Source organism: Lepidochelys kempii, chromosome 1 (genome assembly GCF_965140265.1).
Source record: "Lepidochelys kempii isolate rLepKem1 chromosome 1, rLepKem1.hap2, whole genome shotgun sequence".
NCBI classification, from domain to species: Eukaryota; Metazoa; Chordata; order Testudines; family Cheloniidae; genus Lepidochelys; species Lepidochelys kempii.
This window is the reverse complement of record NC_133256.1, coordinates 50,204,778-50,781,493: the sequence shown is the minus strand read 5'-3', so window position 1 is coordinate 50,781,493 and position 576,716 is coordinate 50,204,778. Positions and strand designations below refer to the sequence as shown.

Genomic DNA, 576,716 nt, shown 5'->3' with positions numbered 1-576,716 from the left:
TACAGGTCCAGCCGAGTCTGAAGCATCTCTGTTTGCTACCTGAGAAGCCCCATTATATCCCGATGCATCCCCCTCATTTTCTTGTTTGGACTCCTGGGCCTCTCTCTTCTCCACACTTTCTGCAGTGGTCATCCTCCAGACCCTTGTCTTGTTTTCTGACGCAGTACAGGCTTGCAGTATCTCCTTGAACACGTCATCTCCAATTCTCTTCTTTCTCCTCCTTATTTGGCTCAGGAGCTCCCTCAAGGCCACAATGGCAGCAGCTGCAGATACAAGTAACAGAGCTACCATTGCCAGTGTATTCATGACAGAATTTAAGAAAAATAAAAACAAAACAAAAAAAAATAAAAAAAACCCCACACACCACACATACTTAGGAGGCTGAACTCACTCCCCCTTGATCCCCACAGTTGTAAGCACTACATTCTCACTTCTCCTCGGGACCCATACAGCACAGCACCAGCCGTGGTGAGTATGGGACGGTGAGTGGAGGGGGGCACACACTGAGGATAGCTCACAGGCATGGAGTATATTTGCCTAGGGCAATGGAACTGAATACTGGCACTGTTTTCTACAGGCAGTGATTTTCACTGATCTCTCACTCCTGAGGCCAACAGAGGCAGAGAGAGCACAGCTGCTGCTGGCATCCTGATGCTGCCCAGGCCTGTATGCTGCTGGCCTGTGTGCTGCAGTGGTGTCTGCTGAAGTAACTGCTGAGTCATTTGGGAAAGTGTCCTACTGCAGAGGAAGAAACAAGGCAGCCCGCCCCAGAAACCTTCAGCGGAGGATTGCAGCATACCTCCATGAAAGTTTTATCGTGATCTCTACAGAGGATTCAGGGGACATCCTGGTGCATATAAATAAACTGCTGTGTGTGTCCCCCACTGCCTAACTCAAGAGGTGAATGAAAAGCAGATAACTTTACCTCTCTTGGTTGTTTCACTACCTCTTCTATAACAAGTAAAAAAAAGAGTAAATCAACAGAGGTATTCTGCTACTTTGGGGGCTCTATCTCTGCAATGTCAATGCAAACTGCATACTTACCAGAGATTCCTTCCCCTGCATCAGGCTTATGTATGCTCAACTGTACGGACAGGCTGGACTGTCGGGGAGTCAAGAACATGTCCTGGCTTGCTGTGTCGCTGAATCCCCCAGTTGCCTGTCCTCCATACTCCTCCTCCACCACCTTCTTCTCGCTGTTCACAGCGGGGACTCTGGCTCTTGAGTATCCACAATGCTCCTGAGGGGTGGGCATCTCTGCTGAGGATGGCATACAGCTCTTGGTAAAAGTGGCAGGCCTACGGCTCCGCACCTTGCCTTTTGGCTGTCACATGGCATTGCTGCTGGTCCATCTTGTAGCCCTTCTTCTCCTCACCCTAAGCAATCTGCCTGTAGATGTCAACCTTTCTGTCCCTGCACAGCCTCTTCTCCCCACAGACCCAGGAGATTTAATATCACCCATGTAGTCCAGGCAGGAGTGAGTCTTCATAATGGAGGCAGCATGGTCAGCTGCACACAACAGAATTACAAGGAACAGTTGCTACGCCGGGCAACCAGAAAAAGGAATTTCAAAAATCCGCAGGGCTTTAAAGGGAAGGGGCAACTCCCTGTCCACCTAGCCCCTGGGCAGCAGCGTTCACAACAGTGACTAGAGCAGTCAGTGTGAGGCAGCTCCTGGAGGCCAGTAGCAGTCGATTTAATGAACACAGTGTCTACACTGACATTGTGTCAACCTGACTACATCAGCCTTGACTCTATGCCACTCAGGGAGGTGGCCAATGGCAGGTACTTCAGAGGGAATGAAGAGAACAAGTAATCATCAAATGATCCATCCCCTGTTGCCCATTCTCAGCTTCTGGCAAACAAAGGCTAGGAACACTTCAGAGCATGGTTTTGAATCCCTGCCCATCCTGGCTAATACCCATTGATGGAGCTATCCTCCATGAACTTATCTAGTTCTTTATTGAACCCAGTTATACTCTTGGCCTTCAGAACATCTGCTGGCAAAAAGTTCTGGATTGACTATGCATAGTGCAAAGAAATACTTCCTTTTGTTTGTTTTAAACCTGCTGCCTATTAATTTCATTGGTGACCCCTCACACTTGTGTTATGAGAAGGAGTAAATAACGTTTCCTTATTTACTTTCTCTACAACAATTTTATAGACCTTTATCATATCTCCCCACCCCGCTCCCACAGCCCTATGTGCACTGCTGTCCATGTCCCTTCCTCTCCCCCATATCCTGTGCCTCCTCACCTGGCCCCACAGGCAGGGCGCTGTGAGGAAGACAGCCTTTCCTCTTCGTGGCTGGCTGTTTTGGCCCATGAGCCAGCTGCCCTCTCTTCTGTGACCACTTCAGCCCCTAGTGGGCAAAAGTTGTAATTGCAGTGCCTCCCCAGCAGAATGCATTTTCTGTGGGGAGAGGGGAAGATATGAATTCTGCACCTGCACAGAACTCCCCCAGGAGTAGATGTTGAAGGCAATATATTAATATGCAGACATATACACCAAGACATAGAAGAATTACTTAGCCCTGGAGTGAAAGGAACAGAGTTCTTGTTAGGACACCACTTGCTTTTCCCCAGCAGTGGATTTCACAGGAACCATATACAGTCCTGAGTAAGTATGTTTATACAATTATTTCAAAACAAGACATTTTAAATTACCACCATAATCAAAATTACTAGCATGACATTTAGTGAATCAATAGGCGTCCAAGAAAATTACAATTTGATTTCACCATGGGGAAATGTTACCAGTTGATTCTGACACTGCTCTGAAAATCCCATGACCTGCCTTGAAATGTTAGTGACTGATGTGCCACACCCCATCTTCCATTAGCAGATCATGTTTTAGTCTCAATAATCTGAAGTCAAATTTCCCTGAACAGGGTTTAGCTGAATTCCAGACTTATATTTTAGACATTAAACTTGGTTAATAAATATATTTTTAATGGAGGCAGATTACAAAACAAAACACACACTCAGGCATGAGGGGGAGGAGCCCAAAGAATTGGTAATCACTAAATGAGTCACATCAAGATTATGCATAGTGTGTAAAATCTGCCCCTATGTGATTTAGGAGCCTACATCCAATTGAAAGGAAAATAAGACTTAGGCATCTAGGTCTTCAGGCACTTTTGAAAATGTTACCTGGCATGGTAATGGAGGAGGACTGGATTGGTAAAATGGAGCCTTTCAAATCTGGGTCAACCTTAGCTCACATCAGTAATAACTAAACTTTCTTACTTTCTACCAGCTCTTCAGTGTCTTTGTGACATGAGTTGGTAACTTCAGTTCAGCCTCTAATGTAAAGGAGTCTTATCACCAAACCACCACCACCACAGCTGACACCCTTATTGGCCACCTGTGACATTACCCAGGGTACAATCTGGACTGATGGACAGCTGTGTCCCCTCAATTCTCCAATGTGGCATGCCTTTTGCACTGCTTCGTTGTGAGAGCAACTACTTCTGATCCGGCTCTCACAGCCTCCAGCATGTAAGTTACTCCCAGCTATATTGTATGAGTGCTATGGCCAGCCACTTTTGAATTACACTGCAGAGGAACACCAGCAAATTTCCCATCCTAGACTTTCCCCCAGAAATGAACATTTTGTACAGCCCTGCTCTCTTCTTCCAGAGAATACAAGAGCATATAAAGTGTCATTTTATTGATAGAAAAATAATACACACAAGTCTTGTTATCTCAAATACTTCAATCAAACACTGTGGTTTAGATAAAAACAAATTTGTTAAATACAGAAAAAAAACAGATTTAAGTGATGAGGCATACAAGTCAGATCCAGTTACAAGAATATAAAAGTAAAACGCAGCTAATACCTAACTTAACAAATGAAGTGGATTCAAAGCAAAAGTCTCATGCCACATGTCTGTGGTGTTTCAATGCTGCTTAAAATTATTAGGACTGGGAGCATTGGCTGTTGGGAGTCTGAAAGGACAGGAAACAGGAAGGAGGTGGAGGAGTTGAGAAGGCTGAGTGAGAGCTACCAAGGGTGCAGCAGCAGCAGCTTGGTAAAGAGGTTTCCACTTTAAAAATAAAGTCCTGTTGAAGTTTGTTAGTACCCTGTCTGGTTGCTACAACAATGTCTTAGTCTTACTGGCTGAACTTTTCAGTCAGAATCCCCCTCCCAGTCCAATGCTGTTTCCTTTGTTCTTCAAGTGTTGTTGATGCTGTGAATAGAGAGGAAGGAGAAAGATAGAAGAGAAAACACCCCAAAACTTTCTATAGCATTTGTCTTCTTTGAGAATCATCTCCAGCTGAGTTCAGGAGAAATGTTTGTGTTGACAGAAATTCCCAGCTGTTCCTTTTGTTATTCATGCCCACCTCCTCTTTCCTGACAAAGAATGACCACTTAATCAAGTGATGGTCCATTTGACCTTTGTCAAGGTTCCTTCCCCACTCTGAACTCTAGGGTACAGATGTGGGGACCTGCATGAAAACCTCCTAAGCTTACTTTTACCAGCTTAGGTTAAAACTTCCCCAAGGTACAAATTATTTTTACCCTTTGCCCTTGGATTTCCACTGCCACCACCAAACTTTATCTGGGTTCCTGAAAAACGTAGTTTGGACATGTCTTTCCCCCCCAAAATCCTCCCAACCCTTGCACCCCACTTCCTGGGGAAGGTTTGGTAAAAATCCTCAACAATTTGCATAGGTGACCATAGACCCAAACCCTTGGATCTTAGAACAATGAAAAAGCATTCAGTTTCCTTACAAGAAGGCTTTTAATAGAAGTAAAAAAAGAATCACCTCTGTAAAATCAGGATGGTGAATACCTTACAGGGTAATTAGATTGAAAACATAGAGAATCCCTTTAGGCAAAACCTTAAGTTACAAAAAAGACACACAGGCAGAAATAGTCATTCTATTCAGCACAACTATTTTCTCAGCCATTTAAAGAAATCATAATCTAACACATACCTAGCTAGATTACTTACTAAGTTCTAAGACTCCATTCCTGTTCTATCCCCAGCAAAAGCATCATACAGACAGACACAGACCCTTTGTTTTTCTCCCTCCTCCCAGCTTTTGAAAATATCTTGTCTCCTCATTGGTCATTTTGGTCAGGTGCCAGAGAGGTTACCTTTAGCTTCTTAACCCTTTACAGGTGAGAGGATTTTTCCTCTGGCCAGGAGGGATTTTAAAGGGGTTTACCCTTCCCTTTATATTTATGACAACCTTGTTGATCCTGGCTGAAGCATTGGCTAGCCTTTTGTGTCTGGGGATCTGTTTGAGGCTGCTTTCCCAGACTTGGAACATGTCTTAAATAGTAGAATCGATAACTTTACAATGTTGCCACACACATTTTACCAGGATAATAATGATCAGCAAATTAGGAGTTTTCAAATGATACTTTGTACAACAATCATAATCCTGGAAAGGGATGAACATAGGGGTACAGACTGTCACATCATCTCAGCAAAACAAAGTGCAGGACTGAAAGGGCATGAAAACAGGTGATGCCATTTCATTCCCTGGTGTCACCAGATCCAAGTTGAGGCCCACTGATGAGGAACTGTGCAATGCCACTGTCTGTGCTGTACCTGTCCTAAGAAAGAGGATGTCAATGACCATCTTTTAGACCATCTTTCTAGAGTACTTTTAGAGTACACAAACTTGTGTGCTTTTAAATAAGCAAGAGAGAAAGGCATGCAGAATAAATCTCTGAATACTAAAGCCAATGATAATTTTGTCATTGTTCAAAGGGTATTTGCTACTGAAGTAATGTCTTCTACTTTAGATATTGGAGCACCACACTGCCTGCAGACAGAAAGAAAGTTAACATTAACTACAACAGAAGAAAGAGAGACCCCTATTGTTTCTTAAGCAAAGGGGGGATATTTACATTCTTATCCCTGTGGTAAGTATTTAATCAAATAAAACTATTGCTAATGTCTTTGATGGCTTCAAATAAATCAGTATTACACATTTGCTAAATTAATAGGATGGTTTTGTGCTGACAGCAAAGGGGCAGGACCCAGGAAGTTCATTGATTGAAAGCTGGAGTGAATCAATGCTGCAATGGGTAACATGCTTCCAATGAGCACTGGGCACCCTCAGCTCCTATGAGCAAATTAGCAACTAAGTAAGTTACCCTCGTTGTGCCTCCCTCAACCCACCTAGAGACCCCAAAAACAAGATCATGCTGGAAATCAGACCTCATTTGAGTCGCTGGGTAAATAACTTTGATACAAAATTACCACCATCTAAATACATGAAAATGTCAAGAGTCTCTGGTTCTCCTGGACGGCTCAAGAGGCTCTTCTGGTGTGCCACACTCCTGCATGATGCCACCTTCTTCCTTCAATCCTGTTTTAATCAAGTGTTAAATTGGAGCGTAGGGCAAAAGGAAACCTCTGTAAGATTTAGTGTAATGGAAATAGCATAATGTGCAATATTGCTACCTAAAGAACTGCTTTATCCCAGCAGAATCACTGCATCATAGAAACATAGGGCTGGAAGGGACCTCAAAAAGTCATCTAGTCCAGCGGCCAGGCAGGACCAAGTAAACATAGACCATTCCTGACAGGTGTTTGACTAACCTGTTCTTAAACCTCCCGTGATGTGGATTCCACAGCCTCTAGTGGAAGCCTATTCCAGAGTTTAACTACCCCTGTAGTTAGAAAGGGCTTTCTAATATCTAACCTCAATTTCCCTTGCTGCAGAATAAGCCCCCTTACTTCTTATCCTACATGAAGTGAACAGACTGAACAATTGGTCATTTGCCTTCACTGTATTTAGAACTGAACAGAAAGCTAAATACACAGCAACTGCCACTGAAACCTGAAATTTACAATTTAAGTAGACAGCAGCCTGAAATCAAGCCCCGATCAATCCTGAAATGTGAAGAAATGCACTAAAGAATGTTTTAAAACCAGCATTGGACTTCAGCATCAGCACAAATGGTGGTATTTAATAGTGTTACAATAACTGTAATTTATTAATATTTGATCAGTGCTTCTTAATGGAGAAGCCATCTGGCCAAACATTGCCAGAATAAGTGTATTGGTCACTTGCCAGAAGACAGGGGGAACTATGCTTAGTTTGTATACATGGTGATTGAGCTTTCATTAGAAGCCAGTTGGGGCAGGGACCATGTTTTCTGCAGCATTGACAGCATTTAATCAATAATATTTGTTATTACAAGGGTAGGTCCTCTAGAGATTGTAGATCCAGCAGTGTAATATCTGTGGCCTAGGCTTTGATATATGGCACTCGTTAAACTATTACTGGAAGACTGCAGCCAGTTCTGGTGTCCACATTTTAACAATGTTGCTGAAAAATTGGAGAGGTTGCAGAGAAGCATTACAAAAGTGATTTGAGAGCTGGAAAAGATACCTTACAGTGAGTGTGAGACTGTACATACGCAGTGTAATCTAATAAGGTCCAGAAAGTAGATTCATTGTCAAAACTAATGAAAAAGCACTTCCAACAGGACCATTGAAATATTTAATGACTGAAGATAGAATGAATACAAATCACACTTCATGGGGAAAGCAAAGGGCTTTGTTTGTGCTCTGAAAGAAAGAGACACATGGCTGTTTGTTATGTATCACAATGGGATCAGCCAGGCCACCTGTTTACTCATTTCAAGTGTTTACTGTTTTGCACATAAGAATTACAAGCCATCCGTTTGGATCTCCTTTCAAGTTGTATAACTTGCACTGAAACAAAAAGCAAGGGCATTTTTAAGGAAGAATACAATGGTAGTTTATAAGTCAGCACATCTCTTTGTTGGACAGCTTTTCAGAAGCTTTGTGGTCCCTGGTCTTAGACACAGAAGCAAATTATCATCATCTACACCAACATATCACCTTTTGTGTGTTCCCACATCCTTCTAGCCAAATGGGAAAGTGAAGCTCATATGGACACAAGATCACCTAATTTGTAAACATCCAGTTAGTTCTTCAGTTACTGGATTATTTTACTGAACATTTACAATTAGTCTGTCAGCATCCTAACAAGGGCAGTTGGGACCAAGAATCAGAGCAGGGTCAAAGGCTGGGAGCAGTGGATGTGCTCATAGTCAGGTTCCAGGCCAGGGTCAAGACCAAGGGTCAGAGTCCAACTCAGGTTTCAGGATCTGAAGTCCAAATCAAGCCAAGGTTGAAGCAGGAATGGTCATAGCAGCTACAGGAAATCCACACGGTTGCCTGGACACTTCCTGGAATGCCCCTTGGGTTTATATAGGGTGGGAAGCTAATCAGATGCCTTGAGGTGGGACTTTTCGTGGTCTGTGTCCACAGCCGGTATTGGGCAATGGAGCACAAGTTGGTTACAGTGCTGCTTGGTGACAGCATTGAGATGCTAGATAGCTGGGAGCTCCGCAGAGCCAGGTTTTAGACCCATGGGGCCGTACATGTTCATCTCCTTGAAAACAAGGAGAAGACTAAGGGTTGTTTAGTTTTATGGAAGGAGTCTTTCCACCAAAACAGTGGGTGAAATCCTGGCCCCATTGAAGTCAGTGGGAGTTTTGCCATTAGTTTCAAGGGGGTCAGGGTTCCACTGTGCATGCACACTAATCTTTCATTTAAAAGGCACTCAAAAGTCACAAGCTGCCCACAACACATAAGTGTAGGTGGTCAGACAGAAAGGCAAAATCAAATAAACCCTATAGAATCCTAGAATTCCTCAGCAAAGTCACTTAACATGGGGCTTAGAGGAAAATGGTGGTGGTTATGTAGACTGTTTTAACAAGCTAAATAAGTAGTCTTAAAATAGCATAATAAGAATTGAATTTTCCAAACTAATGTCACTGACAAGTCCCATGCCTGAATCACTGCAGAGAAGAAGAGGACATCTCCCTGTATTACCTTTCACAACCTTACAATGGACCCTGGCTCATTGGACCAGGCCTAAAAGAAAACCTAAACAAACCAGGACATTACAGGTCATTTACTAGCCAGGCCTGGATGCTTTCAGCATGCCAAGCAACCAGGAAAGATGTGTGTTTATATATTATACTTTAGGCAATTTTTAAGAGACTATTGGTGATTCCATCCTCTTTATAATTGGATGAGCGAACTCCAAATTCCTTTCACATGAACTCCAGCTTTCCTTCTTAGGCCGCTACCAAAAAGCTCTGGATATTTAATTTGGTGAGAGAAAAGGAATTTCCTAGTTCAAGTCCACTTAGCACCAGCCATTTAAATCCTTTCAAAAAGTCATAAAATAAGATGCCAAACAAACATATATTGAGCTGCAGATAGTTGTCTACTGCCTGCAAAGGTTACCATGTCACACTTAGGTGCAGTCAATTTCATATAATTAACAATGCTCCATGTTTATTCAAAGTTGTCAATAGCCCACATTGACTGAGGACACAAAAAGGGGACATTGTGCACAGACAGCTCTCTGTTAATAGTAATTAAAGTTACATACACACATTGAGATAAGAATCTATTTCCATTAGCTAGCAGACCATACAATTCTGGGAAGAGTAGATCAGTTAATGCTGCAGAGCTCTGTCCTCATGCAGAAATAAAGCTGTCAACAGGACATATTTGCACCATTCAACCTGCACAGCTCTCTGTTTTGTAGGGCAATATAAAATTACTCTCCTAAAGGACAGTATACATTACAACTTCATGGATCAGAATTGGTACAGTGAGACTCTTGAGATAAACAAATCGTTCTTCTCAGCAATAACATGTCAGTGTTGTATAATATTCTGAAAACATTATTATGCAGAAGACTTACTGAATACTAGCTATGCTCCTGAGAACAAGCCGGGCACTTGCCCTCTGCAGCTACTGTCCATAGAGTCTTTCAGTTAGCCTATATCAGCAAGCAGAGAGTGAGTAGTCAGCACCAGAGTTAGGAACAGGGATCCAAGCCAAGGTGGAGAGCCAGAGTCAGGAACCAGAAAAAGAGCAGGACAAGAGCTAGGCAAGGCACACAGGAACAACAGCAGGTGTAAGTGTTCACTAGCCAGCAATTAGCAGTAGCTGCTGCTGAGCTTAAAAGCAGGTCTACTAGTTCCCCTCAGCCAATCAGGTGGTTCTGCTGTAGCTCAGCTGTGTTCATTAGTCATCCTGGAGACTGAGCTAACTAGTCCCAGCCTCAGCTGTAGGCCCTCATTCCCAACAACCTGTGTTTTTGCTGCATTTGATAATGTGTTCTCAGGTACTGTCCTAATAAAATATGTTGGTTCAGACATCTGCACATGGTCAAGTGTAATAAGAAATCTAAAGTCTAAAATCATTTGTTAAAACTTTACTCACCTCCTCCTTACTGTAAGCTGTGAGGCTGTGTATAAGAAAGATGACCCAATGCCCCTTCCCAAATCCCTCTCTCTCTCACTCTGTGTTTACAGACTGGACCAGACAGCAAACACATTTTTAAAGTAGTCACACACAGAGAATGAAATATAGATTTGGGTGAGTGAGCAACTTGAAATATTCAGCAAAATTCAATTCAAGTTAGGAATAGATAAAACGAGGAAGTAGTAAAAAGGAAAATCACACCAGTAATTGTTAGGTTTCAGAGTAACAGCCATGTTAGTCTGTATTCACAAAAAGAAAAGGAGTACTTGTGGCACCTTAGGGACTAACCAATTTATATGAGCATAAGCTTTCGTGAGCTACAGCTCACTTCACCAGTAATTGTGTTATAGCACTGTGTAACTACTGTTCAACTGACTGGTTGTCTTGAAACAAGGCTTATCTCTGAAGTGTTCATTAACAGAGGAGCATGCTCAGACTTCAGTGCTATCCTTAACGTTCTATTTCTTTCCCCTCCGAAGGGGCCAACATCTTTCTGGAGACTGTCCTTCCATCCAAAGATTAACTATACCAGTTCCATAGCACAGCAAAGCACAAGAGCCTTTCCTTCGCCCCTGTAATGTAGCAAATTGCTCCTGCATCAAAACAGCTTTATCAAAACATTTTAACTTGTCTATATAATACATTTTTATTAGTGCATTTCACAAGCTGATGATTAGCAGCTTTCATCTTTCTTTCAAGCTAATGCATGAGAAATTTAGAATCAACTACAGAGTACCTGGTTTGCACAGCTATGAAAAGTAACAAAGAAAGTTAAAAATATAAACTAATGGAGTAATCTGAAATGTATTAAAATAATATAAAAACCCTGAATAGTTTAATTTACTTAAATTATATGGCCCTGAAGATTTGCCATTTAAAGATTGGGAGATCCCAGAAGATGGCCTAACATTGTGTCTTCACTATCCCACTATATTCACTAGATTTGGAGAAATTCACTATTCACTATATTTGGAGAAATCTGCAAGGACAGTATCTCGGCTAAAGTGTATTAACTGTACGTAGCTATCTGAACATTCAAAAATCATCTACTAATAGGATGGCCTTTGTGAGTTCTGATCCAGTGTCCCTTTGTGAAGCCCTTGGATAAGTTTCCTTCCAAGCCCAGCACCTACAACAGGACTGTATCCTGATTGTAGCCTCTAGGCTCTACCAAAATGCAAAGAGAGGAATAATATAGTTATTCTATTATTAATTATTATTATAAGGGAATGTGTTGTTTTGTCTACTGATGCAATGGATTTTAAAAAGTCCACATTTTCATTCTTGATTGACTAAACTTTATAAAGAACACAATTGATTTCTTGATTGTATGCCTCTTAGGTAAATAAAGCTGACAAAATGTAATCGTGTTTGCTGTTGGTTCATTATTTCCTTGGTGCTTGCTATGAAAATGGAATTTGGGGTTAGTTTTGTTTTGCCACATCAGCATCTTAATCTCATCAGCTTTTATTATACAAGAGAGAGAATCTGTGCTCTGGTTGCTCATTTGTTCTCTCAGGATGTACATTCTTCTGTTGTGTCATCCATTTTGTTAATTGCAGGATACTTTGTACATCTATTTTCTTTCAAGAAAAGAATGTTGGGTCTGATTTACCACTGTCTTACTCCTGTTTCCTGTGCTATCAGGCAGAGTGAGATTTTATTGTAGGTAGTTCATTGATTAGCATTAGGCTGTCAGAAACTGTGTTGGTAATGGTCAGGCCTAATAATCGGAACCAGAATCAGGAGTCCAGAGCAGGGCTGAAACAAGGCCAGAGTCAGAGCAAGGTTGGAGCAGGACTAGGAACAGAGCTGGAGCAAGAGGAAGGCTGGAGCAGGCTAAGGCTTATGGACTCTGTTACCACTATCAGGCAAGGGAGATTTCCAAGCTATGAAGTGACATTCAGCAGACTGAGTTGCAGTTTCTCCTGTGAGGCTTGTATACCTGCCCTTAGAACCACCAGACCAGCTCCTGGTTTGTGGATTTGCTGTAGCCTAGCACAGGAATGACTCATCAACACATGGGGTTTAATCAGGCTCTAGTTCTGTGATGACTCATTACCTTACATAGGCATCTGGATGAGCCATGGATGTTCTATTTAATACAGCATTGGGCCCTGCACCTGTCTTTCCCATTTCATACTTGCTGTCCATGAAAATAGCTGAAGGAGGTGGAGGAAGGAGAAAGACTCATTTCTTGCCAGAACCTGATATCTGATTATGGACCTGATTTGCCATGGCATTACTCCCCTATTACATAAGTGTGACCCTATTGATTTCACATGAAACAGAATTAGAAAAAGTCTAAAATATTTTTTCTTCTTTAGAACTCCAAAACAAAGACCCAAGGACTCCTATTCTGCCCAATGACCAGGGATTCAATGCCATCAGCACCAAAGACAATAAAATGCCCTGGTGATAGGCAGCAGTACAAAACCCCAAGATAAAACAGAGCCATGGATTCTGGCACCTTTGTGGGGACCAAAGAGCTCCAATCTGTCAAGTCCTTTTTTTCCTTTATCTCAAGTCTGACAGAGTGTGATGCAGAGGAACTGGTTCCATATTTGATGCTGACAGAGACTTGGGCAGCTTGGATTCACTGGTCAAAAATAACTTTGAGCCAACAGGTTAAGTGTTGTGTCTGTACTAGAGATAGCCACAGGAAAGCAAATGCCTTTTACCCAGACATTTATAACAATTGCAGTGGGTGTATGTCACAGACATCTTACTGTTACAGGTGTTGTATTTTTCATGCGTGGAAGCTTCTCCAGATTGTCTGCCATTAGAAGGCAAGAATAAGGCTCAAACTGCCCATAAAACAAAAGGAGAGAGCTTTGAAAGTGAGAGAGGATGGCAAGGCCCTAAAAAAAAAAAAAAATGTTAAATAACTCAGCAATGGGTCAATGAGAGCACTACTACTAGTCAATAAAATATAACAATTCCCACTAACTTTGCCTGATACAAAAGAAGAACGGAGGTTCTGCATCCACTTTGACATGCTGAGAAAGAGTTTGAAAGTGGAGTGTTTCAAACCCATAGATTCAAGAACATACAAGGGTAGATGATGGGTATGCACCTCCCCCAACAGTTTACTCCTTAGTAAAGGTTCCATGGCTCAGGAATACTCATTTATAAATATGACAAGAAGGAATATCTACAGACTCACTAATCAAACTGTCACATTTCCCTGAAAGGCAGGCAGGTCAGAATATGTCCTTCAATCATGAATTAGCAGCTCAACTACTTCTCTAGAATAATTCAATTATATTACCCACCCAAATGCAACTGCACAACCCACCCCCTCCAAAGAAACAAAGTTATGATTATCAGGACAATCTCTTCCTACAGAGCAAACACCCAATGTTTATTTTTAGCACTATTTGTCCATTTTAGAAGAGTCCCAGAGTCAAAGTTCAAGGCAAGAACAATCACAAAATCATCTAGTCTGACCTCCCTGATATCACAGGCTACCAACACTCAGCGCCCCCGCCTCCCCCCATTAACCCAACACCTGGAATTAGATTAAAGTACTGCAACGCACAGGAGACTAAAGTACTATATGCCACAGGCAGAGAACAGGGATCAAGGGGCTTCGATTCCTGAGGCCCCTGCAGTAGCAGGGAATTGATTTAGTGAGCTATACCCAGATGATTGCAGCAGATAACTGCGGCCAATGTTGCAGAGATAGGCCAAAAATCCAACAACCCAAGATCACTGACAATCTGACCTGGGGCAAAATTCCTTCACAACTCAACATATGATCAGTTACCACGTGAGCAAGAGCCAGCCAGCCAAGCACCTGACAGAATTCTCAGTACCATCTCAGACCACTGGCCCACCCTGTCCAATATCCCATGGCCATGGGCAGCGGGTGTAATAGGCATGGGGAGGCTCAGTCTCCCATGGCACTGCCGCGGCCACTGGACCCCCGGTTGCAGGGCTTTGGGAGGAAGTTTTTGATTTATTATGCGCCATGCAGGTTCCAGGGCAGCGGAGGAGGCAGTATGTGCTAGGGAATCCTCTGCCACCCCAGAACCTGCATGGGGCATAGCAAAAGCATCTTCTGGAGACGAGACACACATGCTTTTCTCTGGGTGGCTTGAGGTCTGGGGAGGGGAGGTGTGACACAGCACAGCTACAGCTGGCCTGGGACTCCGGGCAGGGGAGCTCAGGGCTTCGGCTGGCTGGGGGCTCTTCTGGGCAGGTGTGGGGCAGAGGGAGAGGCTCTAGGCTTTGGCCGGCTCTGGATTTCTCCAGCTGAGAGGGGTGGGGGGGGTGTCTCAGGGCTCCGACCACGGGGGCAGAAGGGGGCTCAGGGCTCCTCCGGGTGGAGCGGGGTGTCTTGGGGCTCTGAACTCCTCTGGCTGAGGGGGTGGGTCCCAGGGCTCCTTTGGGTGTGTGTGCGTGGGGGGGGGGGTCCCATAGCTCCGGCTGGCTCAGGGCTCCTCTGGCCAAGGGCAGGGTGTTGAAGGTGCAGAGCCAGGGCTAGCCCATGCCCATGGCCATCTATGATGCTTCAGAGGAAGGAGACCAAACAAAAACCCCCACCTGGATGCATTGTGCGTGTGTGAGACCGGGGATATAAAGCAAGAATTCTCAAACTTTTTCACAGTGTGGACCACATCTGAGTAGAGAGATGGTCACATGAACCCCTCCCTCTCCATTGGCAACTCAGTAACAAAGATTCCATACAGAAATATTAAGAAAGAGTAGCCAATACATCTATCAAACAAATCCCCAGAAGGGAATTTTACCTCCCAGTTATGGTATTGACAAACTCCAGGATATACATTTTCAAACATAAAGAGGGTTGCTATAATGCAGGAAGTGTGACACTTCTTGAGGGTACACAGGGTTGTGTGGTACCTCGTTACCACCTGCTTTTAGCATGAGGAACTCTCGTCTGTGCTTGCCCTGGGTCAACGCCTCAACTTCACTGGCAACACAAGCAGAGGCATCAACTTCCTGGGGGGTGATCAACTCCCACTCTGCCTCAGGCCTTGCCCCCACTCCACCCATTCCCCCAAGCCCCTCCCCCTTCCTGCCCCTCCCCTTCCCATTTTGTTCTGCACCTTGCCACCCTGTTCCACACCCTCCCCCGCCTCTTCCTGTCCCCACTCCTCCCCCATCCCCCAGCACGCCACTAAACAGCTGGTAGTAGCTGGTGGAGCCCACCAGCAGGAGGGCTTGGAGGAGGGGTAGGAGCTGATCTATGGGGTTGCCAGTGGGTGCTGAGCATCTATTTTTTTTCCCATAGGTGCTCCAGCCCCTGAGCACCCATGGATTCAGCGCCTATGAACACAAGTACTTCCCTCTATGCCTTGCAGGCCCTGCTGTCATTCTGCAGGTTAGCAACAAGCACACTCCAAACTCCAAGCCCTCCAACATCACTAGAGTCTCCAACCCCTGGTCCACTGGACACTTACAGTATTCACCAATCTGCTGCTTCCAAAGAAGCAGTACACCACAGCTCTACCAGTTTCCCTCCAATCACCACTCCACTTAACTCACAACACTTAGATATGTTTATAGTGAAACAAAATTTAACAAAGCAGAGAGATTCAAGTAGTAGCAAGTTGAAATATTGGAAACAAAGAGTTACATACAAAATAAAATCATAACACACCTTCTGGAACCTAGCCTTAATTAACAAGATACTCTTGTGACTAGCAGAGTAATACTCATCCAAAATCCTTGCACCTCTTTACATCCAGGCTGGCTGTGACCCTTCTTCCACGAGACATGCATGCTGTCAGTTTGCCTGCTACAGTGTGTCTCTTTGCACTCTAAGGTATATCAAACCAATCCTTTGTCTTTATTCACAAACTGGACACCCCTCTGCTATTTGTTTTTCCTGTAGATTTCCTCTCTCGTTTATTTTGCAATCTCTGAATTTGCACCTGGCTCAGTATGTAAATTGTATGCCACACAGTATATGTCTCTACAATAAGCGTCAGTTACTCTCTACCTGAAAGGAACATCTCTAAGGTATGTGACCTCCTGGTGACTTGCCTTAACTCCAAGATCTTCAAAACATAATTTTAGTAGATACACATAACCCCTTAAATATTATCCATATATACTTTTTGCAATTATGATGACTAGTGGGCTACTGGCTCTCAGTAGAGACCTCACATGCCACCCATTGGTGAACTATTATGCAACTATCCAACCCAGGGGATCCCTCTAAAACTCTAGGCAGCCCATGTGCTCTCTGCCAGTTGGCACCAAGGGATCTCTGGGCCAGAGCATGCCTTTCTGATTTGGATTTTTATCCTTTTGTTTGTGTTTTAAATTGTGTAAGTTGCTTTCGTGTCTATGTATATCCGAGAACTAGGTGTTATTTAAACCAGGTCAGCATATTCCATGCAACAAGGTAGATGCACATTTTCCCTTTCACATACAAAAGGCATGGGACAGCAACAGAACCCAGAGGGGATTTAGGTCTGGGTAAGTTATCACTTGGTTAGTGTATAGAACCCAGTTTTCCTCCAAAAGCAAGGTTCAAATTCACTTGTACAAAGTAAATAAGTTCTTTCTTGCTCCAAGTAATACATACCCAATGCAGAGGGTTGAACTGCAACACTCTGGCAGCCACTAGCACCCAGAAGAATCTCCTCTGGGACCACTTCACAGATCAGTTTCCCATATAAACCCATTTAATGTTCCTTGTTCAAACTCAGTTAGCATTTGCACTGCATGATTCCTAACCTTAACTACTTGGGTTTCCCCACCTTCTTTTAGACTGAAAACATATTTATTTTAAAACCACCAGTTCAGTTGCAATGCTTTGAAGAAACACAAAAAACTCTCGGCATACTAGCTACTTGTAAAGGGTGACCCAATTACAGTCTGTAAATAACTACATGGTGAATAAATATATAACAGTGGGCTCTTCAATCTAGCGGAGAAAGGTAATAACATGATCCAATGGTTGAAAGTTGAAGCTAGACAAATTCAGACAGGAAATAAGATACAGATGGTTAACAGTGAGAGTAATTGAACATTGGAACAATTTATCAAGGGTTGTGGTGGATTCCCGATCACCAAAATGTTTAAAATCAAGACTGGATGTTTTTCTAAAAGATATGCTCTAGGAATTATTTTGTCAAAATTAAATGGCCTTGGCTGGACAAGAAATCCATCTAGATGACAATAGTCTCTTCTGACCTTGGAATCAATTCCTCTAAAAAGCTTACTCCACAAATCTAACATTAAAATAATGATTCACTTTAGACCATTTAGATACACTTGATATGCTGGTTACATGAATACAGTATACTGGAAATTGTGTTTCAGATTATTTCAATTAATACTAAATTTTTCCTATATAAAATTTTCCTGCTTTGAGCAGGGGGTTGGACTAGATGACCTCCTGAGGTCCCTTCCAACCCTGATATTCTATGATTACTCTAAGTCTTATTGTCTGAGGCCTAAAACTCCTTTATTTTTACTACTATAGTAAACTATTGCAGTAGTGATATACACAGTAGTTACAGTTCACCTCACATTTATATTATAAACCATTGTTTTTCAAGGGCTTAATGCAACAACATTTCTTTACCCCCCGCATTCAAGTGATTTGTAACCCAACCCCAGCCAAAATCTATCACTTGGGCAACACAACTCTATTTGCTGGATACCTAGGTAGATTAGGTATGAATGTAAATACAATCTGGTCCTGAAGCCTTTCCCCCCAGCCCATCACTAGCTGTCAGGAAGAGCTCATTTAGACTTTGCTTATAAATCATCATTTGAAATTATTAGGTTGGCCAACATCACTGAAACGAATGCTCTGACATGGTCATAAAAAACAACAGCTGTATAAGGAAGCTAGTCTTATGTTCATACTTTTCAAATCTATTATACTTTTTCAGATAGATGTTATGCTTTTAAAGTGTGTATTAATGTTTCAATTTCAATTCAAATGTCCAAATAATCACTAAATTGGCAACAGTGCATGTAATTAGTTCACAAAACTCAGGGGAGGGGGGAGTAAACACCCCCATGGGGTGGGTGTGTGAGGAAATCCCTGCTGCAGGGTCAGGCTTATGCTGCTATAATCAAAATTATACACAAACAAAACTGTTTCAGCCTTTTGGGCACTCATATCTCAAAATCAACTTCATTTTGGTAGAATCAGAGGAGACTGATAAGTAATAAGTTTTTGTTTACCCGTTTACAGCAAATTAAGTTTAGTGACAGTTTGCATGTCAACCACCTAACAGTTCAGATTTTCGATAGTGGGTTGTTACACGAGTCTTCTGACCTGAGTCAGAGTGTCTCCTACAGCATATGCATGTTTTCTATTCAGCCTTTCACTACCCTTTCCCCTGCAAGGTTTTCCTGTCAGACAAGAGCGTCAAGTAGGACTTAGGGTAGAAATAATACTTTGGACTTTTCTAGTGCCTTGCATCCTAGGGTATCAAAGTGCTTCACAAATATTTGCATAGCAATCCTTTTGTCATTCCTATAAAGTATATAGATTTCCATTTTAAAGAGGAGGCAACTGCAGCAGAAAGGTTATGTAACACACTCAAAGTGACTGCAAGTCTGGCACAGCTTCTCTTAGCCTGCACTTTTACCACAAAGCCATCCTCTCTCTGAAGAAACATTATGGAAAGATATTCGCGTTCCATATCATGCACTTCATAGAATGGGCTTGCAGTTTTTCCCCCCTCTAACTCTGAGAAAGCAAGAGCCATTATTTGCAGTGATGTGGTACAGTAGCTATTTTAACAGCTGCTTTGTATTCAAATCAGTGTTGGGAAATATTTTCCCAGTGCATGATATGGACAGCAAGTCTGGTTACCACTCAACAGGATTTTCTAAACTTGCCAAAGCAAGTACCCCTCTCAGATTAATGGCTTCTCAGATTTGAGTTCAAGACAGATTTCTTGAACTCTAATCCTAAAATCTGAGCACAGCCCCTGATTTTAGTACCCCTGTTCCCCAGGAGGGGCACAGACCTCTACCTCCTCCCTGCTGAGCAACTCTGTAGCTCGTTAGGGAAAACGGTCCCTAGACTCTTTATATTCCTTGGGTTGATTGCAGGGTCAGCTTATAAATCTTTAACTATACCATATGCAGAATGTAAAGTGCCTCTCCATACCAATTATGGGGTCAAACAAGACTACAGCCCCATAGATGTTAATTATATTTTGAGGGACTCAAGGAACAATCCATTATAAGCAGCAGCTATAGGATGAACTTAAAAAGAAAGGGTGTACATTGGAACCAGGGATAAGAGACAGATCTGTAAGAGGTCCCCAGAAACTGCTAAATAACTCTTAAATAACTGGAGGTTTTGTCTATTTCTGCACCTCACTTTAATATAAATGAGTTAAGAAAAAGAAAGTCATACCCTCACATTAGACCATTTACTAGATCTAAATAACCCCATAAATTGGATTTCATTTTTGCAAGTGCCAGTTTGATTAAGGTAACTCTATAGATGTAATGTTTACTAGAGCACTTGCTCCAGTGGCTCAATAAATTCTACTCTAAGTTTATTTGCACTGGGTTGATACAGACAGGGTCTTTTCAGTCAACATGCTGAGGGCTGAAAACAAGGCCAGTATGTTTAGGTCCTGGGAGAGCTGCAGGTCAGCAGGAGGACTAAAACTTAATACAAGGAGACATCTCAAGAAGGATTAGACAGGATGTTAAGGACAACCTATAGGTGCTGTTTTACACACCATTAAGGACAAAAAACACAAGGGATTGAGACAGATGGCAGTAGATAGTGTTGGCTATTCAAATGCACATTACAACTTTTAGTTCTAAAGAAGCAGTTTGCAATATGCATTGGAAGCAAGTCTCTTGGGGAAGATTTGTGAAATGTCCGGTGGCAAAAAGAGGCAGATAGTTTTAGATACCAAAGCATCTTTTCAGATTAGATGAGGTAGTAGTGCAAGGTCTGGCATGACCGCAATATTTATACACAATCTACTGACCACATTGTGTCTGTTAATATGTTAACAGACTGGAAGGACTTTAGGCCAAGGGGGAAGTCAGATTTGTTTCAAGCTTTCTTTGAAAAGATACAACTTGGGTAAGGGAAGATCAAGAGGGCTCCTGCCCCAATGAGTCTTTTGTGGTGTTATGAACCCTAAGAAGCAGAGTTTAGATTACAAGGGTAAGATGGAAATGTTAGAAATTGGATGAAATCAAGTATGAAAGAATTTAAGAAAGTTTCCCTGAGCCTAGTCTTAAGTGAAGGGGAATCTTGTGTGGCATATTGAGAGATCAGAGTACTAGACTGTGTGCAGTATTTAAGAATCCTACACTGGAATAGAGAGAATCCTCTAATTCCTATAGCATAGAGGTACCCAAGGCCTCAGTATCTAATGTCCTCTAACTTCATCCTGGATTCTTTCTGGTTGGTCTTCTGCAAGCTCTACTCTGCTTTCACCATGGATTCTACTTCAAGGTAGAATCTCAGCCCTGCCCCAAATTCATCCTCACTGCTGCTTTAATCTGCTCTCCACTGAAGTCTTATCCTTTAAGGCTGTCTGTATCTGTTTCTTCAGAAAGACCAGGTAAAATATCCCTATTGCCTGCCCCCGCAAGCACTCCATTATAAAAAAAATTTATTCCTGTCATCAGCTACTTTCAGATTCAAATATTTTTCTACAACCTCTCCACTCCTGACTTCTCAGTCTAGTCAGACTGGCTGAATTAAATATCTTCACAGCACCTTAAGAGCTTAATACGACCCAAACTCCTCTTTTTGCTCAAGTTCTGTCACTGTTAACAAGTCATTCCTGTCATTCAGGCACACAGCTGGGGATGGAGAGGCATCTTTGACTTCCTTGTCATTTCTTCCTCCCCCTCCCCCCAACTCTCCAGTAGTGTCCAATCCCTGCTGCAGCTCCCAATAGAGAGTCAGACTTTCTTTCCACACAGCTAGCACTCCTAGCCCTTATCTTGCATTTTGATTTCTGCAGTGTCCATGTGTTTGGCCTCAAATATCTACAGGTCCCCTAACTTTAGACACATCTAAGGGCCCATGAATATCACATCACTTCCCCTTCAATTCTCTGCATTGCCTCTCCTCCCCACACCATACCATCAAGTTTCATCTTTGCTTATAAAGCCCCCACAATTCCACCTCTCACTACTGATCTGCTGTACCCTTTCTTTCCTCTGCCAATTAAGTATTCAAGGATTGCATGTTTTCCTCCCCAATACATGCCTACACATTCTACATGGGAACACCAACCCTGAACTTATCCCTAGGGCTTTCTCCAATTCCCTTAAGACCACTTCTGCTGTGATCTCACCTAAAAAAAAAGCTAGCCAACCACTGATGATTTGATGGTGCAGTACTTGAAATGAATTACTTTCAAGATGGTGTGCAATAGCTAACTTTCATAGGTAGGTGATCTGTGATGCCTTTGCCTTCCTGTCTATTGTTTGAAACAAGACTCAAATGAGTGATTAATACAATACCTGCCCCGCAGATCTTGCAGTCAATTTATGGTAAGAGTCAATAGTTTCTCCTTTTGATTCACAACCCATTTTGAGACCTAGATAAGATTTAGAGGTTATAAGGCCATAAGGACTATTGTGATCATCTAGTCTGACCTCCTGCTGAACACAGGCCATAGGACTTCTGAGGTTTCCCCCCTAAGATGCTCCAGTTCAAACCGAAATTCACCCAATATTGATTTAAAAAGGTGCCAAAGATAGAGAATCCACCACAAATCTTAGTAAGTTGAAGCTTGGACAAGTGAAGCTAGAGACATATTCATAAGGCAAGATATTTATTAAAAGTGCTTTTAGTTTACATTAAAACTAGACTATAGTCCTTGTAAAAAAATCATTTAAAAATGTCAGCTAAAACAATAAGCATCATGGTTATTGACACATGACCTGCAGTGCCCTATAAAAATGTAAGACCAACTCTGTTGATCAGGAGGCAAGTGCTTCGATTTTAGTCAGTGTGTTCGTTCACTGGCATTTATTGCAGAGGAAGAACTGCTGGTGTCTCCATAAAGGATACGTGCATGTACCTACAATAGAAACAGGCAGCTAGTTACAAGTTATTTAACTGACATCTTGTGAATAGGAAACCCTACTGAGGTACAAGAATGATTTGGGTTTCAGCACCTGAGTGCTTCAGCATCATGCAAATCTGAAACAAAGTTATGGCTATGCCTAGATTGTAAGATTGCTCTTATAAGAAGAGCAGTTCTTACTTTTAAGATCACCTCAACCTTCAAGATGTTTGTAGTTAGTATCAGCCACTATCTAGTAGCTCCCACAAGGTAGGACTACCAGTTATGCAGAAACTTTTGATTAAATAGCTTGCACATAGGACCTCCCATAGCATATCTCCATTGATCAGAACAGCATGATTTGCATCAGTTGAAGAGATTTGGCCAATTTTAATGCCTGCTGTCATTTGGAGCCAAACAGAAAGCATTTAGTGTCTTAGGAACTTACTTTGACAGCTTGTACTTCTCTCTAATTGCTTGCTGTGGTCGATGAGACGCATCAAGGCATGCTTTATGTAGATCACTCAGACAAGGCACTAGCTCACTTAGTGAATACCCAGTGAATGCAGCAAGTGTTTCTGGCTGAACAGTAGAGAAAAGAATTATGGTACATTATTGCATTTGTTTAGGTATTGTGTCTTCCAGATTTTGGTAGAGGCCCTCTGTCAAGAAGCAAGGTCACATTTCTGCTGACTACTTAGATTAACAGATGCATCTGTTTTGCTGCTGAAGTGAGATCCCATAGCAGTCACCATAGAGGATCTGAGCACTCTCAATACCCCAGATGCATCCTACTATCAATGTCCACTTTAGGTCTTTACTACAGCAGAGAAGGCTGACAAGAAGCTCCTTCTGATGCAGACAGAATACTTGCTGGTGTCTTTCACCAGTTCTAAAGAGTTTCCCCTACCATTACCACCAAATGAAATTATTCCTACAGCACAGAGGCAGATACCAATTAGATTAGTATTTGGATAAAACCATGTGCACTAAGATTCTAATCTCCCCCTCCTCCCCCAAACACAAACAGTTGCATAGAGGCCAGTCTCAGTTTTTTATAGGGTGGATCAATACATTGACAAGATGGTTAATGACTAATCTCATTAGGACTGTGTACCATATCAGGTTAGTCTCAGCCAGTGACCAAAGTAGAGTATTGTTCCTGCCTGTGCAGAAGTTCTAGATGAAAAAGAGGAGCAAATCTTTAACTAGCTAGATATCAACTGTATGCCAGTGGAAAAGCCTGTTTAGTTGAACTAGAACCCTCCCAAGAGATCTGCTAGTTCATACTATCTGGAGTGGAAATTCTTTCCACTTTTAAGTCTGAACCTGTAGAGGTAAGAAACCCCCTGTTCCACAGCACCTCAGAGAATTAAGAGCTTACCCAGAAATGCCTGTTCACAGTGTAGTTTGCTAGACAGTAAGCTGCTGCAGCAGTTTGTGAAGGAAGGTACTTCAGAAATGGATCAGCTTCCAAGAGACTCAACTCTGCTACATACTAGGCAAAAGAAGTTTGCAAAAGTTACTTTCAAATAGACCTCTGTGTATAAGGTGGGATCAATTCAGTGTGCTCCAAACAAGCATTGGTTATCTTTCCAGCACCACAGTTTTGGAGAACAGTGGATTATATACTCTGTTGAGAAAGTTGCTTTCTCTGTTGAGAAAGTTAGGGTGAAATCCTGCCCTTACTAGAGTCAACAGGAGTTCTACAATAATCTTTAATGGGGTCAGAAGTCACCTTTTAGAGAGATACCAGTTAGCTGAGTGAAGGCTGGGCAGTCTTGTGGTCAAGGAACTGGAATGGGACTCAGGAGGCCTGGGTTTGTTTTCGGCTCTATCATAGGCTTCTTACATGGCCCCAGGCAAGTTAAGGAGCTGAGGCACGCAAACTATCTGACAGTGGGAATAAGACTTGCTTTCTTACCCTTTGTCCTTTGATAGTGAAAATGTATGTCCTGTAGTGCTATATTATATTGGTACAGTCAGTGGTTAGCATGGCAGGGCCCTGATCTTTGTTGGGGCCTCTGGGCTCTACCACTATACATGTTCTATCAGTACAGACTGACAGCATAAAGCTGTAGTTTTGGAAAGCAAGAAGTGTGATAGATTTCCTAGTAGGTTTAAATTGAATGTGCTGTGCACCATATAATCTCCAGTTAGGGTACTGGTTTATCAGGGTGTGTGTCAGTCATGTTTGACTGACAGGCAGGCACCCTCAGCATGTTCCCTATGACAGGTGTTTTCCACTCAAGAGGATGCTCCTGAGAGTAAGCCAAGTCTGAAAGTTCCCACTCCTCCCAATGTTCCTGGTTTATCAATCACTGCCCTCCCACAGCCCTTAAAGGAGCGTAACACATACCCTTGCAAAGTTCTCTGTCCTGACACAGACTCCATGTCTCTGTAAATACTGAAGGAGAAACTGGTTGATAGTTGGTACCGTCAAGTCAAAAGCCAGTACTTTCAGGAGCAGGTGTTCCATTCTTAATAACTGTCTCTTTGTGTAAGTATCATCTGTTATATACACAAACTCCTCTACCTCTGGAGGGTAGATCTCTTCATATTTCCTAAAAAGCAGTGCAAAAAGTCCATTAAGTCTATGAGGTTTGAAGTTGCAATCAGAAAGAAAGGCTTGTCGGAGTCATTGCTGGGATGAGCATGTGGGTCCACCTTCATTCAACAAGATTCATAGACTTCAGCCCCTACTTAGGCATATCCTGTAACACACATGGTACCTTTTGACAAGCTTAATACATTCAGCTTTTACCTACAAGTCCTTTTTAGATCCACTATACAACAGGGCAACACTTACAGACATTAGACTGCCTCCTTAAGAGCTATATTATGCAGGATGTCATCTTGTACCATTTTTTAAACAGAATTCACGTTGAAGTTAAGCAGCTTAAGCTTTAAGAGCCAAAAGTCTCAGTGATACAATACGCTCCAGACAAAAGTTTTGGTTTAGTCCATGTTCAAAATCAAAAATCAGTAAGAAGAGTTGGTGAATTAAGTAGAAGGATAGAATGTAAGTTTGAAGACAAATTCTTACTACTACAAGGTTTGTGTTGTCAGAACCAGCACAGCTCTTCAGAATAGATTTTAGTTTCAACTTCTAAATGAGTCCAAGAGGTCTTTTCCCACAAGTTTGGGTCTGTCAAGACTTTAGTAGGCAACATAAAGAACACTTACGCAGCCAGAAGAATTGCTGCTGTTCCCACAAGCTGCAGCTTCCCTCTGAGGACAGACATGCAGGAAAGAAACCTGTCCAGAAAGTTGACTGCTAGGTACAGTGTTTCAGTACGAAGTTTGTATTCTTGCCCAACTTCCACCAGCCAGTCCACCAAGATTGCACGCATCCCTGATGTGATGTCTGGCTGCTTTCGCATGTAATATGGTTTTGGCCTGTATCTTATCTGTTTAGAAAGATTTGAGGTTCAATAATTAAGACATTATAAGAACAACCACCTTTGCCATATCCATAGTGTAAGTAATTATTTTCATTGATGGAAAATATATTAAGGCCATTACTGATTCCCACCATCAATGAGTGGAGAGCTGTACTGAATTCAGCAACAAAAATCATGAAGTTTGATAGCTGTAATTGAGGAAGACCTACCACAGTGCAAAAGCTAGTGTGTAGTAAAAGTACTACTCTGGTGGGTGTTAGGAGCCCCAGGTAACCACCACCTCCTCAGATTGCTACAGCCCTTTGCCACATTCTCTTACTCGCAACTTGATAAATAGGTTCTCAAGAGCTGTTGCAAGCCTCCTCACCCCAGCAAAGCTCAGTTACACATTCCATCTGAGAGAGGAGCTAGAGTCCAAAGCTGTCCTGCATCTTAGAAGAATCTTCTCACTACCTCCTGCTCTGACCTTGGCCAGCAACACAAGGAGCTTACGGAGAATGCTTTGTTAAAGAGAATGCAGGTAGTAAAGAGATGCTAAATGACAACCCGAGAATCTGAAAGTTGTGTCATGCAGCAATGTTTTAAGAGTGGCAATCTACATCTAAGACTTAAGTGTTGCCAGTACATGTAGGGTCAAGGAAACGCTGACATAGGCTTGTGAAAGCCACTCACTTCAGCTTCTCTAAGGTACTGATGAATGTCTTCTGCATAGTCTCCCACATTCATTATATCCACATTGTTATCCATATGAACTTCATGTTGTGACTGGAATGATGTATCCACCAACATAGGAGAACCTGCATAATCAGGATTCTTATTACATAAGGCATCCAACAAGACTTAACTTATCCTGCCAATTTGCTTGCAGTACAAGATTGAATCACATCTATATGAACAAGTAATCTACAGATAATGTAGACAAGTTTACTTTTGTTAAAAAAGTAAGCCACTTCATGTATGAGATTAATGTTACAAGCAAGGTTTTGAGCAGTGACAGTTACCTGTACTCAAATCCAACAACAGATGAATATTGGGTTTCATTGTGCTAGTATCCACTTCACACTGGCTAGGTTCCACCTCTTCTACAACTGTGCAGCTGCATCTGTCTTTTTGCTCTGGTTCATCTACATATATAGCAAACCCTTGCTTGGATGTTACATTGACCATACAGCTAGGGAATATATTCTTTCCAGAGGGAGAGAAAGCATTTTCAGAGCCAGAGAAGCGTCTGACTATGGTGGTACCCTGAAATAAAGTACAGATTTAACCTGTAGGAAGAGATTTAGTTACAAACAGAAAAAGCGAGATTCATATTTTTAGAACAAAGCCACACATTTTCCTTAGCACTGCAGACTGCAAGCACTTGCATCAATAAATTGAACATTAGTTGAAACAAAGCTTGCCATTACAACTGGCATTTAGGAAATTCTGCTTACTGCCATCTTGCTGTAATGATGGACATTTGTGCCACATGGAGAATTAATTATCTTCCAGTTTAATAAGACAGGATCAGTCTTGAATAATCTCATATTGTGAGTGTCAAACATTCATCTGCAAAATGGCCAGCCTGAGCAATTCTGCTGAAATGCCAACTGTAATTATAAGCTCTGAGCTACAGTTCAATTTATTCATGCTGAGAACTACCAACATTAAATGCAGCCCAACACTTGTTACCTTAGCTTGTTGAAGAAAACAAGAAGGGCATTAAGAGTTCAAAAACAGTCTTTTATAATTTGATATTAAGATTGTTAAAACGGTTTTTGCATATGTATACTAATGCTATACCAAATGTCTCAAGAGATCATTTTAAGAGTAAAAAGAAAAGGAGTATTTGTGGCACCTTAGAGACTAACAAATTTATTTGAGCATAAGCTCAGCTCAAATAAATTTGTTAGTCTCTAAGGTGCCACAAGTACTCCTTTTTGCGGATACAGACTAACACGGCTGCTACTCTGAAACCTGTCATTTTAAGAGTACAGTTTTCAGAAAAAAACTGGGTTTTGTATTGAAAAGCTAATAAAAGCCTTTTATAAGGGTCATATCAGTCTTCCTGGACTGCCAATAGTCAAGAGCAAGCCTGTAGATGAAAGCTATTAGAAGTTTCTTATAATTCTAGTGAGTATGCCCATGAACTGCACAAGTGGGTCAGGGTTTAGCCCAATTCATAGTGAAGGTTTTGAACTGGGCAAGTAGTTTGTCTATTCATTCTATGAACCTGAGCTAAGAGCTTGCAACCCCCGATGAGCATACACTGTATTAAGTACATCTTTGAGCAATACATTAGGCACCCAGGTTTGAAAAAGCTTAGGCCAAAGTTAGGCTCTGAAATAAAAGGGGGCCAATTTTCAGAATGTTGAGCAATCACAAACCCCACCATGTCAATAAGAACTGCAGTTGCAGTGACTCAAATAAGAGCTTTTCAGAGATGTTGAGCCCCTCCAACCCCCATTTGGCTTCAGTGGGATTTGTAGGTATGCCAAACTTCCGTAGTCAGGTTCCTTTATTTAGGAGCCTGGCTTTAGATGCTCAGATCTGAAGACTGTGGTGGGGGGAAGGGGGAGGTCTGTTTTTATTACAGAATACCAGATGTACTCTAAGGATTACCACCTTTAAATGGTAATCTGTTATTACTCTAATCCTACTGGACTGCTTTCCTCTAAAGAGCTTTGCACAGGAGTAGCAGCTACTGTACATGCAAGGACCATTCCAGTGTATGACACAGCAGAGTACTAGAGAGAGCCATGCTAACCAGATTAAAGTCTGCATAGTGGCTTTGGCACCTAAATTTATTCTGGAACAGGAGGGAAACTGAGAAAAAAGGCTATCCGAAAGGCAATTCTTGCTCTCTGAATGTATTGCCACCATATCAACACCTTGTAGGAGTCATGTACCGAGCCACGGAACCTTTGAGCAGTAGTTGGCAGTTAATGGGCATATACATTTCCACGGAGCCCTACATTCCATAGGTCGAGGGTATAGAGAAGCCATGTAATAGTCCCTCTCCCTCCAGAAACCTTACTTAAAGCTGGGCTCCAAGTTAGGGAGAAATGGTCAGTAAGGCTCCACTGTAGAATACTAGCTAGCCATGACCTCCCCCAAAAGATCTGCTAACTGAACAGGGATGGAAGCACTACCCTTTTAAATCCCATGTGTGCTCTGGATGAAATAGAAAGAGAAAAGCAAATCATGTGTGTTAGCCAAATTACGTATTGCAAACCCAGTACGGCCAGCCCCAAGCATTCAAAAAGAATCATAAAATAGCCTTAAAAGTCAAGAGGTAATAAATGCTGGGTTCTTTTTATTTGCATTCTAGTTTGAGCCTTTAAGGTGCACTTGGGCCACATTTTCAAGCTTGTTTCTGCAATTCTGTGGGCTAGAAATTTATCTTTTATATATTTTTAAAAAAGCTGAACTGAGATTCTCAAGTAATCACGGGATTCCAGGAACTAGGGCTTCAAGGAAGATATTAAAAATGATGATATTTGCAATAAAATTGCCAGAGTTGGTATTGTGTCCCTCCAGTGCAAGCTGAGGGTCAGGTCATTTATCAGGCTTGTGTCAGTTGGGGGGCGGGGGGGAAGAATGAAATCATGTTAGGTATTTACTTACTTAAATATCTCCTGATCAGTCAGACTTTTAGATACATGTTTTGCACATACGTTTTTTAAACTCATGTTTACCAACATTCCCAGCAATGCCCTTTGACGGTTTACATATCAGTTCACAAAGGTAATGTTTAAAAAAAGATGAACTAGGTTTAGAGAAACACTCAGGGAAGGAGAAAATGGTCATAGTTCCTCATGGTCTCTGGTTAAGATGCATAGTAAGAGGAGACTCAGTGCTGGAATAACAGGGGCCTTGACAAAATTTGTTTGGAGACCAGAAAAGCTTCCATAGCAACTGCCCATGTTATATCGGACTTAAATAGTATCATCCACACATGAACAAAAGGCACCTTGGGCGTTTGAAAGACACTTCTCATAAGTGTAACCCCACAATGAGCAATGGGGTTCTCCCCCCCAAAAAAGTTACCTGGCTACATGCCCTCAAGCACTGCCCATTCTCAGTCAGCAGCCCAAGCACAGCCCGCTGTGGTGGATTTTGGTTGGAATAAGGCCCAGCTGCAACCCGGCGGATCTCCCAACTTCCACCTTGGGAGATCCCACTCTTATCGTTGTGATGCATTGTTTCAAGGTCAGCAGCTGACAGCTAAGAGAAGAGAAGAGAATGGCATGTTAGTCATCCGAGGCAAGTTTACCCGAATTTCTCTCTAGAGACAAGAGTCTAGATTCCCCTTTCCACTCCTAGAAGGAGTGCAGCTCTCGCCCATTACTGCTTCTTATTCTAAATGCAGGATGCTTCCTCTAGGTCTCATCATTAATCACTGGAACAATTTACCAAGGGCCATGGGGGATTCTCCATCACTGACAATGTTTATATCATGAGTGAATGTTTTTCTAAAAGATATGCTCTAGGAATTATTTCATGGAAGGTCTCTGGCCTGCCTTACCCAGGTCAGAGGAGACAATCACAATGACCCCTTCTAACCTTAGAATCTGTGACTCATGAACAGATTTTCACACTCCGTGTGAGACAGATTTGCCTTCATTAATGCTACCCCGCCAAAAATACCTCAGCTTCCCTGTTGGAGCCGCTCCCGACAAGCGCTGCAGCTCCACAGGGAAATTTTTTTTGGGGGGGGGGGGAGCAGGGACGCAAGGGAAGAGGCTACTGAAAGAGGGCGGCTACAGTAACCCCGGCCAGAGGGCGCCCTTGGGGCTCTCGGAGGCGCAGGGCGGAGGCTCTCCTTGCTGTTGCTTACTGCCAGGGCAGAGCACTCTGAAGCAAGGCGCCCCAGAGCGGGAGGGTGACAGGCTCGCGAGCTCCCAGGAGGTCCTGCCCCGCCAGCAATGCCCGGGCCAAGCGCCCACGGACGCCAGCGCCCAGGGCAGAACCAGCCCCCGCCGGGGTCCTGCGGGGAGCCCAACGCGCCCTAGTGCCCCGGGAGCCCCGCCGCGCCCCGCATTACACGCCAGCCCCGCAGCCGGGGAGACCCCGCCGCCGCCGCCCCTTGCCCGCTAGGCAGCCACTGGCCAGGGCGCCGAGCCGCCCCGCTGCCCCCAGCCCCGCCTATGTAGCCCGCGTCCCGGGGGCGGGGGAGGCGGCGGCGCAGCCCCTCCCCCGCGGGCGCTGATTACTTTCGACCCGCCCGCGGCTGTTGGGCCCGGCCCGTTGGAAGCTCAGACCGGCGGCGGCGGCGGCTCCCGTGGCAACCGCAGCGGCCGTGCCGGGGCCCTGGGGGATCTCCATGGAGACCCGGCCCGGCGCGGGGGGTTGGCCACGGGCTCCACGCTCCCTGCCTCGGGGCTCGCGGGTGTCCGGGACCCCCCCCCCCCCCCCCACGGAGGGCCGGGGCCGAGCAGGGCGCCCCGGGCTGGCCCTGAAGGCGAGACGCGCGCCCGCCGCTGAGTAGCCCCTGGCTGCTGCTCTCCCTGGTACACCCCGCTGGCTGCTGGAGCGGTGCGGGCCATGGGAGAATGACCCCCCCCCCCACACACACACACCCCCACACCCACCCCCTTCGGCTCCCTTCCATAAACCGCAGCACACAAGGCCCCCGCTCATTTGGCACCAGAGATGACAAGTGCTACTCCTTTTGCACGAGATCAATGCATCCGGGGCATGAGTACTGCAAGAAAAACCAGAATCCAGGTGACCTTTAAAAAGAAAAGGAGGACTTGTAGCACCTTAGAGACTAACAAATTTATTTGAGCATAAGCTTTCGTGAGCTGCATCCGATGAGGTGAGCTGTAGCTCAGGAAAGCTTATGCTCAAATAAAATTGTTAGTCTCTAAGGCGCCACATGTCCTCCTTTTCTTTTTGCGGATACGGACTAACAGGGCTGCTACTTTGAAACAGGTGATCTTTGCAACTGTGGCCCCCAAATCCAAATGATACATTGCATCACTGGTAAAATGTATACCCTGATGCCCTGTTGACGCAACAGAACTGGAAAACACATGTCTGGTACCTGGATCCTGCTCATTTTTAACCTCAGCTCCCCCTCTCCTGCAAAAATCTAAACAGAATTGTCTAAAGAGAAACGTAGCAAAAATAGTGAAATGTAACAGTATAGTAAGTATTCTATGCATTGTATATCTGCATAGCCATAAGAACCCAGATCTGACATCATGCTCTTTCTAGATGCATCCAAATGTCATAGTATAATATTTAGATTTTGCAATGGAACATAACAGAAGTCTAGTGTCTGTGTATGACCACGTTATATGTGGTTTTAGCTTATCAGCGCTTGGTGGAGATGTGCAAAGGACTCTTACAGAGTTAAGACACTTCTTACATTAACTTTAAACCACATTGTAATGTTAGATGTAAATCTAAAAATCCCCCAGATTGCGCTGAAAATTCCAATGCATTGGATACAGATTTATCTGATGGAAAAGGATGGCTACACATGCTGTCTATCTAGAAGGTAAAACTTTGGGGATATAGGAGAAAAATGGGCTAGACTTTGCTGGATCCAAATCCATATTTGGATATTTCAACTTTTGTGTGCCAGGATGAATCAGAGACAAAATTTCTGTAGTGACCTCACAGTAATTACACTTGGTCTCTATTTCTCCAGTAAAACTAAGTGGTTTGTGCCCTCCACAAAAAATGTTGACTCAAGATATGTGTTTTTGCATTGCTTTTGCCCTGGGATGTGTCAGAGCCAGGATGTTTCAAGTCAAAGAGGAGTAACAACATGCGTTGTCTATTTTGACTGTACAATTTGGGGGTTGTGGCAGAATTCAGCAGGCTTCAGGTGCTGGATATGTATCTTCGTGGTGCTGTTGAGCAGAGATGAAGCAGGGTCTAGATTTTTGAAGTGGAAATGGAGCAGCTGCCCTTTTCTATTTAGCTGGTAGCATTTTCAGATACATGTTTTTGTGGTGCTGCTGTATCACTTTGTAACAAGGTCTTGAGCTGAGAAGCTACATTTTTCTCTCTATTTTGACAGTAGAATGCAGGGGGGGTGGGGGGGCATTGAGTTTAAAATTTGGCAGGTTCCCTCAGGCTCCAGGTACAAGATATATGTTTTTCTAGTGATATTGGGCCAGTATTGATAAGAGTCAGATTTTTATAGTGAAGAAGGAGTTGCTCTACTTATTTTCTATTTAGATTGTACAATTTTAAGTTTGAGACCAAAAATTGCCAAGATACAGCTGGATCCAGGCACTACGTATGCCAGAATGCATCAAACATTTATTTATTTATTTATTTATTTGGGGTGCAATCACAATAGCTATGCTTATTCTCTGTTAATATCATGGAATTCGGATAAGGGCTGAAACTTGGATGGATTTTATAGGATCCAATTTCTGCATCTGGGTTTTTGGGGCACTCCTGCCCTGGAATGTGTCAAGTTCCTGAATTTTTTAGTGCAGTAGGAGAAACTCGACTTGTTCTCTATGGTGGCATTAGAATTTAGGGGCTTGGGACCAGCAGGTGCCAGGTGCTACACTTGGATATTTGCAATGCTCATGATCCATAATGTGCTAGGGTCTGAATTTTTATTTTGGTGCAATGTTAGCAGCTAGGCTTTTTCTCTATGTTGATGGTAGAATTTGAAGGCTTGGGGCCAAAGACCCATAGGATTCAGGTAGATTCAGCTTTTACCTTTAAAAATGAATTTAACATGTAGTGCTCCTGGTTGTCTTGCAAATAGGAAACATTAAGTCAATATTTGATCCATAAACTGTGCATATTTATTTTTCCTTTAATCAGTGTGGATCCTTTGAACTCTATGTCCTTTCGAGAGGCAAGGTGGCTAGGTGGATATGAGGGAAACATTGTAACAATCAGAGGGAAAGATTAAATACATGTCACTGGTGCTAGAGGAAGAGGATGGAAGAGTTGCAGGTGAGTCCCCTCCTTTTCTTTAATGTGATCTGGAACCCTGAGATAACCATTTCTATGCTAAAAGAAAAGGAGTACTTGTGGCACCTTAGAGACTAACCAATTTATTAGAGCATAAGCTTTCGTGAGCTACAGCTCACTTCCTCAGATGCATATCGTGGAAACTGCAGCAGGCTTTATATATACACAGAGAATATGAAACAATACCTACTCCCACCCCACTGTCCTGCTGGTAATAGCTTATCTAAAGTGATCATCAGGTGGGCCATTTCCAGCACAAATCCAGGTTTTCTCACCCTCCACCCCCCCACACAAATTCACTCTGTGCATGACAATCAAGTTGGGCTATTTCCTGCACAAATCCAGGCCTTCTCACATCCCCCCCACCCCCATACACACACAAACTCACTCTCCTGCTGGTAATAGCTCATCCAAACTGACCACTCTTCAAGTTTAAATCCAAGTTAAACCAGAACATCTGGGGGGGGGGGTAGGAAAAAACAAGAGGAAACAGGCTACCTTGCATAATGACTTAGCCACTCCCAGTCTCTATTTAAGCCTAAATTAATAGTATCCAGTTTGCAAATGAATTCCAATTCAGCAGTTTCTCGCTGGAGTCTGGATTTGAAGTTTTTTTGTTTTAAGATAGCGACCTTCATGTCTGTGATTGCGTGACCAGAGAGATTGAAGTGTTCTCCGACTGGTTTATGAATGTTATAATTCTTGACATCTGATTTGTGTCCATTTATTGATTGTCCCAACTTGATTGTCATGCACATTGTGTAAAGAGTTGTCACTTTGGATGGGCTATCACCAGCAGGAGAGTGAGTTTGTGTGTGTATGGGGGTGGAAATGGCCCACCTTGATTATCATGCACATTGTAAGGAGAGTGATCACTTTAGATAAGCTATTGCCAGCAGGAGAGTGGGGTGGGGGGAGGTATTTTTTCATGCTTTGTGTGTATAAAAGATCTTCTACACTTTCCACAGTATGCATCTGAGGAAGTGAGCTGTAGCTCACGAAAGCTTATGCTCTAATAAATTGGTTAGTCTCTAAGGTGCCACAAGTACTCCTTTTCTTTTTGCGAATACAGACTAACACGGCTGTTACTCTGAAACCTGTCATTTCTATGCTGACTTTCATAGCAGGAGAGATTCCTTCTTCAGAGGCTTCTTTAAATACTTTTAATGTAAATTGTTAATGTCTCTCCTTTGAGAAAAAGCAAACTGAGACCCCAATCCTGTAAAGATTAAGCATGTGCTTAACTTTACACACTGTGAAGTTCCATTGACTTTAATTGGATGACACATCTGTAAAGTTAAGCATGTGCTTGAGTCTTTGCAGGTTCTGAGCCCAATGTGTCAACACTGGAGCAGTCATTTTGTTACAAATTTTTGGTGACAGATTTCATTTTTTTAACAAATGTTTTTAAACAAATGGCAAATTACTTAAAAATTTCAGGCAATTTAGTTTCATTTCAGTGGGGTGGGAGAACACTTCTAACTTTATTTTACTCCTTTTTTCCAGAGAGAAAAAAGTAAGAAGTGAGAGAAAGGGGTTTTTTTCCCCCACCAAAATGAGGTTTTCGTTTGTTTTCAAAAAACTTGACCAAAACTAATATTTTAGTGAATTATTTTTGTTTTTCTTGAAAAGGCATTTTCCATTGGAAAAAAAGTGGATAGAAAAATTTCAACCCACTCTAGTCAACACTTTAACATTATTACAACTCCAAGGTATCAGGATCGTTATGAACACTGTTCAGTTTTTAATTATATTTTAAATAGTTGGTACCACTCTCCTGACCTTAAAATATAGTGGTTGATATTTTCAGAATTGATTTTGAAATGAATGGGAGTTGGGTGGCTAAGGGTAAAATGTTAAAATTTCAAAAGCACCTAAATGATTTAGGATTCTAAGTCCCATTGACTTTCAATGACACTTAGGGCAAATCTACACTACCAAATTAAGTCGACCTAAGTCACCTTGACATACAGCCACAGCAGTAATTAAATCACTTTTGCAAGTCCACACTATGCTTCTTGTGTCAGCAGTGCAGATTCTCACCAGGAGCATTTGTACTGGTTTAACTGTCAGTGTGGGGCATTGTGGGAGGGCTTCTGAAAGGCAGCAACAGTCAATGTAAGCAATGCAGTGTTTACACTGACACTGCATCAACCTAACCACATTGACATAAGAGCTACACCGCTCACAGAGGAGGAGTTATTACGTCGGTGTAGTGGGCAAATTACATCAATGGGAACTACATTTTAGTGAGTTAGGCCAATGTAAGCTGCCTCACATCGACCTAACTCTATAGTATAGACCAGGGCTTATGCTCCTAAATGCCTAAATCATTTTTGAAAATGAGACTTAGGTACTTCAGTAATTTAGGTGCTTTTGAAAATTTTATCCTAAATTCCTTACTGGGCTTTGAACATCTCAACCATTCCCTCTTTCAAAGAAGTTTTGTTTGGAGACCCAGAAGTTATTTTTTATTTTTTGCAATATAAATATTTGAATATGATATTGTGATATATGAAAGCTTATGGAAACACTATTTATGGAAATAGTAACTACTGTTTGAGGAAAATAGCTGTAGATTATAAAAATGATCTTTATTCTGTTCTACCAAAACCTGATTTCTGAACTGCTCAGTCTTCTTAGGGTGCCTGTCAACTTTCTAGGAATGTGAGTGTGATAGTTATAATTCTAAATCATAATCCCTCTTTCTATGAATATTACATACATATCATTCAGATAGATTAGATAAAGTAAAAACCTCAATTACTTATCAAGATGTATTTATATTTAGGCATGGAAGAATTCGGGTTTTTTTGTAATTTAGATGGATAATATCAATGTTTATTTTAAGAATTTTACAATATTTTATCAATGCAAATGTTCACAGTCGTGCAAAATTATGAGTTTTAATCTTTTTTCTTCTTTTTACCTATTTAATTTTTCACAGTTGTGAGAAATAATGGGGAGTCAGACAATAATTATTTAATGACAATAAATGTTGAGCTTCAAAAAGTTAAAGGTTTGTAATCGTTAAAACAAATTGTCAGCATCACATGTCAAAATATACAAAGTAAATATCTTAAATTAAACTCTAAAAGGTTCTCATACAGCATTTTTCTTACTTTGCCTGTCTGTAAATTTCAATTATTATCGATTAAAATGTTTTTTGTCAATTTGTGTGTGTGCAGTGAAATTGATGTTTACTGACAGCTACCAGTCTAATCCTTCTAAGCCTATTTATATTTAGTATATAAACATAGAACATAGAATCATAGAACTGGAAGGGACCTCAAGAGGTCATCTAGTCCAGTCCCCTGAACTCAAGGCAAGACTAAGTATTATCAGACCATCCATAACAGGTGTATGTCCAATCTGCTTTTAAAAATCCCCAATGATGGAGATTCCACAACCTCCCTTGGCAATTTATTCTAGTGCTTAATCACTCTGACAGTTAGGAAGTTTTTCCTAATGTCCAACCTAAACCGCCCTTGCTATAATTTAAGCCCATTGCTTCTTGTCCTATCCCCAGGGGTTAAGAAGAACAATTTTTCTCCCTCCTTGTAACAACCTTTTATGGACTTGTAAACTGTTATCATGTCCCCTCTCAGTCTTCTCTTCTCCAGACTAAACAAACCTAGTTTTTTCAATCTTCCCTCATAGGTCATGTTTTCTAGACCTTTAATCATTTTTGTTGCTCTTCTCTGGACCTTCTCCAATTTTTCCACATCTTTCCTGAGATGTGGTGCTCAGAACTGGACACAATATTACAGCTGAGGCCTAATTAGCATGGAGTAGAGCAGAAGAATTACTTCTCGTGTCTTGCTTACAATACTCCTGCTAATACATCCCAGAATGATGTTTGCTTTTTTTGCAACAGCGTTACACTGTTGACTCATATTTAGCTTGTGATCCACTATGACCCCCAGATCCCTTTCCACAGTACTCCTTCCTAGGCAGTCATTTCCCATTTTGTATGTGTGCAACTGATTGTTCCTTCCTAAGTGGAGTACTTTGCATTTGTCCTTATTGAATTTCATCCTATTTACTTCAGATCATTTCTCCAGTTTTTCCAGATCATTTTGAATTTTAATCCTAACTTCCAAAGCACTTGCAACCCCTCCCAGCTTGGTATCATCTGCAAACTTTATAAATATACTCTCTATGCCGTTATCTAAATCATTGATGAAGATATTGAACAGAACCAGACCCAGAACCAATCCCTGCAGGACCCCACTCGTTATGCCCTTCCAGCATGACTGTGAACCACTGATAACTACTCTCTGGGAATGATTTTCCAACCAATTACGCACCCACTTCATAGTAGCTCTATCTAGGTTGTATTTCCCTAGTTTGTTTATGAGAAGGTCATGCGAGACAGTATTAAAAGCCTTACTAAAGTCCAGATATACCACATCTACCACTTCCCCCCATCTACAAGGCTTGTTACCCTGTCAAACAAAGCTATCAGGTTGGTTTGACACGATTTGTTCTTGACAAATCCATGCTGACTGTTATTTATCATCTTATTATCTTCTGGGGGTTTGCAAATTGATTGCTTAATTATTTGCTCAATTATCTTTCTGGGTACAGAAATTAAGCTGACTGGTCTGTAATTCCCCGGGTTGTCCTTACTTCCCTTTTTATAGATGGGCACTATATTTGCCCTTTTCCAGTCTTCTGGAATCTCTCCCATCTTCCGTGACTTTTCAAAGATAATTGCTAATGGCTCAGATATCTCCTCAGTCAGCTCCTTGAGTATTCTAGGATGCATTTCATCAGGCCCTGGTGATTTGAAGACATCTCTTGTTTAAGTAATCTTTGACTTCTTCTTTCCCTATTTTAGACTCTGATCCTACCTCATTTTTACTGGCATTCACTATGTTAGACATCCAATCGCCACCAACTTTCTTGGTGAAAACCGAAACAAAGAAGTCATTAAGCACCTCTGCCATTTCCACATTTTCTGTTATTGTCTTTCCCCCGCTCATTGAGTAACTGGCCTACTCTATCCTTGGTCTTCCTCTTGCTTCTAATGTATCTGTAGAATGTTTTCATGTTTCCTTTTATGTCCCTACCTAGTTTGATCTCGTTTTGTGCCTTGGCTTTTCTAATTTTTTCCCTACATACTTGTGTTATTTGTTTATATTCATCCTTTGTAATTTGACTGAGTTTCCACTTTTTGTAGGCTCTTTTTTGAGTTTTAGATCATTGAAGATCTCCTGGTTAAGCAAGGGTGGTCTCTTGTTATACTTCCTATCTTTCCTATGTAGTGGGATAGTTTGCTCTTGTGCCCTTAATAATGTCCCTTAATATTAATATCCTTTATATAAAATATCGTTCATATTCACATATATGTACATAACTGAACATATATTAATTTCTCAATGAGATTTATTTATATTTTTACATACAATCAATGTATGGATGTAATCTCTAGTCAGATAATATATACATGTAACTGGAACTTATTGCAAATAGCTAGTAATAAGATTATTTGTCCGTCAGTATCCTAAGAATTGTTTGAAATGACCCAGTATGGATTTGAATCTGAGGGAGATCAGTGAGCTTTGCCAGTTACTTCATAATTGCAGCAACAGATCAATCAAGCTCTGGACCTTTAATTATTTCCTTTCCGAGCTTCCTTTTGCATGATTGAAAGGAAACTCAAGAATCCCTGTGTGGACTCCTTGGGGCTTCTCTCTGTAATTACTGCCTTGTGCAATTCTATTGTGATTAAGGACACAGAGTAGCAGCAGCAGTGATGGACTCAGCTAGACTGCTTCCCCAGTGGGCCAGGAAGAGAGAGCCATTAAACAGACAGTCAGAAGTAGGCTCTGTTCTTTCATGCATCCTTCTCACCTCCTTAGTTTGTGTGTGTTTTTTGCTGTTGTTTTTGTTTTGTTGCTGTTTTTGGTTTTTGCTTTAGCTGCTGCAGTATTTGTTTTGTCTTTTGAATTCTATGGCCCCCCAGTCGCCTCCAACTGAAGTGAGCGGGATTTTTGCCATTCACTTCCATGGGAGTAAACTTTGACTCCTTTGCTCAGTGAGAACCAGCATGCCTCCTGACCTTTATATAATTAGGCTTAGATAGTGTAGTGAGATCCACATGGACATGACTTCAGGATCAGGTCCATAGAGATTGATCCTGCAAGATCTCAAGTCCTAAGATGAAATCCTGGCACACTTGAAGTCAATGGCAAAACTCTCACTGACTTCATTGAGGCCAGGATTTCACCCCTATGTCTTCACTGGGAGTGGAATGTTTAGTACTAACTATGATCACCTCAGCAGGACTGACTAGGTTTAGCCCCAAGGCCTGGTCTATACTATAGGTTAGGTCAGAGGCGGGCAATCTATGGCCCGCGGGCCACATCCATCCTGCGGGACTGTCCTGCCTGGCCTCTGAGCTCCTGGCCAGGGAGGCTAGTCCCCACCCCCTCCCACACTATTCCCCTTCCCCTGCAGCCATGCCGGCATGTGGGCAGCACTCTGGCCCACCGCTCCTACCGGGCGGCTGTGAGCTCCTGCTGGTCTAAGGAGCATGGTAAGGGGGCAAAGGGTCCTGGGAGGCAGTCAGGGAGCAGGGGGCGGTTGGATGGGGCAGAGGTTCTGGGGGGGCAGTCAGGGGACGGGGAACAGTGAGGGTTGGGAGTGGGAGTCCTGGGGGGCCTGTCAGGGGGCTGGTGTGTGGATAGGGGGTGGGGCAGTCTGGGGACAGGGAGCAGGGGGGTTGGATAGGGGGTGGAGTCCCGGAGGGTGGTTAGGGGCAGGGGTCCCAGGAGGGGGCGATCAGGGGACAAGGATGGGTTGGGGATTCTGAGGGGGAAAGTGGGAGAGGGTGGATGGGGGCAGGGGCCAGGCTGTTTGGGGAGGCACAGCCTTCCCTATCCAGCCCTCCGTACAGTTTCGGAACCCCGATGTGGCCCTCGGACCAAAAAGTTTGCCCACCCCTGGGTTAGGTTGATATAGGCTGCCTTGCATTGACCTAGTGTAACGCCGACAGATCCTGGTCGTCAGAGGGTGGGATCGAACCTGGGACCTCGGGAGCTTAGTGCATGAGCCTCTACCGCATGAGCTAAAAACCTACTTGCTGTTAGCTAGGGCTGTAGAGCAGACTCATTTTATCTCTCTCGTTAAGTGATCTCAGTGCCACTAGATGGGACAGAACACCACACCCAGCAGGTGTGTGGGTTACATCAGTTGTGAAAGTGTCTTCACTTAAATTTGGCTCCTGACAACACAAGTGCACCTCTGTGCCAATTGAGTAATTCCACCTCTCCGAGCAGCGTAGAGTCACGGTTGATGTAATTAGGTCAATGCTGTGTCAGTTTAAACACTGTTGCTTACGTTGACTGTTCCTGGCCTTCAGGAGCCATCCCACAATGCCCCACACTGACAGTATAATCGATACAAGCACTCCTGGTGAGGACATGTACCATCAACACAAGGAGCTAACTGGGCATGCAGACAAGCAATTTAATAACTGCAGTAGCTCTATGCCTATGTAAGTTAGGTCAACATAATTTTGTAGTGTAGACATGTAGTGAATATCTTGCCTCTGGGAGCTATGACCAGTGGCACCAGTGACCAAACATTCTTCTTAAAGCTAAGTATTGTTTATTTAGAGCCAAAGCTTTTCAGAGTAAATAACTCAAAACTATAAACAGTCTATACATGTCTGTCTTCCCTAGGGCTTACCATCCCCTGGAATCCTGGGAAGGGCCCAACTGTGTCAGACATATTCCTAGGACCTGTCTCTGTGCTCTGATGAACAGCTCACTGACAACTCTCCCCCCTTGCCCTCTGAGAGTCTTTTTAACCATTGTGTCCCTTTGATTTCTAGGCTGTTTGCACTGGCAAAATAAATAGCTATATAACCTTGGGAGGGAGCCTGGAAGTAGCATCTTCACCCCTATGAGCTGAGTCATTATAATTGCCACCACATGTCTTTTAGGAAGCTGCTTATCTAAATCCATTGTCTTCCCATTTGTTTTTCCAACAGCCCACTATTACTAACCCAATATATTCATACAGGAAAGGCCAATGACCTTGTATAGCTGTACAGGTCACCTACAGTATTCATAAAATTATTACAGATCAGTATTCCTAGGTTATTACATAGACACTCTATGTCTGCCACAGGATCTTCTGATGTTGGCTTATTGCAGAATGACTCTGGAGGTCCCATTGAATAAGACATTTAATCTCAGATGGCACAAAGCACTGGAAAATGTATGGCAGGTAACAAACGGTTGTACAGCCCTGGCAAAAGGATGAAGTATGTGATCTAACGCCTCTCTCATCTCAGATATCTGATTTTTGAGGTTGTACAAAACCTCATCGGTTGCAGTTTGCCTGGACTGTAGAGAATTTTGTGAGTGGAATTAGTTCACTCAGGCATCCACAAGTTTCGTCTGGAGATCCAGTGTTCTTGTGAACCACAAACTTCAGAATGAAACTGAAAACCAGAAGAAGGAAAATGTGCTAATGGTTAAGGCAGTGGGCCAGACCTTAGGAGAGGGTGCTCTGGTCCTGCCTCTGCCATAAACTTCGTGTGTGACATTGGGGAAATCACTTAAGCTCTCTGTGGCTCAGCTCCCTGTGTGTTAAAATTAGCATATTAATAGTACCTTCCTCATCCCTTTATCTGTCTTATCTACTTTGATTGTAAGCTGTTCAGAGAAGGGACTTTCTTACTACGTTTGTCCAGGACCTAGTGCAATGGAGTCCCATTCTCAGATGGGTCTTCTAGGCACTACCATAATGTAAATAATAATAAGGAAATCTGACTGGGTTTTGTTAGTTTTTAAAACTCACTGAAGTCCCACATCTCCTGGATCACCCTTCCTCCAACAGGCCCCAGCTCTTCCCACACATAACCTGTAACTATTTTCATAAGGGGCACAGTAGTTTGCAACTGTTCCCCCCCACCCCCCCGCATCTTTCAGACAGCTATTGGCTGATTCATCCCACATCTTGAAAGTTGGGTGTGGGAGGAGGAATATAGGCTTTCTCTCTCTCCACATCTAATTTTAGATATGTTCTGGGGTATGGACAACTATAAGGAAAACGTGTAACAATGGCAACAACGGCAGCACTGAGATGGAAAGACCATTAACCAGTGTTGCTGCAGAAAGGTGCAGGCTACTTGCTCCCAAAACATACGCAGATGTGAGGTAGGAGTAGGCCTGCTTTGTTGCTCCCCGAAGACTCGAAAAAGGCCCACACCTGAAGACTTTGGAAGGAAGAAAGTTTTTAGGGAAGCCTGTTAGAGAATGGAAGTTGTGAGGGGGGAAAAGAGAGTCCAAGGCCAACTCAAATCTTCATAGAGCTTCATGCAAACCTTGAAGGTTTGTTTCTGGAAGGAAACCAGGCATAATTCATCTGAGTTGAGATACTGTTTTTAAAAGTATCACCTAGTCAGGAGCTTTTATAATTATGCATTTTAAAATCCTATCCTTAATACGTTGTTCATTAAAAGTACAAAACATAGGTTGTTTATGTTCAAAATGACACAGGAAAATATCTGTTACTGTGACAGACCATTGAAAAGGTGTCTGTCTTAATTCTAAAATTACACATTTTTGTATTTCTGAAATGATCTAATTTGATAGCTGACTACCACTAGTTCCAGTTCTAGGGCCTGATAGAGGAAAGTACTTTAGCATATGCTTAAAGTTTAGCACATGCTTAAACACTCTTCCTCCTAAAAAAATGATAATTTCATTAATTGGGACCTTATTTTATAGAGCCTTAATTCATACCATCTGTTACTCAACTGTTTTTGACAGCTGTTGTTAATCTCCACTCAGAGGCTGACAGCTGAAATCTTTCATGAGGGAATTCATGTTTTAATTTGATAATCCTATGGAAACTGACTCTTGGGCTCTATTTCTCAGGTTACAAGTCACAGACCAGCTTTTCTCTTCGTGAGCAGCATCCTGACATTTCAAAAACATTTTCTGATTATTATTATCATCATCATCACCACTTGTTTGTTCAAGCCAGAAATTAGCCTGCTGTTTTTAGTAAGTAAACAATGCAGAACATTTTTTATTTTGATTTTTATGGGAGTGGGATATGTGTAAACATCAATATAAAACTGTGAAAAAATTAATAATCTCAGAAGGAAATTCTTGATCATGGTGGTTTTGAAAATAGAATGTGTGTTGATCTGACATCTCTGATGTTTTGTGGGAGAAGTAAATAAAGGTTTCTCACAAAGGCCCTGATCCAAGAAATTACTCAAACGTGTGTGTGAATTTAAGCATGTGAAGAGTCCTACTGAAGTCATGCTAAGAGTTATGCACATACTGATGTGCTTTTGCTGGACTGAGGGAAAAGGATGTTACTAGAGCTAGTCAACGTTTTTTAGCTGAAGGGGGGTTTTTTGGACAAAAAATGGCTTTTTGAACAAAGCAAAATTTTTATAGCAGATTGTGGTTTTGCTTTAAATTTTACATTAAAAAATACAAAAGAAAACGGAAATAAAAACTCAAAAATATTTTGGGGAAAGTTTTCCATTTTCAGATTCAGACTTTGATTTTCAAACATTTTGAGTTTCTGCAAATAAAATTTTCTACAGAAAACAGTTGTCAAAAATGAAAAATGTTTTGGTTGTCTGTCAGTTCTGATTTTTCATCAAAAACAATAGTCTTTCAAAATTTCACAGTAGCTGGTGGGTTTTTTTTGATCCACTCTACATGCAGAGTCTTTATCACTGTAACCCTGCAGTGGAGTTATGTGAGCTTGCACAGAGGACTGTACCCCTTTTATGACATGTGGGGGCCTCCTTGCTTCCCTGCATAAGTGGAGGGTGACACTGGTGGTTGGCCGGAGGAGATGCTGTGGGATCTATGACTATAGATGCAATGGCTCTAGCGCTATGTTCACTGAAGTCAATGGAAAGATTCCCACTGGGAGTTGGATCAGCCCCTTTCGATTAACTTCAACAGCAATTGGATTAGGTCCCAAAAGCAGAGGGATTATAGTCCATTGCCCACGGAGGAGCTGTACTGCATCCTGGCCTTAGGTTGAGTGCATGGATTTGAACCCCTCCAGCCTCCTACGCTTCCCCAGCAGAAGGTGTCAGGTGAAGCCTAAAGTGTCTCATAGCACCCTAGAAATGCAAGTTTAAAAAAGAAAAATAATGGAAAATTATAAACATATTGCTGCTCGTAACAATGTTATATGATGTTCCAAGATTATATACTTGTGGACTGTCGGTTATATTGAAATACTAAATTCAGTTAGCCAATCATTTTGTTATTTGAATGCCTCCCTAGAACAAATATCCTGCCTTTTTACTTGTATTTACATACTTTAATTGAAAATATTATGCAGTTTCCATTACCTGACTTGGTCCTTGATTATCTGAATAAATCAGATAGCCAAACTTGCTCACTGCCAGTTAGTTAGGATCATCCAAATTGTGCTATTTCAAGTGGTCTGCAATTAACCTGTGTATGAAATTAAATCACATTGTTGATAAATATTTACTTTAGATATATACCACATGACAACGCTCCTGCAGGTGCACTTACAGGAGAACCTACCACCAATCTAGTCATGCTTAGATATTTTTATTGTGTTTCTGAATGCCTTGTTAGTGACAAATGGTATCAATTCCTCTCCACAGCATGTCAGAGAGCTGAGATTAAAACCCCAGGTAATCTCAACTGGATCTCACAGGTCACAGTTTATTTGTCTGCATAATCCTTGTTTATTATAACTGATAACGCTAAAAGGTCTTTCATCAACCATGTTTGTTTATGTTCTCTTGATTGATGAAAAACCCATGAATGTTATGACATATGGAGCACCTGTAATTGCAAGTGTATACCTTCCATGAAAACGTAGTGTGTATCTGGAAAGAATTACCCTATGGGTCAAAATTTTTTTTAAGTATAATAGGAACAAAAGAAATCCAAAGAGTGATATGGGCTCATTATTAGATATAGTAAAATTATTAGATATAGTGATGATGCAGAAAAGGCAGATGTGTTCAATAAATATTTCAGATCTGTATTTGCAAAGAAACAGGGTGCTGTATTCATGTCACATGAGCATGATGAAGTCCATTAGTAATTAAGGAGGAAGTAAAACAGCATCTACTAGGGGTAAACAAATTTTTAAATCAGCAAGTCTGGACAACTTGAACCCAGAAGAGTTGGCTGAGGAGATCTCTGGCCTGCTGGCATTAATTTTTAATAAATCTTGGAATACTGGGGAAATTACAGAAAACTGGAGAGCGCTAATTTCATGCCACTAGTCAAAAGGAAAAGTGAGATGACCCAGGTAACTATAGGCTGGTTAGGCTGACATCAATCCCAGGCAAAACAATAGAAACACTTGTAGAGGACTTAATTAATAAAGAATGAAAGGATATGGATATAACTAATGCCAGTCAACATGATTTTATAGAAAATAGATTTTGTCAAACAAACCCGATTTCATTTTTTTATGCGATTACAAGCTTGATTGATAAAGGTAACTGCATGGATGGAATATACTTAAACGATTAGTACTGAACAACATCCTCATAAAAATTCCATACCTCTAACCATTTGCATTGCCCTTCTGTGTGCCTTTTGCAATCTATTTTTTTGAGATGAGGCGACGAGAACTGCACACAGTATTGACAGTGTACCATGGATATATATAGTGGCATTATGATATTTTCTGTTTTATTATTTATTCCTTTCCAAATGGTTCCTAACATTCTATTAACCTTTTTTGACTGCTGCTGTGCATGAAATGGATGTTTTCAAAGAAATATCCATGATGACTCCAATATCTCTTTCTTGAGCGGTAACAACTAATTTAGACCCCATCATTTTGTATATAAAGTTGGGATTATTTTTTCCAGTGTGCATTACTTTTCATTTATCACCATTAAATTGCATCTGCCATTTTGTCACCCAGTCACCCAGTTTTGTGAGATTCCTTTATAGCTCTTCACAGTTGTAACCAGATGCCTGTCTGGAAGCTATGTATTAGTCAAACAAGTTATTGGGCTCAATAGTGGGGTAACTTGTGAAATTTAATGGCTTTAATATGCAGGGGGTCAGACCAGATCATCTCATTGTTCCTTCTGGCCTTAAAATCTTTGAATGTATGAGTTGCTATCTGAGAATTTATGGAGCATTTAATATAAACCTATCTCACTCAGGATATAGTAGATCTGACAGGGAATCTGACTCCTGAAGCTTCCACCCACTCCTTGATAGTTGCCTACCTTTTTCCTATGTTGTACCATGGTTCCTCATACATATCTTATGACAACTGCACTCTGCCCTCCCCTTCCAGTGAGTAGAGAAAGCAGGCAGCCTCCTCCAGTATTCTGTACTCCAGGTGCTGCCATTTTTCTACCTTCTTCACTCTCCACTCGCTCTCCCAGAAACCACAAGAGTCTTGTTCTCAGACACCCAGAAGCAAGCAAAGGTTGTTCCTAAAGCTAGAGACAACACTTCCCTGCTTCTGATAACCCATTAAAAAGACATACACATATGGGAGAGGAAGGAACTGTCACTACTTCAGAAGAGTCTCCGTTTGTCAAGCAACCCAAGCCTTTTTGTATCCATGTGAACTAGACAATCATTTCTGTTTGTCTCCAGCTTTCAGGTCAGCATTTGAAAGATAATCAGAAACAAACAAAAATCCCTCACAAAATTAAAGGTATTAAAGATAATATTTCAGAACTTGATTTCACTTGTACTTATTCTTTCATTTTCACACTTAGTGTATGTATATTAAACTTTTTTATTTATTCTTATATTTGCTTAGTGTCATGAAAGTGGAGCATGAAGCTTTTCACCTCCAGGTTACTGTCTCAAATCTATCCCCGTCTGTAGCCCACAACAGCCATCATCAGACTGTTTTAATGGCCTTTGTGAAGTTTGTTGGTGGTGGCCTCGGTCCAGTGTGTAGTGGTAACTACATCACATTTGGCAGTTTTATTAATCTCCCGGGGAGCTCAAGGAATGACTAGGCACAGAAAACTTCTATTTAGCTACAGCATGGACAGTGCAAGACATGCTCCCTACATTGCCCCACCAGTTTGATTCAAACCTGACCAAGAGGCATTAGCTTTAGATTGAGGGCATGGCCCTGAAAGATGCTGAGCACCCTGGCCTCTCAGGCAGCTCTTTGGGACTAGAAGGCACACAGTTATTCAGCTGGTGCTGAAGTTTCCAAAACAGAACAATAATTGACCCAGTTTCCTCTTTTTTCCTCCTTTAAGAATTAGTATTGGTTCAGAAAATGGGGTGGATTTAGTTCCACTGAAGAATGACTCATAGCATTGGTTGCAGCCAGGCAGAGTGCCAGCAGACAATGTGCAAGTTCCTTTGCACAGCCTGCCCAATAAACCTACATCTTGATGTGCTACCTCTCTGCTGTTCTAAATCTGGGCATCTCCTGGGCACAAACTGCCAGTGCAATATTTTTCTGACTTGATAACAGTCTGTGTCACTAACAGTCTCTGTCATTGATGGACGAACATATACAAATAAATGTTTTCCTGTATTCACTCAAGGCCTAATCCTGCCTGGTGCTGAGTACTTCTTGTAAAGTGCTGAGCACCCTCCTCAGGTGCTGAATGTCCTCATTGCCCATGGTCTTCGAGAGCTGCAAATGCTCAGCACCTCACAGGAAATGCTTAGCACTTTGCAGAATTGTTTCTTATCGTGTGCATCTGTAAAATGGTGGCGTGTTAAGGTGTGTGAAGGGTGAATTGTTGTCTAGTTATTTAATTGGCTTTTTCTGGTCTTATTTACATTGGTATTACACCAGTATATTTCCATTGACTTCAATGGATGTTGATTTCAGTTTTACTCGATTTGCACTAATATAAGAGAGAGTGGAATCAGACCCTTTTTTCTCCCCCTCCCTCCCCCCACCCCGCTTGTTGCAATTCATTGAGCAGATTTTAAAATACATAAAACACCCACCAGGCAAAAAAACCCAACCCCAAACAGCTAAAACCTTTCCAATTCAGGATCCCAGAATCTTTATTATAAAAGTAAAGAATGCAGCAATTCAGGTTCAGGCAATTTGACTTTGCAAGAACTATTAGAAGTTACAGTAGCATCAAATATAATGAAAATGGTATTGTTGCTACTCATAGTACATCTGCAATAAATGCTGATGGAGATGGAGTATTTCACACCTTTTCTCTCACTCAGGTCTTTAATGTTTTTACTGTTTCTTCCTGTGAATGTTTAGTGACACCACCAATGGGGTTTCTGGGTGACTCAGTAAACCATCTAATTTGAGAACTGGGTTTAGAGTTAGATTTATTTTTAAGGTCAATATATATGTAAATCTACTGTACAAATAAAGGCAGGGGGATGGATTTGTAAATTTTATTGAGTATGGCATTAAACAATAGTAACTTGTTCAGGGACATTTAGGGCCCAGTACACGTCACACAGAGATGGGTACACAAATAGATTATGAATCCTTTGAGAAAGTCAGGATGAAGGGTTAAAATACAATGGAAATGTATTCATAGAATATCAGGGTTGGAAGGGACCTCAGGAAGTCATCTAGTCCAATCCCCTGCTCCAAGCAGGACCAATCCCCAATTTTTGCCCCAATCCCTAAATGGCCCCCTCGAGGATTGAACTCATAATCCTGGGTTAAGCAGGCCAATTCTCAAACCACTGAGCTGTCCCTCCCCCTATTATATTGTGGCATATGCTGTAATTAACTAGGAATAATAATAATCTGACAGTTATGTAGTGGCTTGCATCCCATCAAACCTTTGGTTGATCTAGTCCAATAGCTCGGCTCAGGCAATGACCAGTACCATATACCTCAGAAAAAGACAAAACTCCCTATAATGCACATTACCGTAGAAACATGAGATACATACTGTAGGAACATTTACAGTCCATATAGCCCATGGTCTTGTCACTGACGGTGTCCAGTACCATATGCATGTGAGGAAATTTATTCCTTAGCCTGGGCAGTTGGTTAGTTTATGCCCAGAAATATTACAGTTTTAGCCATTATAAACTTATATCCTTCTACATTTTTATTTTATCTAATGCAGTGGTGAATATCCTTATTTTCACATGAATCCTACTAAACTCTGAGTCTGTGAGATCTTGGAGCAGTAAGTTCTCCTGGTATCTATGCACTGCATTAAAAACCAATTCCTTTATCAGTTTTATATGTGTGAGTAAAAACTAAAGCCATTTGTTTTAGGCCTGTTCCTGCTACTACTGAATTTCATGGGAGCTTTGCAGTTGACTCCAGTGAGAGTGGGATCAAACCTTTCATGTGCCTAGCCAATTTTGCAGACCAAATTCTACACTGTCTCCTTGTAAAGACTTGGGGGCGGGGGCATTATTTATGCAAGAATATGTTCCAGCATATTCTAGTCTCTGTGGATTTTAATATTGCCAGAGTTACATAATTTCTCTACTAATGCATGTCTTATTAATGAAGTCCGGTTTCTCATGACAGGTTTAATATTGACTTCTAGGTATTAATTTGTTTGGCCAAGCAAGGATTTTGTATTGTGATAAAAAAATGCCAGAGTTGTGCTGGGAATACAGTTTATATTACTGCTAGGAAAACAGTATGCTCAAGATATGTTTAGGAACAGAGAAAAATCTGACATGAGAAATTGTTTACGAAAATATTACTAAAAAACTGATCATAGAAATGAAGCACTGCCCCAGACATTACCTACCTCTGTCATATATAACAGATCCAGAGGGATGTACTGGCAAAGCTATTAGTTTTCACTCATGTTGGCAGAATGGAGGAGAAGCAGTTCCAGGGACAGGGAGCTCAGTGGCTTCTGACAATATGGGAAATGTAGATCTCCTAATTCACAGTGCAGTTAAAGAACTGTAAGCAGCTTGTTGCCACGGGGAAAACGGTAACTACTGTAATCAAGAGTTATTTACTCAGTCAATAAAAACAAGTCTAAACAAATGACATAATGGAAGTATGCGCTTGATAAATGTGACCTGAAATAGAAATGACTAAGGACAATGTTTGAGGCATTCAAATTGACAGATATTTTGTTTTGCAGTTTCTACATTAGCTTGATCACAATTCACTATCAGTACCTAGGCACTTGGACTGACATGCATATTGAACTGCATGTGTCTTGTGCTGTATCTGTTGTGATGGGCACTGAACTTCGATCGCTTTGCTGTGAAATAAGAGAAAGGTGAAATAGAAGCTTGCTTCCACAAACTGTTAAGGGAACTGCTTGCTTCCACAGATCGAAAGGGAACAGACAGCACAGAAGTTTTCTAAGTATTGATTTTAATCAACTTTTCAGTGTACTGGACTTTGAACTGTACTCCTGTATTTTGGATTCTGAAATGAACCTCAGAGGACTCAGGGCCTGATCCAACAATCACTGTAGTCAATGGGAGTTTTTTCCATTAACGTCAAGGAGTTTTGAATCAGGCCCTTATTACTAAACTACTGAACCCTTCTCATATTTACGCAAGTTTCCAGTGAGCCCCAAAGGGAAAGAAGACCAGCTTTGCAAATAATGATCCAAAGTTGATTTTGCACACAACTTTTTTTAAAAAACAAAAAGATACTATACATGTCCTGGCTGAAATTTACTGGGATCCAAGAAAATTACCCTGATTTACAACAATCCAGATCACCCTGACTTACATATGTTAAATACCTATGAGCAGTTAATTCTGAATTGCACTTAAAAACACAAATAGACAAGTCAATAGTACTGCAAATTTTGCGCAATAGTTGTCTCTTTTTCCTTGTGTAAGCAGGATCTGAATGAGCTCTCCCTGACAGTTAGTGATGAGCTCGGGAGGGGAAAAGGCTTCAGGACCAGACTGTATTTACATGAACACACCCACTCTGCCTAGGCACAAGCACACAGAGCTGTGCTGTCAAAGGGTATGTCCACACTACAAACCTACTGTGGTGGTGGATGTCCATATTGCCCTCATTGGATCGGTGGTGCACGTCCTCACCAGAAACACTTCCACTGACCTAAAAGGGGCATTGTGGGGAGCTGAGTCTCCAGTCTCTTAGCTCTGCTGGCAGCTCCCTGCCAGGACCCTGGCTGCTACACAGGCTCCTGGTGAGGTCCCCCGTGCCCGCAGTCCTTTCCCCATTCCCTGCTGGGAGCAGGGAAGCCACCTGGGGCTTCTCCCCACCAGGAGCAGAGAGGAAGCTGCCTGGGGCTTCTTTTTTCTGTTCCTTACCATGAGCAGGGAGAAAGCTGCCCAGGGCTTCTCTCCCCTTGCCCGCCCCCATTTCCCACCGGGAGTGGGAAGAAAGCCTCCCAGGGCTTCTTGCCCCCCTGTTCCCTGCCAGGAGTGGGGAGAAAGCCTCCCAGGGCTTCTCACCCCCCGTTCTCCATGGGAAGTGTGGGGAGGAAGCTCCCAGAGCTTCTTGTCTCCAGGGAGCAGGATCCAAGCCACCTGGCTTCTCACCCAGGGTCCCAGCTAGGAGCAGGGTCCCAAGCCACCTGGGCTTCAGCTCTAAGCTGGGAGAGGGAGAAGCCCCCCGGGCTTCTGACCTTGGCTCCCAGTTGGGAGCAGGGTCCAGCTGCCCAGCTCTGTTGACCTAACCATGTACTGTAGACCACCTAAAGCAGGGGTGGGCAAACGTTTTGGCCTGAGTGCCACATCAGGGTTCCAAAACTGTATGGAGGGCCAGGTAGGGAAGGTTGTGCCTCCCCAAACAGCCTGGTCCCTGCCCCCATCCTCCCCTCCCACTTCCTGCCCCCTGACTGCCCCCTCAGAACCCTAACCCATCCAACCCCCCTGCTTCTTGTCCCCTGACTGCCCCCTCCTGGGACCTCCGCCCCAACCCCCCCCCCCCGGGTCCCAATCTCTATACAACCCCCCCACTCCCTGTCCCCTGATTGCCCCAACCCCTATCTACACCCCTGCCCCCTGACAGGCCCCCCGGAACTCCGAATCCTATCCAACCCCCCCCCCCGCTCCCTGTCCCCTGACTGCCCCCCCAAACCTCTGCCCCTTATCCAACCCCCCCACTCCCCGCCCCCTTATCATGCCGCTCAGAGCACCAGGACTGGCAGCTGTGCAGCCTGGCTTGAGCCAGCCATGCCGCCTGGCAGGAGCTCAAAGCCCCGTCGCCCAGAGCGCTGGCAGCACGGTGAGGCTGCGGGGGAGGGGGGACAGCAGGGGAGGGGCCAGGGGCTAGCCTCCCCAGCTGGGAGCTCAAGGGCCGGGCAGGACGGTCCTGTGGGCCGGATGTGGCCTGCGGGCTGTAGTTTGCCCACCTCTGACCTAAAGTGATCAACTTTGGCTGGTGTTGGGTTACAAATCACTTTAGTATTGAATGGAGGAGTAATGAAATGTTGTTATCCTTATTGTATGAGTAAAGGGAAGCAGAACTGTACTTAGCTTTTCCTGATTGAGGGGGCCACCCTCAACTGAACTGAACTTTCTAAGCAGGGGGCTCGGATGCCAGACCCCTGTGAAGGGCAAGAGGGGGTTGGGACAGGCATTTCTGCCCAGCCTGCTTCAGCAATGAAGTTCCACCACTAAGAACTGACAGTCACTGAGAGCTGGGTGGAACCTCAAGAGACTGACCTGCAGAGGTCAGAGTAGAGAAGCCGGGGGCAGCGGAAGGTGAGAGTGTGCATCGGTGACGGGCGGCCGCCGGAATGGAACAAGTGGTTGGCAGGGCACTCAGCAGAGCGGCCAGCAGGGCAACCAGTGGAGCAGCCGGAGGAGTGGTGAGCGGCTGGCAGAGCAGGCAGCAGGGCAGAACAGCAAGCAGCCGGCAGGGCGGAGCAGCTGACGGAGTGGAGCTGCGAGCGGCCTGTGGGGTGGCCACTCCAGAGCAAGTGCTTGGACAGCAGAACAAGTAAGGTGCCTTCTTCCTTTCACTCCTCTCCGCCCGCCCCACAGATGAACTTACACAGATGCACCTCTGAACTCTGGGTCTTCACTGACCGAGGACAACCACTGTGAGTGGGGTGTGGTGAGGGAGAAGAGAGGGGCACATTAAAGGAACTTTTGGTTGAGTCCAACAACCGGAGGCAAAAGACACTACCCCAAGTACTCTGGGGTATGTGGTTTGCACATGGTTTTATATTTATGAATCCTGCTTGTGGCATTTTCCTGAATTAATGCTGGGTGACTTCCCTCATTTCATTAAAAGTTTCTTTTCTCCACTCAGACTCTGGGCTTGTGAGAGGCACCCAAGGGTGGTGTGTAATTTTCCCAGGTTACTGGGTGGGAGCTCAAGCTGGCTCTGTGTTGTATTGTTGAAAAGGAACCCCTAGATATGGAACCCAGCCCTGGCTGCCGCTGACTCCACCCGGCATTGAACTTGTAACATTAGAACACCTAGAAATGCAGCTAATCTTAGTCTCGAGGCTGGAATTATTAACATTCTGTGTCAAACTCCTGGTTATGTCTCCTGCATGGGTCGATGATAGGATGGGATTCTAATACAGCTGCCTTACCTACTGCACATTTGAGGAATACTTGATATTTTACAGTAACATACTTGAGAGAAAGTGGCTGTGTAAATTCCTAGTGCATATTAATGAGTTGTTACTTATAGCAGAGTCAGTACAGGGGCTCTTCTTTATTGGTTTTCGAACGTATGAATTAATTCACTCTTAAAGAGATATTGAGCCTGATCCTGCTAACCCTTACTGACACAGAGTATTCCTTACTCGCATAAATAGGATTTTGATTTCAAGGGACTGCTTATGCAAGTGAGTCGGACTGCTCAGGTGAGTAAGGGTTTCATGACTGGAGCCACATTGTCATGGCTTTAGGCTCCAGAGCTGCCCTTCATTGGCATTGGTTTGATCTTCTGCAGGAAGTCCTCTTAATTCAGAGGGCTAAACTTTCAAAAACTTCATTTTTGTGCCCATATATTACAGGCACAAATAACTGTGCACAAAATTGCATTTGCGGTTACTTGCAAAAGATGTTTTCATCTCTTGGATGTTTAAGTACCTGTCTTGATACGAGAACCAGCTACTTAGTTATTCAAAGCCCCACTACAGCAATGAACTCTGGGTTGGGTGCAGAGGCTAACCACACACAAGGACCTATCCTGAAAGATGCTAAGGGCTTTCTATTCCCATTGACTTTAATAGAAGCCCCATGGGCTGGATTACCTAATAGGCAGACAAAGCATGTGCTTAGGGAACCAAAAAAGAGATTTTTTAAAAAAAAAATGATATTTGAAATTTCAAAAAAAGCATCGAAATAGTCATCATGGGAAAAATCAGAACTTTGTTAGACTTCCTTACACTCCACTACACACTCTTCCCCCTTTTTTCTGTTCTCTTTTTATTACTTATCCCCACCTAAACCAGGGGGGCATCCTACTAATGTAGATTGAAATAATGCAAGGAAATCAGATCCTGTCATGTATTGCAATAAATTTATGTTTTATTATTGATATATTCGTCTGAGTTATACGTTCTTGATTCGGTTTTTTTTATTATAATATATATATATATATATAAATATACATGCATAAAAATAGTGTACGTTGTGTAATTTGTGGGTTTTCTTAAGTTCAGATAACTGAGATAAGGGACAGGATGAAACGTAACCAACTGAGTGGCGCACAGAAACAAAATGGTGGAAGAAAAGAAACAAAAAAATAGTGAAATTTTCCAAAATCTTCCAAAGCTGACATCATTTTTCAAAGCGAATCCATCAGAAGCAACATCTTCTCTCAGTAGCACAGACATCCTTCCAAAACCTATAGGTGTTTCAGAAACTGACCCTTCTTCTATCGGTGAAACAAATACCATTCCAGAACATGTGGATGTGTCAGAGACTGTAACTGATCATCCTACTCCTGGTGGTAAAACAGACATTGTTCTAGAAGGTGTGGATGTGTCAGAGACTGAACCTGCTCATGCTGTAAATAACAGGAGAAAATATCCTGGTATGTGGGTTGATTTCAGTACCGATGATGTAGCTTACTGGATAGGTCATGGACCAAATGACTGTCAACACCACACAGGGCCATTTGAGAAATCATGTCGGACTTTTACCAATGGCAAACAAACAAGATAGTGTCCTCAAAAAATATTTTTCGGCATGAAAGTGAATGGTGAGAAATACACTCGAGAATGGCTACTGTATTCACCATCAACAGGGTCTGTGTACTGTTTCGTTTGCAAACTTCTTGCATATAAACCTTCAACATCGCGGTTTGCTGCACATGGATTTAGTGACTGGCAGAATACTGTTTTAATTGAACAACATGAAAATAGCACTACTCACAGAGATTCAATGTTGACATATTTCAATCGAAGACAGGGCTTTGGATTGACACAAAAATTGGAAGAACAAATTAAAGGGGAGTGTGAATACTGGCAACATGTCTTGCAGCATGTTATAGCTGTTATTCAAACATTAGCTGAATGTGGTCTGCCTTTCCAGGGATCAAATGACACATTTGGATCATTGCAGAATGGAAATTTCTTGGGATTGTTGGACTTTGTGGCTCAGTTTGACCCATTTTTAGCAGGCCATATCTCAAAATATGGGAATGCTGGCAAAGGTAACCCATCATACTTATCCAAGACTATATGTGATGAACTCATTGGTCTAATTAGTGACAAAGTTCGTTCAGCTATTGTGTATGAAATAAGTACTGCTGAGTACTTCAGTTTATGTGTCGACTCTACACCTGATCTTTCACATATTCATCAATTGAGTATTGTACTAAGATATGTGTCTTCCACAGATGGAAGAACAGTTGAACAATTTATAACATTCCTCAATTTGAAAAGCCACACTGGTGAAGAAATGGCAAATCAAGTACTGCATTATCTGTGCCAAGTGTGCAAAATAGATTTCTCAAAGTGCAGAGGTCAATCTTATGACAACGCTGCCAACATGTCATGGCGTTATCAAGGAACGCAGAAGAAGCTTTTAGAACAGAACAAATATGCCATATTCATACCATGTGCTGCACACTCTCTGTCTTGTTGGCCACAATGCTGTTTGTTGTTGTCCCACGGCAGTAAGTTTTTTCTCAACAGTCCAGTTACTTTATACATTTTTCTCTGCCTCAACACACCGATGGGCAGTTCTTAAAACATATTTAGGCAATGATCGTGTGTTGAAATCTCTTTCTAGTACTCACTGGGAGGCACATGCAGTGACAACAAGTGCAATTCTGGCGTCCTACTCAAAGATTGTGGATGCATTAGAAAGTATAGCTGAAGACCAATCACAAAAGGGAGAAACTATACAAGAGGCAGAAAACATTGCAAACAAGATGCAAGAACTAGAGTTTGTATTCATGTTGACCATGTGGAATGAAATTTTACAACACTTTTACCACACAAGTCAAGCTCTCCAAGAAAAAGAATTGGATTTGAAAACATGTGCAGACCTCTGTCAATCATTAGCAGCCCGTTGAGGAATGATTTTGAAAGATATGAAGACATATCGAAAGATATCTTGCCTGATATTAACTACAAAGAAGCCCAGTCCCGCAAGCGAACCAGGAAAAAACAAGCAAATGATAGCAGTGCAACAGAAACAGCATTTAATCCTAGAGACAAATTTCACGTATCTACTTAGTACGCTATAATTGATACACTTGAAGCTCATATGAAGAGGGGAGGTGAAGTGTACAAAGAAGTATCAAGTAGATTTTCTTTTCTAAATGATATGGACTTATCTGATGAACAGTATTCACAAGGTTCCCAAAAACTAGTTGACTCATACCCTGTTGACTTGAACATGAATCTCTGTGGAGAAGTACGGCAGTTCCACTGTTATATGCGCGCAAAGTTTAATGAAACAGGAAAAATGAAATTCAATCACATTGATCTTCATGACACAATACTGAAAGACTGAATACAATGTGTATTTCCAAATGCACTATGTATTTTTCTAACATTGATGATTACTGTCTGCTCCACAGAACACTCTTTTTCTCAGATGAAAAGAATAAAAAATCCTCAGAGAGCAACAATGTGTCAGGACAGACTTGATTTACTTTCCCTATTGTGTATGGAAGCAGACGTGCTTTGTCGAGTCAACTTCGATGAACTTATCCAGAATTTTGCAATCAGACTTTGCAATCAGAAAAATCTAGAAAGAAGCTATTTTAATTTCAGCATACATGTAAGTTTTGTGTCATTTCGAAAAATAAAATTTTATTTTACGGTATAGTATTGTTTTTATTTTGAATTACATATGGAGGGCACCATAATCTTTTCAGTGCTGAGGGCCTCTAAAGGTCTTAATCCGGCCCTGGCCATGTGCACATCTGAGGCGCCCATTAAATTTATCTATTGTGCCTGATGAATAGATCCTAATTCTCCTTTCATTTACACAAGTTTGGGATCAGTATAACTAATTACACCAGTGTAAGGGAAATCCGACCAAGCAAATCTGACTAATCTAATCCTTTTACCTACAGAGGTGTAAAGTAGAAATAATTCTGTTGAAACCAACAGATTTACACTAGTATTAAACCAGTGTAGGTAACAGGAAAGTCAGGCCTATCAGCTCATCTAGCTAGCATATTTTTAGGACACTGTAAAAGGGCAGCAGGATCTATGACCCTACAGAAGGATGCAGGTGTCAGGACCCCTGTATTAAAACCAGGCCCACCAGGACCCTAAATGGCATCCCTGACCTATGTGCCACAACAGTGTGCTGAACCACTGCCCTTGCGCAACAGCCTTAGTGCTAAAACCCTACAGCCCCACAGCAGCCACACCCCAGGCCTCTGATTGGCCGACACGCACCATTCTCATTGGGTAGCTGGACTATATAAAGACCCCAACAGGAAACAGAAGCTGTCTGGGCAACAGATCATTGTCTGTTGGTTGCTGCGTGACCCTACATTGCCTACCTATCCTGTCAACCTTTCCCCTTGGACTGGATCTTTTAGCTACCGATCCCCTGAGAGAACTCTGACCATTGGCCTGGACTGTCTCTAATACCACTTAACCTTCCAGCTACCAGACCACCTTTGCAACACTTGGCCATGGCTCTGAACAATCCCTAGCCCACTTCAGGCACTGGGCATTACATAGGGCTCTTCTGTTGATCCATTCTATTAGCGAGAGATAGAACCATACCTACAGCTGCTGAGTAAATTCTGCCAACTCATTGTGTCAGTACAGTTTTTTAACTCTTCCAGAATATAAGAAGTGGGCGTCACCCACAGCTCATAGGGAACCAGGGGCAGGCATGGGGTCTGGTTGAAATCCTAGGAATGGCTAAGCTTCAGAAGAAAGATCAGGCTGAGGTATATGTTCTCTTGTTGTTTGAGCTGCCACTAAAGTAAACCCCGGGGAGGAGGTAAATTTCACTTCATACAATGTGAGCAAACTTTATTAGAAGCAAACTGGAATTGGCTGCTCAAAGCACCCATCAATGTATTGTCTAGGCACCTCCATTATTTCAGAACACAGTAATGTTGTTCTCCCAAAGTATATTGTTCTGTTGAGTGTTGGATGGCATTGTGAAATGTTGCACATATTGAGTGCCCTTTACTGCAGAGCTCATTAAACTCCTATTGACAAATCTAGTGTTGACAGCCCTCTTTAATTTTATTTGACTGCCCTACTTTATCTTACCAATTTCTGTCTCTGATTTACTGCTAATAGTAAATGACAGCAGAATTGCATTGTGTTAGAGAATCTGGAAAATAAATATGTAGTTTTCTAAAAAGTCCCTTATTTGAGCCATGGGAACATCAGGTACTAGACACTGAAAGTGCTGAATAGGTGATTAAAGATTAATAAAACTGTCAAGTGAAATAAACTGATCTCTTTACCGAACATTCTGTTTGCCAGCTGCTTGGATTTTAACTGGTAGAAATTCTCTTGCAACAGTCTGCTTAAATGTGTGACAGCCTGATGTTGAACCTGCCAAATCATACTTCGGTTTTATTTAAAGTTACTAACAGAAAGATGATTAAAAAGGCATACAAATTCTGCCACAATAAATGCAGTATAAATTAGAATGGATAAGCTGTTATCTATCTGTTATCTGTTTCTAAAAGTTACTCATCTTAGGCATTGGAGACCGATACTCCCTCACTGTGATTACACTAATATTAGTGGTAATAATAATCACTGCATTCAATGAAAAAGGAGCCTCTCTTTTTTTTTCCAGTTGTGTAGTCATTTGCAATTGTCCAAGTTGTAAACTGCTCTCAATCTGACTGATAGTGTGTTCCACCTACTTCATTCATACTTTCCTCGTGTCTAAATGATTAGACGTGGTTCATGGCAATGGAGAATCAGGCTTGTGTGTCCCAGTGTAAAAATCTGCAAACACTGAAACCACATGAGATTTCTAATCACACTTGGTCCAAGTTTCACAGAGATGTGTTAGCATTAAACTGTAAAGATTTATTAGTGGATTACTCTTTTTTAACTGAGTTGTTGGACAAAACATCGATGAACACTAACATACTGTAAATTGCATTTTGATCACCATAAATAACACATAATTATCTGCAACTCACAAGTGGCTCATCGGGGTGATTCTGTTTTACATGTCCTTTTAAGCACTATGCTCACTCGGATGGGTTAGCAGAAAAGATAGGTCAAATAGCAAAGAAAGTGATTTTTTTTTAAAAAGCCCTTGTAAGTTCAAGGGATCCATATTTATCATAGTTATATTATCGTAGTACTTCTTACAATGTTTTATTAGGGTTGCCAATGCAGGGACTTATGGGCATAGAACCAAGATCCAACCAGCTTCGAGAGCCAAAGACAATTAAGCCTGAGTTACAAAAGAGAGAGACTCCAGAAAACCAGATGAGAAGAAATACTATGTCAAACAGTTACCCAAAGTGTAAGTGGAATATAATGTTGGATTCCGAACAGACAGCCTGCTTCTCACATACACTAAGGTCCCTTTATGCCACTCTGGCTGCATCAAGAGGCCTTGAAGATGGAAGAAATGCCCCCCCTGAGAATATCCCTATGCAGAGGCCTCCCTATGTTTTGCAGAGCTGGCAGAAGGTCACTGTGCCAGCCAGTCTCTGACATCCTAATAAAGGGGGCAGATGGGGGACATGGCTGAAGCACACTCCCTCACAGCCAGCTATTCTCTGCTTCCCAGGATCCATGGAGCACCATGGCAAGTGGAGTGTAAAGCCATGTCTATATTGGGAAAATGCATCATGTTAGAAAACATGCTTTGTGATTTTAATCAATGTTATTCTCATCCTCCCTCCAGCACTTAGCATAGATTCATAGATACTAACGTCAGAACGGACCATTATGATCATCTAGTCTGACCTCCTGAACAACGCAGGCCACAGAATCTCACCCACCCACTCCTGCAAAAAACCTCTCACCTATGTCTGAGCTATTGAAGTCCTCAAATTGTGGTTTAAAGACTTCAAGAAGCAGAGAATCCTCCAGCAAGTGAGCCGGGCCCCATGCTACAGAGGAAGGTGAAAAACCTCCAGGGCTTCTTCCAATCTGCCCTGGAGGAAAATTCCTTCCTGACCCCAAATATGGTGTTTAGCTAAACCCTGAGCATATGGGCAAGATTCACCAGCCAGATACTACAGAAAATTCTTTCCTGGGTAACTCAGATCCCACCCCATCTAACATCCCATCACAGGCCATTAGGCCTATTTACCATGAATATTTAAAAATCAATTAATTACCAAAACCATGTTATCCCATCATACCATCTCCTCCATAAACTTATTGAGTTTAATCTTAAAGCCAGATAGATCTTTTGCCCCCACTGCTTCCGTTGGAAGGCTATTCCAAAACTTCACTCTTCTGATGGTTAGAAACCTTCGTCTAATTTCAAGTCTAAACTTCCTGGTGGCCAGTTTATAACCATTTGTTCTTGTGTCCACATTGGTACTGAGCTTAAATAATTCCTCTCCCTCTCCGGTATTTATTCGTCTGATATATTTTTAGAGAGCAATCATATCTCCCCTCAACCTTCTTTTAGTTAGGCTAAACAAGCCAAGCTCCTTGAGTCTCCTTTCATAAGACAAGGTTTCCAAGGTCCCAATCCTGACAGTACCCTGTGGATGCTACTGTACTATAAAAAAGGATTCTACCAATAGGTCATCATTAACTTTCCTGAAAAAGTCTGACTGACTTGTACGGAACAAAAATAACGAGAATATGCAAAATTAAAAAGGTCACATGAATGCCAGCAGGGCTTGCATTTTAGACTTCCCCTTAGCTGATTTGTGCTTGTCATAAGATGTGCAAATTTATACGAAGTTTTAATTAGTGCTGCATAAGAATTGGCAAGCTTTAGGCAAACATCCATTTACAGTTTTATCCTGAGGCTCCTAAAGATAATGAGATAAAACTCACACTTCTCCCCTTCCCCCCCCCCCGCTTCTGGCTTTTCACTTGCACTGTATAATCCCAACACATGTTGTGCTATATTCAGTATTATCTGCAAATGTAAAAATCAGCCCTTCACATCATAACAAGCACCATAAAGTTAGTTTTCTTTAGGGAAAAAGACTTTTCCTTCTCTGGACATTTGATGATGATTTTGAAAAAGGTGTATTTAAAAGGAACCGAGCCTTCTGTATTAATAAGAATTAATTGAATAGGGTGTCTATTCAGTTGAAATTTTAAATTCAAGAAAAAACTCAGCCCAGCTGGGCTATTATGAGCAAAGCCTTCAATAAAAGTCTGTTTACTAAATAACACTTTTTATTCTGAGTAATTGATGATGCTTATTGTGACAAAGTCAGACCTGACAGTTCTGGAAGGGTGTGTTGTCACATAATGTACCTCGTTTTTCTCACTACCTATATCCAAGTGATTTAGTCTATTTTTTCTATTACAACACAATGCGCAGTTGACAACAATCTCTTCCTGTTACATTTTCAGACAGAACCTGAAGTGAAGAGGGTTTATAATACTCTAGTGCAGTGATCCTCAACTGCTGGGTCACAGCAGCCCAGGAAGGTTATGAAAGGCAATCATGAGGGTTGTGACAGATGGAAAATTTTATTATTATCCAAAACAAAGAAAATCTTGCTCCCAAAATCCCAGCATAGCTTTATCCTTCAAGGCCAATTTATCAAAGCTCACCAATAAATTATATAGGCTTATCATTGTTACATTTGTTTTACTCTTTTGAAGTAAATATAAAAGGGGTGGGGATGTCATGAAATGTGTTTTTACTTCATATAAAAGATTGAGAAACAAAGCCAGTTCTAGGGGTGGGTGAGCAGGGCAGGTGCTGAACTGCTGTGCTGGTTGGTGTTTTTGATTAGCTGGGCTTTTTGTTTTCTTTAATCTTGGCCACTTGGAGAGGGGTGGGGAGAACTGACTAGAGCTGCTCTTGTTGAGAAACACTGGTCTAGTGGGTAGGATGCTGCAGTGAGAGAGAGGAGAACGACCCTTTTGTGTGACCTTGGGCAAGTCACTTCATCTCTGCGTGACTTAGTTTCCACTCCCACCCTTTGTAAAATCTGTAGAGTCAGCAAATGGGGCCCTCATCTCATTTGTGATCCTTAAGGTGCTACTGTAATACTGTTAGTTACTGTTTGTAAGGGCTAAGACTCACAACCTTTGCAAAACAGATATGGCCAATACAACTAGAGCTAATGGACCCAATCCTGCAGCCCTTACTCTGATGCATAATCCAGTGACTACATTTGGATTATTAAACAGTAGTAAGAGCTGCAGAATTACTTTCTTAACACACATTTCATTATCTTACAAGGCCTGACAGCATTAGGAGTGAATGATCTGTATTTTAATATAATCAGTTTTTACAGCTGCTTAAATGAGAGATATTTTAAATGTATTGTGTACCATTAAATGCCCAGTGAAGCACTGCTCATTAATGGATGTCAGCATCAGAAGCTCTAGGCTCAGAAACAGTTTCAGGGCCATGAAACCTTGTGAGAGGTAGGGGCTTGTGGACCCATGGCAGGGGTAAGGTGGTATGGCCTCCAACAGCCCAGGTGCCTCATAGTCCATAGGGAACTTCTTTAAGTCACAGGGCATCTGCTATAATTCCCAGACCCTTCATGCCACAGCAGCATGGCTCCATTTATTATTTGAATCCCCACAGTATCTAGAGCCACATTCCCATTGTGTCCCCAGCCACTCCCATGCTCTCCTCCCTCTATGCAGAGGGTATGGTGTAGGAGTCACTGGTGACAATCAGTATTCACTCCTGCAGGAATTTTCCAAGCTGTTTGTCAGTGGATGATCCTCCTCAGCAAGCAGCCCTCCTCAGCTTGCACAATACCCTCTTCCCACATTGATTGACCACCTTCCCAAAATCCCAGGGGTCGGCAGCCTTTCAGAAGTGGTGTGCCAAGTCTTCATTTATTCACTCTAATTTAAGGTTTCGCATGCCAGTAGTACATTTTAATGTTTTTAGAAGTTCTCTTTGTATAAGTCCATAATATATAACTAAACTATTGTTGTATGTAAAGTAAATAAGGTTTTTAAAATGTTTAAGACACTTCATTTAAAATTCAATTAAAATGAAGAGCCCTCTGGACCTGTGGCCAGGACCCAGGCAGCGTGAGTGCCACTGAAAATCAGCTCGCATGCTGCCTTCGGCACCCGTGCCATAGGTTGCCTCCCCCTGGCCTACAGCTACCCACAGAAAGACTTGTGCTGACTTAGGGGGGCAGTGACACCTCCCTCTCTGACAGTTTATGGGCCACTGGAACAAGATTTCTGCTCTCTTCAGCCATTCAGGACACATGCTGAGCCATGGGATTTAAGTGGCTATGGAAGAGTTGAGTCACAGACGTAAAGAAGAAAAATTAAATTGCTGCTTCAAGAGACCACGAGTATGTTCGAGTAGAAGGCCATTTGCTGCTGCTGCGGAATGGCCCAGGTGTGCCACCGCACCACCTTTCTCATACCATCCCCTTCAATGGAATGCTAATGGGTGGTAGCAAGCGAAGTGGCCAGGTCAGTAGCAAAAGGCTTATAGCTTTTTTTCTCCTTTGCGATCTTCATTTGGGTATGCAGCAAGCACCTTCTCGCGTGCAGTTGGCCTATATTTATGTTTTTTAAAAATATTGCTGCTCACCTTCAGCACTGAATTTCCAGGCTTTTATCAATGAACCTGACAACTTTAATGTACACCAGTAATTTTCATATTCAGACCATCTGAAATCCTGATTTGTGTGATTTGGCTGACCTTATTTTGAGAGACCACAACCTCTGTGTAATTACATTAGTCTAATTAATTAAAGCTACATCGGCACATTTCTTCAGTTAGATAACTAGTGTATTGCATGGCCTCAATTAGCGCTTCAGAGAGCTTCAAAAGCCGAGCTGCAATCACACTAATTGCTTTGCAAGGGGCAAATGTATACATCAACTTGTAGAAACCCATACTAAAGCAAATATGCTGTGTCATTCACTTCCACTGGTAACAGCTTCTCTTTTGTGAAAGGTTGTTTACCAGAAGGTTTTTTCTACATGCATTTGTTGACATTTGTTTGTTCAACTATGTAGAGTATTTATGTGCAGCTATCAGCTGATACTGGTCTCAGAAGTGGCAAACAGATGAGTAATCCAAATTGTTTCTTTACTGGCTGCCTCTAAAGCATAAACTATGTTTGTCCACAGCTTTAATTATGAAAAGGTTTTATGCTAAATACACTCACCAGCATAGAATTATAGCCCTTTGTTTTTCTCCCATGAGAGATTTCTAACCCTCCCACAATCCAGCTATATTGCAACTGAGATAGGATTTATTTTCACTTCCAAGAAAAATCTGTCAGTAACACTGGACGCTGTCGTTTTGGAAGAATTTACTTTGTTAACACTTAAGTGGTTTGTAAAGATGATCTACATAATAAGGTATTATTAACAGCTTTCAGGCTTGGAATTTATCTGAAGGACAAACAAACTGCCTCAAGGTGACTGCTATGAGATTTAAGATATAATTGCAATCTACAAGTAAGAGCTTATATCTGCTCAATGAAATGATGACTACTAGGGAAAGATAATGCTGACACATCTAGAAAACAAAAGCAATGGGGTGAGATGATATGATACTGCAATGTGCACTAGGAATTGATACCCTTTCTAAAAGAGCCAAGCTAGGAAAATGAAGATGCAGCCAAACAGGGTTTCAAAATGACCTTCTGTAAGGATAAGGGCTTATATCTACATAGCACCATTCATCCAGAAGAATCCCAAAGCTCTTTACAAAATGCATAATATACCATATAAAAGCATCACTGAAATGCAGCCACTTCTAGGGTATAAGACACAAATAGTACACAGCAACACTATATGACACCATATAGGATTAGGCTGTGAAGAATAGCTTATATCCAATTGAAGGTGTAGATAGGCTAAAACCATAACACAAGAGGGCCTAGCTGGAACCAAGCTATTTGGGGCCAAATAGACAGGTAATTTGTTGTACTAAGAACTAGAGGGGGTAGTAAACATGAGATGTAACATACTACTGTTGTCAGCGATAAAGTGAGACCTACATATTTTAAAAAACAAAGCACCTTTTCAAAGTTTAGGATACAAAATAATTGTAAGACCTTTGGAGTTTAGAGAACATTGCCCCTTTAAATCTTTGTCAGGATGAGGAAGTTATGTTTTGGGGAGGTGGAGAGAGGGAGAGCAAGAGGGTGTGTGTCAGGAGCTCCAGACAAAAGGGCTGTAGCAAGCAGGCCCTCACATAGCAAAGCAGCCAGGAACCTGCCTGAAGCCTGGGATGGACAGAGCCATGATTGGGGACGCCCCAGGACAGGAACCAAACCTCTTGGAGGACTTAGCTCCACTGCTCCTTTCCTGGGACAGGTGTGACAGGCCTCTAGGCCTAGGCCATCCTGTCACAAATGGTTTGCTAACTAACACTATCAGGGGCTTGTGGTCTGTTTCAGCTTCTGCTGTCTGGCCATAAATATACTGATTGAATCTGTCACAGGCAAACAATATCCCTAAAAGCTCCTTCTCAATCTCTGTGTATCTGGTTCTGCCTCAGTTAGTGATTTGGATGCATATGCCACTGGTTGCCAACAATCATCATGCTTCTGTAAAATGACTGCACCTAACCCAGAATGTGAAGCATCTGCTGAGATTTTAATAGGCCTTACTGGTGTATAGAATTTTAACACTGGTTTTTGTATCAGTTGTTGTTTTAAACCTTTTCATGATTCCTCCTGTTCTCCACCCCAACACAATTCATTTTTATTCTCTAGGAGTTTTCTCAAAGCTGCTGCTTTGGGAGATAAATATCTTGGAAAATTTATACCTAATCTAACCATTTCCAGGAACCATTAGACATCTTTCTTTGACTGGGAACATGACATCATTTCAATGGCTGAAATCTTCCTCTTATCAGGTTTTACACCTTCTTTGGAAATAACGTCCCCAACAAAAGTCTGTTCTGTAACCCTAAAACTCACTTCTCCCTATTTAGTTTGAGGTTTGCAGCTCTTGTTGCATCCAGGACTTCCTGAAGTCTACAATCATGTTCCTCTTTCATTGAGCCTTAGATGATGATGTCATCCATTGAGATGTCAGCACCATTAATACATTCACAGATCATATGGATGGTTTTGTGGTAAACTTCTGGTGTTGAAGCTATGTCAAAGGGTAAGCGTAAGAATCTGTATCGTCCAAATGGTGTATTAAATGTGCATAGTTCTGAGCTTCCTTCAGTTAATTTTAGCTGCCAAAACCGGAGGATTAATCCAATTTACTGAAATATTTTGTATTTGCAGTTTGACCCATAATCTCTTCTCTGGTTGGTAGTTTGAAATGTTCTCTTTTTATAGCCTTGTTGAGGTCTTTTGGATCTAAGCATATTCATAGCTGGCCATTACTTTTTTCCACAATGACTAGGGTGCTCACCCATTCTGTTGGCCCCTCAATTTTTTGTATTACTTGTATTGCTTCCACCCTTGCAAGGTCAGATTCAAGTTTATCACAGAGTGCAAATGATACCTTTCTACATAGATGGATAACTGGAGGGACCTGCTTGTGTATCTGGACTGTATGTTCACCTTGCAAGCAATTCAACCCTTGAAACAAATCGTGATATTCCCAAATGAGTGCCTCATAGCAAGGTTCGGTATGATCTTTAATGAGAGCACTCGATTTACCAGACTGAGTTATTCACATGCAGTCTGGCCTAAAATTGGTGTTACCTCCTTTGGCACTACAGTGAACAGGACATGGTGTTTTTATGGTTGATGCTAGCACCTCCCCTTCGCTGGTATATTTGTTCCAGATAACTTTTATTTTTGTTGGTCCCAGTTTTGGTCTTATTTTCAGTGTCTCAATCTTGTTCACACAGAATATTAACCTGAGCTCCTATGTCCAGTTTCAGTGGAATAATTGTTCCATTCACTGTCATAGACAGTATCCAGTCCTCATGTGGCTTGTTTGATCTCAGCACATCTATGAAAAACTCCCCAACCAGGTTGTCTTCAACTGAATACACTTGACCTTTCTGCATTTGGGATCTGCAGCATTTTGGAAAATGATTATTTTCCCCACATTTATGACAGAAAGAAAAGGAGGACTTGTGGCACCTTAGAGACTCACAAATTTATTTGAGCATAAGCTTTTATGAGCTACAGCTCACTTCATAGGATGCATTCCTGATCAGGTGGTTCTGCAGTTTCTTTGAGAGTGTGTGGCACAAACTGTCAGCATAGTCTGTGTGGTAAGTAGATTGTAATGGATTTTTTACCTTCAGTCCTATTGGTACAATGTCCATCTGTTTGCATTTGGAAAGGAAGATGAAGTGAGCTGTAGCTCACGAAAACTTATGCTCAAATAAATTTGTTAGTCTCTAAGGTGCCACAAGTCCTCCTTTTCTTTTTGTGGATACAGACTAACACGGCTGCTACTCTGAAACCTGTCATTTATAACAGAGTTTCCCAAAGGCAAAACTCTGTTTGGGGCCATGCTGTGATCCACACCTTCCACATAACCATCTGTGCCCAATCTTCCCCCTAGCAGTGGTTTTCATATTGAGTGGTTCCACTTTTTGATTTGACCTATTCTGCCTATATTCTTTAGTACTTAGTACATGAAAAACCCCTTCTTGTGAATTGAGCTCTTTGTCTTGTGCTTTCACAGTTTCTGCTTCCCTGCGTATGGAGAGCTTTTTGTGAAGTTAAATCTCCTTCACGGAGCAGTTTCTCTCTTAACACATTTTCTTTAATGCCACAATTGATTCTCTCTCTGACCAGAGTCTGTGTCAACTCACCAAAGTTACAACTTTTACTGAGTTTCCTTAATTCTGTGACATATTGCTCTATGCTGTCATGAGTTTTTTGCATGCATGTAAAAAAACCTCTCTCTCAAAGGTCTCATTCCTTTCTGGCATGCAATGTTCCTCAAATTTAGTCAGTACTTTACTTTACTTCATGCTTTCATCTTCTTCAAATGTAAAGTTGTTATAAATATCCAATGCTTCCCTCCCCAACAACATGCAAAAAGAAATGATAAAGTGAAATCATCATTCTCCTCTCCCCCTATGGCTGCTAAATACAATTCTAATCTCTGTCTGAATTTTTTTCAGTTTGCTGAAACATTGCCTGACAATTACAGGCTGGATGGAGGTTGCAACACATCCATTTTTGTGTTTTTCCCCCTCTTAAACTAGTCACGCTACCAGTTAACTCATTAAATAAATACAAAAGCCTTTTTCCTTCCCTGTGTGCTGCTCCACATGTTCCCCCTTGCCTCTGCTTTCAGTTGCAAACACAGGAGTTAACTTCAAAATGACTGACATTATGTAATGATCTTGGGGTTCATTAAACAACAAAGAGTGAATGAGAAAGGAATAAAACTTGTAATAAAACAAACTAGAGAGCTTCTGTGGGGAATTGCTGTACACAGCTACACTGTCTTCTGAACCTCCAGCTTCCAGGGCACATCTCTAAATTGCTATATTCATAATACTGTCCCTTATGAGGGAGCGTCTATAAATTATCTCTCACAATCATATTTCTACAAGCAAAACACATAAACAAATGCCTCCTGTGTTGTTGACTTACCAGCTGGTGTGCCACCTTGTGGCTAGGTATGGAGTTGCAGGGTTTGTTCTCTGTAGACCTGCCAAACAGGTGCACTTGTGGTTCCCTTGTGATTTTTTCCTTCTGGCAGGTTGCCTTTGGTCTCGCCCCTTTCAGGGTAAACCAGGTTTTTTGACCAATAGTCCCAAGACCTTACATCAGGTCAGCGGCCCTCATCCAGATCCAAACGTCCTTCTATCACCTTGTGTCTGGGGTCTCTTCCCACTAGTCTTCTTGGTTGGGCTCTTGAGGAATCCAGTCTCTCCCTATACCCTGTATTCCAGTCCAGGGACCCTTGTAACAAGTAGTTAAAGTCTTTCTGGTCAACCTCTTGCTTCTTCCCAGGGCTACTTCCTACATCAGTACACCTTCTCCTCAGGTGGCTCGTATGCTCAGCAGGTGTCTGCCCTGAGGTAAAGCTCCTAGTCCCAGTTCTCAAGGTAACAAAAGAAAAGAAACTAAATTAACAGAAATAAATAGTAGCACCAGTTTCTGTGTCCTACCATGATCCTCCAGCTGTCTGTCTTCCTGCTCTGCACTCACATGCAACCCAAAGGTAGCTTGGTTCTCTGCTGTCAATGCGAATTCCCCACTCTGTCACTTCGAGTGCAGAAGGTGGGGGCCCGCAAGGATTCTAAAAATTAATACTGGCCACTCCAGGCTTGTATTACACTCCCAAGGTTCGCAAAAAGAAAAGGAGTACTTGTGGCACCTTAGAGAGACTAACCAATTTATTTGAGCATGAGCTTTCGTGAGCTACAGCTCACTTCATCGGATGCATACCGTGGAAACTGCAGCAGACATTATATACACACACAGAGATCATGAAACAATACCTCCTCCCACCCCACTGTCCTGCTGGTAATAGCTTATCTAAAGTGATCATCAAGTTGGGCCAAGCTATTACCAGCAGGACAGTGGGGTGGGAGGAGGTATTGTTTCATGATCTCTGTGTGTATATAATGTCTGCTGCAGTTTCCACGGTATGCATCCGATGAAGTGAGCTGTAGCTCACGAAAGCTCATGCTCAAATAAATTGGTTAGTCTCTAAGGTGCCACAAGTACTCCTTTTCTTTTTGCGAATACAGACTAACACGGCTGTTACTCTAAAACTCCCAAGGTTAGAGCTTTTCTCTGACCTTGGCTTGGTAAATGCTGCCACCACCCAAATGCAAAAAAACCCCTTTGAACCCAGAAAGGAGCACTTGGGAATTCCTCCCTATAGGGTACCCTCAAGCCCTTTCACACCCCCTCCGGGGAAGAGCTGAGAAAGAAAACAAAGGAAATTAGTTGTGGCTACCAGCTAATCAAACAACATGCACAAACCTCTTAGGACACCAAAAATCCAATCCTGTTCTTAAAAAAGGTAAATTTTATTAAAAACAAAAAGGAAAAAAATACATCTGGAACTTAGGCTTTTTGCTAGATCTTGAGAAACCATTATAAAATTAAGCACCCAAAACAGTTTTCTTGGGGGTTCAGCTTAAAGGTTACAAGCAAACAAAAGCATCTGGGGTTAGCACAGAGGAGATCCACAAGCCAAAATAAAAAAAAATAAACCTAATCATGTCTATTTAAACATGCCCTGTCCAATAATTTCTTCTAGGTATGGAAGATGAATTCTTATACTTGGTTCAAGCCTTACACAGCATTCCTGCTGCCCTCTGTTCCCCTCTTTCCCGAAGGGGCACAACACACAAAGGTAAGGTTTTTTTCCCCCCATTTTAAAAAGTTCTAGCCCTTCCATTGGCTCTTTTGGTCAGATGCCCATTTTTTCCTTTACCTGGGGAACTTCGTTAACCCTTTACAGGTAAAGCAAGCAGAGAACAGCCACCAAGAGGGACTTTATAACTAACTGGCTGGCTGGGTGTCCATAAAAGGAAGCAACCCTCCCTCCCTCTCCCCTTCATTTATCACATCTGCTCTACTCCTTTCTGGGAGCTGAAAGTGAGAAGTCTGTCCACCCTCCTCAGGCTGGGCCCTTCTGAACTGTCAGGGCCCACATATCTTGAACCCTGGTCCACAGGGCTCCTCAGTGCTAGTAAGCATCAACCTGCCACCCAGTGTTCTGCTAAGTATTGTCAAAATAGGAACTGAACTCCAACAGAGGACCCCAATCCTGGACTCTGACTGGCAGAATGGTGAGGGCCCTGATTGGTTCACAGCTTCTATATAAATCCAACACGGGAACAAGAAGTTGTCCATGCAACTGGGTTCTCCCTGCTTTGGACTGCTTCCTCTGTGATACCTGTTTCTACTGCCAATCTCCTGGTAACCTGACCCTGCCTGCCTTCTGACACCTGACCTCCATTTGCCCTCTGGTCTGTCTTGGTCTCTGACCTCCTGCTAGTGGACCTGGCCTGACTCCTGCTCTGACCATTAGGCCACACTGCCACGTCCCAGTTGTGACACTGAACTCCTCCCTTCTTAAAGCACCTCCCCTAAGATTGGAATGCCTGGCACGTGTGGCAGGGCAGTGCTGCCTGAACCGCTTCTTGCTGGTGTAAGATTTATACACCCCATCACATACCACCCCCCTGTGGCACCTGTCACTGAATCAAGGACTCCTCCTTCTAGGGAGAAGAAATCAATGTTCTGATGCTTCTGTCCCTCTTGAAGATGTACCTGGAAGTTATATGGCTGGAGCAACAGGTACCCTAGTTTGTGTTTGTGGTTTGTGTCCTTGATTGTGTTTAGCCATTGTAGACAGGCATGATCCTTCATCAGGAAAAAGGGGTTTCCTAGCAGATAATACTTCATGGTGTCCAAGGCCTTTCCCCCCCAGCTCCAGTTACTGAATACACCTTCTCTCAAGGGAACAGTTTCTGACTAATATGAAGAATAGGGCGTTCCTCTGTGTTGAACTCCTGTGACAGGATTGCCCTTAGCCCCACATTGGAGGTGCTGGCTTGAAAGACGAATGGTTTTGTGAAGTCTGGAATAAAAAGTACTAGTTTCTGACACAGGCAGTCTTTTACTGCAGTAAAGGTCTTATCACAGGCTTTGGGCCGCTGGATTGTTTTGGTGCTGTCATCTTTCACGAGATCCATGAGTGGAGCTGCAGTGGTCGCAAATCCTGGCACGAATACCTGGTAATATCCTGCTAGTCCTAGGAAACATTGTACCTGCCTTTTCATCTTGGGAATAGGGCAAGACGTCAAAGTCTATGCTTTACTGATGAGTGCCAGAGCTGGCTTTTTGCACCATCTACCAAAGGTATGTCACTTCCTGGTGCCCTATTTTACATTCGGCCATATAGGCTGTCAAACTGGCACTTGCTAGGGACTGGAGGGTGGCTGTGATGTGCTTCAAATGGTCCTCCTGGTGGCTTCTCTATATGGCTATGTCATCCAGATAAGCCACCACCCCATGTAGGCTGAATGGCATTGTGCAGAATTGATAAAGCCCAAAAGGAGTAGAAAAGGCTGTCCTTTCATGGGACTCTGGTGTTAATGAAATTTGCTGGTATCCTTTAGATAGGCTGAGGGTGATGATGTTGGTGGACACTTGGTACAACTTATCTACCATAGCCATGGGATAGGCATCAAATTTAGAGATGGCATTCACCTAGCAAGTCAATGCAAAAAACTTGTCATACCCCCCAGCTTAGGCATGAGCACCGTGGAGCTCCTCCACTCAATATGTGATTTTTCTAACAGCCCTGGGTGCAACATGGCCTGGAGTTCCACTTGCGTGAACTCCCAGATTTTCCTGAGGAGTGGCTGTAGTGTCTTTCAAATGTGCTACACCGGTGTAATCTCAATATGATAATAGGCTACCTGGGTCTTCCCTGGCAGGGCTGAGAACACAGTGGAAAAGGATTCCACCTTCAACCAGAACAGAAAGTTCAGATACAGCTGAAGTTCATTCCCTACCTGCACTGGTTCCATAGATTGAGGTATGGGCCCCTCAAGACCTAATTCTGGTTCAGAGAGCAATGAGCAGTGTCTCCTGGGTTTTCCTAGGTTTATGTGGTAGATTTGTGTTCCTTTTCCCCTTTCCAGTTCTGATTTTGTAATCCACTCGCCCTACCCATTTTACCACTTTAAAGGGCACTTGCCTCTTGGCCAGGGGTTTGGATTCAGAGCTCAATGGTAACAGCAGCACCTGATTCCCCCACCACCACTAGAATACCCTCAGACAGGCTTCTTGATTGTAGATCTGCTCCTAGGCCTGTTGGGCCGTGAATACATTTTCTATGACAAATCTTTTGAGTCTTTTCCAGAGTTTAAGTATGTATTGAATCTTGTTATCTGCCCTTGGGGCCTGCACTTCCTAGGTCTCCCAACCTACTCTGAAACCTGTCATAGGCGGTCTAAGATCCCCCAAGGCTGCCTCCCATACAGGAAATCAAATGGGGAGAACCTGTTGGAGGACTGAAGTACTTCTCATATGGTGAATAGGAGAGGGGTGCAGCAACAGATCAGAATGTTTTTTAACATTCTCTTCAGAGTGTGGTTAAATCATTTGAGAAGTTTAAATCCATTTGGGAGTGATAAACCAAAGTCCTCATGGACTTAACCTTTAATAGGTTGCACAGTTCCTTCATCACCTGGGACATAAAATTGATCCCTTGATCAGTCAGGATCTTTCATGGTACATATACCCTGCAAAAACCTACTTCAGACGTGATCACCACCACCTTGGTGTAGCACAATAGAATATCTTCTGGTATTCTGTCATATAGTCTAGGATAATCAGTGTATGCTGGCATCCCATAATGCTGTTCTTCAGGGGGCCCACAACATCCAAGGCGATCCTCTTTTTCCCCAAACCTACCGGTTTTACGGGTTCTAGGCACCCATTCTTTCCTTATGCATCAGTCCCTGCCAGATAGGGACTGCCTGCATCCGCCAGGGTTGATGTGCTATTTGCCACAACAACTGCTTTTATCCCTCTGTCAGCACTCTTGGAAATGGGTCCAGATGGATCTAGACTCCCCTTCAACTCTGTCAAGGGATAGAGGAATTATTTTTTCCACATCACACTCTTCATTAGGGTTGGAAAGGTGCCCACGTTCTCCATCAATTGTGGCCAAGTTATTCGCTAGCTGGTGCTCCACTTTGTGGCTACGTGCAGTACTGAAGGTTTTTTCTTTGTCATCCTGCTCACCAGGTCCACTGGCAGTTCCCTTTTGCTGTGTGACTTGGCCCTATGGCCAGGTGACCTTTGGTCTCACATCTTTTGGGGTGAACAATGATTTTCACCCACTAGTCCCAAGATCTCACACCAGGTCAAAGGCCCTGGTCCGACTCAAAAGCCCTTTTGGCCCCTTGTGTCCTGGGTCTTCCCACTAGTCTTCCCAGTGAGGCTGTAAGGAACCCAGTCTTTCCCACTACGCTGGTTCCAGCCCAGTGACCCTTACAGTGAGTGGTTAACATCTGTCTGGTCAGACCTCTTGCTTCTTCCCTAAGCTACTTCCTATACCAACCCACCTTCTCCTCAGGTGGCTCGTATTCTCAGGGGGAGAGAGGAGGATGTTTGCCCCTATTCCGAGTTCTCAGGTCAACAAAGAAAGGAAACTAAATTAACAGAAACAAACATTGGTATCAGCTTCTTTGTCCAACCAGAATCCTCCAGCCATTTGTCCTACTGCTCTGTGCTCAGGGGCAACCAAAAGTAGTGTGGGTCTCTGAAGTGCTCCCTTCTGGGATCTGAGGATAAGACCTCTTGAGAATGAGAGTTCTGTCTGCCTCCCAAGGCTTGGCCCTTCTGAACTGAGTCTCTCCCTTTTTAAGGCTCCTCTGTCAAGTTTGGCATGTCAGGTCATTATAGCAGGGCGGGGCTGTATGAGTCCAAAGCTGCTCTTTAATCTCTTCTTGCCTGGTATGGAGTTTGTACACCCCATCAAATACCCCCTGTGGATTCTATGTGGGCCTTTCTTCTTTTCCTATACTAGAATTTGGGGGTGGCGGGTTAGAGGAGGGACCAGGAGTTCCCCACATCTTTTTTTCGGTGAGCACATGGAAATCTAAGCAGGAGATGTCATTGCATGAAGTAGTATTAATTTATGTGGCAGCCCTTCTGCAGCAAGTAGGCAAATCAGCCAGTGCTGAAGGACCCATGCTGTCAAGGGAAGGAGAAAGAAGGGACCAGTGGATCAGTTCAAAAGAGCAACCAATTATGTGGCATGGCTTCAGACTTCACAAATCTGAGGATTCCCTTCCCTGAAGATTTCCAGGGTATGTGGAGTTGGGAGGTCCCATTCTCTGCTCTTTTGTGCTTCCCCACACAATCCCCTTTCTCTGGAGGGAATTTTTTCCAGGAAACTGTGAGGAGACAACCTGTTTGCTCCGTCCTCCTCCTGCAGTTGTCTGTAATAGGAGACACTTTCTGGATTTCTACCTCCTTCACCACATACTTGAGCGTTGTGCCTATCTCACAATAACACACTGTAGCGAAGCGAAGCCTCACCAGAGTGGCACCTCCTGCTGGTCATCTTGGGAATTAGCTCTTGTCCAGCTTGGAGCACCCTTTCCTGCCTTAGGGCCCCTGTGTCCCTCCTGGACCCTGCTGCCCCTTTTCCTGGGGTTCTGCCCATTGCAGTACCCCCCTGCTCTGGGTCTTCCCTCCCCTGGGAACCCCCATCCCTCTATTCTCACCTTGCCGCAGTGGCTACTGCCAGTCATCATCTAGCCCCTTCTCACTGGGGCAAACTGCAGTCCACAATGGCCACTCATCATTGGCAAGGGGGTCAGACCAGCTGCCTCTGCCTAACCTTGCACTGCCCCTCTGCAGCCCCAGTACCTTCTTAGGTCTTACCCAAGGCCTCAGCCTGGGGAGTTGCCAGGCTGGAGATCCCCAGCTCCTCTGCCCTTCCCCAGCACTACTCAGCCTCAGGTACCCTTGCTCCTTCAGGCAGCTAGGTCTAGGTCTAGGTCTAGGTCTAAGTCTAGGTCTAGGTCCTGGTCCTGGTCCTTCTCTCTCTCTCTTGCAAGAGAGAGACTTTGATCCAGCTCCGCCCGCAGCCCTTTTATCAGGGCCAGCTGTGGCGTGATTGGCAAAGCGGCCACAGATGCAGCCACACCCAATCAGCCTACCTTTTTCAGGAGCAGGGCAACTGCCCTGCTACACACACATCTTGTTGTGGTTGTCTATCAAACACAAGACCATGTGAAGGGTACCAAACAGTACCTGTAACAGAGTGGCAAACTCTAGGAACTTGCGTGCTGACCTCCTGATGGCAGATGCTCAAACTGTGCTTTAAGGGGTAGGGCAATTACTTAGGAGTCATAATGGCACATGAATCTTGTTCATTCCAGCCAGGATACAAGTGGCTGTTGGGAGTTTCCTTAAGGCAGGGGGATCTAGGAACTGAGATAGAGAAGGGGGGCAGCGAAAACTCAGCAGATTTGGTTGTATGAGTTACCAATAAAGCCAAGGGAGAGGACAAGTATGCCATGTTTGTATCCTCTATTTCAGAAATGCACTATGGAGAATTTGTGGTACTGTCAGTGTATGGAGTTCTCCCGCTGTACTAAACCATTTGCATTGCAGTGTCAGATATTGGTGAAGTCAGGAGAAATTGTCCCACAAGAAAAGCGAGAGCAGTGTTCCACTCAAGCATTACATTAGGTCTGTCACGTAAGCCTATCAAACATTAAGAAGAACCGTCTCCCCAGCTACTGGGAGCCAAAAAAAAAAACCTATCTTGTTAGATCCTAAATGAATTGAGATGAAGGCTGCAGTCAGCAACTCTGATCTCTCCCTGTTACCATTAATACTAAAATACTGCTGGTTCAATTGTGCCTGATCGGTACAGCTGTGTGCTGAGGTCAGGGCAGAGCTGTACTGCCCCAATGGGAATTCTGGGAGGGATTGAGCCTCAAAGAGTCCCTAGTACACAGGAGAACTTCACTTGCTGAACCTGTCCTGTGTGCTCCTCTTTGCACAAGCTGTCTCCACTACCCAGGGCAGGCCGTTGTCCTGCTGCCTATTGGAGGATTAGCAGGGAGCTGTACCCATACTCATGGATCTGCAACTGTACCTTACTGCTGTACATGGGTAAAAATGTGAGGAAGTTTCCTTGCATCCTACCTCTCTTTTGTGGTCCCCTGCAGCAGTAAGACACAAACAAGCCTCAAATGTATAACAGCCAAACCCTACAGTCTTTAATCAAGCAAAATAAATGTAATTCTTTGTTTTGCCTGAATAAGGAAAGCCAGATTTATCCAGTAGCACATTTGATCAAGAAATCCCAACAATGCCAATGAAACTAAAAGAAAAAGATAACACAGTAAAAGGAGAAATGAGGGGTGAATTTATAGGAAAATGTGGCTATGCCTAATTGCTGCTGCAACAGGCACAGAACTTTCATAGAATAACAGAGTTGGAAGGGACTTCTGGAGGCCATCTAATCCAACCCCCTGCCCAGAGCAGGACCAATCCCAACTAAATCATCCCAGCCAGGGCTTTGTCAAGCCTGACCTTAAAAACTTCTAACGAAGGAGATTCCACCACCTCCCTAGATAACACATTCCCGTGTTTCACCACCCTCCTAGTGAAAAAGTTTTTCCTAATATCCAACCTAAACCTCCCCCACTGCAACTTGAGACCATTACTCCTTGTCCTGTCATCTGCTATCACTGAGAATAGTCTAGATCCATCCTCTTTGGATCCACCTTTCAGGTAGTTAAAAGCAGCTATCAAATCCCCCCTCATTCTTCTCTTCCGTAGACTAAACAATCCCAGTTCCCTCAGCCTCTCCTCATAAGTCATGTGTTCCAGACCCCTAATCATTTTTGTTGCCCTGGACACAGTACTGGACACAGTACTCCAGATGAGGCCTCACCAATGTCGACTAGAGGGGAACGATCACGTCCCTCGATCTGCTGGCAGTGCCCCTACTTATACACCCCAAAATGCAATTGGCCTTCTTGGCAACAAGGGCACACTGTTGACTCATATCCAGCTTCTCGTCCACTGTCACCCCTAGGTCCTTCTCTGCAGAACTGCTGCCTAGCCATTCGGTCCCTAGTCTGTAACGGTTCATTGGATTCGTCCGTCCTAAGTGCAGGACTCTGCACTTGTCCTTGTTGAACCTCATCAGATTTCTTTTGGCACAATCCTCCAATTTGTCTAGGTCCCTCTGTATCCTATCCCTGCCCTCCAGCATATCTACCACTCCTCCCAGTTTAGTGTCATCCGCAAACTTGCTGAGGGTGCAATCCACATCATCCTCCAGATCATTAATAAAGATATTGAACAAAACCGGCCCAAGGACCGATCCTTGGGGCACTCCGCTAGATACCGACTGCCAACTAGACATGGAGCCATTTTATCACTACCCGTTGAGCCCGACAATCTAGCCAACTTTCTACCCACCTTGTAGTGCATCCATCCAGCCCATACTTCTTTAACTTGCTCGCAAGAATACTGTGGGAGATCGTGTCAAAAGCTTTGCTAAAGTCGAGGAATAACACGTCCACTGCTTTCCCTTCATCCACAGAACCAGTTATCTCATCATAGAAGGCAATTAGATTAGTCACGCATGACTTTCCTTTGGTGAATCCATGCTGACTGTTCCTGATCACTTTCCTCTCTTCTAAGTGCTTCAGAATTGATTCCTTGAGGACATGCTCCATGATTTTCCGGGGACTGAGGTGAGGCTGACTGGCCTGTAGTTCCCAGGATCCTCCTTCTTCCCTTTTTTAAAAATGGGCACTACATTAGCGTTTTTCCAGTCTCCCGGGACTTCCCCCGATAGCCATGAGTTTTCAAAGATAATGGCCAATGGCTCTGCAATCACATCCGCCAATTCCTTTAGCACTCTCGGATGCAACGCATCCGGCCCCATGGACTTGTGCACATCCAGTTTTTCTAAATAGTCCCGAACCACTTCTTCCTTCACAGAGGGCTGGCCACCTCCTCCCCATGCTGTGCTGCCCAGTGCAGTAGTCTGGGAGCTGACCTTGTTTGTGAAGACCGAGACAAAAAAAGCATTGAGTACATTAGCTTTTTCCACATCCTCTGTCACTAGGTTGCCTCCCTCATTTAGTAAGGGGCCCACACTTTCCTTGGCTTTCTTCTTATTGCCAACATACCTGAAGAAACCCTTCTTGTTACTCTTAACATCCCTCGCTAGCTGCAACTCCAGGCGTGATTTAGCCTTCCTGATTTCATTCCTACATGCCCGAGCAATATTTATATACTCCTCCCTGGTCATTTGTCCAATCTTCCACTTCTTGTAAGCTTCTTTTTTGTGTTTAAGATCAGCAAGGATTTCACTGTTAAGCCAAGCTGGTCGCCTGCCATATTTACTATTCTTTCTACACATCGGGATGGTTTGTCCCTGTAACCTCAATAAGGATTCTTTAAAATACAGCCAGCTCTCCTGGACTCCTTTCCCCCTCATGTTATTCTCCCAGGGAATCTTGCCTATCAGTTCCCTGAGGGAGTCAAAGTCTGCTTTTCTGAAGTCCAGGGTCCGTATTCTGCTGCTTTCCTTTCTTCCTTGTGTCAGGATCCTTTTGCTTTGCCTCTTTTCCCCCACTTAGGGCCCCGCATGGAAAGTGAACTATTCATTACATAACTAATGTTTCCAAGACTATAAGAACTGGAAATCAGAAACATTATTTTTCGTGGTAGTGCCCAAGGTGTGACAGGTGCTTTACAAACATGGAAGAAGACTCTACACTGACACAAATAGTGTCCAGTCTAATGGAGTGTTCTTCTCAGCATGGGTAGACAGACACACACTAGCTCTGCTCGAAAGAGGGCATTTAAAAATAAGTGTGGCCTCTGTAGCAGGGCCAGTGGCTCGGGCTACCCATCCAAGTACAAACCCACCCACCTGAGCCGCTGTCCATGCTGTTGCAACCTTACTGCTCTGGGAAGTATCTCTAGACAGCAGCTGGAAGCATACCCTAAAACAGACAAGACAGATGAAGGGCAGGGAAAGGTATATAAAAACATACAGGCAATGAAGGCTCATGTCTTGTTAGTTCTACACTCTTGTTATATATCTTATTTATGTTATAAAATCTATGGGATGTCATTTGGTGGGACACCCCTTTTTGAGGTTGAAGTGGGGAAGAGGAATGGGGCAATGAGATTGTTGGAAGCAGGAATAAAGGCTAGAGCTGGCTGAAAAAAAATCCCAATGAATCCCAACAGAAAATGTTTTAAACTATTTTTTTGATAAATTTTCTTTTTAAAAAAATGGCTTTCTGGGGGAAAACCTGAAATAGTAAAATGAAACATTTCCAGTTTTTAAAAAAACATTTTTTGTAAAATTTTGGGTTTTCAAGTGTAAGCAGAGTCAGAATGAGCTCCACCCTGACATCTGGTGGTGAGGTGTGGCAAGTTGTGGAGAAGAACTTCAGGGGCTGATCTCATTTGCATGGGCACACCCACCCCACTTAGAATGAGGCCATAGCTGCCCAAATGGTCACTTTGGCTGCTGTGGGATCCCCAGTGTCTCCGTTATTGGGGCAGGAAGAATAAATTGTTATTACCCTGATTATGGGAATCAAGGACAGTGGAACTGTACTTGGCCTTTTGTTATGATGGAGGGACTCACCATCAACTAAGCAGCACTCGCTAGGCAAGGGTCATGGGTTCCAAAACCCTGTGAATAGAGAGAGGCTGGGGATAGGTATGAATACTTGGTGGCATAGGCCCCCCTGGTGAGGGTATTACATGCTAATTTTGATTCCATTAGGAGCCTAGTTACAGGCTGTTGAGCTGAATTCACTTTGGGCTAATGGTGTACTAGCACTGAGGCTCCCCTACTACAAGCTGAAATCGCTGAGTGTTGTGTTAAGTAGTGGGGGAGCCTGAAGATATATTGTGGAGCAGTTCGTGGACTGGCTGGTGGAGTAGTTCATGGGACGGTGGGAGCTGTTTGTGGGACGCTGAGCGGAGCAGTTCATGGGGTGGCTGGTGGAGTGGATCAGAGTGAAGCCCTATGGAGCTGTGGGGCAGTCAGCTTCAGATCATGTAAGGTGCCCCTTACCTCTTTCCCATCTCCACCCAGGTTGGGAGGTAAAACTCTGCAGATAAACTTTCGAACTCTGGGGCTTCCCTGACCAGGGACAGAGACTTTTGGGTCGTTGGACTTTTGGGACTTTGGGTGATTTGGGGTTGCTGGACTCAAGAACCAAAGAGAAAGGACATGCCCCAATTTGCTTGGGGTGGGTTTTTTTGCTCATGGGTTGTGTTATGAATCCTGTTGGTGGTGTTTCCCCAACATAATGCCACATTGTTTCTCTCTGTTATTAAAAGGCTTTTTGCTACACTCAGACTCTGGGCTTGTGTCAAGGTTCCTCCCCCACTCTGAACTCTAGGGTACAGATGTGGGGACCTGCATGAAAAACCTCCTAAGCTTATCTTTCCCAGCTTAGGTCAAAACTTCCCCAAGGTACAAAATATTCCACCCTTTGTCCTTGGATTGGCCGCTACCACCACCAAACTAATACTGGTTACTGGGGAAGAGCTGTTTGGACGCGTCTTTCCCCCCAAAATACTTCCCAAAACCTTGCACCCCACTTCCTGGACAAGGTTTGGTAAAAAGCCTCACCAATTTGCCTAGGTGACTACAGACCCAGACCCTTGGATCTTAAGAACAATGAACAATCCTCCCAACACTTGCACCCCCCCTTTCCTGGGAAATGTTGGATAAAAAGCCTCACCAATTTGCATAGGTGACCACAGACCCAAACCCTTGGATCTGAGAACAATGAAAAAGCATTCAGTTTCTTACAAGAAGACTTTTAATAAAAATAGAAGTAAATAGAAATAAAGAAATCCCCCCTGTAAAATCAGGATGGTAGATAGCTTACAGGGTAATTAGATTCAAAAACATAGAGAACCCCTCTAGGCAAAACCTTAAGTTACAAAAAAGATACACAGACAGAAATAGTTATTCTATTCAGCACAATTCTTTTCTCAGCCATTTAAAGAAATCATAATCTAACACATACCTAGCTAGATTACTTACTAAAAGTTCTAAGACTCCATTCCTGGTCTATCCCCGGCAGAAAAACCAGCATAAGACAGACACACAGACCCTTTGTTTCTCTCCCTCCTCCCAGCTTTTGAAAGTATCTTGTCTCCTCATTGGTCATTTTGGTCAGGTGCCAGCGAGGTTACCTTTAGCTTCTTAACCCTTTACAGGTGAGAGGAGCTTTCCCCTGGCCAGGAGGGATTTCAAAGGGGTTTACCCTTCCCTTTATATTTATGACAGCTTGCGAGAGGGGAAGTATTGCCTCTTGGAGGCGCCCAACGGGGGTGGTATATATTTGTCCCAGGTCACTGGGTGGGGGCTCGAGCTGGTTTTGCATTGTGTTAGTGGAATGGAACCCCTAGATACTGAACCCGGCCCTTGTTGCTGACAACTCTGATGGGCAGAAGGGTTACATAAGTAAAACCAATTTTTGGTTTTCCAAAAATTGAGAGCTGAACATTTTTACTGAAAAATGTTGTAGTGATTTTTTTTCAGTTTTTGACTTCCATTTTTTCATTGGAAAATTATGACCACAATGAAAAAAATCTTTGAAAATGCTCATTTTGATCAAAAGGCCATTTTTCATCAAAAGAAAAAATGTTTCACTGAATAATTTCAAGTAGTAAAAAGTGAGGGAACTGAGTGGGAAGGAGAGTGGGGAAAGGAGGAGGTAGGAGGGCTAGAAGCATAGTAAGCAGTAGAAACAAACTGGGTAGGTGAAAGGTTGCAGTGGTAAAAGTGGCATGAGAGGGGTGGGATGAAGAGGAGCCAACAATAGTGGCAAAACGGCAAAGGAGGAAGACATTCAGAGTCCAACAGGTCTCTGAAAGGGGGATGCATGTGGACAGAACATGTCTCTCCTGCTTCCTGATATCATAACAAGGGAACATTCCCAATGGAAATTCCTGTTTAAAAAAACCACAAACACTGTCCTCCCCTTTCCTGCACCTTCTAGTTTGGTCAGGCAAAATTCCACCCCTGCTGTTAATAGTTCCCCTCTCTGTTCAGACTGTGTAATTCTCATCCCAGCAGTAAAGAATGACTTCTTGTTTTAGCCATGCATCCAAAGTTTTCATCAGAAGCATTTCAGACAAACTTTCTCACACTGCCCCTAGCAAATGAACTGAAATAAATGAGTATTCTTCCATCACAGACTGCTGCCTCTGATATCTTGACTACCAGGACTTTGTGTGAAGACAGTGTTATTGAATTTTGCACATATACAATACAAAGCCAATATCTCTGTAAGCAGGTTTTCTGTGCAGTGCAAAACTGGAGATGCTCCAGGGTACAATAGAAGTGACTTCCATTTTATGACCACTACACCTTGACACAAAATCATTTAAAGCCTCTGCAATAAATGGCTCTGATATTTGGTGCACCAGTGCTTTGGTTGTATAATGGTCAGCTAAGTTCACCTTGTAATTTATATCATAAAGGTAGCTATTGATTTCTTCACATACAACTTCTTGAGAGTTTGAATTCTTATTTAACTCTGGTCTGGAGAGTGATAAAGTTCCCCTTAGTGATCACTTAAGCTTCTAACAAATGTCCTAGAATGTAGTCTAAAATGAACATTTAATCTTCATCTTTTAACACTGCTTCAAAGGAAAATGCCCTACTGGAAATTACTTCTCACAGTCACAATATAATGCAATTATATGGACCAATCTGGGCTCTATCAAGACCAGAATTCTGTTCCCAGCTCTGCCAATGAGTCTGTGACCTTGGGCCAGTAACTTATTGTTACACCCTGACACCCCAGTATTCACCACTGTCATGTAATTAGGCTATGTCTTATACAAAGTATGCTTTGTATGGTGTTGTTCTAAAAGTCTTGATCTGCTAGGCAGTAATATCTCGTTGGATTGTATGTGATATTGTTATATGTGAAGTTATGAAGTTTCACTATGTATGTGTTGCTGAAACATGTCCTGAGGTTGAAAACTCCCACAAGCAGCCTTTCAGGTATGACAGTAAAAGGGCCAAACAATGTTAATGGCTTATTGAGGAAATGCACACAAGCACAAGGATTACCTCAGAGATAGCACTACACAATGGGAACTGTTTGACCCAAGTCACAGCAAAAGAGCTTTCAAGCAAGTGGGGAGAAGACATAAAAGGGGGAAAATGACATCCTGGGGGTACCTCACTCTCCCTACAAGAACACACCTGGAAACAAACAAAGACTGAACTGCGGGAAGGGGAAGTGATGGTCCCAGGCTAGAAGCATCTTTAGCCTGTGTATGAAAATCTGGGAAAGGCAAGGCAACTTGTGCCTTAAGAATCTGCCAGACTGTTTATCACTCAGGGTGAGAATTTGTTAATTTATATCCTACCTATCTAGTGTGTTAAGATCAGTTTGCAGTTTTTGTTTATTTACTACGGTAATCTGCTTTGTTCTGCTTGCTATCCCTTATTATCACTTAAAATTTATTTTTTTGTAGTTAAGAGACTTTCTTGTTTATTTCAGAACCCAGTTTGTGGAATTAATACCGGGGGGAGGGACACTGTGCATCTCTCTCTTCACATTGAGGAAGAGGGCAAATTTTCATGACCTTGCGCTGTGCAGATCTTTCTATACAGCGCAAGACAATATACCTTTTGGTATGCACTCCCAGGGAGGTGGGCACCTGAGTGCTGGGGCAAGTCCCTTAAGCTGAGTCTTCCCAGAAGTGATCTCAGTGTTTGTGTCTTTCTGCAGTTAGATGCGGCCCTACCTGTTTGTGTGCTACAGAAGGCCTAAGAGCTTGGCTCAGAAGACAGGTTAAAGGGGGTCCAGGCTGGCAGAACAGGTGAACTCAATCGTATCTCAGTACATCAAGTGGCACCTTAAAGGGGGGCAACCCATCACAGTGGTGTAGTCGGCAGGATAGTGTGCTCTGAGACACTGACGGTGATTTTAAGTGTGTTGGCTAGAGAACAGACAAAGTGGTTACTGGTTTGTTATTTTCTGTTTACTTATTTCGGGCAAGAGAAGTAGGGACAGGAAAAGCAGGAAAATGAGTGAGAGTGAAGTTACCAAAAAAGTTGGAGCTCTACCGTTTGCAAGTCGAGAAAAATGAAAAGATGCATAAAAGACAGATGCAATTGAAATAGATGGAAATTGATGAGCAAAAGGCTGCACATCAGAGGGCCCTGGAACTGAGGCAGCTACAGGCTGATAAAGAAATGGAGGCACAAGCAGCCAGACAAAAAGCAGACCATGGGAGGGCCGTGGAGATTCAGGGGCTAGCCTCTAAGGGGAAAAAAGAAAAAGAGCAAGCATCAACTGGCCATAATGGAGTGGAAGAGACAGAACCCTACACGAGGGGACCCCACCTCTCCAAAAATCCACAAGTGGGGGCAGTTGTGCCCTCCCTACAGCGAGTCTGGGGACATTGCTGAATGTTTCATCACTTTTGAGAGGCTGTGTATGCTCCATACAATTCTTGAGGATCAACAAATGACCACTTAGGTTGCAAAGTTGACTGGGAGACCTCTGGACATATTCAATAAAATGCCAATTGGCGATGCTGTCGAGTGTGGTAAATTTTAAGGAATTGGTTTTAAAACAGTTTCAGATTACACCTGAAACGTATAGAATAAAATTTTAGAAGCCTTCAGAGGGGGACTGAATTAAGTGATGTGGCGAATGTGAACCAAATGAGACATTTACTGCATGAGTGAGGGGAAAAGGTATTACAAGCTTTGAAGCAATGTGTGATTTGGTTGCTCAGGAACAGGTCCTGAATATGTCTAATGATGATATAAAACAGTGTTTATGGGATTAAAAAGGAAGGAACGGTAGAAGACCTCGCAACTTTTGAAGATAAATTTGCACAACCCCAAGCACCTATTAGGAATAAGTCACAGGCAGAGGCATTTAAGTTTGGTGGGAAGCAAGGTCCCCATTTTACCCCTGGGAAGGTGGATGGGAGGCTGGACACTCACCTCCCCAAGTTCACTCCTCCAGTCCTCATCCCAAATCTTCTGTAAAAGCAGAAGAGTCCAGAACGTACTATTATTGTAGTTCCACTGAGCACCTGAGAAGAAATGCCTTGCGCTGAGTGGGAACAGGCAGCAGGCAACTCATGGAATTGCTCCTATCCAAAGCACAGAGGCACCTCAGGCAGTTGCCACTTATCATGCAGGATTTGTAAAGATTGCCACTGCACAGCCAGGCAGTAAGCACCTAAAGGCTGTCAAAGTAAATGGCAGAGAACTCCCTGCATGGAGAGATACTGGTGCAGAAATCTCCATGGTCAGGAGAGACCTGGTTCAGGAGACAGACATACTGCCACGACAGATGGCAGAGCTTTTGTTAGTAGGAGGTCACAAAATCCTTGTGCCTTTGGCTAAAGTGCACGTGGAAACTGAGGATTTGCAAGCTGAATTAATCGTTGCTGTGGGCTCTCATAATCCTACACAAATTCTTCTGGGTAACGATTTTTTTGACGTGGCTCAGGCTGTCCAAGGGTCTGTCAGCAGCAAGGAGGAATCTTGTGCTGAAGCCCTGCAAGAAAGAGCAAAAATACAGAAACCACTGAGGAAATGGGAGAGTGTCTCTTTAATTCCTCTGCAACTGGCCAAAGCTGTTTGCTACCAGGGGTGGAGGTGGGTAAAACCAGCTCCTGTCCGGTGGCTATTCCCTCAGGGGATGAGAATGTTCTGCTTGATGGAAGGAAGACTGTCCATATTGCTTGTCTGAGACTTCCGATGGTCCAGGGACCTTAGCCCCTGAAATCAGTCCGAGACTGTACACGCCCCTGCATCTCCACCTAGACTGCAGGTGCGCTGGGCTTCTAGTTTAACCCCTTCAGGGACAATGTGGCAGGAAAGGAAAGGAAATTTCCTAGGAAATTTGCAAAGAATTTTAAAAAATTAACCACAGAAATTTTAGTCTTAAAGCACTCGAGAGGTAGAGATCTTTGAAAAAAACAAGCGCTCCAAGATGCCACTTCCCACAGTCTGATCTCACCCCTACTGTGAGTTTGTGGTTCATCAGCATTTCAGACAGGACAGCATCCCTCCTACCTTCTCTGTCCTGCAGTTCCTTCTTACAGCCGTTCAGGTAATGGTAGTACTGTAAGGAGCAGTAGGTCTAGAACTTAGGCCTGCAGATTTTCTAGCTAACAATTGCCTCATTAGCACCATCTAACAGCTTTAGCAGCAGAGCCACTCAATAAGTCATGAGCCTCAGGGGCCCCCCCCACACCACACGGGGTGCCACCCGTGGAGGGCCAGACTAACAAGATATTCCCAACTATTCATTGGTCTGGACATACTACTGAAACCTGGGGAGGCCACAGGAAGTTTGTCTGTACAACTAGATGGAGCCTCAGCTAGCTGCTGCTACAGACCCTGCTTTCTTGTGCTGCACCTGATCCATGGTTCCTCACCTTGGCTTTACCTCTTTGGTCTAATACCCAGTTTCTGGCTCGCCTTCTAATTCTGATTCCTGGTCCCTGCCCTCAGCATTTGTCTTCTGGCTCTGATAACTGTTTTCTGACTTAACCTTGTTTTCTGCTTCTGACGTCTAGTTCCTGACCCTGGATTGACAAACATCTGATTCCAGACGTCTGGCCCTGGCTCTAGCCACTAAGATGAATACCCATAACTCAGACCTGACAGCTTCCACAGACCACCTAACTCCTCCTCATCCAATGCCCTTGCGAGGGAATGGAAAAAGACAGCGTTTTGGTGGGACTCTGGGCATGCAGGAGTGGGTCAATCAAATCCAGGAGGAAAATCAGGCTCTGAGGGCCCAAAGATGCAGCTGATGGGGAAAAATCGAAGCTTTCATGACTAGGTAGCTCATCTGCAAATGGGAAGCACGATGCTCCAAGCTCAGGATGCTGCCCCACCCTCAGAACAAGGCCCCATTGTGCTTTTGCCCGAACAGTTTGACAGGGCCCAGTTTAGAGGCTTCTTAAATCAGTGCTGCCTGCTGTTTATACTCCACCCTCAGACCTATCCTAAGGACCAGACCAATGTGGTTCTGATGATAAGCCTACTATCGGGAGAGGCTTTAGGGGCACAGTGAAGTGCTGACCAATTGGAATGCTTTCCTCAGAGCCTACTCCGCCATCTTTGACTCCCACCATTCCCATTCAGCTGAGGTCACCATTCAGAAACACTGGAAAGGACCAGGGCCCACTATCACATATGCTGCTTGATTCCATGCAGACACCAAATGGAACACAGCAGCCCAGCTGTGCCAGTTTAGGACAGGACTCAGCAAATAGTTAAAAGATAAGCTGGCCCAGGTGAAGGCTCCATGGACTTAGTCACATTCATAGATTTCATCTGTCCGCATTGCTAATCTGCTGCATAAGCAAAGAGCGGGTACATGCTGCCACTCTACCCACATGCACCCAAGCCCTTTCTGGGACCCATCCTGAATGCTAAGACTAAGACAGAGCACTTCATCCCTTGTGACCAACTGCCCACGGCAACCATCCCCCCTTCTATTTGTGTGCGTCTTTCGTCTGTCTGGACTCCTTGACCATATCTGACAGAGGATCCCAATTTCTTTTGATTTTTTGGTGTGAAGTTCTCCAGTTATTGTACATCTGCACCTGCTTTCATCCATGTACTAGATCCAAACAGAGAGTGTAAACCAAGTGTTAAAACAGTACCTGCGGTGTTTCACCAACTACCATCAGGATAACAGGTCCACGCTCCTCCTGTGCACCAAGTTTGCATATTATACTGACCATGTCTTCACAGGCCAAAGTCCCTTCTTTGATAATTATGATTTTCATCCCATGCGCCCAACTGCCTCCCAAAACCTGGCAGCCTGACATATAGTCCAGCATGACAAATCCCAGTGAAAGGGAAATGGGGAGGGAACACGTGTTTCCATATGGTGGTGTGGACTCTGCTTAAAGACTGCTGGACACCATTTGACCCACCCCTCTCCAGTGTTTAAGGACACAACTGATTAGATTCAATTGAGAGTCTACTGTTTCTGTTCAGTGATTACTAGAGCTGAATTACTGATAAGCAGGTCTAGGGGCTAAATCTGGGACCTGATGTGGGGATAGTGTTGCAGTGAAAGAAAATGCAGAGGCTGCTCTAGTAATGAGGTTCCCCAGAGGCGATGCATGGGGTGGGGGGCATGTGGAGTCAAGTGTCCCCCAGATTGGTCTGCCAGGGGAGGAGGGAGAAGGGCTTCCTTCTCCTGCTACGCCTGCGCTCCGGCATGTTCGGCTGCTCTCTCTGGCAGATGCATGGATTTTATTCTGTAATAAAAAAATTAAGTTTTTTGTTCTGTAACTTAAGTTTTATGATTCTTTATTTCTGATGGAAATAATTTCCAACACTAAAAATCAGGGGACATCCAATTTGTGTGGAAAGTAGCTAACTTTATGACTGAAATGAGGGACATCCCTTGAAAAGAGGGACTTTTGAGAAATATGCTCATATGTACAAAGCATTTGTATAATTGCACTACTGAGCCCTTACATGATCAAGTAAAACAACACTCAGTCCTCTTCCACCTACCCTGTTTAGATCTCATGTGTGAGTATATGAATCCTAGGACAGGGACTAAGTTCATCTTAATTACAGAGTGCCATGTTCATTTTGGCTATTCAAATGCCTTTCTCATTTCTAATGTAGCTATTTTCACAGGAAACACCTGTGTTTCCTTGTGAAATGTTTTGGATCAAATAGATATTTACTCAATGAACTGGAACAATTTCCCACTGTTCTGGTCTATTGAGTAAATAATAAACATTTTTAAAAATGCTTAAGTAAAAATACAAATTCTTAATATCAGTATGTTGTTTTCCTGGCTTGAAGCCTAGGAATTCCTCAAACAGCATATACAGTTTTCTTGTGTTCTGTGAAACATTAATAGATACCTAATATTTAAGCATTTTGACATGGCAGACACAACATACTATTGAGTATATAATGTATTTAAAAAATACCATTAAACTGAAATTAATGGGCCAAACTCAACCTTTATTAGAGTTGATCCATGTGAAATTGAGCTCAGTGTGTTTTTGCTAATTAAATTAATAGAATAATACAAATTGGATTATTTGAGGCAAGGAAGTTTATAACAGTAGGTCATGTTGTTCACATCTCTCTCAGGGATTAAGTGAGTGCCAAAGAGCCAGCTGCAGCCAGGGCAGTCTCCTAGCAACACACTGGACACAGCTGATTTTAAGAGGGGCTGCCTGATTAACTGAACTTCCTAATTGGTGGAGGGGCAAAGCTAATTACTGTTTAACCCAGCAACAGCCAGAGCTCACTGGCTGTGGCTGCTCAACCTGTTTTTGCCAACAGCTGTGCTTGGTCCTGCTTCCTATGTCTGCTCCTGCTTCTGCCTTGATTGCTTCTGTGCCTGATTCAGCCCCACTCTTCTCTATCCTTGACACCCTGGGCTCTGACCCCTGGCTCCACTTCCTGACCGAATCTCCAGGTCACCCATTGGATCTGGCATTCAGCTTCTGACCACTGGCTCTGACCTCTGTCTCCACTCCCTGACCAAGTCTGTGGCTCACGCATTGGCTCTGGCTGCAGCTTCTGATCCCAGATTCTGACCCTCAGCTGTGCTCTAACAGAGAGCACAGGCCTCCAGGTGTCCTGTGGCCCTGATCCTTGACTCCAGCTCAGCTTGGCTCTAACCTCCAGGTCTGTCTTTCCCTATGGCTCTGACCAATAGGCCCAACTGCCCATGTCCGGTCATGCCCTTGACCGTGAGATTTAAGGGGTGTATGGGCCTTGTTCTGGCTCTCATCACAGGGATGAATTTCACCTCCCAGTGCAGGATTATTCCCTATGTGATTTTCGGGCCTTGGTCCAATTTAGTTTTAAATGCTTCCAGTGATGACCGCATCCCCAAAGACTGCTTCACAGTGTAACATAGGAGAAACGTGTTCATGGTGAAACCTGATATCACTCATACCTCCTCTGGTCCAGCTCCTGCTGCATCTGCCAGAAGTGCATCATCCAGTATTGTCAATTATTGCTCTGTATCTAATTTTCTCTGAGGGGAAGCAAAAGTGGATGGGAATCTGGGAGGCAGTGACCATGAGTTGGTTGAGTTCAGGATCCTGACGCAAGGAAGAAAGGTAAGCAGCAGGATACGGACCCTGGACTTCAGGAAAGCAGACTTCGACTCCCTCAGGGAACGGATGGCCAGGATCCCCTGGGCGACTAACTTGAAGGGGAAAGGAGTCCAGGAGAGCTGGCTGTATTTCAAGGAATCCCTGTTGAGGTTACAGGGACAAACCATCCCAATGAGTCAAAAGAATAGTAAATATGGCAGGCGACCAGCTTGGCTTAATGGTGAAATCCTAGCAGATCTTAAACATAAAAAAGAAGCTTACAAGAAGTGTAAGGTTGGACATATGACCAGGGAAGAGTATAAAAATATTGCTCGGGCATGTAGGAATGATATCAGGAGGGCCAAATCGCACCTGGAGCTGCAGCTAGCCAGAGATGTCAAGAGTAACAAGAAGGGTTTCTTCAGGTATGTTGGCAACAGGAAGAAAGCCAAGGAAAGTGTGGGCCCCTTACTGAATGAGGCAGGCAACCTAGTGACAGAGGATGTGGAAAAAGCTAATGTACTCAATGCTTTTTTTGCCTCTGTCTTCACTAACAAGGTCAGCTCCCAGACTGCTGCGCTGGGCATCACAAAATGGGGAAGAGATGGCCAGCCCTCTGTAGAGATAGAGGTGGTTAGGGACTATTTAGAAAAGCTGGACGGGCACAAGTCCATGGGGCCGGACGAGTTGCATCCGACAGTGCTGAAGGAATTGGCGGCTGTGATTGCAGAGCCATTGGCCATTATCTTTCAAAACTCGTGGCGAACCGGGGAAGTCCCGGATGACTGGTAAAAGGCTAATGTAGTGCCAATCTTTAAAAAAGGGAAGAAGGAGGATCCTGGGAACTACAGGCCAGTCAGTCTCACCTCAGTCCCTGGAAAAATCATGGAGCAGGTCCTCAAAGAATCAATCCTGAAGCACTTGCATGAGAGGAAAGTGATCAGGAACAGCCAGCATGGATTCACCAAGGGAAGGTCATGCCTGACTAATCTAATCGCCTTTTATGATGAGATTACTCGTTCTGTGGATGAAGGGAAAGCAGTGGATGTATTGTTTCTTGACTTTAGCAAAGCTTTTGACATGGTCTCCCACAGTATTCTTGTCAGCAAGTTAAGGAAGTATGGGCTGGATGAATACACTATAAGGTGGGTAGAAAGCTGGCTAGATTGTCGGGCTCAACGGGTAGTGATCAATGGCTCCATGTCTAGTTGGCAGCCGGTATCAAGTGGAGTGCCCCAAGGGTCGGTCCTGGGGCCGGTTTTGTTCAATATCTTCATAAATGATCTGGAGGATGGTGTGGATTGCACTCTCAGCAAATTTGCGGATGATACTAAACTGGGAGGAGTGGTAGATACGCTGGAGGGGAGGGATAGGATACAGAAGGACCTAGACAAATTGGAGGATTGGGCCAAAAGAAATCTGATGAGGTTCAATAAGGAGAAGTGCAGGGTCCTGCACTTAGGACGGAAGAACCCAATGCACAGCTACAGACTAGGGACCGAATGGCTAGGCAGCAGTTCTGCGGAAAAGGACCTAGGGGTGACAGTGGACGAGAAGCTGGATATGAGTCAGCAGTGTGCCCTTGTTGCCAAGAAGGCCAATGGCATTTTGGGATGTATAAGTAGGGGCATAGCGAGCAGATCGAGGGACGTGATCGTTCCCCTCTATTCGACATTGGTGAGGCCTCATCTGGAGTACTGTGTCCAGTTTTGGGCCCCACACTTCAAGAAGGATGTGGATAAATTGGAGAGAGTCCAGCGAAGGGCAACAAAAATTATTAGGGGTCTGGAACACATGAGTTATGAGGAGAGGCTGCGGGAGCTGGGATTGTTTAGCCTGCAGAAGAGAAGAATGAGGGGGGATTTGATAGCTGCTTTCAACTACCTGAAAGGGGGTTCCAAAGAGGATGGCTCTAGACTGTTCTCAATGGTAGCAGATGACAGAACGAGGAGTAATGGTCTCAAGTTGCAGTGGGGGAGGTTTAGATTGGATATTAGGAAAAACTTTTTCACTAAGAGGGTGGTGAAACACTGGAATGCGTTACCTAGGGAGGTGGTAGAATCTCCTTCCTTAGAGGTTTTTAAGGTCAGGCTTGACAAAGCCCTGGCTGGGATGATTTAACTGGGAATTGGTCCTGCTTCGAGCAGGGGGTTGGACTAGATGACCTTCTGGGGTCCCTTCCAACCCTGATATTCTATGATAAGACTGTAACCAGGAAAATCTGGCAATAGTTAAAGTCCTCAGATTTCCTTGACTCCTATCCATCTGGTTTTAAGCCCAGTATAGCGTGGAAAACCACACTAGTCTCATCAGTCAATGATTTTCTTCCAACAGTGGATGAAGTCTGAGTATCCATGGAGATTCGTTTAGATTTCGCAGCTGCCTATGTTACCAACAAACACTCCCCCACTACCATCAACTTCCTGGACACCACGATCAGCTTCAACAATGGAACCCTACAGACAACTGTATACAAAAAAAACCCCATGATCACCACACCTACCTTCACAGATCCCGTGACCACCTCAAATACACCAAGAAATCTGTTTTCTACAGCCAGGCACCCATACCACAGAATATCGTCTGAGGAAAATGTCCAGGATACACACTGGAAACCATTAAAACTGCCTTCACCAAACAAGGACACTCCACCAGAGAATTAGATTGCATCATGCAACGGGCCACCCAAATACCCTGAGAAAACCTACTTCAATAGTAAAAACCCCCAAATCTTCCCTATGAACCACACACCCCTAGTCGTCACCTACCACCCCACACTGGAACCCATATGGGATATCATTAAACAGTTATGACCCATACTTGATGGGTACCACATTCTGAAATAAATCTTTCTCAAACCCACTCTTCCCCAACTTCTCCAAGTGCATCAGACACAAGCTCCCCACAGACCAGAACCCACCAACTCAAAACAGTTATGATATGACCTTGCCATAACAACATATGCAAAACCTGCCCACATAACTCCACTGCTACAATGATCCCCCCTCTCCAAAACACCTTTCAAGAGCCAGGGGCCCCATACATGCCTACCACAACATGTGGTGTGCCTCATCAGTGCACTAAATGGCCCAATAACAACTGTGTGGGAGAAACAGGACAATCACTATGCTCCTGAATGAGCTCTCACAGAAAAATGATAGAAGACAAAAATGATAGAAGACAAAAACACCGTATCACCTGTGTGCAAACACTTTTCACAAACTGATCACTGTATATCTGACCTCTCAGTTCTTGTCCTCAAAGGAAGCCTGCACAACACCTCCAAAAGATGAGGTTGGGATCTTAAATTCATAATGTTGCCAGATGCTAAAGTCCATGGCCTTAATAAAGACACTGGAGTTATGGCTCATTATAACAACATGTAACCCACTAACCAGCCTTTGTCTTATGACTGCAGAGGTGTTACCATGTTGCAAGATACCATTCAAATTGAAGTGGGCAGTTAACGCTTTATGTTTAACAATCTGTTCCACCTTGTATTTAGTTGTGACAAATTTGGTTATCTTTTCCAGACCTGAAGAAGAGCTCTGTATAGGCTTGAAAGCTTGTCTTTTTCCCTAAGAGAGGCTGTTCCAATAAAAGATATTACTTCAGCCACCTTGTCTCTCTAATATCTTGGGACCAATATGGCTACTACTCATACTGCAAACACAGAGCAGACTATGTCAGTATCAGATGATGAACTGCATTTCGTGTTATGTGTTGAACATGTGTTTAAACCTTCTGCAATGGGGTGTTGGCAGCTACAATGGCTCGGTTCAATATCTAGGGTTTCCTCTTATCAATACAAAACAAAACCACCCCACCCAGTAATCTGGGAAAACTAAATTCCACCCCAGGGTGCTGCTAAGGGGCAATACTTCCCCACTCACAGGCACTGAGTCTGTTGGATAACAAAAGAAAATATTAATTAAAGCGGAACCAAGCATTAATTTATGAAAATACCACAACCATGATTCAAAAAGCACGTAAACATAAGCAAACACCTACCCCATAGTGTATTGGGCACTGTCCTTTGCCTCAGTTTCCCACCCTGCAGTGTAAAAGTCTGACAATGGATGGCCCTTTAACGCACCGGACCCCTTTCCCTTGACTGCACCCTCTCAGTTGGCTGGCCTTGGTTAGCAGAGATGCAGAGTTCAGAGATGTGTTCACATCCCACCCCTGAAAGTGGGGGTGGGACATTGAGCAATGTCTCTGCTGCTGCCAGGTGCCTCTGCAACTGGCTTATTGCTGCTGCTATATCTGCAGCTGTTTGCCACGGCTGCCACTGTTTTCTCTGCCACCAGTGGTTGCTTGCTGCCGCTGTTATCTCTGCTGCTGCTTGCCACTCACTGCCACTTCTGTGATGCCATGTTTTGAGGTTCCATTGCTTAGCCCTGCTGTCAGTGGTTTCACTGGGTAGCAGGAAACATCATAGACAACTAGTGCGTCCCCATACTGGGACTCAAGCTTGCTCCCAGCCTCCCCAGCCAGGCTCTCTTCAGGCAGCTGCTGCACCGCACAGAGCAGTGACCCAGAGCAGTCAGCTTCAGCTGCATTAGAAGTGGCTCAATCCCGCTCCTTGCATTAATAGAAATGTAATAAAACTTACGTTACAGAACAAAAAAAAATGCAACAAAAAACCCTCCATGCATCTGAGACAAAAAATCCCTGCTACATTCATCACATGACAACTCCTTCCACCCAAGAACTGGGCAAAATTAAATATTTTTGTCTTGCAGAGATTTGCACACTTTTCCCCTGCTCTTTCCTTGTTCATGACTCCATGCTACCTAAATATTGGTCCATTTGCAATTTCAACAAACGGTTGTTTTTGCATTGTTTTGCATGTTTTCCATGTAAAAACCAGATTCACTAAAGAAATGGGCCTAACATGCTCAAAAAGCAGCCCATTTTTAGTAGAAAATAGGGCTATTTTTGCCAAAAAAAAAGTTAAAAAACAAAAATTGCACTATATAATTAATTGGTAAGCTTTTCTAGGTGGGGCTAGTCTTTCCCTATCTCTTTGTACAACCCTTAGCACAATGAAGTCCTGATCCCAAATGGGACTTCTAGTACCTAATACAAATTAGAGATAATTTTCTGTGTGTGCCCATTTGTGTTCATAATAAAATGTCAAGAAACTAGATTTACAAGTAGTTTTGCATTTTGTTAGGTACATTTCACACACTGCTACTCAAATTCACCTACACCCCCTAACTCCGAAGTAGGGGCTGCCCAGCTGGAGGTCAGCAGGCTGAACAGCTGCACAAGGATGTCTGCATGCCTCCACTGCAAATAAAAGCAAGAGTGTCTGCACCTGCTCTTCACTGGCTGGCAAGGAAGATCACTTTGGGGAGGGCAGGCCAGGGTGGTTCAAGGGTGGACCAGGAAAGGGGCTGTAGATCAGTCTTTTCGCAGAACCAGTGGTCCAGCACCCATGCTGAGAGCACAGAGGTGGTGGCCACTATTTCACAGGCTGTGATAGCACCTGTCAAGGGGAAGGGGAACTGTGTGGCAGCTTCATATCTTAGAAGTGGCCCAGAGAGTGGATTTCAGCTCTTCAACCTCCCTGCACACTGTGATGAGTTGGGTCACAGAGACCCCCCTGCCATCTAATGTGCTGAGACTACCTCTAAGCCCGTTTTCCCTGCCAGCTTGGGACTTCAGTACCCTGTCTCGTTGAGCCAGACATGCTAGCCTGCTACAACACAGACCCAGGTCTGAACCACGTCCCCCGAAAGCTGCAGACTTAACTGAAAACAGCTTAAGAGGTACTCCTGTCTCTAGCACTCAGATACCCAGTTCCCATTGGGATCCAAACCCCAAATAACTCATAAATTGTCCCCCTCTATAACACTGATAGAAAGATATGCACAGTTGTTTGTTCCCCCAGGAATTAATTACTTACTTTGGGTTAATTTATAAGCAAAAGTGATTTTATTAAATATAAAAAGTAGGATTTAAGTGGTTCTAAGTAATAAAAGACAGAACAAAGTAAGTTACCAAGCAAAAATAAAACAAAAACGTGCAAGTCTAAGCCTAATACATTAAGAAACTGATTACAGATAAATCTTACCCTCAGAGAGGTTCCAATAAGCTTCTTTCACAGACAAGACTCCTTTCTAGTGTGGGCCCAATCCTTTCCCCTGGTACAGTCCTTGTTCCAGTTCAGGTGGTAGCTAGAGGATTTCTCATGACTGCAGCCTCCTTTGTTCTGTTCCATCCCCTCATATAGCTTTGACACAAGGCAGGAATCTTTTGTCTCCCTGGGTTCCCACCCCTCCTTGTAAATGGAAAAGCACCAGGTTTAAGATGGATTCCAGTACCAGGTGACATGGTCACGTGTCCTATGAGACCCCCAGCCTTCATTCTTCCCGGCCTGACTCACAGGAAGGTTAGCAAGTAAACAAAGCCATCTACAATCAATTGTCCTGGGAGCCATCAAGATTCCAAACCACCATTAATGGACCACACTTGGCATAATTACTATAGGCCCTCAGAGTTATATTTCATATTTCTAGTTTCAGATACAAGAACGATACATTTATAGAAATAGGATGAACACACTCAGTAGATTATAAGCTTTGTAATGATACCTTACAAGAGACCTTTTGCATGAAGCATATTCCAGTTACATCATATTCACACTCATCAGCATATTTTTATAAAATCATATGGAGTGCAACATCACACACTCCTCTTGCATTAAGCCTGAATATCTGGACTCTGTGTATGAAGCTAACTTCAACCTTGAATAAGAATTACTTCAATGGGGATTCACTGGTGCAAATGAAAGGCAAATTTGTCCCTAGAGCTGCAGTTTTCAAACAAAGGGCATTCTCTCGTACATGCCAAGACATACATGCAGGAAAACTGGATTTAATTATACTGTACTGGTTTTTCTTCATATTTTAATATATACAGGCCACTAGGGGAGGATAAAAACAGTTGTGTCAGAATGTAATAATGAATAAGGCCATGAGAGAACAAAAGATCTGAAGAATTTCTCATAAATATACAACCCTCAGGATTTGAACTTGCTGCTTACATTTTCAATATAATACAGACAGTTTCGCCACTAGGCTAAAGGAGTTTTTCAGCACAAGCTATTGGGCTTTATATGTGTTAAATTAGCTTCAGGAGGGTTTCCCTATTAATCCCTGAATGCAATATAAACCTATTAAGTATTACAACTACAATTAATTTAACAATCTAATATAAGGGCTAGAGTTAAAAAAAACCCTCTAGTTCATTATGAAGAGCTCCATGCTCACAAAGTAATGCAAATTACTCTTTCCTCCAAGAAGTGAGAAGAATAATAATAAGAATTTTACAATATTTTAGCTATACACTGCTCCAAAAATAGGGCACATGGTTAATTGTATGTAATGTTAGAGTAAATAGGGTTATACGTGTAAACCTTCTGCCAGTTGGAGCCAGAAGCAACAAGGACTGGGTTCAGTATCTATGGTTCCTTTTCAACAATACAACACAGAACCATCTCGAGTCCCCACCCTGTGACCTGGTACAATTACACACCATCCTTGGGTGCCTCTAAGAGGCAATACTTCCCCTCTTGCAAGTACAGAGTCTGAGTGTAGCAAAAACTTTTAATGAAAGAATGGAAGTAACTCAGCATTAATTTGGGAAAACATCACAACTAGGGTTCATAAACATAAACCATGAGCAAAAGACCCACCCCCAAGGAAGTTGGGCAGTGTCCTTTTCCCCTCAGGGTCTTAAGTCCAGCAACTGAAAAGTCCATTTAACTTGCCTGTCTCTTCTCTGCACCCCAGTCACAGTTGCTGTTCTTGGCCAGTGCAGCCCCAGAGTTCAGAGGTTTATCTGCAGAGTCCACTTCCCACCCTCGGTGGAAGGGGAGGGGGTAAGGAGGCACCTTACACACTGCACTGCTCGAGCACTCACTCGTCACCCCAACGGCCGATTGCCATGTCTCTGTGGGGCTCTGCTCTGGCCCTCTCCACCAGCCTCCTTGCTGGCCATGCCTCTCCACAAGCCACCAACTCACCAAGATGTCTTCAGGGCCCCCCACTTAACACAGCTCTCGGTGATTTCACAGCTGTTAGTGGGGGAACCTCACTACTGGTGCACACTGGGCAGTCACTTGCAATAGAGACACTGTCCCAAAGCAGACCTAATACTTAGACCTGGGTATCAGTGATTTCAGCTCTGCAGCATGTAACTAGACACTTAATTGAGTCTAAATTAGCTCTTTTATTATACCATGGAGAAAGAAACGGTCAAACGGTGTGTAGGACCCTTAAACAAGGCCCAAACCACTAGGTATAAGTACCTATCCCCCCCCTCTCTCAACTCACTGGGCTTTGGAACCCATGTCCCCTGCCTAGCGAGTGCCATTCAGTTGAAGATGAGTCCCTTCATCGGGGTATGCCAGGTACAGTTCTGCTGCCCTTGGTTCACACAATAAGGATAACAACCCTTTACTATTCCTGCCCCACTAACAAGGAGACTGGGGATCCAACACCAGACACAAGTGATCACTTGGGCAAGCAATCCCATCACGCTGAGCACCTAAATAGGGTGGGTGTGTCCATGCAAACGAGATCAGCTCCTGAAGTCCTTTTCCACAGCTTACCGCTAGATGTCAGGGGAGACTCATTCAGACTCTGCTTATATCCCCCGCCCAGTTGAGAATTTGTCGTCCTGACAAATCACACTCCATATTATACCAAATTAATTAGTTCCCCCAAAGGGCCTCAGGAAACCCACTATGGCTTCCACAAGCCTGCGAACTAAGTGTATTGGTTCTTCACTAACCACCCAAGGTGCATCATAAATTAACCACCTTACTGGCTTTATAACCCTGTCCCGCCAATTGAGAGTCAAACAAAGTTCAGGAGGATGTCTCAAAACACCTGCAGGAAGGGGACAGAAGGAGGAGTAGCTATGATATAAAGGTAAAGCTGATTGGCTGATCACCCACACAGGGAGCAGGCAGCTAGAAAGGTCAACCCATCAGAAAAGGTCAGAGAACTGAATATAAGGAGCTGGCTGGCAATCTAGAAGGTTGTGGTAGGAGAAGAGGCGAGAGAAGGAGAAGATCGTCGAGAACCAGCAGCAAACTAGGGAGATCGGAGAAAGAAGGAAAAGATCGGAAATTGGAGAGTGTGAAAGAGTGACAGAGCCGAAGGACCTAAAGAAGAGTCAGAGGAATTGAGAAAAGGAGTGTAAGTCTGATTTTTTGTTTATTTTAAGATGACCGCTTGTGTGTTTGCCTGTCAATAAAGCTGGATGCACGCTGCTGAGTGAGAACTGCCCCACCCCATCCTGTAAGCAGCTGGCCACAGCTTGCAGAATGGTAATGGTTTCATGTTTGTTTCATGCTATATTGTAACACTGTTTTATCCATATGCAGTTGGTACTTGTATGCTACATTGTAACACGTCTAAGGTTATTGTATGATAGGCCTTATGCATATGTATAAAAAGTTCAGAATGTACCAATACTGCAATACTGTATTTGTCTTAACAGTCTGTGTAGTCTCTTAAATGCACGATTTTTAAGTAATCCAATGGTGCCTTATTGCCTACCATACACAGTAATTTCTTTTCCTTTTCTGCATTCTTAGATACACTGTAACCACTTAACTTTCTTTTAATAAATAAGATTCAGTTTTTGAAGCATTGCTGCTTGTATGCCTATTCTTGATCGGAGGACTGTATCCGTGTCCTTTCAAGGGTTAGAAGGACCCTTCCTGGTAAAATCTTGCCAATTCCCTTAGGGCGGGTCACTACCTTTCTCCCCAGTTGGACAGAATAAATTAACAAATCAATTTAGAATTATAGGCAGACCAATATTCAAGTGCCTTGGGTCCAAAATTTGGGGTAACACTATGTACTGTCTTTATTTTCTCTGGCCCCACTTTGGGTTTATAATCTTGTAGACTGGCAGATCTCCCATTTTTTCCACCACCAGGTGAGGTATTGCTTTCCATCTGTCAGCTATCTTGTGTTTGCCAGCAACACCCAAATTTGCCAGCAGAACTCTATCCCCCAGCTGGAGCGTCTGCAAACGCACCCTAGCATCATACCGATGTTTGTTACTATCTGAGTTTTTCTGAGCTGCAGATGTAGCTAAGCGAAACGCATCCCACAGCTTTTCTCTTAGTTGGGATACATACTGCTGATGAGTCTCATGACTATCTCCATCCTCTGATATGCCAAAGCACCACTCTATGGGTAATCTTGGTTCTCACTCAAACATCAAGAGATATGGGGTGACTCCCATAGCATCATTCTTTGTGGTGTTGTAGGCATGCACCAAAAACGCAACATGCTGGCTCCAGATTGCCTTCTGCTCTGGCCATAAAGTCCCCAAAATATCTAACAGAGTTTAGAGGGTGTTAGAGTTCCTATCTCTCTGGCTGAGGATCCCCTTGAGGGTGATAAGGTGTTGCCCTAGACCTTTTAATTCCTGCTATTCTCAGCACCTCCTTCAGAAGGTGGCTCTCAAAGTCCCGCCCCTGGTTGGATTGTATCCGAGCTGGGAACCCATACTCTGAAAAATATATCTCCCACAGCACTCGAGCGACGGTGGTGGCCCTCTGGTCACATGTGGGATATGCCTGCACATACCATTTAAAATGGTCAGTCACTACTAAAATATTCCCAACATTCCTCTTGTCCACTTCTAAAGACAAGAAGTCAATGCATACCAGCTCCAGAGGTTTGCTGCTGGTGATATTCTTCAGTATGCAGCTCTAGTTGGCAGAGTTTTCCATTGAACACATTGAGCGCATGTCTCACATTTCCTGCGAACGTCTTCTGCCATCTGGGGACAATAGAGCCTACTATGAATAAGTTCCAGGGTCCTCTCCATTCCTAAATGTCCAAAGTCATCATGCAGGGCCCTCATGGCTAGGGCTCTGTACTCGTTTGGTAGCACTAGTTGCGTTTGTTGTTTTTGTAAAGGGTCAGTGGTAATTCGGTGCAGCACTCCCTGAATCACTTTTAGTTTGTTCCATTCTCTCAATAGTAGTTTACTCTCAGGGTTAGGTGGGATAATCGTAGCGGAGTTTCACCCCTCCCTTTCGGCAAGTAGTGTATCACAAATTTCAATATCTTGCAGCTGGGCTTCTTGCCAGTCAGCCGCATTGAGCATGGGCAACGGAGATTGGTCCAACACAATATAATTAATTGAGGCAGATAACACGGCTTTCAGGGAGCAGACCCAGAGCTTCTGCAACACACCCATGAAGGCTCTCATGGGCCTCTGGCTCTTGACGATGCACACTGCAAATAGCTCTCACTCCATCCATAGGTATCACAGCAACTTCCGATGCTTGCAGACGCCCGGACAATGCATCCGCATCTACACTGCTTCTCCCTGATTGGTACTGAATGCTGAACTCATAGCTCGCCAGGCAGCCACCTATCTCTGCCCTGCAGCATCCAACTTAGCACTTGTTAACACAAAAGTCAGTGGATTGTTGTCTGTCCACACTTGAAACTGAGCACCATACAAGTAGTCTTGAAATTTCTCAGTAATGGCCCATTTCAAGGCCAAGAACTCCAGCTTGTGGATGGGGTAGCAAGTTTCAATATCGACAGCCTGCAGCTGCCAAAGGCTACAGGTTTACAGTTGCCTTCCACTTCCTGGTACAGGACTGCTAAACTAGCATCAGTATGCAGGATAAACGGCTTGCTTGGGTCAGCAAAGACTAGGACTGGAGTATGAGTTAGGCAATTAATTGATTTCCCAAAAAGCCCTTTCACATCTCTCATCCCCCCATGGTCCAAATGTTTCTAAGGGGCCATAGTGTCTCTGCTCGGGAGGCTTTGGGGACCTCCCCTTATTCTTGGTCTTAGATTTGTTCTTGCTGGACTGGTACCCCCAAGTAAGATCATTCAGGGATTTTACAATGGTAGCATAGTTCTTCACAAATCTGTGGTAGTAGCCACTAAATCCAAGAAAGGTCATGAGTTCTCTGTAATTACTTGGACGTGGCCATGTAGTAAGGGCATCTGTTTTGGCAGGATCAGTACTCACACCCTCCTGAGACACAATGTGACCCCTGTACTTCACCGAGGTTCTGCAGAACTGGCATTTGTCAATTGAAAGCTTCAATCCATAGGCTTCCAACCAATCTAGAACTTTAAGTCTTTCTTCATGCTCTTCCAAGGTTCTTCCAAACACGATCAGGTCATCCAAATAAACTAACACTTTTAGTAAATTCATGTCTCCCATGACTGTCTCCACAAGATGCTGAAACGTAACAGGTGCTCCAGAAATCCCTTGGGGCATGTCCTCAAATTGATAAAACCCTAATGGACAGATAAAGGCCATCTTCTCCTTATCTTCTTCTCCCAGTGGGATCTGGTAGTATCCACTTCAAAGATCCAACAAAGAACCACTGGCTCCTCAGCAAACAGTCCAAGGCATCTTGCACCTGAGTCATGGTGTATTGATCAACTACAGTGCACCTGTTTAGGGTGGGGTAGTCGATACACATCTGGATTTTCCTGCTCTTCTTATGGACCACCACAATGGGAGAGGCATATGGGCTGTGGGACTCTGTAATGATACCATCCACGATCATCTCTTGAAGCTGATGCCGCATTTCTTCTATCTCAGAGAGAGCAATCTTCCTAGATCTCTCCCTGAAGGGTTGGGAGTCTTGTAGCCGGACGTAGTGTTCCACTCCTTTTGCACATCCCACTTATGCAGTAAGACTACCTTGGATCTTTTGTACAGCGTCTTCCTCAGGCAATCCTTCCACTCCTCAGACAGCGGTGAGTCTCCAAACTCAAACTTTGCAGGATCTATTGCCGGAACTTCAGCTTCACACTGGGGTCTCACGATGGTTTCAGGCTCAAAGAGGTCTGCTACCTTCTGCCCTTGTTTCACAACCCCATCATGACTTGTTTCATTAGCAATCAGTATAATCATCTTTTCCTGGGCTTCAGCAGGTAGGGTTATGACTCCACTGGGAACCAGCAGTCCTTCAGGGAGCCCTCCCTCAACCGGCTGCTCTACCATTGCTAATGTTCCTTTACAGGCTTTTAGGCAGGTATTGATGACAATCACCTCCTTTTCCATCATTGCAGTCACCAGGAAGGGGGCCGTGCCCGCTCCCATTGGTGAATGAGACATGACCTTTTTAGTGTCCTCAATTTTTCTGTAGGCTGCAGCACAAAGTGTGTGAATCACCAAGGTGTTCAGATATTGGTCCCCTGCTTGCTGTCTGCAGTAATCCGCGAGTACCTGAAAGAGACTGGAGTTGGTCCTTTAGCACGGACACATCAGAGACTCCTTTAGGGTCAGGGCATATCAAGAAACTTGCAATAAATATCCTCCGAGCCCTCGGTTCTCCAAAGGGTGAGATCAAGGGCCTCTAGGCAGTCCTTCACACTGACCTCAGGATTATTGAGCTTCAGGGTGCGATTTACATCTAGTGTGGAATCCCTGAGACACTCTACTAGACATCTTCTCTTTTCAGCATCAGGTACTGCCCACTCCTGCAGCATTTCAGTGGTGTGTTCCAGCCAGGGTTCAAACCCTTCTTCCCCAGGTATTGGAGTGGGACCCCCAGAAAATAACCTTAGTTTATGAGAGGGACTTGATTCAGGGTGGGGCTGCACAACCTTTTCTAACACTTGCCCCAAAGCCTTTGCCCACTCATCAGGTGAGGGACAGCCCCCACGCATGGGGCTCTTGGATCAAAGCCCAACAGACCCGGCATGTCATCCAAGGTCTTTCCCTCTTTCCCCAAGGCCGACATTTTTCTTTTAAAACTCTACATCAGAGGCAGGAGCTGGTGGGGACTGGCTCCCAGTGGCTATTAGCTTTCACACACCATCTTCCACTGCTATCTCACTTGGAACCTGTAAAAGGTTCACAGCCACTGGCAGCTCACAATACTGTGAAAGCCTCCTCCTCCCTCATGAACACGCGCCCATGCATTTTGCACTTACTCAGGCAATCAGTGGCTTCCCTTAAAATAGATTTTATTGAGCTCTCATCAAATGCCTGTGGTACCCTGTTACCAGAAGACAGTTCTTAAGGTCAATATTCATCCCCTTGCATCAATCCTCTAATATGTACAGCCATTATACAAACTGTAATTTCCCCCAAAATATAACAAAATGGTTTTTCCAATTTAATGGATCACTCAAGATGTGCTTGCGAGAGGAACTGACCCAGGTATCTCGGACAAGCGCCCACTTGTAACACTGACAGACCCCGGTCATCAGCAGACGGAATAGAACCTGGGGCCTCCTGAGCTTAGTGCATGAGCCTCTACTGTATGAGCTAAAAGCCAACTGGCTATTAGCACACTCTCTCTCTCTCTCTCGCTCGTCTCGGTGCCACTAGATGGGACAGAACACCACACCCAGGTGGTGTGTGGGTTACGTACACAGACAAAAAATTAAGCTGCCATAAAATTTCAAGCTTTGCAGATCCTTCAGTTACTCAGATATGGTGACTGCAAAGAAGCAGCAGTGACTGGGCATCTCTGAGGAAAGGAAACAGACTTCTGACCACAAGACAGGTTGACCACCGAGTGAGGTAATATCATGGACACTTTGTTGAGGACCACAGGATTTGTGATCACTGAACACTGCTGCAAGAAAAATGGCACAGGCCAGTGCAGGTGTTTGGAGAGCCAACCAGGCTGAGGAATATCAGGTTTGGTTACAATCACTCAGACGTTGATCCTGCAGAAGGTTGCACACATACTTAATTTATATATGTGAGTAGTTCCAGTGACTTTAGGCAGTGCATAAGATTTATGTGTCTGCATGATGATGGCCTAATATTGTTTGATATAATGGTGAGATTAAAAATCAAGCAGCCCTAGAGATAATTGTATTTCACAGTGTGTCATTCTGACTATTCAAGGCTGAGCCATTTCTTAAAGCATGTTGGGGATAAATGATGAGACCATGGCTAATACCCAGGTGCATTCTTTACCCAGATGTTATAGCTTTCAATGAGATTTAATGAACTGCTGACCTTCAGTGTTTTACCTCCAGGAAAACTTCATAGCTTCATTTTCAGGGGCTGATAGCAGCTTTCTTTCATTTATCTGCTACATGGAAAGTCAATCCTGCAGACTAAGAAGCAGAGACATTGGGGAGCTATAGTGAAAAAATAAATTAAAAAAGCCCTCAGCTTATTGGGTAAAGGTAAAACAGGCTATGAGAGGGTGGCTGCTGAGTTAAAATTATTGAACAACAACGTAATATTTTTACTAATAAATTCAGGTTTCAAAACTCTGCACTGTGATTTACGAATGGAAGATACCTTGAGGATAATAGGGTGATAAGCCAACATGGATTTGTCAAAACAAATCATGCCAAACCAACCTAATTACTTTTCCTGACAGGGTTATTGGCCTAGGGTATGAGGAAAAGCAGTTGGTGTGATATATCTTGATTTTAGTTAGGCTTTTGACACAGCTCCACTTAACATTCTCACAAGCAAATGGGGAAAATATGATCTACGTGAAATTACAACAAGCAGAGTCAGCCCTAGATGAAATGGTGCCCCAGGTGAGGAAAATCTTCAGTTCCTCCCCACCCCGACCCCATTTTGTTAAACTTTTGAATCCCTTATTTTTTATTGCATTTATAGCCCATTTCATCTGGCCCTTTCAACAAGGTGGAGGCCCAACTGATTTAAAAAGTATACTCAAAGAATAGTTATCAATGGTTCATTATCAAACTGGGAGGACATAACTAGTGAGGTCCTGCAGGGGTCTAATCTGGGTCTGGTACTAATCAATATTTTCATGACTTAGATAATGGGAGTGGAGAATATGCTTATAAAATGTATGGATGATAGGAAACTGGTAGGAGTTGCAAACACTTTGAAGGACAAGATTAGAATTTAAAATTACCCTGATTACTTGGAGAATTGGTCTGAAATCAACAAGATGAAATTCAACAAAGACAAGTGCAAACTACAACACTTAGGAAGGAAAAATCAAATACACAAATACAACGTGGGGAATAACTGGCTATGAGGTAGTACAGCAGAACAAATATCTATAGTAGATTACAAATTTAATGCGTTGACAATGTGATGCAGTTGCAAAAAAGGTAATATTCTTCTGTGGGGTATTAACCAGAGTGTTGTATATAAAACACAGGAGATAATTTTTTCTTTTACCCAGAACTGGTGAAGTCTCAGCTGAAGTATTGTGTCGAGTTTTGAGCACCACACTTTAAGAAAAGATGTGGACAAATTGGAGAGTCCAGAGGAGAGCTGCAACAATGATAAAAGGTATAGAAAAGCTGACCTATGAGGAAAGGTTAAAAAACCAGGCATGTTTCATCTTGGGAAAAGAAGACTGAGGAGGGACCTGATAGTCTTCAGACATGGTGAGGGCTTGTTATAAAGAGGAGGTTGCTCAGTTGTTCTGCACATCCACCCAAGGTAGGACAAGGAGCAATGGGCTTAATCTGCAGCAAGGGAGATGTAGGTTAGATATTAGAGAAAACTTTCCAACTATAAGAATAGTTAAATAAATTACCCAGGAGGGTTGTGGAGTCCCTGTTACTGGAGATTTTTAAGCACAGGTTAGACAAACACCTGTCAGGGTTGGTCCTGCCTCCGTGCAGGGGGCTGGACTAGATGACTTCTTGAGATCCCTGCCAGCCGTACATTTCTATGGTTCAATGACTTACAGTACGGAACTACTTGTATACATACCTACCTGCCTGCCTGAAGCTAATACAGACTTAATCCTGCTTTCTGCTATGTTGATGCATAAAGTGGAGGGAAGAAAGTGTAGTGTGCAGCACAGAAGTACCCTTGGTGCCAGAAGTATGATGGTACCAAAGTCAGTTAATATTCCAGCTCTAAGAAGGGTCTAAAGCAGGGGCTGACAGGGAAGGCAATGTGCCTCTCTGAGCTTGGAGCTCCTGACATCTAGTTTGGCCCCCAGGGCAGGTTAGATGCCCTGACTTGTGTCACAGCCACAATGGCCCCTGTGGTTGTTCCAGCAGCTGTGGATAGCCAGGGTGTAGAAACGCCTTCGTTTGCCTCTTTCCCCCCAGCCCAGCCTGCCCCACAACATGCCCCTGACATGCTTCATACACTGGGCTCCTGTAGGGGTTGTGTAGGGCTGACTACACCAACCTTTTGATTTCAGTGTGGTTTTATGTGGCTTAAGATACTGCACAATGGCTGAATCCAGTCCTAAGTAGTCTCATTGCTTCCTTGCACTCCCCATTGGTCTGTCTGTATCCATCTGTTGTCTCGTCTTATACTGAAGCAATATACATGAGAGAGCCTATTGTCTGCATAGCTCTGCTGGCATAGCTGCCTAGTGTAGACACTGAGTATGCTGGCAGAAGCTCACCTCCTGCTTAGGCAGATTGAAGTGTGCAGCATCCAGCAATTCTCACAGAGCACTTTTCAAATCTGGCTATATCATTCAGATGCGTAAATAGGAGCCAAGTTCCTCCAAAAATCTGGCCAATAATTCTGGCGTTGCTCAAAAATAATGAGAGCACTGCCATCTAGCTATGCAGCAATATTATATCTCCAGTCAAACTCTGCTATGTGCAGAGTTAAGGCCCTGGTTTGGAAAAAATAACTATACAAACTCAAGCTATATTTGTTTATTAAAAAAGGGTCAAATACCATATATGGAAGATGATTTTGACAGATGACTCAAACGGTCAGAACCGTAATGCTAGACCTGGCTAAGCTATTCTTTATGAACAATTTATTCTACAAATTTAGGGCCTTATCCTGCCAAGTTTTATGTTTGTGCCTCCAATTTTAAATGCACTAGCGACGACTGTAAAGTTACAGGCATGTGTGTTTGCAAGTTGGAGTCATAGCCCTTTTTTCTGTTCCAGATTTGTCCCCAAACTGATTAGTATTTTTGCAAAGGGGCTTGTTTGAAATTGTTTAATAATTTTACTAATATATTTGCACTTTGGGTAGTTCAGAAAGTGACTGCAGTGTAATATTCAATTGATTATTCAATATTTAGAATTCACTCTTTGAGCTTTATCACTGGCCACCTAAGTCATGTGGTATAGTGCTAGTTACCTTATTGGATGACCTAACCTTTAAAACTGGATGTCCTCCTCTGCCCAAAGCAAAGTTCATCCAGTCACAAAACAAATTTTGTTTCTTAATTAAATGAATCTCTCCTACAAGCCTGAAAATCTTTTTCTGTGATCATTGCTTCAGAGTTAACAAAACGTTGATTATATGAATATTCACAAACAACTAATCATGAAGAAAAATGAACAAGCTGATTCAAACTCCAGTTTCTAATTCAACCAACTATTCCTGAATCATCTAGCCAGCTCTGCAGAATACCTTAGTTTCTAGGAAGAGATATCAATTCAAAAAGAATGGCTCCATGCAAAAAGTCTACTGTAGTCAGGGTTTAATATTTCCTACAATTCTTGCCACTATAGAAGTAGCTGGGAAATTACCCCATGCTACACAATCAGTTCAGAATCAAACACAAAATGGAGTTCAAGAAAGAAAGGAACCTAGATCCTAAGCTAGGGTTGAGGAGTGCTCAGGTGTGCGTATGTGTGTACGCACAAAGGAGGTTTTAATTCTGTTCTATCCAGGAGCCAGTCCAGCACTCAAGAGTAAATTACAGTAGTTTGAGGGCAATTTACAATGGAACCGGATCCAAGGAACACAATTCAATATGAACAGAGGCATTGTCATGCTTGCCACAGAAAGTCCCAGCAAATATAAATGTCCCTGCAAACATGTTCATCTCACTGAAGCATTGCAACAGTTTTGTGCAACTGGTTTTTCTACATTTAAATATGGCTGGGAGGTGGAAGGAAGAATTGTTCTCTTTTACCTTGCTATTTAAAAGCAGGCTTCACTCAACACTTTACAGTCCATGGTGTATTTTTAATTAAGGAACCCGATTATTCTATGCATGGATTCTTTCTTGTTTACCATTTAGCTCAGCCAATGTGACATAATCCTAATTCCACAAGGAAATCCTTGCTCAGAAATGTTTCTTTTTAAATTAGTTTATAAAAGTTTCCCTGTGCTAAGGCTTTATCTGAGTATTGTGGCTCTGTGGCTTAGGGCACTGAGCACAGGACAACAAGCAAGGAATCCTGGCATTCTAATCTTGTCTCTATTGATGTCTCACTATGTGGCCTAGGTCAAGTCACTTATCTTCTCTGTCTCAGTTTCACCATGTGTAGAGAGCACATGCTCATTTAGGTCAAAGGGTCGCTGTGAGAATTAGTTAATGCTGTACAGCAATTAACCACATTAAATATTTTGTTTAGACTTGGCTTTTGATTCTCAAATCTAATACTAATAAATATTCACAAGGTACCTTTTCTAAGAAATTGCCATTGAAATGGAATTGAAAGTGCGGTCTGGTCAATATAATACTTGGGACTGCCAAAGCACCTTTTTCAGGCTCTCAAAATGCTTTAGAAAAAATAAATCAAGCCTCACAGCATCCCTTTGAGGTTGGTAATTACTTTTGTCTCATTTTACAGATGGGGAAGTAGACACTCACTCACTGCTCTGATGGGGACGGTATAAACACCTACAGAGAGATTCACACACAGAGAAAGAAGAAATCTTGCTAAGTGCTTTTGGCTGTTATTGTCATGTGTATTGTCCCCTTTTCATTGGTGAACTCTTTTGAACTCTTCCCTCCTCATCAGCTTTGGGGTGGAAAACCTATTTCTTTTGGGGAGGCAGGTATTCCCCCAGAAATCACTCCAACGTACAGCTGGTCAAGAATTTTCCAACAAAACAGTTTTTCATCAAAAAATATTGATTAATCGGAATCAAACTGTTTTGCAGAAACATATTGGTTTCAACAAACTTTTGACAAAACACAGGCAGGGTTCTGTTAGAATCCTGCCTGATTTCCTGCCAGCTCACCTGGCAGGCTGTAGGGAAGTTCAGGTTTCCAGGGTCTGCAGCTCTAGGGCAGTCCCATTGGGTGGACCATCTCCAAGTCAGGGCCCCAGAGCTCCAAGGCTGTAGAGCCTGGAAGCCCTGACTCTAGCCAGAGCTCAGCTCCCAGATCTGCAGCTGGGAGCCTGGAAACCCTGAGAACCCTGGCTCAGTCCAGGGCTTCCAGGCTCCCCGCTGCACAGCAGGCAGCCTGGGAGAACCAGCTCTAGCTGGGGCTTCCAAGGCCTAGGCTGTTATCTCCTCTGATTGTTGCCAAGCTGCTTCTGTGCTCCAAGTGTTGATATTGTGGATCCCCATGTTGGTTAGAGGGCTCTGATCCAACCCCAGTCTGGCCCAAAGTGTTGAGCTTGGGTAATCAAAACTGAGTATGTGAGTGGCACCCTTGGCCTCCATCAGTCTTTTGTGACCCAGTCACCTGAATAGCCTTCTCCTTAAAGTCTCTACTCTCAATATGTGGGTATTGGGCCTGAAGGAAGTACAATTTCTGAAAACCAAAAGGGCCATAGGCCCCTTCGAGCAATTGCCCAGCCAACTGCTGTTCCGAGCCAGGAAGAAATTTGCCCACCCAGTGCTTGGAGGTCAGTTGGAAGCTGGGGGCAAACTCATTCAGCATGTTGGTGGCTTTTTGAGTCAGAGAATAAAACTCCTCCATCTGTTCATGGGGAGTCTGAGGCCCAAAAAATTCCCTCACATGCTTAAAAATCCTGAAGAGGGGTGTCCTTTTGGTCCCCTGTTCTTTGCAATCAATTCTCATCTCAAACCTGACAAACTCACTACATCAAATACATTGCTTACAGGGTATTGTCCATAAAGGGTAACATGTAAGGTCTCTATTGAAAGCTTGAGATTATTGATATTCCTAATTATGGTGTGATGTGTGCATGGGTAATATTTAAGGAATAATGTAACTGTTGAAGTTTATGCCTGTAGTTGGGGCCTGACTTGATATAAGAAATTAATACATGGGGGAGGCCTCATTCTTTGTAAGACAGGATTAGGAAGGTAAATGAATCAGGCTGAAAACAGGACATCTGTGCTAAATCAGATAAGTAAATAGGTCAGTAGGCTAAAAAGACAGAATATCTGAGCCAGCTAAGATAAGAGGGAGAATACCCAGGGAACTATTGACTACGAACTAGATAACAAGGGACAAAATAAGTTAGAAATATAGAGATGAGATAAAGAAGTCGAAATATGGACAGCATGTGGACAAAGCATGCAGTACAGGGATTGGTTCCTGCTAAGTAACCAAGCCAATCCTAAAATGTATGATACAATGTACAGTGAATGCAATGAGTTGTGTAAATGTATATAAAGAGTGTTTCTGTATAACTTTGGAGCTATGACTTACCTGCATCCATCCCCCCTATATTTGAGTCTGATCAACACAGCGTAGTATTGCTGTATGCAAAATAAAGATACCTGAGTGACAAAGTCAGGAATCAAACTCAGCTCTTGGGAAGCTGAGTAGAAAGAGGTCTCAGAGGGAATCCCAACAATGACCATATAGTCTTTAAGGTTAAAAGGAGTCACCAGGGAGTGATATGATTTGGTGACAACCCGTCCATGCAGGAGGGAGCTGCCACCCTCTCTGTTTAGCCAGTGAGATAATGCAAGGCTCAGTTGTCTACCATTGCTCCAGCACAAAACAGTCAATGGTAAACCATCAAAGACAAATGCAAAGAATCAAACGACTTGGAGGTAAAAAAAAGGACAATTACAACAGACAGGGGATGGCCATGTCTATGAATAGACAAAAGACTGTTTCAGTATAACACAGAATGGGGAGAGGCACTCTGGATCCAATCACGAGAGAAAACATCTTGTAAAGCAGGTATTTTTCATGCACAATTGGGGCCTGGTTCCTATGAAGCCAACCAGCTTTGCAATGGACTGAACTTTGGAGGAAAACCTACTTTATTAGATAGGAAAGGTAACTATTGAGAAGTATAGGCCTTAGTCCGCAGTTTATAATTTTGTTTTGTATTGCAACCATTTGTTTCTATCACTCTCTGTTGTTTCTAGTGGAATCTCTATTCTTTCTTAAATAAACCTTCTTTTGTATCATTGTATCACAAGTGCTTTGTGTTATATAGGAGCAGTGGTTTAAGGTAAAATTGCTAAATTGAAGTACACTGTTCCTTTGGGAAGAGGATCTGGGATTTCTGGGATTAGCCAGTGTCAGGGGCTGGATATCACAGGGAAGTGCTTCAGAAGGATTCAGGTGCATCTCGTTAACCTGCCAGGCAAAGACAGGGCTGGCATAGGCCAGAGGAGAGTGCTTGAGTGGCTGAGAGGCTGGTGATTTTAGGGAGCTAACACCCAGTTACCACAGGCAGGAGTCCCCACAAAATAATTCACAGTCCTGGGTACCCCAAAAACCATCACACCTACCCACAGGGAAAGTTTCATCTTGTGCAGCTGGTGGTTGGCTTATTCTCTGAATAATGAGGGTTTTAGAATACTATTACCCACAAAAAGGGCTTTGCCTCAAACAAAAAACCCTAAACAGAACTTCCAAACTCAGGGATCCAGCCTGCTTCCTACAAACAATAAGAAAAATAAAAATTCCCTTATTCCCTCTTCATTACACTGCTAAAAACCACCCAACAGTGTTCCTGCTTAGTTCTTATTTATGATATTTCAAGAGACACTAAGCCTGCTAACACCATTTCTGTAACAGCGTAGCCAGGATGTTGTGAATGTCAGAGTGAGCTTGAGTGCACGCACACACAGTTGAATCAATGTTAGTAAGAGCACTGCTGTTGGCAGAGACAACAGAAACTAATATGCCTAACTCAACTTATCACTAATGCTGAAGCTTTTAAAGTCAGTCATAAACAATAGAAATAACATAACAATACCGTATGTCACTGGGACTTTGCATACTGTTCAGTTTTATTTTCTAGTGGCTGACTGATGGGGGCATGAATCAGCTAGAATAAGCCAGAAGACAAAGTGCTGATATTTCATGGTCTCAACAAAGGCAGCTTATGGTGAAATGAAGTCAGCATGCAGACTCATTTCTCCCAACAATTAAGAGTGTGAAATAAGCAGTTTTTAATTATAGCTATCGTGTGAGACACTGCTTTCCAGGGGTCTGACACTGCACCTTTCTCTCATCTGCGTAGTCCCACTGAAGTTAATAGGACAACATGCATAATTAAGGATTGCTCTCATGACTAAGGATTGTAGGATTCGCCTCCAAGCATGTAAAGTGTAAAGAACTTGTCTTATGAAAGGAGACTTAAGGAGCTTGGCTTGTTTAGCCTAACTAAAAGAAGGCTGAGGGGAGATATGATTGCTCTCTAAAAATATATCAGATGGATAAATACCGGAGAGGGAGAGGAATTATTTGAGCTCAGTACCAATGTGGACATAAGAACAAATGGATATAAACTGGTCATTGGGAAGTTTAGACTTGAAATTAGATGAAGGTTTCTAAGCATCAGAGGAGTGAAGTTTTGGAATAGCCTTCCAACGGAAGCAGTGGGGGCAAAAGATCTATCTGGCTTTAAGATTAAACTCAATAAGTTTATGGAGGAGATGGTATGATGGGATAACATGGTTTTGGTAATTAATTGATCTTTAAATATTCATGGTAAATAGGCCTAATAGCCTGTGATGGGATATTATATAGGGTGGGATCTGAGTTACCCAGGAAAGAATTTTCTGTAGTATCTTGCTGGTGAAGCTTGCCCATATGCTCAGGGTTTAGCTGATCACCATATTTGGGGTCGGGAAGGAATTTTCCTCCAGGGCAGATTGGAAGAGGCTCTGGAGGTTTTTCGCCTTCCTCTGTAGCATGGGGTACGGGTCACTTGCTGGAGGATTCTCTGCTCCTTGAAGTCTTTAAACCACGATTTGAGGACTTCAATAGCTCAGACATAGGTGAGAGGTTTTTTGCAGGAGTGGGTGGGTGAGATTCTGTGGCCTACGTTGTGCAGGAGGTCGGACTAGATGATCACAATGGTCCCTTCTGACCTTATTACCTATGAATCTATGAAACTTTCCCCTAGAAGTTCTCTCTTTTCTGACACATTAGTCTGACACATTGTTAGAACAAAAAGAAATGAACTTTAACACCTTAGCTTGTTTGTTGCACTTTTCTTCAATCTAATTGCCCCTCAAGTCAGCTCTTCAGATTACTGAAAATATAATTTTTCAGTAGGATCTACTGGTTAATGCAGGAGAAGGGAAATCAAAACTCCTCAGTTCTGTATACTGGCTTGCTGCATCACCTAAAGTAAGTCATCTCACCTCTGGGCCTCTGTGAGTATGTCTACACTGCAATTAGACACCTGTGGCTGGCCTGTGCCAGCTCACTTGGGCTCATGGGGCTCTGGATAAGGGGCTGTTTAATAGACATTCAGGCTTGGGCTGCAGCCTGAGCTGGAACATTTACAGTGCAACTAAACAGCCTTGAGCCCTGCAAGCCTGAGTTGGCACGGGCCAGCCACAGGTGTCTAACTGAAGTGTAGGCATACCCTGTTTCCCCACCCCGCCCTACAATGGGAAGGATTGTTGTGAGGCTTAATTACAGTTTGTAAAGGGCTTTGAGATCCTTGAATGAAAGACATATTGTATTATATGTGCAAAGTATTATTATTACTATCATCTACAATACCTTACCAACAAAGGGCCAGATTCTGATCTCATTTCAGGGGTGTCAGTTTGGAATAATTCTATTGAATTTGATGGAATTAATCTGAATTTACACTGGTGGAACCAAGTATAGAATATGGAGCATTCTTGGACTGCTGCTTCCCTCTTCTGTTTTTCACCATTCACAAACATACTATCATTTTTATGAGTCAACCATTATTTGGCCAGTAAGCAGGGGAAGACATAATCTCCACAATGGGCCTCCACCACCGAGTAGGAGTGCAAAGTCTTGAGATTGCTTTGTTTTTTTCTGCTACAGCCCAGTTTTCTGACTAGAAAATGCTTAGTTAGTTTTTAATAAAGTAGCCTCACTTCCAATTGCCACACAGGTGCACAGTATAATACTCCATTAGCATTTTAATTTCTGTCACTCCTGAACTAAGTAAGAAGCACCCTGCTGCTGTAATCAAGATGTTTAACTAAACACAGTTCAGCGATGTTCAGCCTTGCTGTGGCATATCACTACAGGGATCTGTCTATCTGCAAAGAGGGACAAGAGAATATTTCTCCTGCAGCTGGTTTTTAAAGAGCCCAGCATTTTCCTGGCAGAATGCTGTTTGGACCAGAGCTGTACAAATAACTGATTTTTTGATTCGTTGGTAGTGCCAAAAATAGAAAAAAAATCTGAATTTTTGGCTAATCGAAAATTCTGAAAAAAAAAATCCATTTCAGGTTGACAGAAACATTCCATGTGACCTAGAACAAAATGTTTTATTTTGATCTCACAAATTTTTATCCTTTTTTTAGATAAAAGCAGGAAATTGGAAACAAGGGGCTAGATTCAAAAGGGGACTTAGGTGCCATTCACAAAACTGAGGAGTCAGTGGGCCAAAGGGCGAAAGAGTTAGAATTACTATACAGCCTGGTGGATAGGGCACTCACTTGGAGGGGGGCATGCCCAGTTTCCAGTTCTTGCTTCAATTAATTATTCATACAAACTAGAACAGCTTCTACATGGGAAAATTGAGAGAGACCTACCCCAAGATAGCCAATAGCCAGGTGGTTAAGACACTCATCTAGGGAAGAGGGAAAACCTACTTTCAAGTCCCTGCATTAGACTGGGGACTCCCACCTGATTTTCCCACATCCAAGGTAAGCACCTAACCACTGGACTGTTGGGTATTGTAGGGGAGGCACAACCTCATAGGTTTTGTGAATGGCATCTAAATCCTATTGTGAATCTAGTCGGAACAATCAAAATATTTCACTTAAAAATGTTACAATGCACCATTTTGACATTCGTGATTTTATTTCTTTATTTACTGAAACAGGTCCCCAAAATTGCCAGGAATTCTCAAAATGGTTCAGTTGACCTGAATCTGCATTTTTTGGTGAAAAAAGAGTTTCAGATGAAAAAAGTTGTCCAGCTCTAGTTCTGGACACTGTTGTCACGGGAGCTCATGACTTCTGTTACATAAAACTGAGCTATCGAGTTGAACTTCCAGCCAGTCTAATCTAATTGATCAGCTATCTGTGTCTGGTATTTCTAAGGCATCTATCTCTGTGATAGTGAGGTCCCTATAACATGTTGAATAGCTCCAATTACTCGGTGCTTAATTTGTGCCAGGGCTTGCCAGAGCTGAGCCCTGGCACCTCTAGACTTGGCATTCATAGCCCCAGCACCTCTGAACCTCTGAGCTGCATCGGTTATGAAAGTAAAAAAGATTGCTTGAGCCCCAGCATCTAATTGCCCCAAGCCCCGGCACCTCTTTCATTACAAATTAAGCACTGCAATTACTTTGTCCACACTTACAATGTGCCTCTGAATTGTCACTCAATTTTAGACTGGTCCTGTGGTATCTCACTTTCACTGCTCTGAATTATTGACAACAGGAACGTTGAAATTGAGGTGACAGAAAATGGGCCCAATTCCCTCCTACCTTGCCCCTTGTGTAATCATTTACCCTTGTCCAAAGTGAATGTAAACTCACCTGTCAGGGTTCCCTCTCCACTCTGAACTCTAGGATACAGATGTGGGGACCTGCATGAAAGACCCCCTAAGCTTATTTCTACCAGCTTAGGTTAAAACTTCCCCAAGGCACAAATTCTTTGCCCTTGGACGGTACGCTGCCACCACCAAGCGATTTAAGAAAGAATCAGGGAAAGGACCACTTGGAGTTCCTATTCCCCCAAAATATTCCTGCAACCCCTTACACCCCCTTTCCTGGGGAGGCTTGAGAATAATATCCTAACCAATTGGTTACAAAGTGATCACACACCCAAACCCCTGGGTCTTAGGACAACAGAAAAATCAGTCAGGTTCTTTAAAAGAAGGATTTTATTTAAAAAAAAAGGTAAAAATCACCTCTGTAAAATCAGGATGGAAAATAACTTTACAGGGTAACAAAGAGATTTAAAAAACACAGCAGAACTTCCTCTAGGCTTAGTTTCAAAGTTACAAAAAAAGAGGAATAAACCTCCCTCCAGCAAAGGAAAAATTCACAAGCAAAGCAAACAAAAGATAATCTAACACACCTTGCCTGGCTTTGTAATAGGAGAGACTTTTAGGATGGTTTATAAGAGAAGGAGTTTTCTGACCTGGTGCTTCTCTGCTTCCCAAGAGAACACACACAACAAAGCCTCCCCCAATATTTGAAAGTATCTTCTTTCCCCATTGGTCCTTTTGGTCAGGTGCCAACCAGATTATTTGAGCTTCCTAACCCCTTACAGGTAAGGAGGAATTCTAGGATACCCTTAACCCATCTCAGAAAGTCAGCATTTAACATTCACTTTGCTCACCGGTGAATGATTACTCAAATTGCAAAGCAGTGGAGAATCAGGCCCAAGATGGCTGCAGCCTGACAACCAGCCATATGCAATTCACAACCAGTATACATAGGGAGATTCTAGACAAGGAACAGCCTCTTCTCAGAGGTCAGATAATATACCTTTAAATGCAAGTTGCGGGAGTGCAGTACAATAAAAGAGATGTCCTTCTGGAAGCCAGTTGCCAGTTTCCAAATGTCATGCTCTGTCCAACTTTCTAAAATGTTTGATAAGTTATCCTTACTTGTAGTCTGAGCCTATCAACTTGGAGCATATAAACTTAAGATCGTTCTTGCATACTTAGCAAACTGCCTCTTCATTCTAAGTTCAACAAGAATAAGGCTGGGAAAAATTGCTAGGCAGATGTTCTTGCAATTTCCTCACTTTGCTTTAGGACAGATGTGTGTTTACTCATTATCTATAACATGCAAGGCCTAACTACATATACACACTGCTGCACTGGCAGAGTTCTGATGGCTTATGAAACACAGAAGACAGTGAGGGCCATTAACGGACTTACAAACTTCTTAAAGGGTTACTACCCAATTCCTATATACTAAAGAAGCAGCAGGATTAATATGGTGGTATAAAATTACTTTATGTGGCAGTGTACACTAAAGTCACTTGGAAATCCAGTTTGGGAAACCAAGGCATATTTTAATCTATGAATGACATTTCAGTGAATTTGGACACATTTTAGTCTACAGTACATTCAGAAAAGTATAAATTGGTCTACCAAAAACATAACTAAAAACTCATGAGAAAGTTGGGGGAAAAACAACTTTCTCAGTAAAACAAAGGTAAAAATGGATTGAAATAATTAAAGTTGAGGATCATGGTAAATTGTGTAACTGGAAGTGGTGGTGGTGATGATGATTGATAAAAACAGATTACTTTGGGAATGTTTTTACAAGGTGGTGAGCTCCAGGAAAGTGTTGAGGACTCTCAATTAGCCAACCCTAGTTCCTCCATTATCAGCCTTTCTTGGAAACTCTCCACAGGCAGCCTCTTAGCACTGATCAGACACCAAGGAGAAAAGTGGGCCAGTACCTAACCACTTAAACATGACAAGACTTGGCCTATCATTTCTGCTTCTGGCTCAGAGTATATATTTATTCTTATCTGCCACTAGATGGCAAACTTTCTACATATTAACTATTCTCTTTCTCTCTCTCTCAAACACACACACACACAAAATATAGGTGGCAAGTGCCACCTCTATTTAAGGCTCCCTAATACTTTCTATGATAAGACTGTTTTCAGTTGCTTATAACTTTGCCAAACTTAAACCATTTGGGATAAACTTTCCTATACTGGGTTCCATCACAGGATTTGTTTGGTTTTTGTTTTTTTAAGTTTCAGCAAAAATGGTTCAACTGTTTCTGAAAACAAGTATGTGGGAGATTCTGTTTGTTCATATTAAAATTTTTGTACAACTGATTCACTGAGAAACTCTGGCACCTCCAGGCTTTAAAGCAGGTGTTTGACATTCAGTAGAGGGGTCATTGTTATACCAGGAATGTGCTTTCTGTCATTCCCTTGAAAATCCACCCAAATCTGGCTAAGTGTAAAGAAGTACAGAGGAGAGGGTGAAAGTGTCCACAAGGGCAGAGGGAGGAGGCCAGTGTCCATGAGGTGGACAGGCAGTGGAAATGGGGAGATCATTGAGGTGTCAAGGCCCTAGACGGCAGGGGAAAAGGAGGACAAGTCTCATTAGTACACTCTGAAATTAGTATAGTGGAGCATTCAGGGAGGTTACAGGGCAATGGTTATCAGCGCAAGGGCCAGTGCTCAGAGGGAAGATCAGGAAACAAGGTCCAGGGGAGAAGCAAACAACAGTGATCAGGGTTGGCAGGTAATATTGCTGTGCTGAAAGCTGAGGAGCGGCTTGACAGTGCCCATAAGTGCCTCATGAGCATGGAAGGGTGTCGGGGAGAGTGTGGCTCTTCCATCTGCCAGGAAACAGGAGCACTGAAAACCTCCATTCCTCTGTGTGCATTTTGTGTATGGTTGAGGTAGAATTTTCCCTCCCCAAAAGAGTTGAACACATTTCTAGACAGACTAAAAAAGAATTGAGACATTTTAAAAATATCATGATTTTAAGCCAATCTCATAATTGTTGTGGAGTCCACAGATTAATTTGTGAACGCCCAAGATCAGCAATACTTTGTTTACAGTGAAATTGTCCAGTGCAAAATATTGACTTCACTTTATAGGGTTTTAGGGTTAGGGTTGCTACCTAGCCTGGTATCTCCAAGATTGTCTAATTTTTAACAGCTCCACAAGTGGGATTTGTGAAATGTTCATGAGTCCTGAGATAATTTTTGGGGGCATGGGACACACTGCAAAATATCTTTGTCACAGTCTGACCCAGTCCTGCTCCCTGGATGGACACTGGTCTGTTGAGACAGGATCCAACTGCCGAATCCCACATGCTTCTTAGCTCCCTGTATCTGGATAATGACTGATCACTGTTCCTAGCTCTGGGTCTTTCAGGTGCTCTCATGTGTCTGATGCCTGTAGTCCTGAGACCTAGACCTCAGAACCAGTACCCCTGCCCTTCTGAGCCACCATTTGATTAGACATGTTCATCTGGAGTACACCTGGCTGTGTGAGCTTTGGGCTTCTAGTTTAACCCATTCAGGGACAAGATGGCAGTAAAACAAGAAACCACAGGATTAGCATAGGAATTTCTTAAATACACACACTTTGCTCTTAACAACCACCACAGAGCTACAGATCTTAGGAAAACAATACTGCTGAATGCAATTCTTCTCTGTTTTCACTACTTCTGTGAGTCTTGAGTTGGTCCAATTCATGTAGGCCATACAACCCTTCTAGCCTTCTTGGCCTACCCATCCTGCTTCTGGAAATTAAACAGCCTTCCTTGGCAAAGAAAGCATTTCTATTTTAAAAACAGATTCTGACACCTTTCTTTTCCCTGCACTTCCATTGTGGAATTTCCAAGCTCTAACCTACCCTGAGCTTTTGTGCAGAGAATTGTTCAAAATCAATGGCCCTGAAGGTAGAAAACCTATTATCCCACAGGGGTAGAACCATTCAGTGTTCTGGTCTTGACTGGTCTGACACAGCTTCTGACATAGTCTGTCCACTAGCTATAAAGTTCCTGCTGCAGAATGAATGCACAAAGCCACACTAAAGATTATATTAAAAATGGAAGTTGAAATACATGGCATTTACAAATCTAAATGGAATTCGTAAGTTGACAAGAGACAAATTGTAATGATCGTGTAGACAGCCCTCCACCAATAGATGGTGTACTATCTTTATCTTAGTGTTGTTATCTGATTGGGGAAAGTCTTGCCTCTGGTGCTGGAATTATTCCAATAAATCCCTGTGATTTCTATAAGCAAGTATTACAGTAGTCACAATCACCACATTATGTTGTAGTGCCATGAAGATTTCTTGTATGGCACTATTCTGACACAGTGCCCTTGTGCTGTGCTAAGATTGATGTTTGACACAGCAGGATGACCTCTCTGACTGTTCTGTGTCACAGTGTTCAACTACCCTGATCTGAGGAGATGATGGCTAGGGTGACCAAACAGCAAATGTGAAAAATTGGGACAGGGGGAAGGGGGGAGGTGTGTGGGTAATAGGAGCCTATATAAGAAAAAAAACAAAAAATCGGGACTGTCCCTATAAAATCGGGACATCTGGTCACCCTAATGATGGCTGAAATTTGTCCCTTTGAACAAAATTCACTGAAGTTGATAACTGCTTAGTTACCTAGCACAGAAAATTTCACGGGAAGTTTCACAATCACAAATGGGGGCGTGTGAAGTATCAGACATAACCACAAACAAGGCTACGCTTGTGCATCACTTCCTTGCACAGATTCAACATGCGAACCCCAACAATCCCTCCCAGCCTTTCAACAGAACCTGCAGTAACGTCTCAGTACCACACGTCACCACACAACGCTGTCGTCTCCTCTTGTGACGACTTCCGGTTGTCCTGTGATGTCATTGCAGCAGGGACACCATGCCCTGCGGTTGTGACGCGGTGATGTCACAGAGCATTGTGATGTCGTGCCAGACGATAACATGTGCCCGCCGCAGCCCGGGCTCGCCTGCCAGACCCCGATGGCGACCACACTCGTGACCGCGCGGGCCCGCGCCGCGGCGGTGCAGCCTCGCTCCGGGCCGGGGGGCGCAGCGCCTGCAGAGGGCGCGCCCTGCTCAGGCGCCCAAAAGCCTCCGCTTGAGGGAGGGGAGCAGCTGACAGGCGGTGACGTGGTTCGCAGGGCAGCTGGGATCGCGGAGACAGTGGCGCAGAGGGAGCAGGTTGCTGGCGGGCGGCTCCAGTTCCGTGAGTGCCGGGTTCGGGCGGGCCAGGGGCGAGCCCGCCTGCGGGTGGGAGCGGGGTGAAGGGGCCCTGCCCCCCCCCCCCGCCCGGCTAGGGGGACTCCCTTGTGTTGTGGGGCTGGTGGGGTGTCGGCTCCCCCCACCCCGTGTCGTTCTCTGTCAGCCGTGGGGTCTCATCCCTGGGCAGACCCGGCATTTGTTTGTGGGAGGCGGTTTCTAGCTGAGACCCCAGTGGAGCTGGGGATCCCCCCCCCCCAACACACACACACACACACACATTTGTGAGGCTGGAGTTGGGAGCCCCTAGGTGCCATTGTGGTCACGGACCAGCTCCCTCCTGCCGGCTTGTCACGCCTCCTGCCAGCCCCAGTACACACGGATGATCCTTGGAAGTGGTAGACCCAGCCAGAGGCTTATGGCGGTGGTCACCTATTTTGTAATCACCAGGACAACAAACTGGTACCTGAGTCTACCTGAGGGGGTGTTCTCAGTTCGCATTTCTGTACCCCACGCACCACAAAACAAATCTGCAAGTCACTTTATTAACTGGCATTGCCAACATTTTTATTGACTTGAAACGCAGAACAAAAAGTTAATACAACCGGATTATAGATAAAGAAGCCCCAGAGTACAGGAAAATTTAAAGTAACTTTGAAGTTCTGCAGTTTCTGTTTGTTCACACAGGTTCATTTTTAGCTTTTTCACCCATTCCAAAAAGGTCTGTAAATACAACTGATGTTTAAAAGTACCTGTATGATTTGGAAATTTATACCAGAATAAGGAAACAATCTTGCAGTTTTACTTACACAGCACAAGTCTTAAATTCCCCTCTAATACTGATCCCTTGTTTTGGCTTGAGTGACTTTACCAGACCCTTCTCCTAAGTGTCCCCACAGCAGACTGTGACTCCTTTGGACTGCAGAAAGCCAAGTTATCCAAAGCCGGGTACCCAAAAGTTAGTGAACACTTCTGAAAACTTGACTGTATCCACTACTGCTTTAGTAATAATGGAAATAGTAAAATTGATCTACCTCATGTAAGTGTTGGGGGAATATTAGTAGTGGGTTGCATTGAACCATAGAGATGATTAGAAATCTAGGGTCTGTTTAAGCTGTGTTAAATATAGCCCTGGAAAAACATCAAACTGACACTGATTGAATAGAAAAGGAGTACTTGTGGCACCTTAGAGACTAACCAATTTATTTGAGCATGAGCTTTCGTGAGCTACAGCTCACTTCATCGGATGCATCCGATGAAGTGAGCTGTAGCTCACGAAAGCTCATGCTCAAATAAATTGGTTAGTCTCTAAGGTGCCACAAGTACTCCTTTTCTTTTTGCGAATACAGACTAACACGGCTGTTACTCCGAAACCTGATTGAATAGAGTATTTCACTGAAATACAGTAAATTAACTATGAAGCGGTAGCTTATTTTAGTTAATCTAGAATGAGAGTGTTTCTCAGAATGGTTTGATTTTGAAAATCATTTTGTTTTGGGTGGATTTTTTGTTTTTGTTTTTTTAATCTGTGCTTTGCAGTTTGGAGTGGGAGTGATTCATATCTATCTGTCAGACTTGCTGCTAATGAAAGAGAGAATATTAATGATGATTGTTCTGTAACTCTTCTTTTTTTCCATGATGACCGCCAAATTTGATGGCAGTTTTTTATATTGGGCTCATAGTTTACTTTCTAAATAGACAACACATAGGTAGTGGGGGTGTGGGTCCTACTAAAGGCGGTGCAAATGAAGTGAAGTGAGTCATATCATTATTGGTTCTATGGCTTTTTAATTTTTTTCCCCTTTTTAAGGAAATAGGCTCAATGGCCTGTGATGGGATATTAGATGGGGTAGGATCTGAGTTACCCAGGAAAGAATTTTCTGTAGTATCTGGCTGATGAATCTTGGCCATATGCTCAGGGTTTAGCTGATCGCCATATTTGGGGTCAGGAAGGAATTTTCCTCCAGGGCAGATTGGAAGAGGCCCTGGAGGTTTTTCGCCTTCCTCTGTAGCATGGGGCACGGGTCACTTGCTGGAGGATTCTCTGCTCCTTGAAGTCTTTAAACCACGATTTGAGGACTTCAATAGCTCAGACATCGGTGAGAGGTTTTTCGCAGGAGTGGTGGGTGAAATTCTCTGGCCTGCATTGTGCAGGAGGTCAGACTAGATGATCATAATGGTCCCTTCTGACCTAAATATCTATGAATCTATGAAATCCCAAATGGACTAGGATTTAAAAGCCTCCTAGAAATAGTATATTTTGAGGAGAAATTGGGAGGAAAGGGTGGAGCTATGGCCCATTGGGGTCAGGAGAGAATTCCAGATAATGGTACAGCATGGGAAAAGCCTGGAGAACAGGAGTAGTAGGACACAAAGGGGTGTATTAGTCATCATGTTGCTTGGGTGCAATGTATGGGTTGGGAGGGAGGTGGTGTAAATAAATTATTTAGGCATGAGTCAGTTTGTAAACTGTCAGGTGTCAATTATATCGGAAGCCTTAAGGTTTGTATTTATAGAATCATAAGAATTACCATACCCATCACTCCAATCCCTGACATTGTCTAGTATTAGATGCTTCAGAGGAAGCTGAAAGAAACCGTACAATGGACCGTTAAACTTTAACCTGCCCATAGGAAGAAAATTTTCCTAGCCCGTCAGTTAGTGATTGGTTTATGCCTTGAAACATGAGGGTTTAAATCCGTTATTAACTATCTGCCTAATGTAATTGTGTCTAATGTCGTGTCTAATATAATACTGGATGTTCTCAGTCATAGAATAGGCTAAAACTTTTTTGAATCTCACTAAGGTCTTGGCTTCAAAGATAACATAAAGAACAACTATATTCGTTAACTACAACTATATACATTTATTTAAGCAATTATATAGCTTAATTTAGATTCTAATTTCTATATTTTTTTCATTATATTAAGATGGTGCATCTGTTATTTCTTATTTACTAGACAATGAACTTTTTATTCATGATTTGTGTCTAATTGAATTCCATTTTCCATCCAAATTCAGCTGAAGCACAAAAACAGCATTTTTAAGTATTGGTTGGGAAAAATCTGGTAGTTTCATTTAATCTCTAATTGTTGAAATTTACAGGAGAGGCTACACTCCGAAGAATGCTAGATGACTGATGAATAGTCTGCAAAACTGAAAATAAAAGTAATTAACCCAAAAATACAACAGAGACTGAAAGACTGTCATTTGGAAAAAGGTAAAGACCAATTTTTCCTCCATTATAAAGAATGAAAATGAAATAGATGACTTTTAGTGCCATATTTATAAAGCTTGACCTCAAAAGTTAAATGTTCTTCCCTGATCTGTTCTACTTAAAAATAGTCTTTAACTTACTAAACTTTATGAGGAGGGCTCATTAATTCAGCTCATAATTTTTTATGTCTTTAAAGTATTTAATAAAGTAGAGTGAGTGTAGGCCTTCATGTAAGTTGCTGTCAATTCCAATTTAATTTTAAATAAGCTTGTCTTTAAAATAAATACTTTACTTAAAATGAATTTTTAAATAAAAATCCAAATTTTTAATTTTAAAAACTCCTCCTGCTTGTTGCTTCTGTTAAGGCTTTTTAAGACGCCCAAATGTAGTATCTGGAGTTTGTGCTCTCTCCTGGTGCTTAATTTTTAGACAAGTAATAATTGACATAGACTATTTACAATTGCAGGAACTGAAACCCATCAGAACCCTCAATCTTTGAGTTCCCTAGATGACGAGGGTGCGCAGCACCGTGCAAAGTCCCACATTAACTACCTTAAACTGTTGATTAGTGTAAGAACTGAGGGTCTAGCTACAGTATAAACAAAAAAATTTTAATGTGAAGTACAAAATGAACAAATTGATCTTGTCCAGAATGTTATATGAGAATTGGACATGTAAAAACTTCTGTTTATAAAATAAAACCATATTTGTCTGTATACTAAACCTATCAGCAAGAGAAATGAAACTATAGTTTTAGAAAAACACATTTTGAACAATAGCTGCAATATATAGTGTTGCACTGTTTTGAGTTGCACTTCATTGTTTTTGTATCTTTCTGCACTTATCAAGAAGTGCTGAGTTGACCTAAACGAAGATAGGGAACCATCACAAAATTTTAGTAATGGAGGGTCTGTGCATATATATCTACTGGAATTACACTTCAGTCATTATACAATATTCTGGAACATAAACCCTTTCAGCAGCTTTTCTCTCTTTAAGAAGTAAACACCTTTGTGGTGTAAGCTCCTCATTTTGCATTAATCAGATCTGATTAATACAGGGTGAGAGTCCTCAATGAGCTGGAGTCTTATTTTCTAATCCAAAGGTTAACCAGAAATGTGTAATAGAACAGATCAAAATTTGCACCATGCATAGATACTTTGGAGCTAATTAGAGTGCTCTTGTGAAATTTATTATACTGGCTTGAACAAAAACAAGTTTTATCTTATAAGAAGTGTCTCTTAATTGACTGCAAACAGTTCTTACTGCATGCCTATAAGGAAGGTATGCCTACGCTTAGTCATGCTAACACTATGTTCCAATTTGCAGTAATGGAACAAGAACAGGATCCTGCTATTCTAGAAGATGAAAACATTAAAGCTATTAAAGAAGAGTTCAAGAAAGCCTTTATGTTTGTCAATAAAGGCCTGAATACAGATGAATTGGGTCAAAAGGAAGAAGCAAGGAACTACTACAAGCAAGGACTTGACCACTTGCTTAGAGGAGTTAGCATTCCATCACAAGGTCCTGAATGTACAGGATCCCAGTGGGACTCTGCCAGACAAATGCAGCAAAAGATGCAAGAGACTTTACAAAATGTTAGAACTCGACTGAATATTCTAGAACAAAATACTCTTGCTAGGCAAACTAATGCCACCACAATGAATGTGCCTCTAGAGGTGCCCAAGTTATACCCAGTGATTCCCACTAATGAAAAGCCAGCAAGGCCCCCTGCACCTAATTCTCTGATTCCACCATCTGGGCCTCCTGCAGCAAATGAAAATGTTGCAACTACAAGCAAAGGGCAACATCCAGCAATGAGTCCTTCATCTCCAAAAGCTCTCTCTCTACCACATGAAGCTCCTCCTGCGTATACTCCTCAAGCTACTGATGGACACTATACTGTATCTTATGGTACAGACTCTGGGGAGTTTTCGTCAGTTGGAGAGGACTACTACACAAAATGTACTCAGCCGCCTCCCCTTGAAAGTCTAGGAGTAGATGCAGATGAATTGATCCTGATTCGCCAAGGAGTACAGATATTCTTTGTGACTCCTGATGGGCAGGTTAGTGCTCCTTCATATCCTGGATACCTGCGCATTGTGAAGTTCTTGGACACTGATGGTGCAATGGCCCAGAATCGTCCGCCAGCGTTTCTTCAGGTAACAGTTGGAGTGTTGTTTAACTTTAGAATACATTGTATCTGTTACCAATTTTTGTATATGGGCTAGAACTTTGTAATCTGAGCCATTTTGGCTCTTGCACGTCTGAGCCAAAACCTGCTTCTCTTGTGTTCCTGTGAAAGAACCTGTACAGAGAACTACTCCTTCACTAGCTACATTTATTGTAGGCATAGATGTCACTAAAATATACTGTTGTGTCTGTCTGAGAGTTCCAGAACACCAAATGTTTCAATGGACTGCTTTCTTGGAATGGGTTGGCTTTTAACACTTTTTTTGATCTTATAGAATTTGTTTTCCCTTTCCTCAGATAAATTTGACCTATTGAATGATCTTTTGCTATTAATTGCATCTGTGTATAAAGGGTCAGTTTAAAATGGACTTAAGTATTTAACTTTCTAGCTGAACATGTCAGTATGGTTTACTTGGATAACCGCTGCACAGTTCTGAATTTGTGGTGTATGTACAACCTTCTTATGTAAACTAGGGATGGAACAGACATTTTTAGGTTATCTAGTCCATCTTCTTGCCAGTGCAGCACTGTTTCCTTGCGTACATTTAGTAGTAGGTTTTTCCAGCCTGATTTCCAACTTCAGTCTCCTTTTGAGAGAGTGTTTGTTTGGATCTTCTTATCCTTGTCTACAAGGGGGAAGTATTCCCACCATTGGTTCAGCTCCACAAGTGTTAGCAGCATTGGAAGCTCTAGACAGCTCATTAGTAGCCTCTTTACACTGTCATGTAAACCTGCTCTGAGTGGAGCAGAATGGCATAGGGACTGTAAATCCAGCACCTGCTTGGTATTAGGCTCCCTCTACTACAGAAGCTGGGCTTCCTGTGTCTTAGTAAATTAATTTTATTTGTTCCTTATTTAACTTTGGTGGCAGTCTATTGAGAGTGATGTATCCCAGCAATACACTTTTCAGGATCATTTGAGGCTTTTTAAATAAAGCTACATGGGAACTTTGGAGTCTGATGCTAATCTGTACAGATCCTTCAATTGACATTACTTTGGGCTTATTGAAAAAGCATGATTCTTTAATTTATGCAAATAAATTAATTTGTCATTTTCAGGTTTGTGACTGGCTGTATCCTCTTATGTGCAACCAATCTCCTGTTCTGTGCTGTAATAGTGGAGTCTACATGTTCCCTGATTTGATGTCGCAGGTGCCAGGATCCCATGTGGGAGTAGTGCTATCTTCAGAACTCCCAGCAGCTGACCGAGAGCTTTTTGAAGATCTGTTAAAACAGATGTCTGACCTCAGAGTCCAGGTAAATTCTAGGGCAATGGTTTTAAACAGACAATAAAAGATACAACAAATTGTAACTGCATAACAGGCATAACTTTGGGGTCTTACCAAGTGATCCAGATCACGCTCTTATGTAAGCTGGGCAGAGTAGTATGCAATACAGCCAAATACAAAGGTCAGACCTTTAGAAACAACTATTGTAGGCAGTATTTAAGGATGGGGGACTATATCATGGAAAGCAGTGACTTGTAGGAAAATACTCAACTGAACGTGAATTCCCCAAAGAGGCTAATATGATTCTCCAGGGAAATATTGAGTAGAATCATAGAATATCAGGGTTGGAAGGGACCCCAGAAGGTCATCTAGTCCAACCCCCTGCTCGAAGCAGGACCAATTCCCAGCTAAATCATCCCAGCCAGGGCTTTGTCAAGCCTGACCTTAAAAACCTCTAAAGAAGGAGATTCTACCACCTCCCTAGGTAACGCATTCCAGTGTTTCACCACCCTCTTAGTGAAAAAGTTTTTCCTAATATCCAATCTAAACCTCCCCCACTGCAACTTGAGACCATTACTCCTCGTTCTGTCATCTGCTACCATTGAGAACAGTCTAGAGCCATCCTCTTTGGAACCCCCTTTCAGGTAGTTGAAAGCAGCTATCAAATCCCCCCTCATTCTTCTCTTCTGCAGGCTAAACAATCCCAGCTCCCTCAGCCTCTCCTCATAAGTCATGTGTTCCAGACCCCTAATCATTTTTGTTGCCCTTCGCTGGACTCTCTCCAATTTTTCCACATCCTTCTTGTAGTGTGGGGCCCAAAACTGGACACAGTACTCCAGATGAGGCCTCACCAATGTCGAATAGAGGGGAACGATCACGTCCCTCGATCTGCTCGCTATGCCCCTACTTATACATCCCAAAATGCCATTGGCCTTCTTGGCAACAAGGGCACACTGCTGACTCATATCCAGCTTCTCGTCCACTGTCACCCCTAGGTCCTTTTCTGCAGAACTGCTGCCTAGCCATTCGGTCCCTAGTCTGTAGCTGTGCATTGGGTTCTTCCGTCCTAAGTGCAGGACCCTGCACTTATCCTTATTGAACCTCATCAGATTTCTTTTGGCCCAATCCTCCAATTTGTCTAGGTCCTTCTGTATCCTATCCCTCCCCTCCAGCGTATCTACCACTCCTCCCAGTTTAGTATCATCCGCAAATTTGCTGAGAGTGCAATCCACACCATCCTCCAGATCATTTATGAAGATATTGAACAAAACCAGCCCCAGGACCGACCCCTGGGGCACTCCACTTGACACCGGCTGCCAACTAGACATGGAGCCATTGATCACTACCCGTTGAGCCCGACAATCTAGCCAGCTTTCTACCCACCTTATAGTGCATTCATCCAGCCCATACTTCCTTAACTTGCTGACAAGAATACTGTGCGAGACCGTGTCAAAAGCTTTGTCAAAAGAAGGACGCTATTATCTCTGCGTACAGCACTGGTGAGACCATTGCTTGACTACTGTGTCCGGTTTACATTTTTAAAAAAGAATTTAAAGACAGTTCAGGTAGAACTTCAAAAATTATTAGAGAGCTGGAAAGCATGCTTAAACAGAGTTTTAAAGAGCTGAATCTACTTAGCTTACTGCAGAGAAGATTAAGAGGTCATTTGACCAGTCTATAAGCGCCTACACAGGGAAAAGATCTCTGATATTAGAGGACTCTTTAACTTAGCAGTCAAAGGAATAACAAGATCCAGTGGCTGGAAGTTGAAGTTAGAAAAAATCTAATTCAAAATAAGATGAAAATTCTTAACAAGGAGGATAATTAAGCATTGGAACAGCTTCTCAAAGAAAGTGGTAAATCCATCGTCACTTAAAGGCTGTAAATCAAGACTGGTTGCTTTTCTAAAAGATATGCTTCTTCTTTTACCACCCAAACTCAAGCTCAGGAGTGGTCATGAAAGACCCAGTCCTGCAGTGTTTTATGTGCGGGTAGCCCCCTTTGGCCAATATAAAATCCTGTTAACCTCAGTGCAGCGCTGTGTTGGCACAGGATCCTGTATGCAAAGCACCACAGGATTGAGGCATGACTTAGCAAGGAAAAATAATTTTGTCCAGTACAGGAATTACTTGGTGAAATTCTGTGGTCTGTGTTATGCAGGAGTTCAGACTAGCTGTTCATAGTGGTCCTTTAAGGGCCTTAAAATTCCATGAATCTATTAATTTGCCCTGATATGATGATGCAGGTGCCAAGATCCCATGAGGGAGTAGGATTATCTTCAGAACTCGCAACAGCTGACAGAGAACATTATGAGGATATGTTAAAACAGATATCTGACCTCAGAGTCCAGGTAAATTCTAGGGTAGTGGTTTTAAACCAATGATAAAAGATGCAAATTGTCATTGAGTAACAAGTGTAACTTTATAGTGTTTAAAACTGTCAAACGGGCTTCTGTGGTAGCCTGTGGTAGTGGTGTGCTCTGCCACTAGGGAAATGCAAATGTGAATTCTGGCTCTCGCCCCTTAATCTAAAAAGGGCTTTGAAATGCTGCAGAGCTTACCCCTTGGGAGGGGGTTCCTTCTAGTTAAGAAAACATCCCAGCTGCATTCTGTAGTCAGTCTGCTTGTGATTATGTGATAGCACTGAATACCATCTCAACATTTGGTGGAAGGATGCTGGCAACAATGAGTGGCTGTGAAAGGAGTTTAAAATGGGGGAAATTCCAAGGTTCTGCTGTGGATTATTACCTGTTTAGTGCTGACAGTGAGTCAGCCTGCATGAATGCAAAGGACTACTGGAGAAGAGGATGAGTGGGGAAATATTTTAGGAATTTTAAAGCAATATGATTTAACATATTAAAAATATCACAATTAAGAGAGAGGAAATAGATTCCCTCAATTATAATGTGTTCTATGTAGAACCCCATTTATGGTAGCTTAATTTTTCTCAAAATGTCAGCCTTCCAACAAGTATTTCTATAAAGGTTCTAATATTGGTAGAACAAGCTGCCAAATGTCAAACTCAAAATATGTTATCAAATTGTTGTTTTTGCTCTGGAAAGTATTGTATATTATTTACTGCCTACAGTATGCTTAGCACGGTGCAATACAGTAACTGCTCACTTTACGTTGTCCTGGTTAATGGTTTTTTTTGGTTATTTTTGCTGATCAGTTAGAATATTCTCGTTTAAAGTTGCACAATGCTCCCTTACAATGTGTTGTTTGGCAGCTGCCTGCTTTGTCCACTGCTTGCAGGAAGAGCAGCTAGTTGGAGCAAGCTGGTGGGGGCTCAGAACCGGGGTGGATCGGCAGCTGTCCAGCAGTTCAAGTGTTCCTCCCCCCACTGCCATGTGCTAATCCTGCCCTCTGCCTTGGAGCTGCTCCCGGGAGCCTCCTGCTTGCTGTGGGGGGGGGGGGGAGGATGCTAATGTCAGGATGTCCCCCTGCCCCCCCATCCCCATAGATCAGGGGAGGCATGACAGGGTTCAGGATGGAGGGAGCTTGCTGGCAGTAGCTGTTGTCTCAACTTGTTGATCTAATTAAAAAGGCAATGTACTTAGAGTGGGATCAGTGTAATTAAAGAGGCAATGCTTGTCTCTCTCACACACTCTGTGTGTCCGTCTCTCTCTGCCATGCTGTCTACTCCCTCCGTTCCTGTTGCCTTGTAGAGTGTGAGGTTACTTCTGTGACACGAAAGTAGTAGGTGTGGTAGCTTGGCAAATTGTGAGCATTCTTTCCATAGGGAGCAACATAGAGAAATGCATGGGAAAGGGTTGGGAAGGAGACAAATGGGACATAAAGCCTGGTGTAAATCATGGAACAGAGGACCAAAAGGGAAACCCAGCAAGAGACAGATCTGAGATGTAGGCAGATTCATGAAGGGATATACCCTCTTGGAATAATACGTACATTTGAATTCAATAATTCAATTTGAATTGCAAATGGTCAGTACAGTATTTACTAGGAGAATGTGATCCTATACTGTTATCAAACAATAACTGGTCATTTTCTTGGAGTTGTGACTAATATACTAAAAACACTGACATCAGAATAGTAGAGCAATACTGGAGGCGAATCTCTGCATGCAAATCGTACAGATTATGTTGCAGTGTTTATCTTCCGGTAGTATGTTGTTTAGTATCTCTGGTTGTTGAACAGGAAACTGAGAGAGCTCATCTATTTTTTGGAATTCTTCTCTGTTCACCTTTCTCATATTGTAATAGTCCAGTTCCATTCCCCCATTTGACTTTATTTTCCGAAAATATTTATTGAAATACACTTCCTCAGATTCTCCTCTCTAGTATTGTTTTGTATTTTTGTCTCTTATTTGATATGTGTTCCTGTATGGTAATTATAACCATTCTTTTCCATTGGTCCCAGACAAATCTCTCTCTCTCTTTTTTTTTTTCTTTCAGAACTTTAACCAATCCTCTTTTCAGCTATGTCGATTACTTTGACCCTCCTGGTATTTAACTTGTACTAGTAGTATTTACTGTTGGAATTTAAGTATTGTTAAAACTCTCCTTAATTTTTTCTGCCCTCTTTAGCTAGAAGTAAAGTCCATTGTATACTATATATAAAATCATATTAATTGCAATAAAGTTGCTTTATGAAAAACAGTACCCAGTCTGGTAGTTGCCCCTGCTGCCTCTGAGTAATTGACAAATGTTGCGGCCTAATCCAAAAGCTTCAGAATGTTAGAGATGAAGGCAGGTAAAGCAGCCCCCCTTGGCCTGAAGAGAAGGCAGCATCATGCACCACTTCATAGTGTTCCTGGCTGTAGCAGTCTGTAAAAGCTCCAGCAGCACACGGAGTGAATAAGTGTCCTTTTTATTTATAAATTTGGGAGGAGAAAAAAAAGAGCAAATTCCCAGCAAAGCTGTATTCTGTTGTTGCAGCTGGACTCTCTGGGCAAATATAGAACCGATTGGGGCTGCAGCTCCCATACTGAGCAGTAGCAAAGCGTTGTCTTCCCTCTTAAAAAATTTAAGTGGAAAGATGGACATGCTTGTATTTTTTTTTTCCTGCATTACCCCCCCCCCCCGAGAGTTCTCAGCTATGTTAATTGACCAAACACTCCTGTTTGTAAGTTTCCACTCTAACTAGACCAAGGAAGTCTACAATTTTTGTTCTAAAATGCTTGTTTAGAGAAGTTTCTAAAACAAAATTGCTGTGAAAAAAGTCACTGAATCTCTTGTCTGTGCCATAGTAACACACACGCTTTCATCCATTCTCTGCTAATTCATCTCAGAAATAAGGAACTTAATCCCAGGTTTTTAAAGATATTTAGATGTTGCTCTACTCAGTGTTGTAATGCCTAAGTCTCAAAAGGGCAACAGGGTGTAGGAGCCTAAGTCACTTTTGAAAATGAGGCTTTAGCTCCTAAGTGACTAACACCTAAATACCTTGATCTCCACTACTATGGTTAATGGGGACTATCTAAAGTCCCTAAATAGGATAACTTGTTAGCTTGCTAAACACTTCATTTTCATGAATGTATATTTAATCCCTTAGCCTTTGGAAGCTTCAAGTGATGTGAATAACCTGGCCCAGACTGTACGCATCCAACCAGAGCCTGAAGGAGGAGAGAGAGAAAGAGAGTTACCTGAGTGGAGTGAGAAAGTAGCTCATGGAATCTTGTCAGGTACTACCAGAATCAGGGATTATGTTTAATTGTCTTGCCAGTAGGGTTTAAACACTATATTTTGATTTAAAGGCATTGTTGCTGATGAACATTTTAGGGGGCTGGGGGTAGGGGGACTAGATACACAAAGATGACTTAGGCACCCAGCCACCTAGCTGAATCCATAGCCTTGAGTAAGGCACCCAGATTTCCTGTTCAATGAATGCATGAGGAGAGTTAGGTGCTTAAAAATTCACTAGAGATAGCACAGAGTGGGGGAGCCACCTAAACTAGCCAATAGGAAATATTTAGGAGAGAGGTATGACCTCAGCCAAGCTCACAAAAGGGAGTTAAAAGGAGGACTTGAGACTTGTGGCAGGAGAGCAGTGGCGGCGGGAGGGAACCTTTTGCCAACCAGTCATGAAAGCTTATGCTCAAATAAATCTGTTAGTCTCTAAAATGCCACAAGTACTCCTTTTCTTTTTGCGGATACAGATTAACACGGCTGCTACTCTGAAACCTGTCAAAGGGAGTTAGGCACTTAAATAGGGGTCAGAGGAAGGCACCTCCCTTCAATCAGGATTCACAGCCTTGAATTTTCTCACGGACATAGGACTGACCTGGCTTAGGCACCTTTCTCACAAAAAACAGAGGAGAAGGTGGTACCTGGTCCCTCCTTGCACCCAATAGCCAGGTGGTTAGAGCACCCACCTGGGATGTGGGAAACCCAGGTTCAGTGCCCACTCTGCCTAAACTGGAGCAGATACTTGAACCACAGTCTTCCACCTCCCTGGGTGAGTGCCCTAATCGCTGGGCTGTAGAGTGTGTGTGTCTGTCTCTGGCTGTCTCTCTCCAATGAACATCTATTTTATACAAAGTGGAACAGTTTCAGAAGCTGAGAGCTTCAGACTACCGCATACCACGTGGTTAGGGCACACACCTGAGAGCAGGGGGACTTGGGTTAAAGTCCTTGCTCCTCTCTGGCAGAGTGGGGATTTGAACCTCGGTCTCCCACATCCTGAGTGAGTGCTCGAACAGTATAAGAGGGGCACCACCATCTCTTCTGTTTTGTATAGGGCCTGATCCAGTAGGCATGTCCTAAGATCCTCTCTGAGGTGAGATTGGTGGGGAACACCTAATCTGAGATCCCACCATGAGTTAGGCACCTGGTGTCAGGGTTTGGACAGCTGTCTGCATACCCATGATCAGCAGAAATGTCAGCACCTAGGACTTTTATCAGCAGAAACTTAGATACCTACAGGGTTAGATGGCATCTGAGTAAGGGTTCTGAGAATCAAAATGTTGGACTTAAGTGCCTAAATCCCTTTGTGGATCTAGCCCTGAATGATTCAAGCCACTGAAATGAAACTGTTTTAGTCCTTTATGATTATGTTAGAAAATGGGCATCTGATTTTTTTTTTTCTTTAAAAAGAAGCATTCTGCAAGGGTTCTGTACTCCAGGTATGAAGTGACAGAAGAATAAATTTGTCTGAGAGACGTTAGCAGGAGGGTTAATGAAGAGATATGGATTATATTGTATCCAGAATGCTAATGATGCCCAGCTCTCTATCACACTTGACTCTGATGGAGCAGAGTTTATATGAAATTGAGGCTTGGATGAGGGTTAGCTAGGTATGACTGAAATCTGACACATTGGAGATAATGTGGTGGTTAGGGGGATAACAGAAAGAAGAGTTGTAGAAATTCATTCATATTAGCTTTACTTCCTCAGTCAGGTGCTGCCATTTGCAATTTTAGGTATGTTACTAGGAGGGAGGAGAAAATACTGCCACAAGTCCAGTCTGTAAATACTACACATCATAAGCTAATTATTTTTGTTGTGAAGGAGCATCCTGGTTGAGTTGGGGTTTGGTCAAGGGAGCAGAATATACTGGCAAAGCAATCCACAAAGGAGCTTCCAAACTGCGAGAACACATTCAACCAGAAGAGAAACCTTTGGAAGTCAATCCAACTGTAGCAAAGGGGTTTCATGTAGCAAAACAAGCTACTGGAGGAGCTGTAAAAGTCAGCCGGTTTTTGGGTAAGATGTTCTGCATCTGAAAAAAGATGTTGCATTGAATGTGCAGACTGTAAACACACCCTGTTTGCTTGGGTTTCTGAAGTGCAGTAACTAGATGAGTTAATGAACTGACCTCCTTTAAAGATCCCGTAGTTACTCCTGGTTATCATTAGTGTGAGATCAGAATTAGCCCCAAAGTATCATACTGTATTTGGCCTTTTAGAGAGCAAGGTTGGTTGTTTTTTTCCTAAATCCAAAGATCAAGCATATTACTCTGTCATGCATTTCTGCAATCTTAATGTTAGATTGGAATCTCCATATTGAATTAAATGGCTAAAACTGACTGTTACCTTTGGTTCCAAAAGTAGCTGGTTTCATTTTAGTTTTTAATGATAGCATTTAAAGGTTCTAGCTGAACTCATCTGTTCAACCTCTACAATTATCAAAATACAGAGGTATCTGTATAAAGTGTTTTTTCAAACCTGGGGAGGGCTTAAAATTAGGCTTCTAAATTCATACTTGGCCACTGCTATTGAAATGTCTTTGTCTTCAGAGGTGCTGAGCAGCCCCAGTGTCTGTTGACTTCATTCTCTTATTATCTGCATTATTATGGTAGTGCCTATAGGCCCCAATCACAATTAGGACCCAGTGAGTTGGGTATTATAGAGTCACGTGGAGGAGTTAAAGTAAGAGACAATATGTGCCCTCCTGACCAGCTTCTTTCCATTTAAACAAGGCAGAAAATGGAAAGGAGGGATTATCCCCAATTTACAGATAGGAGACTGAGTCAGAGATTTGCCCCAGATTGAGTTTATGGACTGGTCCACACTAGAAGTGCTCCATTAGCACAGCTGCACAGTGTCTGATGAAGACCGCTCTCCTGGCAGCATAACTACTCCACCTCCAAGAGGTGGTTGCTATGTTGATGGAGCGTCTCCTGCCAACGTAGCACTGTCCACACTGGTGCTTAGATCAGGGTAACTTGTGTCACTCAGGGGGAGTGGCTTTTTCAAACCCCTGAGCGATGTAAGTTATCAACATAAGTAGTAAATGTAGACCTGCCCTATGACAGAACTAAAAAAATTAACCTAGATCTTGATTTCAAGTCCAGTGCCTTAACCGCAAGATCATCCTTCCTCTTTTAATGGGAGCTGGGGCTGCTCAGCATCTCTGAAAATCAGGCCACTTCTATTTAGGTGCCTAAATATGAATTTAGAAGCCTGTCTTTCTCATGAATGGAATAAAATTGCAATAATTTTTTAGACTTTTTAATAGAACTTTTAATTCAGTGAACCAAATATTTCCCGCCCCCCCCCCCATTTAACAAGAACTTTCAGACTCAGTCTGAATACTTTTTCTGTGTGTTAGTTGAAGGAGTGTGTTCAATAGCAAGCAGTATTGGAAAAGAGTTAGCCCCACATGTGAAGAAGCATGGGAGCAAATTGGTTCCTGAGTCGCTTAAGAAAGACAAAGATGGAAAGTCCACTTTTGATGGTGCCATGGTTGTAGCAGCAAGTGGAGTTCAAGGTAAAAAAAAAAAATTCTAAATACATGTTGTAAGCTACATAATTCTTTCACTTCACAATGCTTTGTCTTAAAATAAACTGTGTTTGGTTATATTTACAGGGTTTTCAACAGTATGGCAAGGTTTGGAAAGTGCAGCAAAATGCATTGCTAATAGTGTTTCAACTGAGACTGTTCACACTGTCCAGCACAAGTAAGTTACATTTTTATCTACTTATTTGTCTCCTACTATAAACTAGGATTATGTCTGAACAATGGCCAACATACAGGCCTGCTTATTAAACTTTTAGCTTTTACAAAATTATAGCAAGTCTTACTATAGAGAATAAAATCTCTTTGCACTAGGTATTCAGTAAATGAACAGTGACAGATATGCCTTCTACCTAAATCTGATTATGTAACTGAATAAATGTCCCTAATGCAGTGGTTTTCAAACTTTACTGGGGATCCAGTTGAAGAAAATTGTTGATGCCTGTGACCCAATGGAGCTGGGGATGAGGGGTGTGGGAGTGGCTCAGGACTGGGGCAGAGGGTTCAGGTGCAGGGTTGAGGGCTGTGGCTAGGAATGAGGGGTTCAGGGTGTGGGATAGGTCTCTGAGCTGGGGCAGGGGTTGGGGTCAGGTCTCTGGGCTGGGGATGCAGGCTCTGGGGTGGGGTCAGGGATGAGGGGTTTGGGGTGTAGGAGGGGTTCCAGGTTTGGGAGGTCTCAGGGTTGGGGCACAGACTTACCTCCGGCGGCTCCTGGTCAGCGGTAGGCTTCCCACCTTCCGTGGCACCATGCACCACGCTGCGCCCCAGAAGTGGCCAGTCCAGCTCCTAGGCAGAGGCGCACAAGTGGCTTCGCGTGACTCTTGCCCGCAGGCACTGTTCCCATTGGCTGGGAACATGAGGAGCCAGTGCTCAGGGTGGGGACTGTGCATGGAGCCCCATGGCCTCCCTGCCTGGAAGCGGCCAGCAGCGGGTCCAGCCTCTGAGGCACAGCGCGGTGTTGAAACAGGTAGGTACTTTTAACATCCTGGTTGGTGGTGCTGACCAGAATGCAACCCAGTGCCTGACATGCCATGACCCTGTACCCGAAGTTTGAAAAACGCTGCCCTAGTGGATTGATTTATTTATTTAGCTCTGTGGTCTAAATTAGTACAACTTTGAGAGATGTAGGTAAAATCCCATTCAGATTTTGGTGTGTATTTCAACATTTTTATTTTAAAAAAAAAACTCATGTTTAGCTAAAATACTAACTTTGAATCACTTCTAACTCTGGTTCAGTCTTCACTGCTTTGGTTTAGCAAAGTTTAACAAGTTCAGATGAAGATGAGAATCTGGTGTACAAGGAAGGAGTTTCAGCTAGAAGTATGTGCAAAGGAGGACATAAAAGGGGAGTTAAGGAAGGAAACATAGGCCTCAGCAGTACAGATATTGAGCAGAGTGTTTAAAGTTAGGGTGGACATAAATACAGATGTTGCCAGAAACAAGTAAGCCGGGGGAGGAGGACGGGGATTTAGGAGCATGTGGTACTGTGGTGATGGGAAGATGGTAGAGAGCCTCTGAAGAGATGATAGATTGAAAGGGTGCAGGTGGTGGTCTGGAAAACAATACACTAGGCATGATCAGAAATGGGAGGTTCAGTAAAGGCACTTAGGTAACAATGGAGTCAGTAACAGATCTAGCAGCAGCCAGGTAAAAGTGGTGCATGTAAATGCAAAAAGATCAGAAGAGCACAAAGAAGCAGGTAAGACAATAAGCAGACAAACAATATAGGGTAGAGGTCACTGGTGAAAAGTCCCGGTTCTGTGGTGGTGCATTTCAGACTGGAGGCTGTGAATGTACTCCTGGAATGCATTTTGGGTAGACAGCAAGCAGGTTGGTGATGGGTCTTTTATAGGCAGCTGCAAGAAATGCATTAAGGCTTATGATAGGCTGGGCAGAATGCCTGTAGGTGGCATGGAAAGAAAATCCTTAGTCTTTACCCTAGATACAATGACATCATTTCATTTTAATTGAGCTTTTCTGTACTCCCCACCCTGTAGAATGAGGTAATTATTTTATAAATATCTGCAAGAGCTTTGGTTGAAATATTAGTAGATACTGCTATTTGCAGATCTACAGATTGGGCATGTCTGAGAAACCTGCTTAAAAACGGGAGTAATCATCAGTCGCATCAGGGCTTTTATTGTGTTTTTTGTTCCATATGTCATTTTAGAACAGTCTGACTAATCAAAACTGCATCACTGTTATCTGGCTGTCTAATGGTATCTTGCTCCTAATGGACTGTCATACTTATTTCTAATAGGAAGTGGCTGGAGGAGCTGTATTAGTACTCTGCTGCCATTTAAAATCATTTTTTTATTTTAGATATAAAAATAGGAAACATGGAGATCAGCTATCAACAGCCACTAAGAGTGACAAGCAATAAGTAACTAAATTTTGCAGTTAACTAAAACTTAGTGTTTGATGATTGAGGATTCCCCCCATCACTTGCATTTGGCTCTATCCAAACATGTTTTAAAATCCTGCAAGAGATCTTCTTAAGCTCGTTTCGGTTTAGGTGGCAGAACTGTCTTTTCTATAAGACAACTGTAAAAATCAGCATAATAGACAACATTAAAGGAACAGTATCGGGTTTCCACCAAGCTACAAGTGCTCTGGATTTGAATGTAGCTGCAGAACTACTAGCTCTGTTCGGGTGCAAGTGAAGTAAGTGGCCTCTAACTACTAAGGTTCTTATAGAGGTGTCCTTCATTCTAGTATCTGAGTGCATCTTGACACATTTAAAAACAAAAGCCCTCTCAGTTGAGGCACTGTATAAGATTTTGAGCTGGGGTGAAGAATCAATTTATCAAATCTTGTATATAGGGCTTAAGAAGAAAGCTAAATTGACTATACACTCTGCCACTGTATGTGCCATAAGCAATGCAGCTACCTGTTGCAGTGATGCTGCAGCAAATTTATTTAGTGTATCAAGGGTGGAAATAACTAATCAAACTGGCAAATATTTACTCTTTTGCTGTCAACTAATTCTTTGATCTGCAAATTACACCATAATCATGATTAAGGCTGCTACTCTATCTACAGAGAATATTTAAATAAAAATGTGTTTTTTCCTCATTTAGTTTCAGTACTTGGTTCAGCCCTCAGTAGCCAGGGCTGCCCTTCTAGTATGAGATAAGGACCCAGACTTTGGTTCTCCTAACATAATACGTTACCATTTACCCCAATACCATTTACACCTAACTCCTAGAGAAAAGAACAGAGCAGTAGTTGATATTCTGACACTTGAAAAGAAAGTTACGGAATTAATAAACCTTGTGACAGATTAGCAGCCATAATATGAATTTTAGCAATTTTTAATTTGTGTTTAAATATTTAAACTCAGTCTAGTCAAACTTGATCTGGGTTCTTTCATTTTCTTTGTGCTATGCATAAACTCTTGCTTTGGGAGTGAAGATTTCAAGAGGGGTGAATTAATACAATCAATAGTAGCTGTACGCTTGTGAAGACCCCATACTGAAACAGATTTACAACCATGTGGCCGTGGGAAGCAAGGGTTTGTGCATAAGGAAAATTGAATGAACAGATGACTTCACTTGTATTAAAGTTTTTAAAATGTATTTTCGTATCTACAAATTTTTTTTTTTAAGGTATGGGGATGATGCAGGCCATGCTACAGACAACGCTATGAATTCTGCAATCAATGTTGGTGTGACAGCATTTAACATTGACAACATTGGTATCAAAGCTATAGTGAAGAAAACTGCAAAAGAGACCGGTTATGCTGTGCTGGATGAATATAAAGTACTAGAAAAGGAGAAAAAGGATGGAAGATAAAACAGTTAATTTCTCAAAGCCTTACAGTATGGATGTAATTTACTATTTTAAAGTAATGGGATAATGCTAATCTATAATGTAAGTATTTATTTTTCCTAATTGTCTTTACTAAAACTAATTCTTTACATACTTGAGAACTGAAGGCATAAAACTAGCCATTTTCTCTGAGATGGAAGTATCCTTCATTTAGCATTTCTGCAATCATGTATCAGTCTGACCACTGGAAGGATATGGATTTAATTTACATATAGTACATTCAGAAAAAAAATCTTAATCTATTAATTCAAAAACTCCATTTTTCAAAACATAAAATGGAACAGTAACATGGATGGAAGTATGAATTTGTTTTGAGTATTTTTGTAACTCTTTTGTAAAGAAAAAGGGTTGGTACTCTGAATAAATCTAATAGGGTTTATAGTTTAATTCCACTTTTAATTATTATGGTTGAAATGAATTTACCAAGGCAGAATTGTCTTATCTAATTATATGCACTAAAATTAGTTTGGGGTTCCATCCTTCAGTTTCCAAAGACTAGGGAAATTCCTTTAGGACATCTAACATTTAAATAGCAGCTGAGCTAATGACCAAAGTCATATTCAAAGAAATGAAAGAGCGTCTGGTAGCCTCCCTCCTTTAAAGTTAAATGCTTTTCAAAACAAATATTTATGCAAACCAAAGACTTAAACTACACTGTTTATTAGGGTGACAAGTACTCTCTGTACAAGAGAACCAACTCAAAATTAATCAGAATACTCACAAGTTGGCTGGAAGGGGTGGGGGGAGGGAATCAGTAATTCTGTGAAATCTGATTTTTTTTCTTTGGGGCGGAGAAACTAATTCCATATTACAAAAAGTATTTTTGGTAGCTATCAGGGTGAGACTGTATCCAGGAAAAAATTTTCTATAGAAAAGCTTTCACTGACCTTTTACACTGCATGTGTTTCACAATCCAACTGCAATGTCTTCAGAAAGTTTTGTAACATTGGGTATTACTCTGATTATTCCATTAGAGGGCAGTATTTGAAATAAGGTTTTTTTTGTTTGTCTACTTCAGTATCTAGTATTAAATGCCAACGATTATTAAAGTGAGCTTTCAGTCATGGTAAGGGCATGAATTCATGGGCATGAACACAATGAAAAATTAATTTCTGAAAACTATCCCAATTAATGTAATATACATGCTGCTTTTTGTAAGTAGTTACTTTTTGCCCAGTTTCTGCTCAGACATGAACTGTCCTGATGTTTCTGGTATACCGGTGTTCTACAACAGCTTTGTGTAGTACACAGGAGTGCAGTACATATGAAAAACTCAGGTCATTCTTTGCTACTGACTCAAAAATTCATTACTGGGCTTCACAGCTGCTATACGTTCCAGTCTTGATTGAACCTGTAGTGGAAACAAAATGACATTTACAAACTGTCCTTCACATTGATTGCATTTATTCATGAGTATCAGCCAGTCACACAGTTAAGTCATTTTCTGCAATTAAAGTCTATACTAATGGATTAATAGAAAGTAATGCATTTATGTGGCTATTACATGCCTGCACCTGGTGATGGTGAGAAGTATGAGGCCAAGAGAGGAACAATGTGACATATAATACCTAGAGTGTCTTGTGGAATTGAAATTATAAATAAAACAACTTGACCTATGTGCTTAGCATTATTATGGATGCAGAGCTACTGTGTGTATTTTCTGTTGTGAGAAAAGTAAAAATCTGTGATTTTTCCTGAAGTGACAGTCAAGATCATAACCTTCACCCAGGTCTACACTAGCAACTTTTACTGGTATAGCAGTGTCTATTAGGGTACAGGAGTGTTTTGGCAAAATTTCTATACTGGCAAATACCCTGGTCTAGATGCAGTTATACAGACAAGTGATTTTGTGGCTAGTTCACTTTGCTCACTGGACCAGTATAAGGTATGTCTCCACTAAAAGGGCTTGCTTACCCATAGAGCTGTATTGATTGATCCTTTCTAGTGTAGACTAGGCCTTAGTCTTGTAACCTGCTTCTGTCTCTACCTACTATTTGCTGCTTCAGGAGCAGGCAAAACATTATTCAAATTGCCAATCCTGTAATACTCAAAGAAGAACAGGATATTCCTTTGAGCTTATACCATAACCCAAAATGTTCTCAAGCAGTAGTATACTCCCTCCCCAGGACTAGGAGCTAGAGCCTGACACTTAGAAGTTAAAGGGGCCTTGGTCTGGCTGTATGGGGTGGGGAATGAGCACAGGGCCCTAGGCAGTCGCTCACTTGCTCATCTGTAAGGCCAGCCCTGCCTCACACCTCAAAGTGACAACCCCTGCCCCATACCAGGCCACCTCACTTCTGTGCTGCTGCTGGTGGTGCCACTGCCTTCAATGCTTGTCTCCCAACTCTGTAGTCTGGTCTCCCCTACAATAGCTAGATTTCACAGTCCATGATCCATTTTTCATAGCCATGAATTTGGTAGGGACCTGGGTATGTTAGAAGATATAGTCCCTTTCAAAATAATAATACAAGTACTATATCTAGCTTAGTAGTTCATTATATTGCCATATTTCTCATATTAGCTGGTTTGAGTCTGCCTCTTCCTTTTAGACTCCTGCCCTATTTAAGGTCTCTGCTATAGTGAATCCTGTCACAGTTAATTAGGCCTGAGTCATTACTAGTCATACTTAAAATTGATTTTTCTCCAGTGTTCTCTCCAATTTAAAAATCTAGTGTTCAATGAATTCTCAATGCATGATAGCAGGAATCATGCAGGAGCAACTATTTCTAAATACAGTTACCATACAATTTGCCTAAATTTATGTTACTGACTGAGGATTTTAGACAGTTCTGCAATTCATTTGCATCTCAGATCATTCACTGATGAGAATAATAGTATCAATTATAACTTATTAACACTGTCAAAACCACCTTCTGCCCAGATGTTTTCACCAAATTAACTGACTTTCAACTCCAAGACCCAAGCTAACAGTATTAATTGAATTTGTATTTGTATTCATTGAAATTTGTATTCAAATTTCATTTCATTTTGTATTTTTATTTGTATTCATTGAAAACATTATTGCTTATTTTTCTCTCATCACTTTTAGATTGTTAGCTGTTTAGGAGCAGTCTGTCCCACACTGACAGCCCTTCACTCATTACAGGAACTCCCACAATACACGTAAAAGAGAATCTAGATCCTTATTCTTCTTGTACAGCATGAGAGGGAATTATGCCCACAGCCACCCGGAAAAGAGAACCAAGAGCCAAAGCAAAAATGCTTGTGTGATCTAAAGCCACATCAGATGTTTTTAATTGTGAATCCAGTACAATTTTTAAAAATACTACACAATACATATCAGATTAGACCAGTGGCTGTTAATGTTAGCTGTTTTGGGCTTTTCAGTCCTGATTGGTTTAACAAATTAGGGCTTGTCTACACTTACTGAGGAATCGAGGAGGAGCGATCGATACAGCAGCAGTCAATTTAGCAGGTCTAGTGAAAACCTGCTAAGTCAACTGCAGGCCACTCTCCCGTCAACTCCTGTACTCCACTGGATCGAGCAGAGTAAGGGGAATCGACGGGAGATCATCTCCTGTCAACATCACATAGTGTGGACCCTACACTATGTAGATCTAAGCTACATCAATTTGAGTTACGCTATTCAAGTAACTCAAATTGGGTAGCTTAGATCAACTTTTCCCTTTAGTGTAGACAAGGCCTTAGGGGAAGATGGAGCTAAGTTATGCAACTTCAGCTATGTAAGTCGATGTACTTAGATCTACTTACCACAGGGTCCACACTATGCTATGTCGACAGGAGACGTTCTCCTGTCAACTCCCCTTCTGCTTCTCGTTCAGGTAGAGTACAGGAGTCAACAGGAGAGTGATCTGCGGTCAATTTAGCTGGTCTTCACTAGAGCCGCTAAATCGACTGCCAATGCATCAATCGTCATTCGTCAATCCCCTGGTAAGTAGAGACAAGCCCTCAGACTCTCTTGTGCTACTTTATACAGTGCTTATTATTAATATTGGTATTGCAGTAGTGTCTACTGGCCTCAACTAAGCATCAAGGTCCACTGTGCAAGGCCCTCTCCATGCAACACAGCAACAGTCCCTGCCCTAAAGAACAGACAATCTTAAGTGTTAATTGTTTCTGTAAGGCTAAATAATTAAAAGGCTAAAAATTCATTACATGTCTATTACAACACTTCACACATAAAGGTGGTTTAGACAACAGATTATCCTACCTGGTCAAAACTCTTGTTTAACTGGGTCAAAGCTATATCATGCTTTTTCATTAGTTTCTGGTGTTCTGCCAAGCTGTCTGCTTCCTTTGTGAGTTTCTCTAGACAAAACAAAGTAGGCAAGGCATCAAATGTGTGGCCATTAAAGCAACAGCTGAGCAAACGCTGTAATAATTTACATTTATTTGCAAAATAAGTTCCAGTCAAGTTTTCATACCATAAACAAGTCTGCAGAGTAAAATGCAGTGCTTCATTCTGTTTGGTGCCTTCAAACCTGATCTCAAATTGTACTCTTATAAAATCCTCCCATCTCTGTGGCAACAGTACTAAACAGAACAGCTATGGAGGAACTACTAGAGCGTATTTGGCTGGCAACAGAGCACACCTCCCTTCTATTACACTCTGCATAGTCCCTAACCTCTTCTAGTCTATAACTGTAGGAGAGGAAGGGTCCATTTGTGCCATGGAAAAAGTACTGTGTAGCCTGTGCCATGACAGGTTAAGCTTTGATGCAAAGTTTAAAATTCCCATATGCTGCAGGATACTTGGTACTGTTGCACTCTGCTGACTCCCACAGAGGCAGGAACTGGTTGCAAAGCTTCCCTCAGTGTTTTACTTAAACTATTGCAGCCCCTTAGGCACATGAATCTATTTGGCTTGAACCGGAAGTTACCCATGTGGTAGCTGACTCAGGCCTTGGCTACACTTGCAAGTTAGAGTATTAAATCAGCCCCAGGCGTTCTAACTTCTGAGGTGTCCACACTGGCAAGACACACAGAGCGCCTGGACTCTGCAGCTGGAGTGCTCCTGATAATCCACCTCCAGGAGAAGCATAAAGCTTACTGTGCCCCAGCTGAAACGCCCTGTGTCAGCATGGCTGACCTGTTGCATTACTGCGCTGTGATTGGCCTCCGGAAACATCCCATAATCCCCTGAAGTCAAGTGGCCACTCTTCTCATTGTTTTGAACTTGGCTGCAGGCATGTAGATATCCCCTTTCAAAGCTCCCTTTCTGACAGCTGGTATGCTTAACTGCTCCCGGATACAAAGCAAACCCTTACTGTGGAATGCTGCTACTGCAGAGGCAGGTAGGTGGGTGTGTGTGAGAGAGAGAGGGGATGGGGTGGGGGCAGACGGGGTTTCCCCCTTCCCTCTGCCCAAACTTACAAGACAGCATGCTGACACGCTCTCTCCCCCCACATACACACTCCCTATCGCACTCCACACCCCTGATTTAAAAAGCAGGCTGCAGCCACCTGCACGCTGGGCTAGCGACAATGCGCTGCTCTTTGTGGGGTTGCAAGAGCTGCTAATGTGGCCACGCCAGTGAGGGCAGCTCTTTCTCTGCTGCAGTCTCTGAGGGCTGGTTTAACTCCCGGCCCCCTCCATCTGCCAGTATAGCCATGCCCTCAGTTCAGTCAGCCAATCTGTGCCACTGCTTCGCCCCCGGACCCTGCCCTGGCAGTCGGGCTGCCCGCGTAGCTACCCGCGTAGCTTAACCCCGCGGCTGGGGCCGCTCTGACGGGAGGGTGGCCGGGCCCTGCAGCCCCCCGCAGCGCCCCCGGGACGTCCCCTCGGTGAGCGGCCCCGCAGCCGGCGTGCCGGGGCAAGGCGCGGCGGGCCTGGCAGACAGGGGCGCTGCCCCACGCGCGGGGCTCGCCCGAGTGAGCGGAGCAGGCCGCGGCCTCCCGGGAACGACCTAGGGACCCCCGGGACCGGAGGCCGCGCCTCGCCGGGCGCATGAACCTGCGGCCGGGCGGTGCAGAGCGGCTGCCCGGCGCGGCCCCGCCCGTTACCTAGCGCGGCCGCCATGCGCCCGTACGCCGCGTCCGAGGCGGGACCCTGCGGCGCGCGCGCAGCCATGCTCAGCCGCTGCCGGCGCTGCGCCCAGCGCAACCGTCGGAGAATTGGCTGAATTGAGTCGCGCGCGCGCGCGCCTTCCCGCCAGCGCCCGACGAGACTCGTTCCCTCGCCCGCCGTCAGGTGACCCAGCGCGACTCATGTGACCTGCCCCCTCCTAGAGCGGCGCTGAGGTTGCTGTCACGTGAGCGGGTTGGGCCGTTTGGTCTGTGGCTCGCGTGGCTGCTCCCCTTTCTCCTTCCCTCCGCCCCTTGATCCTCCCTCCTCTCCAAGGAGATGAGCGCGCGCACGCCCAGGCCCCGGGGCAGGCAGGGTCTCGGGGCTGCTGCGGGCAGCGATGGGAGAAGGCGGGGACTCCAGCGCCCGGGGCTCCGAGCAGCTCCGGCTGGAGCTGGGGCAGGAGAAGCAGATGAAGTGAGTTCCCTTCCCAGAGCGGTGGGGGAAAGGGCCGTGCTCGGTGTCTGCAGCCGTGCACGGGAGTCAGCGTGGGCCGTGCAGGGAAAGGCTCCCGGCGCGCTACAGAGGAGGTTGAGACTAGGGCCTGCCTGGCATAAGATTTCCTAGTGCTTTCCGTTATAACACCCTGCTGTCAGGTGCTTATAGCTATGCCATCCCTTGGGCACTGGGGCTGAACTTCTCCAGGCTGGTGTCTGCCTGGGGCTGAGTTGTTTTGGGAAAAGGTCAGCCAAGGAGCTCCAGCTGTTTCAGAGAATGAGGCTAAGGAAATATGTTTTCTCTTGCTGCAGTGTTCTCACAACCTTTTCTTTGAGATGCTCTAGCGCAGTGGTTCCCAAACTGGGGTTCACGAACCCCTGGGGGTTCGCCAGAAAAATTTCACTAATGGCGGCCAGAGGACCCAGGCATTGGAGGCAGCAGGTGGGACTGGTTGCAGGGCAGACAGTCCGAGCCCCAGGGAGAGCGGGGCACGGCAGTTGGGGCTGGCAGCCCAAGCCCTGCCCCCATCAGCGGGGGAGCCAGCCACCCAAACCCTAGCGCTCTGCGTGGGGCTGGCAGCCTGAGCCCCAGGGAGAGCGGGGCTGGGCAGTTTGGACTGACAGCCTGAGCCCTGTCCCTGTCAGCAGGGGAGCCGGCCTCCCGAACTCCAGTGCTCTGCCCAGGGCTGGCAGCCTGAGCCCCGGTGGTCAGCAAGACCTGCAGCCCAAGCTCAGTGGAGCTCAGTTGACCGGGGCGGTCAACGGGGTCCAGCAGCAGGAGCCTCACGGAGTGCGGAGGAAATTTAAACTTAAATCCCTGGAAATATTCATTTTTAGGAGGGGATTCACGAGATTTCACAATTTAGTGAAAGGGGTTCGTGGGCTGTTAAAGGAGAGGTGAAACTAAGATTTCCTGGGCAAGGAGACTAAAAGGGGGATGAGAAGTCTGAGGAGAGGAGACTGAATGTCTAGGTGAGGCAAATGGGAGTGGGACAAGAAGCCATGGGTGAGGAAGAGACAGTACACATTGAAGGGCCTGGGGCAGAAAGGGTCAAGCTTGAGGAAAATGGACAGATGACTCTGTGCCCACTAGAACACGCTCCCCTCCAGAGTCTGGAATGGAACCCCAGATTCCTGAGTCTCACCATCCTTCTGCTGTCAGCAAATATTACTCCTGGGGGAATTGTGTGCCACTGCACACGTGCAGACTTCTTGCTGGATGCAGAATTATTTATTGTGCAGAAAATATATTCTGTGCAAGAAGTGCTGCAGTTCTGCCTCTCACCCACCAGAGGCCACTGTGGTGCCAGAACAGCCCGCTGCCTGGCACTAACAGCTAGCATCAGGCTGCTTTTGTCAGAGCTGCCAGCCAGCTGATGGAGCCAGGTTAGGAGGCACAGTGGGGCACACCAGGCTGCGGGGGGGGAGAGGGGGAAGGTCACAGACTGGGGCATGGGCTCAGGAGTTAGTCATTGAGCCAGTGTCTGAATGGGAAGAGAGCTCTGGGTCACATGGGGATGCAGGGGTTAGGGGGGCTACAGGGACATATAGGGATGGCGGGGGGGTGCAGGGACACACAGGATTGGGGGCAGATGTACCTGATTGAATGGGAGAAGTTAGGGGTCAGTCAGGGCCTGTATGGAGGAAGCTCGCCAGCTCCCTAACAATCCCCTCCTCTCCCCTCCCCCCCCCAAGAAACTGTTCCATACTTCTCCCACCCACACAAGTAACTCTCCAGGTTCCTTTACTCTCCCTCAGCTCCTCTGTTACCCCTGGCTCCCCCAAGACTTTGCACTGCTTCTGAGGGATGCAGGAAATACATTTCTGAGTTGTAGTTTAAATGAATTACTCCAAGTTCTATATTAATATGCCTAGTAAGGAATCCATTTGTCCAAAAACAAAAAAACCCTGAATCTTTTTATTTGTCTATATTGTTAGACATACTTGCTGAGAATATTTTGAAATAAATTACCAAAATAATTGAGACTGGTATTATCATACTGTGGTGTTTTGACAAATAAAATATGCAGAATCTTGCAGAATTTTATAATTTTGTGTGCATAACTTTTAATTTTTTGGCATAGAATTTTATTTTTTTGTGCAGAATTCCGCCCAGGAGTAAAATATCTCTGAAACCCACTGGCTCCGTCTTTTGGGGTAGGAGCAGCAGTTGTCAGATACCCTCCTAATCTTCTTTCTTCTAACCCTGCCCTCTCATGTATTTATCTCAACTCTTTCCATCCTCCTCATCCCTTCCTTGCAGTATGTTAGCTCTCTGACTTTCTCTCTTCCTGTTGGTGTCTTCCCTTCAAACCAACAACTGTTTTGTTACCCTCCTGACCCTGTGCCCCTCCTCCCAAATCTGAAGTTCATGGGGGCAAAGAATGACTGGAAAAAGGAGTAAATTATGACTTCCCTCCACTCACCCCTTCCCACTGGAGACTTCCAACCTCCCTGGGTTATCTGGCCCAACCTCCTCTTGGACTGGGGCTTCCTTTGAAACTCCTGGCATTTGCAGGCTCCAGCTTCCCCACAACTGGTGCCTTCCCTGTCTCTTGCCTCATATGTCAATTCTTCAGTTTCCAATCCCTTGTTTGCCTTCCTGCTCCTCTGAGCATTGATTTGGCTGTTTAGGTGCTGTCATTTTACTGAAAACTGGTGTCATTTCAGATTTAAACACCTGAAATAATCAAATTTACTATTTTTAAAATCCTGTGACTCTGAAATTGACCAAAATGGACTGTGAATTTGGTAGGGCCCTAGTTATATACGATTTCAAACTCTGGGTTTACCTACTAGTTATTATATACTTTGACAGTTAGTTTCTGAATGAAATCTAAGTTTTTGTCATAATATGTGGCCAAAAAGTTCTAGGAGAATGATTTAGTCTCTAAGCAGTGAGTTCTGAGTTAAACTGAGATCAAAATTTCCAATAGCACTTTTCTCAGGTGTACTCTTATGTATCAAGAACTAAGATAATAATTTGTTCATTAGCGTAACACACCATGTCTTGCCAGACAAATATTGAAATCTAGAGATAGTATATGTTATCTTCATATGAAAATGTCTCCAATCACAAAATTTCAGAAATGCCTCTATATTTCTAAAGCACTGTAGCAACCCTGGAGAAATAGTATTGTAATGCTGGGACACTGGACAGAGTGGGCTGGTGCTCTCAGGTGGTACTGAGAATTCTCTTTGAGATGCATGGCTAGCGGATCTTGCTTACATGTTCAGAGTCATACTAATCACCATTTTGGGGATCAGGAAGGAATTTTCCCCCCAAGTTAGATTGGCAGGGACCTCAGGATTTTTGGTTTGGTTTGGGGGCTTTTGTTTTTCACCTTTCTCTGCAGCATGAGTCTAGCTCCCTTGCTAGGATCATCTAGGTATATCTCAGCAAATCCTTTCCCTGCCATTGCAGGAGCCTCTGGCATTCGTGCATCTCAGTCCCTCCTGTTCCTTGCCTGTGGCACACAGTAGTTTAGTCTTCTGAGGGCTGTAATATTTTAGTGTAATCCAGTTTACTGGACCTACTACAGGGGCAATTGGGTAGGGTTTAGTAGCCTATATGCAGGAGGTCAAACTAGATGATCCAGTGGTCCCTTCTGGCCTCAATCTCTCCAATGTACATAATGGAATATAAGGACAAGGACACTTCATCTGTACATAAAATTCAAGTTAGATTTTGTTGTTCGTAAGAAAATTAATTATATAACCATTTAATTAACTTCTCTATCACAGGGAAATGCTTGAACTCTCAATATTTGAATTGAGAAACACACTAACAGAACTTGAAAGAAGACTTGGCAGTGTTGAGGATGAAGGTAAGTAGATAATAATTAATCTTGGCAGGATTCGATTTTAATCGAAAACTGTCGGTAAATGTGTGCAGGCAGCAGCACAGACGTAAGGGTGGCAATGCCATGCCGTGCCGTCCTGACTTCTGTGCTGCTGCCGGCAGTGGCTCTGTCTTCAGAGCTGAGCTGCCGGCCAGCAGCCGCCGCTCTCGAGCTGCCCGCCGCCGAAGGCAGCACCGCCGCCAGCAGCAGCAGGACCACCGCAACCCCTACAGTACAGTCCCCCTACAGTAACCTTGTGGCACCCGACCCACACAACTCCCTTTGGGGTCAGGACCCCTACAGTTACAACACTGACTGGAGTGAGTGAGTGGGTCCCTGACAGCGCAGCTGCGGAGAGCTCCCTGCACTGCCTCAGGGCAGAGACACCTGGTCCCTGAATGCTGGGGCGGGGCTGTGGCCCTGGCAGGGCAGACAGAGACTCCTGCTAGGACGGCATGGAGGAGGAAGAGGAGAAGCTCCCCGCTGCAGGGCTGACTGCCATTTGCTGAATGTCTCTGCACTCACCAGCTGGGAGTGCCAGGGGTCTCTGCTTTGCAGTGCCAGGACTGCAGCCTTCCCCACATCTTGTGCCTGCAGGGATCAGGTGGCACTGGCCCAGCGGTTGTGTAGGGAGCTCTCTGCAGCTCCACTGTAATTGGAGTGGGGCTGTGACAGCAGAGGTCTCCCTGCATGGCCATGGGGCCTGTGACACCCAATTCCTGCAGGCACATGGTATCGGGGAGATTGTGGTTCTGGTCCAGCAGAGCAGAGACCCCTGGCCGAGACTGCAAGGAGGAGGAGAGGAGACTTTGTCATCCCTGCTGCTGAATGGTTCTCTCTGGGCAGGAACCATTCAGCAGTGGGTTGGCCTTTCTGCAGCCAGGGACTTGTCATCCTCACTCTGCTCTTCACTCTGTCACCTCTGCTCTTCCTCTCCAGGACCACAGCCTACTCTGCACTTTTTGCCTGCAGGAATCTCGTGTCACTGGCTATGCAAGGGAGTTCTCTGCAGTCATGTTCCAACTCGCGTGCTCTCCAGCCCAGAACTGTTTTTACAGTATGTACAGATATACACTTTAACAATGAGAGTAATTAACCACTGGAACAATTTACCAAGGGTCATGGTGGATTCGCCATCGCAGACAATTTTCAAATCAAGACTAGATTTTTTTCTAAAAGATGTTCTAGGAATTATTTTGGGGAAATTCTATGGCCTGTGCTATACAGGAGGTCAGACTAGATCAGCATTTTTCAAACTGGGGTCCATGGATCTCTGGGGGTCCCCAGGGGTACTCCAGGAGGTCTGTGGGCCCCACTGATCAACCCCTTCCCTGCCCTCCCTCAACTCTTCCCCCTCCCTCTATCTCCAGGAGGCTACTGAAGCCAAACTGGGAGATTTTAGGCACTAAAGGTCCAGCAGGGCTAAGGCAGGCTCCCTATCTGCCCTTGCTCTGCACTGTTCCTGAAAGTAGCTGGCCTGTCCCTGTGGCCCCTGTGGGGGGCACGGGGCGGTCTCCGTGCGCTGCCCCCACCCTGAATGCCGACTCATAGCTCCCATTGGCCAGGAACTGTGGCCAATGGGAGCTATGGGGGCAGTGCCTGGAGACTCCCTGCCCACCCCCCCAAGAGCCGCTGCCAGAGAGATGTGGTAGTCGCTTTTGGGAGCCTCCCGTGGTAAGCGCTACCTGGCTGGAGCACTCACCCCCTCCTGTGCCCCAACATCCTGCCCCCGCCCAGAGCCCGCACCCTAACCCCCTGCCTCAGCCTGGTGAAAGTGAGTGAGAGTGGAGGAGGAGGGGATGGAGTGAGCTGGGGGAGGGAAAAGGTAGGGAGGGGTGGGGCTTCGCGGGAAGGGGTGGATTGGGGGCAGGGTCTGGGGCTGAGTTGGGGGGCTTTGGGGATCCCTGAAAAAATTTAAATCAGAATGGTGATCCTCGGGTTGCTGAAGTTTGAGAATCGCTGGACTAGATGATCACAATAGTCCCTTTTGGTCTTGGAATCTATGAATCTTGAAGACGTAAAATAAAGTCATAATAAAGATTACAAAAGTACATTAGCCATGTATTTTGTATTTTTCACATATCAATGAAAAATGTAAAAAACTTAAGTTTTAGTTACTGGATGGAATCCTGGCCTCACTGGGTATGTCTACACTGCAGTGTAAGACTGTGCTTGACCCCATACCCTTGTGTCTACACTGCAATTGTGCTAACAAAGGGCGTAGACCCAAGGTTTCAGGACCCTGCAGGGCAATCAGGTCCAAGCTCAAGTCAAGCTGGGACCCAGGGTCCAAGCCTTATTGCTTTGTAGTGTAGCCACAACTCCATTTGACTCAGGTCCACAGAGTCATCTGGAAGTATCCCACAATTCCATGGGACAACTTCCTTAGTCCTCTCTATCCCAACAATCTGCAGTCTACTCTTTTGAAAACAGACACGCCCCTCCCCCTGGGAAACGGCAGCAGCTCAGGTCAGCGTTAACCCATTCTGTTCTGATCGCTGATCTGCAAACATACTATCAGAAAGCTTCCCCTGCGTTTGCAATGGAGAGCAAATCGATCAAGCCTTTTGGAAAGTGAGCTGCTTCCTACTAATGTGCAGAGCAGGCAATAAAGTTTTCCCACAGTGCACCATGTTTCTAGAGCTAAAGCAGATCTCATTTCAGAGGGCAGGGGGCGAGCTAGGGATTCTGGGATATGGTTACTGTGACTTGGGTCTGCGCACTGACTGTAGTGTGGACGCCAGAGCCTTACGTTCAAGCACAGGTCATGACTTTCTTTATTTAGGGTTAAAATACAATGTAGATGCTCAAGCCCAGGGGGTCCTGAACATGGGTCAGCTGACTTGAGTCCCACTAATCCTGGTTTACATTGCAGTGTAGATGTATCCACAGAAGTAAATGGCAAAACTCCCATTGACTTCCGGGGGGCAGTATTTCACCTAGTATCTTTTTCAAGTTCCCTTGTTTGTAAATGGACACTTTCTTGGTTGCACAGTTGTGGGGTGCAAGGCTCCAAAAGGAGGTGGAGTCATTCTGAAAAAGGCAATTTCTAATTCTAGTGGTATGAATTAAATTTTGGAAATAAATATAGTAACATTGTGTTTCTTTGGAGGTAATGAATGGAAAACCAGATATGAGACACAAGTAGAACTGAACAGACAGCTAGAAAGGCAAACTGGTCGTCTTCAAGAAAAGATGGAACATATTCGTGGAAATCCAACAGGTAGAAGTCGGCATTCATAGATATTTTTCTCTAGTATTCATAAAATTATATATTAATATATCAAGGTATCACACATTTTGCTTATTTACAGATAGATTGTCTTCTATTCGCTCCTTTGATCAAATGCCCGTGGTGAGTACATTGGCATTTAATTGCATAAGCATCTAACAGTTCATTGTAGCTAAGGAAATTATTAAATAATTTCAGCCATTTGCAGCCCAGAAAAAAATCAGTGACCCTATCCAGAAGCCACAACAATCAACCCATTTATTTTTTCATTGCTTCACCTCTGCAATTGTTTATAAACTTGTAAGACATATAGTAAAACAAGTAGATAGGGGATACATAAAACATGAATCCTGGGAAAAATAATCTTACATATTACAGTGGGGGTTTTTATTTAGTAAAGACTGCATGATTGGGTGCTAAATCATGAGTTATACTGAGGTGGAGTACCTGGACAGTTTCAATTAATAATTTATATAATGTATATTCTCGATGAATTTAGTACTATTACAAATGCATTGTAAACAACATATTTATGGGGAAATCCTCATTGTAGAATAAATGTTACATCTGTAAAATACAAAATCGTTTAAGCATTTTCATTTCTTTAATTTCACTTCCTCCAAAGCCATGCAGACTTCAAATTCACCCAAAGCCCGAAAAATTGCCCAGGGTGAATGAAGCTGGTTAGGGAATGGCACTTGGAAACCACAGAGACCTTCACCCAAAATGTGGGTGCACAAGGGGGCAAAGTGAAAACAAAGTTTAATTCTGGATTTTTCTTTTGTTTTTTAACCTCAAGCTCCAGATACTCTTACTTTAAGGCCCTTTACTCCTCCCATTCTGTTGTCTGCCAGGGAACAAACAAATAGAGAATCCATGTAATATAGGCAGAAGTAATATAAGATCGGGCAGTGTGACTCTGTGAAATGTTCCTTCCAGCTTGGGAGCTTACGGAAGCCCTCTGATTGAACTCTGAGTGGTTCAGGCTTTCCAGATGGGTGGAAGGAGGTTGAGCCAGGAAGTAGCTGCATTGTATATAAGCTTTCTTCCCAACCCAGTGCATTTCCAAATGGAAGTGTGTGTTTTGGAATAAATACTGCTCCAAACACAATTAAATTCCCTCTATAGCTCTGACCCCCTCAGATGGAGGTTTGCGCACATCTATGATGAAGGAAACCAATAACAGCACAATTTCTAAGGGATCTGTTCTGACAGAAGGGAGAGGAGGAATCAGGAAAGGAGCGTAGAGGGGCCTAGACTTTTTCACTGGTATCTAGGAAACTTCTGGGTTCCCAGGGCACACCCCTGCCCTGTCCATGAGGCCTCCCTCACCCTTATTCTGCAGGAACTGCAGGTGTTCAGGTTTGCAGATTTAGCCAAACCTTTTTCTGCTCCTGTGAGTTTCTCTGTGGGAAAAAGGAAATATTTAGCCCTTTGAGGATTAGAATGAGAAACTGACATTTCTTGGTGGACAGGAGCAGGGAGGTCAGCAGCTAGCCATCACCCTACTTATGTTCAGTGTTTTTAATGTTATTTATTAAAACTTCAAAGTCCCAAACTTGCCATTATATATGAGAGCCTATGAAGACATCCATATGATGTTTTTTTTAAATATGTTCTAGTTCAAACAGAAATTAATTGAGGGAAGTCTTATGGCCTGTGTTATACAAAGTCAGAGTAGATGATCAGAGTGGTCTCTTCTGGCCTTGTGAGCTAAATAACGCTTCCAGTAGATATCATATCATTTCTACGGTGTCCCAATATTAGATAATGGATTCCTTTCTGAGAAACATTGTAGAAAGATAAAGTCTATTAGGTCTTGTCATCTTTATATTGTTTTTAAAACACCTTCAGGAGTTTAAGAATTTATGAGATTGAAAGGCTGTTAAATCTAAAAAGTTAGGTACTTGTTTGAGAACTCTTTTTTGACTAGAGAAGATGGAATGAATACAAACAAATTTTGTTTTTATTTTATTTTATTTTGTTTCATATTATTTTATATATTTTATTAATAATAAATAATAATGTTAATATTTATATTAATATTATATTATTTTATTTGTTTCATATTATTTTGTTTTGTTTTTATTTTGTTTCATATTATTTTTTATTTATTTGTATGCAGTAGCACTTATGAGCCCCATTGTGCTAGTCCTGTACAAACACAGACCAAGAAGACCCAAAGAGCAAATTGATGTAAATAATTATAAGCAAATATTGTGTATATGTTTGCCAGACACCCACAACACATTGTCTGGCAAAAGTCTACTTTCTCCACATTCCACTCTTTACTTTTAAAAGCTAAAGGTCTTGTTTTTGAGCACCAACAGGGTAATGACAAAAATAGGCACTCAGGTACCATGGCAATGAACAAGTTATAAGAATCTAAATAGAATGGAATAGTTTACACCAAGGCAAACTCTTGGATGGTGGATAAGGAAGCACACTGGATTTTCCGTACCCAGAAATTGAAATAATTGCTTTCAAGTGTCAATACCATTGGCTGTATGGACCTGGAATTTTGCTGAGGAATTTTTCCTTGCTTTGGAAAATGTGTAGTTCATTCATGTTTAAACACACAGGTATTATTTTGATGATCTCATTTTGAAATCCTCTGTTTTTTCGTTTGTTTCCAAAAGTGATGGTGTTGTCATCCCCTTCAAACAGCACAATAATATGAAACCAATAATACAAACATTTTCTTCTTTATAAGTGGAGATTAGAAAATCATTTCTGCATGTTGAGGTTGGATATTGAAAAGCTCTGAAATAGGAGCAGCACAAAGAACTTCTACAGTGAAGACTGTTAGTCATAACTTCCTTTGTGCCCCAGTGAATAATGCACAAGCTATACTGAAATTCAGAAATAATTATGAAGAAATTGAAATGCAGTCCCTTTGAAACCTAGCCCAATGCGAATTTTACTTCCTCTTGTTAGATAAACCAGTTAGCATTTGTTCACTTCTTTTTCGTTAAGCAATATTATGTGAAATATACATAGGCTGTCTCCTAAATATCATTTCCCATGTTAGGAGAGAAAAATCTTCATCTTTTTTTCCTCTCCTTATAGTTACTGCAAGAAAGCCTCCCTAGACAGAGGCTTTATTATGCAAATAGAGGAAGGCATACTGCAGAATCAGTTCAGAAGAACACACTTCAGATAGCATTGCCTTAGCAACGCTCTAGTTAAGATTAGCTGCAGAACCAGGGTTTCTGTTATAAATCACTGTATTCAGCTTTGTCCATCATTGTGATTGAGGAAATTCTGAAATTATTGTTCAGGCATTTGCTTTGCAAAACTGCATTATAGTAAAAACGCTGGATACATACCTTAGCCACACATAGGCCATCCCTGTGCCTTACTGGGGTTCTGCAGTTGATATTACATGACTAGCAAAGTGTGTGTGATGGTGTCACGTTGGAGAAAAAGCTGAAGACACAGACTGGGTATCTGGATCCTAAGAAGACGTATGTGAGAATTGTTGTGCAGTGATGTGTTGAAGGCTTCTCTGAGCCTTTGTGTCGGGGACATCAGGACTTTGCCAAGGTGGAGGAAATTTTGACAGTTCCCTTAGTGGGTCACCTTTAACTGAACTTCACTGACCTTGTTTGCTTAAGTCTCAAAAAGGGCTGAGTGAAAAATGTGTCTGAGTTTCCTTCTCTTTGCAAACTTCAATACTAACTTGGAAAAGGGTCTGCAAAGGGCCCTGAGATGTCCCTGTTACAGTTTAGGAAGGCAGCAAGCTGGTCCCTGGTATCAAAAAGGTTGAGAAATACTGCTCTGGACCTCTTCAACATACCTTATGTGTCCAGGAGACCCCTGTTGACCTCGCTTCCCCTGCCTCATTGCCATCCTGGTATAGGATGTTCTTCCTCTGATATCTTCGGTCACAGCAGGTGGTCACTTTCTTTAATTCTTTATATGGTCTTCAGTGGGGCAGGAAACACCTGCTTTTTCTCAGCAGGGCAATAGGAGCTGAGGAAAATCCTGCTACCAGCCCTCTTTATAGCCATACAACTGGGGATTATATGTCTTCTGTTCCCTAGCTTGTGGCTGGTTAGAAACCCTGGTGGTTCCCTAGCACCGCCTGGATTGGCTTGGGAAAGAGGGTGCTCCTTGGAACTTGATGTTCATGTAGAACCTGAACCAATCTGTGCCGACCACTAAGCCAAACAAACTGACCCCAGCAGAGTTCATGCAGCCTGTCATAATCTTCATATTATTTTTTAATATAGCTTTAATGTGAATTATTATATTAGCCACAAGGGGGCACTTGGTATTTAAATATGCATAGCCCTCCTGGGTTCAGTTGTACTGAAGCCTTTAGTGTTCTGTGCACAAAACCTCATATGTACAGTATACGCAGAAACATGCTTTGCTAAAGAACTTTATTTCATTTTGTCACAGTAATTATTACAGTATGAAATTAGTGACAGTTTATCAATAGAGCTAAAAATGGAGTTCAATTTCAGTAACATGAAAGATGCAGCATTACTTTTTGAACTAGGTTTTAGATTTAATTACTTCAGCTGATAGACATACCTCCTGGTGTTGGAAGGAAAAGAGTTTATTTTCCGGGTGAAACTGCATGTGATTTCAAATGTCAAGTAGAATAGATTGTAGAGGCTTCATGATTTTCTTTACATGCCAAACAAATGTATTGCTTATGTGGCTACCTGATAGAAGAAAATCGAAGAGGATTAGGGCTGGAGTGAATTGCTACTAGATATTAGACAGCTCAAGTCAGTCTGGTGAAAGTAAGTTTGCTACGTTGACGATGTCTCCTTTTGTCACCGTGGATATGGAGGAGTGATTGATGGAAATTGTCATCTGCATTCCTAGTGGCAGCAATATACTGAAAAATCCACTATGAAAACGGCTTATGTGGGTGGTTTTAAAATCCAACTGCAATATAAATCTGCATAATTTCATTTGCTGGCAGTTGTTAAGTCAACCACATACTTTGGAGGGAATAAAAAAAGAAAAAGTGTGGGGATAAATGCAGAAAAGATTAATTGGGGGGGGCGTTCCCTTTACTGTGAAGCTTTGGATATTGGTCACTGCTGGAAACTAAACTTGATGGATCATTGGGCTAATAACATATTTGCTAGTGAAGAATTCAGTTATGTAAAGAAGTCTCTCAAGGTATTATTTTAAAATTGCAGCATGTCTTTTAGCCCATCAGCTCACTCAGAGTGACTTGACACAGGCACTTTAATGAAAACTAAGAATCTTAAATCCTTTAGTCATCTTATGTCTCCTTTCCAGGAATACGTTGTCCAGCTAGTCAGGGTTTAGCAGAAGAGGCTGTTGTTAAACCTTAACTTACAAGAATGACAATATTTAATTAAACCAATTTCAGCAATAAAGTTATCCTGACTTTTTCAGGGTTTAGATCAGAATTTATCCCACCACCTCAATCTTGGGGCTTGGTAGCAGCATATTCTCACAGGTCAGTGCTGGATAAAGGAGGGAGATAATGGTCTGGAGGTCACCCTGGTGCACCCCCTGCAGTCAGTGATGACACCAGGTGAGTCCCTGCCTCAGTTTCCTTTTTTGGGCTATCAATAAGTTCAGTAAGGTCCGCATATAGTGAACGTTGCCCCTTCAGGAGTCCAGTTTATTTAACCAAAGTCTGAACATAGTATGCAAATTAATATAAGAATAGCCACACTGGGTTGGACTAATGGTTCATCTAGCCCAATATCCTACCTTACGACAGTGGCCTATGCCAGATGCTTCAGAGGGAATAAACAGAACAGCGCAATTATCAAGTGATCCATCCCCTGTTGTCCAGTCCCAGTTTCTCACAGTCAGAGGCTTAGGTACACCTACAGCATGGGATTGCTTACCTTACCATCTTGGCTAATAGCCACTGATGGACCTAACCCCCATGAACTTACCTAATTATTTTTTGAAGCCAATTATAGTTTTGGTCTTCACTCCCCTGGCAGTGAGTTCCACAGGTTGACTGTTCATTGTGTGAAGAAGTACTTCTTTGTTTTGTTTTAAACCTGCTGCCTATTAATTTCATTGGGTGACAGATGTTTCTTGTGTTATGTGAAGGGGTAAATAACATTTCCTTATTCACTTTCTCTACACCATCATGATTGTATAGTTCTCTCTCGTATGCCCCCTTAGTCATGTCTTTTCTAAGATGAACAGTCCCAGTCTTTTTAATCTCTCCTCATATGGAAGCTGTTCTATATCCTTAATCATGGTTTTGCCCTTCTCTGTACCTCTTACATTTACAATATATCTTTTTTTTTAGATGGGGCAACCAGAAATACAGGGAGTATTCAAGATGTGGGCTTACTATGGCTTTATATAGTAGCATTATGATATTTTGTCTTACTATCTATACCTTTCCTAATGGTTCCTAACATTCTCTTAACTTTTTTGACTGCTGTTGCACATTGAGCAAATGTTTTCAGAGTACTATCCCACAATAACCCCAAGATCTCTTTCTTGAGTGGTAACAGCTAATTAGACCACATCCTTTTGTATGTATAGTTGGGATTATGTTTTCCAATGTGCTGTACTTTGCATTCAACAATATTGAACTTCATCTGCCATTTTGTCATCCAGTCACCCAGTTTTATGAGATCCCTTTGTAACTCTTCGCAGTCTACTATAGACTTAACTATCTTGAGTAGTTTTGTATCATCTGAAAAGTTTACCATCTCACTATTTACCCCTTTTTTCCAGTCATTTCTGAATGTGTTGAACAGCACTGCTCCCAGCTCCCAAATGGCACCCCAGGTGAGCTGAGTCTTCGGTGCCCGCCCCCTTCCATTTGTTAAAATTCTGAATACCTTATTTTTATTGCATTTGTAGTCCATTTCACGACTTTGATGCATGATTTGCATGCATGATTTATCCCTGTCATATAAGATAATAAATTTGCACGCTAGGATCTGTAAATCTGTATTTATTCATGCCATATATAAGCAGATAAAATTAGTTTCATCTAAACATATCGGAACTTTAATTTTAAGAATAACTGAAACGTACTAACATCAAAAAATTGAACTGTGCACCAACATTGGGTGGACCAGCATTAAATAGTGTTACAGTAGATGACAGCCTTAGAATGTCAACCCTAGTCCTTTAGTTCAAAAGATTGAGGGCAAAGGCAAGAAAAACAATCACCATTCCAGGGGACATGCATCCATGCTGATGACAGGTTCTGCTTGATAACAATCCAAACCAGTGCGGACGGACGCATGTTCATTTTCATTAGCTGAGTCAGATGCCACCAGCAGAAGCTTGATTTTCTTTTTTGGTGAATTTCAGCCCTGGAGTGTTGCTCTTTTAAGACTTCTGAAAGCATGCTCCACACCTTGTCCCTCTCAGATTTCGGAAGGTACTTCAGATTCTTAAACCTTGGATCAAGTGCTGAAACTATCTTTAGAAATCTCACCTTGGTAGGTACCTTCTTTGCCTTTTGTCAAATCTGCAGTGAAAGTGTTCTTAAAATGAACATGTGCTGGGTCATCATCCAAGATTGCTATAACATGAAATAAATTGCAGAATGTGGGTAAAACAGAGCAGGGCAGGGACATACAATTCTCCCCCGAGGAGTTCAGTCACAAATTTAATTAACACTTTTTTTTAATGAGCGTCGTCAGCATGGAAACATGTCCTCCGTAATGATGGCCGAAGCATTAAGGGGCATATGAATGTTTAGCATATCTGGCATATAAATACCTTGCAATACCAGCTACAAAAGTGCCATGCAAATGCCTGTTCTCATGTTCTGGTGACACTGTAAATAAGAAGAGGGCAGAATTATCTCCTGTAAATGTAAACAAACTTGTTTGTCTGAGCAATTGGCTGAACAAGAGGTAGGATTGAGTGGACTTGCAGGCTCTAAAATTTTACATTGGTTTATTATTAATGCAGGGGGGTTTTGTACATAATTCTACATTTGTAAGTTCAACTTTCATGATAAAGAGATTGCACTACAGTACTTGTATTAGGTGAATTGAAAAATACTGTTCCTTTTTAACAGTGCAAATACTAGTAATCAAAAATAAATATAAAGTGAGCACTGTACACTTTGTATTCTGTGTTGTAATTGAAATCAATATATTTGAAAGTGTAGAAAACATCCAAAAATATTTAAATAAATGGTATTCTATTATTGTTTAACAGTGCGATTAATTTTTTATATCACTTGACAGGCTTACTTAATATTATTTAATTTATCAGTTTGTTCCAAAACCTCCTATATTGACACCTCAGTCTGGGACAGTTCCTCAAATTTGTACCCCGGGTGGCTCGTGTGTGGGAATCTCCCGCAGATCCTTGGCAGTAAAGAACAATAAAAATAATTAACTGAGCATCTCTACAATGGCCTTGTCTTCCTTGAGTGCTCTTTTGATTTCGCACCTTGATCATCCAGTGGCCCCACTGATTGTGGGGCAGACTTCCTGCTTCTGATGTACTTAAATTTTTGCGGTTAGTTTGAGTCTTTTGTTAGTTGCTCTTCGAATTCTTTTTTGGTCTGCCTAATTATATTTTTACACTTGACAGTTTATGCTCCTTTCTATTTTCTTCAGTAGGATTTGACTTCCAGTTTTTAAAGGATGCCTTTTTACCTCTAACCACTTTTTATTCTGTTGGTTAGCCATGATGGCATTTTTTTGGTTCTCTTAATATTATTTTTAATCTGGGATATACGTTTAATTTGAACCAGCATTATGGTGTTTTTTTAAAGTTTCTATGGAACTTGCGGCATTTCACTTTTGGGACTGTTCCTTTTAATTTCCGTGTAATTAACTTTTTGATTTTCTTTTGTTCCCTTATCTGAAGTAAAATACTACTGTGGTGGGCTTCTTTGGTATTTCCCTCCTCCCTCCACCAGGATGTTAAATTTAATTACATTATAGTCGCTATTACCAAGCAGTTCAGTTATATTCCCCTCTTGGACCAGATCCTGTGTTCCCTTTAAGACTAAATCAAGAAATGCCTCTCCCCTTATGGGTTCCAGGCCTACCTGCTCCAAGAAGCAGTCATTAATAGTCAAATTAGCCTTCACTCCAGTGTTCTAGCAAGCTAATCTTAGTTAGCCCCCCACCGAAGGCCCTCCATCCAGACTCTTCACCAGTAAGGCCCTCTTAGGTCAGGAACCTCCTCAGGACTCAGCCCTCCGGGCATTACCTGGGTTCTCTCTCTGGACTCACAGCCCCTGGATAGGTCAAACTACTCCAGCTCTTCACTAGAGCAGCATGTATTTCCCCAGTGACCTATACCTTTGGCCGCTGTCTGGTAAGATCCTTTTGCTGGAATCAAGCCTGTCTATGGCTTTGCTCCTTGAGGATCCTGATTCCTTCAGGAACACCTTTCCTAGTTCTTGTCTGGCGAGTTCTCTAATCAGCTCCCCTGAGAAGTACTCCTGTTCTGGGGCCTAGTAACTGAGTCCTTATAAGCCTTTATTTAGCCCTGGTGCTCCTTACCTAATTAGCTGCCACCTAGGTACTTAAGCAATTAACTATCCACAGGTGGATCTGGGTTATTTTATTCTCCTTAGTGGAGTCTGTCACAGGTAGGCTGCGTTTCTGTCCCCTTCAGAGGGCTAGCTCTTCTGTGAGCTCTTGCTAGTCCTTGTTTCTTGCTGAGACTTTTCTACGCAGCCTGGTCTATGCTGTGTGTCTGTGTTCTTTGAGCTGTTTCACTTCTTTGTGCAGAAAGCTGCTCACATTGCTGTAAGCCTCTTGAGTTACATCTATTTCAATCCAACAAAATGGTTTTTTACCCATGAAAGTTTATGCCCAAATAAATCTGTTAGTCTTTAAAGGTGCCACCAGACTCTCTTGTTTTTGTGGATACAGACTAACATGGCTATCCCCTGATATTTGACATCTGTTTCAATGAGTTTTTATCCCCTCCTTTCTCAGAGAGTTAATTGAAGGTGAACACACCCCTGAGGGGTTTAGCTGGATTCAGCTTGGCTGGATTCTTGCTTTATGCAGCTATACTTGTGGCTAGATGCACCATAGATAAGGTCTCAGTTGCTTCTTCAGTTACTCCTTATGTAGTAGGAGTTGAAGGTAACTTATGATCTACCCTAGCAGAGTTAGCTCTTAGGATATCTTCGAAGTTTTACTGGTTTAAATTTTATTCAGTCCATTTTCTGAAACATTTAATCTCTTCCAGTGTTTGAATATCTAGAGAGGTTTTTCACATGAGTAAACACATGTGTAGTCTATATTGGTTCCCTGCCTCGTTTAATACCCGAAGTATGTGCTCAAGAAGGAAGAGCTCTGCAGCAGAGCTTGCCTCATTCAGTGTTCATTGTGTGCAGGACATAAGTGTTTTGTCTAGCAAATAGTTCCTTATTATGGAAGGAGAATGATCCTTAGGACTTGGGTTAAAGTCCCTGCTCCTCCACAAGCTCCCTGTGTGACCTTGGGTAAGTCATTTAGCCTCTCTGGTTCATTTCTCCATCTGCAAAATGGGGCTAATACTTCTCTACCTCACAGAAGAATTGTGAAGATAAATACATTAAATATTGTGAGGTGCTCAGATACTACCGTGATGAGGGCCATATAAATACTTTAGATATATTATAGAATTTTTTTCTAGACTTTTTTCTGGTAGAAAACATAAGAATTAGGGTACTACCAGAGGTATGAGCTAGAGTTATACTAGGAAACTGAACCATTTTGGAAAATTATTTTCAACAAATTACTTTGAGCTGGTGTTGAAAATGATTTAAGACCATGCTGATGAGTCAAATCCCTTCAGAAAGCATGTTACACAAATGCAGAGTGGAGCACCCAAAAGTAAGGAAATGCTAAAATTAAATTTGCTTGTGAAACCTTAACTCTGCCTTGTTTACACTCGGGAACTGAACTGTTGCAACTTAACGGTGCAGTGCATCAACACTAACCCTTCTGGTTTGGGTGCAGTTCTCCTCTGTACTAGATGCACTGCTGTTTATGAGCTACGTATTCCTCCGGCGCTGGACATGATGCACAATTTCCCACAAAGTAAGGTGTTAGGACTGTCTAAAAGAATTATGGGAGATGGGTCAAATCCTATAACTCACTAACAACAGCAATCTGTTTTGGCATCTTGTCCCAAAACAGAGAGTGCACTGGAGGTTCAGAGCATTTCTATTTGTTCAGAGAGCCAGATTTGTTCTTTAAGAGCTGAAAATGCAGAGCCAGCTTTCTGCAGAAGTTTGAAGGTGGTTAGGGTTCATATTTTAGTAGAGCACCAAGGTCACCAGAGAGTCAGAACAGAATCCATGAAATTTATTTTGCTGCTCCTGAGGAGATGCTCCAGCAGAATCCACCTCACATGACTGTAACTGACTCTGAGCGGGCCCTGTTTGACAGGGACCTGTACTAAGCTTGAGGGATCAGATTACTGCTGGTGGGGGCTTGGCAGAGGGCAGGCTATTGGGTTTCTTTCTTCTTTTTTTTTTTGTCTGTCACATCAGGGGATGTGAGGAAGGGTCCTCAGTGTCTATTGAGGAAACTGAGTTGAAGTAAGAGAGGGACTTCTGCCCTCACTTGTGACTGTCTGCCTGTTCCTTAATAGCAGTGGCAGTGTTCACGTAGGCCTAGCCCTTGGCCATGCAGAAAAGTACAAATAATACATGGCATAATACATACCTTGTGTAGATGGCTCCCCATCTCGCAACGGTCCAGAAAATGCCTCTGATACCTCCTGTGACATATAGGTGCCCTCTCCTTCCTCTTTGAGCTTTAGTGTTGTCAAGGATCATTTCAGTCTCCATAGACACCCAGGAACTAGCATCTGTTCAAACATATGAAGGTGCAGCTACCAGCCTTGTTTTGATGCACCTTCAAGCCCTTAATTTTCTCTTTGTACTGCTGGGCCAGATACAAATTCACCTGTCAAAAGCAATGGTGTGTTGAATAGTCTGGGTTACCTGGGAGTGGATCCAACCATTGTTCAAGATCTGAATGAGCGTCCTGGGATCTACCTTGGGTCAGCTGCTAGCACAACTGTAGGATAGCTTCTGAGAAGAAATTATCCCAGATCCAAAAGCAAACCGAGTACTGGAACACAGTGATCTTGAAGAAGAGTCTGACTTTAAAAGTGCAGGATATGGGACTAGAGGTATGTACATGCCACTGTGTTCAATGAGGAACTTCTAGAAGACTTGAACCCTAGGGTCAAGTGGCCACAGAGTTCAGAAATTTGACCAGAAGAGCCACTAAAAAGTTACGCAGTTGCTCCGCTGCTGCTATAGCTGCAACACCAGCACGTCCTGTCTTCACCAGCACTATAGAATGACCCAGTGCAGGGGCATGTGGTGATGCTTGGACTTGCTCAGAACAGTTAAAACAGTAGCATGAACTCCCATTTGTGTTGTATGTTACAAGTATGTCAGGTGGTTACACTCCCAAAATGCTATCAGGTAGAGATTGCTGTTAAAACTTTCTTCCAAACAAAATTCAGTCTCCTAGAGTTGACAGAGTTAAGGCTTTTTCTTTCTCTTCCTTCTTTGATTCTGTGGGGACACTGATGTAATGAAGTAGAATACAGCACTAATTGGATTTAGCCAAATTACCTCCTCATTCTGTCCTTTTCTTTTTCTCTCCAAATGGGCTGAATGTAAACACTCTGTAGGCTCCTAGATCCTATAATAGGAAGAGGTTTGTAATATGCAACACAGTTTCAGCTGCAGCTAAGGTGTTTTCACTTCCAATTTTAATTTAAAAACAATGTCTTTTCATGTCTTCTCCAATGTATCTGTCATAACAGAAAACTAAACTTAATAGCTCAGCCATGGGTGAATGTAAAACAGCGCTGACTCACCACCGTGGTGCCTGCTGCTGGTCAGTCTAGGAATTAGCTCTTTCCAGCCGCAGAGCGTCTCCTGCTGGAGGGTGTCTCCCTACCAGTACCTGCTTCCTGGTCTCCACCACTATACTTCAGGCCCCATGTCCCTCCCAGCCCATGGTGCCCCTTCTCCTGGGTACTGCCCTGCAGCAGTACCCTCACACTCAGGGTTCTCCCCTCCCTGGGGAACGCCAATCCCTTAAACCCACCCCACCTCAGTGACCCACTGCCAGTCTTCATCTAGCCCCTTCCCTCAGGGGCAAACTGCAGTCTGAAGTGACCCCTCATCATCGGCAAGGGAGTTGGACCTGCGTCTTCCTCCCCTGGCTGCTTCCCCATAGCCCTAGTACCTCCTCCGGCCCTGAAAGCCAGGCCTCTGTGTGGGGGTTTGCCAGGCTGGAGCTTCCCCAGCTCCTCCTGCCCTTCCCCAGCACTGCACGGTCCAAAGTACCCTTTTCTCCTTCAGGCAGCCAGGTCCATCTCTCTCCAAGGCTGGAGAAAGACTGACTACCTTCTGTCCCGGCAGCCCTTTTATAGGGCCCAGCCTGGCCCTGATTGGCTCCCAACCCTCTCCAAGGGCTGGCTTTTAACCCCTTCTAAACTGGAGTGGGGTGACTGCCCTGCTACAGTGAAGCATTCTTGAAAGCCATGGCTCTGCTGTCAATTTCTGTTTTTTAAAATCAGCAGGAGGGGTTATTTCAACGTCGTAGCAGCTTTAATAGCACTTCACCTTCAGCCAAACCACTATTAATTCTTGACTCTAATGAAAATCATTCACAGGGAAAGCTTAATAGTATCCAGGAACATTTTTATGGAAAAGAAGGGACACAGCTTTATTAACAATATTACTGTACCTAAAAGAGAGAGACCTTGTCAATCTGTTTGCCTGCTGTGACACTATAACTCAAGGATAGGACAGACCAAATTATGGGGCAATTACTTCCATATGTCATCTATAACACTGCTTCCTAAAGAGGCCCCATCCATGGACTCTCTACTGTCACATACTGGGAGCCAGCTTTCTGGTAATGGGTCAACCAAACTCCCTTGTAGCTCAGTCTTATGTGAAACTGAGCCATTATCACATCGATTGGAAGTAGTGGGGCTTTACCTTACAGATGCTACCCCTTTCTATTCCCCCCACTACATGCACGGCTGAGTATCAGGTAGTCACCAACCCTACTGATCCTCTGAAACCCTCAGAGCTAACTTCTGCAAAGAATGTATGCTATCACAATGGCAGAGAAGATTTGCAGCATATGCTATGCAGCCATTAGTATTATGGTAGTGAGGAGAGGCCCCAACAGAGATTGGGTCTCCACAGGCTAGGCCGGAGACAGTCCCTGCCCCGAAGTGCTTACAGATTAAATAGGCCAGACAGTCAAAGGATGCAAGGAGAAACAGAGGCATGGAGCAATGAGATGAAGTAACTTGCCCAAGGTCACACAGCAGGTCAGTGGCAGAGCTGGGAATAGGACCCAAGTCTTCTGACTCCTAATCCAGAGCACTGCCCACTAGACTACAAAATTGTATCAGAATCACACCAGGCGAATACAGCACACAGTGAAAAAATAACATGTGAATGCCAGATAATCCAAGTAATTCTCCTCCCTTCCCCCCACAAACTTGATACTAGATACAAGTACACAAAAGATACAGGCCTTCCCTATGGTTATCCCTTTAGAGCTAGGTTGTTGTGAGTTATCTCAAATCAGGACATGTAGTTCCCCAAGCAAAGCCGATTGCTGCCTTGGCAAGTAGTTTCCAAGTGTAGGTCCAGCTGGGACCTGGAACCTCCAACCCAATGAATTGCAGCCCAGGGACCAGACCTTGGTTACAGGTGAGGGGCAACTTTGTGTGGCCCCGTGCAGTTGAGCAGAGTTCTCAGGAACCGCTGAGAGTAGCAAAGCCAGAACTAAATGTGTCTCATTTAAAGACGGTGAAACTGATAGCAGCATGTGATCCATAATGTCTGTCTCTGCGTAAATCAGCAGGAGCCATATAAACAACAAGGGCGTGATGAGCATAATTAAGGCTAAGATTTTGTCATGGATATTTTTTGTAAAAGTCACAAACAGGTCATGGGCAATAAAGAAAAATTCACAGAAGCCTGTGACCTGTCCCTGACTTTTACTAAATATATCCATGATAAAATGGGAAGAGACTGGGCAGCTGCGGGGTGGCTGGGATCTCTGGCTTCCCCACCACCCGTGGGGGCTCAGAACTCCAGGGTCCCCCTGCACCAGCAGCAGAGGGGAGCTGCAGGATTCCCCTGCCCCTTCCCCAACAGTGGGGAGCACTGTGGGAATCCCCCTGCCATCGCTGCAGTGGGGAGCTGTGGAGGTCTCTCTAGCCCCCATGGTGGCCGGGGACTGAGGGGCTCCCCCTGCCCCGCCCCCCACGGCAGCCAGGGAGCTGCAGGGGTCCCTCTGCCACCATGGGTGGTGGGGGACTCTGTGGTTCCCATGTCCCCCGCAGCAGTGTGGAGCTGCGGGGTACCTCCACTGCCCATGGTGGCTGAGAGCTTGGGAGCCTGCTGCCTTAGGCAGCTGGGGTACCTTACAGCTCCCTGCCGCTGTGGGATGCAGCGGGACCCTGCAGTTCCCAGCCACCAGGGCTGAAATCACGGAAGTCTTTGGAAGTCAAGGGTTCCATGACTTCTGCCACCTCCACGACAAAACCGTAGCTTTAAGCATAATCTCACAGACCTTGAAGATTGTAACTCAGAATCTAGATTGTGATAACAACCTCTATCATTGTTCAGAACAGGAATATTTGTAACCTATTGATTTTATTTATACAACTGCAGGGTTCCTTAAATCAGCTTCTTAAACAACTAGAAGAGGAAAAGAGAAATCTCCAGAACCAACTGAAGGATTATGAGCTTAGACTGGAACAAGAAGCAAAGGTCTGTTACTTCCATATCCGTCTAACCAGCCCTTTTTAGAAGCTGTTATGCTGTCTGAAATGTCTAAAGCATTGGTGTAGAGAATGTAATGATTCCATGAAACATAAAATGAAAAAGTCCTGGGGTGGTACGTATGTTTGTTCTTTCCCTTTTGATTAATCATGTTAATTGTTTTGTTTGATTGTAACCATTTACCCATTATTTTAAAATGTAGGCTTACCATAAGGCTAATGATGAACGGCGCATGTACCTAGCAGAGATCTCACAGGTAAGTAACAAAAACTTTTCAACCTAATCATCTTTTTCCTCCCAAACTGGTACTTGAAGATCATTACTGTTTAATTTTTTATTTTTCTTTATCTTTTCTCCTTCATACAAATCTGAGTTTTATTCCAGCCAAGGAAAGCCAGGCATAGTTCCTTTCAGAGCCAGGCCTCAGTTAGCTGGAGCGATTGCTAGAAAGTGATGGAAGTCTTTTTGTCGTGTCTTCTCTCTCTCTCTGCCATTGTTTACACTAGACTTCTTGACTTAAAATTTCCTACCCATTATATTGCTGGTGGGAGACAAGGCATGATGGCTAGTGGAGCTTTAACCATTATAAAGTCTAGCCCTCCTCTGAGCAGAATAGGGTGGCACCGAGGTTAAAATGCCAGCAGACAGTCTATACCTGTACATCCACTGTTACTATCATGGGTAGAATTGAGCTGGTGGCAACAATGGTGGAAAGTCTTAAGAATAAAAGTCCAGTGTACCCATCCTGTCGAAGGGCTGACTACACTGCCCCTATACAGCATCTAGTCCCTGCTGGCCCAGATGTAAAGAACTAAGCTCAGGTCTTATATACTCAGATTCCTGTATTGTAGTATGTTGTACAGTTCTTAAGATAGTTCTTGGTCTGACTTCATGCATTATTACATTTAAAAAAAAAAGTTGTCCAGCCAAAGCATTGTTTTTGCTAAATATATGCCATAAGAACAACCATCTTGGGTCAGACCAAAGGTCCATCTAACCCAGTATCCTGCCTTCCAACAGTGGCCAATGCCAGGTGCCCCAGAGGGAATGAACAGAACAGATAATCATCAAGTGATCCATCCCCTATCGCCCATTCCCAGCTTCTGGCAAACAGAGGCTAGGGACACAGTCCCGACAAGGGTGACAATGACAAGGTGACAAGGGTCACCATGTATGGTACAAGAGGTCACCATTACCAGGTGACGTGTCTGGAGACCACATGAAAGTTTCCCTAAATGTGCTGAATACAGGTTTTTCCAACCTTTATTAGAAGACAAGCTCTGCTGAGCCACTTGTTCTTGATAATGTCATATTAACTGGTCATAGTCAACACCAGGGGACCACTGTGCCATCTAATTCTGTTCGGAGTATTGGATTGATTTGTCTAGGGTTGACCATGAACACAGCCACCGAACACTTTTACACACTATGGTCGTTATCTACACTAGGGTGTAGCAGTGCAAAGTCCCAAATGCACAGAGATTGTGACAGCTGGATGTGTTGATCTGTTGATTTAAATAAAAGCATATTAGATCACTGTAAGGTTTTGCATTAGTATGCAAGTTTGAAGTTGGAGTACATATTGCTTTTGGGTATCTAATGGAGATGGAAGTAAGAGCCTTATTACTCCTGGAGGTTTTCTGGACGTGCCTGCAGAAAATACCCCCCCCTCCTGCAGAATTCCTGTGCTTCCCTGCAGAAAACGGCAGGGAAGCTGCGCTGGGGGAGGGAGGCTGGGCAGGCAGGTATGGGGAAGACCATGGGCACAGGTTTTGGGGTGGGGGGGTTCACCTCCCAAATAGAGGCAAGGCATGGGAGGGCACACAGGGTTACATGCAACTTCCCCCCACCCCATTTCTGCAAGCGCAGAGCTGCCCAGTTGAAGGAGCCTGTGTCTCATCTCCGCTGACTCTGCAGCTGAACGCCCTCTCCTGAGTCCTAGTGCCAGTCGGGCTCCCCTTCTGTGTGCTGGGAGCCTTCCTGTTTTCTGTGCAACAGTGAGTGCCCGTGGTGGGGCTGGGAAAGAGGGGGCAGGGGAAATGAGGGAAGGGGGATGAGGGGGTGGAAGGACGAGGTAGTGAGGAAGGAAAGGGGTTGAATAGGGCAGAGGTAGGGTAATATGGGAGTGAGGGGAGGGAGTTGAGGCATGAGGCAGTGGGGGAGGGGGATGAGATGGGGAAGAAAAGGTGATAGGGGAATCGTGGGAGGAAGCGGGAGCCCAACATGCGGCTTCCCCTTGTCAGCAGCTGGAGCTCCCCCGTTAAGCAGGCCCATCGAACCCTCACCCTGATACCTACACCTGGACACCCCCCTCATTCCCCGACAAACCCCCTACACCCAGACTCCCATCCCACTGAGCCCCAACCAGCTGCACCTGGACTCCCACCCCATCAAGCCTCACTCCCCCAGCAACCAGACCCCCACACTGAGCCCCCCACACCCAGAACCCCCCCCTGCTGAGTCCCTGTGCATCCAGATCTCTGACTGAGCGACCCACGCCCAGATTGCTCCACACAGAAACCTCACACCCCACACCTAGATCCCCCCCACATTAAGCCCTTCCACAGATCCTGCTGGGCTGAGCCTGCCCATTCACACTTGGTGCAAAGGGGCAGGGCTCCGGGATGTTTCTGAGGCAGGCCCGGTCCTTGCACTGTGTCAGGGTTGGGTGCAGCTTCACTGCCGAGTTCCTGTACGGAGGGAGGTGAGGGCTTCAGGGTGATCTCCCACCTGAATGCAGCCAGTGGCCTGTTTATGTGTTGACAAATACAATTTGCAGAATTTTTCAGAATTTTAAAATATTGTGCGCATAATTTTTATTTTTTTGGTGCAGAATTCCCTCAGGAGTACCTTATGAAGCACTGGAGCGTGTTGTTGACAGCATTGTAGACAACATGAAGGTGGAAAGGAATGCAGGATATTTTCCCTTAACTTCTTTTTTCCATACTTGTAAGGTTTGGGTGAACAGGGTATGTCCTGTTACACCCATAACTGTCACTAAGCAGTTTTTGTTTGATATTATATTTAATCTGACGATGTTACCAAATCTTCAGTTTTTTGTTTTCTACTGATTTTATGCCTTGGTAGATGTATGCAGTGGTGTAGCTGTGTCAGTCCCAGGATCTCTGAGACAAGGTGGGTGAGGTAATATCTTTTATTGGATCAACTTCTAATGCTGATAAGGGTATTACCTCATCCACCTTGTCTCTTGGTAGATGTAATAAGTTGTAAAATTTGTCATGGGAAGGTTATGACAGCAAGGTAGTGAAAAGTGGAGACATTTGATACCTGAGAAGCGATAGAAGATGGTTTGGTGTACTGGCACCTTATGGGGATAGTTGAAGCACTAAACACAAGGGAAAAAGCGAAATACTGCATCTCTTCACCGCTCCCGCATGCCAAGGATGGAGCTGACTCGACATTTTGAGGGGACAGGAGAAGCTTGAACTCCTAGGTCAAGATTTTAAAACCTGGATGTCTAAATTTAGGCTTCTGGAGCCATATTTAAATACCTCAATGAAAATGTCCTGATTCTGATTTTTGGAAGTACTGAGCACTCACGTTAAAGTTAATGGCCACTTTTACTTTGTTGACGAATGATAGATTTAAGAGCTTAACTTTGGGCAACAGGTTTGGCATACTCACCCTAGACCTGACTCCAGCAATCCTTGATAGAAACCAGTGTTCACACTATTAGAGCTGGTCAGGAATTTTTCGATTCAATCCTCTTTTGGATGAAAAGTGCTGATTCATCAAAATAGAAACTGTTTGCAAAACCAGGTCAGGTTTCACAAATTTCCCAACTCAAACAAAGTAGAGGAAAAATATTTCAAAATTGTTGAAATGTTTAGTTTTAATGTTGTTTTTTTTAAATGAAAAATTCTGATTCTGGTTTGAAATGATTTTTTGTTATTAAATTTAAGTCATTAGACTGAAAAAAGGTTGAAATTGAAACCAAACATTTTGATTGATTCGGGGAGCGGGAAATTGTTTGGTTGGGGTCTTTTTTGGTTTGTGAATATTTTCAAGATTTCTACTCTTCATCTTGATTCAAGATGGGGAATATATTTCAGATTCTTTAAAAATGTTTGTGGGACAGGAAAACAGTTTCCTACCCAACTTTACCCATTATCCCTGCTGTAGTATTCGCTATTGTGTCCAACATTGATGAGATTACTGTGTTGTTGTAGTTGGTTGTTTCTGCTGAAATGAACAGAGCAAAATAGTGAACAGTATTGACCATAGACTTCAGCATTAACTTCCCTTTGAGATGAATTGGCCATTTCACACCTTTGAGTTATTGTTGTCATCTGTCTGCAGGCTCAGGATGACAATACAGTTCACATTCCGAAGAGGTTCACAGTAGTAAGGGCTAGGTCTTATTGTTTTTCTAAAATGAAAGATAGATTTTTATAGCATAGTTGGATTTATTCTGCCACAAATTATGTTGCTGTGGAATTGTCAAGGTTCCTCCCCCACTCTGAACTCTAGGGTACAGATGTGGGGACCTGCATGAAAAACCTCCTAAGCTTATCTTTCCCAGCTTAGGTCAAAACTTCCCCAAGGTACAAAATATTCCACCCTTTGTCCTTGGATTGGCCGCTACCACCACCAAACTAATACTGGTTACTGGGGAAGAGCTGTTTGGACGCGTCTTTCCCCCCAAAATACTTCCCAAAACCTTGCACCCCACTTCCTGGACAAGGTTTGGTAAAAAGCCTCACCAATTTGCCTAGGTGACTACAGACCCAGACCCTTGGATCTTAAGAACAATGAACAATCCTCCCAACACTTGCACCCCCCCTTTCCTGGGAAATGTTGGATAAAAAGCCTCACCAATTTGCATAGGTGACCACAGACCCAAACCCTTGGATCTGAGAACAATGAAAAAGCATTCAGTTTTCTTACAAGAAGACTTCTAATAAAAATAGTAGTAAATAGAAATAAAGAAATCCCCCCTGTAAAATCAGGATGGTAGATACCTTACAGGGTAATTAGAGTCAAAAACATAGAGAACCCCTCTAGGCAAAACCTTAAGTTACAAAAAAGATACACAGACAGAAATAGTTATTCTATTCAGCACAGTTCTTTTCTCAGCCATTTAAAGAAATCATAATCTAACACGTACCTAGCTAGATTACTTACTAAAAGTTCTAAGACTCCATTCCTGGTCTATCCCCGGCCAAGACAGAATACAGACAGACACACAGACCCTTTGTTTCTCTCCCTCCTCCCAGCTTTTGAAAGTATCTTGTCTCCTCATTGGTCATTTTGGTCAGGTGCCAGCGAAGTTACCTTTAACTTCTTAACCCTTTACAGGTGAGAGGAGCTTTCCCCTGGCCAGGAGGGATTTCAAAGGGGTTTACCCTTCCCTTTATATTTATGACAGGAATATACAGGAGCCTATAATACAAATTGGAAGTTACCTTGAAAGCTTTATGTTATAACAACTCTTATTCTGAAAGAGATCTTACTTCTTAAATAATATAAAAGTAGTAGGTTAGCATGATACTCCAGAACTCTGTGCAATGAAGTGATTGTCATTGAATTGCCAGTATAGCGAACTGGAGTGAAAGGTTGTAATTAGCAGTGTTTCCATGTGTTTGCACAGCAGGCAAGTGGTTCACTGTGCGTAGTCATTGCTGCCTTAGGGAATGGAGGAAAATTGCTGAAAACAAATTTGCCGTGTTAGACCAGTAAATGCTGATGAATCTGGGGCTGGAAACATGAGGACACTGTGGGAGGAAGACAGTAGTAAGTTAGGAAATAGTGTTGTTATGTCGGAACATGGCTAATGAGTGTAGATTGTTCTTTTTAGGTTTCAGAGTAGCAGCCGTGGGTAACCAGATGTCCGGATTTTATAGGGAAAGTCCTGATTTTTGGGTCTTTTTCTTATATTGGCTCCTGTTACCTCCACCCCATCCCGATTTTTCACACTTGCTATCTGGTCACTCTAGTTCTTTTGTACTTAAATCATTTAGGCCACTGTTCAGCAATGCACTTAAACACATGACTAACTTTAAGTACATGGTAATTCCATTGCTTCAAGTTCGGCATGTGCTTAAATACTTTGCTGAATTGAGACAGTGGAAATAGATTCTGCCACACGTGCTGTGCTCATTTCTTGAGTAATTCCACTGATGTCAAAATCAGTCATGGGTGGAAAAATCTGGCACATTTTTTTTCAATTCTATTAAACAACCCACTGTCGTAGAATCTGTTTTATGGATTTGGCAGAGGCTGAGGTGAAGCGGGAATTACCAGTCATGGATGACTAAGCAATATTTCCATACGTATTGAGGCAAATGTAGCAGCAGAGAAACCATTGTTCTCTCACAATCTATTCCATAGATATTCTCTCTCAACTATATAGCTGTAGAGGGTTCCATTTTGTTGTTTTTCCTGTCATGTTAGCTTTCTCCTTTGTGCTTCGTAAATCAAATGCAATAGAACCTTTTTTTCTTATTAATAGTTATTTAAAATACCAGCATAGTGACTGCATTTCCTGAGAATATTCTTATCCCTTGTTTGAGATCACCCCTGGAGCCTTCAGTGGGAGTGGAGTGGGGGGGGGGGGGAGGAAAGGCAGCAGTTCAGAATAATAGTTTCTTTTAAATATCTTATTCTTGTTACCTTGTGTTTTTTTTCCAAAGCATATTCATCTTCTAAGTGTGTTTATTTGTTTATGTTGTCCGGTTCCATAAGGTGTTACTCTTTTTTTTTTTTTTAAGTGATACAGTTAAAATAAATGTAAAGGTTTCACAAGATTTAGTATTCATCCAAAAGACATTACTTTTTTTTTTTCATTGTAAAAGACTGGTTCCCAGACCACATGCTATGGAACACTGATGGTCAGTGGAACCTTTCCTTGTGGCTTGCAGAATGCAATATTTTGAGAACCAAGCAGTGGGGAAATGGGATAGGTCTTCAAGAGAACCTTTTTCTTAAAGTGGTACAAAGAATTAGGAAAAAAAATTCAAAAATTATTTCTCATAAGTCAGTGTCTTTAGTAGAACTCCCCGGAAGCAGATGATTTAACTGCACTTTCCAGAAATTAAATCCAGGCAGCTCTTACTCTGTCTTTACACGTATATTCTCTGAAAGTGTCTTTGAATTATAGTAGGCTTTACTAGTACAGTGCTAGTGAGAGTAGTTGTCTAACACAGTACATACATGGAAGCACATTAGAAACCAGTGTATTTGTTATAACCAATCACAGATGTGGTTCCTTGCTGTGCTAGGTTTCTTTTCCCTCTCATGAAGAATGCATTCACATACTTTAAAACATAACATTAAGATTTAAAAATAATCCAAACCATGTGCTTTGTTTAAATGGCATCAAAGAGATCCATGGCTCCGCGCTTTTAGAAGAAGTCATCTATGGCTCCCTAGTGTGGCCAGCTGCCTTGCTTTGCCTTATGCTCCCCTCTATGGGGGCTCTGTGGGTCTGGGAAGTTGGCAGGATTGTGTCAGTTTTCAACAAGCACACCCCAGCCCACCAGCCACAGAAGCACTAAATTACTGCAAAATAAGCCTGAATAATTTTACGTTGCTTCCCCCTCCATTCTATGGAAATCCCTACAAGAGGATGTTTCTGGGGTGACAGTTGGACATGAGCCTGGAGGAGCTCTGTACAAGGGGGCAAGAGAAATGACAATTTAAGTTCTCCCCACATTTTTGCTTTTTATTACCACAGTTTTTTATAACTGCTTCTTGGATATTATATATCCCAGTATTGTAGTAATGCTCTCTAGAGGCAGCAGGGAAGATGTAAATGCTTCACTCTTCTTACTTAATAATTTCATAATTCCAAGAGCACAACAAAATCATCTGATGAAGTGATCTGTAGCTCACGAAAGCTTATGCTCAAATAAATTTGTTCGTCTCTAAGGTGCCACAAGTACTCCTTTTCTTTTAACAAAATCACTAAAACTGTCATTATTCTACTTTTCCCTTACTGGATAATACATAGGGGAATATTGCTTGCAGATTGAAAATACGGAATTCCTGTCCTAATTAGTAATAAATGGATTCAAGTAATATAGTCCCTGATTCAGCAGAGAACTTAAACATGTGATTAGGTCTTGTTGATTTCAGTGGGACATAACCTTAAGCATGTGCTGTGCTTAAGCATGGGCTTAAATTCTTTGCTGAATCAGGGTCATTGTGCTTGTCTTTTCAAAATCAATGTGAGGAGAATTTTTGCTTTCCTAACATATATATACTTGAAGGATAACTTGCTGTATCAAAATTTGACCATTGCAGACATCAGCTACTCTTAAAATTGCTGAGAGGCAGAAAAGAGATGCAGTGCAGATCAAGAGGGAAAACCAGATACTGAGGTAAATCTTTCATATTCCCTCCATTTTCTGACTTAATACATTTATCTAAATACTCTCCCTTGACTATCATAGCCCTCTATGCAAGATAAAGATTGTTGCAGATAATCTTACTGACAAAATATTGATGACTGTTGTCAAGGTTCCTCCCCCACTCTGAACTCTAGGGTACAGATGTGGGGACCTGCATGAAAAACCTCCTAAGCTTATCTTTACCAGCTTAGGTCAAAACTTCCCCAAGGTACAAAATATTCCACCCGTTGTCCTTGGACTGGCCGCTACCACCACCAAACTAATACTGGTTACTGGGGAAGAGCTGTTTGGACGCGTCTTTCCCCCCAAAATACTTCCCAAAACCTTGCACCCCACTTCCTGGACAAGGTTTGGTAAAAAGCCTCACCAATTTGCCTAGGTGACTACAGACCCAGACCCTTGGATCTTAAGAACAATGAACAATCCTCCCAACACTTGCACCCCCCCTTTCCTGGGAAATGTTGGATAAAAAGCCTCACCAATTTGCATAGGTGACCACAGACCCAAACCCTTGGATCTGAGAACAATGAAAAAGCATTCAGTTTCTTACAAGAAGACTTTTAATAAAAATAGAAGTAAATAGAAATGAAGAAATCCCCCCTGTAAAATCAGGATGGTAGATATCTTACAGGGTAATTAGATTCAAAAACATAGAGAACCCCTCTAGGCAAAACCTTAAGTTACAAAAAGATACACAGACAGAAATAGTTATTCTATTCAGCACAATTCTTTTCTCAGCCATTTAAAGAAATCATAATCTAACACATACCTAGCTAGATTACTTACTAAAAGTTCTAAGACTCCATTCCTGGTCTATCCCCGGCAGAAACCAGCATATAGACAGACACACAGACCCTTTGTTTCTCTCCCTCCTCCCAGCTTTTGAAAGTATCTTGTCTCCTCATTGGTCATTTTGGTCAGGTGCCAGCGAGGTTACCTTTAGCTTCTTAACCCTTTACCGGTGAGAGGAGCTTTCCCCTGGCCAGGAAGGATTTCAAAGAGGTTTACCCTTCCCTTTATATTTATGACAACTGTATCACACTTATTACTGATTTTAAATCAGCTTATTACCTAACATAGACTATTACAGAACAATAGTACAGTACTCATACTGTAAGTGGCCTTTGTGGAACCTCACAGAAGATTTTGGCGTCCTTCCATGTAAACCTCAGTCAAAAATAAGCCTTTTTTCTAAGTCCGCTCTTACATTCTCCAGTCCATTAACAGTAATGTAATTAAATGCTCAGCCTGGTTCTTCTCAGTCAATAGAGATTGTATAGCTGTCTAGTAGTGGATGAGAAGGTGAGTAATTTTAGATGACCTCATATTAAGACCTAATTGCTTAATAAATCAAAGCCAGTTTTTAGTTATACAGGTGCAAAAGAGTTTCCCCAAAAATGTTTAAATGTGAAGAGCGCCAAGCTGTTTGGGGGAATTTAGAACATAAAAATGTGTGTTTGGGCTGAGCTCTGATACGCCAAGTTTCAAATTGAAGCTGATTCTTTACTGAAAATGGAAACACTAACAAATCCTTAACTATATCATTGCAATTGAGCCATGATACAAATTGAGAACAGCTGTCCCATCATTGGATTATAAAAGCTAATTGATATGAAAAATAGTTTTTCCACCTGTTTTCTATTTTAACGTCTCACTCAGGACATGAATAAGATATATTCTGCAATGTTAACTATATTCACTGATTCCCACTCTTTGGTCTCATGGTGAGAGTTCAGTAGATTACTGTTATTAGAGTAAGGTTTAATGTCTGCTACTAAGGATTCTTAAGATCAGACAAGCATTGTGTGGCTCTTAAATACTTAATATACAGCCTCTAGGCTGTTTCTGGCTCTGGCTGTGTTTTTATATAGCTCCTGTAAAAGTGGCCAGAGAGGGCAGAGCCAGCATGTTTCTCCCTTACTCCCTATGGAGGGACTAAGGAAGCCAGTAACAGCCAGACATTGAATACCGGCTGAATAGTAGCACTGTTCTGTGGGTTTTAGACCAGTATTTATTTGGGAGTATTATGATAGTTGCTGTCTGTAATTCTTTTTATATTAGACAAAAACTACTTTCCTGTAGTTGTTGTTTTGGAAAGGTACGTGTTGCGACAGATTACCACTGTATCACCTCCTCCTCTCAAAGCTGATAGTTTTGTAACCTTAGTCAGCACTTTACTTTACGCACATGATGGGATTTCTTCACCTTTTGCTTGAAAGGAACTGACAGTTAGAGGCATCAGGGAGCACCTAGGTTGCACTGCATTGGCTTCTGTGGCCAACTGCTTAGAACTTTGAGCCTGGTGAGTTCCCCACCTCAGTCTCACCTGGCAGCTTATACCAAAGAGTGGTGATATGTCACAGTGTGTATCATCAGGAAGTAGCAAGCACAGGTAAGGAACTCCCTCAATGTATGGAGAATTTAACAGAGAGCCATTGTCTTTATTCCTCCATAAATACTACTCTGATGACTTTAAAGACTGGGAGCCTGAATCTGTTCTCGCTCACAGTGATGCAGATTAGAAGTAATTCCATTTAAATTCCAGAGTAAAACTATGCAATAGACTCAGGCCTTGAGAATAACCTCATAATTTCCTCTAGCAGCTTCTCATCTAATTTCAACTGATATTTCAAAGCTTTGTCTTCACTGGGTTTCAAACCAGATTAATAAACAATATCTAAACTTTGTTTAATCATGGTTGCTGGTACATTTTGGCTGGTTGTAGTGAATAGCCCAAACCACGTTACAATTATGATAAATATTTTGTATTCAGTGAACTAACGCAGTCCGTTTTTACTGGCCATCCAAACTGAATTAGAAGTCAGTTTAAATAGAGGTCCTTATCATGGTTCCTGGGTCAGCTCAGATGGGTCTTTAAACACTTGCACAACAGTAGAAAAACATGGGAACTGGAAGTGGGGAGAGGAGCGAGAGTGGTCTACTCAGCTCTGCGACAGCTCCTTTTTGATTACTGAGTAAGATTCAAGACTTTGGCCCTGATCTTCAAAGCTTTAAATGGAAGCAGGCCCCATATACTGCTCATGATATTTAGAACAATGGAACTTGGCAACCTCAAAAATGAAACTAGTGGGCACTGGAGATGGCGCTTTCTTGGCAGCTTGTGCAGAAACCTGCAACTCATTCCCAGAACATATGAAATGATTGCAACTTTCACCACCGAACAATATGCAGAATATTTCTCCAGTCATCAGTGCACACACACATATGTATTGCATAGGTATGCAATTGATATATATTCCCTTCCTCCTTTCACAACTGGGTGAGAGAGAAACTGAAACGTTGTATGTTAGGCTATAGAAAATGCTTAAATACTGCAAGGATAAATAGAGAGATACTTAGCTATTTTGCATAATAGATGCTGCCTGCATCCTCCTGAGAATGGCTTTGTGGATTTACTTAGTCACCTTTCTTCCCTTTGAAATTCTGTTCTGTAGTCCCTATAGATTAAACCTTATAGATCCAAAAGTAAATAACTCCCCTAAGCTTTATAAAGTGTTGTTTATTCCCATGATGTGAATGTAAACTTGTTAGCCAGCTACCAAAGTTTTATATGTAAGGGCATGGCAGTAAGAGCATGGCTCTCCAGAGGATACTGTCTGCAGAGCTCTAATTACAGGTGCAGACAGTAATTTCCGTGTCTTCATAGGGAGCATATAATTGGTGAAAATGTCTCCCCAGCCTGTTGCCTTCCTGTTTATACAAATGTTTAATATTCTCTTCATTTTCCGTTTAAATTTAATCATTTAAATAATATAAAGTTATTCAGGAATGATGAGGATTGGGATTTGTACACAGAATAATTAAATGCTCTGTTAACATCACACCCAGAAAGAAACTGTCTGTTTATTAATTAACTATAATAATCAGTTATTTCAATATAAAAAGCATGCCAATTTCCAGCAGTTCAAGTTTCTGGAGCATCATAGTGTAAGTGACATGTAATGACTAACCTTTCTGACTTTATTTCAGAAGAAGACATAATGTTCCAGAAAATCAAAGGATTCTGGATCCCAAAAAAGGACCAATTAAAAAGACTGCAGGAGTGAAACAACTTCCAAAATTAAAGCATTGACTTAATATTCTTAACAAGAACTTCCAATCACTTTTATTCTTGTTTCTATATATTTAACTAAATGTTTCTGAAGAAAAATGTATGTACCACATTGATTTAGGACACATTCCAATAACAATAACTACTAATGAAGATCTGTGTGCCTCCTGGCAGCTTCAGAGGCTCCCTATTCTGAGGGAAAAGTAGCCCTCTATAATCCTGTGGAATAGCTCACCAAGCAGTTCCTGGGTGCCCTCTTAATGCTAATGAAGTCTAAGCCTTCCCAGCCTGATTGCCATATGTGAAAACTGAATCAAGGAATCATAGGAATCAAGTTGGGTGACTCAGGGAATCACTTAAATGCCTTATGCTAGGCAGGTTCTTCCCCACTTTGACTCCACAACCAGTCATTGAAAAAAATTTAAAGTTTCTGGTTTTAGAGCTCTCAACGAGGGAGAAGAAGAGAGGAGTGATGTGACCTGAAGAGTAATCCCACTACCTATACCAGAAGAAAAGAGTAATACCCCATTAGGAATAGCCACTTAGCACACAAGCTACTGGGGAAACTCCCTTGATTACTAGAGGATGGGAAAACGGATGGTTCTTTCTAGGAAGGCAACCACAATTTTCAGGCCAGAGAACTTCCCCAGAATAATTCCGACAGTAAAACATCCAATCTTGATTTAAAAATTGCTTGTGAGGGAGAGCGGCAAAGAGTCCTGTGGCACCTTATAGACTAACAGACGTATTGGAGCATAAGCTTTCGTGGGTGAATACCCACTTCGTCGGATGCATGCATGGTGAGGGAGAATTCACCATAACTCTTGATAACTTGTTCCAATGGCTAATTACTCTGTGTTAAAAATTTGCCTTATTTTCTGTCTGAGATACTGCCTCCCCATTGGCTTATTGGCTTTCAGCTCACAAACAATCAGGTTCTCGTCAGGTTCCCAGCAGCGGTTCTGGGGACAGGGTGCACCTATGGCATTGGGGAGGCAGAGCTGGGTGGGATAAAAGTGGAGTCTCTTCCCTGCTGGCATGACAGAGAGGCAGCCGGGCCAAACTTGACTGATCAGGTGACCTGGCACATGGGGTCGCAAGACCACTCAAATTTGGCCTGCCCACTCCTTTGTCACACCATCAGGGGAGGGGCTCCACTGTTATGCCACCTACCTCTGGTCAAGGGCCAAGCAGGGGGACCTGGGCCCCCCTTTATTGCACCCCTGGTTTCTTAACTCTCAGGTATCCTTTTTAAAAAAAGCTCGGCCTGCTAGAGTCCAAGCTTGGAGTCAGTCTCTTCCTCCTATGGCTATGCAGCACAGTTCCTCTACCCTTAGGGCTGTGCTATGTTCCATGAACTCGCTGGCTTTGGCAGGGAAGACAGATCAATTCTAGGCCTGGCCTGTAAATGACCGTGCTAAAAGGGATGGCTTCTGCAGAGCCAGTATCCACAGCCGTCAGCAGTTTGCATGGCTTGGAATTCCGCTGCTGTTTTCAGCTGGGTAGGGCCCTTACTGTATAAACCAAAGTTTTAATGTGTTTTGCAAATGTCCCCAAACGAATATTGTTACCTAAAGATTCTTCAAAGTGTACCTATTGTGAATGAAGGGTTCGAGCTTAAAATCCTATGTATATTTCTTGTTTGCTGGTGTATATATTTTAGTATATGAAATCTAAACTTACAAACTGATGTTTCCATCTAAGGCCCCGATCCTGCAAAGACTTCCAGTGTACTTCAGTGGGACTGCTCCCATGTATCATTGCAGATTTGCAGCCTAAGTAGTACCATACTTTTAAATTACTGCCCTGTAAATCACCGCTGAGGGATTATTTGAAGTATTTTGAATTATATCTTCAATCTCAAGCATGCAATTATTGTTGCAGTTTCTTTGCCAACATATTTCAGTAATTGAACTTTGGCAGGCTTTTTTTTTTTTTTTTTTTTTTAACTGCAGAATAGTGAAGAGAATGTTTTGGTATTTAAAAGTCAACCTTCTAGGTTAGATTTAAAAAGCACTCTTCAGAATAAATCTGATTGATGGACTCTTTTCATTTTAAGAGCTTCTGTAGCTCTTCACAGTGTTCATTAAAGCTTTTTGTCTCTTTAAGAGCAGTGCTAATAGCATAGTTTCTTATCAGTGGCAGCATTAAAGTGAGGCTGCAATTAAATTCATACAGAAAGAACATGATGTCATTGCTAAAATGCAAGAAAACAAGAACTGTAATGATATACAGTACATTCATTATGGAAACACCATTTCCTCATCTAGATTGAGATTTATAAGATATTTATACTGTTTCTATGATACAGCTGGTATGGTTCTTTAACAAGCAGACTGGTCTGTCTGACCCTTTTAGCCCCCCAAAACAGTTGAAAGCCTAGCACCGATGATTAGGTTAGCATCATTCTGTTCCAGTTTTTCCATATGGAAAGTTTTCAGATTCTGACTGTTCTGGCAATTGTCCTTGGCGGGGTGGGGGTGGTAACATAATGCTCCCATTAGCATAAAAGGTAAAGAACATCTGCTATAGTGAAGGTGATCCCATTCTTGGATACATTCAACAGCCAGGCATATTCTTTCATCTATATCTGGCGGTTGTAAGCATAGTCAATTGTGATAATTTTAATAGGCTTTAAGGAACTAGAACCCTGCACACTGATACAGGTGGAACAGCTGTTTGTGCTAACTCATCATTCATAGCACAGATTTTTTTCACATGTACCATGTGACTGGTCCTCACTGAGGACATACATTTGAAGTTTTAAAGTTCAATCAGTTTAGTTTTCTGCCTGTTCTGATGATGTGGAGGACTAGCAGAGTAGAACACTCTGTAAACTAGCGAAGGGAGACAGAGGCTAAAAACAGAAACAAAATCTAACATTTTAAATCTAACATAGCTATTTAGCAGTTTTCAAGTATAAAAGGTTGTTACAAGGTGAAGGGAGAAAAATTGTTCTCCTTAACCTCTGAGGATAGGACAAGAAGCAATGGGCTTAAATTGCAGCAAGGGCAGTTTAGGTTGGACATTAGGAAAAACTTCCTAACTGTCAGGGTGGTTAAGCACTGGAATAAATTGCCTAGGGAGGTTGTGGAATCTCGGTCATTGGAGATTTTTAAGAGAAAGTTAGACAAACAACTGTCAGTAATGGTCTAGATAATACTGAGTGCAGGGGAGTGGACTAGATGACTTCTGGTCCCTTCCAGACCAATCAATTCTGTGATTAAGCTGCTTATTTAAGCCTTAAAACATTGGAGTTTTAGCAGGTTCTTTCTTTATCTATAAACTGTGGATTGAGAAATTGATCCATATAAACACACACTTTACTCTCAGCAGAGATGCGTTTTTGAGTTTCCATTTCTTCTCCCAGCCCTTTCGGACCTAAGAGCAATGTGAGGGACTAGAAAAGAAAATATTGTTTCTTTGTAAAAAGAGGGTTCCTTTTATTTCTGGCTGCAAGTGTGTCGGGTTTTTTCTTTTTACTTGAATTTAACTCTTGTACTGTTTTTTTTTTTAACAGCTTTCCTGTGCTATGGTGTTTTGTTTGTTGGTCAGGTGCGGGGGGGTGTTGTTTTGGGTTTTTTAATTTTCTTGGTTTATTTTGTATGATTTATTCTTCCCATACTGTCCAACTCTTCTGTGTGGCTTTCCTTTCTAGTATTTTTCTCTGGATTAAAATGGCTTTGCTCACATTTGCATGAACGAATAATATTTGTACTTGTATTGCATCTTTCATATGAGAATTTCAAGGCATTTAAACATTACGTAATGCTTGCAATATACCCCATACTTCTCTATTATCCTCATTTTACAAATGGAAAACTGAAGCAGTGATTCAGGGCCTGTTTACACTAAGGATAAAACAAAAGTACAGTCTGGTTTACAATACTGTTGTGCCCTGATCCAATTATGTGATTCTATTTTGTGGTGTAAAAAACCTAAGGTAGGTTCCATCACTGTAGAATTTAAGCTTAGAGTTTAGCTAAAGCTTTGGACACCCCAAAGATGCAGATGAGGCCACTGGATTCTGAATCTGATGCTATGATGAGGGAGCAAGTTGAGCTGAGGGTACAGACGAAGTCAGAATCAGAGTCCGAGGCTTGAACATAGTTAAAGTTTTGTCTGCACTACACCGTAGAATTAGGTCCCCAAACATGGTTATTCTAATCCACTGACAGAAGGTAACCCAGGTAGTACCAAGCAATTAGATTTCCTGACTCCCTTAGCCCAGTATTACATAGAAGTTAACTCCAGTGGCTTCAGTGGATTTACTCTGATTAGCACCAGTGAACTGAGCACAGTCTCAGGCCCCCAGTCTTCCCCTTTTTAGCTTTAAAAAGTTGTCATTGGCACTTCAGATTCCAGGAGTGGGTAGACAAGGGGGTTTTTTGGTAACACCTGCTCCAGATTTTTAATTTGGGGTTTCTTAAAGCTGCAGCTCTTGGAATCAGAACCATAGCATTAGAAGACACTGCAAGGATCATCTAGTCTAACCCTCTGCCAAGATGCAGGATTTGTTGTGCCTAAATGGTCCAAGACAGATGGCTATCCAGCCTCCTTTTGAAAAACTCTAGTGATGGAGATTTCATGACTTTGCTAGGCAGTCTGTTTCATTGTCCTACTGTTCTTACAGTTTGGAAGTTTTTCCTGAGATTTAATCTAAATCTGCTGTAAGTTAAACCTATTGCCTCTTGCCCTGCCCTCTGTGGCAAGAGAGAAGAATTTTTCTCCATCTTTCTTATGGCAGCCTTTCAAGTATTGGGACAAAAAGCTGAGCTGAGCCTCCTGCATGGAGCACTAGAGCAGCTTGGAAGCAGGCTCCCCTGCTCTGTCTCACAGTCTGCATCCAGATAGCGGCTGCTCAAGAAACATGAACACCCCAAGTTATTTCTCCCAGGCCCCTCCACTGGGGCAGCCCTCAGTGTGGGGAAGCCCAGTGAGCCCCATTCTGGCCTCAGTGCAGGAACACTGAGTCCCTTAATGCATGAAGCTGGAGCGAGCCCTGGCCCACCCTCAGTGGGGGGAGACTTGGGGCGAGTCAGTGAGCCACATCCTGCCCTCAGTGCAGGGACACTGAGTCTCTCAGCACAGGGAGACCCAGCAAGCCCTGCCCTCCGTGACATATATGGTGCTTGAGAAGATGAGGTCCCCGCATTGAAAAGCTTATGCTCTGTTAGAGACTAATAAGCTTCAGATGGGAGAAAACAACAGTACAGAAACTGGAAGTCTAAATTGGAACAGCGACAAACTAGGATTGGAAATCTAAGCAGAAGAAGTAAATCCTAAGCACGGATTAGGTCAACCAGTACAAGATCATCCCTATAGTATATATTTCTAGAACTGTGTCCAATCTTCTTTTGTTTTTAAATGTCCTATGCAATGCAGCATCCTTGGTTAGACTGAGGATTAGTTTTGCAGGTTCTTGCAGGAAACTTATCCTTACAACCTAAATGTCTGTGTCTGGTTTGGTGATGGTGGTTTGTTTTTAATCCTATTTCTCCAGTTACAACTCCCATACCACAATGCATTCCTCTGTATCCTGGTGTTCATAACCTTTCAAATAATTTGATTGGGATCTTGTTTGGAACTTCTAAACCTGTTGCCACAGTAACAAAACTGTGTATGTGGGAAGGGTTAGAGTTTTCTACAACCATCCCTGCCCTTTACAACTGCATTTGGAGATGTGTAAAATGCACTACAGCCTTCTCTGACACTAAATGTCTAACTTCTATGGGATTTGGCAAACCAGAGTCCAAAAATTGCTCTGAAACAGAGGTCATCGGCTGCCACCAGTCCTGTCAGATCTGTTCTGGTGGATAACGCTGACATAAATAACAACTCACTAAAATGTAGAAGTAATTTACTTTAAGCACTTTAGCACCTGCTGTTACTAATTACAGGATTATCATGCTCCAGATTGTAGCATGGGGAGTACTGTCTACACGCTACCTTTCAGTGGTGGGTTCCCTTAGCTATTCTCTCTCCTTTCTGACCTGCCAATCCCTTAATTTGTAAGATTTTACTTTTGAGTTGAAGCTACTAACTTTGGATATGGGATAGAAAATGGAATAATTAGTAGAAGTGCAAAAATTATAGCAATCTACATGTTTAACATCCACATTGACTGCAGATTTAGATTTCAAATAGTTAATGCAATCGATAAAAAGCCTTTTTTCAGACACTGATTTATTTTATTATGCAGAGTCATAATTAGGATTGTCACGGGTTTCCCCCGGGGTGCCACCTGGAACTGGGGTACCACTGAGCCCTCCTGACCAACCAGCCTGGGCTCCCTTTTCACTGTACTGCTGTGACAAGCTGCCAAGCCCTCTCCAGGCTTTAACCTGCACTTTTGCCAGCACACATACAGGTAGGGACACGCCCAGCTGCAGTTAAATGTGGGTGCTGTGACCAGCCCCTGCATGGGAAGGTTCCATCTAGGGAACTTCCCAGCTACTCAGACACACACCCTCTCTGGAGTGTATACCCAAAATTATACTATCTTGCGCTGCACAAGGAGCTGTACAGTGGAAGCTCATGAAATTTGCCCCCTCCCTCAATGTGGAGAGGAATACATAACCGCTTTCTTCCCCGAGTTATGACTCCCACACACTGGTTTTAGACAAAGCGAAAACAAGTTCATTAACTACAAAAGATAGATTTTAAGTGATTATAAGGGATAGCAAACAGATCAAAGCAGATTACCTAGCAAATAAAAATGCAAACTAAGCTTAATATACTAAAGAGATGGGATATGAATAGTGATCCTCACCCTAAGTGATGGTACAAGCAGACTGCAGATTCTTAAGGGGCAAGGTGCACTTGTTTACAGCTTAGAATCCCCAGGTGTTCCATTCACAGGCTAAAAATCCCTTTAGCCTGGATCCAGCACTTCCCCAGTTCAGTCCTTGTTCCTTGGGTGTTTCTAGGAGTCTCTTTGGGTGGAGAGTCAGTGAAGAACCTTGATGTCACTCCCCTGCCTTATATAGCTTTTGCATATGGTGGGAACCCTCTGTTTCACAGCTTGGTTCCCATGCCAGTCTGTGGAAAAATACTGATATCCCAAGATGCAGTCCAGCACCAGGTGACCTGGTCACATGTTCCTGTAGCGTCACAGCAGCCATTACTCGAGGCTGTTTGTAGCATCCTTAGAAAGCTCGCCAGGTGGGAGATAAGCTTCTCCCAAGGCCTATTGTTCTCTCTAATGGCTCATTAACTTGAATGGGCACTTACCAGACAGCCATCTAGACTGAGAGCCTTTTGCCGAATGGACGTTGCCCAGGAATAGCTACATGTGAAATAGATATATAGCCAATATTCATAACTTTGGATACAAAAATGATACATGCATACAAATAGGATAATCATATTCAGCAAATCATAACCTTTGCAGCAACATCTCACATGATGTGTCTTGCATCAAATACATCATAACTGTCATAATCATATCATAATAATATCACTGTGAAGAATATGGGGTACAGTATAACAAGCATATCCTGGAAAAGTTGTCAAAGAAGGTAGAGATGGAAAAGATGTTATGTCCTTTAGTGCATGGCCTTGCTAATGAAGAATTTTTTCCTGAATTCCATTTCACAATGCTTCAATTGCAAAAATGGGGTTCCACCACTTCTCTTTAGGAGCTGGTTCCACATGTCTTGCTGTAAAATCGGTTTTGGGCTGATCAAGACAATTTTTTTCCCCTAGTTTCATTCCATTACTGCTATACCCCTTTGTGCCCTAATCAATTTCTGTCTCTCCTTAATATTTTACAGTTTTATGGTACTTAAACCATTTTATTTAAACTCTTATTGCTTCTTATGTTACTTAAAAGTCTGAGCCTTAGGAAGATTTAATGGCATGTCTCTGAGCTTGAGCACTGGCCTTGTGACTCCTCAGTACCTCCTGGCCAAATATGTACAGGAGCCTGTAGCACCTTCTTTTCTTTTCAAGAGCTCTGTGCTCATGCAAGCATCATTTATGATGATGCCCACTGTGTCCTAAGTGCTTCTGAGATAGGAAAGAAGGAAAGGCTGCTGCCCCAAAGAGCTTGTTTTGGAATTGCTGCAGAGGAAGGAAATGGAAAGGAAAACCTCCTAAGAAGTAAAAGGACAGAAAGAACCCCAGTTTCTTTCCAGCCAAGGTCGTTTGACAAAAAATCCTTCTGTGGAAAGTGGAAACAAAAGTTGAAAATAGACTTTATTTTATTTTTTGACTATATTTTTAGACTTTGTCTACATTAAAGCTATAAATGGTTTACTCCAACCCAATTGCAACATGGTCAAACAACGGCCAGGATTTACCTATGTCCCATCCACTCTTAAACTTTTTGATCATGTTATAAAAAGTCACTCAATTATTCCTGTTCAAACTTATTTAAGATAATGGGTGTGCACATATGTATTTGGGGCAAGATCTGGCCTACAGAATCTTTGTCTTGAAGTTTTGGGGGAAGAGTAATGCATTTTACAGGAACATTGTTATTCATTCTGGAGAAATTGAGACGTATTCCAATGAGTTGTCCTATAGAACAGTATCTGCAAAGGTTTCCTTAAGCAATACATTTTTCAGGACTACTTTAAGTCAAAAACTGTTGGAGGCAACATTTTTGCTTTTGACTTGTTTAGGGAGAATCTATTGTGATGGGACCCCCGTGGTACAACCTGGAACTGGGGTACCGCTGTGCCCTCTTAACTCTCCAGCCTGGGCTGTCTCTCACAATGCTTTGCTAGTGACAAGCAGTAAACCCCTCTGAGTGCTGTTATCACTCAGCACAACCGCATGTGAAGCCCCACACCCAGCTAGATTGCATGAATGCTCCCAGAGCTGCTCATAAATCACACGGAGGCACCAGCCAATTCTCCCAAGCCCCCAGCCTTGCATCCTGAACTCTACTGTCTTACACTGGTCAGGCTTCTGACCAGGGCAAGTTTACTACCCAGTCCACCCTTCCCTCAAAGTGGAGAGGACATACACAAGCCTTTGTAACCTGAGCTGAGATTTCCCAAGCACTTCAACCAAACCGCACAGCTTTAGGTAAAATATAAACGAGATTTATGAACTCCAGAAAGATTTTCAGTTATTATAAGTGGGAGGCACAAAAAGGTCAGAGATAGTTACCAAAGAAAATAAAAGGTAAGTGCACAATCTAAATCTTAAACCTTATTACACTAGGCAGTATTTGGATCAAGCAGTTTTCTCACTCGACTCTCACCCTATCTGTGTCTGACAAGAAAACCACAGTTTCCATTTGGAGATGTTTGTTGTGTGCCTTTTTGGTTTTATAGCCATGTGACATTGACTGAACTACTGCCCAATCAGCAAAAGGGAAGTTCCATAATCCTCTGCTACCTTGGAGTATTTCAGTGATCTATTGACTTTCTTGCTGTCTGAAGCCTTGTAAATGGCGAGCGCTATATGAAGTAGAAACAAACCATTAGTGTTATGGAGACATAGTGCAGTGACATTAATGGTTTGTTTCTGTTTCATTGTTTTGGTGTTTGGCAATAAAATAATCATGTCCTAACACTTGTATAAAATAGGTTTCCCCTGATACCTCTTTATGTTAACACTGAAATAGAAAAACATTGAAGGAGAGAGAAAGCATTCAGAATTAAGTGAAATCAAAAGGCCTTTTCACTGAGAAATGTCAAGTATAGAAGAAGGGGCCTGAATAACCTATTAACTATTTGCAATTTGGAGAAAATAACTATTCCAATATGTATGCCTCCATGAATAGTCCTGTTTGCCTTTTTATTTATTATTACTTGTATAGAGAACCGAAAGTGTTCAGAGCACTTGAGGAACATGTAAAGGAGTATAAAGACAAAATGTACAAAGTGTTTTGACTCTATGTGTGTAGAGTGTGTGTGTGTTCGTGCCCAGCAGAAAATTCACTTTTTTCCTTTTACATTACAAAATTATGTAAGCTGGTCTTAAATAGGGTGACCAGATGTCCAGATTTTGTAGGACAGTCCCTATATTCAGGGCTTTTTTCTTATATAGGCACCTATTACCCCCCACCCCATGTCCCGACTTTAACACTTTCTATCTGAAAAAAGAAAAGGAGTACTTGTGGCACCTTAGAGACTAACCAATTTATTTGAGCATAAGCTTTCGTGAGCTACAGCTCACTTCGCTGTAGCTCACGAAAGCTTATGCTCAAATAAATTGGTTAGTCTCTAAGGTGCCACAAGTACTCCTTTTCTTTTTGCGAATACAGACTAACACGGCTGTTACTCTGAAACTTTCTATAGACTAGGTCTTAAATAGACTAGGTCTTTAACCTCTAATGCAAAAAAATATTAACGAACCTCAGGCTGTCATTTACACAGTGGTGATCAATGGAAACATTCTGCACTAGAGTCCATTAGAAAAGCTGGCAACTCTTGAAGGTTTTCATGCAGCAAGACTCAATGTGTACAGAAATAATGCTACTTTTTTCCTAAGTGTGGTATTGTTTTAATGTAAGCCATTTCTTTTCCTACAGATGCTTTTTCTACAGTGCAGTGGCCTGATGCTAAAGCTACTGCAGGTGTATGGTTCTTAATCAGGTGGCAGAAACACATAAATAGAAAGCACAGAGGTCATCTCTTGAAAGCTGACCGCTTTACTTATTTACTGAACGTAGACTATGAGAGCAAAATTAGAGGAAACTTTCCATACAAAAAAAAACATCTTCTCGGGAGTAAAGTCAGAGCAGCTAAAGGAATATTGGAAATGCAACACATATCTGGCACAAAATGATTGCTATTTGGGGATTATAAATAAATATTTAAAAAGAGAATACTGGTCGTGTTTTGTTAACTCTTAGAATCTGTGGGAAAGACTTTCTAAATAAATCTTTTGATACACAGTCTTTTACTGACTATGACTTTTTATTGGTCATGACCATAACAGTTTCCCTGTTTGGCTTTTCTTTTTGTTTTCTTTTTCAGGTGAAAATAGCCATCTTATTAGTTGGAGGAGATGCTGCTGTTGAGACTACAGCAGAGATTATAGAGGAATCATTTCTGTTGCCATCATGATTAGCAGTGTTGCCGTTTTCTTGGATGAGTACACGTTCAGTGTGGTCTTTCTAAAGATGAATTCTTTACCAACTGCAGAAGAATAGGAAGCAGTCAAGGAATTATGTTGTGATTGGAATAACAGAGACTTGGTGGGATAACTCACATGACTGGAGTACTGTCATGGATGGATATAAACTGTTCAGGAAGGACAGGCAGGGCAGAAAAGGTGGGGGAGTTGCACTGTATGTAAGAGAGCAGTATGACTGCTCAGAGCTCTGGTCTGAAACTGCAGCAAAACCTGACAGTCTCTGAATTAAGTTTAGAAGTGTGAGCAACAACGGTGATGTCGTGGTGGGAGTCTAGTAACGGAAGTTACTAGATTGCAGGCCCTGGTTCTCATGGGAGTCTTCAATCACCCTGATATCTGCTGGGAGAGCAATATAGCAGTACACAGACAATCCAGGAAGTTTTTGGAAAGTGTAGGGGACAATTTCCTGGTGCAAGTGCTGGAGGAACCAACTAGGGGCAGAGCTCTTTTTGACCGGCTGCTCACAAACAGGGAAGAATTAGTAGGGGAAGCAAAAGTGGATGGGAACCAGGGAGGCAGTGACCATGAGATGGTCAAGTTCAGGATCCGGACACAAGGAATAAAGGAGAGCAGCAGAATACAGACCCTGGACTTCAGAAAAGCAGACTTTGACTCCCTGAGGGAACTGATGGGCAGGATCCCCTGAGAGAATAACATGAGGGGGAAAGGAGTCCAGGAGAGCTGGCTGTATTTTAAAGAATCCTTATTAAGGTTACAGGGACAAACCATCCCGATGTGTCGAAAGAATAGTTAATATGGCAGGCGACCAGCTTTGCTTAACAGTGAAATCCTTGCTGATCTTAAACACAAAAAAGAAGCTTACAAGAAGTGGAAGATTGGACAAATGACCAGGGAAGAGTGTAAAAATATAGCTCAGGCATGCAGGAGTGAAATCAGGAAGGCCAAATCACACTTGGAGTTGCAGCTAGCAAGCGATGTTAAGAGTAACAAGAAGGGTTTCTTCAGGTATATTAGCAACAAGAAGAAAGTCAAGGAAAGTGTGGGCCCCTTACTGAATGAGGGAGGCAGCCTGGTGACAGAGGATGTGGAAAAAGCTAATGTACTCAATGTTTTTTTTGCCTCTGTCTTCACGAACAAGGTCAGTGCCCAGACTACTGCACTGGTCAGCACAGCATGGGGAGGAGGTGACCAGCCCTCTGTGGAGAAAGAAGTGGTTCGGGACTATTTAGAATAGCTGGACGAGCACAAGTCCATGGGGCCGGATGCGCTGCATCTGAGAGTGCTAAAGGAGTTGGCGGATGTGATTGCAGAGCCATTGGCCATTATCTTTGAAAACTCATGGCGATCAGGGGAGGTCCAGGACGACTGGAAAAAGGCTAATGTAGTGCCCATCTTTAAAAAAGGGAAGGAGGAGGATCTGGGGAACTATAGGCCAGTCAGCCTCATCTCAGTCCCTAGAAAAATCATGGAGCATGTCCTCAAGGAATCAATTCTGAAGCACTTAGAGGAGAGGAAAGTGATCAGGAACAGTCAGTATGGATTCACCAAGGGCAAGTCATGCCTGACTAATCTAATTGCCTTCTATGACGAGATAACTGGCTCTGTGGATGAGGGGAAAGCAGTGGATGTGTTATTCCTCGACTTTAGCAAAGCTTTTGACACGGTCTCCCACAGTATTCTTGCCAGCAAGTTAAAGAAGTATGGGCTGGATGAATGGACTATAAGGTGGTTAGATTATCGGGCTCAACGGGTAGTGATCAATGGCTCCATGTCTAGTTGGCAACCGGTATCAAGTGGAGTGCCCCAAGGGTCAGTCCTGGGGCTGGTTTTGTTCAATATCTTCATTAATGATCTGGAGGATGGCGTGGATTGCACCCTCAGCAATTTTGCAGATGACACTAAATTGGGAGGATTGGTAGATACACTGGAGGAAAGAAATCTGATGAGGTTCAACAAGGACAAGTGCAGAGTGCTGCACTTCGGATGGAAGAATCCCATGCACCGCTACAGACTAGGGACCGAATGGCTAGGCAGCAGTTCTGCAGAAAAGGACCTAGGGGTTACAGTGGACGAGAAGCTGGGTATCAGTCAACAGTGTGCCCTTGTTGCCAAGAAGGCCAATGGCATTTTGGGCTGTATAAGTAGGGGCATTGCCAGCAGATCGAGGGACGTGATCGTTCCCCTCTATTCGACATTGGTGAGGCCTCATCTGGAGTACTGTGTCCAGTTTTGGGCCCCACACTACAAGAAGGATGTGAAAAAATTGGAAAGAGTCCAGCGGAGGGCAACAAAAATGATTAAGGGACTGGAACACATGACTTATGAGGAGAGGCTGAGGGAACTGGGATTGTTTAGTCTGCGGAAGAGAAGAAGGAGGGAGATTTGATAGCTGCTTTCAGCTACCTGAAAGGGGGTTCCAAAGAGGATGGATCTCGACTGTTCTCAGTGGTAGCAGATGACAGAATGAGGAGATTCTAAGTTGCAGTGGGGGAGGTTTAGATTGGATATTAGGAAAAACTTTTTCACTAGGAGGGTGGTGAAGCACTGGAATGCGTTACCTAGGGAGGTGGTGGAATCTCCTTCCTTAGAAGTTTTTAAGATCAGGCTTGACAAAGCCCTGGCTGGGATGATTTAGGTGGGGATTGGTCCTGCTTTGAGCAGGGGGTTGGACTAGATGACCTCCTGAGGTCTCTTCCAACCCTGAGTTTCTATGATTCTATGACTCTAAGCGGCCGGGCTAATTAAGTAAAAACAAAACCCTCTAAAATTTTTGTACCTTTATTCTAAAGGTGTAATAGCTGTAACTAACTAAAGCTTTTATATAGGCTTTTATTTTCTTCTGCCCTTAGTTATTTTGGCTGCTATAGAATTGTACCAACTTTCTTTTGCTTTATCTGCGTGTTGCACTCTGCCTGCACTCTGCACTAAATTCTTTTGAACAGGAATGTTGGAAAAGTTTTCTTTTTTAAGTTGTTAGGTAGAGTGATTCAGCTGAAAAATTCTCTCTTTAAAATACCCTCAATTAGTGATATTAAGTCCTTAGGTAGCTAAGTAGATTAACTTGAGCTCACCATCCTGTGTGACTGATAGTATTGCATGAGTGTACCCAGCACGTTGTGATGATTACAGCAATGTCTGGTCTGCTGGGATGGGGCAAAAAGTTCCCAGTAGAAGAAATGGCCATGATCTACTTCCTTATGAGTTGAGCCACTTTATCAAGTTACTGTAGACACAGCCTGTCTTAATCTACACTGATTGTTGAGTTGGTGTCAGCATTTTGGATCATCCTGTAACTCAGATGTCATAATGATTCAGACATGGTCATTATTTGTGTGGACAAGGCCTACAGATAGACTCTAATGGTCATACTTATCTCTCCTCTAAAATGACTTCTAACTACTATGTTGATTCTGAATAGATGGTTTTGATGCTAGGACACCGAATTGGGACTTCAGAAGATGAGATTGTCATGATTCAGTTTCTCATCTGTCAAACAGGTAAAACACCTCTAAAACATTAAAGAAATATAATCCTCACAATGCCCATATGAAGTATGGGGTTATGGGCATTCCGAGGATTATATTTTTTTTAATGTTTTAGAGCGTTTGGGTCCTTGATGAGCACTGTAGGTTCTACCTATGAATGAGCCAGTGCCCCAAAAGAGTAGAGCAGACGGGTGGAATGGATGGCACAAATGGCATGTGCTTGTATTCAGTGCATCCCTTCAGATCACATTAATTGAATTAAAGAATCGTTGGATCAGCAGAAGTACAGGAGTTGAAATATTAACAATGTTGCTTTAGAGCTAAGTGATTGCAAGCTTTTCAGGACAGAGACCATACATGTCTCCAGGGCCCTATTGCACTGATCTTGACTCGGGCCTCGTGATGCTTTCTAATGGCTAATAATACTTTCAGTTTCATAAAGACATAAAGTAATGTTGACGGGCTAATCAATGTTGTTTACTCTTCCTGCTTGGAGTCAGGACACAATGATGTCTTCTCTGGACAACCCTTCCTTTGGGTTAAGTGAACCTAATTATTTGAGACCCCAAGAGCAATGGGGTGGGGAAATTCTCCTTCACTGTATCACCACAAAGCGTCCATTTTCATAAATGGCTTCAACACAGTCACCTTCCAGTTTGGGATTTGGATGAGAAGAGGGAGCCATTCTCACTCCGCTTTTCCTTAGAACCTATTCCATGCCACAGTCCAAAGCAACCCAAATATCTCTGGCTATGAAAATAGGAGAAAAACAAAATAAAAAAGGCAGCAAAGAGTCCTGTGGCACCTTATAGACTAACAGACATATTGGAGCATAAACTTTCGTGGGTAAATACCCACTTTGTCGGATGCATGTAGTGGAAATTTCCAGAGGCAGGTATAATAAATATGCAAGCAAGAATCAGGCTAGGGATAATGAGGTTAGCTCAATCAGGTTGAGGCCCTCTTCTAGCAGTTGAGGTGTGAACACCAAGGGAGGAGAAACTGCTTTTGTAGTTGGCTAGCCGTTCATAGTCTTTGTTTAATCCTGAGCTGATGGTGTCAAATTTGCAAATGAACTGAAGCTCAGCAGTTTCTCTTTGAAGTCTGGTCCTGAAGTTTTTTTGCTGCAGGATGGCTACCTTTAAATCTGCTGTTGTGTGTCCGGGGAGGTTGAAGTGTTCTCCTCCAGGTTTTTTGTATATTGCCATTCCTAATATCTGATTTGTGTCCATTTATCCTAACATAAAAACATAAAAAAGGCAATGTGTGTCAATGAGGTGCTCTTGTTTCGCACAAAGTTTGCCTCATTAGTACTTGCTCTTTTTGGAGTGTCATAGCTGTCATGGATGAGTAGCTGGATTTAAAATCCACATTATGGGTTGACAAGTTCATGACAAATTCAAGATTTGCTGATCAAATTGGCCCAATGCCTCCGAAGGCATTTAGGTAGAAATATTGCACCAAAAATCTTACAGCAATTTGAAGGAAATTACTGACAGTCTAAACCTAGCTTCAAAATGTATTGGATTGTGATTGCCATCTAGTCACCTGACTTGTGTGAACTTGGGATGGTGGCACTACAGCCTCTTTTAATGGAACCGAAATACTTGTACTATAAATTAAAAACACGTAAACTCCTGATCATTTTGTTTCGTTCATTATTTGGCAAAACAAGCACCAAAGGCGAGTTAGAACAGCCTTTGTGCGTCATAGTAGGAAGGGAAACTTTGGTACTTAAAACATTTTTTCACTGTAGTACAATGCAGAAAGTGCCAATTTATGCTAAAAAGTGTGATTTAGACTATTCGAGTACCTGTTGGTGAGGCTTGCAGAGCTCAACTGAAGGCAGATCAGGCATTATGCACTGTCTTTCTCTCAATACACCAGTACATGTTTTTTTAATATTAGGATCATGAAGCCAACTTGACACCTAAAAGTATAACAAAATCATTCAGAGGAAAAAATTTTTGGTTCCCTGAGGATGTTTACCGAAATGCCTGTCCCTGTTTTTCAATATTTGCAGATTAGACATTGGCAAGGTCACTAGCAGTAATATATTAAAAACAATAAGACCTTAGAATATTCATCCAAATAGAGGGAAATATATTAGTCTCCATTTTATACAGCATACGCCCCCGTATGTACAATCTGCAGGAACTGTATAGTATTACAAAAAGACCCAAAGTATTTTGGCAGATGGAAAACAGATCTTGATACTCATTTTATGATGAGCTTGTCACATGGAAATTCAGTCTAAAAAAAAAAAGTTCTATGTCTAATCAGGAAAAATGAATCTGAGTTTTAAAAAAAAATATTGTACATACTCCAGGATTCAGGCTATAAATTCTACATAGTCCTTTATATTTGAGAATGAAGGGAGAGAAGGTGGTGGTTAGGTCTGAATGTATGGGTTCTGGCAAATGGTCCAAGCACTAACAAAATCCATTTACCCTTAGTTCAAATTGCCTATCTTCCCTCTCCCCCCAGAAATTCTGTTTCCACCCCCCAAAATAATCCACTTAATTTAATTTGACTACTAATATGATATGAGTGCATATAGTCATGTCATATAGTAATATCAAAAATCATGCAACTCCAGGTGTGGAAAGTAAACCATACGAACATATGAAGATTTCCCTCTGGACTCTAGAATATTATGGCAATGGAAAGACTGCATCCATGTTGGAAGAAAATATTATAGCTTCTTGAACAAGTGGCCACCGTTTCATGAATGATTCAAAAAGATATATTTGAGAATACTAGGCCACAAGCTTTTAGATGTTTAGCTATTGCTAACCTCCAGAGCATACTTTGTATAATGCTGTCACTTCTAGTATACAGGTAAATTGCATTCATTGACTTTTGTGTAGCAGTTTTTGCTGAGCAATACAATGATTCTGATTCATTTGAGGAAAAAGGATATTTTACATTTGAGCTGTTATTTCTTTTAAACTGTAAGCTGAAAATGGAATTTTTTTAAAAAGTACCCTGCAAAATGTGTCACTTGCTTAGACCTTCTTCTGAAACAAAGCTTGAGTGAATATTTGTAACTCATTGGAATGACACATAGCTGTTCACAATTCTTTACAAATGTGTGAAGGGTAAAAAAGGGTGACATAAATGTTCTTAATCTGTTCTGCAGTATGATCTTTCCATACTATCATTCACCTGGCTAAAAAGCCCATCAGTTTATATGGCAAAATGATAAATGTCATCCTTTTTCAAAACGGAATGTTAAATAGCCAGTTGAGTGTCATGCACAGATTTCATTAAATTTGATAGAGCTAAAGGCCATCCAATTTCACCTAGTTAGCCCTGCATTGAGCCCAATAATTTGTTTGGCTAAAGCATATCTTATGGAAAGGCATCCAGTCTTGAGATGAAGATTCCAAGAGATTGAGAATCCATCACTTTCTTTGATAGTTTGTTCCTATGGGTAATTGCCTTCTGTGTTAAACGTGTGCCTTATTTGTAATTTAAATTATCAGCGTCTGGAAGCTGGTTCTTGTTATGTCTTTCTCCACTAGATTAGAGCATTTGAGTACTTGGTATGATCTCCCCATGAAAGTACTCAGACACTGTAAACAAGTCACCTCTCTGTCTTCTTTTTACTAAGCTAAGCAGATCTCAAATCAGTTTTGCAGCTCTCTTTTGCATCCTCTCTAATTTTTAAAATCTGGAAACCGTATTCCAGTGTCTTTCTCACTAATGCGGTATACTCAGGTAAAATCACCTCCTATTCCTACTCCTCAGTTATACATCCCAGGATTGCATTAGCTGTTTTTGCCACAGTATCATATGGCTGAGTTGCTTGCCCACTAAATCCTTTTTAGAGTCACTGCTTTCCAAGATACATCCACCATTGTGCAGGTATAACCTGCATTCCTTGTTGCTAGATGTATAACTTTGTGTTTGACTGTATTTTGTCTTTCAGGAATCACAGACTTGTGCCCAGAGTTGAACAGTTTTAACTTTTAAAAGCTGGCTACGAAAACCGTTCAGAAAAGCTTGGTTTTAAAAGGATGCTGCCAGGTAGTCTGAGGCCCAAAATTCAGACTATAATTTTGTTTTCATTTGTGTATGTGGCTTTTGTGGGGAGGAATAGACTTCTTCCCACCAGAAATGTGATACTCCTTTTCCCTCCCCAATTTTTTTCCAATAAACATAGGAGAGGCTTTTTGTTCAGATTACTTTGTAGTACTTGCAACTCATTCACCAGCCTCCTGGCTGCATGATGTGCAGAAAGGGAACCTGAATTAGCCTCTTTTTTTCATTGCCTAAATTGAGTCATCCTCATCTTCTTCGTCTTTTTCTTCAACGCTTAGCCAAATGGTTGGTCGTAGCAATTGTTCGACATTTGGTCTGTTCAGCTGCGAGGTCTTGGAAGGCCGAAAGTCCAATGTTGGAACAGACTTAATGCACGCGTGTAATAGGGAGTCTGTTTCTAGGCCGCCTCCACCCCTCAATTGGTGGAATCCCAGATGTTACAAGCCACCCGAAGAACGGCATTCACCGGAATGTCTTGTGGCATTCTGGCAACATGTCCGTAAACTTCTGCATTATGAATGAAGTCATTCCATTTTATGCCTAATATATGACATTAGCATTTTGTGTGGAAAGCCTCCAGCTTTGCCCAGTCTAAGCGGCATACTGTCCATGTTTTGCAACCATACAGCAGGACAGAGAGGATACAGCTCGAATAGCTCCTGAACTTATGATGAGATTACTGGGGAAACCTGTCACAGCCACTTGTTTATAATATGCCTTGTGATCGCAAAGTGCCAGGACTTTGAACTTTTGTTTCAGCTGATTACGAGTGAGTTTATTGCCACACTAGCAGGCTGTGGCCTTAAATTTAATGGCGGAGAAGGCCTCTTCTAATAGCCATAGTCGATGTGCTGGGCGCCTATAGCCAATCGTCAGCTTGGCAGATTGACAGAGGATGGAGGTGAACAGAGACCAGGCAATCAAATTGAGTGAAGCACAAAAAACAAACAAACATAAAAGGTAAAAAGTACTTGAACATTGAAACTTAGAGAAAGCAAATAGAAAATGGTGATTATAACTAGTAAGAAAATCTTGACATTTTAAATGCTTAATTTGACAGCATCCTTTAAAGTAAAAAGTTACAATTTATGGATTAAAATTTACTTATTCAGGTCCCAATTTTACAAGCTTCTCTGTGTGGGTGCAAGGTTCCACCCACCCACAACAGCTTGCAGAATGAGACCCTTAGCTGGAGATGTGTTTAGCAGACTTTACTTCCATATCTATCAACACCCACACATGCCTTGTATAAACCCTCCCTCCTTTCTTTTTTAAAAACTGTGGCAGTTGGTTGAAGGTGAGAAATAGGTTCTTGTGATGGGGCATACAAACCTCACACTGGGCAACAAGGGGTTAAGGAGCTGCTCTGGGCTCAGCCAGCCCTGTCCTGCCATACACGTGCAAGAGATGCACAGGCTGGAGAAGGGGCGAAAAGGGAGCAGAACAGCTTGCTTAGAGGCAGGCTAGGGAAGAGAAAGGACCTTTACCTTGCAGCTCCTGAAGAAAGGATTGAGGAAAGGCAGGATCACTCCTATGCACAGCTACCTGAAGGTCCCTCCCTGAGGGTTGGGAGGGCCAGCTTCTGATAGACTCTGAGAGGGAGGTATTTCCCACCTCCCACATGCTAACCCAGTTTATTTCCATTGATTCCCTGTGTTTGGTTTATGGACTACCCCTGAGGGGGACAGATTCAGAACTAACCTGGCCAGAGGGCCAAAGGCACAAGAGGAGGCAGCCGCTGCTTCAAGAGGGAAAGAATTACTATGCCACACCTGGCCACAAAGAGGTTCTACACTCTGAGCTGACCCTCTTTATGCTTTCCTGCACAGACTGTGAACTGTGGACAGTAGAGGGGGGTAGGAAGTGGCCCAAGAAGGGCAGCCTTAAGGCACTCCTGAGTGTCAGACCCTTTTGTCACCCTCACGGGGCTCTGGGCTGGAGCCCGATGTAGTGGGAGGGCCTGGGCTCCCCTACCAAAACCCCTTCTGCAGGTACAAGCACCTAAGCTCTGACCACTAGGCAATGCTCCACACGAGCGAGGACATCACAGTTTTCCTGAGTGATTATTATTATTATTTTTGGTGGAAGGCATTAGGAATAATAAATTATATTCATAAGCTTAGTTGTTCATTGCTAAACGTGACTGGACTCTCATATACTTGATCTATGCATATATTACTGTGCATGATTAAAGTTCACAGTAGGCCTCAGTCAAGTGGATATTGACATTTAAAGGTCAGGAGTAACAATATTCATGGAGAGAAAATGATCAAAAATATGAGCTGGGGAAAGAGAAATTAACAGTGTAATGTTTCAGAGTAACAGCCGTGTTAGTCTGTATTCGCAAAAAGAAAAGGAGTACTTGTGGCACCTTAGAGACTAACCAATTTATTTGAACATAAGATTTCGTGAGCTACAGCTCACTTCAACGGATGCATACTGTGGAAACTGCAGAAGACATTATATACACAGAGACCTCTGTGTATATAATGTCTTCTGCAGTTTCCACAGTATGCATCCGATGAAGTGAGCTGTAGCTCACGAAAGCTTATGCTCAAATAAATTGGTTAGTCTCTAAGGTAACAGTGTAATATTGCCTCTGTTAACAAGAGCAAGCCATTTTGCTTGCTGCATTGTTTTGAGAGACATTTCTTGATGTGAACTTTGAATTGTATTTGAAAAATATTTAAAATCTTTTTTTATTTAAATCTCTTGCTGAAAATTGTCTCCACCATTGTCTGTCACAAATGAAGTGGCCAACCTTGTGAATATACTTTGATTTTTTTTAAAAATAAACTCATTGTTAAATTAGTATGTTTTTATGTAATACAACATTCTTCCTTTACAAGCTAGTTTATCACTGACTGATTTTTTTAAAAGGTGATCTGAACATTTGGGGGAGGGGATGCTAGAAGTTTGCATGGTTTTGGTTTTTTTCAATTGTTTTGTTTTGTTTTGTTGATTATTTCTATAAAGAAGATCTGAAAGGTGGGTTATCTTTTCCCAGAAGGTAAATTTTGCTCTTTTGTCTACCCTTCTTTTTGTGGAAGACTCATGGACAACTGGAGATCTGGTAACTTTAGGACAATGTAGATACCAAACCAGTGAAACCTGATTAAGTTGAAAAGTGACTTTTATTCATTCACTTTAAAAACTTGTTTTCTGTTTGTTTCCATTAACACCTCTTTCTCTCAAACACCAGATATATATTTGTGAAAAGTTTATAAACCAAAGGTAGACTTAAAAACTACCACCGACAAAACTTTCAGGCTGTATATACTTTCAGACTGTAAAAAGAAAAGGAGTACTTGTGGCACCTTAGAGACTAACCAATTTATTTGAGCATAAGCTTTCGTGAGCTACAGCTCACTTCATTGGATGCATTCAGTGGAAAATACAGTGAGGAGATTTATATACACACAGAACATGAAAAATGGGTGTTTATCATGCACACTGTAAGGAGAGTGATCACTTAAGATGAGCTATTTCCAGCAGGAGAGTGGGGTGGGGGGAAGAAAACCTTTTGTAGTGATAATCAAGGTGGGGCATTTCCAGCAGTTAACAAGAACATCTGAGGAACAGTGCGGGGGGAGGGGGAATAAACAAGGGGAAATAGTTTTACTTTGTGTAATGACTCAACCACTCCCAGTCTCTATTCAAGCCTAAGTTAATTGTATCCAATTTGGAAATTAATTCCAATTCAGCAGTCTCTCATTGGAGTCTGTTTTTGAAGTTTTTTTGTTGAAGAATAGCCACTTTTAGGTCAGAAATCGAGTGACCAGAGAGATTGAAGTGTTCTCCGACTGGTTTATGAATGTTAAAATTCTTGACATCTGATTTGTGTCCATTTATTCTTTTATGTAGAGACTGTCCAGTTTGACCAATGTACATGGCGGAGGGGCATTGCTGGCACATGATGGCATATATCACATTGGTAGATGTGCAGGTGAATGAGCCTCTGACAGTGTGGCTGATGTGATTAGGCCCTATGATGGTGTCCCCTGAATAGATATGCGGACACAGTTGGCAACAGGCTTTGTTGCAAGGATAGGTTCCTGGGTTAGTGGTTCTGTTGTGTGGTGTGCGGTTGCTGGTGAGTATTTGCTTCAGGTTGGGGGGCTGTCTGTAGGCAAGGACTGGCCTGTCTCCCAAGATTTGTGAGAGCGATGGGTCATCCTTCAGGATAGGTTGTAGATCCTTGATGATGCGTTGGAGAGGTTTTGGTTGGGGGCTGAAGGTGATGGCTAGTGGCGTTCTGTTATTTTCTTTGTTGTGCCTGTCCTGTAGTAGGTGACTCCTGGGTACTCTTCTGGCTGTGTCAATCTGTTTCTTCCCTTCAGCAGGTGGGTATTGTAGTTGTAAGAATGCCTGATAGAGATCTTGTAGGCATTTGTCTCTTTTTGAGGGGTTGGAGCAAATGCAGTTGTATCATAGAGCTTGGCTGTAGACAATGGATGGTGTGGTGTGGTCTGGGTGAAAGCTGGAGGCATGTAGGTAGGAATAGCGGTCAGTAGGTTTCCGGTATAGGGTGGTGTTTATGTGACCATCGCTTATTAGCACCGTAGTGTCCAGGAAGTGGATCTCTTGTGTGGACTGGTCCAGGCTGAGGTTGATGGTGGGATGGAAATTGTTGAAATCATGGTGGAATTCCTCAAGGGCTTCTTTTCCATTGTTCCAGATGATGAAGATGTCATCAGTATAGCACAAGTAGAGTAGGGGCATTAGGGGATGAGAGCGGAGGAAGCGTTGTTCTAAGTCAGCCATAAAAATGTTGGAATACTGTGGGGCCATGCGGGTACCCATAGCAGTGCCACTGATCTGAAGGTATACATTGTCCCCAAATGTAAAATAGTTATGGGTAAGGACAAAGACACAAAGTTCAGCCAACAGGTTTGCCGTGACATTATCGGGGATAGTGTTCTTGACGGCTTGTAATCCATCTTTGTGTGGAATATTGGTGTAGAGGGCTTCTACATCCATAGTGGCCAGGATGGTGTTTTCAGGAAGATCACCGATGGATTGTAGTTTCCTCAGGAAGTCAGTGGTGTCTCAAAGATAGCTGGGAGTGCTGGTAGCGTAGGGCCTGAGGAGGGAGTCTACATAGCCAGACTATCCTGCTGTGAGGGTGCCAATGCTTGAGATGATGGGGCATCCAGGATTTCCAGTTTTATGAATCTTGGGTAGCAGATAGAATACCCCATGTCGGGGTTCCAGGGGTGTGTCTGTGCGGATTGTTCTTGTGCTTTTTCAGGGAGTTTCTTGAGCAAATGCTGTAGTTTCTTTTGGTAACCCTCAGTGGGATCAGAGGGGAATGGCTTGTAGAAAGTGGTATTGGAGAGCTGCCGAGCAGCCTCTTGTTCATATTCCGACCTATTCATGATGACAACAGCACCTCCTTTGTCAGCCTTTTTGATTATGATGTCAGAGTTGTTTCTGAGGCTGTGGATGGCATTGTGTTCCGCACGGCTGAGATTAAGGGGCAAGTGATGCTGCTTTTCCACAATTTCAGCCCGTGCACGTCGGCGGAAGCACTCTATGTAGAAGTCCAGTCTGTTGTTTCGACCTTCAGGAGGAGTCCACCTAGAATCCTTCTTTTTGTAGTGTTGGTAGGAAGGTCTCTGTGGATTAGTAAGTTGTTCAGAGGTGTATTGGAAATATTCCTTTAGTCGGAGACGTCGAAAATAGGATTCTAGGTCACCGCAGAACTGTATCCTGTTCATGGGGGTGGAGGGGCAGAAGGAGAGGCCCTGAGATAGGACAGATTCTTCTACTGGGCTAAGAGTATAGTTGGATAGATTAATAATATTGCTGGGTGGGTTAAGGGAACCATTGCTATGGCCTCTTGTGGCATGCAGTAATTTAGATAGTTTAGTGTCCTTTTCTTTTGTAGAGAAGCAAAGTGTGTGTTGTAAATGGCTTGTCTAGTTTTAGTAAAGTCCAGCCACAAGGAAGTTTGTGTGCTTTTTATGAGAGTATCCAGTTTTGAGAGCTCATTCTTAATCTTTCCCTGTTTGCTGTAGAGGATGTTGATCAGGTGGTTCCACCGTTTCTTTGAGAGTGTGTGGCACAAGCTGTCAGCATAGTCTGTGTGGTATGTAGATTGTAATGGATTTTTTACCTTCAGTCCTTTTGGTACGATGTCCATCTGTTTGCATTTGGAAAGGAAGATGATGTTTATCTGTATCTGTACGAGTTTTTTCATGAAGTTGATAGATTTCCACTCCATACGGCTAAATGCACTGCCTTGCATAATGACAGGTTTCAGAGTAGCAGCCGTGTTAGTCTGTATTTGCAAAAAGAAAAGGAGGACTTGTGGCACCTTAGAGACTAACCAATTTATTTGAGCATAAGCTTTTGTGAGCTACAGCTCACTTCATCAGATGCATTCAGTGGAAAATACAGTGAGGAGATTTATATACACACAGAACATGAAAAAATGGTGTTTATCATGCACACTGTAAGGAGAGTAATCGCTTAAGATGAGCTATTACCAGCAGGAGAGTGGGGGGGTGGGAAGAAAAGCTTTTGTAGTGATAATCAAGGTGGGACATTTTTTGTATTCTTTTCTTTTTGCGAATACAGACTAACACGGCTGCTACTCTGAAACCTTTCAGACTGTGTATATGCATCATAAAGAAACAGGCAAAATAAACCTATATTATTTCCTTTTAAGGGTCATCTTTAACTTGGCCATTTTAATTCTTGATTGTCCAAGTAATTGTTTTTTAGCCTGAAACAAATCTTTTCCAGATTCACCTAAAAGAGAAATATTAACTTGCTGTTTGTTGTTATAATTCCTGAGAATTTTGAAGGTGTATGCACCTTTTGTTCATTTACCCACTCAGTGAAAAGTACAAGATCAATATTTAATCAGATGTCTCCTTAGATTGCGTTTCAAGACATGGAGCAGATGTTATTTTAATTGAACCACTCACAACAGGTAAACTGGATATTGTAGTCAAATGCTGGACATCCTCTTTCTGAGATAGTGGTGAGTAAAAATTCAATTTGTAGCAGAACAACAATTTTGAAGTATAGTATCAGCAAGATTTGACACTTTTGTATTGATTATAAAACTAGATGACTATTGATCATCTAGGTAGCTTTGAATTTCCACTAATTCCTAAGAATCTATGATGTTCCTTTAAAACCTGTTAGAGAAATAACCCTCATTCCAACTTTTTCAGGGACATTGGCAAGAGATTGTTAACCTTTCTGATGGCCGTCATGTAGAGTGTGTGTGTGAGTGATATTCCCCTCTGGAAAGGATGAGAGAACTGGTACTGCTATCAGTTCAGTCCCTGATTCTGCACTAAGAACTGCCTGGGCAGATCCATGACTTCAAAAAGGAACACTGTGTGAGTGCAGGTGTTTACCTGCATGGGCCTAAATCAGGAGCCTCCTCCTTCAGCTTGTATATTTGACATTTTGTTTTTTAAGATGAAGAGTTACAAGAATGGGATTCTCATCCCAAGTACAGGTCTGTTTCGGTTTCTACTTGTTGTCTACTACAGCATGGGGATTCTTCAGACTCTTGATTCCTTCTTGTATCCAAACTTTTTTTTGAAGAGTTTTTTGTTAATTTAAATTGAGACTTTTTTTTTTTAAATCTCATGTGTTGCTTACACGAATAAAGCAGTTTTGGGAACTTAAACTGCCAGAATCCCCACGCAAATTTTGTTATATGTGACCCTTTCCTATCTTTTACATGTTTTCTTTTTCTTCTTTTTTTGCTTTGAAAAAGCCACACAAACAAAAAGGGAAACTGACTTGATTGGCCACACACACAAAGTGCTGTCAGATGCACAAAGTAAGCAAACTAGAAGGGGAAAATAAGTTTATTTCCATCAATCTCTCCCATTTATAGTATTCTTTAGGTATTCTATTTCTAACAATAGTAGACACAAGAAAAAGCCTTGAGGGAGAAATGTCATTTTTTTCCCACTTTGTTCTTGTGCATGAGAATCAGAAAGTGAAATTAATCTGTCTAGTTTCTTTGTCCAAACAGAGTGAAGTGCAAAACCAACCAGCACAAACAGTGAAAAATAATCTGGACCTTTAAAAAAGTGTAATAATTTAACACAGGTAAACCCTCAGTTTTCATCTTGAGTGTTTTTCTAATATAGTTATCAATTAGCACATACTTTCAGAACTAAGAGAAAATTAGTTTTCATAAAAAAAAGACTTAAAAGATGTTTTTTGTAAGGCAGTAAGGGAGGAATTTATTATGTAGAGACATTGTAATTTAGGCCTTTCTCTCAATGTGATGAGAGTTATTTGGGTAAACAACTCTCTAAAGGACATTAGTCCTCAATAGAAATCAGGACCTTTTTTCATATTTTGAGGAAAAACTATAGTGACTTGACTTTTTCTAAAGATACTGTTTCTGCACAATGCAAATATCCTGTTCACCTGAATAAGCGTAAAGCATGGTACAACTCTGAAAAGTGACTTTTTATTTTAAAGGAAAAGGCATAGGACTATATCTAAGTGTTTCAATAACTTCTGTATCATATGCATTCATTTCTCAAATAGAAGCTTTTTATTTCTCCTCCTAATTGCCAGTTTTGCACACTCAGCTTGCTATCAGTCATCTTGCATATTGCCAGTAATAAAGATTCCGCAGGCCAAATTTTGTCCTCGTTGAGGCTAATGACAACACATTATACAATAGGTATAATTGAGTCACATGAAGAAACAGAATACAGCTTGCTTTCTCTTAGCTGTGTTGATTGTTGTCTACAGGACTCATTAGGAAAAAAACCAACAGTTTAAAATCTTTTCTTTTTCTCTTAACGTGAACGGATATGGCTCTGAATAGAAAGAGAGCAGGTCATAGTAAGAAGGTGCCAATTTTGCATAGTTACTTTGAATAGAACCATACTTCAATATCTTTAAAGAGGTCAATACAAAATTGTGAAAGCAGTTATGATTTCAAAAGGACATGAAATAAATAAATACTTATGAAATGTCTTTTCTATTTTGTTTTCCTTTCTCTATTCTTCACCTCCACCGCCCCCACCCCAAAAGCCCCCAGGACCATGGAGTTGGATTTTCTTGGTGCAAATATGCAAGGGGTTTATGTACCATAACTACACAACCCAAAGGTTACCTGTTAAGGAGCAAATGCCTCATGCCTTTGTACTACTGGATTTTGAATTCCTCTGCCTGATCTAGATGATTGCATTATCTATCCTCCTTTATTTATTTTGCTAATTAGGTAAAAAAAAACACACCCTTTTTATTCTAATATGTTGAGGAAACTGCCCCAATTCACTTTCCAAATATTTTTTTAATGTTGGTGCTTCCAGAATTCCTTTAATTTCTTTTTGTTTATCAGCTTACAACTTTTTCCTTCTTCTGCTTTTCAGATGAGAATGGAAATTTAGGACATTGTAAACTGCCACTGGGGCAGTCTTGTAATTCAAGCAAGAAGTATGAGTGTACTGAAAAGATCCGTTGTTTAGTTATTTGTCTTTACTCCCACCCACCCCTGTATTTTAAAATGGAAAGTAGATATCTGATGCCCATACGAGTTCAGAGACTGCTCTAGTTTAATGAGTGCTGTACAGTTCTGAATAATGCTCTGCCACTCACCTAACTGCTGGTTTGGAAAAAAGCCAACATCCTGTACATATGTGTAAAAACAATGAGGAGTCCTTGTGGCATCTTAGAGACTAACACATTTATTTGGGCATAAGCTTTCGTGGGCTATAACCCACTTCATCAGATGCATGGAGTGGAAAATACAGTAGGCAGATATAAATACACAGCACATGAAAAGATGGGAGTTGCCTTACCAAGTGTGGGGTCAGTGCTAACGAGGCCAATTCAATCATGGTTGATGTGGCCCATTCCCAACAGTTGACAAGAAGGTCTGAATATCAACAGAGGGAAAATTATTTTTTGTAGTGACCCAGCCAGGGGGGTACTGTAGTTTTAAGAACGCTTGATAGAGATCCTGTAGGTGTTTGTCTCTGGCTGAGGGATTGGAGCAAATGTGGTTGTATCTTAGGACTTGGCTGTAGACAATGGATCGTGTGATGTGGCCTGGATGAAAGCTGGAGACATGTAGGTAAGTGTAGTGGTCAGTAGGTTTCCGGTATAGGGTGGCATTTATGTGCCCATCGCTTATTTGCACAGTAGTGTCCAGGAAGTGGATCTTTTGTGTGGACTGGTCCAGGCTGAGGTTGATGGTGGGGTGGAAATTGTTGAAATCCTGGTGGAATTCCTCAAGGGCCTACTTCCCATGGGTCCAGATGATGAAGATGTCTTCAATGTAGCCCAAGTAAAGTTGGGGCGCTAGGGGACGAGAGCTGAGGAAGCATTGTTCTAAGTCAGCCATACAAATGTTGGCATATTGTGAGGCCATGCGGGTACCCATAGCAGTGCTGTTGACTTGAAGGTCTAAATCGTCCCCAAATCTGAAATAGTTGTGGGTGAGGACAAAGTCACAAAGTTAGGCCACCAGGTTTGCCATGACATTATCAGGGATACTGTTCCTGACGGCTTGTAGTCCATCTTTGTGTGGAATGTTGGTGTAGAGAGCTTCTACCTCCATAGTGGCCAGGATGGTGTTTTCTGGAAGATCACCAATGGATTGTAGTTTCCTCAGGAAGTCAGTGGTGTCTTGAAGATAGCTGGGAGTGCTGGTAGCGTAGGGCCTGAGGAGAGAGTCCACATAACCAGACAATCCTGCTGTCTGGGTACCAATGCCTGAGATGATGGAGCATCCAAGATTCCCAGGTTTATGGATCTTGGGTAGAAGATAGACTACCCCAGGTCGGGGCTCTAGGGGTGTGTCTGTGTAGATTTGTTCCTATGCTTCTTCAGGGGGTTTCCCGAGCAGATGGTGCAGTTTCTTTTGGTACCTCTCAGTGGGATCAGAGGGTAATAGCCTGTAGAATGTGGTGTCAGAGAGTTGCCTATCATCCTCTTGTTCATACTCCAACCTATTCATGATGACTACAGCACCTCCTTTGTCAGCCTTTTTGATTATGATGTCAGAGTTGTTTCTAAGGCTGTGGAAGGCATTGTGTTTTGCACGGCTGAGGTTATGGGGCAAGTGATGCTGCTTTTCCACAATTTCAGCTCGTGCACATCAGTGGAAGCACTCTATGTAGAAGTCCATTCTGTTGTTTCGACCGTCAGGAGGAGTCCATGCAGAATCCTTCTTCTTGTAGCATTGATAGGAAGGTTTCTGTGGGTTTGTGTGCTGTTCAGTGGTGTGGTGGAAATATTCCTTGAGTCGGAGGCGGCGAAAGTAGGATTCCAGGTCACCGTAGAACTGTATCTTGTTCGTGGGGGTAGTGGGGCAGAAGGAGATAGGACAGACTCTTCTTCCAGGCTAAGAGTATAGCTGGATAGATTAACAATATGGTTGGGTGAGTTACGGATACCACTGTTGTGTACAGTCTCTACTTAAAAGAAAAAATGAACACAAATCAGACATCAAGAAGTGTAACAAAAACAGACTTCATCGAGAAACTGCAGAACTGGAATTAATTTGCAAACTTGACACCATCAAATTAGGCCTGAAAAAAGATTGGGAGTGGCTGGGTCACTACAAAAAATAATTTTCCCTCTGTTGATACTCACACCTTGTCAACCATTGGGAATGGGCCACATCAACCATGGTTGAATTGGCCTCGTTAGCACTGACCCCCCCCACTCGGTAAGGCAATTCCCATCTTTTCATGTGCTGTGTATTTATACCTGCCTACTGTATTTTCCACTCCATGCATCTGATGAAGTGGGTTATAGCCCACGAAAGCTTATGTCCAAATAAATGTGTTAGTCTCTAAGGTGCCACAAGGACTCCTCGTGTTTTTGCTGATACAGACTAACACGGCTACCACTCTGAAACCTGTATATGTGTATGTGAAAGAATGCAGTTTTTGTGGTAGTTCAACAAGAAACTTCTTTTGGCTAGAGTTAGACTCTTGAGTTTTGTGAGTGTGTGTGTGTGTGTGTGTGTGAGAGAGAGAGAGAGAGGTATGAATGTGTAGGAAGAAAGTGAATAAGTATTGTGAAAAACCAGACTCGTCCCTTCCCTCCCAAATGAACAGGTGTGAACTGGAGGTGGTAATCTTACTATGCATATACCTGCTGAGTTTCCCACATATTTATTATTATTAAAACAGCATCTCCATTTTGGGCCTTGATTCATTAAAGCACTTACAGACATACTTAACTTCTAGCATATTAGTAGGCCCATTGACTTCAATGGGACCTTTGGGAACAAGGTATTGCTGATAGACTCCATGTAACAGTATAAAGATCCTATATATATTCAATAAAAGAGTGTCTGCAGCACTAAGTGCTATGCCTTCTTAATTTCACAAGGATGCCCCCCTCCCTCCCTTGGTTCCTCAGAAAATGGGTGATTAAGTAGGCAGCCTTCAACCCAGAAAGGAAAAAAAAATACATGAACAGCATTTACTCTTTGCTACTGATATCAGAGGAGTAGCCATTATAAGTTTCATGTTTTTAATTAATGCAAGAAATAGAAGTTGGTCCAGTATCTTACATTTCTCCAGGGAAGCAGAAATAAGGGCTACAGGATACTGAATTAATTCCTTGTAGCAGACTTAAAACAAATGAGCTCCCTGACTTCCTGCTTATATCACATTTATTGTTCTGCCTCATTTCTGACTGTTATACACTAGAGCATCTGATGCAGTGATAGCTGCAGGTCAGAGTGGCGCTCATGTTCAGTGCTTAGAGGTAAGTTGCAAAGGAAGAAGATTTTTAGGATTTTTTTGGCTTAATTGTTTTTGTTTTTTAAATAAGTGTGTTCTCCCCCGCCCCTCCCACCCAAGAATATGCTTTTATTTTTCTTTTTAAAAGAAACTCTGATCTGAGTCACCTTGTTTTTCCTGAAAGATTTTGGGAGTGACTGAAAAAAACTAATAGGATTATTAGAGTTAACATCATGCAGAACAACAAAACTTGAACAACTGAGGCAGAGGAATTTTTAAGTCCGTTTTTAAAACTAGGTTTTTGTTGTTGTTTTGTTTAACATGTGTCACAAGGATTGTTTCTCTTAACTCTTTGTCACACCTGCAATTACGGGCTAAGAAAGCTCCCACCTAGAATCCTCCAGCAAAATCTGGGAAGACAGGACATTTCTGTGGTTAAAATAAGCAAGAAAAAAATATTTCAGACCACCCTTCTATTTTATAAAGAAACTACCCTTTTCTATTTAACTAAAATTTCTTTCAAAGGGGAACGTAGAAGCATCAGAATTGCCATACCAGATCAGACCAGTGGCCTACTTAGTCCTGTGTCTGATCTCTGATAGCAGTTATTACTGGGTGGTTAGAAGAAAGTTTAAGAACCCCTATAGTGAGCAGTTATGGAATAACTTGCACACAAGGGGAAACTTCTTTCTACTTCCAGTAAGAGGTTGGTGTATGTCCTGAAGCGTGAGGGTTTATATCCCCTGCAAAAGCGATGCATTTTTAAAAATGTTTACAGTTGTGTAATTCTGGTTGTTCTCCTCCTCCACCAAATGTTCAATCCTTTTAAAAAAAAAATCTGCTATGGTCTTTGTCCCAACAATATTTATGGCAAGAAGTTTCACAGGTCAATTGTGTGTTATAGGAAAGTATTTCCCTTTATTTATTTTAAATTTACAGTGTCTCAATTTAATTGAATGTCTCCTCTTTTTTGTGTAAGAAGAAGGAGTGAATTGAAACCCTTTTCGGTTTTATGCTCTTTCATGGTGTCTTCAAATACTTTTGTAGCACTGTCATGTAAATCAGCACTCGTATTTGAACTTGGTACCAAACTTTGGTTTTAAGAGACAGTGTACCTCAAATATCCCCAAATACATAAGCATTTCAGACTCCAGAAAGAGGTGATGAAAAATACTCATATTATATTAATTGGTCACTTGTAGAGAATAATTGACGCTACACAATAGACTAGAGCATTTAAGGTGAAGGATTCAGGATTACAAACTCATAATTAGTTTAGCCACTAGCGCTCTTTGCTAAATCTCTAAATACCAATTATACAGGATTATATTAAATCCAGAATATTGGAAGAAATAAGTAGTGATCACTCCAGATTTTTAAATCCCTAACTTGTAAGAAAAAAATATACCAGAGGACACAAAGTATGTTTTAGCATACTTCTTAATTTTAAATGGCATTTAGATTTTGGGCTGAGGTGGTAGTGGGGAAAGCAGGCTAAGACCTATAAAAGTGAAGAAATGTGAGAGCAATATTAGGAGTCCTTATGGACAGCATATACAAAGGGTTTCATTAAGGCAACAGGTGAATACATGAGGTGTATTGGGGATAGGATTCCTCAGGCTGTTACTCTGCCCTGAACTCTTTGATATATGTAATAATGGTGTGCCTCAAATGCACTTTTTTTGTTAAATAAAGCATTTTCTTAATTGTATTTAGACTGTAAAGGTACTTCAGAGCAACAAAGTTTTGTAAGAGGCAGCTGATGCCTAGACATCCATCACCTCCAAACTATGACCCGGCACCAAGGTATGCTTGACTGATGCAGGTTCTTCAGACACTGAATCTCACTCATTTGTCTTCACGTGAGAGCTGCTGTATGCTGTCTATATGTGGCATGCACAAGAAGAGTAGTTACGCTGTGGTGAGATTCTCTTCTTAGAGTGATTTTTCCCAGCTTTGTACTAGCTAAGCATATTGCTCTTCTGAGTGCTGCTTGTTTGACCCAACGTGCAGTTATAAAGGCACCAAGTATATGCAGATGCGTAAGATGCTCCTGTTGATAGAGTCCCCTGCCATCACTTTAACTATTCCTGAGGTACTTTTACAATGGAGCCTTGCAGGCAGATTTGATAGCTCCATATTTGTGTGTGCACGTGTGTTTTAGGAATGAAAACCAGAGTTCTGTTTTCACGAAGAGTAAATGATAGATAACCCTCAGACACATTGGGTCACTCATTGGAATGCAACTCAGTGAAACTTGAGAGATTACCATGCAGTAGCCCTTGAGGGACTCCATCACTTGCCAAGGCTGCTTACCAAACAAACAATGAATTCTTTAGTTTGTCACACTACATCCAGAAAAGGGAAATAATGAGGAGGAAAGCAAGCAGTAAAAGTCACTGACAATATCCTACTCACCAGTGAAATATGGACCTCATAGAGTATTGCTATAGTTTGTCAGTTAGATTCTATGTAGATTAATTTTTGTTCTTGCCCATTTAAGAACCACAAACAACAAAAATGGTGCTCCAAAATTCTGCAAATCTAGGTTGTCAATTGTCTTGAAGTACCTGAAAGCCTCTCTAGAAAGGGTCTGCCTTGCACAGAGTGGATCATGCTAGGCCTTTTCTTTTACAGAGTTTTCCTGATATTTTTCCTTCAGTTTAGTTAGCCCACCACACGCACCTCAGCAAGTATTTAAAATTACTGATAAACCAGTAAAGGTTAAAATGAAAACACCGCAAAAGTAATATTTATTTGAGGGAGTGCAACCTGGTCTGACCAGGGCGCACTCCCCATATCAGGCTTTTGTTTTCATCACTGATGGTTTCTAACATAAGCCAAAACTCTAACCTCTTGATTGTGTGAAAGGTGTCACTTTTCAGAGTGGGCTCTCATTCAAAGTGTGTGACTACAAAGCAATACCCCTGTTCTGTAGTTTCTCCTTGTGTGTAAGGTATGTTAACTATGTTCCCTTTTTTCATGAAGAAGATAATGCAGTGATTAATACTACCTCACCTAGGAGAGCAGCGTGATCCTGGACCAACAAGTACATGAATGTGTTGTCCTCACATCCTGCTGCTGCATGTAACTGTGCTGAAGAGTGGACAGGTAATTGTAAATACTAAATATCCAATTACTGTTTTATAGAATGTGCCTTGCAAAGACCCCAAATCACATTCAAAATGTTACTCTGGTGAATTCCAGTAAAGGTAGTCTTAAAGAATCTTAAAATTTCTTTCCTTGAGTTTGTCCAAGTTGAACTAATCATCCAAACTTCTAGAGAGTTGTCACCGATTCAAATGGTCTCAGAATTGGAGGCAAAACCAATCTACCAGTCTTTGAACTGATCATAGAATCATGGAATATTAGGGTTGGAAGAGACCTCAGAAGGTCATCTAGTCCAACCCCCTGCTCGAGGCAGGACCAACACCAACTAAATCATCCCAGCCAGGGTTTTGTCAAACTGGGCCTTAAAAACCTCTAAGGATGGAGATTCCACCACCTCCCTAGGTAACTTATTCCAGTGCTTCACCACCTTCCTAGTGAAATAATGTTTCCTAATATCCACCTTAGACCTCCCCCACTGCAACTTGAGACCATTGTTTCTTGTTTTGTCATCTGCCACCACTGAGAACAGTGTAGCTCCATCCTCTTTGGAACCCCCCTTCAGGTAGTTGAAGGCTGCTATCAAATCCCCCCTCACTCTTCTTTTCTGCAGGCTAAATAATCCCAGTTCCCTCAGTCTCTCCTCATAAGTCATGTGCTCCAGCCCCCTAATAATTTTTGTTGCAGTCCGCTGGACTCTCTCCAATTTGTCCACATCCCTTCTGTAGTGGGGGGACCAAAACTGGATGCAGTACTCCAGGTGTGGCCTCACCAGTACTGAATAGAGGGGAATAATCACGTCCCTCGATCTGCTGGAAATGCTCCTACTAATGCAGCCCAATATGCCGCTGGCCTTCTTGGCAACAAGGGCACACTGCTGACTCATATCCAGCTTCTCATCCACTGTAATCCCCGGGTCCTTTTCTACAGAACTGCTGCTTAGCCAGTCAGTCCCCAGCCTGTAGCAGTGCATGGGATTCTTCCGTCCTAAGTGCAGGACTCTGCACTTGTCCTTGTTGTACCTCATCACATTTCTTTTGGCTCAATCCTCCAATTTATCTAGGTCACTCTGGACCCTATCCCTACCCTCCAGTGTATCCACCTCTCCCCCTAGCTTAGTGTCATCTGCGAACTTGCTGAGGGTGCAATTCATCCCATCATCCAGATCATTAATAAAGATGTTGAACAAAACTGGCCCCAGGACCGACCCTTGGGGCACTCCGCTTGATACCGGCTGCCAAGTAGACATCGAGACGTTGATCACTACCCGTTGACCCCGATAATCTAGCCTGCTTTCTATCCACCATATAGTCCATTCATCCAATCCATACCTCTTTAACTTGCTGGCAAAAGTATGGCAGGAGACCGTATCAAAAGCTTTGCTAAAGTCAAGATATATCACATCCACCACTTTCCCCGTATCCACAGAGCAAGTTATCTCATCATAGAAGTCAATCATTTTGGTCAGGCATGACTTGCCCTTGGTGAATCTATGTTGACTGTTCCTGATCACCTTCCTCTTTTCCAAGTGCTCCAATGTGATCAGTCTTCAAGTGTCTGAATGGTGTGAACACCACAAAATAGGATATTTTTATAGTAGAGGTTCTCAATCTGAGGTCCCTAGAGCACTTGGTAGTGGTTTGCAGAAAGCTATCCTGTCTCTCATATTGGTGGCTAGTCTCACCATTTCATTTGCTAACTTGCTTTAAGACATCTTAAATGTATGTAATATTTTCCTAATATTGCTTTTCTATGTAAGCAGTTGCCATGGATGACACAGGGAAGCTTCTGAATCAAACAGAAGAGGTGGTGGTTCATAAGACAAGATCTGGCCCAAACTACAGAAACATTTGAGAACACTTGGGAGTTACCACATAGTTTCTGTGTTGCTAAATTTCAGTGAACCTTGTTTATATGTACAGATAACATATTAGTATTGTAGAAATGCTATATTGACTATTCACAGCCTACTGTAGGGCAACAGCTTCTTCATCAACACTCTGTTCACACATAAGAATTAGCAAACAAAGAATTAATTTTAGCTATGCCTAAATGTCCCTGATAGCATCGCTGGAAAGTTCTTTAGTACTGGCCCATCCACAGTAAGACTAGTGTCTGACTGTCTCAGATATTTGAATATGCTAATGAGTATTTCAACTGCATAATGTATATAAAAGATACTGACTGTGCCTTTTTTGGGAGGGGTGGAAAGAGAGTTGAGGTTTTTGGGGGGCATGAAGTAAAGAATAGGATTGAATCTAAAAATATCCAAAATCATGGTGGGAGAGGGGGTATAATTCAAATGCATCTTATTTAAGGTTATCTGACCTCTCTGGTTCTGACAACACTGATGGGTTTTTAAAAATAAATGTATTCCTACTGCAGCCCTCAGCTTTAATTCCTCATGTGCATCTCAGCCCATCAAGTTCTGGCCTGAAGTTATCCCTTGTTATGGATCTACTGCAACAACCAACTGGAAAGTTTCAGTTCTTTCTCCACCTGCAGTGCCATTGGTATCAAGACTTCCTTTCCATTGCTACAACTCTTTTTAGCACAGGCCTGCACAATATCAGCTTGGTATCCAAGAAATTCTTCAGATTATGCCTTCCAGAAACAATCTAAAACCGTACTTTAATGTTGCTGACTGTCCAGTATATGTCCTATCACTTTCCTTGAACAACACCTGTTAATTACCAATGCTGTAAGTTGCTCTACCGGATCAAGAGAACAAATGGATACACACATTTCTGAGCCACCTAGCATTAAGGCCATGTCCAATGTCATAACATGAAAGAATATTACCCTCACCTAGGACCCTAGATATCACAAGGTAACTTTAGCTCCTACTGCAGTGCCATAGGTTAGTGTGAGTTATCCAAATATTAGTGTTTAAGTAGGAGCAAAAATGAAATAAGAGTTGGTTATTTTATTATCAGTTGTATTTGCAGAGCTTGTATTTGCAAACACTTGTATCTATATAGTGGAATGTTGACTTGAGGTTTTAATATAGTTTGCAAACAAAATGTTTAAATTGTTTCCCTGGTTTTGCAGTTTTTGGATGTTATGTTACACACAGCTCCACCGTTCAATTATCCCAGACTTATTACTTAAAATTTCGTATACATTTAAATTTTAGTAGATTTAGGCTTGATTCTTAACGCTGGTGTTACATGGTGATTTATGAGCAAACAAAAGGATTCTGTCCCTAATCTGAGGAACATATACTGTAGGCTAAAGCACAGCATAAAAAGATGACAAACCATAGCAGGAAAAGCTAAGGAAGAGGAGCAAGACAATGGGGCCAGATTCTCTGGTGCAGTGCAGCCACTTTGCACTGCACTGCTGATAGATAAAAGATCACATCTGTAACAGGGGATCCTCTGGTGGCACAGAATAAACACAAGTGCCTGTACTATGTCTCTCTTTTCTGTTGGCCTGGGAGGAGGACAGGGTATGGGTAGAGAAAAGAGGGTGATGCAAGGATTCTGTGTTGAGCTTTTGTGGCACTTTTGGCCCCTTCTGACTGTTGCAGGTGGCTCAGGCATCAGAGTGCTGTAGTAGGATCAGGGAAGCTCACAGGTGAGCTTTAAGTCACTCTTGCCCCTTTTGGATTTCATATTCATTTGGTGGTTGTGTCTTAAAATGAAAACATGTTTGAAAAAAAATGTGCAAACCTACATGATGATTTACCAGTGAACGAGCTGGTCCTGATGTTGGGACATTCATAGAAAAATCAATTCTATGAAAGTTAATATCCTACTTAGTTGCAGTTGGATTATCTGTATTAAATGACTGAAACATCTCTCAGGTTACAAAATTTGCAAATTATTGTAAAGACAAAGTTTGGAAATCTATCCATTTGTATGTACCCTTTTGTTTAACCTGGGGGTTGGGCGGGGAAGGAGAAAAGTTTTCCAGCTGCCAGATCCATACATTGATACTATTTGTATAGTTACTATTACATATATTGATGTGAAAAGCAATACTTTTTTTAAAAAAAAAGCAGAATCTTGTGCTGTATTCTCACTGCCAACACTTATGCTACACTTTTCAGAGTAGCAGCCGTGTTAGTCTGAATCCGCAAACAGAAAAAGAGACTTGTGGCACCTTAGAGACTAACGAATTTATTTGAGCATGAGCTGTAGCTCAGGAAAGCTTATGCTCAAATAAATTGGTTAGTCTTTAAGGTGCCACAAGTCCTCCTGTTCTTTTTGCTTATGCTAAGGTATTCTACTCTAATGGCCCAAACACTACAGCTCATTAATAGAGTTTGCTGTAGTGGTTGGGTCATAAGTGTGGAACTCTGTAGTTACATCTCCCATAATAAAAGGCTTCCAGGGCTGGTTTTGTTTTTCTGAATGCTTAAAGGAAGTGTGCCAAGATAAAATTAACGTTTTAAATAAAGAAGCCTTGCCCTTGTTCCTCAGACATCAGACGATTAAAATTAAATTTTAAACGGTCACAAACCTGTCCCCATTTATAACTACTTGTTTATTTCTGCATTTCACGTAGCTTAAACAATTAAACTAGATGCAGTGCTGCTTGGTTTTCGACCATTGAACAATGTGACTTATCACACTCATCCTGAACTACTACTAATTTTTAAATGTTAATAAAAAATACTTTCCTGAATCAGAGCCTGAAATTGCTAAACCATTGGTTGACCCTCTTTAGAGCTAGGTCTATATCAACGAGTTACAGCTCTGTGCAACACTTACTCGAGTCTGATTTTAGCTTTTGCCGTTATAAACAGGTGTGTTAAGGTTTTCTCTGTATTGCTTTTTTAAAATGGTAAAGTTCAGAATAAAACTTGCTATACCTACTTGTCTCCATATAGTCTCACCAGCTCTGGTGCAGACTCCTCTGCAGGTCTTGCTATCTTAGAACTCTCTTCCTTTGTCTCTTGAGCTCATCTATCCTCAAATCTCCCCTGAAACCTTCTCATCTCTCTTGTCCCTTTAGGTTCTAATTTCTCTCCTCACTACATTTTTGGACACAGTTTGAAAGAGAAACTGCCCTATAAAAGTCATATTTATGGTCTAAAACAAACTGCCAATAAATCAAAATAGAATCATAGAATATCAGGTTTGGAAGGGACCTCCGCAGGTCATCTAGTCCAACCCCCTGCTCAAAGCAGGACCAATCCCCGACTAAGTCATCCCAGCCAGGCCTTTGTCAAGCCTGTCCTTAAAAACCTCTCAGGAAGAAGATTCCATCACCTCCCTAGACAACCCATTCTAGTGCTTCATCACCCTCCTAGTGAAAAAGTTTTTCTTAATGTTCAACCTAAACCTCCCCCACTGCAACTTGAGACCATTACTCCTTGTTCTATCATCTGCTACCACTGAGAACAGTCTAGATCCATCCTCTTTGGAACCCCCTTTCAGGTAGTTGAAAGCAGCTGTCAAATCCCGCCTCATTCTTCTCTTCTGCAGACTAAATAATCCCAGTTCCCTCAGCCTCTCCTCATAAGTCATGTGCTCCAGGCCCCTAATAATTTTTATTGCCCTAATCATTTTATTGGACTCTTTCCAATTTTTCCACATCCTTCTTGTAGTGTGGGGCCCAAAACTGGACACAGTACTCCAGGTGAGGCCTCACCAATGCTGAATAGAGGGGAATGATCACGTTCCTGGATCTGCTGGCAATGCTCCTACTTATACAGCCCAAAATGCCGTTAGCCTTCTTGGCAACAAAGGCACACTGTTGACTCATATCCAGCTTCTCGTCCACTGTGACCCCTAGGTCCTTTTCTGCAGAACTGCTGCCTAGCCATTCGGTCCCTAGTCTGTAGCAGTTCATGGGATTCTTCTGTCCTAAGTGAAGGATTCTGCACTTGTCCTTGTTGAACCTCATCAGATTTCTTTTGGCCCAATCCTCTAATTTGTCTAGGTGCCTCTGTATCCTATCCCTACCCTCCAGCGTATCTACCTCTCCTCCCAGTTTAGTGTCTTCTGCATAGTCGAACAATGTGCCACTTCTAGCATGTCTCGAGTACATATGTGCTAGATAAAATATTGCCACTTTTATTTTATCCAGCTTTCATATGACACTACTAATATTAAATATAAACATAACTAATTCCTTGAGACTAAATCCTTATTCAGACAATTGTCTTCAGTGGGAGTTAGCCTGAGTTAAGGCTCTCCGGATTTGTGCCTGGTCTTTTTTTGATGCTAGTTGTGAATGAGAATGAATGTGGATTCTCATCATCTTGATTACTCTTACCACCAGCAAGATAAACTGTGCTGCTATAACGATAGAAACCGTACTCTGCCTTTACCGGCACAGTACCAGCAATACTAATGCAAATTGTCTGTGAGGGAGTCAGATTCACGGTAATGAAGAGCAGAGAATGTTTAGACTGCCATCACCTGTGGTCCATGAAGAACTTGCAATGCCAGGAGATCTGGAATAAAAGAATCTTGTCATGTTTTGTTTTTCTGGACTGATCCTCGCTGTCCATGAGAATAGGCAATAAGTAAAGCTATCTCCACAAGTCATACAATATGCCAGACTTCATCCTCATGGATACAAATAACTGTTTTCAATGCTGAAAACCTGATTTAAGGAACTTAAACTTCCACTATAGTTGTAAAAGGAGATTTTTTTTTTCAGTCAGACATTTCCTTCTAAAATAGCTTTCTGGGATTGAATCTTCAAAATACAAATAATGTGTGTTTTTTAAAAAAAAACAGAATACGTCACATATCATTAATGCCTGAGATTATTAATTGAAAACAACCGTTTTTTTTTTTTTTTTTTAGAGGTGGATTATTTGTCCAATACAGCCAAGCTTGGAGACTGAAACTAGGTGCATCAATTTCACTTCTGCTTATAGCTTCCCATGCTCAGATGTGTATGCATTGGTTAAGCTCACAAGAGTTTAGAGAAATAGCTGAAAAACCATCTGCTTTTTTTTTTGCTTTTATTTAAAAAAAACAACAACCTTGTATTCATATTGGGTTTTGCAAACCAACCTTATTTTCACAAAATGTAATATTGGTGTTTACAGCAACAAATGTCTTTTTAAAACAGAATAGTTTGTGTTCACTGCATAGAGTGGAGTGCAGTTATAAATGTCTGACAGGAAAATGTGAGTTTCCAAGCAATTGTTTAGGTGTATAAAGATTGTTACAGGTAACTAAAACTAATTTTATGTTAATTTTATATACTTTGAAAACTAAAACGGGACTTGACAAACTGATCATAGATATTAGATGTTTGCAAAGAAACTGTATATTGACCATAACATTTCAGTTGTAAAGTTTATATTCACAGAAATTATGATAATTCTGCACTTGGAACTCTGGTTTCCAGAAATCTTTAGCTGCATGCTGTTGGAATATGCATATTCAGGCCTGCCTGTAAAGGCCTATACTTTAAGAACTTAGGTGTATTTTTATCACTTAGCTAGTTATAGAGGTATAAAACAAAAAATCAAAATCATAGTCTGCCTGTGTATGGGCCTTCTCTCACTAGGATAGTCTGAGGCCTTTGGCTAAGCAGGAGGGCAGGCATAAGTTGGGAAGCATAGGGTCACATCCTCACATTCCAAACCAGTCACATTGAAATAAAGTATATTGGGCTGTTAGGAAGACGATCCTGTCCTGATAATGCCCATCATCACCAGATAAAGAAACAGATCTTAAGATGGTTAAAGAAAACTTAGTTTGATAGCATCCTGTCTGGCAAGAAATCACTTATCAATAGTTGTGGTTGTGAAACCCTCATTTCTGTATTGTTTTATCTTTGTGGCCCCCACCTTTCTATTGTCAATCTGTCTAGTTCTCTAATTGTTTCTGTCTGCTGTACAATTCATTTTGCTAGGTGTAAGTTAATTAGGGTAGTGGGATATAATTGGTTAGAGAATTATGTTACAATATGTTAGGATTGGTTAGTTAAATTTCAGTAAAAAGATTGGTTAAGGTGTAGCTGAGAATTTTACTGTATAAAATGGGGTCAAACAGGAAGTGGAAGGGGAAATTGGAATCATGCTTGCTAAGTGGGGGAACGAGAATAGGGAACAGGGACACAGGCAAGGCTCTGCGGTGTCAGAGCTGTGAAGGGGGATAGGGGTTAAATGCTCTGTGAAGGGCTTCGGAATATGCTTTCTTGGAAACTAACCCCAATAAACATTGCATTGTCTGCACTTCGGACTTCTGGTCTTTTGCTGCTTGCTGTCTGCATGACAAGAACCAGGAAAGTGGGAGGGTTGAGGGAAAGCCCTCTAACACTTGCCAAAAGGATTAAAAGGAGACTTATTTCCACTTTGATATTCGTAAATGCTGTGACAAAGTTCTTCCTCTGCCTTGGTGGGTCCTGTACTTATTGGCGGATTTGCTTGCCTCAGAGATTCACAGCAGCCCTCAGTATGGTCACTTTTGCTAGTGGCTCAAACCTGCCGTTCGCTCAGCTAACCTCGTCACTGGCCAGCATGGGGAAAAGGAAGGAGAACAATCCCCACAGTCTCTGCTGGTCCACCTAGTGGGTCGGGGGACAGTCCAGGGACATTCCCCTCTGGTAGGACCCACAGTCCAGGTCAACTCCTCTTGTATCCAATAGGGAGTTGGGGGGATACGGGGAATCTGGGCCTTCCCTCTACTCTGGGTTCCAGCCCAGGGCCCTGTGGATCACAGCTGTCTACAGTGTTTCGTGTAACACCTGTGTGACAGCTACAACTCCCTGAGCTACTTCCCCATGGCCTCCTCCCAACACCTTCTGTATCCTCACCTCAGGACCTTCCTCCTGATGCCAGATAGCATTTGTACTCCTCAGTCCTCCAGCAGCACGCCCTCTCACTCTCAGCTCCTTGCATGCCCCTCACTGACTGAAGGAAGGTCCTTTTTAAACCAGGGTGCCCTGATTAGCCTGCCTTATTTGATTCTAGCAGCTTCTTAATTGGCTCCAGGTATCCTAATTAGCCTGTCTGCCTTAATTGGTTCCAGCAAGTTCCTGATTGTTCTGGAACTGCCCCTGTTACTTTACCCAGGGAAAAGGGACCTGCTTAACCTGGGGCTAATACAGCTGTCTTCTAATCACTTGGCTTCCAGGTCTGTGGACCCTCCGCTTCCACCCGCCCATTTCCTGATCCCAATAGGATCACTCTCCTGTAGCCATCTGGCCCAACCCTGTCACATAGAAAATTCATTGTTTCATCATTCTTTATTTTTATAATTGTTTCTGATGGGTTTATACATTTTTTTAATATTCTCATTTAGGTTATTTGCCTGACTCATTCTGTCAATGCTTTACCACTATGGTCAATTTAGTACTGAGAGATATGTGTGGGATTGAAATGCATTGAAGGTACCATAGTGTACCAGTCTTACTCAAATTACAAGCCAGATTTAAAATACTTAATTCAGTTAAAAACTTTAGTTTTTCTTCTGTACCAGTTAATAAATTTGAAGTTAGACTGTTGAATCTAAATGACTGTTACTGCAGATCTATGTGGACTTTGTTTACAGAGAAATCTGATTGGTTCACAGAAAAGTTTCACTATTGGAGCTTCATTGTGACTAGAATTGCAGTTAGCACACTGCAATAGTATTGAAATAATATGGGACTTTGTTTCCATTGAACAATAAATGTGTATCCAGTGTCCTTATTCAGCATGGCCCCATTTCATTAAGGTATGAAAGTGTCTGCCATATGTTCAAGCACATAGGTAGCCCAATGACTTCAGTAAAATTGTGCTTAAGTACCTTGCTGAACTGGGGCCTAAGGGCTTAGATCCAAAGCCCATTGAAGTCAATGGAAAAAACTCCCATTGACTTAAATGGGCTTTAAATCAATCCCCATATGTTGGTTCTATTGTTTATGTATTTTTCCTCTGATTCTTTCTGCAGTAAGTTTTTGAACAAAAATGAAGAATATAGAATGTCTGAATTCCTGTCATGTGTGGTCCCTGGAGAACGCGTAAGTGTGCATTTTGCTAGCCACACCAGGAGATTTTGTTACAAAAGGATTTCTAGCAAAATGAATCAACCTTAAGGAAAGAGGGGAAACAGAAAAAACGCAACGTCAAATTCTGTTCTTAGCTACATTGGTACAATTGGGAGTAGAGGTTTGACTCCTGGAGAGAGGAAAAAAATCTTGCTAATTAGATTTAATTCTGATTAGTCAGTCCTACTACCAGTGATTTTAATTTTCCATATTCCATATTGTTTTTTTTTAAAGAAACTTAAATTCTAACAGTTCTAATGGAGAGCATCGTGTTTTTCCAGTTAGCTTCTAATTAAAAGCAAGTAACTTGTTTAAATTAAGCAAGTTAACAGATTACCAGAACTGGAAAATTTTGCAGATGAATTGCTTGGAGTGTGGTGGGTGTCTTTCCTCCCCTTCTCTCTCCCTTCCCCTCCCCCCACATCCCCATTAATTGTTAAAGCTTTGTCTGCACAAGATGTCTGCTGGCATTTAATATGATTTCTGATTGAGGTACCAATATAACATGCCTAATGGGGAATGACATGTTTAACTTGCAAAGTAAGGTGTGATGTGTTTGCAAAATGTAAAATGTGTTTTTATTCTCCGTCTTTAGAACATTAGAAAATTCTGAAATGTGAAATCATTAACCAGAATTACTTTCTACTTAGTAAAGTAGCAAGTCAACAGAAATCCCTGCCATTGTAATGCAAATGAGCAAGCAGCAAAGAACTTTCAGTAAAGCGAACAGTTGTTGGCCGAAAGTGCTGTTTATATAGTTGTTGCTTTATTCAGTGGGAGCTTAGTCTGCCATCGCTGAAGCCAGTGGCAAAGCTCTCGCTGACGTCAGTGGGAGCTGGCTGAAGCTCTGACTGAACAGCTTCTATAAGAATGGTCTGATAAAGTGTTAACCAATTGTGATGCCTTTGTCAAGACACCCAGAACTGTAAACTACGTGTTACCCCCCTGCCTTAGCCAGTGAGCTTTATTGGAGCTTAGACTCAGGGCTTGTCTACACTAACAAGTTTTGTTGACAAAACTTATGTTGACACCCAAAAGTCGACAAAACAAAAATCGCCAAAGGGTGTTCACACTTGCTCCGTCGCAGATCATGTCCACATTGGGGACACCATCGTCGACAGGGTGAGCAATGCACCATGGGTATGTATCCCACAGAGCAGTGTTGTGGGAAGGAAGAGCTGATGGCTGTGCATTTTGGGATTCTCTCCAAATTCCCCCACAGCCCCCTCAGCTGCTGAGAGCAGCATCATGACTAGCTCTGTGAGCTCTCCGTGCTGAGGAAGGGCAAAGCAGCACAGCAGTCTGTCCCGCTCCTCCTGCAGCAGCCGTCTGCCTGCTGCTGTGTTCCTAGCGCAGGGCAGAACAGGAGCGTGCCAATGATTTGCTCTTTCTATGTTCCCCAAACGGAGCAGCACACAGATACTTCCCAGAGCTTTGAAAGGTGAGGGGCACGTGCCTGCAGGGCAGCAGAGATCAAAACACTGAGCAGAGCAATCAGGGCAGGCATTGTGGATACTGGCGGAAGCCAGTTCACTCGACAAAACAATCAGCAGTGTCTACACTGGCTCTTTGTCGACAATAAAGGGAGGGGAAAAGACAGAAGTCTCTCGTAGGGGTGGAGGATTTTTGTTGCCAAAACTGGGCTACAAAAGTCCCATTTTAGTGTGCTGTTTTGTAGCCAAAAGGCAGTTTTTGGCGACAAAAGTTGCCAGTGTAGACAAGCCCTTAGTGTCAGTTCCCTGGCGCACCAGACTGTCTGCCTCACCAGAAAGCTCCTTGAGACTGCCAGTGTTCACTTTGCCTTACAGGTAACAATCAGTGAACCCAAGTTCTCCAGAGGACACTCCAGTTCTCTCACTGGACACTCATAGAAATTAAATTTTCTGCCTCCAGAGAGACAGTGTACACACCAGCCTATTAGTTACCTCAGGACTCACTCTATATATCAACATAACGGCACTGATATGGTTTGTAGTAAAACGAAGCATAAGTTTATCAACAATGAACAGAGATTTCAGTGGTACTAAGTAAGAGAAAAACAAACAGGTATGGTTACAAACTATACTAAACAAAACACGCTTCCCAGTGACTAAAACTTATTTTTAGCAAGTTACAATCTGCCTAAGCAAGTTTCTCACTTGCATCAAATTACCAGCCACTCTCACCCTCCAGGCCAGGGGATCCAACTTTCATAGAACGCTGTTATCAAGGTGACAGACACCTAGAATGTCTTCTGACCCCTCCTTATCTTTCCCAAAGTCAAATTGTCTCTGTCTCAACAGCCAGGAAGATTTCTGCAGGGGGCAGAGTTGAACCGCTGCTGTGTTCACAAAATAGTTTCTGACACCACTCGTTAGCTTGATGGCTTTGTTTACCTTATATGTAGATGTCCTTTCATTGTCCTCTGCCTGTAAGGAAGCCGGTCATACAGGTAAATCCACATTCCTTTGTGTAAAGCGGGCTTGATTTATGCCTTATACAAAAATTTGTTTGAAGTAGTACAAACGTTGGGTGTGGACTGAGCCCTCCGCTGGGAGAACTGGGTCCTATTTCTGACTCAGTGTCTCATGTTGTGACTTTCAGCATGTGATTTTCTGTGCCTCAATTTTCCCACTTCTAACGTGAATAAATCTTATCTTTGTAAAGCACTCTAAGAGTTTAGGATGAACATTGCTATAGAAGTTCACAACATTATTACCATGGGTGTGGCACCTGGACCAAGTAATCCATAGTTTGTGAAGTTTTCTTCATACAGCCAATGAAATTGTTGCATGCAAATTAGATATAGAGTAAGGCTAGAGATTGCTTAAGTTATCTCTCACGTCACAATGGGCTAGGACTCTTGGTATGGCATCAATACATGCCTTGCTGTAGCTGTACATCACATGGGTGAGAACTAAAGAAATGGATGTTAACAGACTGTGAATCCCAGTCAAGATTCAACCTGGTGATATTCTGTACAAAAAGACTAGAACTGTTGATTAATCACAGTTAACTCTCGCGATTAACTCAAAAAAATTAATTGCAATTAATCGCAGTTTTAATCGCACTGCTAAACAATAGAGTACCAATTGAAATTTATTAAATATTTTGGATGTTTTTATACATTTTCAAATATATTGATTTCAATTACAGCACAGAATACAAAGTGTACACTGCTCACTTGATAAACAAAAAAAATAGTATTTTTCAATTTATCACATACAAGTACTGTAGTGAAATCTCTTTATCGTGAAAGTGAAACTTACAAATGTAGATTTTTTTTGTTATATAACTGTACTCGAAAACAAAACAATTTAAAACTTTAGAGCCTACAAGTTCACTCAGTCCTACTTCTTGTTCAGCCAATTGCGAAGACAAACAAGTTTGTTTACATTTATGGGAGTCAATGCTGCCCGCTTCTTATTTACAATGTCACCTGAAAGTGAGAACAGACGTTCGTATGGCACTTTTGTAGCCGGCATTGCAAGGTATTTACATGCCAGATATGGTAAACATTTGTATGTCTGTTCATGCTTTGGTCACCGTTCCAGAGGATATGTTTCCATGCTGATGACGCTCGTTAAAAATAATGTGTTAATTAAATTTGTGACTGAAGTCCCTGGGGGCGTATGTTACCTGCTCTGTGTTTTACCCACATTCTGCCATATATTTCATGTTACAGTAGTCTCGGATGATGACCCAGCATATTGTTCATTTTAAGAACACTTTCACTGCAGATTTGACAAGATGCAAAGAAGGTACCAATGTGAGATTTCTAAAGATAGCTACAGCACTTGACCCAAGATTTAAGAATCTAAAGCACTTTCCAAAATCTGATCGGGATGGGGTGTGGAGCATGCTTTCAGAAGTTTTAAAAGAGCAACGCTCCGATGCGGAAACTACAGAACCCGAATCAACAAATAAGAAAATCAACGTTTTGCTGGTGGCACCTGACTCAGATGATGAAAATGAACATGTGTTGGTCTGCACTGCTTTGGACGGTTACTGAGGCAGAATCCATCATCAGCATGTCCTCTGGAATGGTGGTTGAAGCATCAAGGGACATATAAATCTTTAGCACATCTGGCATGTAAATATCTTGCGACGCCAGCTACAACAGTGCCATGAGAATGCCTGTTCTCACTTTCAGGTGACATTGTAAACAAGAAGCAGGCAGCGTTATCTCCTGTAAATGTAAACAAACTTGTTTGCCTGAGCAATTGGCTAAACAAGAAATAGGACTTAGTGGACTTGTAGGCTCTAAAGTATTACATTGTTTTGTTTTTAAATGCAGGTTTTTTTGTACATAATTCTACATTTGTAAGTTCAACCTTCATGATAAAGAAAGTGCACTACAATACTTGTATTAAGTGCATTGAAAAATACTATTTTTTATTTTTACAGTGCTAATATTTATAATAAAAAATAAATATAAAGTGAGCCCTGTACACTTTGTATTCTGTGTTGTAACTGAAATCAATATATTTGAAAATGTGGAAAAAAATCCAAAAATATTTATACAAATAGTATTCTATTATTGTTTAACAGCACGATCAATCGAGATTAATTTTTTTAATCGTGTGACTAATTTTTTTAATCTCTTGACAGCCCTAAAAAAGACCTCTTAGCCATGCTTGTTGCCGTTTCCATCCCTTTAGATTGCCACACAGAGTGACAATCTTGGAATCTTACTATATAGATAACATACTCCATTATGCTGTAATAACTAGGCACATGCACCAGGTAAGGTTTAGATACCGCTGCACTACTTACTATATAATGAGATAACTGTCAGATTTCAAGTTTCCTTTCTAAAAACTTCCCAGGAATCTGCACTCTTGTGTTCCTCTTCTGTGTTTAGACAGACAATTAAGTAATAATTTCTATGTTTAATATCCTCTACATTTACAGTAGCAATGGGATATTGCTGTCAATGAGGTATTTGGGAGTCCTATGGACACATAACAGCATATTTATTATTCTACCATGTACTAGGAAACTGATACCCATGTTATTTACTTCATGTGTTATTTACTACATCATTCTGAAATTTATGTTATCTGATAGTCTCAATATCCACTGAATACCCACCTCCTCCAGTGAACACATGTAGAAGTTCCAAGGTCTGTTCTAAAATCTCTCAAATAGTATTCAGACCAGACAACAAGCCTAGCAGAATCACCTTCTCACCGTTCTTGAGTTAACTGCACCTCTTACTCCCTCATGGCCTCTTTGATGGCACCCTACCCAGGTCATAAGCCTCTCACCTTTCTTGAGGCAAAATGATGTGATTCAATTTCTGCAGACCAGGGTAATAGGCTGCAGACCCCTGCAATTCGGTGTAGTCACCCTAGCTGGTCTAACTTCAGTTCAACTCCTGCAGTACAGTTCTCTGATGGACAATGACAGGGTTATTCAGTGACTAGCCATTTTGCTAAGGCAAAATATTATATATTCAGAACAAATGCATTTCAGAGAAAACATACATTAAAAACAATAAACAGCTTATGTGCATTCCTAGCTTACCAGCTGGTCACCCATCTTCCACAAGGAGACACTAGGAGTTCTATTACAGGGCCTGTCTCTGGTCTCAGTCTCAGGCCTGTCAGTCCTTGAATCAAGTTTGAGTGACCCGCTCCCCAGGTCAGGGCCATTATTTTACACAGTTTCAAGTCCTTTGTCATCTTAAGTCTTTGAGCCAAGTCAGACCAGTCTGGCTACTGTTTGCCCAGCGCATCAAACTTGAAAAGCCTTAGTACCTGTTTTAAATAGTGGGGATTTACATTAATTACTCTCCATTGACTTTAGTTCCTGCAGGAAGGATGTTTTATCCTACTCATTTAGCAGGGAAAACAATCAGTAACAAGCTCATAAAGATACATATAACATTTATAAAGTTGATACAACATTCTCTGAACATTCTGTGATTTCCTACCGTCACATCTGTCACACACCTCTAATACTACCAGAGAGATCATCACTGATGCAAGCTTCTGGATGGGCCACCAATCCACCGGACAACAAACGAAACATAATTTTATCTGTCCTTACACTATTGTCTCACTCACCACTACCCAGACATAGTGGAGATTTTATTAATTAGAATGGAAACTTTGTTACCGATTTGATTTTCCATTAGTTTCTCATCTGCAGGGGGCATAATTATATGAGTAGTGAGGACCTCATAGAAGAAATGGTTGTAGGAGACAACCTTGGTTCAAGTGATCATGAGCTAATTCAGTTCAAACTGAACGGAAGGATAAACAAAAATAAATCTGTAACTAGGGTTTTTTATTTCAAAAGGGCTGACTTTCAAAAATTAAGGAAATTAGTTAGGGAAGTGGATTGGACTGAAGAATTTATGGATCTAAAGGCAGAGGAGGCCTGGGGTTACTTTAAGTCAAAGCTGTAGGAGCTATCAGAAGCCTGCATCCCAAGAAAGAGGGAAAAATTCATAGGCAGGAATTGTAGACCAAGCTGGATGAGCAAGCATCTCAGAGAGGTGATTAAGAAAAAGCAGAAAGCCTACAAAGAGTGGAAGATGGGAGGGATCAGCAAGGAAAGCAACCTTATTGAGGTCAGAATGTGTAGGGATAAAGTGAGAGGCTAAAAGTCAAGTAGAGTGGGATCTTGCAAAGGGAATTAAAACCAATAGTAAAAGGTTCTATAGCCATATAAATAAGAAGAAAACAAAGAAAGAAGAAGTGGAACCGCTAAACACTGAGGATGGAATGGAGGTTAAGGATAATCTAGGCATGGTCCAATATCTAAATAAATACTTTGCCTCAGTCTTTAATGAGGCTAATGAGGATCTTAGGGATAATGGTAGCATGACAAACGGGAATGAGGATATGGAGGTAAATACCCATATCTGAGGTAGAAGCGAAACTGGAACAGTTTAATGGGACTAAATCGGGGGGGGGGGCCCAGATAATCTTCATCCAAGAATATTAAAGGAATTGGCACATGAAATTGAAGCCCATTAGCAAGAATTTTTAATGAATCTGCAAATTCAGGGGTTGTACCGTATGACTGGAGAATTGCTAACATAGTTCCTATTTTTAAGAAAGGAAAAAAAAGTGATCCAGGTAACTACAGGCCTGTTAGTTTGACATCTGTAGTATGCAAGTTCTTGGAAAAAATTTTGAAGGAGAAAGTAGTTAAGGACATTGAGGTCAATGATAAATGGGACAAAATAGAACATGGTTTTACAAAAGGTAGATTGTGCCAAACCAACCTGATCTCCTTCTTTGAGAAGGTAACAGATTTTTTAGACAAAGGAAACGCAGTGGATCTAATTTACCTAGATTTCAGTAAGGCGTTTGATACGGTGCCACATGGGGGGGAATTAGTTAAATTGGAAAAGATGGGGATCAATATGAAAATTGAAAGATGGATAAGGAATTGGTTAAAAGGGAGAGTACAGCGGGTCATCCTGAAAGGTGAACTGTCAGGCTGGAGGGAGTTTACCAGTGGAGTTCCTCAGGGATCGGTTTGGGGACCAATCTTATTTCATCTTTTTATTACTGACCTTGGCACAAAAAGTGGGAGTGTGCTACTAAAGTTTCCAGATGATGCAAAGCTGGGAGGTATTGCCAATTTAGAGAAGGACCGGGATATCATACAGGAGGATCTGGATGACCTTGTAAACTGGAGTAATAGTAATAGGATGAAATTTAATAGTGAGAAGTGTAAGGTCATGCACTTAGGGATTAATAACAAGAATTTGAGTTATAAGCTGGGGACGCATCAATTAGAAGTAACAGAGGAGGAGAAGGAACTTTGAATATTGGTTGATCACAGGATGACTATGAGCCGCCAATGTGATATGGCCATGAAAAAAGCTAATGTGGTCTTGGGATGCATTAGGCGAGGTATTTCCAGTAGAGATAAGGAGGTTTTACTACCGCTATACAAGGCACTGGTGAGACCTCACCTGAAATACTGTGTGCAGTTCTGGTCTCCCATGTTTAAGAAGGATGAAGTCAAACTGGATCAGGTACAGAGAAGGGCTACTAGGATGATCCGAGGAATGGAAAATTTGTCTTATGAAAGGAGACTCAAGGAGCTTGGCTTGTTTAGCCTAACCAAAAGAAGGTTGAGGGGAGATATGATTGCTCTCTATAAATACATCAGAGGGATAAATACCAGAGAGGGAGAGGAATTATTTAAGCTCAGTACCAATGTGGACACAAGAACAAATGGAAACAAACTGGTCATCGGGAAGTTTAGACTTGAAATTAGACAAAGATTTCTAACCATCAGAGGAGTGAAGTTCTGGAATAGCCTTCCAAGGGAAGTAGTGGGGAAAAGACCTATCTGGCTTCAAGATTAAACTCAATAAGTTTACGGAGGAGATGGTATGATGGGATAATATGATTTTGGCAATTAATTGATCTTTAACTATTCATGGTAAATAGGCCTGTAATGGGATGTTAGATGGGGTGGAATCTGAGTTACTACAGAGAATTCTTTCCTGGGTATCTGGCTGGTGAATCTTGCCCATATGCTCAGGGTTCAGCTGATCGCCATATTTGGGGTCGGGATGGAATTTTCCTCCAGAACAGATTGGAAGAGGCTCTGGGGGTTTTTTGCCTTCCTCTGTAGCATGGGGCACTGGTCACTTGCTGGAGGATTCTCTGCTCCTTGAAGTCTTTAAACCATGATTTGGGGACTTCAATAGCTCAGACATAGGTGAGAGGTTTGTCACATGAGTGGATGGGTGAGATTCTGTGGTCTGCATTGTGCAGGAGATCAGACTAGATGATCATAATGGTCCCTTCAGACCTTAATATCTATGAATCTATATACTTGCCTTCTTTTGAGAAGCTCTTAGATATTGTCATAAACATTCAGCTAGGGATAGCATAAAATCCCTCCTTTACCTGTAAAGGGTTAATCAGTTCCATTAACCTAGTTGGCACCTGAACAGAAGGACCAATGAGAAAAGAAGATCCTTTCAAATCTGGGAGTGGGGAGGGGGGGAAGGTTTTTGTTTGTGCTCTTTTTTGTTCTCTCCAAGACAAAGAGAGAGACCAAACAAGTAATCCAGCTCCTACTGAATGATACATCTAAAATTACAGAAATAGTAAGTAATAGCAAGGAAATGCAATAGAGTATCTTTTGTTTTAGCTTGTGAATTTTCCCTATGCTGAGAGGAAGGTTTATTCCTGTTTTTTGTAACTTTAAAGTTTTGCCTAGAGGGGAATCCTCTGTGTTTTAAATCTTATTACCCTGTAAAATTACCTTCCATCCTGAAGGTATTTACTTCCATTCCATTTACTTTTTTTCTTTATAATAAAGTTCTGTTTTTAAGAATCTGATTGGGGTTTTTAGTGTCCTAAAAACCCAAGGGTCTGGTCTGTGCTCACCTTGTTTACTCTCAAGCCTCCCCAGGAAAGGGGGTGATATTTTTGGGAAACAGGAACTCCAAGTGGTCCTTTTCCTAAACCTTTGTTTAACTCACTTGGTGGTGGCAGCAATACCGTCCAAGAACAATGAAGAATTTGTGCCCTGGGGAAGTTTTTAACCTAAGCTGGTAGAAATAAACTTAGGGGGTCTTTCATGCAGGTCCTCACATCTGTACCATAGAGTTCAGAGTGGGGAGGGAACCCTGACAGATATCTATGGGGGAAAATGCTACAGAAGAGCTATCACTGTGTTGAAAGATTTACTAAAGGCTGGTTAATTTTTTATTGGTAGTTTAACAACCAATTTAGATAATTAAATTGTTACATAAATATTGATTTTTACTTGGTTTCTTAATGGAATTTTAAGGTTTGTATACATAGCTTTGAAAGCACTTGGCAGGACGGCAAGTGTAAAGGTAAAGCTCGACAGATGTCATTTCGATGCAACAAGTCTTCAGTTGCGTCTGATAACTATACGCAGAAAGGAGATACTGCAGAAGTCATACCTAGTGGAGTCATTAATGATAGGGCCAGACCGTGGCCCATCCTATGTGCAGGCACAGAGAATAAGGCAGCATAAGGCATGCTCATGACTATCACTGTTTCTGGTAGGAAGTGGGGGCAGTGTATGCCACAGAACCACTATATCTCCCCCACAAACGCACACACAAATGAGTAGGAAGGGGCAGAAGGGGGTGGAGAAGGGTGAGGCTTTGACACCAAACTCCCTCTTCCTCCTGACACATGCCAAGCAGTGTAGCTACACCAGCACATTGGGGCATGTACACTGCAACAGGTGGAGACCCAGTAAGTTTACTCTTTTGCTGGAGCAGTGGGGACACTGGGAAGGAGATTGTGACATGGCCCCTTATAACAGTGTAGATTGTAATGGCACATTCTAGCCCCTGTAAAGGAAATTATCATGTTCAATTTTTTTCATTTTCACCATTAACTACAGCAAGATTCCCAAACCACCTCTTGCTGACAAAGCCCCTGAAGCTCTATTGGTCACATTTTCAAAATGTGGCCTTTTGGTGAATGCTCAGTTTTTGCCCACTATTATGCAAACAATAGACTGTACAGGCACAAAGCTCATTTGCATGTGCAAACAGATATTTTTAAATGTCTAATTGCAATCGCTGGCTTGCACAAATTATCCCTTGTAAAGACTGTGCACACCAAAGACAAATGCAAATGGTACACATGAACAAAAATGGAGAACAACTCAGAGCTGCTTTCAAAATTTTACTGTATATGTCAAAACTATTTTGTCTGTGTCAGCTATATTGGAAACGACTGTGTATATATTACATAGTCAAACACACGGTGGGTATTTGCTAATAAAAACAGGCCAAATTCAGTCATGGTGTAGCTCCATTAGTTTGTTGAATATGGTCTAATATGTTTTAGTTTGATATATTACATTTACCTTTTTTAAATGAGTCTTTATTTCCATTTTCAAAGATATGATTGTTATCTTCCTGGATTGAAATTTTATACTGAGTAGCCTCAATCTGAGTGTTCTCTAGATAAAACTAAGCTTTTATTAAAGAAAATAGCAATGAGAAAATTGAAGTTTTCCTCTTCCACATTTTAAGTATTGTGAAATAATGGCTCCTGGCAATTTAAATTACAATTTGCCTCTTATCCAAAAACAATGCTAACTGCTTATGGAACTGAATCTTGAGCCACCTCATTTATTCTGCTGCCTTTTTTGCAAGGTTGGCTTAGTCCAAAATACAAATATGTTGCTGTTGTCAGACTTGATCACAAGGTTGTAGGTTGGAGATTGGATATAATCACACACAACCTAAATCCTTATTACCCTACTTTCATCTTGAACCAGAGCTAGAGTCTTGTATTTAGGATTGCAATAGCTTGAATAACCCCCAAATAAAGTAATCCTTATCACTTTTGGCTACAGTCTGAGTCTACAATGAAAGGGAAAATCAATTTTTTAAAAGTTATTCAAGCACAGGTTAATTTGCCTAAGAAGTTAATCTACAAAATACACACGTTTCAAACAGTCCACAACTTTGTAATAGTGAAACAGTTTCTAAGATGCTACTTGTGGTGTAAATTGTTGTTTTGCTTTAAAAGTGACATATAAATAATGTTTGAAATAGTGCAACTTAATTTTAAACCCTTACTGGAACAAATCAATTAACAATTGTAAGTTCTACCAATGTCTTGTAACTCTCTCCCCGTCCCCCTCCCCCTGCCCCAAGTCATTTGCAGTATCGCTCCATCAGTTCCTGGGCTTTCTCTACAATGACTGGGGCAGAAAATCCCCTTTACAAAACAAATTGGCCTTTTACTGCATGATGATGGCTTGTTCTGCTGCAATGTCCAACTTGAGCATATTAAGAGCTTGCATTGGTTAACAGAGTCTCATTAGCTTTTGTAAATCTGAATTAAATTTGCTCTGCTAGGGCTTGGTTTGCAAATCTTTTTCATAAATAACAAATGGTGAGCAATTAGGGCGAACTTGAATAAGAACCCTTGCACAATATAAAGGTAGCAATTCATTTTTGAAAAACTGCTGAGTCTTCTGACAGAAATTGGAACACAACGTCTTCTGTTCTTTAATTTTTGAACTCCTGTTTTATTCAATTAAAATAATAACAATGTCCTTTTATGTGACTTTAATGCTGTCTCCATAAGACTCCTGACTCCTGGGCTTTCTTTCCTTACAGCTATACCTGCCCATGTCTAGTAAGGGGAAGAGAGTGCCCAATTCTGAATTGTGGTATGTAGTATGAAAATATAAACTGGTGCAAACATGTCTCTGCACAGTGTCACTGGTAGCTTTAGGAAACTAGTCAGATTTTTTGTTTGTTTGTTTTTGCCATATCTATGTCCCTGCATTTCTCTGTTCCACGTGTTATGCATATTAGGTTGAGTTTTCTGTCTCTCTTTAAATAGGGATGCTGACACTGTTTAAGAATTGTCTGGCAGCTCTCTTTAGGGTTCTTGACAGTCTCTCATCCAGATTGTTGGCAGCCACCAAAGCTAGATATGGTAGAGGGAGATGATGTTTCTCCAGTTCCAGATTTTGGACAAACAGTGACCAGAGACTCACTATGCAGATTAATGACAGGTTTCAGAGTAGCAGCCGTGTTAGTCTGTATTCGCAAAAAGAAAAGGAGAACTTGTGGCACCTTAGAGACTAACCAATTTATTTGAGCATAAGCTTCCGTGAGCTAGAGCTCACTTCAATGGATGAAGTGAGTTGTAGCTCACGAAAGTTTATGCTCAAATAAATTGATTAGTCTCTAAGGTGCCACAAGTCCTCCTTTTCTTTATGCAGATTAAGCATTTATAGCTTGAGTTGATGCTTGTTGGAAAGATGTCAGGCCAGTTTCATTTTCAGAACTATGCAGAGCGTTAGATTAATTTCATCCCTCTACCTGTAGTTTGGTTCCTTGCCCAAGTAGATTTCTTTTGCAGTGTTTTGAGATGCTGATGTTGTCCTTTCCAAGGCAATAGCTGACCTTATGGAGCAACATTCACAGATTATGGTTCCCACTATTCACTAGTGATATGAAAAATATTCCCAGAACCTGTGGCTCACCCCAAAAGCCTAGCATGAGGCAGTTATGGAATAAATGAGTGATGTGGCTGTTGGGGGAGAAAGGAAGTGGTGGATATTTTTAAGTGTGAAGGAAAAAGCCATAAGATGTGGCTATTGTCTGGGCCATTGGAGGGGAAAGAAAGGGAAGAATCAGCGATGTATGGATTAACCAGTATGGAGCACAATGGCAAAGACTGGGAGCTTGTAGCAATACAAGAGAAAAATGTCAACATTCTCTTGTTAAAAAAACCTCTTGCAATTTAAAATAAAATCTTTTAGTTGAATTCTGCCCCCAGTTACACGTGTGCAGACTTCACTGGAGTTGCACTGGGGTAGTAACAGAAGAATTTGGCCCTTCAGTTTTAATAATTCCTCATAGAATAAGCGAGTGGTACCTGTAGGGGCAGAATCTGAACTTCAGTCTAATCATTTACAATTCTAACCATGAGAAGAAAGAGATGGGGAATGGGGTGAGAAAAGCCAGAGGGGAACGTAATGGGGTGAAAACCCCACCTTGATACCAAAAGGGTTAAAGGAGCCTGAAAGTGCAAGCAACTTCACTGACTGCACCTCGGAAGGGGTGTGTGTGTGTCTGTGTGTCAGGTGAAGGGGACGGATCTAAAAGAGATGAGAGAAAGGGAGTTGGGAGAGAAGACAGAGAGGAGAGAAGCTGCCTCTCTCTGGGAGACAGCCTGAAAGATGCCTGAGAAGTAGGCAGAAGAGAAGAACAGACAGGCTTCTTCAGCGGTGAGTGGGAAGCCTGTCTGAGGATGATCCCTGATGAGCCTGCCTGAGCTCCTGACGAAGGGGAGAAGTGGGAGGTGACTGAGGCCGGCTTAAGCAGGAGGACAGTCTAGAGCAGGAGAGGCACACCTGCGACAAGGTGGCTGCTGGCTGAGCGCAGTGGGAGCTGAAGGTTTGGCTTTGTGTGTGTTTCTGTAGCACTTTGGGTAGGAAGGACTCAGTGATCTTGGAAGGGGCAGGGCTCTGTGAAGTGATCTGACTGGAGGGCCAGGACAGTGCTATGGGTGGAGTAGGACGGTAGATGGAACTGAAGCACAACTGCTGCAATGTTACAAGGGACTATGTTGTGGGCAGCAACTTTGCTACAGGGAGGTTACTTGTAATTCTCTGAAAACAGGAAACCATGCTGTGCTCTTTGGGTAGGTCTACACTTGCATTTCCAGCCGCGTTTTTAAAACATGTTAACTGACATGATTGTAAATTCTAGTACAACCAAGACATGAATATTTTTTCCTGGTCAGAAATGTTTGTTTAAACAGGGCTAGGAACACGCATTTGTGTCCTGTTTACTTTAAAATGTCAAAATACGTTAGCTAATACACATTGATATATTACTAAAACTTAAAGTGCAGATATACTTGGTGATTTGATACCTTACTGTGCAATAGGATAACTTCACAGTAGCGTCTATGGTTTCTTTGAGCTAATTAATGAACAACTTTTTTTTAGTCTACAAACATCATGAACTTGGCTGTAATTGTGCACACTTTCTTTGATACATTTTAAGTGTTATGTTACCTCACGGCAGTGCAACCATTTAGGCAGCAAGTCATCAACTTCTTTGAAGATGTTCAGCTTGTGAGGATATATACACTGTTTCTTTAAAATTGTAGAAGGAAGCCAAGCAGGAGGGGCCCAGGAAATGTTGTAGACAGAATATATGCAGTGTAGCAAAAGAGTGCAGCTTTAAGGATATAATAATTTCCCACATTCTAATAAATTTCTTGTTTTGTGTCAAGATAAAGTGACTTTGTGATTCTTTACCAGTGTCATATGACAATTCTAATGGCTATTCTTTCCAGACCATATATGATCCAGCATAATAGTATATTGGATGCTTTGGAAGAAACCGAAAATGCTACTTATTACACAACTACAATGCTCTTTTCTTCCTTGAAGTCTATACCCCTGGACAAGCAGGATCCTGCTCTGCAGTCTGCATCTCTAGTTTAGCCTACTGTAATGCACTCTACACTGAGGCTATCTCCTTTCCTCAGCTGGGGTCAATAACACTTGGGCCTGTTCTTTCCCCAAACTATCATATCAGCCTTATCTGGACTGAGCACTTAGTCCTCATCATGCACAGACATGGGGTTATTTGTTCTCTTGCACTAGCTTGATCTGATGTGAAGGACATATAGAATTGGGTATCATCAATATACTAAATACATCATGGCCCAGGTCTCTTCCCTAACCCTCCGAGTAGTGTCATGCACACAGTAGGTTGAATGTACTGAATATTTAAGAATTTTAAATTATTACATTTAATTTTTAAAATTAAGTGATTTTCTCATTTTTACAACTTGGTGATGTGATTATAAAACATGCAGGTACTAAGTGATGAGCATATGTATTCTACAGCATTTTCCTTTGCTGCTCTTAAAAGAGAGAGAGAGAGAGATGGGGTCCAAGAATGAAACCTGGTTTCTTCACTGAGCTAGAGAATGCTAATTTCAACAACTCCTGACTGATATTTTATTAAACTTTCAGAGGGTTTTTTCCTGCTCGTTTCATTTCTGGAACTATGATCAAATAACAGTATTTGCATCTTAACTGACATGAGGTCAGAATGACATAGTTCTTCAATCAGAGAGACAAGCTGGGTGAAGTATTATCTTGTATTGGACCGAGCTCAATGGCTGCTGTCTGTCGGCTTCTGTTTTGCACAAGCTTATGTAACCCTCAAATCTAAAATGCAGAACTAGAGACAATGGTTGTAATAGAATGAGGATGTTTGAAATAGCAGAATAAAAACACAAACTGCTATGGTTTTTAAGTGGCTCTGAATAAAGAATTTTTTTTTTAAACAAAGATCAGTTATAAAATTGCATATTGTTTTCTATTCCACCAGCAGCAAAGGGAAGACTATTTTATGCAAAACAGGAGAGGAGAACCATGATGTCTTAAAGAATGAGGATAGAGAAAAAGAAGTTCAACATATTATGTTAAAGGAACAATTACTGAACCATCAAACTAACACACGGTTTGGATATTGAAAATAAATATTATGTAGGTATGCAAGAAATAATAGTAACTTACATCACATTAAGTTCCTTGCCATCTTAAAATGATGGATGCATATGTTGTCTGCATCATACAGTATTTTTAAAGTGGGCAAAGTAATTCTCTCTTATATAATAAGCCATCTGCATGGATATAATTAAACATTAACTCAGTCGGATCTCTTTTATTAAAGCAGAAAAACTAGAGGATAAGTAGCCTTTATCAAGCAAAGGAAATAAAAACCAATTGAAATTCCATCCATAACACCATGGACAGTTGCTTAGGCTTTGGAAGGGTCAGAGACCAAATCTGAAATTTGATGCTACATAACTCTTGTTGATATTGTAACATGCAAGTAAGAAGAGGTTTCAGCTTTATATTATGATTTTTTCTCAGTTTCTCACACAACTTTAATTATGACTCTGTCACAGGATAGCAATAGTCCTTTAAGAGAGAGCAGGGGCAGTGCACCTGTGACTCATTAGCTCACTCCAGTTGGACTTAAGAGGGTACCCGGGCCCTAGAGGGGTGAAAGACATGGTGACTCAGAGAGCTGACTGAGAGACACAGAGAAGGAAAGGTGAGAGTTGCCCAAGGCAGAAAGGAGAGACCAAGGGTGAAGCAGTAGCACAAGGGAGCTGTTTCAGAGAGTCATTGGGAAGAGAAAAGGTTGATGGTGAGGACTGGCCAGTGCGTTCCCCTGCTGACTTGCACAGGTGCTTGTGCAGCGGCCTCAAGGAATAAGGGAAAGAAGCCTGATTAGGAGCCACTAAGCCCAAACCAAGTGGGATGATACTGAAGGGTGGCTCCCAGGAATAGGGGTAGGACTCACAGGCAGGGAGACCTGGCTGAGTGGAACATGGTATGACGGTGCCCCTCACAAGACTTTATGGAAATATGCTTATGAATGTATATATGACATAACTGGAGTATGTTTTATGCTATATATGCCATGTAACATATCTCTGTAAAGGTTATGATCTACTGAATACATTTAGCCTATTTGTATGCATGTATCATTTTTGTACTTGAAGTTATGAATATTGGCTGTATACTTGCTTGATTTCTAAGTAAGCTTTGTAAGGCATTTGGTCAGCTTCATTAGAAAGGAATTTGCAAAGTTAAATGCCCAATCAAGAAGCACTTAAGGAACAATGGATCTTGGAATGCCCCAATTCACATAAGAAGTCTACTTGAGGACGTTCAAGGTAGCATGTGAACCATGGCTGCTACCTGTAGTTCTGAGTCATGCATGGACATGAGACTAGCCCATGTGACTCCAAAACTCTGTCTTGGAGCTGGACTTTGCATAGGAAAGAGGAGGGGGTTTCCACCCGCAAGAGAAAGTCTATTTAAGCCAGTGGGAGACCCCTCCATTTTGTTTTCAGCTGGCTAAAGAGAGAGCCTCTCAACCCCCAAGGATACCTGAAAGAAACTGGAACAAAGGATAATAACTACAGGGGGTGTGAGTGATTGCTGGACCCAGACTAGAAGGAGACTAGTCTGTAAAAGGAAGCATACTGGGTGAAGATTTTATCTGTATTCGGTTTTATTACTGTACTAGACTTAGACGTGCGTGTTTTATTTTATTTTGCTTGGTAATTCACTTTGTTCTGTCTGTTACTACTTGGAACCACTTAAATCCTACTTTCTGTGTTTAATAAAATCACTTTTTACTTATTAATTAACCAAGAGTATGTATTAATACCTGGGCGGGGGGGACTGTGCATATCTCTCTATCAGTGTTATAGAGGGCGAACAAATTATGAGTTTACCCTGTATAAGCTTTATTCAGGGTAAAACAGATTTATTTTGGGTTTGGACCGCATTGGGAGTTGGGCATCTGAGTGTTAAAGATAGGAACACTTCTTAAGTGGCTTTCAGTTAAGTCTGCAGCCATGGGGCACATGGTTCAGACCCTGGGTCTGTGTTGGAGCAGACTGGCATGTCTGGCTCAACAAGACACGGTGCTGGAGTCCCTAGCTGGCAGGGAAAGCAGGGGCAGAAGTAGTCTTGGCACATCAGTTGGCAGTTCCCAAGGGGGTTTCTGTGATCCAACCCATCACACATGGTGTGGGGAATTCTGTCACAGGACACCTTACTTGGGGCTACAGGAGAAGATTCACAGGAGAGAGAAGTGGGTTTTGGTACCCTCAGGTACAAGGCCTGGAGAGTGGGACCCTAGAATGTGGGCTAAAGGAACTAACTCTAAGTGGTTAATGACTCTCAGGTGGGTTATCTGGAAACAGGGACCTTTGAATGGGACAGAAGAGCTGCTGCATTGTAACCTCTCTTTACTTTGGGGTTTTGAGAACTGTTTTTACAGTGAGAAAGACATGGACCGTAGCATTTATGTGAATAAAAGGCTTTGAATTTGCCACTGCAAAAGACAATATTCTTTTGCATGTGTCATATAAAAGGGAAACTGGGGGAGATGTGCATGTTGTGCTGTGGCCTGCTGCAGGATGGTGCCCCAGGAAGGGACTGCTTTATGATCATGTATGTACACAACAAGTTTAACTGCCAAGTCAAGCTTGTTTGGCTAATTAGGGACATTTGTGTTCTAATTTCTTTTGTAAAGTGGATGTGGCAGAATGCTTACAGGTCATGCCCTAGTATAACTATTAGGGCTGTCAAATGATTAAAAAAATTAATCGTGATTAATCGTGCGATTAATTATGCTTTTAAACAATCATAGAATACTATTTATTTAAATATTTTGGGATGTTTTCTACGTTTTCAAATATATTGATTTCAATTACAACACAGAATACAAAGTGTACACTGCTCACTTTATATTTATTTTTACTAAGAATATTTGCACTGTAAAAAACAAAAGAAATAGTATTTTTCAATTCATAATACAAGTACTGTAGTGCAATCTCTTTATCATGAAAGCTGAACTTACAAATGTAGCATTATGTAAAAAAAAACCTGCATTCAAAAATAAAACAGCATAAAACTTCTTGTTCAGACAATCGCTCAGAGGAACAAATTTGTTTACATTTGCAGAAGATAATTCTGCCTGCTTCTTGTTTACGTCACCTGAAAGTGAGAACAGGTGTTTGCATTGCATTATTGTAGGTGGCGTTGCAAAATATTTATGTGCCAGATGTGCTAAAGATTCATATATCTCTTGATGCTTCAACCACCATTCCAGAGAACATGAGTCCATGCTGATGACAGGTTCTGCTCGATAACAATCCAAAGCAGTGCGGACCAATGCAAGTTCATTTTCATCATCTGAGTCAGAAAGTACCAGCAGTAGGTTGATATTTGGGGGCGGGGACTGATTCAGATTCTGTTTCCACATCAGTGCTGCTCTTTTAAGACTTCTGAAAGCATGCTCTACACCTCATCCCTGTCAGATTTTGGAAGGCACTTCACATTCTTAAATCTTGGGTCAAGTGCTGTAGCTATCTTTAGAAATTTCACATTGGTATCTTCTTTGCATTTTGTCAAATTTGCAGTGAAAGCATTCTTAAAATGAACATGTGCTGGGTCATCATCCGAGACTGCTATAATATGAAATATATGGCAGAACGTGGTAAAACAGAGCAGGAGACATACAATTCTCCCACAAGGCCTTCAGTCACAAATTTAATTAACACATTTTTTTAACAAGTGTCATCGGCATGGAAGCATGTCCTCTGGAATGGTGGCTGAAGCATGAAGAGGCATATGAATCTTTAGCGCCTCTGGCACATAAATATCTTGCGATGACAGCTACAACAGTACCATGCAAACACCTGTTCTTACTTTCAGGTGACACTGTTGTGAGGTTATTGACATAAACTGTGACTGTTTCGATCATTGTTGAAACCAAGGTCCTATACTTGCACCAAATCTTGTACAAAGGAGGTCAAGTAAGGTGTCTATGGAAAGGTTACCATTTGCGAGTTATGATTATGCTCTCTGTATGTATCATTTTGTATTTGAAATTATGAATATTGGCTATGTCCTTGTATCTCAATGTATTTGATTCTAAGTAGCATCTGTGAAGCATTTGGTCAGCTTCTTGCAAAAGGACTATTCTGAGTAAGTGCCCAATCAAGAAACACTTAACTGACAATGGACTTTTGGAGATGCCAGTCCACATCTGAGCTTTCTTGGGAATATTCAAACTAACATGTAAACAATGATGTCGGCCTGCAAAAAGCTGAATCATTCATGGATATATGACTTGCCCAGGTGGCTACAAACTCCATCTTGTTGCTGTGATTTTGCACAGAATAATGAAAGGGTTTCCACCCACGAGAGAGACTATAAAAGGCCCCTCCATTTTGTCTTCAGCTGGCTCAAGAGATGGCCTCTCTACCCCAAAGAGAAGCCTGAAAGAAACCGGGACAAAGGACTGTAACTACAGGGGTGTGAGTGATTGCTGGACCCAGGTCATAAACCACAATGTTGGTCTGAAAAGGATTGGACCCAGACTAGGAAAGAGACTAGTCTGTGAAAGAAGCTTATTGGGACATCTCTGAGGGTGAGATTTACCTGTATTCAGTTTCCTACTGTATTAGGCTTAGACTTGTGTATTTTGTTTTATTTTGCTTGGTAACTTACTTTGTTCTGTCTGTTATTACTTGGAACCACTTAAATACTACTTTTTATATTTAATAAAATGACTTTTTCTTATTTATTAATTAATCCAGAGTAAGTAATTAATACCTGGAGGAGCAAACAGCTGTACATATCTCTCTTTCAGTGTTATAGAGGGCAGACAATTTATCAGTTTACCCTATATAAGCTTTATACAGAGTAAAATGGATTCATTTGGGGTTTAGGCTTCCAGAAAGACTGAATACTGAGTGCTGGGAAAGTCCCTGTTAACTGAGAAGCCCCTGGACTAAGGGAATCTTAGTTTTTGTGAACTGCAGGGGGGCATGGCCCAACCTCTTGGTCTGTGCTGTAGCCAGCTGGAGTGTCTAGCTCAGCAAGATGGGAGTGGAGGCAAGCCTTCTCTGGCAGGGGGGTTTGTTCTCAGTGATATCCCAGCACATCTAGTGACAGTCTTGAGGGAATTTTTGTGACCAAACCCATCACAATTGTAATTAAGAAGTGGGCAGCATTAACTCCCGTAAATGTAAACAAACTTGTTTGTCTTAGTGATTGGCTGAACAAGAAATAGGACTGAATGGACTTGTAGGCTCTAAAGTTTTACATTGTTTTGTTTTTGAGTGCAGTTGTGTAACAAAAAAAACCCCTACATACGTTAGTTGCACTTTCATGATAAAGAGATTGCACTACAGTATTTGTATGAGGTGAAGTGAAAAAATACTCTCTTTTGTTTATTTGTTCAAATATCTTTTATTTGTAATAAAAAATATAAAGTGAGCACTGCACACTTTGTATTCTGTGTTATAATGGAAATCGATATATTTGAAAATGTAGAAAAACATTCAAAATATTTAATAAATTTCAATTGGTATGCTATTAACAGTGCAATTAATCACGATTAATTTTTTTAATCAGGATTAATTTTTTTGAGTTAATCGTGTGAGTTAACTGCAATTAATCAACCGCCCTAATAACTATAAAAAAAGTTAGGAAAATCATGTTTTACTGATTATGACAGATTTTGAGCTGCTCTGTAACAATGTACAGTATTAGTACTGTATGTTTGTTGACCTGGTTATTGGGCTGTTGACTGACTACACTGGGGTTAATTCAAGAGACAGCTGTCTGGGAAAACAGGCAGGAAGGAAAAGAATGGTTCAATATAGCCATGTCAGCAAACATTTGAGAGTTGTTATGGGACAATACCAAAACAACTGGCTTGATCTCCAGCTGAGCCTACAGGATTGGATTTGACCAGAAGGGTCTAAGCCTGAGAATGCAGAAGAATCACAGGAGTATAACAGGGCAAAAGGGACTTTCTCTCAAGAGAGTGGCGGGGGTGGCAGCCATGTGCCCAGTTTTTGACTGGAAATTCTGGTCGAAAAGGGCACCTGACAGTGTCCGGTCACATCTACTGCCTGGACACCCAAAGTCTGCTTACTGCAAGTGGGGGAGGTACCAGGTCATCACCCTCTCCAGCCCCTACTCAGCTGGGGCTGCCTCCTACCTTTGTCGGGCAGCTCCCAGCCCCGCCTCCGCAGGCAACTCCCTCCTACTGCAAGATAAACAATATGTTGGTTTAAGAAGGCTGACTGATCACTATATTTACTACTGGTCAGACTCCCACAGGGAACAACGGCGGATGCCCATATTTACCTGGATCTGCTAGGCAAGAATACCTTATACCCTGGGTACCACAGCACAAGACCCAGTCTAGGTGGAATTTTGCAATTCATCTACTCTGAGGAGAGGTAAAGATATGAGGTCTCTCACCTGACAGGGGTGCACTTAGAGACCAGACAGGGACAGAGGTGCAGCTAGCCCTGTAACACTGACCACTCTACAAACCAAACACTGTTTTGCAATACAGCCAGTTCCTAACTGTGCCAGACAACCCTGCACTGGCCGGGTTAAATATGTAGACTGCGATTTTTCAAAGCTACCCAGGGAATTTGCATGCCCAATTCCCAGTAACTTGAAGGAGATTTGGCTTGGAAATCTCTCACACAGTTTTGAAAATCTCCGCCATAGTGTAGATGAGCCTTGAGGTAAATATCCTAGGATCTGCCTTGTGCTGTGCTCAGACATAAAGTGGGGTGGGCAAGGGTGAAGGCAACCTTTTCACAGGCAATAGAGTAGGATATTTCCACAATGCACAGACGTGCGCTCAGAGAGAGCTGACAGTTCACATGCCAGCCAGCACCGCGCACACCCAAGGCATGACTGGGCTGAAGGCTGGGTGCAGGCTCAGCCGGCTCGCCTACAGCTTGCCAGCAGCAGACGGTGACGCGCAGCAGACCGCGGGCATGCATCCTGCTTCAGCTCAGCGCAGGGACGCATGCGCCACAGCAGCTGCCCCTGACCCGTGCCGGGCACTGACAGGGATTTGTGGGGCAGTGGAAAATAACGGGGCTGGGGCCGCTTCACGTTTTGACTGACTGCCCCTCCCCCCTCTCCCCCTCCCGCGCACTCCGTTTCAGATTCACACGAGAGGCGCTAAGCAAGAGCAGCGGCGCCCCTTTCTCCTCCGCCCCAGCTAGGCAGGAGGGCGGGGCGCCAAGGTGGGCAGAGGAGAGGAGCCCGGCGGGCTAGGCGGTGCGGGGAGGTAGCCCGGAGCGGCTGAGCCCATTATCCCCCCCCCGGCGCCGGGAGGGAGGCCGTGGCGGCGCCGCCCTCTGGAGGGAGAGCCGGCGAGAGGCTGGTGCGAGGAGCAGCATCCCCGGGAGGGACGGGCTAATGCAAATCGCCGCGATCAGCCGCAGACAGGAGAAGAAAGGCGAGGCAGCTGCAGCCCAGCCTCACCCGCAGCACCGGCCAGCCGGGGGGGCCAGAAGACACATAACAAAAGGCGTCCAAGCCGCTCCTCGCGGCCGCGCTTGCCATCAAAGCAGGGTGGGGGTGGTGGGGGGGGGGACTGTTGAGCTGAGCTCTTTCCGCGGAAACCCGGCACCCCCTTCACAACCAACCCACCTACTTAGGTTGGGGGCAAAGGCGCTTCCAGTCTCCCCCCCTCTCCCCCCGAAATAGGTAAGTGTTTGGATCTGCCAAGCCAAAGACAGTTCCTCTCGCCCCTTCCATTCCGGCGCGTGCTGGGGTGAGCCTCGCCGGGCTTGTCCCGGACCGCTGCAATGCACCTTTCTAGCCACCCGACTGCGTGTGTGCACCTGCCCCTTTTGTCTGGGGCTCTCATTTCGGGGGTAGCTGAATCTTCGGGTAGGATGGTGGCTAAGCTCTACGTTACCCCCGCTTTCCCTTGCTGTAGCTGGTGCTGCGTACTTCGCCCCCCCCCCTTTTTTTTTTTTTTTGGTGTGTGGCAGAGGTTGTGAGGAGGGTCCTCTCTCTGTTTGAGAAATGGTCTGACATTGGGTGGCAGATTCCGCTGTGGAGCAAACCTGTTATATGACGGGCATGCTCTACTTTTCTCTCTCTGTCTCTCTCCCTCTCTTTTTAAGAGGTGACTAAGTAAGTATTCACCGACTCTATATTCTGCTTTTAAATTCCATTTTGTTCATTTATAGTGCACCTTGCTGCTTAGCGCTGGCGATTTTTCTCTCTGATTCTGGAGAAGCCAATTATGTAATTATACCTGCAGTGTTGAAAACGTGTAGACCGTTATGGAAAATGTATTTTTCTCTCTTACCACGGGGCCAAATCATGCCATCAGTTTTTTAAGCAGAGCTTCCTGTTTAAAAACTGATGGCACAATATGGCTCATGAATAGAGGGTTCAGCTGGCTTAGTTGAATTTCAGACACGTTTTGTGTCACCTCAGAAGAATACATCTTTTTTGAAACCATTATGACCTACATCAGATTGAATCGAGGAAATCATTAGAAAATGCACTCTGTTTCAGACTTTATTCAATAATCTTTATTGTGTTGGTGTGTGTATTTGGGTCTGAGTGATTGTTTTATGTAATCACCCACTCACACCTACACACACAATCTGCCTTTAACACATTCATGTGGTATGAACTGTGGGGCCTGTGCCTTTTACATAGTAACATTTGATCAAACCAATTAATTGTCTATAATTTCATTGTCTTAGTTTTGGCCTTCTGATGTGAACACATTGGAGTGTGAATGGCAGGAGCACATTGTTCTAGGGAGAATCTTATTTCCCTTTTAAATTTAATTTGAGGCAAAAATCATTTGTGAAAGTATGGATCATTCCTCATACTATCCACTAAGACTCGAGATTACTAAAAATGAAAATTTTGTGATGTTTCTTTTACAGGGAAGGGGTGTATGTGTATGGTTTTTTTCTTTAATTTGACATGGTATAGACAATGAAACCACAGTAGACGTTGAGGGGGTTTTTTGGTTGTTTTTTTGTTCTTCCAACACAAAGACCACACTTTGGAAGTGAAACTGATGAGTTCTGTAAGGGGATGTTTAAATCCCAATAAATGGCTTTTATTGGAATAATAACTTAAACCCCCCACACACATCAAAACATGGCTGTTAATCTTGGGTTTATATTGACCTGACAGTGCCCCTTTAAATAATGTAAACTTTTATCGTTCTCAGTATAATGGGGTGACAGTGAGAGACAGACAGTGGTCCAGAGAGAACTTTTCTGTTCTTTGAATGTAGTTTTGTCAGGGTGGGGGTAGAGGGACTGGTCTAGAAAGGTGTTTTCCATAGTGTGTGAGTGTGGGGAGGAAGGGTGTTTTTTGTAGTACAGCAAATCTTCATATGCAGATGCAAGGCAAAGTATGTAAATATAACCAGGATCCCATGTTTGGATAATAAAATGAGTCCAGCTCTAACCAAATTCGAATAAATAACCTCCACAAGGACCCTGATCTTGCATTGGTTTTGGTACATGTTTAGTTTAAGCATATGAATAGTCCTATGAATTTGGGAGGGACTACTCACATGCTTGAGAGTTGGGCACTGGGGCACACTATTCACTTTAACATATACCGGTATAAACAAAATGGTATAGGTCCATCTCTCTGTCATATTGAACCATTTCTCTGTTGTTGATTTGTTTTGTAACTGTCATTTAATGATCAGTGGTAATGAAACTGGTGCTTTCTATCTTGTGTTTTTTTCCTTTTTATTGGAAATCCATGACAGAGCACCCTTCTAAATTAGGTCTGTGAATCTGTGCTATAAATAAATGTACTGTGCTTTGCTTTGTGTTCTGCAGACAACTTTTACTACAAGTCTAGGGTGGCTCTTAAAACAAAATGAGACTAGTCTGTTTAAAATAACAAACCAAACAAAATCGAAGGATTTATTTATATAGAGATGAAAACTGACATAACAGTTGTAGTAACATGTTTTTAACAAGATTAGTTCAGGATTTTTGTTTTTTAAATATATATACACACCTTGAAAAAGGGAAGTGAGTGCTACACATTCCCTTACATATAAATAAAATGGCTAAGATCTTCAAGGTATGTGCTATATTAAAAAGTTGGAATCATTCAATCAAGAACCCAGTCATCTTGGAGCCTTATTTGTGGTTGTCTCAGGTGTTTAGTATCAGTTGCTAATTCATTCAGTGTTTCTGAAGTCATCAGTCAGTTAGTGATTTATTCCAATTGGCGTTACAGATTTTTGACCAGGAAAAATGATCAGGGATGACAAATTCTTAGCACTGAGTTAAGGATATTTACTGCTTTACCCTTTTATTTGTATATTCTGAAAGGTAGTTTGCTCAGTGGATGATATTAGTTTCAGGAGCTCCTGCTAACCATGTCTGTCTGTTCTGTGGTAATTGAGTACCTCCACCTGTTCACTGTGTGCTAAAGGTTTGGGAGTGGTGTTAACTCCAATCAGTCTAGTGTAGAACGTGGGGTGAGGTGAGATGTAATGGCTGTCTGGAGCGAGACTTTTTCATGAATGAAAAAGTCATCACAGTCAACTCACTTGTATTAATAGTCCTAATTTCTGTTGCTAACCTACATGACTGCTTCTTTGGAAATGTTCTTAATTGGTTGTGTCACATTGGCTGGCAGTAAATATAATCCACTAAGTGGCAACTTTTTTGTGGTCAGACTTGGAATGAGCAATGCTGAGAGCATGAGTAGTTTGGTTGTCACTTTTAATAGGATTGGAAGCTTCACTTGGGTGCAAGACTAGCGAAAACCAGTTGAGCTACTGAGAAGAAGAGCAGCTGAACTTTGTACCATATATTATGTCACATAGGCATTGTGTGTCTCCTTAATTTTTGATCAAATGCTTTTTTTTGTGTGGTGGTGATGGTTTGCTTCTTGGTATAGTATAAAGATGGCAACTAGGTTACACAGTCTACTTTTTGGTGAACAAGTTTTTTCCATGTGCTGTACAGTTATGGTTTTAAAAAAAATGTAGATTAACCTTGATCACTCTACAGGAGAGCCTCCCATAGTGTTTTATTTGTACACTGAATTCTTATGAGTTCTAACTGGAGTTATAAAAATACTTTATCCATTGAATTCTTTCTCTTTCTCATCCCAGATTTACCGTCAAAGATGTCCTTTGGAAGAGACATGGAGCTGGAACATTTTGATGAGCGTGATAAAGCACAGCGATATGGCAGAGGGTCACGGGTAAATGGTCTGCCTAGCCCTACCCACAGTGCCCACTGCAGCTTTTACCGAACCCGCACTCTACAAACCCTCAGTTCTGAGAAAAAAGCCAAGAAAGTTCGTTTCTATCGCAATGGAGACCGGTATTTCAAAGGGATTGTCTATGCCATCTCCCCCGACCGGTTTAGATCTTTTGAGGCCCTGTTGGCTGATCTGACCCGAACTCTATCTGATAACGTGAATCTGCCCCAGGGCGTGAGAACAATCTACACCATTGATGGTGCCAAGAAGATTTCCACCTTGGACCAGCTAGTGGAAGGTGAATATTTAAGAAAGGCAGGGTGTAAAGTTCCTGTCTGTATCACTACTTTACTTTACTTTACTTTACCACTGTTATATTTGCATCAATGCATGCCTAATATTTCAAATATGTTGTGAGCTTCTTCATGACAGACTTTCCACAAATATGAAGAGTACATAGTATTGTGACTCAGATTATCATATAGGCTTTTCTTTTCTCATAGGAGAGAATGTACATCTCAAACATAGCTTGAAAAGCATTACTGTCCACTTGCACTTAAAGAGGAAGCTATTTGTCTCCTTTCAGGACCATGGGTTCTATATTCCTTTCTGAAAGTGGAGAAAGGGAAAGGTCACCTCCCCCCATGGTAGCCCTCCTAAATTTCAGAGCTCTCTTATTTTGACAGTTCCTAATTGCATGTTAAAATCTTGCAGAAGGGTTCTAAACTAAACTAGATCAAGCCAATGGTACCCTTATTTATCTACTTGTTACAACAGCAGATGTCCTCAGTGATACTAAAGGCCAGTACTGATGGGGTTTAAAGAATTTATATCACTTCATAGTAAAGACCTCTAGTTGTTCCTCTCTAATAAATGTCTTGCCTTATGTGAGTGGAGAGTTACTTCTGTTAAGTAACTGGAGATAAAGTAGGCTCTATGATAAAGGCTAATATTACTCTTCAGCTCAGTCAGGGCCCATTGTCTGAACCATTTTATTTCTCCCTACAATGCAGTGGTGATATCAAACCCATCACCAGTGGAATTCACATTGTTCCCTAGTGCTAGGGAGCTCCAAATTCAGAGTCTTCTTCTAAACCAGGGCTCCCTCACCTTGAGTGCAGTACACTGCCTTCAAGATACCTGCTGGCTTGCCTTTGGCTTCTTTCTCCATACAGAGAGAGCAGTTCTTAGAGTAGAATAAAGAAACAGCCTACCTGGCATCTAGTCAAGTGGAATGGAGCTCCAGTTGTAGTTCTGGAGTGTACTAGCTTTACAGAGGAAAGGATAAAACGTAATTTAATCCCCAGACATGAGACCTGCTGTCAGCCCAGCCCGTGGCCTTAACTGTGTGCATGTATTTTAGCAAAACTTAAAGGTAACTATGTGGGTAGAAGGAAAGAAGAGTCCTCCAGATTTTTTTTTTTAAGTACTATTCTACCCTTAAACAAAAATACCTTGAGTAACCCTGCAAATTTGGTCCTGACCTATTAACCCTTACTAATGTGAGTAGTCCCATTGATTTAAGGAGGTATTTATTTGTATTGCTACAATGACTAGAGGCCCCAATGAGGTACTAAGTGCTGTACCCCACACTTTTGTGTGTGTGTGTTTTTTTTTTTTAAATGTTCTTGTGACACAGAACTAACCATTTTAGCATATGATGATGCAAGGGGAACAGGTGGAGAAAAATTAATATGGGGAGGGAAAGAAGATCCTAATAAACAATGTATTTGGCATAACAAAGCAATCTTGGCACACACCATACTTAGCTGTTATCAAGGGGTTTTTGAAGGCATCACAGCAGAGAGGCCTTAAGGAAGGGTTTGAAAGAGGACAAAGTGATGAAGGAGGAATTTTTTACAGAGCTCCTCCCTGCGTAGGAGGCACAGTGAAAGACAATGTAAAGGTGCTTGAGTGTCGGTGGCACTGCTCTCATAAGTAAGGGATTGCAGGTTCAAGCCCATAACTTTGGTTTCAGTGTTTCAGATTGGACAATAGTAGACCTGTGCAGTATTTATATTATGCTGGGGGGAGTGTAACTGCCAGGAGGACGATGAAAGAAATAGCCATTGCTATCCATTCCAGGACCATGCTTCTCTTTCCTTTAAATAATTAATTGAGCTCTTCACCAGGAAGCAAATGTCCCTAATATAAATGGTAACTGTCTGGCAGCTAAAACCTGTGCAAAAGCCAGCTATCAAGGACAGAGAACATGATGCAGAGGGTATATTAAAATCAAATTACCTTGCAAATATTAATCTGATCAGCTGATGTGCTTGTCTAGTAATTGATCAGTTATTGCCAACCTGTGAAATAATGTATATGTTGTTTATTATTGGGGGGGAGGGAGAGAAGAAAAAGGAAAAAAAGAATATTTGGGGCAGACAAACCAAATGTCTTCTCTTCCTGTGCCTGCCCCTCCACCCAGTGTTGGTGTAATGCTCAAATCTAAAGTGTATATTCCTATTTCTATGTGCCACTTGTAGGACTGAAAGGAGTAAATCTTTGTGCATAATTAAAATTATGTGCTTACTCCACCCAAAAAGAGTTGGTCTGTTCTGGAGATCTGGTGCTGTGTGTACATACTTCTATAAAACTGCAAAATGGAATCCTTTGGAGATTTACAAGCCAGTCAAAACAGTGCAGAATACAGATTCACCCACTGGCTGTTAATGGAATGAGGGCTTTTTTTTTTATTTAAACCTCTGTTTTTCTTTTTAAATCTAACAGACTTTGCTAGTTTATAACAGCAATAATTAGCTTGCAGCTGCTGCTTTTTGTTTAAAGAGCTGGAAAATCACTTGGCTTTGCCAGCTCCCCATTTACATTCCTGTTCAGGCTGTTAAAATGTCAAGTGTTGCTTTGTGTTTATGATTAGATTAATGCACTCTCACTATATGTACTAACTTCATAAGATCTTTCTCACTCGGATATCTTCCTTTTTTTTTTGATGATGATACATTTTTTGATGAGACTTTCTGAGGCTATGTCTACACTGCCACTTATGTTGGCAAAACTTACATCACTCAGGGGTGTGAATATTCCACCCCGTTGAGCAACATAAATTAAGCTGGAATAAGTGCTAGTGTGCACAGTGCCAGGTTGGTGGGAGCTTCTTCCACTGACCCGAGCTTCTGACACTCGTGAGAGGTGGGTTGGTGTTAGTTTTTTACGCTGATGGGAGGGCTCTTGCCTGTCTGCATAGAGTGTCTTCACCACATGCCCTGCAGCAACACAACTGCACCAGTACAGCTGTGCTACTGCTGCACTGTAAATGTAGACATGCCCTTAGGTGCAAACCCTGTAACTAGAGATGGTTCATTCTGAAATTCAGCGTTCATTCTTTTCTCATTCTTCCCTCTCCACTGGGGAGAATGCTGCATCCTTCCCGTAGGAGTAGGGTGAGGGAGGACTTTGTCTGTTTTCCTAGGATGACTCATGAGAGGTGTTGACAGGCTCTGGAGAGAGACGCTTTGGTGGTAAGGATGTGGCTATAATGGAGCTGTGTGGGAGGTAGTCCTGAAGGAACAAATAGGATGAAAATTGGCTGCTTTGCATCAGCAGTGTTCTTTGTTGGTATGCAGGAAGCCTAATTTCAGTCAGGTGAAATTTTTTTCTCCTTCCACCCCCCCACCCCCAAAAAAACCAACAAAAAACAAAAACAAAAAACCACTTCAGGAGTCTTAGATGCTTCTTCCACTAATTAAAATCTAATGGACTACTTTGAAAAATTCAACTCGAATTCCTTTGGCAGTAAGACCTATCGTATGGAAAATGGACTTGGCTTTGCTAAGGAAAGGTGCGCAGATCTTTAATGTCCCCATAATTTGCTACCTTCCCTTCTCCTTTCACCTCTTCCAGATGAAGGACTGTAATGGCTTTCAGATTTACTTTTTGCTGTCAAATCTAATCTTGTAAATAGCTACTGAATCTTGACTTACTATACATGGATTTGGGTTCCAAAAGATGAAGTTTTTTTCATTCCTCCTGATACAAATGGAATCCATAAACTACATATTGCAAAGACTACCTCATCATAGAGATGTGGCAAGACTAAGTTATCTATTCCATATGTAACTCTCAGGAATTGGCAAATGATTAATTTATCTTGCTTTTCCATATAAACCCTAGAGATTCATAAGAGTATATTAATTAAACCCAAGAGAAAGGCGGACTAGCAGTTCCTGGCCTTAAGAACTGTTACTGTACATCTTAACTACGAACAATAATAGATTGGATTAAGCATGAAAACTTTAAAACAGGTGTTATATATTCCTCAACCTTAGCTTGTGTGGTAATAGTCCAATTACAAAAAAGAAATAAACCTTGAACTCTATGGCCATGATTGTGGTTATTTTATTTGTATTCCCATAGTGCCTACAAGCCCTAGTCATTCACCAGGACCCCATTGTGCTAGGCGCTATACAACACAGAACAAAAGGACAGCCCCTGGCCCAAAGACTTTATAATCTAAGTATAGAACAAGATCCAACAGATGGATGGAGACAGAGGAGTACAAGAAAACAATGAGACAGAAGAGTCAGTTCACAAGTGTCCTAACTGTTGTGAAACTTTTTGGTAGGCCTCACATCAAAGGACGGTTTGGAAGGAGAGTAATGAGGTAGCTTTGTGCATAGTTCTGGGGAGCTCCCCCCAAGCATGGGGAGCAGTGTGGAAGAAAGAAGGAAGGTGCTTGTTTAGTAAGTGGGCAATAGAGGCTGGCATCATGGACAGCTTGGAAGCAGAAGCTCCCACTTCAATAGAGAGTGAGAGATGAGCTGTGAAGGCCTTGAGAGTGAAGACAAATAGCTGATGTTTGATGACATAGAGGGGTGACATGGCCAAAGCAACAGGCTAGGAAAGTGATCTTTGCAGTGGCATTCTGAGTGCTTGTAGATAGTGCTGTGGGCTTTAATGGGACTATACACATGAGTATAATTAAGCATATGTGTAAATGTTTGTGGAATCAGGGCTTTGAGCATCCGCAACCTTTAATATTTGGATGTCCTCCTTTCTTTGTAGTCCATTCCACCTAGTGGAGGGCTACCATCATTCCTCCACACAATTATCCTGAGACTCTATTGCCTTCCCCACACATGAGGGCTAAGGGGATGGGGAAGAGGCAGCTGTCTCCTCACTGTACCAGACTTTAGGAGATCCAGCCTCCTTCCCCATATTTGTTAGGAGATGTCTTCCATTAATCTACCTCCAATTCTGTTTTATTCTGGAACCCGACACCCTCTGTTGATCAATACTCGCATTGGGCATCTGCTGCCAGGAGGCACTAGCACTTTGTTTGGCTGCCACGGCCACCCGTGCCTCAAAATCCCTGCTGGCTTCACAGTTGGCTAACGGTTCCATCCCTAACAGCCGCTATGATCCTATCCACTCCCCATTCCTCAGATGCTGAACATGCAATTTCATGACAGGCAACCATCAACCTTTCCCATGCACAAAACTTAGACACCAGCTAATTTACCCTCTTCTGGCCTTGTCCAACCATAAGGGCCAGGAAGCTCCCCTGTAAGACCCTCTGCAGTATCTCAGGCTAGGAAAAGGACCAGGCTCTACTCTAGTCCTTAACTCCACTCAGTTAGAAGCTTGATGAGCAGGATAATGGACACGTTAGTAAAGAGACTATTAACATACTAGAAAAGACAAAAGGGCCACTAAAATGCAACTTTGCTCCTTTTCTTAGAATGTTCACATAAAGAATTAATGCTGCCTCCTCCTAGCAGACATTTTGCCTCTTTGTGGCCATCTTTTCCAGCTCTTTTAAAGAAAACAAGCACAGCACATCACATAAGACCAGTTCTGCACTGGAAAAACTACCTTTGCTGGCAAATGTAAGTGTAGACCAGTCCAATGGGTAACTTTTTCTTCAGGCATAGACCAGGCATAAGTTTCTTTCTTTTTAAAGATTGCTGTCTTCTATGGCTTTGAATATTAAGATTTTTAATGTACTTGGAATAGCATAACAGCACATTAGTTTAAATGTTGAGCACTCTCAGAATTTGTAACAAGTGTTAGCTTGTGTAGTATTGAGCCAATAAGTAAACTGTACATAAAATATCACCCACTTTTTTTTTTTACCCATCTAATCCTATCTCGGGGTGGGGGGGGGGAAGGGAAGTCAGTGTTAAATCCTAATGTTATATTTTACCAGTTCCCTATCAAATGTTTCAAGCAGCGGAAAGTCCCCATTCTTTATTTTAGTGGCTGTTGATACTGTAAAATCTATAGTTGAGACTTGATCAGTGACAGATGAATGAGCATTTCATAGTGCAGTCACTTCCCTTGGGAAGCTGTTCCACAGTCTCTCATATCTTTCCTGTTATTCAGCATGCTTACTCATTACTTTAGTTCTGTCTGTCTTAATTTTGTATCAATGTAAGTTTTACCCTCTTCTGTGTTGACACCCTACAAAGGCTTGCTGATGGCTATAAATTCCTTCACTGCTCCCTCAGTTGTCATATAGCTGGGGCGTAAGATTAGGGCTAGATTGTGTCTTTTTAAGCACAATCCTAAGCAAGTCATAGTACTTCAGCTTTATAACCCCTGGAGTAGCCCCTATGAGACATTGTGCCTCTGAGACATCTCTCTTGCACACATTTCCTCTCTGCTTCCCCTTTGCTCTGGGGTCAGATAGTCATTTGCTGTTGGCCCTTACCAAATTACAACCACTGTCTCTGTCCCCCATAAAAGGGGAAAGAGTGACTGCAACCTTATGGCTATTAATGGGCGTCCCAGCCACTGCTGCTACCTGGACATGGTGAAGCACCTAAAACTCCAGCACAACCCCCCTGATTGTGATCTTTGACAAAGTCCAAGTTGAAAGATCGGATTCGTTCCATAGACCTCTGTCTCCCCCTTCCTCTTCCTTCTCCAAATCTCTTCAGTCTTGTTTGGACTGAATCCTTATCCAAGCCCCAACTTAAGGGACTTCCTCTTCTTTGGACTGAGGCTCTTATTTAAACTATGGGTAAATGTCTACACTTGCCTTATAGCAATTGTGAGTGAACCTTAACTAAGCTAACTCTCTTGTTCTGTGGCTACCAGTATAGAATAGACGAGAGATACTGAATCTCCTCATTGGATTATGGATCCTATCTGTGAGCACTGACATAATTCCAGCACTCCATGTTAGTCACGGAAAGGCTTTTGTTTCTTTTTATTTACCTTTAATCTACCTTCTAAGGTGGGGGGGGGAAAAGATTTTTAGAATGGGAAACAAAATCAAGGTGGACGTTCTTTGCATTGTGACTGGCTTCTCTTATCACAAAGGCAATTAAGATTGGAGGATTAGTCTTAACTTTGAACTTTCTGACCACTGTCAATTAGGGTCCTGATTCAGGAAAGCTAAACATGTTCTTAAGTGCTTCCATGAATAAGGATGCTTTCCTGAATTGGGGCCTCAGTGTTTAAAAACTCACATATATGCATCACTATAAAATCAGGGTGTAGTTTACTTAGGACAGGACAAATACAAAACACTTCTCAAACATTTAATTCAGTGGCCTTTGGGAACATGTATGTGTGACTCCCATGGTTGCAAACTGACTTCCTTGGAGTTGTTCTATGGTAAATGATGATATATTTGTACTTCTCTATTGGAAACTTACCTTATTGCATCACAACTTTAAGACTACTTAAAAAATAACGTGTATCTAGTCTTCATTCTCCTCTTTAAAAGAAACAAAAAGCCATTAAAATAATGGTCCAGTTTAGGTAGAGCAAGTTATATAAATCTACATAAGCATTTAGAACCAGATGAAATCTAGGTTGTTCCCTTTTAGGAAAAGCGTACCTTAGTAGAAGGATGATATCACTGTTTGGTGCAATGCTGCAGTAAAACTGGTAGCTAAAATTGCTGGGGAAATTCTGGCACACAAGCCAGCAAAATCAGTGACTGCTTTCTCACTCTAGTTTTTGTTTTTTGTTTTATAAATAGCTACTAATGCTATAATCAATCAAGAGTCAATACTTGTTTGCAGTATGACATGCTCACTCATCTGGTGCTATTCAGTAGGGACCCAGTTATGCAGCTCATGCAGAGTGGGCTACCCAAAGCTTTTTTGGGGAAAAAGCGGGCTGTAACAGGGTGGTTACCCACTTCTGCCCTGTGGGGCTTAAAAGCCAGCCCTAGGAGAGAGCCAGGGCTGAGGGCAAGAAAAGCTAGGCTTATTGGGGAAATGGCCGCAGCTGGGCCTATAAAGGGGCTGCTAGGCTAAAGCTTAGCTAGTCTCTCTGCGTTCAGAGAGGGAAGGGCCTGGCTGCAGGGACCTGAGGGAATACCTAGATTGGGGCAGGGCTGAGGGGGAAAGGTCAGGGGAGCTCCGGCCTCGAAACCCCCAGGCTCCAAGGCCTAGATTAAGGCCTATTAGGTACTGGGGTTGCCAGGGGCAGCCCATGAGTAGACAGAGGCAGCAGGTCCAAACCCCCTCACCTGTGTTGAGTGGCTGATACACTGCAGTCTGCCCCACGGAGCAGGGCTAAGTGATGACTGGCAGTAGCCAAGACTGAGGCGAGGTGGGGGTAGTGGGTGGGGGTTCCCCAGGGAGGGGAGACCCTCAGGGATTGTTAGGGTTTACTGCCAGGGGGCAGCACCCCAGTGGGAGGAGGCACAGGGTACTGGGAGGGACTGGGGCCTGCAGTAAGGCGGATCACCAGACATCCAAGGGCGCTCCAGAGGCTGACGAGCTAATTTCTGAGGACAACCAGCAGGAGGTGCTGCCAGGTGAGTTCGGCTTTATTACAGGGGCAAAATCAAGCATGCTCGGTACATTAATGGTCTGTGTCTTGGGGTAGTATTAGCTGTAACAATACATAATATATTTAAGTAACCAGTTTGATATTTATCTGTAAACTAGAATGGAGGTAGCCTACCCCTTGGAAATATGACAGCATTCTAAAATATTATTTTTTTTTTTCTAGACCCATTCCTCTAATTCAGTGACTACTCAGTCAGTTGCTGTGTTGCAACAACACTGCCTTAATGTAAACTTGTAACTGTTAGAGAAGCCTGTAAACTATTTTAATAAACCAAAGTAGACACACACTATTTGCTATTGATTGTGAATACTCAGAAATAAGTAGCTTTGTTAATATAAGAGGGCCTAAAATACCTTGACACCAGTTCCTGTATATCAGAAGTAAATCCAATCTACACCGTGTATTGACTTATTGCATATGTGTCTGTAAAAACACTCTTCTAAGAAATTTTGATTATATTAATAGCTGTACTTTAAAATTCTTGAAATCTATGGATGAGGTGTTTTATACAAAGAGGGAGCACTTATATAGTATTTGACCTTGCAACAATGGAACAGTCAGTGCTAAAAATATTGGTCCGGGACACTGATAAAAGAGAATGTGTCTTGTTTGATCACTCTTAGATCATTACTATAGTTAATTGCTAAACCCTTTTGTTCTGAGGCTACCAGCTATGTACGTTTGTATTAAAGGAAGAGCTTAACTCTGCCTCCTATAAAAGTAGCAGAAGTGGGGGGTTTTTGGTCAGTCATTTCTTAACACCTAGGCTTTGCAATGACATTTTAAATGTTCTTGCAAACTTGAATCAACATCATGAATAAAATGTGATTAAATGTTTCCCTTCTCCTGCCCTCCTGGCATTTTATGGTTCAATTTAAAGGGACAATCCAGCCGCCTTAAAAGAAATTTATTTTGATTACTGTAATCTCCTTCTTGCTGGCCTTTCTGATACTCTCATTGTATCCATCTTCCTCCATAATGGCCTTTAAAATTATCTTCTTCATTTGTTCTGCTGATGCTGTTGCCTCCTCCTTTTGAGTCCCTCCACTGGCTTCACCTTGCTCTCCTCAACAAGTGTTTAACTTTTCATTGTTACCTGTTGGGCAACACACAAATCCATCCTGGCCTAGGCCTCAGGTCTTACTGCTTATCTGATCTTGCTGTTCCCGCTTCTCTACTCCTCTACGTAAGGTGTGAATTCTCTTGGTTTTACCTCTTGCACTTACTTCAGTTTCAGCACTGAGGATACTAGCCAATATCCGTTCTGGCTCATGCACCGATACAGTGTTTGTGTTTCAGGGGAAATGTTTAATTCTAAACAGAAAATATTTGTAATGGTATTTTAATGGAAACGTTTCCATTGACCTTAATCAATTTTTTAACACTGTAGTTAAGCTTTGTAACTTTTGGGCCAGAAGTGTTTAACATTGTGAGATCTGTCATTTTAATTCACTCTTTCCATATTTGTTAAATTAAAGTTTTAACTTTGTTTAAAAAATGAGCCTTTGATTATTTACTATGAAATTAGCACAATTTTAAGTTCAAGTGCTGAGTCCCATAAAGTCTAGTGGTCAGGATTCCTGGTTTTCACCCAGGCTGCCTGGATTCATTTCCTGGGGTGGGAATAGTACTGAGCTTTTATGAGGGGGGAGGAATAGCTCAGTGGTTTGAGCATTGGCCTGCTAAATCCAGGGTTGTGAGTTCAATCCTTGAGGGGGCCATTTAGGGATCTGGGGCAAAAATTGGGGATTGGCCCTGCTTTGAGCAGGGGGTTGGACTAGATGACCTCCTGAGATCCCTTCCAACCCTGAGATTCTCTGAACCTTATTTTGTGGAAAATATCATTATTTCTCAATTATTTTTCCTAGTATTATAGTGTACTGTTACTTCAAAAGTATGTGAGACCTATGTTTTGTGTACAGCACTGTAAGCCTCTGAAAATCCTGTTGAATACATGAAATCAGAGGACCACTCTGAAGAATGTATCGGGGGCTGGAGAATTCTTATCGTTGCATATCTGTATTAAACAGCAGAAATGGAGTATTCAAAGTATATTTAAAAAACTATCTGAAGAACTTGCAAATAAGAAAACTGCTGCTTTAATCCAGTGTGTCAATGTAGTTTCTTGGTATAATGCACCTTGCCACCTACTCATAGCATCTTTCCAAGACTATATTATGGTCTGCAGCTTCTTAGCTGAGAGGATGGAGAGGGGAGAAAAGATATGATTGATACAGGGCAGGTCAAAAGTAAGATGTCTTTTTACATTAGTCTGACTTATTGGTCTGACACTTTTTATCCTTTTCGTTTTCTTTTTTCCCTTCAGGGGAGAGCTATGTGTGTGGTTCAATAGAACCTTTCAAAAAACTGGAGTACACTAAGAATGTAAACCCAAATTGGTCAGTGAATGTTAAGACAACATCCACTTCCCGTACGGTGCCGTCTCTTGCCACTGCCAAAGGAAGTCCTTCAGATGCAAGAGAAAATAAAGATTTCATCAGGCCTAAACTGGTCACCATCATCAGGAGTGGTGTGAAACCACGTAAAGCAGTCCGGATTCTGCTTAATAAGAAGACCGCACATTCATTTGAACAGGTTCTTACTGATATAACTGATGCCATCAAGCTGGATTCGGGAGTGGTTAAACGCCTGTACACACTTGATGGAAAACAGGTAAGAGATTTCATCCTAATAATCTCCAGAAACCTTCTCTCCCCTCCCACCCCCCTTCAGGGGGTAGTGAGTCTTGTCATCACTTTTAGTAACTGATATGGTAATTAATTTTGTTGCGATGGGTACTGCATGACTGGTGTTCACTTCTGGTCTCCTGAATAAGGTTAGTGTACACTTTTAAGTTAGGGGTTTGGGTATACTGATTAATACAAAAGCATAATATTAGTAAAAGATCTTTTCAGGAACAATTTGCCACTTTGCCTCAATGGATGGTCTGGTTATTTATGTGTGTTTGTAGCTCTTAATTTACCACAAATCAAATTTGCAATGCTGGCTTCGAAAACGTATGTGTCAGAAAGCCAGAATGAAGGACATGATACTAAGGTATGCTGAACTGATTTCTTTAACCTGTCTTTTTTGTTTGTTTGTTTTTTGATTCATAATGTTAAAGAATTGTTCTTAGTGCCTGTAAATCTAATAACAATGAGGATACATCGCATTGTATTGGACAGTAATACATTTGCATATAAAATGTACCTTTTTTACTTTTGAAGCATAATTTCACAGTCTAAACTATCCTATCGTAAAGAAGAGGTTACAAGTTCAAAAAAAGGTGGGTGGGAACTTTCCGTCAGCCAGAAAGCAATGTGGGGTCTGTTGACCCATGGTGCCCAAACTTGTCCGTGAATCTCTTCCAGGTGGTCCAGAGAGCTGCTCCTTCACCATTCCAAAACCATATATGTTCAAGCAATGTCTTTTCTGTTGAAGGTAGCCCGATCAAAATACTGTTCAAGTTCTAGAGGATTTTTTTGACCAAGTAAATATAAATTACCTTTCTCTTCTGTGTAATGTGACCTACTGCTTTGCTTTTTTTCTTTTGATGTAAATTTAACCTTAAAATATATGGATGATAAAAAATATTGAAGAGGTAATGAACTTACAGGAAGACAGAGGCAAACTACAGTATGACCTGAATCAATTAGAGCAACGATGGCTACAGGTAAACAAGGGGAGATTTGGTATTTTACAAATGTTAACTCTTACCCTGAGGAAATAGCACAGATACAAAATGTGGAGATAAAACATTGCATGTGAAGTCTCTCTCTCTCGCTATAGTGAGTGTCCAAATATTTGTCACGTAAGCATGCCTATAGCTGACATGATTGTGGGAGAGCAGACTGCCTGAGAAGATTTCTATCTTGAGAAGCTCTCCAGTTCACAATATAAGTAGACGACATTGAGGAACAGCACAACTTCTTTGCCATCTCCAAAAGTCCCATGTACAGTAGAAATGTTTCATGTAGAATGATTAGCATCTTTCCCTCCCCCCCTCCCCCCTTAAGTTGGTAACTCCATGAGACAGTACAGAATGGAAAAACTGGATGTCAGAAGTGAGAAGCTATAAGAGACAGGGTGACTTCAGGGAATGGTAATGGGAAACAATATTTTACCTCAAATAAGGGCCAAGTTAGTAGTGATTAAAAGCCATTCCCATCTGCAGGTTAATGTTCAGTAACCTACATGTGACACTTGTGTTGGTGATCGAAGTCCAGTTCCTAGTTGTTAAGGGTGCGCATCCGAAATATCCATCTTGCAACTGATATGCTGGCTGTCTTGGCAGAGAAGGCAAAGATTGACTGACTGTGTGTGGCATTCAACCTGCACTTGTGGTCCCTCAGAGTTGAAGCACGTCTGTGAGGACGTAGCATAACTGCTGTCTGTGGTGTACTTTGTTTTGTGACACGAGGCAGCATAGTCTAAGAAAGTCTACTCGTAAACTGGTACTGTGTCACAACTGCTGTAGTGCTTCAGTGTAGACACTGTTCTCCTCCCTTCGCTGTAGTTAATCCACCTCCCTGAGAAGTGGAAGCTAGATTGGTGGATAAATTCATCCATCAGCCTCGTACTGTTTACACCAGGCATTAGGTTGGCCTAGCTACATTACTCAGGGATGTGGATTCACTTGCCTAAGCTGAGCAAGAGGTTGGGTGTTAGGAACTCCTGAGGTCTGGTTCTGCCACCAGCTTGGTCAAGGTCCCAAGCAAAGTGTCTTAACCTCTTGATACCTCCTATTATACCTGTTTGTAAAATATTGTACTTGCCCATCTCACAGGGATGTTGTGAGGGTCAATTAATGTTTGTACAGAGCTCTGAACGTTTTATAAAGCACGATGTAAATGCTGAGTTCTGTAGCACATGGAAGAATTCAGTCTGCAGGGGTAACAATTTAGTGTGTCTTTTCTTAGTAATAAGTTTACTTAAAGTTTTTCAGCTTATTTTTAAACTTGCTTCAAGGAAAGTGCTTTGCTTTGACCCCTCATATCCACTCTCTTCTACAGTCCACACCTTTCAGAGAAACAAACAACAAATCAAAACCAAACTGAACCCTGTCAAACTCTTTCCGCTTGTTTCTTAGAATACTTTGTTCCTTCTTTTGCAATCAGAGGTTTGAAATAGGACTGGCCTAGCTGCCAGACATAAGGTGACTTGGATGTTTCTAACTGTGGTGATATCACAGGTTGGCTGGATTTGTTGTCAAGCTATGACATCTGAGATGAGTTCAAATCAATGGTGTTCCTGAAAGATTTTACGTCCAGTTCTTAGCCAGTAAACCTTGTGGCTACTGAGCCTCCTTGAGACAGGTGCCCTTACAAACATGCTCTTCTTCTCTATCTGTTATGTTCTGTTGAAGTAGTATAGTTTGCTGCCTAACGCTTGTAGTAAGCAGGAGGGAATTATGCCCCGCTGTCTGTAACAGACTGTCTGCAGAGTGGATAAAGCAACTTAGCTAGTAGAAAGGGAAATCGGTGATTTTGCACTCAGCAGGAACAACTTGTTGGTCACCTCTGTAAGGGGAAGTTATTGATGGTTCTCCCCCCCAACCCTTCTACTTCTCTGCTAGGCAATTGCTGCTCCCTTTACTCTGCCAAAATCCTGTTCTCCCGTACGGCATTAGGAGGATGATAATGGATTTCTTTATTGCTAAACTCGCATTGTGAATGATTACTGGGAGGAAATCCATGGTAAATCCAAAATGTTTCCAGTAGTGCATACAGTTGAATACTTCTTTTAGTGGTTCTTGTTGTGGGTAGGGAAGGATCTAGAAAACCCTACATTATCCCTTTACTATGCAGCTAAATCTAACAAATCTGTGATTAGATCTTCCATCACTAATTTTAAAAACAGCAAAATCGTAAAGCTCCTTGAGCCAAAAAAAAGTAATTTTGTATAAGGATAAGAGAGTAAGGCTCTTTTAGGATTATTCCTCTGAAATTTAGCACCAAAGAAATTATTTCTGCACACTATTTCCTTGTCTTTTCTAAAAACCCATCAGATTCTGAAAGGACCACACACGAATTGCCCATCCACAAAGGTCTCTAACAAGAGTCCGACATACTTTTAGTGTTGGATGCAGGCACTCTTTCCCCCTTTCTTAGCGTCACTACAGGTCTGCCACCAGACATGAAAGGAGAAGGTACTTTTCTCCCCCTTGTTGTGTTCACCCCCAGCTGAATGGCCCTATCTTACTTAATATATTACAGAATAGTTATTGCCTAAATGTCTCCAGAGATGCAGTATTTAAGTGGTAGCCTTTAACATTTTAGAAATGCTGGATTTTGAGGAGTTTATTCTTGGGTTGAGAAGAGTAGCAAAGCTGGAGGGCTGGAGGCCATTTATGCCCAAGAAACTAGTTGTATAACTTTTTTGTAATGCAGGGAACTCTCTTCCTACATCTGCTTTTCCTTTTCTCCCCTTGGTTTTGAAAACTCTAATTCATTTTCAGTTCTGTGCAGGCCACTCATTGGTCCTTCCTTGCAGCACTCCTCCTTTGGTAGGTATTCCTGTTTACAAAGATGGAGAAGCTGAGGCGCAGAGAAGTGAAGTGACCTGACTTGCCTAAGTGGATTGATGGGAGTGCTGAGATTGGAATGCAAGTGTTTCCAGTTATCAGTTCAATTAAGGCATTTACATAGTAATAAGTGTGGTATATCTAGTCTTCATTCACTGAACCAGGTTACTGCTTCTGATTAAATAGCCTGAATAATAGGATGGTGGGAGTTTGATTTCCCCATTTCTCCCAGAAGCTGCTGTATCAAGAAGTATTGGGTAGCTACACAAAGTACAATATTACAGCAATAGTATAGAAAAGCACCAGGCTAAACTGTGCCAAAACAGCATGGCTGATGTGGATATACTGCACCATTGGTCCGTACTTTGGTGCAATCCCCACCAGTTCAGCTATCAATGGTTCTCTGGTGTAAGACACACCCTTAGAATGTCTCACTGAGCTTGATCATATTACCACAGTGATGCTGGTTTCTACCAGGCATGTGAGAATACCACCTCTCTCTCCTGAGTGGAACTGTCTCATCTGATAATGATTGTTGGGCGTTGAGGGTGGGTGAGATTTGTGTTCAAATCCCTAGGTACTTTTGAAAATCTTCTCTCCCTGCCCCCAAAATTAATCTTTTTAATACTGTTGAAGTTATTTTGTGGAGGTGATCGTAAATTTTCTTTCGTAGTTGCCAACTACGCTGTTATGTGTAAAAATCATTATAATGTGGCTGTTATAAAAATCTAGCTCATGAAGACCTTCCCTCTTTCGTGGTGGTTCATGGCCTAAATTTTGTTAGTCTAAAACAAGCGTGTAGAACATCAGTCAGTCTAGTACAGTATCTTGACTCCAGCAGTGGCTAACACCAGACATGTAATGAAAGAGGGAGGTCCCATAAATGCACCTACCTGTGCAGTGCTTGGCATCCTTTCTTACTTCCTTAGGTGTTCAGCCTACATTCTGAAACAATGTTAAGTGCTATCCAAGTTAAAATAATCTCCGAATCATACATCCACATGTGGACTATACACTGCCTAAAATAAAAATGTTCTCATCTTTTGATCCAAGTTCACAGTTCTTTTTAGAAGAATGTGGTCCTTCTTTTACCCATCAGTTTTCATTATCCCTTCATAATTTTTGATATTGTAGTCAAGTGCATCTAACCTTTTTCCTTTCCAAGCAAAATAACTCTAGTTTTTCAGTTTACCATTTTTCTCTGTTCATTGTCCCTCTCTAGCTTTAAAATAAGGAAAAAATGAATGCAAGTCACAATATATCATCACCAAACAGTTCCATCATTAGAAAACTTATAACTTACATGTTATATCCAGCTTCACTCTATCTGAGCATCCAAGCTGAGGAGATTTGTTTTTTTAACTCCTGGTGCTGTGCATTGAAGAGTTTTGTGTTCAGTGCCATTGTATCTTCCCAATCTGCTTTTGGAGGAATGTACAAGTTCATAGATTCAAAAGCCAGAAGGAATGATTGTGATAATCTAGTCTGATCTGTGTAACTCAGGGCAGGGAACGTCCCCAAAATAATTTGTAGACCATATTTTGTAGAAAAAAATCCACTCTTGATTTTAAATTTGTCAGGGATGGTTTAGGGCCCATCAGCATGAACTTTGTTTTTGGAATGTGTGCCTTGTGTATCCATCCTTTCTGTCTGGGGTGGTTTTAAGGCTTCAGAGTTCCCTGCTTTATGCTGGGATATCCTCAGCAAGCCACTCTGCCTAACAGTGCCTGTGTTTTTGCTTTCTCTTTGAGGGCTTTGAACAGTATATTGCCAGCAGTTACCACACAACTCTTTCTAAGCAAGCATGCCTATTGTTCAGGGAAAAACATTACACAGAAAACCATGTAAAAAACAATACATTGATTTAAACACACAATAAGCATACCAGGAATCACTCCTCAATCTCCTAGGGCCTTAGTAAGTAGGGCACAGTTTTTTTTTTCCCCCCAACCCTTCCACAAGGGTGGGAGTTCCTCTTACACAGAAGGTCCTGTCCAATGGCTGGATCAGAAAGAAGGTCCTGACTCAGTTTACACCCAGCCTTTTTAATATCAAAAGCCTGTTCTTTGTATGCTGGCATCTGAAAAAAAAACAGTTTGAACTAGTGTATGCAAGCCTTCCCCAGGTGTCCTTCCTCTCTGGAGGTGTTTTTAACACCAGTGATTTACCTTAATCCCCTCCCTCCCTCTCCAAACAGAGAGACACTCGGTTTTCAGTTCCTGAAAGAATTGTGATAACTCTCCCTCCTAGAGTTGCTTACAGTCCCTGGCCCACTGTAATACATAAACTTAATATAATATTGACCCCAAAGCTATTGTGTGGGTTTGAAATACCTGTCACAACCTTGTCAAACTGTAGCCTGATCTTTCAGAGCAAAGAGGGAAACAAATGAGTCATGGAAATTGTAAATTATGGCACTTTAATGGAAGGCCAATTTAGGTCTCTGATTTGGTACCACTAGTGAATTCTGGTTGATGTTATAAAATTGCTGGGTCATGAAAGGCCTCTGTGTATCCACCATTGCAGACAAGTCTTTGAGTATGTATGTCTCAGACTAGAGACAATAGTGGGTTGTTAAAACTGAACCATCTATTTCAGGTTTAAGCACTTTGGGAGACCAGTCTGGGTAAGATGGGGGAAGATGCTTCCTTCTCTTGTCTCAAGGGAGTGGAGGAAATGGAGAAAGTGGAAATTTCCCAAGCAGCGCGTAGATGGAGGTGACTAAGCAGGAGGTTATAAAAGGACTCTCATCGGGGAAAGACTTGGACAGCCACACAGGAAGTTTTGGTGGGGAAGGGGGGAGGGACTGGCCAAGATCAGAGTAGGAGAGCTGGGGAAGAAGGGCTCTGTTTCAGAAACCAAGCCATGCACTGAAACAGAAGGACCCTGGATGGCCCCAGACAACCTTGGCCCAAGGCTAAAGAATACTCTGGAGAGATTAGAAAATGGAGGCAGGGAAATGCACGTAGGGTTTATTATTTTTGTGTGTGTTTGTTTAGAATCCTGTTCAAAGTCTAGATATGTTATCTCATGTCCCTGAGGGAGTAAAAACTGCAGGGAGGGTGTTTTCAAGCTATAAGGGAAGTTTCAGCACTGGATCCAGGGGCTGGGCAGGGTACCAAATAGTCACGGCTCTCATGAAGGGGTGATAGAAGATCTGCATCTCAATTGAGTGTGTCATGGTGTGAAAGCCAAAGCATGATGAATGAGCTGACTTCCCTTTCTGGCTTCAGGAGGCTGTATTGGTGGTATGTTTATGACATTGACTAACCATTTTAATTGTTAACCAAATAAGGGTGCTGCCTTTAAAGGAGTAGACAGACACCCATTCCTAATTGAAAACTGTGAGTGTGTGTTCATTTGTCTAATTTTGGTTCTTATTAAAGCTGATAATTGTGTTGCCCTGGCTCTTAAAATCTCTCTCAATTCCTCACAATAGGAGTTTCCAGGGCTGCTAATTGGCATCTCTTACAAACTGTAGGCATATTTTGAAAATTAAGAGAATTTTGTCTTCAGTGACCTATATTTTCATGCTGTGCAGAAGAGAAACTGTTGTTTTTGAACCACACTGAGGGTTTGCAGATGAACTTTTATCACTAAATGTGTATTCTTTTGCAGTGGATGTTACTATGCCATAAGGGCATCCAGCTATTCATCAGGAAGTCTTTATGTAATGTTTCACTTTCTTAAACACAAAAACCTGAGCCATTGCTAAACTCAAAAAGACGATAGTCCCTCATATGCCATAGGTGTGACAGATTGTTCTTCCCAGAAACAAGCGGAAACTTTATTTGAACACCTCTCAAAACTCTTAAATGCCTTTTTTCCATGTTAGGACACTTTTTTTTTTTTTAATTGAAGACACACAACAAAGGAGATACGAAGTGTTGTGGAAGACTATTTCTTATGTAGTTGCTTTGCAGACCTCTGGTTAGAAAAAACAATTAACAAGAACAAAAAAAGCAACCACCCAACCCCAAAACCTAGGTTCCCCTACACCCCCAATAGTATTGATGACTCTCTGCATGACATTGTGTGGCTATGCTATTGTGCCAAAAATTGAAACAAACTTACTGATCCAACCATTGAAAAGTTGGCAAGTATACTGCTGAGTGACACACGATTCTAGGAAGCTCACAGAATGCTTACTTGGATCTTTCATGTTTTTAAAATGGAAGTAGTTTTTTCAAGTGTTTGATCCTCACCCCTAAAAAAAATTGCACAAGCATAATGCAGTGAATAACTTAAGGATCAGAAGGGTAGCTATAAAGAAAAGGAGTACTTGTGGCACCTTAGAGACTAACCAATTTATTTGAGCATGAGCTTTCGTGAGCTACAGCTCACTTCATCGGATGCATACCGTGGAAACTGCAGCAGATATTATATACACACAGAAGCTCATGCTCAAATAAATTGGTTAGTCTCTAAGGTGCCACAAGTACTCCTTTTCTTTTTGCGAATACAGACTAACACAGCTGTTACTCTGAAACCTGTCATTATGCAAGGGTAGCTATGTTAGTCTGGATCTGTAAAAGCGGCAGAGTCCTGTGGCACCTTATAGACTAACAGATGGATTGGAGCATAAGCTTTCGTGGGTGAATACCCACTTCGTCGGATGTATGTAGTGGAAATTTCCAGAGGCAGGTATAAATATGCAAGCAAGAATCAGGCTAGGGATAATGAGGTTAGCTCAATCAGGGAGGATGAGGCCCTCTTCTAGCAGTTGAGGTGTGAACACCAAGGGAGGAGAAACTGCTTTTGTAGTTGGCTAGCCGTTCATAGTCTTTGTTTAATCCTGAGCTGATGGTGTCAAATTTGCAAATGAACTGAAGCTTAGTAGTTTCTCTTTGAAGTCTGGTCCTGAAGTTTTTTTTGCTGCAGGATGGCTACCTTTAAATCTGCTGTTGTATGTCCAGGGAGGTTGAAGTGTTCTCCTACAGGTTTTTGTACATTGTCATTCCTAATATCTGATTTGCGTCCATTTATCGTTTTACGTAGGGACTGTCCAGTTTGGCCGATGTATATAGCAGAGGGGCATTGCTGGCACATGATGGCGTATATTACATTGGTGGACATGCAGGTGAATGAACCGGTGATGGTGTGGCTGATCTGGTTAAGACATTCTTAAGCCTGAAAAGTACTCAGGAACTTTTAAAATATATGCCGTGTTCTTAAAGGCTGCCAGGAGACTTCCTATGTAGTTTAATCATTGCAGTTAATTCTTCCCCCCTCTGCCCCCCCACCCCCAAGAATGTTTTGAAGTGCTAGTTGCTGGTTAGTAAATCTTCCCATGTCTACAAATAACAAAAGCCCACTTCAGTGAGATGATGTAGAACAAACAATAGGTCTGTCAAAATGGCAGAGGATCTTTAGTTAATTTGTAGTCTTCTCTTCTTGTCTTGTGTATTTTCCCTCCTCCCTTTCCTGGACCTAAAATTAGATTATTAATGGTGATACAAAGAACTAACCAGCTCAAAATCTTTATCTGCTTAATCTGCAACTATTTTTTTTTATTATTATTTTGATAACAGCACTTTCCAATGTGAAAAGCCTCTTGGACACTTTGTTATGCATCCTTCATAAGAGAAAATTAAATTGAATTGCTTTAAATAAGCAAAACTTTTTTAGCTCAGCACTGCATTTATAGTGTAGTTTAAAGGTCCGTTTTAATTTTTAACGTGGGAAACATTTAAATTTTGTCTCTTGGACTGATTTTTATGTAAATTGTTTGGTTAGGCTTTGGAAAGTCCTGTCTAAAAATCTGACTGTGTTGAGATATCACATTACCTTTTTTGGTTTGATTTTACTTTAAAAACAACAAAACTAAGCCTGAACTAGTAACCACTTTGGATTAATATAAGTAGACACACGTCCTCAGCTGTTCATTACTGTCCCTTGCATTTCTTTAAAAATCACTCTATTAGGTCCTGCTCTTGTATGAAATACTCTTTCTGCTCTGAATGTGTTTGTGTGTGTGTGTGTTCTATGTTCACAAGTTCATGTTATGATGTCACCAGTAACTAGCTGGTGAATAGTTGGGGAAGAAAAAATGGACTTGCCTGGGAGAGCAGTAGTTCAAAACTGTTAGACTGTATATCACTGGATATTGGTCAGTTGGATTATTTTTCAGCACCATTTGGACACTGCTGTGGTCCTGCACACACCTATGCACATGTAACCTCATACGTTTCTTGACAGTGAAGATAAGTCTATGTGTGAGTGCTTGCAGGATTGTGGCAGTTAAAGGGAATTTCCAGTGACAGGAATAAATAAAGGAGTATGTACTATTATTTCATACCATATTTCTGTGTCCGCAGACTTGAAGGCCATTTTGGTGATGCCTCAGAAAATGGAGGTCTCCCTTTTATAACTTCATGATAAAGCTGTTTTCTGGGTTTTTAATAGTCTGATAATTGATAGCCTTGAGCAACTGTCTGGGACAGTAGACAATGTATTGATGTCTGCATGTGAAATATTTTGGCACTGCACCATCTTATATAAGCTGCTGGAGACTAAAGTAAAGTGACTCAAATTTGTCAAGGGCAAAGGCATACATTGACTCAATGTATATGTGGATTTTTTTTAAAAAAATTGTGTGGAGGAAAATTTAGATGTGGGACCAGATTTTCGGAAGAGCTCAGCTCCCAACAGTCTAAGCACTCTTGAAAACAGGGGCTATTGGGTCTATGGAGTTTAAGCACACTGAAATTGGATGGACAACATGGAGAAGCTTGTTCTGTTTTTCCTGTGAATAAACATGAAGGCTGCAGTGCTGACAAACCCATGATGTTTCAAATGCACTAAAACGCGTTTTGGTCAATGCAGTAAAACTTGCATTTGGTTTAGTTAGCACAACTCCGAACCCTAGAATCCTGAATTGGATGACGTCACAGATTACGGCCATAGTGGATGTTGTATATCCTGGAATCCCAAACACTCTACTCTGTCTCTGTAGGAGTGATTATTTGTAAGTGAAATCTGCCATGCATGTCTGTTTCAGAAGTACAGATCTGTTACCTTACTCTGTGCATCCAATATCCTCGCTCTCCAAGGGCTGGATCCTGCCCTTCAGGACTTCAGTGGGAGCAGGACTGGATCCTAAAATCAGACACCATTCTGGTATTATGTAGTCCTTGCATTTTCCCTGTATATCACCAAGTCAGTTCATTCAGTGAACTCCTAGACTTATGTCTGCCCTATAATTTTTTTTCTTTTCTAAGCTTTAAACTATTGTATTAAATCCTGTAGCAAGTGTTGCTTGACATAATCACTTTTGACTGCATTCTGACCCCCTGCAGTTCTCAGTGCCAGTTGACATTTTGCCCCTGTGCAGACCCAATTAGATTTAGTAACTAACTAATACAATTACCTGTAGGCTAAAATGCTCCCATCTTACTGCATGTAGAAAGTAATGCTCTGAAATAGGGCTTCAGATTCATTTTTAAACTAATGCATCTTTTTAGTAGTACTTTCCTGGTACAACTGTTAATGGCCTAGGTGCTAGATTTGTCATATGCACTTCTCAATAGAAACCATTCCACTCCAGTTTTTGCAATTTGTACTTTCTGCTAATTTTATTTTTCATAAACCCTTTAATGAGGGCCAACACCTCTGTGATAGGAAATGTTCCCTCTGGATGATGATTGACTGCTGAGGAAGTTAATCAAGCTTCCCCAATGGGAGTGAGCTCCTGAAGTTACAGATAGGGGGTTCCAAAGAGGATGGATCTAGACTGTTCTCAGTGGTAGCAGATGACAGAAGGAGTAATGGTCTCAAGTTGCAGTGGGGGAGGTTTAGGTTGGATATTAGGAAAAACTTTTTCACTAGGAGGGTGGTGAAGCACTGGAATGTGTTACCTAGGCAGGTGATGGAATCTCCTTCCTTTGAAGTTTTTTAAGGTCAGGCTTGACACAGCCCTGGCTGGGATAATTTAGTTGGGGATTGATCCTGCTTTGAGCAGGGGGTTGGACTAGATGACTTCCTGAAGTCCCTTCCAACCCTGATATTCTATGATAGGGGAATGAAGAAGTCTTTAAAGACTGTCTGCATAACAGGCTACAGTACTTCATGAATAGATAAAAATGCAAATGGGATGGGTGTGAAATTGCCAGAGATAAGTTTAACTTTGGAAAGTGTGAGGGAAGGGCCATGTCAGGCTGCTAAAAGAACTGGTGAAGGGGGAGAAGACTTTGAAACCAAAGTTGGACTTCATGAAAAGTAAAATTTCTATTTAAATTAAAAAAAACCCAAAACAATAAACCCAAAAACCTAAGGCTTGTTGGCTCTCCTGACTTGGTGGTTCATGAGGATTTGGTTTTTCTATTCAATGCCCGATCTCTGAAGCTTCTATTATGCAAAACTCCTCTGAGTCTTTAGAGCTTAAAACTGCATAAGATGTATTTACTCACTAAGTGAAAGGAGAGTCAAATCTCAGTCTGAACTTTTTTTAATTATCTGTTGGTTTTAATCAATGATTTTCTTACAGCTGCCAGACCAGCGAAGAAGATTGGGGGCATCTTATGGAATAGCCAGAATAGCATGTCTTTGATTTAAAAAGAGTTGAACCACAGTTCAGTTGAAACACATCTGGCCAACTTTTCAAATAAAATGTAACCCTCTCAACCTCAAAGTGAGAGGCTTTGTCTGGGCAGCCCAGAAAAAGAGCATGGCTCCTTTAAGGGTCCCCCCTCCTTTGGGAGTTGGAGGGGAATGGCTGCAGCTGTTAGGGTTGCCAGGTGTCCGGTTTTCGACCAGAACGCCTGGTCAAAAAGAGACCCTATCGGCTCCGGTCAGCACTGCTGACCAGTCCATTAAAAGATGGGTTGGTGTGGGGCTGGCATGCTCCATACCTGGCTCTATGTGGCTCCCCAGAAGCGGAGACATCCCTCAGCTCCTAGATGGAGGGACGGCACGGCATGCGCTGCTCCCACTCTGTCCTGAGAGCCTGCCCAACAGCTCCCTATGGCCAGGAACTGTGCGCGATGGGAGCTGCGGAGGCAGGGCACAGAGCCACCTGGCTGCGCCTCCACCTAGGAGCTGAGGGACGGGTTGCAGCTTCCGGGGAGCCGCCCGAGGTGTGCGCTGCCTGGAGCTTGCACCCCGAAACCCCTCCAAAACCCCAATCCCTTGCCCCAGCCCTGAGCCCCCTTCCACCGCCAAGCTTCCTCCCAGAGCCTGTGCCCCAACCCACTGCACCGGGACCTGTCCCACACCCAAACTCCCTCCCAGGCATGCCATACCTTCTTCTGCACCCCAACCCCCTGCCCCAGCTCAGAACCCCCTCCTACACTTGGTACCCCTTGGCCCTAGCCCAGAGCCACCTCTTGTACCCCGAGCCACCTCTTGTACCCCAAACCACTCACCCCTGGCTTCACCCCAGAGCCCACACCCTGAGCTGATGCGCTCACCCCCTCTCGCACCTCAACCATATGTCCCAGCCCCAGCAATGGAAATGAGTGAGAGACGGTGGGGGAGAGGAAAAGGGGATGGAGTGAGGGGGTGGAGCCTTGGAGAAGGGGCGGGATGAGGCCTCAGGGAAGGGGGTGGGGCAATTGTTTAGTTTTATGCAATCAGAAAGTGGGGAAGGCTAATGGGGCTGGAGTAAGCTATTAGCCCGTGTGCACCTGGGGAAGGGTGTATAAACCTTGCCTCTTCAGCCTGTGCCTAATCTCTCATGCCAGTTGAGCAGCTCCCACTCTCCCACCCTTGGGATTTGAGTGAAACCAGATTTTTTTGGTTTGCTGTGTGCATTTTGCACTCATCTCTCAAGTCTGGGAAGGAATGTTTTACTCACTGCCAGATTGGCCTGGGTAGGGTGAGTTTTCTTTGCCTTTCCACAATAGCTCCAGGACCCCCTAGGGAAGATCAGAAGGTAAGGTGCAAGATGTCACAAGTTAGGAGGTGGCAGATGTCCATTATAGGTACTCATTCCATAGGGTGGCTAGTTTTCTGATAAACTGGGAGTGGATTTAGAAGAAGGAATACTCTAAGGAAGCTGGGAAATGGGTCTGGGGCTCAAAATGTCCACTACAGTGTGAAGACCAGCCTCCTTTCCTGAGCCCCATAACCTTCATATGAGGGGAGGGTGGTGATATCCCAGCAGCTGGGTGGGGAACTGACAGCAGCCCTCTGCCATGTGAAAATCATTAAGGAAGGAATGATTACTTGCACCATATGAACTATTGCTGGTCAGTTCCCAGATGTGTTAGGTAATAAAGTTGTGGCCTAATTAAACCACCTCCTTTGCATCTCATCTGTCTTTTAGAATGCCCAGGACAATAGTTCTTGTTCCTGAAAATACTTTTAGCTGACTTACGTTGTGGCCAGGTCATGTATCATTTTTGAATTCATTTAAATTGAAAACTACAGCAGCTGCTATACGGCATAGCTCAAGGACTGAAAATATGTTCTATCCCTAGTTCCAGGCATTTGTCATAACTCTTGTCTATTCTGTTGCCTTCCTTGGTTCCTGGTCAGTCTCCATATTATTTTAGAAGTCTGATTTAGAAATTCAGAGACAACGGAGTAAATCCCTAGAAAATGTTATAACTGCTTAATCCTCCTTCTCCTTGCTATGCTATCTCATTCATGTCTCTACCGTTTTGTTGCAACTCACTTTAGGTAGATTTTGCTCTTTCACAGGTACTGATACTTTTTATTTGGAGCTCATTGCCTCTTTGTGAGCCTCTCTCCCCCTCCCCCAAAGAAACTTCCCCCCAAAACTTAAGACCTTAAAGCTCCCCTTTAATCTATGATCAACACTAAATCCCCCTTGTAAAAATAAAACAAAACTACAAAACCCCATATTTCTCCTTTTCACTCTTCTTGGGTGACCATTTCCCTTGTGTAAAAAAACCACAGACAACCCCATACACTACTTAAACCCAGGTTAAAGATTGTGGCATATAAGACATTCTGTGGCCCCTCTGAAAAAGAACCAGTTTAACCTTTTTCGATAGAGAACCCACTTTTTTTCTCTTGAGGAAGGAAAAAAATGTTAGTAAGCAGTTAAAAATAAAAATGTAGATGGCTTCGGGGAATGTGACACAAGACTTTTCCTATTTGAACTTTGATTTACTGTGTGATTTTTCTCCCCCGCCCCCGAAAGTCTGTCTTCTGTGCTTGCATAATGGGATAAGAGAGTACCATCGCTTAAAATTGTGATCATCGCTTTAATTATGTGCACAGAGGAAAGCTGTATTAATTTCTTACTAGAAATTACTATAATGTCTGCATTTAGGTTAGTCATGTGTAATATAAGTTAAGAACTAAAGCTGAGGAAAGAAAATTAGTTGGAATTTGTCTTACAATGTGCTTCTCCCCCCCCCCCCCTGCTTTTTGAAAAATTGAGTCAAATCTTTCTGTCCTTAGGGTAAAGGTTATTGGTGTGGTTTGATCAGAGAGAATGCAAATACCAATAATTTATCTGGCCCTAATATAATCTAAAGGGTGTGTGTGTGGGGGGGAGACAACTTGCCATTTGTATTTCTTCGTTTAAATGAGGCATTACATAAGATATACAAATAGTATATTCTAAGGCCTTACAATATACTACGTTCGGGTATGAGAAATTCCAAAGATGTTCATACTTCTGTGTAATTGCAACTTAAAATGCTTCAGAATAGAATGCAATGCAACAATCCAAATGAGAGCTTGGAATGAAGCCTGTTCTGTCAGTAACTGAACCTCACTTGATAAATATTGGGAGAGTACGGTAGCTGAAAGCATGTGATCTTCTGAATTGTAATCTGTATTGCTCATGACTTTATGGTCCAGCTTGAGAAGATCTCGGGCAATGATTAGGATCTAAATGAAACCAGAATACCAAGTTATGCAGCTCTTCAAGAACACTGGGATGCTTCTTTGGTAATAGCTTTGGGAAATTTTATCTATGATATTTGAATCTCTCCATTAATATTGTGTATTTAAGTTTGAATTTTCTACTGTATAGAAGACACTATAACAGAGAGCCACTTTTATAAATCGTTGTATGTGGTAGTGTGTGAAATAGTGTGTGTGAAGTGATTGTAGCCCTGGCAATCAAAAGGAGTGGTGCAGAGGGAAGAAGGTTGTGGGGGAGGAAGCAGTAGGAAACATTTGCTGCTTGTATAATTGAAGCTCACACCAGATCCCAGTTTCTGTTTCCTTCTGGAGGCATTCTGCTGGAGAGCAGAGATTATAACTTTCATGTCTGTTGTTTTAAAAAGCCCCAATTTATTTAATTGTCAACTAGTAACTTCCACAGAAAATGCTTAGTAACTGTTCAAAATCAAACTTGATTGCTACTGATAGCATCTAGTTATTAGCTCTAGTAACAAAAAGTATGGAAATTTGGAAAATGTAATCAGTTAAGTTACCCCATTACCCAAGTAGCAAATGTTTCCTACAGCTTTTTCCCCGCTTTTCTCCCTTCTACACCACTCCTTTTGATTGCCAGGGTTACAGGGACTTCACACGCACTATTTCACACACCACCACATGCAACGATGAAAATGTAATCTATTCTATTTTGACCCACTCTCCTTCTTACTTGGGCCACCCCACTTGTATTGGGTCATCTCCCAAGTGCGTATGGACTCTATTCTCCCAGCACCCCTGTTTCTTGTCTCCTCTCCGAGGTGCCTTCCATTTTTTATTTATTATTTTAAATAAATAAATAAATGGAAGTGCTGAGTCTGTAGTAGCTGTGACTGAATATCTGATATTCAGTCACATATTTTCTTCCCCTCGCCCCAGTATAACTTTGTGGGGCAGGAACTCTCTATTGTCTGTAAACTTTTTTTCCTTGCTCCTATTCACAGAGCTGCATTTGGTGCCTCCCTCCCCTTTGGATAAGCCGGGCAGGTGGTTAGGGTGGTGGTGGCAGCAGGGTGCCCCAGAGCAGTGTGTCTTGGAGTAAACACTGTTGAGATGCAAGGGGGCACTTCACGCTTTTTGGAGCCATCTTGAAGCTCTGGTTAAGATGTAAACTTTCTGTTTATTTTTCTTCCGTAGTTCTTTGGTATACATGGTGTACACTGAAGAAAGAACGAGGAGTACTTGTGGCACCTTAGAGACTAACAAATTTGATAAGTGGGTTTTAGCTCACGAAAGCTTATGCTCAAATAAATTTGTTTTCTAAGGTGCCACAAGTACTCCTCGTTCTTTTTGCTGATACAGACTAACATGGCTACTACTCTGAATGGTGTACGCTATATTCTTGAAAAAGAGAGGAAAAAATTGTCTATAGGATTTGGAAAAATAGGGTTAATTTTGGGCATTTCCAGAAGTAGAACACTTCTATTGAGAAGGATTGCAAATATACTGGAGAGTTGGCCTAGAATACACTATGATCTGGGGACAGAGGCTAAAACCAATATGAAAATCAGTAGACAAATATAAAATGGTTAATGTGGGTGGGGGATCAAATGGCCTTTATCAAATGGAGGAATACTGACTAGACAGTTGCACAATAGCTGTGGTGTGTGAGGCTTGTTGATTATGATAAATTGAATGAATCCTCTCTGAGGTGGTGCAAAAAAGGCAAACGTATTGGTTTGTACTTATCAGAGCACTGGGTATAAAATGGACATAATGGCTTTGTGCTGCATGGGGTAGGCCTAATTTGGAGTACAACTGGCATTTGGCACCTCATTTTTTTTAAAAGACATAGACAAATTGGAGTTCAGGAGATGGCAGTACAAACAATAAATGAATAGGAAAATAAGACCTATCTGGAAAGGCTTTGTGAACAGCAGAACAAGGATTGAGGGAAACATTATAACTAGGGATGGGGGAGGAGAGCATTTATAACAGATCAGAGCTGGTCAAGAACTGGAAATTCCATTCAGTGAGTTTCTAACACATTAGGAAAAAATAATTTTGAGTTGTAATGAAAAGATTAAATTTAAAAAAAAATTTCAAAATGAAAATTCGGAAAGTTCAGTTTTGGGACCATCTAAACCATTTAATTTTGATCAATTTTGTTTTTTTATATTTTTATAGGGTTATCAAGCGATTAAAAAAATTAATCACAATTAATTGCATGATTAAACAAAATTATAGAATACGATTTACTTAAATATTTTTGGATGTTTTCTACATTTTCAAATATTGATTTCAATTACAATACAGGATACAAAGTGTACAGTGCTCACTTTATTTTTGTTTACAAGTATTTGCACTGTAAAAAAAAATAGTATTTTTGATTCACCTAATACAAGTACATAGTGCAATCTCTTTATCTTGTAAGTTGATATAGAGTTATGTACAAACAAACTGCATTCAAAAATAAAAAATCTAAAATTTTAGAGCCTGCAAGGCCACTCAGTTCTACTTCAGGTTCAGCCAATCACTCAGACAAACAAGTTTGTCTATGTTTGCAGGAGATAATGCTGCCGGCTTCTTGTTTACAATGTCACCTGAAAGTGAGAACAGGCATTCTCATGGCACTGTTTTAGCTGACGTCGCAAGATATTTACGTGCCAGATGCGCTAAAGATTCATATGTCCCTTCATGCTTCAACCACCATTCCAGGGCACAAGTGTCCATGCTGATGATGTGTTTTGCCTCGATAACAATCCAAAGCAGTGCGGATGGACGCATGTTCATTTTCCTTATCTGAGTCAGATGCCACCAGCACAAGGTTGATTTTTCTTTTTTTGGTGGTTCAGGTTCTGTAGTTTCCGCATTGGAGTGTTGCTCTTTTAAGAATTCTGAAAGCATGCTCCACACTTCATTCCTTTCAGATTTGGGAAGGCACTTCAGATTCTTAAAACTTGGGTCAACTGTTGTAGCTTTCAACTGTTGTAGATTTCTTCAGAAATCTCCCATTGGTACCTTTTTTGCATTTGTCAAATCTGCAGTGAAAGTGTTCTTAAAATGAACATCATGTGCTGGGTCATCATCCGAGATTGCTATAACATGAAATATATGGCAGAATGTGGGTAAAACAGAGCAGGGGACATACAATTCTCCCCCAAGGAGTTCAGCCACAAATTTAATTAACACAATTTTTTTAATGGGCATTGTCAGCATGGAAGCATGTCCTCTGGAATGGAATGGAGGCCAAAGCATGAAGGGGCATACAAATGTTTAGCATATCTGGAACATAAATACCTTGCAATGCCGGCTACGAAAGTGCCATGCAAATGCCTGTTCTCCCTTTCTGGTGACATTGTAAATAAGAAGCGGGCAACGTTATCTCCTGTAAGAGTAAACAAACTTGTTTGTCTTAACGATTGGCTGAATAAGAAGTAGGACTGAATGGACTTGTAGACTCTGTTATACATCGTTGTTTTTGAGTGCAGTTATGTAACCAAAAAAAAAATCTAGATTTGTAAATTGCGCTTTCATGACAGAGATTGCAGTGCAGTACTTCCATGAGGTGAACTGAAAAATACTATTTTTTTTACAGTGCAAATATTTGTAATAAAACGTAATATACACATTTATTTCATGAAGACATGGCAAAGTGGTTATCTTATTCCAGAGTCTGTATTTCTGTAGTGTTCATATTTGTCTCCCCCAAGAATACGTTAACGCCTCTTGTTTTGTTTTTTGTTGAAGAGTGAAGTACTCTTTGTTGTCAAAGTACTTGAGTTGATTTCTGTGCCCTTGCTAAAGTGTAGGAGAAACCAGAGTTCCTTAATATTGCTACAAGGTTTTAGTGAGCACTTGGTTACGAAAAATCAGTATACCTGACCTGTATGATGATGATGTTTGTCTTGTCCTTTGAATTCAAGAATAAATTTTTAGCAACTTTCTCCCCCACTGGATCAGTATTCCTTTGAGAAGTTGTGTTCCTAAAGACAGCAGGACACTATGGGCCAGCTGTGACTGTTAAGAAGTCTCACTGCTCTGAATTACTAAGGGGGGAAGTCAATTAAAAGGCTTAAAAGTACTTTGTTGACAACAGCTTGATAACTAACTTCTTAGCAATCTGGTTGAAGTTTGAGATTTTTACACTGCATGCATCAGGAATTGCTCGCAGCTTTTTTTGGTAAACAGTGATGCCTTTCCTCTCTGTCTGCCTTGTTGCACGTTGTACTGTACCTCCGGAGAAGAGAAGAGGGGAGCTGCACAAATACTTCTTTTTTCCTGCCAAGCAAATGGAAAAGATTGGTTTCTTATTGGCCCTACATTGTGGACATGTGCCAGTAGCTTTAAGTGTTTCTGGAAGAACTGGATAATCAGTGGCTTCCATCTTCCCTGGATTCTCTTATCCACCCTCCGTTCATACAGAATCAGTTATTTCACTGCACTAAATAGGACGTAGGTGCAGGTCTCAGAAGGGTAGTATGATCTTTGCAATTAACACCATGAACTAGGTAGGCAGCTTCATGGTTTATCTTCAAAAGGAGCCCTAGGTAGAGAACATTACAGTAGTGTAACCTAGGAGTTCCAAAACTATGGATAACTACATCTGAGAGAAACTATGCCTAAGTAATTCAGAGTTAAAAGTCTTCAAGCATTGCTTGCAGGGATCGCCACCCTCCAGCAATCTTCACATTCTGGGAGTGTGAACCTGGAAGTCTATGGGCAGTGTATTGCAGCTGTGAAGGACACTACTATATTGTCCTGGTGCTCCCCACCATAGGAGTAAGGGGTTGTAATCCTAACTGCCACTTTGGTTCCTTCTGACCACTGTTGATTGTGTTCAGGAACTGGGCCGAGTTTGCTATCCCGATAGTCCCTTCTCCTCGGGAAATTTAAGTTGTACTAGCAAGGGGAGAAATGTAATTAAACACTTGCTCAACTTTCTCGGGTTTGGTCTTGTTGGACTCCTCCCTTTCTCCCCTTGCTTGTGGCACTGCTGAGTCTCAGCTTCTCTATTCTTAGTCAGATGGATGGTGCAAAGTCCACCATCTTCATGTCCTGCTACTCAAACATAATGAACTAGCATGCTTGTGTCCCTAATGGAGTAGTATACTTCATACTTGTTCTGCTTAGGAGAGAGGCATATCCCTGACCGATGCTTGTGTGTTCCCTAGCCATATGTGGAGTGGCCTCAAGCTCCATCCTGACACCGTGATTTGACTATGGCTTTGAGGTTTTGTTTCTAGTCTTCAAATTCCAGCACCGATATCGGGGAGTTTGGTACCCACAGAAAGACAATATCATCCCAGAAAGCTAGATTGGCTATTGAAAGTAAATCTAAGACTCCTTTGAGGAGCAAGGTCTCTCTCAGACTAATTTCTGAGATGGGCTCCATAGAAGTTGCTGTCCTAGCAACTGTCACCTCTTCCTAGAGTGAGCACAGGCATTGGCTGTTTAGAAGAAAGGAATGTTGATGTTTTGAAAGAGGTCGCTTCAGAAAAGCTACTAGCATCCTGTTATTTTCTCTCCAGATCAATCTGTTGCAGAGCCAATGTTTATTTGTCAGGAAAATCTTCTTCTAAAATTTGTGTGCTCTCTTAGGGAGAGCCACTCTTCATGGTTGCTGATACCGAAGACCAGAATTTCCACAAATCTCCCCATCATTGAGGACTCTTTGGAACCAGCAAAGAGCCTTGGAGCCCTTGAGTAGTTGATACAGGCTGGTTGGCTTTGCTTAGCTCTTAAGGAAGAGGAGGCAAAATAGTGGGATATCCTGGGCAAGAAGTCAAACATTTGTAGATAGTTAACAAGCCATGCTGGCCACACTAAATTTCTGACCCTTTGCATGATCATGTACCTGACATGGCTAGGGTAGGGGCCCAGGTATTCTGACAAAGGTCAGTAGGTCATGATACATGTACTCTTGACTACTTAAGATGCAGACACACGAGCAAGATCTGTGGGAACAGTTGTGACAATGTGAAGATAATCTTTGCTCAAAGCTTTTGTGTACTTGATGGAAGTGCAGAAGCTGGCTGACGATCTACTCTTTGAGGGCCCAGACTAGTTCACTGGGAAAATACAGCATTTTTAGAAAAGCTGTAGGGGTTTAGGGCTTCTCAGTTTTTTATTTATTTATTTATTTTTTTACTTGGGCACCTCTACACCTTTAGCTAAGAAACTGTCAGGTACCTTCAGATGGCAGAATGTGGGCAACTTCTGACACAGGTCCCTGAAGAAAGCTGCTTCCTGAAGCAGAAAGGCTGGTTCTTTTGTCACTTGTCAGTAATTGCTTCTGATGCAAAATACCGGGTTTGAAAAGGTGGTCAGGAGCCTCACCCTGATCTTACGTGTGGACTTTACATTTCTTCCTGCCCCTACAAAAAAAAACTTTCATTTTCTTTGATGTGTATTAACTGATAGTGCTCTCATGGGAGAGGAAGACCATTTTGGGAAGTTCATCATTCTTTCTGTGCCCCTCTGTTTTTTTTCCACCTCCGGTCCTATGATATCTGGACAAGTAAAACAATCTCCCCCTTCCAACTCATTCTGTCGGTCGTCTTAAGAAATCTCTGTGGTTTTCCAGGTTTTGGAGAATTTGACACAAATAGAATTCTTTTGATGGAAAAACTTTTGAACTGGCAAAGTCCTTGTCTTTCTCTTTATTCAAAAATGAAAGGTGCTCTCTTCAATGGAACAGGACAGCACTTGCAACTGCTTAGGTGTCAAAATTATTAAAGATTTTTAATCCAACTGACATTTTGATAACGTGTTTTTAAAAAATCTGAGTTTCCAGTTTTAAAAGATAAGCAGTAAGTTAAAATTATATAGTCAAGGTTTATGAATCTCATTTATGAGGTCCCTGGAGAGAGAGGAGGTTAAAGTCTGCTGATGGATAAGCCAGAAAAGAGTTTACCAGCAGGAAATACTCAGGCATGAGGTGGATCACTTGGATGGAGGTGTTCAGATATCTTATTCTTGTTGGAGTTTTTTGGTTTGATCTGCAATATTGTGAGGTATTACAAGTGTCATTTGTTTCTTGCAAATCATCCTGCACTTAATTCAGCTCAAATACATTAAGTTAAATAAATTAAATTGTATTTCATTATAGGAAGGTGGCCGCAAATACTATGCTAATGCTTATTGATTTTTATCAGTGAAATGTGACACATTTTAATAATCTGATCAGACTGTTTCTAGTGTGTCCCAGAGACACTATGCAAAAGCTAACTTTTTTTTCCTTGAGAGCTCACTTGTTTGCAGACCTCTAGATCAGTGGTTCTCAACCAGGGATACACAGGTCTTCTGGGGGTACATGAACATATCTAAATATTTGCCTAGTTTTACAACAGGCTACATAAAAAGTACTAGCAAAGTCCGTAGAAACTAAAATTTCATACAGACAATGACTTGTTTATATTGCTCTATATACTATTCACTGAAATGTAAGTACAATATTTATATTCCTGTCGACTTGTTTTATAATTGTATGCTTACTTCCTCATTTTTACCAATTTTTCAGTAATAGTATGCTGTGACACTTAGGTATTTTTATGTCTGATTTTGTACACAAGTAGTTAAGGTGAAATTTGGGGTACACAAGACAAATAGACTCTTGAAAGAGGTACAGTAATCTGGAAATGTTGAGAACCACTGTCGGGGTGCTGGAACAATTTGTATAGTAGGGGCGCTGAGAGCCATTGGACCAAACTGTAAACCTGTATATGATGGAAACTACTTCAAGTTCCAGCACCTATGACCACTGCTCTAGGTCTCTTGCATGGCTAACTGTTCCTTGGCTGCAGTCTTCTGTCTAAAGGATAGCTGGCATATATGTTGAGCATTGTCAAGCCACACTGATTGCTTAAGTCTGCCTTGCACAGTTCTACTCATCTAGGGCAATTAGCTCTTCAATGGTGAGTAAAATATACATGGTTTTATGGTAAGGATGGACAAGTAGACTTTGTGCCTGGGCTGGGCCCTGGTTCTCATGGGAGACTTCAATCACCCTGATATCTGCTGGGAGAGCAATACAGCGGTGCACAGACAATCCAGGAAGTTTTTGGAATGTGTAGGGGATAATTTCCTGGTGCAAGTGCTGGAGGAACCAACGAGGGGCAGAGCTCTTCTTGACCTGCTGCTCACAAACCTGGAAGAATTAGTAGGGGAAGCAAAAGTGGATGGGAACCAGGGAGGCAGTGACCATGAGATGGTCGAATTCAGGATCCTGATACAAGGAATAAAGGAGAGCAGCAGAATACGGACTCTGGACTTCAGAAAAGCAGACTTTGACTCCCTGAGGGAACTGATGGGCAGGATCCCCTGGGAGAATAACATGAGGGGGAAAAGGAGTCAAGGAGAGCTGGCTGTATTTTAAAGAATCCTTATTGAGGTTACAGGGACAAACCATCCCGATGTATAGAAAGAATAGTAAATATGGCAGGCAACCAGCTTGGCTTAACAGTGAAATCCTTGCTGATCTTGAACACAAAAAAGAAGCTTACAAGAAGTGGAAGATTGGACAAATGACAAGGGAAGAGTATAAAAATATTGCTCAGGCATGCAGGAGTGAAATCAGGAAAGCCAAATCACACTTGGAGTTGCAGCTAGCAAGAGATGTTAAGAGTAACAAGAAGGGTTTCTTCAGGTATATTAGCAACAAGAAGAAAGTCAAGGAAAGTGTGGGCCCCTTACTGAATGAGGGAGGCAACCTGGTGACAGAGGATGTGGAAAAAGCTAATGTACTCAATGCTTTTTTTGCCTCTGTCTTCATGAACAAGCTCAGCGCCCAGACTGCTGCACTGGGCAGCACAGCATGGGGAGGAGGTGACCAGCCTCTGTGGAGAAAGAAGTGGTTGAGGACTATTTAGAAAAGCTGGACGAGCACAAGTCCATGGAGCCAGATGTGCTGCATCCGAGAGTGATTGCAGAGCCATTGGCCATTATCTTTGAAAACTCATGGCGATCAGGGGAGGTCCAGGACGACTGGAAAAAGGCTAATGTAGTGCCCATCTTTTAAAAAGGGAAGGAGGAGGATCCGGGGAACTACAGGCCAGTCAGCCTCACCTTAGTCCCTGGAAAAATCATGGAGCATGTCCTCAAGGAATCAATTCTGAAGCACTTAGAGGAGAGGAAAGTGATCAGGAACAGTCAGCATGGATTTACCAAGGGCAAGTCATGCCTGACTAATCTAATTGCCTTCTATGACGAGATAACTGGCTCTGTGGATGAGGGGAAAGCAGTGGATGTGTTCCTTGACTTTAGCAAAGCTTTTGACATGGTCTCCCACAGTATTCTTGCCAGCAAGTTAAAGAAGTATGGGCTGGATGAATGGACTGTAAGGTGGCTAGAAAGCTGACTAGATCGTCGGGCTCAATGGGTAGTGATCAATGGCTCCATGTCTAGTTGGCAACCAGTATCAAGTGGAGTGCCCCAAGGGTCGGTCCTGGGGCTGGTTTTGTTCAATATCTTCATTAATGATCTGGAGGATGGTGTGGATTGCACCCTCAGCAAGTTTGCAGATGACACTAAACTGGGAGGAGTGGTAGATACGCTGGAGGGCAGGGATAGGATACAGAGGGACCTAGACAAATTAGAGGATTGGGCTAAAAGAAATCTGATGAGGTTCAACGAGGACAAGTGCAGAGTCCTGCACTTAGGACAGAAGAATCCCATGCACCGCTACAGACTAGGTACTGAATGGCTGGGCAGCAGTTCTGCAGAAAAGGACCTAGGGGTTACAGTGGATGAAAAGCTGGATATGAGTCAACAGTGTGCCCTTGTTGCCAAGAAGGCCAATGGCATTTTGGGATGTATAAGTAGGAGCATTGCCAGCAGATCGAGGGACGTGATTGTCCCCCTCTATTCGACATTGGTGAGGCCTCATCTGGAGTACTGTGTCCAGTTTTGGGCCCCACACTACAAGAAGGATGTGGAAAAATTGGAAAACATCCAGTGGAGGATAACAAAAATGATTAGAGGACTGGAACACATGACTCATGAGGAGAGGCTGAGGGAACTGGGATTGTTCATTCTGCGGAAGAGAAGAATGAGAGGGGATTTGATAGCTGCTTTCAGGTAGTTGAAAGGTGGATCCAAAGAGGATGGATCTAGACTGTTTTCAATGGTAGCAGATGACAGAACAAGGAGTAATGGTCTCAAGTTGCAGTGGGGGAGGTTTAGGTTGGATATTAGGAAACTTTTTCACAATGAGGGTGGTGAAGCACTGGAATGCGTTACCTAGGGAGGTGGTGGAATCTCCTTCCTTTGAAGTTTTTAAGGTCAGGCTTGACAAAGCCCTGGCTGGGATGATTTATTTGGGGATTGGCCCTGCTTTGAGCAGGGGGTTGGACTAGATGACCTCTGGAGGTCCCTTCCAACCCTGATATTCTATAATTCTATGAACATCCTAAGGAATTTCTGCAGGGGCTAGTGTTTCTAGTATAAAGGTCCAACAGATGACAGTAGCTGATGATCTACTGAATTCTCAAGCCTTGGAAGCTTGGTGACCTGCTGCTAACTTTTGCTCATTAAAGAATCTGGTGAAAAGAGAAGTTTGACTTGATTAGTATTTGTGGGGACTGGACGCTGCCAGTTTGGGAATAGGATCTTTATGCCTGTTACACTGGAGAAAATATTTTGAATAACAGTTTATCCCTCACAAAATTTGATTCCAGTAATACTGTCAATACCAGTAGAACCTGGTGAGCATTGCTTGCATATTAGCCAGGCTTGTAAATTAAAGCTGCAAGATAAATGGTTTAATTTATACTCCTAACTTCCCCCCTGCCCCTAGACTTCACAAAAAATGTCATTGGTGGATATGCAACATGTTTGTCTGAGCTGGTGGTTCTCCTTTTTTCACTCTATTTTTGCAAATCTGGCAAACTTGGTGACACCACCAACTCATGTGAATGAGAATACCAGTGTTTACAACTCACTGAATATCTCAAAAGGAATAATTTTATATGAGTATTTCCCAATTGAGGAGAGTAGCTAAATGCAAAAGCAAATCATCAGTTCCTTATGTTTATCCTTCAAAATGTAGTTGTGTGCTTAATTGTTTTTTTTTTTTTTTTTTTCTTACTCTGTGGAGTAAACTATTTTCTGAAATAGTGTTGGCACATGATACTGAGCGGTGCTGCTTGGTTGACTGGTCAGTTAAACCACAATATTTATATGTGCTTTCTGAGTGCTCAAACATAATACAAATGCTTGTGCTTTGTGAATTTAAAATGTTAATAGAAAATCACTTGCAAAATTCACCCAATTCTAGCAATGTTGCATAAGTAAAATCAAATCTATGGTATACAATTCACCCCCCCCCCCAAATTATGTAAGAATCTACTACTGTATGCATTGTGTGTGATAGCCAGAGTAGGGCTCTTTGTGGTGGTAATAGCTTGTGGTAGAAATTGCAAATGTTTTGAGTCTGTCTCTGAATAAGTAATTCTTTTTAAAGGAAGGGAATACTCCTGTAGGATGTGTAAATGAAAGGTGCTCTTTATCTTCAGGTGTATTTGCCAGTTTATCACAAAAAGAGGTGGCTATTTTCTTCTGATGTGTTGAAATATTTTTCATAAACCCAATTTTATCATAGCTTCAATTTGGGAGTATTTTGTCCTTTCTACTGATGGAAATTCAATAGGAAATGATACAGAATAGAGTTACCCTCTGTGTTTAGTGTTGTCTTTACAGTTGCTTTGTTTCATAGTTTTTTTTATAAATTAGTTTTTCGTGTTTCCGTGGTAACTTGATTGTCTGCATGGGTTGCCAAGGAACAGCTTCTGCAGCACAAAGGACAGGGACACTGCTACTGAGTGATTTCATTCTTGGCACTGATAAACCAGTGCACAGCTTGATATTCTTTAAAGTGAGGCCTTCATATTGATTGTGAGCAAGAACAAAGCTAACTATGGATTTAAGATGTTAGAGTTTCTTCCTGTTACTCATATATTCTGAGTTATATCCAGGCTCAGCAATCTCTATAGAAACAAGGGACAATTATGTAATATGTATTAGAAAATCTGTCTTCAGAAAATTTATAAAACATTGCAATTTTGGGGTTACAATCAATCATTTGAATTTTTAAAAACTAATTAATTTCACATTTTAGCAAACTGAACTAAATTTGAAGCAGGAAAGCACTTAACGTTTGTGTGACTTTAAATGTACACAAATCAGAAATTAAGAATTATAACATTCAAAAACCAGTCAGAGAACACTTCAATCTCTCTGGTCACTCGATTAGACCTAAAAGTGGCAACACTTCAACAAAAAAACTTCAAAAACAGACTCCAACGAGAGACTGCTGAATTGGAATTAATTTGCAAACTGGATACAGTTAACTTAGGCTTCAATAGAGACTGGGAGTGGATGGGTCATTACACAAAGAAACTATTTCCCCATGATTATCTCTCCCTCCCCCCACTCCCGACTGTTCCTCAGATGTTCTTTAGAGACTAATCAATTTATTTGAGCATAAGCTTTCGTGAGCTACAGCTCACTTCATTGGATGCATACTGTGGAAAGCATAGAAGAGCATTGAAAATCAGCATTAAAATAGTACAGCTTGCATCTATGCTGTATAGGGATAAGAGACATTGTCTTCCTTCTGGACTGGTAGAGACATGAGATCTTTTGATCTGAGTGGGAGGATAGATGCCTTTACTCCATGTCCATTCATTGTCTAAAGTGGCTTTAGTAATCCGTTCTACAAGCACTGTTCCTCAGAAGCGTTTTATGTAAGCCAACTAACTAAATCTTGCAACAACCATGGTCAGTATAGATATAGTTTTATCTATCTCTGAAATGCAGCCACTTCTAGGTGGAATGCAGATGCTGTTGAATAGTGTTGTGCACTGCTAAAGACTTTTTAAGAAAGGAAGCAAAGGATAGTACATTTCTCCTCCACCTAAAATGACAGAAATTTCTAAGATGAAATTTAGCCCGAACACCTATTCTCATGAAAAGTACCAGGATCTCTCTAATGACTAGAATTAGTTAGAATAATTCTGTCTCAGCCAAAAAGCTGCACCATCTAGAGCAGTGGTTCCCAAACTGTGGTTCGTGAACCCCTGGGCGTTCATGAAATGTTATGGTGGTTCTGGCGGACAGAGCTGTCCATAGGGACCCCCGGCAGCACTGGGCCAGCAGCACTTCCAAGAGCTAAGCAAGCATATCTATTACACTGAGGCGATTTAAACTTCAAGACTCCTTATGTGAAATAGAAAGGGAGGTGGATATTTTTTTCTGTTTTTAAAATTAAATAGGCTGCTAGTGTTTTTTTTTTTAAATTTATTATGAAGAACAAGTTTAAGCTTTGTTTGTTTGCCTGGACTGCTCAAGACCTGAATGCTTGTATAGGAGGAACTCTTTGACTTCTTAAATACCTGAGTTGGCTTCATGCTATTTCACATCTGATACTCTTTGATTGAAATATAGGAGCCAGGGGCGCCAGTACAGAAGGGCAACGAGGGTCAAGTGCCACCCCCGCATTGGCACGACCATTCTCCGCGGGTCCCTCCCCTTTTTTTTCTGGTGTCCCCTGCGGGCCTCCCCACTTCTCTGACAGTGTCTCTGCACCTCTTTGTTTTTTCTACTGGAACCCCTGATAGGAGCCTTGTCTTATAATAGGCTTAATCAAAACTGATACAAGCTACAAAAGTGAGATCTTGGAAGAGTGTTGCCGTTTTCGTTATGTAATAAAAATACTGTAATGATTAATAATAATTAATAAATAGTGTGGAATAAGCGTGTCATAAAAACACATTTTATATTTCCAAGATCACTGCTTTTATAATTTATGCTGAGGTACGGGAGAAAATCCCTGGAAATATTCATTTTTAGGATGGGGTTCACAAGACTTGACATTTTAGTGTAAGGGGTTTGTGGGATGTTAAAGTTTTGGGAACCACTGATCTAGAGTGACACTGCACTCACTGAAATCAATTGGCTCAGTCTTCTCCTGGAGGAAAGCATGACCATGAAACACCATTACCACTGTAGGTGCTGGAACTAGGAATGCTGGGGGAGTTACTGCACCCCCTGGCTTGAAGTAGCTTCCATCATTCACAGGGTTTACAGTTTGGTTCAATTGCTCTTGCACCCCCACTATAAAAATTGCTCCAGCACCCCTTGTTATCACCGCTACACCTTTCATGAACAACTAAAGTATTCCATGCCGTTTTCTCATCCATATACTGACCAGCATTAATCCCACTTAGCTATTGAGATCTGTTGGACTCACAGGCTAATTCAGAGGATTACTTTTAACCTTGCTTTATGGTGGTCTTGGCTTTGAGAACCTGAGTTCAGATTTTAAAGCTGCCCTTTCGCTGTACTCTGGGCTTGTGGAATCACTGAGTAAAGTATAGTACAATCTCAGAACACTACTGAGGTTTTGTTAATTAGAGCTCAATAAAGTGAGGTACTGGACAGTGGTGGTGGTAATTCTCCTTTTTCATTACAAATTACGAAGGGGAAAATACACAAAGGTTCATTGTGCTGTAGTAATGAAATGGAGTAGCAGATTTTATTTGGGAGCTTTTATGTAAGGAAAGCTACAGTGCAGCCAGCCATGGATAAACCTATTGGAAATGGTACTGGGGAGAATTAGGATGACCTAAAAGAACTTTGGTGAATTTAGAGCTCTGACTTAAATGTTGGCTTGATTAAATTGCAGTCTTCTTTTCTTTTCTTTTCTTTTTTTTTTAAACTTCTACCATAGGTAGCATTTTGCATGTTAATATTAAAACACTGACAATGCTATACAGTGGAAAAAAGGAAACAGTCACTGCCCTCAAAGATCAGAGGAGGGAGTAACCTGGTTAACAGTCCAACATCTTAAATCCATATTTTTTTTTTAATGAATACCATGCGTAGCTGTCAAGGTTCCTCCCCCACTCTGAACTCTAGGGTACAGATGTGGGGACCTGCATGAAAAACCTCCTAAGCTTATCTTTACCAGCTTAGGTCAAAACTTCCCCAAGGTACAAAATATTACTCCCGTTATCCTTGGACTGGCTGCTACCACCACCAAACTAATACTGGTTACTGGGGAAGAGCTGTTTGGACGCGTCCTTCCCCCCAAAATACTTCCCAAAACCTTGCACCCCACTTCCTGGACAAGGTTTTGTAAAAAGCCTCACCAATTTGCCTAGGTGACTACAGACCCAGACCCTTGGATCTTAAGAACAATGAACAATCCTCCCAACACTTGCACCCCCCCTTTCCTGGGAAATGTTGGATAAAAAGCTTCACCAATTTGCATAGGTGACCACAGACCCAAACCCTTGGATCTGAGAACAATGAAAAAGCATTCAGTGTTTTACAAGAAGACTTTTAATAAAAAATAGAAGTAAATAGAAATAAAGAAATCCCCCCTGTAAAATCAGGATGGTAGATATCTTACAGGGTAATTAGATTCAAAAACATAGAGAACCCCTCTAGGCAAAACCTTAAGTTACAAAAAAGATACACAGACAGAAATAGTTATTCTATTCAGCACAATTCTTTTCTCAGCCATTTAAAGAAATCATAATCTAACACATACCTAGCTAGATTACTTACTAAAAGTTCTAAGACTCCATTCCTGTTCTGTCCCTGGCCAAGACGACTACAGACAGACACAGACCCTTTGTTTCTCTCCCTCCTCCCAGCTTTTGAAAGTATCTTGTCTCCTCATTGGTCATTTTGGTCAGGTGCCAGCGAGGTTACCTTTAGCTTCTTAACCCTTTACAGGTGAGAGGAGCTTTCCCCTGGCCAGGAGGGATTTCAAAGGGGTTTACCCTTCCCTTTAACCTGGTTAACAGTCTAACATCTTAAATCCATATTTTTTTTTAATGAATACCATGCGTAGCATTCTATCCTTTTTACTTGCTTTCCATTTCCTGTGACATTCTTTAAAAACCATTTGAAGGATCACATTATTATCTGAACATTATCTGCTTCCTATTTAGTGTAGTCATAATATTTCGCAACTGCTCCAACAGCTTTACAATTCATGTTGCTCATGATTCATTTAGAAATTAAATGGATCAATTAAATAGAAAAACATACTTAATGTTAAAATTGTAACAGACTGACAAAATCCAGGAGATGTGATTAAGGATCTGACCTAAACTTGTCCTGTTGTTCCAGATATATGGTGGCATTTGTAATGTTGCACTATTCTCTAAGAGCACGTGGCTTGATTAAGAACAGTTTGTTTTGCAATCATTGTTTAAATATTTAATTTTTTTATGATAGTACAATAAGAGATGATTCCCATCTTGGCTTGAAATGAAAGCGATTTATTTAAAAAAAATAGGGATTACTGACATAATGCAAATACGTGTTTAAACAATTTTTCAGACAGCTATTTTGGTGCTGTAACTGCTTCTTTGGAGGGTCAATGGGTTGAGATGCATTTAGAAAGTAAGTGTGTGTGTGTGTGTGTGTGTGTGTGTGTGTATGTGTGTATGAGCAGGGGGTTGGACTAGATGACCTTCTGAGTTCCCTTCCAACCACGATATTCTATGATCCAAATATAAAATTACCAACTCCCTAAATATCTGTCTCTACTAATAAAATTTGTTCAACAGTCTGCATTTAAAGACTAAGAAATATTCCCATGATCTTACCTTAAAATTTTGTTTAATATCCTAAAAATTGATTATATTCAAGTTAAGTAGAACTGAAGGAAATTGGCTATTACATATAGGGTAATTTTTTGTAGTTTTAAATTACAAAACCATAAAAAAATTGCTATAATTGATTAAAAACTATCCAGCCAATTAATGGCCATGAAAACTTAATAGCAGAAATTCCTTTTAACTAAAATATTACATAGGGGTGTCCTGGCTTTCTCCCCTCCCTCCCTGCCCCCCCCCCAAACCACATACAAAACAAAAAGCTCTCTAAACAGTTAACTTCTGGTCTTTGTCTCTCTGCATAATCTAAAAATGGCCAAAGTGCTGTTCTTTGGATGGATTTTTAAATTTGTTTGAGGGGAGATTTGAAAGCAATTTACCACTTTATGTCCTAATACTCATTCTGAACTGAAGTTTTTGTGGTTAGATTTTAATCCACGGGGCGACAGTTTTTTTTACTAATAGAAGTAGTGACTCAGCCTTACCAAATCAGTTACTGAATGTCAGTTTTTGCTTTAGCAGGAGGAGAATTGTTTCCTTTGTTTTTAAGATGAGATGGGAATGTTGACAACAGAGATGCATTCCATTAGAAACCGTATATAATGCTTGACAAGCGAGTGCTCTCTTGATATGCTTGGATGACTCACCATCCAGGAGCTACTCAATTGATCCAGCATCCCTTTCTCCAATGTCAAGGTTGGGTAGAGCTGAGGTTATGAGCAGGCTGCATCCATGTCTGTTTTGAGACACCACTTTTAACCTGTTGGAGTTGACTGTATGGTTTTATATACCATATTATATATACACTGTTTCTCTGGCTATCCAGGGTCTCTCTCACCAAGCGCTTTTCCATAGAGAAAATTTTTAGGTACTTAGTATGGGGTCCTGGTAGTAGCATAGCGAAACCATTGAAATTTTGCACATTTTGGTGGGATAGACTTACGTTTAAGTCTTCTGTGGATGTCGTGATTTCTTAGTCTATCTAGCCTTGTCGTGCTTAGGATATGGTGCAGGCACCTCATTTCAAATGTTTATTGCTTTTGCTCGAGGCCCTTTGTCAGTTCCCATATTTTGCATCTGGAAAGTAATGTGGGTACAATAAGCATTGTATATAATCTGGTTTTAGCTATCCTGGAGACTTTTTTTTTAATTTAAGATTCCAAATGTTTTTATTCAGTCATGCAATCATTCTGCTGGTAATAGCTATCTGCTTCTCAATGTCAGTTTCATAATGATTGTCGTATTATGATGGTACCCAAGTAGCAGAAGTTGTCTACTTGTTCTATGTCTGTATAGTTTAATGACGAGGCTCGCCTGTTTTTTGTTGATATCATTAGTTTGGTCTCTTGTTGATTCACTTTTAATCCCCATTCTCTGGTTGTTGTGTACTGGTTAGTTGCTGCTTCTTGGTTATATTCCTCTGTAGGCATGGTCTGCAAATTCAAGGTGATTGATAATTTGCCCTGATATCATTCAGCTTCCATTAATGTTACAAAAGAAGTTGGACAGGCTGCTTTCTATAAAAAGTATTGGACTGAGTATGCATTCCTGTTTGACTCCAGTTTTCTCTTGAAACCACTGTCAGCTCACCAGTCTTGTACTACATGCCCAGCTATGCTATATAGACTTGGCAGTATTTGAATCTGTTTGCTGCTAAAACCGTCCTGTGACGCTAGCGGACCAGGTGCCAGCTCTTCCTGAGGCTTTAGGAATCAGCCAAGCACTGATGAATGCATTGCTGGAAACCTGTGTATTAGTATGGTTAAGATGGGTATTGAAGTTATAACAATGTGTTTAGACATTATGAAATGCCTGTAAATTGCTGCATCTATTAATCTCGCTTATTACCTTTATCGCATGTGATAAAGATATTTATATTTAAGTTTTTGCTTTGTAATGGTAAAAAAAAGTTAGCTCTGAAACTGTGAACTCAGTCAGGAGGGATCTTCTGCCTATCAAGAAGGCCTATCAAAACTAAATGGGCTGTAGTGGGAGATCACCATACAAGGACTTTGTTAATTGTCCCCTCGCATCCGTGAAGAGGCTACATGCAAAAGGACTTGCAATTCAAGCTGATGGGGCTGTTTGAATTCTCACAGGGCCGGAGCTATGAAACAGAAGCAGAAGGTCAATCTGAGTGAGCCCTAAAAGATATTGAGAGATGATAGATTACTGCACTCTGCCACCTTTTGAAACCATAGACTGTAATTCATTTGTGTATATATGTTTACCTGCTTTAACCTTGCATTAACTCTAATTTTTTTTTCTTAATTGATAAATATTAGGTAGGTTGGCTACAAGCGCTGTCTTTGGTGTGAGATCTAAGGTGGTAAGTGACCGGTCTCTTGGGACTGGGAGCAGCCTGAATCTTGTTGTGATCTTTTGTGTACAGCAACCATGTGTCAGTAAGTCCAGCTTGCCTGGGTGGCAAGATAGACTGGAATATCCAAGGGGACTATATGTGAATCCATAGTAAGACTGTTTATAGGAGTTCACACTTGCTTTTGGGTTGGAGAAATCCAATTATAGAACATATCACCAGTTTGTGGTCTCTGCCTTGGTTCTTGACAGTCTATCCTGAGGTTGGCACTCACAGTTGTGAGCCACTCCAGACAGTGTGACGTACACTACTTCAGCACTTTCCCCAGAGCCTCTCTGTTCTCTGAGTCTAATGCCTTCTGAAAGTCAACACACATGTGCAAAATTGGTGTTCGTTGAACTCTGTGTCTTTCCAAGATTTTGATGAAAAGCAAATACCTGATCTATGGTGGAATGTCCAGGTCTGAAGCATCTTCTGACTCAAAGGACTTCCTCTGCTCTTGGTTGGTTGGTTTTTTTCTCTTTAATTTGGATTAGGATCACTCTATAGAATACCTTACTTCTAATACTGATATAATTTACTTCTCTATAGTCGTTGCAGTCTTCTGGGTCACCTTTTGGAAAGAGCAGTACAATGATTGAGTGCTGTCAGTCTTCAGGGATTTGATCCTTTGTCCAAATGAGGTTAAATAGTTTTGCAGAGGAGCATGACCATGCACCCTCTGCCATGTATTAACACTTCAGGTGGTATACCATCTGCACCAGGTGCTGGACCATTAGTGCTGTTTTTTTCAATAAGTCTTGGAGCCCTGGGGAAGTTCCAGAAGACTGGAAGAAAGCTAGTTTTGCCAGTTTTTATAAGGGTAAATAGGTTGAGCTGGCTAATCATAGGCGGTCAGTCCGACATCAGTCCTGGGCAAGATAATGGAGTGACTGATAATGGGATTTAAAAAAGAATGAAAGGAATGTAATTAATGCAAATCCAATATGAGTTTACAGAAAACATCCTATCAAATTAACTTGATACCTTTTTTGGATGAAATTTCAAGTTTGGTTGATAAAGGTAATAGTGTTGACATAATATACTTAGACTGCAGTAAGGTGTTTGACTTGGTAGTAAAAAAATTAGAATATCAGATTAACATGGCACACATTAAATGGATTATAAACTGGCTAACTGATAGATCTCAAAATGTTGGGAATAGTTCTCGAGTGCGTCTGTTTCCAGGGGCATCCTGTGTAGATCAGCTCTTGACCCCATGCTAATTAACACTTTTTTTATCAATGACCTGAAAAAACATAAAATCATCACTGATAATGTTTGCAGATGACACACACATAGGGGGAGTGGTATATAATGAAGAGGACAGATTACTGATTCAGAGCGATGTGGATTGCTTGGTAAACTGGGCTCAGGAAAACAATGTGTGTTTTTAATATGGCTAAATGTCAATGTATATATCTAGGAATGAAGGATGGTGGACTCTACCTTGGGAAGCAGTGACTCTGAAAAAGATTTGGGGGTCATGGCGGATAGTCAGCTGAACATGTGCTCCCAGTATGATGCTGTGGCAAAAAAAGCTAATGCAATCCTGGAATGCATAAACTGAGTAATCTTGAGTAAGAGTAGAGAAGTTACTTTACCTCTGTATTTGGCACTTGTGTGACTGCTTCTGGAACACTGTGTCCAGGTCTGGTGCCACAATTCAAGAAGAAAGCTGATAAATTGGAGAGGGTTCAGAGAAGAGCTACAAAAATTATTAAAGGATTAGAAAATAGCCTCAAGGAGCTCAATCTATTTAGTTGACAAAGACAAGGTTAAGGGGTGACTTGTTTAGTCTAGTCTATAAGTACCTACATGGGGGAACAAAGATTTTAATAAAGGGCTCTTCAATCTAGCTCAGCGGTTCTCAAACTATGGGTTGGGGTCCATTTTAATGGGGTTGCCAAGCTTGGTGTTAGACTTGCTGGGGTCTGGGGCTGCAGCCAAAGACCCAGTGCCTGGGGCCAAAGACCGAGCCCAAGGGTTTCAGCCCTGGGTGGTGGGGCTCAGGTTACAGGCCCTGGACCTGGGGCTGAAGCCTTCGGCTTTGGCCCCGCTGCCTGGGACAGCAGGGCTCGGGCTTTGACCCCTCCCCCCCCACCGAGGGCGGTGGAGCTCAGGCGAGTTCAGGCTTCGGTCCCCTCTCTTGGGATCATGTAGTAATTTTTGTTGTTAGAAGGGGGTCACACTGCAATGAAGTTAGAACCCTGATCTAGCCAGTAAGGGTATAACACAATTCAGTGGCTGAAGCTAGACAAATTCAGATTGGAAATAAGGCATACATTTTTAATGGTGAGAATAATTAACCATTGGAACAATTTACCAAGTGTTTTTAATTAGACAATTATTAAATCAAGGTTGGAAGTTTTGCTAAAAGATATTCTCTTGGAATTATTTTGGAGAGGTTCTATGGCCTGTGTTCTATATGAGGTCAGACGAGATGATCATAGGATGGCAAGAGATAAACAAAGAATAACCATATGGTAGGTTCTTTAAAACTTGGTTGACCCAGGCATGCCCACTTGCTTTGGCTGAAAGTGATAATTCATAGGAAGTCAGGATGCTAGGTCCCTGAGAGGATTAAGAGTGGGATTGGGGAACAGAGGAGGATGGAGAAATCCGTTTATCTGCCTGTTGACCTTGAAAGGGATAAACTGCAGACTTTTCTCTGCTTGTATTAGGCTTACTAGGTCTCGCAACATAGAAAATAGGCTAAATTCTTCTTTGATGTTATCCTGTTGACTTCAGTGAATTGTACCAGGGATGGATTTGGCTCATTGAATTTATATGTATTAGAGGCTATTGAGTGTTTCTGGTGACTTGCCTTTCCAGTACACTTAGAACAATGTTTATCATGCTTTCATGAGGTATCATTGTCAGTCTTTCTGACATGTAGTTAAAACACCCCAATTTCTGACGCACAGTTAAAAGAACATTATTAAGGTTGCAAAAATCAAGCATTCAGTAGCTAGGAATTAAGGGTGCCTGTATATAGAAGCACAAGCTAGCCAGAGTCATAAGACACCCATGCGTCATGTTGTATTAATCTAGATGGACTATGTGGATCAAAAGTGTTAACATAACGCAGTCACTGTCCAACATTAAATAGTGTTAAATAAAGTCTGGGGTTTGGTGTGCAGAGACCTCTGCCTGCTTCGTACCAGGGCAAACACACCATTAAAACTCCTTTTTAGCCTTTTATTAAAGATATGGAAAAGAAGGAAAAATAGTTAAAGCATTTTAAATGTGAAGTATTAAGTAAGGCATTCATTTTAACAACATCTCTTCTTGCTTTTAAGAGCAGAGAGTTTTGAATGGGAAATCAACCTTGTTTGACAGTCTTAGATTATATCAAAGATGGTGGTAACAGTCCTTTTGGCTAAAAGAGAGGAAGTTAGATGAGATGGGCTGGAGCTGTTGCTGTTGCTAAAGTTCAGTCCAGTTTCATCCCAGGTGGTGATTGTGGTTCAGTTTCAGCCAGTAGAGGTGATGAGGTTACCTGAGCTTTTTTCTCTGGCCTGTTCTGGTCAGGATGTCTCTCAAGATTAAGATGAGTAAGGCATGGGGTCCCGGAGATGGTGAGAGTGGCAGCCATGATGGTGAATCTTGCTTTGTCTGTTCTTCCTCTTGTCCCCCAAAGTCCCTTTCTTTAAGGACCCACTAAGGGTATGGTGGATGGGGATAGTCCGTTTCCCTGTTTTGTCCACCAGTTAGGTCTAATATCTAACACACCAATTTTGGTTCATTGGTTCCATGTCTTCTGTTTCTACCAAGCATGATTTCAACATAGTCTGTGCATTATATTAATGTGGCCTTTTTGTTTGGACTAATTTAGTCTCTGACATTCATTACCAAAAACAAGAAGAAAAGGAGTACTTGTGGCACCTTAGAGACTAAGTCCTCCTTTTCTTTTTGTGAATACAGACTAACACGGCTGCTACTCTGAAACCTACCAAAAACAAGGTGAGTCTACTTTTTTATTAACATTTGTTGTAGGTTATTGTAATATTTTATGAACTTTCATATACTTTTTACAATTAGAGTAAATTCGTAGGCTCAGTTATCACAACAGTTATCAGCAGGGTTGGGACCTTTAGATTTACCATCCACATCTCTGTGTAACGTCATGTGATTACTGTACTAGGCTCTGGCCAACCCACAAGCCAGCAAATGGTGTCTCTAAGGGCAGGTATATAAGACTTACAGGAAGAATAGCAGTCTGGCTGCTCAGTGGCCTGATATCCATTCAAGCTATATACAAACATACTATTCAATGATGGGGCAAAAAACAAAACCCCCTGCAATGTACAGGACACACAGGTTTAGCTTATGTAGAATTTGGGAATGGAATAGACCAATGTGTCGGAACAATTTAATTTGAGAGCACGAGACTGGGAGAGAGTATTACATTAGTGTAACTAAACAAAATGTATTCCTCCCTTCCTCTTCCTCCACCTACATACTCTCAGATTAGAAATTTAGCTCTTGATATGTTCCTCAAGCAGTTAGCCTTGTCCCACAGGGCTCCTTTGCTCCTCTGCTTCTTTTCGCATACAATTATTTTGTTTTATCTTTTTTCTGAACCCTGTTGTCATTAACTCACATTCCCAGGACTACTCCATGTGTTTACTCAGCAGCAGGGTAGTTATTAAATATGGCTTATTTCTAATATAACAATCTGTGGACATACAAGAGATCCTTAACAGAACTCTTTTTTTGACATTTTTTAAAATACGTCTGGAAGAAAACACAAGACAGTGCAGCCATTGTAAAGAGATGTGAGGTCAAATTCAGGAGAAAGCAACTTGTGTGGCTGCTGACACACAAAAGATCAGCAAGTTGCTATTGGGACCTTGATCCCATGGCTTGACTCCATGATTCAATGGGTTATGTATTTCTCACTAGTAGCTGCATGAATACTACTGCTAGGCACTCTGGGCCAGACTTTTAAAGGTATTTAGGTGCCTAAAGATTTCCTAGTAGCATTTTTCAAAAGCACCTGGGCACCAACTCCCATTCATTTCAATAGGAGTTAGTCATCGAGATTTTCAAAAATAATGCACTAAATGCCCATCTGTATCTCTCTCTGCCTAAATACTTCTAAAAATCTGATCCTCTGCTCTTCAGCTGAGAATTCTACCTGCAGTGTACTTTCTGCTCTGCCAAGAGATCCAAACAGCATTTCAGTCACTGGACACTCAGTTAATTGCTTGCGCTTGCTCTCCCTCCCCCCACCCCCTGTCAAACTGGGTTTGAAGAAGGGGTGAGAGGAGAGGGGACCGGCTCCTTGCCTCCACTATGGGGAGAAGGAGAATGTGCCTGAAGAGGTGAGGCATGCTAGCCTCTCTCTCTAATGGGAAAGAAGAAATCTACTGCTAGGCACATTTTACACACCATACAGGGGAGAGGTGAGAGGCTGAGCAGCCTGCTGTGCTCTCCTCAACTACTGGGCGAGGAGCACAAGAGAAGGATCCAACAACAGAAGCCAAAGTAGGTGAATGCCTAATCCATGTGTGCCCAAATGTGGCAAATTCTCAATTTGAATTTTGGGATTCATGCCCATTCCTGCAGGGGTAATAGAACAGCTGAAGACCTTACATTACCACCTCAAATGATGTTTATTGGAATACATGGTCATAGCAGAATGGCAGTTTTAATTTTGCTTCAAACTCCAACTGATAACACACCATTTGAGTTGCTTTATCTCTAAAAATATTGATGGATCTCTGCTGGGCACTTGCCTTTCATTTTGGGTCTAATGAAAATGTCAGTGCTGCAGTTTTTCAGTCTGTATTTACAGAACTAATGACAAAGGAAGCCAGTGTGTGAGCAAAAATATGGTCAGTGCAGATTAGAGAAATTTGTGTTGTGACTTCCGGGGTGAATTCTTGGGCCCATTGAAATCCATGGCAAATCTCCTAATTTCAAGGAGGCCAGGATTTCACCTGTGTGCTCCAAAAATAAAGTTTGCAAACAGATATGTGCTTTTTTTTTTATTTAGCTCATTGGAACGTCAGCAAAAACATCTAGGAGGGATAACTTTTTGCTGTCTAAAGAACTAGACTGGGACTTGGGAGATGCAGGTTCAATTCCTGGCTCTAGTTCAGATGTTCTGTTGTGACCCTCGGAGACTCCCTTAATCTTTGTGTCTTAATACCCCATCAGTAAAATGGGGATGATGCTACTTTCCTCCCATTTTTTGTCTGTTTCAATTGGTTGGAGGAACGGTTCCTGCTCTTACGTGTATGTAACATGCCTAGCAGAGTGCCTCCCCCAATCTTGACTGCAGCCTCCAGATGCTACTATAATAAAAATAAATAATTCAGAAAGTTTCCTGTATGTTGAGGAGCAGAGCGTGTTTATATTTACTACAAAAGGGCCCGTGCAGACCCTTCATACTTCTGGATTCTTATTTCTGCTGGAGAAACTGCATCAATCTTTTAAAAGCAAAGATTAAGAAATTACAAAGTATCTCCTCGTTTAAGACAAAGTAAATTAAGACTCATGACCCATCCCTAACCATGACTGTGTGATGAACCAAAGCGTAATACAACAAGCTGCTTAAGAGGCTTGCCTGTGCAACTCCTCATGGAATGACTTGGGACTGGTGACTGAAACCACCAGATTGCCGCCTCCTATCAGTTTCTATGTGATATATTAACATTTACTCATGTCTCGATGTCTTCTGTTTCCCAGTCTGTAAACATATATTGTTTTAATATCACCATGTGTTGAAATATGTGAGTGTACTCACATGTATTTTGAAACTCAATGCAATAAACAGTTGTTCTTTCAAACTTGAAGCATCCATGGCTTCATATCTGGTTTGCTCCTCTAAACCACCCTCCATTTTCAAGGTTGGTTGTTTCAGTTCTGGATGTAAGAATTCTGAACCTAAGCAAGATATTAGCTCATTTGCTACCCAGAATGCTCTTGAATTGCATAATATTTTATATTACAATTGAGGTCTGGTTTCTGGGAATTAACTTAAAGGGCTGGGAGTTCTTGAGGATGCAGTTTACTGTATGTAGGCTTGGAAGAATTAGGTATTTATTCTTAAATGTGGGTAAACATCAGTTTCACCATACACATGCAAACCCCTGAAAAATATTTTCTTTGATAGGCAAATAAGAAAATTTCTGCTTGAGAATTTTAGTTTGATTGAAGGATATTTACTGTTTGTATTTTTGACATGTTATAAAGCTTTAACTTTTTGAATCTCAATGCCTACTAAATAGTTGCCTGATCTCTCCATAACTTCCCACAACTGTGAACATTTAGAAGGACAAAAATTGGTGAAAAAATGCTTAAAAATAAACATCCATATTATCTTGGTTTGTTTTTTGTTTTTGTTTTTTAATAATTTCAAGTCTGCCAAGCCTAACTACAGTTTTGTAATTGTGGCAGGGTTTCATTCTGCATTCAATGGGACTGATTCTCTTCTTACTTGAATTGGGTTTATGACTGTCTAACTCCATGGACTTTGAGTTACTGTTGATTTACATTGGGCTGTGTGAGAGGAGATTTAACACATTCACGTATGTACAGGTCTTTAAACTTTCATATGGGTCAAGTAAATACATTAGACCATGGTGCTATTGAAACAAGTGATATACAAATTTTGAAAACCCCACTGGCAGAACAGTTTAGTATTTGATACTGATTTAAGTTCCATAGATCGATTGTGTGGCATTTTGTTGCCAGATACTCAAGTCAAGTTTATGCCTTGCTATGTCTTCTGCTGTGACGGGTACTACAATAAGTAAATACCAAATACCTAACTAATCACATAAATATATTCTGCACAGATCACTGAATGTTCTGAAATCTTTGTAAGAGGGCCTGATCATCTGCATCAGTAACTCCCATTTGGCAAACTCTAGGTTTGGAGTTTTTTCTCATTTTGGTGTGCAAGGAAAAAATTTCAGTTATTTTGAATCTGAATCTGTGCATTTCTAGACAACTCCCATGGCCACTAGCCTGGTAGCAAACATCCAGAGGAGTGAGATGCAAAGGGACCTTTGCTTATGTGTGAGATTCATTCAGGGGGAAACCGGAGAAAGGGAATAAACACTTTACATAAAAGAGAGGGGGGAATTAAAATAGTGAAGAATCAAAAGAACAGGGGGAAGAAAGAAAAGGAGAGGAAGAGAGCAAAAGGCTGGGCAATGTGGTGCCATGGAAATGGTGATCCCGCAAAGCAGCTTTTGATTTCTTGTACCAGATCCCCAAGCACTCTTCTTATCTTGCCTGAAATCTTCTCATGTAACCAGGACAGCCAGAAATCCCTTGCCAGCTCCCTACCAGCTGAGAGAGACCAATGATGATAAAATAAACTCAGCTGCCAAGACTATCCAGCCGAATAGCATTGCTGCTGCTTTCTTGTTCAGCAGCTGGGAGTGTCCTCTCGCTCTGGACATTTTGTTTAGTGACCATTTTGACGCCTTTTGAATGCTTAAATAGCGACCTCTAGCAACTTTTCAGGGTTTCTCTGGCGACTTCCTGCTATGTGGAGCTGGCAACACTGGCCCTGTCTGACCTCCCGGCAGGCCCACAAGAGACACCATAGTCCTGGTTGGTAAGAAGCTGAGACTGGTATCTGCTATATGGAGCATGTGCAGGTGTGAGAGGGGGCCCTGCCCTGGAGGGAGATTGGGGCAGTGCCAGGGCCCCCTCCCAGACCCTGTTCTGCCCAACTTCCTTATTTTACCTATGTGGAGTATGATAGAAGGCAAGAAACTGAGTGGGGGGAATAAAATGAAAATGTTAGGAAGAGTTGGGTAGGGAAAATGAAAACAGATGGAGTTTGGGGCAACATTATGTAAAGTTTCATTAGTAAAGATGAAAAGTTTGAATTTGATGTATCGCAGGCAGTCAGAGGAGTTTGAGGTGGGGAAGAGGGTGATACGGTTGGAATGAGAGAGAGATAAATGTAGCAGCTGCATCTTGGGCAGACTGGAAGGTAAGAATCTGAGACCAGAAAGGAAAAAGTTACAGTAATGAAAGTGGAAAAATTATAAACTCAGTTTGATTTAAATTGTGTTTCGTTTTTGCTGCTCAAGGGATAAGGACATTGTGATGGGGTGTATTGCCCACGCTGGCCCTGAGAGGGTAAATTAGGTCAGGCAGACCTAATTAAGCAGCAGTAGGGAAAAATGTAGGCTACAAGGAGGCCACTAATTAGAAGAAGGCTCTGCTGGATAGGAACAGGAGGGGCTTGTATAAAGTCCAGGAGCTGAGAGCAGAAGGGGTTTGCAGGAAGGTGGGCTGCAGTTACTCCCTGAGAGGAGGGAGTTGGGAGGTGGGCAAACCCAGAGTGGGGGTAGCCAGTTATGTAGGAAGAAGCCCACGGAAGCAGCAGCAAGGGCTAAGACAGTACAGGCTTTGGCTGCATGTTACAGGGTCCCTGGACTGTGTTATGTGTCACTGATTGCCTTTCAGAGGAAAGATTTCCTGATCCAATGCCCCAAAGAATAAATAACGCAGTTGTTTAAATACTGTAAGCATTTAATAGATTTCCCCTTCCCCCCCCTAAAAAAAAAGGGGGGGGGGGGCTTAATTTTTGTTGACCTCCAGATAGACAAGACTTGTGTTTTGTTTTGTTCCTTTAAAACAAAAAATTGATTAAAGAAAGGTGGGTGAGGGAGAATTGTGAAAAATTTCAGTCAAGTTTGTGTCTCAGGATTTGAAAAGGAACTACTTTTTCGTTTTTATTTGAAAAATTTTAATGAATATTTTCATTGACCATATTTAATCTTTTTGTGTAGTTGGCTTTCTTCCTTTAAGTTTGCCAATGAGAAGTGTGGGGTGGAGAGGATGTTAAATGGCTACATTTTTGTTTTTAATTACAAAAATTGTAAAACTTTTTTTTTTATTTTAAAGCTTTTTGACCAAAATGTGTTTTTACTTGATATTTTTTTTTACACTATCTGTAGGTGGGACCAACCTTTCTCAGTGACTCCAGTTATTGATTAGTGATTATTGCATGTAGATAGGTGCTTTTATTAGATTTATTGCTAAATAAATTGTTTAGTCTGTCTTCCTCCTGTTTTCATGCAAGGAATGCATTTAGTATCTTGAAGAAAACTATGTCTCCCTGGTAATTAGTTTATCCTCCTGAATACCTGCTAAACCCAGGGTTGTGGGTTCAATCCTTGAGGGGGCCATTTGGGTCAAAAATTGGGGATTGGTCCTGCTTTGAGCAGGGGGTTGGACTAGATGACCTCCTGAGGTCCCTTCCAACCCTGATATTCTATGATTCTATGATTCTATGACCTATTACACTACTTTATTTCAGCTTCATGTTATGTACAGTAAAAGCTGTGTTATCTGGCACTTTACCAACCGGAAAGCTCTACAAATGAAGATCAGAAATGCTGGTTTAAAGTCTGGTTCATAGTCAGGTTGGTGCAGGGCTCTACGTGGCTCCCCGGAAGCGGTAATGTGTCCCTGCTGCTTCTAGGCAGAGGAACGGCCACCATGGGTTTGGAGCATGGGTGGAGGTGTGGGGCACATCCTCCGGAAGGGAGTTTGGGTGCTGGAGGGGTCTCGGGGCAGCGGGAAGAGGTGCTGGTGCTGGATCCTGGCAGCACGCATCTTGGGTGGCTTCCTGCAAGCAGCGACATGTCCCTGCTGCTCCAACTTTCACGATAGAGACTGCACTATAGTATTTGTATGAGGTGAATTGAAAAGTACAGTTTATCATTTTTACAGTGCAAATGTTTGTAATAAAAATAATATAAAGTGAACACTCTACCCTTTGTATTATGTGTTATTGTAATTGAAATCAATATATTTGAAAATTCAGAAAAACGTCCAAAAATATTGTTTAACAGTGCGATTTAAAACTGTGAATGATCGCAATTAATTTTTTTTGAGTTAAACGTGTGAGTTAACTGCGATTAATCGACAGCCCTAACTGGTCATTATTATTTTTATTATCTTTAAGAAAAGAGAAATATGTAGTGGGATGGCTTTGCGGGGATAAACCCTTCTTTCCTCTGGCCTTTGTACTATGAGATCCCTAGATTTCTTGGGATCCTTATTCCTTCTTAATTGGCTTTTCAGTTTCTAGTCTTATTGTGGTGTTTGTCCTTCATGGCTCCTGAACACCGAAGTGCTCCAGACTCTGTTGTACCAGTTTTCTTGATGCTGCCTTTGAAATTCTGCACCAGAAAAGTAACTCTTTGCCTGAATGAGTTGGCAGTTGGACCAAGAGAACAGGAATTTTTGGGATGCTTCTTGGTGTCATTTACAGGCTGAAGATTTTGATACAATATATGTCCAGCTGGGTGCCAGGTTGGGGATTGTGTATGTGTGAGTGAAACTCCTTGAATGCTAATGTAACCTTGGATATTGTCGGCTGAGGAATGGGAACCAGGGGGATTCGGACAACATGCTGGGTAGCATCTGTCCACGTAGTTCCTCTAGAAAGCATGCAGGAAACATCCTTCTACGGAGATGTGTAGAAGGATTCTTTATTTTCCCTTTTGCCTTGCAGATCATATTATGACGAGACATTTATATTTCTGTGGTGGGGACAGCACCTGTATGTTGAGGGTTGGAAGGAAATGGAATAGTTATCTATCTTTTTTTCATTATATTTTATTTGGTCTTTTTCTGGGGTTTTTCTTGGTTTGGGTTGAATTGAGTATCTTGTGGGGATGGGCTGGGATGGAACTGGGCTGGAGGTGGTGAGTAAATGGTCAGTGATGCGGCCTATGTCTGCATCTTATCCAAAATCAGATTGTGTATGGTGGTGGTATATGCCAGTTTTAGATTCCAGCATTTCGTAGACGAAGATGTATGGTACCAAGCAGATACAGATGGGGATCTAGTTAATAGAAAAACAGGTTAGATAAAGGCAGCAGCAATTTATGGTAGAATTGAAAAAAGTCAACTGAATACTTTTGAAACTCTTATTTTGTTGACACTTTGCATTTAAAATGTGATGGTGAAAAATGTTCCTAATTCAAGCGAAGGCTCTTACTGTAAACTGGACAGGAACAGCTGTCATGGAATAATGCAGACAGGAATGGTGGTACTCTCTAATTTGGACTCCTCTGGGTATCAGCTGCCAGAAGGCTGGTCCATCTGCTCATCCCATTACTTACCATTCTTCTGGGTCAGAAGCTTTTAATGCAGAGCTACATTGACTGCAACCACTGTGTAGAGGTACCTGCACTATCATCATCCAGGGGTATTCAAACTCCTGTTTGAATAGTAATTTATTTTGCTTTTTGCTTTTTATACCATGCACACACATTGATCCTATTCAGGCATTTTAAATCCAAAACAAAATCAAACATCAGTATGAGTTTGATTTCCCTCTTTCCCCACGTTATTTATATATTTCTGTAATTCTATCATGCTGGACATTGGATTTGTATGTACATCATTCAAGAATGTAGAGGAGATGTCAGATGGTGTAAGGCTGTTTAAAATACGTGTGTTTAATACTGCCAGATCAAATCTGAAACCTCAGCAGTGCTTTAAATATCTACAGAATATAGCGTACTACATTTTGAAGAAAAGAAATCGTGTGTGTGAAGAGTACAGGTCTGTGTTTGCATTGTTATAAAAGAGAAACTAGTAGTACACATCCACTTAGAGAATTGGAAATTTTTTCACATACTCATTGTGTGTTGCAGGGGCCAATTTTTATTTTGCTGCTGGTCTTCCACGGCAGTGTGCTGTAAGTGAATTTTTTCATGTTCTGGTATTCAACTGAAGTAGCAATGGCAAATGCAGCAACACTGGGTGTGTGATTTTTTTTTTTTTTTGCTGAAAGCACCTAGGAGGTGGAGTATCGGTGAGGATCTATTTGTCAAGGTACTTGCATGATATCGTAGTGTCAGAGCACTTCATAGACGCGCATGTATTTATTTTCATAGCACTATCTGGGAAGTAGGTAAGTATAATCCCCATTGTAGAGATGAGGAAAATTGATTCATAAAGATATTAAGGCTTTAATCATGGAAAAACTTGTGTTCAGGTTCGCTCATGTGTAGTCTAATTAAAGTTGCCCCTTTGCACATAAGGGAGTTGCCCAAGATCGTGCCGCTTTGTGGCTGTGCAGGGGATTGAACGCACATCTCCTGAATCCCAGTCCACTGGCTATTTGAAATAGGGGAAACTTCCTGATCAGCCCCATGTCTGGGGGGAGGGGGGTTTGGTAGGTGAATGGAATATCTGCTGCTTCACAGTAGGGTGTGAAAGTTCATAAGGAAAGCTGTAATCCAAAATAAAACGTTACAGGACTTCAGAGCACAGTTTTCAACTTTTTAAAAACTATGGCATACAAGTTGTTTGTTTTTTAAAAAAAAACAAAAAACAAAAAACCCCAAAACCAAAAAACAACACCCCCCCGCAATCTTTCTACTTAAACTTGAGCTTTGTAGTGTGCCAAGCCTTGGCTAGATTCTGGAGTGTGGTCAAATGTGCAGCCATTTTTATGAGTGGAATATAGCCAGTGCGTCTCTGCTGCTATGAGGTTTAAGGGTAGAGGTGGCAAAGATAGATATATACAAGCCCTGTAGCCTTGATCAATTAGATCTGGAAATTAAAGTGCAATTTATTGTAGGGTTGACAATGCTTGCTTATCAAGTGTTTCAAGCAACATTAATGAAGAGGCACTCCTAGCTATGGGTGTTTTTAATATTTATGAGGAACTAATACTTGTGCCTAGAAACTCAGGAGTCTTCTGCTGAGCCACCCTGATGTGATGGGCTGGAACTCTGATTAGAATATGCAGTGTCATTTTTGCTAATTCAGTCCCGATGAGAACCAACCTAGGAACATAAAATTGTGTAAACTTCAATATGCAGGATAGGATACCCCATTGTACTATGTACTTCACACATATAATGCAGTCCCTGCCTCCAAAAACTTATGCTAAGATTGTAAAACTAAAACCCAGTCATGGCTGCAGAAAACAAATGGGGGAACAGGAAATGGACAAACTAGCAGTGACAACAATCAAGTGTAGTCTTGAATGGGTGTTGGGAGAAGTAGCTTCTATGCATTCACTGCAGCTCAGATGTAGAGGATGGGTAAACCAAAACTGCTTGTCTTGCTATTTGTGATCCAGACCAGCAGGGGTGGCTGGGACAGGGAAGAAGGGTAACTGGGCCAGCGCCTGACGGACACATGTCAGCAAGCGTGGATAGTTGGCATGTAGCTGGGACCACCCAGGTGTGTGAATGGCCCAGTATTTGTTGGGAAAGAGCTAGCTTCAACTGAGTCTCTTTCCAGCGGCAGAAAAATATGCAGCTCCTCAGCTGTTTTCTACAGAAGAGAACTGCAATTTGCCTCTTGACCAGAGGCATGTAGCCAACTAGAAGCACCCAGCTCCACAGAGAGGATGGGGGAATCCCTTAGACTCCCTTGGGAGAGGGAGTCTATCTGCTAGTGTCGCCCATTAGACCTCCCTTGCTCGAAAGACAAAGGAAGGCCAGGGATTGAACACCCTGGGGACATGCTCCACCTAGTGAAAGATCTACCTTGCAGTGGAATGCCTTAATAGTTCATACTAGGGATACTTCACCTAGGTAGTCAGGAAAGGTCTCTGGAAAGCCGTAGTCTGTGAGTGCACAGCCAGCTGGAGGCATACTGAGTTAAAAGGGGTTTGCCGGCACCACCATGCTCCAAGTAATTGTCTGGCCAGCTTCTGTGTCATTTCAAGGTTTACCTTCCTTTGCTCATTCCTAAGAGCTCTAACGCACAGGACAATGTATATATGCTATCCACCTGAAACTTGTGAGAAGACTCTGGGGTTACACTCTCTATCTTTATATGCTTTGTGAGGTTCTGACTACATTCAGGTGCTGGAGGGAAGATTATTTGTGTGAGGGTCCAATTATTATTTTTGTTGATTTCAATGCTTCCTTTGAGTCCCCTTCACCTTCCTTTTACCCCTCTTCTTTTAATTTTAACTCTGTCCTTTACCCTAATAAAGTACTTATTCCCTCTTAAAATTGATTGGCCCCTTGATTCCTTTTAATGGTTAATATCCCGAACATAATTGGGTAAATAAATATGTAGCCCCTGACACTAGGTCACTAAGAATCTGATTCAGCTCCAATGACCAGTAAGCTAAGGGATCTCACCTACCATAGGCCTAAGTGAGCACAAAGAACCTCCAGCCTCATAGATCTTTTGTAACTCCTCACCGTAAGAGGGAGGAAGAAGTGGACTCTACCATGCTTGGGGATCTGGTTGCTCCAGAAGGGAGCACAGTTTTGGTACATCAACAGAATAGTGGCTAGGCCATTGGAGGGGGGTGTGTGGGTGGGTGTGTACACTGTGACAGGAGTAGTCTGGGGATGCCATTTCCTCTGATTTAAAAAAAAAAACTGCCTGGAAATGGCAATGTTGCAAACTCTGTTTTTCTTATTTGAATAGCATTCATATGGGTTCTCCACTTCAGGTATACGTGCGCCTCTGGAGCCCTTGACTGGAGACTTCCTGTTAACAGTGTCCGGTCAGTCTATGCATGCATGCTACACAACCTTGTGTCACACTCCAACGGTGTATAGGGCTATATGGGCGAACTGTCCTTAGTGCCTGGTCTACCACCTCAGCCTGAGATGGAGCTGTAGCATGCCTGTCTTGTGCATGCCTCAGTGAGTTTTGTAGTTGTTTAGTTAATGTTAGTTGTTAGTATAGAATCGTAGAATATCAGGGTTGGAAGGGACCTCAGGTGGTCATCTAGTCCAACCCCCTGCTCAAAGCAGGACCAATCCCCAATTAAATCATCCCAGCCAGGGCTTTGTCAAGCCTGACCTTAAAAACTTCTAAGGAAGGAGATTCTACCACCTCCCTAGGTAACGCATTCCAGTGCTTCACCACCCTCCTAGTGAAAAAGTTTTTCCTAATATCCAACCTAAACCTCCCCCACTGCAACTTGAGACCATTACTCCTTGTCCTGTCCTCTTCCACCACTGAGAATAGTCTAGAACCATCCTCTCTGGAACCACCTCTCAGGTAGTTGAAAGCAGCTATCAAATCCCCCCTCATTCTTCTCTTCTGCAGACTAAACAATCCCAGTTCCCTCAGCCTCTCCTCATAAGTCATGTGTTCCAGACCCCTAATCATTAATCAGACCCCTGCTCAAATAAATTGGTTAGTCTCTAAGGTGCCACAAGTACTCCTTTTCTTTTTGTGAATACAGACTAACACGGCTGTTACTCTGAAACTAATCATTTTTGTTGCCCTTCGCTGGACTCTCTCCAATTTATCCACATCCTTCTTGTAGTGTGGGGCCAAAAACTGGACACAGTACTCCAGATGAGGCCTCACCAATGTCGAATAGAGGGGGACGATCACGTCCCTCTATCTGCTCGCTATGCCCCTACTTATACATCCCAAAATGCCATTGGCCTTCTTGGCAACAAGGGCACACTGCTGACTCATATCCAGCTTCTCGTCCACTGTCACCCCTAGGTCCTTTTCCACAGAACTGCTGCCTAGCCATTCGGCCCCTAGTCTGTAGCTGTGCATTGGATTCTTCCGTCCTAAGTGCAGGACGCTGCACTTATCCTTATTGAACCTCATCAGATTTCTTTTGGCCCAATCCTCCAATTTGTCTAGGTTCCTCTGTATCCTGTCCCTACCCTCCAGCGTATCTACCACTCCTCCCAGTTTAGTATCATCCACAAATTTGCTGAGAGTGCAATCCACACCATCTTCCAGATCATTTATGAAGATATTGAACAAAACCGGCCCCAGGACCGACCCCTGGGGCACTCCACTTGACACTGGCTGCCAACTAGACATGGAGCCACCGATCACTACCCAGTGAGCCCGACAATCTAGCCAACTTTCTACCCACCTTATAGTGCATTCATCCAGCCCATACTTCTTTAACTTGCTGACAAGAATACTGTGGGAGACAGTGTCAAAAGCTTTGCTAAAGTCAAGAAACAATACATCCACTGCTTTCCCTTCATCCACAGAACCAGTAATCTCATCATAGAAGGCGATTAGATTAGGCAGGCATGACCTTCCCTTGGTGAATCCATGCTGACTGTTCCTGATCACTTTCCTCTCATGTAAGTGCTTCAGGATTGATTCTTTGAGGACCTGCTCCATGATTTTTCTGTGGACTGAGGTGAGGCTGACTATATAATTAATTATATAGTTGAGAGGTTTCAGTTTTTCCTCTCCCCTCCTTTTTTTTCTCCCCTATTTTTTTCTGAGGTGCTTTTTTTGTCCTGGTTGGGCATGCCTGGCTCATCAGGTTTCAAACGTTGCCTCTTTCTTGTTGGGAGGCTCTCCCAATCAGTGATTGCCATTCTAAGTGTATCTGTTACTTGGGAAAATCCCAGGTCTCCCAAAAGTGTGACTTTTGCCTGGCTCTAAACTATAGAGCTGGGAAGAATCAGGAGACCAAACTGAAGCTGCTACTGATGGTGCGCTACTTTGACCCATTTGCGAGTCAGGTCTGGAGACCCCTCCCCCCTTTATCCTCTCACACCTGTCTCTGGACAGATCCAGTTCCCCTTCAACTTTGGCTAAGGTCTCCCCTAAGAAGGGGATGATCTCGGAGGACTCTGGGAACAAGAGGAGCTCAGTCTGCCACCAAAAGGAGCTAGCTCCCAGGAGGTCCCAATCTCCTGCTAGATCTATGGTGTTGGAGGCCTTGACCTCTCGACTCAGTACCATGGAGGTGAAAGACTTTTCCTATGGTACCACCAGAGCAGGGAGATCTCGGAGCACTCCGGAGAAACACTCTGCCAGCAGGGCCCTAGTACTATCTGCCTCCAGATCAGCACCATCTATTTCAGACTTTGTCGGTGCCTTCCCATTCAGCTCCATCAGTGCTGACCAAATTGAAGAACACACCTTCAGCCCTGGCACCTACATGCTCCAAACCAACAGTACTGCCCAAATCCATTGCTGCGTCAGTACTAACCCTCTCAGTACCGCAGGAATTCATTACTCCAGGGACTCCAGCGTATCTAACACTGAGGAGTCTCCACTGCTTATGGATACCAATTGACTCTCAGTACTGAGACCCTGGTCGCCAGATTGCAAGTGCTTTCTGATCCTGCAGGATTCACCTTTTTCTCTCCCCCCCCCCCACCTCTCCCCCTTTGGAGGATATTGAAGAGGATGAAGGAGATATTGTGTCCTCCTTATCGGTGCAGTGTTCCCCTCTGCATTACTACAGGAACCCATACTTTGACAGAAACATTCAGGGATGGTGGTATCAGTCCTGGGTAACTCCTGCCCCCATATGGGCCTCCCCGATGGCCATACTGGGATCCTGGGGCAGTGTATTGGCAGCAATTTGCCAGGCCTCTGGCTCCACTGCACCAGGAAACTAGGGTCATGCAGTCTCCTCCACCAAACCCCCCAACACAAAGAGAACTTTAAGGAATAGGAGGCTAGGGTGGACAAAAAGCTACCCCTCAAACCCCTATATTGTTTTTCTCCGGATGAGGCGGTCATGCCTCCATTACCATCAGTGGCCAGTGATTTTTGTCAGTTCCAGGATGTTGTGAAGAAGGTGGCTGACCCCCTCCAGATATCTCTTGATGAGGTTAAAGACTCAGCCTCACAAGCTCCTGGACATTTCGCAATTGGCGACAACCTCCAGGTTGCACTACCCATTAATGAAGTGCTCCTGGATCCAGCAAAGACCATGTGGCAAACTCCTACCACCATACCACTAACTTGTAAACCGGTAGATAAGAAATAAATACTGTGTCCCTCCCAGGGACTCAGAAGTTTTGAACCCCCTCTCCCACCTTGTTCCCTAGTGGGGGATGCCATAAATAAGCAGGGTATCAGCATTACTCCAGGTCTATTCCTTATGACCAAGAACAGGAAAGGCCAGGCCTTTTTGGACAGAAAGCATACTCGTCCGTGACCTTCCAGTTTCAGATAGCAAACCGTCAGGCAGTCATGGTTAAGTATGACTCCACAAATCGCTACTAGTTTGCATCCTTTTATTAAACATCTTCCACATGAGCATAAAGAGTGCTTCCAGACCATCATTAGTGTCAATTATTAGCCAGAACTTCTCTCTAAGTATCCTTGGATGCCGCAGACACAGCCGCTAGATCCATTTCCACAGCAGTTGTCATGCATAGGTCCTCGTGGCTCCAGCTGTCAGGATTCCCAGGGGAGGCTCAGAATATGGTTGAGGACCTCTCTTTTTATGATCAGTTCTTCTCTGGAACTATGGACAAGTCCCTGCACATGCTGAAGGACTCTCGGGCAATGCTGAGGTTTCTGGGTCTTTACACCCCTACAAACAAGATGAGGTTTAGCAGGTCTTGAATTGCCAAAAGATCACGCCTGGCTCTGTTTTTACAGAACCACTGACCCCACTAGTAAAAGACAGAGAGGAAAAGAGTTTCCTACCTTCTTCAGCTAGTACCTTATCATCAAAACATCAATTTTGATGGGTTGTTCAAGGGCTTAACTCCTCCCTCACCTCTAGTTTACAAGCTGCAACCTTTAGCTCACCTCCCCACTTTTGGAGACTGCCTTTCCCATTTCCAAGAGGCCCGATGGCATATTGCAACAGACAGGTGGGTCATGGAGATTATAACATTGGGCTGCACCTCTACTTAATGTTCCACTCTCATTTCCATCCCCCTATTCTGGTCCCTCTACAGGGACCCTCTCATGAGACTATACTGAGTCAAGAAGTATGCTCCCTCCTTTGTTTAGGAGCAGTAGAACCAGTCCCATCCCTTCACAGGGGGAAAGGGTTTTACTCAAAGTATTTTCTCGTGCCAAAGAAGAACAGAGGGTGCTAACCAATCTTAGATCTAAGACAACTGAACAAATTCATAAAGTCCTAGAAGTTCTGCATAATGACTCTGGTAGTTTGGTTTTTTGCCCTTGAGTTACAGGACACCATTTCTATATAACCATATATCTCACACACCGGAGATACCTGTGCTTTGCCATGGGCCAGGATAATTTTCAATAATGAATACTTCCCTTTGGCCTCTGTTCAGCCCATACAATTCATAGGGGCATATTTTGATCTGTTGGCAGCCACGGCCTTCCTTTCCACAGACGGATTTGTGACCTTTTTGAATCTGGTCAGGACAAGTCAGGCAGTCCCTGTACTACAGTAAGGAACTATGTGTGATTCCTAGGTCATATAGTAGCTTACACCTTTGTGACTGAGCATGCAAGATTATACCTCTGCTGCTTTCAGGGCTAGTTCAGGAGGACCTATTCCTCAACCAGAGACAGGTTGGACAAACAGGTTACAATTCTCTTTCAGGAGACTAACTGTGTGGGCTGGTGGGAAAAATCAGCACAATGTTTGCTCAGGCATTCCTTTAATCTGTGCAGCTCCAACAAGAACTGTGACAACTGATGTATCCATATTAGGGTTGAGAGCACACCTCAGCACATTCACAACTGAGGGAAGATGATTACCTCGGGCAATTGGTCTCCATATCGATTTGTTGGAACTCAGGGCAGTCAAGAATGCCTGCCTTCAATTCTTACCCTTCATCCATGGCAAATCAATCAGGATCATGACAGATAATGCAGCGTGCATGCTCTATATCAAACAGGAGCAAGATCTCCCTCCCTATACACCAAAGTTATAAAGTTATGGAACTGGTGTATAGCCCATCAGATTCAGATCTCAGCCATTTACCATCCTGGAGTCCAGAATGTCACAGCCAATATGCTCAGGAGGTGCTTCTCCTAGGACTACAAATAGGAGTTGGATTCTCGAATCCTTTATGGGATATTCCAGAGGTGGGGAATTCCGCAGGTGAACCTGTTCACCACATCCAGCAACAGGATAATTATTCTTCTGCTCAAGAGGAGGCCTAGGTTGCTTCTCTTAGGAGACACCTTTCTTCTTCCTTGGACAAAGGCCCTGTTCGATGCATTCCCTCCAATGCCACTAATTCTAAGAGCTATCAACAAGATCAGGCAGGACAAGCCCAGCTTTGTAGTACCAACCTGGCTGAGGCAAGCTTGCTATCTTTATCTTGTTGTGGCCAAGCTCAAGCTTCTGACAGTCCTTCATTTCCTCTCACAATATGCAGGTCGTGAGCTTCCCAAACTAGGGATCCTCTGTCTCCAAGCATAGCTTCTAGATGGTTCATGGGATTAGAATCCACCTACCTAACAGGAGTACAAGTAGTAGTACTAAACAGTAGAAGGGAGTCCACTCAAATTACTTGCCTAGAGATTCAAGCACTGGAATCACCATCAGCACTTTATGCCTGAATCTTCTCTGCTTTCAGCCATCTTGGATTATCTGATGGATTTAAAAAAAATCAGGTCAATCAATTAGCTCTGTTAAGATTCTTCTTGCTGCAATATCAGCATTTCACTCCCCACTAAAGGGGTTTTCTATTTTTGCTCATCCTATGTTCTTGAAATTTATTAAGGGTCTAGGGAATCTTTACCTTCACGTTAAGAATCATAGAAAGATCAAAGGGGTCCACTATCTCTTCACAGAGACTGCCAAGATGAATCTCTGGGTGTATTACTGCTTGCTATGATGCATCTGGTTCTTTGCCTCCCCACTACCAGATCACAAGCAACTTCCACAGCATTACTTAAAAGCATGCCAGTGTCTGAGAGATACAGAGCTGCTACCTGGGCTTCAGTGCATTACCTTTTCTAAACACTATGCCTTGGTCCACATCATCAGATCTGATGGGGCACTGCATTCTGCTCTACTGTCTTAAGTCTTAGACTTGATTTTGAAGCTCCCTCCTCCCTGTGAGAATGCTCAGGAGTCGCTTCAAGTGGAGCACCTACAGGGACAATACTTGAAGGAGAAAAGGTTACCTTGTGCAGTAACTGGCTCTTTGAGATGTGTATCCCCATAGATGCTCCACTGCAAGCCCTCCTTCCCCTCTATGTGTTCTCAGCGCATGGCACAAGGTTACACAGAGTGCATGCACAGGCTGAACAGACACTACTAATGGACAGTCTCTGCTGAGGGCTTGAGAGGCACATGTGCATCTGAAGTGGAGCACCCGTAGGGACATGCATCTCGAAGAAATACAATTTACTGCAGAAGGTGAGTAACCTTTCTATATCATGAGTATCACAATATTTGGTGTGTGATTTTTTTTTTCTTGAAGGCCCTGCTACAGGAATCTTTTAATTACATGCGAGTCTCTGCCTTTCTAAATAAGAAAAGTAGGATTCTGGATCCCATGGCTGTAGAGAAAAGTTTAAAAATGGGCTCCAATATACTTGAGCTAAAAAAGCCAGAGGCCAAATAAAAAGAACCAAATAAAAAGAACAAATTTATTTTTCTTTACAGCTCATGATGTTTTGGTGGCCGGACATGTAACTTTTGAACTCTTGGGATTGGCAATTATTTGGTAATTACTTTGTGATTTGACAACTTCTACTTTTAAATAGTTTAATGTAAAGGTCTAATTTGCATGTCGTGTGTAGACTGACCTTTCTGACTCCTTTTAAAAATGGTCCAACTGAAAACTATTATCAACATACTACAGAACAGAATGATCACTACATTTACATTTTTTAACTACAAAGAAGCTGAAAAATCTTTTATCTTTTAATGGGAAAAATAATAGCTAGTGGGGGGGATGACAACTTATTTCACATTTTAAATTCTATTTTTAATTCTTTACAATGACTTTGTCCCTCAAATAAAAGATTTACTGAACTGCTAGGAAGAGAATTAAATTTCATTGTAGTTTTTTTTTGTCCTGTGAACATCTAATGATGTTTGTCAACATGCAATAAAAAGTGATTAGTATGCCTTGCATTCTGACAATGTTCTCTTCACTGTGCTTTATGTCTAATGAAAGGTAAATGCAAATGGACTGAAAAATCAATATAACAATTCATATTAAATCCTTTCATTCTGTGAACACCAAAGGGGTACAAAGCCAATGTAAAATTTTTAAAAGTATCTTACTGATTATTATTATTATTTATTATTTTGAACAAATGACAGGGGGGAAACCATTAAATAAGAACTGTGGAATGTTAACCTAAATTTCACTGTGTGTTTATGAGAGAAACATATTATAGGGGAGTTGGTAGTGATCCTTCTGTGCTAATGCTTTTCATTATAAAAGATTCTTCAGATGGTTTCTTTGAGAAGCTTTAACACCGCCACTGTTTGTAGCAGGCCATTGATATTCCGGAGGGGAATAGGTTGTGGAACTGTAATAACTCCCCTGTCGTACGGCATCAGCAGGGAATGCCCTCATATTACAGAAGTGCTTTTTCTGGACCCAGCAGTCTGTCAATCCTGTGGGATAACAGCCTTTTGCTGGTGCCAGTTAATGTACTTAGCCCTATACCTCATATGGATGCATTGTGGAAGGCTGAGGGTTAAAATTCTGCTGGTGATTCATGGGAGATTGTTGCAGTTGCACATAATATACTTTACTTTTTTCTTTTTAAAAATGATACCTGGGAAATTACCTCTTAAAAAAACAGCCCGCCACCATCTACATTTAGAATAAATTTACCAAGGTTGCAAAATCAAGCATTTTGAAAGGTGGGAAATGCCAGTTTGATGGCTGATCTTGTATACCTCTTCTGCAGTGAATGAGGTAGGGATCCTGTATCATGTAATTAAAGACTGTATGCATACATCGTGTATATACACCAGGGGGCAGAATAAGGTTGCAGAAGCATCTGTAAGGGTGGCAACCATATTCTGCCCCTTGTGCGTATGCCCTATTATTTGTGTACAGTTTTTAATTACATGATCATGTATTATATTTTTCCACAGGATCCGTGCCTCATTCGTTGCACAGGATGCATGTCCATTGGGAAGAAATAAAGTTTATGGGCTGTTATGCTGTCTGGAGTGGTCCACAACTGTGAGTGTCTACCTCAGGGCTTACCGTCAAAACCAGGGCAGATACCTCAGACTGTTTCTATGTTCTACCATTAGATTTTACCAAGCCAGTTAATAAATGTGAACTTCTGGATCACTATACCAGTCCTTCCAATGCATCACAGCCAGTCCCTTTAGACTCTCCAGTCCATCTTGCCACCCAGGCAAACTAGACTTAGTGATAAATGATCACTTAACCAAAAATCACCCAATAATCAGGTTGCTTCCAGTCACGTACCCCAGATCAATTGGTACTCTAGATCTTACACCAAATAGAACACCTGTAACCAATCCTGTAATAAACTATCTAAAGGTTTCTTAGCTAGGAAAGGGTAATAAGAGTTATTTACAGGTTAAAGCAAGAAAACATGTACACACGAGTTACCATCTAAATCCTGAGTAACAGAGTTGTAGAGAACTGTCAATTCAAAGTCTTTTAGGGCAGACCCAGGAGATAACCCCTGGGGCTCTCTGGCTTCAGTTTGTGTTCTCTGGCCCTGTGAGAGTTCAAACAGCAGAGAGAGAGAAAATCTTCATGTTAACTATTTTTATTTCCTTTTTCCAGGATTCAAAGTGATAGAATGAGGCCTTCTGCACATATTTCTCCATGGGTGGATGGGGCAATTGACAAAAGCTTTTGTCTTATCATGGCCCACTTAAATGTTGATAGTTCTCCTGGATGGGCGAGGCGAACGATACCTAGGTCTGGGTTCACAAGTTCAGAGCAAACACTTCCAAAGTTGTAAAGCAACACTTACATATTTTTGTATAGCATGGAATATAGACATTACAAGTGAGATTAATGCATGCAGCAACTTACAAGCATTTCATAGTCTAAACAATAAACACATTTTTATAAGATTAATATCTCTGTTGAGCAACACTAATACATAAGTGAATTTGTCTGGTCTCCAGTTAGGAGTTTGTTAGTCCTTAGCGTATGTCAGCAGCCTTGGCAAGATCTGGCATCTGGCCTGCCAGCATCACAAGGGTAACTTTAAATCAGGCATTTCTTAATTTTTGGGTGTTTGCTTGACTTTGCAATCTACAGTTCTTTTAAGGTATTTCTTATTACACATGCACATAAAGAAGATGAAAGATCACTATTACAAACCTAGTGCTAAGAGAGCTGTTATCCCAGATGATAGAATGTGTTGAGCAGGTCAGATCTTAGGGTACGTGTTTATTATCTGAAGATTCCTTAAAACCTTTGTAAGCTATTTCTCTGAAAGGAATTTCTGTGAAAAAAGCTTCTGTGTAAGTATAGTAGGAGATGATATCTTGCAAGGTTGATGATTTCTTATGTAGCTTGCGTGCAAGCTGAATATATGTCAGTTACACTGTATAGGAGGTTTTATTAAAAACTGAACCCTTAACACTTTTGGTAGTTCAGATTTACTTTGGAATCATCTGTTCTTCCTGTTCAAAATATAGACAACATTTTTTTCAAATGCCTGAGGAGAAAAGATGGGCCTGGAGGCTATCAATTACTTGTACTTAGATATTTGGGTTGTGAAATTTTTTGAATGTAATCGTTCAACAAAAAAGTTAATGTTTCAAATTCATTTGGTGTAGTCTGACACAGACAAGATGGAAGAATTTTAATAAAATTGGAAATGTGGTGGTTTTCTTATTACACCTCTCTGTTAAAGGATCTGAGCACTTTATAAAGTAACTGATATGCAGACTATACCAGCCTTGTGTTTTCATGAAAATTTTGAGTTAGCATGGGCAAAAATAGGCTTGCCCTATCGTTTTACCATGGTGATTACAATTAAAGTATAAAATATGTTACTTGCCTGGCTAAAAAACAACCAAAACCCAGATCCCTACTCTCCCTAGATGAATAGGATCTTTGCATGACCGAGAATTTACAAAACAATCCATTTTCTCACCATTGAAATGCAGCCACATGTAGGCTGGAACACAGTAACTGTTCAGTAGTGTATAGCATCCCTATACAGCAATTTGGCAGAAACTTTAAAAAAAATCCATTTTAAACTGCTTGGGATAAAAGGGACTTTAGGATAGCAGAATGGAATTACATGGGGCTTTAAAACCATGAAGCACTCATAGCATAATGGATAACTGTAAGATTTGCCCTGGTGAAACTGAAATTCCCAGTTTATCAAAATTTCAAGTATGATTCAAGTTATTGCCATGTTTTTGTTAGGCAACCGTGTATTTACACTGTGCTATACAAAAATAGAGAGAGAGATGCATTCCTTACCTGAAAGAGATTACAATCTAATGCACTATTCCTGTTATCAAACTGTTAAATTAACTTTATTATGTGAGAAAATTCCCCTGTACCCTTTTAAAAAAGCCATTAGTAATAGGCATACTTTAAACAAACAAACCAAGCCCCTCATCCCAGTTCTTTGATCTGTTAAACATAAGCTACAGATGTTCATGTGAAATGTTGTACCTTCCAAAACAAGTATTACAACTATGTAGCTTGTGACAAAATGAACTTTTGCTATTATCCTAAACTGTGATAGTGTCTTCTTTTCTTATATTGTACTTGTAGCAGGACAGTATTTGAATCAATTATGTTGCTTGATTTTGTCAGCTGGCATATGGTATTTTCAGTCCTTAAATTGGTTTTAAACATAGATCCCCTGCTGTGCTGATAGCTAAATCTGATTATTCAATGATCTGGCTTTTGCTGTTAGGTGGCAGAATTAAGTTGGTCTACGTATTTATTATGACATATATGAACATGGCATCAATGCATTCTTGAATGAGGATTTTGGGGAAATTAGCTCTGCATGATTAGCTTCTGAAAGTAGGGTTTGGCTGTTACTACTGGACATATCTTGAATCTGGCATTTATAAAGTGAAGGACAATAAAAAGTGACCTGTGTCTTATCCTAAATATCTGTTCTGAAACTATGAGAAATTGTACAATTTAACTTGAAGCAGTAGCATTTACTGATTGTCTTGTCCTGCAAAAGGGTTCTGTTTTATGCCTATAATGCACCCCTGCATTATCCCTAAAATACCAATATTGTGCAATACTGTTTGACTTTACAATGGTATTTGAAGGGAAAGTAATGCAAAAAAGTTCACTTCATTCACACTGCCCACAGATATGTGAATATGGGCAAACACCAAACACTGTTCTAAGCTAACTCTTGCCTCTGACTCCTCCCTGCCCCTCCCCAGCAAATATTGTCATGTTTTCTGTCTTTTAGCTTGTAAAGTCTTTAGAGAGAATACATTGCATGTTTTTATCCATACAGTTCAGACCATGTGTCACTCAACTAAATTTGCCATTATTATTCTTTTTATTTTAATGGAGTCCACCAAATCTTGAATGCAGTGTGTTTAATAAACTTATAGTGACTCTATCTACTGTTGAAATGCAGGCACATCTAAGGTGACAGCTGTTTAACAAAACCCAGCAAAACTGTGTAATTGGTGAAGAATCCAATTGTGTGAGGTGTAGAGCACCCTTAAGTCTAATTGAAGTCAAGTGCTAAACCACAAATGCTTAGAAACAGAAAACAACAAACTTATTATTTGTTTTACAATAGACTTTCAATATCCTGGGATCCTTCTGTCCTCCTTGTGAGGAACATCAGGAGCTTCTGGTGAAATCACTAGAGCTCTGAACTTTGAGTGTAGAGGGCTTCTGGCACTGAGTATTGGATACGTGGGGGAGAAACACTCTTATGATGATGCTTCTCATAAAATGTGTTTATGCATACATACACTGTGGGCCTGACAACTTCTCATTCTTTCAGTTAATTAATTAGGGTTTGTATCTGACTTGGCCTTGGATGACAACAGCTAACACTGAAGCTTAAGATCAGAGTCAGCTGTTCAATCTGGGGTATTATGGGATTTATTCCATCCAGTGTCCAGGGCTTGTTAAAAAGCTGATCAAGGAATGAAGTGGAAACCATTTTTTGTTGTTGTTGGGTTTAAACAGCTTTCACATTAGCTTCAAAGTGTAAAAGGAAACTTTCTTCTTGCTGTTGCTTGTTGTAACTAGGAGAGGTACTGTTCATCCCGCTTGGTCTGGAATCACACTGTGGAAAGATAGATCCCATTTTATTTCTTTAGTTCATAGATAGTTGCATGCTAATTCTTCCTTGTGTATTTCTTAATTTTTTTTTCTGCATCTGCTGATTGTTTCATATGGCTTGTGTGAGTAGCAATGTTTACAAATTATATCTAGATTGGATAGCCAGCACGTTGCTGCAGCAGTGAGCTGGTGAATGTTCTTCAGGCCCCTGGTGAAAGAACTAAGGGGACACTCAGATTTGATGTGCTCCATCGTTTGTGCCTGGTGACCACAGCTGCATACGGGTGTTTGCCTCATTTTTCCATTTAAAGAGGATTTGTCTATATCTCCCATGAGATGTCCTGGTGCGCTTCAATCTGCACGAGAGCAGGAAGACAACCTTTCACCTGGTGCTCCTGATACGTGTTGGTGTTTTTCATGCTTTGTGCAAATTCATTAACATACCAGTGTCATCAACTGGCCACTGGACAGTGGTATTACTGATCTCCCAGTGAAATTAGCACCGATTATATTGCCTCAAACCATCTGCTGATTGTAGCTCTCTCCATTTTTTGATGCTTTGCAAACATAAATGCCTGAGTGGTAAAGAAAGAAGTATTTTCCCTGTTCTAGGGATGGAGAAATGAAGGCATTAACTGACTTATCCAAGGTTGTAGTCGGATTCAGTATCAGCTAGGGATTAGAACTGAGGAACTCCAAGTCCAGTTTCCTCTTTTGTACTTGTCATACTAGCTGGGGACCATTCAGTAACCAAATTGCTCAACATATGGAATTGATGATGTGAAAATCATTCTTGTCAAAATAACTACAAATAAATAGCAAATATTTCATTATTGGATTATTTATTTCACTGATATAGGCCAGTGGCTTTCAACCTTTCCAGACTACCCATTTCAAGAGCCTGATTTGTCTTGTGTACCCCCAAGTTTCACCTCACAAACTTACAAAATCAGACATAAAAACACAAGTGTCACAGCACACTATTACTGAAAAATTGCTTACTTTCTCAATTTTACCATGTAATGTATAAAATAAATCAATTGGAATATAAATATTGTACTGATATTTGTGTATTGTATACAGAACAGTATAAACAAATAATTGTATATGAAATTTTAGTTTGTACTGATTTCACTAGTGTATTTTATGTAGCCTGTTCTAAAACTAGACCAATATCTAGATGACCTGACGTACCCTTGGAAGACCTCAGAATACCCCCAGGAGAACATGTACCCCTGGTTGAGAACCACTGATATAGGCAAACCAGTGCATCGCTAAGTCTGGGACATGCAATAATAGTTTGTAGAGTCTGTGCTGCTTTTTTAGTATTAAATAAAAGGACAAAGGAAAATGTTCTTAAAGTTAACTTATTTTATTATATCAAACTATCTAGTTCAATATTGATAAGCACCAAAGCTCTGATTCTTAATTGGGATCCACTAGTATGGACCCCTGTCACTGTGCATGCATCTGTAGTAGATAATTCCATTGTGAGATTGGGGCTCAAATGGGTTTTTCTTTCATACAAAACCCCCTAGATCAGTATTCAGTAAACATAGCTAGTAGTGTTTTAAATCTGGGATGTGGTCTATATGCACCCTGCTAACCCTGGTGGTGTTACAAAGACCAACCTATTGTTTAAAACAAGTTGGGAAGACTAAGCACACACTAGAATCCTAAAAATCTAGGCAGGTACCTCAAGAGGTTGTCATCTAGTCCAGTTCTTGGCACTGAGGCAGGGCTAAGTATTATCTAGTATTAGTATTATCTTATTATCCCTGACAAGTGTTTGGAAGTTTCCAAGAGCAAGTTAGACAACAATGGAAATTCTACAACCTCCATGGGTAATTTGTTCCAATGCTTAACTACCCTGGCAGTTAGGAAGTTTTTTCCTAATGTCCAACCTAAATCTCCCTTACTGCACTTTAAGACCACTACTTCTTGTCCTGTCCTCAGTGGAGATGGAGAACCATTTATCACTCTCCTCTTTACAGCAACCTTTTGTATTCTTCAAGACTTATGTCCCCCCTCAATCTTTTCTTCTCCAGACTAAACAAACCCATTTTTTTTTCAATCTTTCCTTGTAGGTCATGTTTTCTAGACATTTAATCATTTTTGTTGCTCTCATTTGGACTTTCTCCAATTTGTCCACATCTTTCCTGAAGTGTGGTGGTGGTGCCCAGAATTGAACATAAGGCCTCAACTGTAGTACTATCAATGCTGAATAGCGTGGAAGAATTACTACTTGTCTTGATTACAGTTGTGTCTTGATTACAATCTTGATTGTGCTGGAAATGGCCCAACTTGATGATCACTTTAGATAAGCTATTACCAGCAGGAGAGTGGGGTGGGAGGAGGTATTGTTTCATGGTCTCTGTGTATATATGTTGTCTTCTGCAGTTTCCACAGTATGCATCCGATGAAGTGAGCTGTAGCTCATGAAAGCTCATGCTCAAATAAATTGGTTAGTCTCTAAGGTGCCACAAGTACTCCTTTTCTTCTTGATTACAACACTCCTGCTCATACATCCCAGGATGTTTGCTTTTTTTGCAACAGTGTTACATTGCTTACTCATCTTTAGTTTATAATTCATAATAATCCCAAGATCCTTTTCTGCAATACCCTCTTCTAGGCAGTCATTTCCCATTTTCTATTTGTGCAATTGATGATTCCTTCCTAAGTGGAAGGTTCTAAAGTTCTTTGCATTTGTCCTTATTGAATTTCACCCTATTTATTTCAGAGCATTTCTCCAGTTTGTCAAGATCATTTTGAATTCTAATTCTGTCCTCCAAAGTGTAGGATTTCCTGTAATTTCTGAACAGAATGTGTGGATTTGAGAACAGAAATTGTTATAGTGCAATGCCAAAACTGGTGAGAAACAATATTGTTTTAGGATTATAGCCTCTGAAGCAATTTTGGGAAGAGATTCATCCACATTTTGTTCATTATAGTTGGGGAATGTTATAAACTGCATGTTATGTAGGCTGAACCTGGATAAATTTGTTGCATGTTGAGGATTTATGGACACTAACCAGAGCAGCAATCCAATTATCTTATGGAGTTCTATTCCCAGATCTCTGTTTGACGCTTATGGACAGGCTTGGCATTTGTCATACAACGATAACTCAAAGAATAGAATAGGGGAATAAATTACAAAAGGATTAGTTGTCAGTGGTAGCTGCTTTTCCATATCTGCAGTTGAAAGGACAAAGGAAGCTGCATGGTGATGTGCAAATAAAATCATTCAGCTGAAGGAAATATTTAAAAACAGTTTTTATCCTGGAATTTGTTCAGAGATGTCAATTAAATTTGCTGTAACAATTTACAATTGTGAGAGGCCCTCTGGCTGTCCAAACTGAAATATTCAGGCTGAAGTTCAAAACTTTTAGAAAGCATCCACTTATTTTAGGTGCTTCAGTTTTTGGGTGCCCAACTTGAGACATCTAATGTCTGACTTACCTCCCATCCTCATCTTGAGATAGTGAGCAACCACAACTCCTATGGACTTAAATGGTGACTATGAAAAATCAGGCCCTAGTTATCTTGAGTTGGTCAATCAAAAGTTGAAGCACCCAGAATTAGGTCTTATGGCTGGAAATGCATTAATATAAGAGTTCAGAGTAGCAGCTGTGTTAGTCGGTATCCGCAAAAAGAAAAGGAGGACTTGTGGCACCTTAGAGACTAACCAATTTATTTGAGCATAAGCTTTTGTGAGCTACAGCTCACTTCATTGGATGCATTCAGTGGAAAATACAGTGGGGGATTTATGTGCACAGAGAACATGAAAAATGGGTGTTACCATACACACTGTAACGAGAGAGATCAGGTAAGGTGAGCTATTACCAGCAGGGGGGCGGGGGGAGACTTTTTGTAGTGATAATCAAGGTGGGCCATTTCCAGCAGTTGACAAGAATGCCTGAGGAACAGCAGGGTGGGGGTATGGGGCCGTAATAAACATGGGGAAATAGTTTTACTTTGTGTAATGACCCATCCACTCCCAGTCTTTATTCAAGCCTAAGTTAACTGTATCCAGTTTGTAAATTAATTCCAATTCAGCAGTCTTTCATTGGAGTCTGTTTTTGAAGTTTTTTTGTTGAAGAATTGCCACTTTTAGGTCTGTAATCGAGTGACCAGAGAGGTTGAAGTGTTCTCTGACTGGTTTTTGAATGTTATAATTCTTGACGTCCGATTTGTGTCATTGGTTCCATTGATTCTTTTATGTAGAGACTGTCCAGTTTGGCCAATATACATGGCAGAGGGGCATTGCTGGCACATGATGGCATATAGTGTGGCTGATGTGTTTAGGCCCTATGATGGTGTCCCCTGAATAGATATGCGGACACAGTTGGCAACGGGCTTTGTTGCAAGGATAGGTTCCTGGGTTAGTGGTTCTGTTGTGTGGTGTGCGGTTGCTGGTGAGTATTTGCTTCAGGTTGGGGGGCTGTCTGTAAGCAAGGACTGGCCTGTCTCCCAAGATCTGTGAGAGTGATGTGCCTTTCTTCAGGATAGGTTGTAGATCCTTGATGATGCGTTGGAGAGGTTTTAGTTGGGGGCTGAAGATGATGGCTAGTGGCGTTCTGTTATTTGTTGGGCCTGTCCTGTAGTAGGTGACTTCTGGGTACTCTTCTGGCCCCGTCGATCTGTTTCTTCCCTTCAGCAGGTGGGTATTGTAGTTGTAAGAATGCTTGATAGAGATCTTGTAGGTGTTTGTCTGAGGGGTTGGAGCAAATGTGGTTGTATCGTAGAGCTTGGCTGTAGACAATGGATGGTGTGGTGTGGTCTGGATGAAAGCTGGAGGCATGTAGGTAAGCTCAGTTGTCAGTAGGGTGGTGTTTATGTGACCATCGCTTATTAGCACCAAAGTGTCCAGGAAATGGATCTCTTGTGTGGACTGGTCCAGGCTGAGGTTGATGGTGGGATGGAAATTGTTGAAATCATGGTGGAATTCCTCAAGGGCTTCTTTTCCATGGGTCCAGATGATGAAGATGTCATCAATATAGCGCAAGTAGAGTAGGGGCATTAGGGGATGAGAGCGGAGGAAGCGTTGTTCGAAGTCAGCCATAAAAATGTTGGCATACTGTGGGGCCATGCGGGTACCCATAGCAGTGCCGCTGATTTGAAGGTATACATTGTCCCCAAATGTGAAATAATTATGGGTGAGGACAAAGTCACAAAGTTCAGCCACCAGGTTTGCCGTGACATTATCGGGGATACTGTTCCTGACGGCTTGTAGTCCATCTTTGTGTGGAATGTTGGTGTAGAGGGATTCTACATCCATAGTGGCTAGGATGGTGTTTTCAGGAAGATCACTGATGGACTGTAGTTTCCTCTGGAAGTCAGTGGTGTCTCGAAGATAGCTGGGAGTGCTGGTAGCGTAGGGCCTGAGAGGGAGTCTACATAGCCAGACAATCCTGATGTCAGGGTGCCAATGCTGGAGATGATGGGGCGTCCAGGATTTCCAGTTTTATGGATCTTGGGTAGCAGATAGAATACCCCTGGTTGGGGTTCCAGGGGTATGTCTGTGCAGATTTGTTCTTGTGCTTTTTCAGGGAGTTTCTTGAGCAAATGCTGTAGTTTCTTTTGGTAACCCTCAGTGGGATCAGAGGGGAATGGCTTGTAGAAAGTGGTGTTGGAGAGCTGCCGAGCAGCCTCTTGTTCATATTCCGACCTATTCATGATGACGACAGCACCTCCTTTGTCAGCCTTTTTGATTATGTCGTCAGAGTTGTTTCTGAGGCTGTGGATGGCATTGTGTTCTGCATGGCTGAGGTTATGGGGCAAATGATGCTGCTTTTCCAAATTTCAGCCCATGCATGTCGGCGGAAGCACTCTATGTAGAAGTCCAGTCTGTTGTTTCGACCTTCAGGAAGAGTCCACGCAGAATCCTTCCTTTTGTAGTCTTGGTAGGAAGGTCTCTGTGGGTTAGTATGTTGTTCAGAGGTGTGTTGGAAATATTCCTTTAGTCGGAGATGTCAAAAATAGGATTCTAGGTCACCACAGAACTGTATCCTGTTCGTGGGGGTGGAGGGGCAGAAGGAGAGGCCCCGAGATAGGACAGATTCTTCTACTGGGCTAAGAGTATAGTTGGATAGATTAACAATATTGCTGGGTGGATTACGAGAACCACTGTTATGGCCCCTTGTGGTATGTAGTAGTTTAGAGAGTTTAGTGTCCTTTTTCTTTTGTAGAGAAGCAAAGTGTGTGTTGTAAATGGCTTCAGAAAAGTGGGATGCAGCGTATAATTCCTAGGAATGTCATTACAGGGTCTGAAGTGTTGGTGGTCGTCGGATGAGAGTTGGCCATGGAGGTTAGTTCACTTTCTCTTGCGTGGGAGGGGAAGATGGAGTAGCCACTGGTCTCTTGCCTCTCAGGGCCCTGCTGGTTCTGTATGCGTGAGGGGGAGGAGTCCTCTGCATCTTTTGCTGGTTCTTTCTATAGTTATTTTACATGCCTTAAAGAATCTAGGATTCAAATTATGTTTCATATATTATTTCAGTGGAATTTACCTCTCACATAGAGAAATGTCCTTGCATTATTCCAGGCCAAACTATGCCTGCAGATCTATGATGTGAGCCTCTTGTTTGTGTGCTTAAGGAGCTGAAAACAGCCTCTGCATGTAACTGAATCTCTGGCTCTGTTCTGTGCAGTAGGCTAACTGGTACTTCTTTCCCATCTGTGATGGCTGCTGAGTGGCTTACAAACAAGCTAATATCGTAGGCTACCCTTCCAGACACCTTGGTATGTCTCTTCGGTGCTTGTCCATATGATGCTGTCTGAAGCTTGCTTTCTATCTTTTCAGGAAAGTCTTAGTCTTCTATCTCAATTGCTTATGTCATTAAAAAAAAAAATTCTTTACCTGAGTTGCGGTGTTAATTAACTTCATCATGTTCTTGGAAACCTTAAACCACCAGTGCACCTTCTCTACTGTACCTGCTGCTGCCTCGGAATCTAAAAGCCATGTTGGAACTGTCCAGTTTTTTCATATGGAGGGTGTCACACTCAGTTCTCATTCTATATTAATTGTAGCAATGTTGCTGAATCACCTTCAGGTTATTTGAATTAACATGATTCTGTTATTTCCTGGGGTATTTAGCTAAAAATTCAACTTTTTCATTCCCAAATCACAAGTTATTTTTAATATGTTCAGCTCTAATATGAAAAATACATTCAAAAGCAAAGTAAAATTGCAGAGATATTACATCATGTGACTAAATGGTAGAGTGAAACAGGTGAATCTAGAGGGAATTGTTTTTTATCTTAAATTAATTACAACCTTGGCTAGAGTGGTTTATGATCTCGAGTCTTGTCGCATATGTAGAGTCACTTGAGACCAGACAAATCCCTATTGACTAAACAAACATGTTTTAGTGAAAACTGAGATTCAAATACCAAAACTAGTTCTTAGAACACTGTGTGGATTTCTGGTCCATAAACAATGATTGGATTATAAGGCAACATATTTTTAAGAACGGTATTTTCACTTCTAATGGAGAACATTGTGCTGTGTAATACTGTTATAAAAAGAAAAATATACTGTTTTTTCTTGAGCCTAGTGTTTTGAGACTTGAAAGAAAAGTACCTCTCCTCGTCAATAAGAAATATATAGTATAGAAAAAATTATTTGGCTTCATTTTGAAACTTCAGATCTTCTGGGATTAATAAAGTAATTACTACAGTCTTTTTCCCCCCTTTGTTTTCTAGCATTACATGAGACACAACATCTCTGAATAGAAATTGGTAGTCTTAATTGGGAAATAGGGTTTCAGCATTTCACTCACATATCTGCCTTTTGATTCTGGCATATAACTTAGACTAGTCTAAGGTATTGGTGAAGTGGGTTCCCGTATGACTAACTGCCATGTCTCAATTCTCTCCTCCTTTCAAGTCCTCTCTAAGCATGATCCTTCTGTGAATTACACGTCCCTACATTTTCCCTCAAATATCTCCAAACCTGTGTCTCCTATGTTGTCAGCCAAAACACTTGCATATTTTTATTGTTGTTACCTTCCTTTTCTTTTTCCCTTTCCCCCACCTGTGTTTTGTAAACCTCACTTTTCAAGTTACATTTCAGCGTAGTGGGTCAGTCCTGCAAGTGCTGACTCAAGCGAGTAGTCCTATTGGAGTGAGGAAGCATTTGCAGGCCCAAGTCTGTAGATTATAAAATTCTTTGGGCAGACACCCTGGGTAAAATGTTCACAACTGCCAAAGTCCTAGTTTCAAAAGTCTTTGAGTCAAGTCACTTTTGAAAATCAGACTTCGGCGGTTCTGAAAATTTTACCTCTTGTCTTCTATTTATCTCTTAGGTAACATACCCATTTATATCACTGCACAAACAATAAATTAATAAATGTGACATGTCTCCCACTATGACAAAAGTGGCCTGTAATGCTGTAGCTCTTACTGCATAATGTTGAAGTACATACATGTTTTTGTTGTGTAATATGTAATTTATTCATATGTTTATGTTGCTAATAAAAGTTGAAGGGGCAATAGAGATTGCTTAGGGACAAAATCTGTGCAAAATCCCTAAAGGTTAGGTACCTCAATTATTGTCCTTATTTCATATATTTTTGTCTCCTATGTTACATACCATAATGGGTAATTGCTCACTTGATGATGATGATTGATGATATAATTAACATTTTGAATTATCTAAATAGAACCTGTTTTTTTAGAGCAGCCTAAATCTGCTTCAGATGCTATTTTTAACTAAGGAGAAAAGTTACTTTTCTTAGGCTCTGACTTTTGAAACCAGAACATAAGGTCTCCTCTGTATGTGAGACTGGAGGTGGGTGAGAATAATTCAATCTAGATCCCGGCTCAGGACTAGCTCTTAACTAACCATGTTCAGTTTTTTCCAAAGTGCAAATCTGCAAATCCCACCCACGCCCAGATCTGCAGGCACAGATATGTGAAATTCAAAGGGCATAATCTGGTAGAAATTCTGCTGTCATTGTAGCACACACACAGTTGATGACATATTTAGCTTAAGAACTGCTTTCTTCAAAAAGGCAGCATCTGGCTCTTAATATTAAAATTAAATTTGTGAATAAAATTCCCACTCTTCAAAATATGTTAACATTTTGAATATATTTCACAAATATGTGTCTTTCAGGAACTAGCTAGAATGATTTTATGTTAATCATAAACATTTTGCCTTTTTTCTGATTCAGTTATAAAATTTAAACAATTTATCAGATAAGCTTGTTGAGATCTTTATTTACAATGTACCCTACTCAGGTTAGTCAGTCAAAGCAAAAATATGAAGCACCAAACTCAGTGAAATAACGTATTGTTCTTTAAAAGCAGATGGTACTCCCTATATAGAAGGCTGCTTAGGGTCAGTCAGAAGGTGATTTTCTTAATGTGTCACTTTTTGAATGAAAATATTTCCCAGAATCAGACATACACTAATTCAGGAATGAGTTGAAGGATTAAACAAATGTGTTGTGGTGGTTTTCTGCTGCATGCCTTGCTTTTGTTCCCTAAAAAGTACAGATGACTTCCTCTTGTACACATTTGCAATGGGCGAATTGCACACTTGCACAATGCGAATTGTCACACTTGAAATGACAGCAAACTGCTGTACAACCGTTTAAAAGCCAGTCTTTTGTGAGCCTTGGGAAGGGGGAAAAACAGAAAATTGAATCTTCCTCTAATTAAAAGCCTGCTACATGGATGTTTTAAACTAAACACCCAAACACAAAGTGCAAGGTTGCTTTGGGAATTGCATTATAGAGGTGCAAGATGTGTAAATGTGAAGTCTGGAGACATGGCATCGCAGATTGTGCACAACGTGCTTAATTAAAAAAGATCTATCCACCCACTCATTTTGTGGCAGTTAGTCTGTAAAATCCTCCCACGTGAGCTCCAGGGATATTGCTAAAATGTAGAGATCACTAAAGTAGAAGTTTTTGACAGTTTTCCTCTCTCATATTCATCCTATGCCATATAACCTGGTTTGTTTATCAATGTTTTCCAATTTACAGACAGGTAAAATATTTTACTGTAAGGTGATATCTTTCTAAGAAGTCACCATTCTCAAGTGATCGGAGCAGCTAGCAGCAGCTGACATTTAGGATGCATTCTTTGTGATGAGACATTATAAAAGAAATTGAGCAAAGGAAAGCGCAGGCTGAAAATTATGTTGTGAATGCTAATGTAGACCCACGGGTGGGTTACGGCCCATCAAATTAGCACCCAGGCCCACCCAAAGTTCACCTGCCTACCCCATACCCCCTGCTGCTGCTCTGCTCAACGTGTTTGCTGCTAGGTGTAGAAAGAGGAGGCATGCGTGTCCCCTCCCCTCCACAGCAAGAGTCCTACAGTCAAGGCTTCCAGCCCATCAGTGTCAGACTCTCCTCTTGGCAGGTGTGACTGGCCAGACTTGGGGCAGGTTTGGAGGGCAACTGGTGGGGAAGTTGCAGAGCAAGGGCAGGAAGGAGAGTCTATCCAGTTCCGGGGACCTGGTTGGATCCTATGACCAGCTCTTGGGTGAGTCTTTCCCAGAGGGAAGAGATGCAGCATCTGCAGAGTGCAGCTCAGCTGGGGGCTTTGATCTCCAATCCCTCCAGCCTTGTGCTGGGAACAGGGCAAGGATTTGCTGTGGGGCAGGTGCTTCCAAACATAGCAATGCAGCCCAGGCCTGTTCCCTTCCTCATTCCCTCTCTGTCCCCATTAGCCCCCACCCAGCCTTCCCAGGCCCACCTGTGGCTAGGCCCCTGTGCCCAACATGAAGGCCTCCCTCCCCTCCCCACATGCAGGAGTAGGGAAGTTCAGTCTCCAACCCACTGAACTTGCCAAAGGGACAGGTTATTGCCCATCCACCATAAGTTGGGGACCACTTAGTTTTCCACTTCAGGTATGCCACTAGTGTAGACAGTGTCATCAGTCACTGGGGTTATCTCTGCACCTACAGTGTGGTTAAGGAGAACAATTACTGTTCTTATTTGCAGCTGTTCCCACAATGCAGTAGGCATTTTCCAAAGAGAAAAGAGAGCATGATCTCTGCCCATGGGTGTCTCAGTCTAAAGAAAGGAAAAAACAATGTAATAGGGAGGCAGGGTAATATATATAGCAGAAATAAAAATGGTGGCTAAAATGCCAGCGACTGGTCTACACTAAACTTCTGTCTTTGCTGCCCCTCAAAAAAACCCATAAGGGGACAACAAACAAAAAAGTAAAGGAATGGAAAGGAAAGGGAGGGGAAAGGACAGTGACATCTTGGTTTCCATACACTAGGAATGAATCCTATTTTTAAAAAGTGAGACCAAATCTTTTAAAAATTTCTCTGAGGTCCCTCTTCTCCAAAACACAGCCTTCTCTTTAGCTGTCAGGTGAGCTAAGTCGATGTACCAAGCTTCCATCCTTGTAGGCAGTCTGTTCTTCCATCCAGGCAAGATTGCCTATAAGTACTGCTCTAGAGAACCAAGATTTCCATGAGTTTGAGAGTTTCCAAGATGATGGGATATATCCCAAAACACAATGTGGGGAAGTAGTTTTTTGAGAAGATAATGCATTATCATATGAATCCGCTTGCCTATTTCTATCCAAAAGGAATATCCCGGGAGAGTCCCAAAATGGGTGAGCCAATGTGGCTCTTGGAGACCCACATCTCCAGCTGCAGCCTCGTTTGGCAAGGCCCAAATGCTGTAACTGATATGGGGACCAGTGTGGATGAAATATATTTTTCTCCTGAATCAGCCTTAATCATAGATCAGTAGTAGAGTTTTAATGTTTTGTAAGGCACTTGTCTGTTGCCCTTTTTTTGGTCTTGTTTTGGAAAAATTAACATTACAAGAGGGAAGCTTGGAGGCTTTTTAGGAGATGTGAGGCTGGAAAATGTTCATAGTATAAATGAGACATGATGAGCGAGGGGGAATATCTTTTATTGGACCAAATTCTGTTAGCAAGGGAGAAAAAGCTTTTGAGCTTACAGAGATCTTCAGGTCTGGGACATGTCCTCAGACTGCCACGCTAAATACAAGGCAGAACAGATTGTTTAGCATAAGGATTTCAAACTATTTCAAGGGACCATTCAAGGTGAAGTGTCCAGTTAACACGTCTCTAATCATGGTGGGTAAAGGAGAAAAATAAAGTCGGGGGGGATGGGACAGTGAGTTATATATAGATCATTGTAATAAGCCATAACTCCAGGGACACTATTCAGCCCCTGATTTTTAATGTCTAGCAAAGTTTTATGAATTTAAGCTTCCAGGCTCTTTTTTTTTAAACTGTTCTGCAGGTTTCCTTTGAGGATGAGGGTTGAGAGGTCCGCGGCAGAGATCATTCTGCGAAAGGTGTTCACCCACAGGGGATGTGATGGTTTTGTCTCTCACCATTTTCCTGGGTGAGTTCATTCGAGAGTGTAGTGATTGGTTTCGCCGACGTCGTTGTTGGGGCAGTTGGTGCACTGGATGAGGTACACCACCTGTTGTGGTAGGCATGCGTAGGGCCCATGGATCTTGAAAGATGTTTTGGGGGAGCATTGATCCATTGTAGTAATGGAGATATGGCTGCATGTTTTGCATCTCTTATGTCAGGATTTGGTACCACTTTGAATTGGTGTTTCCTGGTCTGTAGGGAGCTTGCATCTGATGACAAGCTTGAAGAGGTGGGTTTTTTGTTTTGTTTTTTTGTTTTTGGGTTTTTTTGGGGGGGGAGGGGGGATGGCATTGTTTGAAGGCCAGAAGAGGGGTTAAGGAAAGATTCCTTTCAGGATGTGGTCCCCATAGAGTATGGGTTTTAATTGTTTAATGATACCCTGTATGGGTTTCAGTGTTTGGGTGGTAGGTGACAAGTAGGGATGTGCGGTTAGAGGAATTTTATTTCTGCATTGAAGCAGGTTCTGTCAGTGTACTTGGATGCCCTGTTCCATGATGCAATCTACTTCTCTGGTGGAATGTCCTTGTTTGGTGAAGGTGGTTTTAAGTGTGTTAAGGTGTGTATCCTGCACTTTCTCCTCAGAGTATATTCTCTGGTATCTGAGTGCCTGGCTGTAGATAACAGATTTCTTTGTGTGTTTGGGGTAGTTACTTTATCTGGGAAGGTGGGTGTGATGATCTGTGGGTTTCTTATATATAATTGTCTGTAGGGTTCCATTGTTGAAGCTGATCATAGAGTTCAGGACGTTGATGCTAGTGTGGGAGTGTTCCAGAGAGAGTTTAATGAATGGATGGTGGTTGTGGTGGAAAGCTATAAGGGAATTCAGGTCGTCTGTCCCAAGTATGAAAATATCATCAGTATAAATAACCCAGCAGTCTGGGGGGGGGTTAACATTTTGCTGTACTTTTATTGATCTCTTAACAGACGCACATCAAGCAAAGCAGCATTGGACTTCCGTCCAGAGTGAATGTTAAATGAATTCTGTAGAGTGCCCCCCTCCAGGTGGTCCATTAGTTCCCTCTTTCAGTAAGAGGAGAATTCTTAACTAAAGCTAAATTCTAGGATTTTTTAATAAATGGAAGGATGAATTCAAACTGGAACAGGTACAGAGAAGGGCTACTAGGATGATCCGAGGAATGGAAAACTTTGTCTTATGAAAGGAGACTCAGGGAGCATGGCTTGTTTAGCCTAACTAAAAGAAGGTTGAGGGGAGATATGATTGCTCTCTATAAATATATCAGAGGGATAAATACCAGAGAGGGAGAGGAATTATTTAAGCTCAGTACCAATGTGGACACAACAACAAATGGATATAAACTGGCCACTAGGAAATTTAGACTAGAAATTAGATGAAGGTTTTACCATCAGAGGAGTGAAGTTTTGGAATAGCCTTCCAAGGGAAGCAGTGGGGGCAAAAGATCTATCTGGCTTTAAGATTAAACTCGATAAGTTTATGGAGGAGATGGTATGATGGGATAACATGGTTTTGGTAATTAAATATTCATAAATAGGCCCAATGGCATGTGATGGGCTATTAGATGGGGTGAAATCCAAGTTACGCAGGAAAGAATTTTCTGTAGTATCTGGCTGATGAATCTTGCCCATATACTCAGGGTTTAGCTGATCGCCATATTTGGGGTCGGGAAGTAATTTTCCTCCGGGGCAGATTGGAAGAGGCCCTGGAGGTTTAATGCCTTCCTCTGTAGCATGGGGCACGGGTCACTTGCTGGAGGATTCTCTGCTCCTTGAAGTCTTTAAACTATGATTTGAGGACTTCAATAGCACAGATATAGGTGTGAGGTTTTTTTTTGTAGGAGTGGTGGGTGAAATTCTGTGGCCTGCATTGTGCAGGAGGTCAGACTAGATGATCATAATGGTCCCTGCTGACCTAAATATCTATGACTCTATGAAACTTGTGAGGAAAATATTCAGTTTTCAACTGTGTGGAACAGAGAAGGGTCTTCTGTAAAGCAGTATTTGAAATTAGCTTTTTTTGTCACAATGTATCATGACATGAGCAATGGAAGGAAAAAGCAGATGTTTGGATGCATTTTCAAAGCCATTGCAACTGCTTTGGTACAGTAAAACAATAGACCCCAACAGGTGAGAGGAGATAGCATTTGCATTTTCACTCTTAAAGGCAGATTTCATTTAGTAGCTCTTCAGAAAAGAGGCACTGACTTGTGAATTTCAGGTAGTAAATGAAATATTAATACTGGCAGAGCTTGAAAATCTTCAACACTTACTTGCCTGAGGACTACTAGCCCAGGTGAAAAGTACATGCCCCACCATCCCTGTCAAGGCCATACCCCTCTAAAAGCTTCCTTTCTTCAAGTTTCTTTGCCCATCCCTTGTCACATCAGTAGTGGTCTGGTTTTTCCCTGCTCCCCTTTCTTGTCCCCCAATCTGTGATTATTAGAGGGTGCATGGAAGTTAAACTTAATTGGTTCAGGGACTATGGAAACACCAGTACGGTTCTTGTGAGTACAATACTGGCACCTCCTAGAAGTGCCATGTTTAAAGTGCGCATGTACTGTGCCATTGCCACGAGTGCACAGTTCATACCTACTGGTGCAGGACTCGAAAGAAACAATTTTTTAAAAAAGAAACATTTTGGTTATTAAAAAGCTTGAACACTATGGCCTTTTTCCTGTCCAAAGCAAAATAAGCTATCCTCATGCCATCATAAACCTTAGTTATAACTTTAAAAAGAAATTGACCAGTGAAGATCTAGAAATGCAAAAGTTATGGTTGCAATATCACCATTACTTCGGCCACATCTGTGAGTATACAATATAATACTTCCTTGTTTGTATCATTCAAAAATTAACATGTCGAATGCATTGCTCCCTTTAAGCCTGCGCACTTGCATGGCTGCACAGCAATCTGGTACCTATAGCGCATCCCACATGGCTGGGAACGTAACCAGCAGCCAGACCTTCTAGCTGCTGGAACCTATGGCAGCTCCTCTTGGTGCCAGGACCTGGCAGGAAGCATCGAGTCAGCAGGGAAGAGGGATGAGGAGTAGGGTGGATGCTGGGGCTCTGGAGGGAGCATGGCCAGCGCATGGGTCCTGCTCGGCCTGCCAGCCCCTCCTGTCAGAACCCTGCAGCAGCTCTCCTCTTGGTGCTGCAGGAAGCCTTGAATCAGCAGGCAGAGGCAGGGGCAAAGAGCAAGGGGAGGCAGGATAGCAGGGTGCCATTTAGGTAAGGCAGAGGTGGGAGACTGTTCATGGTCCCATTCTGGGGTGCATAGAGCTGGCTGCAGAGAGGTTGGCAGCAGCATCCAAGGACTGGTAGTGCTGAAATGAGCCCGACTGCCCAGCGCAGCAGGGGAGCTGTGGTGGAGGAGGAGAAGGAGCCTGTGCTGCTGCCCCACTGGACAAGGGTGCCCGGTTTGTGCATTCCCGCCCACTCTGGACTGTGATGACAACTCCCTCATGGAGACCTCGAGGTGGGGGAAAAGCAGGGCTGGCTGTGGGGCAGAGAGGGAAGACCCTAAGATCCCTTCTCCAAAGAAGCTTTGAGTTAGTAGGGTGGGGGGAGGCCGGGGCTCCTGAGAGGGGACAGTGATAGGGTTTTTCAAGGGCTGAGGCTCCTGGGGGGTGGGGTGGGGGGGGGAGGGTAGATGTAGGGGCTTATGGGAGGAAAGGCAATGTCTGATGCTTTCTAACTTTGTGTGGTTTTTAACTCTAAACCTCTTGAAAGTTAAGTACCCAAACTATTCAGCTATATGCCTGTGGGTCCTGGGTGTATGTATTACTGAAATGTCACTTTAAAAAAATACCTTATGCTCATCAATGCAATAACAGTGTAAGAAGATTTAAGAGTGCAAGCTTGCCTAGGGACAGAAAAGTAGTGCTCAGTTCAGTTTGTAGCCCACTCAGAACAAAGGAAATGTGGAGGGAGGAATGTTGGTTGAGCAAATACCATAAAACACCCAGGATGTTCAAGTGGCCAGATGCTGGTTTGAAGAGCCTTAACGGGCGCATTTCTTCTTTCATAACTGGACAGCCTTGCATGATGATCATGTATTTATTTTGCCAACCCCAAAATTACAAAAATCACAAGATTGGTTCCAAAATCATTAGTGGTTTTTTTTTTCTCTTTTTAAAATTTGTCCTGTCCAGCCTACCCCAGTGTGAGTATGGCAGTTACAGTACTGCCAACTCCCCTCCAACCCTAGAGGAGGATGATTTTAGCCCCTGCTGAAGGAGCTCTTGCTACCCGTTTGATGATGTGGCATTTCAACTTCTCCCCAAACCCCAAAATTTGAATCCGTTAATTCTCTGCCCCACAGATTCTGTGTCCCATCTGTAGTCCCCTCGCCCAGCAATGAATTATGTGCCCTTCCTCTCTCCCCCCCTCCCCCATATACCTCTGCTCTTCCTTTGGCTCCAGGGTCTCTTTTCCCTTCCCTCCAAGGCCTGTGGGGGCAGCTGTAGCAGGATACCTTATTTCCCTTCCCAGGCTTCGGTGTTGCAGGAATGGTAGAGGGAGCAGACTGACCCATTTTTCACAAGACAGGGAGGGAAAGAAGGGAACAGAGCCACTCTGAACTGCTGACCTCTTCTGCTCCCTCTTCCTCTCCCCCCCCCCCCAAAAAAACCCCTCTCTGCTCCACAGGAAAGATAGGAAGAGCTCTGCCAGCCTCCTGCAGCATTCCTTATTGGCAGCCCTTTCCATGTCCCTGTCTCATGGAAAGAGTAGCCAATCAGTGAAAGTTTTTTTTTTTTTTTTTTTTTTCTCCTAGGCATATCTGAAATTCACTTGAAGGCTGGAGCTTCTTATATCACCAGGAGACAGGTCCAGTAGGGGCCAACACTGCATTATTCCCAAGAGTTGGCAACACAGTGTATTAATCAATGTTTATATGAAAGCTGTGAATAGGGCAACTGGAAAAATAGGGATCTTTCATGTCAATATTACTATACTTGTGTTTTAAAAATGCAATATGCTGTAAGAATAAATATTCAAGATCATCTTGCTCAATGTGTAGTTTGAATTTAGTTAGAGCGATGTTCTTGGATGGATATTTAGCTGGTATTCTGGCTTTGTTTTTGTAAGTTGGTCATTAAAGTGGTGGGTTTCCTTGTTTTTAAAATGTCTTTTTAAGGAGTCCAAGAAAATCAAAACTTTTCCTCTGGTTGTAGCTAAACACTTCAGCATTGCAGATAGTGACTTCAACATTTCTAACTCTACATACCATGAATTTGTAATAATACACCAGCAATTGTTTTAATGCTGAAATTCCAAGTATGACTGCAAAAAGAAAAGGAGTACTTGTGGCACCTTAGAGACTAACAAATTTATTTGAGCATAAACTTTCATGAGCTACAGCTTACTTCATTGGATGCATTCAGTGGAAAATACAGTGGGGAGATTTATATACACAGGGAACTACTCTGAAACCTGTCATTAAGTATGACTGCAAAGTACCTAAATATTGTCCCTCTTATAGTCATGATCATTGCAAAATTCAGTGAGAAGAGTAATTGGGATTTTTTGCACTCTGTGTGTGAATGAAATTCACATACCCAAACGCAGGGCCTTGCTTGTGGGACTGTAGCAGTGTTTGCAATCTCATATGTTCAATAATTGAGTCAGGCTCTGGAAAATCATGAGATTTCAGAAAGTAATTTTGAGTTCTTTTCATTTACTTTGGGTTTTGGGGTTGGTGGGGTTTTTTTTTTTTTTTTGAGTCTTTAAGATTCATGTTTTCAAGCTTGTCTAGTCCTCACGGATGTGGAGAAAATTTTTTTTAAATGAAAGCTGAGATTCTTACAACATCATATGACTCCTGGAGCTGAAGCTTTAAAAATATACCAGGTAGTGCAAGACTAATGATAAAATCATGAGAGTTGGCAACACTTTTGCAGCAAGGCACAAACATGCCCTGTCCCCCATAGTTGCTACTCCAGCCGAAGGTCTGTATTAGTGGTTATAGCCTCTGTGCCACTTACATGGGTGTTAAATCTATTAATTTTGTTTAAACATGGATTGTGTGGCTTATTCTCAAGACCAGACCCATCACCAGCTCCTGTGCTAACTTACCTGAGGCTGACATGGAGACCACATTGTGATGACTTTTACAGTGGGACTGAAATGGTGCAGAAAGCCTGTACAAGCACCACTGTGAATTTCACCCAGTGTAGGTATGTTAAAATTCTTCGCCAACCGTCTCTGTCATTGGAAGCATTTTTTTCCCCAGTGCTTGGGTCTATTGGTCAGTTTGTCTCGTGGGCCATGAAGAGAAATCACTACTTTAAAATTTCATTAGCTTATTGCTCTGGAATCAGATGGCAGTGCTTTTAACAGACGAATGTATTCAAAAATACAAATTTAGAGCGGCGCTCAGCAAAACAGTTTCAGTGCAAAGGCAAGAAACAGAACCTTAGAGAGTTTGTTCAATGACACTATTTTCTCTCAAATTATAGAGTTTAAGAAATGGTATGAATAGAAAATTAATGTCTGAAAGGAAAAGGCGACCAGTGGAGTGTGACAGGGGTTACAGGGAGCTTTAATCAAACTCCATTAGGTCAGATAAAATAAAATTAACACTTTTTAAAGCACTTTAATATCTGATAATTGGCTTTGTTTTTTGATTAGGCAAAATTATGTATCATTTGTGTGTGTGTGTATACACATGCGTGTGTATAATTACATAAAAATGTACTAATGAATCGCTTAATTACAAGGTTTAAATACAAATATTATTTTATGTACATGTTGATGTTTGCAACCATTCTATTAAATAAAGTAGTGTAGACTGAAGCTCTGCTCTTTTATGAGGACAGATGTACCTGATGTGAGAGTGCTTGTGGTAATGCAGTTTTGTTGGTTGATGGGCTTGGAAAAGGACCCGTTCAGTTGAAGTCTCTATGTGCTTATTATGGTTGGAAGGAAGATGGGCTAAAATTACCTGGGTTTATTTGAAGCTCAGCAGCAATACATATTGCTTCAGGTTTGAAGAAAATCAGTGTCAAGCACTTCTGAGCATTGGAGCATTGAAAATGTGTTCTCCATCTATGATCCCCCATTGTTGCGGCATATGAGCACCTCAGTCTTTTACTGTACTCATCCTTCCCACACCCATGGGTGGTAGGGAAGTGCTGTTAGTCCCAGATGATGCCTTTTTTTAACCATTTATTGAGGCTGAGGAGACTATAAGTGACTTGTTCAAGGTCATGTAGGAAATCAGTGGTGGACCAGGGGATTGAACCCAGGTCTCCCCCACTCCCTAACCACTGGGCAACTCTTTATCTCTGTTTGTAAAGTTTTTAAAAGGAGCCCATCCCACAAGCAAACATAATAGCAAACCTTAAAGTGTCTGGTTATCACTTTTACAATTTCAGTGGGAAACAAATGTAATTATTAAATTTCTCTGATTCCCATAACTGTAAAGCTTTAGGGAAGATTTTCAAGGCCCAAAAGGCAGTTTAAGCATCTGTAGAGAATGAGGGAGATATTTTGTTTGGATATTTGTGCCTCTCGTCAAGATGGAAGACATGTTGTGATCGGTGCAGTCTATAGGAGGGCTGAAGGACCGATCGATCAAGGTGATTTGTGCCTCAGTTTACCTGCTTGATATGATTGTCTGGATAGAATTTAAATCAAAAGAGGCTGTGATGGAAGGGAGGGTGCAGGGAGAAGCAGGAAACAAAACAATGACAGACGGTATCTCCAGGGAGAAAGCAAGGGTCCCTAAGAGACAGAGCCATTGGGAAATCCCTACCTACCAGTCCCCAGTCAGGAAACAGACATGCCTTTCCCAAGGTCAGAGACTAAGATCAAAAGAGCAAAGTCGTAAAAAACCCCTAGCCTACAGGAAAAGGTATGGGAGTAGGCAACAGCTTCTTGCTGAGGGACCCTGGGAGAGGCAGTGCTGTGGAACTAAAGTAGGGGCTCTGCAGGATGTGCCTGAGACAGCTGAGCTTGCCTAAGCTTTGAGAGAGATGTAGGCCTTTTGTAGGTTTAACCCTTTCTCCCCATTTGCTGGGTGCTTTTGGGCAAATGGACAATAGATCTTTTTGGAAGGAATTGTTGAGTCACTTTAAACAGCCCCTGGTCACATGCACCCAAAGAGGACAGTTCTGGCAGGGACCAACTGTAGTTGGGCCTGTCATGTTAACAGAGTGGAAAACAGCAGGGCTGTCGCTCCAGGTGCCACAGTTGTGGCAGAGATGCAGGATTCCACCCAGAGAGGTGAAGGTAGCAAAATTTGCCATTGTATGGGTGCACTTGTGAGGAGCTGCAAGAGGGAATAAGACACCACTCTCCTGTAACCATGACAGGATGGTGGGAAAGGAGGTGGCTGAGGGAGAGATCACAGGTGCCTGTTATCCCCTGTATTCAACCCTCATTAAAGGGCAATGGAGTTGGGTAGATAGCTTCCCCTTGTGTCTTTGAAAATTTCCCCTGATTTTTTTGTACAATATCTTTTTCTGTGTTGTAATATTTTGTTCATTAGGTATGAATATTCCGATGTGTGTGTAGAATACTTAGTTTTCTACTATTTTTTTTGGGGTGAGGCTTTGAAAGCTGCCATTGAAATCACTCCTATTGACTTCAATGAGAGTGGAGTTAGGAAAACGCTGAGTTCACGTGTAAACTTCTCTTAATATCTTAGAATGGGGTCCTGCATTGCATACTTGGACAAATTCATAATGCACATATTTGGTGTAATATAGGCAATCAGTAAAAATAATTGGCATCTCAAGGATTTTGCCTCACAAGGAGACCAGGATTGGCCTTCATTGTGTTGTTGTAAATGTGTACAAGTGCATAAGCATGTGTAACACCGACAGACCCCAGTCGTCGTCGGGCAGGATCAAACCTGGGAACTCTGGTGCTAAATGCATGAGCCTCAAGCCATATGTCTATTAGCTAAGGCTGTGGAGCAGTCTCATGAATCTCTCTCTGTAAGTGGTCTTGGTGCCATTAGATGGGACAGAACACCACACCCAGGAGGTGTGTGGGTTACACATGCACATGTCTAAGACTCTGCACGTTGAAATACATAACTGTTTGAAACATTTCATATTTACCAGTATTATGTGCTTATTGTGCAGTCTTCCAGAGGTTGTAGATCACTTGCATGTGGGTGATTTTTTTTAATTCTCTTCCCCCAACATCCCCAAAATGAAAGTTAAATGGAAAATAGAGGGGAGAAAACCATGCAAATAAACAATAGATTCCCCTCCCATACACAAATCAGGAAATAAATGTTTCCTCAGCAACTGTAATTTGTCATTTTAGCACAGACCCATTTTGAGTGACCGCATATATGCTATGATGTGCTTAGCTTAGATGAAAGCCAGGCTGTGCAGACGCTCTACATTCCTGATAATGCTGTGTGCGGAAATAAATTATATATGAAAAAGGGGGCTTGGTTATGGTGGTTTCTGATGCCTTTCCACAGAAAATCTCAACCAGAATGTTGCATTTGCTAGTGCAAATTAGCTGCTTGTGAATCTGCTGATGTCCCATTAATCTTGTATATATGGGAAAGGGGAAAGGCAATCCATCTTCCATCACTATTTTTTCCCCTCAAATCCTGAAATACTAAGGAATTGAATGGCTGCCTATGACCAGGAATGTGTGTTATCTCTTTTCTGAATCTGTGAAAAAAGCACAGATGCACCAACATCAGAATCCATCTGTTCAAAGAATCCTCATAATTGATTCCACTTGTATATATGTGGACAGAACACCTAATCATATAGAATTATTTAGCAGACTTTATAGTAATCATTTAAAGTCTGACACCTGGCATGTTTGTTTAATCATGGGAACACTTGAGAAGCTGTTGACTAAGGCTTCTTCTGTTCTTATTGCATTTTGATCAGTCTAGTTTCCAAGGCAACAGCTCGTGTCAGCACACTGATGTGCTTAAAGCTGTGTGAAAACATTTGCTGAAAATAATTAAGCCAGTGACAAATATGTAAGGAGGTAAAAACTGCTCCTTTCCAACATCTGTAACTTGTAAGATTTTTGAGATTCCTTATGGGTCAGTTGACATTAGGTCATGTCTACATTACAAAGCTTGGTCGATTCAAATTATGTTGGTGTATAGCTGCCACAGTTAGTATATCGCTTTGTGTGTGTGCATACCTGGCTGCTTGCTTTGGTGCTGTGTGCACTCATGAAGAGTGCTTGGGTTTATTTAAAAAAAAAAAAAGTGCAGTGCACCAGGGACAGGGATTCAGCACAGAGGTAAAATAACCTATTTACTCTCATTCGATATTCTCCTGTTTGTGCATCCAAGAATCATATCAGTTCTCTTGCCCACAGCATCACATGGGGAAGTCATTCAGCTGATTATCCACTATCCCTCCCAAATCTTTTTGTCATTGATTTCAGTTATAGATTCATAGATTTACAGAGGGCTGTTCCAGAACTTCACTCCTCTGATGGTTAGAAACCTTCATCTAATTTCAGGTCTAAACTTCCTGATGGCCAGTTTATATCCTTTTGTTCTTGTGTCCACATTGGTACTCAGCTTAAATAATTCCTCTCCCTCTCTGGTATTTATCCCTCTGATATATTTATAGAGAGCAATCCTATCTCCCCTCAGCCTTCTTTTGGTTAGGCTAAACAAGCCAAGCTCCTTGAGTCTCCTTTCATAAGACAGATTTTCCATTCCTCGGATCATCCTAGTAGCCCTTCTCTGTACCTGTTCCAGTTTAAATTCATCCTTCTTAAACATGGGAGACCAGAACTGCATACAATATTCCAGATGAGGTCTCACCAGTGCCTTGTATAATGGTTCTAACACCTTATCTCTACTGGAAATATCTCGCCTGATGCATCCCAAGACCACATTAGCTTTTTTCACGGCCATATCACATTGGCGGCTCATAGTCATCCTGTGATCAACCAATACTCCAAGGTCCTTCTCCTCCTCTGTTACTTATAATTGATGCGTCCCCAGCTTATAACTAAAATTCTTGTTATTAATCCCTAAATGCATGACCTTACACTTCTCACCCTGTAAGTATAGCCTACATTCTTGTTCCTAGATGTATAGCTTTATTTTTGGGCATATTGGAGCACACACAGTTTGCGTGCACCCAGCTTACTAAGTGATCCAGGTTGCTCTTTATCAGTGAATTTTACTCTTCATTATTTACCATTCCCACAGTCTTTGTCATCTGTACACTTTATTAGTGATTTGTTTTTTCTTCCAGATCATTGAAAGACTGTTAAATAGAATAGGGCCAAGAACCGTTTCCTGTGGGACCCCGCTAGAAACACACCTGCTGTGTGGTGATTCCTCATTTACTATTACACGTTGAACCCAATCAGTTAGCTAGATTTTAATCAATTTAGTAAAAAGAAAAGGAGGACTTGTGGCACCTTAAAGACTAACCAATTTATTTGAGCATAAGCTTTCGTGAGCTACAGCTCACTTCATCGGATGCATACTGTGGAAAGTTTAGAAGAACTTATTATATACACACAAAGCATGAAAAAATACCTCCTCCCACCCCACTCTCCTGCTGGTAGTGGCTTATCTAAAGTGACCACTCTCCTTACAATGTGTATGATAATCAAGTTGGGCCATTTCCAGCACAAATCCAGGTTTTCTCCCCCCCCGCCCCCCCCCCCACAAACTCACTCTCCTGCTGGTAATAGCTTCCAGCCTATGCCTGTTAGCAACCCCCAACAGCAGCTGCTTAAAGTGCTTGGGAGAGTTGCATGTAAAAGACAAGTGTCGGATTTGTAAGAACTTTTTGACCCAGAACTTGGAAGAAGCGGGAACTCCAGGAGGCTGCGCTTTGCCCAGCATTGGAGTCTTCCTGCTCCGACTCCATGCCTGGCACCTTGATGTCGGCAAGGAGTGCGCTGGCACAGAGCTCCATCTGACACCGATCCCCTTTGTTGATACTCAAGAAGCAAAGCTCCCTGGCACTGAGCAAGGAAGGTCAGGGGCATTGGGCAAAGGACCCAGTTCAGGCTGCCTGTCCAGTCTGGAGCCACATGGGAGTGCTTCCCTGCTGGGACCCCCCGGCACTCCAAGAATCCACTTCCAACTCCCGTGAGTGATTGCCTCCTACATCTAAGGTGGCTAAGGACCAAAAAGCCCCTCTGGTGCCACATACGGTATTGGAAGCGGCAAAGGCTCCTTTCTGTAAGGGCACACAACACTTGGGGCCACCTCAGAGGGCAGTTTTACACTGCTGACCAAGGTCCCCGACCCCTCATCCTAGGTCACCAGCACTGCAGTCCCAGTCTCCACCAGCACAGCGCAGGTCCCTTGTGATGAGGCATCGGTCTCCATATGCCTGGGACCAATAGTTCTCCCGCCAGCCAACACCATGGTGCACGTTCAATTCCCCATTGCTATAGGACCGCTCACTTTGGCAGCACCATATATAACCCTTCCTTATGGGCAGCAGAATTAAGGACAATCGTTTTCTCCTTGTATCCTTTTGCTTCCCTTATCAATTTTCTACAGTTCCTATCTTCTCATTTAGATTTGTTACTGTCAACTTTTCCTTTTTCCAATTTGTTACATATTTTTTATTTTTATAGCTGCTGTACTTCCCATATAAGCCAATTGACTTTAATTGGCATAGCCTTTTTTTTTATATTGTGGCTTTTTGGACATCACGTTCTTAAACCACTCTCAAATATCATTCATAGTTTTCTCTGTAAATTCTTTCCAACTGATTGATCTCATAATTATTTTCAGCTTTGTGAAATTGGCCCTTTTAAAGCACTATATTACTGGTTTGGACTTTATTTTGTTTATACTTACTAAATATAATCTAGTCATGATCATTTATTATTTTTTTTGTTCTGGGATTAATTCCTGTTTATCTGTCAAGATCAGTTCTAATACAGAATTCCCCCATTTTGGATTGAATACTTTGAGTTAGGAAATTCTCATTTATAATTTTTAGAAATTTCAAGGATGTTTTAGTCCTGGTTGCATGAGTCCTCCAGCATATGTCATTGAGATTGAAGTCCCCCATGATAATGCAGCTTTCTTCCCTCTCCCCCCACATAATAGATACATACTTAAGGAGTTGGTTATCCTGTCCTCTAGTATGATTTGGTGGTCTATAGCAGACATCAACTAGTTCCCCAAATTGCACTTTATCTGGTAGAACACTGATTCATCCTCATTTAAGATTATTTGCTTCCGAGTTGTCAGTGACAGAAATGGGTAATGCCCTTTTTGAAAGTGTCACTCCCCCTTCCCATTTTGCCCACTTTATCCTTCCTAAATATTATAACCAGTGATTGACATTTCAACCATGTGACTCATCCCACCAGGTTTTAGTAATACCAACTAGATTGAATTTATGCTCATAAAGGAGCAATTTCTCTGGTTTATTACTCAGGATCCTAGAATTGGTTTGTAGGCAATTAAATAATTTCTTCTTTTCATGTCTCTTGATGCCTTGATTAATTTTTGTTCTTGACATCTTGATAGTTGTGCTAAATGAGTGCTCGTGTGTTCCCCTTTTCACCCTCTCCTTTTGCTATTAATTTAACATCCTTCTGACCAGTCTAGCTAGCCTGTCCATTAGTAGGCTGTTTCCACTTCTTCTGAGATAGGGCTGAACAGTTTGGATGGCCTCCATCTCCCCATAGAAGATGAACTAATGTTGCACCAACCAAAATCTTACACCACTTACCCAGCAAGCAGTTCACTTCCAGAATCTTCGTGGGGAGAGGGAGGATCTTGTAACAGATTACTTGGCCATTCCTCTCTTTCAGTAGCCTTCTGAGTTCCCTGAAGTCATCTATAATCTGGGAGGTATCCTGTGAAGCAGTGTTGCTTATGCTAATATGCACCAGTGTCAGGAATTCTTTGCCCACCCGCTTCAGAGGCCTATCCAATCATGCAGTCACATCTACTATTTTCACTTTTGGAAAGAATGCACACCATCCTTTTGTCCAACTGTCCCTTTCAGAGCATTCTTTCCAATCTGTCTGTCTTGGATGGTTGGGGATCTCTTTGTGGGCACATTCGATTATCTTGTGGGTTAGGCTGAGCAGCCATCTTTAGATATGTCCTGTACAGCTCTCTCTTCCATTCAACCAGCTGTGTCTTCAGAGAGATTCTCTACAATTTTCACACTGAGAATCTAGTAATGTGTGCTGTGTGCAATTCCTCCTGGTCCTCTTTTTTTCCTCTGGTAGTCATAACCTGCCCATTCTTGTCTGCCTCCAGCCATGTAGAATGCTCCGTGGTCCTCTTGACTCTGATAGGCTGCCAAGCCTACTTTTTGGCTTCCTCTCTGTCTGATTCCTTGGTGCCCGATTCCTTTCTTTCTTGAATCGGTGGAGCTGATGCTTTCTTATCTGGTAGTTCAACTACTCCTCAACATCTCTGCTTTGTAGTGTCAGTATTTGTCCTTTGAAACAAGAAGCTTTTCTTCCTGAACAGCCACCAACTTGCACTTCATACAGAGAAAGTCTGTGCTTGCTTCAGGCAGGAAAGAAAACATATCCTATTACAGACGATCACAGCAATGAGCATAGAATTGTACATAGAAAGAGACCCTTGTATGCTTAATGTCTAGACTCCCTGTTCACTGCACCTTGTTTGCAAGCTCAAGAGTTTTTTGCCTGGAAACTGACTTACAACTTATATACTAAGTCTTGCTGCTGAGCTCCACCCCACTGTTAGCAGCCACTGAAATACTTCAAACACAGAGGATGATAACAGACACAAGGGTCCCAGACACATGGTCCTCACCGGAGAGACAAACATACAGACCAGTTTCACCTGGCCTGTTCAGGGGCCCAAAGCTCAGCCACACAGCCCTTACAGAGAACAAACAATAGATGAAACACACTACTTACCAACCACCTCTACCTCTGTCAAGGTTCCTTCCACACTCTGAACTCTAGGGTACAGATGTGGGGACCTGCATGAAAGACCCCCTAAGCTTATTCTTACCAGCTTAGGTTAAAAACTTCCCCAAGGTACAAACTTTGCCTTGTCCTTGAACCCTGTGCTGCCACCACCAAGCGTTTTAAACAAAGAACAGGGAAAGAGACCACTTGGAGACGTCTTCCCCCAAAATATCCCCCCAAGCCGTACACCCCCTTTCCTGGGGAAGGCTTAATAAGAATAATACTTGGTGAGTATTTGCTTCAGGTTGCGGGGCTGTCTGGCCTGTCTCCGGAGTCAGTCCTTGCCTACAGACAGCCCCGCAACCTGAAGCAAATACTCACCAACAACCACATACCACACAACAGAACCACTAACCCAGGAACTTATCCTTGCAACAAAGCCCGTTGCCAACTGTGCCCACATATCTATTCAGGGGACACCATCACAGGGCCTAATAACATCAGCCACACTATCAGAGGCTCGTTCACCTGCACATCCGCCAATGTGATATATGCCATCATGTGCCAGCAATGCCCCTCTGCCATTTACATTGGTCAAACTGGACAGTGTCTACGTAAAAGAATAAATGGACACAAATCAGATGTCAAGAATTATAACATTCATAAACCAGTCGGAGAACACTTCAATCTCTCTGATCACGCAATCACAGACATGAAGGTCGCTATCTTAAAACAAAAAAACTTCAAATCCAGACTCCAGCGAGAAACTGCTGAATTGGAATTCATTTGCAAATTGGATACTATTAATTTAGGCTTAAATAGAGACTGGGAGTGGCTATTTCCCCTTGTTTCTTCCTACCCCTCCCCCCCCAGATGTTCTGGTTAAACTTGGATTTAAACTTGGAGAGTGGTCAGTTTGGATGAGCTATTGCCAGCAGAAGAGTGAGTTTGTGTGTGTGTGTGTCCCCGGGAAAAAAAGGGGGGGGGTGAGAGCCTGGATTTGTGCTGGAAATGGCCCACCTTGATTACCATGCACATTGTAGGGAGAGTGGTCACTTTGGATGGGCTATTACCAGCAGGAGAGTGAGTTTGTGTGTGGGGGGGTGGAGGGTGAGAAAACCTGGATTTGTGCTGGAAATGGCCCAACTTGATGATCACTTTAGATAAGCTATTACCAGCAGGACAGTGGGGTGGGAGGAGGTATTGTTTCATGATCTCTCTGTGTATATATAAAGTCTGCTGCAGTTTCCACGGTATGCATCCGATGAAGTGAGCTGTAGCTCACGAAAGCTCATGCTCAAATAAATTGGTTAGTCTCTAACGTGCCACAAGTACTCCTTTTCTTTTTGTTCTTAGAAGAAGAATTTTAATTAAAGAAAAGGTAAAAGAATCACCTCTGTAAAATCAGGATGGTAAATACCTTACAGGGTAATCCGATTCAAAACATAGAGAATCCCTCTAGGCAAAACCTTAAGTTACAAAAGACACAAAAACAGGATTATACATTCGATCTAGCACAGCTTATTTTACCATCCATTAAACAAAAGGAAATCTAACGCATGCTCTAGCTAGATTACTTACTAACTTAACAGGAGTTGTAAGGCTGCATTCCTGATCTGTTCCTGGCAAAAGCATCACAGAGACGGACAGACCCTTTGTTCCCCCACCTCCAGATTTGAAAGTATCTTATCCCCTCATTAGTCATTTTGGGTCAGGTGCCAGCGAGGTTATCTTTTAGCTTCTTAACCCTTTACAGGTGAAAGGGTTTTGCCTCTGGCCAGGAGGGATTTTATAGCACAGTATACAGAAAGGTGGTTACCCTTCCCTTTATATTTGACAACCTCCAAGAATCTGATCTGGAAATACTCTCTCCAAGCTCCCCGTTTGCGACGTTTATTTCCCAACACTGGCTACGTATGTTGGGCAACACTTCATTGAAGGAATAGTTACCCTGAAGTTGTGGTGTGCACAATTACACATAGGCAGACATCAGATTTCTTACCATGAAATCAAACTTTAGCTGAGAATTCTCTTGGTATCAAATAACATAAATGAACACCATTTTATACGATTTGCAGTATTTACTAGAAAAATACCTCAGAGTTGGCCAAATAACTACAATTTGCAGATTTAAATAGAATTTCGCTAGGACTGCTCTAGAGCAATAACTTTAATGTTATATATTGTTTAAAAAACAAACACAAGAATGTACCCAGCTAGTTACTCTTCTAGTAGCTGTTGTAATTTTAGTCTGTCCTGGAAACTTTACCATTTAAAAGACCAGTCTTGATATATGTCCTGTACATAGGGTCTATGTTCCCAGGAGGGCATGATTTGATCTATGAGGCACATGTACCCCAGCAGTACAGGCTCATTCCACAAACCATGCACGTATTTAATGAACTAAGGAGTGACCAGGGAGGATAACACACCTTCTCATTCCAAGTCAGGGTCACCATCTTCCTGGCTATATATTCCATTCTAGGCATGTTTTCTCTGTCTGCATAGTTTGACAAAGGAGCCATTGAGTAGAAAAAGCAAATACCATGTACACCATGTAGACTTCTACAAGAACAATCATATGCATGAGAGTGGTGGAAAATTCATTTTCTAATGATTTGTCTCTTCTTTAAGGAGACAGGTTTCCCCATTAGTCTAGCAGTTATTCTGAGCTGGCATAATATGACTGATGTGCTGAATAGCATTTGAATATGTCCAAATGCAAAGTTATGCTTCTAGAAACAAAGAAAGTAGGTCATACTCACAGGATGAGGGGATGTTATTCTGGGAAGCAGTGACGCTGAAAATGATTTGGGAGTCATGGTGAATAGTCAGCTGCACATGTGCTCCAGTCCAATGCTGTAACCAAAAGGGCGAATACAATCCTTGGATATATAAACAGGAGAATATCAAATGGGAGTAGGGAGGTTATTTATCACTATATTCGGTACTGGTGCAACTGGAATACCATATCCAGTTCTAGTGTCCATAATACAAGAGAAATGAAGGTGGTAGGGGAACCTGAGGTGGGGAACTCAAACAAGCAGAATCCCTCTCAACCTCTGGAACTGGTGTATCAGTAATCAAATCAACCCACTGGAAGCCAACCTTCCGGGGAAGCAAAATGTGCTTGCAGATTTCCTCTGCAGACATTTCTCAGTCAACCACCAGTGGGAGCTCCATGACTCAGTACTGTGCAATATTTTCTCTCTGCGAGGAACCCCAACCAGGGATCTGTTCGCTTCTCAAGCAAAGAGGAACTGCACCACATATTGCTCCAGAAGAGCCCTAGGTTGCCACTCTCAGGGTGACATGCTGTTTCTTTCTTGATCAGACAAACTAAACTATGCCTTCCTTCCACTACCGCTTCTGCCACAAGTTCTATGTCAAATCCAGGACAGAGCACGGGGTCATCCTGATTGCCGCCTTCTGGCCCAGACAGTTATGATTTCCCAACCTCCTACACATATCATTCTGACCACCAATCATCCTCTCAACATTTCCCAAGCTCCTGATCCAGTGGAACAACAAGATGTGACACCCTGATCCATATCCACTCCACCTCAGGGCTTGGTGTTTGGATAGGCATCATCCTTAGAACATTCATACTCCACAGCCATACAAGACATCCTTTCTAATAGTAGCAAGGACAGTGCTAGAAAATGTTACCTAGCTAAATGGAAGTGCTTTTCTCTTTTGGGGTTCATCAAAGAAGCATTCTCTCCAAGACTATAGATATTCCTTTCATCTTGGACTATATCCTATCTTTGAATACATTAGGTTTGTCTATCAGTGCCTTGTGAGTCCACTTGGTGGCAATCAGCACATACCATCCACCTTCTCTGCGCTACTCAGTCTTCTTACATCCACTGATCAACAGATGTTGGAAAGGCCTAATAAGAACCTTCCCACCTTTTCAGAAGTCCACCCCCCAGTGAGATCTAAACCTGGTTCTCTCAGTACACATAAAGGCACTCCTTTGAACATTTAGCTACTTGCACCAAAGTCACTTTTCTTGTAGCCATCACCTCAGCTAGAAGGGTTGGCGAACTTGGAGTAATGATAGCATGTGGAGGATTTGCCATCTTTCATAAGGGTAATGTTTCTTTGTGTCTACACCCCAAATTCACTGCTAAGGTAGTTCCAGAATTTCATCTTAACCAATTGATTCGCTTACCTGTGTTCTTCCCAAAACCACACACTTCTATGGAGGAGCAAAGACTCCACTCCTTCAATGTTCAACCAGCTTAGTCTTTTACCTGAAGAGGAAAAAAAATCAATCCGGAAATCCCCGAAACTATTCATCACTGTAACAGAAAGAGTCAGAGGGCATGCCATCTCCACCCAGAGAATCTCCAAATAGATCTCAGGCAGCCGATAGAGTGGAATACAATCAAACCTTCCTCCCCACCCCCTCCTGTAGGGTAAGAGCTCGTTCCATCAGAGTCCAGGAAAAACTATTGCATCTCTTCAGGAGATATCCCTCCTGGACATCTGTAAAGTGGCTACGTGGAGCTCCAGTCACACATTTGAAAGACATTATTTGCTGATGCCTCCTTTGGGACAGTAGTACTCCGCTCAGCTCTGCCATCTACCTCGTACCGTATCCTACTTAGGTACTGCTTTCAATCACCCACTGTGGAACACAATAGAGACCATCACTCAAAGAAGAAGGGGCAGTTACTTACCTGTAACTAAAGGTTCTTTTGAGATATGGGGTCCCTATATATATTGCACTACCCTCCCTCCATTCCCTCTGCTTTGGATATTGTCTGATTTGCAGCAGAGAAGAAACTGGAGAGAGGTCATTCTGCTTCGCCCTTTATCGCCTCAGATGGAGACATGAGGTGGACCAACAGGCACTACTTTCAAATTCTCTGGCTCCAGACACACAGTGCACATGTGTAATCTACAGTGGAACACAGATAGGCACCACTCATCTCAAAGAACGTCCAGTTACAGATGAGTAAACTCCCCCTGTAATGAGAGACTCAAGGAGCTCAAGCTGTGTATCTTAACAGAGAGAAGGTGAAGGGGTGCCCTTGATCACAGTCTGTAAGTACCCACATGGAGAGCAGAAATTTGATAGTAGAGACTTACTTCAATCTAGCAGACAAAGTTTTATAACAAGATCCAGTCGATGGCTGGAAGGTGAGCGTGACAAATTCAGACTAGAAAAAAGTGCACTTTTTTAACAGTGAGGGTGATTAACCTTTGGAACAACTTACTAAGGGTTGTGGTGGATTCTCCATCACTGGCCATTTTTAAATCAAGATTGGATGTTTTTCTAAAAGATCTGCTCAAATTAAATGAGGGAAGTTCTACGGCCTGTGTTATACAGGAGGTCAGACTAAATGATCACAGTAGTCCCTTCTGTCTTTATAATCTATGAAACCGTAGCTACTAATCTGCATAGTATTTTCATTTGTTATCTTGCACATTTTCCAAGTCTGTGTGTCTCCTTCCTGTTGTCTGGTAATCACCACACAGACCCTTCTTGGCCACCAGCTGAATACTAAGGCCTAAGAGGAGTACAGAAACAAGTACTTAATAGAAATGCCAATAAAGACTATTGCTGGAGGAAAACCTTTAACAGAGTCACTACAAGTATGATAAACAAAATAGGACACTTTTCTTCTTATCCAGTTGTCAAGGTTCCTCCCCCACTCTGAACTCTAGGGTACAGATGTGGGGACCTGCATGAAAAACCTCCTAAGCTTATCTTTCCCAGCTTAGGTCAAAACTTCCCCAAGGTACAAAATATTCCACCCGTTGTCCTTGGACTGGCCGCTACCACCACCAAACTAATACTGGTTACTGGGGAAGAGCTGTTTGGACGCGTCTTTCCCCCCAAAATACTTCCCAAAACCTTGCACCCCACTTCCTGGACAAGGTTTGGTAAAAAGCCTCACCAATTTGCCTAGGTGACTACAGACCCAGACCCTTGGATCTTAAGAACAATGAACAATCCTCCCAACACTTGCACCCCCCCTTTCCTGGGAAATGTTGGATAAAAAGCCTCACCAATTTGCATAGGTGACCACAGACCCAAACCCTTGGATCTGAGAACAATGAAAAAGCATTCAGTGTTTTACAAGAAGACTTTTAATAAAAATAGAAGTAAATAGAAATGAAGAAATCCCCCCTGTAAAATCAGGATGGTAGATATCTTACAGGGTAATTAGATTCAAAAACATAGAGAACCCCTCTAGGCAAAACCTTCATTTACAAAAAAGATACACAGACAGAAATAGTTATTCTATTCAGCACAATTCTTTTCTCAGCCATTTAAAGAAATCATAATCTAACACATACCTAGCTAGATTACTTACTAAAAGTTCTAAGGCTCCATTCCTGGTCTATCCCTGGCAGAAACCAGCATACAGACACAGACCCTTTGTTTCTCTCCCTCCTCCCAGCTTTTGAAAGTATCTTGTCTCCTCATTGGTCATTTTGGTCAGGTGCCAGCGAGGTTACCTTTAGCTTCTTAACCCTTTACAGGTGAGAGGAGCTTTCCCCTGGCCAGGAGGGATTTCAAAGGGGTTTACCCTTCCCTTTATCTTAATGACACCAGTAGACAAGTCTGCACAACCTTGTGTCTCTCATGAGATCTCCTTTTCTGGAAATTTAATAGGCTTCCTTTTTAGTACCTAGGTAAGGTCTGCAAGCATTCATGTACTGGCTAGAACACATTAGTCTTTGCAAGCATAATAAAACTTAAGAAGGAATTTACACAGCAAATAACTAGTTTAAAATGCAGGTGTTTGCTAATGCAAATGAAGGATATAATTCAGATGTTCAGAGGTTGTGCATACATTGTTTGTTAGGTGTAGCTGCTGCAACCTTTTAACCTGAGAATATCTGATATTTAAACCAGCATACCTTTCCTGAGACAAACTGAGTTGGGGAAAATTGGCTTCAATTACATCTGGATATTTGCTTTCAAGAGGAATAGCTCTAGTTTCTTTCATGTGAAGTTCCTACAATGATGAGTGAAATGTAAATTAAAACAAATGAGGACTTTTAAGACGAAGAAATGTGCATCTATTATGAATAATTCCCTCAAGAAGTCTCAGAACGCTTACATAATTAAAAAGGCAGTGCTCAGAATGTCAAGAATGAGCAATCAGTACTGCCAGGGGAAGAAAAGACTTAGCTTTTTGCCTCTTCCCATATGCTTCTACTTTGCAAATTGTGCAAACCAAAATTTTAGAACTTCAAAAGAAAAGTAGGCAGAGTACTTCATCCATAAAATGCTATCTCCAGTCAACTAAATCCTTCAAAAGAGAAATTCAAGGAACTGAAAACTTTCTATATCTTAACCTGCTTTGCCTTGGTGTGAGCACGTATGATATATAACATCATCCTGTGTTTCCTCTGTGTATCCCACCGCTCCCTCAAGTAGTCATAGAAACACTGTAATTCAAAGGAATTTGTAGTCTTGCTTAAAATAGTGTGTGTAATCTTTTTAATATAGTCGAGTTGAAGTGCAGATGCAGTATGAGATAAGCATATTATAATAGGTGGGGGTCAGAAAATGTTGAGAAAATATAAAATTTGCATTTAAAAACTTTCTGCAGTGATTTTTGCAGAGACTTTTCCAATGTATGGAGCTTTTGTGGAAAAAAACCTCATCTGCGCTGGGCATGTGCAAGCACACTTGCAAATTATCACACTAGTCATTCAGCTTCTCAGGCCTCGTTTCCATCACAGAAAAAAAATCCAAGATTTTGTAGTTTGACTTTTTTTCTTTTTTTGGTCCCAATTCAGAACTAAATCTCAGATTTATTTTTTTTTAAATCTTCCAACAATATGTACCTTTTGATCTCATCATGTTGTTTTATTTTGATAAGGTTGAAATGTTTTGTTTCTATCTTATTGCTTCAACTTTTATATAAGACAGTTGAAACAAAGTAAAAATAAAAGGAGTACTTGGGGCACCTTAGAGACTAACCAATTTATTTGAGCATGAGCTTTCGTGAGCTACAGCTCACTTCATCGAGCTGTAGCTCACGAAAGCTCATGCTCAAATAAATTGGTTAGTCTCTAAGGTGCCACAAGTACTCCTTTTCTTTTTGCGAATACAGACTAACACGGCTGTTACTCTGAAAGTAAAAATGAAATGTTTCAGCCTTATCAAAATGAAACATTGCAATGATTTTCTATAAATTTGTGTCCATCAATATTTTATCACAAAACATTTAGATTTAATGAAATTAAGCATTTTTGAAAGCCATCTGCAAGTTTTTGACTAGCTCTACTCAAGTTCACTAACCACACTGTAATTACATTTCTTATAAAGGACTGCTTTCATGATGCATGTGTAACCCACTGATGACTGTGCGTTCGAGATTCCCCTTTGTGCCAATCGACAGCGGGATGGGTTCTTATGACCTACCTTCACAGAGGCTTTGTTCTTTAGCTCAAGCTGTAGCAGCTCATGTTTTTAGCTCTGGAGTCTCACTACTTCAATCCCTAGCGCGTCGACCAAGTTGGTAGCTGTCAGACATGCAAGAGACTAACTGGTTGATTACGGCTACATTCTGGCGTTGGAGAGAACCTATGTATCAGGCACACAAAATAATTCTGTTTTAGTGGCCATTTTAACATGTTGACCACTCATATTGTTATACCTTTTCTCCTACCCTTTATCTGTCCGACTTCAGTTTGTAGGATCTTTGGCCCAGGTATTGGGTAGTCTATTGTATTTGGGAAGTCCCTACTACATTTTTAACACTACTGTGTCGCATATTTGGTCAAATAAAGCCACTTTTTTTCTGTATAAAACCAGGTTACATTAAGAGAATAAGTAAATCAGAAAAGCAGCTGGAAAGTGGGAATCCTATATTTAGATTTGGAATCTGTATTTCACTCTTCAGTTCCCTACTGCCTCTTGGGCATTTAAAAGTGTAGTGCTGTTTTGAAAGGTGGCAGTGGAATGACACTACCTCTCTTAGCTGGCCTGCTCCAGATGTGTATTGAGTCATCCCTGATGATTTTACTGACTGGAATAGTTTTTTTTTCCTTTTTTCACTTGTTAGCCTTGCATAGCCAATGCTGTTCTGGGAGACAGGACTATTTTGGCTTAAACGTCCTCGGTAGAACCGTTGAACAAAGTTCTAGCTGTAAAATCTCTTTATTGTTAGTGATGCATGAACTAGAAAGCGTCAACTTTGTCTTTCAGATTCCAGGTTGGGTTTACAGAACTATTAGCTGAAAAAACATATTTCTACTTGTATACTTAAGAGATTTAATCTGGGAGTCGTGAAGAGATGATACAAATGGAAATGAATGATGCTTTTATTACTTCAGTAACTCTCAAAGCAGAATTACGCTTGAAGATGATACAGTGAATGGTGTAGTACTGAAGTTGTGAAGAATTCATTGCATATTTTAAAATATTTTTTGGGGGGTAGGGTTGCCAACTTTCTAATAACACAAGACAGAACTCCCCTGCCCCACCCTCTGCCCCACCCCTTCTCCCAGGCCCCACTCCCTGCTTGTCCCTTCCCCTTCCTTCCGTCGCTCATTCTTCCCAACCCTCACTCACTTTCACGGGGCTCGGGCAGTGGGTTGGGTTGCAGGAGGAGGTATGGGCTCTGGGCTGGGGGTGAAAGCTTGAGGTGCAGGAAGGGGCTCTGGGCTGGGGTGTGAGGGCTCCAGCTGGGGCCAGGGATGAGGGGTTTGGGGCACAGGAGGAGGCACTGGGCTGGGGCAAAGGGCTGGGGGTGTGTGTGTATGGGGGGCAGGTGAGGGCTCCGGTTGGGGCTGGGGCCAATGGGAGCTGCGGAGCTGGCACTCGGAGTGTGGGCAGTGTACAGAGTCTCCCAGTCCTTGTTCGCCCCAGCACCTAGGGGCTGCAGGGACCTGGTGGCCGCTTCTGGGATCAGTGCGGAGCCAGGGAAGGTAGGGAGCCTGCTCTAGCCCCGGGCCCCCGCTGTGCCACCAGCCAGACTTTAAAGGGCACCCTGGCAGCTCCATTAAACCGGGCATTGTGGTTGAAAACCGGACACCTGGCAACCTTCGGAGGCGGGGGAGTAAGAACAAAACAGAGAATTTGGTCTACAGAATGGACTAATGCCAGGTCAAACCAAAGGGCAGGTTAAGAAAGTTGTCTTAGGAATAAATATATACCTTCCAATGTCAAAAAGGGACTCACCCTTGGGTGGAGCAATTAGTGTTCCTGTGCCGTCCTCCCTCTGGGTTTTCCATTAAGGGTTGGGTTTGTGGGCGATAGAAGTAGCTTTAACTCCTTCTGAAAATCGCCTTCCAGCTAGCGATATTTGCTTTTTGGGCTGTTTTTGTATGTAATACCTCACATTGAAATGAGAGGGATGGAGAAAGAAGTGATTGAAGTTGCAGTCCCTTTACACCATCTCTACAGCAGACTTTGCATCACAAGGTTCTAAAGTGGGTTAAACTCTGGTTGAATCTGGTCCTCTTCGTGCATGGGATGCTTTTTTTTTTTTTTTAAGATGCCGTTCTTGAATTACAGAAACCTAATACATCAAATAGCAATGCTCAGATCTTTAGAGTTTGTACTACTCTACCTGGGAAACAGACCGAGATGGTTGTAGAAAGCTTTCAAAGAGGGAGTCAGCAAGGGAGAGTATGTCCTGGCATTGACCTTGTATGCCAAGTTTCAGCTCTCAGGAATTTTTTTTAAACATGTTGCCCGATAGTGCAGTGGTAGCTCTGATTCAGCACTCCCCTGCTGAAAACGAACCTGTGGCTTCAGGCTACTTCTGAAGGCAGTTTCCTCTAAAAAGAACAAAACCGGCCTACAATTTTCTTTTGCAGTCTGTCCTCCTTGCAAGAGGACTGACCAACTACTAGGTTTGGAGGTGAAGAATATAGTTAGCTAGCAAGGTGTTGCCTTAACATTTGAAAGTCTCAAGTCTCATGCATAGTCTCAAGCTGTTAATTCAGAAGTACCTGAAGCTGGGGACAGTTCTACAAACTAGGAAGTAGAAGGAACAGCTGTTTCATAAAAATGTAGCTTTAATGTTTTGGAATTAAGCTAGAAGAAGAGGGCATATGGCAAGAGGCACCGTAATAATAAAATTTTGGGAAGAGTATCATTGCTCTTTTGTTAATCCCTGGTACTACTTAATATTCTTATCAGCTACTGGTGAACATAGCTGCAGATTTACCCTGCGTGTAATTGTCTGCAATGTCAGCTTCTGCTCTTCAAGCTAGTGTTCAAAATCTTGCCTTGAGAAGTAGAAGTAGTTTTTGCACATATGGTTCACCTTTTACTCTAGATTGAGGCTTAATTGACAGAGCTCTAAAAAATCTTGTTTTGTGTCAAAAAATTATTTGTGTGCTAAAATGACCAGTTTAAAATACATGAACACCGAGAACAGTTAAACAGCAAAAATGAGGGCTTTGGGCCATTAATATTCTCTAACTGCATAGTGGTGTATTACTCTCATATAATGTAGATGCAAATCAGACCTCATTTGATTTTTGTGTAGGAACACAAGGAGAAATGAGCTTTGTGGGTTTTTAATAACGTAACATCTGTTTTGTGACTCTGAGTTAAGTCATTATTCCCTGCAGTTTTTAATTAATCACTTTCTTAGACTTTTAGGATTGTTACATTTGTGTTTTTAGAGGAACTGATAAGACTGTCCTCTTATTTACTGAACAGATTGCAGTGGCTGATCGTAAACTGGCTTTGCTTCAGTCCTGGATCAAAGCAGATTTCTCAGACAGTGCTCATTTTTAGAGGTTAAAACTCTCCCATGCCAATTATGGTTGTAATCTGTGTATGCCTACGGTCAACTTGTTCATAGGAACACATTAAACATTTTTAGAGAAAAATATTATTGGACTATGGCAGGGAGAATTGTGGGGGGTGGCTCCTTTTTTCACATGGTACATTGGGGTACTGGTAATACACTTTTTTTTATTCCTTGGCCCTGTCACTTTACAGACATTGGCACCACTGGCTACAGTGAACACTCTTACCATTGCAACATAATCTGAGAGGCTACCAGAAATACCAGCATTTTTAAAAAGAATCCAAAATATTCTTAAGTGATTGTTTTGGGAATTGATATTTCAGTTGACTGATGTACTTTGCCCCCTCTTTCTAAGACTACCCCGCTAGGAGCCTAATATTTTAAATGCATTTGGAAAGGTGCTATTAGGGAGTAATTACTAGTGGAAGTTGCAAGTAAAATGGTACAAGTTGCAATTATTCAAACTTCTTGTAGGAGGTAAAGCTGTGTTTTGCAGGAAGAGGGATGGGTGTACTTGTAATTAGTATTTATTTTTACAGTTCTCTTTACAGAGAGAGTGAGTGAGAGGAAAAAGTGGCTCATGGAGTTGGGTACAGTGAATTTTGTACAGGTTTGAAAGGCTGAAAAGCAATTAGAGTAAAAATAATAAAGCTTAAACTTGAGTACTAAAGATGCATTTATTTTCAGTGAAGGGAGAAGGGAAACATAAATAGGATTTAGAGTATCAAAAGTTAATGCAAAAAGGAAAGTTTTATGGCAAGACTGGAAGAGGTTGAGATTTGGTTGCTCAGAGAAGAGTTTTGGTAGTAAACCCCAAATGTAGCAGCCATAATGAGGAGAGAAGAAAAGAGGACAAAACTGGAGGAGAAATAAGACAGAGCCAACTCCATGGAGAATTTTGACTTGGAATTGGAAATGGAGTGGAAGCCAGAAAGAGGGAAGGGAATTGTGCTTAATATGGATTCCCCTTTCTGAGGTGTGGGAATAGCCTTAATTTAGCTCTCTGATATCAATGAAATGTATATGTGAAGGATTGAGTTTATGATATGAGAAGGAATTTGTAGTAGTTGAGATGTAAAGTGATTAAAGAATGAATATGGCTACTAGAAAAGGCCAGGATAAATTCTGGCAAAATTCCAGAGATGTACAGGCAAAGTGTACAGACAAGGGAGATAGTGGATAAAAGGTTACTTTGGGGCCAAGGATGATTCCAGGACTTCTGGTGTATACTATTGCTATGTTGGCCACTAGTAAGAAGTTATATTTTACCAACAGCTATATTGTGTATCTGAGAAATCATAGGATTTTTCTTGATGTTAAATAAAGGAACATTAGCACAGAGATTGACTTGTTTTTCTGCAGGAGTCTTCCTCTTGGGAGCTCTGTAATCAGAAAATGTATGCAGCGACACAGTTCAGCTTTTCAAAACTAAATATTACTTGTCAGCAGAAACACAGCAGTTAGAGAGATGGATTAATATAACCAAGAAGGCCTACACTTGTCTCTTACCCAACCATCTAGCTTCTCCTTGTGTAGTTAAGCAGGCTCTTCTTAGCCCAGACATCCTTCAGCCTTGGGTTGGGAGAGCAAGCTTGGGTTGGGAGTTGCCAGCAGCTCCGACCTCTGTTTCCCAAACCTTCTCTTCTACTAGTTAGTCAGGGCTGCTCTTTTTTAAACAAAATCAAATCCTTTTGTTTCAGCTTTCCTACCTCAAGGATCACCCCTCCCTCTTCCAAGTCAAGGATGTCTGTTGCACTGGACTGGAGACAGTACTTCACAGTTACTATCTGCATGGTGGATGAAGTACTGGGTGATGGAGTTAATCCAGATCAGTCTACCTCTTCCTGCTCCTGGCAGGAGTTAACGTATTCAATCCATGTAGTCCACAGTATCTAAGTAGGAGGTAAACTAAATCACACAGAATCTTCACAAAAATAATGCAGAAATCTCCCATGTTTTTGAACACAAGAGCCTGACTTTTAACTCTGTGGATTACAATCTTGAATGTAGGTGTTCGTAACAAGCTTCCAGTCAGCTTCAAAGAGAGTATTATACAGTTTTGGTGAAGAAACCATTTAAATTTAACATGAGCAAGAAAATTTTTAGTATTTGCAATGAGTATTAAACATCAAACAAAAACTCAGGTAGTGAGTCTACTAGTGTGTCGTCTTATATAGAGTTCCAGATTTTGCTGCTCTTAGACATATCACTATGTGATATTTTACATTTTTATTCTTAAGTGCGCACATACAGACATTCTTTATTTCTGATCCTTTTTTTCAGAAATGTTTTTTCAGTCTCTCTCTAGCATAGCATAATGTAGAATGTCAGAACTGGAAAAAATCATGGCACCTCAGTCCTTTTGTAAACATTTTAGCCATGTCAGCAAACAAATATCTAGGCTTCCTTACAGCTTGCAGCATTTCAGACGTTGGGTTAATAGTGGTCTGGTCTCTCTGGTTTCTGGTGTGACAGGAAATCTGCAGCCTATATCCAAATTGGTACAGGTATTGAGATCAGCATATTAAATTCAGGGAAACTGATATTTTTCTAAGGCTTTCTCTGGGCTCCTGTCTTTTCACCATAAGCATAGCTAAGTCAGCAAAGAATCCACAAACACCCACCTCATGGAGTTCTGCCTTTGTTCTCTTCTTAAGAGACAAACTTCCAATTAAAAACAGTTAGTTATTAGGTAAATGTAAATTCAGTAGATTCTGTAGCCTCTAGGAGTGACAAAAGCTGCTCTCCCAGCTCTCCCTTTAGATCTATAAAATACACTGAGGACTTCCCTAATAAGTAAAGCTGGAATAACACGTACCTGTATCCAAAGTGGTACAGGTACTGGGGCCCTCCCTGACAGCACCTACATCTTTTGGTCCTGGGTTGATTAGTTGCGGAATCCTCTACGACTGTCATAACCTTTCCCCTTAAAGGTTCCGTCTCTTCCTTGACCCTTTTGCGGTGTGTTTACATCCCACAAGAGGGAGCAGGCTGTGCATTCCTTTGGGTCAGGGGACTGGAATTCTGCTTCCAGGAATTCCCTGTGCACTGGCTGTGTGGAGGCTCCTTATTCTTTTCTTATTTTGTGTCTTTGTAAGGGTCAGGCAGACTCTAGCAAATAATACTGATTTATCTCATCTATTCTTGTTTCCTCTTCAAAGGTCAGCACATCAGAGATAAAAGGAGGATCCTATAGCATAGCTTTTTATTTTTCAGTTTTTTAAAAAGACGTTTTTATTCTCTCCTTTTGAATGTTAATACTTTGAGTGATAATTACTTAAAGAGCCTCACAAGTAGTGCATTAAATATCATTTGATACTGATAATATGCCAGTTTTCTAGAAACACAAAAATTAAGTAGTTATTGCTAGAATATTTTTTGTTGTTTATCTTCTTGACTTGTAATACAGATAGTTAATCATTTAAAACCAGAAAGAAGACAAAATATCTGCCCACTCATCCGTTGAATGAACCAAGATAATACCAAAATTGGCAGCTCGAGCTAGGGCTAGGGTTACAGTGAAAGAAAGATATGAGATTTGGAAAAGAACGACAGTATTCACCTATGCACTTCGAGTGTGCAAATGAACTATCGTTTGATGAGTCACCAGAAGCATTACATTAAAGAATATGTTGTACAGGGAAAAAAAGATGACCTTGTGGTATTTACAGTGACTGAAGTAGAAAACCTTCTGAGCAAAGTAACAAGGGAGTCCGTTTATTTCAGCTAACTTTCTTTTTTAAGAATGTTAGTCTTCATATCTGAAATCACACTAGTGTATTTCTTGTGGGGATGCTAGTGTGCTGTTTGGTCAAGGAAAATGATGTAATTATTCAGGGACAATGCACAAATGAACAATAACCATTGAAAAAGAGATTAAAATTGATGACGGTTGAACTGACCTATTATTGATTGAGGCTAAATAGTTCTGGTTTTGGAACCTTATTTTCAACTAATTTTCAGCAATATAATAAATCTAGGGCTGTCAATCACAGTCAATCACAATTAACACAAAACAAATTAGATTAAAAAAAGTCATGATCAGTTTTAATCACTGTTAAACAATAATAGAATACCAATTTAAATTTATTAAAATATTTTTGGATGTTTTTCTACATTTTCAAATATATTGATTTCAGTTACAACACAGAATACAAAGTGTATAGCACACATTTTATATAATTATTTTATTACAAATATTTGCACTGTAAAAAAGATAAAAGAAATAGTATTTTCCAATTCACCTCACACAAGTACTGTAATGCAATCTCTATCGTGAAAGTGCAACTTACAAATGTAGAATTTTTTTCATAACTGCACTCAAAACCAAAGCAATGTAAAACTTTAGAGCCCACAAGTCCAGTCGGTCCTACTTCTTGTTCAGCCAATCGCTCAGACAAACAGGTTCATTTACATTTGCAGGAGATAACGCTGCCTGATTCTTACTTACAATGTCACGTGAAAGTGAGAACAGGCATTTGCATGGAACTGTTGTAACCAGTGTTGCAAGGTATATATGTGCCAGATGCACTAAACATTTGTATCCCCCTTTTTACTTTGACTTGTATCTTTTTAAAATCTTTTTTACAATGCAAATATTGATAATAAAAATAATATAAAGTGAACACTGTACACTTTGTATTCTGTGTTGTAATTGAAATCAATATATTTGAAAATGTAGAAAAACATCCAAAATATTTATAATAAATTTAAATTGGTATTCTGTTGTTAAACAGTGTGATTAAAACTCTGATGAATGACGACTATTTTTTTAATCTCGCAATTAATTGCATTTATTTTTTAATCATTTGACAGCCATGAATAAATCTGATATTTGAAGCAAGAAAAATGCCATTCTTTTAAAGCAGCGATAACATCAGCCTTAATTACCACCAAGCCTGGTGATATTAATCTTATATTCTCAATGCAAATCCCCCTGTGTATTGATGGGATAATGTACTCCTTTGTTACCACTGTATTGGGAACAGCACTGAGTTTTCAGAGTTTTAGCCATCAGGTTTGTCTAGATTAGAAGGCTCAACTTTGGCTGTTTCTTCAAAAAGATTGAAAAGTGACTTTTATGCAACTGTTTGAAATATTTTCAATGGGTAGTTCGGTTTGTAAAGAAGAGCCTTCCTACAATTCAGTGTTAGTGGGAATTCATATACTTCAGCGAAAATATTGGACTATTTTGAGGAAATGCACTAATTTGGTATTGGATTGTCATCAATTGAAATAAAAGTGGCTTGTTCATCACTGACTCTTAATTACTTTTCCATGCTAATCACCCCAAGCAAGCTTGCAAAATATTTCAGGAATATTATATTTTTCATGTGGCTTCCTAATCCTGCTCCAAGACCTATTTGTATTCATTCTATGGTGCTCTCTCTGAGGTTGGTCAAAGCTTTTCCCTATGGTTTGAGTTTCTTTACAAACTATTAACAGTTAAACATAAATTCTGTCCCAAGCTCTTCTCCCATGGCATACCTGCTTCTGTAGCTCATTCCTGAGAACCAGTCCATGTAGACCCCCTCTGCCAAAGAGGTATTTCTTCATCCCTTAACCCTATCCTGGACATAAGGGGTGTCCTCTGCTTCAACAATCACTACAGATTTATCAGCAATTCTTCCAGGATTTTGATGCTTTAGCTAAGCCAACCCTGCTCCATAAGGCATTAAAGTAGTAAGAGGTTCAGTACATAACTCATTTGTCTAGCACCTTTCTTAATCTCAGTTCCACAATGCTTTATGAAGACAAATACTGTATACTAGCTACTCCTGCCCTTTTCAATTATTTAAGCAGTAACTGCAAAAGAAAGGTGATTTAAAATAAGACACAATTTGTTGAGGCAGAAAAGGAGAAGGCTGACATGTTTCATAAGGCCTCCAAATTAAACCAGTACCATCTTTTGTTTTTTAAATTGGCCTTACAGCTCAGATACTACAATGATAGGTGTGGGATCAGGTATAGATCACAAAGCGAGATCTTGCCTACTCTGTAACACAGACTGCAAGGAAATTCAACCCAGTTGTCTTTCTATTGATTACAGGGTTACATTCAAGGCCTCGGTCCTTATCCTTAGAGCCCATCATGGAATTTACCCAAGTGACCTTTGGGGGGGCCTATGTAGCTGAGACAATGATAGGTATGGTTCATTCGTTAGGAGTGATATGTATGTGCATGGGAGTCAGAACTTTCTGAGCTGCTGGCCCCAACTGGAAATCACTGCTGAGAGATCAGAATGTCTTGAAATTCCACTGCCTTCAGATTGAAATGTAAAGCCTACTTCTTTGAGCTACCCTCCCAAATTAAAGAAATTTAAATGCAACAAGTATAGAAACCACTCCTAAGCAGTGAGGTAGGTGGTGGAGAGAGATGGAGAAATGATCAGATGTGCATAATTGTTAAGGCAGTTGGATGCTACAGTGATGGACATAGTAGAAGAACATGGATGGATGGAAGTCATGGTAATATTGGAGCTAAACCTCAGGATTAACCTAGGAATCTTATTACAGCTCTTTCCCCCTTTGCATTTTATTAAAAAAAATGTTTACCCATCCTGATAGTAGTGTGAATGGGGATTGTTGATGAGCTTCTTCTAAACATGAGGATTGTGAGCCTTCTTTTCTTTCAGAACAAAGTGTAAACAATTCAAGCTCTGTGGCCCAGTAACTTATCTCTACAAAGTGTTGATTTTATACAGTAGATAATTTTTCCATTGGATGGATTTATTTTGTTTCTCACCTGAGGTACTGGGCACCATGCAACTTCATCCTATTTGTGTCTTCAAGCCTTGACCAAGTTGTGTTTTGTTGTACTATGTACCAGTGGCTCATACCACACTTAGCTGTGCCATGTGCCTGATGCCAAGTATGTATACCCCAAAATAACATGTGACAAAAGAAATTTTGCCACTATACCTTTCATTACTGAAGTGCTCATTCCCACAGATGATTAAAACGGCTTTTATCCTGTATTAATCTTCTTTCTTGAAAAAATTGAGAAATAATGTTTCAATTCTCTTTTCATCTTTTCAGTCCTGCACTCCCCCTTTTTGTACCCAGAGTGAATTGTTATATTGCAGCACCACTCAGTGATATTTCACCATTTGATGTTTTAGTAATGTGCATGGGTAGAGTATAGTAAGAGTCAGTTGTAATTTTAAAATAGAGATCATCTTAAATCAAATCCCTGGATCTAGATACCCCTAACCTTTGCAGGAGTCTGAAATCTAAACTTGGATTAGATCCTAATTTTGTAAACGGCATTAATTTTACAGTGTGCTGAAACAAAACCAGAGATGCAAATATAACAGGTGGAAGGCTGTATTTCTATACAGGCGCTATGATCATTAGTGGGGTTGGAAACCAGGACATCCCCCCCCGCACCCAAAGCACAAGCCTTTCTGCCATTTGAGCCATAGAGGAACTCCTGGTAGCTGTAAGATAGTAGAAGACTGTATGTCATGAGAATCAGCCATTAGCAGGGTCACGATTACACGGAATCTTAGAAATTCAGGGCTGTGAGGGCCCTCAAAAGATCATTTAGTCCATCTACCTGTGCTGAGGCAAGATTAAGTTTACTTAGATCATCCCTGACAGGTGTTTATTTAATCTGTCCTTAAAAAGCTCTAAGTATGGGAATTCAACAACCTCCCTAAGTAGTCTGTTCCAGTGCTTAGCTAGCCTTATAGTCAGAAAGTTTTTCCTAATATCCAACCTAATCTCCCTTGCTGCAGATTAAGTTGATTCTCTTCTTGTGCTACCCTTGGTGGACATGGAGAACAACTGATCACCGTCGTCTTTATAGCAACCTTTTACACATTTGAAAACTGTTATGTTCCCCCCTCAGTCTCCTTTCTACACTAAACATGCCCAATTCTTTCAACCTTTCCTCATAGTTCATGTTTTCTGAACATCTAAATTTTGTTGCTCTCCTTCAGACTCTCTCCAATTAGTCCACATCTTGTTTAATGTGCACCCCAGACTGGACACATTACTCCCTCTGAGGCCTCATCAATGCCAAGTAGTTCATCACTGAAGATGATGACAACATTGTCGTAATTTTCATCTATGGCTATGCATATGACTCTGACATCTAAATCCTAATGCACAGAGTCGGCTACACTGAGGGCATGGAAAGTCTGTATCCATGGTGTTTGACAATGAAGTTCTGTGGTGCCTTTCATGTGCAGCCTGGAGACAATTTCATCAATCCTGCTTGAACCTGTTGCATGCTAATCTTGTCAGAGACCACCCTTGAGTCCTGTTCTGAGCTGTTTGCTCAAGTTCTTTGAGATTGATGCCAGCCCACTGGGAACTGTTCTTCAAGTTATCTCTGAAGCACTTATACGGATGACTCTTCTTTCTTTTGCCCTGACTCAGCTACCCAATCAAGATCTGTTTTGTGAGACAGTGATCTTCCGTTCTGATGACATATCTAGTCCACCTAAGTTGTGCTGTCAGTAGCATTTCCTCAATGCTGGTTGTTTGCTTTCTCCAGGACCTTAATATTAGGCACTCTGTCCTGCTAGCAAATGCTCATTATTGAGCAGAAGGAGCACATGTGAAATTGCTAGAGCTGTTTAATGTGCTGTTTTTAAAGAGTCCATACTTCAGAACGATACAGGAGAGATGTTAGGACTAATGCACTGTAGATCTTCAATTTGGTGGAGAGACAAATTTTACGTTGGTTAAAGGCTTTTTTGTTTGTTTTTTTGGAGTCTGTCAAGGGCCTGGCTAGCTTTACTGATTCTGGAGGCAATTTCCTTACCAAGAGAACAGTCACTAGAGATGGTACTGCCCAAATACTTGAACTGATCCACATTTTTTCAGCTTTGTGCCTCAGATGGAAATGGCTGGCGCTGGAGCATTGGAATGAGGTGCTGGTTGGAACAAGACTTCTGCCTCCCTGAGACTGATGGTAAGTCCAAAGAGCTGGGATGCTTCAGAAAAATTATAAATGATGACCTGAAGGTTGTCATGTCCATGGGCGCAGTCAACTGCAAAAAGTGCTTTGATGAGAAGCCTCTCCTCCATCTTGATCTTTGTGTTAAGTCTTCGAAGATCAAAGAGAGCCATGGAGTTGGTAGCGAATGTATATCCCCTGGTCTAAGTCCCTTGCAGTATGGCTGAGGACACAGACAAAGAACAAGTTGAATAGCACTGGAGCAAGTATGCAGTCTTGCTTTACTTCATTCTAGATTTCAAATGCATCAGAAGAGTCACCTTTGGAGAGCACTTGCATTGCCACATAGTCATGGAACAGATGGATGATTTGTATGAACCTTCTTGGGCATCGCAGTTTATGTAGACTAGCCCATAGATCCACTCCATTGACCGTATCAAACACTTTGGTCAAATAGATGAAATACAGGTCCAAGATGTGCTCTAAACATTTTTCCTGGACCATCATGTCCGTAGTACTGTGACCTGGTCTGAAACCACACTGCGCTTCTGCTAGATTCTCCTCAGATACACTCACAATGAGTCTGTTCAGTAGAATGTGAGAGAGTATTTTCCCTGTGGTACAGAGGAGAGAAATGCTTCTGTAGTTTCCACAGTCAGCTTCGATGTTTTTTGTTTTTGAACAGTGAGACAATAATAGCATCTTTGAAATCTTGTGGCATTTCTTCTTCCTCCCAAATGCTACTCAAGATGTCGCAAAACACCTCGGTAGCCTTTGGGCCGCCTTCTTTGTACAGTTCTGGAAAGGACAGAATTCCAGAAGATACCTTGCCAGAGTTCAGTTTTTTTTAATGGCTTTCATGACCTCTTCAGCTGATTGAGGTAGGTCGAGAGCCTTTCTGGGTTTCTCAGGTAATTGATCAAGGATACGTTGATCAACTGTGGATGATCTATTGAATAAACTATTAAAGTGTTCAACCCATCTCTGTACAATTCCTTCCTTGTCTTTGATGAGGGTTGTGCCATCTACTGACTTCAGGGGAGCAGTGCCAGATTTAGATGGTCTGTATACTGCTTTGAGAGAGTCAAAGAACATCTTTGCATTGTTTGTTTGTATCTGTGTAATGCTGAAACTTCTACCGCTTTCCTTGCTCCACACATCCTGCATTCTCCTCAGTTCAGGTTGGGCCTTGCTGTGTAGGTAATTAAACCTATTTCTCTTTGAGATGGAAGTGAGATTGTTCTGCTATTCAACAAATGCTTTCTGGTTGTTGCTTAGGAGTTTGGAAATGTTCTCGTTCTCATCAAATGAATCCTGGTGTACTCTTTTTTCTTTGGTCCAAGCACTGATTCAGCTGTGTCAATAACCGCATCTTTGAGCTGGTTCCATTTTTCTGATGGGTTGCCAGCGGATGGTGAGCATGAATAAAGCTAGTCATCAAGTGACTGCTGAAACTGTAACTGATAGTCAAAGCTTTGCTATGTTGAAGGCTGTTCTGTTGAGCTTGGGGCAGTTGCACTGTGAGGGAGACTATATGCAGGCTGAGCACTGCTCTTACCAATCTGCGGTCTGTCTAGCATTCTGCGCCACGCATGGCTCTGGTAATTCTGGCGTCACAGATGTCTCATTGGCAGATGATAACATAGTCAATCAGGTGCCATTGTTTGGTACGTGGGTGCATCCGTGTTGTTTTATATTTATCATTTAGCCTAAATATGGTGTCAGTGATGAGCAGTCTATGTTCTGCATATTTACCCAAGAGGAGGAGTCCACTGCAGTTCATCTTTCACACTCCATGTCATATGATCACATCTCTCTAGTCATTGCTCTCTACCAACTTCAGCGTTGAAGTCTCCCAGCAGGACGAGCTTGTCATATGCAGGGGTTGATCTGAAGATGGAGTCCAGGTCTGAGTAGAATTTCTTCTTGCTTTCCTCTATGCTGGTCGGTGTTGGCGTGGCACATAGGCACTGATAACAATAACATTCCATGAGGGCCCAGGGGGATCTGAAATTTCATGAGCTGTTCATTCAGGCTAACAGGGAGGTAAGAGAGTTGTTTCAGGAAAGACATCTTGATTGCAGATCCAACTCCATGGATCATGTCTTCATCTTCTGCTTTTCCTTTCCAAAAGAAAGTGCAGTCGCCTCCTAGCTCATTGATGGAGCCTTCTCCAACCAATCTGGTCTCACTAAATGCTGCAATATCAATATTGTAGTGAGCGAATTCTCTAGAGACAAGAACAGTTATTCTCTCAGGCCTTCATGCATTGACTCCGCCCATAAGGCTGCGGACGTTTTATGCTCCTAAAACGAGTCTCTTGTTGTTTTTAGACTGCAGTAGGGTCATCTGCCAGCCACAGTAGTCTGGCCAGATATTATGCCAAGTAGAGCAGAGCAATTACAACCTGTGTCTTGTATACGACATTGCTGTTAATACATCCAGAATTACATTACATAGACTAGGCCAGAGAATTACACAAAAAAAGTGAAGTTAGGCATATTTTGAAATCATGATCTAGATTTTATGCCTTGGGATGAGTGAGGACGTGTACTATTTCTTTAAATCTTTAGTTTAGAAACTTTCTCAGGCCACTGTCTGTTAATTCTACATTCACTATTTGCATTACTATAGTGCCCAAGTTTATAGTCCTAGCCATGGACCAGAACCCCATTGTGCTAGGGGCTGTACGAACACAGACTGAAAAGATGTCCCTGCCCTGAAGAGCTTACAATCTAAGTATAAAAAAAGAGGCAACAGATGGATACAGACAAGGGGGAGTATTGTGATAGCCTGTGGTCTTAGCACACCGGTGACCTAACTGCTGTTCAGTTTTTTTGTAGGCCTCGTGGAAAAGGAGAGTTTTTTGAAGGAGGATCATGAGGTAGCTTTGCAGATGTGTGTGGGATGCTCCTCCCTAGCATGAGGGGCAGCATGGGAGAAAGCACAAAGATGCTTGTTAAATTTTCAAACAAGTAGGTGATAAAGTCTGGTATTGTGGAGGTGCGTGTCGACATCCCAATAGTAAATGAAGGAGGATAGCTAGGATGGGAATAGGCCATGAATGGACTTGAAAGTAAACAGCTTATATTTGATGTGCTAGAGAGGGGGAGCCTTTTCTTTCATTGGTATGGGCATAGGATAATTGCCTTTTCCTAATTGAAGCTCTTTGTTCAGTGTTAATTAGAAAACAATGTTCTGTGATACTTAACCAATGTCACATGATAGGCCCATGTACAATTTTGAAAATAGTTTCATACTTCTGTTACTTTTTTAGTTTTTTTTTAAATTTTTTTTATTGAAGATAAAGAGCATTGTTAACGGTACAAATTATTTTCCTCCATATGTATTATAAACAATGGTGGTAACAAAAAAAAGGTAAGGTAATAGGGTAGTTGACAGTATAGATTATGAATTGTGGCAGAAAATGGAACCTTTTCCAAATTTATGGCTATTCCATTGTGCAACCCAATTAAAAATTTGGTCCTGAAGATGATGATTAAACTAAATGGCTGTGCATGGAGAAAATGTGATAGTTAATACTCCTGATAACTACCAGTTGTTGGTCAGTCAGATCAGAAAAAAATCACAGGAAATAAACTATAGATGAAAATATGGGATGATATAAGCAAACAATGAATACCTTGAAAGAACACTTCAAAATTTACCACGGTTTATTTTATCCTTCTACAGAGTTGGCTGATCGTGGCAAAATTATACATTTTCATTGTGATGTTTGTTTAAAATAAACCATTATTCAGACATGTCTTCTGTCAGCCATGTTACTTGTAAACAATAAATCTGCCTTCATAGCTTATCTTCAAATAAACTAAATCTGACAGTTGCCCTTTCCTCACTGCCTATCACATGAACATGTCAGACTGTTCAGATCCTGAAACTGCTGCTTAAACCAGAGTCTAGCCTGGGTTCCACATGAAACAAGATCATGATAGCTTTTAAACATCTATAGCTTCAAGGTAGTTCCTAAATGTTATCTAGAAGGCAGGTTCAAATAAATGCCCCTTCACATTGAGACTGAGGGCTTTGGTCCTCAGAAAATCTTGTGGGGCTGTCAGAATATTTTTGTGGTGGAAAAAATATGAAAATACATGGCTTTGGAAAGATATGGGTTTTTTCCCTGCTCTACAGTTCAAGCACGATGAATGATGCAATAGCAGTAAAACTTGAAAATACATCACAAATGATTATTCTTCAAGCAAACAAATAGTCACTGAACAGAAAACAATGTGTAGGTGAGCTATTTTTTGTGTGTGAGTGGGGGAAATGAGACTAATCTACAGTTCCTATTTTCCAGACACAGGGAAAAGTATCGAAATCAGTTTTGTGTGTATGCATAACTTCTATGAGCATTAAATAGATGTTGAGAGCGCAAAGAAGGGAGACTCTAGAGCTCTCTGCTGGCTAACCTGTTGTTAAATATTATTTATATTGTGGTAGTGCCTAGAGGACAGCTAAATTGGAGCCCCATTGTGCTAGTTGTAATACAAACATATAGTAGAGGATAATCTCTGCCTCAAAGAGTTTACAGTCCAAAAGACAAAACAACAGATTGAAGAGGCAAATGTGTGCTGGAATGGGGTGAGAGAGACTGGGTAGGAAAAATAATAGGATGTACATAGTCCTAGCTAGCAAGGAGCAGTAATCAATGCAATGGGCGTACTTTAGTCTGTAAAATAATGCTGCCTTTCCTAGTAAATAAAGTTGCCTTATTAGTTGGCACAGGTACATGAAATGATATTGCTCAAAAATAGAGAGAAGCCTAAATTAGAACACTGGATCTGAAACCACTTGAACTTTGGGAAAATTTGGCTCCTAATCCAAAACTTGGGATTTGCGACAAACTAAATATAATTAATGTTAAACATATGCTGGGTTCTCATTTGTTTTATTTTCCCAACATGATCAAAGTTCAAGACGTAATTGAAATCTGAAGCACGGCTATTTTTATGTGGGAAGGACAGAGAAAATGTCTTTTTTTAAAAAAATTATTTAAAATTTATGTTCTTAGGTTGTTTTGCAGGTTTTTTCCATAGGCCATGTGTATTGCCATGTTGCTGCTTACCCATGGAATTAATAATTTTATTAAGATAATGTTGAAGTAAAAAGAAAACGGTACAGAGTTTAGGCATAGAAGTTTCTGGTTATCAGGGAATAAGGTACAGATTATCAAGGGGTGCAAAATTCAGTTTAGGAACAGGTGGCGTAAGGAATACATAATCTGCAATCTCCCCGATTGGGGGTAAAAGTTTAACGGGTCAAAGTACAGACATTGAGATATGGGGGTATGACGTCCATATAATGGCTATATTCAGGTGTGGAGTATAATGAGCGGATACGATGATGGGGATGGATCTACCCTCATTTGGTGGGATTTAATGTTCAGTGAGTTTATGGTTCCAGTTCATACGGTCCAGTGGAAAAAGCCTCTCGGTCCCTTTCCCATAGTTGATGGCCTGGTGCCGCAGATCAGGTTTAGGGACCAAATGGCTAGGCAGCAGTTCTGCAGAGAAGGACCTAGGCTTGACAGTAGACAGTGGATGAGAAGCTGGATATGAGTCAACAGTGTGCCCTTGTTGCCAAGAAGGCCAATGGCATTTTGGGGTGTATAAGTAGGGGCATTGCCAGCAGATCGAGGGACTTGATCATTCCCTTCTATTCGACATTGGTGAGGCCTCATCTGGAGTACTGTGTCCAGTTTTGGGCCCCACGCTACGAGAAGGATGTGGAAAAATTGGAGAGAGTCCAGCGAAGGGCAACAAAAATGATTAGGGGTCTGGAACACATGACTTATGAGGAGAGGCTGAGGGAACTGGGATTGTTTAGTCTATGGAAGAGAAGAATGAGGGGTGATTTGATAGCTGCTTTTAACTACCTGAAAGGTGGATCCAAAGAGGATGGATCTAGACTATTCTCAGTGATAACAGATGACAGGACAATGAGTAATGGTCTCAAGTTCCAGTGGGGGAGATTTAGGTTGGATATTAAGAAAAACTTTTTCCCTAGGAGGGTGGTGAAGCACTGGAATGCGTTACCTAGGGAGGTGGTGGAATCCCCTTCCTTAGAAGTTTTTAAGGTCAGGCTTGACAAAGCCCTGGCTGGGATGATTTAGTTGGGGATTGGTCCTGCTCTGGGCAGGGGGTTGGACTAGATGACCTCCAGAGGTCCCTTCCAACTCTGATATTCTATGATTCTATGCACGATGTCTTACCGGCTCACACCTCCTGGTACTGTCGGTTGCCGGTGATGTGTTCAGTGTAGATGTCCCTGGACCATCGGATGGTGTCCGAGAGCATGAGGCACCGCATGAGCCGTGCATAGCTTCGACTGATCCCACAGTTCCGCAGCACACACTCGTTTTAGGGGTCCCAAGCACCCAGGGCTCCGACGATCAGGGCATCCATCTGCACCTCGTAGCCCTTCGCTATCAGAGTGTTGGCCAGGGGGGCGTATTTTCCCAGCTTACGAGCTCGGGCTTCGCGGAAGGCTGGGGTCCTGTTCTCGAAGGAGACCGTGATGTTGACGAGGATGATCTTTTTCTGGGCCTCGTCGGTGACTACCACATCGGGTTGCAGCTGGCTGTCAGTACTGGGGATGGCGCAGTTTATGGCAACCTCCCCTAGGCGCGGTGCGATGGCTTTCACGAGGCGGTTCTGGATGGCATTGTGGTGCAGCTACCAGGCTCTGGAGTGGGGCTTGCAGCTGCACAGGATGTGGGGCAGGGTCTCGTTGGAGTAGCCGCACTTCCTGCAACGCTTGTCTCGGTTCCCGTGGCGGATGCCTCCGTTGAGCAGGACGCAGTTGAGCCGGGCGCGGTGGATGAACCACCAGTCGGTGAAACTGATGAAGCCGCCCCTGGTAAGGAAGTGGTTGCTGGTGTCCCACTTGCTGGTCAGTTCGAAGGCTTTACCCTGATCTGGTTTACGCTTCATGGCTTCCATGTACAGCGAGTGGATGGCTGCCTTCAGGGTCCTCGCCAGCATGCCCCGGGCGCTCGGGGTGACGATGGTGTTGTCCTCAGACCTGATCTGCGGCACCAGGACTCCTGGCGCTCCTCGCACCACTCCTAGTGGCAGCCGATGCGCTTCCCAACCTTTACCTGAATTTATCCCTAAGGCTATTTACCTTCTCCTACTTCACATCTCTTTTCAAGACCCCCACATCTACTATTAAGTCTGTAGAAATCATCTGATTAATGATGGTCAGATCGAGGGGCATTTGTAGATATTTGGCATTTCTCTCGGAAGTGAGAGAGAGATATACCAACTAAATGTACAGATGAATATAAAACTTGTATATGTTCATATCCCTCTCCCCCACTCTGTCCCTTGTTTTTTATTATTTGCAGGATCAGGTCCCTACGTGCAGTAACACAATGCACCTACACAAAGCCCAGTTGATGTCTGTGAGGTACATTATTGCATGTTGTAACTTGCAGGACTGAGACCTAAAACTGTAAACTGTTCAAAGCAGGACCTGTGTTATCTTATGTGTTTGTATGGTGCCCGATAATGATCCGTAATCCTGATTTGGACCTCTAGGTGCTATTATAATATAAATAATAGACAATGTGAAAGCAAAATGACAGTACTGACTAAATGACATTTAGGTCATGGGTCTGTCAGGTCAGGCCTTTGAATTTCTCAAGTCAGATAAGAAATGTTTTTAAAATACAGATTTCACCCCCCCACAAGTTTATTCAAAATCAAAACATGTCTTTGTGCAGGTTTTAACTCTTTTTTTAATTGGTTGTGAACGTTTTCATTGTGTTTACTTGGTTTAAGATTAATAAAGCTTGTATTGACAAGAAAAAATCACTCTAGTCAAGTAGCAGTTGGTATTTTAACTGTTTTTTATATAGTTATTTTCATGTTGGAATATGAAAATAATCTAAAAGCTACGTGGGAAAACAGTTCAGAAGTTACTTAAATATACCAGCTTTGACCAGATATTTATATATTTTAACAAATCAAATGCACATCCCCTCCCCCAGAGTAGTAATGAAAATGTACCTGTCGACTGTAAAGAATGCTGATATGAATTCTCTATAGACTCCTGGGGGTCGGGGGTAGCTCCAGGGAGAGTGTTTGTTTTCTATTGGAAACTGCCAAGCTACCTTTTAAATCATAGTCTTAAAGCACTGAATAAAGCAATTCTTCTTCTTTTTCGAGTCTGTCATCATGGATGCTCCACCATAGTGTGCGCATGGTCTTGTCTGGAGATTTGAATCAGCAGTATCAGTGGGTCCTCACCTGCGCGCTGCACAACCTCGTACTCCAGAACGAGGGTAAACAGAGAGGAGCAGAACTGCTACCACCCCCGTTCCTTCTTATCTGCCTGCAGTTTGAGGCAGAGCAATTGTGGTATCTGCTCCTTCATGGGTACTTTTCTCCTATTGCTTTATTTACTTAATTCTGTTGCAGTATTTGGTTTTTGTTTTCATATTTGGTTTTCTTTTAATTTTTCATGTTTGTACTCAAGGGGTGTTCTTCCCCCATCCCACCCCCAATTCATTGGCCTTACTCAGCAGCTTAACTTCTGAGTTATGACAGAAGCCCCAGGATTTATATTCTGCCAGACATGCAATAGATTTTTGTGCCAGAGCAACAGGCATTCTAGTTATAGTGGGTGTCTTGGGTAGTCTCTTGTACTGTCCAAGTGCAAAGTTTGCATGGAATTTAAAAGAAGGTGTTTCAAAGAAAGAGCTAAGATTGAAGTTCCTCCTCTTAGAGCACCCCTTAAGGTCTGTGAGGTCCAAGTTGTGTCCCCTTCCCCCCCACAATCCCCCTAGGGTACTTCAGTGGTAACAGAGGCTGCTTGTGAGATGAAATACTGTAAGAAAAGAGCCTCTTTCTCATTAAAGGATCAGGCAGGTCACCTCTTAGAATTGATACCTCGTGTCCCATGTGAGTACTTCCTAAGCTCTAACAGACATTGGCACTGAGACTCAATACAACATAAACAGACATCCAATCCAGATGAGCCTACCAGTAAGCAGCACTCCAAGGCTTCTTCTCCAGCACCATCCAGTGATCGAGACTGATCTAAATCTAGACTCAAGAAAGCCCAGTGCACTGGTACAGACATCCTCTTGGAGCCACATGGAGTCCTTCCAAGCCTCTGCTCGCTCTCTGGTACCATCATCTTTGGCTTCTGGTACTGACCCGTCCCCCAGTTCCTCCGGCACCTTCTCAGTCCCTGGTACTGACCCCAGTACTGGTATTTAGAGCCCCACCTTTCAGCTCAGTGGATGACACCTCAAACTCTGAGATTTTGGCATAGGCTCTTCTCTACCTTACCACCTTATGGCCCTTTATGTATACCATGAGAAGGACTTACCAAAAGATGCCCACGCTTCTCTGAACATGATTATCTCTGTGAACCCTTCCTCTACCTATCCCCACAGCAGGCCTGTTGGAATCTCTGGACCTTCTCTGGGGAACAATTCTATAGAGCACCTGTCCTGAAGAGGCTGTTGTTGGACTGCTCCAGTGAGTAGTCGCAACTGCAGTACTAGTGGTTGTTGCAGTACTGCATGTCTCCCTGGCGTGGGAGGAAGTTCAGGAGGAGCCACAGTTTCCCCTGGAACAGGAGACGCCTTCATCTCCCATGTCGTTCTCCTTTCCTAATGAGGCAGTGCTGCCGTCACCATTACCCTTCTATGCAGACTATATTATGACCTTTCAGGACCTAATGAAGTGACTTGCAGAATCTTTTCAAATCTCTACAGAGGAGACACAAGGGTCTCAGCACTCTATTGTGGACATTCTGCACACAATGGGTTTAATTCTGAATCTTTACCAGTAAACCAGACTCTTATAGTTTTCTTTTTCCCTCTCTGGGGGAAGTGGGGTAGTGGAAAAGAATGCACAATAAGTTGTGTGGTCACAGAGAGATCTTCTTTCTTTGAATACTTTGTGCTAGTATCTTCTGAACCTAAAATGAGTAGTATATTTTTTAAAAAAAAATAGTGCAGTAATTCCTTTAAAACTTGTATGACACTTTTTTTCCATTGTTTTTTAATATAGAAATTAAACAGTTACTAAAAAGCTGGAGAAATGTTTGGTAGTGCTCAGATCTCCGTTTTTGTTGAAAACTTAGCCATTATTTCAGTCTTCATAGGAATAACTCGAAACAGTCCGCATACCTATTACTTCACTCCAAATTCTATATATGGTGAACCTACTGAGTTGGTATTTTAAATAACCATCTGTAGGCAGGTGACTTATTCTAAAACAACATATTTTAATGTGTTTCAGTACCCTTGTGTAAATGTGTATATCTAAAACAAAACATAGTCTTTAGGATTATCTAGGATCCTAAAACTTTTGTTATCTAGTCTACACAATACCAGCTTGTCTGAGGTAAGGCCATACTCTGCAAAGAAGCCATGCACAAACACTGCATAGACTGAAAACAAAACTAGTCTCTTTTTTTCTATTTACAGATCAGACTGGATTTTTATTTATTTATTTATTAATTTAAGGAAAGGGTTTCTCTTTGAAGTTTGGCACTAGCCCTAGTTTCATCAGTTTCAGTGATTCAGCAAAGTGAGAGGGGCTTACGTTGCTTCTTCAGTGATGGTTAAAACCTAGTTGCGAGTTTGGCTTCTTAAAGCTTCCAGTGACCTTTAAAAAATAAATAATTTTAAACTGGGAGTGGGAGGGTTTGAAGGAGAGGAAGTCTTTCCTTTGAAGTCTACCTCCAAAATTCATTGACACTTTGATGTAAGGGAGAGTGAGGTAGTTACACTATGCAGTCCAGAATGATCCAGGACCGTGCAGTTGTTTCTGCTCTTCCCTTTTTTAAAGAGGAGAAGGAAAGGTTCTAGGGAGGACTGGTAGAGGAAGGAAATGGGCATAGAAATAGGATTTTCTTTTGAAACCTATGCTGGAACTATTCATGATATTTAAAGATATAGCCCTCTTTTTTTAAGGCACAATTAATATCACCCAAAACCTGTTGTTTTAAGTAAACTTTTTTTTTTGCCTTGTACAGTCAGGAAGATTTTTTGTGTGTGTTTGTTTTTTTTTTAAGTTCAGAAAGCCCATGTAGTACTGAGAAGAACAAGAATGTAAATCCAATTTGATTATGGCACTACATATTGGGTGTTAAAGACCATTAAGACTGGCTTTGTTGCAAATATTTGTCATTTTAATAGACAGCATGGCCAAAAAACAGATTTCTCTGCACATCAAAATCAGGAGTTCCTCCAAGTCTCACTTAAATGATTCAGAGGAGTGACTAAACAAAGTCTTCCAATTAGCTTGATCTCTATGATGAGATACATAATCAAGAGGTACTCCTGGTTGTGAATGTAGAGAAAAAAATTTTGGTTTGAGTCTCCAGGGTGACTTTAAAAGTCTTGAATTGTGCAGGATAAGAGTGGTTTTGGTGTTAAAACTCCAAGATAGACAGATATGAATTGCATTGGTGTTTAGCAACAAAAGGGGCTGTGGATTTGTGCCCTTCCAGAAATAAGGAAACTGGTGTTAATAGAATTGTGTTAAGGACATAATAATTATATAATAGACAGTATGCAATGTGTCTCTTGCAACTTTTATTCCTTCCTGTATGAACTTACAAGGAATCAACAGATTTAGATCTGTGGAAAAAGGTTCAAAACCATTGTTTATAGGTTTTTTTAAATAATCTCCTGATATTTTAACAGGAGCATTTAATACCCTACTAATTATTCATTCATGTAGGCAGACTAAGAATGTATGAAGTCCTACCCATTATGAGGGATATATAGAAGAAATCAGAGTAATCTAAAAAGGGGTTACTATCACAATATATATGCAAAATATATCTATGAAATCTCTCCATGAATTGTTTCCCTTAATGGATGATTTATTTTATTTTTTTATTTATCTTTTTTAGAGCTGGCGGAAGGTGCTAGATTGACAGCCAACCTGGCCCTGTTCAGCAGCACTAAATGAACTAAAATTTTGAGATAAATAAAGCCATTCATAAATCAATGATGCTATTCTTGTTTAGATAGGGGTTCTTTACATATCCATCCTCTCCTGTGTGCAGTTTCCATTTGTGTCTTTTTTGAAGATAACATCTGGAGGATGATTTCAGTATTGCAGGAGTACTAGCTAGCACTGCTATATTTAACATCCTTCACTCCCACTGTAAAACTCCCTGATTATTTTAGAAGTTATAACTCATTCTGACATGAAGACTGACCTTCAAGAGCTCAGAGCCTAGAGTATCTTATTTTTTTTAAAAAAAAAGCATCCATTTTTGTACCCTCTTAATATAAATGTTGAATGAGTGTCTTATGACGACTTTCATTCTTTTGCACCTTTGTAACTTCAAAATGAAGTTCAGCCCAAAATCTGGTCTACCTTCAGGTTTTTAAAATAAGGTAGCTAGTAGTGACCTCCTATATTTAGGATGCTTGACAATTTCCATTGTAAAAGATTGTTTATTCTGAGAAGATGGGGTGGGAAGCTCTAACACCTTCATTGTTTGCAACAGGCTTTTGAAATTGGGACAGGTGAAATCCCTGGTGGAGAGCAAAATGCCTAGCCCTCCTCCCCATGATGTTCTGTTTTGGTTTTACTAAGATCAAACTCTTGTGCTGTTTGCATTCTCTTACATTACTCAGGAAAATTTTGGCAGACTACCAAAATGACTGGAGGTGAACATTCTGAGACCAGGCCATGCCACTGCTAAAGCAGCAGATGCTACAGTGGGAACTCCTGGGGACTGTCAGGGTAGCTGTGTTGGGGCTGGCAAGGGGCAGGGATGGAAAGAGCGGGGGGAGGTCCCCGTGACAATCCTCTGACACAGTATCTGTACTAGCAGCCTATCTTCCTGCCTGGGATAAACAGCCTTCTCCTGCTGCTAGCTTACTACAGTGTTCAAGATTCAGGGTTCAAGATCATAGTGCATGATGGGCACAGGGGTTGTTACAGTTATAATAGTTTGTTTAAATTAATTCAGTCAGTCTCCTCACATTTTTTCTGAAACAATTTTATGTAAGAGGTTGTTGTGACATTGTGAAACTTTGTTCACTTTCACCAGTGGAGCTTACAAATAGGGCCCATTTGTACGCCCAATTATTACAATAGCCCCAGTTGCTCCCAAGACTGTCAGGCACCTTTCCTCTGAGCTAGACTTGATGGCCAGCTGGCTCCCCTGGCTGTCAAATTCCTTCTGGTCAGTTTCACTGAGTGAAATGAATAAATGAATCCACTCATGAGCACCGGTTCCTAGGCAACCACCAGCTTCCAAGTCCAGTGATGAATTCCTCTTTGGGAATCATAATGAGATCCATAATAGTTGCCTTGGGTTGGGTGCAATGCCTTTTGTGTTAGAAAATTATCACCTATAATTTTTAGTAACCCTAATTTACTGCTGGCTGCATGAGATCTCCAGCACCTCTCCCAAATGTGAAGAAAGTGAAAGTAAAAACATAGTCATTGTGAGATAGTAGAAGAGAACATTGTTCAGTCTAGTGGAAGGTAGAAAGACAAAATAGCAATTGAGAGGAGATCTGACTCTAAAATGATATCTGAAGATTCCGTTCTGGGGTGATTGGCAAGGCAGATAGGCCAGGGGGCAAATGTGGGCAATCTATGCTAAAGTGTTCCATGCACCTCAAAAGTACTGGCATTTGCAGTACTCTGAGTGGAGCAGTGTGAGTGGAAAAAGTGAAACCAAAATATAAAAAATGCTCAGATATACCTTTGGATAACTGTTCTGTGTTATTTGGCCATCTTGACAGATGAAAGGAGACACAGTAAAGTTGGACTGTCAGTAGTGCTTAGCAATAGAGTGGGAAAAGAATCTGATGCATGAGTGACAAACCTTCCCCTAGTGGCTACAGGTCCACTTGCCAGATGGAGATTGAAGCATGCTCTGCTTCCTAGCTTCCCTGCAGGCCTCAGCCTGGACTCTCTGCTGGCTCTCCCTGGTGACTACACCAGTCTTACCCTAGCCTCTTCAAATTGAATGATTGGGAGCAGGATATTCCCAGTTGTCAGTGGGAATGCTGGATTTCTTGAGGCCTTGCTTGACCTTGTTGCTATATCAGAGCTTTGGCCTTCCTCTGTGTCACAGGCAGTTCTTAAGTTGGGCCTACAGCAAAGCCTTCAGCAGATGATCTTGAGGCGTGTGCTCCACCTGTCCCAACCAGTGAAGCCCGCGAATGTCCAGCATAGTCTGCATAGACTGTTGGCTGGTTCTCTCAAGGATCTAGTTATTGATCCGTTGTTCCCAAGTAAGTCCAAAGATTTTTCTAAGACAGCAGAGGTGGAAACTGTTCAATAGCCAATCCTGCTTGGAGTACGTTACCCAGCTTTGACAACCGTAAAGAAGGATACTAAGGACACAAGCCTGATTAAACGAGACACATTTGAGTTCAGGGTTAGCAACGTGTTGCTCCAAAGATGTGGGGTAAGTTTGCAAAGGTAACAGAAGCTTTGCTGATTCTAGCATCAAGTTCCCTATCAGTGAGCTGGTAAGAATTGAGCCAAGATAGCAGAAGTGACACACGTTGTCCAGAGATTCATTATTGACATAGATTTTAGGTGGAATGTTGGTACCTTATGATATGACAACTCTTTTCTTGATACCAATTACCATGCCAAACTATTCTGTATCTATTGTGAATCACAGAACTTGAAGGGACCTCAAGAGGTCATATAGTCCAGTCCCCGGCACTCAAGGCAGGACTAAGTATTCTATAGAATATCTCACACTTCTAATTATTCATCACCCGCCTTGTTTATATCTGTGGCAATTAGAGAGTTAAGGTTGCCACTAAAATTGTTTGGAAACCAGAGTTAAGGTTGCAACCAGATTCCACAGTGAAGATCTAGCTGCTTCTTCCTCTGACTTGTCTGAAAAGTTGCTTTGGCCTGAAAATTGCCAGATAATTGTTTCTGGAAAGCGTGAAGAAAACTAACTAAATGTCATTTGAAACGTAGGTCACTTAGGGCTAGATCACAGCCATTCCACCAGCTCGTGCAACGAGGTATAAGGCATAAGGCACTCACTTGTGCCAGTACACCATGCCACCCCTTCCTGTGCCTAAAGGCAAGCAGGCTCTGAAGAGCTTGTGAATCTTCCCAACCAGCCCTCTAGCGCAGGTTGAAGGAATGGGGGAATGGGCAGAGCCCAATGCAGGAATGTCCGCAAGTACATTGAGAAGCATATGCTACTTCACATCATTTAATAAATGCAAGCTTTTAAAAGCTAGGGAATAAGTTGCTAAGGACATCATGAATCTTACACTATCAGCATAATAAACCATACGTGTTTCCTCATCTGTCAGTCAGGAAAGTGGCAATTAATTTAGAGAGGATTTTTCATTCCCACTCCCTTCTTCTCCAGCAGGCAGGAAGACTCTGCCCCCAGTTATCCTCATGCCTTTCATTGAGGCAGCTGCATCTGACATGGTCTCTGAGGTGACAATTTGTTTTCTAAACCTCTTGGAGCTCTAGGGCCCTATGGAGTAGAAGAAAGGAAGATTCCCTTCAAGAAGCTTGGGAGGAACGGCAAAATATACCTCTCCTGCCCTCTACTACCTGTACATCCTCTGCAGTGGATCTCCAGTCCACCTTATGCTGCAGTGTCACCGCGAGATCAGTTGGGAATGGGACCAGAAATGTGCTGACCTGGGAGTTTAGCCTGATTCAGCAGCTCTCTGCCAATACCCAAAATCAAGGCAGAGCAATCCTGGTGGATCAGGGCATCCAGAGAGTTACAGTAAATACATACTGGAAAGGGAAGTCCTAGGAGAGGAGCTTTATGAAACTGGGATACCCAGTCTCTTTCTGGCCCCTCTTTCTTCTGATTCAGGGAGATTATAACCTTGGTCAGCTGGGTGTTTGTGGTTTCAGGGCACGTTTTCTCTGCAGCAGTAACTTGGGTGAGTGGCACCCGGGTTGACCTAGCTCAGGTGCGAGCAGCCACATTACAAAGACTTGTGTCTAGTGCAGTTGCAATAAAGTAGTGTTGCACTTGCTCATGTGAGGCACTAAGACTACTGGGGTCATGTCTCACTGTTCTTAGCACTGCAGTAAGCTGAGCTGTTCTGATACGTTCACACTGAATTGTGGGAGAACATATTTGTCCTTCTGAGCACACGGGAGACGGGGTGGGAGTTGTGGAAAGAATTGGAGAACTGTCTGCATTCAAGTAGTTTAGCCTGGGCCCCTAGGATGGACCAGCTAGCTCAGGTGTAAAGCACCCCCACACTTGGGGGAGAGGTTTTTGTGAGTGGATGAGAGCCAGATGAGGGGCTCTGAGTTGTCTCTGCAGTGAAGACAAACCTTCAATGATTTCTCTGCTTGGCGAGCCCAAGGTGTGTGAACAGAATGAACATATCCTATTTCGATTTTATGCAGTTGTTAGTTGTTCTTACAAAATTCTGTAGTATCACAAATGTACAGGGACTCTTATAAGCGAAGACACTTGTCCTGCCCTGAAGCCCAAGAAAAAAAAATTAATGCAAGACACCACTTCAAGGGCTGAAGGATAAGGAGATTATTAATGAAGAGAAAGGAGAAGGAATTGTACCTGGCCTTGCTGGGCTAGGCTCACAAGCATCTTCCAGGCAAGCATACAAGCAGGGCCATACCCAGCTGCACAGGGAGAGAGATCCGCTCAGGAAAGATTCAGCCCCACTCCCTGTAAGGGGTACAAACCCAAAGGTTTAATGAAATTTTCCCCCTCCCTCAATGTGGAGGGAGATATGCACACCTCCCCATTAGATATTACATAAACTGGGTTATATTATAAACAAGAAATAAGTTTATTAACTACAAAGGGTGAATTTTAAGTGAATAGAAGAGATAACAGAACAAAGCAGATTACGGAGCAAATAAACCAAAGTATGCAAGCTAAGCTCAATATACTTAAGAAACAGGTTACACAATGTAAATTCTTACCCTCAATGTTATTTTAGGCAGGTTGCAAAGTTTCTGTGGTTCAGAGTTCCAGTTGCATTTTTTTTCATACTGGACCCCTCGGTTCATTCTGGACTCCCCCCGTCTTCTCTTCAGGTGGCTTTAGCTGTCTTTCTTCTTGGGCAGATAGACCATGGAGAGGTGTCCTATTTGCTTTCCTTCCCACCCTTAAATAGGATTTACATAAGGCAGGAATCCTTTGTTTCCCAAACTTGACCCCCCCCCCTTCCCTTCCAGTGGAAAGTTACAAGAAGTCCCAGGTAATGTTTAGTACGAGGCGCTACCCCATGTCTTGTGTAGCTGCAAGCCCCATTCGAGAGCTTGGCAGCTGCAACACAATGCCATCCAAGATTGCCTGGCCAGAACCATCCCACCACTGTGGGAAAGGTTGCCATAAACTCCGCCTTCCCTGGAACTGACAGCCACCTGCGACCGGACATCGTCATCACCAACGAGGACCAGAAGAAGATCATCATGGTGGACTTCACAGTGCCGTTTGAGAACAGGACCTCGGCCTTCCACGATGCCCGAGTTCGAAAGGTAGAGAAATATGCCCCTCTGGCCAAAACCTTGACAGCTAAGGTTTACCAGGTCCAGACACACACACACTGATTGACATGCATCCGACGAAGTGGGTATTCACCCATGAAAGCTTATGCTCTAATACGTCTGTTAGTCTGTAAGGTGCCACAGGACACTGTGCCACTTTTACAGATCCAGACTAACATGGCTAGCTCTGTGATACTTGGCACTGATTGTAGGAGCCCTAGGCACATAGAACCCCAGTAACGAGCGAGTGCTGAGAGAATGTGGAATCAGTCAACGCTACACTCAGCTGATGTTGCAACTAATCGTGTCAGATGCCATCAGGTGGTCGAGGGACATCTACATAGAACACATCACTGGACATCAGCAACACCAGGAGGGATGAGCTGGAGTGCCAATGAGAAGCACAGTCAGGAAAGTAACTGAAATACTTTCCTCGTGGATTGTATTTTCTAAATGGACAACCTACCTAATTCTCAATTACTGAGGGACAATCTCCACTCTTTGATATATTTTGCTTTCCAAAACCAAATCTCTGTACAACTTTTCATGAGTGATATACCCAAGTATTTGAATTCTAATATCTAAACTGTACTGTTAAATCTATCCACCTAAATTTGGGTTATTGCTGATTTATATACTCTATGTATCATATGACTTTTTTTTAAAAAAACTAACTTTGTATTTGTGGATAATCTAAGCACTATACCCAGATGTACAGACACTCTTTTCCCAACCTATGTATTATATAGTTTTTTAAAAAACTTTAGCTTTAATAAAATTTTTAAATCAGGTGACAAGACCACCTGATTCTGTAGTATCCATGAGTCAGTGGCAGTGGAGTGTCCGCAGGAAGGCCAAGCCTTTTCATAGTCCATTGACCTCACTAATGGGCCATCAGCCCTGTCTTGCTTTTTCATTGTTGTACCTGAAGTGTTAGCAGTGGGCGTCACCTAAAATAGCATAGTTGAAATACAGATACATAGTCAATATTCCTAACTTCAGATACAGAAATGATACATGCATACAAATTGGATAATCACATTCAGTAAATTATAACCTTTCCAATGTTATCTTACAAGACCCATCTTGCATAAAGTATATCTCAGTTATGTCATAAGCATGTTTTCATAAAGAATATGTAGTGAAACGTCACAGAGGTGTCTTAAAGAGGACTATGGAGAAGAGAATGGTATTTGGCATATGAAGATAGGAAAATGTTCCAGCTGTAAAGGAGTCCACCGAGTCAGTTTTAAAAATGTTAAATATACTACTCCTCCCCTTTTGTTCCAGATTCTTGCCCCATACTGCTTTCCCTTTCTTACCACCTGAAATCCTGAGAGTTTTTTATAGCTATTTTAGAACACATATCACAAGGCAAAAAGACCATTAAACACCTCTCTCTGTGTCCTAGTCATGCCCCTTCCCATCAGTCAAGTAACCTCCTCACTAATGACGTGGCTGGGAGGAGGGTGGGAAAGTGGACATGATAGATAGGCACTGACTCTGTGGGTTCTCCAGGGCTGGAGCACCCACAGAAAAATAATAGTGGGTGCTTAGCACCCACCGGTGGCCCAGCGATCAGCTCTTTCCCTGGCCTTAGAGCTCTTAGCACCTCCCATGCACCACGGATCAGCTGTTCAGTGGTGGGCAGTTGGCGTAGGGGGGAGAGGACAGAACGAGGGCGGGGAACATTCGGGAGAGGGGATGTAATGGGGTGGGAAGACGTGGGGCAGGGGCAGAGTTGGGGAGGGAAGAGGTAGGCGGGGGTAGTGTAGCTTGGGCTGTAGGGCTACAAAATTGCAGTGTAGGCAATCTGGCTCATACTGGAGCCTGGGCTTTGGGACCAAGTCAGTTGACCCGGGCCAGCTGCTGCTGTTTTATTGCAGTGTATGCGTACCCTCAGAGCTCTGAAGTACCTATGCAGTATATGAGCTGAAGACCTACTCCTAAGAAGATGGGGAGGTAGAACAGAAAATGCCCTTACTGTGTTTCCCCTCCCCTGCCTCCATTGCAGGCCTGTTCAGTGTGGACTGGCCTCCAGCAGCAACCTTTCTGCTTTACCTGGTGACACACAGCCACGCTGGGAAGGACATGGATCAAAAGTGGCACTATACCAGGTGCTTGCTCCATGCTTCAGCAGTTCTATCAGAGATGGAATGGGAGCAGCGCTGGAAGAGCAGGGCATCCCGGGAAACTTTGTGGACCCTGACTTGTGGGAGGTGGCCCAAGACTGGAGCCATATGGAGGTAGATGGCACCTAGCCCTTCAACCTTGCGCAGGGAGACCCCCAATGCAGGGGCTTTATTAGTTAAGCACTTTTAGCCAGCTTGAATCCACATTAGAGTGTGTTAGCAGTGGGCGTCACCTAAAATAGCATAGTTGAAATACAGATACATAGTCAATATTCCTAACTTCAGATACAGAAATGATACATGCATACAAATTGGATAATCACATTCAGTAAATTATAACCTTTCCAATGATATCTTACAAGACCCATCTTGCATAAAGTATATCTCAGTTATGTCATAAGCATGTTTTCATAAAGAATATGTAGTGAAACGTCACAACGCTAACACTCTCTCCCCAGGAAACTCCCAGTGGCCTCCTGCCCATTATCGGCAGATTTCTAAGCCACCGCCTCCATTGTTTCTAAGGATCTTTTCTCTGACCCCAAAGGCAAAATATCTATGTACTACACTCCTCTGTAGGAGGGTAAACTGAACCCAGACTTAGATCCAAATCTCTCTTGGTCTCCTCTTCAAAGGATCGCAGTAGACGCTCCAGAGAAATGGCCTTCCTTAGTCTCCCACATCACTAAATCTCTGATACTTTCTGCTCTGTTGGGGAAATCATCAGAGAATGAAACTCATATTCTCATTTTTCTTTAGGAGAGGGGCTCATGTAATTAAGTGCTTCCTGTGCATTCCATGATTCTTACAATGGCTGAGGTATGGCACTAGCCACTGCTTTTCAGACTTCCCTTAGTTGGGCTGGGTAGTATTCTATTTCCATCTAATCTTCCCCAAGCACCTATATTGTAATGTCGTGACTTGGTGTGGTGGTTTGTACTTATTATTCGGAGCACCACTCCCTTGTCCTGGTGTCTGGGTGTGGTGCCGCCATTGTCTTCAGCTCCTGGAACCTCCTGCAGGCTACCAGTCAGCCTGAGTGGCTCAGCCGTCCAGCCAGGTACCACAGTCCAAACCCCTTCTGTGGTGCAACAAACTCGCATAGAAAAAAAGTTCCTAGCTCTTCAGGATCGATTACAACTAAAATGGTTTCTTACCCGTCTAAATGATCGATTCCCTTTCTGCAGCTAACTCAGCAGGGTTCCTCCCACACTCCTGCCCTCAATTGCAGCCAAGAATGGGCCCTGGCTTCGCCTAGCTGTGGCCTAGTGATTCTTCCTCATTCTGCTAGCTCCAGCCAGGAACTGTCCTGCTAGCAGCAAGCAGCTCCTTTTATTTTGGCCTGCTGGGCCTTGATTGGCTGTTGCTGGTCCCCAGCCCTTCTAATTGCTGGAGGACCAGATCTCAATGGTTCCCAAAATTGTTGTTCCTGGGATGCATCTGTAGGCAAGCCTGGAGGTCTAATACTCACTGCTTTCTTTCTCTCAGAGAGCTATTTCCAGGGGCAGGGTGTAGTAGAGCAGCAGGGCATCCAGCAGAGGGCCACAAAGGCTTGGCATACCTCATCACACTTGGTTAGGAAAACTTTTGAGCTTGCAGTCTCTCAATTCATTACTTCCATCTGTTCTTCATGCGCCTCCAGAGCAGCTGTCCAAGATCCAAAGTCAACAAAGCGATAGTGCCCCACAATATTTTCCTTGGTCTACACTCTACAGGAACCTCTCTAGGAGCCTTGTCACAGAAAACTGCTTCAACAATATGGTCCACAGCTCCATCCACCTGGTAACTTACCACATGCATTGGAGGTACCATATTAACTCCTTGGGCTCCCCTAATTTTGTATTTCTTGCCAATCTTATATTTCACCAAAATCCCCAAAGATAAATGTCTGTCCTCCCATTAAATTCTTTACTGTACTACCTTGGTATTGGAATGCCATGGCTTCAATGTCAGCCATGTTTGTCTATTTCTTTCCTGACTTTTCCAGGTTTTACTACAATCAGAAGGAAATGGTAGGCTGTAATAATGGCAGGAGTTCAGCATGCTTATGTAACACACAATGAAAGTAGCTGCTGACTGGTTCAGTATCATGAAGTGTGCACATAGCTTCAAAATAGAAGCTATTGATAGAATAACTTGGTCTATTTTTAAATCATACCCTGAATTTCATTTTTCAGTAAGCAATGAATTCAAGGTACAGACCTAGATTGTGGTATATGTAGCTCTGTAGATGTTATGATTTTATTCTCTCTCTGTATCTTTCTCTCTCATGGAGATTTATGTTTGTTCATTCTTTCTTGCCTTCCTTTGTGTACGGAAATCATGACCTAGCTGAACAGTGATTGCCCAAGTCCATAAAATTTGTATGAGGAAGTGGAGCAGAACTGTTCTGCTCCTTCAAAAAGTGTTTTTTTTAATTTAACTGTAAAATTCATAAGAAAATAGGTCAAGTTGTCCCTTGTTTAACCAAGCTTCACTTTCAAAGTCCTACCCCTATGACTAAGATCCAAGTGATCAACAGCTCAAGAAAATCTACCAAAAATAAGTGCCTCAGTTATAAAGATTTATTGCCTTCATCTCCCCTATTTGGTTTGAAACACTATTAAGCTATCTACATCGGTCTCTTTTTAGCTCACAGCTCCCCCCTCCTCTTCACCCCCACAGGCACCTCAGCAGACCAAGCCAAATCCTTGTTGGTAGCCTAGGTTAACCATCTCTTTAGCAGCTTCTATTGGTGAAGCAATAAGAATGCTCTGTGGTACGGAATAAATCAGTGAATCCTTTTACTGTCTAAGGAAAGTGTGGGAGGAATCTGTGCCATCGGTACAGGCTCCATTTCCAGGTGTCACACTGACAATGAGCAAAACCTGGGAGAATAGAGGAGGGAATACTAAATATAACTGCAGACAAGGCTGAAGCCCTGACAGTGCAAGACAGAGTGCCGCTGTAAGAAAGCGGACAGCAGGTCTGTCTTTGAACATCTCTTGTGAACTGATTGTGGATGCTGGAAAGAAACTGATGAGGAGGTGTGGCAGACAGAGAAAACGATGAGAGCATTTTTTTTTATGAAGGAAAATGCAGCACAAAGGAAATGAGATCATCCTAGCAGACTGTAGGCTCTGCATGTTGATCCTAAATGTTTAACACTTATCAGGAAACTGCAATCCCAAGATGATAAAATGACTTGAGCAGAATCAGCATCCTTTTTGTTCCTTTGCAGCATGACCATCTTATCCCTTATGTTAAGATGACTTGGCTTTGAATATGTGTAATTACTCATAATGCTCCTTTTCTTCCCACGGCCTCTGTCCTTCCCTTTCTCATTCCCCAGAGCTGCAAAGGATGACCACCCAGCACGATCATACTTGTGCCCCTGCACAATGGCACTTTTCCAGCAGTGCTGGTAATGGTTCTTGTGTCTCTCACTCTGCTCCTGCTGGTTATACTAGTGCTATCAGAAAGACACAGTTATACAGAAACACAGCTCCGATCATGCTGAGGGTGGGTTTGGAGGGGTCCTTTCCATCCCTAATTTAAACCCTAGGTTACCAGTATACACATTTAATATTTGTGTGGGGATAAGGAATGGGGGAGGAAGGGGGAAAGAAGGCCCATCCACAAGGCAGAAATTGAGGCTAAACAGTGGTAGGAAGAACTGAACCTCTAAACTGAACCCCTGAACTTTTTGATCAGATGTTTAGCTGAACCCTTTGATGTGATCTCCAGCTCTTGCTCTTGTTCTGTCTCTCATCCAGCTTCCTGTCTTTTGCCCAGCTCACTTTTGAGATCTGTTATCTTGGAGTATAATCAATTCACTTCCATATTTTCCCTTTTGATACCTTTCTTCTGCTATTGCTGTCAAAAGAGGATGGTCAGGCTCTCAGCAGGTCTCTAGTCTCTGTTAAAATGTGGCCAATGTTGGGTCGTCTTTAGGTGTAACAGTATCTATGAATGCATCACATGCTCAGAGAAAACCTGACCCAGACCATGCAGAAAAGGCAGTCACCTTGGAATATGAAGATAACCACATCTATCAATACAGGTTCCTGTGTTGATGTCCACTATAGTGTCTGAGCAGCTTGAGAGGAGTTGGGGTATTCGGTGCAGGATGGATGGGGAGTGAGGCATATGAAGGGTTTGTTGCAGTGGAGGAATGGCTGAAGTTTGTGAATATTCATTTTAAGAGCATTTGTCTAGGTTTTAGGGCTTTCTTGTTTTAACATAACCTTTAATTTTTCTGCCACTTTCTACCTCCTTGTCCCTCTCCTGTAGGATCTGTGACTTCATTTTATTAGTTGCTGAGAACGTGGTTAGAGTAAATCAAAAGGATCACCTCTATGCCAGACTGGTTGAGATTGGAGCTGAAGTCCCTTCGATATAAATGAGAAGGGGCTATTGTCAGGACATTCTTTCGGTGAGGACTCTGTGACACTGACATTTGCTACCCACCTTGGTCTGAAATAGCCCACAATCTGATGACTTCAGGGCATGCTGCAAAACTCCACCAATACCTAAGCATTTTAATATTGGAGTGGAGAGTAGTGAGGGTGCTAATTGTCAGAGGGGGAGGGAGATTTGAAATTTTAAGTTGTTCTGCTGCACGTAGGGTATTAAATAATGTCAAGGGTGCCTAGAGAATATGAATGGGCATCCTTTTAAACATTCGTACAAATCTCAATAAAGAAATAAAATAAAAGCTCACTGAAAGGATAGCTATGAAATTTTTGATTTTATATTTACCATTCATTGTGTGGCCCCAGGCTTTATTTACTGCTCATCATCCAAACCCTGCACTGAATACGGAATTATTAATTTCTTCATGGACTTCTTTAAGGTTCTCATCACTATTATTGCTTCACAAACATTGAGTGCATCTTCACAACACCTTTGCAAGGTGAAGGGTGGTATTATCCCCATTTTATAAATGGGGAACTAGGCACAGAGATATTAAAAGCCAAATTCTCTGAAGTGTCCACTGTATTTAGGTGCCCAGCTTGACAAGTCTATGGCCTGATTTTTGAGTGTGTAGCATTTTAATAGCATATTATATTTAAAAAGTGTGGCCTTCAACTGCCTTAACCATAAGACTATCCTTTCTTTCCCCACAGTCCCCTTCTCACTAGGTACATGCCTTCCAACATTTGCAACAAATGAGGCAGGGCTCTTAAAACAGGTTCCTTCACTACACACCCTTGTTTCATCCCCAGCCCAGGTCCAGCTCTCTGAATGAGGCAGAGGCCTGGTGGAAAAAATAGTATGTGATCAGGTAATTAAAGCCTATATATTAACATGTACACACAAGGAGACTGAATAAAAGTTGCCCGGGCAGCCTTAGTTCTGGCATTTTCTAACTTTTGCATGCTAGACTTTGCAGTCATTTGGACTTTCAAATCTGCAACACGGACCTTTACCATTTTAGGTGCGTTACTAGCAATGGTGGTCATGAGGGTGGTAGTACTAGGCTGTTAGTCTATATGTGGACTAGCTGTGAGGGTGACAGACCAGGTGCCAGGTCTTGCCAAGGCTTTAGGCCTAAGCTGAGCACTGACCAATTAATTCATTGCTGTAAACCAGTCTGTTTCACCTGTGTGTAAGTAGGGTTAAGGTGGCTATTGAACTTATAATGATGTGTTTAGACTTTATAAAGTGCTTGTAAATTGCTGTGTGCATTAATCTCACTTATAAAATCTTTATTGCATGCTATAAGGTAATATTTAAGTTTTTGCTTTTTAACTATAAAAATGTTTGCTCTGAAACTGTGAACCCAGTCAGGAGTGATTGTCTCCTGCCCATAAAGAAGGCCTATCAAAACTAAATGGGCCATTGTGGGACATCATAATACAAAGACTTGGTTAATTTCCCCTTCATGCCCATGAAGAGGCTACAAGCAAAAGAGCTCATCCTGTCAGCTTAAATTCTGGAAGAAGAAAATAAAAATAGCTGACAAGGACATTTTTCATCTCCTTTGCTGTTTGGACTCTCACAGGGCTGGAGCTATGAATCAGAAGCAGCGATCCCGAAGGTCAACCTGGGTTAGCCCTAAAAGACATTTGAAGCTGACAGATTACTGCAACTCTGCCACCTTTTGGAACCACAGACTGTAATCCATTTGTGTATCTATGCTTGACTGCTTTAACCTTGTAATATCTCTCTCATTTCTTTCTTAGCTAATATATCCTTTCCTAATTTACTATAGGATTGGCTTTAACCACCGGATAGATAGGGGAAGGGATTCTGCAGTGCAGTTCTAGAAGTCAGTGGGCTGTTAGCTTGAATTATCTTTTTCTTCAATTCTTTCTGTAACCTAAGTATGACTCTGGATCAATAAATGGTTGAGTCTTGCACCCTTATCCATCAAAGCCCTTTGGTTGTAAAGGTCCATAAGACTGACAATGCTGCAAACCTAGTTCTGCTTTAGACTATGGTAAGAAGACTGTCCAGCGCTCTGCAACATAGTTGATATGTGTTGTCATGTCTGCCTTGCTGAGCCACGTTCCACAGAGACTTGCTGAGTACTGTCAACTACACACTTCACTGGTTTAGGAAGAGAAGACTGTTTCTTCCTATGCACTTCTACTGTAGCTGCTGCTTATGTCCTCAAAAAGTCAAGTTTTCCAATTGCTCGAAGTACTGTTTTAATTTCAACCTTTATCTTAGTTTTTTACATCACTAAAATTTAATGATATGTTAAACTTGTCTGTAATTGATCCCTGACAAGAAAAGTATGTTATTGACCTAAACATCTTTGCAAGAGCATGCATCATTCCTTTGATACCACATCATTACACACAAGCCAGATAGTTTATATTGACTTAATATAAATGTTTTATCACAGATCTAAAGAAAGGATCTCATTACATTTGGGAAAAATTACTCTTCCCTCCCTCACACCACTCTAAAATCAGTTTAGCACTTCTATAATAGCACCTTTGACCTGACGCTCTCAGTGCACTTTGCAAATCTTATTTAGGATTTGTTTGTATTTAATAATAGAAATATTACTATTGAGATTTCACAAATGAGTAAAATGGGGCATACAGGTTAGTGACTTTTTTGGGTCATGCAGGAATTTAATTGGTAGAACGAGATCAGAGGTAGATCAGCTCATGCTCCATTTTGTGTGTTAAATATAACTCTTACTAAGGGAGAGAGTGAGCCTTTGTTCCTGTTTAGTTTCTGGAGTCCACTACAGCTGCAAGGAGACTTGGTCCTTCATTTTAAGTGCCAGAGCTGGTGCTTTTAGCACTCTAGTTTCTGGCTTCAAACACTCTCCCAAACAGAGTCAGCTAAATAAACACAAGACCATTTGTCCTCCCAAGGAAAATCGAAACGTGCAGATTTTTTAAAGAAGCTATCCTTTTAAAATTCTTTGAAAATTTAGGATCCTGTTCATTAAACAGAGTTTAACAGAGGAGGCTTGTTTCAAAGTGTCAGGTACATTATGTATTAGGATATCTAAATTTGAGAAAACACTTGGAAGAGGATGCCAAAAAGCTTCTGATAAAGCAGAAGCGGTTAAAGTCCACTTGTTAGTGGATTCAGATTTTTGGTGTCAAATGAAGGAGTTGCTTCTATCCTGCCCAGCTGGAGGTGGTAAAGATTATAGCAGTTAAGATGGTGGCAGGAAATAACAGAGTGGGTGAAACAGGAGAAGAAGGGAAGTTAACTGAGGCTTAAACCAGGTTTGTAGAAGCACTGCACCTCTTGGTCTCTCATATGCCAGGTATGAGGCAGAGCCCTCCAGAATGGGTAGCAAAGAACTGATGTTCCTGGCAGTCATTTTTTGCCACCTATCCAGCCATTATATCACTGACAATATAAACATTTTGTGTTTTACTTTTCTTCATCTAAATAGTGCAGTACCTACTTGTAAACATTTTGCTTTATCTTGGGGTTTTTGTTTGTCTTTCATATCAAGAAAGACAATGCAACAATCTTTCACTCCATCAGTCATTCATCTAGCTCTGCACTGGAATCATAAATATGCTTCCAACCAAAGGCTTTCACAGCCTTGCCTCCCTGCCTGCTGCCCCGACCCTAGCAATCCTCCCTGCTGCTTTTATATGCTAGGAAAGCTACCACACGCTGCAGTGATTACTATGGGATTATGCCGGGGAGCAAATGAAGATGATGAGAGTGGTGGAGAAAGACAATTTTCACATGTCCTGCCACACAGGGAGAGCTTTAGGTCTGAGAAACTCATCAGTGTTCTGACAACTAATGTCTCAAATGCTTTTCTCAAAATCACAGGAAGATCCAAATCTTAACGGCTGCATAGCTGCTACAATTTATGGATTTCCCTGTGATAGTTTCCTTTATTTTGAATAGAAATTCTCCCTGACTTAAGTGGTGGTGTATTTGATTTCTAAGTCTTGGGGAGATGCAAAAGTTTGTGTAGCCCCTTTCTAACTGCAGTATCAGAAAAAATTGGTCTCTGGATAGGTCTGAAGATAAGTGTGCATTCTTCTGCAGAAGTACATCATTGATGTAGGGGAAACTGCCCCTGTGTTAGGCAGCCTGAGAATGAAAAATTGAAGAGCTTTGCCTATATTTTTTGCACATTTGTTGAAGAGAAGCAAGAGAGCCAGGCTTCAGGTAGCATGTTGCACCATCTTGACACCTCACGTGTGAAGTAGGAAGATATTTTACAGAATTTTATATATTCCTGGTGCAGCTGGCATTTGTAGTCATTTAGACTGCATGGTGAGATTAGAAAGGAGGCAAAATGAAATGATATCTAACAGCAGCGCAATTCCATTGGGGCAAGATAAGTCACCACTGCACTATCACTTTTTCATGTAACAATAACCTCTGCTCATCTGTTCTCATTACTGAGCAACCCCCTTTTCACCCCAGTATTAAACCTGTTACTTGAATGAAATGAGTTTAGGTAAGTAGTCTCAGGTCAGTTCTTAATGGATGGTAATTCAAATGATGAGAGACACAATTTGGTATGAATTATTGTAACTGACCATCTTTACCCTGGAGAGCATCAAAGCATATCTAACAGACTGTATCTTTCTGTTTGAGAGAGATTGGATGTTGTCAGCCTGTCCAGGTGTGAGGGGCTTCCCATTGTAATTCCTCCCTTTTTTTCCTTCCCTTTATTCGTTACTCTATAGCTTTCATGCTAGCCAAAACTATAATTCAATATAAAAGTGTTGGTAGCTTTAAAAACTAGTCTTGGACATCACCCAACAACCTCAATTAAATTGACCTTGGATATTGACATGAATAATGCCAGTGCTAATGGGCTTGCTAAGGTGCAAATGACCTGACAAAATGTGTGTGCCTGCTGTCATGCAAATATTTGATACAAGACTCCTTTCATCCCGTGACTTTGGGGAGGAAACGGACCTTTCTTCAAGATTTAAACTATGATTTAACTTCTCTTACTAGTGCCCAAGAAAGGGGCATTAGTATACCACAAGCAAAACCAAAGCCCTATGTTGCATACTGTGCCTGATTCAAAGCTATTTAAAAGCAACTAGTGGTGTTATATAAGCTAATGTTCAATTTTCTGTTGTGCTATCTATTGCTTCTCCCCCTCCCCCACCAAAAGTCTCTGTCTAGATATTTGTAAAGTAACCAAATTCCCACTCCATCTTATCTATGCATGCCTTTAGTTGCAGGGATAATTTGTGTAGAGATTTAGAAAATCTTTGGAAAGAGTTGTTTTAACCCCAATGAGTTTTCTTCATTTTGTGTACTGGTAAATGCATTTTCTTCCAGACTGCATGCACAGATTTTAATCTGCTGTAATGATCTGGGTTTCAGCCATTTCCTTGCTGCAAATGAATAATGAATGAGCTGTGGTTTGAAAGCTAATGGTTCAAGATGAAATCAGAAGCTCATTGCAAGTTGGGTAATATTCATTTGTCATCTCCATGGAAACATCTATTTATCAAGACACTGCAGTTTAAGACTGTAATAAGAAAGTAACCAATTGCTGTGACTTAAGGTCTTTTGTTATAAAACAGATTTAACAAAATATAGAACTAAAAAGTGCACCCGTATATTTTTAGTGGGGCAGCTTTTTCCAAAAATGCACAAATGTTTGGCCTAGTGGGATATTGTTTGTGAAACTAAAGAATCCAAAATTGGCAAAGCACAATAGAAAACATGGTGTTCCAATTATAAAATGACTATACAGTATTCAAAAGTAGCAGTGGCCTAGCATCTTCACTATATTTGATATGCTTAGAGCCATTTAACAATATATTAAATTCTTGCTCAATTTTGCAGTAGCTGAGGTGAATATGTGAGAGAAAATACTAATTTCTAAGTTCTCTCCAGACTAGTTCCAGACTTCAGTTAGTGGAAAATGAGTGGTGTGCGGCAAAAGGTGCAGTCTTATGACTGGGTTGCTTTATTTTTTCCTATCTGGGGCATTCTGTTCTAATAATTAAAAAAACACACACACACAAATAATGAAACCTCATTTAATATGCCAATCCATAGCAAGCTCCATGTTTTACTTGTATGAGTACAGAGCAAAGGCCCCAATCTATTTGTTCCAGGATTCTTAACAGCTTATTAATTACACCCAGGTACGTAGGGCTTGTGTACACTTACTGCACTTGTGAAGACTGCTGTAACGCTTAGTGAAGATGCTACTTATGCTGACTTGGCATAGGTACTCCATCTCCCCAAGAGGCAGTAGCTGTGTTGAAGGGAGAAGCCCTCCCAACATCATGCTGTCTAGACCAGAAGTTAGGTCAGTATAACTGGCACTCAAGAGTGTGGATTTCTCACATCCTTAGTGACGTGGTTGTACTGTCATAAGTTTGTAGTGTAGACCAGGACTAAGACTCTGAACTTGGAAGGGGAGAAAAGGGAAGAGTTAAAAGGGTTTGCTTTCCTTAGATATGGTTGATGTGCGTGCCAGCCCGTCAAGGTTTAGGAAGGAGTTAAAGCCATGCAGGCTAAACTTGTCTCTCTCCTCACTACGGAGGAACAAACCTAGCTCAGAGATTTCTAGGAATTATAGTCATCTAAGGCAGATAAGTTTGTAGTTGGGGGTCCTGGCAAGGGTTCTGAGATTTATATAAAGAACTTACTTTCACAGAACGTGGGGAGAACAGGAAGGAGCTGTGGTGCTGAGGTATGTCTTCTGCAAATTATGGGCAAGAAAATCACTTCATTTTGTCTCTCTTTTTTTTTTTAATTTATATAAAGTCACTTTGAGGAAGAGTCCTCTGAGGAGGAGCTGAGCCACTTGCAAATGGACTGAGAAATCAAGCACCTGCCAGGAGATTTTTCTTCTTTTAAAACAGAATGGTTTGTGACTGTTTGCTTTCTGTTCTCTATTAATATGCATTATGGACTCAGTTCTACAATGTGATGAGCACTTTTGCCCTAATCCCGCAAAGCACTTAAACACATGCTTATATTTTAGCATGTCAGTGGTCCCATTGACTTCCTCAGGGCACCATTTCTTATATTGATTCCAGTGGGAGTACTCATTGGCTATATCCAAGATGCATGTTCTTTCATTCACACATTTGTGTCTGGATCAATATCCACAGGTCATGATAATTATTGTATTTTGTTGTAGTGCTTCTTGTCTCATGTTACCATAGAGACAGAAGATGCTTCACAAAGACATTGTTCATTCTGGAGGGTAGGGACTGTAATGTTCTCCTTGATTAACTTGAATAGGAAAATGAATGATGGAGGTTTGAAAAGGTGAAAGCCGGAGGAGAAGCTAAAAATCCTGGGTAAGAGGAGAGAATGAAGTGAAGGAAAAAATGAATCTCCTCTCTCATCACTCATGAATGAGTGCGAGTTCCAGAAAAGCGAGTTCAGGGATTTGGAAGTGGTAAGAGTGACAGACAGGCAGAATATGGGTCCCCTAAAGTCTGTAAACAAGAGATTTCTTATTTTTCTAAAGTCATCAAGCTTGGAGTTCTGCAATGCACGTCTCCTGGGGGGGGAGACGTCATTTAAATCACTGAAGGGGAAAAAAATTCTTGATGGGATTTCAAAATAATTTTTTCTAGTCATATCTGGGCAAAAGGGTGCTGATTATGAAATCAGGGCATCTTGGACAGACAGTGTAAAGCAATGACAAATCAGAGGATCCTCAGAATTTGTTGATGGTGTAGATTACTCACACTAGGAGAAGGAAAATAATGAGAGGTTTGTGTCACTTATTTGTCAGTGAATTGTGTCTAGATTGTTTCAATTTTTCAAACATTACCTGGAGGAACATTATTCCTTTTCTTCTCTTACTGTCCTCATTATTTTGCTTAGAGGCTTACCCTCTCCAGCAAATTGAATTTTTGCAGTGCTAAAAAGGTCTTTTTTAGCTTGTGCATTAAATAATTTACAGCATTTTAGGGATTTAACCTGACTCTTACCATTTTAGTGAGCTGAATAACTGAAACACATTTGTTAAGCCACAGCCCCACCTTGTGTGTAAATAGAAGATTACAACACTGAGTACAGGCTGTTTAGGTAGGTAACTACATTTCATGTTCATAGTAAATTAGAAACTACATGTGACAAGTAAGGATCTCTTGCTCCCACATATTGGGATGTACAGTATGGGTGTATATGCAGGATCACAGCAAGAAAGATGATATTGTGCTAAATATTTGAGTTCTATAAGTTAGAAAATCAGTTCACACTAAACAGGGCAAGTCTTTCATATAATTGATAGTGGGTCAGTAAAACAGAGAATTTGAAATCTATATGGGATAATTAAAGGTTTAGTGACATCCCAGTTGAGCCAGTTTAAAAAGACATGGAACTATTTAAACCCTTCATTTAAAAAAAAGCATTTACTTTCCTGAGCACTCATGGTAACACTATAGCTAATTCAACAGTGCTGTGTATAGTTAGGGTGACAATTTTGTCTCTGTTATTGTTGTGTGAAATAACATTAAAGATAAGGAGATACGTGATGGTTGTGTTTTGTGTCTATCCGAGCCTCTTAACATTAAAAATAGTGCATTCTCTCTGTCTAGATTTCCCTACATTGAAAAAAGAGTTGATGCCCTATTTTTGGTAATCATTATTTATATTTGTTTGCATCCCTAATAACTTCTGATGAGAAAATTCAAAAGGTGTGTGGAGGTTCAGTTGAAATGTAAACTTTGGAGTGTCTCCTTGTTGCATGAGACTCTCCAAGTCACGCTCCTCAACAAAACAGTGGTTGCCAGTCCCCCCCCCCCCCCCCACCACTCTGTTGGCAGACAAGATTCCAATGAGAGAAGCTCTACCAATGTTGCCTCTGTTACCCCCACCCCTCCCAGCAATAGTTTTAGACTCTTTTGGGAGGAGGGAAAGAGATCTAGATTCACCCTCTCTAGGTATGACAGATCTGGGAGGGGGAAGCTTAACCAGCTGTCCACCTAGCATCTTCAAGGAAAGACTGATGCCTAAGCTCCTGCTCCTTCTGACATGTATTGCCAGTAGAAGGACTCAGCAGCCGATCTTTTGTGCGTTGGTTTTGCTCTCCTATAAATATAGTGCTGCTCTGGGGCAATTTTCTTTGAGTTTCCATCAAGAGTTTGTTCCACACCAAATTTCTAATCTTGTGAGAAGAGAGGGATTTATTTACGTTCTCAGGATACTTTTTATTGGAAGAGAGGGAAACAGGCAGACCCCTAGTGACTTTTGCGGAGGTAGGAGAGGATTACATGGAGACCCTGATCTCATTGGAAGGAGGACTAAGGAGGACGACTAAGGAACCACATCCACAAATGTCATCAGGGAGGCAGATGGGAATTTTTTGAGTTAAATGGAATTTATCCAATTTAAGGCAAGGGGGGACTTTAGGGATAGGTGAGTGTTTGGTCTATTTATTTCTTGTCCAAATGATTTAATTTATCTTACAAATGGCTACACATTGTCAGTAATTGCAACTACTTAGTAATTACAGAGTAAGCAGATCAAAAAGTAATGATCACCTGACTTACATGAGAAAAACAATCATGTAGTCATCTTGTAATAGTGTGTAATTACTCTTCTGCTACACTGTAAATATGGTGTGATTTGAACAGTTGGACATTACGATGCTATGTAAACAAAGTTCAGTTAAGATAGTCATATTCTTGATGTTACCCAGTTGAATTGCCATGCCTTCTTTGGAGATTTAGCATGTGGCCTTGAAAATACAGCCATACATAACTGTTCCAGGACAGAAATTGAAAAGTGGCTTCCAAACCCAAGAGGCTTCTGCAGTATGTGGCAAGCAAGCACCTAGATCTTCCACTGAGACACTGGTGGACTAGCTGAAAATTATTGGTTGTAAGTGGTTGTTCTTACTGTTCTAGTACCCCGTGGTGTCAGAGTGCTAAGGCGGGTACTAGACCAGTAAGAACTGGTGGTTGCAGAGGGCTTTGCCTCAAATGCCTTTGGTGGCCACTTCCATGGTAGACGGGTCTTATGTGGCCTGGCCATCTGATCAGGTCACTTAAAATTTCTTCTGGGGTAACAAAGGCCAATTATAAATCCAGATAAATATCCAAACTAATAATTCTTCTGCACCTCATGGTCTACTCTAAATTCTTCTGCTTTTGTCCCTACTCCTGAGCCCTGCAGAGTTCTTCCTCTGCTGCTGCTTTCCCAGCAGCCGTTCCCCACTGCCTCCCTTCCTCAGGGACTGTGGCAGTTTACCTCAGCGGTCTCCCTGCTCCTTAGGGCCCATCTCCATCCCCCCACCAGCCCCACTCCCTCACACCTGGATCCTAGCCTGTTCTTTGTGAGTCTCTTCAAGCCTGGCTTCCCTGTGCCTTTCCCAGAGAAGAAACTCCCTTTGCTCCTCTCCTGGGTCTCCTTCCCCAGACTGAGTTCACAGCTTACTTCAAGTAGTCCTCTCTCTGATCTCCTGCAGCCAGGGGCCAGTTATTAGAATTAAGGCATCATCACACTCAGCTGGGGGATAGCTGTCTGATCACAGGCAAGGCTGAGCTGAGCTTGTTTTAAAGGTCTAGCCAGTCTGTGACAATGATAAAGTAACAAAAGACCTAATTTTCAGTGATTGAAGTCAATGGAAGTTTTGCCATTGACTTCAGTGGGAGCAGAATCTGACACTGGGAGCATATCATTGCTCCTGCTGGCACTCAACAAGGAGTTTAGCTGATTTTGTAAAGGGAAAAATCCTCTACAATATCAGTAAAACTGTATCTTTGGCATTTCCAGTTCTAGGATTAATGGAGTGATTATTACTGGGGCTTTCAAAAACCTGTAGTTTAGGAGAACTTAAAATTTTCAGGAGTGGAGCTCTGCTCTGTTCAGGACTTAGGGAGGTCTGGGGAAGGTGCCAGAGTTAGCGGAGCAAGTGGCCTCACCATGCTCTGGTGGCAGCTCTGCTGCCTCCTTCCTGCATATTCCCTCCTATCCCCCATGACTCCATCCCTAGCCCTCTCATCTGAACCTGCTAGTCACCCCCAGAGAACATGGGTAAACTTCCATCGACCTTGAGTTTGTTATTCCAGAGTCCTGACCAAATGCCAGAGAACACTGTACTATTGTGGGAAGATCTTTAGTGACTACAAAGTGGGATAGACCCAGGGTTATTTCTTGTACAAGAATTCCAACATCAGTGTCCACTAACTATTCTCGTTCTGGGTTCTGTCTCTCTGGGGGGAGGTGTGCAACTCTCAAAGCAGCACCCTGGAACCCTCATATGCACCACTGTCATATAATTAATACTGTTGTACAACGTATGCCTTGTGAGGTATCATTTTAAAAGTCTGGATCTGTTGAACATTAATATTCTGTTGGATTGTATGTGCTATCATTTTATGTGACGTTATGAAGTTTTGCTATGTGTGTGTTACTAAAATAGGTTGTGAGGTTGGGAACACCCACAAGCAGCCTTTCAGGTACAACAATGGAGTAGCCAGACAGTGGTTAATGGCTCATCAACACCCATCAAGGAAAGAATCCACTATCCCAGAAACTATATACAATGGAGATTCTCGGAGATAACACATATACAGTGGAGACTGCTCGACCAGTGGGGATTTCCTGATCCCCATGTCACAGCACAAGATGTTCCCAACAAGCTAGAAGAAACTATAAAAGAAGGGAAGTGACAGCATCACTTGGCCTCACTCCCCCCACAGGTCAACACTTGGAGACACCTCTGGAGAGCAAAGACACTGAACTGGGGGAGGGTGATCCCAGGCTGGGAAAGAGTCCCAGCCTGTGTATTGAGGATCTGTGACGTGTTTGTGCCATCTGTCAGGCTGAGACACTGTTTGATTCAAATACTGTTTAGTTTGTAGAATTCAGACTGCAAATTTATTTTTATTTCTTAGGTAACCAACTTTGATCTCTATGCTTTCTATTTATAATCACTTTCTGTAGTTGATAAATCGGTTTTATATTTTACCCCAAACTGTGTTTTGGCTGAAGTGCTTGGGAAATCTCAGCTCAGTTTACAAAGGCTAGTGTGTGTCATTCCACGTTGAAGGATGGGCAGACTGGGTAATGAACTTATACTGGCCAGGCTTCTGCCCAGTGCAAGACGGTAGATTTCTGGGGTACAAGGCTGGGGGGAATTGGCCTCCCTATTGATGGTTCATGAGTGGCTGGGAGATCATTCATGTAACTCAGTTGGGTGTGACCCTGCCTGTGGATGTCTGTGTAAGTGCAGTACCTGACAGAGGTGTGTGGTTTGACTCAGCATCACAGGTTGAGAGGGACACCCCAGATTGGTGGGACAGAAGGCTAAGCGGTCTGACAGTCCAGGTTGCACCCTGGGAGCCCCATTAAAGGAGGAAAACTACCTATTTGGATCACCTTCACTACTTGCTGTGACATTTTGTTTTTTCTTTTGATGTCTCTGACCCAGTTACTGACGAGGTGCCACTCTGCTTAGGTTGTGCGTCTTACATGATCTCAGCCCAGTGCAGCATGGCTTATAGGCATTACCTTTTCTGAGATTCAGTTGCATCCTGCAAACCTTTGAAGTTAGGGCCTGAAGCAAGTCACCTTGACTTCAACAGAAGTAGGATTGAGCATGTAGTGCCTGAGACACACTGCTGCTTCCAGTATTTCTAAGACTAGTAGAAGCATTATTGTGTTAACAAACACACTGAAGGGCAATATTAAAGTCGAAATTACTTTTGGTACGATTTTTTTTCCCCAACATGGTGCCAAGTTTTCCATAATTCCATCTTTATCTCTCTAGTGTACTTGAACACACTGCCTGCATGGATTACAAATTCAACAAATTCTGCTAAAACTGTGTAGCCTGACATGTATCATTTTTATCACATCATCCCCCAACAGGTGGGGGATCACCCAAGTGAATCACTGTGAATTTAGGTCTGTTAGACTTGTGTTGATTGTAGCTAACAGAATCAGAACATAGACAATATTTATAAACAAAACAATCTGAAGCTGTGCAAGGACAGATTCTGAATTCCATAACTGCTAGGACCTCCAGTTCAACCATTAGTTAGCCAGCTATTGTACCTTAACACATACTGCTAGAGTGGTGGGAATCTTGGAGTTTTCTTCAAGCCAGTTATGCTGCAGACTTTTTTTTTTTAAAATCCACATAATTTGCAAATGCTTCTATCTAGTATTTCTGGTACAACTGACATGAATAGGAAATGCTGCTCTGATAGCAGGTATATGCCTGTGAAAATGTCCATATGTACTGAATGAACCATGCTTAAGCCTATGGTTCTGGTAGGGAAAGTTTAAGTGAACTTCACAGTTGAAGTGTGAAGTGGGAAAAAAAGGTAAGTCATGGAAATTGGGGGTTAGGGGAGGAGTTGGAGAGCAAGCACACCCCACAGTCATTCTGCAGCAGGCCCAGCTCCCCACTCTGGGCATTGCAGCTAGGTTCACTGGGTAATAGTGCCACTCAGGTTTGGACAGTCTTCCCCTCTATAGATGGAGATATAGTGACGGATGCCCTAGGGTGCAATGCCACTTAGTTCGGGGACCAAATCAAACAGGTTTTTACAACCATTTCCAAGATTTCACTGACTTTATTCAAATTCATGATTTATGTGACCACAGTGATAAAATCATAGCCTTAACCATGATGCTTCTAAATTCCCGTGACATCACTTCTGTCTCAACACTTTTTCTAAACTATATTACAGCTGCTACTAAAATCATCTGAAAGTGTGTAGAAGAAGATGAATTTTCTAGTCATTTGTTAACCTTGCATGCAATGCTGTTCACTTGTAAAATCAATGAACACGTGATTGTCAGCAAAATGATGAATGCAATAGTATTACATACTATCCCAAATTTTTCTTAGCCAGCATTTAACTGGAATAATATACTTTATACCTTAACAATTTCTGCTTTTAAAAAAGCAGCTATTTTTCTGATGAACTAATTGCTACTTAAATATTAAAATCTCTTTTCATTTTTTTTACTTGTTATAGATGAGTTTGTTATACAGGAGTTAATTTTTTGAGTCATCCTGCCAAGCACTTTTTTCTTCTGATTTATGTGGCAGAGCTCCTCTTGAATCCCTTTAGTTCTTGCAACTATATTCACTTTATTCTGTGTTTTGCTGACTGTAATTCCCTTCAAACATTAACGGTATCTATGATTTTGATTGCCTTCCCCCATGCACTTTCCATATTCAGATTTTTTTAAACTCTTAAATCTTTGAGTATTCCCTCCTGAAGCCATACTGCCCATAGGTTTTTTTCTTGCATTTTTTCCCTTTCAGAGGAATTAATCTGTTTTGTCTTGTTTTGATTTGATTTTGTGTGATGTGATCTTGTCACATTCCTGTATTTTTGTGCTTCTTCCCATCTTACTATATTTTTTTTAATTCCTTAGAACTTGCTGCTCCGAGAGTATTGCTGCATTCTGTGAACATACTCTTTAATAAGGTTTTGCATTATATAGCACTTTCAACGTTCAGTGCACCTTAGAAACAAGAATCCTCACAACATTCCTGTGAAGCACATAAGTACACTCTCCACTTTACAGATGGAGAAACTGAGGGGGGAAGTTGTGACTTGTTGAGGGTAAGAGAGAAAAGCACTGTCAGTTGGAATTAGAATTTAAGATTGTCTAATTGTCATTCCCCTCTGCTCATAAATGGCCCAACAGAGGAAGGGCTCTATAGTTTTCTTCTTTTTTGATTTTCATTCCCTTTATCTAATTTCAGTACTGCTTTCTTAATAGTCAGATTGTAGCTCACTAGCATTGTAAATACTTCTGACATGCAACAATACTCCTCCTCATCTCCTTTCCCTTTGTCTAACCATCTGATATTGACTATACAGACTTCCCAGTTTGAGAATATCCCACCAGATTTCAGCTATGCTCAGTAGCTGCTCATCCCCTCATTTAGTAATGCATCTATTGGAAACGCTCTCTTTGAATGGACATGGTTGAATATATAACACTTAGCAGTGAGACAATGTAACAGATGACCAAGATAGAACTTTAGTCTACACTGAGTGCTCCCCTCGTGGCTTGATACTCTGGGAAGCCCATCATTGGAATAACAGCCTTTTTACATGGACACTTATATTTATTTTACACCCTCTCCATCTGTTGTGTTAAAGTCTGCAATAGTAATGGAAACTATTGTCAAATAATCTAAGAAGTGACTTCAAGCACATCTAAATGTCTCTTTGGATTGCACTTTAGATTTATTGCCTACAGTCTGCATTTAAAAGAAATAGAAGCTCTCAATTTTCACTTTTCCTGGAGCATAAAAGTCTTAATAATTAGATCATATGATCTGGTTATTGAAAGGATTGTTATTATTCAGTCCCAACTGACCCTCTGGAATTTGAAGAAGGTGTCTTGTTCAGGGTTTTACATTTTCTGCTATTTTATTGCCCTTATTACATGAAATGCTACATTATCACCACACTTGTATTGTTTTTGTAAGGGTTCCAGCTGCAGTATACAATGACTTGTTGAAACCTTGACATCTGTTTTCCTTTTTTCCGCTTTCTATAAGTCAAGCATGTCACCCTTCTCTAGTGTTGCATGCTGAGACTTGACTTAGCATGTGTACCTAGCCAAAAGGTATCATGCATCTCAGTTAAGTTCCAGACTGTATATAATGGAGTGATGTTGTATACTTTTTTTTATCAATGATTATGCTTGAAAGAAATGCAGTTTACGACACTATTGCTAGAGTCCTCCGTTAGTCATTGAGCTAACAGGAAAACACTGTCCAAGATATGAAAATGCTGTTGGCCTGCAGTAGAACATTTAATATTTTAGAAATAAAATGTCTTCAAAGGAAGAAAAAGTTAATCTCCCTTTTGAAATGTATTTGTATACTTATTGGTCATTACACAATCCTTGTGTCTCTTGAAACCATGTTGAAATATTCTTGCACCACAAGTAAAAGGAGTGGTAGATTTAACTTTAAGCCTTTACAAAACCCATACTGCCTGACATCATCTCATAGCTCACTGCCTCCACTCAAAAAAGAAGCTTCCCTATAAAGCCAAAAAATCCTCAATCAAGACTAAGGTGCAAAGGGAGAGTGAGAGAGAGAGAGAGAGGCATTGCATCACATCACATCACATTGTCCCTGAATCAAGAGAGTATTAAGCATGGTGTAAGAATTTTTTTTTAAATGGCTTTCAGGGGACAGCCTCCTCCATTTGCAGGAGATGGACTTGGTGACATGGTGGTTCATCTCTAATTTTTATATTCCTATATAACTGCATAAATTATGATTTTGACCTTTCATACCTTGGTGAATAGCGCATACAGCTGCATTCTGATTTTAGAAGGATTTGGTAACATCTGGAGGTTAGAACCTAAATCAGGAGGTCTAGATTTTATTCCAGACAACACTGACTTATCATATGCCTTGGATATTTCTTTTATTCTCTTTCCTCATGTACAATGGGAATAATAATATATACTTTACGTAAAATTTAAGATTTTCTGATTAAAAGCTGTTCTAACAATGTAAAGCATAATTACTGATGTGGGAGGTCCACTGCCTTATGGGCCATTGAAAAAGTAGATTTTAGTAAAGATTTGGTTGTATGCACTGCAGACAGATGTTGTCCAAGAATACCTCCCATCCTGAACTGGGGTGGCCCTGCAGAGTTTCAAAGGCCTCCTTCTTGGGCCTTTGTGTTTCTTGACCCGGCCTCCCTAATCTGTAAACTCTCTCCCTGAAGTTCAGAGTCTTCATAGCCCTCCTTTTTGGGGCGTGTGTGTTTCCAGTCCTGCATCTCTGTGGCCTGTAGACTCTGACCTCAGGTTCAGGGTTTTCACAGCTTTGCTGTGACTGTCCCCTGATTTTTTTCCTCTCCGTCTCAGCAGCTCCTTTCTTAACTGAGCTTGGAGTTTCCTTTTGAGTCAGTTGTCCAGTCAAATAATCACTCGTTTGAGCCTTCCCATTTGGGTCTAATAACCCACCCACTCTACAAGACTTCTGGCCCCAGGCTCTTAAAAGGAGAAATAGTCTGGGAGGGCATTCTACCTTCTCTCTCCCAGATACTCTCTGCTCCTCAAGACCATCTTCCTTTCTCCCAATGATAGTTTATTTTTCTGGCCTTCATCCACTTTCCCTGAACACATGGAATGAGGTAACTGGCCTCCCAAACTACAGGTACATCCTCTGGCCTGAGAGGCCTGTATCTCTCACATGCACCTTAATTCTAAGTTTTATAAACAAAACCCAAGCCTACAAATTTTTGGAAAAATTATATTAAAACTACTTCAGAAGTAACAGAAAAGCTTAGTGATGCATGAGATAGCACAGTTTATACTGCTATAAAACAAGCCAATTTTATGTGTTCATTTAATACATTTAAGTATGACAGGCTACAATACCTAGGTTCTTCTAATATGACTAAAGTTTACCCTGCAAAATGTTTTCTAAGGTAGTACTTAAACTTCAATTTAAAAAAGGCATTCCATTCTCTTCTAAAAACTTATAAATTCTCAGAAATTTGGTACTTGACTCCATTTTTCTTTTAAACTAGTTAAATTCTCTAATTGTTCTCCACCCTCCTCTTAATGCACTGAAGAAGTTTCAAATTATATCTGCTGAAGTTTCTAGTGAAAAATGAACAATGATAATCCTGGATTGTTCCTTCTTACTTGCTTTAATGAAATTCAATACATGTTCAGCATTGTGATATGCAAACTGAACTAAGTTATTGGTTTTCATGCCTAGATACACCTGGCATGCTAGTATGAGGAATATTAGATCCAAAATGCTGAAAAATAGCAGTTTCATTTGTAAACCCACTTAAATTACAAACTAAATATCACTCCGCTGTTCAATAAAGGAGTCTAAAAAAATTGTCTAGGCTCTCCCCCCGCCCCCCTTTTCTTTTAAGACAGATTTTTTTTCTCTCACACAGGCACTCTTGATCCACTTTTGCTGCTACCAGTGTTTACTTTTAAAAGATATATTGACGGCTGCAAGGATAGTTAATCAGATTACTCTGAAGCAGGTACCTGTGTACTGGAGCCCTGCAGCAGGGGTAGGATGGTTTAAGTACATAAATACATAAAAATAAGCGTTACACTGGCCCAGAGAGCATTGATATGATTGGCTGAACCAGATGTTTGGGGTTCTGTTACTGTTGTTGTTTGTTATGAAGAACCTATATTAAGTATAGAGTACTTTACTATGTTTGAAATTCTTTTCCTTTGTCTCAAGCTATAGAATCCCAGAACAAAATGAAAAACCCCAACCCTTCGTCTTCCCGCTCACCCTGTGAAAGGATAGTATTGCATTTATTTCTAGTAGGAAAATTAGCCTTTTGTAAAGGTGTATATCTGTATCAAGCTACCATGTCCTGAAACCCATACATCTTTACATCTTTTCTTTAACCTTCTGGTAAAATAAAACAACAAAAATCCGTGGAGCTGTGCAATGTACAATAGTGCTCCTGGAACTGGTTTGAAAACTATTCCTGTCTTCATCTTTTAAATTATTTAAGTGCCATCTGTGAGCATTACCCCAAAGTAATAAGAAACCTCCTTTTTAAAATAACCACATATGAGTGTAATTAAACTTCCTTGTAATTAGAGTGTGTCCTGTTGATCAACGTTAAAATTGTCTTGATTGGAAAAGCTATAAGAAAATCACTAAGTCCCATAGGCATTGTTCTTCAGCAGTTTGTGTCTTTGGCCACCGAATGGCAGTACTGCGCTGCACTTGAAACAGAAGAAATGTGTGACTCTGGCAAAGGAAAATTAATCTGCATGTAGCTGAATACCAGACACTCAGATACATTTATTTGGGCCTATTTATAATCCCATTTGCTGTTAGAATTGCTATACCTTAAAACCTGATTGTACTGAAATACTATCCTCATAACTGGAATAACTTATGTCAGGTCCGAGTGGTAGTTTCTCCTACTTCTTCATCCCATTGCAACCTTTGTTCTTGTATGTGAAATTTCATTCACAACCACATGCTGATTAATTGTGTCATGGGATTAAAATGATCCTACTTTATGGCATTTAGCCTGGCTTTAGTTTCCTCCAGTGTAGAGGAAACCCATGATTGACATGGCCAAATGGTTCATTATCAAGGGGAAATGTTTAGTGGTCCGTTTGTAAGACTTTTATGAACAGGATTGTCTGTGGGTTTTTTACTGTGAATTTGCTTTTCCTTTAATGCCAGTGTAAAAGCATGTACTGCATATTTGGAGTAAAAGGAGAATGCCTGATAATAGATTAGTGATGAGAGAGAATCCTACATTTCTATCAGGCTAGATTCCTAGACACTGAAGATTCTATCTTCTTATTCCTAGACCAAAACAGTGTTTAGAAATTGTGGCAGTCCTGAACTTGGCCCATAAGCATGTGTTCATGAGGAAGTTGTGTTGGTTGCTCAGTTTTATAAACCTGGTTAACAAAACAGATCTGAGATACCAACTTGTAGTGGTGTTGCTATTGTAGGTCTGATACAAAATCTATTAAATAATTTTTTTCTGCTGACTTCAGTAGATTCTGTATCTGGCCCTATTTGTGAATAGAGCTACAGGTATGTATGGCTCTTTGCACAAGGTTTATTATTTATTTGTTACTGTCAGTTTGTTCCACATGATGCTTTCCAGCTGTTCAAGAAGGGATAGTCCAAGTCACAAGAAGTTCACAATCAAAGTGTAGATAGAGAAACAAGCTAGAGCTGGCTGAAAAGTGGAATTCTGATGCTTCAAAGCAAGTGTTCTGAAACTGAATGAAAAATGGAAATTTCCCATTGAATGGGAAGTCTAAAATTTTGTTTGAAAAAGGATGAACAAACATTTAGTACAAAATGTTGTAGGCTGCCTGGAGCCCTAGCAGCACATCAGGTGGGAAGCTGGTCAGCTTGGGGAACCTAGACCCTTGGGAGCTAGGGCTTCTGGCCAGCCTGGGAGTCCTAACTCTGCCGTAATCCATTTGCTGTGCACTGCCCTGGAGCTGTGAAGACTGGAAACCTGGGCTGCTGAGGAGTTGGGGACCCATTAAGCTGGAAATGATTGTCTGACAGAAAATAAAAATTTCCAGCAAAACTGAAATGTTTCAATGGCAGGAAGTTGAAAGGAAAAGACGGGAGCCTGAGGCCTTCTCAAGAGGAAGAAGTGACAAGACATAGCAACAACATAAAAGAGGACTGAAAGAAGGAGGAAAGTACTGAGATTATGGGCTTTGGAAACCGTGAGGTTGGTGGAGTTATCTACCTTGATGGAGAAGGTATAATGTGGTGGAAGGAGGGAAGACTAAGAGTTCTGGTTTTGCCACTGTGAAATTTTTCATCGGCAATAGTACATCAAAGAAGAGAGACTGTTGCAGATGTGAGTATGAATGAAGAACCCTATATTTGATAGAGGGATGATAGTTGAAGCCATTAAAATGAATGAGCTCACCATGGAAGGAGATGAAGGGGCCAAGGACAAAACCCTGTGAAACTGCCAGAATGGGGCGCACTGAAGGAGCAGTGTGAGCTGGCGGGAGAACCGTTACAACTAGAGAGAAGAGAGTTTCAAGGAGGAGCTATGACCAGCTGTGTCAAACTGGGATACGCTGTTTGAGGGTGGAGTAGAGGGGTGCCAGGAAGAGATTGCATTTGCCTTTTGTGAGTTCTGTGGGTGGAGTGAATGAGTTGGAAGGTAGACTCCAGAGAGCCAAGAAGAGTTCTTGTATTTGGTGATCTCTAGTAGAGACACTGATACTATGGGGATAAAAAACGTTCTAAGAATATAAGAGTAGATAGTTGTGGTGAGGGTGTAGAGACATCCTGCAATGTGCAGGAGGTCCGACTAGATGATCATGATGATCCCATCTGACCATAAAGTCTATGAGGGACAGTACTCTGAAGGAGCTTGGATATATGGACAAAGAGGAGAGAGAGAGGATGCTAAAAGAGGGGTTGAGATTCTCTTAGGATAGGGAAGATCATGGTGTCTTGAAGACCAAACAAAGATGGGAAAAGGTGAGTTTTGAGTAGGGAACTGAAGGAAAAAAAGGAAGGTAACATGGTGTACAGGGTTAGAGAGGACATTCCAGGCATAGGAGCCAGTACCAGAGACTTTATTAAATGAACAATACAAAGGGAAATAGAATTTTAGCAGAGTGCAGGGCTTGAACATTGGAGTTATAGGAGATGAAATAGGGTGGGGAGGAACAGTATGCTGTCAAGAGCTTTGAGAGAGGACAAAAGTAAAATTTTGATGCAGAAGGAGAAGCAAATTCAGTGAAATAAATCAGAGGTCTGTTCCAGACCAGGCCCCAAGATTTCACAGTCCCTGCACAGCTCATTTTTCATGTGATAGCTTATGTCATCATGAGCCATGTAGCTGGTCAGTGCAGTAGTGCATTGGTGCAGCTGTTGAAGTAAGCTAACCTCTCTTTAGGAGAGCTTTTGGGTGTGAATAGGTGCCATTTGTTCCTTGCTACCTACCATGACTCAGTAGTGATGTCTGATTTCAAAAAAAGCTTGAACTGGCTGTTAATGAGAGAGACCTTTCACAAGACAGCGCTAATAACAGCTGTAAAACTCCAGTGTTCACAGAGAACTCCACATGATGACAACTTGCGGGGGGAGGGTGTGAACAGGAGGAGGGGTACTATATTTGTCAAAATACCCTTCTTTCCTCTCCATCCTCTCCAAAAAAAACTCTTCATCCAGGTCCTGCTTCATGTAGCAGGCTCAGGGATGGTACCTACAGTATCTTGTAGAGCCAACCTTTCTGACAGCTTCTCCCCAACCTTGGATTTTAAAGGTGTAAACTTTAGATGGCTGATGTGAAACTTTTAAAACATGATTCATCATAAATCAGACTTTTCTCAGAAAAAGATAGTGACATGTTTACAGAAAGCATGGTCTCACCTGAAGTTCCCTCTTTTTAAAAAATATGGCACAGTGTTCTATAATGCAACAACACAAAGACCAAGTACGGGATTATAGCCTGGCATGAGGTATAGACTGGAGAAGAATTCCTCTCCTCAGGAAGGACTCTTCCTCGCTGAACAAAACAAAGTAACATGTGAGTTATCAGCAACACCAAATGGAGGTTGAGGAACATGTCCATTATTGAAGTGAACAGCTATTAAAATTAATAATTGCATGGATGAGCTCTCAGTTCTCTTGCTTCAGGGCACAAACAGTTCAACAGTGGGATCAGAAAGAAATTTACTCCTCTGGTATAGCAGCGCACAATTAAATGCACGATTGAGGGGGTGGAGGCTAGATTACATCTGATTGGCAGCAGGATACCAGGGCATTTTGGCTGTTCAGTATGGAAATTCACAGGTCTGTGACTCTTGATTATAATGATGGTGACTTGTGCTGATATAATAATGTGAGATTGTTTACTTGTTTCTGAGGCATTAGGCTAATACGTGACACCACAAGCATCTGGTAAAGACACAATAGCTATGTAGCTTTGGCTGTTTTTGAACCAAACGGTGCCAACAGTAACATCTTCTGTTCATTTACAGAGGGCACTCTTGTAAAGAGAATCACCATAAAAAATGCTGCTTTGCTGAAAGGCTTTCACAGCTTGATGATGCAATTGTCACCATGGAGATTTCATTCCAACAGAAAAGAATGAATTCTGTGTGGTTCTGCTTTTGAAATGTGTAAACAGCAGATACCTTCTATTGCCTTTTGTCTAAATCTTCACCTTGTAAGATAACTTGGACCAGAACATAGGAAAGGAAGTCTATATATGTTAATGGTAAATTTTATTTTTCATAAATAGCCTGATCTCCAGGGATGAGATGTACATAATGGCAGATTAACGAAGTGGGCATGAATAACAGACTTTGAGCCAAAGACAGTAGGGAGGGAAGTATACTTCCCTCAGATTTGAGAGAATTATTCAAACACACTGCTCTGTGAATTTCAGTTGAAGTCTGATTCTCTTTCTTTAAAGAGGAGCTGCCTTTCTGTATTCTCCTGTGGTCCATGTTGAAGGCAGCAGGCAGAGACTGCTTTAAAATTTGCGTTTTAGTGTTGACGTAATACTTTTCGGAAGCATAGTCAGTTTGCCTGGGCAACTTGTTTCACAGTAATGACCTGTAAAAGGAGCCAGGTGCAGGCTGATTACTCTCTGATTCAAACAAAGCCAAGAAACCACTCTGGATGTGTAACAGCTGATCGCTTTGTTTATCTTTCTCTGGCATAGTCTCTCAAGGGAAGTCCTATCTCTTGACTCATTTATAACTAAACTACTGAAAAATATACTTTAGGGAGCAATCTTGCAATGACTGGGGGGGGATGAACAAGATGACATAAGAGGTCTCTTCTATCTCTGAATGTGTTATGATTATTCAAGAGCAGACAATGGGTATCAGTTACAATTTTACCATCCTAATGCATTACATGATACTGGCAATCATTCAGCCAAGTGAATGTCACCAGACTTCTTACAAGGTTTGTCTAAAGAATTTTGGAGCAAGCTTTCCATTTCGGGTGGATAGTCTTGTGTTAGGGAAGCTCCTGCTAGCACTCGGAAAAACAACTGTATGACAGCACTTTAAAGTTGTAGTTTGGGCTGGATCTTGGGCTATGAAGCCTAGCCAAGGTATTACTTAAGTTGAGTGGGTTATTTTGTGTTTAGCTTAATTCTGCTCCTAATAGACATCAGTTAAATCAATTTTAAACCCTGTTTAAATCATTTTTTAGAATTTCCATTTAGCCTTATGCAGTAACTGTGATTTAAAATCATATCTGTAGTAAAAGCAGTGCAACTTTGTGTGTAGACAAACTCCAAGTGAACAGTGTTCTGATTACTATTACTTATTTGCTAAAGTCTGCTACTGTGCTTAGGGCTGTACAAAACACACAAGTGTGACAGATTTATGTTACCAATCTGCCTGGGGCTTCAGGTGATCAGGCTGAGTCCACAGGATCTTTAGGGAGGAGATGATGCAGCACACCACCTAACTGAGTTTTAAAGCTTTATTGATAAAATAATAAAATAACAGCGGAGAGCGCTGGGAGGGTGAGGGGGTTCCCCACGTCACTCAGAGGAAGGAAGAAAGCATTAGTGCCCCAAGCCCGAACCCACTTTCGTACTCACACTGGCCAGGCATGGGTGTAACATAAGAAGGAGGGGGGAGGGGTGGACGGGAGTTCTTGTCCAGTACACAGGTCGTTCAGGGTCCGCTGCTAATCTCCGAATTGCTCCAGCTCTCAGGAGGGTTTTAAGTCCTGGGATCCTTTGGGGATGTTCCATTTGGCAACCTCTGTTCCTGGTGCTCTTTGTGCCAGTCCAAACCGGCTTTCTGTGGTCTTCTCTGCTTTCCCAAAACACAAGGGCTCCAGGGATGTGCAGCTCTGTTCCCCCCTTCGTCGTCTCACCTGTGTTTTCCATTTCTGCAGCCCTGGTTCAGTGTACTTTTTCTTTTCGTGGCTGGCTGAGAGATAAACGCAGCTTCAGACTTTTCCTCTAGTGCCGTGAACCTTGGACTGGGGCCGAGGTCTTATCGTCAGACTGAGCTTGCTAGCTACAGTGTTGAGTTAACCCGTTCTCTGCTCTCTTTCTCCTTCCCCCTTTGGCCTCTCACAGCCTGCAAAAGAATCTTCCAGTACCCACTCACATCTTTGACCCTTCCCAAATTGCCCTGTGATACTTGCAACAACGTTAGCAATATACAATGCTGATCTCCCTCCCACTGAGGGGGGCAAGTGGGCGTGTGACACAAGTAAAGTCTGCCATTCCCCCATAAAATATAAAACGTAGAAGATACACACTCAGGAAACAAGGTGGAAATAGACTATTGGTACTTCTTAAATGAAGTTCTAAAACTCAGTACGTTTGTGAATATTGCGGTAAGGATGGGTGTTTTAAAAGGAACTTGACTGAAGAGAAGGTTGAGGTTTGCAAATTGTTTAGGAAGGGTGTGCCATGAGTGGGGGCAGTGTGGAAAAAAAAGCAGAGTTGGGAAGTAGGAAGAAATGACAAAAGAGGTATTTGAGGCTGGCATCATTGGTGGAGTATACGTTGTGGGGGGAAAACACAATAAGAGGTTAGGTGGTACATGTAGGCTAGTGCTCCAGTGCCAAGGTGATGGGTGTGGTGTGAAAACTTAGATAGAAATGCAGTTTAAGGACTTGAAGGTAAGGATGAAAAATGTGAACTCTATACGCTGCTTAAGTGACAGGTCAGTGGAGAGATACAAACTACTGCATCTCAGTTACTCCTTTTTTGTCTGCTTCTGATCTAGCCTGAAGCATTCTATGTCACAAATCTGCCATGGTCAAAAGGTGTCTATCCATCTATCGATCTGTTTTTAAGGTTCTCCATGTAAATAGACTGTTACCTTTCAAAAATCCTCAAGCCTTTTGAACTTCCCAATGAGGTGTGGTACCATGGTTCTGCATGAGAGATGTACAACCATTGGCTTTTCAGTCATTAATGTTCCTCTGCTAAAAACAAGAACAACAATCCCTTCAGAAACCTACCCACCCTCAGTGGTTAATTTGGTCACATAGGGATCTTTTAATGAAGTAGACACTGAAGGCAGGTGTTTCCTGCTTTGCATGGTAGGGGGATGTGGTTCAGTGGGGCAGCTCTCTTCTCCTCTTGATAACCATTACAGCTCCTATTTCTGCCATCGGCCCTCTTCCAATCTTGTCATTCTGAATTCACCTGCTCTCCCATATTATTGTGGAACTCATAAAAAGTGAGTCTGCTCCCTTTGCTGACGGTGCAGCACGACTGGATAAATGAACGCTTTTCATAGAACTCTTCTGTCCAGATGTTGGTACCAAAAAATTTAGTTTTAAGGTGTTCTATAAAGAAAAAAAATTTAAAATGTGGTCCCGCGTTCTTTGCCAGATGTGGGGCAGCCAGAAAGAATATCATTGTTTACCACATCAAAAAGAATAAAATCACCAGGAGGTAATGATGTTGAGGTTCCTAAAAGGATATTACAAGTAATATAACTTTAAAAGCTCTTCTCTAATCTAATCTATATAATTCACACTGTGCCCTCTGTTTTTTAAAAGGTAGTTAGATTTCTAATTTGTTTTTAGAAGTTGTCAAAACAGGATCAAAATGGCCAAAAGACAGAATTTGGGAACACTGCCAATCTTTTGCTGGAGCTAGCGAAATAATTGTAGAGAATGGAAAAATTAAACCTTTTATTTAAAGTGAAGTTAAGAGTGAATATAATGAAATACGGCTTTGGGTAAGGACATCTCAGCTATGAACACTAATCTACCCTACCCCGATTCTGACTTTCTATATCAGCTCTTTTTTTTTTTAAAAATCTTTTGCTCAACATGAAGTCAAATTCCTGGCTGGTACTGACCTGATTGCTCAGAGGTATGCCTGCTAGGAGGTGGTTCACATTTCTATGGGTTGCTGTTTGGAGGAGGTGAAGGGGATAGTGGCAGAGAATATGTAACTGCTTAAAATGGGGTTTTCCCCCTTTTAGGGGGAAACTGACAAGGCATATCTTCATTGTCACACAGCTTTTGTTGAAATAGCCACAGTAAATTTTGCCTGAAAAACTGTTAGCTGATTACCTGCTGTCAAAGAATATAAATGTGAACTGTAAAAGCAAATTAATTATGTGGTAGCTACTGACTGCAACCTCATATGGAAACAAAAGGCTCTAACCTCATACCATAGTGATACATCTTGTAGTAAATGTGACATTTAGATCATGCTATCTTCTTTAGATCTCTCTTCCAGCAATGTCCATAAAAATGTTTCTTACTCATAACAGATAGTCAAAGCTCTGCTTTGAAACTTCTCTGGAGAAGAATCTTGGTTGATTTCATTAGACTTGAAGAGTGTTCATGCAGCTATAGACTTGGAGGAATTTATTGTTATTATTATTATGAAAGATTGCATGTTGAATGTATTCCTTTCCTTTTCCTTTGCAGGTGATCTGCCTTCAGGATTTCTTTGGTGATGATGACATTTTTATTGCATGTGGACCAGAAAAGTTCCGATACCAGGATGATTTCTTGCTAGATGAAAGTGGTAAGAAAATAGCACATTTTAAAAAAGACACAATATTAAAGTGTGGGGTAGCTTTCCAGATCTTATTTAGCCTGTAAAATAAGGCCAAAATGGTGTCAGCTCAGACTACAATACTAGTTTTAGATACAAAATCAGGATGTCTCTTCTTTAATTTTGATTTCTAATACAGAAAACAAAAATAACTGAAAGCTTATGATGGGCTTAATAAGGGCCAATTATCAGCTAACTCAGAACAAATCCCTATTGAAAACAAGTTCATAGTAATTTTTATAGGAAATGGGGGTGGTGTGAATGGTTAAACTCCCATTTTATATGGTCTTTATTTTAAATCAAATTTGAATGGTCATAGATCTTCTACTTATCCTTCTTGGCTTATCTCCCATGTACATCTATTCTAGTTTGACATCACAGAATTGCTTAAAATTGTCTCTTCCTCCCAACCCCAGTAAGTGCTTTCCTCCCAGGCACTCCCATCTTAAATTTTTGGAATCTGGATTTTGGTAACACCCCAGAATTAGCATGAAAAAGGAAGCTATGTTGTATATGGAAGCCAGTTAATAATGATAAATTAAGACAAACTCCCCACAGAAAACTAAATGAAATCTGTGTTCATGTAAAAGTCTCTTGGAATCTGATTGTGTAACTTCACAAGAGCAAATAGACTTTAGAGGAAAACATGTTTTTGGTCTGAACTTGCCTACCCTTTATTAAAGGATGTTTCTAAGTGCTGGACCATGAGTAGCAGCCAAGGAACCGTAAGTTGTCTTGCGCATAAGGAGAACATAAAAATAAAAAGGGCTGCCAATTATCTCATTCGTTTGTGATGTAGTTCAGGAACCGATGAAAGGGCTTGTTTTTCCTTCTCCTTGTCCAGATTTTTTCCTCAGCAGCTGGATGAATGTATCTTCAGCACCTTTTTTTCCTCTTTAAATAATTTATAACATACTATCTGAGTCTAGCAGGAGAGTCCTTTTACTTAGAATAAGGAGAAATGCACAGATATTCATTGTAGATATGTTTAAGAATTACTACTTTCTGATCTTTATATAATATATATATATTCAACATGTAATAGAAAATGCATTTGTATTTGTCTGACTAATTGAATTGGAAGGTTTGGAGGTTTTTTTGTTTTTTGTTTTTGGGTTTTTTTGTTTTTTGTTGTTGCTTATCTGGATCCAGACTTTTGAGTTTTTGGAGGGTGGGGAAAATCCTTTATCAGTACCTATTTTATAAGCTGGGAGATGTGTGTGAAAAAATAGGTAATACATACTGGTAAGCAAGGAAAGTTAACATTCTGAAGCACATGCACGCACTCACATGTACACGCCTTACATCAGTATAGAACCTTTCATTATAGAGCTAATGTGAACATTTTACACAAGGATTGGTTTGTCCTACATTGACATGTACTGTAGCCTCCTCTGAGGTGCAGTATGGTAACTGTTGAACAGTAACAGACAAATTTAGGACAGGAGTTGAAGATGCAAGGGCAATTTAGTAGGCAGCAGTACAGTTTCCCAAGCTGGAATGTAGCCAGGACAGTAGTGCTAAGTATTGCCCTTACTCATGTGAAGAGAGCCAAGTGATCTTTAATGACCAGGACCGCCATTTTGTCTTATCTGCCCCTGCACAGTGTCTCTTAGCACCACTCTGTAACCTTTGTACAGTGCTGACTTGGAGAGAAAAGTTTCAGAGTAACAGCCGTGTTAGTCTGTATTCGCAAAAAGAAAAGGAGTACTTGTGGCACCTTAGAGACTAACCAATTTATTTGAGCATAAGCTTTCGTGAGCCACAGCTCACTTCATCGGATGCATACTGTGGAAAGTATAGAAGATCTTTTGATGCACACAAAGCATGAAGAAATGGGTGTTTACCACTACAAAAGGTTTTCTCTCCCCCCACCCCACTCTCCTGCTGGTAATAGCTTATCTAAAGTGATCACTCTCCTTACAGTGTGTATGATAATCGAGTTGGGGGTGGGGTGGGGGGAGAGAACCTGGATCTGTGTTGGAAATGGCCCAACTCGATTATCATACACATTGTAAGGAGAGTGATCACTTTAGATAAGCTATTACCAGCAGGAGAGTGGGGTGGGGGGAGAGAAAACCTTTTGTAGTGGTAAACACCCATTTCTTCATGCTTTGTGTGTATAAAAAGATCTTCTATACTTTCCACAGTATGCATCCGATGAAGTGAGCTGTAGCTCATGAAAGCTTATGCTTAAATCAATTGGTTAGTCTCTAACGTGCCACAAGTACTCCTTTTCTTTTTGGAGGGAAAAGGGGCAGCTACGTTCCCAAACTCCTTCATGTAGATGTTTTGTGGGTCTCCTATCAAAGTGTCGACTTGGCCTGACTCTCTATAGTTCAATTTGGCTGACATAATAGCATCCTGTCTGCAAGGATGTAGTGTGTGTTTTTGGAACGTTTACACTTAAACCTTTATTGTCTAGGGACAAAATAAAAATAAGCTGTAAATCCTCATGTGCTAGTGGGGCACTGTGTTTGCTTGTCAAATATAGAGAGCTTCAAAGAACAGTCACAGTTTTTATGTTAGGAATTAGTAAACATAATAAAATCTGACCCCAAAATACATTTTTGTTTCATTGAAGGGTGTGAAGTTTTGCAGCCTCTTAATTAGTTCAGCATTTTTTCTTAGGTTTTTACAATGCTGAATTTGCCCAAGTAGCCTACAGTTGATGTCTGACACACCTACCCACACTTTCCAGAGATTAATCTCCCTAGGGCTCTCAAGCTGTTACAGATTAAATAAGTGAGCTTTCCAAAAAGTTTGTTATGAAACAGTGCAAAAATTATTTATTAAAAGTCTGAGTTGCATTAAGATTATTAGCAATGATTGAGTTTCGCTCCAAATGGGTGAGAATTGGCAGGTCTGCCTCAGCTTCCCTGGAAAGCTGCTGGAAATATCACTCCAATAGGTTTTTTCACTACATTTCTGGTACTTCCTGATTACAGCCAATTCATAAGAACTATACTTGTTAGTTTGGCCTAAAAAAAGGAAGTGAAGAGGAGCATGACTTGAAGAAACTGAAGGTGGAGGGTGGGAAATTAATAGTCAAAGCTTTTTTGAACTTTAATGTTCTGCTTACTTTTATTCCTATTTTATCAGGAAAAAATGCCCATCCTTAGCTCAATGTTTCCTTTACTTGTTTTAATCTGACATGAAAAGGCATTGCATACCCATCAGTGATCAACTGGGGGAGCGCCTTTAGTTATTCATTCCTCTTAGAGGGAAATATATAGTCTGTATTGCATGGTAAGTGCTTTGATTCTCTGTCCCTTGACATTAACCTTCTAGGTATGGTACTCAGATTTCATCCTGTTAAAATACACAGTAAATAAAGACCCCACCACAAGACTTCCTGGCAACCATATCAATATTTGATCTAATTGGTAGCTCATCCTTCCATGAATAAGACTATAGCTGAGCCAAAGACTATGGGTGGGTTCATCTTAACACTGAGGAGTAGATATTCATGGTTTTCCAAACTTCAGTGAATAAATGGTATTTCTGTTCATTATTTGATTTTATTTAAAAATTTAGCGGAACATTCTGATATCTACCTACTTTCTATATTTAAAGAAAACTGGCACTTCGTAAATACTGATTTTGTGCTATATTACCTCTGTGATATATATAGCCACATATGCAGCTGTAGTAGCTGCTATGTGGGAGGCCCAGGTACTTCAGTCAAGGAGCTGTACTGACCTTGTTTCTGAAGTTGTTTGCTGGCAATAGGATTATATAACAACTGGCAAAAGGTCAAATACCTTTTATGCATTGTCTTGGCTTTCCCAAGGACCTGTACACACAGGGTGTCATCTTGTGATTGCAAAACATTAACATCAAATATATGCACTAAAATCTCCTAGTTCAGGACTCTTTTTGTGCGGCAAATGATCAAACAAAGAAAAAAAAAGGGATTATCAATGAAGTACATTCAACTTCAGTCAGATTATCAAGCAAATATGAAACTTCCTCAGTTCTCCAACCCTCCAATTTCCAATTTCAAGTGTATCTGATACCTTAGAATATAGCTATAGTCATCTTTGTGGCAGGAGCATGAATAGTTCACTATTTTAGGTACTCTTCCTTTGAGCCCAAAATTGCCAGGATTGCTGATGAAAACTGCCTGATGAACATGGGGTTCTTAAACAGGAATATAAATAGAAAGAATAGAGTAATGGCAAGAGGACAGCTTGTTATAATACCACTTTATGTTGACAGAGAGCCTATGGTGCTAGATCTAGAGTCTACCTGAGTTTGTACAAACTTCCAATGCCAGATCTTCTTTCTTAGTGCTGTAAAACATCTGTAAAAAGTTGTGTGGTTTGGTGATGTAATATGTTTAAGTTTCATCTGTTGCTAAAGTTGGTTCAGTGCTTCGAAGCTATAAGCATCACACAGTATAAGTGTAAAAGTCTTGTTCATCTCCTATTGAGACACCTCCTATAAAAAGGCTACTGCAAAACAGTCCAAATTAATATCTGCTGCCAAGCAGAGTTCAACAAATATAGAATGGGTGGATGCAAAAACAAGTTCAGATCACTTGACAAGAACAGATATTAATGTTAATGGAAACAGTGATGAAAATGATACTCTTCTAGGGAAGAAATAAGACTGGACTCTTTGAAACCTATTTCACCTTGACTTGCTGGCCAATGTTACTCTTTAGCCTAAGTTCTTTGAGCCAGCAGCTTTATTACATCCTCTTGCCAGGAGAAAACATTGTGCCAGGAAAATCTGATTACTATTTCACAAAGGAAAAAAAAAAAGGTTAGAAGTATCATGTTTATACCTGGTAAGTTCCTGTAACCTTGATTATGTCCTGCCTGTGAAAGGGAGAAAGGGAAAAATCAATCACCATCCCCATCTGCTCTGATTTATAGAACACAGGCTGATGTGTTGAGCAGCTTTTTGGCTGGATGCAGGAGCAAGGAGCCTGCTGGCTTTGGCAGCGAGAAAATTACCATGGGTTCTCGAGACTCAGAGATATAACTGTACTTTCAGTAGAGGCATACATATACAGTTTTCCAGTTCAATGTGATGTTTTAATATGTTGCCAACTGCCAGGCTTGAGCGAGAGAGATTCTGTATATGAGGCAGAAACAAACTAGGGCGTGATGAGCTAGGCTTTTACTGTATATAGAGAACTTTTATTTTAAGAAAATGACAACTCTCCTCAGTACACTTTCCTACATGATGCAAGACTGTCCCACTCCGAGTTTTGTGGCAGTATATGATGAGTACTACAGCTCATTATTGACTTGCTCTGGTTCTTGTGGTATTGAAAAATATCTTGAATTGCAGCTAATTGTTTAAAAAAGAGGTTGTTTCTCTTGACCTCTCGAAGTTGAAATGTTAGGAACAGACTGTTAGCTGTATAAAAATCACTGTTGATATAATAGTGAATAATAATCTATTAAATAAAGCCTTTTTTCCTCTTCAGGAATTATCCACTAGCATTTTGATTATTTTATAAATATGTTCATTATTTGAATGTTTTGAATGCTTTATGCAATCATACATATTTCATAATCCTACACTATATTTGCAAGCTATTTGCTTTGTTTGTGCCTTTGACTATTTGGTATTATGTCTCTCTGTATTGTATGTGTCATAATTATTTCTGTAATGCACTTCATCTTTTTATCTAACACACTTTCACAGAAATATGGGGTTAGAAGGGACCTCAAGAAATCATATAATCCATCCCTCTGTGCTGAGGCAGGACCAAGTATACCTAGACCATCCCTGACAGGTAGTTTATTTAACCTGTAATGAATCACCTTGAGTGATGAGGATTCTACAGCCTCCCGAGCTATCTGTGCAGTGTAGGTGTGCGTGATCAATAAGTTATAAGGCACTGATTCTGCTCCCTGAGTTGATGATTAAACATTTTATAAACAGGAGGAAGGCCATCAGAGAGTCAAAAGAACCACATGGACACTTAACAGCCTACACTTTCACGCAGACTATTTGCATACATATTTACATAGCTGACACTTCCTATGAATGTTTCTGTGAACAAAAGGTTACCTCTGTCTAGTCACAGAAAATGATTGCTTAGCATTTATATTACTGTAGCCTGTCATCAAAGCCAATCAAATAGGATAGTTAAGTTGAAGCTAATTCACTTTGTAGGTTGAAGCAAACATTCTTTAATTGTTGGACTAAAACATTAATCAATAAAGGAGAGCTGTTCAAAAAATAGAGTTATTTCCATTAAATATTTTGAATGACATTATTTTTGGAACTTTTTCACAGATAATTTTGATTTTTTTTTAAATGAAAATTTTGTCAATTCTTTTGGTCAAAAGATCAAAACTTCACTGAAATCAAACTGTTTTCACAAAACCTTTCAATTTTGATGAAACTGTGTTTTTTCAAACTGGAAAAAAAATTAGTGTCAAAATTTCAACCAGCTCTAAATAAAAGGAAACAAATGTGAAGGTGTCCTTAGCATGAAATCAGCCACTATAGTGATGACCCTACAGCTATTGCAACAGTGATCAGTTAATGCCGAAATGCAGGCAGAATGTATTTGCTTTTATATTTTTCATTTTTTAACTGTAACAGTATTTTATTCTTTTTTGTATCATAACCTCTTGGACTTAATTTAGACACTGGGATATTGGAATTGATCATTGCGAGGAAGTGTTGTCACTGTGAATGAGTAGCTCTTCTCCCCAACATTAAGTATCTGTTATATTTTCAAATGCAAAAAGATTATGGTCCTGCTTCTAACTGGCAGTTCCATGCACAAATTAATGTATATGACTATGGATAAAGCAAGTAAAATTGGTATGCAGATCTTCATAAGTGTTTTGTGAGCACTTGAACCCCTAACTTGCTCATGTGATACCTGCTTTTGCACATATGACTTCTTGTTTTGCAGCCTAGGAGCCTCATCTGAGGCTTATGTGGTGCCCCATTCAAGCGCACAGAACAGGACTGTTCTTTTTGCTTTCTCAAGGCAATGACTCCTGACTATGTTAAGCTGCTTTGAGTGTGCTTGGAGGGACTTTCATCCATCCTTTCATTTCACATTGATAAGATTGCAAAATAAAAGAAAAAAAACCCTACAAAGTAGTTGTGTCTTATGAATTAGCTGTGACTCAGTCTCCTCTGAGGCCCTTTAAGCTGTTCAGTGGCTAGATGATATAACTGTAGTTTGAGGAAATAGAACAAACTTCTTCAAGTGGTGGTCCCTATATTGATTCCAAACGTGGGTGCGCATGTGCGCCATGTGCTGGAGCTGGAAGGTTTTAGTAGAAGTGTCCACTGACCCACATGTGCATCGTGTATCCCCTCATGCTCTCAGCTGAGGATATAATAGGCTGTGCGGGTCAACGCCTGTCCAGTTCCCTCTTACTGCCATATGGCCTGAGTCAGAACCCCTGTTCCTTTGTGCTCTTAGCTTAACTAAGAGGGTGACCTTCCGTCTGTTTTTTTTTTTCTTGTACGTAGTTGTAGATAACTTTTTTACTGTGTTTGGTATGTGTTCGTTGTTATAGTTAAGTTTGCATAGTTCTTCCCCCCACCCCCCATTTGGGGAAGTCCCCCCACCCACACACTCTTGGGGACTATGCCATGGCTTCCAGGCTTTAAAAACTGTGCCTCTTGCCTGTGTTCATTTTCTATGAGCAACGAGCACCAGCATTGTCTGTACTGCCTCGGCAAGGCCCACATTGTGGCCCATTTGTACTGTCTGGAAGTCATTCCTGCTCCATATGCGGGAAACTAGAGAACTTCACTTTTGGACGTTCTTAGTGCTGGCTTTGGGATCCGGGACCGGTGGAACTGGCAGTGCAGTGTCCATCACCTGTGGTGAGAGCCCTTCCAACTACCTCCACAGCACTGGATCCGGCGGTACCAAGGAAGTCGGGCAAGACCCACCATGAGACCAAGAAACATGGCCATGGGCATAAGAGCAGATCCCCTTTCAGGACTGCTCAGAAATGCAGCATGACCTCCCTGAGCCGTGCCAGGTCAGGTGAGAAGTCATGTGCCAATCCTGCTGGACCGGCTCCCAAACTCCCCGGCACAGAGGATAAGGAGAAGTGCAGGAAGGATCTGCTGATACAGGCATGTCTCTTGCCTATACCACCCACACCACGTGGACCTTGGGGGTTGTCCGATGTGACTCCTCATACTCTCAGTCACCTAGAACTGCTGCTGTGAATAGATCCCCAAGGACAGTTGGGTACTAGAGATCATCCACCATGATACTATATAGAATTCCTGTCGCTTCCACATCATCAGCCCCACAGCTGTCCCCTGGGGGAACTCCTCCCATCAAGACCTCCTCCAACAAGAAGCTGACGCTCTTCTCCTCAAAGGCAGCATAGAGCTGGTCTCACCTCGCTACAGGGGAAGGGGTTCTAGTTCCTGTACTTCCTTATCCCAAGAAGGGCAGTGGGCCTTCGAGTACTCAATACCTTTATCCAGAAATCCAAATTCCATATGATGACGTTCACATCGATTACAGTAGAACCTCAGAGTTATGAACAACCTGGGAATGGAGGTTGTTCGGAACTCTGAACAAAACGTTATGGTGGTTCTTTCAAAAGTTTACTACTGAACATTGACTTAATACAGCTTTGAAACTTTACTATGCAGAAGAAAAACACTGCTTTTAACCATCTTAATTTAAATTAAACCGGCACAGAAACAGTTTCCTTACCGTATTCAGTCTTTTTTAAACTTCCACTTTATTTTTTTAGTAGTTTACATTTATGTGTACTGTACTGTATTTTCTCCCCCCGGCCACCTCCCTCTGCTACTGCCTGATAGTGTACTTCTGGTTCCAAATGAGGTGTGTGGTTGACAGGTCAATTCATAAGTCTGAGGTTCTACTGTATCCTTTCCCTCTCCCCAGAAGCCTGGTTTGTGGCTCTCGACATGAAAGATGCCTAACTTCCACATCACGACTGCCTGGACAGCAAAATCCTGATCGCCTGGCAAGTGCTGATGTCCTTCATGGGTAGTGGACTTGACCCTTCCCAGGTCCTGGTTGTTACTCCTTTCAAACCTCCTACACCACAAGCCATGCTCTCAACAGACGCCTTCCTCATGGTTTGAGGAGCTGACCTCGACTGCCATACTGCACAGTGTGTCTGGATGCCTTGGGAAGCCAGGATGCATATAAACGTCCTGGAGCTGTGGGCGGTCCACCTCACCTGCCTAGTATTTCTTCCCCTCATACAGGCCAAGGACATCCAATTACTCTCCTACAACTTTGCAGCAGTAGTTTACATCAAGAAACAGCGTGGTGCCAAGTCTCCCTAACTCTTCAGATTCCATCCACCTTTGGACTGGAGCATCAAATATCAAGTCTAACTCCAGGCCACATACCTCCCAGGCACCCAAAATGCCCTGGCAGATATGCTTAGCCGGACACACTGAACCACAAGTGGGAGCTGAAGGATGCCACACTCCGGTGCCTCTTCTGCCAGTGAGGCACCCCGCACTGGGACCTCTTTGCCACCTGAGAAAACCGCAAACTGTGGGGGAGTACTCACAGGGTGACCCCCTTTTCTTTCCGTGGACAGGGTCCCTCCACTATGACTTCCCCCCCTTCCCATTCTTCCACAAGTCCTGCCCAAGGTCCGCCGGGATCAAGCGACTGTGGCCAAAATGGGGCTGTGAGGATCACATCAGTTTGGTTCAGACCTCCTAAACCTCTCCACCCACACACTACTGCACGTCTGCATGCTAAGAGATCTCCTCATGCAAGACCAGGGCCGACTCTGACATCTTAATTCTGGCCCTCTTCGCCTCACAGCTTGGTTTTTGGATGAACTCGGGAATAGACAGAGCGTGCTCCACCACAGTGTGATGTCTCCTTACCTAGAGCAGGAGGGCATCCACCAGGGCCTGCTCCAAGACAAAATGAAAGCGCTTCATCTCCTAGGCTCACCATCACCAATGCCCACTGCATATGATAGCCATACCTATTATCCTTGACTACTTTCTCAAACTCAGTCGGGCCTAGCACTCAGCTCCATATGGGTCCACCTAGCAACCCTCAGTGCCTTTCTCCCCCTGATGGGCAGTGCTTTTGTGTTCACACCCTAACACCATGCACTTCCTAAAAGGTCTGCTGAACACCTTCCTGCCCATACTCAAACACACACCCTCATGGGACTTTAATCTCATTCTCTTCACTCTCATGAAACCACCCTTTGAGCCTTTGACAACTTCCTCCTTTTCCCATCTTTCCATGAAACTAACCTTCTTACCTTGGCTAGATGGGTCAGTGATGGCTGACCTGCCCTTACATCATCTATCACAAAGATAAAGTTTCCTTACCTCTCCACCCTTAATTCCTTCCTAAAGTGCTGTCGGAGTTCCACCTAAATCAGTGTATCCACCTCCCGGAATTCCGCTCCAAACCCCGCACCTCCCACAAGGACAGGGGGCTCCATCCCTCAACATCTGATGTGCACTGACATTATAACTTCACCAAACCCATGCCTTCAGCCCATCACCAAGACTCATTGTAGTGATTGCTGACCATTTTAATGGCTAAGCCCCTCTCCTCACAGTGCATTTCCAAATGGATGTCCAGGTGCATTTGTGAATGCTACACACTCAACTATGTAATGCCCCCGATGTCATCATGGCAAACTCTACACTAGCACAAGTAGCCACATTGACTCATCTCACCAACATCTCTTGAGAGGACGTTTGTCGTGCAGCGACGTAGAGTTCCGTACACATTTTCATGTCGCATTATGCTATCACCCAAGCGGCAGCTACAGATGCAGCTGTGAGCTGCGCTATACTACAGACCACGCTCCTGAGAACATCCTTGTACCCATCTCCACGCTGCTCACTACTCACCCACATTTGGAATCCATATAGGGACTCACTCAAAGAAGAGGAGGAAGAGGTTCCTTTCCTGTAACTGGAGGTTCTTTGAGATGGGTGGTCTGTATTTGGATTCCAATATCCGCCCTCCATCCCCTCTGTTGTGGACTTGACTGCTCAGTGGTAAGAAGGCTCCTGGAGAGACGCCAAACCACATGGCCTATTATGCCCTCGGCTGAGAATGAAGGGACACATTACACCCATGTGGGACAATGGATACTGCTACAAAAACCTTCCAGCTCTGGCGCATGGATGGCACACATGCACACCCACATGATTGAAATCCAAATAGGAACCATGAACCTGTAACAAGCTCCAGTTACAGGTAAGTAACCTCCTCTTTTGATTTCAGAGTACTTCTGAGATTGGCCTTCCTTTTCTAGTTTTTGGGTTTTTTTGTCCATCTTGTTATAATTCATTTCCTCTCTGTTGTTAATTGACTCATTAGTTTTTATAGGAAATTTAATGTAAAATAAAATACTTGTAGTCTTGGCCAAGTCCATTCTTCTTTGTATTTATTATATTCCATGGATCATTTCTACTCTAGGGACAACTGGAATCTGAACTGTTTGCAAACAGAAACACTTTATGACCCTTTGCCAGGTAATTCTTTGACTTATGTGACAGGGTGAGGCCAGATGGCTACAGGAGAGTGATAGAAGGCAGATATATTAGCCCCAGGTTAAGTAGGTCCCTTTCCCCTGGGTAAGGTAACAGGGAAGGCTCCAGAACAATCAGGAACTTTCTGGAAACAATTAAGGCAGACAGGCTGATTAGAACACTTGCAGCCAGTCAAGAAGCTGCCAGAATCAATTAAGGTAGGCAGGCTAATCAGGGCACCTGGGTTTAAAAAGGAGCTCATTTCAGTTTGTGATGTGCGTGCGAGGAGCTGGGAGCAAGAGGTGCAAGAAGCTGAGAGTGAGAGGGCGTACTACTGGAAGACTGAGAAGTACAAGCATTATCAGACATCAGAAGGAAGGTCCTGTGGTGAGAATAAAGAAGGTGTTGGGAGGAGTCCATAAGGAAGTAGCCCAGGGAGTTGTAGCTGACACGCAGCTTTTACAGGAGTCAACTGTAGACAGCTGCAATCCACAGGGCCCTGGGCTGGAACCTGGCGTAGAGGGCGGGCCCGGGTTCCCCCCATCCCTCCATTCCCTCAACTCTCTACTTGATACCGGAGGAGTTGACCTGGACTGTGGGTTCCACCAGAGGGGAAGGTCTCTGGCCTGTTCCCCGATCTACTAGGTGGATCAGCAGAGACTGCGGGGATTGTTCTTCTTTCTTTCCCCCATGGTGGCCAGTGATGAGGCTAACTGAGCGAATGGCAGATTTGAGCCACGAAAGTGGCCAAACTGAGGGCTGCTGTGAACCTCTGAGGTGAGCAAATCTGCCAATAAGCGCAGGACTCGCCAAGGCAGAGGAGGAACTTTGTCACACCATGTAGTACAAAGAAGTTTCAATTTTCTCTCATCATCATGAGTTTGTATGATGTACCTTCAAGATAAATGGACTTTTCAGAGTTCTCTGCTTCATCATTTAGTTTGAAAACCTGAATGTACCATGCCATCTATTAGAATGTGCCCCAAAGACCTGACTCTTCATCAGTTGTTGCTGGTTGGTTCAGAGGTTCCTGCACTGGGACAAATGTATTTAGTGTAATATCACGTTAGAACACCCTGACTCCCCACTTCTTATACTTGGATATTTTAGGTCCTAGAGGGGGAGAGATACCAAAAGGCTTTGAATAAGCACACATTTTTTTCTAACCAGAAACGTCCACAGATTGTTATACTATCAGGATCCTTTGAAAGAGCATAATTATTCAAAATTAATAATTCATTAGCTTTTAGAAAGTAGCAAACTTTCTAAAGGCATATGAGGATAATATATTCATCCTTACTATTCATTAAAGCTTTTTTTTTCTTAATCTTATCAAACACAAACTCTCGCACACCAGCTGAGTGTCAAAAACAACCTGGAAAATATTTCAAAGTGCTGAAATCAGAAGCACAGTACATCAGTGGTAGGTGTGCATGCCATACATATTTATATACGTTGTTTACAAGCACAGGAATATTAAATATAAAAAATACATAGTAACCTTACTGCAAAGATGTCAGTACAAAACCACTGTATACTGGCTCCAGTGAAGTCCACTGTAAACACCCTCTTTTATGACATATTCTGGAATACTGGTACAATGGCATATGTCTCCAAAAAACAAACCTATGGAAACAGTGGATTCTCCTTTCCTCCTCCTCTCCCCTTACAAATTCAGTGTGATGCATGTCAATTCAGTGCAAAGGAACTCTTCACACTTCAAAGGAACTCTTCACATAGCATAGCTCATTGCAGGACTGTATGCTAATGTTCTGTGTGGAATATTTTAAGGATGACTATGAATTAAGAAAGTTTCCATGGCATTGAACACACGTAGGGGTGTGTCATGCGGCTGTGATTTGAATTCAGCAGTTCTTCAGTTGGAGATTTATCTTTTTAATTTTGTTTGGGAAAAATTATAACACTTGTTTTATGGAAGGAAAATCCTGTAGAGTCTTGAAATGGATTGAAGCAAGATCGGGAAAGAACCTGTGACTGCCTCTTTTTTTGCTGATGTGAGGAAGGTGCAAGGTTGCTACTCATTAGCAAGGGGAGGGCAATTAGAAAGCAAAGGAATTTAAATCTCTTGTGTATCTTGTTCTGGCACTCTTCTAATCATTTAGGACTGTGACTGATTGATTACCAGCAGAAAAACAAGGCAAGGGAGTTTCTAATGAAGACACATGGTCTGGGAGGAGGAATTGTCTTGGACACCTGTAAAGAAAGACAAGATTCAAGGGAGGTGGTTTAATTAGGCTGTAACTTTATTATGTAACTCTTCTGGGAACTATCCAGCAATAATTCATACAGTGCAGGTCATGATTCCTTCCTTAATCATTTCCACCTGGCGGGGGGTTGCTGTCAGCCACCCAGCTTTCCACACCTGATCCCAGCCTTACCTCTGGGTCCCCTTGTGCCCACTCTCTCTTGCAGGTAATGTCTTCTCTTTCTTTTCTTGGCCATCCCAGTCTCCTGACCCCTGAGGGAGTGCGAGTACCCTTAAAGGAGTCACTACCCTTTTTTCCCCATTAGTCCAGACAAAGACCCCTCACCTTGGAGGTTTCGGGGTTGCACTCTTACCAAATAACAGATTCAGTGAAGCAAGATGCATGTGGGATAGTTTCCTTCTGTCACTGACCTTGCATGGTGTCATGCTCTCGTTCTTACTCGCACCTTAATATCCATTAAATAGATGAGAGGTGAGGAAATGGGCTATCACAATCCACGATGGGATCAGCTGATATGTAAGTACTGGTTACTACACTGGAGGACTGGAACGCAGTAAATATCGTACTGTTGCCCCTTTTTGACCTGAGCAGATAGTCAAAGTTGGGTGTTCCAGTTGGGAGTAGAAATTGGTGATACTCAGCTATTTCTTAGCAGTTTTCATAGAATCACAGGACTGGAAGGGACCTCAAGAGGTCATCTAGTCCAGTCCCCTGCACTCATGGAAGGACGAAGTGTTATCTAGACCATTCCTGGCAGGTGTTTGTCTAACCTGCTCTTAAAAATCTCCAGTGATGGAGATTCCACAACCTTCATAGGCAATTTATTCCAGTGCTTAATTACCGACAGTTTTCCTAAAGTCCAACTTAAACCTCCCTTGCTGAAATTTAAGCCCATTGCTTCTTGTCCTATCCTCAGAGGTGAAAAAGAACAATTCTTCTCCCTCTGCCTTGTAACAACCTTTTATGTACTTGAAAACAGTTATCATGTTCCATCTCAGTCTTTGCTTTTTCACACTAAACAACCCTAATTTTTCAATCTTCCCTGATAGGTCATGTTTTTCTAGACCTGTAATTAGTTTTGTTGCTCTTCTCCAGATTCTCTCCAATTTGTCCACATCTTTCCACACAATACTCCAGTTGAGGCCTAATCAGTGTGGAGTAGAGTGGAAGAATTATTCCTCATGTCTTGCTTACAACACTCCTGCTAATACATCCCAGAATTATGTGGTGTTTGTGTGTCTTTTTTCAAATAGTGTTACACTGTTGACTCATATTTAACTTGTGGTCCACTATGACCCCCAGATCCCTTTCTGCAGTTCTCCTTCCTAGGCAGTCATTTCCCATTTTGTATGTGTGCAACTGATTGTTCCTTCCTAAATGGAGTACTTTGCATTTGTCCTTATTGAATTTCATCCTATTTACTTCAGACCATTTTTCCAGTTTGTCCAGATCATTTTGAATTTTAATCCTATCCTCCAAAGCTCTTGCAACCCATCCCAGCTTGGTATCGTCCACAGACTTTATAAGTGTACTCTCTATGCCGTTATCTAAATCATTGATGAAGATATTGAACAGAACCTGATCCAGAACTGATCCCTATGGGACCCCACTGACTATGCCCTTCCAGCATGACTGTGAATCACTGATAACTACTCTCTGGGAATGGTTTTCCAACCAGTTATGCATCCACCTTATAGCAACTCCATCTAGATTGCATTTCCCTAGTTTGTTTATGAGAAGGTCATGAGAGACAGTATCAAAAGCTTTACTAAAATCAAGATATACCCCTATCTACAAAGCTTGTTTCCCTGTCAAAGAAAGATATCAGGTTGCTTTGACATGATTTATTCTTGACAAATCCACGCTGACTGTTACTCATTACCTTATTATTTTCTAGATGTTTGCAAATGGATTGCTTAATGATCTGCTCCATTATCTTTCCGGGTACAGAAGTTAAGCTTACTAGTCTGTAATTCTCCGGGTTGTCCTTATTTCCCTTTTTATAGATTGGCATTATATGTGCCCTTTTCCAGTCTTCTGGAATCTCTCCTATCTTCCATGACTTTTCAAAGATAATCGCTAATGGCTCAGATATCTCCTCAGTCAGCTCCTTGGGTATTCTAGGATGCATTTCATCAGGCCCTGGTGACTTGAAGACATGTACTTTGTCTATGTAATTTTTAACTTGTTCTTTTCCTATTTTAGCCTCTGAGCCTTCCTCATTTTCACTGGCATTCACTATGTTAGATGTCCAATCACCACCAACCTTTTTGGTGAAAACCGAAACAAAGAAGTCATTAAGTATTTTGCCATTTCCACATTTTCTGTTATTTCCCCCCATCATTGAGTAAAGATCTTACCCTGTCCTTGGTCTTCCTCTTGCTTCTAATGTATTTGTAGAATGTTTTCTTGTTACCCCTTTGTCTCTAGCTAGTTTGATATTGTTTTATGCCTTGGCCTTTCTAATTTTGTCCCTACATACTTGTGTTATTTGTTTATATTCATCCTTTGTACAAAGTGTGTACAAAGTCCTGTGTGTCTGAATGCAGAGGGAATCAAATAGCAGGAAACAGTTACTTTTGCTCACACCATCGAGAACTTTTTTCAAACTGCACCCCACCCCAAAAAACCTCTCCCCAGTTTTCTTTCAAGGTCAGCCACACATTTTCAGCTACTCCTTCTGTGTGTGTGTGTCTCTCTCTCTGTCTCTCAGATCCCAGGCACAATATGCAGTTGAACCTTTCTCCCACGTGGTACTAGTGTCTGGGCAGACTCTATTAGGCCTTGTTTTAACTCTCTCTTACAACTGACTTTAAATGGAGAACTCATTCACACATCAGTTTCAAGAGGTTTTAACTTGACCATAACAAAGTTTTACCCAGCTCATAACAGTACCTATCTTTTAAAAATGACACTGCAGTGATCATGTGTAAGTCTACGATTTTGTTGCAGAGGCCACTGAATCCGTGACTTCCAGAGACCTCTGTGACTTCACCACCGTGGGTGGTGTCGGGACTCTGTTGCTCCCTATTTTGTCACAGATATTTTTAGTAAAAGTCACAGACAGGAAAATGGATGTCTATGAATTTTTCTTTACTGGTGACCTGTCTGTGACTTTTACAAAAAATATCTGTGCCAAAATCTTAGCCTTAAATATGTGATATGTGGACCAAATAGCCTTACTTCAGGACCAGGTAAACTGATTGATTGAAATGATAATTAAAAATAGAAATATAAAACATCTAAACGAACATACTATGTTGATTTGTTCCTATCACAGTGTCTATGAAATAAAATTTTGCCTCAGTAACCTACTAGAGTTCTTTGAGCTTGTCAACAAAACAGTTGATAAAGCAGAAACCAGCTGATATAACTTACAGAAGTTTCAAAAAGCCTTTGAATGTATTTTGAGTGGCTTTAGCCTCAAAAGAAGCTATTAAAGAAACTAAGTACCCAAGAGGTAAAGCATTGTTGTAGATTAGAAATTGGGTAAGTAGAAAACAGAGTGGAGAAAATTTGGTCAATTTTGGCAACAAATAAAGGGGGTGGGGAGGATGCTCTAAGGTGCCACGTTAGGACTGGTGGTGCCTAATAGACACCAATGATCTGAAAAAAGGTGGTGAATAGTAAAGCTAGTCAGGATTTTTTCAACTGATTTTTTTTTTAAATAAAAAAAGAGCAATTTGTCAAAATCAAAACTGTTTGGAAAACAGGGTCAAGCTTGGCAAATTTCCCAGCTTGAAGAAATGTTGAAGGAAAAATGTTTTCAAAATGTTGAATCAGAATGTTTCAACTTTTTTCAAAATGAAAAACTCCAGTTTTCCAGTTTGAAACGACTTTTTTAGTTTCAAAATTCAAGCTAGACTGAAAAAAGGTTAAAAAAAGAAAAAAGGTCAAAATAGAAATGAAACATTTCAAAATCATCAGAACAAAATGTTTTGATTTACCCAAAGTGGAAAGAAGAAATGGCTTTTCAGATCACAGATATTTTTGAGATTTTGACTTTGTCCCAATTTAAGATGGAAAAAAAAATTCAAACTCTCAGGTATTTGTGGGTCAAGAATACTCGTTCCTACCCAGCTTTAGCGAACAGCACAGTGGCAGCATTTGCCAACAGCAAGTTTGTGTTAACAAATGCAATATAAAGCACATTGGATGGAATTATTTCAACTATTTGCACATATTTCTGTAACCACTGAGGGGAAAGTTCCAGACAGCCATTCTGGACAGCACTTTGCTCTATGTCAGGTCTGCAACCTATGGCATGCGTGCCACGGATGGCACGTGAGCTGATTTTTAATGGCACGCTGCTGCTTGCTGGGTCCCAGCCGCCGGCCCCACTCAGCCTGCTGCCAAACCCAGGCCGGCAGCAGGCTGAGTGGGGCCGCTGGACAGGATCCCAGCTGGCAGCAGCATGCCATTAAAAATCCTGCCCGCCCCTCAGGGGCAGGGTGAAGAAGCTTGGTCCTGCTGCTGCAGGGCAGGCAAGGTCCCCCCTCCCCCGCCTCTTCCGCCAGCGTGCTGGGTTCCTGCCCCTCCTCCTCTCCCTCCCTCCCTCCCTCCCTGCCACCAATCAGCTGATGGCCCTTGCGAGGAGGGGGAGAAGCAGAGCTGCAGCATGCTCACTGCTCCGGGGAGGAGGCAGAGAAGAGGTGGGGACGAGGCCTTGGGGAAGGGGGGTGGAATCAGGGCATATCCCCTCCAGCCCCCTGCCATGAGCTGCTCTGGGCAGGGGGCTGGGTGCACCCCCATGACCCTAGCCCACACCCCAAGCCCTCTGCCCTGACCCCTGCACCCCCCCCACACACACCCAGCCCTGACTCCAGCACCCCCACACATACCCAGCTCCCCACACCCCATGCCCTGACTCTTGCACCCCCCACATTCCCACCCCAACCCTGAGCACCAAATGGGAGCTCCTGTACACCCCCCCCCCATTGCCACCTGCACCCCTCACACCAAATGGGAGCTGCCCAGGTAAGCACTCCACACCCAAACCTCCTGCCCCAAACCTGAGCCCCCTCCCCCATTCTAGCTCCTGGCCAGTCCCTACACTCCAACCCCCAGCCTGATCCTTCATCCCCAGTCCTGTGCTCAGCGCACTCCCACCCTCATCTCAGTGCAGAGAGAGAGGAATAGAATGGGCTAGAACCAGGGAGAAGGTAGGTACCCACTCTCAGGGGTGGCAGGTTTGTAGAAATTTTGGTGGTGCCCAGAACCTGCCCTCCCCCCAAACTCTGCCCCCACCTGCCTAAGGCTCTGGGAGGGAGTTTGGGTGCTGGGCGCAGGCTCCGGGCTGGGGCAGGGGTGCAGGAGGGCATGAGGGGTGCAGGCTCTAGAATGGAGTTTGGGGTTAGGAGGGGGTGCAGGGCTAAGGATGAGGGGTTTGGGGTGTGGGGGATGAGGGCTTTGTCTGGGGCTGGAGATGTGGGTTTTGGGGCATAGGAGAGGCTCAGGGCTAGGGCGGAAGGGCAGCCTGCCCTGGCCCCATTGAAGGGGGGCATTAGGACCCTGTGGCAGCAGTTGATGCCGGAAGCCGGCAGAGCCAGAGTCTGCATGAGCTGCAGGCTCCAGGGCAGGGGAGGCACGTGGGGGCGGCAGGTGGGGCCGGGGGAGGGACCCGGCCCCTAACATTGGCGGAACCAGGCCCCCGGGCCCTGAATATTGGTGGAGCCTGGGCACCATGAGCCCATATAACTCGCCGCCCCTGCCCACTCTATATGGGCAGGGCCGGGATCCCAGACCGGCAGCCGGGACCCTGGCTGAGCGGGGCCAGCGGACAGAACCCCAGACCGGCAGCAGTTCCAGCGGTCTGGCGTTCTAGCTGCTGGCCCCTTGCCAGCCAGGGTCCTGGTTGCAGGCCCCGCTCAGCCTGCTGCCGGCCTAGGTGAACGGAACCCCAGACCAGCAGCGGGCTGAGCGGGGCTGCGGCGTAAGATCAACATTTTAATTTTAAATGAAGCTTCTTAAACATTTTGAAAACCTTGTTTACTTTACATATGGCAATAGTTAGTTATATAATATATAGACTTATAGAGAGAGACCCTCTAAAAAACATTAAAATGTATTACTGGCACGCGAAACCTTAAATTAGAGTGAATAAATGAAGACTCAGCACACCACTTCTGAAAGGTTGCCGACCCCTGCTCTATGTGTAGTTGAGATGTTTTAACAAACAAGGAAACAAAACCAAATAATTTTAAGGTGGATCATAAGTGAAATGGAATAAAAAATATTGAAATATTATTTTCATTATATAAACACTGATGGCACACGCTCTTAGAATACTACATTCACTTCTAGTCAACTTATCTCAGAGATGTAACAGAAATAGAAGGGGTACAGGTGATGAAAATGGTTAGAGAGCTAGAGGAGACTTGAAAAGAGATTGAAAAGACTGGGTCTTTTTAGCTTACAGTGGAGGCAAATGAGAGGTCAGAATGGGAGAACAAAGTTAGTTGTGTGGAGGAGATAAATCCTTCATTCCTATGTACACTTTCTCACAATACAAGAACAAGGGGCCTTCAGTGAAGATGAAGGGTACACATTTTATAATGGAAAAAGGAAATACCTTTTTTCTCAATGTGGACCTTATTGCCACAAAATACCAGTGAGGCCAAGAGCTTGAAAGGATGTTCAGAAAAGGGCTAAGCATTTGTGTTCTGTTAAGGATCTTAGACTGCTTTCATCACTATGATCCAGGGACATCTGCCTACCAATATTGGCCTAATTCTCTTCTTGCATTGGTTTTATTTATGCAGATGGAAGCCAATAGAATTACCACAGCGTTCCACAGGTGTGAGGGAGAAATCAGGCCTATTTTTCTCAATGGAGAAGGGATGTTAGAGATCAGCATAAAAGACAGAAAGTTAAAGGTTTTCTCTTTTACCCTAAGCACAATCCTAGTCATCCTTGCTTCTAGTTGAGGGATGGACAGCAAGTTAATTCAGCTTCTGTCTCACTCCCCTTCTTCTTTCATCTTTTTTACCAGTTTCACCAGGCTTCTTTATTTTTCTTTCCCTCCCAGCTGATGAATGGGATCATTCTTGGCCCCTTTTCACTTCATAGCTCCCTAAAGTCCCCAAATGACTGAAACAGGGCACCTTTACAGAGGTAGATGCTGCACATCTGCCAGCTCCCTTCCATCAGTTGGCTTCTTCGATGTGGAGACATTCTTGTCAGTGTTCCTTATGTCTTGTCCCTGGTCATGGAGATGAGGCAAAGATGTAGCTGACAGTCCAGGGGAGGCACCTGGACCTGCCTCAAAGGAGGCAGATGCAGTCAGGATGTGCTGTGCCTAGAAGAGTAAACAGACTCTTTCCTTCATCTGACAACAGATCCTCCCTCCTCCCCAGCCCAGAGCACAGCCCTCCTCAGGCTCTTTAGGCACTGGTCAGTCCAGAAGACTTAATATCTGTCTGTATCCTAAAGGTTAAGTTGATTTGTAAAATGTCTCTTGCTGTGTGGGAAAGATTATATAGGAGACCTGTGAAGAAAAAGAACATATTTCCGTACATTATAAAGACATTTGGTAAGAGTTAGAGTCCCTGACACTGTGCATCCTCCTTTAGAGCGAAGGCAGTTAGTATTGGCACCAAATTTTTCATTCCTCCTCCTAATCTGATTGCTCATACTGTAGGAAAATGAACATTTCCTTTGCATTTTTAGATGGTTTTGTCAGTCTCACCAATGATCTCATCCTTAAACCTGAAAGTAATCCCTCTGTAACATCTCTGCTTAACTGAAGGATGTAGCTCTTATAGATACATTATGAGAAATGGTTTAGGCTTTTTGGGGTGTCTGTATCTTGGGGTTTGCCCAGCTTAGCAAGTATTTTCCAACTTGTAGTTCTTTAAAATTTCTTTTTATTTAAATGTAGGACTGAATGCTCCCCAATAAGTGTTTAGGGTGTTGGTAAATATTCTTTATAAAGTTTCAAATTCTTTTTTTATTTTGGTTTTAATCTTTGAAAAGCCACATTTATGCCAATATCCCACTTCTGAACCATTGCCAGGCTGATTCATGTCTGTTTAGCTATAACTAATTACGGTAACAATTAATTTCCTGAACCAGATAGTATTTAGGAAAACGCATCATATTGGATTTAAAAGCAACCTTGGGTTGCTCACTCCCTAAATTCATGAGGATCCTGTAGGCTTTGGTATTTTGAGCAACCTTAGGCAGCTGTTTACAATATACTGATTAGACCCTTTTTATCCTATAATGATAATTATAATATTGGGGTCTGAGGTTATTTTTGTAATACAATTCTAACATAAAAACCCCATAAGGTAACTCCCTCATATAGATCTTTCAGCACGTCTTCCTTTCCTATATCCATCTTCTAGATTCATTAGGCCACAGATAGTCTTCAGTATTTGTCTTGCTACACTACTTAGTATATTCTGGGTGCTTAACAAATAATACTGTATATTGAAGAAATTGTCAATATCATTCAAAATCCCTAATATTTAAAATGAAAACAAGAACTGCACATAGCTGTCATCCTTTCTGTTCTTTTCAGATCAAGGTGAGCAGGATTCCTATCCCAGTGGTTATTGGATTGACAGGTGGTTTTATTTTTTCTAGACAGCTTAGTTTTATGTCGGTCTTCCTCAAATACCACTGCCTGGCACTGACTTTCATTGGCCATATTATAGGCAGATCTGAGGCAGTAAATGGAAAGTTTCACTTTTCAATATTCTGAATCCCTGGAGGTACATTACATAATCTTATTTGGATTTGCTGGGAACGAGCTACCATGTGTGTTTAACTCCCTTAGTGCCAACTAGCAGGCAACAGACACATACACAAGAGTGGTTTCTTAAGGTGAAAAAAATGTTTTTTTCATCATTTATGTACTTTCTTCTTAATGATATTTTGAGTGTTTTACGACCCTTACCAACAACCATGTTACACACAAATGCACACCTAATTAATTGTTTCTTGAAACTATAAGCCAAAAAAGAGAGAATCCATATCAGTCGTACAGGTGCATCTTTGCATGAGCACCTTGTATGGGTGACACAGACCAGAACTGTAGGGGCAGCAAGGTCTGTAATTTCATGGATGAACCATTAGGCCAGAACAAAATGACCCTGTGGAACGGATCTGCAAGAATGTGGTCCCTAATGTACTTTATTTTAAATTAATGGCCTAGCCTCAGTCAGGGACCATGTGAGGGAAGAGGGAAAATAAAGGTGTCAAGGTTCCTTCCCCACTCTGAACTCTAGGGTACAGATGTGGGGACCTGCATGAAAGACCCCCTAAGCTAATTCTTACCAGCTGAGGTTAAAACTTCTCCAAGGCACAAATTTCTTTCTTGCCTTGGGAACCAGCTTAGGTTAAAAACCTGGTACGCTGCCACCACCGAGCGATTTAAACAAAGAACAGGGAAAGAGCCCACTTGGAGACGTCTTCCCCCCAAAATATCCCACCAAGCCCTACACCCCCTTTCCTGGGGAAGGCTTGATAATAATACCCTCATCAATTGGTACAGGTGAACACAGACCCAAACCCTTGGATCTTAAGAACAAGGAAAAATCAATCAGGTTCTTAAAAGAAGAATTTTATTTAAAGAAAAGGTAAAAGAATCACCTCTGTAAAATCAGGATGGTATATACTTTACAGGGTAATCAGATTCCAAACATAGAGAATCCCTCTAGGCAAAACCTTAAGTTACAAAAAGACACAAAAACAGGAATCTACATTCCCTCCAGCACAGTGAATTTCATAAGCCAAAAAAACAAAAGAAAATCTAACGCATTTTCTAGCTAGATTACTTACTAACTTTACAGGAGTTGGAAGGCTTGCATCCTTGATCTGTTCCCGGCAAAGGTATCACACAGACAGGCAAAAACCCTTTGTCGTCCCGTCCCCCCTCCAGATTTGAAAGTATCTTGTCCCCTCATTGGTCATTTTGGGTCAGGTGCCAGTGGGGTTACCTTAGCTTCTTAACCCTTTACAGGTGAAAGGGTTTTGCCTCTGGCCAGGAGGGATTTTATAGCACTGTATACAGAAAGGTGGTTACCCTTCCCTTTATACTTATGACAAAAGGCCTAACCGCCAACTCGGCTCATATTAGGTGTCATTAAAGAAGAATTAGAGAGATTATCTAAATGCCCATGACTGTTATCAGTATTCCAAGACATCTGATTTTCGGGCCATAGACAAATCTGAAGTTAGTTTAAAATCTTACTTTGACAAAAGTCTACAAAGCTATGAGTGAACATCTTCCTTTATATATATATATATAAAAAAAAAAAGCACGGTAGGTGGACCATGAACAACTGTGACTTATTTTTTCAGAGCGGCTGAAAGTCAGTAGGAGCTGCAGGTACTCAGCATCTCTGTAAGTCTGACTGCTGTTAGCTTAACTTGAGTGTCTTCTACTATCTGCGAAATAGAATCTAGTTCCAAAAAGACCCACACTTCCCTGCAACTTATGCCATTGGTACTACTGGTACTTACTTAAACAAACAGCTTTTAAAATTAGCTCTTTTAAATTTGATACAACTTATCTGTCTGCTATTTAAAAAAAACTTATAGGAGGATAGCATATAGAGAAAGAAGATAAGGTAACATTTTAAAAAAATATCATGTGACTTAGAAGCCTAAATCTCATTGCAAGTCAGCAGGGCTTAGACTCTTAAGTCATGTCAGTGCTTTAAATTCTAGAGTAATAAACAACTCTAGAATTTAAGGAGGATCCCCTGAAATGTTACTTACTGTAGATCCTGTCCAACAATACCCACAACAGCAGTCATTTCAGTTTCTATAACTGGCTAGTGAATTATGGTTTTAACACCCCCGATAAAACCAGTTATAACCAAAACATAACCTTGGGTCATGTCCTTGCTATCTTCAGTTTTTCCATCTTACTGTCTTCAGCTGACCTCAAACCTTTTTCACAGTAGCAACCTCAATTTTCCATACTCTTCTACACTTACACCAACTTAAACCAAAGTCTAATTTCTACTTAACGTATTTTATAGGCTGCTCCCAGCATATTGCCACATTTGGTTTTGACCTGTGGAACTTACTAAAAGAGAAGGATGGATAGTCTCAGAGATTGGTAAACAGGTATTAGTTGATCAAGGTCCATATGCCAGTTTTACATGATGCTATACCAGACTAAAGTAGCTATATACTTATGAGTAATTGGATGACATCTCATCACTAGCATTTCTGCCTTTTCACGAGTCCAGGTTCCCTGAAACATATGTTCTCTTCTCTAATGACAAGCATGGAAATGAGTGTATCTTTGGACACAGTTTCTGCTACAGAATGTCCTTTATTGATCAGATACTCTGCCTTAACATGTTAGCTGTGTTACGGCCCTCTTGAGAGAGAATATTTCTCTTTGCCAGATCAGAAGGGAAACTTAGGGACATTCTCAGCTGATCACCATAGGATGTACACTATCCTAAGCCAATTATAATATATATTCTATTTTAAAAGGCCTATAAGATGCTCTACAACTGTGCGCCTTCCTACTTACTATCTCTTATATTACGCCCTGTACTACCACAAGAAGTGCTAGCCTTGACTCCCTATTTGCCCATTTTTTCCATGACCACCTAAGCAATGCACTCTGTATGAAATTCCCCACTTGAACTAATTCATTGTCTTCTGTTTCAAATCCCTCTTCAAGACTCTTCTTTCTCTCTCTAGTTCTGCGGCCGCTACCCATCTCTGTTTCTTCTTCACCAGGGTCCCTTCAAGAACTCATGATATTTCAAGTTGCCTTCTCAGCCCCAAATCCTTTAATTCAGTCTTCATCAAGTTGGCAATAGCTTGTCTAAAACAGAACTCAGAAAGTCTCAAAACAAACACAAAACCTTTCTTTAGGTTCAGCTCCACCCAATCTCCTGTTCTGGGCTTCCCTAGCTTGCTACCTGGCCTCCTGCATCTGTCAGTTTCAGCTACCTCTCAGCTATGCTCCCTTCCTGCTGCCTTTTATATAGATATTTTTGATTCCCCTCAGGTGAGGTTCATCTTGTAATCAGGGTTGGCTTAGGCCTGGGTTCTCCAGTCTAGGAGCAAGTCACTCTGTTACACTCTCCCTAAAGGCCAAGAAATTGGCAAACAAATAGGTTAAGTGGCAGTCAGGTGTAGTTGATATGTATCTGTTTATTAAAAAATACATACCTAATGCCAGTATTTCTCATACTTTTGAAAGAAGATTCTCCTTCAGGAAAAGGAAACCAATTACATCCTCCTTTCTTTCCATTCATTTGTGCTGTTTAACAATGTAGATATTTTAAAATATCATTGACATCTGAGTTAACATTTTTTTAAACAAATGAGGCAGTTCACACCTCAGAGCTTTCTGCAAATGCAGGAAGCCTGTGTCCGTTACACGGGCATCATATTTTCAAGGTTTTACTCAGAACTGCAACAGCTAAAGAATGACTTTTTTTTTTAAATGAAAGTGGAAACTCTGGAGAACATTCAAAAGGCCTCTCCCCATTTCCCCTCTCCTCCCAGCTAGTCCTTCACACGGCCCAAACTTTGAGAAACACTGATCTATGTAATAGGTATGAAAACTCTGTATTTTTGCATCCCTCTCTCCACCATCATATATTGCTTGTCTTCCTAGATCACAGGAACTTTAGGGCAGGGACTGAAATATGAATAGCACCATGCATATTTTGCGTGCGACTAGAATACAGATCATTTAAAAGATTACATGCACACATGCATTTAACTATCCTTTGGTCTAGCTGAAAAAATGTCCTTCATTCAGTGAGAAGTATAAGTAAGCTTAGAGGGAGAGAGCACCTCACTTTCTTTTCCTTCACCACCACTAGCACCTTTTTGTTTTCATCTGCATATTATTTCCAGTATAGAAATAGAGATAGAAAACTCAGAGTAGAGTGCCTAAATAAATACATGGGGGAAGATCCTCTGCTGGTGTCATTTTTCATAGTTCCATCAATGGAGCTATGACAATTGACTCAACTTGAGGATCTGCCCCATGTTCAATCTTTGCTGCTGCTGTTGCTGATCCCTTTTCCTTGTGCTGTACTCGGATTATTGGACACAGTGCTTACTGAAAGTTATGGACAATGCAGAATAATCAGTTCAGCACAATGTGACAAAGGAAGTAGATCTTTCAAATACAAGAAAATGCTTTAAAAAAAAATACATCTACCCACTCAGTAAGGACAGCCTTCAGCCAAGTACGTACTAGAGAGCAGAGCTTTTTATCCTTAATCCCAAAATTCCATTTTAAAAAGTTTGAACAGTTTCCTCACACACTGGAAGTTCATTTATCATTACAAGTAGAATTGCTGTCAGACCTCGTACTAAGATGGTGCTCAGATATGACAATGCCGCATTAGAAATGCCTACCAAGACAGAATAAATATTTATAGTTCTGTCACAGTTGCTACCTTTCCCCCATTTATTGTCACTGTTTGCATACAGTCATCTTGATGCAGATGGTTGCTCCCTGTGCTCTTTTCCATTTCTTAAAGGAGCTTTTTGGAAGTGAATTAATTGATACTGGCCTAATTTTCTTTAAGTTGCATGTGATGCGTAGACCCCATAATGAAGAGAAAAAAGAAACAAAAATATACAAGTCCCACAGGAAAAAGTTAACCACTGGCTATTTCAAAGCCACCACAATTCTAATTAAAGTCTTAGTCTTAAACAACTAATTTTGGGGGGTGTCATAAATATAAAGGGAAGGGTAAACCCCTTTGAAATCCCTCCTGGCCAGGGGAAAGCTCCTCTCACCTGTAAAGGGTTAAGAAGCTAAAGGTAACCTCGCTGGCACCTGACCAAAATGACCAATGAGGAGACAAGATACTTTCAAAAGCTGGGAGGAGGGAGAGAAACAAAGGGTCTGTGTCTGTCTGTATGCTGCGCTTGCCAGGGACAGAACAGGAATGGAGTCTTAGAACTTTTAGTAAGTAATCTAGCTAGGTATGTGTTAGATTATGATTTCTTTAAATGGTTGAGAAAAGAATTGTGCTGAATAGAATAACTATTTCTGTCTGTGTATCTTTTTTGTAACTTAAGGTTTTGCCTAGAGGGGTTCTCTATGTTTTTGAATCTAATTACCCTGTAAGATATCTACCATCCTGATTTTACAGGGGGGATTTCTTTATTTCTATTTACTTCTATTTTTTATTAAAAGTCTTCTTGTAAAACACTGAATGCTTTTTCATTGTTCTCAGATCCAAGGGTTTGGGTCTGTGGTCACCTATGCAAATTGGTGAGGCTTTTTATCCAACATTTCCCAGGAAAGGGGGGGTGCAAGTGTTGGGAGGATTGTTCATTGTTCTTAAGATCCAAGGGTCTGGGTCTGTAGTCACCTAGGCAAATTGGTGAGGCTTTTTACCAAACCTTGTCCAGGAAGTGGGGTGCAAGGTTTTGGGAAGTATTTTGGGGGGAAAGACGTGTCCAAACAGCTCTTCCCCAGTAACCAGTATTAGTTTGGTGGTGGTAGCGGCCAGTCCAAGGACAACGGGGGGTAATATTTTGTACCTTGGGGAAGTTTTGACCTAAGCTGGTAAAGATAAGCTTAGGAGGTTTTTTCATGCAGGTCCCCACATCTGTACCCTAGAGTTCAGAGTGGGGGAGGAACCTTGACAGGGGGTATGAATCTGTGTATAGATTAGCTGGAAGCCAAAACTGGGCAAATACATTGGCAAAAGTGTAAAATAAAATGAGCTTATTCATAGCGCTTAACTTGACACTAAGTTAAGTAGAATTTAGAGTATGTATTTGAAAACCCAGTAGATTTTTCCTCTGGATGTTGCTTGTATTTGATCACTAAGATTTCATCAAATATTTTAGTTGTAAGATAACCAGCGCTTATTGATTCCAGTGGGATAAATACTAGTACATTTTATACCCTATCTTGTAATAACTTCATAATGTTTATTTTGAAATAGTCCTGTATGCCCCCCACATGGAGAAATGAGAATGAACAGGCCTAGCATGGAGTTGCAATGGAGAATGACTCGCGCTGCCTAGAGATCCTGGGCAGAAACCATGACCCCCAACAAATCCCATGCTGGTTCCTTTTGACCCTCAATGCTTGGCATTGTCGAGGGCATCTCCAAGTTAACTAGTTAATACGTTGGCTTTTGCAACCCGTTGCTGTGACCAGTTGAGCCAGTTTATGGTCTGTTATGGGGAAAGGAACAAGTAGAAATGAAGTGTGGAAATAGGTGGGCGAGGGAGGATCGAATGGCAATACGGAGCAGGTGGAACAGGGGAAGGATTTAAAAATAACTGGTAGAGGAGCAGTTGGGGACAGAGTATTGTGGGGGGGTGGGTACAAAACACTAGCGAAGTCCGTACAAACTAAAATTTCACACAGACTATGACTTGTTTATACTGCTCTATACTATACACTGAAATGTAAGTACAATACTGATTTATTTCATAATTATGTGGTAAAAATGAAAAAGTAAGCCATTGTTTTCAGTAGTAATGTGGCTATGACACTTTTGTATTTTTATTTCTGATTTTATAAGCAAGTCACTTTTAAGAGAGGTGAAACTTGGGGGTACGCAAAACCAATCGGATTCCTGAAAGGGGTACAGTAGCCTGGAAAGGTTGAGCACCACTGTTTTAAAGTATCAGGCAACCCTAACTATAGACAGCAGTACTAGCTCCTCCTTTGATAATCTCAATAATGTGTTTTGCAGTTGTATGGGGATACTGCACTATCACAGTGAATGGTGCTTTACTGGCAAAAAGTTCTGGCACCAAAAAGCTTTCAGTTTAAATGTGATGACGTAAACTCGAGTCACAGAACTGAATTATTTATCATTTCTTAGGACATGACTGATCATGAAATGTTTCTGTATTTTGTGGATGTGAAATGCTTTTCCAAAAGTCTTCTGTAACAGCAGTTGAAAATGATTCTGTATGTAGTCATGATGAGACATACACACAGCTCCTCTGAATGTATTCTGTGTGTTTTTAACACTCCAGTATATATGCATGCCAATATGCATGCCATTTCCCTCTGCCACTGTTCTCCCATGAACAGTTCCTCTCATAGCATTATCCTCCATAATGGCAACTATGGCATCATCTATCTTCCCAATTCAGTGTTTGATAGGCTTTATCGCCTCTACTTGACTTTCCCATCATGTGACACTCAGTGGTTTCAGTGTCAGAGAGGATGTTCCCAGATGTTGCTTCAAAATTTGCCATTGATGAGTTGCTGCAGAGAAAAACACATAAATGCTTTGAATGACATTAAAAAATACAGCAGCCTCTCTAGAATTGATGCTGCATCACGGACCACCAAGCTCAATGAATGAGAACTGCGTGGGGCAAAAAAAGCTCGAGGGTTTAACTCCGTGTCTGCACTCCTCTGTTCTTTCCTCTCATGTTGGCACCATTATCGTAGCCCTGAACTCTCATGTCAACTTTCACAATTCCCATATCTTCCAACTTTTTAAGAAGCACATTTGTCATACCAGCTCCTGTAGTATCATCCATGTCAATAAATTCTAGAAAATGTCCCTGCAATGGTGACCGTCAGAGAGCATTTTCACTAGGTTCTGTTGTTGTTACAAAACATACCATTAAAGTCATTTGTTCCGGACGGCTGATGTCAGGTGTGCAGTCCAGAATAATAGAGTAGTATCTTGCTGACTTCAGATCTGCCACAATCTTCTGACTTTTGTTGCCAGTAACGGTATGATCTCATTTTGAATTGTTTTTCCAAGGTAGTGGTGTGTGTATATTTCTTGGGTGGTGATTCTTCTTAGATGCTCCTGGAGTACAGCATCAAACTCAGCCATCTGCTCTGCAATTTTAAGGAAGTTTCCATTGTTTGGCACATACAGCTGATCTGAAGTGCCACACAGTGCTAGGTTTTGGGTAGCAAGCATTCCCACAATGGCAATGAGCCTTTTCAGAACTTTTGCCAGAAAAGAGACTCTGATGCAGTCTTCTCTTGATGACGATCATCTATGTGAGCCTTTAACCTTAGTCTCATCTCAAGCTCTTTCCACCTATGGAATGCTCTCTGGTGATTTGCTGCCTTCTCATGGCATGCCAGATTTCTCTAGATCTTTGTTCCTATAGAACCCAGAGTGGTTGGAACATTAGACTGGAAGAGTTTGCAACAAAAACAGTTTGCAGCATTCTGGGTTTTTGAGTACGTGAGCCATGGCCTCTCCACTTTGTCACCATTGGGGATATCACGCCAGTAATGTGTTGGATGGAAACTTCTATTTTCATTGTCTTTGGGGAACATGAAGTTTTTCACTTGCTGTGGTCCATGCAGTAGAAGGAAGTCCCTCAGGTTACTGCTCACGTGGGTCCACAGTCCTGGATCTAAGCTTAAGGAAATAAACTCCGCAGCAGCTGTTCCTTGCACGATCGACACTTTTCTTCAGTAATGTGCATGGTTACATCCATATGAGATGGAGATATGGATGCTGCAGTAGCTGCCAGGTCACTTGCACTCTGACTAATTGGAAGATCCGTCATCTCTTCAGCACTCACATCGTCACTGGGGCCGGAAGGCTCATGTTGAACATTTGTGTCTGTGTATCTCAGGAGAGCTCCTTCCTGATTAGATAGAAAAGCTTCCTTTGCTTTCTTTCTTTTTCTGAATGCTGCCCCAAAGGGGCATTTTCTTCTTTCACTCATGACGGCTGTTCTGTGCCAGCTATAGTGGCTCTCAACACTCAGTTGAAGGGGACAAATAAGCAGGCTGGTAGCAGGGCCTGAGTGAGGGAAGATATCAGTATCTTAAGGGCCTAACTGGCTCCTACTACTTCAGTTTACTGCCTGTTCTCCTCAAGTGGGTTCAGGGAAGCAGCAGGTAACAGGAAGCTCCCTGAGAAACTGGTGTTAATCAGTCCAGGCTCCTGGGGGTGCTAGAGAGGTACATAAGAGGATCCTCCTCCTCTCTCTCTCCCTGCAGCACCTGCTACTTTCTGTTATTCCCTCTCACCTTTTCTCCTGCCTGCCTGTTATGTCTCTTGTGCCCTTCTTCCTCCAGCACAGCACTCCACCATCTCTGTTCATCTAGAGCAGAGAGAATACATATGCTCCAGCACCAGACACAATTTTCTACACTCTGGGTCCTAGTGGCGCCCTCCCCTCCCCCACAGTCTGGCACCTGAGGCGGCCGCCTCAGTTCGCCTCATGGTAAGGCCAGCCCTGGTGCCAAACAATGGAAACTTCCTTAAAATTGTGGAGCCGATGGTTGAGTTTGATGCTTCACTCCAGGAGCATCTGAGAAGAGTCACCACCCTATTCCATACAAATTTGGTATCCCTTCACTCTTACTGTTAAAAATTTGTATCAGGGGTAGCCCCCATTTTCCTCCCTGGGTAATTCGGGAGCAGGCAACCCTCACGTGTGTGCCTGGGTGCCTGATGTTGACACAAAAGAGATCCTAAGTATCCCAGTGGTGATGGTGGGTAGGTGGGAATCTTCTGTCCACCCCTCTGCTGCAGTCCCTTTACTCCTAAAGGACATTAAAATTGGCGGTGCCTCCACCTGACTGGCCCCTGTGCACACTCAGTGGCGTGCCTTGGGAATCTCCAGGAATAAACCTCTTCTGATAATAATAATTAATAATTTGTGGCATAGGTCTAACTCAAAAATACCAATTCTGAATTATATACATCCAATATACTTAAATTAGAGTTAACACACCTTTACTTAACAACTCAAAGAAACCGGGTATAACAGACTAAGATTAAATATCACTACTAATTTAAATTCATAGGGGCAGTTGAATAAAATCAATTAACAAATATAGTATACAGTGATAAATGAAACTTATCAAACTGGCATTTACACTGCCACCATTTACCCTATCCCGGAGTGTACACTCCTCTGGATATCTGAGTCCTAGATGCTTGCATGGGCATGCTTGAAGATCTGAAGCTGGAGACAGCAGTCTCTTTGTTCTGTGTATCAGTCCAGCCAAGGTAACAAGTTGCACAACCCCTCTGACGATTGGAGGTGGCCCCACCAAATGTCAACAGCTCTGGGTCCTGGTTGATGGGAAGATCACTCTGCCTCTCCTCAGACTCAGACTTTCTGCTATACCCTTTCCCTTGCAAGTACTTTCCCAAACAAGATTTGGGATTATTCATAGTTCCTTCATTGCAGGCCCACCTCAGTCAGCTCTAGGCACAGCAATAGTCTCTCCCCTGGCTCCAGTGAAGCCACCAACCACCTCTGAAGTTCCCTGCTCAAAGCCCCAGCAGGCTCTCAGCAGCAGCTTCTGGCTTCCTAGTAGCAGCTCCTGTTATGGACAGAGCTCCACACCAGCATTCTCACTCCTCTTCCAAAATGGTGCCCACCACCTGCACTCCCTGGGAGAAGAAAAGGAGTACTTGTGGCACCTTAGAGACTAACCAATTTATTAGAGCATAAGCTTTCGTGAGCTACAGCTCACTTCATCAGATGCATATCGTGGAAACTGCAGCAGACTTTATATATACACAGAGAATATGAAACAATACCTCCTCCCACCCCACTGTCCTGCTGGTAATAGCTTATCTAAAGTGATCATCAGGTGGGCCATTTCCAGCACAAATCTAGGTTTTCTCACCCTCCACCCCCCACACAAATTCACTCTCCTGCTGGTGATAGCCCATCCAAAGTGACAACTCTTTACACAATGTGCATGACAATCAAGTTGGGCTATTTCCTGCACAAATCCAGGTTTTCTCACATCCCCCCCACCCCCATACACACACAAACTCACTCTCCTGCTGGTAATAGCTCATCCAAACTGACCACTCTTCAAGTTTAAATCCAAGTTAAACCAGAACATCTGGGGGGGGGGGTGTTCTGGTTTAACTTGGATTTAAACTTGAAGAGTTGTCACTTTGGATGGGCTATCACCAGCAGGAGAGTGAATTTGTGTGCGGGGGTGGAGGGTGAGAAAACCTGGATTTGTGCTGGAAATGGCCCACCTGATGATCACTTTAGATAAGCTATTACAAGCAGGACAGTGGGGTGGGAGGAGGTATTGGTTCATATTCTCTGTGTATATATAAAGTCCGCTGCAGTTTCCACGATATGCATCTGATGAAGTGAGCTGTAGCTCACGAAAGCTTATGCTCTAATAAATTGGTTAGTCTCTAAGGTGCCACAAGTACTCCTTTTCTTTTTGCGAATACAGACTAACATGGCTGTTACTCTGATCCCTGGAAGAAGTGTCTTACTCTTTCCCCAAGGCATCATAGGAGTTATAATCTCTAAGGCTAGATTGCAGTACACAGGATCTTCCCAGCTGGAACACTTCCAATAAAGTTCAGAGGCCCCTCTAGTAAAGGGGGCCTACGCAGGTATAAAGAGTCATGAAACTGAGAACATAAAAATATGTATTTGCAGTAAAGGAAAGAATCCCACAGCACTTTATTTTTCCTAATGATTTTTTTCTTTTTGTCCCTCAGTTTCAATTTGGTTTTTGTCACCCATCATCTTCTACATTTGGACTGGTGCAGGCTATGTGTTATGGAGTGACCCCGTGACCTGTCTGCTTGCAGTGATAGTGGTGAAACCGCTATCAATTTTTTAAAAAAAATAGGATAAAATCTTTGAAATATTTGGAGAAGAAAGATGTCTGGAGACTCCTAGCCTTCAAATGAGAACTATCCCTTTCATTCCCAAACCTTAAGTTTCCTATTGAGTACCCAAAGAAAAGAAATAGTTGAAACAAAGAATTTTAGGAAAAACAGCTGAAAATGTTTGTTCTGGAATATTACAATGGTCTGTCTAAGGAAATGTGGTCAAAATAGAAGTATAATTCTTATTGGAACCTTTGTAGAGTCCTAAAGAAACACAAAGCAGCAGATCATCAGCTGGTGTAAATTGTTATAGCTTCATTGACTTTAGTTGAACTATGACAAGTTGGAACAGCACCCGGCTTTTCCTTTTAAGAGCAATTAAACAATTTTAAATAATTTAACTATCTCCACCATATATAAAAGTGGAAAAGCTCTTAGTTAATTCATTGCAGGCCCACCTCATTCACAGAATCAACAATCATGAAAATATTTAGGAACTTTATGTTAATGAAACTAAATTAACCACACCACAAACTGTTTTAGCCCGTTTCTTTCAATCATTCAAATTACCTAAGTTAAAAAGTTACAGAAGTTCTAATAAACATGAAAATAGGGAAAGCTGGTTTTAAAAATGAAGGGAGGGAAGGACTGGATAGCCTGCCTGTGAAGTTTTACAGGATGCTACAAGAATAAAATCCACGTATAAAAATGTTAAAATAATCTTTTGATTGCCACAGCCTCCCTGTATTTTTTAATGAGACTAGAATTGTACAGAACCACGATGAGATCCTCTCCTACAGACCAATTTCTTTACCATAGAAGCAAAAATACTAAGAAATTGGCCTGCAGGCTTGGAGGATTATTACCTACCTTAATCAATGTGTGGCTGGTCTTGTGGCTTGAATTTATGGCTTCTCGTTATTTGAAAATGTGTGGGTAGTGTGGCTTTTCTTGTTGCAGGTAACATAGTAGTTACATTTTGGGACAAGCTTCATATGAAGTATCTGGATCCTCTACAAGATATACTTATACAAATCAATTAGTGTTCTCTACATTTAAGATATGAAAAGCCGAACCCAACAAGAATGCCCCTTGTCTCTTTTGCTATTTGATGTAGTTGTAGAAATGTTGCCAACGTTAGTAAGATAAGAGAAGGAAAAATGAAGGTATAAAGGTTAATAGAACACAATATAAGGTTTGCTTTCCCAAAGAGCTTGTCTACATGGAGAGGTAGGCTATGTCTACTCTGCAATTAAATGCACACGGCAAGCCTGTGTCAGTTGACTCAGACTCGCAGGCTTGGGATAAGGGACTGTTTTAATTGTGACGTAGACGTTCGGGCTTGGACTGGAGCCTGGGCCATGGGATCCTGCAATGGGGAAGGATCCCAGAGCTCGGGTTCCAGCCTGAGCTCAAACATCTACGCTCTAGCTAAACAGCCCCTTAACCTGAGCCCCATGAGCCTAAGTCAACTGATATGGCCACCAACGGGTGTTTAATTGCAGTGTATACATACCCTTTGTGCACAGCAAGCCAGGGTATAAATCTACAGCGCACCAGCTTGCCCTGCACTAACTGGCTGGGTGGACCCTGCTACCATGCACTAAAAGTTCCATAGTGTTCTCTGGCATACCACGCACTAAGTCCCTGTGTAGATAAGCCCCTATGTATCCTCCTAGTCTATGCTGACAATCCAGTCAAATCAATACCTTGTCAACCTCAATATACAGGGGGAAAATAGCTTGTATTTGGCATATAAAATTAATCTTTCAAAATCAGCAGCTCACTCTTAAGGTGGAATTCCAGTGCTTTCACAGGCATTTATTTTCTATTTCAGATTGCTAGGGCACCATAAAATGATTAGGTACCGATCTACTTAGAAATATTTTATTGACTACAATAGTTCAAGATATAGAAAGATGAAAGAATCCCCAATTAACTTTATGGGGAATATGTGTGGTGATTTAAAAATGAACATTTTACTACATCTAATGTAATGCAGATGTTTCCATATGATTTACAGACTAAATTTCATATAAAATGAAATACATTTATTTCGAATAAGAAAAAGTGGATGATTGCATTAAACAAATCTCCACTTAACTTAGGGGAAATTTAATAATATATATTAACATATAATTTTACTATCCTATTAAGATTCTTCACTGGGTCCTGTTGGAAGAGGAATGTATAGCTCTTGTATATTTAAGCATGCTTTACTACTCTCTCCTTGCCCCTGCCCCTCAGCTGAGATTGAAGGAAAATTAAACATATACCCTCTTAAAGGAGGTATATTAAAATATGGAAAGCTATCCAGAAATATAGTGGAATAACACAGAGGACAAAATTCTTTGACAGCCATTTTGTGCCACGGAAGTACTATAAAAGGGCCATAATCCAGTAACAAAAATCTTGCAGAGAATTCATTGTTGAATGGGAACTCTCTCAGCTGGCTCTGTGGTTCTGCCCTCTACCTCCAGCATCAGGAGCACGGTGGGGGCATAGTGGAGCGGACAAGGATTAGGCTGCTGTTGTCCTGAGACCACTGCCTATCATGCTGACCAATATTGTCTCATTCATTCCTTGTATTCTCCTGTCTGGGTTCCGTTTGTTTTCTCTTGTGTCATACTTAAATTTACATGAGCTCTTTGTGGCAGGAACTGACTTTTTGTTCTGTGTTTGTACAGTGTCTAGCACAATGGGTCCTGGTTCATGACTGGGGCTCTTAGATGCTACTGTAATACAAATAATAATTCTGACATGGCAGTCTTCCACTCATGTACAGTCCATTAAAGGCCCTAAATCAGTGGCAGAACTTAAAGCTGCCAAACATCAGAAATTGCATTGCGACAGGGCTGCCCTCAAGAATCATGGAGCTGGATTTGGTTCCCTTTCTCCTGCATTAAGTGAAGTTTTTTAATGTTTTCAGTGATTTTTTTCCCTTTAGCAAGGGTCCATTATTAAATCCCACATAGCTGGATGCTTTATTTGGGATCTGAGGGGAAAAAGCAGGAATCAGAAATTGTAAGATTTTATTAGGTTCTTATTCTATCTTTTGAAAGTGTAATATGAATTTTCCATATTCCATGAACACATGTATTACAAGCTAAGCATTTTCATTCAAACCCATCTAGATCACAAATAAAAACCATTTAAAGAGTTATATGTAAAACCCTGTCTAGTTCAATGAATACTAACTTGATTGGTAGATATTTATACGGTAATACATAAAGGGCAGCCAAATCTCACCCATCTAATTAAGGAAAAATGGGGGCGAAAAAGATTCAAAAATACTACTTGTAAAACAATAGTTTTCTGCTATGGAGAATGTCCATGGAAAAACTGTCTTTTGTAATAAACTAAGACAAACACAATTTTTCATTTAGCACAAGATTTATTTCTCTAAAATTACATGGTATAATAAACAAAACCATTGTAAAATGGGAATTGGGTGAGTGTGCCATACATTCTGGACATATTCCATAATACAAAAGTATTGAACAAATCTGTGTAATATTTTGTCTTTAGTATCATAACCATAAACCTTACTCATTTAAAATGTGTTTTAAGTATCTTAACCAAGCATTAATTTAAGTAAAATGAATAAAATAGCATATATGTTTATACTACCCTATTAATAGTGAAAATGGCTATATTTAAATAATGGCAACAGAGACTGCTTCTACTATTTAGCCTGGAACAGGAAGGCAAATGGGATTGTGAATTATGAAGCAAATTATCTTTTATCTTAAAAAGGGAATGGAAACTCTTGAAGAACCATGTCAAGATTCCTTCCCCACTCTGAACTCTAGGGTACAGATGTGGAGACCTGCATGAAAAACCCCCTAAGCTTATTTTTACCAGCTTAGGTTAAAACTTCCTCAAGGTACAAACTATTTTACCTTTTGCCCTTGGACTTTATTGCTGCCACCACCAAGCGTCTAACAAATATGTAACAGGGAAAGAGCCTGCTTGGAAACGTCTTTCCCCCCCTCAAAATCCTCCCAAACCCTAAACCCACTTTCCTGGGGAAGGCTTGATAAAAATCCTCACCAATTTGCATAGGTGAACACAGACCCAAACCCTTGCATCTTAAGAACAATGAAAAAGCAATCAGGTTCTTAGAAGAAGAATTTTGATTGAAGAAAAAGTAAAAGAATCACCTTTGTGAAATCAGGATGGTAAATACCTTAGAGGGTAATCTGATTCAAAACATAGAGAATCCCTCTAGGCAAAACCTTAAGTTACAAAAAGACACAAAAACAGGAATATACATTCCATTCAGCACAACTTATTTTATCAGCCATTTAAAGAAAACAGAATCTAATGCATATCTAGCTAGATTACTTACTAAGTTCTAAGACTCCATTCCTTTTCTGTTCCTGGCAAAAGCATCACACAGACCGAGAGAACCTTGAAGAAAACCATTAATCTTATATTTATGTGGATAGAAATCTAGTCTACCCAGAGTAACGGTTCTAAAATATAATATTCAAGGAACATGTTTCTGTATGCACCAATTTGTACTGATGGAATAATATATTTGTCATAACATTCCTTCTGTCCTGACCTTATCTTGTGATCATGCTGGTCTCTGAATCCTTGGTGGGCTAGAGAAGTGTTTAACAGCATTCTTACAGCCAAATGGTCACTCCAAGATGAAGTTTTTTATCCAATATGCTTCAGGGTTTTCTGGAGTAGAGTAGACTTTGTTTAAAGCTAAAGGTTTCAAAGTAGGCCTAATGAAATGTTTTTCTTAGTTTTCTTTGCAAGTATGCCTTTTGATTTTTTTAAATCTTTACTTCCAGTGTGCCCATACTGCAGTGATTGGATTAAGGCAGGTTATGTACCCTGATTTTGGGCTATGGAGTCTTGGGATCCAAGGACCTGCCATCCTCAGCAGCAGCTCACACCATGTCTGCCTCACTCAGTGATAAGCAAACTGCTTGATTTGGAGTCACTGTGCTTTGAGATCCACTGAAGAAAAGTGCTATATAAGAACTAAGTTCAATTTGAGGTTGGGATGGCCATGTTACTTATGTGTGAATTATGGACATAATTCCAATGAGTTCCGGTGAAATCTTTATAACACACTATCATGTGTGCTGTATTTACCACAGAAAAGTCCACAATATATGTTAAAATATTTATTTTAGAGCTTTTAACACTTATTAGAACTATTTTTCCACGTCTCCATATGTAAAGCCAGATGTCTTAAGACTTTTAGTTACCCTGAATCACTGCTCTACAGGGAGCCATAAAAGAAAACAAAAACAAAAACCTCCAACTCTCTAGACTGGTTTTTATAGTAGTTTTTATACCTAAAAATACCACATTTTAAAGTACTTAATCTCAGAGTCTTCCAGGGCTTGAAGTGAGTGTTGGATCCCATTTAGAAATTGGAAATCTTCCCATTACAAGGATATAAAGCTCCTTATTCTAGTACTGTAGGGCCATAGGATATCTAATGTTACAGGTATAGAAAAGCTGTCACTGGGCCTCAGGAAGGCATAAACTTTAAGGAAGAACCTTGCATAATGACAGGTTTCAGAGTAGCAGCTGTGTTAGTCTGTATTCACAAAAAGAAAAGGAGTACTTGTGGCACCTTAGAGACTAACCAATTTATTTGAGCATAAGCTTTCGTGAGCTACAGCTCACTTCATCGGATGCATCCGATGAAGTGAGCTGTAGCTCACGAAAGCTTATGCTCAAATGAATTGGTTAGTCTCTAAGGTGCCACAAGTACTCCTTTTCTTTTTAAGGAAGAAGTTCTTCATTTGGGGTAAGAAGACAACCTTTTTGTGTCAGGTTGATTATAACAGGAAATGGTGGCGGTTTGAAGCTGCTCCGGGGGTTGGAATGTTAGTCCAGAAGGAGGTGGCTCGAGAGCAGATGAGGCAATGAGAAGTGCATGACTCAGCAGTTTATCACATGGCTATTCCCCTCACACACATGCAAGGTGGGTGTAAAATATTTGGGTATTTTATAATGTGTCGAAGAGTGGAAAAGTCGCTTATCATGTAAGCAGTCATGGATAAGGAACCGTATACCTTATATAAAGACGGTACTGTAACTGTATAGGAAGTGGCAGGACTCTGAGTACACAATGATCAGATCCGTTGAGTAAGACATTTCCATTTTTTACATGCTCTTTTCAGAGTAGGATCACACTCTGGTGAGATACTGTTTTGTGTTGTGCTGCATCATTCCTTGTCATTTTAGACTTTAAAATCCTCAGGCCATCATCTTGATGGGGTAGTCATCTCCTGGGTAACTTCAGGGAGGGCATTCTATTCAGAGAAGGTGATATGGGAGAAAATGCAAAGACGTTGGTGGGAGGAGCAAACATCTGGGCACTGTACTCTGTATTTGCTTTGTTTTAGGAATAAAGGGGAAGATACACTAAAGGTCTAGAGTTGTTTCTTCACCTAGCGTTGCCTCAAACTGCAAAAATTAAAAAAAAACCCAGCAATATTTACTTCACAAATAGAGACATCTAGGGAAATAATTTTGTGAACCACTTTGCCAGGCATAACATGCTTTGTCGATTATAGTAATGACTCATTCTCTTTTCATGGAAAGAGGCCAACTCCAATGGAACATTGTTTAATATCAACTAGCTTCATGCGACTTTGCTGTAATATCACCTTACAAAGAGGAAACTCTTTACATTAAGACAACAGTTCCTTCCCCCCCCCCCCCGATTACATAACCTAGTCAATAGAATCACAAATAACACTGTAATAATAAAAAGGTACTGCATATGTAACGCCAACAGACCCCGGTCATTGTTGGGCGGGATCGAACCTGGGGCCTCTGAAGCTTAGCGCATGAGTCTCTACCACATGAGCTAAAAGCCAGAGGGCTGTTAGCTAGGGCTGTAGAGCAGTCTCATTTCATCTCTCTCTCTAAGTGGTCTCAGTGCCACTAGGTGGGATAGAACACCACACCCAAGAGGTATGTGGGTTACACATACCGCAACACATTCTGAAAGTGAATGCACTGAATTTTTAAATCCCCAGTGTTTGTTGTTGTTTAAGCATTGGCTGCATATTCAGTGATATGTACAAGACAGACATGATTCCTGCCTTAAGAAGTTTACAGTCAAAATAGACAATACACTGGGAGACCTAGAAGATGATGCTGGTGACTGTTGGTTTTAGATTTTGTTTAATGAGTTGGTGACAGCTTTCACTGATATGCATTTGAGAGTCTCAGTATTTTTCATTTAACAGTATTCTATAAATGGATTAGAGGGAAAAAACTCTACTTTAGAAATGTACACATGGGAGAACAGAATCAACCTGTGAGGATGCAGATAGACCAGTTCCTGCTGGAGCGATTGCACAACTCACCAAAACATCATGAAATAAACTTTTAGCTCCGAACAGTCGTAAAAAAAACGCTTAATCTATTAAGACTGTAAGATATTGTTTTTTCGGAGTTAATCATTATAATCTAGTTATGTTGGAAAGTATTAGTACCTCTTAAACTGACCCACATTTCCCAAAGATTTATGAGTATAACCAGCTATAGTATTGCCAACAAGATTTCAAACTATCTATGGTGAAACAGTCTATATCTTCTGGGACATTAACTCTGCTAATGTCCTGCTGAAAAAGATTTTTAAAGCTAGTCAATCTAGCTCCCGTGAGCTCTCTGACAAAGAGGATTTAGAAGTTTATATCTCAATAGTCACCCCACTCAAGAAATATTCCGGATTTTAATTTGCCCATTAACCAGGCACTTTATCCCCACTGAACTGTGGGCAGACTTACAGTCTCTCTTCTTTTTTTGGTTGTCGTTTGTTGAATCTAGATAGACGTATGGGAGTGAAAAACATTTCAAGAATTTATATGGGCCATAGTGAGAAGACTTAATGATTAGTTACTTATCTTTTTGTTCTGGGAGAGAATCTTTGTTAATCTAACCAATTAGCTGTGCAAGTGCCAACAGGAATTTGATTTGTATTTATCTTCATTCCAGTATGGTATGTTCTTTTTTTCTTTGCATAAAAATAAATTAACCTCCCCCCAAGCCCCTTTATACTAAACATCAAATTTGTCACACTGATAAGCACATTCTAAATATGCAGATTGATTGATAGATAAAATGCATCAAAAAGCAAGGGTAAATAGAACATTTCAGCTTAAGTTTAACTTTTTCCTTTCACTTCAAACACAGTTGGAGCTAGAAATCGCTAACTTCAATGGACCTGGCAAAAGTATGTTTTAAAGTAAACTGTGCTGAATGGATATTCCCCTATTAACTTTTCTATATGATTTCTGTGTGCTACTTCTAAAGTTGAGTTTTTCTATAAACTAGTGTTCTGCAGATAAAGGTTTCCCCTCTTTACTGACTGTATAAGGGCTGAAGTTCATAAGCTTACAATGCAGGAGCAAGAGATGGAGGACTGTTCAGAATGCCTGTCAGAGGGCATATGCAAGAAATGTGCCAAGAAAATCCATGCTCAACGGACTGCAACTTTCTAATCTGTGGTATGTGGGGAGCCAAAAGAATATAGGGAATGCCTGGTATTTTGGTCATCTAGGAAGGTGTCAAAATTAATGTTCAAAACTGAGATGATAGAGTATGGAATGGACACCTGGCTGTCTGTTTCCAAGAAAAGGAACAGGGTGACTTTGCAGCATCAGGTAAGATGACCAAATTCCACTCCTACTAACTGGTCACGTGGGAAAGAAAGTCATTGACTTTGTTGAACTGAAAATGAAGAGTTTAATGAATTGATAGCATCCTATAATTTCCCCTCCATTCACTTCCTTTATATTTTCTTATATTACATGTAATATTAATTTCTCTATTATTTAGTATATATTTGACTAACACAATTCATTACATGCTCTCTAACAACTGAGTAGTTAAAAAAACAAAAAAAAGTGCTTCCTCTGCCATCAGCGCAGGCAGGCCGCAGCAGATTCACAGGGTTATAATGGAGCCATCTTCCATCTTGAATAATCCCTTCCAATTCTTCTTCCTTTGACAAGAGCAGGGGCGCTGGAACTATTTTTATAGTGGGAGTGCTGAGAGTCATTGAACCAAACTGTAGATGCTGCATATAATGGCAGGGGGTGCTGCTACCCCCCTATTTCCAGCACGTATGGACAAGAGTCAATATAGGAGGATTTAGGTTTCTTAAATCCCTTAAAATAGCATCTTCCATCGCATTCATGTTGGGCCTCATACTCTTCTGTCTTTGACCTCAGCTCTAAATCTTCTGTAAAAGTATACCTTCTTCAACACATCGGACATGACCCCACCATTACAGTCATCTTGTTCTCAGTGGATGCAAGATTGCAACTTGTTGGGATCATCTAAGTATCGCCTCATTTGTAGCAAAATTAAAGCTGCAGATGTTAAAAATAGGCTGTATCTTATGACACTGAAAACTGTTTAGTTCTTCTTTGAGTAGTATCCCCACCAGTGCGCCACTGTAGGTGTATCCACACTCCTATGCCTCAGATAGGAGATTTTAGGTAACAGTGTCTGTTTGACTCACACATGCGCTTTCCCTGTCTCATACCTTGCCTTGAGGCTATCTAGTGTTGTGCGGGCGAACCGGCTTCAGTTCCTTCTCAACCACCCTTGGCCTGAGATGGAGCATTAGCAGAGTCTGAGAGAGAGTTCATTTTAAACTTTATTTTAGTTTATAGAGTAGCTAGTAGAGTTTACGTTATCTAGATCTGTTTCCACTTCCTTCATCAAAAATGTTCCCATCGCAGAAATATGCAGAGCAGCAACTTGGGCATCTGCTCATACTTTTGAGAAACAATATGCAATCACCTATGATTCAGTATCAGATGCTGTGTTTGGATCCACGGTATTATCATCAGTACTAGACTTGACTCCGAAGCCGCACCCCTCCATTAGGGTACTGCTGTAGAGTCACCTATAAAGCTATAGGTCTTTTTGTCCCAAGCATGCATCAGTGTGTTCATTTGAGTCAGGAAGGGGTGGAATGGTGGATGCTAAGTAAGGACTAAAAGGGAACTATGCGCAACCATAGCAATTGCTTATCAGAAAGCTTTTTAAACAAGCTGAAATATCTCTGATATTCCCCATTTATCCTGTTTATTTCTGGTGATTAGGGATAACTGCCCCTTTGAAAATCTCGTCATTTCAAGCAAGAGCTGCCACTGGTTCACCACTGCAGTCTGCAGCACTGCCTCCTAGAGAAGATGATGCCATCTCCATTCTACTGCAGTTTGGTACAACTTCAGTTCTGGAAAGAGAAGATTACAGAGCAGTGATGTTTAACTGACATAGCAAAATCTTATTAGCTGCATTAGGAATTAGTAACATGGGACAAATTATTTCTAGTCTTTAAAGCTAAAACTGTACTCCATTGGGGTAATGATCTATCGATTGCCCTGCAGGCATTGCTAGTGTGGCTAAGGTCTTTTGCAATAGTAATAGGTACCAGCCTCAGGCTTACGATAAAGTGGCTTACCAACAACCATAGATATCCTTGATCCTTCTCATTGCTTATCTATATTATACTGCTGTTGCTGAAAACAAATAACGTGTCTTTAATTACTACATGCTAATTTTTTGGAAATTAGGAAAAAAGCCTAGGTACCAATGTAAACATTTCTGGTTTCCTGTTATTTGTGTGATTATGAAGTCACTGACACTATACCGTAATCTTATGAACTCTGTATCTCTCATCTTGAATGTAAATACAAAGTAACATACATTGGAAAACATAATCCCAACTATACATATAAAATGATGGGGTCTAAATTAGCTGTTACCACTCAAGAAAGAGATCTTGGAGTCATTTGGGATAGTTCTCTGCAAACATCCACTCAATGTGTAGCCGCAGTCAATAAAGCGAACAGAATGTTGGGAATCATTAAGGAAGGGATAGCTAATAAGACAGAAAATATCATATTGCCTCTATATAAATCCATGGTATGCCCACATCTTGAATACTGCATGCAGATGTGGTCGCCCCATCAAATTGGAATTGGGAAATGTTCAGAAAAGGGAAAAAAAAATTATTAGGGGTATGGAACAGCTGCTATATGAGGAGAGATTAATAAACCTGGGACTTTTCAGCTTGGAAAAGAGATGACTACAGAAGGATATGATAGAGGTCTATAAAATCATAACTGGTGTGGAGAAAATAAATAAAGAAGTGTTATTTACTCCTTCTCATAACACAAGAACTAGGGGTCACCAAATGTTGTTCTCTGTATGTATATGTCAGGGTTCCTTCCCCACTCTGAACTCTAGGGTACAGATGTGGGGACCTGCATGAAAAACCCTCTAAGCTTATTTTTACCAGCTTAGGTTAAAAACTTCCTCAAGGTAAAAACTTTGCCTTGTCCTTGAACCCTATGCTGCCACCACCAAGTGTGTTAAAGAACGGGAAAGAGCCCACTTGGAGACGTCTTCCCCAAATATCCCCCCAAGCCCTACACCCCCTTTCCTGGGGAAGGCTTGGTAAAAATCCTCACCAATTTGTACAGGTGAACACAGACCCAAACCTTTGGACCTTAAGAACAAGGAAAAAGCAATCAGGTTCTTAAAAGAAGAATTTTAATTAAAGAAAAAGTAAAAGACTCCCCTCTGTAAAATCAGGATGGTAAATACCTTACAGGGTAATCAGACTCAAAACATAGAGAATCCCTCTAGGCAAAACCTTAAGTTACAAAAAGACACAAAAACAGGAATATACATTCCATTCAGCACAACCTATTTTCCCAGCCATTAAAGAAAAGGAAATCTAACGTGTTTCTAGCTAGATTACTTACTAACTTTTTACAGGAGTTCTGAGCTGCATTCCTGATCTGTTCTCGGCAAAAACATCACACAGACAGACAGACCTTTTGTTCTTCCCCGCACCTCCCCCAGCTTTGAAAGTATGTTGTCTCCTCATTGGTCATTTTGGTCAGGTGCCAGCGAGGTTATCTTAGCTTCTTAACCCTTTACAGGTGAAAGGGTTTTGCCTCTGGCCAGGAGGGATTTAAAGGTGGTTACCCTTCCCTTTATATTTATGACCCCCCACCCTGAAATCACAGATAGGGTGAAACACTGGCTGTGATTTCTTCCTGGAGCTCTAGGAGAAAACAGAGTTAATAAGACACATGCATCTCTAAACATACTACCAAGTGTATAAACACTAACAATATTTTCCACATCTCAAGGACGATTTTAACCAGTTGATTATGGGAAACTTTCATGGGAGAGTGCATCAGCCACTTTGTTAGAAGCTCCTGAGATATGTTGGATGTTGAAATCAAAATCTTGGAGAGAGAAACTCCACCGAACAAGTTTTTTGTTATTTCCCGTGGCGGTATGAAGCCACTGTAGCACAGCATGGTCGGTTTGCAGGTGGAAACGCCATCCCCAAATGTATGGGCGTAGCTTTTCCAGGGCGTAGAAAATGGTGTAACATTCCTTTTCACTGATTGACCAGTGGCTTTCCCTCTAAGACAGCTTCTTGCTGAGAAGCATGACAGGATGGAACTCTTGATTTGGTCCTTCCTGCATTAAGACTGCTTCCACACCATGCTCGGACTCATCTGTGGTTACTAGGAACGGTTTGTCAAAGTCTGGGGTCCTTAGCACAGGGTCAGACTTGAGTGTCACTTTAAGCTGGTTAAAGGCCTTCTGACACTCTTCGGTCCACTGAACAGCATTTGGCTGTTTCTTTTTGGTTAGGTCTGTCAGGGGGGTGGCGATTTGGCTGTATTGCGGTCCAAATTGCCTGCAATATCCGGCCAAGCCTAAGAAGGATTGGACCTGTTTCTTTGACTTTAGTACAGGCCACTTTTGGATAGCATCCACTTTGGCCTGTAGGGGTTTGATAGTTCCTTGACCCACCTGGTGTCCAAGGTAAGTCACTCTGTTTAGGCCTATTTGACACTTCTTAGCCTTAACAGTTAGTCCTGCCTCCCTTATGCGCTCAAAGACTGTAGATGTTCCAGGTGTTCTGCCCAGGAATCCGAAAATATGGCCACATCGTCAAGGTAGGCGACTGCATATTCTCCTAATCCCACTAGGAGACCATCTACAAGTCTTTGGAAGGTGGCAGGTGCATTCCACAGCCCAAAATGGAGCACATTAAATTCATACAGCCCGACATGTGTGGTGAAGGCTGACCTTTCCTTGACGGATTCATCTAGCAGTACCTGCCAGTACCCCTTGGTTAAGTCCAAGGTAGAGATGAACTGGGCCGTCCCAGTTTCTCCAATAGTTCATCTGTGCATGGCATTGGATAGTTGTCTGGGTGAGTTACAGCATTTAGCTTACGGTAGTCCATGCAAAAACGTATCTCCCCATCTGGTTTGGGAACTAGAACCACTGGAGATACCCAGGCACTGCCAGAGGGACGGATTACACCCATCTGTAGCATACTCTGGATTTCCCATTCTATAGCAGTTTTAGCTTGAGGAGACACCCAGAAAGGTTGGGCTTTAATTGGGTGAGCATTACCTGTGTCAATGGAGTGGTATGCCCATTTAGTCAGCCCTGGGGTGGCTGAGAACATCGGCGCGTAGCTAGTGCACAGCTCCTAGATCTGCTGTCACTGCATAAGCCCAAGGATCATGGAGAGGTTCACCTCTTCCACGCCACCAACACTTTTCCCTTCATAGTAGACACCTTCAGGCCACTCAGCGTCATCTCCTCTCTGGAATAAAAGGGCTTTAGAGAATTAATATGGTACACCTTAGGCTTTCGGTTGGAGGTGGGGAATGCTATGAGATAATTAACAGCTCCCAGGCGCTCCTGGACTGTGAATGGCCCTTCCCATGATGCTTCCATTTTATGGCCTGGAGTGCCTTTAAGACCATGACCTGGTCCCCTACTTTGAAGGAACACTCTCTGGCATGTTTATCATACCAGGCTTTTTGCTCTTTTTGAGCATCCTGTAGGTTTTCTTTAGCAAGGGCTAAAGAGGTTCGGAGGGTGTTTTGTAGGTTGGTTACAAAGTCCAGAATGTTAGTTCCTGGAGAAGGTATAAACCCCTCCCATTGCTGCTTCACCCAGCTGTAATGACCCTTTAACCTCACAGCCATATACAAGTTCAAATGGTGAAAACCGTAAACTGGGATGTGGTATAGCTCTGTAGGCAAAGAGCAACTACTGCAACACTAGGTCCCAATCATTGGAGTGCTCATTTATGAATTTACGCACCATGGCCCCCAAAGTTCCATTAAATTTCTCCACCAGGCCATTTGTTTGATGATGGTAAGGTGTGGCAACCAAGTGATTCACCCCATGAGCTTCCCAAAGGCTTTCCATAGTTCCTGCCAGGAAATTAGTTCCTGCATTTGTGAGGATGTCAGAGGGCCAACCTACCCTGGCAAAAATGTCTGCTAGTGCTTCACACACACTTTTAGCCCTAGTGTTGCTTAGAGCTATTGCTTCTGGCCATCAGGTGGCAAAATCCATGAAAGTCAGTATGTACTGCTTTCCTCTGGGTGTCTTTTTTGGAAAAGGACCCAGAATATCCACAGCTACTCGCTGAAATGGAACCTCAATGATGGGGAGTGGCTGTAGAGGGGCTTTGACCTGGTCTTGGGGTTTTCCCACTCTTTAGCACACCTCACAAGACCAGACATAGGTAGAAACATCCTTGCCCATTCCCTCCCAGTGGAATGACTTTCCCAAATGGTCTTTGGTTCTGTTCACCCCAGCGTGGCCACTAGGGTGATTGTGGGCTAAGCTTAATAGCTTTACCCGGTACATAGTTGGAACTACCAAGTGTCTGAGGATGCCAGTCTTTCTGGTGTCCACCGGAAAGAGTTTCCTTGTATAAAAGTCCTCTTTCTACAACAAACCTGGATTGATTAGAAGAGCTGAGAGGCGGTGGGTTGCTCCATGCTGCGATCCAAGTTCTCTGGAGGCTTTCATCTGCTTTCTGTTTGGTCTGGAACTGTTCCCTTGATGCTGGAGACATCAGTTCCTCATTGGATTGTGGACCTAGGCTTGGTCCCTCTGGAAGCGATGCAAGTGATGGGGCTGTTTCCATTGACTGTGAACCGCTCTCCACTGGTGCACTATGTTGGGGTTCAAGCTCCAGCTGAGCCTCTTGTGTAGGGTTATCGGCTGCTGCCAGTGCAGGTTCGGTGGGGCCTTCTGGTGTTGGGGTTGCAAGTACTGGATTCAGTGCTGGCAATGGTTCTGGTGCTGGTTGTTCCCTCGGTTCTGATTCTGAGACTCCTTTTCTTTTTGCGAATACAGACTAACATGGCTGCTACTCTGAAACTACTGCTGTTGCAGATGTGGGCATGGGGTCCGGTTCCATCACCTCTGACCGGATCCTGGTAGAAGTTTCCGGAACAGAGCTAGGTGTGACAGCTTGCTTAGCCTGGCTGCGGGTGACCATTCCCACCCTCTTGGCTAGCTTCACATGATTGGCCAAGCCTTCCCCCAACAGCATGGCGATGAGATAATCATCATAGACTGCAAAAGTCTACGTTCCTGACTAGCCCTTGTATTGGACTGGCAACTTGGCTGTAGGCAAGTCAAAAGAGTTTGACTTGAAGAGTTGAATCATCACTTGGATCTCTGGGTCGATTAAATTGGGGTCCACTAAGGAAGCATGGATAGCTGACACTTGTGCTCCGGTGTCCCTCCATGCGGTGACCTTCCCACCCACACTGATAGTTTCCCTCTGCTCTGAGGGTATCTGGGAGGTATCTGGGCCTGAGGACGTCTGGTGTGATTCCGGTGCAATGAACTGTAATCTGTTGGGGTTCTTGGGGCAGCTGCCCTTTACAAGCCCCAGCTCATTACATTTAAAACATCGTCCAACTGACGGGTCACTGGGGTGAGGTGGGTTGCTGGAGAACGGTGTGGTGGGACGATAAGGTGTCTGGAGTGTTCCTTGTTGTGTTTTTTTCATTGTTCTTAAGATCCAAGGGTTTGGGTGTGGGGTGTAGGGCTTGGGGGGATATTTTGGGGGAAGAGGTCTCCAAGTGGGCTCTTTCCCTGTTCTTTGTTTGACACTCTTGGTGGTGGCAGCACAGGGTTCAAAGACAAGGCAAAGTTTGTACCTTGAGAAAGTTTTTAACCTAAGCTGGTAAGAATAAGCTTAGGGGTTCTTTCATGCAGGTCCCCACATCTGTACCTTTGAGTTCAGAGTGGGGAAGGAACCGTGACAGTGTGTGTGTATGTGTGTATATATATATGTATACATATCTTCTGACTGTATGTTCCATTCTATGCATCTGATGAAGTGGGCTGTAGCCCATGAAAGCTTATACTTAAATAAATGTGTTAGTCCCTAAGGTGCCACAAGTACTCATGTTCTTTTTGCAGATGCAGACTAACATGGCTGCTACTCTGAAACGTGTCAAAAAGCTTGTTTGTTTCTCTTAAATAATTTGGAAGGAACCTGTGAGGAGGAAGATGGGGAGACAGTCCTGGTGCACAAATAAATTAGTGGATCAGTTTCTCTTAAATTAAGAAAGTGTAGTAACGTTGTCATGTGAACTCTGTACACACATTACTGCAGACTCTTCTAATCCGATCTTGGCTAAAAAGCCTAAATCTTTTTTTTTTTTTTTTTTTTTTAAACTCTGTGAAGTGTCTGGTGATGAAATGTGTTGCCATTATGACTGTAATTCCTCTGCTTTCATGCACATATATTGTATCCATCCTCAGGCCAAGAACCATTTTGTAGGCATAAATTCAAGAGCTGTGTGGGTGTATATAAACTCTAACCTGAACAGCTTGCTGTGTCCTCAAGTAGGAGGGTAATTTCGCCCCTTCATTGATTTTACTGATGTCTCTTATGAGCAAATAGTGCCATTTCCCTCAACCCTTGATGAATTGCATGTGCTACAGGGTGGGTTGTTGCTCACCAGACAATTAAGCAGGAGCAACAACCTTGCTTCGCTTTCCTCAAACCTTTCATGAGTGACAGACACCTGCATCATATCATATACTCTTACCATTTTGAGATATAAAAACAGTCTTCTGGTATGTTCTCTCAAAAAACACAGCTTAGACTGATAGAAAAACACTCACAATGCAGAGGGATCATTTGCAGAAAAACAATGGATTATAATGTGCTAAAATCTTCAAAAGTAAACTGTAAATTTTACATCGTCTCTGTGCCATGAGATCTTTCTGTTCCATGTACCTGCAGTTAACATAATATTTATGAGTCAGGGTTACTGCAGTATTGTATTCACTGTAGAGTAGCAAAAGCATGGATTTTAATGGGGCCCTCAGTACAGATTCAATAAATTCTTCCCTCTCCCATAAAACTACTTAAGGGGAATAAATATAAGCATGGGTTAAATGCTTGTGCTTTCTGTGCTGTTTTTGTTCCATTTCTTTGCTGGTTTCCTTAACTGCTAACTTGTACAGTTTCTTTGTCTTTTAGAATGTCGGGTAGTGAAATCTACTTCCTATACCAAAATAGCTTCAACATCACGTAGGAGCACCACCAAGAGCCCAGGTCCATCTAGACGCAGCAAGTCTCCTGCCTCTACCAGCTCAGGTAAAGCAAGGAAGAAATGTTTCCTACTAGCAAAAACAAATGCTTTCGAATACAATTGGTAAAGTGTTAAAATCTCTGTGGTGTGTTTTTTTTTTGTTTGTTCGTTTTTTGGGTGTTTTTTTTTTTTTTGCAAGATACTGTACAGATACAATACTTTACACTAAAATGTCATCGGACAGTTACCTCGGTATCTGAGATACATTTATTTCCCAATCTAAATTGTAGAAAAATACCTGTATTGCAAAATCTTAAATACCTCAACATGGTAACTACTGTTCTAGTTAGTCATGTTTATTATAGTACAAACCAAGAATGGCTAGGCACCATAAAAACACAGAGTAGTAGACAGAAGAGTTCACAGTAAATAGACAAGAGAGACATGGGGTGGGAAAAGGGGTAGAACACACAAGCAGAGTGAACAATGTGATGGCAGCAAACAGCATGTTAGTTCTGTGATTTTTTGGGGGGCAGGGGTCGGTTTATCTAGGAGAAGACAGTTAAAAGGCAAGAAAAGACAGCTTAGACTGATAGAAAGACACTCACAATGCAGAGGGATCATTTGCAGAAAAACAATGGATTATATTGTGCTAAAATCTTCAAAAGTAAACTGTAAATTTTACATGGTCTCTGTGCCATGGTATCTTATTGTCCCAGGTACCTGCAAATAACCATAATTTCTCTGAGTCAGGGTTATTTCAGTAATGCACTGAACGTACCGTGGCAAAAACTTGGATCTTAATGGAGCACTCTGTACCGACTCAATAGATTCTTCCTCTCTCATGAAGGGTAGAGGGGGAAAGGGCAACGTAGAAGAGGGTAAATGAAGCAGCTGTGAAGTGAAACTGAAGTAAAAAGACTGAGGAGGGTTGGAGCAAACAGCCAATCAGCCCAGGGCAGAGAAAGTCCAGTAAAAACTATAAAAAATTCTCTAAATGTCTGAAGGTACCTTAGTTGGCTGCTTTTATAGCTGCTCCTATCAGCTGGAGTCTCTAGCTGTTTCTTTTCCAAGGCCATGTGGTGGGAGGCCGGGCAGCCCTATATCCCAGTGCCCCCGGAATGGGGGAGGTCTCCTTTGCACAAGTCTAGAGGTGGTTGAGGGAGGGGTGGCCTTGCTGGGCCCCATTTTAGTCCCTCCCCGCAATGCAGCAGTCCCTGGTTTGCACTGTTTCTGCAGCTATACTACTGGCTGGAGTGTCCAGCTGGTGTTCCTCTCCGCAGTTTTTCCCCAAGAGAAAAGTAAGCAATTGGTTACATTTCAATGGTGACTACTGAATATGCAATTAACAGTTCTTAATAGTGAACATGCAGATATTATGTGTACAACATAGGGTTGCCAACTGTGACTGAAGCTATTCTGGAGATTTTTTTTCCCCTACATGATGTAAGGTCATTTTCTTAAAACATCCTATTAAAATCTCCCAGATTGCTTTCAAGCATCACTGGGAGAGGATTGCCTATCCCGGGAGACTCCAGGCCAGTCCTGGAGGGTTGGCAAACCTATCTGAAGAGGACACATTAGATTGCAACCTGCAAATAAAGCCATGCCTTCTTATACCTTAAAAACCTTTTGAAAATTAAAGTGATGAGCATTTCTTGCCAAGTGTATAGTGTGAAAAGTATATATTAGTGTATTTTATCTCAAAGAGTCCCAGATTGCTTAAACAAACTATATATAGGGATTAGTTTATTCACTGATGAACCTGTTTAACTGTTTTACCTGCCAGATAGCCTAGTTTGGTTGGGAGAGTCTGAGGGTTTGAACACCTTTGCCAGTGAACTATGTGGTCAGCTTAGGTCCAAGGAATACGATACCATAACAGCAGCAGAAGTAGAGGAACCCTGCAAAAAGGTAATGAGGAGTAGTATCGATATAGGGGGTAGAATTAAATAATTTTTATAGGGGACAATTATTTATTCAGACAGTGTAAGGAACAGTTTTTAAAAGCCTAGGCATGCAAAACCCAACAGGATGGATTTGTTCTTTGATCCTGAAGATAAATTGAGTACCATGCAGTTTATAGGTGGGGAGAATAGAGTTAAATCAGACCTTAAAAAGTGAGGGCCTGTTAGCTGTCGTATTGGCTCTGCATTGACATTAAGGCTACACTTATGGATGGAATTAGCTTAATGTATACTGCATTTATGTGTTCAACAACATTTCTGTGCAAAGTCACCATTCTTCTGTGCACAGATTAGGTATCTAGAGATCCCTCTGGCAGACCCCAAATCTGTGGTTTATTTGGAAAAAATATTCTGGCAGCATTTTTGACATGTTGGCAAATATGTTAACACAGTATGGTTTTGGACATGAGGTTAATAGCAGGGTTGGCTAGAAAACAAGAATTGTGTCTTGTGAAATAATTTAAACTTTTGCAATTTATTTTTGTTCCTATGCAGGACAAAAATGAGCCTTGTGAAGTTTTGAGAGACAGACGATCCCACTCCAAAATAGCCAATAACCAAGTGGTTAGGGCAGGGGTTCTCAAACTGGAGGTTGGGATCCCTCAGGGGGTCGCAAGGTTATTACATGAGGGGTCACGAGCTGTCAGCCTCCACCCAAAACCACGCTTTGCCTCCAGCATTTATAATGGTATTAAATATATAAAAACTGTTTTTAATTTATAAGGGAGCGTCACACTCAGAGGCTTGCTATGTGAAAGGGGTCATGAGTACAAAAGTTTGAGAACTACTAGATTAGGGCACTTATCTGAGATGTGGGAGACAGAAGTTCAAGTCTCTGTTCTGCCTAATTTAGTATCTGGGTCTTCCAGATACTAGGTGACCTCCCCAACTGGTGGGATGGAAAGTCCTGCTATCTTTTCTGTTGCAACTGTTCCACTTTGTATAAATAAATAAATATTCATTAAGATAGAGAGTGAGACTCTGACTATTTAAATTACATACAGAAAAGAAAGTTAAGGTTGCAAAGTCACTCAAAAATTAGGAAATGCCAAAATTTGCCCATGCAACCTTAATTTGGCTTGCTTGTGCATATAACAGTCTTTAATCAGATGATCACATACTACTTTTTCCACAGGACCACTGCCTCATTCTGTGTACATGATGTTCAGGAAGTGAATCAAGGCTTTCTAATAAATTCAGTGGCAAAAAAGTAGGTTAAAGCAAGATTGTTTAGTGATATGTCATCCCCTTGCAGAACATTGAGTTGAGCATAACTTAAACTTCTGAAAACCGAGAAATGCAGCATTAAGGCTGCCCATGTAATCTTAACTGTACCCTATTTCAGCAATGTCCCAGGACACGATTAACATACACATCTTTTGTTTGCCAAGCTCAGCTGCTGAAATGTACAACCTCCTTTTATAACCCGTTCACTTTTACCCACATGGTTTCATCTAACACTATTAAAGGACAAAGAGGGAAAAATTGCCTCCCATTTCCCTATTGATGTTCTTCCACGCTTATTAATTCCTTTCATATTGTCTTTGTAGCAATAATTCAGACACTCAGCCAAATCAGAAAAAAACTATCACACCTTCTAGACACAAATTCATGGAGGATAGGTCTATCAATGGCTATTAGCCAGAATGAACAGGGATGGTGTCCCTAGCCTTGTTTGCCAGTTGCTGGGAATGGGTGGCAGGGGATGGATCACTTGATGATTACCTGTTCTGTTCATTTCCTCTGGGGCACCTGGCATTGGTCACTGTCAGAAAACAGGATACTGAGCTAGATGGACCTTTGGACCCAGTATTGCCGTTCTTACGTTCTAAATCTCTGATGTGACGCAAATCTGCTCTCTAACATTGTATGAGCTGTACACCAGGAATAAGGGCCGGATCATTTCTGCCTGAGTGAATTGCTACAATGTCCAGTAGATCACAACCTCTTAAGTCACCATTTGGGTGCTGCAGAATGGGTAAAACACAATGTTAACACAGGCCACTTCTCTCCACCCAAATCAGCAATCCCCATGTCATGGTGTACTCCTTGCTCCTCCAAACTTCTGTATTCTTCTTCGTAGATGCAGCCGTGTATCCTACTTAGGGTTGTGTCTGTCCTGCACACCAGAGCAGAGAACTTTACCTAGCAATACCCGGTGGGGTGGTAGTCACACCCTGCAACTCTGGCTCCTCCCCTGGCTATTTAAGGACAGCACTATCCCAATCTCCTCAGTTCTTTCTTACTGCCCATGGCTAGAGTCGGATCTCTGTGATGTTCTTCACCTTGCGCTTTCTGTCTCAGTGTCTGAGAAAAATTTCTTGTATAAAGTAGTAGTATCTTCAATAAAGTTTAGTATTAATTAGAATAGTTGGCTGTCCTGCACGATGCCCTCACCAGGGTTCAAGCATTGTCTGCTGTGTGTGTGGGCGATTCCCAACAATGGGTGCTTGTTGTGTCTTAGTGAAGGACACATTCAAGAGTGGTGCTCCATTTGCAAGTCATTCACAAGGAGGCCTCAGGTGGTGAGAGACTTGTGGCTGAAGCAGCACCTGCTGGAGCAGGCCATGAGGCCGGCTTAGGGAGCGAGGCCCTTGTCTGTTTAGTGGTCGTCTTCAGATTAGCCAGTAATGCTGCTCCACGCTTGGGCTCTGCCATCTTCCCCAAGAGGAAGAAAGATCATTGTAGGGCTCAGGGTGATTCCTCATTGACTTCAAAGAGGAGTGCTGGACAGCACCATACTCCCTCTGGCACACAGGATACAGGTCCATCTAACTGCTCCCTGATGTTGCACTGAAGGCTCCAAGAGCCTGTATTGTCAACTCTGGTTCCAACTATGGTGAGTTTGGTACCAGTGATGTCAGCACCAGCACCGACAGTGGCATAAGACCTGCTTTGCTTCTCAGTCTCAGACTCTCTACAGGTTCAAGTGTTCGCTGGTGTCATGGCCTTCTACGGCCTCATCATCCATTATGCCACTAGCACCTTCTGGCCGTGTCAAAGAGCTACCAGGCTCATCGGCACCACAGCTTACCCTGCCTGGGCCTCAGGTTTTGGAATTGGGCCCAATACTGGGCCTAGCACAGAAGATTCCTTCAACATTGGGTCATCCTTCAGCATCATTGTCTTGGCGGCACTTCCCTTTATCGAGCTCAGTACCTCCCTTAGCCTCAGTACTGGCACCTCTCCTGATACTGGATGGGAGTGTGTCTCATTCACTACCACCAGTGCAAATCCACCATTCCTCTTTGGCATCAATGATGCTCCTGTATTGGGCTTCAGATCTATCTGATTTTTAGTTTGCCCTGTTGGGATCGACTCCCCCGTTGTCATCAGAGAACCTCCAGGACTCCTCAAGATATAGGTCAGGATTGTCTGTCCCTCATAGTTGGATAGGTGTCAGAGAGAGCCCTCAGACCACCATTGGTACCAAGATTGGCATCTGTCCCATAATCGGGACAGGGTCTTTTGGCGTGGTGTCTACTGGCCACTAATACTTTATCCATAAGCCCAGTGGCCTCCTTGGAATCCTTAGAACACTCCTCAGTCCCTGAGGTCCGACTTGACCTGCTCCAGAGCAAGATCACTGGTCCCGATGGTGGCTTCTCCTCCCAGACCACCTCAGCTGCAAGCAACTGTTGAGCTCATTTGCTCGGGCGCTCCAGGGTTATTCTGAACAGATCCTGTGGCGCAAGAACAGGACCCATTGTCGGCACAGCATACCACTTCCATGTCCTCCATGGATGACTCTACTGTGCTGGAATCCTCCTCTCCCTTGGTATCTGAGGTCTTTAAGGCATATAGGATCTCCTGAAGCATATGACTTCTACCTTGGTTATCAGGGTGGAATGCCTGCAGGAGAATATGCATAAGCTGCTGGATATTCACCAGTCATCAGTTGCAGAGAGAGAAGCCCTCCCAATAAATGAGGCTCTCTTGGAACCTGCAAAGGCCCTGTGGGAATACTCCAGCTTCATTGTCTCCCACAGCGAAGCATTCGGAGAAGTACTTCATCCCCATGCAGGGTTTTGAGGGCTTCTACTTCCACCCCGCCCCAACTCACTGGTGGTAACTTCAGCAAACGATAGCACACATGAGGAGATGTATAAGTCCTCCTTTAAAGACAAAGATTCTAAGAGGATGCACTTAATGGGCAGGAAGATTTATACCTCCTCCTCTTTGGAAATGTGCATAGCGAACCAGCAGGCTTTGCTCTCTAAATATAACTTTTTCAATTGGACAGCCATGTCTACGCTCATGGACAAGTTTCCCGAACTCTCCAGGGAAGAGTTTATGGCCTTCATTGCAGAAGGGTGTATGGTGGCTCAGATCTTGTTGCAGTCGGCTCTGGATGTGGCAGATGCCATGGCCAGAATTATTATGGTGGCTGTGACCATGAGTAGCGCCTCATGGCTGCAGAATTCGGGGATTGCACCTGATATGCTACAAACCATTGAGGACTTACCATTTGATGGCTGGGTTTTGTTTTTAGAAAAACCAATGAAACCCCGCATTCTTTAAAAGACTCCTGAGCTACTCTGCGTGCGTTGGAAGTATACCTTCTAGTCATGAAAGGGAGCCACTATAGTGGTCAGAAGCAATGGCAGCAATTCCGCTTGCAGCATTTTTTTTAGTCACTCTTCCCTTCCCAAAGGAGTAGTCCCGCTGCCTTACAGGATCTGTGGCTCTTTCTGGAGGTCCTATAGCTCTGGGTTTAACCAGCTGGTTGATCTGCACCACTCCCCTGGCATCCATCAAGTTGGAATGGGCGTGGTGAATGAGACCGGGGACGGTCAGGAACGAAAGGATGGTCTCTTTAGGCAATTGAATGCCATCCCAGATAATTGGTTCCTATTTTTGCCTCTACCACAGAGTTCCCATGTGATACTGGGCAATTCGCTTAAGCAAAACATTTCACAGGTGACCGTTAGTTATGGGTTCCTCATTATTTGGGGGCCCAACATAAAATCTGGAGTCTGATTTGCAGAAGGGCTGAGCTCTCCCATCTTCAACTGAAATCAGTGAGAGCTATGTTCTCAACACAAATAGTGCCTTAAAAAGGTAAGTTCTCATAAAAATCCAGTCCTTCACATCTCAAATCAGGCACCCAAATTAGAGGAGACTTTTGACCTTAATCTCTGTGTGCCTCAATTACCATTTGTGTAAAATTGGAGTAATACCACCTAACTTCAAGGGGTCTTGTGAAGATAAATCCATTAATGTTTGTGAAGCACTCAGATGCTACAGTACCGAGTGCCACAGAATAGCCCATAAGAAAATTAATACTTTATTAAGAGCATGGTTTGTTTGGTGTGCAGTAAGTAAGGCACAAAGCTATACACTGAACAAAAGGATAGAATGAAATATAGGATAGATGTTCATTCAGTGAGCACTGCCCATCCTGTGTACTGAATGAGGCAGGGGTCCAGTGCGGGGGAAAAAACTGTGGGATCATCTAACTAAAGACGGTATCACAATGCATATACACAAAGAAGCTGAAATAGGATTTCACAGGCAACCTTAAATCTGGCATTTCCTAACTTTGCAAACTTAACGTTCTTTTAATGTAGTGGGTTTGTATGTCATTTCCCAGATTTTCAAAAAGGCAAACAGAAAAAACCTGACATTTCTTCATGTGGAACCATTTTGACTCGCATGTATTTTAACAGCAGGGTTGGAATCTTTAGGATCCACAGCACAGACCTCTGCCATTTGAGCTAACAGAGTAACTGATAGAGATTGACAACCCACTATGCTCTGTGAGCTGGCTGCCAGCAGGAGAGGAGGCAGACTTTTAACCATCAGATTTCACGGCAGTGGAATGTAGAGACTCAAGAACCCTGGGTTTTATTCTAGGTTCAGAGGGAAGTGTACCATAGTGATTACAGATCGTTCTGCTCCATTTCCTACAAGCCCTGCCCTTCTGTGGCCCCATTCTGATACGAGGTCAGGGTGGGCAAACTTTTTGACTCGAGGGCCACATCTGGGTATGGAAACTGTATGGCAGCCCTTGAATGCTCACGAAATTGGGGATTGGTGTGCAGGAGGTGTGAGGCCTCCGGCTGGGGGTGCAGGCTCTGGGGTGGGGCTTGGGATGAGGGGTTGGGGGTGCAGGAGGGTGCTCTGGGCTGGGACTGAGGTGTTAGGAGGGCGCGAGGGGGATCAGGGCTAGGGCAGGGAGTTGGGGCACGGGAGGGGGTCGGCGGCAGGCTCTGAGGGGTGCTTACCTCAAGAAGCTCCTAGAAGCAGCAGCATGTCCCTGCTCCAGCTTCTACATGGAGGCGCAGGCAGGCAGCTCTTTGCGCTGCCCTGTCCACAGGTGCCAGCCCTGCAGTTCCGATTGGCTGTGGTTCCCGGCCAATGGGAGCTGCAGGGGCGGCGCTTGGGATGGGGGCAGAGTGCGGAGCCCCCTGGCTGCCCCTATGCATAGGAGCTGGAGAGAGGACATGCTGCTATTTGTGGGAGCCACACAGAGTGGGGCTTGAGGGTTGGATTAAAATCTCTGGAGGGACGGATGTGGGCCCCGGGCCGTAGTTTGCCCATCCCTGTACTAGGTAGACATCTACCCAATTTTCACATCCCTGTCCCAAAGCATGGAGATAGAGCTTCTCAATTAAACATTTATAAGAATATTAATGTGGGAAAATGTAATTTCCCCCTAACTCATTTTGATAAATGGCTGCATCGTTTTCACTGAAACTTTCCAGAACAATTCAGCCCAAGTCAGACAGTTGGCATGGAAAATTTCAGTCTAAATCATTAAAGTTATAAAGCAAATAAAAACAGGATCTTATGATGGAAAGTTTTAAGCAATGCTATTTGCACCACCTATAATTAGGAAGTGATTTCCATAGGAGCAGTCATATTGCAATACTGAGCAAAATGGGTAAACTTGTTTTAATGGGAAAGAGTTATATTTTCATTAGGTTGTCCTGACAGAGCCATGTTTTGTTATTTGCTGTTCTTTATTTTTTTAAAATAGCTTCTAAATTGTAATGCCTTGCATTTGACCTTTAGCAGAATTAATTGCCTGTCTGTTTTACCTCTGCCCCTATTGTATCTGTAAATAGGATATAATAAGAAATACCAGAGACTTGAATTTGAGGACATTATTTAAAAAACAAAGCCCATCAAAGTACAATAATTATTAAATATAATAAAAATTAAATAATAAACCTTGTACAAAATCTCAGACAATAAAAATATGCTGGTTTTTGTTTGTTTTACAAATGTTTCAATTAGTACAGCAAATAGCAATTCTTGGAAACATATGCATGAAATATCATAAAAAATAAATTTCAATCTTATGGTCTTCCTTAGTCACTAGACTTGTATGTACATTCATTTTGGAGAAAAAAATCATCATAAAAACAGGAGCGCACACTTTCTTTTTCAGCTGTAAGTTTGGAGAAATAAATTTTGTAGGGGTTTAGAAAAGAGAGGTCACCCATAAAATAATAAAAATGCACCATAAACCCGCTGCCTCATTGCCACCATCCTCTGTCAGAGACAAGGAATTTTACAACTGCTTAAGACATGATTAAAAAGTCTGCTCATGGTATGTGGGTATGCTTTTAATGGAAATGGAAGCAAGTGCTCCTTCAGCTTCACGATGAGTCACACAAATTAAAACAACCAAAAATTGCACTTCGATTTTCACAGGATTTATGGAAAGTTTTCTAAGTACAAACTTCTGTATTTTTTTTTCTTTCAGTTTTTCAGTAGCAAGTGGTATAATAAAAATCCAGTGTAACTTCAATGGTACCTATATCCTCTGTGAAGAAGACAAGGTTCATAAAGAATTTATAGAGTGTATAATATTATCTAGTGGTGTGTGTTTAAAAAAAATGTTTCAGCAAAGGAATCATATACCAAGTTTTAAGCCAGTGCCAGTTTAAAATTGTATATGTCTGTAAACAAAATAGGGCTGTAGCATGCACAGATGGGATCTTAATGAGACTTGCTATAGAATGAATGCTTCTGCTGTCCTGTACTGTATCAGAGAAGAGGTGGCTATGTTCTATTGCAAAAGGGTACATTTTCATTTGCTTTGAGCTTTCATTCTTAGCCATCCCAGAGACCACTCTTCTTCAACCACCTTGGTCAGATATATCTCAAGAAGGCCTTTTAGGTCCCTAAGGCAGGGACTTGACAAATCAGATTGTCTTTAGTGGGGTAACGTATTTATACCCACATTATTGTTATGTTTAGCTAACACTTTTTTCGTAAATGTGCTGAAGCACAACTCTCCCTGCAACCAGGGGTAGAAGCCTATAGAAATAGTGAAATAATCCTGCACTCTTAGGGATATCAAGATCAGTTTTTATTTTGATCCTGGGTTCTTTTAATTTCTTACTTATACTGATGGTATTCAGCATTTATCCTGAAGAAACTGAAGATTATCATTTATATAACATCTATCTAATAATAAAATCCAGGCTTAAAATGGGGAAATAGAGACATTTAGATTGGGATTTTCAAAAGAGCCTAAAAAGAGGATTTTCAAAAATCCTAGCCATAATCAGTTAACCAGACTGATTTTTCAAATTTCCAATGAGGCAAAACACCTGAAAAACGATTGTTCCTACTTTCTCAATAGCTGGTTGCTAATTTTTATTTGACACTACATGGAGTTGGCAGCCAAATTCATAGATACCTGATGAACTCTGGCAAAAAGGAGAGAGGAAACAAGGGCCAATTATTCATCATTTATAGCAAAATATCAATGCAGAAAAATATCACTTTTTGACTCCACCCTATAAGTGTAGTGTACTGCGCACATCCTTATGCTTTGGGACTGACAGTGATCCATTTCTGGGATTTGTGGATTTAAAAATCCCCATGGACGCTCAGGAGGCTGGAATTATATTCCCTGAGGAGGGATCCTATCTTTTGCTGGGCTGAGACTGATCATTACCATGGACATTCCTAGTCTATTGACAAAAACACTGCAATAATAGTCTGTCTTCATTGCTCCCCACCCTGAGAAAAGTGTTTTTATATTGTGATAACTGACTTGATGAAAAAACCTAGTAGAGACAAGACACAGGTAGTTTTTACCTCTATAACTAGTAAAAATAAACCTGATACTGATCCTGGGGATTGGCCTTGACTAGTTACATCAAGGTAAAAATTACAGTGCCTTGTCTCCATCTAGGATATTGCATGGAGATAGCTTATTTGATGTAAACACCTCATCATTTTGCAGTGAAGGCAAAGCCTAATAGACCTACACACAATGAAAATACAGTAACAGAAGGGGAAAAAACACAAGGTACGTTTTGTTCCTTAACTGCTTGAAAATGATATAATCTCTGAGAGAGAGAAAGTGTTTGTGAGGAAGGAGAGCAACAAATTGCAGGCGTTAGCAGAACGATGGACTAATGGCTATGCTACATGAACTATACATGTTGTTGAGACTATTGTAAAAAAAATTTAAACTTAGACTGGTATATATTTAAGATGTGAATGTGTAATCTATTCTGTTCTGGAAAAAGTCTCACATAGCACCCTTCTCTTTCTCTTCTCACACACTCTTTTTGTGTTTGGCAAACCTGATCCATGAGAACAAAATAATCTGCCAAACATACATGTTTTACAGTGTACAAGATGTTCAGACTACAATAGGCAAGCTTTATAAATAGAGTATGAGTTTTGGTACAGTATGCTGTTAATGCGAGGTTCTCAAGAGGGCACTTAGCAACTTTGTCTTATTCATTGCCCTTTTTTAATTAAAAAGGTACCATTCATATCATTAGATGGTATCAGTTGTTCTCAGTGGTTATATTTTTGTTTATATCTATAGCACCATAAGTGTACCATGTCTTTTTATTTAGTCTTTGGAGCATGAGTCCTTGCCCTGAAGACCTTACAGGGTTAATTCGGCATACAGGGCTGGCTCCAGGCACCAGCTTTCCAAGCAGGTGCTTGGGGTGGCATTCAGAATGGGGTGGCAGTCCGTGTCCCGCGGCGGCAATTCGGCAGCAGCTCTGCTGCTCTTCCTGCCACGGCGGCTTTTGGGCGGCAGCTCCGCCGCTCTTCCGAGCGCAGCGGCAATTCAGCAGCAACTTCACCGCTGTTGCGGTGGCGGCAATTCGGCGGCGACAGCTTGCGGCGGCAAAATTGGTAGAGCCGCCCCTGCAAGCATAACACAGCAAGAGCTGACAATAAGCAAAGGGTTTCACATCTACGCATGTGCATACACAGCCAAAATAATTTAATAGTTTATTACAGTTTATTTAGCTATTGATATGTATTTCACCATATTAAATTTTAAACAAAGAAACCTTGATTCTTCTTCGAAGAGTGTCCCCATGGGTGCTCCACTATAGGTGTTTGTGCACTCTTGCGCTTGTAATCAGAGATTTGTGAGAGCAGTTCCTGGTTTGATTGTACATGCGCAGTCACCATCTTGTGCCGCCTCAGGCGGTTATCTGGCACTGTGTGTCCAAATCCCGCTCAATTCCTTCTCTACTGCCTTTGGCTTGAGTCAGAGCATTTAGCAGCGCCTCTGTACCTAGTCTTATTAGCATAGTTTTCACTAGTTAGACTTAACAAAAACTAAATATAGTTAGTTCGTTTCTCCCTGTTTAATTTCTTTTCCCTCAAAAAAACATTTTTCCCCATTGGACTAGAAGTTTAGGTTTCTGTTGTTAACCGTTAGAGTCTTGGGTTTCCCCTTATGTGGAGAGAAACACTCCTCTGAGGGGAAAGCCTGTTTCCCCGTGTTTTAAATGCTGCCTCACCTGCAGACTTTCAATACCTGTGTCAGACTATCACTCGCAGTGTGTTTGCTGCCTCACCAAGACATAGAGACCTCAAAAGTGCTCACTCTGCCACAACCTAAAAGCCTGAGAGACTTTCAACTTAAACACCACCTGATGGAGAAGTCTCTCTGGCTGGCATCTGAGCCCGAAGTATGGATCCCCCCTGCATATACCAACTGCAGCCTCTGGCAGCGGCCCTTCCTCCATGGCTCAGACTAAAGACCACTCTGCCAAAAGGTGGCAAAAAAGTAGGCTACAACTTCCACAGCTTGGGAATCTGCCAAGAAACTGCATTCTCCAAGCTGGCAAACCCCATCAGTACAGACCTCACTAGCCTTCTCCACAGCTGAAGTAGTGGCACCCTCCAGTGCAATGAAAGAAAAAGACCCCAAGCAGGCTACCTCTGACACGGGCAGTAAGGGAAAACCGAAACCCCATGCCTAGGCACCAGACTAGACACTTGGCACAAAACGGCTCTGCACCACTGCAAATCACAGCACCACCTTTTGCCGGCGTAACACAATCGGTGTGCGTAACGACACTGACAACCACGCCGCAACCATCAGTACCAACCGCTACACCTTCAACGGCACCAATATTATCAGCGCTGCAGCAATTCCTGCATCAGGATGACCTAACAGTCACCTCAACACCAGAATCTCCTATTCTCACCACTGATGTCACTTGGGCACGGTCAGTACCAAGTCACCTCACCCCTCCACCTCAATCTGCTCCTGCATTCTCAAGTGACAATGAGGATGAAGGGGAAATATATTCTTCACACCATTTTTCCCCCATCCACCACCGACCAGACCTGATCCACCACCGCCCAGGGGCTATTATACTGGGCCCTAAGATTGACACTGGTACAGGCACCCATGCATGCCAACACTGCCTCTTCCACTACAGTGGTCTTATTGGAGCCCTTGGGCAGCATGCCCCCCCACATCACCACAAACCTCCCAGCTCCCCCACCCCTCCCCCGCCAGATGAGTGCACATCATTCACTTTGACCTTTGGTACCAAGCCTCCAGAAGAGGTAGTCAGAGAGGAGGAGGAGACCTCTGACGAGGAGTTGGCCCTCCCAATATGGGGGATTATTTCAAATGATTTCAAGGCCTCTCTTATAGAGTTGTGAGCTTATTAGACATCTCACTGTAAGAAGTCCAGGAGACTCAACACAAACTCCAAGACATCTTACAGACATTGACCTCTTCTAAACTCACTCTACCCATGAATTATGCAATTATGGTACCAGTTAAGTCAATTTGGCAGATCCCAGCAACAATCCCAGCCAGGTGCAAGAGGTCTGACAAAAATACTATGTGCTGTCGACGGGAACGGAGTTTCTCATCTCGCATCCCGCACCGAATTCCTTGGTGGCAGATGCAGTTAATGAACAGGGAAGACAACACCACCCCCAAAACATGCCATATGACAGAGACTAGAAGAGGCTTGACCTCTTCAGCCGTAAGGCCTACTCCTTAGTGACTCTGCAACTTAGGATTGCCAATTATGAGGCATTACTTGCCAAATATGACCACATGAATTACTCAAAGCTATCAGACTTTATTGAATTTGTTCCTGAGGAGAAAAGAGAGCAGTTCAGGTCAATCATCTCTGAAAGACCGCTTATAGCCAGGACAATATTGCAGGCTGCCCTGGACTCTGCAGACACAGCAGCGAGGTCTGCAAACACCGTGCTAGTAATGAGAAGAGCATCTTAGTTACATGTCTCTGGGTTCCCCACAGAGGTGCAATTGATAAAGATCTTCTATTTGAAGGGCCTAACCTCTGCAGCCAAAACAGACTAGTGCCTCCGCACACTCAAGGACTCGAGGGTGGCGTAGAAGTCCCTGAGCATCTATACACCTAGGACCAAGAAAAGACAGGGAAAATAATTATACTTCACAGAGATTCTTGTCCATGCAATACACACAACTGCACAGACAATATGCACAACAAGGGCGGAAACAGAGATCCACGAAGAGACAACAGCCTCACCTCAGCCTACTACATCTCAACAACCACCCTCAAGGCAGCAATTTTGAGACTTTGGTTGAGGGTCTGAGACCCCCACGTCTTTCAGCGCTGGAACCACCTACCATCTCTCAGCCGTTTGGAGGTTGCCTGACTCCCTTTTACCCAGTCTGGCATCCATCACAACAGACAGATGAGTACTAGAGATCATCAAGACTGGATAATCCATCCCATTTATCTCCATCTCCCCTACAACCATCCCTCTTCAGGGACCCTTCTCATGAACATCTACTGTGACAAGAAGTAACCCACCTCATACACCTTGGGGCAGTAGAACTGGTACCAACAAAACACAGAGGGAAGGGCTTCTGTTCATGTTGTTTCCTCACACAGAAAAAATGAGGGTGGAAACCCGTTCTTGATTTATTGTGTCTCAATAAGTTTGTGAAGACTCAACACTTCAATATGGTCACATTGATTGCCGTAAGTCCAGCACTAGAAAGGTGGGGAATAAGTTCTCAGCCCTCGACTTCCAGGACATGTACTTTCATATAACAATACATCCATCACATTGGAGGTTCCTCAGATTTGCTCTAGGAGCGGATCACTTTCAATACAAAGTTCTACCTTTTGGCCTCTCCATTGCCCCTTGAATATTCTTGAAGGTCCTCACGGTTGTAGCAGCCTACCTCCGCAGAAAGGGAATCATTATAGTCCTATATTTGGACGACCACTTATTGAAAGCAACAACACGACAAGTAGAGCTAGAAGCCACCGAAAGGACAGCAGCTGTCTTTACACACTTAGGCCTACAAATAAATACACAAAAAGCAATACTAACACCAGCGCAAAACCTAGAATTTATCTGTGCCTGCCTCAATTCTCCCGAGGCTATAGCCTCTCTACCACGACAATGGTTCGTGACTCTAACCAATCTCATCTCCACAATGCTGAACAGTTCTCAGACAACTTCGAGGACTTGCCTGCAATTATTGGGCCACATGGCTGCAATTATTGGGCCACATGGTAGCGTGTGGTGTCTACAAGCATGGCTCTGGACAGCCTACGCCCCATGCAAGCACAGTGTAAACAAATGACTCACAATACTAAACAAAATAAAAGAATCACTACACTGGTGGATACGACTAGACACTGTCTGTGTTGGGGTCCCTTTTGAACAAAATTCCCCAATGGTGACCATCATGACAGACATGTCACTACTAGCTTGAGGAGCACATCTGAACACTCATTCTCTCCAGGGCCCTTGGTCCCCATTAGAATCCCTCCTACACATAAATCTACTAGAACTACTCGCCATTCACAATGTGTGTTCTCACTTCTTATCCATGGTCAAGCATAAGACCATACAAGTCCTCACAGACAATGTTGCACGCATGTTCTATATAAACAGTTGTGTGTGTTGGAGGGGGCATGCTCACACTTTCTGTGCACTGAAGCCATGCAGCTCTGAAACTGGTGCATCAGTCACAACATCGACATCACAGCATCGTACCTACTGGGATCCCAAGACACCACAGCAGATGCACTAAGCAGGAACTTTTCTCAGGACCACAAGTGGAAATTAGACACGTGAATATACAACATATTCAAGCACCGAGGGTTCCCAACTGTAGACCTCTTTGCAATGGCACACAATGCTAAATGCCCACAATTTTGCTTCAGAGCAGGGCTGGGTCCTCGCTCCCTGGGCAACACCTTTCTTATCAAATGGGACGTGACGCTCCTCACCTATACGCCTTCCCTCTCACCCCCATCCTGGCACGGGTGATTCACAAGATCAGATTGGGTAAGTCCAAAGTCATCCTGATAGCCCCCATGTGGTCTCGACAAACATGGTTTCCTTACCTTCTCAGAATGGCAGTGTGCCGGCCACATACACTTCCTCTTCTGTCTCATCTCCCCTCTCAGGACACAGGCCAAATTCTTCAACCAGACTTAGAAAGACTCTATCTCAAGGTGTGGTTACTCCATGGCTCTGAGGACGTGAAATGACCTGCTCAGAGGAAGTACAGAATATTTTATTAAATAGCTGCAGAACACTCACCCATCACACATATCTACACAAATGGAGACAATTTGATAATTGGTGCCAAAGAAACAGCGATCTCTTTGTCCTTACCTCTGATACTAGAATACATGCTGGGGCTTAAGAAATCTGGCCTCTTCATGAGCTCAGTCTCGTGCACCTCTGAGCTGTCACAGCGTTCCACCACAAGGTGGATGACTTATCCATTTGCATGCACCCAATCACCAGTGCTTTCTCAAAGGCCTCACCAACATTGACCCTGAAGTACGAACCCCTACTCCATCATGAGATCTTAACTTAGTCCTCAGAGGCATCACCAGACCCCCATTTGAACCTTAACAACATGCTTCCTCCTCCACCTTTCAATGAAGGTGGGATTTCTCATCGCCATCACATCTGCCAGATGGGTGGGAGAACAAGGGGCCCTCACTATACCCACTATACACAATATTCTTCAAAGATAAAGTTACCCTAAGACCACATCCTAAATTCTCACCTAAGGTCACCTCCGCATTCCATCTCATCCAACTCATTCACCTCCCAACATTGTACTCTAATCCATGGGAATAGACGGGAGTCAACACTCCACATGCTGAACACCCGCAGGGTGCTAGCCTTTTACATAGACAGAACAAAGACATTCCACAAGTCTCCAAAATTAGGGATGCCAGTCACTGAATGATCGAATGGAAACACCATATCCAACCAGACACTGTCCAGATGGATTTCTGAATGTATCGTATTGTGCTACGTCCCCTACGTTTTTCAACCCCCGACAGGGATTCACACCCATTCCACCAGAGCTTTATTGGCTTTGCTGGCATTTCTTAACAATGTACCAATTACAGACATCTGTAAAGCAGCAACTTGGGCCTCAGCCCATACATTTACACAACCCTATGCATTAGAACATCATGCAACATCTGATGTAATATTCAGATGTACTGTATTTATCATCTGCCATGACCTCAACTCCAAAGTCCTTTCCTTCTGCTGAAGGGCACTGCTCGGAAGTCACCTAAAATGGAGCACCCACAGGGACACTCCTCGAAGAAGAAAAGGTTACTTACCTTATGCAGTAACTGAGATGTTTCAAGATGATTGTCCTTCTGGGTGCTCCACTACCCACCTTCATCCCTCTATTTCAGAGTTTCACACTGAATGCTTTGCAGTAGAGAAGGAACTGAGAGGCGGTTGGTAGCACAGTGCTAGATAACTGTCTAAGGCGGCATGAGATAGGAACTGCACGTGTGCAATCCAACCAGGCACTGCTACCACAAATCTTTTTTACAAGCACAGGGTCACACAAACACCTAAAGTGGAGCACTCACAGGGACAAAAAGTGGATCAAAAAGTGATGAGAAATGTCTCGCCCTGCTAAATATAATTATTATTCACAGCATTGATTTACCAGTCTGGTATGTTCTTATCTGCATCGGTCTGGACTATAAGGTGATCGAAAGCTGGCTAGATCATCGGGCTCAACAGGTAGTGATCAATGACTCAATGTCTAGTTGGCAGCCAGTATCAAGCAGAGTGCCCCAGGGGTTGGTCCTGGGCCGGTTTTGTTCAACAGCTTCATTAATGATCTGGATGATGGGATGGATTGCACCCTCAGCAAGTTCATGGATGACACTAAGCTGGGGGGGAGCTAGATACACTGGAGGGAGGGATAGAGTTCAAAGTGACCTAGACAAATAGGAGGATTGGGCCAAAAAAAATTTTATGAGGTTCAACAAGGACAAGTGCAGAGTACTGTACTTAGGATGGAAGAATCCCATGCACTGCTACAGGCTGGGGACCGACTGGCTAAGCGGCAGTTCTGCAGAAAAGGACCTGGGGATTGCAGTGGATGAGAAGCTGGATATGAGTCAACAGTGTGCCCTTGTTGCCAAGAAGGCTAATGGCTTTTTGGGCTTCATTAGTAGGAGCATTGCCAGCAGATCGAGGGAAGTGATTATTCCCCTCTATTTGGCACTGGTGAGGCCAAATCTGGAGTATTGTGTCCAGTTTTGGGCCCCCACTACAGAGAGGATGTGGACAAATTGGAGAGAGTTTAGGGGAGGTCAACGAAAATGATTAGGGGGCTGGGGCACATGACTGATGAGAGGCTGAGGGAACTGGGCTTATTCAGTCTGCAGAAGAGAAGAGTGAGGGGGGATTTGATAGCAGCCTTCATCTACTTGAAGGGCGGTTCCAAAGAGGATGGAGCTTGGCTGTTCTCAGTGGTGGCAGTGACCGAACAAGGAGCAATGGTCTCAAGTTGCGGTGGGGGAGATCTATGATGGATATTAAGAAAAACTATCTCATTAGGAGGGTGGTGAAGCACTGGAATGAGTTACCTAGGGAGGTGCTGGAATCTCCATCCCTGGAGGTTTATAAGGCCCAGCTTGACAAAGCCCTGGCTGGGATGATTTAGTTGGGGTTGGTCCTGCTTTGAGCAGGGCTTGACTAGATAACCTCCTGAGATCTCTCCCAACCCTAATCCTTTATGATTCTCTGATTCTAATCTTTGAGACAGATTAGCTGAACTATTCCTTCTAAGCACAAAGTGTATTGCAAGTCACAGGGACAGTAGTGGTCTCTGAGGTACCTGGCATCTAAATCATTTAGGGTTTCTTAAATAGAGGCCAGCACCTTGACTTTCACCCTGACAACAACCAGGTGTAAGACGATCTGATCAGTTTAAAAGGCTTTTTGCACTACTGTAGCTAATGCTTTTAAATGGCCTTCAAGTTTATACCCTCATAGACAAAATTGCAGTAGTTTAGCATTGATTAAAAATATATATATATTTGAAGATTGGACTCGAGCAGCTTATTTTTAATCTCTCTATCCCTTTCCTCTCCCTGCTCAAACAAAATATCTTCATGCAGCCCCAACATATTAATAGAACTAGTTTTTGATGCAGAAATCATGTTATTGGTCACACCCACATTGTTCGTTCCTCAAGATACTGTATGAACTTCCCTAAATATGTGCATGTGCCACAAGCTCCCCCAACACTGTGTTGATACGTACAAACCATTACCCTTGCTATGAACCGTAAGCCTAGCTGAGTGAAATGTGTGTCCTTAAAGGCAGCCTATTTACACGCAAATTAACTTTCTCGTCATTCCTGTGGATACCACAAAGCTATTGTACACTTTTCTCTTAACAAATGCATTGCAAAAGGCAGGTATTGAGATGTGTAACATGCAGCAGAATGGTGATCTTTAGTTACTATGCTGTATAACATGTTTTACAATGCTCTTTAGAGCAGCATCAGAAGATAAATGTATGTGGGCCTACTATTTACCACTGAGATATTTTCTACATTAAGAAAAATCTATTAAAATACTGACTGCATTCTCTGAAGGATTTAGCAGTTGCTAGACTGCCAGTCAGCCAAGGGTATACAAGAGTTATTGTCATTTTGATTTTCAGATGAGTCATTTGGTATATTGCCCCCGAAGGCTCTTCATTATGATTCAGTGCACAGCATATAAAATTGCTTAGGCTTTCTGGGCTTCATGGAATCAGAGTGGGGGTTGCAGTTGCTCAGCATTCTGAAGCAGTGGCTTTATGTTTAATTGACACCTTTGATGTAGCCCTAAGACAGCACCTGCACCTCCCACTGCTGCTCTGAAGACGTCAGCCTTACGCAGAAAAGGCTTCTGCTTATGAGTCCTGCATCTCATTCAGCTCACTCTGTGAGCAGCCCTAGCTATCCTTAACTAATCCCACCGCTTCCCATTTTTGCTCCAGCTTGGCTTAGTACAGGAAAAGAATTGTTGTGCTTGCTATCATCAGGTTAAACACTAAGACTGTGTCCATGTTAGAACTCATAGAAGGTAAGTTAAATGCCTTATTGATACCTTAGTATGTAAATATTCATATAAGATTGAGAATTCAGGTGTCTAGTTGCTTATTTTTTTCTGAAACTGACAAATATGGATTGTTAATATGCCAGTTGTTTATTTAAAGAGTGTGTGTGTGTATATATGTGTGTGTGTGTGTGTATATATATATAAAAGCATTTCTTTCTATGCTTTAGTAAGTTTTTAAGAACATTATTGGCATGCTCTATGTGATTATTTTGTAGTACACTATGATTCTCTTCAGGTATTCAGTATTTGTTAATTTTAAAGAGCATGTCATATAAGGCTGAAAATGCTTCTAAAATTAAATACTTTGAAATATTTTGAAGGAACTTAACTATTTAAGAAAGTGATGGTATGGTATAATGTATACCTGAGATTTTATGGCCAGTTCTTTTTTTATGTCTGAAGTCCATCCGAGTTAGTTCTGGGGTGATGTTTGGGTCAGATAGTAATGCAAAAATGCCTTCAAACAAGTGAGGGATTAACAGCAAGCTACAGTGATTTCTTCTTGCAAGCAGTGCTGCTTTTTATTCCTAGTTCATAGCATAGAGAAGCATAATTAAATGGGATGAAAGGGATTAAATATAGGTAATATTTGTTAAGGCAACAAAGCATTATGGCTTTCCATGATATGCATGCATAGGCACTATACAGTTTAATAAAATTTAATGAAGTTCATCACCACTGACTTAAACAATCATTTTAGATTGGCTACTTTTTTGTTTAAGCACTGTATAAATCGGCAGTGTGAGAATCACAGTGCTAGAAGAGCAGTTCATTTCTGCACTACCTTATTTAACATTTACAAATCTGAAAAGAGTGAATGGGTACCTTAAGAAAAAGTAGATAGAATTAAGACATGCTTATTAATTATTTTCCTCTGATTTTACTCTGTAGGTACCGTGAGCCAAACATTTATTTCTGTATTTATTTATTGTTCTTCTAGTTAATGGAACCCCTGGTAGCCAGCTTTCTACTCCCCGGTCTGGGAAGTCTCCAAGCCCATCTCCTACCAGCCCAGGAAGCCTGCGAAAACAGAGGGTAAGGAAACAAGGAACTGAATTTTGAGACTGGCTGAGCAAGGATCTGGCATGGGTGCCACCAAAATTGCTTTCCCCAAAAGTGTTTATTACACCTAGCCAGAGGTATGGGGTGGAAGAGCTTGTCTACAATTCCTGTTGTGCCCGTGCAACACTCTTAAACAACTAGAATGCAGCTGCTCTCCATCTTTCAAAATATTAAGTGTGCTGGGTAGTGGGTTATCTTTAAGAAGGAAAAAAGAGGTCTTTCCTCTTGCTTTCAGAACACTTTTATGTCTTTGTTTTTTGTCAAGCATTTCACAACTGGAGGGAAAGTTAGACCTCCTAAAAGTTCCATATTTATTTATTGGCACCCCAGCTTTAATTCTAAGGTAAAGTGAAGGAGTGCTCTGTGGAATTTAGCTATATTGTCATGAAAATATACAGTAAATTTTTGTTTGACCAGCCAAAGTGGCTCAACATCAAGGCAACAGCGGGATGTATTAGTGCTTTGGAGGCCCAGGATCATCAATAGATTTTCAATTCCTTTACCAAAAAACTAGGGTGACTACTGTACATAGTGTACCTAACCATCATCATATTCCCTCTAGTCTGATGGTGATAGCTGTGTAATTGCTGTAGTAATCCCTGTGTAACAGAATATTTTTGGTTCAACATTGCATTCTCATGTAGGCCAAAGGCAGGTCAGTACTGTGCACAATGATTTAATTAATTGCATTAGTCCAAAGAGAATGAAACAGAAGTCTATTGATCTTCTCTTCTGATATTTTCTCAACTGTGGTCTGTGGGCCTCAGAGAAATCATCTTTGAGTCACTACATCATGTCTCAGATTGTCTTGCAAATACAGTTGGACTCAGGTTTTCTCAGCCTCCTCCAATTTTAAATAAACTATGAGTTAGCTTCCTGTCTCTGTGAAGTAGGGAGTTATAAGCAAACCTGACAGTGTGTGACTCTAAACCTAATTTTAGTCAGGTTTTGGATTATTTGGAACACAGGTAGGTAAGAACGTGAGTTACATTTGGTGTGAGTTGTTCCTGAAGCCCTCTCCTTGGCAGCAGTGGCATCTTGGTCCTTTTGATCTGACTCCCAAGGTTTATTGGATTAATTGTTAGTAAGTCGCTTGGGGTGGGGGAAATGTCATCCGAATTCGCTGGATTTCACAGTGATGATATGGGTCTCCATCGAGGTGGATGGCATCAGCAGCAGAAAGGATTCTCTCATTGGCTCTGAGGCCACCTATTTTCCCTGGTACATCTCAGTCTTCTCTCTCTCCATCACTCATGCTATTTTTGCATCACGAAGAGCAGAAGACATTTTCTCCTTTTCATGACGTTCATTGGGGGAGGGTTGAAAGGAAGCCATGTAGTCAGCGCCTTTCCATGCAAAGTGCATCTCCTCTACCTGTTTTTGATTTCCCAATGTGGAGCGTAAGGGACATGGATTCTTCCTATCCAGTACCTCTTCTTGGGAAGGAGATATTGCAATTACACAGGGTTTTAAACATTGCATGGTGATGGTGGTATGATCAAAATATTCAGCAAATTGGAAATTTTCTTTTGAAATTCAAGATCAACTAAAGGAGCAATAATTCTTCTGTAAAAGGGTCAGATTCTGCCCTCAATAGTTACAAGCAGTCCCACTGATTTCACTGGGAGATGCATGCATTCCTGTGGGCAAGAAAGAGAAAAGGGTATGTGAATGTGGGGTATACACATGTGCACGCTATGTAAAGATTGCAAAACCCTGTATTATGTGTTTTTTATAAAGAGACAAAATGTGTGTATACACGTAGAAACATATATTACACTACATGCAAAAAACTACATTAAAATGTTATTTAGATTGCAAAGTCAAACATTTTAAAGTTAGGTTTCAGAGTAACAGCCGTGTTAGTCTGTATTCGCAAAAAGAAAAGGAGTACTTGTGGCACCTTAGAGACTAACCAATTTATTTGAGCATGAGCTTACGAAAGCTCATGCTCAAATAAATTGGTTAGTCTCTAAGGTGCCACAAGTACTCCTTTTCATTTTAAAGTTAGGAAATGCAAGAATTATGGTGGCCTGTGCATCTAACTCAGCTCTGTTGTGTGTCCAAACTGTGCATCTAACAAGTCCTGTGGCAAAAATACTATGTGATCACGTAATTAAAGATCATAATGCACAGGCACAAGGGACAAATTATGGATCCATAGGCAACCATAAACTGACATTTTATAACTTTGAGTGCTGGACTTTACATCCTAAATAATCTTTTAATGTAGTTTTTTAATACAATTGCCTAGGATTGCTTTTTTAAGGAAAAGTGTATGAACAAGTTATTTTATATCTGACTGTAACAAACTCCCCTTCATGCATCAATAGGGTTTGACCCATGAGCCTCCAGCACTGCAGCATAAACTGCAGCCATTTGAGCTTCAGGTCTAACTACATTAGCCAGCCATAGGAAAAGGTTGTTATCCCAGAGTGAGGAGATGGCTTCTAGTACTATGTGCTGGGATCACAAGGTAGTTGAGGGGAGCCTGGTCTGACTGACACACACACACACACACACCACCTCTCTCTCAACGATGCTGGAAGGTGGGGGACTCCTGTCCCATATGGTGCCCTTGTGGGGTGGATATGAACTCCTTGGACCATGTCCTGGATCTAGGTGGTTTATGGGGGGATCCCAGCTAGGTCCTCTCTTCTGCTTGGGAGATGGGAGAATTCCTGCCCCAGGTGGTGTCCCCAGAGGGCAGATGAGACACTTACACTATGTGCTCCATCCCCATCGGCAGCAGTTAGGGGAGTGCCTGACCTATGTCTTGTTGCCAGGGGGATGCTGAGCCAATGTGATGTGCTGGGTCTGGGAAGGGAGAGGGTTTGTCAAAGAAATGCCAGCCTGGCTCTCCACCCAAACCTCCTTCCAGATACATATGTTCTGGTTGCTCTTTTGTGTTGCTAGTACAGTGTCCGCTGCTATGGCAGTAGCCTGGGCAAGGCTATTTAGAATGTTCAGTGATTTAGGCAGGCTGCTAGAATTGTCCTGCTGAAAGGAAATGGTGATTTATAACACTTCGGAATTTAATGGTACAAAGAAAAGTCACCTGTAGCTTGAAGAGTTTCTCCCTTTTGAATATCAAAGACCTGATGCAAACTATAAGGGTATTCATGGTTCTCAAAGAAAAGATCATAAGAATCTTTTATAATTGAAAGTGTTGGGCAACCTAGGTATAGGGGTCGCTACCATCACCCCCTTATATTTGTGCATATACTTTTAAAAGATGAAATCTTGGCCCTGTTGAAGTCAATGAAAGTTTTGCCATTTACTTCAGTAGGGCCAGTGTAACCCACACGCCTCCTGAGTGTGGTGGTCTGTCCCATCTATTGACACCAAGACCACTTAGAGAGAGAGATAAAATGAGTTTGTTCTACAGCTTTAGCTAAGAGCCAGTTGGCTTTTAGTTCATGCAATAGAGGCTCATACACTAAGCTCCAGAAGTCCCAGGTTGAATCCTGCCCGCTGACAACCGGGGTCTGTCAGTGTTACACCAGGATTTCACATTATTCATGAAAACCAACACTAGCAAAACCATTAGGGATATAGTTTTAAACATTCAGAAGTCAGGAAATGGAAAAGCAAGTTTCACCCTTACCTATCATATATCTGGCTCAATCCGGTCTTTCTGTAGCTATGCAAAATCCATTGAAATCAGTGAGTGTTGTGCATTAATATCTCAGGGTAAGTTTGGGTCTACTTCATAGGGTAGTGACATTGAACAGTATAACTAGCCGTCCAGAACAATTCTATAGGTGGGACATAGACTATTTAATATTAACAAGAGATCATTAATTTTGCATTTCCTGACTGTCTCAAATTGAAATCTTAATGTTACAGTAATGTAATGTTTTAATAATTAAATTTCACCAATTTTGAAAGTAGAAAAATGAGATTAGTATTTTAATATTTCTATTGTGTACTTCCACAGCTGCCAAGTTGAAAATCTGTGCAATTTAGGAATGCCACAATGGGGGCAGGCACTGTCTCTAGGTTCTGTGTTTGTACATCACGTAGCATAATGGGGTCCTTGTCCAGGACTAGGATTCCCAGGTGCTACAGTAATACAAATAAATAAATAAATAGCAGAAAAATCATATCCTCTTTAACTCCTTTTGATACTATTTACATTTGTTGTTCCATAGTGTTGGTAATAATACTATTACTTTAATCTTAGCAGAAGTTTTGTACCATGCATGTAGCAACCTAATTTTTCAGTTCCTTAAATTATTTTAATTATAGTTTTGCTGAGAGTTGTCCGCAGTGAGATTAATCAAGCTGAAAAGTTTTAAAATATAAAGTTCAGGAATTTTTGTGGTGTTGTGCAAAGAGGTCTTTATCTTTATACAGCAGAAATGTGGGATTTTTTTGATCATAACATAACAAAAATTGGTGAATACATTATCCAAAACATTCTTAACCTTTTGATTAAGATGGTGCACAGGAAATTTTACTTCAGTGCTAGCTAGCAAATAACAAATGCTTGTGGGTCAGCAAATACACTGGGATTCCCAAAATTTCAAAAGTTGGATTTAGGTATGCCTTCCATGTGAGCTGTGAATGAATTAAAATGCATGGAACAAAACAAACTTTATTTTTGTGGCTATTCCTTAAGTTCAAGGAGTCCAGGTGAACATGACCCTAAAAATCTGTTTGATTAGAAAGTTTGGTTAGCTTTCCTGTCACGGGGTTCACTCACCACTAGGGTTGCCTAGTCCTGGCAGCTCAGGGGATCCTCTCTTTCCAGGTCCAACACCCCCTTCTGCTGCTCATTGCGTGCACCTCTCTATAACTCTTTGCAACTCAGGGTGCTCCGTCTTCTTGGCTTCTCTCTCTCCTAAGTCACTATACTCCTTACTTTCCAGGGTATCAAAGTATTTCCTAACAAATGGTTTCAGGCAGTCTTCTCATTCGCTGCCACAATGGTGCCTCTTCCCCAGTGACTGGTAGGGGAACCCGGGCTCACCCTTTATTCCAGGTTCCAGGGCGGGGACCCTCTAATCAACAGCACCAGTCTGCCCTATCCTAAACCTTGGTGCCTTTTCCCTAAGCCTCTCCTACACCTACTTTCTCGTGCTTTCTCTGAGTTTGCCAGCCCAAACTTCCTCCTCCCAGGGAGTAAATGCAGACTAGATTCTATAGCCTCACCCACACCTCCCTTCCCCCAGGGAGTGACTGCAGATTTCTTCCCTCCCCTATCAGCTCTCCTGGTTTTATAGAAGCCCCCTCTGTTCCTGCACAGGTGATTTCCCCCTAATTAGGGCTTTCCTCTCAGCCTAACTATCCCCCAGCTTGCAGCCTAATAAGTTAATTGATCCCTCTGACCTACATTAACCCTTTCAGAGTGAGGAACATACCCCATGACATCTCCTGACAAATGGATGCATTTCTGTGCATTATGCATCAGAAATACCAAAACATAACGATATGTACATATAGGAGAAGTTTTAATAATAGCTAAATAATTACATTAAAAATTAGAAAGGACTGTTTACAGTTATGCCTCAGCCTAGATTGGTTACTAAAAGCAGGGATACATTTAAAGCATGATTTTCAGAATCTGGGGCCTGTTTTGCATGCTGTATGTATGCATACAAATTGGTGATTTAAAAGCACACTTGGCTGTTATGAATACATGTATGTATAATTCTTGACTTCTGTGCATGCAAAGAAAACACAAATGTTCATGGTTTATGATATTTTCTTTTTTAAAACAAAACAAAAACAAAAGAAACCCATACATCTTAAATATTCCTTTTTTTTAAGTTAAGATTTTTAGGATTGTTTTAAAAAATAATACTCTCCTGAGGAAGAAAATGTGAATAGTTTTGCTGCTGAGTCCATCAGTCATCACCATTTTCATGTGAGGTGACAGTGGTGTTTTTGTACGATTGCAGGTTTCAGCAATGTCTATCTTGTATTTGTTTTAATATTTTTAAACCCATGACGTGTTTAAAAGAATCCCAGCTTGAGACTCAAGGTAGCCACGCTGTTTTAATAAGTTGTGTTGTGTGGGGGGATGGTAAACCACTGGGGAACACAGAATTTATTTCCTCCCTCTCTGAACCAACACTTCTACTTATTTCACCTTGAAATGAGGCTGCTCTACCATGCACCTTTCTGCTTGGTGAACATTTTCTTGTGTTGCATATCTTTGAGAAACATGTTGTCTTTTGTAGGTTGGTTGAGGTTATCCATTATACTCCCACACCTCTGGCATTTGAGGATTATCTGATTAGTCAGAGGATGCTTAGAGTGGGTGTTGAAAAATAGAAGTTGCGCCTCTCTCTCTCTCTCTCTCTCTCTCTCTCTCTCTCCCTGCTGACATGAGCTTGTTGCTTGGCTACCATCAGAAAGAGCCAGTGACTAGGGATTTTACATGCTGTCTTTTTACCAAATAAAAAAATTGTGGAAAAAGCAGCACCACTGTCAGATAGTACTATATATGCAACCACAGTATTGAGGGTTAACTGCCCTAGGATCAAATATTTCTGGACCCATGCTGCATAGGTCCAGTGGCCTTTAGGTCCTGATGACCTTATAATACAAGGTAAGCATTTACTTTTCTGCTACTGCTTGAGAAAGAAACAAAAGGAAAATATTACTTGAATTCCATATTGCCAAGTTCCAAAGCTGCTATGAAATTCTGCAAAGCGGTCAGTTATTGTTTTATTACAGGGCCTTTATTAGTTAAGGTTAAAAAAATGCTATTTAAAATATTTTCTATTGACAAAATCTAGATTTACTTATGTTTCTAGGGCTCTGATGATTGAAGACAGGTTACTTTAAATTAAACCAACAATTCTGGTCCACAACAGCAAAGAGATTATAGGACAGTTGCAGTGTAACAAATTGAACACAATAAACAAATCTATACTGCCCTTCATCTTACAGGACCTGTATCGCCCACTCTCTTCGGATGATTTGGATTCAGTAGGAGACTCAGTGTAAAAGAGAAAATGGAACAGTGTTTATGGTTTGTGATTTGGTGAAGGTTTAACATTTCTTACAAGATTAGCTGCTAATTTACAGTAACAGTGAATTGCACAAAAGGGTTTTGCATATTTAATATTAAAGTCATCGAGTCAAATATATACAAATTTATGGGGGCATTTTTGGTTTTACCACTTCTTTTGATGCAAGCTTTAGGGTAAGGCATTGAGTGCTTGACTCAGAAATGAAAACTAAGCATTTGTGCACACATTATGGGATAATGATTGGGTTAGGTGAATATAATGAAGAAATCAATTATGGGCAGAGAAGAGCACTCCTATTATCTTCTGAAATAGTGATCATATGTTCACAGTTTTTAATATAGTTCTCTTTATTTGCTATGGTATGGACATGAACATTTTTTGCTCTGTTAATAAATAGCTCAACTTGTATGACAGAACACAATTGTGACAGCAGACATTCTCCACCACTTTGCCCCTCCATAATATGAGCATTCACATTTACTTGATAAAACGATTTCCAGTGAGTTCTTAATCTAAACAAAGAAAATTGAGAAACCATATATGGTTGCTAACTGAAAGAAATGCTTTCAAAGAACTGTTAGAGTATTTTCACTGTACTAGAATTTGATAACTGTAAGAAAAATGACGTTTAGCAGGAAGCATGAATATGATATTGCACCATGTCAGAGCTGTTATATTAATCACTCTTTTATTGCATAGGAGAGTAAATATTAATAAGAAAAAATCTATTTAGTTGGAAAATACATAGACCTGCTGGCAAACAGCATACTGTACATGCAATGACACCTTTTTTGCAAACATATTTTGCTTACAAAGTGAGTATTTTTCACTTGTGTTAAAGATAGGAAAATCTTTCTCAGACTCTGACATAAAGTATGTTTTGTACCTTTTCCAAACAGGCCATTTGAAAAGTGAAAACCTTTAAAAATGGTGGTATTATGAATCAATCTCTTAAGGTCTGAATTTTTACGAGTTCCTTTATTTTCTATATCATGGACATTTTGTACAACATTAATATGCAAAACTCTTTTAGTGTTAAAGTAGGTCTTGCATTGTAACCAGCTGCTTAACACACACCTACTAATTTTGTTTGTTTTCTGCTGCTTTATTGTGAGAATACAAGCTAACTAATATAATTTACATAGTTATGGTCTTTCCAGTTATATGTTAAATCTTAATTTAATATTTATTCTTTATATTTAAGGCATAGTGTAGTGGTCATATATTTTTAGTAGTTCATTTACTTCTAGTATATCAAATACTTATGCTTTAAGACTTAGTGCCCCAACCATGCCAGATTCCTCTTTTTAAACAAAAAATTTACACAGGTGGTATTTTTGAGGAAATTGGTAACATCCCAATACAGCATCTTAAAAAAAAAAATCAGGAACGTTTGTTTAAATACCTAGAGGGTTGTTAGCTACTATATAGCAACTTTTAAATGTAATATTTTACAGTTATGCTAATCTGTCCTTAAAAAAATCATGCAACTAGAAAATGTTGACATGTGGTACCTACAGCTTGCAGTCTAGTACATTACCATTTTGTTTGCAGAGAATATTGAAAACAAAAAATTGAAAGGGCAGCAGAACACAATACTCACCCTTCTATGTATTCACTATCTGGTTGTAGTATCATTTGGGGAGAAAGACACTGATCTGGCAGGCTTGTGAAGCAACTGGATTAATCCATTTTGAACACATGATTCACCACACCTGCTTCAGAGTTCAGGTTTAAAATGATTTCCAACAGAAGTTGAGAGGCCTCTGCCGAGATCAAAAGGTGCCCTGTTTTACCTAAAAGACTCAACAACTGTGAAGTTACTTGTGCTTGTGCCTGTTGTTGATATTTCTTTGTAAAAGGTATTACTTAGTTCAGTAGAGTCCATAATAGGTGGCAGTGGGTTGGCATCAGTTGCCAAAAATGCAAAGAAAGTGATGGAAGAGAAACAAAATAGCTACTGGCTCTATGGGATTGGTTTTGTCTGCAAAGAAAAGGAATTCCCAGAATTTTAACTTGCCTGCCCTCTGTCTTATGGACTACTATTTGCTCAGAGCAGTCCATTGAGCATTATTCATTCTGCACAAACAGTAGATATTGCCAGTGAATCTGAATTCCATGGCTTTGGTAGCTATGGAGGGGACTTTGGGACTAACAGTTGACTGATGATATTGCCAATTTTCCTTCCAGGCTGTTTCAAAGGATATGCTAGTCCCTAACATTTAATCATTTAAACATACTATTCTTTTTAAAGGGTTATTCAAGGGATAGTGTACATCATTTACTTTAGGAATGGAAGTCCCTTGAAGTTTGAAAAAGCATGTTGTTTATAAACATTAAGATTCCCTTTTATGTGGAGTGTAATTCCATTATATACATGAGCAGAAATTAAATGTTTCTTTGGACCAAGACCATAAGGTTCCAGATCACTGGTGAACTGAAAATATGTTATCTTGGTATTGTAGCTTTGCTTGCAAATAGTACAACTTTTATTTTGTCATCTGGCTTTGTCACTGTTATTAAATAGCAGAATAGTTTAACCATCTTCGTATTATTTGAACTTTGTATAGTTCCTCTCCTTATATTGCATGACCTGTTCCTACCATAAGGAGTTTACCATGTGGTTGAAAGTTGTGTATAGATTGTGAATGCTTTGCTTCCCCTTGAGCCTCGTGGTTAGTCATGAATATTTTCCTGATGCTTTCTGCAACTTTTTTTTTTAAAGCAACGAACAGTTCAAATGTGAAGCACAGTATATAAAAGGGCTAACTGGTTTTGAACCCATGGACAATTACATCTTGTTTGTGGCTTCTTTAAATGAATATATGAAAAAAATTAGTGGTCTTTTTGATATATTAAGGGCAGATGTTCACCTGGTGCAAATTTTCATCGCTCCATTAAAGTCAATGGACCTACGACAACTTACATTAGCTGAACATCTCCCCTGAGGAACTGAATACGCTTTGAAAAGCTCTCATGTCCACCTAATGATGGGTCTGGTTCAGCTGTCTTTTAAATTAGTGGCAAAAACGTCACTGACTTCAGTGGATGCAGGATTGGGTCCTTATACACAGCTATGTATACGTATGCAGGCTGATCAATAATGGTAATATTACGAATGGTAATATTTTGACCTATTTGACCTTTTGCCCCATCATGAAGCATGCTGTCCTGCATTGTAATTAAATCATATTGTGTTGTAATATTGTTTAAAATTAAATCACGAAGCTGTAGTTAACTAACAGCATCATAGTGTGGAAAATTGTTTTGCAAAACCATAAAACAATTCAGGAAGAGTACATTTTATTTGTTTGTTTTTAGCCCTTTGCACCTTTTTTGTTATGGTACATGTGGCTATAAAAATGTATACAGGTGTATGTGGGTATTTATATAAATATGCATATCTCATTGTGTATACATGTATGCATATATATGATAAGAAAGGATATGTAATGTCCTAGAGCCTTAGAGTGTATGGCTTGAGATTATTGGCATGCTAAAAAAATTGAAATAAATAAAACTGCTTGTTTTTGCAACTTTATAGTTTACACTACAATGTGAACTTTATACAGCAAAGCATGTTGTTACAGAAGATGTCGTCCAACTCTAAATGTTAAAATTGACAGTTCCAAAACAAACAAACAAAATTCTTTAAATGGTACCCAAATTTACTATTTCATCCAAAAAAAAATAAGATTAAAAACACAGAAAAACACGGAGGCTAAATTTACCTCTTCACTTGTTGAAAACAAATATTAATGTTTACTGCACTTTTTGTTAGCATCCAATTATTATGCAAGCAAATACATCAATTGTAAATCTAACGTTGGATTTTTTTGCTTGTCAATGGCAAGAAGAGAGATTCTCACCAGAATGTTAAATAAAAATACAACCTTATGTCACACAGTTAGAAATAGCTTTACATGTAGATACAGACATACAAATGGTTGTTTAAGACCATTAAGAATGTATTTGATGCCTCACAATAATAACAGCATATCCCTGTGCTCTGAACAGGGGATATTCATAGCTATACTTTTTTAGTAATACATGTTGAATGGCCTGCTCTGCCTATTTACCCCCTGGATATGATTTGTTAGGGTTGCTGAGTGACCATAGCTCCCATTTTAAATCATTGTGTGTGGTGAGTGGGGAGGGTGTGAGTGTGGGTGGGTGTGTATACACACTTTTATATAAAAGCTATATATATACACAGTGTGCACTTTAATGTCTGTATTTGTGCATCTTGATTATATTCACATTTCAATCACCTTCAGCAGTAAAGTATTAAAAAAAGTACTGTATTCATATGCATACCCATTGTCTGATGTGTTGAAATGTAGAGGTAATTAGTTGTGGTTTTCCCTGAATACGCTGTATTGAGTTTAAACTCTCTCTAGTGAAAGATGAACTAAAACCATTTCTGGTAAGGGCTCTTTTTATTAGTTGCTCCATAGTACTGTAAATACTGACACATTAATCATAAAACAAGTTAAAGGTTTTCACAAAGAGCTCCATATGGCCTTTTTTCAAAGAAAAGAGCTTGGATATTTTCTTCTCAAATCTTCCATTTTTTTGTATTAATGTGCTTCAGGAAACCAGAAAAACTGTTGATTTATTAGCAAAACTTGTGAAACCTACAAAAATAAGTTCTGATTAGTTGAAATAAAACAATCAGCTAAAGAAAATCACTTCCATTTTCTGCCATTGTTACATCATACTGTGTTGTACTTGTGTTTCATATTTGGCCATGTCATACCGGTTGCAGTTTGTTGTATTGCTAGATTTAACATTATCCTAAAATATTGTAAGTCATGTAATAAATAAATGGAAAAAACCCCATACACGATGTTCAGTGAGTTTATTTTGAAAATGTGAAAAGCAGGCTTCAAAATAATTCTCATGGTTATTATATATACATATTGGATGACATAGTTCAATTAATAGTTCAATTAATGTAAGTGTGTAGGATTCATGGATCCTAATAGGTTGCTTTAACTAGTGGATGCATTTCAGTAGCTTTTAAAATTTAAATTCTGGGCTCTAGTGTATAGAGGTAAAGAGTCCTCTAGGGAAGAATTTTGATTCTAATAGGTCCTTTGGAGACAGGAAATTTACCTGCCTAGAATTGCTTATGGGTGAATTTGTGAGTGTGTGACGGGATAGATTTGAAGTATGAAGTGAGAAATCAGTGTGCTGTACCGTAAGCAGTGTACCGGGTTTTGCTGTCAACTGAGCTTTAGCAGCACTCTTCCTAAGTCACCTAATTATTAGAAAAATGTGTCTGCAAAGAATGTTGAACTGTATTTGCTGTATTTTAAAATAAATACCTTGTTTCCCCAGCACACCTTTGCCCTCTTTCATTTATGTTTCCCTAGTTTATTTCTGGGGAAAAACTTAGCAACAGATGACATTCTATCTCCTGCTGGTTACTGTCGCTTCAACTCATTTTCAAGAGCTCTTACTCTATAGGTCTGTGAGACTGATACAAATTCCAGCTCAGTCCATGTCCTGATCATTGGGAAATTGGTCTGCCAGGTTCAAAACCATTTTTCCCTTAAAAATATTTGCGTTTTGCATTTTTTATCAGTAATAAGGAGATGGCTACCAGCAGTAGCCTAATGAAGACAAAAATGAAGCTGTACTATATCAATAATTTAAAAGAGGGCACAAAATAACGTAAAGTTAGAATCATTTCCTAAAATGCTTAGGGGCATTGGGAGAGCTTTTAAAATTTAGCCCAGACAAATAGATGGGATTAAAAATAAAAAATTGACCACAGTGCAACATTTCTAATCTAATGGAAGAAATAGGAAACAGAAATCTGAGACTTTCTTAGAATTTCTTTTTCTTCTGTTTAATTAAAGATATAATGTCTATGTAACTTAAAAAAAAACACCTTTCACTATGCTACTGCATAAGTAACTTTTACATTAAATGCAATCTGGATATAGTAAAGTTATGTGGGCCAACTACCTAAAAGCATGAATCTGATATATATTTTGAAAAACATCCATCTTTCCTCAGGAGATGCCAGAGAATGAGTGAGGGTAGAGACTAAATTACAACTGATTCTTCAAAGCAGTGGTTCATCCAGCTCAGGTTTAAGATTATTACTTGAACACTAAATAGAAAACTGTTTTAGCCTTCCAGTATTGCGCTTGCCCTGTAGGCAAACAGGATACTTAGGCACTCCGATTCTATGGTGATGAGTGCAATACAAGAACCTATATAGAACAGAATACTTTAGTTTGCCATTTTTAGTTCTTTTCACCAGCATGATATTCCTGCAAACTTTCCCATCTCACTTTCACTCCCTTAATCTCTCAAGAAAAGAACAAAACAATTTCCTAAATGAAACATATAGATTATTGCTTGTGTTTGAACTGATCTCTTTGTATATCCTGAAGTGCATATATGAAAAATGTGTAGCTCTTCAAGCAGGATCTCATTTAAATTATGTGCCTCAAGACCCTATGTAGAATGTAGGACTATGAACAAAACTCATGCTTGCACACATTTCTTCTTCCCTTCTTTCCAGATGAAGGCAGCTTATTAATAAATGTAGATCTCATGTGCCAGTTTAGTGGTATATCCCAACTTGAAAAGAAAACAATTGCATCATTTCTCTTTCTTCACATTGAAGTCCATTGACTTCCACTCTTTCAGCACAAAGATTGTGGAGTTGATGTTTCTCCATTAAGTAATTTTTACTAGTCCTGTACTGTTTACTTGAGATTTTTTTTTCTTCTCATCTGTATATGCCAAAAAAATGTAACTGATTAAACAAAGGAAAATAAAGAACATTTTTCACTGGATAGAGAGAGGGCAATAGAACTTTGTCTAATCCTTGGCTTCTGTCTAGGCTGTAATAAATACAACTGAGTTTCTTCTTCAAAAATGGTACCAAAAAGTAGTATTAATTTTACTTTTTGTTGCTGAATATTTTACCCTCTGCATAGCCTTTTAAAAAAATTTCCTGCTCTTGAAATATTCCCAGTGTACGTTATTCTCCGTTCTTATTGGTTTTACGACAGTGAAACTTCAGTGGAATTAGGTGAGCAGAATCAGGCTCTTAATCTCATTTCTACACTGTTCTGTTGCCCTTATTTTGTCACTAAACATGATGACCATTAGACAAGGGAATGGGCTTCCAAGGGAAATGGTGGAGGATTAAGATAATTTAATAACCTGAATAATTTATAACTGAACCAAACACACATGGGTCACAATATTGCATAGGCGAGGAGATTGGCACGTTTGCCTAACTGGTCTCTTTAGTTTCTAGGAATCTCTGTTGATATATTTCCTGGTGTATTCAAACACACACTACTGAAATGTTTAGCCTTTCCCCTTACCATGTTTGTAAAATTCTGGGTAATTCTTGGATATGCTATAATAATTTAAAGCATTCACTTACGATGTGCCTCAACACTGTGCCTGATCTACACTTTGTGTACTCATTTTACTCTGTTTCAGTAACACCCATTTAAAAGAACACAACTCTGCATGTGTTCCAAATTCAGCTTTACATCTGTGTGGATTTCTGTTACTGACATTTCATCCACATGCTTCCTTCACATTAGCAAAATACAAAGGAATCTATTGTCTAAAGACTTTGTAGACTTCATGTGCGCTAATAAAGATTCCGATAAATTGGAAAACGTAATCCAATGTTCCGTTTTCAAGATTTGGGAATCTGATATGCATTAACCTGCTTCCTAAACATACTTGTTATGGGTTTCCTTTCATAACTGCTTCATATCAATAGTCCACAAAAATAATTCCCTTTGTTGTGTGGGACTGTGATGGAAGATGAGTTTTGGATCAAGGTGTATGTAGGAAGAGGAGAATCCTCAGATTTATATAATACTTTACCATACTCTTGTCCTTGAATTTGAGGAATGGCAGTTGAAGTACACCCTTTAAATATTTACAAAACAGTTGCTGAATAAATCTCTCAGTAAAACATGGTTGAAACTCTATAGTGCTAATCTTCCCATTCACATCAATAAGAAGTGTGGTATGTTGACCATCTGTTACGTGAACCCGAATAGGATCTGAAATACCTACACCAAAGACCTGATCTTTTTATGCCATTGCTTTTATGTAGGTGTGTCATAAAAGCATCCAGGTGTCAGCAACCTGTGCAACTGGTCCCTGTTAAATCTGCTTAGAGGTGATGACATTTCAAGTGCCTCAAGATCTCTTACAATTAAAACAGCTAATTGCATTACGGTCTGTAGTTGAAAATATCTTGCTCTTGCACAGGGTTTTTTCCTCTGCAATAATCCTAATGGGATCCACAGCTGTTAGGGCTACCATATGTACAACAAAGAACTTGCATCAGGATTAGCAAGCCAACTGGAAGAAACACCAAGCCCCTCAAGGCAATGGGGCTCAGAGGGCTTTCAGCTTGGTGAGGAAAATGAGCTAAATAAAGTCTAAATGAACTCTGAGGTCCTTCTAGCTTACAAAACAATGAATGAATAAATAAATAAATGCCTTTATATAATTCCAGGGAACTGAAATACACAATAAAATCAAGCTGTTTGTGACTCTTCTACCTAGTAACCTCGTCTGCATAGCAGATGAAACGCTCTGTGTGTGGGGATTGTGACTATAGACATGTACATACAATTCCTGAACTTTATTAATATTATTTTTTTAGATCTGTTTAATACAATTGGAGGGCTTTCTTAAATGTGATGTAGAGGGCATTCCTTCATGGTTTCTGTGGTCTGGCAGTCTTCAAAATAATTCATTAACACTACCTTCATTTTACACTCTAGTCCATACCCACTTGTTTTATGTGCACAACTCTCACTGCTGTCAGTGGGTGCTTTTTGTGCAGACCTATGGTAGAGTACATAGCAGTAATGCATCATTTTGGTGCCCAGGTTTTATTTATTTGTGTATAATATGGAGTCTTCCTGCTCTCATGTGTTGATCTAAATATAATGTCTATAAGAGAGATGGAGGCTTTAAAAATAGTCTCATATTAAAGCTGTTTTCTGCTAAAATTTACAGAAACCAACATTCTCATCTCTGATTGACTAGAGTTAGGTTCCTAAATCCATATTTAGGCACCCAAAGATGACCCTTATTTAGCTAAGCGGTTAAGTACATGCTTATCCTCACACATGTCAATTGGGACTATTTGTGTTTAAAGTTAAAGCATATGTTTCAGTGATTTTGTCTGATTTTCAGAACTGAGCACCTACAAATCCCAGTGGGACCTCAGAAGCTCTGAAAAATCAGGTGCTCTTGCATAAATGAGACTAAATTTACACATACAGGTTGAGAAAATTTGTCCACAAAGTAATGTCTCAACTTTAATCTCTCTCCCATTTTCACTCTAGGAGTAAGAGCAGTAGGTCAGCAGTCTGAAGAGATAATCAAAGTGTTAAAGAAGATGCTGTGGTGTATAATCAGTAGTGTTAGAGGTACCATCTGCTGTAAAGATTCATCTCACCATTTAACATGCAAAAACTGTATGCAGTAACCATTTTGTAATTTGTCAAAATACTAACGCTTTCAACGGTCCTGGGCTATAACACTTCGGAGTTTTTAAAGATCATTTCATGACTGCATATACATCATATACTGAACATATTTAAATGATAGACCCCTTAAGAAAACAGAGTGGAATGGCAGAAGCAATCATAATTTGGATATGCTGTCATAGGAGAGTTAAGAGAAGGACCAGAAAAAATAGTGAAAGCTATTCACTATATGTTCTTCCCAGTAGAAGTGTAAAACAAAATTTTTACTTTTTATCATCATTCTGTGCTATACACCTGGAATATTTCCTCCTGCCTTGAGAATTCATCGAGTTATGCTGTATGCTTATTACTTGTTATCCCTCTGCACTGTCATTTGCAAATGTTTGTGAGGTAAGTTTTCACTGTAATATCTAGCAGAGTTTAAATATAGGTAGTTAACACTTGTCCTATGCCTGCAGCAAGGGCAGAAATGCCTCAGTGAACAGTATAAAGCCACTCAGTGCACACTTCTGTCATTAAGAGGCAGAAAATGTAGTCCAAAAGCTGATGAGTGAAGTTTTAATCCTAGTCAAAGCTCAAAGGAAGTGGTCACACCAATGAAAAGAATGAGTTTGTGATGATTAAAAGAAAAGACAAAGAAATTCTTAGGCATGGAATGTGTAAATAATGAGGTTTATTTAAAGAAAAATAGGTCAAAATGAATGGCTAAATCCACTGATCTGAATTTAGTGTGGGAGAAATTAAAATTTAGCCTGCAAATACAAATAAACTCGAGCATTCTGGCCAGATTCTAACTCTAGTAATTGCATCCTGTCTAGCTCAGTACTGCACTGAAGTTTCAACCGGATATAGCATTGTTCTTCATATCCTGCCCCAAACAGTTGCTCTGTTCTACCCTAAAGTGACTTTTATTTCTTTGGTGTATGAAATGATTCCTCTAAATAGTTTGTTTTTCCAGTTAACTTCGTAGCATTTATTCATTGACTGCTAACACTTCCACATTTCCAGACCTCCCAAGACTGTTTTCAGTATCTTCCAAATATAGAGAAAGATATGATCCAGTCCCTGCCCCTAAGAGATTACAATGTAAATTACGAACAGTACAGTCTCACTCTACATGATATGTAACTTGGAGGCAAACTACAAATAATATAGCACTTTGGAATCTTTCTGCATGAAAAGTGCTTTATAAACACAAGATAGTATTATCACATGATTGTTATAATTAAATAAAGACCTCTTTCTAACTCAAGTTACCCCATGAAAATATACAGTAATGCCCATTTGTGGCTTTAAGTTTAAAGTTCTGCCGTTACATTTGTAGATTTTTTCAGTTTGCAGATGGTGTTTCTCTGGCTGGGACATTATTTAATCATTAGTAAGAGAGATGCAGCACAGAATAAGAGGTCTCTGGAAAATAAGCATATATGTGGTAATGTTGTTTTGTTTTTCTCCCTATATGACAAAAATATACTTGCCTGTTCTAGGACCTTTCTGGGGAGGCTTTCACCAAATGGGTCCTTGCAGAAAAGAGTGAACCTGGTTCTAACAAAATAGATATCAGTCATAATTGGCATTTTGGTGTTGGTATTAGCTGGGTTAAAAAGTCAAGACAACTAACTACTGGAAACTTCCTGCCAACAGAGAGTACCCCAATTTGGTGACTTCTCACATTTCAGCCACAAAAATGTGTACTCGGTGTAGAACCTTTCTACACTTGTTTTTCAATGGAAGGTGCCTAGAAGCTGAACTGCACAAAATGAAGTAGGGAAATCTCCAGTAACAAGGGGGAATAAAAAGAATTCGATGAGCAGAAAAATCTAACTTTTGATAAACATCCTATAGGCTCTTTTCAAGGGGTGAATGGATGTTTTCCATGGAAATACTAAACTCCCTTTTGGGACTTCTGTCCAGTAATGACGTGTGGAGACACAAGTGCACTTTAACAATCATTTCTGTCTTCCTTTGTCTTTCTCCATTTCCAGAGCTCCCAACACAGTGGCTCCTCTACCTCATTAGCATCCACCAAAGTTTGCAGCTCCATGGATGAAAATGATGGACCTGGAGAAGGTAAAAGAGACTGCTTTGATGATAGAAGGTTGTTGACATTTCAAAACAGTGATAGCCAGCATCTATACGGGAAACGAGTTGCTATTCATGCTGAAGAGAGTGAAGAGTTGTAGGGATGACTGAGTCTACCTTGAGAGGGTTACCAGGTTTACTGAACTGGTTGAATCATGGATTCTATGCTAGCATGATGTTTGCCCTTCATCCAGAATAGCATTATTCAAGCATTTCAGTTCCACTGTCTTCTCTGGTACTGACCCTACAGATTGCAGAACAGCTCCCAGAAGCAGTGGATTCTGGAATGTTTTGAAAGGCCACCAGTACAATATGGGACAATAATAGCAGAACTAGTTGAACAGTTTCCTCATTGGTGCGAAATGGGTTCAAACAGAAATGGTTTAGACCAACCCAGTTCTGAAATGTGAAAGCTTTTTCTACTCCACCCACATTGTAGAATGCTTGTGAATTATTTACAGCGCTTTTGTGTGTGGACACAAAGTGTGAAGAAAGTCAAAGTTGATAATCACGGTGGTCCCTTCTGGGCTTAAAATCTATGAAATACTGGCCCTTTTGAAGTTAGTGAGAGTTTTGCCATTGACTTCAATAGGATCAGGATTTCGCCCAAAGTGTGACAGAAGCACTGGGGATTAAACTGGTTGTAATGTAGAGAAGGCCCAACTGCCACTTTAATGGCCCATCTCTTTAAAAAAAAATCTGATTTTATAAAATTTTTAGATCATGGGATGAGGATGATGGTGGTTTATTATTACTGATTGTTGCCTGACATACTCATTTTATTTACAAGTACTCCCACTTGAGTACTTTGTGGGCTGTGTGTTTAATTGTTTTACTGTGACGTATATCTTTTAAAAAAATGACAAGAGCACCCTCTAAAGCTGAAAAATAAAAGGAACCCAGGGTGATAAAATGGTGAAAAGTTAGAAGGAAAGGTAATAAATGCAGGGGCAACTAAAATAGAGTAACTTCTAGAATAATTCTTATATTAAGGTTTTTTAAAAGGAGGAGGTGATGGAATGAGAGGGATGTAATTTTGACCAAAGTTCCAAACTCTTGGAAGTAGCACAGCAAAGGTCTAGTAACCTACCCATTTAAGAGGAGAGTTGGAACCTTTAATCCGCAGTTGTTCATATGAAACTGAACTCCCCTGATGCATGAAGATTCTGCAAGGTCATCATTCCTGCTGGGGATGTCACATATTTCCTTCCTTTCGTTTCATATATAAGGGCAATATGCTTAACATTTCACAGCCTATAAAGAGACCTGTTCCTTGTTTCAAGGAGTTTAGAATCCGGCATAGACAAAACAGTTCAGACGTACATTGGTATGTTGTATGCGGACCTGAGTTCAAGGTGGCATAGGATGAGGGTTTTGATACAATGTAAATTGATTTGACATTTAATTAGAAAATAAAAGCAACAATTAGAGGACAGTTGTATGTAAAATAATAACTCCTGTTTGATACCCCTTCAATCTATAAAATTACTTTGCACAGACAGTATCTCAAATACCCTGTCCTAGCCTTTCTTTGATAAAAAGCGTAGCGTATGACCAGGATCTTTACCAAAACGAACATAGTGTGCCTGAAATAAATTAATCTGAATAGCTGAACAGCACCGTGCACTGGAGTGTTCCATTCACGTGTAACTACTTTTTTAGGAAGCATGCATAATCACATTGGGCTTTCATAGAAAAATGACAGCTCCAGCGAGATGAATATCCTCGCAGCATGCTAGTGATTAAGATGTGGCGACTCAGGATAGCCTATACTCTGGGGCTATCGTTCCAACAGAGAGACACACGTATCCCTGTACCATTTGTGATTTAAGGTGAAAAACACAAAAGTCACAGCATTTCAATCTTAACACCACAGTGGAAAACATGTGGGTTTTTTGCCAAATAGTCTCACACTTTGTATTCTGTTGTGTGAAATCTAATTAATATTTACTGCCTTAAAGCGTGTAAATTTAAGAGTCACTGTTTTAAAAGGCTTTTTAGGTATTAGTATATACCTGGTATATTTATATGGTCCAAAGGTGGTTGGTTTAGATTAAAGTCCATAGTCCCCGCTTTTGGAAGCATTAGTAGGCATTGGTAAACTGCTGTTTCAAATGTATTTCAAGAATAAAGGTGCATTAATAGGCACTAAAGTAACAGGAACTACAAACCTTTTCTGTGTGTAGACACCGTGTGTAACACAATTTTATCTAAACATCTGGTGCCCAGGTTGCATGTGAAGGTGATATAATTGAGAACATTTGTTTAAAAACTAAATATTTAATATTGAGGGGAAAATAGCACTTAACACATGGGGAATTTTATGGATGTCTCATTTTACAGGATGTAATAAAATAAGTGCTTGAGTGTTAGATTTTTGGTACGTATATTTAATCATACTATGTCAAGCAGCTCTAACTCTTATCAAAGGGCTTAACTACGTTTGTGGAGACCACAAAGGCCCTTTCATATTTAAAAAATACAATTTCAGTTTTACAGTGTGAATATGTTGCAATAGGTACTGTAAGTTGTGTAAACCTTGAATGTCTGAGTCTACAGCCCATAGGTTTTATTTTTCATCATTTGATCTGTGTGAAACCTATTGAGTATATTCAATGTCATCAGCATGGTTTTGCTATATACTAAATGAGATATTGATTCTGAATGGTTTCCATTGGACCTAAAGTGCATGTTATGTGCAACATCTGCATTTCCTTCTCTACCAATAAAAATGCACTAATGATTTTTTCAGAAGTGTTGGAGGAAGGCTTCCAGGTTCCAGCATCAATAGCAGAAAGATATAAAGTTGGAAGGACTATAGGAGATGGAAATTTTGCTATTGTAAAGGAGTGTATAGAAAGGTGAGAAGGATTATTTGCTTATTACTGTAAAAGCAATCATTAATATAATGCTTTTCCTAGATCATATCTTTATTTGCAGACTGTGGGACCTGTGGAATAAGGTAATATCTCAGTGCCAGATGGAAAAAATGGAAAAACTAGTCTAATAACCTGTGCTGTGAAAAAAGGGGCAGTTCCAAGGGACAATCTATAACTTTCATGCTTTGGGTTTTTTTTATATATCCCCTCCCCGCCCATCCCCGTGCTCAGCACAATTCTACCAGGGTTCTCAGTGTTCTAAAATAAGGTATTTGAAACTATTTTCTTGCAGTTTACTCTTCCAGCTTTCCTTTTTGACTGGTTAGAACAGACCTGAGAAGGATTCAAAGCTCTAGCATATGTGTTCATCATCTTTTTTCTGGAGAGCATTCTGTGCAAATACAGGAAAAATTAGAATGTGAAATTTGTGTGTGGGGCACTGTAAGGCACTGAAAACTAACTTTAGATCTCACTATGCCTTGAAGTCATGCTGACTGTCAGCATCACTTCCAGGTTATTCTTAATGAAACATGTGCCTCTGTGCTCTTCCTGCTTGTTTTGTATTACAATGTGGTGTCAGAGGTGGCTGGACCCAACTCCAGAGGACAAAGGGAAAGGAATAAAGGATGAGAGACTGACTGAAACTCATGTGCAACAAGAGGGGTGGGTGTGAGTTCCTCACCCCTAAACCCTGAAGTAGGCCGTGCTGCCACAGCCCCACTAAGAGGTGAGAGAGGAGAGAGAGAGGCATTGCTGAGAACCAAGAGAGTGTGGTGTAAAAGAAACACAGGGAGGAGGAGATGTCCACAACAGAAATTATTATGAAGCTTCTGATTTCTGATGATGGCAGTGCAGAGAATGGCGGAAAAAAGAGCCAGAGAAAGAGATGTCCACAATGAACAACAGAGCTGCCAATATCTGATCATGGGCGTTCGGAGAATGAGATTCCACATCCACTGCCACTACATCCTAATGAGGAGCAGTTTACGGAAGACTCCACGGTGGTTTCAGAAGCAAATTTAACATTTCGGCAAGTACAAACTTGGAAGCAAACCAAAAAAACTAGATCAAGAATAGGCTGGATGCAAACTAGAGTCTCCCTGGAAAGAAATTTGTCCCAGTCTTGGATTCAGATTGAATTGTCTCCATATACCAAACTAACAGCTATTGTGGAAGTCTGGAACCTTTCTCTCTACAGACTCAGGGTTCACATGGTACGTGGCCAAGACTATTTTGACACCTTTAGAGCTGCCTTTGAGAGAGGTTATGATGTTTGATGCAAAAGATCTTTCAGATCAAACTCCAGAGTTGAAAGTGGCTTCTCATAGGAACACTGAGCTAGAAAATGTAGAAACCCAAGAAAAAGGAGAAAAGCAAAATTAAAGAGGGCACATATAAAGCCATATAGAAGAAAACAGGATAAGGTGAAAGAAAAGGGGAGGGGGAAAAGGCTCAGCTTAGAGTGCGAGAAAAGAAAAGGGCAAGTCTAAAATGAAAGAAATAGTAGATTAAAGAAGCTAGTAGATTATGCAGCAGAATAATACTGGGAGATTCTGAGAGTCTTCCCTGTCTTCAGTTAAAAATGTGTACTCATGCAATTTGGGGCTTTTCAGGTGTTTCTGAAGTTGAGAAGAAATGTGTTACAAGGAAATGATAGAACTAACTGTTGGTCTCACTACACACAGAAATAGTGCTACCATTTCCCAGTTATCTTTAGTAATATGTGGCACTGTCTGTATGGAATACCCTATAAGTGACTAGGGATTTTGTGGTCTGGTTATGCAGATCATCCCAAAAAAGTGCACACCTTCCTGCAGATATTGTTTGTGTTAAAGAGAAACTATCTGAGGAATGTTTTTGAGAGTTAAACCACAAATGTATTAGAACTATTCCTTGTATCCCTCCACCTGTAAAGCTGGCTTGGTTACCATGAGTGTGAGTTCAGGGAAACAGAAACATTAAACTAATAAATGTAAAACACCTCCATAAAAACCTAAAATAGCATTTCTCGGCATACAAAAGCATAACTTTAAAGTTATCTCAGGCCCTGTAGGGCTGGGAGTGAATGCTGGGCAATGTTAGGGAGCTGAAGAAATTTCCTCTTCCCACTGGCATAAAACTCCTGTGTCTAGAACAGCCTTGGATCTCGGTTATGACTCTTTGATCTATTAAAAAAACTTGTCACTGTACTAAGACTCAATCTTCCCCTTCCTGGGCCTTGAGTAAGATTTTACATGCAGTATTTATTACGTCTCTAATTTATCACATGCCTATCTCCCTCACATACATGGTGTGGGTGCAAAGGTTGGGGAGGGGGTGTATCCATAAAAAATCATGACCGTGATCCTGCATTCCTTGCACACCCAAATGCCCACTGGATTTTGTGAAAGCTTAGTGTGTGGAAGGACTGCAGCCCGTTATTTGGTTTAGGAAAATTTAATTAACAGGTCTAACAATATAGCCTATGATTAGTACATAATTGTAAACTTTTATACTGCAGTAATCTGAATTTTCTGCTTTGCACTGTACCTTTTTATTGTTCATTATAAGTGATACGTATATCGTCGCTTGCCTATCTGATTGTCTCTTTCTGGTCTGTTCTGAATGTCTGTTCTGAATGTTTACTTAATAGGTCTGTAAGACAGAGCAAATCAATGTTGCCAACAGTCTGTGGTTACACATCTTTTTAGAGGAAAGAATAAAAAGGATATTAATTTACATGATCCTAGCCTTTTATTTTCTTTTAAAAATATATGATGCCCCAAATCAAAGAGTCGCCAGAGTTGTCATCTGCTTGTTACATATTTGCTGTATCATGTATGCAATTTGTCCAGCAGTATGTTTTCAGACAAATTCATTTCTAATATATCAGATTTTGGAAATATCTTAATTTCCATGCTAGTTAATATTTCCAGTGTTTTGGAGCACATATAGTCTTACACAGAAAACAAAATCCATTAATATCCTTTTTTGTGACAGAAAGGAAGCTTTCCTGGGACAACTAAAGAGTCTGGTTCACTAGCTTTCAAGAAGAACATATTTTGCTGAGTTTTGGCCCCTTGCACCTGAGTTTCTGATGCTGTCCCTTCCACCTAAAAGATCGACATTGATACTGTAACTATCTGTCCCTTCTCAGGTTTGGGTGTGTCTACTCAGAATAAATGCATCCACATGAAGGCCACCTCAGGGTGAAGAATGGTCAGAGCTGTAGTTTGAAGCCCTCTAGTGGGGAAAACATAGATGTCAGGGTGCTTTATTGCTAGTTTAAATTAAGGCTTTAACAGCAATGCTGTAGTTTTGAAGAGATGATCATTCAGAATAGCTTCTTTGGAAACTCTTAATTTGTATCCTAATTTATATCTTTCTTTGGGCCCTGCCGGCTTTCGAATCTGAATGTGATGAAGTATTTGTCACATTTTCCTTCTTTATAAACGTTCCCATTACAAAATTTGGGAAATTGGGGTATAATGTGCTGAACATGAACTCCCAGTGCAATGCTATGGCCAAAAAAGCTAATCCGATCCTGGGATGCGTAAGCGGGAATCTTGAGTAGGAATATAGAGGCTCTTTTACCTGTGTTTGGCACTGGTGTGACCATTGCTGGAACACTGTGTCCTGGTCTGGTGCCCACAATTCAGGATGGGTTGGAAGGGGGTTCAGAGAAGAGCCACAAGAATGATTAAGGATTACAAATATTTCTTATAGTGAAAAACTCAAGGAGCTCCATCTATTTGTCTTAACAATGAGAGGATTAAGGAGTGACTTGATTATATATAAGTATCTACAGGGCGAACAAAGATTTAATAATGGGGCCCAGTCTAGCAGAGAGAGACAACATGATCCAATATCTGGAATTTGAAACTAGACAAATTCAGACTGGAAATAATGCGTACATTTTTAATAGTGAGAGTAATTAATCATTGGAACAATTTACCAAGGACTGTGATGGGTTCTCCATCACTGACCATTTTAAAATCAAGATATGATGTTTTTCTAAAAACATATGCTCTAGGAATTATTTTGGAGAAGTTCTATGGCCTGTGCTATGTAGGAGGTCAGACAATGATCACAATAGTTCCTTCTGGACTTGGACTTTATGAATTTTAAATTTAATGTTCTAGTATTATGCTGTTACAGATATATATCTGCACACTTCAGTATGGTGATTAAAGTGTCTAATTTCCGTAAAACAATATTTTCAATGCATGACTCATTAATGTCTCCCACTTTCCAGGCTGTGGACCCTTTTTTGGTGTTAGATAGCACATGCATATGGCATTTCAATTTAACTATATTTCATTTGATGAAGAATAGAACAATTGCCATGTGAATTTCTGGTGCTGATTTTTCCTTTTTTTTTAGACCACTGGTATTCTAAAGTAATTGCCCAAAGGCTGTGCAGTAGCACCATTGTAAACTGGATTACTTTGGATCTTGTTGTAAAATAAAGATACTTTTTATCAGAGTTGCTCACTGAATTACTCATTCTCCATTTCACTCAAGGGTAATTGAAGCTATGTGAATGGAGTTCCATGTTCTGTCCTTTCAGCCATCTGTATCAGAGTTGTAAATGGCATAAGAAAAGGATGTTAGTGTCTTTAGTTTGTCGAATAAACCTGATCTTTCCATATCACTAATTTGAAATAAGTGTCCATAGTATCAGCCGTAGTAGATATTGTTCTGTGCTAGGTGCTATCCAAACATCCCAAAAAAGGCAGAGTTCCTGCCCCAAAGAAGTTGAGTCGTAAAATCCTATCAGGTATGTGCTCTTGTTGCAATAATTCTCTTGGTCTATTGCTATCAATACAAAGAAATGTTAACATTTGTATCCCCAGAGCCATTGTTGTTCCAGATTTTGTCCTGTTAAAATCAGCGACCTTAAACTCGGCAGCTACCGTGTAGTTACCACATCCTTTAAAAAAATATTCAGATGATATCCTTTTTCATCTCAGCAGTTATGGATACTGTGCTTGAATGGCAAACATAATATCCATTGGGAAACTTTCATTGCAATTAAATGTTTATTTTTTCTTTCATCTTTTCTCAGGTCAACTGGTAGAGAATATGCTCTGAAAATCATAAAGAAAAGTAAATGTAGAGGAAAAGTAAGTATGAGAGCTCAAATAAGGACTATAAATGTTTCCAACAAAACATTTTTCTGTGAGATTGACATACTGTTTTGACAGCTAAGATCAGTTTGGGAAGTTGTTGGTGTTCGAATTCTTCCTGGCCAATGGCAGAATTTTCACAGTTAAGGGCATTTGCCTTTGGAATTTTCTGCCCTTGGCAGGCCATCAGAGCACAAGTCTAGCAGACTGCAGAATACAATGCAAAATGTATTTACTTGGTTCAGTATTTGGCTAACTGTGTGTGTTTTTGCTTTAACTACTGTCATTAAAGCAAGTAGCTGCCAGATTGCTAAATGCTATAAAAAGAGTAAAATAGAAGTAGTAATCATATATAGTAAATACTATACTAACTGAATTGCTGCTGTTTTTTATAGTTCTTTACCAAGTGCTTTCTGGGAATATAGAACCATATTTATAACTGCTCAAAAATATGTTTTGTATTAGAAAATTTTCTAAGAAGTTTCAGTGACTTTTCTTTTCCCACATTTCATTTTCTGTGGTCTCATCTCTGACCTTGACTCAATCACCACAATGATGCTGTTTCCAGACGTTTTCTACATTGCCTAAAAAACAATGTTTGTGACTTTCATGGATTCTTTGGAAGATTTGAAAGTCCCAAGAGCCTCTGAACTCTCCATCATGCATTTGGGGGGTAGAGAGGGTAGGGTTTTTTCACCAATATGTATTCATTTTAGATTTTTGTTCTGTGGCAGGAGCACATGATCCAGAATGAGGTATCTATTTTAAGAAGGGTCAAACATCCCAATATTGTTCTTCTGATTGAGGAGATGGACATGCCAACTGAGTTGTACCTCGTCATGGAGCTTGTAAAGGTGCGTATTGTGGAGGAGCTCACGCACATACCTGAACCCAATTCAAGACTTTATCAGCACCTTCAGACATTTTGCTTAAGCAGCTGTAACCATAGTACATTATAAAACTCACTAAAATGCCTGTTGCTTTTATCCTAAAGACTTACAATAACATATGACAAGAGATGTGTGTTCTATACTCTTGCTGTTTGGGGACTCTCAAGCATGTTCATATTGTGGACCACATCCTAATAGTGTGTATTTTGTGGACACCTCACCTTCCATTTGTGATCACCTGGACCACTTTTCCTCACATGTGGCATCACACAACATTCCTGTGGTAACTGCAGCACTGCCTTACATGACAAACCGATATAAGAAAACAATTGAATTTTTAGCTCGTTTTAACACAATTTAGCTGCTAGCTCTGCTCATTTTCAGCTCTATGTGACCTGATAGTTTTTTGCAGAGCATGCCAGCAAGTGCTCAGTGGTCAGTATTTTGGGGGCCCATGATCCTGTTCACATGTTTCAAAAAGAATTTGGCCCCAGATTACACCAAGAGGCAAAACAAAAACACCCAATTAGAGCATTTGTATAAACATCATTATATTTTGATGAAACAAAGTAATATGGCCTTACATTTAAAATACATTACCTGTGTCATCTGTATCCATTGAGTTTAGTGTCCCTTCATTAAGTCTTCTCTTTTAGTTTAATTGAAATTGAGATTGAAAAAACCCATTGTTGTTTAAAGTGTTGTTCTATCCTGAAAAAAATAACTGATTTATTGCCTTGTAGTGACTTCCAAATTGAATGTGTTCACTTTACAAGAGCAGATTTTCTTCCCCCAATTGCCAGAACTGCAAACTCAGCATGGAATATACAAGTCAAGCCAGGTTCTTTCTGGCCCATGTATCATTGGCAATAAGGGGGTCTGCAATCAGAATTTAGCTAACAGTTCTGTTAATAGAACAGGAGTACTTGTGGCACCTTAAAGACTAACAAATTTATTTGAGCATAAGCTTTTGTGGGCTACAGCCCACTTCATCGGATGCATGCAGTGGAAAATACAGTAGGGCGATTTTATTTATTTATAAATAAATTTATTTTCCACTGCATGCATCTGATGAAGTGAGCTGTAGCCCACGAAAGCTTATGCTCAAATAAATTTGTTAGTCTCTAAGGTGCCACAAGTACTCCTGTTCTTTTTGCGGATACAGACTAACATGGCTGCTACTCTGAGTTCTGTTAATGATACACATGTCAGAGTACAACCCAGCTCACTGCGAGTGAAAGTAATCAAAATGTATTTGTCACTAAAATCAGAGAATTCTGAAGAAACGCAGGGCACAAAGGTCTTGAGTAAGAAAATGCTATTTTTCCACAGTGATTTTACAGAATAGACCGCACTTCAAGTTCACTTATAAAAACAATGGTTCTCCACTTATTTAATTCTGCAGAATACTTTATAAGAGAGACCAACTCTTTCATTAACCACTTCCATTCTCAATATCCCATTCCCGCCATCACTCCGGCAACACTCTTTGTTTTGGTGGCCTTGCATACCATGGTTTGAAGTCCACTGATTTAAATGTTTAGGATTTGCAAACATAGGTACTTAATTTGTGCCAGCAGTGCTTGTACACACACCTGTTGAATGCAAAAACTTCACCCTGGTGTGCAAAACTGGCCTTTAAGCTCTTAAAAGTTCTACCCTATGGAAAGAATACCACTGCCTTCCAACCACACCAGAACTGGAAGACCATGCTCTTCCCTCATCTCCATGCATTAAATAGGGCCCTGCATCTCCTGCTTGCAAGGACTGGCCTGTCCATTATACCACAAACATGTAATAGATGGGAAGTTGAATTGCCACTCAGTGATTCATCCACAAACAGAAACAAGATCCCTTCAACCACTGCCCAAGTTGTGTCCATCCCCTCACCTAATCTTTGGAGGCATAGTAAACCCTGCCACCTCTTAGTTCCCCTTGTCTGCCATCTTTTTGGTTTTATAGCCATTCTTTGGTCCCCCATCAGGTGGCTGGGCTTCTGGGGCTCAATGAGAGAGACCTAGGCAGCCATATAGTAAAACAATCAGAGAGGTACTATCTGATAGGTCTGCTCAAGTTCCAAACTCTGGGCCATTTTAGGTCTAAGTGACTACCCACTGCCACTCAGTTTCCTATGACAGACCCTCCATCTCTCTCCTCCCCCCAGAAGGTCTACTAGCAAGTGTGAGATGTGCCCTGACTGCAGCGCCCCGGACCTTAGGGGTGAGCAATCACTTAAAACACAGGCAAGTTTTGCAGGAGCAACTTACTTAGCCACCCATGTTTGAAAATTTGTCATGCAATTGGGTTTTGTGTTTGGGTTTAAGTTATAATCCAGTTTTCACTCAGCTAAACAAGAGAAGTACTGAAAGTACTCACAAAAGGTTATAAAGAGAAAAGCTATTCTTAATGATTTCATGGGAAAATCAGTTTTCTACTACTTTTCCTACTCTCTTCCTCCTCAACATACCAACACACCCTTGCATGCTCTTTCTCTCTCTTTTTTACTTAAGAATTTCTGCAGATTCCATGAAGTTTAATCTGATGGTTTGCTTTTTCTTAGTTATGATAATATTCATGCTTTAGGAGATTTTTTATAGACATAAATTAATCTGAATTTCTATGAGCACATGGATTAAATGGGTTTTTTACCTATATATGGGGAGGGGGAATAAGGGGAGAATGGTCCTAATCAGATGTTAATATTGTTTCTCTGAATATCTATTCTATTTGTTAATATTTAATTGAAAAAACCTTGTTATACCGTGCTCTGCAGGCACCAAGGAAAGTATTTCTGGAAAGATATTAATTGTTAATTCAACAATTGCTGACTGTTTCCCTTGCACAGCACATGCTGTTGGAATTGATTAACCATCTGTTATTGACTGACTTTTGAAGACCTGAGTTTAAATCAAATTCACACACAGGAAAGAAATTCAAGAAGAAAAGGCTTGTTGTAGAGCACAGTTGCAGTTAATATCACCCTGCATTAATTGACAGTAACATGTTTGACAAAAGTGGCTGCTGCAAATACTGCCTTCATTTCATGGTAGGCATATCGTTCCCTGCTTTTTTTAAAGTGCTCTAAGTGTAAGAAAAAGCACTTCATAAATACAAATATAAACATATTGCAAGCAGTGCTTGTAAAACAACTGCAGGACCTGGTCTCTGGCACTTTGCCTTTCTGCACAACAAAACAAAATTATTATTCAAACTGAACAGGGGTTTAGTCAACTTAACAAGCAAGATTTACTATTGAGTTTCCTTTACTGCTCAGGGATACGATTTCACTTTCACAGCAGAAAAGAGATTATATCATTTACATAACAAGGTAATAAAAAATTGGTTACTGTATTTTACAAACTTACTGCCTTATGTGCAGATGATAAAAATTACATTCTGATGTCTGACTTAATTCCAGAAAAATCGGAGAATCAAGAGATAAGGGTTGAAATTGCATCCTTACATGCCCCCGCCTCATCCCGCACCCCACCCCCATGCGCCCAATATGCCTACGTAATGGATGGTTGCCCTGATGTATGAATAAGCTAGGCAGAGCTTGGCAAGTTATAAAAAACTAGTGCTTCAGAGATAACTTAGAAAAAATATTTTTCAACCACATTAACACTTTAAGTGCCGTCCAGCACCTCTCTCTCCTCTTTTAACTTCAGAAACACTTATCAATATAATAAAACTCAGTGTAGTCTAATTATACCCCCTTTTTTTTTAACTGAGGACAAGGTAGACTGCCTGACTGCCAACAAAATTATTCTGCTTTATATTAGTTGTCTCTATATTAATGTACTGTGTGTGCTTCCTTTTTCTTTTCTTTTCCTTTTCCTTTTCCTTTCTTGAGTTTAGGCTTCCCTCCTTTTCTTTTCTTTTCTTTTCTTTTCTTTTCTTTTCTTTTCTTTTCTTTTCTTTTCTTTTCTTTAACTTTAGGTTTGGTCTTTCCCTTTTTCTTTTTGCTTTTAGACTCATCTTTCTTTTACTTTCCTTACATCTGAGGCTTGACCTTTCCCCTTCCTCTTTGGGCCAGATACTTGACTGATGTTACAGCTGAGGTTTAGGAACATAGGAATATTAAAACATAAGGATTGCCATGCTGAGGTTCATCAGAGGTTCATCTTGTCCAGTATTCTGTGTCTGACCATTGCTAGCACCAGATGCTTCACAGAAAGGTGTAAGAACCCCACAATAGGTAGGTTTCAGAGTAACAGCCGTGTTAGTCTGTATTCACAAAAAGAAAAGGAGTACTTGTGGCACCTTAGAGACTAACCAATTTATTTGAGCATAAGCTTTCGTGAGCTACAGCTCACTTCATCGGATGCATACTGTGGAAAGTGTAGAAGATCTTTTTATATACACACAAAGCAATAGGTAGATGTGAGATAATTTGCCCTCTACATTAGGTCTCATCCTGATCTCTAATAGTTAGAGATTTGCTTAAGCCATGACACTTGCGGATTAATATCTCTTCTAAAATTTTGAAGAAACCAGTCCTTTCACTTAATCTTCTCTTTTGAGCTTAATCTTGGCCCCTTTCTCCTCTATCTTCTACTTTATTCTGTTTGAATTTTTTCCCCTGGTTTTCCAAGTTCTCTAACTCTCAATTCCTCTGAGTGGTTGATTCAAAGAGTCTTGACGCATGTAATCAGATAGTACAGAGGAAGGTCTGTATGGTCCAGATTTGTCAATGACTGTCTTCAAACACTCTAAGTGAGCTGGACTTTTAAAACCCAAAGTGGGAATGAATCTGTGCTGGACAACTCTAATTTGCATTCTGGAATGAGCTAATTTTGCTTTCATTTACAAGTCCTCTTATCTTTGCAGCTTGCAGATTTCTTAATTGTGCTGCTGAATCCTCTGCTGAGCTATTATAATTTTCAGCAAGATGCTTTTTAACTGGACTGGTGGCAAAGGTGCTGAAACTTTGTCTTCATTTTTCTCACAATCAGACACTAGCTGTATTGCCATGTTCATTGTCAATCTCACCTCTTTCTCTTGTTCTTTTCTTTTGTGCAACAACTACCCCTAGTTTGGAGGTCTTCCCAGTGCTGGATAGTGTACCCTTCTCAGACTTTTATGGCCTTCAGCTTCTTATGTGAGGTTCATTTTCAAGAAATGAGGGGGCATCCTATACCCACCTGTCTCCCAGTTCTTTTTTCAGAATTGCTCAAGTTTTCTGCTTTTGTTTCTTTGTGAGCTTTTCGTTGAACCTCATTTTATTACAGTTTGCATCCTTCTGTTTCCCTGTCTTGCTCTGTGGTAGTTACTCAGATTTCCTAATATAATATGTGTCACATAGATTTTTCAATGTTTCATATACCATTCTTTTTATCTTGACCTAGGTCCAATATGTCCGATGCCTCTTCCCCCATATTGTATATAAAAGAGATATACTTGGTATTTATTGGTGTAATTGACAAGTCCTGATGCAACGTGAAACTGCTCAACACAGTTTATGCATTTTGGCTACGCTGATTATAATCAGTGAAATTAAAGCTTTCTATAGGAATTATACTAGTGTCAAACACTATAGTACAAGACTGTTGAGTTGGATGCCAATGACCATCAGATTGGCTAAACAATCATGAGGGGTTTTATTTTATTTTTTTCAAATATTTTGGGTCTCTTTATTTTTCTCCTACTTTTTGAGCCTCTAGCAGCCATGTTTTCTAGCTTTTCTCTGTAACCACAAAGGCCAGAAACTGACTTTTTTATTTTCCCCAGTGAAAACTGACATTTGCATGATTCAGGCCCTGGGGCTTAAGGAAAAATACCTAATAGAATGCAACATAGGATAAAATCATGAGAGTTGACAGTGCTTGGAGTATGGGAAATATTTTCTCCATTGCCCTGGGAAAATAACTTCTGTTCCCTTAAGAACACTCTGCTTTTACTTATTTTTTCTCCTTTCTGTTGCTGGTGTCCCTGCTAGGCAGCTTGATTTTTCTCACTGTTTTTGCAGATGTGGTCCTCTCTTTTTCTGTTTCTGTGGGATCTAGGCTTTCTTGATGGACCTGCTCTGCTTTTGGCCTGTGGGCCAATTCTTCTGCAAAGTAACCTTTTATTATTTCTCACCCTGCCTGCTTTTTCCTTACACTCTTTATTGAACTTGGGGTTCTCCTGCCCTCTTGGCCATTCTCAATCACTGTAATATTTTTTCTCTCTTATAGCTCACTGCTGATAATAGAGCCTGATATAGTGGCTGCCTGAGAGTTTGAGAATGGAGAAAATAAACACTCTCCTCACTTCAGAGGAGTTTCACTTACTTTCTCTTCCTTCATTCCTTTCCTTTTGTTTTCCCCTCCCTCGAGGTGGCATCCAGCCAGCTCTGGCACCATGTCATGTTATGGTGTAGGAAGGAACACAGAGAGAGGCATGGGTGATTGCAACAGAGTTAAATACTTTTAGTGATAACTGGGAAGTGACATAGATTGTCTCCAGTGCAGTAAGACAACAGTGTTAACTCATCAGATGCCTTCCAGCATAATAGTGTATCATATTTTCTTCTGGGGGACCCCAGTATTAACATCAGGAAGTAGAAAACCTAGAATACTTGACACATTCTATAAGGGAGAAAGGTCTCTGAAGTTAATGTTTTCAAAGATTTCTGAGAGGTGGAAACAGATCCCTTTAATGCACTGATATATATGCTGGGTAGATAGATACATTATGGGAAATAATTTCATATTTAATTCTAAATATCCATATCATTTTGGATTGAACTGAGATTGTGGATATGGTTTTGAATGTAGGTTATTTGTAATTATAATAAATGGCAGAAAGGATTGGTACCCAGCACAATGGATGCAGCAGGTTTGCAACGTAGGTGCTAAGGAAACAGGTTGGCTGTGCTGGAAATGTTGCAGAAGCAGCATGCTTGGCTACAGGAGAGGAATGGGTTGCTTCGCTTCATATTTTCCTCAGTCTGCATCTTTCAGCTCCGTTAGCTGACACACTGAGCAGTGTTGACCAGCTCTGAATGGGAGGTATGCCCAGCCTTCTGCACCTGGGAGGAATGACACCACAACACAAGGTCTTTGTCGATAGGAAGGACCTCTGTGGGGCCCTCACAAAGTGGCACAGTGCTGCTATTCACGTTCTAAGAAGATTATTAAGTGGTGCTGTCTGTGTACAACAGGAAGTTGTTAATGTGCCATGGTTGTTCTGTTCCAGGGAGGAGACCTTTTTGATGCCATTACCTCCACTAACAAATACACAGAGCGGGATGCCAGTGGGATGCTGTACAATCTGGCCAGTGCCATCAAATACCTCCATAGCTTGAACATTGTTCACAGGGATATCAAACCCGAGAATCTACTGGTAAGTGAAAGCTCTATTTACTGTATTGTTACTGCTAACTTGGGAGTGAATGAAAGTGTACCTCTGCTCTCAGTGAAATAGTCTATGCCTTTAGCCTTTTAACTTAGTTTCTCTCACATGCTACTCTTTTCATCATCAAAAGGTCTGTAAAACCAAACAGCAGTCACAAAAAATATAGACGTGTAGGCTCCTAGAAGTTAAACAGTCTATGTCTTTAGCTAGTCTTTGTCCTAGGACACTAGTGCAGGATTAGTCCATACAGTGAATTTTTGAGTGTGTTTTCAGTACAAATATTTCATGCAATAGGGCTTTAGGCACTTCCCTTGGAATAAATACTTTGCACCTTTACATAGTACCAAGCTACCCACCCCGCCCTACACCCCGCCCTACACAGGGAGATTAGTAGCAGTATTTCAATTTACAGACATACAAACAGAGATTACATGATCTGCCCAAAAACATGTAGTGTGTCAGTGGCAGATCAAGGAATAGCACCCTGAAGTCCATCTGTGACTGCTCTAACCATGAAACAGTCTAATAGATCTTTTGGTTAGAACACTTTCCTTGTTAGACAGTCTAAACCTTCCTTTTTCTAATTTAATGTCATTGCTTTTCTTCTGAGGGCCCAGTCCAACTCCCATTGAAGTCACTGAAAAAACACCCTAAACAAATCCTCTCTCTCCTTGGGGGTCTACATATTTCTTGACAGTTATTGTGTCCACTGTCGTCTTTAGTTCAGTCTTTGCCAGCAAATTAATGTCTCCAGTCCCTTAATCATTTTTGTGTTTGTTCTCTGAATTTATTCTAACTTGCTGAGAATTTTCAGTATCAAGGCGCCCATAACTCTCTGTGTTTTAAAGCAATAACATAATTTAGTTGTAAAGAATGTAAGTTCTCAGCTGTGCACTGTCTGCCATCTTCTGTGTTTAATATTGTTTGGCAATGGAAAGCTGTTACGGGAAAGTTGGTTCAAGTAAATCTTAACACACTTGCAGAGAATTGGGTTTGTACAATTCAGAACTCCAGTGACAGCTGTCTGTATAGTTCTAGCCATTCTTGGCCTAGTTTTTCATAAAATGCTAAAACCATGTAGGCCAGGGCTCTCATTAGACATGAACATGTACACCCCTATAGCAGTCTTAATGCTAGTGTTCTAGATGGCTGCATGCATAAGTTATAGCAATCAAATGTCAGGATTCATTAATGCCGTGACTTGGAATGTGCAGGAAGATTTCATGGAAAAAGACTCACCATGCTTTTGTATTCAAACTTCTTAAATTCCTAAAGTTTGACAGCAATAGCCTGAAGCATTTTTAATTTCTTTCTGCCTCCATCCTCATTATTCCCTTGTTGGTAATACCCACTGGCCTATCGTGAGTAATCATGTTGTTGTTCACTTTATTCAAATTATTCCAGAGTGTATTTTCCAGTCCAAAGAACACAAAGGTCATATGCTGCTGTTGATACTAAACAATGGCTAGAAGGCACTAAACTTTCCACAAAGACCATAACTTTCAAAACAAGCACTTGCATATTAAAACTACTTCAGCTCCACTGATTTAAAAGAAAAGAAATATAAAAGGGTATGTGTGCACTCCCATAGAACTTATCAGGTATATGGGGGAGCACAGGAAGCTCGATACTTTGTATGATAAAATTAGGCAGCACTCATCTGATAAATATAAAGGATCTGATTCTCATTTACACTAAAGCCCCTTTACTCTGCTCTGGCAGTGTAATGGGGTATTAATGTACATGGAAGTCAGGTCTCTAGGTTGTTGGTACATACTGACATCAAATGTGTTGTCTCAGCACTTAACTCCACATATATCACAAAACATAGAATTGTAGGGATGGAATGGATCTTGAGAGGTCATCTAGCCCAGCCCCCTGTACTGAGGCATTACCAAGTGTATCTAGACCATCTCTGTCTGATGTTTGTCCAACCTGTTCTTAAAATCCTCCAATGGTGAGGATTCCACAACTGCCCTTGGAAGCCTATTCCAAAACTTAATTATCTTATAGTTAGAAAGTTTTTCCTAATATCTAATCTAAATCTCCCTTGCTGTAGATTAAGCCCATTACTTCTTGTCTACTTTCAGTCAACATGGAGAACAATTGATCATCATCCTGTTTAAAACAGTCCTTAACATATTTGAAGACTGCTATCAGGTGCCCCCTCAGCTTTCTTTTCTCAAGATTAATTATTTTAATCTTTCCTCATAGGTCTGGTTTTCTAAACCTTTTATCATTTTTTTTCTTTTGCTCCCTTCTGAACTCTCTCCACTTTGTTCCCATCTTTCTGAAAGTCTGGTACCTAAAACTGGACACACATCAGCTCAGGCCTCACCTGTGCCTAGTACAGCAGAAGAATTACATGTCTTATATATGACAGTCCTGTTAATGCAGCCAGAATGGTATTTGTCTTTTTCACAATGGTATCAAATGATTTGCTCATATTCAATTTGTGATCCACTATAACCCTGACATCCTTTTCAGCGGTACTACCACCTTGCCAGTTATTCCCCATTTTGTAGTGGTGCATGTAATATTTCCTTCCTAAGTGAAGTACTTTGCACTTGGCTTTGTTTAATTTCATCCTGTTGATTTCAGACCAATTCTCCAATTTGTCAAGGTCACTTTGAATCCCAATGCTGTCCTCCAAAGAGCTTGCAACCCCTCTCGTTTTGGCGTCATCCATAAATTTTATAAACATATTCTTCACTCTATTATCCAAATCACATGTTGCCTAATATCGGACCCAGGACTGACTCCTGCAGGACCCCATAAATATGCCCTCCCAGTTTGACTGCAGACCATTGATAACTACTCTGAATAGGGGTTTTCAAACCAGTTGTGCACCCATCTTATAGTAATTTCATTTAGACCACATTTCCATAGTTTGCTTATGAGACTGTCATGTGGGACTGTGTCAAAAGCCTGACTAAACATGTTTTGACATAATAGATTGCCATGACATCAAGTGATCTCGCACTGTAAGAAAGTCAGCATTTGATCCATTGACTACATTACTGCTCTAAAGTTCACCTAGAGTTTGATAGAGAGGGAGAGTGTGGTCTTTAGCACAGTGCTCAGAGCTAAGAGTTTCTAAATTCTAATAAAAAAGAAAAGGAGTACTTGTGGCACCTTAGAGACTAACCAATTTATTTGAGCATGAGCTTTCGTGAGCTACAGCTCACTTCATCGGATGCATACCGTGGTCCGATGAAGTGAGCTGTAGCTCACGAAAGCTCATGCTCAAATAAATTGGTTAGTCTCTAAGGTGCCACATGTACTCCTTTTCTTTTTGCGAATACAGACTAACACGGCTGTTACTCTGAAACCTAAATTCTAATCCTGTCTCTGACAGTGACTCTCTGTGGCCTTAGGAATCTCTTAACCTTTCTGCCTCAATTGCCTGATCTGTAAAATGGGATGATATTTATTTATGTCACAGATGTAAGATGAGGATTTGTTTCTTAACATTTTAAAAACACTTTGAAGTTGGTAATTTCTATACAAATGGTAAGTATTGTTATGTTTATTGTCCATTTTAGCAGAAAACTCTCCATGAGCTTTCAGTGTGCTTAAAGTCTGTAATGCTGTACCTATGCATCCACTTGCTCTGTTCTCTGGAGGAAATACCTTCCATGTTTTAATTGGAACATTTTTCATAATTGCTGCTATTTAACACATTTATTTTGTGAAATCATGGGATGTCTTTATAGCCATATAATAAACCCTAGAGAACAACTTCTCTGGCTGTTGCCATCTGCAGTGATCACAAGAGCAGCTTAGAAAATACTGACAGTCTTTGTAGTAATAGGATACATATGGTGGCACACAATTATGTGTTTCTGCATTCAATTAGTGTTGTACAATTACCCAGTTTTATTGCTTAGTTAAAACAGTGAAAGCACTACATAGTGGGTAATTTGCACTAATCCCCATCTCTCTAATTGCCCTTCAGTGTTTAAATGCAGTAAAACATGTATAGTGTTTGTTCTGAATGAGATGAGCATTAAATTATCATTCACATTCCTTGCGCCTTGAGTGGCAATTAACATACCACTGCTTCACATTAGGAGCACTTCTATAGAGAGCGCTAAATAGAGGTATAACAGGGTGGGGAAAAACTATTCTGTTTTAGTGTTACTAGAAAAATCAAGTGAAATAGTCTCTCAAGGAAGTAGTAGAAGCCTCATGCCTGGAAACAGACTGGACAAAACCCTAGAAAATTTACCATACTGCACAATTCACATTGGCAGAGGAATGGATTCAATGATTTAAGAGGCCTTTTCTGTAATTAATTGCTCTGATTATATGATTCATTCATATCGCCAGTGAAATTAATCTGTAAACATGCACTAAATTAACCAAACTTGGTGAAGGCATTTACCACAATAAATGGCAATTGCATTAAGGAAGAATACTAGTTACAGTGGCTTCAGCCACAGATATCTAAACCACTTCTTTACATTTTCCACCAAGTGTCTATTTAAAGTTTCTTGTTGCTAGCCTTTAATTAAAATTGCGGTTGAAATTAGATTTATTGCTTCCATTTCAGCAAACACTTCATTTCAGGAACCAGATGTATTTAACAATCTGTGTTTTTAATAAAGCTGAAATTACATTTTTAATGGCCTTTATGCCCATCTTTTGCTGACTTAATAACAGAGAAGTGTGAACCCATTTCAGATTGTTGATCCTCTCACATAACAAGATCCAGTTTCATGAATTTATTAAAAACAATGAGAGGAACAGAGGATTTCTGTGAATGCTGAATCTCCCCTCATAACATAGAAGACATGATATAATATGTTGCATAGTCCTACAATACAGAAAAGTGACGAGGAGGTTTCTTAATCTTTCTATGCAATTAAGTTGTACAGCAAATAAGGAAAAAAATACCTTCATAGGATGGCTAGTTACGGTTGTTTCTGGTGGATCCCTAGCACACTGTTTCAGTTGATGAGGAAGGGATCTTCTAGGAAAAACTTCTGCACGAAGTGAGCAGATGACGAGTCTCTGTTAAGTGTACTGCCCATTTTTTAACTAAAATCGCAGAAGTTTCTTTTGCAGGAATTTGTAATTCAGTGACACTTTTGTTTTGGCAGTGGCTGTTCAAGATGGTGGTGTACATGAGATTACTCTTGTAGACTGAACACATTTTTTAAAATGTCGTTAGATTAAACTGCACTAAATTTCACCATAAACCAACATAAAAATTGGGAGAGAGAGCCCCAACCAACTACTGCCTTAAGGGATGATTTGCTGGCTAACATTTTATTTTGATAAATGTAATTATTTTATTTTGAATATTTGTTTTGATATTTGAATATTTGTCAGTGTTTAAGTACTGGGGAAGCAATGGAAATTTGAATTTTCCTATTGTGGCTGCTATCTTTCTGTACTGACTGCTTCTAGAATATAAAGTCTCCTCTTGCACTGATTAAAACAAAAGAAAACAAAAAAATTACAAGTAGCATTTCGCTGCTGAAGAGATGATAATGTAGGGAAGGATTTTCAAGAGCACTCAATACTGGCCTAACTCTGCTTCCATTGAAGTCAGTGAGAGTTATACCATTGACTTCAGTGAAAAAAGAGTTATGCTAACACCATGCACTTTTGAAAATTCAACCATTAGTGTTTTGCAAGCACTCAAAAGTGAGCATAAGTGCTTAGTGACGTAATATGATAGCTGAATGTGTTGTGATCTCTCTAATGGCTTGTCCATTTGGAGAATAAAAGCCTACTACTGCTGTCAACAAATGGAGTTACTCTTTTAGCTCAGAAGTTCAAATCCCTGTACAAGCCTCTCTTTTGTGTATTAATTTTAATAAGCTACCATGGTTGTCAGACTCAGTAGGGATTTAACCCATGAACTTCAACATCAAAAGCACAGGCCTCTACTATGCTACCATACTTTAGCTTTTAACAAGAGAAAGATTTTGTGCTCTTTGATGATCGGCCACTAAAAGGGGATCCAGCATACTTAGCCAGTTACACTGGGTATGTTTTTTTTCTTAGAAGAGAGACTATATATGAATGAAACCCTCCTAATCACTGTGGATTTTTTTTAAATGGGCACTTATCTGTATTTTGGGAAGTGAAGGAGAGAATCTGAAAGCATACTCAACTGAAAGGAGTCTTTCAGGAAGTTAGCAAATTGTTCATGAGTTCATTTACATAGAACCTTGCTGATCCTGTGGATTTTATTTCTGGTTTAGGTTTATGAACACCAAGATGGAAGCAAGTCTCTGAAGCTGGGAGACTTTGGGCTGGCAACAATAGTGGATGGACCTCTTTACACAGTCTGTGGGACCCCTACATATGTAGCCCCTGAAATCATTGCAGAAGCTGGGTAAACTATTTGCAGTAAAGGTTCATTTAAGTGTGCAAGGTGGAATATGTTCTCATCAATATATCAGTTACAACTCTTTTAATTTAGGCCTTTTTCCACCTTTTATTAGGGGTTAACATGGCAGTTTTTAACTTCAAAGTAGAAAGTCCTCAAATTAGCACTGAGGCAGTAACTAACCATTTATTTTACCCCTGGAGTAAAGGTAAGAAAAAATTGCCGTCAGTGACTACTAACTGTTGTTTTCTGTGCTCTTCCTTTGTCCTGTACTGTCCTTTTCCTTAGGATCTATTGTGTAGAGCAAACATCCCCTGGGGTGAGTGACCCAAGGCACCTGTGCAGGCTTCCTGTAAGGAGAGGTCAAAAGAGTCCTACTCTCATCCAAGATACCAGTACACTTTATCGTCTGTCTTCAGACATTCTAATCCAATGTGGTTTTAAATTGTAAACTTCTGCCTTGTATCTGAAAGCAGAAATTGGTGTACAATATAGAGAAAATTCAGCTCAGACCATTTAATAAGAATTTGTGCACTGACCGTTTTCTTTCAGTTGTGTACTGTAGTTCATACAGGTGTGGTATCTCTAATCATAATACCTCTAACACTTTTAGATATGGCCTGAAGGTGGACATCTGGGCAGCTGGTGTGATTACTTATATCCTGCTGTGTGGCTTTCCTCCATTCCGTGGGTATGGGCTATCATCTTTTATCCAAATTGTAACAATGTACCTCTGTACTGTGAATGGTCCATGTTCGTGTCCTACACTAAGAGATCTTCTGGGGTGAGGGGGGTGTGGGAATCTTTGTTTGCAATGCTGTGTTATTTTTTTCCATGCTCTGCCTGTTAATTTATACAAACTTCATAAATCTCCATTGTGTTACTGTAAAAACTCCAGTCTCTTCTCATTTTATTTATTTCAATGTAATCTATCTTGCAAAAGAAATGCACTCATTCCAGGCTCTCGGTGCCCTTGACAACCAATTAAAATATATGATGAAATCAGCAGATTACCCCAGTTACTCACCAACACAGTAAGCAGGAAGCAGTAAAATGTAAACAAAATGTAAGCCTTCCAACAGAGATTTACACCTGTGAGCAAATTCAAAGCCTCCCCTCACAAATCTCCCCTCTCCATTAAAGCAAAGAAGAAGGAAGGGCTGGGCCTTGCCTTAAAGATAGGCAAGCTCAGAAACAAAGAGGGAAGGTGGAGGGAGCTGACAGAGGTTGCCCTACAAATTGACTCTTTTTTTCCCCCCCTTCTCACTTGTGCTCCATCTCAAGTGCCCCTGCAGTTCACAATGGTGGCCGTATGGCATGGGGAGAGGAACTGGTTCCAAAAGGCAAACTTAGTGAACTACAGTTAAAAGCATTTTACTTGCTTTTTAAAAGTTTATGAAAACTACCTCAGGAAATAAATCTTATGTTTTGTTTTGTGTTTGTTTACTTTACAGATGTGGAGATGACCAGGAAGTGCTTTTTGATCAGATTTTGATGGGCCAGGTGGATTTCCCATCTCCATACTGGGATAACGTTTCTGATTCTGCAAAGGTAGATTTACAAAGTTGGTTCTCTTCCGTTTTATCCAAGGTGTCGTGTATATACGTTGTGTGTGCAAAGAGACTGTAAAACTACTGTTCTTTTGTGTCCCTATATTTGAGAAGCTTTAGGTCTAGACGTGCCTAATGTGTCATCTACTACATTATTATCGGATTATTGTCTATGTCTTAGACTGTAAACTGCTCTGGGCAGCACTTTGTTTGTATTTGTGTCTTATACAGTGTTAAGTGAAGCCGAATGAATAAATGATTTTTCAGTTGGGTGGCTAAATCAAAAAAATCAGAAAAAAATCTTTTTGTTTTGGGTCAACCCAAAATGGAAATGTTTTTGGGGTCAAATGAAACATTTAATTTTGTTAGCAGGTGTTTTTTACTCTTTAGTAATTAAATCTAGCTAATTTTTTAAATGAAATGTCATTTTGAAAAATATAGATTCATAGATAGATTCATAGATACTAAGGTCAGAAGGGACCATTATGATCATCTAGTCCATCCTCCTGCACAATGCAGGCCACAGAATTTCACCCACTACTGCTGCGAAAAACCTCTCACCTATGTCTGAGCTGTTGAAGTCCTCAAATCATGGTTTAAAGACTTCAAGGAGCAGAGAATCCTCCAGCAAGTGACCCGTGCCCCATGCTACAGAGGAAGGCGAAAAACCTCCAGGGCCTCTTTCAATCTGCCCTGGAGGAAAATTCCTTCCCAACCCCAAATATGGTGATCAGCTAAACCCTGAGCTATGGGCAAGATTCACCAGCCAGATACCCAGGAAAGAATTTTCTGTAGTAACTCAGATCCCACCCCATCTGTGTTGAAACAAAACATTTAAAAACTTATTCAAAATGTATCCGTTTTAAGGGGGAGGGGCGAATCTATTTGCCAAAGTCAATCTGAATTCACAGATAGTTGTGGTGAACCTGACACTGCATTTTTCAGAGAATAAACTATTTGTGTGAAAGTTTTTGCCCAGCTCTAGTTTTAAGCATCCTGTCAAACCTATTGAACAATTAAAACTTCCAGTAACTTGGATCATAAATATGCACATCTTAGATTGAAAACTCCTTGGGGGCAGTAACTCTGCTTTCTATGGGTTTGTACAGCAACAAGCACAATGGCAGCTGGATTCCAATTGGCACCTTCAGGTGTAATTGCATTATATATACTAAATAATAATAATCTGAGGAAAACATGTCTCATGATTAATGACATGAAAGGATTGTCCTGATATCTCTCTCTGTCAAAGAACCAGGCTCAACATTGCCTGTAACTCCTGAATGTTGCCAGGATAAGAGACTCTGACTTGTTCTGTCAATCCATTACAAGCAGTTCATTTTTTTTAGTCCTCTATTTTAAAACCAACTTCCAAGTACAGTAAAAGCTGTTTTATCCAGCACTTCACCAACCGGAAAGTTCTGTAAACCGGCATTTCTGATCTTTATTGAAAGTCTGGTTTATAGTCCAGTTGGTGCAGGGCTGGCAGGAGGTTGGGGTGCATGGGCTCTGGGAGGGAGTTTGGGTGTGAGAGGCAGGTTGGGGCGCAGGAGGTGGTGCAGGGTGCCGGATCTGCGGTGCACTCACCTCGGGCAGCTCCCGCAAGTGATGATCTGTCCTGGCTGCTCCTGCATGCTGCCTCCGCCCGCAGGCGCTGCCCCCATAGCTTCCATTGGCCATGGTTCCCGGCCAATGGGAGCTGCACAACCAGCGCTCAGGGTGGGGTGGAGACAGTGACAGAACTGCCTACCTTGCCTCCACCTACAAGCAGCCGAGACAGGTCGCTGCTTGCAGGAAGCCACCCGAGGTGAGTCCCCCCTCACCCCCCGGATCTGGCACCCCAGGTCCCTCCTGTGCTCCAACCCCCTGCCCTGAGCCCCCTCCCACACACAAACTCCCTCCCAGAGCCCATGCCTCGCACCTCCTCCTGTGCTCTAACCCGTAGCTCAGCATCCCTTCCCACACCCAAACTCCCTCCCAGATCCCGTGCCCCGCACCCTTCCCACGTCCCAACGTCCAGTCCTGCACCCAAACTCCCTCCCTCTTAGTTAACCAGCATTTTTCACTTACCGGCACCCCCCATTCGTCCAACATGCCGGATAAAACATTTTTACGGTAATAAGGAAGAGCTTGATTCTGAGATGAGATGAGAGAACTGTGGATGCACAGTACCTTTCAGGATTAGTCCCTAACACAGTTAAATACACTTACACAACAGGGTTGAATTTGGCCCAAGAGTTCAAATTCTCTGGAGCAGTCTCATTGGTGCACTATAGTAAGAGGTGAGGCATTCTGAGTTACAGTAACATTGGAGTTGATTGGAGTTTCATATTTGCAGTCCATTTGAGTTGGCATGTGTATAACTAATAGATTTCACCCAAATACTTTCCTTAAGCTTGGGAACACCAACACATAATCATAGGATGAATATATGCAACACTGTCCTCTCCTTGCTCTCAGTATGAGCACTAATTTATCACAAAACAATGTCAGTGTTTTCATCTGGGGTGTGAGGATTGAAAATGACATATTAAACGCTGATTCTTGATTCCTCTAAACCACTGCTTTGTACTGTTTTTGGAAATAATATGGGAGGGGATGGGGGTGGGATTTTAGTTTCCAAACTAGTGAAATTAACATACAGGATACAGTACTTGGAACTGAAAGAAAACATTAAGTGTTAGTAGGAGTCTTCTAATCCCTCCCTTTGTATTGTGGCAAGCTTGATTTCATCATACATAAGACATCACTCATCTGTTAAGAATCAGCTCTAGTCTTCAATATCTCTAATGACAATTCCACAGCTCCTTTGGCAAGCTTGTTCCATTACCGAACTACTCTATCTAGTTAGTTTGTTCTAATATTTTCCATTTTGATGCATAAACTCATTAGTTTCTATTCCGCTCCCATTTATTATTGAAAATAATTGATGTCTATCATTTCTGATTTCCCTTTATATTAGCATCCCATTACTGTTATCTTTTGTATAGATTGAATGTACTCACTGATGGGAAAAGAAATGCATTAAATGCTGGTAGGAAACTGAGAGGAAAATAGTAAAGAAGAATTTGAAATATTAAAATAAAGGTTTTAAGAGTTAGAAATATTTTTTTGAAAATATCCACTTTGCTATTGATATTGGGACCTGGAGAAAGCCAATTTTCTCTAAAGATGATGCAGACTAATCTAGAATTTGGCTATTTTCTAAATGGGCAACTAACCTGATTTCATGCTCCCATCTGTTTTATACCTTATGTGAGAAGTTCTTTCCTCTGCAAACCGCTGACTACAAAAGTAACTCAGCACTATGATCTTCTAGCTTTTCAATTTATTATTTAGCTATTGATTTAGAAGCTCAGCTTACAGTTCAGCAGTTGACAGGTTTTTTTAAATAACCCTAGTATATTTCCACCCTGTATAATTCTCTCACTCATTGAATACTGTACTTTACTACAATCAATTGAAGATCACTTCACTGAATTAAGTCTTTTGTTTTTCTTCATAAAAATGTGCTCTAAACTGGATCTTATCTTCCATTTCACAGGAACTTATCACAATGATGCTTCAGGTAGATGTAGATCAGCGATTCTCAGCCTTGCAAGTTCTCGAACATCCATGGGTTAATGTAAGTAATTTCAGGACTGCAAATTCTTGTTTTAGTCTTGTAACCTTTTAACTGTTTGCCATCAAATACTTTAAATGCCTCTTTGGAGCCAACATTTTCTAAAAGAGACACAGGTAATGACCAACTTACTGTGTGGTTTCACTGGAAGTGAAAGTGCTTTGTTAGTATACAATTAAATATTTTTGTGCACAATGCTCTGCACTCTCTTCCCCCAGTATCTTGGGCCACATTTGCAACACACCTCCTTAACTGCACCTGCAAACGCCGTCAATTTCCCAAAGGTCAGTTTGCAGGTGCAGTGATACATTTTGTGCACGTAAATCAGATTGGCTCACAAGTCTTGCCATCGCAACTAAGGGATCTTGAAATATAGTCCATGTTTTAAAGCTGGATAATTCACCATTAAGTACAAAATCTTTACAGTCAAATATTTAACTTCCAAATTTGAACTATAAACGTGTGGTAATATCAATTTAATCTATATTAGTGTGACATTTTCATCTTTAGATCAATGCTCATTTGTTCTGAACATATCATAAAATTGATTAACAAAGAGGTGGCATATGGATAAATCTGATATAGATTAAGAAGGCCTGGGCCTGTTTATGCTTTAATGTTGAGACAGGGACACTGTTTAATATTAATTATTTAAGACTATTTAATATGTTTCAAAATATTTGGATAAAAATGTAAAGAAAAGTGGGGAGAAGAATCCAGATTCCAGTTTAAAAATGAAGATACAGAAAAGCAAAATGAGTACAAGAAAAAATATCTTAATTTGCATATTGCAAGTTCCAGTGTGGAATTCCTCCCTAGCACATTTGTGTGATTCAGTACTTCCCCTAGTATCCAAAAAGAGATCACTGACACTTAAAGGGAGTGTAGTTCCAAGAAGGAATATTTGTAATTCAAATATACAGACTAATTAAATAACAATATAAAAAAAATAAAAAAGTGTCCAAATAGTTTACACACCATTTTCAATTAAGGAATATAGTAAAGTACCTACAAAGTACATGCTCAAGTAGTTATAGTCTCCATTCTGCTGTTCAGATAGAAGCAGTTTTTAACTGTAAATACTTCTGAACTGCACAGCCCCTTTGTCATGTAAAGCTTATAGACATCCAGTGCAATATATAATGAGACAATTTAGCAATTTTATGGTCACTTTAAGGCAGAAGATTGTGGTGGTGGTGGTATTTTCTTTCCTTCTTGAAGGATATATTCTTATCACACAATGTTTATATCTCAATTTTAAATTTTTGTTCAGAACTGAAAGATTATTTATCTCTGGATTGAGAGGGAGCTGTGGGACGAGGGATAAGGTAAAGATAGAAAGTGTGACTTACTAAGCAGAATTTCTGCCTCATGGCCAGCTTCTTCCATGGTGTAAATTGGCATAACTCCACTGAATTTAATGGAGCTCTGTTGATTTAACATCATTGGAGGATCTGGAACTTGAAAGCTTCCCCCCCACACCCTTTTAGTTAAATTACACTCTGATGCATTTAGTAAACAGTTTCAGCAAGCTGTATGAAGTCAGAGGTATTACTTCCGTTAGTGCAGAGGTCCCCAAACTGTGGGTCATGCCCGCCAAGGGGGTGCGGAGGAATGTTCCGGGGGGGGGGAGGGGGAAGGAGCACGGCGGGCCTGAGCCAGCCCCCATGTGGGGTAGGGGAGGGAGCAGCATCCAGCCCCACTCCAGTTCCAGCTCTGCCCTGGCCCCAGCCCCTGGCTTCCAGCCACAGCCCAGCCACAGCTCTGCACCCAGCCCTGGTTCTGGCTCCGTCCCCAGCTTTGGCCCGTGGCCACAGCCCCACTCCCGGCTCTGGCCCTGCCCCCAGTCTCGTCCCTCTTACCTCTGTCTGTGTCCCCCCAACCCTTCAGGACCCTGAGAAGTTTGGGGACCACTACTTTAGTGTTGCAAGTCATGCTGTTGTTCATATTCTGCAAGCATATCACAGTGAAAACATATAGCACTCCTGTTTGTACTACAGGAAGTATTTTGTCCTAGTTCTACAGGGATTTTTGTCTCCCTAATCATTCCTTTATAGCATTCCACATTCAGAGGTCAGTAAATCATCTTCAGCTATATACTAGTCACCATTCAGAGCTAATCAGGCTAGAAATACCTTTTTCTTGGAGTAATGTAAGTATTTGCTAGATAAGTTTTCTGGAGCTCAGCACATGCCTAAGTCCACCTCTAGTTTGGCTATCACATAAGTATGCGCTGAATTTGAGGCACCAATTTAAGGTCCATTGAACTAAATGACTTATACCTCAAGTGAAATACATGGTTAGGTGCTGTCCTGAATGGGGATGCTTTCCTGAACTGGGGCCCAAGTATGTGTGTAAGAGAGAGAATTCAGAAGGGAAAACTTGTTTTTATACAGAGGCAGTGTGAACCAAGAGAGAGAACATTGGACTGAGAGTCAGGGGACACATTTTCCATTCCTAGCTCTGTCATCACCTTGAACCAGTCACTTTCTCTCTACCTCAGTTTCTTCATCTTTAAAATTGGGGTAATAATGCTTATTCATATTTATAACAGCACTGGAGATCTACAAGTGAAAATTTTTATTTTAGCTGATCTTCATAAAATATTCTGCTCCTTTCTAGAAGGAAAGTAAATACAAACCCCTATATAATATGTGGAATAACACTTCACTTTTCTAATAAATCTGTTCAAATACCTCTCCTTAGTACCAAATGCTATATAATATTTTGGACTTATTTATAGTTTTGAGACCAGTGAAATAGCACTAAAATTGTGGGTAGTGCTGGCTGGAAAATAGAAATAATTTTTCATGATAATTTTCATGATCAGTCTCATTTTTTTCTCTTTGAAATTTCATTTTGGCATTCTGCCTAGTTGTTCTATGTAAAAAAGTATTTGTCAGCTGTAAATTACTGTTGCACTTGCAAGTGAAGCTTTTTATGACTGTTTATTAAATGATTACTTTGTAAATTGATGACATTGCTGGAATTTAGTATGACAGCTTCAATAGGAGACAACCCTCGTTTCAGTTTAAATTTTAGCAATAAAAATAGCTGGACTCTCTTAGAAACAACAAAACTTGTAATGGTCAGAATCAGACCAGTAAAACAGCTCCTATGTCAATAATATCCCAGCTGTTTTCAATTTAATAAACAAAACCTGAAAAGACTTTGGCTAGTTGCCATTGAGACAGATGGAGATCCTGGATTCTGAATGCAATTCAACAGCAGTTCTCTGCCCCCTCAATTTAGTTTATTTGGATTTGTCTCTCATATACAGAACTCTTAGAGCTAGAAACAAATCCACTGTTTTATACTTCCTCTACTGGGACTCTTACTGTTTCCTTTGCCTGCTCATATTCATTGCAAAACTAAGGAATTATAAAAGAGGCTGGAGGCTTAGGAGCTAGCATTTTAAACACTGGAAATATTATATAATCCAAAGTGCACCAATGGCAAGTTATGGTACAAATATACCCTGTTCTTGACTTCTGAGTAATAAAAATGTTTAACTTACTGTAATTCAATAAGTTATAATGGTGAAAGGGATTACTTTTTGTAAACCCTTCCCCTGTTATAATGATAACCCCAAAATGGATTATTTTCTGTACACGCCAGCCTAAAAAGGATTAGGAAACCTGTAGCTTTAAAACATTTCCCTAGATACACTGGCTCTGGCTGCCTGTATGTGAAATAAATAAGTAACCATCAGTAAATAATACTAATAAACTGAGCATTCATAAGGAGGTTAATTTAAAAAGACATTTCTTATTTGGCCGCTGCAATATTTTTGGTCACACCATAGGGCACTGCCCAAATCTCACTTGAAACCTTAAAGGAAACAAAGTCAACAGGCTTTTCCAGGGCTTTTATTTGGTCTAATTTTCTTCTGTTATTTATATAATGACCTCTTCCTATGGCACAATTAGCACTGGAAAGGAAACCTCTTGTGATTCATCTTGTGAAATGGATCTGAGTGCTTCAGGGCAGTAGGAGTCTGGCAGTCCTGAGCTTTGCTTAAGATTTTTAGCACAATTTCTTCTTTTTTTTTTTTTGGATCTTTACACGTCCTGTTGTGTAGCACAATGCAAATAGCAAGCAATGTTCATGATGATTATTATATACAGGAATGACACCAGCAGCCTCTCTCTGGCTCTTTTTTCTTATTTTAAAACAAAACAAAGCAGGTACTCTGTTGAGCAGCAACTATCAGTGTTTGCTGGAAAATCCAAATTAGAGAGGGAGGACAGTAAACAATTGCACATTGAAATAGTACGTTGTAAATCCTAAATCAAGGTCTTCAAGAGTGAAAAGTGATTTTACGTGCTTCAGTTTCTGGGTGTCCAATTTCTGAGACACTACAAAGGGGCCTATTTTTGAGAAAACGGGTGTTCAGTGTTTTATGAAACTCAGGCCCCTTTAAGGTGTTTCAAGATGAATATCCAAAATCACCAGTCACTCTTGACTGTTTTGTCCCTAGTACTATAGATTAGATCCAGTACCAAGGTCCAGACCACTTGTGGTTAATGCATAGACTGGAACACTCATTAATGAAGATTGACTTTGGGAGGTTAACATTTACAGTGTCTTGACCAAATTCCTATTTGGAGCATTTAGCCTACATCCAGTTCCTCCTGCAGTTTCTTGTGGGTATGATATTCTTCTTCACTTCCTGCCATAAACTGTGGTGTAGCATTGCTGTTTGATATTAAACAGCTGCCATGTTTCACCTGAGATGTGTGGCTATTTTCTAATGTTGGATGACGTGATTCCAGTTTGGATCCTGAATACCAGTATATTTGTAAAGTAAACATCAGCTAGAAGCAATAATAGTTAGAAAGTGTTGCAGTGACAGATTAATTAATATTTTATAACTTTGCCACACCTTGAGCATGTCCTTGCAACAAAGCCCGTTGCCAACTGTGCCCACATATCTATTCAGGGGACACCATCACAGGGCCTAATAATATCAGCCACACTATCAGAGGCTCGTTCACCTGCACATCCACCAATGTGATATATGCCATCATGTGCCAGCAATGCCCCTCTGCCATTTACATTGGTCAAACTGGACACTCTCTACGTAAAAGAATAAATGGACACAAATCAGATGTCAAGAATTATTCATAAACCAGTCGGAGAACACTTCGCAATCACGCAATCACAGACATGAAGGTCGCTATCTTACAACAAAAAAACTTCAAATCCAGACTCCAGCGAGAAACTGCTGAATTGGAATTCATTTGCAAATTGGATACTATTAATTTAGGCTTAAATAGAGACTGGGAGTGGCTAAGTCATTATGCAAGGTAGCCTATTTCCCCTTGTTTCCCCCCCCTCCTCCCCCAGACGTTCTGGTTAAACTTGGATTTAAACTTGGAGAGTGGTCAGTTTGGATGAGCTATTACCAGCAGGAGAGTGAGTTTGTGTGTGTATGGGGGTGGGGGGTGAGAGAGCCTGGATTTGTGCTGGAAATGGCCCACCTTGATTACCATGCACATTGTAGGGAGAGTGGTCACTTTGGATAAGCTATTACCAGCAGGAGAGTGAGTTTGTGTGTGTGGTTTTTGGAGGGGGGTGAGGGGGTGAGAGAACCTGGATTTGTGCAGGAAATGGCCCACCTTGATTATCATACACATTGTGAAGAGAGTGGTCACTTTGGATGGGCTATTACCAGCAGGAGAGTGAGTTGGGGGGGGGTGGGCGGAGGGTGAGAAAACCTGGATTTGTGCTGGAAATGGCCCAACTTGATGATCACTTTAGATAAGCTATTACCAGCAGGACAGTGGGGTGGGAGGAGGTATTGTTTCATGGTCTCTGTGTGTATATAATGTCTTCTGCAGTTTCCACGGCATGCATCCGATGAAGTGAGCTGTAGCTCACGAAAGCTTATGCTCAAATAAATTGGTTAGTCTCTAAGGTGCCACAAGTCCTCCTTTTCTTCTTGAGCATGTTGTGGCACAAAAAATATATCCTATGTTATGCGGATCTGGAATATTATCTCTGGAGCTAAGGCTGTAAGTTTCCCTGATAGAAAGTATTATACTAGTCATCAGGCCTTGGTGATGCTTGTGCCTCAGACCTTTGAAAAATGAGATGTAAGTTTTGGGGATTTTTTCCAATGAAGAAGAGGAAAGAGTTCATTTTATAGACTGGTTTTCTTCTGGAAAAGGTCAGGTCAGAGGAATGCAGGTTATTTTAGGGGTCATATACAACTGAGCCAGGCCTCCAATAATCAACTCTATATTTTTTAAAGCTCTGCATTTGACCATATTCTGCCCGCTAGTGCATTTTGTTAAGAGGTGAGTGAGGAATTTTTGAAAACCAGTGCCACAATCTACAAACTCAAACTAACCTTCTTCCCATATGCTCACAAAGCCCATGATTTACTGCAGCAACTGTGTAACATACTAAGTGCTCTCAGAATTGTTACAAAGACAGAAAAATGAATGTTAACACTCATTTTATGTTCTGATCTTGATCTGTTACTTCCATGTGTTGTACTTTTGGTGCTAAAATGCTTAGTTTAAGTCTCTGGTTCCATTGTTGATCACTAGAGATGCAAAGCAGAGCTCTCAATGGGACTAGTGTAGAGCCCTGCAGCGGGACAGGGATCCCGCAGATCCTGTAGGACCCGCTGCCATATTAGTGGGAGCGGAATTAAAATATAGTCCTGTGCAGGGCTCTGATGCAAAGCAGTAGTTCTGCCAGCCAGTCATTTTATATGACCCAAGGTTACTGTTCTCAGCTACACTGCATAATCTGATGGTGGGCAGGCTTTGCCAAGGTAGCTGTTCTTGGCATTGCTCTTAAAGTGGTCTATCTGGCCCCACCCTTTGGGTCGGTTACAAAGGCCTTGTCAAGTGAGCTGTAGCTCACGAAAGCTTATGCTCTAATAAATTGGTTAGTCTCTAAGGTGCCACAAGTACTCCGTTTCTTTTTGCGAATACAGACTAACACGGCTGTTACTCTGAAACCTTAAAAAAGGTGTGTTTTTAATTCAGTCTTTAACTTGTGTGAAAACAAACTTCCTTGTCTTCACTAGGATTTTAACTCAAGTTAAGAACTTGCCTTTTTTAGTGAAGACAAGGCCACAACTGACTCAAACATTATCTGTTTTTTCCTGGCTGGAGCCCATGTTTCTTTACCCCTGTGTCCCCCACCGCTGCATAGGAAGATATTGTGTAGTGCATGGGAAGAACTGTAGGCCCTCATTAAGGTCTTGACCTCCCTGAGGGAAGGCTGGAGCTCCCTGTAGGTTGTGGCTTCATTTAGCCATAGGCTAAATGTGATAATATCACAATCAGTGATTGTAACAGCAGCCATCAATCAGGCATCTATCCATTATCCCATAGCTGGGTCAGTCATTGAAATTAGCCAGGGGAATCTCCTTCTAGACTTTATAAGGAGTCTCCTCCCAGGTTAGTATTTAGTGAATACCACTGGTCGTGCTTGGATCAAGCCCTGTGAACTTTATAAATGCATCCCCCCTTTGATGGAGTGGAAAGTTTCTGGAATATTTTTATTAATCCTGTGTGCCTCTGTTTCCCTCTCTAATTCGCATTGTAAAAAAAAAAGTTTGATACCTGCTAAAAGAGTGCAGGAGGCAGGAGGTATGGGTGTCACCTGGCTGCCTGGGGGCTGGCTCATTAAAGAGCTGTCTCAAATGTAACCCAAATCAACATAGCATCCAGCAAGAGATACCTCTGAAACATCAACACCTGACAGCAGCACACCCCAGCAGGCAAGACTTGTGAACTGAGCTGGAGAACCTGGTGTCAGGTGACCGGAAGGAGGACATCCCTTTTTGGAGGGACTAAGGAGCCCAAACCTGGGAAGACAAAAGAGGGATGGGGGGGTGGGAGCCAGAGGAGGAGTCCATTACAGCTTTGCTGGCTCATCATGGTACTGGCTTGGCATGTACTGTAGTGTAATTTCTGCCTCTCTGTGCTAACCTAAGCACTATAAGGTTCTGTGTGCCAGGTGACTAATAAAATGTTACCTTGCTTTGTAAGTGCTCCCTGAGAGCATTGGCCCTGAGGGATACAGTACCAGCCTCCTGCAGGACTCTGGCTTGGCTGGATTCACTGCAGAGAGGCATGGAGACAGACAGGGATTGTTGGTGCCGAAGGCCCAGTCTTGGAGGCCACAGGCCTGCCCCTGTTGGAACTGTGTGTGTCCTTCAGGCCCGGCCCACTAAGGGGTCACTCCAGAGAGACTGATTGCAGGCTGGGGTATAGACCGGACTCTGTGACAGCCTACATGTAGTTTGAGCACTTTTTCCCCTTGGTTAAATGTTAAGCATAACATTTTATTCAGCCAAATCTCACCTCTCTGAAACTGGAACTCCATAAGGCTTTAGGGAGGACCTTGGAGCACACTTATTCTCTCACAAGAACATTTTCCTTGCTGCATATCAGAGAAACTGGGCTTATCTTTTTAACACTAATGATCTTTTAACTAGTATTGTTGTCTTCACTTTTAATTGATTGTAATGCATTAACAGAACAAAGGATCAATCTGAGATTCATTTATTGGATTCATTTTATGGACCTAACAAATTACGATAAGCTGGCAGTTAATAAATGCAAACGTTTATAAAAGTTTGAAAGAGAGCTATTAGCTAAAGCTGAGAAGAGAAATGGGGCTGTTCCATTATAACAAGTTTCCTTACAAACACCTTAGATAGATTCCTGGAAAAGCTGACATGGAATTAAACGAATCTCATTAAAAACTTTTTTTTATTTAACTTTTTACATCCGCAGGATCCTCCAGAATCACCCCACAATCCTGCAAAAAGAGCGTTCTCCCTTATTTTGCATTTTCTCTATAAACTTTTGTTTCTTTCTTTGCAGGATGATGGCCTTCCAGAGAATGAGCATCAGCTTTCAGTAGCTGGGAAGATAAAAAAGCATTTCAACACAGGGCCTAAACCCAACAGCACAGCAGCTGGAGTTTCTGTCATAACAGTAAGCATCTGAAGTACACAGCTATAACATTTTAAAAAGTGCCCACAGAACAGTCTATATTCAGAAGATAACAGCAAAAGACAGCAAGGGCTCGCAACTTACTGTGAAGTGTTGCCCATGTCGTTGAAATTAATGTAACCATTTCAGATGCAGTTATGCATGAGGATTGCATACCACACTACACACAATTTGCAAGCTGCATCCCTCCAAGCAGCGATTAAATCGGGTAGAGATTTAGTTGTGCTGCATGCTATAGTTACAATCTAGATATTGTCTGAAAGTAATGCAGCTTGTGAGACTGTCTCAACCAAGTCCAGCTAAATTTTATAGGCACATGCAGTACAGTATACAAATTTGTATTTTTCCTCCAAGATGAACATGTGTATGTATCTCTCTCTCACTCACGCACACGCACAGAAGATATTCAGAATTTTATTAGATTATTTATGCAAGTACCATTAAACAGTAACTATCTGTTTTATCCACATTCACATCCTTTACTTATTTTTAATACATCGGCCTGTGTTTTAAAGCTTTTTTTTTTTTTTTTATTACTCATGGTAATGTTAATTCTCCAGATAAAGTCACCAAACAATCAGTGACACATTGAACATAACCATTCCCATATCAGATTACTCAGTGTTTGTTCCCAGCTTCCATAAATTGCAGATGGTGTGACTGCACATGTACACTGTCTCATACTGTTTCCACTTTCATGTTCCTCAGCTCGGCCCCTCCAATGGTGAGTTAAATCAGCATGAAATAAACTCAGCTCAACAGGCACAATCTGGCTTGCAGGTGTGAACTGTTTGTGCAGCAAAATGGATAAGATTACTTATCAGAAGTTACTAAGTATTTAACATTTCAAGGTGTGCCTCTCTCACTTTTTTTTTTTTTTTTTAAAATAAAAACTACCTCAACACGGAAACAAATTTCCCTCATGCTTTTCTTAGATTTTCAATTATCAGCTAACATACAGTCAGCATTTTTTATTTTCATTTTCAAGCAATAATACCACAGTAACTCTCCCATAAGTAAAACATCACATACCTGCATTTCATATGAGCAATGGGTACAGAGTGTGTTCTGAACAGCCTAGTTCAAACTGTGTTCTTTTTCAAATGGACTGCCAGCACGCTTGTCCATAAGAAGTACTGCTCAGGTCCTCTTTTCAAGGCTTTCAAAGCTTAAAAGATAGAAACGATGCTTTCCCTACCCCCTTCCATCGCTTGCCTCTTTTAATTTTTAAAATATTTTTATTTGTCCCAGTTGGTCTGGAAATGGATAGTTGACAGCAATTTGGTATTTTAGTAATGAAAAAGGCATTGGTGAAGTGAATCTTTCCACTGACAAACATTATAGAAATAAATAAAACAAAAGCAAAAAAACTCACTGAATTTGGTAATGTGTTAAAATTTAAATAAGTACATTTAAGAGAGCATCCTTCTGAGTGGATACCACACCTTGGTGTGGTTAATTCTGGAGTTATGCCTCTAAACTAGCAGTATTTTAAAAATATTGTTATAAAATCCAGAAAGTGGCTTAATTAACTAACATCTTTCAGTAACTTTCCTAAAATTGGGACACTACACACATCTGTAGTGCATGTGTAAATTTTAAGGCAGACTGGCAAGTGCTGATTTAAATATCAAAAAACTTTTATATACCATGCATAACACCCATCTTAATAAACAGAATAAATAAAACCAAAAGCAAAACCTTTAACCACTGTGCCTGCATTTAAAAACTAATGTAATACAAGTTTGGCATGGGATTGTCATTAACATTTTACTTCCGGGAATCTCCTTTTTTCTTCTACAATGCCAGATAATATTGATATAAAGCTTATTAACTAAGGCTGTTCTAAATTTATAATTTACAAAGCATATGCTCCCCAAATGCTGGAACATATTGTTCGGCACTAAAAATGTACAATAAGTATATCTTAGCACTTTTTAAAAAAATCTGTTTATGGTGCCGATATATGTATATACTGTAAATTATGTAAAGGGATAGCTAAAATACGGTATTTAGTTCTCAATTCAACTTCACAGTGATATTCTTTATTATACATATGCCCTTAGGGTAAAATTCACCACTGTATGGAGGTCCCACACAGGGCTCTGTGTATCAAACCTTTAATGTGGAGCTTAAATTAATAAGGATTTGTGCAGGTCCGCCGGGCTGGGGGGAATTGCACCCCAGTTTGTTTATGTTATTAGGTCAGAGTCATCTGGAAGTGTATTTTATTTATTTGTATAAAACACTTTTAGTAAGCTGTTGATTTCTTCAGTAATATCCAAATATATTGTACTGACCCTTTTTGCTGAGGCATACATTTGCTTTGGTTACAATCCCCAGTAAAAGTAGTATCTGTTCATCCAGGTTCCAATCCTACAAACACTCAGGCATATTCTTAAACTTTACTACTGTCATAAAGTTAATCATGTGCATAAGTATTTGCAGGATTAGAGCCCTAAAGCAGATATGACCAAAATATTTAATTTTGAAGTTCCATGACTGCATTTTTCTTATATATAAATCTACCATTTCACTAAAAAAATGTAAAATGCATGTTTAATAGCAAGCATTTATTAAATAATCTGTTTAAAGTTTAGCACTAGAATTTTTGTTGAATTCTCCAAGGATGTCGTCACACTCTTTCCTTTGAATATTTTAAATTAATGACTTGACTGCTTAGTTATAATGTCTCCAGCCACTAAAGAAGAGAGCTGGTAATTATTTCTCAAATAAAAACAGATGTTTTGAAAGAGGTTTTTTTAAAAAAAAAACAACAACAATACTCTATGTCAGTACCCTATGGGTTTGTAATTATACTCTTTCTGTCTGGAATAATCAAGAGGAAATAAAAATCAATTTTAAAAAATGCTTTAATATTCAAAGATGTATTGCAATACATTCTATTAACTGAGCATAGTTCAATTTATGTTCATGTCTGGAATGTTAAAGCTTTGCTTGTATGTTGTCACTTTTGTGCTTGTTTTTTGGCATTATTAAGACAGAAGAAAAGACTAATGATAACATTATGTTAAGGTTGTGTGAGGTCCCTGACTTGGCTACGGGAGTAAATCCCAGCTTGAGGCTCACGGGAACCATGTAGCATAAAGAAAGAAAAAAGCTGTTCTGACAGCTGATGGTCTGCCAATGTGTCTAGAGATGGTAACCAATTCCTCTGTCTGCAGTGTTCTGCCTGTCGCAGACAGCCTCTGTCATTTGTGGAAACCAAATTGGTGCTGCTTTATCATGGGGTGGGAGAAGGACGGAGTGAGGTATTTAAAATACATTCTAGTGATTATAAAATAAAATTAAAAGTGACATTTTAACAGTGGGCTTTTCTTAAAATGTGGAGGAGAGAAAAAAGCTTTAGTCTATTATTTTTGCTCAGTTTGAGGAAGAACAAATTACTTAAATTTCTATCTGTTGTTCTATAATTATTATTTATAACCTGTTTTTCTTAGCCTGTAGTCTCCATGGTAACTAAAATATTGTTTGACTTCTGCTTAGATAGTTGTAACATTTTAAAATTCAAAGAATAAATCCCCTCCTAAAACAATTGTAACAGCATCCTGTTAGTTATAATATTTTAGTGCAATACTTTTAATTTCAATTTGTAAAAAACCTTGTCTTTTGTGTACTTGAGATGCAGTATAATCGGCTGCCAGCAGATGGCAATAGTAGATCAATCTACTGAAACTCAATGAAAAATGAAGTATGGGTGCAAGGTCCGCATCTTTTGAACAGGAAGTGGCCTTTAAATAATTCTAAATAAGATGAAACATGCATTGATTTAAGAAAACAGAATAAATTATTAAATATTTCTCTTTATGTCTGTATTGAAAGTGTAAGTAAAATTTAAAGTTAGATGCTAACTACAGTTTAAATAACTGGTACCTAGAGACATGTTAACCGGCCTTTCTCAATCTAGAATTAGTAACTATCATGAGTATTGCACCAGTATGCCACAGTCTTAAGGAAACACACAATGGCCTTTCCTTTTGTAGAGCAAAATGTGAAAGTTATCAAATTATTCAGATTAAACTGGGCAGAGTCTCTCTCCAGTTTGACCCCCTCTAAAATTGTATCTAATCCTCTGTTAAAGGCTATCCCAAATACATGTTAGTGCAGTGTAAAAGGGTTAGAGAAAATAAAACACTTTCTTTTTCTATGCACATTCCACTGCTAATGATAACCTCAATTTAGAACAATATGTACAATTTAAAGTTATATTTTTAAGCACACACTTTACCCGTTTTTTTTTACACAATACTAAGTTAATTTTCCATTTTGACTTTAATTGCTGCAATTTAATGAATATTTTACATCACAGCTTTCTACCATTATCTTTTTAAGCCTGAGATGTAAGTTGAAATGACAAACAGTGCAATGTTCATGAACCTGAGAAGTCCTGCTCTCCAAGGCTAACATTTAAAAAAAAAACAAACAAACAGAATTACCATAATTGATGGGATATCAAAACCGGATTCTTTTAATCTTTACACATGCCATGATTATGAAGTAGTCTAATTTAAGCCTGATGTGGTCTGTGTAGCCTGCTTGTTGTGATGGCTAACACTGTGTTTTTTAAAAAATATTAAACCTCTGTTTAATTGCAAAAGATATTTTTTCATTACCATTATGTGCAACTTAAAGGGGCACTTCTATATTTGGAGATACCAGGATATTTGTTAGACTTTTAAATGAATGCATAATGCATTAAGTTACTTATTTCACAAACTCCATTTCAGTTTAAATAAAATGGCTTCTAATATAACAAGATAGAAGCTAGGGCTACTTTCTTTTCTTTTTTTTTTCTTTTTTTATTCTTTTTCTTACTTTTTGTCTCCAGTGCATAGATTCAGGATGTTAGATAAGTGCCTTGTGAAACTGAAAACAGTCAATATGCACTAAATAAGGAACAGCTTGGTCTGGAGTCTTAATTCTTTAGCATAATATCGATCCACTGAGTTGCCCCATTTCTCTCTGCTCAGCTGGACCACGGGTTTACCATCAAGAGATCAGGGTCTTTGGACTACTACCAACAACCAGGAATGTATTGGATAAGGTATGAGATGGTGCAGCTCCAACAGTCAGTGTTTCCATGGCAACGTGCTGGCAGTCTCCATTAACCAGTTCCTTCAGTGGATAAACATGCTTTTTGATTTGTTATCCAGTCCATATGCTGCTTTATCAGTTTCATTTTAATCTTGATTGAGATGCCACACCCCGTCATTCCCTTTTTTTCACCCATTATTCACACTGACATTGCCAGCTTTCTCTTCATCGCACATGCTCAGTATCAATTTTCCTTATAGTTAAAAGGACAGTGTATATAGAAAATCTACCAGATATGCTGCAGCAATTGCCTCCCCCCCCCCCGCCCCATATTGCTGGTTAAGGCATCTGCTTCCTGTGCACTTCTGTTTTTAAACACCTGGAACAGCAACAAGATTTCAGCATATATTTTTTTCTCTTCTATATGAGATGTGGAACTATATACTGTCATTTTTAACCCATCAAACACAATCCTTACCTTAGATTGAACAATGCATTTACCTAACATAATACTTAGAAGCTCTCCCAAGTTTACTGAAATATAATGCATTGTATGTGCTGGTAAGCTTGTGTTTTCTAATTATGCACATTTATGTATGTTCTCTTTTTATTTTTAAAACCCCTTGTAGTTTTTAAATTTTTTAACAATATTGCATGAATCAGTTTTTAATATTTTCCTACATTGCGTAACTGTGTCAGGGTTGTTATTAGTTGACTTGACCTGTGTGATCAAATGGGACTTTGGCTGGGGTGGTTGTTTTCGAGTGGGTGAAAACAGGGATTCTGCTGATTGCTAATGTCAGGCCCATACCTCCTCAATCAGTCAGGTGTCCCTGGTATTTTCATCAAGTGTTTATTTGCTGGCTCTTATCCCCGTATTGCTTACAGGGTTTGATTTGTGATATCTGGGAAGATAAAATGAGTCCCAACTGAATATTTTTGCTAACACTGTGGTTGTTCAAGCCCAGAGAAATGCTTTTCATTGTGGGAGGCAGGGGAAGGCCTGTTCTGTGTATGGAACAATTCTACAAATTAACTTCATTAGCAAAATGGTAATGTTTACAGTAATGTAGAAATCTGCCCCTCATATCATTTCACTGATTGGATGGATCAGACTACAGCACAGTTTCCACAAAAGTTAGCAGTTCTCCGAACGCACCAAAAATATGCCTATGAAAATTCAGTAGATTTTTAAATGGTCATGAAGGAGAAAAATAGCTCTTCCTCCTTGATGTACCCTTCAGATGAGAAGCAAAAAGTTAGTCCAGGTATACCATATAGATGCTGGTTATGATGACTAACTGAGAAATAGTTTCCATAAAAGTGCTCAAATTTGTACTGGTTTATGTAGTAGCACCTTACTAATTCATATTTTGTGATTGGGAGACTTACTGAAATTTCCATAAATCACAGAGTATACTTTATTCATCCATTTTCTCAATTGACATAATGTTTCAGAGTATCCTAGTAAATAAAATGTTGTGTATTTTGTAAAAATAATATCCTAGTGAGACCTCACTTTGGCATCTGCACTTTTTCTTTATTGAGAAATGGAGGGAGTCACTGGTATGTTCTGTGGATTATAAGTGGGAAGTTTAGCAAAGTTTAAGCTAGAGAAGTCTTATCATAACTTTTTCATTTTGCTCATTGAGGAAAGTTTATATTTTGAATCAAATAGAACTTTGTCAAAGAGCTAAAATGTTTCGTTCTGAATAGCACCATTATCTATGATGTGCCTGCATGGCTCTTTTACTTACGCTATTTTTTTCTTTTATACAAAGACAGAATCATTGTGTTTCTATTTGTCATGTAGATCTCTATTTAAATAAAAAAAGTCTCCAGCATCAGAGAGCGCAAACCTCTAGAGAGAGGAATTTGTGAGAAAATAGTGAAATGTTTGTAATCTGACTGGCCTTGACTCAATTTAACTATGTAGCCCAGGTTTTAAAACAAACTGTACATCTGGGGGCTTGGGGAAAACTCCAATCCAGCAAATAGGTAAATAAATAAACAATATAAAAAGGCCATTTGACTAAAATGCTAGTAATGGCTTCCATCAGCATACAAAGTGACATATCCTTGAATAATGGGCTGGAGCAGACGGGTGATAATCTCTCTTATTCATACATAAACTGCTGTTTTCCAGCTGGGGGCAGTAACAATGTTTATAATTAGTGCTGTTCTAAACAGTGCACTCTGTGTGTAAAACCAAATTGGGAAAGTGGTGCTAAAAACTCATAGACGTATGTGCTTAATTAGGAAATGTTATAATACCTGAGAGTCCCAGAATCAACACGATTACATACACATTATCTGCACTGATTGCAAATGCTTTGTCTTTCATCTCCATAGAAACAGGAGCATTCAAATAACCACTGTAGTGACCAACATTTTAAGAAAGTAGTAAAACTATTTTCACTTAGTACTTGTTATACTATTCATAGAACTTTGCAAATTCTCAACGATAATACATACAGGGTTCATCCCTTCACTCTTATACAACAGTTCATTTGCCACAGGCCTTGAAAACTCATCTGTGATCGCAAATATGGCCAATATATAAAGAAGAATCCAAAGAGAGATTTAATGCTCATGCGTTCTTTCATAATTGAGCTCTTGATTGCTTCGCTTAACCACTGATCCTTTTCTTATTTGATCCTCTAGTTTCTCTTATTCTTCTCCAAAAATGACAATGTTTCCACTTTCAATGAACCAGAAAACCATTTCCTTACTGTAGTCTAAATGTGTCCCTTCCTAATGTGCTCAAGATTCCTAATTCTGCTTTTGAACGCTAACTTTGCCCCCTCAAAGTGCTATTTTTCCTCTGTTGCCACAAAGAGCACCTGCAGTATTTTAAATGTAGTGACTTTGCTTCCTGAAAGTATTTCCACATTGAGATGTAGTACACTTAAAAATCTTTTCCTGAAGTAACAATTGCAGCATATTGTGCATAATAACTGGAAAAGGTATTACCCAGTGTTTTGTGTATACAAATAACAGAAAATAATATGATAAACTAGTTCAGTAAAAGAAGCCTAAATAAAAATGTTAGATCATGTAAATTGTTTAAGCCCCAAATGTGATATAAGTTTTAAAAGCTGCATATATTATTGTAGGATATGTACTCCCAATGACACACTCTTTTCTCTGCAATTATAGATGAGCACTCTGGCAGAGGAGATCTGTGAACACCTACAGTGCTCTGTATGCAGAGATGTTGTTTTATAGCAGCACTCTGTGCTCTTCAATGAGCTTCTTTTTTAAAAAGCCAAAAATAAAATGTGCTTTTATTGCACGTTCTCAACTACTGGATGTTCATTGACAGAAACAAACCTGGCTCGTTTCTTGCCCTCTTATAAGAATCTCTATTTAGGGTTTATTTAATTGAGGATCTTAACAACCTGAGAGTGTTTGGTGAGTTTGCTGATCTTCAAGGATTTAAGTCAGAATATTAATAGGGAATGGTGTCATTGGGTCTAAGTGTTGCAATGTGCGGTGTATAGGTATGTAAGATCACCTATATTACTTGAACCCCTTGACAGAAGCCCATTTTGACTTCAGTACTTTGCATAATTTAGCAAGAGAAGGTCAGTTGAATTTTCTTATTCTTGCAGCTTTATGTCTGAATCTATATATTTTTTAACCTATTGTTGATAGTGTTGTTTGAATCTTGTGGCATTTGAGAGTTGAAATCAGAATATTAAGAATACCCTAGCATAGGTGTACCTAGAGTAACTTCGTTTTTATATCTTCTTTGTGATATGTCCACTGACATTCTATAAACTCCAGGGGAGCTAATATGATATCAAGAAAAGGTGTGGGAAGGTCATTAAAATATTTATCATGTAATGACAGAGGCAACTGCATTGGGCTTATCCATTGATTTGTAATGAAATTGTAGCATCCTAACAACCCTGAATTCATGTAATCATTGACTTTTAAAAATATGATGCTCACAGTAGCTGCGTTTTTTTCAAGCTGAATAACTCATTTCAAATTCCAAAATCCCACTCTGTTCATAGTGTACCTGATTCCTCATTGCATCTAGTACAGTCATCTACACCTGTCCAAACTGCTACAGAGTCAAAATACTGTATTTATATGTTATACACCCTTTGTACTGATGTAAGTGACTGCACAAGGGGCAAGCTGGTGGGCAATCACACTTTATCTGTAAAATTTACTTTATTCAAAGAATGAAGCCCTTCTGTAAATTTGACCCTGGTGAAAATAGACAAACATCTCAAGTCATTTAAAATCTCTCTGCCGCTCTGTGACTAAGAAAACCGCAACTGATTTACAAATTATAAATAAAATTGCACCCATGCAAACAGCTTTGAACTAAGTTTCATACACATGTAATTTAAACCAGCTGAGAAGTCATATCCCTAAGAACAGAGATGTTAAATAATAAACATAAACTGAAATACAGAATTGTGAATCCAGTGGTCATACATGTACTATACTTGTCTTTTTTTATATATGTACCAGTGTAGTATGAAGCATAAATGAAACTGGTTTTTTTTGGGTGGGAGGGTATGGGAGAGGTTGTGTATATACCTGAGAAGCCTATGAAGAAACATGTGCAAGACCTCTTGTCCTAACACTGTAGAGCTGCTACTATTACCGCATTAGTGGTCATTTTTACCATTAATAAAATCTACTGTAACACATCACAACGTATTGAGGTCACCAACCAGAACCTTATACAAATAGAACAAATTACCCAGCTGGAAACATCTAAACAGATCTTTTAAAAATAATAAAACAGGAGGAAAATGTCAATATTTCAATAGTTATGTCAATTTAATTCCGTGTGCTAACAAAGGATCTCCAAAATGGCAAGCAAATTGCAAATATTTCCCTGCAGATGGACAGTGAGAGAAGGAAAGGGTTTCTTAGACTAACATGTGAACAGCTGCATCTCCAGTTCAGTCTCCTAGCTAGTATGAATAATGGATGGACTAAGAGGCAAAATGCACAATAATGTTCTTTTATTAATTAAATGAATAATTTTTTGGAGGCTAAAAATAAATTAAGAGAAGAGAAAAGAAAAGAAAACAGTCACTGTTCACATTCATAAAATACAGTTACTTAAATCCAGTAATTACTGACTGACAGAAAATATGACCTAACAGCTAAAATGGATTCTTCCCATTGCAAATCCAGCACATATTTCAAAGCAGACGTAGTAGTGAGCACCTATCCAGATGCACCGCATTCAATATTTGTCATGGAGAAAAACCTGTGTGAGATTCGGGAGTGCTGCAATATTACCAGTTAGAAATCAGGAAAAAGATATCACACATGATAAGATCTTGGAGAAATGGTAAATGCCCCACATTAGTATGGCAGGAACAATGACTATAAAATGTCTCTGTTGCTTCCAAATACATAATTTTTATTCACAAAAATAGCTTGTTGACCATATGGTACTGGGTATCAGGAGTACTAAATTTTGATACAAAATACATTAGTGCTTAGCAAAGGATGCTTCAGGCCCATCAGCACCAAACTATTGAAGGCAATCCACTTACCTGCTATTGGATAAGTAGCTTTATATTTCCTCAGGTGGATTGTAAGAGGACAGCTACATATCTTATGTAAATAAGCTATAGTTTAATTTGGTTACCACCAATATAGTCTGGTCCTCAAAGTTCTCACCCTCTCACCTCAAGCTGAGAAGAAATGCTAAGATATGGTAATGAAAATCTGGGATTTGCAGCCCTGTGAGGCATAAGTGTACTTCAGATCCTCTTATTATTTATTGAAAGAATAGCTTAAAGTAGAAATGCCCTGAAAATCCATAATGGACCAGTTCATGCACCAGTGAACCTTCCAGCTGAATAGCAGATGAAATAATAAATCTATTAAAGCATACTATATTGGCTGAGCATCCAGGCAATGTATTTAAGAGGTCTTCACTACAAAACAGGTTGCCGATTTTTGTCACAAATTAACCATTTTTTAGAATATGCCCCTAGGTGACACAAGGTACAGTAAGTAAACCATGCATTCTTTTATTTCTACAGTGTACACAACCATTTCCTCACATTCCCACAGAATTATCTGTTGCATGCTGAACTTCTTCAGAGGAGAGAGATAATTGTGGCTTCATAAATAAAACATAATTTTTAACAGTCAGAGTAATTAAACATTAGAAAAAAATTACCAAGGTTTATAGTGGATTCTCCATTACTGACCATTTTTAAATGAAGATTGGATGTTTTTCTAAGAGATATGCTCTAGGAATTATTTGTGGGGAGTTCTATGGCTTGTGTTGCTCAGGTCAGAGTAGATGATCACAATGGTCCTTTCTGGGCTTGGAATCTATGAATATGAATCTATACATTGAATGAAAATTAAAATGTGCTCAGAATGCATTTTAATGAGATTATTTGTGCAGTTATAGAAACCATAAGTTCGAAGTACGTGATCCACACGCAGGGCAGCATTGGCCCAGTCCTGCAACTTCAGTGGGAGTTGGGAATGCTCAGTACCTCTCAAGATTGAACCTATTGAGAGAAGCAGAAACAGTCCATGCTATAATTACAACATGTGAAAGGCTGTAGAGTGAAACATATTATGTTGTATTTTCTCATCAACTGTATATTGATAAGGATTCCTCCTACTTGTCTCTTTCTCACCTTATACATTTCTCTAATGAGTCTTCTGGGTGGGTAAAAAGATTCTTGGTGTCTCTCCAACAGGGAGTGAAAATACATAATGCCACAAAGCTACAGACAAGCCCTGATAGATTAGAAGCAATGAGATGAAATTCAAGGGTGAATTTGGACTGAATATCAGGAAAAACTTTCCAACAGTGAAATGTTATATTGGACACAGATGCTAAAAATGTGGTCTAGGGAATTAATCCTACATTAGGAGGGGGTTGGACTATGTGACATAATAGCCTTTTTTACACCTCTAAATGTTTTATCCTTTGAAACTAAAAGCACCAGTTAATGTATTTGTGTATTTTAAATAAAATGGCCCCCAAAGGTCCCTTAACAATGACAGCAGAGTAGGCTGTTGGATTTTCCATTATACACCAAGATGACTTTAAACACAATAAATGTCATGATGCTTAGTTATCTGACGGGCAGAACATTTTAGGTGGTTTATAATTTGGTCCTTTTTAAAAAAGACAATAACATTGGATTAGACTTCAAAATAAACTAGTGTGTTTTATTCAAGAGTATCTATTACTTCAGGATTAACTGCAGGGTGACATGTTGTGGTATAACCTTTAAATAAACTCCTATATCCCAAAAGCACAAAAATGTCTTGTAAATGGAAATCTGTATGTCATAGAATGATCATATATGCCATTCTTTTCAATTTTCATGGAGAATTATATACGGTATGCAGTATATTCACTGTGTGTAAATGATCAAGATATTCATCTAATCATGAAAACATAATCCTAAATCCAGTTGGTTTAAGGCTAAGAAATGTCCAAGATACTGAAAAATACTAATTAAATTTCATACATAAAAGATTAGTAGTAAACAAATAAATCTTCAGCAGACAATAAGTGTTGTATTTTGTAACAATTATTGTTTAAAGTTAAGGATGAACTTATCAAAGTTAACTACAGCTCACTTCATCGGAAGTGAGCTGTAGCTCACGAAAGCTTATGCTCAAATAAATTGGTTAGTTTCTAAGGTGCCCCCAGTACTCCTGTTCTTTTTGCAAATACTGACTAACACGGCTGCTACTCTGAAACTTATCCAAGTTAATTATTTTTACCTCTTTGTGTAATAGCGCTCTATAGGTTCTTGATATAAAAATAGTTCAGCAATTCAGCCTAACTAAATCCATTTGCTGTAGTAGCTCTGTGCTCTGTCCATCTTTCTGTCTTTATTACATCATTTTTGAACTTTGATTGCATTATTTGAGCATGGATTGCTATAATGCTATTCTGCACCACCGTGATGGATTTAGTTTTCATTTTGTTCTCAAAAATAGTCTAGCTATAAATGTATCTCTGTTCTCTGATGAGGCTCACAGTATAACTGGTAAATTTTCAAGAGGAAAAACGGTCATGTATCTCCCAAGAGAAAACAATAAACCCTTTGAAGCAGAATAACCTCTTGGCCGCATTCATTTACAGGGTGACACATATGCTAGGGAAAAACTTTCTAATATGTCAGACTTAAAATTTAAATCCATTCCGTTTCTACATATATTCCATAGTTATCTTTGCCTATTCACTAGAGATCAGATATGTATGTACATTTTAAGGGCTTTCTCATTAACAGTCCTTCTTTTCCATTTTGCCCTTGCAGTGGAGTCATGGACCCTGATTTAGGAAAGCATCCCCCTTTAGGAAAGCAGTTTAGTGTGTGTTGAAGTGCTTTCCTGAATCAAAACTGTAATGCTGAATTTGTAACATCACAGTAATTTCAGTGGCTACAGAAGAATATCCTATATTCAAGATTATGGGTGAAATCTTGGCTTCATTGGAGTCAGTGGCAAAACTTCCATTGACTTCACTGCAAGACCAAGCCAAATGAGAAACTTGTCTATGAATGATACCAGTCTCATTACAGCAGAAATCTCGACCAGTAGCAGGAAATATGTTGAGGGAGGGAGGGAGGATTTGGCCAAGTAAATTCAGACACCTTTAGAAAAAATAGTCATTTTGTATAAAATTAGCGTGGACTTCACTTAGTTTGGGTTTAGTCGATACTATTTTTAGGCAAGGTGATCAGATTGAATGCAGTCTTCAAAAAGAGCTCACCAGTGTTCTTCCCAACAGCAGAGCCTCAAATGGTTTAGCATGAGGAGGTTTTAAAGAGCTGAGTTAGCTTCTTTGTTACCTTTCTTTCTTAGCTGACAACTTCATCACAATCCATCCTTGTTAGACAATCTCACAGATTTGAACATGAGTGAATGTGTATCAACCTTCATTAGGTCAAATGGAACAGACAATCCTATATCTATACCTTGCCTGTAGGAAAAGATTTATACTTTGAGAAGGAAGGGGGAAGGTCAGCTGGTATTTGGCTTGAAATCTGAATTTATTACTCTGTGAAATTAATAGCATCCAGAAGTTGAACATATGGCATCCATATATATGGTACTATATATGCTTGATGTCATGTTGCTGCTTAAGTTTTGGGAAATGCACTTTTTTAAAAGTTTAGCTATGTTGTGGGCTAAACCTTTCAAAACTGACTGAAACAGAACAGGTTTAATTTGGCCTGAACATTTATTATCCCTGGTATTTGCAGGCCCACATACAAATGCATGTTTTTCATTAGCTTTGCATTTCTCACACAGCCTAATTTCATTTATTCTCATTTTATGCCCCTGCCAGACCACCGCTCTTGATAAGGAGAGGCAGGTTTTCCGACGAAGACGCAACCAGGATGTGAGGGGACGATATAAGGCTCAGCAAGCTCCACCTGAACTCAACTCTGAATCGGAAGACTATTCACCAAGTTCATCTGAGACTGTTCGCTCACCTAACTCACCCTTTTAATAAAACACTTTTGCTCAAAGTCTTGGCTTAACCCTTTGAGATTCTGAAAATCCTTCAAACCTGTGTGAAACAGTTACATCTGATCTATCTAGCACTAATGCTCGAATGATGGAACAGAAAAGGGTGTTTACAGTATCTTTGTAATAATAATTTCCTAACTGACTGGAATGATACTTGTGCTCTGTCTAGATTGTGACTTGCTGCTAATATGATCCTCAAAGGGTTAAGACTATTTTGCATTTTTTTAAGATAAGAGCAATGAATGTTTTCATCAGTCATGCTAGGACCTGCAGTTTGTAATTTTAGCACATGTTAACCCTCTGAGTGCATAATAATCTTTAGCCTTGATGGCCCACAGTAGGGCTTTATTGTGATGAAGTTTATAGCACATATCTTTTCCCCCCATCTCCTTAGTTCTTTCCCAAGTGTTCTGGCCAAAACAATATCCAAATGCTACTCTATTTGAGTGATTGCAAATCGGGGCTTTTTAAAAACCTTGTTTTAGAACAGCGTATTCTAAGCTTCTATGATATTCTACCACAGGCGGCTGACCATTACTGGTAGGTACCATACAGGATAAATGGAAAATCGGTGGTAGGACCGCCTCATAACAATCTACCTAAGGTGATACCATAAAAAATTGTTGCTTCCATATTATTGGCTGCTAGTGGCTGTCGTGTAGTAGTGGCAGAGTCATGAGAGGTGGGTGAATGGCACATTCTACCATGCTTTGGTATGTAAAGATCTAATTCTAAAACTTTTCCCTGCCACACACACAAGGATGTACAGATAGGGGAGAGCTATTAGTTTCTCTATAACTTTTGGATTTTGAAGAGGGAATACTCCTCTCAACACAATCATGTTTTTTCATAGATACACTGTGATTACTACCAGGAGAGAGTCTTTTAAGGGAGAGAAAGGAAAAATCCAGCATTAAAGGAAAGAGAATTACCCTTACAATAGTGACATTATTTATAAATTGGGGAAAATACCTGGCATGTTAACATTTAAGAAAAGCCTTTGGGTGAAATCCTGCTGTCCTCATTGACATCAATGAGAATTTTGTCTTAGAGCGGAAAAACTAAAAACTATTCATCTAGCAGATCTGTGCTATTATATACGGGGGGAGGGGTGTGGGTGAAAAACACATGTATAGGGTGTTAAACCTCAAGTCAGTGTGTTACCATTTCATTTCATCCGTGTACAAAGAAAAGCCAATTTCACAGAGAAGTTATACTTCACAAACTTTTGCTTCAAATAGGATCATTTGTGTGAAAACAGTCCCATATTCACACAAACGTGGCACTAGTTGAGTGAAAAATGACACATTTCCAAAATTTGATTTTCCAAATTATAAATAAATATAAGACCCGAGCAGAAAATATTAACTTTGATGTTTCACGTGTTGGTTTTACATTTTGGGGCTGTGCTCACAGAACTCCCAATGAAAACCATGGCAATTCTGAAAGTGAGGGTCTTGTCGGATCCATCCTACTATTGATTTGCATTCCTAAAGTACCAATCCCTGGAGCCAGGTGCCATCTTTTCCTGAAATCTCAAAAGACTCACTGAAGGGCATGTGTGTAAACAGATTAGGTCAATTCCTTTCTCTTCTCCACTCTCTTTAGAATGTGCCCATCTCTCGTTGTGTCCAGTGTAAGTATTATATCAAACATTTAACACATTTTGAATCAAGGGAACCTCATTTCATGAGTTTTCATTCAAGTGATGGAAAACATTGATTAGAGTTCTTTGGTTTCAATCTATCCATCTGATCCCTGATGTCTCTACATAGCCCCATTGACTTTAGTGGGATGCTGCACAGAAGTGTAAGGGTCTCAATCAGATTACAGGATTGAGGCCTTTATTGGCAACGGAAGCATAAATAACAGAGGAACACTGGTTAAAGTATAAAATTAGTTGTGCCCCAAGGAGAGAAACTCAGTAGGTTTCTGGGGAACTCCATAGGGGTAATGGGATAAGTAGCTACAGCACAACTAAACTTCAGAGTTTGGAGTGTGCTTCCTGGCTATTGTGCCCCCCCGTCAAGGTTGGGGGGGGAGGGCAAAAGAGCTATATAGTGGCAGATCATCTGACCATGCACAGTTACCCCTAAAGAGACTGCACAAAGAGACTTCATGGTAGGTATGGAGTCATCTTGGTGTCACCCCATTGGGTAGCAGTACCAGTGCAATTGTATTACATGCGTGTCCTCTACTGTAGTGGAAGAGTGGGTAGGACTTGGGCCACAGTGAATCAATATTCAGGGTGTACTTTTACACAGGGCTAGACCTGTAGCTGGTGTAACTCAGTGTAGCTCCATTGAAGTCAATGCCGATTTACAGCAACTAATATAATCCCTCACCTTACAATACAGTCTTCTCTTTAGAACAGATGCAACTATAAAGATATTTATTTATATGGCAATCCAAAGTGTCCATTAATAACACATGCTCTTTGACTATCGGCAAAACGTTGGCAGTTTCAAAGGAACAAGGACAATGTTCGTTCTTCTTAATTAAATAGAATAGGGGAAAAAAACAAGTATAAAGCAAATGCTTCGTCTCATGAATGTGTAGTGTCAGTTGAAATCCATTTGAGATCTTCCTCTCACCTTTGCTTTTGTTTTAGACTCCAGGGCTATCATTAAAATAAGATGTTTGGCTCCATCGTACACCATATTGTACCACTTAAAACCTGTATAAAAATAACCCAAGCCCCTGAAATTTCCACTCATCCCTTGCAAATTTCTGATCTTTGGCTCACATTTTACTGACATAGCTCCTATAACATTTTACAGTTACATTCTTTAGGCCCCTTAGAGAATGTGCACCAAATTGTTGAATGGGGCCTTTTCATGGTTTCCAGAAAAACTATTGGAATAGTTTAACAGTTTTAAAAGAGAGGGTATCCGGATTATAAAATTAAGGTTTCAAATAGTTACTGGTTGATGCTTGTTTGCCAAAGAAATACAAGGCCAAATTTTGCCTCTATTTACACCTTTGTAACCCCACTAATTTCCTGGGTGTAACTGAGACCAGAAGGTGTGACCCTTAGAATATCTAAACTTTTGTCAAGGAAACTGAACAGATTACGGCTAATGGACAGTTTCTAATATGAATTCAATTAAAAATCTAATATGAGAGCATATAGCACAGCAGGTTTCAGAGTAGTAGCCGTGTTAGTCTGTATCCGCACAAAGAAAAGAAAAATAAATTTATTAGTCTCTAAGGTGCCACTGGTACTCCTTTTCTTATAGCACAGCAGTCATTTTCCTGTAAACCATCCAGTATCTTCACTTTACACATTATATTGGTGCTAAACATTAAAATACAACAAAAAAGAAAATATGCATTGTATTTACAGTCTGTAAATGCACCACTTCATTATTTTTTATGCATGTTGCTAACTGACTCTGTCTTCTGGAGCATTTACCTGCAGTAAACTAACTTCATGGTAAATGCAATACTCATATGTGATGGTGCCCTTCAAATCTTTGTGCACTTTGAGTATTGTGCTGAATAAATTTAGAATGTGTTTATCATGTGAAAATGGAAATCAGCAACCCCATTAGATATAATCTTATTAGCATTTATCTACAAAAAGATCCAGGATATTATAGTTGTACTCAGAGGGTTAACAGAAAAGCACAAGGCATGCTGATTACATTGGTGTATCCAAACTGCTTTGCTTTTTTAGCCAGTGTTTGCTAATTTTTCAGAAAATTCTTGGAAAATTTAAAGTTTAAAATAATTTAAGTGTTGTTGTTCAAGGAATTTCTATAACCAAATTAATCTTATTTTTAGTTTAACTTATCACAGGAATAATATGTATCATTAATGCAGTGTAAGTCTGTAGTTATACATTTTATTAATTTCACAAGTGATTCCAGAATTTCTTTTTAAGTACTTAATATAGAGCTTACAATGGTGGCATAGGTGACTGAGACTGTCTTTCTTTTTGGTAAACAAACAATATTGTAATTTCAAGAGAGTCCTAAGAACCAGCTTTTCAGTTTGGTAGTGTACTAGTTAGGGAAAAGCGATCTCATTACATGCATTGTGTAAATCTTTGTAGATGAGAACTGTTCATATGAATGAACACACTTTTTTTCTTGACATTGTAGCAGAAACTGTTTACTTGTTGATGATCAACCAATACATTAATTTGCTCAGACTGTTAAAGGGAAAAGTGAGACTCCAGTCATTGAAAATGTTATTGCTTTACATCTAATTTAAATGTGGTGCATACTACAATAAGCAAAGCCAAACCTGTGAATAAACTACTCAAAAAGCTTGGTGGTTCTGTATAAAGTGGAGTGCTTACATATAATAGTGTGTAGCACTGAGAAGGCTTGTCAGGTACCGTTGAAACTGATAGATATATATGAGCTAAATTGCAATCCTTTACCCTCTGAGGCATATTTCATTTATTTATTTATTTTTAAAGGAAAATTGGTTCAGGGGGTTGCAATGCCACAGGTCAAGTACTTTAAATCACTGTTATTTGCTGCCCCATGGTACATATTAGCAAATGGCATCCCCTATTTAGTTTAGATTGTG

General features: G+C 41.5%; 4 protein-coding genes and 2 long non-coding RNA genes across 27 annotated transcripts; 4 read left to right on the top strand and 2 right to left on the bottom strand.

The window, feature by feature from the left end:
- Positions 1 to 22,074: 22,074 nt before the first annotated feature.
- CCNA1 (cyclin A1) lies at positions 22,075 to 31,010 on the bottom strand. Of its 3 annotated transcripts, none has more exons than XM_073322414.1 (9): positions 30,724 to 31,010; positions 29,727 to 29,903; positions 26,696 to 26,939; positions 26,367 to 26,491; positions 25,477 to 25,700; positions 24,650 to 24,854; positions 23,675 to 23,788; positions 22,739 to 22,872; positions 22,075 to 22,305 (listed from the first exon to the last, which is right to left on the bottom strand). In XM_073322414.1, the coding sequence occupies exons 2-9, from the start codon at positions 29,877 to 29,879 to the stop codon at positions 22,254 to 22,256; spliced, it is 1,251 nt and encodes a 416-aa protein (XP_073178515.1). In that variant the 5' UTR covers positions 29,880 to 29,903; positions 30,724 to 31,010; the 3' UTR covers positions 22,075 to 22,253. The 3 variants fall into 3 exon arrangements, with proteins under 3 accessions (XP_073178515.1, XP_073178604.1, XP_073178443.1); XM_073322503.1 differs by lacking the exon at positions 30,724 to 31,010 and adding an exon at positions 30,327 to 30,713; XM_073322342.1 differs by lacking the exon at positions 30,724 to 31,010 and having other exon boundaries at positions 29,727 to 30,713.
- A 91,939-nt stretch (positions 31,011 to 122,949) lies between these two features.
- Positions 122,950 to 144,579, top strand: SPART (spartin). 10 transcript variants are annotated; one of them, XR_012158660.1, is made up of 11 exons: positions 122,950 to 123,305; positions 126,404 to 126,518; positions 127,845 to 128,677; positions 129,767 to 129,964; positions 132,182 to 132,286; positions 135,450 to 135,579; positions 137,405 to 137,599; positions 138,947 to 139,105; positions 139,205 to 139,295; positions 141,455 to 141,796; positions 142,741 to 142,826. XR_012158660.1 is itself a non-coding variant. In XM_073341964.1 (11 exons), the coding sequence occupies exons 3-10, from the start codon at positions 127,847 to 127,849 to the stop codon at positions 141,513 to 141,515; spliced, it is 1,770 nt and encodes a 589-aa protein (XP_073198065.1). In that variant the 5' UTR covers positions 122,950 to 123,305; positions 126,404 to 126,518; positions 127,845 to 127,846; the 3' UTR covers positions 142,741 to 142,829. The 10 variants fall into 10 exon arrangements, 9 of the variants coding, with proteins under 9 accessions (XP_073198065.1, XP_073198059.1, XP_073198075.1 ...); XM_073341964.1 differs by having other exon boundaries at positions 141,455 to 141,515; positions 142,741 to 142,829; XM_073341935.1 differs by lacking the exon at positions 141,455 to 141,796 and adding an exon at positions 124,187 to 124,256 and having other exon boundaries at positions 122,952 to 123,305; positions 142,741 to 144,579.
- LOC140910634 (uncharacterized) lies at positions 137,263 to 149,173 on the bottom strand. Its single transcript, XR_012158676.1, has 3 exons — positions 148,948 to 149,173; positions 147,156 to 147,253; positions 137,263 to 144,314 (listed from the first exon to the last, which is right to left on the bottom strand). It is a non-coding gene; the product is annotated as an uncharacterized lncRNA (long non-coding RNA).
- On the top strand, positions 148,093 to 188,400 carry CCDC169 (coiled-coil domain containing 169). Of its 8 annotated transcripts, none has more exons than XM_073342036.1 (9): positions 148,093 to 148,239; positions 153,190 to 153,272; positions 156,400 to 156,510; positions 156,602 to 156,642; positions 163,228 to 163,281; positions 172,154 to 172,252; positions 172,467 to 172,520; positions 180,530 to 180,606; positions 184,627 to 188,400. In XM_073342036.1, the coding sequence occupies exons 2-9, from the start codon at positions 153,194 to 153,196 to the stop codon at positions 184,727 to 184,729; spliced, it is 618 nt and encodes a 205-aa protein (XP_073198137.1). In that variant the 5' UTR covers positions 148,093 to 148,239; positions 153,190 to 153,193; the 3' UTR covers positions 184,730 to 188,400. The 8 variants fall into 8 exon arrangements, with proteins under 8 accessions (XP_073198137.1, XP_073198153.1, XP_073198148.1 ...); XM_073342052.1 differs by lacking the exon at positions 148,093 to 148,239 and adding an exon at positions 148,521 to 148,728; XM_073342047.1 differs by lacking the exon at positions 148,093 to 148,239 and adding an exon at positions 148,996 to 149,134.
- Positions 188,401 to 210,060: 21,660 nt separating this feature from the next.
- Positions 210,061 to 223,197, top strand: LOC140902291 (uncharacterized). The gene is made up of 5 exons (XR_012156047.1): positions 210,061 to 210,289; positions 211,307 to 211,383; positions 217,716 to 217,805; positions 218,988 to 219,110; positions 221,493 to 223,197. It is a non-coding gene; the product is annotated as an uncharacterized lncRNA (long non-coding RNA).
- Positions 223,198 to 251,933: 28,736 nt separating this feature from the next.
- DCLK1 (doublecortin like kinase 1) lies at positions 251,934 to 576,448 on the top strand. 4 transcript variants are annotated; one of them, XM_073341880.1, is made up of 18 exons: positions 251,947 to 252,632; positions 256,057 to 256,446; positions 267,247 to 267,593; positions 428,859 to 428,958; positions 480,573 to 480,689; positions 502,194 to 502,288; positions 520,793 to 520,877; positions 523,642 to 523,750; positions 528,816 to 528,873; positions 529,611 to 529,730; positions 536,946 to 537,092; positions 543,323 to 543,456; positions 544,064 to 544,141; positions 544,905 to 545,001; positions 548,545 to 548,625; positions 557,478 to 557,591; positions 562,601 to 562,674; positions 571,990 to 572,173. In XM_073341880.1, exons 2-18 carry the CDS (start codon positions 256,071 to 256,073, stop codon positions 572,045 to 572,047), a joined length of 2,190 nt encoding a protein of 729 aa, XP_073197981.1. In that variant the 5' UTR covers positions 251,947 to 252,632; positions 256,057 to 256,070; the 3' UTR covers positions 572,048 to 572,173. The 4 variants fall into 4 exon arrangements, with proteins under 4 accessions (XP_073198003.1, XP_073197981.1, XP_073197972.1 ...); XM_073341871.1 differs by lacking the exon at positions 562,601 to 562,674 and having other exon boundaries at positions 251,948 to 252,632; positions 571,990 to 576,448; XM_073341891.1 differs by lacking the exons at positions 251,947 to 252,632; positions 256,057 to 256,446; positions 267,247 to 267,593; ... (1 more) ...; positions 480,573 to 480,689; positions 562,601 to 562,674 and adding an exon at positions 500,948 to 501,217 and having other exon boundaries at positions 571,990 to 576,448.
- The last annotated feature ends 268 nt before the right edge of the window (positions 576,449 to 576,716 follow it).

What these genes read in the sequence shown, in the direction of transcription:
- SPART (XM_073341916.1), top strand. Translation starts at nt 127,802, where the DNA reads ATGCCTACGCTTAGTCATGCTAACACTATGTTCCAATTTGCAGTAATG. An exon ending in AAAAGTCAGCCGGTTTTTGG is followed by an intron (nt 137,600 to 138,946) that starts GTAAGATGTTCT and finishes TCTGTGTGTTAG; the next exon opens with TTGAAGGAGTGTGTTCAATA. An exon ending in AGCAGCAAGTGGAGTTCAAG is followed by an intron (nt 139,106 to 139,204) that starts GTAAAAAAAAAA and finishes TTATATTTACAG; the next exon opens with GGTTTTCAACAGTATGGCAA.
- DCLK1 (XM_073341871.1), top strand. Translation starts at nt 256,071, where the DNA reads ATGTCCTTTGGAAGAGACATGGAGCTGGAACATTTTGATGAGCGTGAT. An exon ending in TTTCTTGCTAGATGAAAGTG is followed by an intron (nt 428,959 to 480,572) that starts GTAAGAAAATAG and finishes TTTGTCTTTTAG; the next exon opens with AATGTCGGGTAGTGAAATCT. An exon ending in TCGTCATGGAGCTTGTAAAG is followed by an intron (nt 529,731 to 536,945) that starts GTGCGTATTGTG and finishes GTTCTGTTCCAG; the next exon opens with GGAGGAGACCTTTTTGATGC.
- CCNA1 (XM_073322414.1), bottom strand. Translation starts at nt 29,879, where the DNA reads ATGCATCACAACGATAAGAGTGGGATCTCCCAAGGTGGAAGTTGGGAG. An exon ending in AGTACCTTAGAGAAGCTGAA is followed by an intron (nt 25,701 to 26,366) that starts GTGAGTGGCTTT and finishes CTTTCTAAACAG; the next exon opens with ATAAGATACAGGCCAAAACC. An exon ending in GAGAAGTACAAGCTGTCAAA is followed by an intron (nt 22,306 to 22,738) that starts GTAAGTTCCTAA and finishes TTTCTATTGTAG; the next exon opens with GTACATGCACGTATCCTTTA.
- CCDC169 (XM_073342007.1), top strand. Translation starts at nt 149,349, where the DNA reads ATGGGAGAAGGCGGGGACTCCAGCGCCCGGGGCTCCGAGCAGCTCCGG. An exon ending in TATTCGTGGAAATCCAACAG is followed by an intron (nt 156,511 to 156,601) that starts GTAGAAGTCGGC and finishes GCTTATTTACAG; the next exon opens with ATAGATTGTCTTCTATTCGC. An exon ending in ACCTAGCAGAGATCTCACAG is followed by an intron (nt 172,521 to 180,529) that starts GTAAGTAACAAA and finishes TGACCATTGCAG; the next exon opens with ACATCAGCTACTCTTAAAAT.